The sequence below is a fragment of the Heptranchias perlo genome, chromosome 31 (assembly GCF_035084215.1).
Source record: "Heptranchias perlo isolate sHepPer1 chromosome 31, sHepPer1.hap1, whole genome shotgun sequence".
In the NCBI taxonomy this organism is placed as follows: Eukaryota; Metazoa; Chordata; class Chondrichthyes; order Hexanchiformes; family Hexanchidae; genus Heptranchias; species Heptranchias perlo.
Window position 1 is genome coordinate 19,600,509 of NC_090355.1, and position 576,716 is coordinate 20,177,224.

General features: G+C 39.6%; 2 protein-coding genes and 1 long non-coding RNA gene across 8 annotated transcripts; 2 read left to right on the forward strand and 1 right to left on the reverse strand.

Moving 5' to 3' along the window:
- Positions 1-14,182: 14,182 nt before the first annotated feature.
- On the reverse strand, positions 14,183-457,331 carry dennd1a (DENN/MADD domain containing 1A). 6 transcript variants are annotated; one of them, XM_067969691.1, is made up of 24 exons: positions 457,201-457,331; positions 449,735-449,799; positions 338,485-338,528; positions 300,714-300,763; positions 293,444-293,563; positions 251,883-251,952; positions 251,181-251,261; positions 247,592-247,645; positions 238,808-238,918; positions 202,035-202,135; positions 173,230-173,275; positions 164,789-164,890; positions 140,009-140,134; positions 89,828-89,929; positions 87,951-88,038; positions 81,833-81,873; positions 76,182-76,253; positions 74,261-74,317; positions 71,394-71,525; positions 49,455-49,514; positions 41,350-41,438; positions 23,805-23,930; positions 21,284-21,536; positions 14,183-20,434 (listed from the first exon to the last, which is right to left on the reverse strand). In XM_067969691.1, the coding sequence occupies exons 1-24, from the start codon at positions 457,215-457,217 to the stop codon at positions 19,091-19,093; spliced, it is 3,351 nt and encodes a 1,116-aa protein (XP_067825792.1). In that variant the 5' UTR covers positions 457,218-457,331; the 3' UTR covers positions 14,183-19,090. The 6 variants fall into 6 exon arrangements, with proteins under 6 accessions (XP_067825792.1, XP_067825787.1, XP_067825788.1 ...); XM_067969686.1 differs by lacking the exon at positions 23,805-23,930; XM_067969687.1 differs by lacking the exons at positions 23,805-23,930; positions 49,455-49,514.
- LOC137300417 (uncharacterized) lies at positions 59,654-63,683 on the forward strand. The gene is made up of 3 exons (XR_010958084.1): positions 59,654-59,698; positions 61,759-61,852; positions 63,317-63,683. It is a non-coding gene; the product is annotated as an uncharacterized lncRNA (long non-coding RNA).
- A 47,897-nt stretch (positions 457,332-505,228) lies between the features above and the next one.
- Positions 505,229-526,964, forward strand: LOC137300418 (LIM/homeobox protein Lhx2-like). Its single transcript, XM_067969488.1, is given in 6 exon segments — positions 505,229-505,511; positions 507,076-507,278; positions 509,888-510,246; positions 521,709-521,914; positions 526,400-526,642; positions 526,644-526,964. Coding segments are annotated over 6 exon segments (1,272 nt in total). The 5' UTR covers positions 505,229-505,313; the 3' UTR covers positions 526,707-526,964.
- The last annotated feature ends 49,752 nt before the right edge of the window (positions 526,965-576,716 follow it).

Here is a 576,716-nt window from a genome sequence, read left to right on the forward strand (position 1 = left end):
ACTGCCCGTTGTCAAGGCAATCAGACAGAGAGACATTACATACAGGACTACCGAATATACAAACGGTCTGAGCCCAAAGACAGAGAGAGAGAGAAACATCCGAAAGGAAGAGAAAGAGAGAGAATGATCTTTCTCTTCCTTTCGGATGTTTCTCTCTCTCTCTCTTTCTATCTTTGGGCTCAGACCGTTTGTATATTCGGTAGTCCTGTATGTAATGTCTCTCTGTCTGATTGCCTTGACAACGGGCAGTTGGAAAGATTATCTGGAATCACCAGGCATTGTTCTCTGACTATAAATGTGGTAACCTTCGTGGAATCCCACACTCACCTGATGGAGGAGAAAGCCTCCGAAAGCTTGTGATTTTCAAATAAAACTGTTGGACTATAACCTGGTGTTGTAAGATTCCTTACATTTGTCCACCCCAGTCCATCACCGGCATCTCCACATCATAGCATTTTAATGCACATCGTACTAATGTAAAGAACATAGCAGCAGTTTGTACTTCTACAGTGTGCTTAAGTTCAGGACGACATCTTTACATCATGGGGGAGGGACATAATTAAAGACCCCGACTGAGCATTCTACAAAAACAGAATAAAAATAAATCGAAGTAACCGATTCTCCTCGGTACGACCTTTCCCACTCAGCCTTACACATCCTTTATCCGTTAAATACAGTGTCCGACATTGTCCATTCCAAAGAAATTCAAATCTCCTTTACCTGCCACGCCAGCATGCGACGCACGCGCTGCCACCACCACCGCCGCCGCGCCTGCGCACAAACGCGCAGCTGCCACGCATGCGCCTTTTTGGCTGGCATTTTGCGCACGCGGGTTCGAATTCTACGCGTGCGTCAGTCCTCTTGTAATGTGGCAGCAAAAGCACCGGATAGAGCTGCAGCGTTCGGTACTGAAGTACTTCGCTTTCTTTCACACACAGGCGACAGAGTTGCATCACGTTACTCCATATTTCAAGTTTGTGCCACCCACACATTTTGCAAAACACACGTTGAAGGAATAGGAAACTGGTAACCTTCAGAAGTAGGCATTGTGCACCAAGTATAGAGCCAGAATTAGTCACCCTCTCCTCAGTGTAGTCTAATGATATTTTACTTGAATTCATAGCTCCTCCAAAACCAACTACATAGTGAACTTGATTAGTAGAAATTATATAGAATGTACAGCACAGAAACAGGCCATTCGGCCCACCAAGTCCTTGCCAGTGTTTATGCTCTGCAGGAACCTCCTCTCTACTTCATCTCACCCTATCAGTATATCCTTCTATTCCTTTCTCCCTCATGTGTTTATCTAGCTTTCCATTAAATGCATCTATGCTGATCACCTCAATTACTCCCTGTGGTAACGAGTTCCACTCTCTAGGTAAAGATGTTTCTCCTGAATTCCCTATTAGATTTATTAGTGACTATCTTATATTTATGGCCCCTAGTTCTGGTCTCCCCCGAAAGTAGAAACATCATCTCTACGTCTACCCTATCAAACCCTTTCATAATCTTAAAGGCCTCTATCAGGTCACCCCTCAGTCTTCCCTTTTCTAGACAAAAGAGTGCCAGCCTGTTCAATCTTTCCTGATGGGTATAACCTCTCAGTTCTGGTAGCATCCCAGTAAATCTTTTTGTACCTTCTCCAGTAAATCTATATCCTCAACTCGTATTCATTCATCTAGATTCTTGGGACAAAATACAATCAATCCAGTACCATTATATTAGCAAGTGCAGTTTGACCAAATTTTGATCAGAGAGTGGGGGAAGTAGGGACAGTGAGGTTGAATTTAAAACCATAACAATAATACATCAATCCCACTGATAATAGGATGAACATTGACCTAAATGCAGAAAATATTGACCCACAAATAAATATACCTTCATATAGTGCCTCAACCGTGTTGATTAACTCACCACAAGGGATAAAGTAATGGAGCAGCACCCATTTGTTCACTCCCATGTTGGCAGATGACAGAAGAGTAGGGTTTTAACAGTTCAAATAAAATCAGACAAAATCTATTTCATTGAACTTAGTACTGTAATGGTAAATGAGGACAGTGATACAAGAAAACAGGATTGTTTCTGTAAAAATTTGTTTAAAAAATACAATTATTGCTTTCAGTTCACTTGATGATCAACAGGGGATTACATATTTTATACTTAATGCCACATACAGAGTGAATGAAGGCTACGGGTGATTTACAAGGCATTTATACTATTGGAGTTCAGATAATAATGAACCATAAAAGTATTGCCATCAGTTGTAAAATGCAATAATCTCATAAATTTTACAACAATCACCACTTGACTGCCTTGTCTAAGCTGCACTCTTAATTTATTTATTCAGCTATTTATTTGCCATTCTTGGGTCAGTAGGTTAAAACCTAATGAGACTGATTTGTTTTAGATTGTTCACCATATTGTATACGTTGTACTGCCATAACGTAATGATGGGGACTACCATATCTTCAGCACTTCAGTAATGCTTGTGAATTGAGATGATGCTCATTAAGATCCAATTCACTTTATGTAGTACCATCGGCAATCTAACTTCTCTGAGTCACCATGAACTTTAATGACTCACCCATGCAAAACTTGATTAATCTTCTCACCAACACAGTCTTCTGTCACATACTCCAAGCTCTCCAATACAAAACAGCAAAGTTCACTTTGTACTAATCAATGTAACTGTACCAAAGTTGGACTTAATTGACCTAATCCAAACTTGATAGAATTATCTGCCATGTTTGTTTAACAATAATTGTGCACATGTTGCACTTGTTATCTCACAACTAGCTCAGTTGGACTTTATTGACATACAATGGGATTGATTAAGAAGAAAAACAAAGAAAACTTCATAGTTTTGATTTAATATTTTTAAACATCTTAATTGTGCTCTCCATCTTCCATATTGTCTTCCATTTTTATTTATTTTTTAATTGTAATATTCTTTTCTAACCCTCTCCCCTTTCAAAATAACATTAAAATAGTTTACTTAATTTGTTGCTTCTTTCCTCGAACTGCCACCATTCATTTGGGAGATGGGGGGACTCAGCTTACCATAATGTGAACAAGTCAATCTCTGATTCATTTTACACATCACAAGAAGGAAAAGGCTGCCAAATGTGCATAATTATGTCGCCCCTTCCCAGAATCTGACAGTTCATAGATGAGTAAAGTTGTCCATGAAAGTATATTGGAGTTACTTGTCTTTTTCTCTTCATTGATTCCTTTGATACTCTATTGTTCTTTTGTCATTTTTCCATAATTTCTTGAAATTCCTATTATTTTCACTAATGGATAATGTTTTTGGCCTTTGGTGCTGTATAGTTGCACCAGAGAAAATTGCTAGAAAGCTTTCTCCTCCAAATGATAAATGATAAACTAGCTGTGGGAAATAGTGTGCATTGAGAACGAGCTCTTTGATTACAGAATTTTACTACAGTCTGTCTCGCCATAGAGATCAGCCTGCCGTTGCATATATATTTTACTGCAAGTTTTATTTTTTATTCTGCTGTTTGAAGATGCTTTAAAAAAATTGAACTGATGTGGTGTGGCGTGGCGTGGTTTATGAGAGTGGAAATAGTGCCGAAATACCAAACTGTTAGTGCAGGTTGGTTGCAATCAGGGCATACATGTGCAACAGTGTCAAAGGCCATTGAACAGCAGAAGAAGAAAAGGAACATAGGAACAGGAGTAGGCCATTCAGCCCCTCATGCCTGCTCCGCCATTTGATAGATCACAGATCAGCCATGATCTTAACTCCATATACCTGCCTTTGGCCCATATCCCTTAACACCTTTGGTTGCCAAAAAGCTATCTATCTCAGATTTAAATTTAGCAATTGAGCTAGTATCAACTGCCATTTGCGGAAGAGAGTTCCAAACTTCTACCACGCTTTGTGTATAGAAATGTTTTCTAATCTCACTCCTGAAAGGTCTGGCTCTAATTTTTAGACTGTGCCCCCTACTCCTAAAATCCCCAACCAGCGGAAATAGTTTCTCTCTATCCACCCTATCTGTTCCCCTTAATATCTTATAAACTTCGATCAGATCACCCCTTAACCTTCGAAACTCTGAGAATACAACCCCAATTTCTGTAATCTCTCCTCGTAACTTAACCCTTGAAGTCCAGGTATCATTCTAGTAAACCTACGCTGCACTCCCTCCAAGGCCAATATGTCCTTCCGAAGGTGCGGTGCCCAGAACTGCTCACAGTACTCCAGGTGCGGTCTAACCAGAGTTTTGTATAGCTGCAGCATAACTTCTGCCCCCTTGTACTCTAGATATAAAGGCCAGCATTCCATTCGCCTTATTGATTATTTTCTGCACCTGTTCATGACACTTCAATGATCTATGTACCTGAACCCCTAAGTCCCTTTGGACATCCACTGTTTTTAACATTTTACCATTTAGAAAGTACCCTGTTCTATCCTTTTTTGATCCAAAGTGGATGACCTCACGTTTGTCTACATTGAATTCCATTTGCCACAGTTTTGCCCATTCACCTAATCTATCAATATCCCTTTGTAATTTGATGTTTTCATCTACACTGCTTACAATGCCACCAATCTTTGTGTCATAGTCAAACTTAGATATGAGACTTTCTATGCCTTCATCTAAGTTGTTAATAAATATTGTGAATAATTGAGGCCCCAAGACAGATCCCTGCGGGACTCCACTAGTCACATCCTGCCAATGTGAGTACCTACCCATTATCCCTACTCTCTGTCGCCTTTCACTCAGCCAACTTCCTAACCAAGTCCGTACTTTTCCTTCGATTCCATGGGCTTCTATCTTACCTAACAGTCTGTTATGTGGGACCTTATCAAATGCCTTCTGGAAATCCATATAAATAACATCCATTGACATTCCCCTAACCACTACTTTAGTCACCTCTTCAAAAAATTCAATCAGGTTTGTCAGGCACGACCTACCTTTCACAAATCCATGCTGGCTCTCCCTGATAACTGAAAATTCTCGAGGTGTTCAGTCACCCTATCCTTAATTATAGACTCCAGCATTTTCCCCACAACAGATGTTAGCCAGAGCCAGAATGGAACAGAAGGCAAGATAGGGGCTGCTAAAAAGAGGGGGGGGGATAGGTTGGGGATGGGGGGGGGGGGGAATGGGGGTTTCTGGGCTAGAGGCAAAAGTTGTTGAATATATAGTAAGATGTAATGGGTAAGTTTTGTATTTGTCTTTCAGAATTCTTCAACCTTGGAAGGGTATTTAGTAGGATGGGTGAGGAAATAATTTGGCTGCTGATATTTCAGCCAATCAGTAAAGTCTGACAGCTTTTTCGTGCTCGGAACACATTTAAAGTGACACACACTATGACTTCTAATTATATAGCTGTTACTTTAATCACAAAAATACCTTATGGCAATAAAAGTAGGATGTCACTAAAGCCTACCATAGCTGCAGTGCCATCTTCCATTAATAAGCAACAATTATATAGGTTTTCATTTCAAACTTTGAACTTATTTGTGCCAAAAAGAAGTGATTCAATTTATCAAGCAAACATCTTATGAGTCAAAAATGCATCATGTGCTAAACAATACCTTCAGAAACAAAACCTGAGGAGAAAGGCAAATAAAACCCCCAAAAAAAGCAAAGAAGAAAAATGAATTATCAGCGTAATGTACGCATAATGGTGATTACTTCTGAAGACTTAAAATCTGGCTCTTTTATGAAGGCTGAAGCCGAGGCATACTATCACTAGACTGCCTGGGACATTGACACAGCCAGGGAACGAACTCAGTCACTGTAATACCATTATGGAATAGAGATGTAAACCCCACCCTCTCTCCCCACCACACCGCCCCCCCCCCCCCCCACCATTATTCTAAACAATAGGAATGAATGGGAAATGTCATGATGTATTGACGTTCTACATAATTGGAATGATTAGAAAGTATTTTTTAAGGCCCCTTGATTTAGCAGAAGGGTTTTTAGAATATCTTTTAATAAATGAAATATAAAACATGTTTTCAATAAGAGGCAAAAGATTTTTAAAATAACAAGAAAGAAAAGGACACAAAATGGTCTTTCATTGAATAAAATGTGTTTCTAGTGGCTGAGACATAATATTTTGGTGTTTGTTAAGTGATTCAACCTATTTCCTGCTTAAGTGATTAAAAAGGATATTTCCTGAGTGATCCCATGAGCTGAACAAATTATTTCCTGAGGGTATTTGTTAACTTCACACTGGACTATGTTGTTACATTTTTCCATAACAAAAAGACTCTGTAACAGAGTTCAATAATAATTTGTAAATCATTCACTAGCTCCGGGATACTGATAGCGTGTTAGTAAATAAATCGTTAACATCAGTACCTACAGCTAGAATTATTTGTTATAGTTATTTATTTCAAGTCATTATATATAACACATTTTTTTAAAAATGCGCTACTGCTGCCGGAACTCATCATTGCACTTATCAAGAAAAGCCATCAGTTTTGTTTTACAACTATTTGGCTATTTTCAATATGTATTTTGCATTAAATATTTCCCCTACAACATTGATTGGCAAATAAGTAAATGGCTTATATGTACATTATTTTGTAATTTCTAAATATTTTCTGATTAAATTATACTGAAATCCTAAAAGTGCCAATAAATATTTTTCCCATACAAACAAAATGTTATTTCTCCTCATAAATGTTAACAGGGAGAATAAATTTAACATTAGATGAAGTTCTAGCTGCATCAAGGTCAGAATTCCAATGAGCCAAAGCACTTCCTATTCACTAGCATAGTTAACAATTGAAAGTTCTACACAACTTTCTAATCATTCCAATTATGTAGAACTTCAAGACATCAAGACATTGCCCATTCATTCCTACTGTATAGAATTCAAATGTTTGATGTTGATTCACTCCCATTGTATAAAATTGGTGATCATAGACAAGGATGGCACAGCAGGCCAATACACTGCACTTTACTTCTGCCATTTAGGTTTAGGTGAAAGTCTCATCTTTGTATTGGATGTAAGGTTCCTACCTGAATTGAGTTTGTGTAGTCTCAACCTAAGCCTTAAGGGGTGTGGCAAGAAAGTCACTTCATAACACTGCCTGTAATTTAGCATGAAATTGCAATTGCAAATGAGAGGCCATTGATAAGGCTGGTATTAGTTCTGTTCTGGAGTTGTGGCAAAAGCAGACCGTGTTTGCACACACAAGAAATATTTACTGTGTCGCAATGCCGTACTACATCTGACTTGAGTATTTGATGTAGACAGGGTGCAAAAACTGGAAGAATGTTCTGTTCCTCAGCATTGACATCTTTCATTTTGATGAGCACAGAAGAAATATCCAAAATTCCTGATTTAGGCATAAAGTGGTTCCAAGTACTATAAATATAATCAATCCATTTCTTAGTGTCACTGAAAAAGAGCAGCACATTGTAGCAGTCTAACGTCCTTTGTATAAAGAATGATCTTGTATAGTTTCTGCTTAGACTGACTTGTGTTCCAGGGTTCCAAGTTGGCCATTTTTTCATAGTAATCTTGATCCACGCAAGACTACTGATTCATTAATCAGGACTGAACTATGCCCGCAGGATGCTAATTATGGCAGGAACATATTCATATTTATATCAATTTCTAAACATGGAAAAATACACAAAGGTAGTTCTTGATGATCCTCTAATTTCTGCAGCTTAAATAAGTGTTTTTTTAAACAAAGCATTGTATACTTGCTAAAATAAAATTTCCATACATAATGGCAATAAAATACATTTTTGGTTTCTCTGTACAGTTTGGATACTTGATTTGAATTCCAATCCGGGCTGATATTTGAAGTTATCTTGCTCTCAGAAGATGAGATTATTCCATTCTTTGACTGGGTAGCTGGATGGTGTGCTTTTTGGTAATGGAGCATTCCAATTCTGGAGAAAGAAGGGAGAAGGGTTGGTACGACAAGTCCAGGAGGACACCGACAACTCATTATTGAGTGACAGCCCAGAATGTCCTCCCACACCTCCCAAAGCAGGAAGCAAAACAGTGAGAAACAGCTGGAGGGGAAGCTAAAGAGGGAATTTTAATTAAAAATAATTTCCAGGAACATATGATTTATTAAATATATCCATTCACAATACAGACTTTGTATGGAGAGGTGAAATAAGTTACTTTGTTTCTCACAGCTTGTATGATTTTTTTTCTCAGTAAGACACGTGTGTTTGGAACAATTGCTCTTTGAAAGAGATTTACCTTCCACCTTCCTGAAATGCTTAAGACTATTTGCATGTTTTGATGGAATCACCAGACATTATAAGCCTAATTGAATATGCATAAGTGACATTTATGCTGCTGCTGAAATATTTATTACTTTAGTTTCATTACATTCTCTTTCTTCCACCCTACAAAGTTCTTTATTTTTCAATTCATATTTTGTTGTTTGCAGCTTGCGACCTTTTTGGGTTTAGGATTTTCTATTCAATTATTCTTCGTGTTAGTCCTCAAAATTCATTGCAAGGTAATTATTTGATGACATTTTATATTTTCATAAAATCACATTAAATTGTTAAAATGTACACTACTTGAAGCCCCTTTTTCACTCGTTCTGTGATAATGCAGCACATAATGTGGTCGGTAATTCGGAGCCTGTGTGTTGAAACATCTCATGAACACATGAAAAGATACAAGGTACCATAAGTGGGCATCGTAATCCACACATGAAGCATTTCCACTCATTGCTTTCACTTAATATTCTCATTGAACAAAATCCTCATCACTATGATACTTACCTTCCTGTTCGTTTCAGTGGGCCTGGAACTAGAAAGTTTTTTTTAAAAATGCAACCAAACATACAAGCCGTGAAAAATTGATAGCTGCTTGTCTGCAAATTCCTGTTTATACTTTAAAATCTGATTAGAAGCGCAACAAACCATGATTTTGCTTAAACCTGCAGTATTAACTATGAGACTTTACAATACCTGTAAAATCTGAGACCTATGTCTAAACATCAAAATTATGTCACTGCTGTGATGAGCTTGTTGAAGTTGTACAGGGCATTGGTGAGGCCACACTTGGAGTACTGTGTACAGTTCTGGTCACCCTATTATAGAAAGGATATTATTAAACTAGAAAGAGTGCAGAAAAGATTTACTAGGATGCTACCGGGACTTGATGGTTTGACTTACAGGGAGAGGTTAGACAGACTGGGACTTTATTCCCTGGAGAGTAGGAGGTTAAGGGGTGATCTTATAGAAGTCTATAAAATAATGAGGGGCATAGATAAGGTCGATAGTCAAAATCTTTTCCCAAAGGTAGGGGAGTCTATAACGAGGGGGCACAGATTTAAGGTGAGAGGGGAGAGATACAAAAGGATCCAGAGGGGCAATTTTTTCACTCAAAGGGTGGTGAGTGTCTGGAACGAGCTGCCAGAGGCAGTAGTAGAGGCGGGTACAATTTTGTCTTTTAAAAAGCATTTGGACAGTTACATGGGTAAGATGGGTATAGAGGGATATGGGCCAAGTGCAGGCAATTGGGACTAGCTTAGTGGTATAAACTGGGCGACATGGACATGTTGGGCCGAAGGGCCTGTTTCCATGTTGTAACTTCTATGATTCTATGATTCTATGATTCTTGCAAATTGATTCTTTCCACTGTTCTCTAAAAACATTTACTCTAAGTTGGAGGGCAATTAAGCAAATTTGCTGCTCGATGAACTTATACTTACAAATACGACAGACCTCATTCGAACTATTGTGAGATTAATGGTCTGAGCTCGAGCAGTTGTGAGGTCAATGGACTGAACTCGAGCAGTTGTGAGGTCAATGGACTGAACTCGAGCAGTTGTGAGGTCAATGGACTGAACTCGAGCAGTTGTGAGGTCAATGGACTGAACTCGAGCAGTTGTGTGGTCAATGGTCTGATCTCGAGCAGTTGTGTGGTCAATGGTCTGATCTCGAGCAGTTGTGTGGTCAATGGTCTGATCTCGAGCAGTTGTGTGGTCAATGGTCTGATCTCGAGCAGTTGTGTGGTCAATGGTCTGATCTCGAGCAGTTGTGTGGTCAATGGTCTGATCTCGAGCAGTTGTGTGGTCAATGGTCTGATCTCGAGCAGTTGTGTGGTCAATGGTCTGATCTCGAGCAGTTGTGAGGTCAATGAATCATAGAATCATGGAAATTTATGGCAGAGGTGGTGGCCATTCAGCCCATCGTGTCTGTGCCAGACAAAAAAGAGCTATCCAGCCTAATCCACTTTGCAGCTCTTGGTCCGTAGCCTTGTAGGTTACGGCACATCAAGTGCACATTCAAGCACCTTTTAAATGCAATGAGAGTTCCAGACTTCTACCATCCTTTCAGGCAGTGAGTTCCAGACTTCTACCACCCTCTGGGTGAAAAAAAAGATCCTCAGCTCCTCTCTAATCCTTCTACCAATTACTTTAAATCTATGCCCCCTGCTTATTGACTCCTCTGCTAAGGGAAATAGGTCCTTCCTATCCACTCTACCTAGGCCCCTCATAATTTCATATACCTCAATTAAATCTCCCCATAGCCTCCTCTGATCCAAAGAAAACAACCCCAGCCTATCCCACCTTTCCTCATAGCTAAAATTCTCCAGTCCTGGTAACATCCTCGTATATCACCTCTGTACCCTCTCTAGTGCAATCACATCTTTCCTGTAATGTGGTGACCAGAACTGTACGCAGTACTCTAGCTGCGGCCTAACTAGGGTTTTATATAGTTCTAGCATAACCTCCCTGCTCTTACATTCTATGCCTCGGCTAATAAAGGAAAGTATTCAGTATGCCTTCTTAACCACCTTATCTACCTGTCCAGCTACCTTCAGGAATCTGTGGACATGCACTCCAAGGTCCCTCTGTTCCTCCACATCTCTCAGTATCCTCCAATTTATTGTGTATTCCCTTGCCTTTTTGACCTCCCCAAATGCATAACCTCTCACTTCTCCGGATTGAATTCCATTTGCCACCTTTCTGGTCACCTAGCCAGTCCACTGATAACTTCCTGCGGTCTACAGCGTTCCTCCTATCAACCACACGGCCAATTTTAGTATCATCTGCATACTTCTTAATCATGCCCCCTACATTTCAGTCTAAATCATCGATATATACCACGAAAAGCAAGTGACCTAGTGCCCAGCCCTGCAGAACCCCACTGGAAACAGCCTTCCAGTCACAAAAACACCCGTTGACCAATACCCTTTGCTTCCTGCCACTGAGCCAATTTTGGATCCAAGTAGCCACTTTCCCTTGGATCCCATGGGCTTTTACTTTTCTGACCAGTCTGCCATGTGGGACCTTGTCAAAAGCCTTCCTAAAATCCATATAGACTACATCAAATACGCTACCCTTATCGACCCGCCTCATCTGAGCTCGAGCAGTTGTGAGGTCAATGGTCTGAGCTCGAGCAGTTGTGAGGTCAATGGTCTGAGCTCGAGCAGTTGTGAGGTCAATGGTCTGAGCTCGAGCAGTTGTGAGGTCAATGGTCTGAGCTCGAGCAGTTGTGAGGTCAATGGTCTGAGCTCGAGCAGTTGTGAGGTCAATGGTCTGAGCTCGAGCAGTTGTGAGGTCAATGGTCTGAGCTCGAGCAGTTGTGAGGTCAATGGTCTGAGCTCGAGCAGTTGTGAGGTCAATGGTCTGAGCTCGAGCAGTTGTGAGGTCAATGGTCTGAGCTCGAGCAGTTGTGAGGTCAATGGTCTGAGTTTGGGCAGTTACGAGGGTGAAAGACTGAGCTCAAATTTTTTATGAAGTTGAGAAATTAAACTCCAGGCTTTAAAAGTCTGAGTACTACTAGTTGTTATAAGAACAATGGATTGAGTTTTGGTTGTTATGAGGATGAAAGACTGCGCAGGGACTGTTACAGTAGCACAGCTTTGTAAAACCTACAACTATAAAATTATATTTTATTCATATAATCTCAGCCAAACAAGATATTGTAAATTTAAAATGGAATCCTGTTAGCCACATTCTTAAAAGAGCTCCCTTGTATTTGTGGGAGATAAAGACAATACATGAATACAGTCTAATTTTTATGGGGTCTCTCTGATGCAGCTGATTTCCTACAGCAAAGTCACTGCGAGGATTCACAATTCAAAGTATCATAGTAGGCAAAGCACAGGAGGAGGCCATTTGGCCCTCTGCATCAGAAATTTCATGTCTTTGAGATGTTAGTAAATGCAAACTTACATCAAAGCAAAAATGGCTGCAAGAGCAAGCAAGCTATTTGATATGGAGATCAAATGTCAAAAGTAAACAAGACCACCAGAATGACTAGAAAATTGCTGCTCACATCCGATTTATGCGAGCAGTAAAATTGATTAATAATATGATTGTCTAATTAGTGGGAAATAACTTCTGTGATCTGATTTGTCAATGTCTATCTTTGGTATTGCATAAGTGTTGCTGGTTTCTCCCATATCCAGTTTCTTGTTTTCAAGTTCAAATGGTGATGAAAGGGCTTCATGTAATGTATCACTAGAAACTCCATTAAAAGATCCCAGAAAGGACATTAAGATTTTGGATGCTTTATTGTTTCCCATTTAAGAAACGTGTAAGTACTGTGTTGGTAGTTACTTGCTGTTTTTTGATTCTGTGTAATTAAGTAATTCATAAATAATTCTTCTTTTTATTTGTTCTTGGGATGTGGATGACAATGTTAAGTCAGTATTGCCCATCCCTAATGGCCCTTAGGACTAGAGTCATATGTAGACCAGGTAGGGGTGTCAAGCTCATAACTTGCCAAGGTGGGATTTTGAACTCACAACCTCTGGGCTGCTAGTCCAATGTGAAATCCACTAGACTCCCATACCCTAACTATTAGCTTTAGCCTGAATAATAGTTTATCAATGCAATATTAGCTGCCTTCCAAAGTGGACAGAAGCACTTTGTGGCATGAAGTGTTAAGGTAAAAGGGTAATTGTTGGTCCTGTGGGATTGTATTCCTATTTACATCACACATAAGAGAATAAGTTTTAGTTCAGAGGAAGTACAGGTCCACTTATGGAATTTAAGCTTAAAGCTGTTGGGAGAGCCCAAATTGTAACAGGGACAATAGACTGAGCTCAGGCTGTCATGAGGCAACAGACTGAGCTTGAGACATAGCCATATGGTTAACGTTCTTCTTTCCTGTGAGGATTGTCACATTTAGTTAGAAAGGATGAACTTGCATTTATCTAGCGCCTTTCAGGTCATCTCAATAAATTACTTTTGAAGTGTAGACACTATTGTAATGTAGGGAAACGCAGCAGCCAATTTGCACACAGCAAGCTCCCACAAACAACAACGTGATAATGACCAGATAATCTGTTTTATTGATGTTGGCTGAGGGATCAATAGTGTGCCAGGACACCCTGCTCCTCTTCGAAATAGTGCTGTGGGATCTTTTACATACATTTGAGGGCAGACAGGCCCTCGGTTTAACGTCTCATCTGAAAGACAGCACCTCCAACAGTGCAGCACTCCCTCAGTACTGCACTGCTGTGTCAGCCTAGATTTTGTGCTCAAGTCTCTGGAGTGGGACTTGAACCCACAACCTTCTGACTCATGGAAGAGAGTGCTACCCACTGAGCAACGACGGACACTGTGGATGGACAGCAACAAAACTGAGCTCAAAAAGAAAAGAAAATTCTGAGCTTTCTCTAGGATTGGTAACAACATGAACTGATTTTTGAAAATAATCAAGAAGGTTTTCTTCTAGGCTTACAAAAAGATACTGAAACCATTAAAAAAAACTTTCAAGCTTTTGACTTTTGTTCCTAGAAGTTATGGTAAATTAAATCTGGATTATTGAAATTCTCAAAACACATACCTGCAGATTTGGAACAAGTTTAGAAGTCTGAGGCTTTCTTGTTGCAGTTTAAGTTCTTCCTTCCTTTGGAATATGAAATTTCTCTTGCTTGTGTACATTATTCAAAGCCCATCAAGTCACATGAGTGTTCATTTTTTGCTGACTTTGCAGAAAATAACCCTTTGTAACGTATTCAATATTGTATGTGAGGATTTTAGCTGAACCTCAGGACACCAACACATCTCCAGTGTTATGCTTCAATGCTTCTGCGCACTTACACTTACTAAAAAATATATATATATAAATAAATATTCTTTTGCCAGTATCTTCGGGGATTGACAACAGTTAACTGAGTCACTAAACTTTCTGTATGAGTACAGCTGTGGGGAAGAAAAATGTAGACCTCTAATAAATAATGGAAAAAAAAGTACACAGGAGAATCATTACTTTTATTACTTTCGAGTCCCATGGCATCACTCTGTCAGTTTTACAATTCCATTCCGCCATCTTAATTACAAAAATCATTTGTTCACAGTCGTACGAGTCAGAACCAATAACAGAACACAAAAATAATATTGCACTGAATCTCAGCCCTGCTGTTTCTGTGCTATGCAGTTTTTACTAGTAGTAAAACGTGCAGTGAACCAATATCTACATACTTTTGATTCCAATTCTCTTCAGAAACCAAACAAAACAGTGTCTTTGGACACAGAAATGCAGAAACCTGTATATACAACCAACTTTGGCAAAGTAGCCATGAAAAAAAAACTCTTGAAGCTCAGGGGGTAGAAGCATGACAAACGCTTAAATAAACCTGCTTTATACATTTTCGGAACAATTTTAATTATACCTTTTTTGAATGAATCATATGGAACATCTGGCTGATTTTTATATTCCTTCTAAAATTGTTCAACTGAGAATTATAGCGTCAGTAAGCTTCCACTATAAAATAATAGATCCCTAAATACGAAAACCATGGGCCCTCCATAATACTTGAGGAAAAACTGCTAATAGCAGTTATTAAGATTAAAGTGTCACTTGGGCCTTGGTTACAAAATACTAGATGTACTATTACTCCAATCACAAATTAACACATATTAGTTAATGCCAGTTGAAATTCACTGTAGATATATTCAGATCTGCAGTCAGTCTAGGTTGGAGCTCAGTGGAAAAACCTTCGCAGTCACTTACTAAATCTGCATTGCTGTCATTGAATACGTTAAGCAAACCCTTAAGGGAGAACTGAAAGTTTTGACTGCACATTTTAAAATTCATTACATAAAACACATCTTCACGGTATTACAGACAAATATATTAAAACAGAAATAGATGCATAGAACAAAACTGCATACCTGACAAGCACTACTATAACAGAAATATTCTTTACAATATCTCTAGGAACTTGGTACACTTAATTAGCAGCAACTTATTTGGCCAAGTTACAAAAAGCAATGTGTAAGCTTTGACAAGAATCCCAAAATAAGCTAGGGCCTGCTACATCATACTGTACAATGCCACGGGATGCTATTATCATAGTAAGGAATTGCTGCAGAGATTTAGTGTGGGTAAATCAAACAAGTTCACTAACATATATGCTATTTTGTGTATTATTTCAGCTTCAGTCTATCACAGCATAGTACATTCCATAAGTGTTTGAGGCACAAGTTAATAAAGAATTCTAATTCTCGGGAAATGTGTGCAGCAAAGCTAAATGTGAGACCTAATAAAAGTAACTAGAATATCACACTAAACACTGAATGACCCATTCAGCTAGATTTTCCAAAAGTAAATATTAGATTATTTAGAATGTAAAGTCTAATTCAAACATTGCTGCATCTATACAGCAATCTAACGTGTGTAAGTATCCCAGATCTTATAGACATGTATAAAAGTTCCTTGAGACCAATTATTTATCTAGAAGCTTATATAAAGTTTACTTTGTCAGGAGAGATTTTCACACAGATTCCTTGCTTTAATATGTGTCCACATTAAAAGTAAATATAAATTACGAATAATGTGAATATAAAATGTGCATTAGTATTGAACTGTAGCACCGTAACCTTTTGTGGTTTCATAAACAATTTAAGTTATATTATGGCCACAATACTCAATTTCACAATAGCTAGTTCATAAACCTAAATCTGAATAAATTTTCATTGCTATTTTATGTGCTAATAATGCACGAGAAAGAATTTTGGCCATGAAGGCAAGCTCTTCGTACAATTGCAGAGTATCCATGCCTCCCATTACTTTCATTGGTGTGCAAAGTTTCCAGTGCAAAATATGCAATGTAAAACACTAACAGCAAAATACTGAGCAGTTATCGACATGTTTATCTTAGAGTGACTTTGTGCCATATTTTCTAGACTTTAAAGTTTGAACATTTCACTAATATCTCAACAAGTTAACTGTGTTTAAAGCTACCAGAAATCACATTTCAATTATTTGAAAGTTCTGTAATTAAATTAAAATGAAGGTTTGGGTGTTTGTGGTATTGGCAGCCATCACTTGCAAGACAGATCAATTAGTATTTCGAGCTTCTTGAGCAATAGGTGTGAAAATACTTGTCAAAAAACAGACATTTCAAAAATGAAAAGAAAATATTAAAAGTTGGATATTGTTTGGGCTTGATGACTAATGAAAAGGAAAAGTGCATCTTTAAAATCACAATAAAATAAAATATCAACTTATTTTTGAAGGACAAACATACTTTATACACTGACAACATACATTTTTAATTTCCTTATTTGTGGTGCTCGTTTCATATTCTAGCAGTGATCACAACCCTAATTTGATCATTACCCTATAAATGATTAGAACTGGTTTGAGTAGAGATTTTGTATGAAATTGCATATTATTCTTTGAGAGCTTATATCGTGAGGAAAGCGTGTACATGAGAGTCGTCAATCTTGTTACTTTTACGCACCCAGTGGATAACTCCCACATCGCATCGCTGGAGACCTGTGATTTGGTCGCCTCACCCTTTTGGGCACAGGAAGTTTATTGCCTGGAGGAGTGCAAGGAGCAGGATAAATTCTAAACCTTAACAAAAGTGTCAGCAATCGAAGGCAAGCATCTCTTAATGGAACAGACCTTCTAGTGACAGTGGTACAGTAACAACAGTCACATTTTTATCGAGGAAATATGAAGAATGACTCAGATCTATCTGAAATAATGATTTCTGAAACATTTAAACTATCGACTGATTAGGTCAAAATGGATACTGCAAAGAGGGTGCAACATGTGCAACATATAATTATACGGCAGTTTATAAATACTTAATTTGTCACTCCTATTATCAAATCCAAGAACTGATTTATGTGGGAGTTTTGATTGCATCCATGATCAATTACAACACTTGCAAGAATAAAAATATAGTGTACTACAACTGGAAGGTGGTCCATCTCACTCATAACTTTTAAATTTGGCTCAGCTTGGACTTATTATTGAAGATAACAGAATGACTTAGAGTAGGTTACAGACTCATGGGAACCTTTGAAGATGCAGTATTTCTAATCAACATTGCACTGTATTTGCCCAGCTAGTTACAGAAACAAATGTGACACAGGTAAAATTTGGTTTGAAATGCTTAGATTTAGCTACTTTTAGATTGTAAATTTAGTCTTTCAATCCCTTTCCACCCAGCCGTACCATCCAAGAAAAGAAGAATTAAGTCAGACATGATCCATGAATGCCAGCTGAATGAGCCCTTTCAAATTCATTAACACTGGATAGATGAAAAATAAATTTAAAAAAAGAAACAGTGCCAGGTGCAGTAACAAAATTTCCCTTCTGAAAATCTGTAAAAAAATGTCCTCATATGAATGCTAATTAGATACATGAGTAACCAGAGATTCCCAAGAATAGATTATTCTTTTAGGTTTCCTTTCTGGCAACTTTAATGTACGGCATAATGGTACCAAAGTAATGCTTAACTCAGTAGACTGAAATGGGCTAAAATCTGGTCAAATCAATGATAGAGTTTTTATAAGAATCTGAGGAATTAGAAAGCCATTATTTTCCCTTAATGATCACCAAAGAGTTTGGAAAAAGCAGTAAGAGAACAGTCATGTTGATGTAAATCAAGAAGTGGAAAAAAAGTAGTCTGGATGAGTTAAAAGCCTATTAAGAGTTCTAGAATTTCATCTACGTGCTTCTTGAGGACTTACAATAATTGGAGGAGAATCAACATAAGACTCCCGTTTCTTGCTGCCCAGTGCATTGGTACTTTTGTTTGAACAGCTAGTGGTAAAAACAGGCTTGCGTCATTTATATCCAGTTATAGAACGGCTGCAAGAGCTTGGCTCCATTTGGACTGCAAGGTATACTATGTCAACCATTATAATATTCAGTCAAAGTTACTTGTTATTAACAACACTAGTAGTACCTGTACTTAGACATAGAGCTGTGGATTTTTTTTTTAAACAAATCTAATTATCCATTAGCCTAGGCACAATCAATAGACACAGCATTTGTCTCACAGCAAAGCCAGTGTAAATATTTTACTAACAAGACTGAATTACAACAGCAGCACTGAGCTGTAAGAGAAACGCATGATATAGCTGTATTCTGAATTACCTTGCTTCCTTTTTGGTTTCATCCACACATGTTTACATTAAATACACAATACTTTATCATAATTAACTCTTTCAAAAAAAGTTTATGTTCAGGAGGCATTGATTTTACTCTGTGATGCCATGATAGGAAAACTCAAAATGTTTGATAAAATTTAGATAAATATACCATTCATTTTACGATATCCCATATAATTATCAAAATACTACAGGATCAAGAGCACTACAATAGAAAGATGTAGCAAAATTAATACCTACACTGACAGCTATAAGGTGTGGTACCTAATGGCCTTAGCATGATGCAAAAGTTTAGCCTCAGTGCTGAGAAATGGTGAGCTGCAATATCAGTATGTTAATATTAGTGACTTACACGTCAAATGATGTCATTGAGTTTACAAAAAAAAATCGGAAGTCAAGGAAACAAGGCAAACTCAATCTGAGTTTCAGCAATTTTTCAGGAGTGTTTCTTTACAGGAAAACAACTGCTAAAGTCACAATTAACCACCAAACAGAACAGACCACACACAAGTCATGATAAATGACTTGTAGGTTTTAAGTAGTGTAGTAGCTCCTCGCTATAACATTCTTGGATACAATATATATTCCTTATGGCTCTCTAGCCATTAGAGAAACCATACACAACAACCTCTTGTATAATGCACCCCTTGCTATAAGCAACTTTTTTGTGTGGCATCCAAAGACAGCAGTATAGAGAGGGTCTACTGTCACCCTATTACAATTGGAACATTTTGTCTTCTGCTTTTATTCAAAGGTCTCCCATTTCTTCCGGAGCTGGTCCACTCTACTTTGTGATGGTGCTGCCTCCTTCTTTGTTGCATTAAGCAAATCTGCAAATGGATCTTGAGCCTCCCCAGGATTGGATGGTTGTAATATTCTTTCAAGACCTTTGGAAGGCTTTGGTGGGACTAATGGTGGCTCAGTCAAATTTTTTGCTGCACCACCTACCACTGGATTGGATTCAGCCATATTTGTACCTGCTTTTCCTGCTGTTTTTGTGTAGCTTATACCACCAAGGCTTGCTGAGGAGATTGCGCTTTGCTGAATAAAAGTACCAGACTGAGGGATAGCCGTGGGCTGATTGTACAAGTGGTGAAGGGAAGGTGCTGAATAGTTCCTATGAGGCATTTGGGGTTGGAAGAAACCTGAATTTGAAGGCAAAAAGCTTGAAACGAAAGCAGATGCTGCTGGTGGAGCAAAATGACTTCCAGGGGGATGTGTTTGAGGAAAATGAAGAGCTGCTGGCAATGTTTGAGAAAATGGATAGGACGGTGGCTGTGGAAACTGAGTCATTGGTGCTGGGCTGGGGGTTGAGTATCCTAGGTTTTGGCTGAATTGTAAGGAAGCTGGTGGGGTACTCATTCCAAGGTCAGTTCCTGATGGAGCAAAACCAGTAGGAGTAGGAGTTGAAGACAAAGACGGTGCAGGTGCTAATGAACCTGTGGGTCTCGGAGACTGGCTCCTGTCAAGGCTAGAACTGGCACTCAGCGGATCCAAAAGACTCAAGAGATCATTTCTGCTTCCCTTTTCTACGCTGACTTTAATAGGTTTCAGGATATCAGCAGCACTTGAACTTAACAGAGGTTGAGGAGACGAATTCAATGATTGTCTTAAGTCTGGTGCTTGGGGTTTCTTTTCAGCTCCAATTGATTCTTGTAACATCTCTGAAACCGAGCCAGTGCTAGACACAGATGTATCTTGTTTAGAGCTATCCTGTAATACTGTTGATACTTGATTAACCCCAGTAAATGCCTGCTGTTTGACTCCTCGACTAACAGCTACTGGAGGTGGAAGCACTATTCCCTTTTCTGTAGACTTCCTGCCATGAGGCCTTGGGATCGTAATGCTGCTTTGCCCACTTGCAATTATATCTGAAGTAGTCAGTGAACTGTCCCTGTTCGGAGCCTCTGGATCAATCTCAGTTAAGAAATCGCCAAAGTGAATGCTGCCAGATGATGAACCATTGATAGACTTAATATTGAGAGCCATGTCATCTTGGCCCATGCTCCAAAGTTTGTTGTGAGGCAGAGTATGATGCAGTCCTGCTGACATGGTCTTGCTCTTCTCAGCTGACGTCATTACTTTCCACTGCAAAGATACATACAATGAAAAAGTAACATACATGTATTTTTAAATAACAGTAATGTTTTGTCGTACTGCAGTGGAACTAGGGCTTTGAAAAGAACGCTAAGGTTAGTATGCATCTGTAAACAGGTTATAATGCATTAGGTTAATTTATACGTTGTCTGGGCAATATTGCAGATTACAAAAATGCAGTGAATAAAGTCTTATGGGCTAGTTATGCGACCTAGGAGTTTCTGATGCTCATCAACACAAACCATATAACTCAGGATTTTGACTGACGTAACCCACTGAACTAATACTAGGGAACCATTTCAGCTTTCAAAATATGGACATAATTTCTTTCTATGATACCTGCAAAAATGTTTTTTGTTTCAAATCCTGCTGCATATGCTCTACTATTTAATTCAACCTCACTTTGTGAAAACATCCAAGAATTGCAAAATACTTAATTAACAGACGAGCGGAATAGACCCAGACTATATTAAAGAGTAATAATGACAGGGATCATTCAGAAGGAGACGTAAGAACCACAGAACTCCCTCAATCCCTCAGTCTTTATTTCCTTCTACAATTTTACAGGCTTTTAAAGCTCAAGCATAGCCTGATCACTGCTTCTGAATTCACCTAATCATTTTTTTTTCAATTTTAGTCTCACTCTAGAAAAATGGCCTTTGGCTCTACACCTATTTTTGCATTTAAAAACAGCATTTTATAAGTAAGTGCATTTTCCTGGCTGCTGAGACTTAGGATTTATTTGTTCACCATCATCAGGAGAATATAGGTGCATGAACAATGTAGCTATGATGGGATGGTCAAAAAATATAGAAACAGTATAAAATCATTTGAACAAACCTGATGTCCAAATGGATTTTCTATTTCTTCCTCTTTAGGTGTCCTCAGATCTTCCATACTTTTGGCTTGGCTGAGGGGCTGGTGTTGTGAGGTTACCTTTATACTGCTGAAAATGTCATCCAATAAATTCACATCCATATTTCTGCCCGGCATTGAGAGGCTGGAAAAGATAGTATGCCCGTGCCTTTTCTCTGTACTCAAAGCCTCTCCATCAGCTATATCAGATTCCTTCAAAGTTTTATATGGTTGAGGCCTGGTAATTGGGTGAAAAAAGACAAAATTAGGTTTGTACCTAAAAGAATGAAGCATACTTGGTTAAACAATTTTATATTTGTTGTTATAAAAAGCTGTGAAATGCAAAGTCAAACCTCATTAACACAGAGCACAAAGCACAATTATTTTGTTGTCCCAGCTGGAATGATTCTAAATATTGATTCTAGGTTTCCTGACAACATATATAACAGTTTTTAATGTTATGCATTGTGCTACTGGTAGAACTAAGTTTGTAGGTAATTTTAGTCTAGCATTGCTTTCTGGTGAAATCCAGTCCATTATGCTAACTGCTCGATTTGTAAAAAAAAAGAAATGAATAGTACGACTCGTAGTTAATAAGTAATCTAGATTTTTAAAGTCACATTTTTCAAAATGTCATTTTCTAAAATTATTCTTAAACTTAGAGTTCCTTAAGTGATTCTTAAAATAGCCCAAAAGGTTTTTAATTATTTATTTGCAGCTCTGATTATTTTGCTCATTTAGTTCATCCTCAGAAGAAATATATGATCTGTGACTGGGACCCAGTTTTGAAGCACAGCATGCAAACTCTGATCCTTTAGTCTAGCATAATAATATTACAATTGGCAGACTGGACACTTCAGCAATATGGATAACCTCTAAAAAGTGTGATCACACAGTTTCAGAGTCAACCTATTCCATTCTCATATAATGGCTGAGCTCCAATCACATTACCTGTCCTCATGAATCACTGCTGCAATACTTTCTATTTTGGACTAAGAGGATGTGAAATTAATTCCTCAGTCCTGCTAAAGGGATCGTCAAGTTTTACTCGAGAGAAATGAAAGACAGCTCAAAGGATCTTCTGATCATTAAACACTCTTCATACTTATAGTACAGCTCATCATGAAAGGTAAATCAAAAGCAATTTAAAACAAAATTACATATCAATGGCCTGCGGAGAATACTCAAAGGGGAACAGTGTTATATAGAACTTATTCCATTCATGAGGAAGAACTCACATGTGAATTGTCTCATAAAATAAAGTCCTTAATCCACAACTCTCCACTAACTTGTAATATGTCCAAAAATGTTATTATCCAAAGAAATGCAATGCTGGATAAGTCATAGCAATTACTTAGAAAATTGTTGTTGTGCATATGAACAGAAATAAGACAAAATAATCCAATTGAGAGTTATGAATATAGAGATTCAGATGATTTTTGGGATGTTTTCCAAAACTTAACTGGGTTCATTATTTACCCTTAGTTACCATCTTGATAGCAACCTCACCAGAGTGCCACCTACTGGGCTATCACATTCGTTATAACTGGTAGTACTTTCACCAGAAGTCAGAGTTTAGATTTGAAAACAGTGCAGGTCACTTCAATTGTTCTAGTGTAGCAGTGAGAGAAATATTTGGATTAAAGTGTGCAGCTAACAGGTCCACCTTCAACAGCCATCCATCCTAGTCCTGGATGTCAGTTCCAATGCAAAAAAACAATTTAAAAGTTCAGCATTGGTCAGAATTCCCGGCCAAGGATGAACCCACCTGTTGTCAATCAAGCAGGTCTTGTCTGGCTGTAACAGCCAACATGGTGCCTTGCCTGGAGGTTGCTTTTTGACTGGCAAAACGAGGGCCCTTAAAATATTTTTTCTTTTTATAGTATTTCAGACAGTAAGAGGCAGAAAAGAAAACAGAAGAGAAATTCCATTTTAAACTCTCAAACTAACAGAAAATATAAAAGCAGCATAGCTTTAAAATATGCTCTTAGTATTTTTTGATAGTTCAAGATTTTTTTTGATAGTTCAAGATAAAAGAGCTATAATGCTGGAAAATGTGATCTATTGACTAAATGCTCATTTGATTATAGACAAACACATCCATGCCTTCTTTTTACTGTCATGAAATAATCATTAGCAAATTCCTAGTTTACAAATGTTAGATTAGCATCACTGTACTTTGGTTTCCACAGTTACAGGATTAAGTAAAATATATGGAGTTTTAAAAATCTGTTATAGCTGCTCATATTGATCATGCAGTAAGTAAATATACCTAAAAGAAAACAGCCAGGTTTTGGAAATCGCACCAAGAAAAAGGAATGCAATATAGCCTCTATTAGACATTTAATATATGAGGCCTGCTTTTTCTCACATCTAGACAGCCATGTATTTAATGAGATACATACTGTGGAAACCACACACAAAGCTAAATACAGTGCATTTAATCAGAAAGAAGTCATGCATAAGTTGCTCAATCAATAGAATATAAATGAAAGAGTCAGTAGACCATTCAAAAGGAGTGAAGAGAAAGCTTTCAGAGAAGGCAGATATAGAGTTCTCTTCGTGGTGAAGTTCATCATCAGAGGAATCCTCAGAAAGGAAGACTGTATAGTGCCGTGTGGGTCTTACGATGCTGAAGAAAACAGGAAGAAAATTTCAATTTACTCACTGAGGAGCAAAAGGCTGAAAAATCACTGTCTAAAACACCAGCTTTCAAACCACTCTGTACTTCAGGAATAGGTTAGATGGAGCATAGATATATGTTTCTCATGTTGGGATATAAATATTTATAGTATAATATAGCTACTTTTTTGATTTCTGGCATTATTTTAATTAGACACATATGTCTGCTAATTAGGGCAATCTTTCTCTATATACACTACTCCATAACACTATTCTATTTCATCAATATAAATAGGAACTGCAGAACAACAGCTAGCTAAAGGTATGCTACAAGAAAGTGACATAATCAAAGAGACCAGATATCAAAAAACACCCAAATGATTTAAAAAGGTAATTGAGAGTCTTGAGCAGTGACTGACCAATGGAGAGCGAAAGATCAAGAGAATGCGGAGTTTAGCCTGAATGGGAATTCAGCTGTAGAGGAAGTTCAGTATTGAGGTGCAGTTGGCCTAGTATTATACTCCAGGAGTTAACTCATTAATTTGTTGGGCTTGACTTCATTAAACTTAAGAAAACAGTTGAGTATGGGGGGACACTTGAAGCTTGCATGATGTGGAAGATCCTGAAGGCTTTGTGCATCTCGGGTGAGCAAATGTATGGGAAGTATCTCCGACTTCTTGTATTTGAGCTCAAGGTTTCTGAACTTGCCACTAGGTCACATACGGGAGGCTGAAGCATTCCTAGAATGCACATTCCATCACTGATCATCCCACAAGTAGAATGAGGAGAGAAGTTGGTCCTATCCATTGGGTAGGAAGAGGAGACATGAGGCAGTGAAGGTATCCCCTGAGAGTGTTCGACTGACAAACAGGTTTTCAGTATTGAATACCTGTGACAATAACAACTCAGAGGAAGCCAACCATGACTAAAATCACGACACAGTGGAGAAGGGTAAATATAATTTGGAAACACAATAGTAATAGGGGATTCCATGGTCATGAGAATAGAAAGGCTTTTGTAGCTGTAATTGAGAGTACCAGATGGTGTTGCCTCCTGGTGCCAGGGTAAGGGATATCATGGAGCATGAGTAAAAGATTTCAGGGAGGAAAGGGGAACAGATCAATTTGGAACCAAGGCATAGAAATCAACAGAATTGAGGTTTTGGAAACAGGGGTTCCAGAAATTAAGAGTCAGATCAAAGGAGCAGGACCTCAAGGGTAGTAATGTCAGGATTACTCCTGGTTCCATGCACCATTCAGAATAGGAGTAACAAGATAAAGGAGTTAAATGTGTGGGTGGAGAAATGGTGTTGGAGAGCAGGCTTCAGATTCCTGGACATTGGGCCCAGTTCTAAATAAAATACCTGTATCAATTAACATCTCAAGCATTTACTAAAAACATCTGTAGAACATATGTACACACATTCATATAAAATACATATACCAAATGTGTGTTCTGGGAATTGTGGACATACTTACAGAGCATAGTTTGACTAGAATGTTATGGTTAGTGGTATAAATTGTGTGGCTGACCACTGTTCATTGTGCCACAGATTGTGTCACCAGCCAGATCACATTCTCTGTCTACTTTATATGAATAATCAAGGGAAGCATCATCCCCCCTTCATTTGGACTTTTAAACAGGAACCAGAGGCTCAAATGAACTGGGGAGTTTATACATCTTTGTAGTGTGCACAAAACGGCAGGAAAAATCCATAATTATAATGTAAGAAAACAATAAAACTTGTGCAGCATAGAGGGCAGATGCATGGCCTACTTCCAGGCTGCTACAGCCAGCTACTAGGAGGTACAAAGGGAAATCGAGGCACGACTCTTCTCTGACTTACAGTGGATAATCTACGTGGTCGATGTGGTGCAGATTGCGAACTGAGTGGAGCAGGACTTATACCTGTATCCCTGTATCCATTACCATGACAGTTAGTATTAACAGACTAATGCTCAGTACCACTCTGTGCTTCCCACCCCCAATCACCAAAGGTTTTTGAGAACACTGAGAAATTAAATAGGTTTGCCTTAAAAATGAGCATTTGATAGATTTAACAAGATCAGTTACTGTTGAGTTCAAATTTTCCTTGATGGGAGATGTGGCAGAATAATATGTTGCATGACTGAGCAGGGAGATATGCAGGATCATTCTTGAATTACTCAAATCCACAGGCTACAAGCTCCTCAGACAAAGGAAAATCAGAGGGCCAGCGTTTCTCAGTGCTCTCTTACACCTTCTAGTGGTCAAGTTAGAATTGTTCTGGGTGGAGACTTGAGTAGCTCACCTATGCTTTTGGCCATAGCTGGTGCACTGTTCAGAGGGAAATTTAAAAAACATGCACATTTCCTAGGACAAAATGGAGTTTATTCGTAATTAAATAATTCTTCATATTCTGGTTACTCTATAAAAATATTTATGCTTCATCAAAATAAGAAGTTATTTTAACGACTCTGGCAGACATGTAATCAAGAATTAGCAGCGTTTCATTTCTGATCACCAAATTGTCACTGATAATTTCACCCATCGCTTTTGTCATTCCTATGTGTAAGACATACTACACAATCTATGCAGTAAGTACTGGTGACATTTCATAAGGAATTAGACGTACCTATTGCAGGTAAATCCGCCCCAACACACACACACACACAGCAGCACAACTAAACGAGTGAGAGAAGAGGCCACTCATCTTGGACCGCAAAGCCACAACTGTCAGTACAAATCAAGAGGGACGGAGAGTCTCGCAAAGCAGCTGGAAGAGGACTCTGACAAACTCATCACATGCATCGCTGGATGCTGAGTTCAAACGCCGACTGCAACAGAAACTGCCAGGACAGTGATATAAAGCGATTGCTCCATCGCTGCTTACTTTTCTCTAGTTTCTAACCTGTGATTTCTGTACTATTCAGAAAGGCGGACACACATTTTCACATGATCGCATGTGAAATGATGGAGATTTGATAAAAACTGCGAATTCTGCAGAGATTGTGAAAAATATTCTCAGGACATAAAAAAAAATAAGCTTAACGTGTATTTTTCTACTTGGTGGGTTTTAATATTAATTAAGCTTGAGAAATTAGTTGGCAAATGTTAAATCTGAATGCGATGCACTAGGGTTAGAAACAAACTTTTGTTAAAAGACAAAGGCCGGGAAATTCCTCGGGAACTACTCCCGCTTTGCTGGCGTTACTTCGCCGCAGGAGCAGGAGCAGCTCCAAAGAATTTCCCAAAGTAAAACAGGGAACGATCAAACTTTTATTAGCTTTATATCTAAGGTAGTTTATATCATTGTGTATTTTCTGAAAACAGCAACCGTGCAACTGACATAAGCTTTGATCACAATTGAGATGTATTTTTGCATCTCTAATAATACATATCCATTGTTGTGCTTATCAGGTGGCATGTCTAAGCTTTGTTAATGATAACACACAGGTCCAAGGTTTGCAATGCCTTGTGCAATCACAAAAAAAAAAATCAGGATTTAATCGGTCATATCCCAGAGTAATAAGAATTCGATGGAACTGTGCTTGAATTCATATGTTGTTTACTTCTTTTTCATTCGGAAATAACTTTTTGAATATAATTGCTGGTGCACGCACCTTGCAATAAGCAGAAAGCTCTGCAAACGGATATAATCACTTACATTTTTAATTTTAAATTTCTGTCGTCACATCACAGGCACAGTTATCAAAAGGCTTAAATCATGGAAGGGGAGTAACAGGCTTCACCCTGTTGAGGTACTAGGTGGTAAACATCTTGCCTGATTTATTTGTAACATGCCTGAAGAAAGTACAGTGTCCCCATATAGATATCAGGAACCTTGACAGGAAAGGGAAAATGAAATGGAATTCTGGCAAGTGGAGCACTAAATAAATATATTTCCCATGCTGGAACACATTATGCAAAGATTCAACAATCCTGATAATAAAAAAATGCTTTGTTTGTAAGAAGTTATTTCCACAATCCCAAAATCACGATTTCCCGCTGCAAATCACGACATTTCAATTCGTTAAAATGGCCATGATTCCACATTTTAATGTTGTCCCCCTTATCTTGACAAGTTGGACATTTTTCACAAATGAAAGCAAAGAAGAAAGAATCTGTCTACATACTATACAGAGAATAGATAATTCAGGGTCAGATTACCAATATCCACTGGAGTCCCTTTTGATTTTGGCAACTATCTGCACCCTTCCATATTCTGGTCCAAAACCACCTCAGCATCATTTAGCTATCTGTAGCTCCTTCCTGACCATCCATTGTTTTATACTGTCTCAAATTTGGATGCTTGTAATTTCTATGTTCTTCAGGAGGATGTGGAAATTACTTTCCTATAAAGATTCCCACTGACAAATCCAGTTTTTTTCACCATTAGCATCTCAGCTGCTTACTGAACTCAACCAGACACAATGCCAAGAAATGTTCAGAAATGGAGGTGGATACTCAAAGTAATTTGAATGCATATGACATAAAATAATGGGTGGCCATTGTGTATGTTCACAGAGGTACATGGATTCTGGTCTTGTATGTGGTAGGAAACATGCACATATCTTTCCAACTTCTTCATAAGTATATCACACAGCTATTATCTCATACATCCAAACTATGCTAGCAATTATCATTTAAATCTGTGTACTATTTGTAAATAAAGTCATTCATTCTTATGGGAGATTTATTTCACACTAAAGATGATGGCAGCTAAAAAAGGGATTTCCTTTTTTTTCTCGCCAATTCTCTTCCCACCTCGACTTGTTTCCACTGGTCATCTTCCTGTACCTATCTGATAATTGTTGATGTGAGGACGGCGGCAGGATATTCAACCAGTGCGGCATCACAGTTGAACTCAATCTTGTTTTCACTTCTTGTCCACGCAAACTGCCAGCAGGAGTTATTAGAGTGAGCAGGAGTGGGGAGCCTGACTGATTTTACTCTCCAGGGGCATTAAGGCCAATCATAACATTCTTACTGCTACCTAGGGTGAGATCAACTAACTCAGCATAGGCAAAAGTATGAACCCAGGACCTTTCTGGTCTGTACCGTTCAGCTACTCAGCGGATAAGATTACTGGGTCACTTGGGGAGCTTACCATTGCGTCCTAATAAAACCTAGATCATTTTATTGCAGTAAATAAAAACTCCTAATTTTGCAGATCAGTGTACGTATATCTAGACATCTTAAATTCTACTGATCAGATTTCCAAAAACAATTAATTGATTTTTCCAGTTGCTGAATTGAATCATTACTACTTAACCACAGGCTACTGCACCTTAGTTCACACCTGCATATTGATAAAATGTCAGTTATACTTTTTGTATGAATTCCATAATATTTGCTATTCAGAAGCAGGAAGTGAAAAATTAACTTGTCCCTAATTAAAGTTCTTGAGGTGAGGTAAAAGAGTCCTTAGAATGAACATCTACACCATCCCCTTTGATCTCTTATCAAACATTGAACTGCTGGGAATTATTGACACAATTCTCTCAAAAGGCTCAAGTTAACTCAATGTCCATCATATGGACACATTTTGGAGATTTGAGCAAAAGAAGTAAGGAAATGGACAGCAACAAGATTTGGGGCGTTTGGGCCATCAGATCTCAACTAAACAGCTTGTGGTGAAATTTCCACAGGGGTTATCCAGATCTCCCACCACGATCTTGACAGAAACTAGATAAACTGTGTAAGCAGCCAATTACGCCATTTTTCTGGGGTTTCCGGTGAAGTTACAGGGGAGGATTGGGAGAACCCCATGTGGAAATTCTACCTTCTTGACTGTTAAATTTGATCTTTTGGGGATAACTCCACTTCTTAACTTCAATGAATCAATGTGGCCTAATTTTGTATTAAACTGCCAAGCCACCTTTACTATGGAGAGGCTCTTCTGAAACATTGACTCCTTGCTGTGATATGGTTCCTGAGCATTGGTCACTTTCTGGTATCTTGTTCAATTGGTCATTTTTTTGTAATGTGTGAGCCCTTATAGTGAGTGTGGGAAGGATATTCACCTATGGACAACATCACAGCCAAGCCTAATCCAGTCCTGGCCTAATGTCCACTTGTGCACTTTCGGCAGGGACTGTTGGATAGCAATCAGCAGCAGAAACCCTGGTCAATTTTCCAAGCCTTGGAGAAAGGTTGGGGATGAAGCTGAACGAGATGTTGAAGCACTGCATGCTCCACATTATATGAAGGCAAGGCTGTGGATTCATACTTCCTGACTTCAAAATGGTAATTGGGATAAGTTTCAAAGATGTTGGATGCAGTACCCTATTTGGCACAAGTAAGGGTGGGGATCCTGCACTCAACAACATTCCATACAGTATCGCCAAGTATCGTGCCATTAAAAATGCATCAGATTTAGTTTTGAAAGCAAAATACTGCAGATGCTGGACATCTGAAATAAAAACAGAAAGTACTGGAAATAATCAGCAAGTCAGGCAGCCTCTGTGGAGAAAGAAACAGAGTTAACATTTTAGGTCGATGACCCTTCGTCAGAACTGGAAGAAGTTGAAGATTAAACAGTTTTTAAGCAAATACAGAGCCAGGGAAATGGGGGGGGGGGGGGGGGGGGGGAGGGGAGGAGAGGAAAGAACAAAGGGGAAGGAGGTAGGAGCTGATGCGATCTTTTGTTTCTTTACTTATCTCATTGCCACCTTCCTTGCCTTGCACCATCATCCCTTTATTCATTTAATCACTCCTGCCTTCCACCCTATCAGAGACTTTCCCTTTTGTTCTTTCCTACCCACCCACCCACCCCCTTTTCCTGGCTCTGTACTTGCTTAAAAACTGTTTAATCTTCAACTTCTTCCAGTTCTGACGAAGGGTCATCGACCTGAAACGTTAACTCTGTTTCTTTCTCCACAGATGCTGCCTGACTTGCTGAATATTTCCAGCATTTTCAGATTTAGTTTTGAATTGTTTTCAGACAGCACTCAAGTTTTCAGAGTTTAATTTGGTGATTTTGTTCACACAGATGCTAAAGTGCAGTCATAGTTAAGTATTGTTCAGATTCATCATACCGATTGTAGAAATGAACAGAAATTACATATAAACCAAAAGTGATGAACAAATGTGTTTTAAATATTATAAACAGTTGGGACTCAAACTCTCCAGAGGGGTTACATTGGTTTTTATATTATTTGTTTCTTTTGATTACCACATTCCCTTAAAATGACTAGAATTATTTTGGCAAAACACCCCGCATTCCTAATTAATCTGATTCAGTGACCCATTCTGTGTCTACCACCCGCTACCTGCATGAATATCACACTGAGGAAGCTGTCTGCGGAAAGGCAGGTCACAGCAAGTGCTGGTACACAGAAAACCACAAATAAGAAAAAAAAAGATTTTCTGTCCGTCTCAGCTATAAACGCCATCAGCTCTGCATGACTGCATCAGCTCCTGCCTCCTAATCCCTTGGCTGAGTTATAATGTGGATGACTTGCCCCTCTATTTTAATGTCTAGTTATCATGTCCTCTGTTACTGTTAGTATGTGACAACAATGACAGCAGAGGCTGTTTCTTGTTAAATATCGTGTAACAAATACAGCCCTACAAAAACTAAGATTCGCTTCATAGCTTATGATGGTGTGGGTTTATTTTAATGAGGAAAGACCGCATCTTGAGGGTTCTTTTTCTGTCAGAATGCATTAAAAGACCAGCGCATTTCAATCAAGAGATTAGAAATGAAATGTGACAAATCCAAACATATATAAAAAAAAATTGACACCAGTAAAAAAAAATCAGGAACTTTGAATTCTTTGTTTGTTTTTATTTAAAGAATGAGTTTTGCACTCTAATAATAATATTGTTTAAATATGGTAGCAATCTATTCTGTAGGGATATGGTGTGTGAACTCAAATAAATACTGTTGTATGCTATATTATAACTATTTTGGAAAGATAACTACGTATGTTATCTACGTTCTAGGGATTTACTAGAATGGTACCAGGGATGAGGGACTTCAGTTATGTGGAGAAACTGGAGAAGCTGGGGTTGTTCTCCTTAGAGCAGAGAAGGTTAAGAAGAGATTTGACAGAGGGGTTCAAAATCATGAACGGTTTAGATAGAGTAAGGAGAAACTGTTTCCAATGGCAGAAGGGTCGGTAACCAAAGGACACAGATTTAAGGTGATTGACAAAAGAACCAGAGGCGATATGAGGAAGCATTTTTTTTTAACGCAGTGAGTTGTTATGATCTGGAATGCATTGCCTGAAAAGGTGGTGGAAGCAGATTTAATAGTAACTTTCAAAAGGGAATTGGATAAATACTTGAAGGGAAGAAATTTACAGGGCTACGGGGAAAGAGCAGGGGAGTAGGACTGATCAGATAGCTCTACCAAAGACCCGGCACAGGCACGATGGGCCTCCTCCTATCATAATATACTATGATACTACTACGATATTATAAAATATGAAGCAATATTTCTAGTTTACAGATGTGCATGAGAACTCCATGAGGTGCATGCCCACCTTGGACCACCCTACACCAAACCTCTTGTGTGTGTTCAGTTACATTGCTGGTGAATAGCTTCAGTCTCACTTGCTTTGCATCCTGCGATAGCATCAAACATCAACAATGCACTTGATCACCAACAATTGCTCTTTACCCCAGAGCGTCTCAGAACAAGACTACCAAAAATTAATGGTCAGTTTGGGATGGTTTTGTTCAGCAAACTTGAAATTCACAGAAGGAGATCCTGTTCTTAATTGGGCTGCCATGATGCTTTTCAGTTGAGATCCTGAGCGGTTGACATAGAAAATGGAGTATCATCCCTTTCGCTTGGGCTGGATTCAGACCTGGTGAAGGTGAAAAGACAGTGCTTCAGAACAGCGTTCCAATGCACTGTGGCATTCAGCTCCCTTTAAGATCCCATCTAAATTTTTGATCCCCAATACTCGTCAAGAATAAGCCAAAATGTAGGTCTCTTTTATTAGAACGAGCATATAGAGTATTAAGCATGCTCAATGAGAAAATTCTAAACTTAAATTTCATGCAAAAGCATTTTTCATGCTACTCAATAAATATTAAGGGCTAACAGCAACTCATCTTTATATTATTTTCTGTTTAAACTTTCAATGGTTGTTGACAAAAATATTGACATTTTCAGTGGTATTATTGTATCAAAACAAGGACAACCTACAAAATCTGCTGTTTTATTAAATATTGAATTAAAAATAGTTTGAAAAGCCAGCAACAAACAGGGAATTTAAAAGGTGAATGATCTTAAGTGTTTTTATTCTCATTTCGGGAGCACTCGTTAAAAATAATGACCTGAGAAAATTACAAATATAATCAAGGTTAATTTTGAAGATGTTATAAAAACACAATCATTTTTAATTGTGTTTTCTATTTAAAATTGGTTTAATTTTTTTTCCATTTCCTTTTAGAGCCTCCTGTGTAATGTAGCATCTTCTGGCTGAGGGCAGGCAGGCAGGCAAACTGCTCATGGGCATTTGCCAAAGTCATTCTGTAATTTGCCACTGCCTTGTGGTCTATGATTGTTTTTTTCCCTCTGTGGAAATGGCTGGCCTCCAACACTGGGAGCTTGGAATATGAGCAATCAGAGGCATGAGCTGGTGCCATATGGCTCTGTGGCATCCCCATGCTCCTCATATTACTGATTGTGCCTAATGTCGTCAAGTGCAAGAAAACATAACTCTGTGCAGCAAAGGACACCCTTTTGCACAAACATTTGGCCATCTCAATGTGCTCTGAATCCATGGGACCTGAAGTGAAGTCAAAATGTCCTGCATGGAGCTAATAAAGGCACAATCAACCAATTCACATATAAACACGTGCGTGTTCTTCTAATGAAATAATTATGATTTCTGTGATTACTTACATCAACACATAGAAAGTCCAGTTGCCACTTATCATTTTCTTAAACTGTATTCACAGCAATGTAATCCTTCAGATTAAGATCAATTGTATTTAAAGAATAACTGACTGTAAGCAGTGGGACACCATAAAGAATTCACAGCTTAATATTAGGAACTGCAGCTCATGAACCACAGAACCACATGGATCACAAGGTCCTGAAGATCACAAATGAATTATTTTGCAATATTCTACTACTCAGAAATCACTTCCTTTAACTCATTCCTAAATGCGTATGGTAAAATAAACATTGCTCCAACGTGCTGTGCAATGGAATGTTAGGATACTGTTTCATTCCCCCAATTATCCATGTGAGTCCCTGTACTCGGTCATACAGTCAGGGGGAAACATTGAGCGGATGGCAGCTGTTTCTTTACAGAGAGCAAATGAAAATTGAAAGGTGAGTCAGCATGGGCTACTCTCACTGCCTTCTCTCTCGAATGTGAACAATCCTCGATAGTAAGGGACGAGCACATTAAAATTAGGGAAACTCTGCTGATGCTTAGGATCTCACCCTCCCTATATGACTGGAAGTCATGGAACACCATCATTATTTACTCTGGATCCAAGTGGCTACCAATCAGTTCCCTTGGGAGTTTAGTAAGGTTGTCCAGTAAATAAATGAGCTACACAGACCAGAACGATCCTAAATTCGATCCCGGGTCAGTGTTCAGTTACTGATCTCAGGAGGCCAGGGGTGGCAATAATGGTACTATTATTAGCTTCGGTGAATAAATCAGCCAAGGTTCCTGCTTCTATCCAAAAGTTTCTGCTGGAAGTGTGCACATGTGGACATCAATTAAGGGTAGGATCATGGTACTCCCAGTGATTACATAGATTGCTAATGTTCACTGTAACTGACAGAGGAAGAAAGGCTTCCACATCTCCCCTCAACTATATTGATGTGTATTGAATACTGCTTTGTAGGCATTTAGGTGAATGCAAGACCAAACATCAAGATTCCCATACACACAGTGATGAGACAACGGGCAATATATTAGGTGACAGAAATCTGGTCACATAGTAGATTTTCCTCTTCACAACCTGGGCAGCAATCTGGTTGGAGTGGATCGCCCGCCCTTTATGGAACCCGCCCAATTTTATTCCATGTGAATTTATGGTGATGAATTAATGTGGTCACTGCCAACAACCCACCTGCCTGCTGTTCCTCCAGTGGTTTTCCTGGCACCTACCTGGAATGTGTATTCTCTTGCCATGGCTATAAAAAGGATTTTTCTCCCCCCAAGAAGACTCATGTTCCAACAAATTGCATGTACTGACACAAAGCAAAACATGTTGTTGCATGTGGAGTTCTTTAATAAGAAAATTAAGATCCTTTTTAAAGGGACTGTAAGAGAACCCAGTCTTGAGTAAACTGCTCGAAGGGCAGCTGTGAGGGAAACTAGAGGGGCAGATTTTTTTTTTTGCATTGTGGTCATAGTTTTCTCTTTTGTCCTGGTTAAATGGGCAGACAGTATAACAAGGGCAACTACTACCGAGAGGGAGAAACTCTGAATACTCACAACCACTTTTCAACATCAGGTATGATAGTGTGGAGGCAATGATACTGGGGTAGCAAGTTCAAATCCCACCAAAGCAAGTTGTGAAATTGAATTAAATAAATCTAGTAATGTGCGGGCAGACATCAGGAAAAAAATGACTATAAAAGCTACCGGATTGTTGTTAAATACCCAACTGGTTCACTAATGTCCTACTGGGTCTGGCCTACATGTGACATTACGTAGTTAACCCTTAATGCTTTCTGAGGTGGCCTAGCAAGATAATCAGTTATACAAATAATCATTTTGGCAACAAGGGATGGGCAATAAATGTGGCCTTGTTGGTGTTGCCCACATAACGAGAACAAAAAAAAGTGACGCTCCAGCATAAACGCAGTATTAGCAGCACTAAGACTGGGAACCACAGATGAGTCCAAGCGCAGCTCAACCAACAGGAGGGAATAGCAAGGAAGTGGAAGGCCCTGAAGGTGAAGTGACAGAAAGATAACATGTGAATGATGTTGGCTAACTAAGAAGAAATAAATGGATCCCTTTGATAATAACAGAACCCTAAAGAGTTATATTGCATCCTTTGATTGCTGTAAACAAGAAGTGGCATACTTGAGATTAAACATTTCACTGCAATATTGTGTTATTAAAGTTAAACAAACGAGATAATTTACTGGGGACGTGAGCTATTACATCTAGAGGCCAAAAGGCATTTCAATCTGAACATTATCTCAAGATGCTGTCATAACTCTGATTTTCAGAAACATGCAAAGCTCCTTTATTATAATGTTCAGATGCAGAACTTGCAATTGCTCCGAGATTGCATGGTCTCCACATCTTGCCGCTATGTAGTTACCCAAGTACCTTGAGTGACATTCAAGAAATATAATTAACAGCTTTTCACTTCTATTTCCTTACAAAGCTACTCTCCTAAAAAAAATCCAGTCCATTTAGCCCTATTAACACTACACTGGAAAGTAAAATGAAACATTTAATTGAAATGCATCAATTAAAAAAATAGATTTTACATACTGAATGTATTAACCTCTATAGCACTTTGTCTCAAAGGAACGAGGCAGCTCATCAGGATTCATATATATTCTAAGTGGTGAATTGTTTGCAAAATATTAATGATGTTCATATAGCTTTATGTACAAGTAATGAAAAAAATCGCTTAATAAAAGATGTAAATTTTAATACATTGGGGTATATCCTTCCACTCACCTTTTTTCTAAAGGAGTTCAATTATAAATTATCTGACCAGTGCAGCAGAGGCCAATGTTCAGTCCTAATTAAAAATACTACAAAACCTTAGAGAAGATTGTTCCCACTGACAAATTAAAGAGCTACATGGAATAAATTATTAGTAGGTTACTATCAATTTAAAAACACAGCACTCACTGATTTCTTTATACATAATCGGCATGTGTGGACTGTAGAAGTATGAATGGAAACAAATTCTTGACATCGCATGTGCCAAAAGACATGTCTGAGAGCAAATAATGTAAAAAAAGCAGCATCACATTATATACTATATAATGCTTAAAATAAATCATGACTACAAGCTGAACACTTAAAGCACAGATTTAAGTTTTCATTCTGAATTGAGATCTTCATTTTGTTTTAAAATGAATATGAATCATCAACTTTTTTTCCCCTACAGATGCACACTGTTGAAGTGTGTACATTTTTATTCCTACTTGATAAAGGTATTAGAATATAGGAGAACTACATAAAATTAACAGTTGGTTATTAAAACACTCATGCTACTATGCTCTTTTTAGAGCTGCTGTGTATTGCAGTGCCTGCCCTACTCCACAAGTAGGCAGTAAAGTTCCATAGCAGAAAGAAAGCATCATATGAGCAGAAACACTAAAGGGCAAACCTTTGAATGGATGCACGCTAACTTGCAACTTTCGCAGCTTAAAGTTACTAGATAATTTTGCATTTGGTGACAGTACCATGAAAACATTTATTGTTATTCATCTTTATACGGGACTGGACTGCAATTTACAACAACATTGTTACTTTTTTTTAAAATTCAGATTTCCCAAGAAATAGAAAATTCAATTTGACAATTTTCAGAATTGAAAATATACAAGGATTTTTTAAAGTATAATAAAATAATGCCTGTGTATATTCTGGATAGGAAGATCTGCGCTCAAAGGGTTCAAATTCCTGTGACGATTTATGGCAAATTTCAACCTATCATTTTAGCTGAGATGAAGATTCATGGAACTGGAAACCAAAATGCTAACTTGAAAACCCAAACAGATAGGTCAGTTTTATCTGAAGTACAATCCTTGATTTAACAAGATTATAAAGTTAAAACAAACTTTTAAAAAAAAGAACAGTTTAGAAATTGGCATCGCTGGCAGTTTTTATTTTAATAAATTGAGAGAATTATTTTCTTCCTTTCTTGGTTGTGCTACATCTTATTCCTCAATGAAAACAAAAGGTCAGTGCTCTGCTCTCGGGGCTTCACAGGTGGCTGCTAGAAGATGCTCGAGAATAACCTGGTTAGATGGGTCCTCCCGTTCCGCAGAAAAGTAACTCCGCTGTGCTCAGCAGCTTCTTTAACAGCCTGTTCAACACAGGTATGAACCCACAACTTTTAATATAAAGGTACTCTTTTGACAATTCAATTTTGGTTAGCAGCTTGTTACATGAAGTATATATTAAAATGAGTGAGTTAATAAATGTGCAAGCATTAGAGGCAACAATGTGAAACAGGATTATGACACTTCTTAGCTTTCCTCTGCATTAGGCCATATTTCTTTTTTAGGTCATCTGTGTCTGCTACAGTTTGTGTTTAATGAGAACTGAGTTTGTTTTATGTGCAAAATGCGTTAATAGAGATAAAGGGTTCAGTTTGTCAGTCTTGTCCAGTCCTCTGTCTAAATTCATACATATCAATGGTGCTCGAGAAGTACAGGTCTATATTGCCATGGCTTACTGCTGCAATGATCAAAACATGAAGCCACAAGGATAGTGCCAACATGAGATAATAAGTAACAATTTATTGCTGAATTGTGATCTAAGCTGACACATTATCTAGCTTCAATTGCAGAAAATATACTTGTGTACCAAATAAATCCAAGCATTACAAACCTCAAATAGAATGATCGGGCATGATACATAATCACAATTTTACAAAAATAAATCCACTTTGTAACAAAAAAAAATCTCAGACTGCCCTGGGTCTCAATATACAATTCAGCTTTATTTCTATCATACACTACCGACCGACACATGCTTACTGTAATCATCAATTTACTCTTCCATTCTCTAACTCGCAACTATACAGATATACTCTCAGCCCTCTATGTTCTTTACCCGTTAACTACAAGGAAATTGGAACCGACCAGCCTTTTGCAAAAGAAAGGGAAGATTCATTATATTGAGCACATTTCTGCTCTGTATATCATGAATTATTTCCAGAAATTGATAGTGTTTTCTCTATTGGATTTAGTCTGGCCCAAAGACACTGAATAAATCCTTGCACTAATTCAGACTTTGAGATCAAGTTAAGATTTAGAATCCAAAATTTGTGTTTCGCAAAGCCGAAGTCTGAATTTAAAGGTTGCATTTTTTGCCCATGGTCCTTCGCGTAAGTGAAATCCATCCTTCTGCTAAAATGGATGGAACTGCTGACATTTTGCTTGAACTCCATACGAATTCATTGTCACCACAACAATGCATGCTTCCCTCTATCTGCTGGTCAGGGCAGGGATCAGATAAATTAACTGCATGAACACCTAGCTCGCCCATCTATTAGACTTCTAGGAATCAGACAGATGAATCATCATCCATGATGTTATGTACCTCCTCTCCATTTTAGACTATTACAAGAAAAACTTTGTATAGCAGTCCCGACATTGATTAATGTCCCTGAACATTTAACAAAGTAGATATGTGGACACTGAACTGAAGTGAAAGTGGGGGGAAGGGGGAAGATCAAACACACAGTTAAAGAGGTAGGTTTTTGAAGTCAGTGGGAGAGTAGCAAAGCAAAGTGGCTTTGAAAGACATTTCCAGATGGCAGGGTACTAGTGGCTGGAAGACTGACCTCCAATAATGAAATAGAAAGCATGGGGAACAGTAATCCTGAGTCACGGGAGTGGAGGCTGGAGGTTGGGACATAGGACTGGACATTTCCCAAATAGGGTGAAGTAAAGCTCTGCAGGGATCCAAAAATGAGAATGAAGATCTTGAAATTGATTCAACGGCACAAGGAGCCATGGAACATGGTGATGATAGGATGATGGATCTGAGAGAACTGAGGCCCGACAGTGTAGGATTTAGCTGGTTTGTGAAAGTTAAAGGTAGGGAGAGCACTGAGGAATTAATACTCAAGTGGATAAAGGCGTAGAGAAGCAATAAGAGGGTTTAAATATGTAAAAGTTAAAAAAATGCATTTAAGAAAGTGTTTGGAGGAGGACTGAGTGGTGCAGTGGGTTAGGACACACTGCCCTTTCACTCCTGGAACTTGGGTTTGAATTCAAGCCAGATTAATAGGCTCCTCTGACGTGTAAAGGCCATACATAAAGTGGGGTTTGAACATTCTCATCCCTGTTTCTAGTGAATGCAGTCCACAGGATGCAATGGTTCACAAATTGGCACAAGTAGGCACTAAACTGGCAAATTGATTCAGAGAGGCTTGAAGGGTGGGCAGTGTGTAAAGTATAAAGTGGAAAAATTGGTACCAACATTGTAGGGGTGGCCTTCTTAGCTTGGTGTTAAAACAATTGGGGGAAAGACCTCCCCGATAACTCTATTATCTATTGCTGGCAAGGAGCAGAGGGAGTATCTGGAAGTACTTGTTGCTGGTATTGGGTACCCAAAATAGAGAATAATTCACCAAACGATACAAATTTTGAAAAAAGTTTGGATATGTCAACAGAAATTGAATATCCTCCATTAGACAATCAGCCAACTAGGTATGAATATTTTGAGTATTTCTTTTTTTTAAAAAAAGTGATATTTGCCTTTGTTGCTTTGATTCACATTATGGTGGTAGAGGAACAATAGTGGTACACATGGAAAGGAGGGACATTTGTTCAAGCTAATCATCACTTAAAAAATGGAAAAGTACAAATTGTTTGAATTGCACCAAATTCTGGAAAATTAACCCAAGTGGCCCCAATTTACATCACTTCAAGCTTGCAATTCTGTTTGTTGTTCTTCCCCAACACACGCAACCCAGTCTGGCACACATTGATCCTTTTACATCCCTACACGGCAGTATCTCTTTGTTATTTTAATTCATTATTGATAACGGCGTGGAAAAAAGTTGAACAAAACAGTCAGTTTGCTTCGTGTGACCCTGATGTCACCACCACTGGAGAAAATGGAATGATTCAGACATCTGTCTACGGTTAATGATAGGTCCCCTTTTAGGCAATCTAGTGCCAACAGTTTACCAAAGCCAAAGCAGGCTCAAAGATAGATGCGTGTCTTCTTTAACGTGTGAGTGGACCCCTCGGACTTAGGTTGCTGAGCTAACACTGCCAGGTTAAGACCAACAATAGGACAATCTGACATGAGGTAGACTACTATTGTAAAATAATTATCAGACATACAGGAGCAGGCAACATATGAAAAGTAATCTTAACATATACTAAATATGTAAACAGTACTCTGAACATTCCAGGTTATTAAAAAATGTTTTTGTTTAACTGAGATTAACATGTCAGGTGTATTTTGAAGTATATTATACATCTTGCAACTCTTGCTATAGTGTAACATGATAAACATTAAGTGAAGCTACACTGTAAAACACTTGTCACACTCACCATATGTTACCTGACCCTGTCAATGTAGCTTGTGCAAGAATAAAAGTCCTAAGATATAAAAGCATTCAATATGCTAAATGCAGGGCCAATATGCTAAGCTTGCATTTGTATATTATCTACAAATTGATAACGTCAGGTCTAAATGGGTTATTAAATGGAAAATTCTAAGTGTGAACTGTAAGAACTGTTTCTATGTTCAGCTTCTTATATTAACTTTTAACTGTTAAAGCTAGCAGCCAATACTTACTGCTCTGGGCTTGAAATGGAGGATATTCGAGCCTCTACCGGCAATGCATTACCTCTTGGTTTCTTAACTGGTGGCCTTGGAGGGCGTGCCTGTATACAAACATTTATATTAAAAAGAAACTTTTTAGTATTAAAAACAATTTCAAAGTTACCACTAACAATGATTTCTAGGTGCCCAGAGGTTAAAGAATGGACAGTACAGACTAGACAGTTCAAATAATAATGAAAACACACATGTGCAGACTGAGGACAGGCTATGCAGTTACAGTGCAAAACAGAGAGCTTGTCACCACTTCAGTTTTAGTTTGGCAAGATCCTATGGGTCAAACTTGCTACTGAATTATACTTTAAAGGAAGTCCGAGTCAACCCAGTGGAGACTGTAAGAAATCATGAGGATGAACCCATATCATACCCTGGTTGGACTTTCAAATTTTAATTCTATTTCATGCCTTTTTAAAAAAACTTATTTAAACATCGAACTGGTTAGAAGCCTGCTACCGACGATAGATGCCATTTGGTTAACAAACGTATATTTCTTCAAAACAGCCCATGAAAACATTGTTCAATCAGCTATCAGCTATGGAACTAAGATGGCACTAATAAGGACTTCTCCCAACATTATGCATTAAACACATGCCTAAATATAGTGAAATCAACAGGGTGCTTATTCACATGATATGTACATCACAAGGAATACAGACTGTATAAACTGAAAGATGATGAAATTAGACAGATTCAGGGACACAAATCCAATAAACTAAAAAAAACAGTAAAATGCTTGTATACATAGAAAAACAAATATTACACTTCATGTAGATTGTCATATGTAACCAATGCTCTGCCACCATCCCTTAAAGGGGAATCTTTGAGCATAATGAGCTGAAAGGGTTAAAGCAGCCACTTTATGTAAAGCCCAACATGCTGTAAGCATGCTCAATAACTGCACATTTAAAAGTCCAAAATCAATGGGATAGTAGGTAGCAGGGAGTGGCTCCCAAGGCTGTAACTCAAGAAACAGGTTTGGACAATATTAAAGTTTATAAACAACACTTGAAGCCTGAGATTGGAATAGACATTAAGTTACTCCAGGGTATCGATTCTCTCAAACTACAGACACCTTTATTATAATGGATTCTCAGCTGCAGGCGGAAGTATTATGCAGTGCAATCATGTGATTTACAAAGGATCCCATGTGACACCAAGACTGAATGGTACAGCATCACATGAATGGTGGAAAAATACAAGCATTTTTCGTAGTGCATTATAGGGTTAATCACTATAGAGTATATGTGGTGCAGAGAATAAACATAGCATCAATACAACACATCACACTCCAAAAGCACCCCTTTTCAGATTTGAGCTTATATTTTGCATTATCACCAGCAACCAAGTTTGGCGTGGCTTTCCAAGCCAAAGAGCTGCCGCCAGCAGTGCTACAGACATTAGGAGAGCTGGCAGTTCTTGGCACTCCAATAAGATAAAAGCATTTTAAAAGTCTGCACATTGGTGTGCTCGCTGATATTCTCACTGCAGGCCACTGCACACCTTTTGAGCTGCGAGAAAAAAAAATCCAATTTTTACGAAATTAAACTTGGTTATTAGCTTTGAACAATTGAGACAGTCCCAGTAATTAAAGGGGACGGTAGCCTAGTGGTTATGGCACTGGACTAGCCACCCAGAGGTCATGAGTTTAAATTGCAAGTTATGAAATTGAATTCAATTGAATCTAGTAATTTGTGGGCTAGCATCATAAAAAATGACCAAGAAAGCTGACAGATAGTTGTAAAAATCAGAGAAAGGACCTACCATCCACACCTGGTCTGGCCTGCATGTGACTTCAGTCCCACACTATATGGTTGACTCTTTATGCCCTCAGAGCAATTAGAGATGAACAATAAATATTGCCTTGTCAGTGTCTTCCACATCCCAAGCCAGCTACTGTAGAATTCCCTACCTAGTAACCCGGTAGATAATATAAGAAATATATCACAAGTTTGGCTGGTAGGTTCCACAGTATGTGACATTTAAAGATTGTGTGTGAACAGGAAGGCACTGAGTTATTGCATAGATCTGACTTGCCCCTGGTTCTCACTCCCCACTAGTTGCCATTTCTATTCCCTGCCATTTCTCTCAATGCTGCTTCTTTCTGTTCCTCACTGCCACTCCTCTGTGCTGCAGGAGTCATCGAATCAGGAACTGCCAATCAAGAGGGAGAGCTGTATTACAGGAAATTGGAATATAAGGGAAGAGCTGTCTCTCAGCACCAGGGGGGTGACGTGTTGAAAGACACCAATTGTTCATCCCTGAGCAGCAACAGTCTTTATTCTGACTACCAAAAATGGCCCTGCATCTTCCTATCACATGACAGGAAGAGGAGGTTTGGTTAGAAAACAAATGTGTTGATGTGACGTGAGTGGAGTGGAAACTTTTACTGAAAAACTACACTTGTATTCATAGTCATCTATATTTTGCAATGGTAAATACATACACCCGTGTGTAGTCTATCATTGCAAAGCCTTATTTCACAACGAGCAGAAGCTTATGCAAGGGATATGAGTGCCACAATTCAGGGAGCTGATTTAGATTCAGCTGAAATACAGAGCAGTTTTAAATCAGTGATAGCACAGCCTAAAAGTCTTGCAACCAATGCTTTAGGATGTCATCACTTAATACAGTTGCTATTTAAAGGCAATTAAGAAAACTAATAAGTAGCATGTGGTGCTGTTGGGCTCAAACATGTTCAGAAATGTAGCCCAAAGGTATAATTATTGCCAAAAATGTACAAACACTGCATAAAATAGCTGTTACCCAGTAAACAATGTTTAGTTCTATTACAGGCTATAAAATATACATCATATATTTTAAATTACAATTAAAAATAATTCTGAAGTTGGCATCACTAAATAGCTTGCCTATTTTATTCTAGCCATTTCTCCCTCCGCATCTTTCCCTTCACATAACTGTTCACACATCCAGGAATCAACCAGCTGCTTCCTTTACAACTTGATACCAGTGGCACTCTGTCACCAAAGGGGTAAACCTCGCTTTTATCCCTTCCCCCTCCAAGGTGGTATGCCCCACTCGTAAGCCTTGTTGGAACAAGATTTCACAACCACGGTGGTGTGAAGCTGCTGCATTGCTGGCTTCTTTTGTGGCTCATTTTGTTCCCTTACTGTTTTGTCTGTCAGATGCCTTGGACTAGTTTTTATTTATGAACTAGACGAGATAATGAAAGGAATTATCAATTACTGACTGAGTCGCAAAATGGAACATAATGTCAGTCTTTAAATATATTTAGCAGTTTCAGTTAAGATTTTTTTTTCCAAAATGAACTATTACAGCTGGTTTAAAACCATTAAAGAGCAATTTCTGATTAATGGCCCAATCTGAAGAAGTAACAGTAAAGATTCCACAGATGTTGCTTCATGGGAATTGCTGTACTAGAAACCTGGGAAACGTTTTAAAATAAAGGAGCTTGAAAGTCAAATTCTCAAATTTATATGACTTGGATGTTGGTTGTATTGACTGCTGCCTTTCAGGGCTAAAAATGTAAAACCATAGACAGTCTGTGAAGTTACAAACTGAATCGGGCACTACATTTAGGATATATACAATGTTCACTTTAATGCTTATCTGAATCATTTAAGATATGTGAGCAATATCCCATTCATTGTGAAAAAAATCCAATTCTACATTCACTGAAGTTCTCTAATTTAAAAAAAACTACAAAAGAAATTAACTGAAGCATTCATGGATTTAACTCTGTGCAGAAAATAACAAAAGTTTAGTAGCGAGGGGGAGGTTTTCAAACCATGACCTCAGTGTAGCCAATGCTAGTGAAGAAAAGTAAGGGGTCATGAAAGGTCAGTTTGTGAACTTGCTGAGGAGGGGGCCAGTCCCCAGACAAAGCTGCCCTTCCACACAATGGAGACAGCTTAAGCATGTGAACCCATTGGTAGGAACAGAAGGATTAAGTTTGTGGCAAGTTTGCCTGAACTTGCAACAGGGAGAAACATGGGGGAAAAGAACAACAGAGCTAATTAGCAGAGCTGAGCTGTCAGAGCGCAGCTGAATGGCTCAGTGCCAATAAACAAAAGGAGAGGCCTGGCAATCAGCAGGATCGATGGAAAAGACTGCTTCATTAGGGATGATAGAACGAAGAAGGAAAAAAAAAGAAAAGAGGCTGTTTAATTAAGCTTGAGCTGGAAGGTGATGCGTGAAGCTTGCCTGTCATTGTGCTGCTAATACTTTCACCTTTCCGCCAGAGCTTTGAAAAGCCAGCGATTACCCCACTAGTGTCAGCTACACCAGATATATCTGGGGAGAAATGCAAAAAAGGATTGGAGCCATAGCCTAAAGGGACTTCAGTAGAAAGTCAGGAAAAAAAAGCAGATTCCCTACAGTGTTCTGAACCTGACAAATCCAACTGGGCAAAGCTGAATCTGTTTCAGACCCAAATGCTCACATTTAATCATTATTAAACATAAAATTCAAGCTTATGTATAAAATAGCATCGACTGTGAGCACCATGTAAACAGCAACATAATAATGTGGCATTTTTACATAATGAGTTTGTGATGCGCTACTTACAAAGGTTTGAAATATGTAGTGATTAACTACGGCTGGGCCATTACTAAATCTATAATCACATGACACTAACCTTTTTATTTTAAAATAAATATCGTGGTTTCTTTAATAATGTGGCGTTAATGATTTAACTTGTGTAGGGTATTGCACTTATAGCTATACCTCACTGAGTTGCTGTCAGAATTATCCAAGACCTGTAAATGAAGAGCATCAATGAACAATAAGGTCTTTCTGACAAGTGACGTAAACTTAGTAACACACAATGATACGGTGAGATTTACTTTATTCTAAGGACTCTTTAAATGCTGATAAGGTACAAAATGAAGATCTTTAAATATGATATGCAACTGAATTTTAGTTGTAAAATGAGACACGTCAGTGAATCCTGCAGATAATGGTGGAGGAGGACCTGCTCTGACTGTTCTTGCGATGACACTGGAGTGTTGCTGTGTGCACGGTATTAAGTGCTGCATGTTATTTTTACAATTATTGATCATGATTTTCATTGGTGTGTAATATCAAAATGAACATTTTCCATGCCCTGCACTCATTTTGATTGAGCAAAGTGTATTTTGAGTTAAAAAGAAGTGTTTGACTAATAGGCAGACTATATTCTAACACAACTGTATTAGGCAAGTTGTAGGGGTTGGCATAACTGATTGATTACAGTGACTTATGTTCACTGCAGTCACGCTGAAATAAGGAAGGTGGATACAATTTATATCAACATGGAACGTAGTGACCATCTCCACAATATTTTCATTCACTTCTGGTATTTTCACCCGGATAACCCATGTTTCTAATGTTAGTAAATGTGAAACAAAAGGCTTGAATTTATAGGGAACGTATTTGTCTGGTGAACAAGTTCATCTCTTAAGGATTGTGTTCTGAAAGATGCTAAATGCGCTGGAAGTAATAGTTATACTCTACATTAATTTTACTATCATTATTCATGATGTACAGATATATGTACACAAGCTGCAGACCTACCAAACACATTACCTACATTGGAAAAACAAGCTGAAATCTTCAATGCCAACCACTCAAATATGCCTGGTCTACAGCTGATGTCTTTATGTATCTTGTGAAAACCCCTTCTGTACATGCATATAAGCATGGGGCTGTCCAAGACAAATGAAAGTTACTGTTACCAAACACTTTGCAATAAGCAAACACACACTGAATGCACAAGGTACTGTCCTTACTCTCTTCTGGGGAGGGGGAGGAGCATTTTTGTGCTTTGGCCTGGAGAGCACTTACGGTTTACACAAGAGTCTGGGTTTAGGTTTTTAACTAAATTCAAATTTTTCTCCTTCTCTGGCAAAACCTCACATCTTGTTTGATTTTTATTCTCACTCTCAGTATCTCTCTACAGCATTTGCTAAAAGTCTGTGTGAAACAGCAAAGTTATCAGTGGAACGTGGCGCACAAATGAATGCAGAAACAGGTCTCAAAAACGGAAAGATCTGAATGCAGTGCGGTTGTCATCTATTTCTGGTGGCACTACCAAATGGTAAAACGGTAAATTTGAAACCATTAGTTAAATGGATTTCTGTGGGATGGAGGCTCTCATTCCACTCCTCACTAGTCATAGTCCCATCAAATGATATACTTTACTTTCACAACAAGTTTGATACATCAGAATCTCTGATATAACATACAAAGGCAGAATTCTATAGCTTTTTGAAACTAAACTTGGTACAAATGGACTGTAGTTGTGCAGGAGCCATAGATCCCCCAACCCACCCATCCCATACCTAATAATCAGAATGTTTTTATAATATGCTAGTGTGATGACACTGCACCAGCACAGCTTTTACTCTGCTGTGATGGGTGTGTTAGACTCGGCAGAATGTGGAGAATACAGTGCGAGCTGAGGAACTAGAGCAAACAGTAAAAAATCAATGATAATTATGCCTCTTATATTAGGGACAGGAGTTCATTAATTTTTGTTTTATAATTGACATTATTTTGGCTTTTTGCTTTTCTTTCACTCCAGATCTCAGCTAATATTAGTGCAACTGTCCTTTTGGTCCTTTGGATTAAGAGAAACTTGCAGAGCCCAGTGCAAAACGGGTCAATCATGTCCCTCTCCCAGCCAGCTAATGTGCTTGCTTCCTTATTGCTACAGCTAATGGGTTAGCAGACATTCTGCTCACTGCTTGTGGCTTTTTTGCTGAGCATCGCACACTCCTTAATGATTCTCAAAGGCAGCAGTATTCTAAAAAGGGTTGCTGTATGAAAAATAAGATCAATATTGAAAATGCTGATACATTATTGACATGATTGTCCCTTTTTTCCCCCCTTTACTCCACTTTGGATAATACTGGCTTTTGGTTAAACATCTGAAATGGCTCGAATAACTGAAGACTAATTTCAGTAACATTGAGGACTGAATTTTTGCACCCAAATAATAAAAAATAAAAAGATTCTTAATGACAATAATGTTGAAATCAACATTCTCCTTAACTTACCTGTTGTGCCCATCATTTGAATTGAGTGCAGATGTTCCCCATTTTGCAAATAACAATTCCACTTCTTATTTTTTGGGGTCAAGTTACTTTTGAATTTTTTAATTCTTGCTATGCCGTGCACCATTCCACAGTTGAGAGGCTGACAAGTGATCTGCTCCCAGACCTCTGATTACACTACTCTGTAACACACTGATTTTCCTTTCCTCCCTGCGAGGAAGCAATTGGCCTCCACCACCCAACATGACTGAGATAGGGAGCTCTTTTGAGTGGAGGCATCATGGGTGTCAACTTGTGTCATGTTACTCGATGAAGTGTGTTGTGTTTGACTAGCAACACACTGCTTCACCACATCAACTGCATTTTTTGTTGCAGTAATTTAAGTGCACAGAAATCGCTTCTATAATGTACTGGTCAGGTCACAGAACATTTCAGCTGGCACTGCGAGCTTTCCAAAAGCTCTGAACATTGAGAGATCTGAAAACATCCCAGAACACTTGCAAAAAAAAAATTACCACAAAACACCCTTTGTAATGAGCCACATGCATACAGCAGTGTGGAACCATTTAAGAACACTGCACATCTTATGAATATTGTAGATTACATTATAAATATGTAATTAGTCCAGTGAAAAGGTTAGACCACCTCTGAGCATGTACAACATGCATGTTTCCTGTGTACAAACACAAACTGCCAAAATCCAAGCATGCAGTTGAGGTTAGAGGCTTGTATCCAGATGTTAAAGAGTTCCATATCAGATGCAGTGACATTACCCAGGGCTCTTATGACAACTTAAGTGAGCAACATTTCCACCATGGTTATATCCTAATGCCAATCACTGTCAACACCAAACATAAGTATAATTAAGAACTGGAAGAAGAAAACAGTAAAGTTTCACACCTGTTCTGAAAGAAAAATGAGCAAAGATCCAATTCCTTGCTACAAGACCAGAAAGCACAAACTGAAGAAAAGGGTAAGTAGAATAAGCAAAGCAACTTAGGCGATGTTAAACATAATTAAGGCGATACACAACTTCTGTCTACTCACGGGCAAAGTAGCACGGTTTATCTTTGGAGGAGGTGGGCGAGGTGGAGGGACTCTCTCTGGCTGTATCAAAGTGGAAACTTAAACATCAGAACAGAAGTACCCTTCAATTCAATTAAAAATAAAAACAAACACAGCAAGCAGCTTATAAAATAACACAGGCTTGAAATTTGCACATTTTGAGAGTTCACTATCCCAGATATGTGTATTCATACCAAGAACTTGATCTGACACAATAGGCTCTGGCTATAACAAACTTTTACATATTTTTAAATAATTTATCTCATACCAACTTTGAGAAAGGCATTATTTTTAATTATGGAGCAAGAGAAAGGAATAAAGAGCCAGACAGTCAAAATCCACAGTGGAAATTCTTACACATATATACATAATTTTGTAAGACATGTCACTTCCATGTAAAGCTGCAGAGTTCCACAATTATTTTTATTCAAATCAAGAGTACAGTACTCATCAAAATCAGTAGCTCCCGCAGAGATCATGATTTTAATCCATTTCATTTTGTGTGAATAAAGATCGAAACTTTCCTGAAGTGAATTTATTTGGATTTCTTTTTATTTCTATGGTACCCACAGCCTGATCTGTCAATTGTAATGTCACTATGCTGGATTATTGGGGATGACATCCAGTATTCATATGAGGGAAACTGGGAGCTGTAGTAGCACATGCTGGTTTTCCACATTAAAATGACCAAAGTTGAAATGTCCTCCTTTAAGATACTTGGACTTTGTTATCTTTTGTATTGTTTCTTCATTGGAGAGTCTTACTAGTTTTTAGACAAACTGTTTCACTATGATCTTGCAATAGCTGAGCACTCTGTCTGGGGGAGAGCAGAAGATTTTAAATCAGAAGACTAACTTCCCTAAAACGTGATCCTGTATAAGACACCTTGACGTCAGCTATGGAGAATTCAAGGCCTGTATCGTCCCCGCCCTCCCAAGAATGGCATGGGACAATCTTTCTAATCTCTTATAATTTACACACCTCCCCTTTCCTCTCCAATTGGCCCTTGCTTTCTCTGTAATGGGGGCACACTTGACCCACTTCTTTCAATTTTGTTCAAAAAAGTTTCCACTGTCAGCAGCTCACATTGTTGAGGCTTTTTTCCCTGCTGTATCATGCAATTGCCTCCCAAATCTAAGGCAGACAAAATAAATGCATAGGCAGCCCTCTTCTCCATGCTCCTTAACAGAATTAAGTATTTGGGTTGAGAGGATGTCCTTCCTGAACTGCAGCATAGTAATCAGCACAATCATTGGGGCACTTGCTTATTACACACCCTGATTGTGGCTTATTATAATACTGCTATAGTCTCAGACAGGAATCTGTACAGGGTGACCCTCAGTGAGGCAGACCTGAGCTCTGCGGGTTGCACTCATGTCAGTGCTAAAGGTAGAAGGTTGGGTTTTACTTCCCAGGCAATTGATTTTTTTTTTAATATGAGTACAGCCTGGATGGTTTAAGTTTAAAGAATGTCACCAGGCAATCCAGTGGAATAACTGGAAACTTTTAGCATGTAGTTTCACACCAGGTATTCATTATAGTGTGAAAGCTCACTCGGGAGTCAGATCACTGCCCTGATTTCCAAATTACATTGGTACTTGTGTCAATGTGCACCTGAAACTAGTAGGCACTGATAAGGTAGCAGTGGAACCGCACACTATTGGATTTTGACCTCGAAGTCTACATTGATACTCCAGGGCAGTACTGAAGAGGGCTGCGTTGTCAGAAATGCTGTGCTTTAGACAATAGGCTTAAAAAAAAAGGTCCGGTCTGCTTGTCAGATGTATGTTAAAGATCCTGCAGGACGAGTCATACAACAGGGACCTCTCCCAATATCCACGCCAACATCCCTCCATCAACCAATACCATCAAAAAACAGAGTAACTGGTCATTCATCCCACTGCTGTTTGTGGGACGTTGCTGGTTAATTTGCCTACATAACAAAAATGACTGCACTTCAAATGCAAATATTGCTGCTATATCCAGGCATTTAACAGTTTGCTATGGGAAAATATAAACAAATACCAATAAAATATAAACTATTGGAATAATCATTTAACTATCATAATCAGAGATCATTAAATTCCAACCCATACTGTGGCCAATTAAATGTTTTCACAATGCAATTAGTGTCACTTGTAAGAACTTTTTTTTAAAGCAAATCCTTTAACCCTTTGCTTTCCCTAAATAACTTAAGGATGAAAAACTCTCAAAATGTAATCTCAAAATAACCACAAGAGATTGCCAATTTAATTATCCAAGGTGCTTGGATGAATGAGTTATTTAGCATAAAGGATGAGAACTTTCTTCCTGAGAATGTGTAGAGTTTTAATTTTCAAGAGTAGGTTGTACTCTACTTCACTGTTCCAAATATTAGTACCTTCTCTGTTGCAAGCATACTCCAGGGAATTTTGAACACAAACAGGTGGAAATACAGTTTTCACGCAATCCCTTTAGTTCAACAGGAAATGAAGCATAAGTTTACTGGAGGAATGGTCTGAGATTTATTTCCCCCCCAGCAATGCTATGGGACTTCATCCACAAGCTGCACAGGGTCAGATTTCATCTGGATTTAATAAAACCCTTGGAGGACACGGCTATTTTCTGGGTATAAAAATGCTAATAAGTTTTTTTTTTCCTGAGTTCAGTCTTCGCAAATGACCCAAGACTCTGCGATTCTGTAGGCTTTATTCTGGTTTATAACTCAATATGCAAAGAATCATTTATTACATTTACAAGACAGAAATGATACCATGTCATACCTTTCAAGCAACTTTTTAATTAATTGTTACAATGAGCAGCTTACTAATAAAACCTGAAGGAAAAAAAAGTCTATTTTTAGTGATGCTTGAAAGGATTTATTGCTAATCTGCCTCAGTCTGTGCATCACTGCTGTATTGCCAGATAACAGCCCTAATAGCAAAGAGACTCAGTGAAGTGTGTTATATTAAAACAAAAATCAAGACTGTATTTCAGATCATTTAAATTTCTGGAATAATGAAAATTAAACTCTGCTACAAGTCACAGATCTGCCCTGTTTTTTACTCTATAATGTCATTGGTGCAATAGTCAAAAGAAATTTAGATATGGAGCTAATAGCTTTAATTTGTTCAGCAATGTGCATTATTTGTTTATGAACACAGAGTAATTACTAAGGCATCAAATAATTATGACAAATGATAGATATAAGCGAGAGAGAGCAATATACACATACATATAAATATATAGATAGAGATAGATATTCACTATAAACAGACTTCTCATTTAGTCAGTGATTTCTATTTTAGAAAGCAGGGGTTTGCGAAGTGATGCTAGAGGAGAATGATTATCCAGAGTACATTTTTCAGTTGCTTTATATTTTCCTCATATGTACTTGAGGTCTTTGGGTCATTTACTGTATTCCATTCCAGCCCAGCTTATATGCCTCTATTAATGCCAAAGTAGGTCTTCTTGGAGCTGAAAACCAACTTGCAGTAAAAGCACAAATGCCAGCTGAATGGAGGGAGGTCAGTGACTGAATCAACTCCCTCTTACATGGCAGCAAATGAGGTAATAGTTTCAGGAGCAAGGAAAAGGTAACTGTACTCACTTTTGCACACGTTTCTTTAGGGCCCCATCAACCATGGAACTTCCTGCCCATATGGGGAGATACCATGTGAAGCACTGTGCACAACCATTGCCCTTCTGCACACAATCTTTCATTTTGCCTAAGCTAGGTGGTGTATTCTTCTTAAAAGTAGAAGTTGAGGAACAGCAAATAGGTGCTAAGATGCTCCTCTGCTTTAGGGAATTTTCAGTGGTTCAGCAGCCATGGGTGCAGAGAATAGCTCTGCTCTCCTCAGAGCCATTTTTCCAGTGTTTCTTCTCCTTCAAATAATGTGGACACAGTGCAATAATGGCTGCTTCTTGGACATCAACCAATGATTACACATAAGGCTGATTTTGTGGGCCAACCCTTTCTGTTCATTAAGGCCATTGGGTTGATAGGAAGAGTGTTGATGCCCACATGCTTACGATGCTCTGAACTCAAGGGAATCCTGCCACCCACTGAAAACTGTGCAACCTATTCAACTGATGCCTCCTTTGAGAAAAAAGTGCTAAATGTATTGTCTCTTGCAAATGTAACACTTGTTACTTGCGCACTGCAGACTGTCTGATGTGGCAGATGTCTCCTAGACTAGCTTAAAAGGTATCGGTAGAATAAAAGCTACAAACTGCAGTAACCTTCATTTCTTTAGGAAATCCGCTCCGGATCCAGATGTGTGTAGGTGATTGTATAGAACATGGCACAACTCAATGGCAACTTGTAAACGGGAAGTGGCGAAGACAGATCTCCTCAGACATGTCCAGATACACGTGGATGGAGTCTATACAATCATGTTCCTAGGTAGTGATCATATGGCCAAAATGCTTCAGGTGATGTAGCACCTGTCTTTGTTTGTCCCTCAGAAACTCCTGTTCCATATTTCAATTACATAGTGCATTCAAAACTACCCCATGCTCCCCTCTTTGTACGGTGTGATGTCAAAAGGGAACTTGACAGGTCCTGAGTGAAAAGGCATTTCCAGTTATAGAGGGTCAGAGCTGGTTAACTGAGGCTATGAAAAGTTATAGGCTATTACAGTCTCCTGCCGCTTTGCTTGATTGCCTCAGGAATGGGAGGAATTTCCCAGCATTTTTCCTGAATCAGCAGTAGTTTTTCTCTCTGGCTGTTTTCTATTCCTGGAAGATTGTGTGATTAGAGGATAGGTTAATGGCATGTGCGGTTACACTATATCTTGATGGGATAAACTTCTTGGGCTTGATGGTCTTTTTCCGCTCTTCTTCCTGTATGTTTGTATGCCAAACCAAAAGTAAAGAAGCAAAGTACTTGTGGTGGTGGTGGTGGGGGGGGGGGGGGGGGGGAAAGAGCCCAGAAATGCAAAATGTTGGATTACACACCAAAACTAACTATACAGGGTGCATAATCCAGCAAAGGGTACATTAAAACACAAAAACTCTACAAAAGTATCAAAAATCTACCTTGTCCCTTTAAGAAATCAGTGTATGCCTCGCCCAATTTTTATGGTTGAAGCAAGTGCTCTGAGCAGAGCCTCGCTCAAAGGTGGAAAGTTTGCATGGGGCTCTTTTCAGTAAGATTTAAATATTAAAATGACGCTGGGCATGCTAGTAGTGTGGAGTCATCACCTGTCTCCAAATCTCCCTGGGGAAAATCTGGTGCCCTGCAATTTAGTTCCGTGAGGCCTGGAGTCTGAGGGTACAAATCAGGGTGGGGAAGAGCTGAAACAGTCACAAAGCATAATATATGTAGCAAAAATTAGAGGAGTTCTACACATTGCCATTACAAATTAGTGAGTTGCTTTGCTTTTCTGGTCGCCAAAGCTAGAAGTGAACTTCTCCTTGGCTGGTTGGGGGTGAAATTTACTGATCTATGTCATAGAGGCAAGCATCAATCAACAGAAGAAAAATAATCCAGTAAGCGTGGGTCAGAAGCTCAGGTATCCGGTCTCGTGCATTGGTTTGCAGGGTGCCAAATGGGCAGATAATGACATTGCATTTCCAACATGTGCAGCCTCAATTTAGTTATCACAGAATCATAGAAAGGTTACAGCATGGAAGGAGGCCATTCGGCCCATCGAGTCCGCGTTGGCTCTATGCAAGAGCAATCCAGCTAGTTCCACTCCCCAGCCCTATCCCCCGTAGCCCTGCAAATTTTTTTTACTTTCAACTACTGATCCAGTTCCCTTTTGAAGGCCATGATCGAATCTGCCTCCACCACCCCCTCAGGCAGTGCATTCCAGATCCTAACCATTCGCTGTGTAAAAAAGTTTTTCCCTCATGTCACCTTTGGTTCTTTTACCAATCACCTTAAATCTATGCCCTCTGGTTCTTGACCCTTCCGCCAATGGGAACAGTTTCTCTCTATCTACTCTGTCTAGACCTTCATGATTTTGAATACCTCTCTCAAATCTCCTCGCAACCTTCTCTGTTCTAAGAAGAACAACCCCAGCTTCTCCAGTCTATCCATGCAACTAAAGTCCCTCATCCCTGGAATTATTCCAGTAAATCTCTTCTGCACCCTCTCTAAGACCTTCACATCCTTCCTAAAGTGCGGTGCCCAGAATTGGACACGATACTGCAGTTGTGGCTGAACCAGTGTTTTATAAAGGTTCATCATGACGTCCTTACTTTTGTACTCTTTGCCTTTATTTATAAAGCCCAGGATCCCGTATGCTTTTTTAACCACTTTCTCAACCTGCTCTGCCACCTTCAACGTTTTGTGCACCTATACCACCAGATATCACTGTTCTTGTACCCCTTTCAGAATTGTGCCCTCTAGTTTATATTGCCTCTCCTCGTTCTTCCTACCGAAATGTATCACTTCGCATTTTTCTGCGTTAAGTTTCATCTACCATGTGTCCGCCCATGCCACCAGCCTGTCTATATCCTCTTGAAGTCTATCAATATCCTCCTCACTGTTCACTACCCTGCAAATTTTGAAATTGTGCCCTGTACACCCAAGTCCAAGTCATTAATATATACCAAGAAAAGCAGTGGTCCCAGCACCGACCCCTGGGAAACACCATTGTATACCTCCCTACAGTCCGAAAAACAACCGTTCACCACTACTCTCTGTTTCCCGTCACTTAGCCAATTCTGTATCTATGTTGCTACTGCCCCCTTTATTCCATGGGCCGCAATCTTGATGACAAGCCTACCATGCGGTACTTTATCAAACGCCTTTTGAAAGTCCATATACACATCAACTGCATTGCCCTCATCTATCCTCTGTTACCTCATCAAAAAACTCTACCAGGTTAGTTAAACACGATTTGCCTTTAACAAATCCATGCTGGCGTTACCTAATCTATCCACATTCGTCCAAGTGACTGTTAATTCTGTCCCGGATTATCGTTTCTAAAAGTTTCCCCACCACTGAGGTTAAACTGACTGGCCTATAGTTGCTGGGTTTATCCTTACACCCTTTTTTGAACAAGGGTGTAACATTTGCAATTCTCCAGTCCTCTGGCACCACCCCCATATCTAAGGAGGATTGGAAGATTATGGCCAGTAGCTCCGCAATTTCCACCCTTACTTCCCAAGTGACTTATCTACTTTAAGTACAGCTAGCCTTTCTAGTACCTCTTCTTTATCAATTTTTAGCTCATTCAGTATCTCAACTATATCTTCCTTTACTGAGACTCTGGCAGCATCTCCTTCCTTGGTAAAGACAGATGCAAAGTACTCATTTAGTACCCCGGCCATGCCCTCTGCCTCTACGAGTAGATCTCCTTTATGGTCCCAAATTGGCCCCACCCCTCTTCTTACTACCCGTTTACTATTTATATGCCCGTAGAAGACTTTTGGATTCCCTTTTATGTTGGCCACCAGTCTATTCTCATACTCTCTCTTTGCCCCTCTTATTTCCTTTCTCACTTCCCCTCTGAACTTTCTATATTCAGCCTGGTTCTCACTTGTGTTATCATCCTAAAATCTGTCATACGCCCCTTTTTTCCACTTCATCTTACTCTCTATCTCTTTTATCATCCAGGGAGATCTGGCTTTAGTTGCCCTACTTTTCTCACTCGTGGGAATGTACCCGAATCATCTCCTCTTTAAAGGCCGCCCACTTTTCAATTACAGTTTTGCCTGCCAATCTTTGATTCCAATTTACCTGGGCCAGATCTGTTCTCATCCCAATGAAATTGGCCCTCCTCCAATTGAGTATTTTTACTTTAGAGTGGTCTGTGTCCTTTTCCATAGCTATTCTAAACCTTTTGACACTGTGATTGCTGCTCCCTAAATGCTCCCCCAATGACACTTGCTCCACTTGGCTCGCCTCATTCCCGAGAACCAAGTCCAGCAATGCCTCCTTCCTCGTTGGGCCGGAAACGTACTCATCAAGAAAGTTACCTTGAACACATTTCAAAAATTCCTCCCTCTCTTTGCTCCTTATATTATTATCCCAGTCTATATTAGGATAGTTGAAGTCCCCCGTTATCACTCCTCTATAGCTTTTGCATCTCTCTGTAATTTCCCTGCAAATTTGTTTCTCTATATCCTACCCACTAGTTGGTGGTCTATAGAATACATCCAGTAGTGTAATAGCACCTCTATTGTTTCTTAGTTGTACTGAACTAAATCTTATTGCTAAAAGTAAAGAGAAAATACCAGAAATACATAGTAGATCAAGTTAACATTCGTAAAGGGAATCGACAGGTTAATGTTTGGGTGTAGACCTTTCCTTATTTTTAGAATTATGTTTAACTACAAATGGGAACTTAAAGCAAAGTTTATGTTGCCTCCTATTACACTGGCTGACCTTGATCGCAAAACAAACACAGCCATTAGACAGCTGTTAAGCTCTCATTGCATTCACCATATTAGCTCACTGACTCAGTCCCTCTCCCTGGCCACTGTCAGGTGCAACCTTGACGTCCTATTTGACTCTAAGATGAGCTTCCAACCCCATATCGGTTCCATCACCAAGACCGCCTACTTCCACCTCCGTAACATCGCCCATCTCCGCTCCTGCCTCAGCCAATCTGCTGCTGAAATCCTCATCCATGCCTTTATTACCTCTAGACTTGACTATTCCAATGCTCTCCTGGCTGGCCTCCCATCTTCCACCTTCCATAAACTTGAGCTCATCCAAAACTCTGCTGTCCGTATCCCAAGTCCCGTTCACCCATCATCCCTGTGCTCGCTGACCTACATTGGCTCCCAGTATGCCTCAATTTTAAAATTCTCACCCTTGTTTTCAAATCCTTCCATGGCCTTGCCCCTCCCTATCTCTATAACCTCCTTCAGCCCTACAACCCTCTGAGATCTCTGCGCTCCTCCAATTCTGGCCTCTTGCACATTCCCGATTTTAATCGCTCCACCACTGGCTGCCGAGGCCCTAAGCTCTGGAATTCCCTCCCTGAACTTCTTTGCCTCTCTCTACTCCTTTAAGACGCTCCTTAAACCCTGCCTCTTTGACCAAGCTTTCGGTCACCTGTCCTAATATCTCCTTATGTGGCGTGGTGTGAAACTTTTGTTTGATAATCGCTTCTGTGAAGCGCCTTGGGACGTTTTACCACGTTAAAGGCACTATATAAATGCAAGTTGTTTCTCATAGCCATCTTTAGCAGCCCATGCACATCAACAATGCTGTTGAGAATATAACCAAAGGACCCGGGAAGGACCTGTTCAAAGAAAATAAATTGCAGCATTTTTTCCTGATATTAACCTGCAGTTTTGTAGAATCATATTTGCTCTGACATTTTCTTTCCTTCCCCCTCATTTATCTTTTATCCGCTTATATATGTTTGCTTCCATGAGCTGGGAAGATGACCAAGGCTACTCAGCAATTTCTTGTACCAATGCTGTTCCTTGTTTAAGCTCAGTCGATAGGAGGAATGTTTCCTGAGGAAGTAGAGGACAGAGTGTCAGCTCTAACCCCAAGGTGATATACTTCATTAAGGTCCAGCACCTCAAGAAGCGGCCTGCCTCAGAACTGACCATTAACAAAAATGTTGTATGGATTTCTTCTCCTTCAGCTACAGTCAGTAAGAAGGTGTTAAGCTAGGCCCTGGCTGGACAAACTGAGGCATTAAAAAAAAAACTAATTATCAGTGCATGGGATATTACAGAAAGCACCTGCAATATCCCACTTGTATTGGTTAGTCAAATACTTGCTGTCAGCATGAACAAATCACCTTACTTCACTTTTTTTTGAATATTTTTTAATTAGTAGTTGACAAATGCTTTTTCATGCAAAAAAGAATATACATCAGCAATAACAGATAAATAGGTCAACATTGTTTTTTCTTCAGACTTAATCTATGAATGTCAAAAACTCAGGGAACATGCAACTAACCAATTTGTACTGACTACACACTAGTCCTGTAATATCTGTTTGACAGGAATGACATTTTCCACTGCTTAGGACAGAAATCCTGTGACATTTTTATTCATGGCAGCGCATGCCCTTGTAATGATCAGCTCTGGCCGATCTGCTTACTGCAGCAGCCCTGGAGCCCTCCGAGAACAAATAAGCATTGGAGGTGCCAGCAGTCCAACCTTCTTATTAAACACCACCAGGCTCCTAACGAAGTGCAACTGCTGGAAATTCAGAGAGTAAAACCCTCAAGGGCACCTCTGGCACATGACTGCTTGCATAATTTTTAACTTCTCAAACACCAAGAACTAGGCAGCTGACGACCTAGCATTTTCAATCTAAGGTAAGATTGGGCAGTTTCATTCTTACTGATTTTACATTTGTGTCAATAGTGAAGATTGTATTTTATTAATAATGACTTTTAAAATAGTCAGTTATTCAAACAATAAACCTTACTAAGTCATATTAAAACCAGTATTTCAAACAATAACCTGTAGTAAGTTATACTAAGCATTGAGTATGATTCTTAAACTTGCTTTTTGGCTCTTGAAGTTACGTTTTGCTAAGATTCACCATGTAACTTTCCAGGGGTCAGTTCACTGGAACATGCATATTTATTACATTGGTAGAGAATATTTATATTGAAAGTACTCTCCCCTACATTATATTGTTTGTTTTCAAAAGAGGTAAGGAATCTACTACTGGTGCGTTCTACGGAATTGGGAACTTCCGACTTTTACTGGTACTGGAGTAAAATCTTTTGTAAGAAACTCTTCCAGCTCTGATAATGTATATTGGAACTAAGACCGCATATGCCTGTTATTACTGAGTAGAAGCTGAATACAGACCACAATCACAGGCAGATAATCAACTGTTATCACTTCCTGCACAAACATCGTGGGGTAAATTTATGTCTGGGCCCGTTTTGCGCCCGAGCCATATTTGGACAGCGGCCATCAGGTCAATGAGCAGGCACCAGGGCGGGGGGGGGGGGATGCAATCCCGAGGACTGCGGCGTTAGGTGGAGCACTCCTGCTCCACTTGGCTCCACAGGAAGATTATTTTTTTTAAAAAGTATAAACAAACATACTTTTAGTTGGCGGCCGCAGGGGCCGCTGCAGAATCCTGAACAAGGCAGGCCCGACACCTGCTTTGCTGATCGGTAACAAATTTTGTAGAAGGGTCCTGCAACAGGCATTAGGCCCCTCATTACATATTCGAGAAGCCTGACGCCCTGTTTTAGGCAGCCGCCCAGAATGCCTAAAAATTGGGCTCAACGCCTGCGCACAATGGGCACAGGTTATCCCACTGCTGGCATGCCTTGTGCCTGTTTTATGCCCGGAAAATAGGAACACCCATAAAGAATCGAGTCACGCACTTTTTGGTCAGTGAGATATTAAGCTGATGACCATTATCAGATGTAGCATAATACACAATCTGGAGCACGTTACAAGGCAGTTAACATATCGCGGGATTGAGCTGATGTCATAAGCTACAACAGGTTTTACCAGTATTATCTCAATCCTCACGGCTGACATGCACTACCATGAATAAAAATCATAGGATTTCCATCCAAAGCACTGGAAAGCATTGTTCCTGTCAAACTGCTGTGCAATATACTCCAATCCATGTATTATAACATAGAAATTTATTATCTTTTCCCTTATAGTACCTTGCATTATAGCTTCTACAGATTAAGTGAAATACTCAATGTCATTCTGGTACTTTTCCAACCTTAAGACTTCATGAATGTACAGAGCCATTTTTAAATTGTAATTAACTGTCCAACTGTTCGAACTCTGAGAACTTACACCCTCAAATCACTTTTGTTCAGAAAGCTAGGTTTTAATATCACTCAGTTAGAATTTTTAATTTTAATTGATGAAACACATTATCGGTTAGAACATTTTCACAGCATTAGGGAGTTCTTAATAGCCTTCCTATAGTGCTCCTTTGCTTCTTTCTGGGTAACTGGAAAAGCCAAGGTTAAAAAAAATGAAGTGGGAAAGAGAAATAAAATGTCATGTTCAGTCAGGCAGGCACCCAATGTACCCACTATCACTGCCTAGGTGCCCAGGGCATGCGGTCAGCAACGGATGTTGAGCCCTGTCTTCAGGAATAGCATAACTCTGCAAGAAATTATTTTCAAGAAAAGTATAACAAACTGAATAGGGGAAGTAAGGCAGTACTTTAACAGCTTTCAAGTCATCACAGGGTTGCTTGAGTTGAGATGCTATTGAGCTGAAAATTCATTTTTACTCTTTTGGGAGGGTCAAGGTACAGGAGAGTGCTGCATTAGTTTTCTCTAGGAAGGTATACCAGAACTGTTTATACCACTGTCCAATGAAGGGTTAGGTGCTTAATACTTCATTTAATCGTTTCTCCCTTGTCTTATAATTGCAGGTAGGATGTGACTCAGGACGTAATATGGATCTGCTCATTCAACATTGCACTGTCTGACACTCGTCACTCTATGAATTGATGATGAGATATTAAGGTAAATTTATCAATCCCACACTTGAACGGATTGTGGGTCAGATACAGGCTAGAACTCTAGTGCTAATTCTCTGACCCGTTCTCTTCATGCTCCCCACAGGGAGCACAGGATCAGTGAATTTACCCGATTATGTAAGTTTATATATCTATTATTCTTTAAATAGGCAATTTAAAAAAAAATCAGCATTTTTGTTTGATAAAACAATCACATTTCATTTGCCCACAATATTCCTCTTACAAAGCCTCCCTCCCACACACAAAGTCCTGGCACTTGATAACTTTTACTGTGTCTTTGGCAGCACAAACTTGCAATTGGATACAAAAAAGCCTAAACAGCATAATCACATGGCATTCAACCACATTTAGTAGATACAGTACATGAATATCCCCTGCCTGATATTAGTACAGCTTATCTACTTCATTTATATATATCTAGGTAGCAGATCTCCACAAAGGGGATCTTTAAGAGAGGATTATTCTGGCAGGTAAAGTGTTTTTTACCCTATGATCGTAGGACACATAAAAAGGAAGTACTTTTCATTGAAAACATTCTCTCTTCTACCCACAGTCCCCCCACCTCCACCTGTTATCTCTGTTCAATTACCAGAAGCCAACCATGTAATAGTACATTGCCAGATGTTCAACTGACTTTTCTTGGTATTTCACAAGAATAAGTGCAGTTAAATCCCCTTAAGCTGTTACTCACCTTAACCACTTGTTAAAGGTAACAATTTACATAACATATCTGTATACTGCATTTTGATCACTTTTCCCCTTCAAAATAAAACCAAAATCAAGGGCAGGGGAATCAACCACTTTCATTCTATAATCTGTGGAAGGAAAAATGCCAATCATCATTTTTGAAAGAACATCTTTACAGTCCACTATATAAATATAACTCCCCATCACCATCACCCCTGTGCTCGCTGACCTATATTGGCTCCCAGTCCAGCAACGCCTCAAATTTAAAATTCTCCTCCTTGTGTTCAAATGCCTCCATGGTCTCGCCCCTCCCTATCTCTGTAACCTCCTCCAGCCCTACAAACCTCCCCCGAGATCTCTGCGTTCCTCCCATTCTGGCCTCTTGTGCATCAATTTCCTTCACCCCACCATTGGCGTCTGTGCCTTCAGCTGTCTAGACCCTAAGCTCTGGAATTACCTCCCTAAACCTTTCTGCCTCTCCAACCCTCTCTCCTCCTTTAAGACGCTCCTTAAAACCTAGCTCTTTGACCAAGCTTTTGGTCACCTGTCCTAATATCTCCTTATGTGGCTCAGTGTCAAATATTGTCTGGTAATGCTCTTGTGAAGCACCTTGGGACGTTTTACTACTAAAGGCACTATATAAATGCAAGTTGTTGTATAACTGTTTAGAATAAACTACTTGAACTTGTTCTCTAACGTGCTTTAAAAATTAAAATGTGAATTAATTCAACATACTCATGGCAAGTTTTCTCCATGTTATAAGAATAACAGCTGGTAAACATTTTGATGGAAAGCCCGACAACCGAAGAAATCCTCACTCAAGGATTATATAACAATAATGTAACACTCCAGAGATGTGGATTGGGACTGAGCCAGAAGCAATTTGAATTCAGTTGTACAGTCTGTTGTATTATTTGCAGTTTTGAGTATTTACTGCTGGGATGCTCTCTAACTATGACAATATGCTGCATGTATTTAGCGGTCATCAGAGACAAGTCCTTTGAGAACTCCAGCCTCATTTTTGTACCAATGTGTTTATTTTAAAATGCAAGATAAAAATGATTGAGTTTATTTAATGAATACTGTGAAATATTTAACACTTCTATGTGACAGTCTTTTGTACATTACAACATGCATTAAAATTCTGTTATATGTGATAAAGAAAATTAACAATATTTGGAAGATACAAAGGATATTTAGCACTCAAAGACTTAGTGAATATTTTGCCATGGGATCCACTGCTCAAACATATGAAATGTTTTCACTGGACATTAGTATTAGAAAAATGATTAGCAAGACAGACATATATTTTTAAAACTCATTTAGATTACCTGAATCTTTGAAAAACTCTCAGATTTTAATTAGAGAAAAAATATTCCGAATAAACAGAAAATATTCTCTTGGAATAGGTAAGTGGCAAATTAAGAGGTGCCATAGAAAGCAGGTGTGTGTGTGCGTGCGCGCTCTCTCTATGTGTGAGTGTGACAGAGACACACTTGAACCACTGATCTCCTGTATTTATCAGCTTGCATAAGCTGGTAACTAACTCACTCCTGACTAACTACAGATTTGAATTGTATAGCTCGGCTGTAAATTTATGAAACTTTGCCAATACTGTGATTATGGAGGATATGCCATAGACACTAAGGTATTTAGAATATAATACACAAACGATATTGTGTTATAATCCACAAGCAACAAATTTATGAGCAGATCACAAATGACAGTCTGCAAATCCTTTGGGCAAATACAACATATTTTATTTAAACCATGAAATTGTCACCACCACTTCGAACCACTTACTTCAATTTTTTTTGAGAAAAGAAAGTAGTATTTGATGTCGATACTCAGTTCAACAGAAGGTTGCTAACAGTCCCGTGTGATCTCAACAGAAATAAGGCACCAAGTCATTTATGCACTATTGCCATGGTTGTTAGGAGAGTCTATAGTAGCCCTACATGTTGCCACTTTGGTATTATTCAATGGTTCCTAGGACCATTTTCATGGCATTAACATCACTAAGTTCACAGCATGACAATCTCACAGAAACATTCATTTAACTCAACTGGAATTGCACTGAAGAGATTTTAAATGAAGTGCATTCATCAGCATTGCTGTATAATCTCATATATTACAAACACTAACACACCTACAGGTCCTCCCATATTCCTGAATTTGATGCATGAAAACTACTGGTCAAAGGCTGCCTATCAGTAGATACTTTATGCAGCTCATTGGTGAGCTCATAAATGGAGACAGAGGGCTCGTTGGTGAGCTCATAAATGGAGACCTTCAGTCAATGCTCAGAATGAGAGCAATGAACTGCCTTTTTAGCCAACCGGATAAGGTAGACAGCTGCTCAAGGCATAGCATTAATTGACCTTCCTGGATTGTACCTGTGTAACAGTGCCACAATGTTATCCAGATCAGAGGTCAAATAGGAGGATGGTTAGCACTATTATAGTATTAGACTCAAGTTGGACACAAAAGCTATTGACCTCAGTGGGTGGTTAAACATTCCATATTATCTTCATAAAAGGAGCATACAGCTTCCTCTCACAGGGAGATGCAAAGTTCATATAATTATTGTACATATGTTGAGGTAGGTCAACTTTAGTCCTTCAGTTCAAGGTAACAGAATAGCACTTGATGGGAGACCATACTCAGTTGGTCCTATACTTTGGTTCTGTAACAATAGAGTAAATCTCCTCCACCAACTATATATTTTTTTGGTTTATGGGATTGTGGAATTCGGCCACAGTATCAATGACATACAGTAATAGTAATTACATTTCTAAAATGTACTTCTCTTTTGAAGTGAAATTCAGCTACGGATTGACCAACAGACAAAGAATTAAACAAAAAGATAATTGGGAATCATTTTATGCTTGGATAAGGAATTCTGCACTAGTTACTAAAGTGATCTGGCCAAAGTCTATACTTCAGACATGCAATTATCAAGACTATGCATCAGTTTGTGAAATATTATTGGACACAATTATCATTCCAAAATTGGAGTAGGTTTCCCCTGCATTTTTCAAGATATCTGGCTAACGTATTTTTCAAAAATCTACTTGGACAAACAAAGTTGCTACCTTAGTATTCCACAATACATATGTACTGGAGATTGCTGAATCAAATGCCAAAAAAGACATTTATTGCCCATAGTTTCCCTGAAGTGCTTGTACCCATTTTCTTTTTGAAGAGCAATGTTTCATTTTCAAAGAATATTGATATTCAAATCACAACATATATGACAGATCTGCAGAATGGAAAACTATTTTGAACAGTCACAGTTTTCAGCTGTATGTATAGATACGAGGTAAAGGCAATAAGCAATAGCATTTCTTCTTCATGTGCTCTATCCAAGCAAACAAGTCCACTGGCATGTGGGTTGTAAATGTGCCTGCTGATTGAATAAGAAAATGGCAAAAACAGCAGCAGGAAAATTTCAGCTTTTTGTCCCTTCCCCCTTTAGACAAACTGTCACGCAATGCAGAAGAGCACAGTGTATAGGACAGCTTTCAGCAGGCTCGGTTAGAGAAAGCTGATTAAGAATGTTCAACCAACAGCAAACTGCAGGCCGTTACAGTGAAAATAAATAGACTTTATGCAAATGTGTTTGTCACTTTGACAGCATGTCTCAATTAAGGCATCTCACCGCTGTTGGTTAGATCTACTTCTGCAATTGTATCAGCGAACCTGCTGTATTAGAAAAACACAGGGCTTGACCCTAATCCACATGCACGCATTTTTAAAATTCTGTCTTGCCTGTGCACACCAGGATAACGTTGGCAGATGTGTTAAGCAGTTGACAAATGATGAAAAACAGCCTGTCTCATCATCTGCATAGGAAAGCTTTAAAATATTATAACTACTGTCTTCAGTTTTTAATAAACTATGCAATTCTGCATTGGAAAAATATTTTGTGGTCAGATTTTGCTGCTTGTATACCTATTGCTACTTATAGAATCTAATTTGCATTTTATAAAGTTACAGCTTTCAGCATTACGAACATATGTATGGGCTTCAACAAACTTGACGGCATAAAGCCACATCAGTTTTCAGTGAGATTTTATTGCTTTCTCTTCACTTTTACATGTAAATTACATTCTATATTTCATGGCAGCTAGTAAATTAAACATCAAATAAAAATGTTAAAGAAAATTTGAATAAGTACTAGTCAAATAATACAAATCAACCATGGTAAGAAAGTCAATTAGTAAGCTCCAGTTTTGTGTGTATCCTTGTCTACTGCTCTTGCTTAAGTACATTCCTCTCTTCAATTGTGTGTGCGCATCTCTCATTACAACTGTGTGTGTATCTATGCCCTGACACACATTTTTGTGTCTATGTCTCATTTTCCATGGTCAGTCTTGCACAGAAATAAACTTAACAGGCAAATGTATATACACATGCAAAGACGAACACAGTCTACTGCTGGACTCATACACACAATTAATAAACTAAAGCTAAAATTGCTGAGAGTCAAACACACAAAACAAAAAATATACATTTGCTGGGGCCAGACCCAGTTCCTGGCAATGAGAGATATGTGTACAACAAGAAATCTTACAAGTTTCTCTCCATGTTCACTTATCAATCTACCTGACAGGGAAATGAAAAGTCAGCAGAATTGTACTAATTTAAAAATAAATTGCATTATAAATTAGATGTATTCCAATACCAACCTCTCTATGAAACAATTTACATTCCACTGACCACCCTTTTTGTGTTGCATTAGCCAGAACTGGTTCACCTATAGACTATTACTGAAGAATCCTCATGCACAAGTGAAGAACCCAACTCTGAGGCACAGAATAAGCTTTACTATGGACATATTAGGTTGGCAAATGGGGTAATTTCACGATCTGACAACATAATACTTCAAAATAAAAGTAGTAGTTTAAAAAAATACACAAGTAATGAATCTTAAAACAAAAAGATCCAATCAGTATGAGTTAGAATTATTTTGTTGTACTCAAGTTCTTTATTTTACAGTACAAGAATTTTCATTTGCACAGTAAATAATTGCATGCAATATTGCGTTTGCAGCAATTAAAATTTCTTTTGGTCTAGTACCATCTTATTCTACCCCTAATCCTAATTCTCCCAAATTGCTGAGGATTGCAGTGGTTAAGACCAAACAACAATAGTTGTTACCTCTTCTTAGTGTAGGTGAAACCCCTTTAACAATTGAAGCTGCTATATAAAGCTTATAATGAGCAAATGCTTTCTATCTCTAAATGGCAACATTTAATTTTTTTTCAGAATTCAGTGACATCAATCAGCATATTTCCTATGGCAAACATGAAAGTATACATTATATTTCTGGGCTCTAAAATCTCAGTGGTCTTGGTTTATGTGACCTTTAAAAGGAAATAATTTCCATGCAACGGCAGGGGCGGGTGGTTCAAAAATTATACTTAAACTCTTAAGGTGTACTGCTGGAAGTTTTTAACAAAGTTCAGAGCAACACAAAATGTGCAATAGAAAAGGTGGCTGGTTCTAGCAGAGGATAGGTTTAGATACAAAGTCAATACTGGACCAATAAATGTTTCAGAATTTGATAAATCAAGCCGAAGATCAACTGCAAACCCATACTTATATTAAAATTAACATATACACAGGCAAAAACCTTAAAGTAGGACTGCATTATTTTAGTGGACCAGGGACAGAAAATATAATGTACAATTATATCATTTGAAATACCTACAAAACATTTTTTAAGGCTCCATCAGTGAACTTTCAAGATTATAGGGCCTGTATCTGCACATTCAATAGGTTCTAAAAGGCTCACGCAAAAGACTGGGTAGCCAAGTTATAATACTGGTCGTTCACTTCTTTGATCTGGGTTTGACTCTAGACAAGGACGAATGATTAATGAGTCATCTGTTTGTTAGTTGATAAAAGGTCTTAAATGAAATGAGTTGTGCAGTTTAAATCCATTTCTCAGTACACATTAGACAGCAGCACAAAAGTGTGCATAAACTTGGCAATAACTGGCAGTTTCTTCCCTAGAAAGGCTATTGCACAGAATGCGTTTGAAATTTAAATAGAGCTGAGATGCGATAGATTTATCCTGTAATTATCATCCAAATGATAACACCCATCTATGATAATACAAACGCATCTTCCTCATGCTGTACAAAAAACCTTTTTGCATTCTTTCACCTTGTGTGACACCCCTTGATCACATTCTATTCCTTTACCCTCTTGTCTCAAGTCTCTGAGTCAATTTCAATTTCTCTTTGATAGCCAAATTTCCAAATTCATAACATACAGCAGACTCTTCATTACAACTGATTTGAGAGTTCTCTATGCTTTGATAGCATTTTATGTCTCCCACATCTTAGCAAGGATCCATACAACGGGGGTGGGGAAGGAGGACAGGAAGAAGTGGTTGTTACAGAACTGGATACTTTTAAAACTATTAAACCTACTTTAATTCATTCAATCGTTTGGTGATTTTTTTTTTTACAAGTTTTGATTAGGTCAACACATTCTTAAATCCTGATCGTTTAAAAAGAAATACCCATATTTCAACAGACTTTCTTTGTTAAATCTTTAGAAACACATAAGATATTGAAAATTCCTTGTCAAACAAATCTAATATTTATTTAAGGATGCCATAAGGGCAAATTACTTTTGATTTCTCACAATTAAAAAGAGAAATGCAATTAACAAATTTGTAATGGTCACAAACAATATTTTAAACATTTCATTGACAGTAACCAAAAAGTACACTGTATATTGAAGAGTTCCCACACTGGTAATGAAATCATCACCATATTGTCAAACAAAAATCTCACCCAGTTCGCTTCCTACATCCAGTATCTGCTGTTAATTCAGTAGCATGTCTCACCTCATGGCCTGACTGAGAACTAACAATGAACAGTGATTTAAAAAAAGGGGATAAAATGCAAATTCAACATCTGAAATAAAAACAGAAAATGCTGGTAATACACAGCACGTCAGTCAGTATCTGTAAAGAGAAAATATGTTAAAGGTTCTGTATAAATGCTTGTTGTTGTTGCTGCTGCCTCCAAAAGCTTGTCCCAGATAAATTAAATCATCTACTTTAGGCATCATAAAACTCCACTCTCCTTCTACATCACCCCCCCCCCCCCACCCCACTCCCCAATAATTAAAACTCTTTCTGGATAATAGGTCACACTGATCTTGAAATTCCTGTTCTAAGAGCTATTTTTGTGTGGAGTGAGAGAAGTCCCTGTTGAACCTGCAGTACTCTAGTTTTAAAACATGACACACATTGCCTACAGTCCTAGGAGAATTTTGTCAGCCACTGCCCTGTCATCATCAGGTTTTTCTATATATACTTTAAAAAGTGGTACATAATTTTTAAACAAGTAAAAACAGATGAATAATTTAAACTTACCTAGAATATGAATATACACTTTAGATTTTCACACACAAACGCACTCAATTTGTCAGATAACAAAGCAGTCCGTGCCCGCGTGCAGCAAAGACCTGGACAACATCCAGGCTTGAGCTGATAAATGGCAAATAACATTCGCACAAGTGGCAGGTACTGACCATCTCCAATAAGAGAAGGCCTAGCCACCTTCCCTTGACATTCAATTGCATTACCATCACCATCCTGGGGGGGTCTCACAACTAGACCAGCCACATAAATGCCGCGGCTACTGGAGAAGGTCAGAGGTTGGGTATTCTGCGGTGAGTGGCTCACCTCCTGACTTCCCAAAGCCTCTCCACCATCTACATGGCTCAAGTCAGGCGTGTGATGGAATAATCTCCACTTGCATGGATGAGTGCAGCTGTACCAACATTGAAGAAGCTTGACACCATCCAAGACAAAGCAGTCCGCTTGATCGGCACCCCATCCAACAGCTTAAACATCAACTCTCTCCACCGCTAGCGCACCATGGCTGAAGTGTGTACCATCTACAGGATGCACTGCACCAACTTGCTAAGGCCTCTTTGGCAGCACCTCCAAAACCGCGGTCTCTACCACCGTGAAGGACAAAGGCAGCAGACCCATAGGAACATAATCACTTCCAAGTTCCCCTCCAAGTCACACACCATCCTGACTTGGAAATATATCGCCGTTCCCTCATCGTCGCTGGGCCAAAATCCTGAAACTCCCTACCTAACAGCATCGTGGGAGCACCTTCACCACACAGACTGCAGCGGTTCAAGATGAAAGCCCACCACCACCTTCTCAAAGGCAATCAGGAATGGCCAATAAATGCTGGCCAGTGACGCCCATATCTCAAGAATGAATTAAAAAAACAAGTTTATTCCTACCTCAAATGCTGACCTCTGTTATAATACTAGTAGTAATGGCTTGATGTATGCATGTTTTCACAGTGAGATTGCACTAGTAGCTAATTGAGATTTTGAATTGGGCTTTTCAAAACAGTTGCAATGCAGTCATTATCTCTACTTTTTTGTGAGGCACGCTGCAGTTTCTATGTAAAGCTTACTCCCCCCCACCCCTTCCATAACATCAGGTTCAATACTCAAATAACAATGTCATGTGTTCTTCATAGGATAACCGATTTATAATTCTTACAAGGAACAGAATGTCATAGCAACGAAGGAAGACTAAGTAAGCAGCTATGGAGTGCTCTTGGCAATTAAATAAGAAAAAGCAGAGTACAGTAAAAGGAAGAAAAATTGTGAGGAATGTAATGAAAGGAATTACTTCATTTACATGCGATTAGTCTCCTAAAAGAAGGCCTAAACAGCAGCATAAAATAAAATAAAATGCAACTTTTTGTGATTATATCAATTACCCTGGTTCTTTTAGTAAGGTCAATTTAATGCATAGATTGGGGGAGAATTTAACTACGTACCTGCCCAAAATGTACGGTTATTGGTCGGCGGTCCTCTCGCTGCTTGCCTTCTTTCTTCTCAGACATGGGGGATGAAATACCCTTCTGCTGGATGTCGTCTCCTGCCACCGAGTAGCCATTTTCTGCCATTTCCTGCATGGTAGGAAAAGGTGATTTGCATGGCCAGGAACATTCCTGATTACGGGTAAGGGGCAAAGAGGAGGTACTATGGGAAAAGGCTGTCTAAGCATTATGATGTTAGGAACACAAAAAAAAGTGCAAAAAAAAATCACAGTCAGTGACATATCAATCACTTACTGCAAGCAAAGACGTAACTTTATAAAACTGCCAGAGAGAGAAAGAGAGAAGAACAATTCATTAATCAATGAGTAACTTCTCTTATTACAAACCAAGGAAGATTGAGATGTTCACTGAATGTGCAGTATCGGATCAGAAAAGGCCATACCCAGATTTAGCAGGTTTAGACGGACACCAAATTAATTGTTGTAGCTAAAGCAATTGTAAACGTGAGTCTCGCCGACTTTTGTGCTGCTGCCGCATCGTTCTCATCAGGAACTGGGGTGGACAGCAGACAAAAATCAGCCCTTGAATTTCTGGAAAGCTGTCAAGATCAGGGGATTGTAAGGAGTGAGATTTATAATCACAAGTCCATTTAAATAACATGGAATTATGTTTGCTTTTAAGAGTGAGATCCATTAAAATTGGCCATATTTTTAAACCAAAATAAGTGACTCACTCCAAACAAGTGAGATTTGGCAGGTGTGTACCTGGCCTACTAATTCTGATATGATTAGGCAAAGATTCAATCTCAATATCTAACTGTTGGATATAGTGCAAAAGGTCAGCATTTTAGCTGTGCTAGTAAAATGTTTGTTATTGTCCATTTTAAATCTCTTTTTATTTCTGTTAAAATAGTGAGATGGATCGGTTCGGACTTTATGACAGAATTTCTGTTGGAGAGATTAGAAATGACATTGCTATTTCCATGAAGTAAAATTTCTGCACATTAGTGAATGAAACATACCTGTTATTTCTGTAACAGGTATTTAAGTTTAGCTTAGTTTTTTTTAAAGCATTATTTTGGAAGTCAATAGTGAACAAATAGAACAACTATCTTGGGTTCATATATTTCATTATACAATATAGTGACTGCATGGTGTGTTTTGATCACCAGGTTCTTGGGTGCATGCCACTCTCTAACAATCTGGATGTTGGAGAAGCCTTACAGAAGTATGGGCCTAAAGCCTGGGCATGGACTTGGTGACAGTCAGGCAGCAGTGATAGTGAGGAAGATACCATTGTGTGAACTGTTTGTAGTTTGGAAGCAAGTTTCTAATAAGTTTATAACAATGGGACATTTTTTAAATGTGGAAAAAATATTACATTTAAAAACACGTTTCTTTAAGTGAAATTATGCATTTAGGCAAACTTCTGACGCCTAGGGATTGTGGGTAGGTGGTTTGAATGTGACTTAGGAATAGATTTTTTTTCAAGGTTTGTTTCTTGAATGTTTTTACACATCTTATTTTAGTTTTAGAGCTTGGTTTTGAGTCCTGAGGTTTTCTTTTGCTTGTCTTTTTACAAAATCGAAAGGCAGATGCCATCAAGAGTGTGACATCTGGTCACATGATCCACATCAAAGCAAGTCAAGTGACAAGTAAGTAAATGATGTCTTACTGCTCGTGAAGTCTCATCGATCGTATAAAAAAGGTTTCTCTCTGGGTGTAGGTTTACTGGCGAGGTGCAAAATCAGAGTCTATGTTATGGGTGCTCTTTCTCTCTGCAGCCAATAGGGATTGGTAATGTAGTAACTTGATGTCACTACATTGCTATTTGTAATGAGATATTGTACAGTTTATGCCAGCATGATTGACATCACAACATGTGCAGCTGCAGGCAACTGCAACAAGGTACAAACAGCGAAGTCACAGGTCTCCTATAGACTGAATGCTCCCATAACTCTGTATATGATCAGCATTGAAGAACAAGATTTCGGATGAATCATTTAGAGGTAGGAATGGTTCCATCTCCTCAGGTACCGTCCCCATCCCTTTCCAAACAGCTCCCCGTCATCACCCCCCCCCCACCCAATCAAAAAACCCATCCTCGACCCCTCTGAGCTTGTAAACTACTGACCCATCTCCAACCTCACTTTTCTCTCCAAAGTCCTTGAACATGCTGTCACTCTCCTTAAATCCCACCTCTTTGACCAAGCTTTTGGTAATCCCTCCTAGTATCTCCCAGCTTTGGTTTGGTGTCAATTTTCATCTTATTATGCTTTTGTAAAGCACTTTGGGACATTTTTGCACATTTGGGACAGGTTAGAAGACTGCTCCCTCATATCTGGGGACATGAGATAAATCCATCTGGACTGACAGGATGAAATGAGTTTGGGTAGTCTCAATCTGTGAGAATACCGAAACTCAAGTGACAAGTGAGCAGCAGTAGGATGCAAACCACCCATAATTGGCCACTAATTGGCATTCTCATTCAAGGAAACCACAAAGATCGGTGATATAACAAACAGAAATATAGACAATAGTGCAGCAGAGGTGCTCATGAGCTTGAGGTTAAGGCCTGTTGTTGGGGCATTAAAGAGAGAGCTTTACCCACCATCTACCTCATGCTTTAACCATCTGTGCAGATATCAAAGTTAAGCTCAGATGGAAACAATACAGCCTTTTTGGGTTAAGAGGCCTTGGGCACCTATCCATATTTTTCTAAAAGCCTACTCAATACCGTCTCTGTTAATGCATTTTCAAGTGTGGTCATAACAGTGTTTCAAACAGTCCCATATTGATCAGATAATACATTTAATGGTTTGGTACTTAATGCAGAACACGTTGTAAGAAAAAAAGATCAACTACCTTTTGCTTCAAACGATTTTTCACCTCTTTTATTCCCATTTTTGCATGATCTTTTGCCTAGAATTGCAGAAGAGAATTCAAGTTAAAATCCTCTTCACAGTACTTCATCTGTCTCCAGTAGCAACTCGGCTTGCTATTAAGCTATTTCTATTTCTGGTACTTTGGAACGATCCAAGAAGAGAAAATATGAAGAACAAAAAGTTCAGAGGAAGAATTGTGAACTTTTAAATACTGATGGACATTTCAAACTTATACAGTGATTACCACGAAGTCAATATTCTGAAACTCGAAGATGATCAAAATTAAAAGCACTGAAACATTTCTATTCTTTTGAAGCAGGCATTCTTGGCCAAATAAAAGAACTGCTAAATCTGCTTACAATAGCTTGCAAAAACAGATTGATTTGGATGGAGAAATAAAAATATGGAGGAAATAGTCTGCAGAAGAAAATTCTTAGCCATAGAATACAATACCACAAAAAAGTTCAGCCCATGGGCTAGAAACACAAGTAAAAATATAACTGAATAAAAATGTTGAAGGTTGAAATATATACATCCAAATGACTTTTGAAGCTAAGCTAAATTACAATGCAATTGGCCCAGTGTGGCCTATAATGCCCTTATAATGTTTCTCAACTGTCTAATGATAAATATAGGTAACCATATAGATCTGATGGGTGAAATGCAAACTTGCACTATGGTTTCCAGGGGCTTATTCCTTCTGACACTGCCTACCTTTTTATCGTAATCTTTAACATAATCTGGATATCTTGCTGCAGCAACTTAACAACCAGATTCAGCAGAAGAGTTTGTAAACAGGACCAATAATGGTCCCTTGAGTCCTTTAAACCTTGTCTACACTGGCACCAGTGCTTTCTTTGTCAGCATCTAACGTCGCCTAGATGATCAGTCCCAGTAGGTGAAGGAAAACCCTTTTGGGGAATCTTGGAAGAAGCCTGGTTATACCATCCCTGGGCACTCAGGAAAGGCCACTTTTGATACTGATGTCAACTTAACACAGAATCATAGAAGGAGTTCATTCAGTCCATTGTGTTTGTGCTGGCTCTTTGCTAGAACAATCCACTGCTCTGCTTTAAATGTTCATCCACTGTTCCCTCAAAGATGCAGTGCTCTCTGCCTCAACTACTCCCTGATCCAACAACTTTCTGTGTAAAAAAAGATTTTCTTAGCTTTTCCCCTCACTCTATCAGAGACAGTTTTAAATCGATGAACCATTGTCATTGACTCCTCAACCAGAGGAAATAGTATTTTCCTATTCACCCAAGCAAAACCCCTTTTAACTATAAAAACCTCTATTAAATCTCCTCTTAGCCTTCTCTGCTCCAGTGAAAATACTCCCCATATCTCAATCAAATTTGTCAATGATGAATAGAGCTGCATTAGATCCAGAAGACTATTCCTCAGCCTTCTATGTTGCAATTTCACATTCCTCCTCTAATAACAGGTATTTGGAAGATAACGATCCTAATTCATACAGCCTTAGAGGAGGAGAGCGAAGGACCGTCCCCCCACTCTCTTGGGAGCCTAACAAATCATCTTCTGAGCTGAATGAAGCCTATTCTCCTTTGATCATAGTTTCAATCAGCAACCAGAAAAGTACAGCCTTGGCAAGTTGACTTGCAACTCCAACCCCAAGCAACTGACGTTTTTGAATGTATTGCTGATGAGTTTTTCCAATCTCCTTATAAGACCAGCTCTTCACTTACTAAAACTTGACTGTACAGTTACTGAAGATACATATTTCAACGAGATATAACTCATCTTAATGCAAGATACAACTCATTTTAGTGAATATCAGCCTTTTGTTCTTACTCATATATAATATTCATAAACTAATTTCATTAAATTAACAGAAACATAAAGCTCTATCTTTCTCCACCATGTTAAAATAGTCTACTTACAAACTTGTACACAGTCTTCATTGCAGGATTCGCCTTTGTCTTCATTGTATTTATAATGGCTCCACTTCCTTTCTATTAATAGATTGGTGATTAATTCATTTGCATGTTAGAAGGACACATTTATAATACCATAAACCCATCAACATAGCAAACAATGCTTCAGCCAAAGGATCAGGGCCTTAATTTTTTTCAACAATGATTTCCCAGTAATAACTAGGACAAGTGATTTGGGTCAGTGCCACATCCCTCGACAAATCCAGTACATTTCTAGACTTAATGTAGCTTGATTTGCTGCCTGATTGCAGCAATTTTGCATAAAGAATTTCAAAGGCAGTGAAAATGCTAATTTCTGAATGGATATGAGCTATAACAAATCGTTTGCTACAAGATATCACTAATATGCAATAAAAAGCTGATGAACAACACTAGAAAATAAAGGCTACTGAAAATGGTACAGGGGGATACAAGATTTTTAAAAATAATAATTATGTGGATAATTAGCTGCACTCAAAGTTTGACATGCCTTCACAAGCAAAAGTAGTACTGTGAAGGATACACAACCCTGATACTTTCACAGCAAATATATGAAAGAACAGAAGTAGTAAAAATCAACAAAGGATGTCAAGGCCTTGGAGAAGGTACAGAGAAGATTCACCAGAATAATACCAGGGCTAAGAGACTTCAGTTATGTGGAGACTTAGAAGTTGGATTGTTCTCCTTAGAGCAGAGAAGGTTAAGGTGAAATTTAATAGAGGTTTTCAAAATTATGAAGGTATTGATAGAGCGAATAAGAAACTGTTTCCACTGGTGGATGGGTCGGTAACCATAGGACACAGATTTAAGATAATTGGCAAAAGATCCAGAGGAGAATTCTTTTTATGCAGTGAGTTATGATGACCTGGAATGCATTGCCTGAAAAGGTGGTAGACGCAGCTTCAATAGTAGCTATTTAAAGGGAATTGGATATATACTAGAAAAGGAAAAAATTCGCAGAGCTATGGGGAAGACCAGGGGAGTGGGACTAATTGGATAGCTCTTCCAAAGAGCCAGCACAGGTACAATGGGCCAAATGGCATCCTTCTGTGGTGTATGAATTTATGATTCTAACATGCAAAAGTACAACATTTGGATTCTCGTAAGTAGAAATTGATTCCTCAATTTCAAAAGGACATGGTGGTGTGTTTCAGTACCATAGTAGAGATACTGAGGAAGGTCAAGTTATTGAAGATTAACTGTCCTATAGAGATTTTGTTGTGTATATTATTTTTTCTTAATTCTATTAGTTTTTAATATTTTAAATTGTAATTTTTAAATATAATTTTGTAATATTTCTTTTAAAAACACTTTATAGGTAGTATTCCCTTTTTCCATCATCTTCTCTATTTTTCTCTCTGTACATTAGTAATCTTGTTTTGATGATATTTATTCACCTTTTCTAAAATAAATTTGTGTCTCCTTTTCTTAATCTCTCACGGTCCTCTCTTTTTGATTTCTTTCATTTTTGTGCTATTAAGTTTGTAGGACCAAGATCCAAGTCATGAGATGGTGTACGCATGAAGAGGTAAGGGAGAGTGCAGCAAGGAAAAGGTTTCTATTTCTAGAAAGTTATCAATTGTCTGTTGAGGTAACAGGGAGATCAGGATGGATGTGAAGGTGGCTAAGGGAAATGAGCATGTTTTGAACTGACAAAGGGCAGTCTGAGTAGATGAATGGAAAATAGGACAGTCGTGGAGGTGGTTGAGGAAATGATTAAGAGACGTGCAGGAGACTCCAGGAATAAAGGGGACTTGGGGGAAAGAAAGACATGGTACTGTGCTTTATCAAAACGCACTAGCAGAAAACTATTACATAAACATCAGTTCTTCCAAATGAGATATTAAAATTGTTGCGTAACATTATATGATGATATAGTCTTTGAAGAATATACTGATGTTCGTATGTTTAGACAAAGTTACATTGGAACAAACTCTGGAACAAAAATACAGCACCCAAAATCCAAAACCACCAAAACAATCTCCTCTTAAATATCTCAAAATGTTAAACATAGCTTCCTTCAACTTCAAATTTACAGCTACATGCCGTTTTCATTTTTTGTATAGTATTCTACGCTACTTTATTATATTTAACATATAGTATAGGTGCTTTTTCTGATGTGAAATAATGCATAAATTCAAAAGTGTACCAGCTAATAAAGGTTTCTACGAACCTCGAAATGGGAGCAGAACGCGTTATTTAAGAAAAGACCATTGGGAAAACAGTGGGCGTTAAAAGTATGTTAGGGCAATACAAATATTAACTAGACCAGTTCATATATTTTGGACTTGAATTTTTAAGTTTTAAATTATTTTACCTGAAGTAAATAATATTTTAGAAATCTAAAATCACTCATCAGCGGACAAATTAGCAAAAATGTGACCCATGAATGTTTCAGAATGTCAACGACAGAGTGATGTTCGTCAGTCAGATCTCCAACCAGCTTTAGCCCCTCGACTTGCAAGACCAGATACAACAAATGAACTAAATATACGTAATTTAGTGACTGGTTAACAATGTCAAAATTATTTTTTGCCATTTCCCAGCCAGAAAACCAAACTTTATTCACTTTGCATAGTATTTTAAGTTACTTTGTTAATTGTTTCATACAGTATAAATTCTATTTCTAATGTGAAACAATCCATCATTTGAAAAAAATGTACCAGCTAATAAAGGGCGAAAAGAAGCTTGAAATGGGAGCAGTAATATATTATTTAAGAGATCATTGGGACCATAGTGAGCTTTAAAAATATATTAGACAATACATCTATAATCCATACATCCTGAGATGCCACAATGAGCAGAAGCAGCACTCTTCAGTGAATTAAAAACTGGAGGAAATAGAAGGCACATGGTATCAAGAAAAATATATTTAGTGGGTTAACACTTCTTGTACAAAATGCCAAGGCAGATACATAAAAAAACAGCAACTGCATTTTAAATTTTATTTTACTAGCGTTAAAACAAAACAGAATCTCATATTTTTTCAGTAGCAGTCTGGAACTCTTGGATTAATGAAAAAAAAAATCAAGATTATATTCAAATTGATGAACATCTGTAAGCATCTGCTTTGGATAATGAAATTAAACTGTGTTACTCTAACAAGGTTACGTCACTTATTTATTTGAAGAATAGTCCTTCAATTTGGAGGAAAATTTAAAGCATAATTCAGTAAAGTGACTCTAAACACCGAAATACTACATTTGTAACAAAAATCAAACTCAAATTAAATTCCTAATATTACATTGGTAGACTCACCAGTCTGAGTACAGCTGTGTGGGGGTAGCAGTTTGTCCCCTCATTGCTCACAGCACAGAAACAATACTCAGAGAATTGTTTCAGCTCATTAATTCTGCTTTATGTCGATGTTGTTAAAGAAAAACTCACAAAATGATGGAATCATCAAGTATTCATGCATTAATCTTTGTTTTCCAAAAAGAAAGTGCATATATTTATTCAGGTTCTTTCACAGACCCTGTTAAGTGTAGAATATCATGTATTTAATTTCTATGCATTTTTATAGGTCAGAGAGGAAAGCCCCTCGAGTTTATGCTTCTACTGTTACTAACGTAATTAGGCTCAATTAGATATGTAAAGAATATTATTTATCTTTCACTGAAAAAGAAAAATCCACTCGTGAAATATTTTATTACATTGAATTTCTTATGCATAATCCTCCTTTAACACTTATATAAATCAATCAGAAACAAAAAGCTTTCTTTGATGTATGGTGTATGACACAAATACTGAACTCAACTGTTACAGTATATATTTAAATGTTTCAGACAGCAGCACTGAACATACCAGGGGCAACTTTAACTCTTCCCCCATCGGTGGGAATGGAGTAGGGGAACAGTTAAAATGGAGCAGCTCCATTTCCCATGTGATTTTAATGCCGTTGGTTTTGACGGCGGATAAGGCGGATTCCAGCGGGAGCCTAATGAATAAATGAAACTCTGAATCCTATGACGTACATGGGACCGCAATGGACCTCGCAAAGGAAGTCAGGAGCTCTGCTGTCCCCCCGGCTTCTCCCTCAGCCACAAGACCCTCTGAACATCCCTCACCCCAACCCCAGGCTTACCTTGCTACCCAATTTTCGTCTTTCCCCACCGACCAATGCCGTATTCCACTGGAAACGACATAGCAGCTAACCAGTGGGATTCAAATGAAGCCGGGCAGTTAAAATCTTCCTACCAGGAGTTAAAATCAGCCCGACTGGCACAGGGACCTGTTCTGGTAATACAGCTGTCAAAGTGCTATAGCTGAAGACAGTTGCTTACTATACGATACTGATACTTCCCTTTCACCCGACAAGAAGTGCACTGGAATTCTACACCAAATTTAAAGTGTGCACATGAGAAATTTTAGTTAATCTAGAAAATGTTTTCAATGAAGAAACTTAGAATTTTTATCTACTTTTCTCTGCTTATACAGTTTATAAAATTAGCAAAAGTGCTTTCAGTTAGTGTTATGTGAGGAGAGAGGCTTGAAATATCCTTTTATCTGTAATTTCAGAACCCAAATTTGAGTTTTTCCCCAAGTAATTTGTTCGTATCATTTGGGAAAAATCAAGAACTGATTCACCTCCACGTACACTTCGGCCAACAAGACCAGTGGAATATTTATCCCTACATAATACAGTAAGGACATGATATTTTAAATAGGTGTTGCTTGGAAACAACTGAGCATCATTTCAGACAATGTAACATTTTTACTTGAAATAAAATTATTTGCATGGTTGGATTTGAATTCATGCTATAAAGCCAGCTAAGGTTTGTAAACTCTAAATAAAAAATTAATTGGAAATAAATACAAAAACTCATTTAGTAGGTGATGAACAAGATGATTTCCAAATAATAGACAGTGATTAGAATGTTGGCATCACTCTCCTATCCTATAGGATGGAAGATCAGTACTGCAATTTCCCATATGCTGAGGTCCAACTTCCAGTTGCACTATCAAGGATGAGCCATTGGGGAAAAATCAGGCACCTTTTCACTGGGAAGGAAGATTACCCAAGTTTGCTTCGCTGAACCACATTTTCCTGCACTTTTTAGCAACCAGCTCAAGAAAACAGATGGCAGAGGTCGAGGTACAGACCTTGCACAGTCTTTGATGCAGGCCTGGGAAAATCTCGAAAAATTATTTACAGTATTATCAAATCGTAACATAGGGCCAGTATCTAGACAATTTTAGATCCTAGGCTGCATTCTCACAACCTGTCCAAAATTAACAAGTAATTGATAACAAGTAATCCTTGATAGTGCAACTGGGAGTTGGACCTCAGCATATGGGAAATTGCAGTACTGATCTTCCATTCTATAGCATAGAACAGTGATGCCAACATTCTAATCACTGTCTATTATTGGGAAACCATCTTGTTAATTAATATATTTCACCATGTAGACTCTTGAGGGATGCCATTTAGGCAACACCATTTAAACTGATTTGGCTTCAGTGCAAAAAAAACCAATATATTAATTAAAATATTAAAAAATATTTTATTGCTGTGGAAACCAAATTACGTTCAGTTTATTCTTGGACTGGCAATATTTCCATTTAGCAAAGCTTTTATTACCATTAACATTATAGTAAGAATAATAGATTCCACTCACCTTCACTGTGAGCAGCCACTGATGATATGATTTGTCGCTTCCTACATAAAGCAGAAAGATATTTTACATGGAAAGTCAACTTACGCGAACAGCAACATTCAATTCAAAGGCTTACAGCTGTTCAAAAAATCCTATCGAAGAATCCATTCAAAAATCGTTTAAAAATTCAAATCGTACAAATTTTGTGGGATTTTAACTGTTCTTTGGATACAACATAATCATATCATATGATACAGGAATTCCATATATTTTCTTTTTTGTTTGGAGGAGCGCAGGATATAGCCAGATAGCTGTCTTTTTGATAGGCAAGGTAAGTGTCAAAGGACAAAAAAAAACTGTAATGTCATTGCCTTGATGCTGAATCCAGTTCCGCTGGGCTTGTGCATTTCAATTCGTAATTGGGCTGCAACTGCAAACTGAACACCAAGGGGTAAAAATCCGCATTGGCCACTTGCTTTACGTCTCACCCGATATTTAGTTTAATTGAAGTCAATGGATCGGAATATCGGGTGGATGCCCAGCCGGGAGTAGCTTGGCATGAAGGAGGCTGCAGATGTCTGCGACCACCTGGCGACTCACTCTCAGCCTCCGTATGCACTGCTTCTCAGACAGGTCCAGGAAGCTGAGCCTCGGTCTGTAGACCCTCTGACGAGGGTAGTGCCTCCTGCAACGTCGCTCCCTCTGTGCTCTTGTGCAGGTGCCTGTGGCGCAGCACTGTGTTGTGGAGCTACAAGTGGCAGAAGTGTACGCCATGCCTGGCGAGGATGGCGAAGTTGCTCGTCCTCGGATGTACTGTTGAATGCCTCCCATCCTGAAGGTGTCAGTTTGAGGGGGTCCGAAAAGTTGATAAATATGTGTAAACAGAACAATTTTCAGTCCAAACACAAAGATCTCCTAGCCTAAAGTTTGTCTGAGAGAACTGAGTGCCCTGCTGCAATAACTCATCTATTATCCCCATCTGTCACACAGGCATTTAAATGTCCAAATGGCTGCCGGCTGAAACACAACTCCTTCACCATGGCATGTGTCACACAGCACGGGAAACACGCTGAAGCAGCGCTGAAATCGCTTGCTTCGATAGGTAATTGCATTTTTGGAATTTTAAACTAGGTTAAATATTTCAATTGATGCTTTAAATATCTTTATTTTAAATGTTTTAATTGCAGACAGGTCTTCCAGGGTTCGGGAATGGCGTGCACCCAGATGACTCTGGATCGTGCGGTTTCTTAGGCATGTTGAAATCAGGATTTCTCCCCACTACTGGAAAACGCTATTTTCTTTGCCCCCCTGCCCCCAATGCACCCGCACTTTCGTTTTAAAATTGAGCCCAATCTGTCCACTTCCTTCCAAGTGTTCGCATTCTCAATTCTTATTTTAAAAGCACAATCAGATGAGTCTTCAGAATCTCCAATGTAAAATGAAATCTGGAAGTCCATGTAGAAACTTCACAAGAAAAAGCATGACAAAAAAGATGAGAAAAAGAGGAACAGGAAAAGACAGAATGAAAAATGTTATATCCAGCTCTATTGCTTCTGTTCATATTCCTCTTTGATTCTTTTCCCTTTTCCTCTTCTATTCCAATAATGTCCCTTTCACACGTACACCGTATTGTCAGACAATCCCATCCCATCTTGTTATTGCACTATTTACATACAGCCATTGAGATAGTCCCTGTCCATCTGGTCACCGTACCTAACATACGTACATCCTATTGTCAGACATCCTCTGTCCATCTTACTACTGTACCTTTCATACGTATATCCTATTGTCAGATTGTGCTTTTGCTTTCACTATTTTTTTTGCCTTTCATCCTTTTTTTTTTACAAAATTACATTTTAATCATATTCATGCTGAAACCAATATTTCAGTCTGTGACAAGAAATAACTCCTGCTGTACTGTGCATAAAAATACTAAATGCATACACCAACTAACATGTATTCATACAGTCAAATACATACTAATTTCACTTTCATTCACAACACTGACAAGATCATTTAAAACTGAACTAATTCTAACAATCAAATATTGAAATTAAATCTTTAATACTTTCACAGATTAAATCATACAAAATTTATAATTTTAAAATGATGTGAAGAAAATCATTGATGGTGTCTTATCTCTTCCATTTTGATCATGGGTTTTGTTCTTGCACATGCTATGTGCTGTCTCATCCTTTGTTCTATTCTTTTGAACATTCTTCTTTCAATTCTCTCCTTTTAAGAAGATAAGAAATAAGAGCAGGAGTAGGCCATTCGGCCCCTCGAGCCTGCTCCACCATTCAATAAGATCATGGCTGATCTTCAACTCCACATTCCCGCTCGATCCCCATATCCCTTGATTTCCCGAGAGTCCAAAAATCTATCGATCTCAGCCTTGAATATACTCAACAACTAAGCATTCACAGCCCTCTGGGGTAGAGAATTCCAAAGATTCACAACCTTCTGAGTGAAGAAATTTCTCCTCATCTCAGTCCTAAATGGCCGACCTCCAATCCTGTGACTATTCCCCCAAGTTCTTGCCTCTCAAGCCAGGGGAAACAGCCTTTCAGCATCTAACCTGTCAAACCCTCTGAGGGCTTGTATGTTTCAATGCGATCACCTCTCATTCTTTTAAACTCCAGAGAATATAGGCCCATTCTACTCAATCTCTCCTCATAGGACAACCCTCTCATCCCAGGAATCAATCTAGTGAACCTTTGTTGCATCGCCTCTAAGGCAAGATTATCTTTCCTTCGGTTCGGAGACCAAAACTGTACACAGTACTCCAGGTGTGGTCTCACCAAAGCCCTGTCCAGTTGTAGCACGATTTCCTTACTCTTGTACTCCAACCCCCTTGCAATAAAGGCCAACATACCAATTGCCTTCCTGATAGCTCGCTGTACCTGCATGCTAACTTTCTGTGTTTCGTGTACAAGGACACCCTCTGAACACCAACTTTTAATAGTTTCTCACCATTTAAAAAATATTGTTTTTCTATTCTTCCTAACAAAGCGAATAACCACACATTTCTCCACATTATACTCCATCTGCCGCCTTCTTGCCCCCTCACCTAACTTGTCTATATCCCTTTGCAGACTCTGTGTCCCCCTCACAGCTTACTTTCCCACCTAGCTTTGCATCGTCAGCAAACTTGGATACATTACACTCGGCCCCTTCATCTAAGTCATTAATATAGATTGTAAATAGCTGAGGCCCAAACACCGATTGTTGTGGCACCCCACTAGTTACAGCCTGCCAACCTGAAAATGACCCGTTTATCCCTACTCTCTGGTTAACAGACAGAAAACAATCCTCTATCCATGCTAATATATTACCCCCAACCCCATGAGCCCTTATCTTGTGTAGCAACCTTTCGTGAGGCACCTTATCGAATGTCTTTTGAAAATCTAAATATACTACATCCACTGGTTCTGCTTTATCTACCCTGCTGGTTGCATCCTCAAAAAACTCTAATAGATTTATCAAACACGATTTCCCTTTCATGAAACCACGTCGACTCTCCTGATCATATTATGGTTTGCGAAGTGCCCTGTTACCACATCCTTAATAATGGATTCCAGCATTTTCCCGACGACTGATGTCAGGCTAACTGGCCTGTAGTTCCCTGTTTTCTGTCTCCCTCCTTTCTTGAATAGCGGGGTTACATTTGCTACCTTCCAATCTGCTGGGACCGTTCTAGAATCTAGGAAATTTTCGAAGATCACAACCAATGCATCTACTATCTCTGCAGCCACCTCTTTTATAACCCTAGGATGTAGGCCATCAGGGTCCAGGAGATTTGTCGGCTTTTAACCCCATTAATTTCTCCAGTACTTTTTCCTTACTAATATTAATTACTTTAAGTTCCTCACTATCATTAGACCCTTGGTTCCCCACTATTTTTGGTATGTTTTTTGTGTCTTCTACTGTGAAAATTTTTTAAAATTTTGTTCAATTCTAGTCACTTTTTCTCCTGTTATTATAATTTTGACGACTCTGTTCTGAACCTGCACTCAGGCTATTTGTAATTGTTTCCCCTTTGTCTCTGTCTAGCTTTGTTTCCGCAGCATTTTCCTTCTCTCTATCACAGCAGTAATTGCTTCTCCTGTCTCTTCCCTCATCAGTTCATCAACAGCCTTGGTATGATGTCTCCACTGAATATATACTTTCTAAAAGTTAGCGATTTCACTATCTCCAGTTTACATTCCTACTACTAGAGTACAATTCATCTTCAGCCTTAGAAGAAGTAATTCTTACAATGAGAGCATCACCCAAGGTAGAAAGTTTAGTTCTGTATGCACTAACTACAATTACATCCCAGCTGGAAGGATTAAAGGGAGGATAAAAACGATAGATTAAAAACAATAATGAAAGGATTAAAATGTAAAACAGTTGCTACCACAGCCAAGACTAGACTGGGCTGTTTTTTATTCTTAGTAAGGTATCTACACTTTTGATGTATGGTCTTTTATAGTTTAAGTTTGAGACAAACTGAAGAAATAATTAATAATGTGCTTCGGAAAGATGTACTTCATTTAACATTGCACCAAGATCCGCCACTATTTGAAGGGTCAGAGGGAGCAGAGACAAACCCCTTGTGCCTAACATTCATTTGCCTTTACACATCTTAACACAAACAGACATGCATTGTTAAATAATGCATATGAACAAATTCATCCTGCTCAAAGTTAATATATAGAGTTTCAAAGTGCAGGTGTAAAAATGTTTCAGGCTTTTAAATAGATCTGCATTAAATAGAAGCTAACCTCAGTGTAAGTGTAAATTGGATTTTTGCTTTCAGAAGCATGAAATGACTAAGTGTCCATAAATGTATCACCCTTTAAGAGCTTTAAAACTATCTTTAAAAGTTATTTTCACACCAGTCCTTTAGAGTTCAGAGGCAATATATTTATATATATTTCATATAACATTAAAAATCCATTTAAATTTACTTTTGCATTTGAAGGACCAATTTTTAATTCAATTGCTTTACAAAAAAACTTCAGAAACATAAGTGTAATACCCCAAAAGTATAATATATAGTGTGATATAACAACTGTAATTCTTCGATGTTGGTATCGTAAATACTAATTTCATCAACCTTAGTTAATAATGGCCGTGTGCTCTATATCTCATAGACGGTCATCTAGAATTGGATAATAAATTTTAATTTAAATTAAAAGGTTTTCAACAAGTTCCAGTTCTGCAGCATAGAAATGTTAATCAAATAATTAAATTAGAAGTCCCTTCTTTTACAAATCTAAAGACCGAAAAAACTAAATATGTCATTTTCATGGAAACTAAAATGATACAGAATACTCCAGAAAGAGACCCATGGTGTTATCTCCAGGTATTCATTTCAAGAATACACTCCTGAGGCTTCTTTTTTAAAAAAGAAAAATGTTTTAAAGAGCTTACCATGAGGTGGGTGGCCTCCTGATCACAGATGGTTTTTGAGGCTCAGGCTAGAAACACAACATTCTGTTGCTGAGCCTTGTCTCCCATATTTCTGTGCCTAAGCCTCAGGAAAAGTCTAAATTTTATGATTTTTTTTTAAAAGATAGACATCACAGGATGCATTTCATTCAAGAACATTCAAAAAAAGGCCTTTGTGCATCTTCTCAGCACACTTCTGAAATACACAAAAGGCTAAAAGAAACTGACAAATCTTAAAAGCAACATGTACTAATAATTGTAATGATTGTGAAAAAACAGAGATTTGTACATTTTGTTGCATCTATTACAAAAAGAAAGCATTTTTTATTTAATTGATTGTGAGAATAAGCTCATAGTCCCCATCAAGAAAGATAATTTATATCAATAAAAATGAGATGAGAATTTGCTCCTCACGTGATATTCACAAACAATTATAAGCCGACCTACACTATTCCCATAGGATGGATCATCACCACACAGAGTGCAACTGTGGTATCAAATGCAAGTTAATCAAAACAAGAACCGTCGCCATTCTGCAGTACGAGCTCAATTTTGCTTCTCTAAACACGGGTTTATAGAGTGTGTTCTGCTTGAGTCAAGGACAATTAGCTGTCAAGCTCCCCTTAATTTTGAGCCCTAAATATCAGCAGTAAATAACCCTCTCTAGCTTTACTATAGTGAAGTATGCTCAGTAAGGCCTCACCTGCATATTCTCCATTGTTTATCTCCTCTTCAAATACATCACTAAATCCTTCCCCAGAATTCAAGAGATCTAGTCGACCATCAATGAACTGTAAAATAAAACCATATTTTGAGGAAATAACAGTTCAGATGTGTGACACTCTCATATAGCAGGATACTAGAGCGAGCATAGTATTTTAAATACAATTTTTGTGCTGTCAAAACACCATTAATGAGCTCGAGCTAATTAAAAGAATCTGTAAATAAGACAAAAGGGAAGAATACACTGGTGCACCAAACTTTACATTTCTGTTTGTAGATTTAACGTACATGGTCGAATAAAGAGTTGTAATTTTAGAAGTGAGTATTCTTTATTGAATGAAAGCCTTTAATTCACTATGCCTGGCCATAAATATCATCAGAAATCTGAACACTGTAAATAGCTGGCAGATAATGGAAAGGTCTAATACAATCGAGGGGCTCATAATGTCATAAGCTGCAAATAGAATCTAAACCATAGATAGTGTCATTCAATTGTTATCATTTACTTGAGTGTCTTACATTGTGGCTGTGAATGTAACCATTTATAGCATGTGACAGGAAGGGAAAGTGTTACAAAGCACTTTTCTCAAACAGGGATAGTTGTTTAATTTGCTTTACATGAATCAGACATATGGACTTAGTTAGCTTGTATCTCTGTGGGTGAGAATTGTTTGGGAGAATCTAAAGGCTGTACCTCAACAGTCAACAAAAAAAAACAATCGCCACTATGACAAAGATTAAATGCGCTTATCTGTAAGACTGTTGAAAATTGTAAATTAAGTTCTCCTTGTGGCAAAGATTAATAGAATTCTGCAAATTTCAAATATTAGAGAGCAGCTAGGCACACAAGGTAACTGTACATTGAAACAGCGCCAAAATAACGATGGGCATTATTTATGTACAGGTGAATAATGGGGCTTATAGTAGGAATCACATGCAGTCCACTGAGGCTCGTGAAAAAAACATTGAATATTGGCCCATCTTTTTAGGCCATGACGGTGGAGTACTCAGCAGGGAATTCAAGTCCAAGCATTTCTTACTTTAGAAATTGGGCTAAAATTGTAAAATTGCTATAATCTGAATGTTGCTTAAATGACTAGATTAATAATGCTCAATGATGAATTAAAATAATCTTCATTTGTATCGTTCTCTTTTCTCTCTTCTCCATTCCTCCGAGTAAAAAGGGACTGTACTGAGCTAGCAATCAAATTCATCTGCCAGGCCATCAAAATGAGCCTGTGAGCAAATGTTATTCCACTCGAAGATGTAGCTTCCAAGGAAAGTGTTAAACTCATGGTCCATAATGATGACAACCAATCCACCGTGGCACCAGGGGCTCACCTAATTTCATTGCTGAAGCAAAAACTCTAGGAAGCTGATCTCATTAAAAAATCATCACCTCCAATATGAGTGCATTAAAGCAAAAGCCTGTTTCTCATAGAAAAATCTGGAAAATTTCTACGCAGCTTGCGGAACCACCAACACTGTGCAGCTGTTCACAAGCAGAAGCGATTGCTGGAAATAACTTTCCAGATCATATATAAGATAGAATTCAGCTTTCAAAAAAATCCCACTCTATATACAAAGTAAGGCTTTCTTAAAATCTATAATTGAATATTTAATTTAGAAAGTAAATATTCTAATCTATTTTCTATGTTTTTTGGTTGCTTTTAAGCCAGTGTTAACTGTTGGAATTACATATGGAGAACAATATAATGCCTTTAATATAGTAAAATGGGACTAGCTTACTTTTTGTCAATCTCAATGGCTCAACTTGCATTCGCGTTTTCAATAGAATGGAAAAGTGAGAGTGACCTGTGTTGCCAACCATCCCAAAAGCTAACATTAATCTCTTACCTGTTTGAAGAGCTGCAGTTGAATGGCATTCTGCAGGAACTGCCTCATGGCACTGGAGCGGTGTGAAACAAAAACATCTTCACTGAAAGTTATGGGTTCCTCCTGGAAACAATGACAAGATTATAATGATGTGGAGATGCCGGTGATGGACTGGGGTTGACAAATGTAAGGAATCTTACAACACCAGGTTATAGTCCAACTGTTTTATTTGAAAATCACAAGCTTTCGGAGGCTTTCTCCTTCGTCAGGTGACACTCACCTGATGAAGGAGAAAGCCTCCGAAAGCTTGTGATTTTCAAATAAAACAGTTGGACTATAACCTGGTGTTGTAAGAGTCCTAAGATTATAATGTACAGTGTTGGAGTTCATTGGGCCATTATACAGCAACTAGGCAACAAATATACTGCAGAGCTTCAATCATACAATTCAAGGGTGACCGAGAGAAACTCTGGATGTGTCTTATAATAAGTTTTTGGATTTCTTGAATTCAAAATCAGGACTGCACAGAAAATTAGCCACATTTTCAAACATTGCTATTTATATCAAGTTCTCGTAAATTTTATCCTGTTCACAAATTCTTAAAATTGATAAAACCATTCTTTCTGAAGTGCATCTGGAGAACTTGGAGTTAATTTCTGCAATGTCCTCCACATTACATGAGGCAATATCCTCAGGCTTACTTGCACCACTGGAGTATACAATCCAATAAGATTGAGATGATTCATTTCAAGAGACAGATAAAAGCCAGGTACAAGATAAACAATTAAATACCCAGATTCTTCTTCAACCTCTGAAGTATTGTTTGAAGATATTCCTTATGAACAGGGTGGATGGGTATTCTGTTATCTATTTTGTATTTGGTTTATACTAACATACGAATATGAACCAATATTAAGAACATTCCCACTATTATTTTAAATAGTTATTACTTCTGTAGCACCTTATGAAACATGCAGTATCTTATGCCACCTCTCCCCCTATCATCTTCAGTAATGTCTTACCCCATGTTTGGAAGCCATATTGGTTGGGCTTTGGCACGCATTACAAATAGTGGGTGTCTGATATTCTTAAATTTTCTCTTCTCTACTTTACTTTCCCTTGAAAATTTCTACAGCTTTAACGCAGGTTGGGAAAGCCTAAAACCGAAATGGCACCTGTAAACTAAACGGACACTCAAGAGCTGCTCCTCGATGTTGCCCTAAATGTTGTTCTGTGAAGAAGCAGCATCACATCAGCCTAGCTGCGCTTCTTAATATTTAACAACAATAACCTACATATATACCGTGCCGTTAATGTTGAAAATCAGCCCAAGGTGCTTCAAAGGTACAAATTCAAAAACCCAGTTCTTAGTATGCTCTGGCCAATGCTGTATTGAGAACGAAGCACTTGTTGATGACAGGTGCCAGAAGTGGAAACTACTGACACTCCTCACTTTAGTAAGCACAGACATTCACCACACATTTATAAATTTTGATGAGTAAGCGAGGGTCTCACATGGGGAAAACTTTGTTAAAATTTGCAAGGATGACTGTGGGCCACCCTGAATTGCAACGAGTTCTATGGATAAACCATTATTTGGAGGATGTGAAAGGGAAACCATAGCACATTACAAGAAGAATTTACTTCAGTAATTCAAGAGTTTTATTTCATTGAAAAATAAAACGTTTAAAAATGTTACATTAGCCTTTAAACAGAACCATCTTGTAGGTGGAAGAATATTAGTTTAAAGTCGCTGGCACTTCAACAGTACATCTGTGGCATTTAAAATGTTCCAGTTTTATGAAATCTAATATTTTTAATTTAACTACATCACACCTCTATTACGCTCGTTAGGGAGATGATAATATTCCAGCAGTTTAAAACATGACTAAATCAATTGTGAAGAGGGTCGAACTTTATGGAGGGTGAAGTACAAGAGGCCGACCATGAGAGCATTAGAATAGTCGAGTCTGGAGGCGATAAAGGCATGATGAGGTTTTCCAGCCCTGTCAAATCTCCACACTAAGAGTAGAGCGCAGTCCTCTGAGTACTAAGTATTCAGAGGTGTATGGGCTTCCTCTTACTGCCAGGGGTACATAAGAGTGCCGAGTTATCCATTATAAGCAGCACTGCCACCACAAGAATGTGGACCATAAAGGTGTGACTTAGAAAGTCCATCATCCAGCTCCAGAAGGATTGCACTGTTGAATACTCAACAGCAACATGTTCCTAGCCTGGTCGCAGCGACAGCACCAGCCACTGGTCAGGATCTACATCCATCTCAGTTTAGAAGAGTCATGCAGATCCCGGTAAAGACTTAGTACTATATACTCAAGAGTCTCACATTATAGGTAGCTTTGCCAAGGGACAGGCACATGTGCCTCCATCTAGATGGAGTGGACTATCGCAGGGGAGGGTCAATCTCCTAAATTTCACAAGAAGTCAAAATTACCTACACATGCTTTCAGAATTTTGAGGCTGATTTGCACGTCTGACTTAATAAGAGAAATATAACATTCATAAGTTGAGAGATGAAGTTTAGTCAGAAACTTTCCAAATTTTAAGTACTGGAAATATTGAATGTAGTGCAAATACAGAGGTAGGTGAATGCTGTGCATCTTTTCCATTGCTAGAAATGTGGCCAGGTTGCAATAAATGTGAATAAAATTAGACAAAATGTATGTCATCCTCCTTACCCTTCCCGTCTTTATGGAATGTTCCCCAGCCTGTAAGAATGCTGAACTCTAAGTAGTCCCTGTGGTGTGGAGGGCACTGTTCTGTTTATATATTTCATGATCTATCCAGAATTCAGCTAGAAAAATTAAATCATATTACCATGTCAACTTTTCTGTATAAAGCAGGAATCTGAGTTGAAAGTGCTCCATCAATGAATCTTCAATTTACAGATATATTGGTTGATGTGATATTCATTACCATGGAATCTTACTATCAAAGTTAATAGGGCCATGTTTGGCATGATGTGGAGATGCCGGTGATGGACTGGGGTTGACAATTGTAAACAATTTTACAACACCAAGTTATAGTCCAACAATTTTTATTTGAAATCTACAAGCTTTCGGAGGCTTCCTCCTTCGTCAGGTTAATGTTTGGCATGACATTTTGTACTATTTTTAGAACATTTTTTTGCAAGGAAGGATTTGAGGGCTTCTAGAAAATACCAAATGGTGTTCCAGGTCAACTTCTAGAACACAATACAGGTGAGTAACCCAACACATACTGCAGCAGTGTATGTCTGCATTCCAACAGGGTTCAGGCAGCCTCAGCAGGCGAGTGTTCACACCCTCTTATCAAAAGAACAGAGCTACAATTAAGGAAATGACAACCATACTTCCATCATTAGATCTCAGGACTCAACTATGATGTCATGTTCTGTTCATTTAAAAACAGAATGGCAAAAACTAGGGGCATGCAATAATAAGTCAGAAGTGACTTTGCACAAAGTAGAAAATATAGCACCTGCCATTTTCTGGTGAGTTTAATATTGTACACACTGCAAAATGTAACCTCATCATTTACACAGTGTCACTGGGCGAACAAACTTCTTCTCGGAACAATATCAACCAGAAATATCAGTATGACAATTATCTCCACAACAATCACTTGGAATTCATAAATTTCAAAGCAGGTCACCTCCGATATGACCAGTTCCCTTTTGTAGTTCACATTCCAGATGTTGCAGTCTGTTAATTTCAACACATTAGCAAAATCAGTGTTCTGATTGAGGTGTGACTGATTTTAAACTTGCTGCATGTTTTATTACCTGCTTTACTTTTTCCCAAAGTTAATTATTGCTCTGACACTTTAAGTAATTAAGCTGCAATCAGTAAATAGCACCACCATTTTTAGCGAATTCATGAAATATAATGTATTGGCAACTATGAACTTTTTCTGATAATTTCAGTTGAAATGTCATGTACCACAGAGAAAGTCCTGTGGAACAGCATTGAAGTAATTGATATTGGTCATTTCTCCCTCACCTACATGGTCACCTCAGGAGTACCTTAAGGTTCCATCTGTTGCCCACTCCTTTTCTTCATTTACACACTGCCCTTTGGCAAAATTATCTGTAGCCATTGGATCAGCTTCCATACGTACACTTTTAACACCCAGCTCTAACTGTCTGCAACTATTTTTTAATCTCATGGCCACCTACATGCTGTCAGATTGATAGTCAGAGATGAAGTTATGGATGAGCCAGAACTTTCTCCAACTTAACATTGGCAAAATCAAAGCTATTTTGTTCAGCTCCTATCAAAACCTCTAAATGCTTGCCCCTGGCTGCAGCCCCTTCTCGTTTGATTGCTCATGCTGAATCAGGCAGTGTACAACCTCGGTGCCCTGTTTGACCTTCAGCTGAGCTTCAAACCCCTTATCTAACCAAGATGACTTACTTCCACTTCTGGAACGTCACCAAACACTGTTATCACCTCAACCCACCACTGTTAAAATCCTTATCCATGCTTTTGTTACCTCCAGATGTAACTTCTCCAACATTCTCCTCACTGGCCTCCTGGGCTTCTCCCTAATTAAACACCAACTCATTAAAAACTGCATCCCATCCTGCCCTCCTATTATCCTGTTCCTCACCAACCTTCATTGGCTTCCAGTCCTCCAACACACTGAATTCAAAGTCCTTGCCCTTGTTTACAAATCCATGCATGGCCTCACTTATTCTACTTCTGCAATTTCATCCAATTTTATGGTCCAGCCTGTGCTTTTCAGTCTTCTGACCGTGCTGATTGTATATTCCTTCCTCCCTATGCTGCATTATCATTGTCAGGGGCTTAGCTGATTGGGTCCTACTGTCTGAAACCCCCTGCCTAAAGCCCCATGTCTTGCTAAATTTCTCCCCACGTTAAAGCACCTCTCAAAATCTCCTCTTTGACTATACTTTCAGTCATGTCCGTTTCTCCTCTGAAGCGACTTGCGATGCTTACTATATTAAAGCACCAAGCAAGTACAAGTTGTTGTTGGCCATCGTGATCTTTAATACTGGGTTTTATTTTAATGCCATTAATACAGCTTCATTATTTAAACTTGTTGTATTTTAGGGGTTCAAGCTGCTCATTTTTCCCACTATATACATGGAATGCTCTTCTTTTTCCAATTCACTAATCATGTCCCAAATCTCTGAGTATTACTACAATCTAAACCACAGTCTCTAATATTGCATGTGTGAGGCAAAGGTATCTTATTGAAAACAATTAAAACCCAAGGTATACGGTGTACATTTAAAGCAAGAACCAACAACGTCTTTAAGCATCTGCACGTAGACAGCAGTGCAAATTTTCTTATAATTGCAAAGAAAACGACATGTAATTAGACCACATGTGCACTGGAGCATCTGGCTCTGCAAGCAGCAGTTTACAAGTCTTGTTGAGTTGTCGTGGCGACTGTCACATGACTAGCTCAGAGCTGAAACTCTAGGGCACGAATCCAAATGCACCACTAACTTACTCTGACAGTGAGCAGATGGGCAGCTATTCACAAGGCCAGAAACTGCCAACTCTGCTACCCTCAAGGCCTACCTGCATTTTGTGATCATTTTTGTCTCACGCATTAGCATTTATTAGCTTTAGTGCCACACAGTAGTTTTTCTTTTTGAACAGTGTGTATGAACTAACTCTCTGGAGTACCATCGTACAGTCTACATGGTTTACAAAACTCAAATGATTCCAAAAACAAAAGTTAGATGGCAACATGGCCAATATACTTAAAAACAATGAAATGAGACTGTAGTAGAACATTCCATATTGTAAAATATTAGATCTGGAAAAGCTGAACCTATTGGCCCAGACTGTAATATCTTCTGATGTGTATGGTGTTCAATTGTGATCAATAGAAGGCAATTCAATTTTCACATACTGGCATCTTAATTCTGCAACAGTATCAAAACTGTAAGAACACTGGGAAGTTTATAAACAACACAGGAAGTTTGAAAACCCTGAAGGAGATATTTTTCCTCCTAGTTGCTTATCAGATAAAAAGGTGGAAAGTTAACCTCTTCTACAAACTGCTCCCTTCCACATTCACTAGGGGGTGCTGCACTGCGAGCTAAAGACCATAATTGTGCAACACTTAACTGTTATGCAACACTGGTGTTAATTCCACACAGGTCATTTTTCAAGGTTTATTATAAATCATTACAGTGCTCCTGACCAACTGGGATGAAGTATTCCAATGTGAGATGTTTTAAATTCCTGGATCAGAACCAAGTTCCCAAAATATGTGTGTGGAAAAGAGGCGAGGAATACACGCAGCTACTGTGCTGACAGGATCTGTTTTTGGGAGGGGGAGTGAAGGGGTTGAATAAAGAGTAATACATGGTTTAAAAGAAAAAAATTCAAGTTGGAGATACTATATTTGTTCTTAAATTTCTGCTAAGTTTTTAAAGTGGGTGAGAGAAGGCTCTCTAAATTTTGAAAATCTAGTCACGAGTCCAGTAAACTTATTTAGAGTCAATACTACAGTGTCAAAAAGGGAACCAGCTCTTAAATTACAATTAGAAGCTTCTTATATAAGTTATCAATATTGCAACAATAAGGTTGTATCATGAAACTGTACTAATTCTATTGTTAAGTGCATGTTAGCATTTCTTAATTATTCAAGTGACTTGAAAATAAAGTTACCCAATAATGATTAGAAACAGACTTGACTAACCCTGGTCATCAATAAATGTACAGATGTTTGTTGATTCAACCTATAACTGAACATGCGCTATTAAATACCTCATTAATACAGGTATGCACATTTAAAATAGTAATCGAGTCAATGGCCTTATCTTTAAAAATTAAAGAAAGATTTAAACTATGACAGATGTCAATAAAACTGACTATGTTTTTACAACCATGTTTCAAATTCCCTGCAGCACTTTTGTACTGTATTAAAATAAGCATGCTGCATTTAATTTGCATTTGTTCTATTTATCACCCAAATTGTCTTTTCAATAGGTTGACCAATTTTATACACTTGCCTCCCAAAGACACTCCCGCTGGTATGATGCTTTCACGGGTGGCAGTTGCCCGCTGGTACCTCACTCACATGGTCATTCTTCGTGAGCCTACAACTCTGTGGTGGGGCATCACAAGACATGATCCCGCCCTTACCTGATGTCTACACACACACACACACACACACACACACACACTTTCCAGCAGAGGTCGCTGGATAATGGTCAGGAGCAGGAATCCTGGCTAACCTTTCCTCTTTTTACCCAGGAATGCTGAGGCCAAATGTAGCACCCTTATTACCGGTTAGCTGAGGTCACTCAACTCAGCACAAACTGAATCGAGGCTGATCTGTATGACACAGTTAAACACTTGACCAACTAAGCCATCGGGGGAAGCTGTTCACTTTTATTTCACATTATTCAATAAATTTTCGGTGATTACATTACAGTTGTTAAATTCTTCAATGAGAGCATTTTAATGGCCAAGCCCAGAAGAATGGTCTGGCCTCTTGTACGCCTTATGGTATGCATCACCCAAAAATATGAAATCAAACTGTCTTAAGACTCCACTGTGTGTGTGTGTTTATGTTTTTTTTAATAAATATTATTAATATATATAAAAATATTACAGAAAAGTGGTAACTCAGAGTGATTCCCAGGGAGCAGACTCATCTGAGGGATCAGGTGACGTTTACAAACAGCTTCAGCTTCACTCTTGCAGGTTATCTGAACCCCTCCATGAGATTACTGCTTGGTAATCACTCCGGGGTATCCAGTATTCTCAGTGCAATTTCTTAAAGAGCTGTCTGCAAAGAAACATGAACAGAGCCATGCTGTGAATTGCAAGCTTGGCGGTTAAAGGGTTAAGGTGAGTAAATAATCACAGCACATTAAAAAAAAAGAAACGGAAGATTTAAAATGATAAAGCTGGGTACTGTCAATGATAAACTGTGCTCACTTTCCCCATCCAGGTCAGCTCTCAAACAAAGCAAGTGTCTGGGCTTGCAGGTGTAGGCATTAATTAAAGGGTAAGGCAGATCTACCTGGGCAAGGTATATATTTTTTCCTCCTGTCCCACAGAAGAAGCCACTCTATGGAGAGTGGGAAAGCTCATTAATGAGGCTAATTAGGTGTAAAGGGTTAGAGTCTGGCATCAGCTGCAGCTTATCACAGCTAATGACTAAACTGTGTAATCTCTACCGTATAACAACAGCTGACCTGACTCCTATGTGACTGACGTCGCTGAGGGTGGCTCAGAGACCTGAGCACCTGACCACAAAGTCAGTTGAACAACACAAAAACCTCTTAACCCTCTCAGTGCCGACAGCATTAAGTAGCTCATTATATCATCATTTATAAATGACAAAAAGTGCTCCTTAATTAAGATTGGTGAACGGGACACTTCATACAGATTATTAACACAATGAGTTGAAACAAAAGTTTGATATTGCTGACATAATCCACACTAGTACTAATCACTCAAGAGTGGGCATTGGCTTTTTATTTCTGGATGCTGCTCAGAGAGAGTAGGGTACAGTACATTAAAAATATTTGATTTTGTTTTACACAAAATCAGACATAATTTTGTAAATTAGAAAATGCCAATTTACATTTGAATTGAAAGCAAACAGAAGATGCAGTTAATAAAGTTTTATCCTCAGCACAAGTAATCAAACCCATTTAAATTCTGCAGATGTAATTCTGAGCTTAAAATAACTGAAAGGGTAAAGGGTGGGGAGAGGAGAGAATATGATTTGACATCAGAGTAGACATTCAGATTTAGTGCAGCAGTCATATTCACACATTTTCTGGCTGGTATAATGTTTCAGCCACCCTAAGGATATGGCACCAGACGCTCACAGCTGGTGCAAGTTCCGCTATATGCCAGGAAATGGCACATCTCTCTCACACACACCAACTCCAAGTTAACAGCTTCAGTGGTAGATCGTCTCAGATATTTTTTACACTGCTACTGGCCATGTTAAGTTTTATACAATTTATAACTTCAACAAATTTTACAAATGAGAATAATTTTGAAAAGGGATAAAAATACAACTCACTAAATAAGTTAAGCTGGAAACAGAAGCTGAATCACAAATTAAAAGGGGACATCAGATTGTTCCAGAAATATAAAATAATCTTTTGGTTCATTTGTAAAATGGAAGAAAATCCCATTAAAAATTCTATTCTTATTTCTTGGCTTTGATAAAAATAAAACAATTGGTATAATAAACTTTGACTGCACTTTGATGATACATCAAAAAGACATAAACATTTTACTTTTCACTTAAGATAGTGATTTATTTGTGTTTATTTCTTTTACCCGTTTCTTCCTGATTTTTCATTCGCTGTGGCAGTCTAGACGATGCACTTTCCCAGACAGGCTGATGCCACATAGTAGTTGGCCATCAGAAGATTCATGCCTCAGAGGGCGGTGGGGGGGGGGGGGGGGGGGAAGAGAAACAGAACCTACTGCATTAGCACTCCCTCCTCATCAGGTGGAGTAGTCTCCTATTACAAAAAGTGATCATGTGGGGGTAATATTGGAGAGTTGGTGAAACACACCAACATAGTGGAATTGAGTTTGAAGGTCAGGAGAAGGTGAAGTCTGAACTTGAGCCCTCTGAACAGGTGTCTTGTTTCTAATGCAAGCACTACTGGGTGGCCCAACGAGCTGCTGCCATGTTACTGACAGGGTTCTGTCTATTTCATGACTATAGAGACAAATAAGCAGTTTGACAGGAAAATAACTGTAGAACATTGATCATTTTTAAAAACACAGTTGTAATCTAATTTTAAACCCTCTGATTAACAGATTTATACTAAGTATAATTTTACTTCAATGGACCACTAAATTACTGACCAACTTAAAATCTGTAGAGGCCTGTAACTAGAAATGAAGCCCCTTCCCTCCATTTGCAGTCACAATGAAAGAGGGTCTACGTCTTGGGTTGTTATCATTTGGTTGTTAAACATAAGCATGAGTTCTGATAAACAGTCGTTCACCTGACATCACTGTGGAGAAGCAACGATTTTGATCTCATCACTTGTGCATTAAATATCCCAGTGCGCATTAAAACTTATACAAGGGGATTTTTTTGAGTTCCTCACAGCAAGGGCCAGGAAGAGAGCCAGAAGACTCAGGGCAGGGCTCTGGAAACATTTAGCTGTTTTAGTAACAGCTCATTTTTAATGACATGAGTGCTTTGCTGGACACTGAGATTTATGAATATATTTCTGTCAATCAGGTACACGTGTGACATACACTTTGCATGTGTGAAACTTTCGAGTGTGACGTTTTCAAATGTGTCACATTGAGGTGCGATGAATGCGCACCAGTCTCAAAACTTTTAAATAGATTTTTAAAAACTGGCTGAACAAAAACAGATACATTATCAAAGTAGGAATACTTGATAAATATAAACTTACTTGATAAATATGAACCAAGATAGTGAAAGTGCAATAAACTTTTTAAAGCACTTCAAGCTATAGCCAAGAATGCAGCTGCATGCATTTTCTGGGGTGATTTTCTTGAGGTGGTTCTCCCAGCGTTGCGCCAGCAGTTGTGTTTTAGTTATTTAAAGTACTTGAACTGTATTTGCCAACATATGGTCAGTAATTATAGTACAAGTGCAGCAAGTACTTTAAATAATTAAACAGTATTTCCAGCAAGTACTCTTGCAACACTTCTGCAGGGAATTTACTAATGCTTAGCTCCCTCCCACCAAAAGTTTTACCAGACCACAACCCCCGCAATTCTCTCAGACTCCAAGACCTCTCTCCCCAAACATCCTTGACCCTTGCCCACCACTGTTCGGCGATCCCTCCAATAATCCTAGGTGCAAGCAGCCCTCTTCCAGTATTGCCATAGTGATGCACCTTCTTCCACAATGCTGCTAGAGCAGCCCTCTCCCAGTACTCCCATGCTCAACAATTCACCTCCACAATGCTCTCACATCCCGGGACTCTCCGATCACCATTTCCAACCTCCCAACACATCACTGCCAGAACATAAACCTCCCCTTTCAAAATTCTGATCCCCAAGAGCCCCCTTCTCCAATACCCCCAGAGGCTAATGTGCCTGCTGTTCTTACCACTACCCCATGAACCCCTTCTGCTACTTCCTACCCCCAGACCACCCTCCCAAACTACATGGTTTTGCTCACCCCACCTCCTCACCAGTATTGCTACATGTCTTCTACCTGCCATCTTCCTATGTATCTTGCACTTTAAAAAGGTAAGATATAAAATTGAGAAAATAGGTCAAGAAATTTATAATAATCAAGGCCACTGATATACAATTTCCATTAAATATGGACATAATCGCACAAAATATGTCCAAAATTGCCACTAATACTCCTATAATACTTCATAATAAAAAAACAAGTTCACTTATTCACTCATCATATATCAGTGGTCCTGATCATTTTTACATGTTAAATAGCAAAAAGCAATGTATGCTCCAACATACAGTGAGCAATGCCAGCGAGATCTTCTAGTAGAATTAAACAAGTTAAAACTTCAGATGACAAAAGCATATCCATCAATAATCCTGTATACCTTTTGCAAATTTATCTTGGAACTAGGAAATAATTTGTTAAGGCAGAAACTTTGCGTTTATGCAAGAAGAAATAGTTAGAAAATGTGTGCCAAAGGTATAATGTATCATTCTTTGTAGAAACAATTTTTAAAATGTATATTATTTAAAAATATTGAACATTGGAGTGAAAATAGGTGAATTTTTTGAGGGCTCTTCATGCAGCACCTAAAATGCAAAAATCTCTTGTAATTTACATATGGCTTAATAACAACACTGGTTTCATAGATTAAAGCACTAAAGATAGATGAGAAAAGGCTATCTTCTGTCATGACAATGAAAGTAAATCAAAGACACACAGATTCAACATCAGTCATAACAAGTATCAATCGATTTCCAAAGAGTCTCCTGAATATAAAATGTACAATATTAATTATCCAGAAATAAATGAGTGTGACCAGCACATTAATTAGAAGCTGGCTGTGGTAACAATGTGAAATGCCCTGGTGCGGTGTAACTGGTTTATGTACTTTCCCATTTGGTGAGTTAATGATGCCTGCTGGACTGGCACAGAGTACAGTGAGCAGAGGGAAGGTGCTTCTTCATAGGGAGAGAGGGAAAGTTGGAGGGTGAGTTGACCAATGTGACCTACTGGTAAGGCTCTAGGAGTTTCATGCCTGCCCTGTCGGCGGGGTTAAAATTGCACTGCAGGACACCGCCACTGGGGTCCCAGGGGAACAGTCCCCGCTACATAGTAAGTGCTCCGGGAGAGGAAGCCCGGTTGGGGGGGGGGCCTGGGAAGGGAAGGCCCAAGTTTTCCCTGTGGGGCCAGGAAAAGCACTCCTGCTCCCCCTGGCCCACAAGAAAACCTGTTATATAAACAAAATTAGAAAACTTATGTTACTGGTCTACTTCTGGCTCCGGCTGCTGTTCCCATCAGGTTTAGCCTGATGGGAAAGCCACCACTGCACCCCGCAATTTAAAATTGCAGTCAGCCAGATCGGGGCAGGAAAGGGTGAGCCCTTGTTCCATTCCAAAATCAACCCCTACGCGAGAGTGGGATTTAAAAAAGAGGGAGAAAAATTTACAAAGTGTTAAAATAATAGCTGACTAAGACCGGCCAATTGACTGAACATTGCATTGCATCTACAACACTTAAAATGCCATTTTTATGCTTTACACACAGATTAAATATTCTAAGGGCCATAATTTGCTGTGGCAGGGCATCTAACAGTGTCTGCCGTTAGTTAGACATGCCCTTGCACATATAGGTTTTTTGAATTTTTTGCTTGACAAGTTGCTGAAAGTTCGAGCTGATAATGTCGCAGCAAGGGAAACTGGGCATCTGGGACCTGAGTGAACAGGGCAAGCAACTGTGTATCTCCTTAACCAATCAGATTGAAGGATTGCGAAATTAACAGCGCAAGGACTAAGAAGGAAGTGTAAATTGGAGTGGGTGAATTCAATGTCAAATCTGGTACAGAAAGAGAAATAAAGAGAGGGAAAGAAAGACTGAATTAAGAAAGAGAAAAAGAGAGATAGAAAGGAAAAGTAAAAAAAAAATTTAACATTTTTTAAAAATCTCCAACAATTAAAACCTGAATGAATGAGACTCCATACTTGTAACAGCTAATTTTCAGTGTCAGAGAGGTTGACTAGCAGTAACTAACACTTATAACATTAGACTGAAATGGACAAAACTTAACTTTCTGTGGAGAGTTTAGTTGATAGCTACTGCGCAAATACAGCAACTTCACACCATTCAGTGCATTTAAATGGTGAGGCAGACAGGGAGATGCCATTTTCGCGAAGATAACGGCGGAGTGGTGCATCTCGGACAGCATCTTTTGGATATCCGCATTTAACCTCGCATCTGGCTCTTGCCTGCTGTAGCATTTGAGCATAAATAATAGCGAGCTCCATTAGCCTCACCGTTATTGTGACAGCAAATTCTGGCTAATTATGTTTACAAGCTAGCAATATAGTGCATTGTGTTTGTTCTCTATCGAATATGGTTATGTAAGATCAAACATTTTACAGCTCTAAAATGTAACATTTCATTTTTGTTTCAAATTAAATATCAAACTCTTTAAATTAAGTCAACATGAATAAATTCATTACTTTATTAACAAGGTAGAGCTGTGTGTACTACTATATGTTAAATATAGATAGTTCTGTTGGCTTTAATGGTTTTAACATGTTAGAATAAAAAATTGAGAATCTCAAATACAACAGCCTTTCCAAAGAGAGGTGAAACTGTATAATCGAGAGGTTCAAATGTTATTTTCATAAAAAGGCAACAAGTCACTATTAATTGAACAATGCCGATTACCTGGAATATTTCTAAACAAGGAAGAAACTCGTTGAAACAAATCAACAAATAGCAAGCCCGCAGGAAAACGATCAATAGGGAAATCAGCAAACTACAGCCAATAAAACCACTGACAAGGAGATGAACGGAAACCAGTGAAATTGCTCAAAATACTTTTTCAAAATACTGTCATTTTATTTTCAGTATAACTGAGGATACAATAATAAATTGAAATTTGCTAAGATTTTAAACAGACAAAAACTACATAATTCGCCACAAAAATCAAATTCAGTCTGTGCATGTGTGATCGAGATGTATTTTACATTTTTTTCCCCACTTTTGTACAGCAGTGAATAATTTCCAGTTTTAATTTCCTTTTGAGGTTTATTTGACCTTTTCTTTATTATTTGCTTTGTATTGATATTTAATACTAATACACAATCATAACTATCCGTTATAGTAATCTAAAGAAAACACTCCATGCCCCACACTACCTGTGAGCAACATAGGAACAGGAGAAGGCCATTCAGTTCCTCGAGCACTTCCCGCCATTCAATCAAATCATGGCTTATCTGTACCTCAACTCCACTTACCCAACTTTGATTCATATCCCTTGATACCCTTACCTAATAAAAATCTGTTGATCTTCATCTGAAAATTTCAATTGACCCAGCATCCAAAACCTCTGAGGAAACAGAATTCCAGATTTCCACTACTCAGTGCATGAAAAAGTGCTTCCTGATTTCACTCCTGAATGGCCTAATTCCAATTTTAAGATTATGTCCCCTTGTTCTGGATTCTCCCACCAGAGGAAATAGCTTCTCTGTATCTATCCTATCGAACTCTTATCATTTTAAGCACCTCAATTAGATCACCCTGCAACCTTCTATACTCAAGGGAATACAAGGCAAGTTTATGCAACCTGTCCTCCTAATTTAACCCTTTAAGCCCAGGTATCATTCTGGTGAATCTGCGCTGTACCCTCTCCAAGGCCAATATATCCTTCCTGAGGTGTGATATAAACTGAACGCAGTACTCCAGATGGGGTCTGACAAAGGCACAGTACAACTGAGGCATAACTTCCTCCCCTTTGTATTCCAGCCTCCTTGAGTTAAAGGCCAACATTCCATTAGCCTTTTGGATGATTTTTTTGTACCTATGCTTTAGCTTTTAGTGATTTATGTACCTGGACACCCAAATCGTTTTGCTCCTCCACAGTTCCTAGTTTCTTGCCATTAAGAAAATAATACTGAGTTATTTACTATTGGAAACTTAAAAAAAAATCTATTTTATAACATTAGAAAGGGCAGGACCTTATAATGGCCATAGCTTTCAGCAATCTCCATAAATAATATCTATTTAAAGTTTAAAGAATAATTTAAAACTCACAAGTGGTGGCTGTCCTCCATATGAATCAGGCATTCTAACAACTACTTACATTTCTATACAACAACAATAATTTGCATTTATGTATTTTTTTATTCATGTGGGCGTCGCTAACAAGGCCGGCATTTATTGCCCATCCCTAATTGCCCTTGACCAGGTGGTGGTGAGCCGCTACCTTGAACTGCTGCAGTCTGTGTGGTGAAGGTTCTCCCACATTGCCATTAGGTAGGGAGTTCCTGGATTTTGACCCAGCGACGATGAAGGAACGGCGATATATTTCCAAGTCAGGATGGTGTGTGACTTGGAGGGGAACATGCAGGTGGTGGTGTTCCCATGGGCCTGCTGCCCTTGTCCTTCTAGGTGGTAGAGGTCGCGGATTTGGGAGGTGCTGTTGAAGAAGCCTTGGTGAGTTGCTGCAGTGCATCCTGTAGATGGTACACACTGCAGCCACGGTGCGCTGGTGGTGAAGGGAGTGAATGTTTAGGGTGGTGGATGGGGTGCCAATCAAGTAGGCTGCTTTGTCCTGGATGGTGTCGAGCTTCTTGAGTGTTGTTGGAGCTGCACTCATCCAAGCAAGTGGAGAGCATGCCACCACACTCCTGACTTGTGCCTTGTAGACGGTGGAAAGGCTTTGGGGAGTCAGGAGGTGAGTCACTCGCCGCAGAATACCCAGCCTCTGACCTGCAATGGTGACCCTTAGGATGTTGATGGTGGGGGATTCGGCGATGGTAATGCCGTTGAATGTCATGGGGAAGTGGTTATGTTCTCTCTTGTTGGAGTGAGGGGTTGCGAATGGAACTGAACACTGTGCAATCATCAGCGAATATCCCCAATTCTTATGATGGAGGGAAGGTCATTGATGAAACAGCTGAAGATGGTTGGGCCTAGGACACTGCCCTGAGGAACTCCTGCAGCAGTGTCCTGGGGCTGAGGTGCTTGGCCTCCAATAACCAATACCATCTTCCTTTGTGCTAGCTGTTACTCCAGCCACTGGAGAGTTTTCCCCGATTCCCACTGACTTCAATTTTGCTAGGGCTCTTTGATGCCACACTCAGTCAAATGCTGCCTTGATGTCAAGGGCAGTCACTCTCATCTCACCTTTGGAATTCAGTTCTTTTGTCCAGCTTTCAGCAATCTCCATAAATAACATCTATTTGAAGTTTAAAGAATAATTTAAAACTCACAAGTGGTGGCTGTCCTCCATATGAATCAGGCATTCTAACAACTACTTACATTTCCATACAACAACAATAATTTGCATTTATGTATTTTTTTTTAATTCATGTGAGCGTCGCTAACAAGGCCGGCATTTATTGCCCATCCCTAATTGCCCTTGACCAGGTGGTGGTGAGCTGCTACCTTGAACTGCTACAGTCTGTGTGGTGAAGGTTCTCCCACATTGCCATTAGGTAGGGAGTTCCTGGATTTTGACCCAGCGACGATGAAGGAACGGCGATATATTTCCAAGTCAGGATGGTGTGTGACTTGGAGGGGAACATGCAGGTGGTGGTGTTCCCATGGGCCTGCTGCCCTTGTCCTTCTAGGTGGTAGAGGTCACGGATTTGGGAGGTGCTGTTGAAGAAGCCTTGGTGAGTTGCTGCAGTGCATCCTGTAGATGGTACACACTGCAGCCACGGTGCCCATGTTTGAACCAAGGCTGTAATGAGGTCTGGAGCTGAGTGGTCTTGGCGGAACCCAAACTGAGCATCGGTGAGCAGGTTATTGGTGAATAAGTGCTGCTTGATAGCACTGTCGACGACACCTTCCATCACTTTGCTTATGCTTTTTGTGGATAGATCATACCTGCGCAATTTTCCACATTGTCAGGTAGATGCCAGTATTGTAGCTGTACTGGAACAGCTTGGCTAGAGGCGCGGCTAGTTCTGGAGCACAAGTCTTCTGCACTGCAGCCAGGCTGTTGTCGGGGCCCACAGCCTTTGCTGTATCCAATGCACTCAGCCGTTTCTTGATATCACGTGGAGTGAATCGAATTGGCTGAAGACTGGCTTCTGTGATGGTGGAAATCTCGGGAGGAGGCCGAGATGGATCATCCACTCAGCACTTCTGGCTGATGATGGTTGCAAACGCTTCAGCCTTGTCTTTTGCACTCATGTGCTGGGCTCCACCATCATTGAGGATGGGGATGTTCACGAAGCCTCCTCCTCCCATTAGTTGTTTAATTGTCCACCACCATTCACAACTGGATGTGGCAGGACTGCAGAGCTTTGATCTGATCTGTTGGTTGTGGGATCACTTAGCTCTGTCTATTGCATGCTGCTTCTGCTGTTTAGTATCATGTAGTCCGGTGTTGCAGCTTCACCAGGTTGGCACCTCATTTTTAGGTATGCCTGTGCTGCTCCTGGCATACCTAAAAATGCTCTTCTACATTCCTCATTGAGCCAAGGTTGATTCCCTGGCTTGTCGGTAATGGTAGAGTGAGGGATATGCCAGGACATGAGGTTACAGATTGCTGATGGCCCATAGCGCCTCATGGATGCCCAGTTCTGAATCTATCCCATTTAGCACGGTGGTAGTGCCACACAACACAATGGATGGTGTCCTCAGTATGAAGACGGGACTTCATCAACCACATTGCTGTGGGTCTGGAGTCACATATAGGCCAGACCGGATAAGGATGGCAGGTTTCCTTCCCTAAAGGACATTAGTGAACCAGATGGGTTTTTACGATAATCCGGTAGTTTCATGGTCACCATTACTGATACTAGCTTTTTATTCCAAATTTTATTTAATTAACTGAATATAAATTCCCCAGCTGCCTTGGCGGGATTTGAACTCATGTCTCTGGATTGTTAGTCCAGGCCTCTGCATTACTTGTCCAGTAACATAACGACTATGCTACTGTACCCACCTTTAACATAATAAAATGTCCCAAGGTGCTTCACAGGAGCATAATCAAACAAAAAAATGCACAGAAATACATCTCAACCCATTTAAAGGATGAAGTTAAAATCAGCCTGTTACTTTTCTAAGTTTTAGCTCCAGTTCCCAACCCCACTGCTCATTACTTTCAGCAGGTGGTGCTGGGAAGTGAGTATAACTGCAGAAATGTCATGTTTCCACATTCTTGGAAATGCCACAAAGATGACAGCCTGATGAGGAGGCCAGCCACTGTGTGATGAGTTTTTTAAAAATGTCTTTTCTCAGAGATATTTTCTCTCTTAAATTAGGCAGGGGTGGGGATGGAAGATGATATTTTTCCTTGAATACATGGCAAGACGGCCGTTGCACAGCCTCAGCCTGAAGTGTTCTTTTAACAAGTTCTTTGCAAAGATATATTAATAACCTGCTGATTACTGTGGTAGTATTTTAGTACCAAGTTAATCAGATAAGCATTTTTCAAAAAAAAAGTTCAAAGAATATTTTATTTGGACATGTCTGAAAGGACTAGATCATCGTGGAAGATAAAAACAGTCTGCGGTGCAAAGGTGGGTAATTTAGCATAGCAGCAAAAATGATATTTGCATAATTGACATTGTTTGGGAATATTAAACTTTGCACAGTTTTATAAATATTAGTAAATTATAGGGATCATGACTTTCTTCAGTTTCAAAGAGCTGGCACAGACACGATGGGCTGAATGGCCTCCTTCTATGCAGTTTGATTCTATCATTCCAAGCACTGTGGAGCTCTGATCTTGCAAGGAGCCTTTGCAAACCATACAGATCCTTCAAGGCTCCTCGAAATCACTAGCTCCTACGTACTGTATTATAAATTTACAGAAAATATTGTTGCAATGTTGCAAGAGGAAATGTGCATATTTTCTAAGATGTGAACTACATTCGATTACTACTACCACCTATGATTAAAATTTGGCATGCCTTTTGCTTTTCCAATTTAACCTCATGACCTAAAGCTTTCTGGTCACTGGTAAGGGTTGTCTTACGAATGCTAATTGTTTATTACCAATGTACATTCTAGTAATTAGCTGTCAGAGACTTGGGGCTGCAAGTTAACATGTCTGCTCATATCATTAATGAAATACAATCTGCTCAAATGTCTTGAAAGCATATCTATGAAATGATATGTATGAAATAGAAGGGTTGGAGACACAGTTATCAAATGCTGATCTGAACTGAGGCTGTGATCTTTTGCATTAATCCATTAACGCAAGTCGTCTTTGATCCATATTACCATGGAGTTTATACAACCACTAAGGAAATGGCATTGTAGCAAATATGAGGGACAAATAAACGGTGTAACCTGTGAAGCTACATGAGTAAGCTGTATGTAATAATCTTACAGTCCAGTGTTTGTACATTCAGAAACTCAGCTCTGGCATCCTAGTTAAGACCTGAAGAAGTATATCATATTGTATGTATCAGTAACTTCTGGAGGACACAACGTACCGATATATACATGATAAAATATGGGGGGATGCAGAGGGCTCAGAAGAGGCTGCAAGTTTGGCTGCAGGGTTAGAGGAGGCTGCAGAGGTAGGGTGAAGCGTGACCATGAAAGGATTTGAACACAAGGATGAGAAGTTGCAATATATGCACTTGGGGGATAGGGAGCCAGTGGGAATTGGTGAGGACAAGTGATATGTGATTGACACAGTACAGGATAATTGCAGTTTGTGTTGGGTACATTTCAGAAAGCTTTGGGCTAATTGAGCTTTGAGGGGATAAGAGCACAGTTGAGGGTTTCAACTGTAGAGGGAGAGATGATCGAAGGTAAGGTTGAAGGGTGCAGGCTCTACTCTAGATGGTAGTGCGAATGGACAGCAAGAATACAGACAGAAGAACTGAGAGTGCTAGCTCAGATTATCAAGCCAAAAAGCTTAATATTCGTTACTGAAGAGAGATTGCTATACTTAGAGTGGAAATCGGTAGGCAACATCACAGTGAATTTTTTCCATAGTTGATTCGGTTTTTCCAGTGCTTGGCAGCAAGCCATTTGTCAATCCCACTATCTAATTCTATCGGTATTTGACTGCAGTGATTCAGTTGCCAAACATCTTTGAGGAGGACTTTGTAGACGAGGGTGGTATCATCAGCAAAGAGAATACTAACTGTTTATGACATCCACCAGATTGTCGCTGAAGATGAGAAACAGAATGGGGCCAACTGTGCTTACCTGAGTTACTAGTAGAAAAAGACTAACATTCATTTATCATCACCAAATGCTTATAGCACAGATCAGTTCATCAGCAAATATGCCATAAGAAGCCAGCTTTTCAATCAGGTCAGGTTGTCAATGTCGAGCACTAAAATGTTGAGCACATCAAGAAAATCATTCCCTATCTGGATCATGTGACCAGCGTCACAAGTCAACTGAATTGTTCTCATCTATGAACAGCGAAACTCAACAGAGACTATTTTTTAAAAAGGAAAAAAGAGTTCAAGAACAATCTGTAAACAGATTTGGTTTCAAAAGAACTGAACTGGCTGTCATCTTCATAGACAGAAATTTTCATAATGATTTAGTGCGATGCAGAAAAGAAACCTTAACTTCTATGGATAACCACATAGAAGAAGGATAAAAAAGATGTAGTGGTCTATGGGAGGTGGAACACGTATACTATCTTAGGTACAAACATTTTAGTGAGTCTTATATTATTAAATATCTTGCATAGGGTGCACATTTTCTGTCCACAAACCTTATTTCTTATTGTCACAATTTTTAATCACGCTTTTCCGTCAACGCTTACCATTGTAAGTTGCTGTATCAACATTTCTATTCAGTTTTGCTATTTCAACTGTCATGATACTGTTGCAGGCTTTGGTCATTAGGTGGCTCTGTGGAACGAACCTTTGAAATAATGGCCTCGAATTTGCTGGAGTGGGGCGTCTCGTGGCATGCGCCGAGTTGGATATTTTTCCACACCCTTCAGCCCCAATTAATTTTGTGCTGCAAATTGCCAGAAGTGCGTGTGATATCTGTTAACATGAGAAGATCCTTGATTCTCTAATGTATCCCTGCTAATTGGACTGGACAGGAATGATTCTTTTCAGGCTGATGCTTGGTGAACGATGGGTCCAATCGTCTATCTCCTTAACCAATGAAATTTAAGGACAGAGAAAGAAACAGAATGACGGAGAAGGAAATAGGATGAATTAGAGTCAAATTAGGTACAGGAAGAGAAATAAAGAGAGAAGGATTGGACTAAGAGAGGGAAAAGAAACAAAGGAAAAGTAAGAAAAAAATTTTAAAAATTTAGAATTTAAAATTATAAAAATCGGTGGGAACAATTTACTACCTGCAGGAGTGAGATTTCAGTTTCAATTGTTCCCTTTCTGGGCCTCCGAGGTTGAGAGGCATTGCAGAAACATAAATCTAGTCATTAAAAGGGTCCTTACGTCGTGAAATACCAGCCCTAACTTTCTGTGGCGAGTTAAATTCCTATTTACGGTTGAAATCGAGCAATTTCTTGGCACTCACGGGGAGATTGACGGCGATCTTCTCTTTTTGCAAGGCTAATGGTGAAGTGGCCATTTGTTACGATTCGCAACTCATGGCGTATTTCTTCCTTGCTACAAATTGCTGGTTTTTTTTAAACACACTGATAACGGTGTGTGCCATTTAATTCGCCATTACTTTCCCAGCAAATTCTGGGCCAGTACCTTTCCCAACTCTGTTGACGTCTTGTATATATAAAACAACTTGCATTCATCAAATGACTGTGGGAAATATTATGGCGTTGAAGCAATCTCATTTTCCTAACACTTTTCATAAAACGGAGCACCAGAAAGAATACTGATATCAGGATGTCCTGAATAGAATAAAGGAAAGTTGAAATGGCAAATGAACCCAGACAGAGTCCAAGATGCTCTTTGTGATCTCATCACTAAAGGTCAAACCATTTAGGCTTTACTGCCCAACGCAGCTCATCTCCTAAATTTCCATGAAATCTTTCTAAATCCTTCCCAAACAACCTAGATTTTAGACTTTCTTTGGTCAATATCCAAAACATCAGCCTGAGAAGAAATCATTCCTGTCCAGTCAAATTAGCAGGCATACATTAGAGAATCAAAGATAATGAAACCAATCTGACATATCTGTGTTTCTAACATGGTTACTATTTGGTTATGTCCTTGGAAGGTGCACCTGTAACTATCTATGAGGAGATATGTATGAAATCCTTTGAAATGGGAACTTAGCAACGACAGTCCATTCAGCCCCTCGAACCAATCAATTAGATCATGGCTGATCTGTACCTCAACTCTATTTACCCGCCTTTGTTCCACATCCCTCGATATCCTTAACTAACAAAAATCTATCAACACAATAAACATGGGTGGGCCTTGTTAACATATCTTGAGAACATCCTCAGGGTTAAGAGTATTGCAGTTCACAGGACTATTCTGTGCTTGTCCATCTCCACAGATTGGAATGTGAAAATGAGTGAGAGTTCCCAATCTTCAACTACTATTCTGGAAACCTCATTCTGTAAAGTTTCTGCTGGCAGCAATAGAATGTGTGGACAATAGCATGCCCTCTTTGCTAATGGGCTATATTTCCTTCTTTGTTTTTGATCCACTAACAAAATTGTGGAATATGATTTTGTTAGTGATAATAAAATCACAATGCATCAGTAATAATGATCCTTTTAACATTTCTCAAGGAGCTAACAAGCCACATAAACAGCATACAAGTTTAACATTTCATTCATGCAACTGTGCAGTGCACAAAGATTCACCCATGCTGCCAAAACTGTGGCACCTCGAGCCCAGTGATGCCAAATTCAACAACAACATGCATTTATATAAAGCCTTCAATTGTAGAAAAACATCCTTCACAGAAGCGTAGTCAGACAGAAATTGATGCCGAGGCACAGGAGGAGATATTAAGAGGGATGACTAAAAATGGTCAAAGAATTGGGTTTTAAGGATGGTCTAAAAAGAGAAGCGGGTGGTGGAGAGGTTTGAGGGGGCGGGGTGGGGGGGGAATTCCAGAGTTTAGAACCCAGATGGCTGAAGGCACAGTCGCCACTGGCAGAGCCAAGTGGGAAGCACAAGAGGCCAGAATTGGAGGAGCGCACAGTTCTCAGAGGGTTGTAGGGCTGGAGGAGGTTACAGAGATAGGTAGACCATGAAAGGATTTAAACATGAGGATGCCAATTGTAAATTTGAAGCGAGCTCAAGGGTGATTGGTGAGTGGGACCTGGTGCGGGATTGGAAACAGGCAGCAAAGTTTTGGATGAGCTGAAATTTATGGAGGCTGCAGGATTGAAAACTGGCCAGGAGAGCGTTGGAATAGATGAGTTTGGAGGCGACAAAAGGCATGGATGAGGGCTTCAACAGCAGATGGGTGGAGACAGGGACGGATATGGGCAATGTTACAGAGGTGGATGTAGGCGGTCTTTGTGATGGAAAGGATAAAGATCTGTAAGGTCAGCTCAGGGTCAATAGGACGCTACGGTTGCAAACAGTCTGATTCAACCTGACACTGGCCAGGAAGGGGGATGGGAATTGGTGGCAAGGGCCATGACGATGGCTTTGGTCTTTCAAATGTTTAACTGGAAGAAATTGCGGCTCATCCAGGACTGGATGTCAGAGAAGCAGTCTGACAACAGTGAGGCAAGTAGAGGGGTTGAGAGAGATGGTGGAGTGGTAGAGCTGCGTGTTGTCAGCATACACGTGGGACCTGAACTCCTGGTCTTTGGATGACGTCGCCTAGGGGAAGCATGTTGATGAGGAAGAGGAGGGGCCAAGCATAGATCTCTGAAAGACTCCAGAGGTAATGGTGCAGGGACACCAAGAGAAGCCATTGCTCGAGGTGCTTTGGCTACGACTGGATAGGAAAGAGTAGAACCAAGCGAGGGCAGTCCCACTGAGCTAGACAACAAAGGAGATGCATTGGAGAAGGATGGTATGGTTGACTGTGTCAAAGGCTGCAGAGACATCGAGAAGAACGAGGGTCACAGTCACAGAGGCTGCCATTTGTGACTTTCATTAGAGCCATTTAGGTGCTGTAGCAGGGTTGGAAACCTGATTGGAGAGATTCCATCAAGGAGTTATGAGAAAGATGAGCATGGATTTGGGAGGCGACAATATGTTCAAGGGCTTTTGAAGAGGAAAGGGAGGTTGGATATGGGGTGATAGTTTGTATGGACAAAGTGGGTTTTTTTTTGATAGGGGTGATGATGGTTATGAAAAGGAGAGGAACAGTATTTGAGGAGAGAGAACCATTTGTAATGTTTATAATGATAGGAGAGAAACTAGAGAAAGATGTGTGTTCAGGACTAGAGCAGAGGGGAACCTTGGGTAACACTTAGTTTGGTGGTAAGGGGGAGGGCAGCTGAACGGATGGTTTAAAATCTTAGTGACAAAGAAGTCCATAAATGCCTCATACTTGTTGGAGGGGAGAGTGAAGGGGATAGGGGAGAGGTGTTTAAGGAGATGGTTGGAAGTGGGGTTTTCTTTGTGAGGTTTTGAAAAATGCGGCCAGCCAGTCAACAATGTGACTGTTTATATTCAAGAAAATAACAAAGAGCTCATAGAGAAAAGTACTGAGTAGCAGCCCAAAGGCTGCATAGCGAGCTTATCCAATGAATAATAGGCGCGTCACACTGACCAGGAAGATCACAGGTTTCTTGTGTGCTGGCTGATTCTAGTGAGGGTGTTGTAGGGACAGTTCACCTCAGTGCCCCTAGATAAGAAGGCAAAAATCAGCTAGGGTTCCCATTCCTGCTATCGAGACACTTCTGTCGAAAGTGAGAATGTGTGGATGTTGGGTGCAGACAGGATTGGACATGGCTGTGAAGCATCTCCTGTAAAGTTGCCTGGCGATTCTCACTGTCCAGATTGCACACATGAATAATGGCCACTTAGGCAAAGTACTGAAAAGCAAATTGGTACCCATGGAGGGGAAGGGGAGGGAGAAAATAGAAAAAGAGAGTACATATGATTTGGGAAGGGGACATATGTGACCATAACAGGAAAGCATCTTAAAGAGAAAGTTTCTGCACAAGTTAAAGTGATCAAAATATATTTTGAAGAGAGTGCTGTAGAGCAGCAGTTATAAAGTATGGCGCTACTACATTTTTGAAGGGCTACTGCACAAACTGCTCTCAGGTGGCCTAGTAATTCTTTGTTTGATGCACACCTTGCTAGAATATAATATTTGGCTGCCTTCCAAGTAAATTGTTACAGCAAATGTCTACTGCAGTTGGAGCAAGAATGGTGGGTAGTTGCTGTGAGAAAAGGAACAATTGCATTTTAAAAGTTCTTATTTATGGGGAATTTCAGTCTGAGCTGGATGGATTATTTTTAGATAAATTTCCTCCCATATGGATAAATACCATCCTTAAGATTGAAAAATTAAGATTGCAATGAGTTAAATAAAGTTAAGATATTATTCCGTAGTTCAAGACTTGGAACAGTGATAAAATGTACAAGTGAGACAAGGAAACATTTTCATAGCTTCCATACATTGAACAATGAGGAAAAATATCAAATTCATCTAAATTGTTAGCAAGTAGAAAGCAATGTTCCAAATTTTCTTAATCTGTAGAGCAGATGTGGGAACTGGCAAACCTAATCATTATTTATATTGCACTATACCTTTCTGCACCACCTGGTCTGACATTAAGACTTAAACCCAAACATCCCTCGGGTATTTTCATTATATCATTAACTCCTAAATCCAAGCTGGACCTCACCTATGCAGCCACAGATGGACTCTGAAGAAATCCTGACTAATCACCTATGTAATTCTAGCAAATTACCATCACTCCCATCATTAAGCCTTTTTAATACAGAGCCCAGTTCAGGTGTTGCATATTGTCTCATCGCATTAACAAACTGTCACAGTGGCATAAAAAGAATGATCTAATATCCTTGCTTTTATAACAAAGGGACCAGAGGTTCACTTTCAAAGGCCTGAGTTCTATGAAATTATAGATGGTCTAATGTCTCTGCTTACATAACCAGAAACACAAATAGAAACTTGTACTGTGTATTTTTGGCTTAATTTTTATTACAGCATATAGAAATTTGCAGTCTAATTACACAGTACTGGACATCGAAGATATTGCTTATTTTTAATACCCATTTTTAAAAAAATGAGCATGGTGTACTCCAACACCTTTCGTGTTATTGAAGATAAATAAGCTAAGATATTTTACAAGCTCCTTTTACCAAATCATTATGATTATACTGAAACTAATTTTTAGGCCAAAGTAGAATTAATTTTTTTTTAAAAACACTAGCGTTAATGCCCGTCTGTCACACCACACTTCTGTCACATTTAATTATAGGCAAAATCATAGGCAAATTTTATGTGTTACACTTGCAGCTGATTGTCTTGTTGCAATTTTCTTTCTGCCTGATAAGACTTGTATGCAAATTTCCTAATTTTCATAAAACAGAAATTGAAGAGTTTGGGAACATATGAATCAAATGGGTAGAAAGGTTATTATTGAGGAACTGCTAAGTCAAATAAAAACAGTAAATCAAACATCAGTAAGTCAGCAAAATCCACTACTAAAAGAAAGGACAGCCAATCAATTACTCCAAGTATTTTTTTAAATGTTTATAGCCATCACATTGGCCTTTTAACAAAGCTGGACAGCCTAGTAGAAATAAAGGTTGTAACCTAATAAGGCCTAGAAATAGCATTTTCTGTGTTTAAAATATGATAAACAATATTTTCCATTGGAGGTCTTTGCCTCTCTAAAAAAGTATAGTTCTTAGGACTTCCCAGAGTCATCACTGTCAGCTGAAGAGACTCACTGAGGTAATAGGCTACAATTCTCAGGATGCATCTGTACCTATATCTCTCAGAATTTTTTTTTGATTGACAGCAAGAGTGGCCATTCACAGCAAATGCTAGAACTTGCTGTTGCTAAGCCCTGTTGTATGCTTCTTTCTTGCATATTGCTAAAAAAAATCTCCCAAGGAAACCATTTTTAGAAGCAACAAAAGTAACTGGATTTTTTTGTATAAAATATAAGGTAAAGCATGAACTTTTCAACCTTTGCCGAGGTTAACATTCCTGAAAAAAATAATCTAAGTTACTATATTCAAAGGGCCATTTATTCAACAAGCACAACATGCTAGTTGTGTGATAAATGAAACTTTGCTTTTTTAAATTTGGCACTGGTGAATCTTTACATTTTGTGATGCATTCTAAATGGTTACACAACTGTATTTCAGCAAAAAAAGTATTAGCAGCAGAAATTCTGGAAGAACTGTACCATTATTCAAGGCTGAAGAGAGGTTCTGAAGTTCTGAATTTAAACATGCTTTTAAATTCATAATGCTTTTTATAAGATATTTTAATAATGGAAGAAAGATACACATTAATTTTTTTCTCAAATTTTATCTATTTTTTATCCCTCGTTATAAAATCCCACAGGTTAAAAAAGATGCATCAATAAGGTAAAGAGGTGCTCTCATCTGTTAAATGCAAAGTTTTATTTATTCATATAATGTATGTGAAGGAAATACATTTATTTATTTATCTACATGCAGTGGGTAGGGAAAGTAGTATATTATTTTTCAGGATATCTTACAATGTTCTGTCCAAATCCTCAGTGGCAACGTGAACTTCTCATCCCTCCCACTCTCCAGCAATCTCTTGCAACAGTATAACCTCTGACACGCCATCTACAATGCCATGGAAATTCTGCAGGTACATTATATAAAAAGACTGATTTCTGTAAGTGTATTACCAGGTATTGATTCAATCTCAGTGCTAAGAAGATGAACATAAGTTGTTTGGATATAATTTAAATCCATTGACTGAATCAGTACTTTGTAATCATTTACAAATATTCATTATCATCTTTACATAATGAATATTTTCTCATTCTATTTATTTGACGATTTACTATGATGGATCATTTTAACTGCACAATTTTATTGTTGCAAGCATGTCACCTTCTATTTTATTCTATTTCTTCTCCCTTTCTGGATTCCACAGTTGTTCTCCATATAAAAATACATGCCACACATACTTTTTTGTAGCAACTTTTGAAATTTACACATTCATCAAAAGACAATAATATAATTTAAAGAAAATCTATACTTTCTCCTCACTTCTAGATCTTTTACTGATGCCCCACACTCAAGCCTTCCACTGGAAGAGGAATATAACTTTGCCTATGGATCTAATATTATTGCTCATTCAAAGCTAGTTCACAGATGATGTTTGATTGGGACCAACATTCGGCCTGACAATTGTTTGTTTCTTCTTGAGATAAAGCACTCCAGTGCTGAATAGTGCTCCACCCAGTGGCCTAGCCCAGAATTGCAGAAACTCACTCAACAAGGGCAAATGAGTTTAAATGTCAGCAAAGTCTGAAATCTTATCTTGAAAAGCACACTCTGGGAATACTGTGCTTTACCAGGTGAAGAGAGCATGTGCTCAGCACCTACCATGACTGGATGCCAGAGATAAGCAGCACCAGGTCTTCAGCTGGTGGAAACACTGATGTGCGTCCATGCTCTGTCAGAGGTTGATGACGATGCACTAACACATTTTATGGTGAGTTGTGCTGCTCAACATACTGCTCATGAGTAACTCCTGGTGCTTGCTGTCCACCTGCTGAAGGCTCAAACACAAATTTGTCAGTTGTTTAATGGCCAGCTAGTCATTGTCCTCTTTGGTGGGAGATGGGGAGAGGAAGTGAGTCAAGTGGCTCCAATATGACGCTCCTGGTGATGGAAATTTGGGACTAAGTCATCCCTCTGTAGCAGATTTGGTACTCAGACACCTGCATTAGGCAGGTCACGGTAACCCAGGGCACTACCGATAAATGACCAGCCTGGTTTATTAAAGAAACTTGGAGAGGTCGACTTGTCACTAGGAGCAGGAGTTCTTCCCACTCAGTTCCAGGTAACCCTGCAAGCAAATGTTCTAACAGGTGGTCGTAAAAAAACAAGAGAGCTCACCAGTGTTTTGTACTGGTTATACTCCAGCAGTAACTCCGGAAACCCTTGGGGCTCCCAAACCTTGGCTCTGCGAACCACCATCTAAACTCTCCAGACTTAGGTAAATGGTGTATTCCCCTATGTGGAGAGAATGTGCGCTCTATCAGGCAAATCAAAACTGTACAGGTATAGATTTCTCAGTAGCTTGGTTCAGACGGTCTTAAACACGGTGGTGGGTTTCCACGTGTATTAAAGTGCCCAGTTGACAAAAAAAATGCCCTCTTCAGTATACACTGTACCCAATTCAGACTGTTGATTTATTGAAGACATACTGACATACTAAACTCTGATTCTAACAATCATGCTGACAATATTGTTACAGTACTGCATTTGTGTTGATGCAAAGTGATTGTAGTGCAATTCAGAGACAAATCTGGATTTGAACCTCCAGCAGGCTGAAGCCTGGAGGTGTGGAACCATCTCTAGTAGGCAGTTTCACATCATTTGGGGTTTGAACTTGATGTAGCATATCTCTAGCCCAGTGCAATGCCATGTTTTAAAAGTGCTTAGGCTGACCACTGCATTTCTTCAGCACTTTATAAACTTACCTTTGAATGGTTTTGGTTTTAGGGGAGAGCCAATGCTCCCAACCTTGCCTCTCCTAATAGTTATTAAATGAGAGAGTATAGAGCAGAGTGCAAGATGTAACTCAGGTGTGCTAGCTCCAGATTTGCACTATACAGATACTGGTCTGAGACCAGAATCTCTAACATAATAGCACACTGAATTAAATGATGTGCTCAAAGTAGAAATGTGCAAAGACAAATATAAATGTAGCCAATTTTCTATTAGTAGAAAATCCAATTTCAAGGTAACATACATTTTAAATAAATTGCAAGAATCAAAGGTTCAGTCACTGTCATAATCTGTAAGAGCAAATCTCGAGGTGAATTAATTTAATCTGAACTCAGAAAGTGAATTTTCTCTAAGACTCTAACCTAGTTAGAATTTACCAAGGACCACTATGGAGTGATTCATGACCAACATTAAAAAAAAAACATGAAAATGGATGCCGACTGAAAACAGAACCACAACATACCCTCTAAGTGTCCTAAAGAAAGCCGACTGTTATATAAAAATCAGTGATTGAATGTTGGTTCAATTTTTGTGCTGCAAAATAAAGTGTAATGCAAATTGTGAAGTAATGTAAATTTAATGCAATCAATATTGGTAGCTAAAATAAGTAAACAACCGTAGAACATCTCCAAATATGAATCAGTAAGGCACAGAGTTGTAATTTAACAGTGACCTCTAGATGTCAGTCAAGCAAAGACAGTACTGCGAAGGAGATGATGAGGTCACAGTCAAAGGAACATATTCTTGGCAAGAGACAATTACAATGTCCTGCAATATCAATCAAACTTTAACTATTAAGATGAGAACATTTAAGTTATTTTTTTTTCAGCTTTAGCAATGAGCGATCATAAAACCTTCAAATCAAGCTGCACAGCACACGTAAAGCTTTAAAAATAAAAAAAACAAAAACAGTTGTGAATTCTCTAAACCAAATCGTAACTACAGCCATCGAACACGTGCTGATTCGGGCACGATTCACTTTGCTACTTACCTGGCACTAGTCCAGAAGGTTATTTCTCAAAAATGTGTCACAAATATAAAAGTTGAATGTACAACCATTCATCATATTCAAACCTTTCCCGGGTGGCCTATAGTTTCAGCTTATATGAGAATCTAGTCATTTACTCTAATCTACATGGCAATTATTCAACAAAATATATTCAAATTCAATTTTGGGGAAAACAACAGATTCTTATTTGGAATAATCAAAAATGACTGCATGTTTTTTTTTAAAAGATCTGTGCATCAGAAATCTGTGGAAAAAAATAAGGGTCTGATTTGTTACTCCAAATATATTTTGCCATTAGCAAACTTTTGCCCAAGGAAAAAACAAAAATGAATTACCATGTCAGATTTACACAGTCAACGACAAAATAGGTTATGTCAGGCTGTCAAAGCTGCTGGGTTAACGTAGAACGGCTTAAGATAATAGACTGTGTCTTCATACAGAATTTCAATGTGTTGCAATGAAGGGCAGGTACAAAAGTCAAAGCCGAAATATTTCTTCACAAATCAAACTAACTAATTTATCGGCTATCTAGATGAAAATACATTATTCATTAATGATCTCTGCTAAGGAATGAAGATAGATCTATCACCAATAAAATTTCGGCTACCTTCCTACCAAACTGGGCTAACAGAACATTTTCCTGATCTCTTGATGTGTAGAGTGTAAAATAAACATACTGCAAGAGTGAATAATGCGCACAAAGATCTGGCATACAGAGTGTTAAATGAAGTTTCAGAAACTACTGACAAATCATTGGAAATCGATGAAAGAAACTGAATGTACAGATCTGCAAATATCATTGCAATTAGTGATCCTTTCTTGTTTGCATTTATTCTTTATTTAGTGCAAGTATTTTTAGTGTTACCATCTATAGTAAGAGAAAATGGCTAAACTTTTGAATCACTAAAAACGAGAGCCGTGCCACAAGGGTTTGAGCAAAGTACGTGGTGGAATATATAGCAAGGGTAGGAGTTGCCTCCTGTGAGCCAGTTTTCTATCAGGCCCAGGGTGTAGAGACTCAGCCAACATCAGGCTGTGGATAATGAAGGCTTTGAAAGAATATCAAAATATTACTCACATATACAAAAAGATATCTGGTAGAATACCTCAGCCTTGGCTCAGCGGTAGCACTCTCAAGCCCCACTCCAGAGACTTGAGCACATTATTAACACTGGCACTTCAGTGCAGCACTGAGGAAGTGGTGCACCGTCGGAGGTGTCATCTTTTGGATGAGACGTTAAATCGAGGCCCCGTCTGCCCTCTCAGGTAAACATAAAAGATTCCATGGCACTATTCGAAGAAGAACAGGGCAGTTCTCTCAGTGTGTTGGCCAAGATTTTTATCCATCAACAAACACCTAAAAAACAGATGACCTGCTCATTTATTTCATCGCTGTTTGAGGGATCTTGCTGTATGCAAATTGGCTGCCACGTTTCCTATATTACCATAGTAACTACACTTGAAAAGCATTTCATTGGCCGAAAAGCGCTTTGTGACACCTGAAGTAATGAAAGGCGCTATAAAAATGCAAGTTCTTTCTTCTTTTGTGATATATATTATGATGATCAAAGTTTTTCAAATGCTATGGTGCTGCTCACTGTGAGTCAGAAATTACGCTGTTGCTAGGCGGAGGGTTGGTGATCCACACGGAAACAATTTTGTAACAGATCACCCAAGAGACAGTGAAGTCACTGTTTTTTATTAGTTCCTGGAAAATTAATAAATATTATTTTCATTACCACTGCAGGTAGGTAAATAAAATTGCCCCTTCACAGCTACATGAATAAATAAGTCACTACACGTAATGTCGCTACTAGGCACCTGGGTATGATGTGGATTTTTATAGCAAAGACCAAAAAAAATTAAGACTAAGCTGATTTGCATCTTTCCTTCTTCCTCAAATCTCTGCAGCAACAGTGTTATGAAAATAAACTGACATAAATGTTTTAATTTAGAATGTAATTTTCAGAATTTCCCTCCAAACTTGAATAATAGTAGTCCTTGCTACTGTTTATGCAGCCCCTTTAACACAGAAAATGTCCCAAGGCTCTCTATATAGGAGAAAATAAACAGCAGCAGTGAGAATGTGAGAAGTGACTGAAAATGTAGTCATAGGTTTTAAGACAGCTTTCAAAAGATGGGGAAAGAGGTAGCAAGGTGGAAGGGTTCAGAAAAGGAGGTCCAGAGAGTAGGGCTAAGGTAGCTGAAGGCTCCATCATCGCTAGTGGGAGAGGGGGATAAATAGGTCCGTATCGGAGCATCAAAGGGCGCAGAATGGTTTTAAGGCCGCAAAAGGTTGCAGAAATAGGTGGGGCGAGACCATTGATGTCAGACAGGCAGCCTGACAGCACAGAGATGGTTGTGCAGTTCAAGAAAGTAGTGGAAAGATACAGCTGGTTGTCCACATGAATATGGGTGAGGGTTTTGTTTGCAAAACAGCAAATATTATGGAGAGCAATGCAAAGCATGCTGGTGGAGGATGACCAGCCAGCAAGGGGTAATGGAAAAGGAAAGAAGGATGGGGAGAAGGCTAGAAAGATTAACCCCAGAGAGTGCTTGTCCAGAGAGGAGGATAAGACAATTGGGACTGCTGTGGGAGGGCCAGTGACGGATGGTGCAGTGAATGGGGGATATAATCATTGTTCATATAAACATAAATAAGAAAAGTATTCAGCTGCTGTAACCATTTAGAATACATTACAAAATGTAGAGATCTTCTCTGAGTCCTTCCCCATTCACTGGACCTCTCAGCTATGGATCTCTCACTGTACTGTAGTTACAGGACATCAGCTAGTATGCACTATTCATACTTTTGGTTTGGAAGATATCTCAGAAAAAGTTGCGAAATTCAGCATTTAGGTTATCCTGGTATTTCTAGCTACTCTTAAAGATGGTTTCTCTGCAGACTTTCATTCTCAGTAATTCTTCATTTGAGGGGTGAGGCTTATAAACAGCAACCCCTGTGTGTTCTGTACATAGCCAGTCTTGCTGTAAATCATAAAGTTCCTTGAATTATATGCACAGGTACATGCTGGGAATTGTGGTCTGCTAGTTTGCATCTCTCCAGCTAACAGTGACGGGCTTGAAAACCTGCACAAACTCAGGGCTCAGCCCTCCGACGGATACCATTGTACAAGCACGTCAAGCACAGAAACTGGTATTATATAAGTAAGTTTAATCATTTTCTTGTAATTTGTATATCTTCATTATGTTACAAGCCTTATTTTTAGTTGTAAGTGCCAGTTTAGCAGAGAAACCAAGATGACAGCTGAAAGGATTTTCAAAAAAATATTTGGGTCAATTTGATTGATTCACCTTCCTCATTGCGGACGCCCATTTTTGATTCGTAGTTTTTTGAACTTCAAGATGGTTAATTTGCAATCCCACTTGCTATCTGTTCAGTCACGATTTGCTGTTATTTTATCAATAAAAATAATTTAGTCAATGCAGCTGTAAGAAAGCTTAACACAAAGGTGTGATGCCTGAAGTATGGTACAAGATGGGTGAGATGCTGGACAAAATGCACACTAAATACAGTGCCTCAAAACTCCTGGGAAGGTCCACTCTGTTAGTGCTAATGCAGTGCAGCAGATCCCCTCACTGTTCTAGCTTTAGGCAAGAGACCCCATCCCAAATCGCGAGGACAAGGTCACTCACGTCGTCAGAGCAGGCCTCTGATGCCTGCGTTCACTCCAGCCCGATCCGTCTCTGCTCTGCCTGAGGTCATCACAAGGGCCAAAGAAAAAGAAAAGACTTTTCTTCAGTCTTCAGCTCCAAAAGGAGCCATTTAACTTCCAAACAGTATAACTGATCCAGGATTGATTACCTTAGGCTAGTAAAGGTTTGGGACCTGTCAGGCCTCAAAGAGACTACTGCCAGAGTTCTGCTGAGACCTTTCAAGCTCGTAATGGGTGAAATTTCTCAGGGAACCCTGTAAACTCGCTGACAGGCCTCTTTGACGTAGGTGGCACATCCCAATACAGCACAATTCAAAAGGCCTGGGCAAATAGGGCAAAATCCTTGCATTAGTGGGTTCTGCCACAAATTCTGCCCACCTCCCACAAAAGAAATCAGGCTTTCTGCCCTCTCCTGCCCCAGGAATTTCACGGCCAATGTTTATATATAGTAGTGGAACTCCCATGCTATTGCTAATAGTAAATCAGATGTTATGCTGTTTTAAAAGGACAGAAGTGTTATATCATGAACGCACAATTTATTATTTTTTTAGGGTGAATCTGTGATCCATTAAGACCACAAAATCTCAAGTAAATTGAACAAAAGATTAATCATGGTTTAATTGTTTATTGTTTGGTGGAGGGACTGTGAAGGCTGAGGACAATCAGAGTTTAATTGCTCTTCGGGATGCAAGTCAGAGCACAAGGCGAAATATCTGGATTTCTTTTTAGTAAGTGTGATTGCTAAGGTTATTTTTTTAAGTCATAGGCTATAGACATTCTAATTGCCACACACATAAATGGTTTTTATTGCAGCATAGGTTATCATAATAAAGTGCAGCCACAGCAACTGCAAGTGTGACAAATATCTCATTGAATACATCAGGGTGGTTGCTGAGAGTCCAAAAGTCACATGATCTTGGTCAGGCGCGACAATGGGCGAGAACGAGGCCTTCTATGGCATAATACATGTTTTAAACAAAATGGTTCAGCAGGTGACTGATAGTTAACTCAGCCATTGAATTTCTCAGCATACAAGTACTACAGACTCAGGCTCGATGGGCCGAATGGCCCCCTTCTGGGCTGTAACGATTCTATGAGTCTACGTGTTGCAGGAGCCACGCTGTATGGAAGAGTTGCACGGGGAGCAGAAGTTGTATGTAAAAGGTTTATTGCTGGTGGCCTGTCTAGGCATTTTGAATTGTTACAGAATGTTAACATGTAGCTTCAACATCTCTCTATTCCCTGCTACAAAGATGGAAATCTTATTTCAGAACTAGGGATTCAATGAGTATTGTTCTGGTTATCATCCTAACGAGGACTAACAGCCTGGCTTTATCTCTGTAGTACTGTTGAGAATGGATTCTTGCATGGAGCATGCTACCCTCATCCATTAAATGTCTTTGATTTTTTTTTTGGAGTGTACAAAGTCTGGGAACAAGAAATGTGTTTTCCTCAGCAGCCTGCCAAGCAGGGTGTGTAAAAGATTGATGCTGCCGACTGAGGATTATAGCTGTCTTCATCTCCTATTTGTCCCAGCAGAGCTCAGACATGATTACCAAGCTAAGGTGCTAGATGTTAGTGATTGAAGACAGTATCTACAATCAAGAGGTAGTTGGGCAATATCACACCTAACCTTTCTTGACATTATTATTGACGATCTTCCTACTGCTGTAGATCACACACCATTTGTCAGGCCACTGTCCAATTCTGTCTATATCTGCCTAAAGTGATTCTGTTGCTGCTCACCCTTCAGATGGAGAGTTAACCATTCTGTAGAGGCTGGTGCTGTCTGTAAAAAAGATGATCTCCTTTAATGACATTCATTAGGTTACTGAAAAAGGCAAAAAGCAAGAGCGGAGACAAGTACAGTTTTCTGATTGACTCTAGTGTAGGTGCTGTATTAAAATGTGAGGAAGCCAGACAGATTAGTAAAAATTCAAATACACTTTAATTAATGTATTTTTCAATATTGCTGAAGATATATTTTAACAAAATGTTACTTAGCCTAACTTGAACAACACAGCCAATAGGATTCACATAAATATCTGACTGCACAATTTGGTTTAACTACAGGTAGCGGTACAGCATAGACCACATATTATGTATGACTGTCCACTGGCCATATTATTTCTTGTAATCAACAGAAAATTACTCTTCAACAAACCTATAGCAAGATTGTCACAATTGTTGATCCTTCAGCATGCATTGTCATCCATACATCAATGATAGCACACTGGGCAGGAACATGTGTGCTAAGGGCTGTTTTGGGAAAAAAATAACATAGCGCTGAATAAAATAAAATCACTCCCTGAGGTTCACAGGGTATTTTACAAATAAAAAAGTAATTTCAGACCTCATGCTTACAGCACTGACGAATGGAATATATTGTCACCTAGTGCAGTATATATTGACACATTCAAAAGGGAATTGGATCAATTCAGCAAAGAAAAGAGGGCGATGTTTTTGAGATTGAAGACAACGCAGTCAGATTAGGACCTGCAACAGAAAGCTAATTATAGAACAAGATGGATGGGCTAAATGTCACTTGTTCTTTCTTATTTATACTTCTTAGAAGTTTAGACACTGAACTGGGAATCTGTATATTGTGGAGCTGTTTAAAACCTCTTTAGAAAACCTTCATAGTATTTGGGGGAGTGCATTTTTGCAGTCAATTTAAACTCAACGCTTCACAGCTCTATATAATTGAGATAAGTTTATTTTTGTTGGTAATAAACATGACTTTAAATTACAACAAGATAACCAGTTCGACCATGTTAGAATAGTTAGGATGTTTATTTCTGGCTGGCATAGATTCTTGGGGTTTGGTTATGTTTATACTCAAAATTTATAATGCCACACATGTACCCTTGTAATATTATTTCTATTGCACATATGGGAAAATATCAACAGAAAAAAAAATACTTCTGCTGATATAACATCCCATCACAAAAGTGACATCATAAGGCAGTTTTAACCATTTTCCTAGTGGTACAAAGTCAAGAAAATTGAATGAAAGAAATACTTGCATTTATATAGCGCCTTTCACGACCTCAGGATGTCCCAAAGTGCTTTACAGCCAATGAAGTACTTTTGAAGTGTAGTCACTGTTGCAATGTAGGAAATGCAGCAGCCAATTTTCAAATAGCAAGGTCCCACAAACAGCAATGTGATAATGACCAGATAATATTTTTTTTAGTGGTGTTGGTGGAGGGATAAATATTGGCTAAGACATCGGGGAGAACTCCCATACTCTTATTCAAAATAGTGCCATGGGATCATTTACGTCCACCTGAGGGGGCAGCCGGGGCCTCGGTTTAATGTCCCATCTGAAAGACGGCATCTCCGACAGTGCAGCACTCCCTCAGAACTGCACTAGAGTGTCAGTCTACATTTTGTGCTCAAGTGTCTGGAGTTGGACTGGAACCCACAACCTTCTGACTCAGAGGCGAGAATGCTGTCACTGAGCCACAGCTGACACATTCAAAAAAGGTTTTTTATGTCAGTTGCAAATATACTCCAAGTGACATAAATGGCAGTAGTTTGAGGAGATAATTGCTTTAATTCACGGTGCAGACAATAATCCATTTTTAACATTGTTGTTTGTGAGTGATCCCATCAGCCTTGTGGAGATTATGTATTTACCAGGAAAGGACAAAATATTTAAGCTATGAGTTATTACTATTTCACCCTGATTAATTGAAACCACTTGTACACCACCAACAGTAAATAGCTTGTATTCACGAGCTGTAACATAGCATCCCTACTAAACCATATACTGTTACCATTTAATACATACAACATTATGATGTAACTGAATAAGTGACTGCTTTGATGAATGTTGTTGCTTTTTTCTTCTTCTTGTTCTCAATTCTTTCCCATCACTTATCTATTTATTTATTTTTTTAAATTAAATTTGTGGTTCACAATCACTCCACTTCCCTGCTGCCAACCTGACTGACCCGATATCCAACATCCTCCATGTTACAGTCCCAGTCACACTTTATTCCAAACACCATCTTGGCTACGTTGTCATTTTATTAGTTTACCTATTCCCTTGATACGGTTTCTCCAGCTTTCCTGCTCTGATCCCAGATCCTCCATTTCAAGTTTCTCTACCAGCTCCACTGCAATCCTGAAGTCCCTATAGGCAGCACGATAACTTGACATAAGTAATGCAGCTGTATCTTAATGAAACCTTGCAATCTGAAGTGGATTTGATAGAACGTAACAAATGCAAAAGTTATCTAAATAGGATTTCGCTAAATACTATACGCCAGCAGACAAAACATGCAATTTCTGATGCAATTGTTTATTCCTGGGAACAATTCTGTTTTTAGCTGGTGCAATGAAAGCATTATATAGTTTATTATAGGCTAATAAATCTCAGCCAAATATGATAGACATTCCCTTCTGGGAATTGCAAAAAGCATATATGTAAAGTTCTGAATTGCTAAATATTCAGAAAAATTTAATAAAATAGAATGTGTTGCAGTAGCATGTGACAAAGTTTTGAGCTACCAGATTGACTGATAAATATCTTCAGATAGCTTCCTTACATGTCCACTTTCTAGCATGAAGAGTTTGGTCAGAAGTTCATAAGAAGTGCCTGAGAGTTCTTAAGAGTATAACAAATAGGAATCAAGGGAACCCAGTCTTAAGTGAAGTAGTTACTCACCAGGTTTGTTGAGAAATCTGATAAATGATTTCAGGACAACTTGAGAGCCTTAGAACACGTGGTCAGGCAATCAGATAGTTCCCAGTATGTCCATTTTTAAAAACAGTTCAGAGTCTTATAATTCATCGTAATGTTCAAATTTGGAGAAAACCTTAAAAAGGGGTTTCAATTCCACTAAGGGGAGATAGGTTCACTGGCAGTGGCCTATTGATCTGTTCTTGCACAAAATCTTTAGAGTTTATTCCAAATTAGTTATTTGTAAGGTTTGTTTTTAAAAAAAGTTATTTAGGGGACCACTCTGTATTTACAGATGCACAGTTGTTTTCTAGAAAGTCAATTTCAAATATATATCAGTGAAGATAAATAACTTTTTTGAGGTGAAAAGCTGGTGTTCAAGGACAGCAATGTAACATCAATATACAACTCTGGCAGCCTGTGATTATAAAATAAACTATACTTACTTGCGTTCATATTTCATATTGATTCAGATAGTAGTGTGACACCAACTAATCTACAATTAGTGATAGGTAGAACGAGTTAGAAGGCTTTCAGGTGAAGTCAGAAACCAGAAGACCAAAGGTTGAGTGATTTTTAAGCATTGTCTGAATCCTGAAATTTAACTGGTATTTAACTTACTCCAATTATATTTTTTGGAAGAGTAAATTTAGACAAAAAATGATGTTCATACCATTATGTGTCAAGTGTAGTCGAAGCAGTATTGTCGAGTTACATAGGACCATAAATGTTACAAGCATGTTTTTGGCAGTGCTTTATCAGTTTAATGCCTATGCTGTACTATATAATTATGAAGCAGAACTTCAATTGTGTTACTGGTGATAGATGTAATATTTTAGCACACAGACCATACAAGGCACACTGTTATTTCTAAATATTTTGCTTATAGCACAATAAGATTAAATTGGCTATACAAAAGGAAGATCAAACTGTACAGAAAATGTTAGTAATAAATGAAGTTCTAACTATGATTACTAATATCATACATCTGAAGTCCCAATTGCACATGACAAATGGGCTAGATCAGATAGATATAAATTGAGTCACTACTTATATTTATATTTAAACATAGAGAACTACATTTGTAATTGGGGTGTACAAAATACTGTAAATTCCCCAATGTTTAGGCTTCTGCTCTGAATGATTAATAGCCTTTTCCTGATGGAGTACGGCTTGATATCACACTAGAAAGTATACTGCAGCCTCAAACTGTGTGTTCTAACTTACTTAAGTAAAATGTTAATTAACCACATTTTTTCTCTCTTCCCCCCACCCCTTACCCGTTCATATTTTGAAAAATTGTATTGTCTTTCACAATATCTGTGTCTTTGGATAACAGATCGTTCTTGGCTGAGAGGAAGCAAGTCGAAGTCTCTCCCTACGCTGTTGTTGAGCTGGCTGACAGGAAGTGGCAATAAACAGCCCACAGCAACTTGCCCACTGACACTAGCTTCCTTATGGGAAAACACCGAAGCTTATACTCAGCACCTCCCATTGAGAGTACAGTAGAAATTGGAGGAACTGTGGGACAAAGCTGTGTCCACCGACACCATGGCATCACTACGCCTTGCGCAAAGCAGTTTACTTTTAAGTCCAACCGCTTCAAGCTACCAATTAAAATTATGGAACTGCCTAAAATTTGACCATATCATCTATTTAGACCAACAAAGGTTAGAGAAGAGACAAGAATGATTTATAATGGAAGGCAGAAGCGCAAGGGCATTATTGCACACTAGCAGTCACTTCTGCAACTGAAGGTAATAATTTATCTTACAGACCAAAAACTGTAGTTAATAATTATTTTATTATACTCTTGGGCTAACCAAAAGAGGAACCATCAAATGAATTTGTGGACATCAGTGCATTCAGAGTCTTTCATTTTGCACTCCCCTTTCGTTCTGATCATGTCACTGCATTGAAACATTGTTCAGTTCTCCAGTACATGACCCTGCCTTGTCCTCAGCATTGCTCCCCCTCCCCCAAATGAGAGGGACTCATTTTCCTTCTTGCTTATAGTTCTTCCTCAATTTTTTCCAAACCTAAAGATACAATTGGAATGGAGAAGATTTTCCTGCTCATGTTCACCTGGGTTTTTGTGTAGATGTGCCTGCTGTATTTATTTTTGCTATTGTTTGTAGGCTTATAGTTTCTTCAGATTTTTTTTAAAAAGAAGAATTTTGAACTTTTCCACCTATTTTGTGTAGGCTATAGTCACTTGGTTATGAATAGGCAAATGCTTTCTAAAATATAATGACTCTTAAGTCAACCATATTTAGTGTTTCAAAATTAAGCATGAAATATATCCATACATACATGCAGATAGATATTGAAATTCATACAAAAGATGCAATCATAGCACAACACACAGCATGGTCCAACTATCAGCAATGCTTAAAATAAATAGATTTTTGCATGCAATTTCAAATTTTTTCTTTAAACCAATCTCTCCGAAAGAAATTTAATTTTAAAATTCCACGACTCAATTCTATTAACAAGTTATGTCGACAGTAGAATAAGTCGAAAGAGAAGTTACATAAGGAACAGACTATGATGTATTCAATCAGAAGAGATATGAAAGGAGAGGAACTTTCATTTATGTAAGGACTTATCATATCCTCAGGATGACCCTAAACACTTCACATCCAATGAATTACTTTTTAAGTATAGTCACTGTTGTTACATGGGCAAATGGAGCCACCTATTTTCACACAGCAAGATCCTATTGCAACAAATGAGACGAATGATCAGGTTATCTGTTTTAAATGATGTTGGCTAAGAGAGGAGCATTGGCCAGGACACTGGGAGAACTCTTCTTCAAATAGTGACATGAGATCTTATATATCCACCTGAACAGGCAGATGGGACCTCGGTTTCACGTTTCATCTGAAAGATCCCACTTCCAAAAATGTAGACTGTGAACACGGAGATAAAAAAAAGGACACACAGAGGCAGTAAGGTGTTTTCAAAAAAAAAAGTTGCAAGGGCAGTCAGGTTCAGCAAAGGCTGTGAGAAGGTTAGAACGCATGACAGCAGTTAGATATTATTTTGTTGAAGTCAAGCAAGAAGACCCACTGACGCAGGCAGTGTAGTGTGTTTACTATTTTGTTTTATTATGCAAAGACAAGTTGTACCGATTGAATTAAGTCAGTCCAAACTCAACTGTTACTCTTTATGTTCATTTGCTGTCTGTGAAATAAAGCAGCTCAATATCTCGTATTTGGCTTTTCCTTACTAAGTGTTTTCTCGAGTTGCCTTCAAAAAGATCGTAGAAGTACATGGGGGCATGTGGGAAAGACATGACTATCAGGTTCAGGTCACAAGGGGGTACTATTGTTACTATGGGTGTGCCCATATTGCTCAATTTCTAACTATATGATAGTAAAACCCAGGGTACACCACTGGGTTACACTATTATATAGTAAGATATTGGGCAGTATGGGCATACCCATAAACATAAGATGCTCAGACCACTTACAGAAGTGGCTGGCATCATTGTGCTTAGAGAATATCTAAGGCAAGATCCTAAACTTATAACAGGTTTAAAAATATAATTCCCTGAAAATGCAAGTGTAGGTAGATAAAGCCATAAAAAAGGCAAACAATAGTTTGGATCTTATAAATAGGGACATCAAGTATAAAAGTAGGGAAATAATGATAAATTTATACAAAATACTGGTTAGGCCACAGTTGGTGAACTATGTATAGTTTTGGGTACTCCATTTATAGAAAGGATATTAAAGCCATAGAGTGTGTACAGCATTGATTCACCAAGATGATGTCAGGGATGAGAAACTATATAGTTATGAGAACAGACTTGAGATACTGGGACTATTTCCACTGAAGCAGAGAAGGTTCAGTGTTTTTTTTTAAATCATAAAGAGTTTTGATAAGAGTGAATAGGGAAAGAGTATTTCCTCTGGCTGGGGAGTCATGTGATGAGGGGTCATCGATTTAGAATTGTCACTTAGAGAATGCAGAGGTTGACAGAAATGTCCTTACGTACAATGTTATTGGAGCATGGAATGCTTTGCCATAGGGATTGATTGACGCAAAGACCATTGCATCTTTTAAGGGATAAATTGGATAAATATTTGAAGCAGAGGAAGAAACAGGGCTGTGGGGAGAGCGCGGGGCAATGGGATTCATTTTGAATTGCTCCAGCCAAGAGCTGGCACAAACACCATGGGCTGAATGGCCCTTTTCTGCTGACAACTGCTGTAGTTCTATTTACTCCAGAAGCAGATGCGGAAGATAGATAAGTGACTATATAAAGAAGTCAAAACTGAATATGCTAAGAGAATGTGTTCAGTTGCAAAATCTGTTTAGGAGTTCCTTTTCAATTATCACTTCATTATCACCTCTTACCTCTGATTTCCAGTTTCGCTGATTAGTCCATTCTTCCATTGTTGCAGAACAGCCACCTTAACATTACTATATTTTGACACCTATTTTCCCATTGCTCATGTGGCTCCAGCAGTCACTGCTTGAACTGTATCTGTTGAAAGTCTATAGAAGTCTCTCCACTGGTAAGGCAAATGCCCTACTGTTTCTGGCAGCCTTGAAGTAAAATGAGTTTCAGCCAATTCCTACCAAGTGTATGCCTCATAAATTGGCTCTCAGTAAGACAACAAGGATGGCTGGTATGATAAATATACACTGATGCAGTAGGGAGTGATCTTCTAAGTTTGGGTTGGAGTCATAATAACATGGGGTAAACTTTGACATTATGCGATAGTGTAAAATGGGTGACAGCGAATCGACAACCCATTTTTCATCTCTCCCAATTTTTATTTCCATTGAAGTCAATAGAAGCAGTAGGGAGAGGTGTAAAACAGGCTGCTGATTCACTATAACCCGTTTTACACTATCGCACAAACTCAAAATCTACCCCATTCTCTCTAATCTGTCTATGCTGAACCTGGGAGTACATAATGCTGACACTGGAAGCTCAAAGTGGATAGGTATTCAATTTTTCAAGCACTGGTATCTCACTCCTTGATGAGCAAAAACAAAGTACAAATGAGGGAAGCCCATTTGACCCATCTAGCTCATCCTTCCACAAAAACCTACAATTCCCTCCCCATCAGTGTTTAACTGCCTCTTGAATCATTCCAGGGTTTTTGCCTCCACTACCCTACCAGAAAGACCCTTCCAATATTAATCATATTTTGTGTGAAAAAGTGCTTCCTGACATCAGTCCTGAACTTGCCTTTTACTAGTTTGTATCTAGAATCCTCTTATCCTACAGTCATGGTTTAACTTGAAATAGTGTTCAACATTAACCTGTTTATATCTTAGCTATAATATCTTAATTACCTTGCTCAGGTCACCTCTCATTCATCTTTATTCAAGTTTGAAGAGTACAAGTTTTTCTAACCTTTCCTCATAAGTTAGCCCTCTGATATTAGGGGCTCAATTTTGAAATGGTGGCGGGTTGGCAGCGGGGGTGGGGGGGTGAAGGTACGCGCGGCAAACCCGAATAAAGAAAAAAAAATTACTTTTTCTGACAGGCTGGCTACCGACAGGAGCTGCAACCCTGGAAGCGGGGGAGGGGGAGGGGAGAAAGAGAGAGCGCGAGACACGGCGCTGGAACAGAGTGGAGGACGCTGAAGATGGGGGGGGGGGGGGGGGAAGAGAACGGGGGAAGATCGTTTGGGGGGGGGGGGAACGGGGAAGATCGTTTGGGGGGGGGGGGGGGGAACGGGGAAGATTGTGGGGGGGGAACCGGGGGAAAATCGTGGGGGGGGGACGGGAACAGGGAAGATCGTGGGGTGGGGGGGAAAAACGGGGGAAGATCGGGTGGGGGGAAAAACGGGGGAAGATCGTGTGGGGAGACGGGAACGGGGGAAGATCGTGTGGGGGGAACTGGGGGAAGATCGTGGGGTGGGGGGGAAAAACGGGGGAAGATCGTGTGGGGAGACGGGAACGGGGGAAGATCGTGTGGGGGGAACTGGGGGAAGATCGTGGGGTGGGGGGAAAACGGGGGAAGATCGTGGGGGGAGGAACTGGGGGAAGATCGGGGGGGGGAACCGGGGGAAGATCGGGGGGGGGAACCGGGGGAAGATCGGGGGGGGGGAAACCGGGGGAAGATCGGGGGGGGGGGGAACCGGGGGAAGATCGTGGGGGGGGGGGAACCGGGGGAAGATCGGGGGGGGGGGAACCGGGGGAAGATCGTGGGGGGGGGAACCGGGGGAAGATCGTGGGGGGGGGAACCGGGGGAAGATCGTGGGGGGGGGGAACCGGGGGAAGATCGTGGGGGGGGGGAACCGGGGGAAGATCGTGGGGGGGGGGAACCGGGGGAAGATCGTGGGGGGGGGGAACCGGGGGAAGATCGTGGGGGGGGGGAACCGGGGGAAGATCGTGGGGGGGGGGAACCGGGGGAAGATCGTGGGGGGGGGGGAACCGGGGGAAGATTTGTCCTGCTTTTTGTGGACAGGACATACCTGGGCAATTTTCCACATTGTCGGGTAGATGCCAGTGTTGTAGCTGTACTGGAACAGTTTGGCCAGAGGCACAGCTAGTTTTGGAGCACAAGTCTTCAGCACGACAGCCGGGATGTTGTCAGGGCCCACAGCCTTTATTGTATCCAGTGCACTCAGCTGTTTCTTGATATCACATGGAGTCAATTGAATTGGCTGAAGACTGGCTTCTGTGATGGTGGGGATTTATTGGGAGGAGGCCGAGATGGATCATCCACTTGGCACTTCTGGCTGAAGATGGTTGCAAACCCTTCAGCCTTGTCTTTTGCACTCACATGCTGGACCCTGTCATCATTGAGGATGGGGATGTTCACAGAGTCTCCTCCTCCCGTTAATTGTTTAATTGTCCACCATCATTCACGACTGGATGTGGCAGGACTGCAGAGCTTTGATCTGATCCGTTGGTTGTGGAATCGCTTAGCTCTGTTTATAGCGCGTTGCTTCTGCTGTTTAGCATGCATGTAGTTCTGTGTTGTAGCTTCACCAGGTTGGCACCTCATTTTTAGCTACGCCTGTGCTGCTCCTGGCATGTTCTTCCACACTCCTCATTGAACCAGGGTTGATCCCCTGGCTTGTTGGTAATGGTAGAGTGAGGAATATGCCGGGCCATGAGGTTACAGATTGTGCTGGAATACAATTCTGCTGCTGCTGATGGCCCACGGCGCCTCATGGATGCCCAGTTTTGAGCTGCTAGATCTATCCCAAATCTATCCTATTTAGCATGGCAGTAGTGCCACACAACATGTTGGATGACGTCCTCAGTGTGAGGACGGGACTTTGTCTCCACAAGGACTGTGCGGTGGTCACTCCTACCAATACTATCATGGACAGATGCATCTGCGACAGGTAGACTGGTGAGGACGAGGTCAAGTAGGTTTCTCCCTCGTATTGGTTCGCCAACCACCTGCCGCAGGCCCAGTCTGGCAGCCATGTCCTTCAGGACTCGGCCAGTAGTAGTGCTACCGAGCTACTCTTAGTGATGGACATTGAAGTCCTCCGCCCAGAATACATTCTGTGTCCTTGCTACCCTCAGTGCTTCCTCCAAGCAGTGCTCAACATGGAGGAGGACTGATTCATCAGCTGAGGGAAGGCGTTATGTGATCATCAGCAGAAGGTTAATTGCTGCTCTGCAATGACTGGGATATAGTCAGTCTACTATCACTCCCAGATCTCTTTCAGTCTCAACACTATTCATTACGTATGGCCCCAGTTTTTCCTCCAATGTCTAAGACACTTATCTGTATTGAATTTTATCTGCCATAATTTTGCCCACTTGCAAATATTGTCACTAAAAATATAGAACTAAAAAAAAAATTCAAGCAATAATTAACTATAGTTAAATATTATGTTCAAATCTGTCAGATTTTTCAAGTTGTAGAGATGAAACTAAAACCAGATATGAAGACAATGTATCTTCAATTCCATAGAACGAATCTAATATTTGTAAGGAATCCACTTAATGATGAAATGTTTACACACGCAATTTGATACGAATCCACTGAAGACTTTGCTAATAGGACAACTAAAAATAAAGTGAAAAGGACAAACATTTTGAAGTTAGCTGGAGCAATTCTACGATTGAATGGAATGCCTGGTGAGCGAAACCATTTTATGAAGCTTGCCGCAAGCCCACTAAAGAACTTAGCAGTTACTGAAGTTGCAAGCAATTGTCGGTGGAAGGAGAGATAGTTAATAGAAAATGCGATATCATTAACTCCCAGTTTCTGCAACATGAGGGGAAAGGGAGGAACTAACAAACGGTTTGGATGCTTGAGGGTATGTTTTAATGGGCTAAGATCATGGCTGCTTTCTGTAATCTTTCACTAAATTTACTAAAAATACCTTAAATTTTATTAACAAGCTAGGATGAGCAATAGAATGCTAATAACATGGATAATGTGCTCTATTTACAGTGCATTTGAAGGTTATTGGAATGTACACATTTTAGTGAAGTTTTTCAATCTATTTCCATCAAAAAAATTAAATTAAAATGCAATTTCTACAAGCACTAAGTCAAAGGTGAGATTATTTTTGAAATGTTGTATCATTCATCCTTGAATATTACACTAGTGTTAGGATATAGTTAAGACAATGTTAATAGATTGTTGCATTCGTCAGTAAAAGGAATACCAACCGTTATATTGGCTTCACTGCATCACTGGACTACAATACACAACCTAAGTAGTTCTACGTATGGATGGCATACAAGGAACCATTTCCCCTGACGGTGGCAACACATGATATTGTGCAGTGCCATGAACAGCGGCTGCCTTTTGGTTCTTCACTGTGGTTCTATTATTTAGTGGTGAGTCTGGTCAATCAATGTCAATGGAATATTTAACCATGGGAATCATCAGAGTCTATGCTAATCTTGTTTCATTTGGTTTCCATATATACGCTTTTCCCTGACCTTACAACCACCACTGTGCTGTCAGATTGCCTGACTGCCATCAGGTTGTGGATGAGTGAACATTTCCCCAATTGAAGAATGGAAATAGTGCTGTTGCTTTAGCCCCCATCCACTCCAAAAGCTTCGCTCTCTTGCTACCAATTCGATCTGTGTCTCTGGTCATTCACTCAGTCTGAATCAGGCCATGCAAAATCTTGGCATTCTGTTACACCCAGAGTTGAATTTCACACCTCACATCCTGTGTATCACCAAGACTGCTCATTTCCATCTCGGCAATATTACTTGCCTCCACCTCTACACCCCCACTGCCACCAAAACCCTTATCCACACTTTTATCACCTCTAGACATGAAATCTTGTCTTCCTTGCCAGCATCTTACCTCAGTAAACTCCAATTTGTTCAAAACTCAGCCGTCCCAATCCTGTCTCGCATGCTGATTATGCCCATCCTTTGCTGATCTGCACTCACTGCTTGTTCTTCAATACACTGAATATAAATTCCGTGTCTTCAAATCCCTCAACAGCCTTGCCCCAACCTATCTTTACAAAATCTTCCAGACTTATATCCCCTCCTGTATCCTTCAGCTCCCTGTCTCTGGCCTTCTGTGAACCTTCTCCCTTCTCTTCATAATTGGTAGCAGAGCCCTCATCCCCTTAGCCCCTCTCTGGATCTCTCTCCTCTCCTCCCTCCCTTTTAAAAGCCTTCTTAAAAACATCTTTTTGAAGAAACTTTCGGTCACCTCTCCTAACTCTCCCATCATGGTTTGGCATCTGTCCATTTTTATTTCTACACTCTCAAGTCTTGGGGTGTTTTTCCACATTAAAAGTATCGCATTACATCGTCTCGTTATTGTGTTCACACACATACTTAGATCAGATAGCAATCAAAGATATAATTCTCCCCTCCCTACCAGAGGTCAATTGTAATTCTCCTCCAGTTGCCTTAGCTGGGATCAGCGAATTCAACACAAACCAGGGACTTGAGCTGTTACCACAAGGATGGGCAGAACAGTTCATTTTGGAGCATTTATAATGGTAAAAAATGCTTTCATGATGACTAGTCAATCTTCTGGTTATAAATAAGGCGCTTATTTCTTTTTCTTCTTCATCAATTTCCTCCCCATCTCTTCTTTTGAAGCTTTTCACTGTTTGCTGGGATATGGTTCTGATACCTCACTTAAAAGTGAGCTAAAATAGTGACTAGAATAGAGCAATTTTACTGCATGGGAGGGTTGGAGGGGGAGGCAGAATCACAGTCAAGTCTGATCTTGTTCAAACAAACACTTTCAGCTGGGGTGCTGCATAACAATCGGGAACAGAAACCCTTAGAAATGTTTTCCCTTGTTAACCCACTGACATTGAGACCAACTCCAACACTACCACCCTGGCTGAGATTAAGTAACTCAGTTCAGAACAGGAATCGGAAACTGAACAGCTGAGCCAGACTTCCTGCTCCTATTATTCAGTGTCTTAAGAAGCTGAACCATCAAGGGAGTTATAAAGCAGTTATGATCCCAAAACTTCAATATTTAAAAAAAAGATATATACTAATCATGACAGTTCTAATGGCATCCTTTCAGTATTTCGTTTCTGTACTCAGAATCGATATGACAATGAGTTCTGAATGCAAAACCAACCATTGCTCTGCAGGCAAGATACTATAAATCAATCTATTTTCACACAATGCTAATTTTTATGACATTCATTCCTATAGCTGATAGGGAAATTTCTTGTGATAAGTACATTAGAAATGACATGAATTTTCCTAATCCTCTCTAGCTGAACAAGGCAGGGTAGTGGTGGAGGACAGTAGCAGACGAAATTAAAGAGGAAAATTGGGTGAGTACGATGAAATTCCAAATTTTAAAAAAATGTAATAAATTACTTTAAACATTTACATATGCTAAAAAGTTATTTGATTTACTACTGCAGCCTAATTAATTCTATGTAGATCACTACAGCTTTCTACTGTACAATAAGAAAAGCAGTTCATAACACTGGTTTCCTATGTAATATCACAAAGGATAAAATGTTGCTCATACAAAGTAAAATCTTACTAAAAGCAAATTTTACACAAGATCTTCCATGTAAATACTAGAACATGAAAAATGCATTTGTGTGCAATGCAAAATGTAATACTGGAAGGATTGGCCATCGTATTACTAGTATGGTTGGGGAGTAGCTGGCTCATTATTAAACATATCTCAATAACATGTGTATCTTTTGTATGGCTGTAAGAGTGCAACAATTTTGTTCAACTTACAGGTTCAATCTTCAGAGCATTTCTGTAGCTGCCAAACAAGGCCGCTTGAGTCTTTAAAAATGCACGAGCAACTCCATCACCTGTGGTTGTTGACACTTTCTTAAGTCTGTTCTTTAGTGTTGACAACTGTATATTTGAATGAAAATAAGGAAGGAAAAAAAGAGAATCAGCACACTGAAGAATCTAAAGTAATTTAGATATCAAATGGCACTTCTATTCAAGCCCAAGATAAAATCTTGCTCTGGTAGCCAGATCTTAAATTGGGGCAGCAATTATATTACTATGCTTTTCCTAATACACCTGCAAAAAAGCTACCACATTATTGTAATCCAACTAGAGTCTAGTCCAAATAAAAATCCACATCAGCCATTTACCATGCCTTCATCTTTATCCCATATCTGAGCCCCAAAATTGGTTGCATAGATGCAACATTGATTCATTGTAATTCATTTGATATTAAACTAAGAAACAGTTTACAATAATTAGTAATATGTGTCAATATTCTGTACCCATGAGATAAAAGTTTGAAGTACAACACACTGTGATACAGTATGAGCTAAAGAACTTACAACAGTCATGTATTACTAGGTCAGATAAGGACTCAGTGACCACCTAATCTTTGTGTGCTTCTCTGGTAATGTAGTTAGAATCACTATGAAAAGCACTCTCCTTCTTGCATTTATATTCCCAACATGTTCATCCAGGGTTCTCAGTCAAGGCTACAGTTTTGTACTGCAAACTGAAGTTAACCTAAGACAATGATTACAGCAAGTGAAATAGATAAAAAGGTTTATTAGGCAGAAAAATTCAATGAGGCAGTCTTTTGTTTCTCTTGGGAAACACATAAAACCAATCTACAGTTACAGAGAACACTATTAAAATGAATGGAAAGAATCTGGTGGTCATGATTCATGTTGGCACAAATGATGAAAAATCAAAAGCTGAGCTTTTGACTGCACAATCGTCCAGTAGTACAGCCGCAGTTTCACATTATATTTTATGATATGACAGTTGGATCTGAATAACTATGGGTGAATGCTGATAGTAGAGTGAGGCAGCGTGTGCGACAAACTCTCCATTTCTCAGCAAAGGCATTCCCTCCAAGAGGGTATAAGTAAAAAAATAACATCCCAGCAATGGACACTAAGGGAATCAAGGAAAACGGGATTAGGGCGGGAAAGTGGAATTGAGGTAAAAGATCAGCCATGATCTTATTGAATGGCGGAGCAGGGTCGAGGGGCTCCTATTTCTTACGAAAGCAAATCTCCAGTTGGATGAATCACTCAGCAATGTTATAATTGATTAAAAGCCAGTGTCCATAACTGATTCACTGACTACTCAAAATGTCTTGCGGATTTCTTCCCTTCAGAATAAGGAAATCTACACCGCAAATCACAGAATCATAGAAAATTTACGGCCCATCGTGTCCGTGCCGGCTGAGAAACAAGCCACCCAGCCTAATCCCATTTTCCCGCATTTGGTCTGTAGCCCTGCAGGTCACGGCTCTTCAGGTGCACATCCAGGTATTTTTTAATACGTTGAGGGTTTCTGCCTCTACCAAGTTAGGTACTGTAAAGTTAGGAAAATACACCAATAGAGAGGAACATAGTAATCAGATAGCTCGTGTAGGAACTAAAATTTGACGTAGCCGACACAGATAAAATTAGAGGCATAATTTGTGATGGTGTTGAACCACCAAAATAAAACGTGCAAGATAAAATAATACTAACTGAAAACAGAAGAGTAATAAGGCTTTTAAAACATGCAACAGTGTCAAATATTAAACATCTTTTCTGTTATTAGGTTTGAAGTTTGCAATGCAGTAGTCTGGTTCAGAATTGAGGTAAGACATAATGGAGATGTACTTGGGGTTGTAAGGATTGATGATGATCGAAATGACAGCATTTATGACAGCGAAAGAAAAGCAGAAGTACAGGGTATTCCGATGGGAAAATTAACTGTCACGTAGCTTGTGATAAAGAAGACAGAATTGGAGTTAATAGGAGCTTCGGTAAACTCAAGCCTTAGCTACCAAACATTCTTGATGAGTAACATACAATAATATGAAGCTAGATGCATTGATAAATCAGTGAGGATAACTATTAATCTACTGTTAAAGATGTATATCAGCAAACCCAGAACTTCAGCAAAAGGTTTGAGGATTAGACTATTAATATAGTGACCAATGACACAACTAACATTAAAACAAACAGAATTATAAGGCTGTATTTGTCTTAAAGTCAGTCAAAACAGATAGCAGTATTGGGTACTGTATACAACTTTGGTCTGTAATATATGATGTCACAATCCTATAAGAACACATTGGTACACTAACATTACATGTATACATCTGAGGTCTATAGTCTGAGATGGATACGCTTCATCAGAGTGAAGGCTTGAGAGGAAATTGAAGATTGAGCAAGTTAAGACTCTGTAACTGATTCAAGAGAATAGTTTCTTTGAATATGGGATTTTCCTCATCCATGATTCAGATACTTTGAGCTATTATGCATTTACAAAGTACTGTATTTTCCCCTTGCTGGTAGCTAAACCAGAAATGGAGAAAAACTGACAAGTACTTAATGCTGTGTTGTTACCATGGCAAGCCCAGAAAGGATAGAATTCCATGCTTCCTTACTGGTTTCCATTCTTGTGTCGATTAACCCCAAGTACTTAATGTTTTCCCTCAAAAGGGAGATGCAACAACTTCACCTCAACGTCCTATGTAAAACATGGGATATGTAGCCAAGTTTGCATGTTTGTCTTTTGACAGTATCAAGAGCAGACTAATGAACCAGCTTTGCAATCAACACATTATCCATCAGTGAAAGTATGTTGTTTTTCAGAGACTTGGCAACTGACTGAATCTAAAGTACTTACTACTGGATATATTTTACCAAGTGCATCACTAGTGAATCTCCATTTGTAGGATTTGTACAAAAAATGACTCAATCCTTCTAAATTGAACTCATGGTATATGACAAAGGATGTAAAAAAAAACTAGAATTCCCCATGGAAATGTAAAGTTCCAATAAATCCCAAACTGAAGTAGTCTGCCATTCAAGGGTAGCAGGAATATATTTAGCAAAATTTTATAGCATCTGGGCAATAAACTCATCAAAACAGATCTGCCCTGGTATCATTTGTGTTTCAGAATAATGTAGACAGCAGAACACACAAGACAGTCTGCAACACAAGCATTTCCTCCTCTTTAATAGAAGGGTCTTGCTGTACTCAAGTAAGACTCAGATTTTGACGATTGTCACTCCTCATCCTTTGGGTTCTTTAGACATTCAACCCAAGGCAATGATAGAAGCATAATGTGTTACAGGACAGAAGGAAGTCCATCGTAACTGCACTTTGAAAGAGCTACTCACTTAACCTCATTTCATTGGTCTTCCCCCGCACCCTTTTCTTATTTTCTTTTTCAATATTTATCTGCCTTTCTTTTAAAAAGCTGTTATGGATTCTACTTCCACCACTGTTTCTAGTAGGGCATGTCATATCCCAACAACCCTCTGCATTTAAAATAAACCCTAATATCTTCCTTTGTTCTTTCATGATAATCTTAAATTTATATCCTCTAGTTATCAATTCACTGACCAGTGGAAATAGTTTGTCCCTATTTAACTTATCAAGGCAAGGGATAAAAATCTGGTGAGTACATGGTATCTTAACAGAGCCAATGCCAACCTCCTACGGTAGCTGTTGGAGCATTACCAGCCGTATCTAGAGAAAACTTCACCCAATTTATTCCCCGAACACTCAGGTTCCTCCAACCTGACAGTAGTAGTATTTTGGATGGACAGTCACCAGTATTGACATTGGGATGTAAGGTATACCCTAACGTGTCAGAGAATTTTGCTAAATTATCATGAAGTATCAACATCATCAAGTTCCTTCCTTGTTGCCAAACTAAGACAGCCTGTGTGCCAGGGGACGTAACAAAATCAACCTGTAAAGGTCAGTTTTTTCCTCAAGCACTTAGTTATGTGCATGCAATTACCACAAGCTGATTTCATCAGCAACATGCAGCAGATTTGGGCATCACAGAAGACTTATGCTGACATATTGCACAGTGTCCTAATGTTTCTTGGTCAATTTCCCCATATAGGAATATGAGAGGGCATGGGAGAAGGAGAATATATCGCCAACCTGCGATTTTTCCTATTGGAATCTTTTGCATTGTCCATCTTGATCTGGCATATTTTCAGGAGAAGCTACAGTGTTTTTCGTGGACTATCACTGAAAGTTCCGACAAAGTTTCATGAAGCAAAGTTGTGTTCTAAAAGAAAGCCTCATTTGGAGTTACTGATCATAGAAAAAGCCTTACTTCAACAGAAGTAAATTTTTAAACCACAACTTTGCATAAATCACACATCTTCATAAAAAAAGGCTGGGCATAGAACGATACAATAAAAAGAAGCCTGAACCTTACAGACTTCAGCACAATTTGTAGAACAGGTTCCTGAAGACTGGAAATAAATCACACAAACCTAAGCAGGCGTTCTGAATAAGTCTGCAAACAGGAAAACTAGTTCAGTGAATTTGAAAACCATCTATGGTGGAGAGGATGAAAAGGAGAGTTCCTGACAGCATTCTAATTATATCCGTTAGTAATACTATGCTTAAGTCATATACTGTACATAGAGAAAGGTGAAAGATTTATAGAATAGGAGTATACTTACTTGAATTGACTACAAACAAAATAAATAATAAGTGATAAAGGTGTTAAGAAGACAATGGAAAGGATTCGAATGGTAGAGAATCTGAAAAATAACATTTCACAAAAGCTGTGAGTGCCCTCCATATGGACCACAAGGCAGGGCATTAAAGTCAGCAGGTTAAACCAGCTGCTAGATAAATTAAAACAGTGTGGGAGACTGGTGGCATTTCATATGCTTTACAGATGTAGTTCAATTGCTTCACAGACTGGAATAGGTCTTGGATGAAGTCAGATAATGATACCTTATTTGTAATAGATACACATCTAACTGTAAAGGCTATCTGGCAGGAACTATCATCTGCATGAATGGGAAAAGTCAGTAACAGTTTACTGAAACATCAGTACTATTACAAATTTGCATTGATGCAAAATAGTTTTGGCTTTGCATTGATGCAAACCATGTATTGTAACTTGGCAATGAAGTTGCCTGAATCAAATTTACACAAGCGGTGTAAGGTAGTTTCACTTTGCACCACAATATAACTGCAATTGGTGTGAAGCAATATTTAAAAAGGTCTCAGTTAGTCAATGGCCAGCAAGCAATGTGAAGCAGGCAGCAGAACTTGGGACTGGTGGCTCTGCCTGGTGGTTCTAAGCAGACACTAGTCTTAGGCTGTAGCACAGCTGTCTGTCAGGTTAATGGGGTTATTACAGTAGTTATTTTAGTCACTAAGAACAAATTTGAACAATTTGAAATAAGTTACGCACATAGGGTAGGAGAAAAGACGTAAAACTATTGGCAAATAAAAATACTAGAGAACATTAGGTCAGGAGCAAATTATCATAAGAAGCATGTGATGCCTTAGAAACGAATGCACTGCTCGGGACTGAATTTAAAATTAAGATTGCATCCAGTGAGTAATATATCATTATTTTACATGCAGCATTTCCCACTCCCCATTGCCAATGCAGCTGAAAGAAATGCTAAGAGAAATGGTGGTGGTGCGCCTCATGGCAGTACTTTCATCTCCCCTTCAAAACAGTGGAAGCAGGAGTACCACCTTGCCTGAGGCTAGATGCATCTTTCCTGCCGTGAGGCTCCCATTCTTTGCCAATAAGGGTGTGTTATAACAGTGCAGTAAATTTGAAATAGTGTCAGAGATCACAATGCATTATGGTAAAAAGAAAAATCTACAACAGGAATAATGCATTTCTTTTTGGCAAAAGTAAGTTTTCCTCCCACAAAATTAGGGCAGACTCTTACAGTAATGATGCGACCATGTGACTGTGATAAACTATTCCTCCTCATCCTTCTCGACCTGTCTGCAGCCTTTGACGCTATTGACCTCACCAGCCTCTCCTCTGTCATCCAGCTGGGTGGTTCCATTCTCATCTACCCAGTCGTAGCTAGAGAATCACCTGCAATGGCTTCACTTCCCGCTCCTGCACCGTTACATCTGGAGTCTCCCAAGGATCTATCCTTGGCCCCCTATCTACATGCTGCCCTTCAGCAACATCATCCGAAAACACGTCAGATTCCACATTTATGCTGACGACACCCAGCTCTACCTCACCACCACCTCTCTCGACCACTCCACTGTCTCTCATTTGTCACACTGCTTGTCTGACATGAGCAAAAATTTCCTCCAACTAAATATTGGGAAGACCGAAGCCATTGTCTTCGGTGTCCGCCACAAACTCAGTTCCCTAGCCACTGTCTGAGGCTGAACCAGACCATTCGCAACTTTGGCGTCCTATTTGACCCGGAGATGAGCTTCCGACCACATATCCGCTCCATCACCAAGACCAACATTGCCTGACTCTGTTCCTGTCTCAACTCACCTGCTGCTGAAACCCTCATCTGTGCTTTTGTCACCTCTAGACTGGACTATTCCAATGCTCTCCTGACCGGCCTCCCATCTTCCACCCTCCATAAACATGAGCTTATCCAAAATTCTGCTACACCTATCTTAACTCGCACCAAATCCCGTTCACCCTCATCCCTGTGCTCGCTGACCTACATTGGCTCCCAGTCCAGGAATGCCTCGATTTTAAAATTCTCATCCTTGTTTTCAAATCCCTCTATGGCCTCGCCCCTACTGTAACCTCCTACAGCCCTACAATCTGAGATCTCTGCGTCTTCTTGCCTCTTGTGCATCCCCGATTTTAATCGTTCCACCATTGACGGCCATGCCTTCAGCTACCTAGGCCCTAAGCTCTGGAACTCCCCCCTAAACCTCTCTGCCTTTTTCTTCTTCTTTAAGACGCTCCTTAAAACCTACCTCTGTGACCCCCCTGTCCTAATATCTCCTTATGTGGCTCGGTGTCAAATTTTGTTTGAAAATGCTCGTGAAGTGCTGTGGGGCATTTTACTACGATACGGACGCTATATAAATGTAAGTTGTTGTTACAGTCAAAAAGTGGAATAATTAAAAAAGTAACTGAAATGGGTACCAAGAATGAAGAGATAAAGCGGTATAAAAGATGATGGGGCTCTGAATTTCATGACAGGATTGTGTCACAATGTAGGGAGACTGGTGGGGCTATGAACAACTTTAGGCAATGGTTACTGTCAGAATGTACAGTGCTATAATGACTGATGCAAAACATAATGCTTACGGTCAAATTTTATTGTTAGTGTTTCATTATTTTAATCTTTGCTTTATGAACTTCAGGTTTAAGGATAACTTAAATTGGCAGTACGATGAAAAGAATGTTGTGATAGACAGATGTACTTACTACCAGGTTCTTAATTACTCAGCTTTAGCCATATGTTATCAGCTCTACTGTAACTTATTTTACCTGTGTCTTTTTATCATCATGCACCTTACTACTTATACCTGTAATGTGATTCAGCTGACCTAGAGGAAAAGGACATTTTCTTACCATTCCACAGTATAAATCCCTACTTGAGTAATTATCTGCTAGGAATATCTGACCAGTCCATTATAACCTTCAGAATTGTACAGAACAATATTTGCCTCCAAATAAATTAAAATTGTTAAAAATAGTATTTCTAATCAATGTTTCAACACAATAGTAAAGCAGCATCACTCAGTATATAATACATTCTCTCTTGACATCAACAATATTTTTGATCAATATTGTACAATTTATTTTACTTACATAAACTTTTTTTTAAATGCAAAACTAGACGCATCCTCCTGTTTCTAGACTAGCTTTCCATTGTAGCGTTAGTTTGCTGCATCCAAAAAAATAGTTGTCCAATACTAGATTGCAGAAATGGTGCTACTGATACATGTGACATTTAGGTCCTTTTAAAGAAAGCTGCATCTGTCTGAAGCTGCTCCTGTTCCAAAAAGGCTATACCATCTGTGCATTAGATTATTCAATACTTAACCTTACCTGGCCCTTATATTTAGCTCTGGGGGTGTTTAATTATCTCTAATGCACAATGCTGCACTTCAGGTGAACATGTTCCTAATAGCCTCATTACCATTTGCACAAAGAAAATATTCATTGCAAGTAACTGAGCAAATATCAATGGTGCCCTCTTTGAATACACACATCTTCCATCACAAAACAGCATATAACAGTTATTTCCAGTTCACAGAACAAGTTTAATTTCTAATAACCAGGGGTGTGATTATGCTTTTTCTTTCAAATACTCTCCTTTTACCCTTCTTCTCTGCTAAAAGTGGGGACTGATACTAGGGTACAGTTCCACAGCCGTCCTGCCACTAGACAGTAAGTGTTGATAGGCTATTCTTTGGGGGGGCGGGGGGGCGAATCAGCCTCATCCTATCCTCACCTGATGTCCACACCACATACAATCTAGATTATACCAAAGTGGTGCAAAAACTGGTCATGGACTTTAAAGATCTAAAAGTTGAGATCCACTCACTTATAACACAGCAGCGTTAACATTTACTGTTCTGAACTTTCCCAAACTGGAGTTGCCACCTGTGACCTGTGGGCATGCAAAGGAGACAGATGCTGTAGGGACAAAAGGTCTAATATTGCTGATGCTGGAAATCTGAAACAAAAGCAGAAAATGATGGAAATGCTCAGCAGGCCAGATAGCATCTGAGGAGCGATCAAACAAGTTAATGTTTTGAGTTTGTGTACTCTTTGATAGAACTGGCAGTTCTGAAGACGAGTTTGCACACTTGAAACATTAACTGTTTGTTCTCTCTGCAGATGCTGCCTGACCGACTGAGTGTTTCCAGCATTTTCTATTAGATGCAGCAGGGACCAAAACCCCCTCCCCCCTATTCTTGCTATAGATCCTCTCTGGGCCTTTTAAATCTTGGATAGGGCTTCTTCTGGCCTGAAAATAAGTCCATCCGTCTTCAAATGCAGTAAACTAACTGTGTACAAGCATGGAGAGGTGAATTGCGGAGTCATTCCCAAGTCATACCAGTGACGTGTTCAGGAACACTGCATTTATTTTTTGAGCTCTTAGTCAATCAAAACATTTGTCTATAAGCTGCTACAGTCTAATAAATAAATTGTATTTCCTACCTGGTTATTGTCACTGACGTAAATAATGTAGTTGTTTCACCAAATACTAGTCCCAAATGTCACTTTTATGCTCTCTGGCTGGGTGAATACAGGGTCCAAAATGTTAATTCCTGACTTTCTGATTTGACAATCAAAAATGTTTACTTTTAAAAAAAAATTGTTCTTGGGGTGTGGGCAACACTGGCAAGGCAGCATTTACTGCCGAATCCTAGTTGCCGTAAGGGCATTAAAAGTCACCAACATAGTATGGGACTGGAGCCACATGTAGGCAGGGTGGCAGGTTCCCTGCCTTAAAGGACATTAGTGAACCAGTTAGGTTTTTAATAACAAAAATACCTGTTTTTGTGGTCGTTTTTCTGGTGCTAACTGAAATTACCAGATTTATTGAATTCAATTTCTCAATTTACCATAGCGGGATTTGAACTCTCAATGTCTGAATTTCTAATCCAAAACCACTAGGCTACCGTAACCTACTATATATAGCTTTCTGATTGGTCAAAATTGACCAATCAGATCCAAGGGGAAAATAACTTCTCTCGTAACAGTACCCCACCACTAAACAGCAAGTCCCTGCTTCTCTCAAGTTTCAATTGGCTCCCCTTGTTCCTAATGTTGTCTACTCCCTGACTTCCATCACAATCTAGATGAACAAGAGATTCGCTAATGTATATTATGCATTTTTTAAACAAATTTAGGGTTGGATTTCTGAAAAATTCTGCTAATTCTTGGTGAAACATAAAAGTGTATATTGAATATATTGACTGTGCTGAATATTGAACCCAGATATAATCAGGGTATATTTTATATTTAAATCCAAATTGTGTACTTAAGAGTGCTTGAGTCAAGAATTCCATACAAAGGAATGAATGGGATAATGGTTTGGGACAGTAGAATTCAACTTTTGGTTCACATAAGCATTTGTCTAAAGTTAAATGCATTTATCTGAAGTTAAGTGCATTAAAGGTAGTTATCTGTCAAGGATATAAAAGTATGATTTTAAAATAATTTGTATTACCTACTGATAGTTTCTACTTTTTAGTGCAAAATACTCTGAATGCTCATTACTTTATATATTTAAATTATAAATTGTGCTAACTCTTTTTGATCGTAACTGTTGTAAATAAAGGATGCTACTAACACTGTTGTAAGTGCCCTTGGGCTTAATCAGTAGCAATGTTCATACATTGAGGTATGTCTGCTGAATGCAGTAATGAAAATGCAAACTGACTGAAGTGTAGTATACGAGGATGTTGTATTTGACATCTGTGCAGGATATGAGTATGGCATCAAACTACCTTTATTCAGTTTTAGTAAGTCCCATAGGATTACTGTTTCAAAGAAACCATCAGTTGTATAATGCTGAACCAAAGCAGATAATTCAAGGGCACACCTTATGACAGCTATCTTTTAAAAGACACTCTACTATGGCAACACACTATTCCCTTTAACTCAGTCTGTAGACCGATATGTACAGGCACCTCAGGCATGCTTTACTCAAGGTTCTGCCAAAGTATGAACCACAGCATCCTGCTTAAGTTAAGTTCAAAGTAAGGTAACCTAGATAAGGAACCATTTTTATTTAGATAACATACAAGTGCAAAAAAGCTCAGGTGATGAAATTTGTTTTGAAAATACAGTTTTTAAGCTAACACTAGGGGGGTGATTTTAACCCCCAAGAACAGGTGGGAGTTGAAAATAGGTGTTTTTTTTGGGTTGCAACCGCAATATTTTCGGACTTGCCATTCCCAGTGGGAAGCCTGTACTTTTACGCGCAGACGTTAAATCCGGAAATAAAGCCGGGCTGCGGTCACGACCCAAAATAAAACTATTTTCAACTCCCACCTGCCCTCAACCCACCCGTTCTTGGGGGTTAAAATCACCCCTAGGATTGAGTCTCCAGGCTACCCAACACTCCAACTTGTTTACCAGTTTGGTAAGTTCAATTGGCTCTAAATTGGTACAGGGGTGCTACACAAAAGGGAGTTATTTCAACTGAACAGGATGCAAATGATAACAAACCAACTTGTCTCAAAAAACTGCAATTCAATTTAATTCTACTTGAGGACAAGCTGCCCATTTTTAAACTGTATACAGACTCCTTCAATGTTTCAGTAAGTTCATCATATTGCTGAACAAAACAGAAAGGACGATCCCAGTCTGAGCTAAGTTAGTTCGTCTGAGTTGGGGCAGTCATAAGGGCCCTTTGAAAAGGAGGGGAAAATTGGCCAACGTTCCCACTCCAGATCTCTATCCTGTGACCCCCACTGTAAGTCAGGATGTGTGGACAGAATTGGGACTTGGCTGTGCAGGTCCCTACAGTCAAACTTATGGTCAAGGCTCAGCCACTAACAGTAGACACTTGGAAGCCTGAGTGTTGCCCTTGAAACTATCCCAGCAAGCAGTAAATGCCTTCAGGAAAGGAAGGTTGGGAAGAAAAAATTTATTTTTGTATGACCGATTTATTAAAACAGAGACAAAAGAGGTGACTATATAAGAACTTGTGGAAAACATGTGCTTTCTGTCTGCCTTTGAGTTACTGCTCAATCTCAAATTCCCTTCACTGTTAATAACTAATTGTATAGCATCTTTAGGGTGCACCTGATCTTTCATACATTTGTAATATAATGGCGTAAATGTGTACACAAGTGAGTGTTGTTTATGTGCAAATCAGCAGTTCCTCGAAAATTAGTTCCATGCTGTTTTGAAATTGTCAGAGACCCTGGTATTAGTTCAGAACCCAAGTAAGTAGCCATTAAAAAACCAAGTCGATTTAATGTCACTGTCTAGTCCTGTAACTATACATCGTAGTGTCTGCCTGAAAATTTAAATATTTCAATGTTTTTGGACCAAGTAGCATCAAGACATTTTTAAAACTTTCTTGAAATGCTTTTATTGGAAAGGTGTGTAAACCATTAATATTAGAATAAGTAACCTAAATGAAATAAGCAAAGTTGACCTGCAAAGTTGTACGCATACTGCATATGTGTGTATTTGTGATACTGTATCTGAAGTAGTTTGTCTACATAGAATGTTAAAATTACATTCAATTTATCACAATATCATCTGGAAAAGGTTTAACTCTTGGGTGTACTAAAGGTCCTGAGAAGAGCATCACAACCATTATATAAAAAAAAGGTTTCAGGGTGCATTCTGTGGTGCCTAAATATTACAGTAATAAAGATCCTCCAACGCCAGGACTACATTTAATACTGTAATATTAACCTCAAACTACAAAATAAACACAAAACTATTTTCAATTTAAAAATACCTAAAAGTACTTCTGCTTATCCTGTCGTTCCTTTTCCCAATATTCTCTATCCCAATTTTATCTTTACTTTTACTTCCCTCAATGTATAATAACAACAACTTGCATTTATATGGTGCCTTTAACACAGTAAAATGTCCCAAGGCGCTTCAAAGGAACGTTTTCAAACAAAATGTGACACTGAGCCACATAAGGAGATAGTAGGACAGGTGACCAAAAGCTTGGTCAAAGAGGTAGGTTTTTAAGGAGCATCTTAAAGAAGGAGGGAGAGGTAGAAAGGCGGAGAGGTTTATGGAGGGAATTCTAGAGCTTAGGGCCTAGGCAGCTGAAAGCACAGCCATCAATGGTGGTGTGATTAAAATCAGGGATGCACAAGAGGCAGGAATTGGAGGAACACAGAGATCTCGGAGGGTTGTAGGGCTGGAAGAGGTTACAGAGATGGTGAGGGGCAAGGCCATGGAGGGATTTGAAAACAAGGATGAGAATTTTAAAAACAAGGCGCTCCCAAACCGGGAACACAGATGATGGGTGAACGGGACTCGGTGAGAGTTAGGATAGGGGCAGCAGAGTTTTGGATGAGCTCAAGTTTATGGAGGGTGGAAGATGGGCGGCCAGCCAGGAGAGCAATGGAATACTCGAAATTAGAAGTAACAAAGGCATGGATGAGGATTTCAGCAGCAGATGAGCTGTGGCAGGGGCAGAGATGGGTGATGTCATGGAGGTGGAAATAGGTGGTCTTAGTGATGCAGCGGATATGTGGTCAGAAGATCATCTCAGGCTCAAATAGGACGCCCAGGCTCCATGTCTGGTTCAGTCATGGTCTGGTTCAGTCTCAGATAGTGGCCAGGAGAGGGATGGAGTCGGTGGCTAGGGAATGGAGTTTGTGGCAGGGGCCAAAGACAATGGCTTTGGTCTTCCCAAGATTTATTTGGAGGAAATTTTTGCTCATCCAGTATTGGATGTCGGATAAGCAGCGTGACAAATCAGAGGCAGTGGAGGGGTCGAGCGAGGTGGTGGTGAGGTAGAGCTAGGTGTTGTCAGCGTGAACGTGAAACCTGACTTTGTGTTTTCGGATGATATTGCCAAGGGGCAGCATGTAGATGAGCAATAGGAGGGAACCAAGGATAGATCCTTCGGGGACTCCGGAGGTAACAGTTCTAAACCATTAAAGCATTTTTCTAACCTGCTTTTATTCCTCCTGACTCCCATTGTCCTTTCTGAATATGGGTGCAACTTCCAAAAAATTGTCTGAAAACTGGCTTGAAAGTCTAATTTTTCTGGTAATCAAAAAAAGTTAAGCCTGAGCTGGTTGCATAATCTTTGATGCACAAAAATTCATCAAAACAGGAAGAGCTTTGACGGATGAGTAAACTTATCACCAGACTCCAGAGCACCATTGCAAATTAAGACAAATTAACACAGCTCATCACATTAAAAGTTACTTAGAAATTATGAATCATTGGAACTGAAGTTTTTACAAATCTAACAGGTGTCAGCCTTGGATCAGTGGTAGAACTCTTGTCTCTGAGTCAAAAGGTAATGGGTTCAAAACCTACTTCAGAGATTTGAGCTCATAATCAAGCCTGACACTTCAGTCCAATACTGAGGAAGTGCTGCATGGTCGGAGGTGCCATTTTTCGGATGATACGTTAAATCAAGGCCCAGCCTGCCTTCTCATGTGGATGTAAAAGATCCCATGAGACTATCTGAAGAGCAGGGAAGTTCTCATTATGTCCTGGCCAACATTCTTCCATCAACCAGTATCACCAAAGCAGATTATTTGGCCATTAATCTCATTCCTATTTGTGGGATCTTGCTGTGTACAAATTGGCTGCTGTGACTACACTTCAAAAAAGTATTTAATTGGCTGTGAAGCAATTTGAGACATCCTGAGGTCGTAAAAGATGTAATGTAAATGTAAGTTTTTTCTTTCTTTAAGTAAATTATAATGTCTCATTTGACCACAGAAAAGTATCAGTACTATAACAAACTGTGAATTTTTGGTTATTTACTACAACTGGGGGAACTTGTAAGAGCTTCAGAAAAAGGACAGTTACTTGTTTTTTTTAACAGAATGGCCCAATTAATTATGCTGAGTATAGCTAGCCTCGGTAAATTAAGTACCCCTTAGATCAAGTCAGAACCCTCATAACTGTTAAAGTGACAAATTTGTACTCATGACTGAAAACTGGAAAATCTCCAGTCCTACAGCCTACTTCAGTTATGCTAGGTTTGCAGTTACACAATAAAGGTTTTTTTTTAAGATGTGGTTCTTCCCTTTTGGACCCTCTGAACAGAATTTATAGGATAACAATATTAACTCCCTCTACAAACAAAAAAAATCCTTCAAGATGTATACTCGGAAAATAGCAAAATACCAAAGAGCACAAAGTCTTACTGGACAAAACTCTCCATCAATGAAGTATTTTCATCAACCTCATGTTTGTTTGCTTTTTCTTTGCAACTTGCTTACTAGTATCATTTCACTAAAAGTGATACTTATTCTTAGTTAATTGTGTGCGATTGCACTTTGGAAAATAATTTATTGCGATTCTGGATTCCCAGTCATGACTGCAAAAAAAAAGGCTCGTATAATCCTAACTATAAAATCTCCCACTACTACCAATCTCCGATCTGTATAGTCTACCCGTCTCTCACTCCCCAGCTAGCCCCTTGTTCCACAGTGCCAGAATGTTGCCCAGGACCACCATTCTCTGGATCACTGTCATTGTTCATCTCGTACTTTTCCAATCCTTTGTAGCTATTGGATGATTCCAGAGACTCAAGGGTCTGCCGTCCCTGCAAATGCCATTTCCCTCTTCTCTCTTTCTACATTGTGTTTTGATCTTAAGCTTAAAGCTTCCCATCAATACCAAACTGCACTAAAAACAGCAGTAACACCAGCCAAGTACCACTTTCGCCAGTACCAGAGCAACTGCAGAACCTTGGAACTAAGCAACTTTATGACCAATGCAGGAGGGGCCCATCAACACCGGAAGATACAGGCATTTTCTCCCCAGCCACATGCACTAGCATAGCTGTTGCTTGGCTGGTGCATGTTTCATACAGCTGGTTGACCAACAACCCTCCAACCTCTATGAGCAAGAAGCTGTTCCGATCTTGGGGATGGAATCAGTACGAGGGCATGTAGCAGTTGCTTCTCTTCCTTCTCAATCTATTGTTACACACCCCCCCCCCCCCCCCATTACCTGTCAGCAAACTATATCATGAAACTATTTTAATGAAAGAGAGATACAAACTCAGCTCCTCAGCAACCTTTCTTCTCTTTTCCTCCTCAAGATGTGACAAGAACGAACCACCAGGGGCTCTGGATCGACTCCTGCTAGCAGAACATAAGCCGCCACTCATTCTCTCCCTCCCAAGCACATGCCCAGAAAATTCCACACAGAAGGAATTAGAAAATGACAGAGGGAGGAGTACACCGGGTGAAACACAGAAACAAAAGTGAGCGGGAGCAGCTGGAAGATGAGAAGAAGTAGGTCGCTGAGCAGAGTGTCAGGAGACAATGTCCCATGGATGAAGATTTCATAGGTCCTGCTTTTAAAAGGATGGTTGAGGGGCTGTGTCAGGTAGCCATCTCCAATCCGGTGCAACAGGCCTCAATGGCAGCAGTTGGAGAACACATGGACGAAGCATAAGCTGCCCCTTAGGTCAGTTTGTGCTCGGGGCTGCTGTTGTGGGGACCGCACCAAAGATCTGCCTGGAGCGGTCGAACACTCCAGGGTGGAAGGTTCTGCTGTAAAACCATTCATCAGGGTACTGCCCATGTGGGTAGTGGATTCCTCCAATCACTCCATCGTCTGCAGCACATTTCCACTGCTCCTTGGGCATAGGCAGACAGGAGTGCCTCCACCTGTATATTCTGGTGCGTGCGCCACAGCACATGGATGCCATTCACCTGCAAAGCACCTTCACCAGCCTAGCCTCCTTCTATTACTCCTCACTTTGAATGAAGCAAAGTACGGAGGAATTCCCAATGGAAAAGCCATTGTACTCTGCCTGAATCAAGGAATGCGGGGATACAGCAGGAAAGTGGAGTTGAGGTACGGGATCAGCCATGATCTTGTTGAATGGCGGAGCAGACTCAAGGGTCCTGTGGCCTACTCCTGCTCCTATTTCTTATGTTCTTATAAATGGGGAAGGGATGTAAATGTCACAAAGGCAGATAGCAAAATAGGTAGCAACAACAAAAAAAAACAATAAAAAAGATACACAGAACTCCATCTGCCATAGATTTGCCCACTCACTTTGTCTATGTTCCTTTGTAACTTCCTGCTCCTTTCTACACAACTTACTGTGCCTCCTACCTTAGTGCCATCTGCAAACTTGGATATACAACCCTCTATTCCTTCATCTCAATCATATATGGTGAAAAGCTGAGGCTACGGGATAGATCTCCAGGGATCACCACATCACATCCCGCCAATCAGAGTACATTCCCTTTATCCCTACTCTCTGTCTCCTACCTATTATTTATCAACCCATGTCACAAGGTTACCTCCAACTTTTGTTGACCCCATAATATGTGGTATCACAACAGACATAGACATTTTCACTGTGCAAGTCATTATTTGATGAACAGCATTTATATAACAAGCAAGGATACAGAAATACATAGAAGTTACAACACGGAAACAGGCTGTACAGCCCAAACAGTCCACATCGTCATTTATCCTTCATGCGAGCAAAGATTCCTAATCACATATGCCCACCCTGTTCCCATATTCCTTCATCCTCTTTTCTGTCATCCACCTATCCAATCTAATCTTGAATGTTAACATAGTTTCTGCCTCAACCACTAACACTGGAAGTTAATTCTGCAGTCTCACAACTCTGTGTGATGAGGTTTCTCTTGCTTTCTGTTCTACATACCCTAATTTAATCTTGTACCTATGGCTCTTCGATCTAGACCTCCCAACCACTCAATACCGTCGGCTTCTATCCACTCTGTCCCATCGTTTCATAATTTAAAAACATTTATTTCATATCAGCCCATAATCTGCATTGTTATAACAACAAAAAAGCCCCAATTTTTCAAGTCTTTCTTCGTATTTATATTTTCTCATACTAGGCAGCATCGTAGTGAATCTACATAAAGCCTCAATAAGTCCAATACTGCTCACAGTACCCTAACTGTAGTCTTCTTAAGGTTTTATTTGGCGCATCACCTCCTCTTGGCCTTTATATTCTATACGTTGTCATAAAACCTAGAATTCCATTATCTTTTTTTTTTACAGCCTTACCAACCCGAGATGCTGCCTTTAATGTCCTGTGTACCTATACCCCTTAATCCTTCTTCTCTTCCACTGCACCAGGCTTATTTTCATTAAGAGTATAATTATTGCTGTTAGTTTTTTTTAAACCAAAATGTATTACATCACATTTACTGACATTGAATTCCATCAACCACTTTTTAATCTTATTCCCCCATTGCAGCTTTGCAGCTTTCTTTGGTTTTCTAAAGAATAAACTATAGCTCCTAGTCTGGTATCATCTGCATATTTTGACACCATGCCCTCTAGATCTGTATCCAAATCATTGATATACACCGTGAACAGAAGTAGCCCGAGCCTCATGTTGCGCTGCCTGTTCAATAACATGCTTATTCCATATCTTTGGTGCTTGCAATAGGGATTTCTTGTGTTTTAATCACTGCTAAGAAATATATTTATTTTAACAGGCTACATACAGTCAAACCAGCACAAGGTTGTGGCTGATGACTTTTGATTCATGCAGGATATGAACTATAAGACATTTATTTGACATTCAAATATATGGGGATGGAATAATGAGATTAAATTTGTTGGGCTTGTTATTTCTCATTTTCTTTCCATTTCTACTAAGTTGTAACTTTTAAATGACAATTTGGTTATTTTACTTGTATTTGTGGTAACCTTTTCTTTTTAAGGTATGTATGCAGTGCCCTCATGTTGGTATAATGTTACAATTAAACACATTTACATTCAAATTGCAAATAATTGAGAATCGACCATTCTTGAGATATTAATGTATAACTTGTACCAGTACTGTGATATGTTGAAACAGAAATCTGGCTGATACCAATACATAAAGTATTTAACAGAACTAACATCCACAGTTTAATGATAAACATTTTTAAAAGGGACCAGGGTGCTTTTCTTCTGAAGGAATATTGTTGGTAGCTTTTTTGGTTACCCATCAAGCACCATGGCAGAACCTTCACCACATGGATTGCAGTGGTTCAAGAAGGTGGCTCACCACCACCTTCTCAAGGGCAATTAAGGTTGGGCAACAAATGCTGGCCTTGCCAGCGACACCCACACCCCATGAATGAATAATAAAAAAAAAAGCATTCTCATGCCTGCCCACTGTGGCAGTACAGACTCCCTAGACTGTTAGAAAGAAATAATTTGCATTTATATAGCACCTGTCACGTCATTAGGAGGCCCAATGCCCTTCACAGCCAATGAAGTACTTTTTGAAATATAATCACTATTGTAATGTAGGGAACCGTGGCAGTCAATTTGCGCACAAGACGCTACATTGTGGAATTCCCTAAACCTCTCTGCCTGCCTCCCTCCCCTCCTTTTAGGCCTTCCTTAAAACCTATATCTTTCACCAAGCTTTTAGTCACCAATCATAATATTTCCTTCCTTGGCTTAATGCCAACCTTTGTCAGATTAGTGAAGCACCTTAGGACATTTTTCTACATTAAAGGCACGATATAAATGCAAGTTGTTGTTGCCGTGGTGCTTATCCCAGCCCTGGAACTTGTTCCACTGTCCTTGGAATCTAAAACCCTCTGTTCTACACCCTTTTCCTAGCCTTGCATTGTTATATCTAATCTGTTCCTCCCTAACCTGTACATCCCATGGCACTAAGAAATTGTTATCTGCCAGGTCATACACTTTAATCTAGAATTTAACTCATTAAACTTTCTCTGCAAGTACTCCATCCTATTCTTTGCTACATCATTGATTCCTTTAAGAATCACGAGTTCTGGCTGGTTTTCACAAGCTTTTTTCCACCTCAGTTCAGTTATGTCCTTCATTCTGGCAGCTGAGAGTCAACTAGCCATTTAGGACTCAGTCACGGCTACAAAACAGGCCATCTAGCCCCCTAATTACAGAATCCCTACAAATACCACTCTCCTGTTCTCTCTTTTCCCCATGACTCACCTCTTGCACAATGGTGCCATGGTGTTTCTCAGGATTATCCACCCCTGTGCCTGCATCACAGGTGTCAACACTGTATAAAAACTGGACAAGTCCAAACCCACAGAGTCTTCCTGTATGAGTTATTCCTATCGCCTCTTCCTCACCCTGTGGGCAGTCACTCACTTCCCTTCCTCTGCTTTACTTTGTGGGGTAGCCACCTTCTGAAATGTGTCTTCCAGAAGCCTTTTCTTTCCCAAGTATGTTGTGGGTGTAGCCAGCTGGTCCTCAAGCTCAGCATTCCTCTGCACGAGGAACACAACTCTCGGAAATTTCATGCATATGCACTCCTGCATACTTTGCAGATCCAGAATATCCCACATTATGCATCCCACACACACCACCAGTAGAATTCCGGGACAATGCTGAAGATTTAAAAATTAAAAGGAAAAAACAAAGGCAGGAAATAAAATAAGAAATACAGTACTGAGAACATAAAGCCAAAGAGTAGGACACAAAAGTATTGAGATAGTAACAATAATGAGGAACAGACTGAGAGCAATTCTTCATCAATTTTCTTTGAATATTTTGCCAGTTTTCTTTTTGCTGAATTGGGACCACAGCAGCAGAACTGTTGCAGAGCGACAACAGGCGGTCTAGGACCTCAGAGGTGGGTACAAATCAGAAACTGCACTATAGACCCAAGACTGGGGACAAATCAGAAACTGCACTATAGGCCCAAGACTGGGTACAAATCAGAAACTGCACTATAGGCCCAAGACTGGGTACAAATCAGAAACTGCACTATAGGCCCAAGACTGGGTACAAATCAGAAACTGCACTATAGACCCAAGACTGGGTACAAATCAGAAACTGCACTATAGGCCCAAGACTATCACTGAGCAATGCCACAGAACATCTATCAGTTTTAAGCAGAAAGAAATATCCTGATACACGTGTTAAGAATGGGTTTTAGATAAGGTCCAACTACTTTCCTTCTACAAAGCCATCCAAGTTGGTTTGTTAGGTGACATTTACAGATATACAATGTATAACTCTTCTCTGCAGTGTTTTGATGTTTGTGAGTGGTAACTTGGATCCAGAGGAAGAGAATTTGGGCCATTACATCAAGTTTGATGCTTCTTCTTCCTGAGCTTGCATGGCTAGTTTTCTTATGGATGCAGGTAGGACATGGCAGTGGGATGACTTAGCATGCTTTATGTGCTTGATTTATGAACTGAAAAGTCACTAGATTTAATCCAATTGTTTAGCTGCTGGAGCCTTTGCTTTTTCAACCATTTGTAGAAACATGGGCAAAATTTGTTGGTTATCCAATTGTGCCCAATGCATGGTATCGAATATGTTGGCCACTGGCTGCAGAAAAGGACTTGCTGCGGTTGATGCAAATATTGAAGCCCTAGCTTGGTATTAAATCACTTATAATTAGCAAAATTATTGAACTGAACTAAAATACTAAAGAAGTTCTCAAAACTGCATGCTGTATGTGGTATAGCACAGTGATGTTCAAATTATCCTCTTTCACAGGAGTAGTGTAAATATGATGGGAGAAAAATTTCTGAAGATGACCATGTGGAGGTTATACTTATAAGGATATGGAAAGAGGGCACACAAAGGATAGCAAATGGAGAAAAATCCAGGTTACATTTTAGTTGGCTTGAACTTCGTATAAAAGTTAAAATTAAATAAGCAAGTGATTGAGCGTGAGAGAAGAAAGTGTTTGTGGTTAAAACTCACTTAAGGCATTTTGTTAGTTAACTGAGAAATAATCAGTTCGATGACAAACGTGGCAATCGTTTAATCAATAACTTTTTAGTGCTATAATAGAAATTGCAACCTTTTTAAGTCAGTTTATTTTGAGACTGCAGCAATAAAGTATCCATATATGTTGCATTAAATGTATATCGAATGGCTCATTTTTTTTTGGAGAACTACATCCTGAAGCAGTTTTCCTGTGCTTCTACTGCTGGGAAGTTTGTCAAGACCAGCAGTAGCCAAATCATTTCGCTGCCTGCAAGAAGCCAGGCTTCAGCTGCTCAGCACAGCTTGGATTTAAAACTGGAGGCTGAAGTAAATCTTTAGTAGTTTATGCCACTGCAGCAGTATGAGTGGCAAAAACCATATTATATATAAGGAGTTGAAAATGGAAATCAGGGCTCAAAGGCTTGATATTAATATGCACATAATGTATAATTTTAAGGCGGCGGCTCACCACCACCTTCTCGAGGGCAATTAGGGATGGGCAATAAATGCCGGCCTTGCCAGAGACGCCCACATCCCGTGAACGAATTAAAAAAAAAAAAAAAATTCTTCACCCATATGAAAATTGGGTACACTGAAAACACAACAGATAAACTACAAGATGTGAATGATAGGACTTCATCGTATGAAATAAGTCTGTCATGTACCAAAAGTAAAGATCATAAGTCACAACTGTGTATGTCACAAATATTTTCATGTCTTTTTTATATTTGTTTTTGGGATGTGGATATTACTGGCAAGGCAGTATTGATTGTCTATCCCTTAAGGCATTAAGTCTTAACCACATATCTGGTTGCCAATTGGTAATAAAACAAAACAATATTGCACTGGTGTGTGAACCATTCCCCAGGGTAAAATTGGTCTTCAGCGATTGTACAAAATGGGCAATAGCGAATTGGCGACTCGTTTTACACCTCACCACGGACAGAAAATCGGGCGGGGTGTAAAACGGGTCGCCGATTTATTATTGCCCGTGTTGCACTTCTGCCCTCACCCCCAATATCTACAGCACATAAAGATTAGAACGAAAATGCAAGATAAGTCAGATTTAGCAGTAAATACAAAATGTTTCAATTAAAAAAAACACCTGTGGGACCGGAATCTGAACCAGCCAAGCCTCATGGCATGACAGTCTTCCATCTTTGCTAACTCTAAGAGTCCTGCATGAGATGAGTTTGAGGTAGTCACAATCTATTCTTAATGGTTACAGGACCATAACATGAAATATCCATAGTTCAACACAATATCCAATCTCACCCACAAAAATGGGAGCTGTGGAAAATGTAATTTCATATTGGCACAGCAAGAGGTGCTCTGCTAAGGTTAGGATTGGGGGGGTTAAGGTTAGAATTACGGTTAGGGTATATTAACACAGAGCAGAAGGGCTTTCACTCTGCATTTGGTCCATATTTTATATGGCCTCAGAGTACCTGATGTTGACTGGATGCCAAAAATGGCAAAATATTCCACTCCCTAGCAGTGACATCCCTTGGATGATCCCCCCCTCCAACAGAGGGAAAAACAATATATCTGTGCAGTATCTGGACTGTTATAGATGGGCCCAGGTCATTATATACAAATGCCTTTTAGATTTATAAGAAAGCAGTAAGTACTAGATGAAAAATTGTTTACAGAACACTCACAAAAACAAGTTAGAAAATAAAAACTGATTTAAGTTTAGCATAGTAAAATTAGGTCTTTGAAAAGTGAACAAAGAAACCTTCATAGCTTCTCAGGGTCCAGCCACGTTGCCTGCATTCATCGTTTTACCTACCAATCCCACAGAGATGAGTAACTCACTGTCTGAGGAAACCAAGTGCGAATGCCAACTAGGATGGGATTCTAACCCTGGGTCTTCCAGCTTGTGATGCAGTACACTAACAACTGTGCCATTGGGTTGCCCTTAGGTTTAATAGTGAGCAGTTCTGACTGCTCACTCAGAATCCATTTTGTTCATGCTATTTTCTTTGAAAGTGTCCCTCAGCATCAAAAGTCTGCAGGTGGTGTGTAATTTACTTGGCATTGAGGTCTGGCGTAACTTCACCACTACACCTGTGCAAGTTTAATATTATGAATGGAATTATAAAAATTAATAATTAAGGGTGTTTATAGTTCTAGTAGTAGATGTCAGGACATGTAATCATTTTTCTGGTTGCTCCGATCTATAAAAGCCGTGTGTCTAATCCCATGAGCTGGTCCATGGTATGAAAAACACGGGTCGCTGAAAGGGTTAAGTTATGTCTATTGAAACAGAACAGTTGTTACTGTGTAATTAATTTTTTCCAATTGCAGTGCCAAATTGTGGAGCACAATGAGTGCACAATAAAGCCTATGGGGAGAATTTTTGTGAGCAATATGTACTTTCATGTCTGTAAATGTCAAATTGCTTTTATTGCAGTAAACCCAAAATGCTGTCAGCATTGTGGGCGCTTACTCAAAGCAGGACAATACTTCAAACAGATGGTAAGCTGGGTTGCAAAATAAAGATGCTGTATGCAGCACAATAACTAGTTACACATCTAACATCTAGGTGCCACATACAGCAATGATGTGAGCAATGTCACCTTTTAACAAAACACAAAAGAACTGGACTGTGTAGCAGTGTATGCCATTCTCATTTATCTGCTGTACTTTTAAAGTCAGCGTTCTACATCAAAAGGGACATTTTCTTTAGTTAGACCTTTAAATAACACCCTAAATCTATTCTACCCTTTATCAAACTTAAAAATCATAACATTAAATAAAATGTAAAAAGGCATCAGAACATCGATCACAAAAGATTGGAAAAAAAATTGAGATCTTTTTCTTTCTGGCACAACTTTGTTTAGATCAAAGTACGCAGCTATTTTCTCATGAACTGACACACTTTACCATCTCTGTCTTGTACCTTTGATCTATTAATTAAGAGTACTCCAGTAGCAGGTGGCACTGATACGGTGCAAGGCAAATTGGACACATCTCTTTCTTGCCAAGCAAAAACCATTTAGCTAGCAAAACCATTCCATTATTTAAAAATGGAATAGAATTGGAGGAAAAAAGCAGGGCACAGGTACAAAGCAGTGAAGGTAAAGACTGCAGCAAAGAGTAACATGATGAATAATTTTCTCAGAACAATGGCATAAATGGATTTTGAAAAGAAAGAAATCAGACTGTACTATTATGTTACTCCAGAAAGACATGGTCTTAAATGTAAGCTGAAAAGGAGGATGAGCTGAAGTGAAATGTAAGGACTGTTAGTAATGTACCAGAATGCTTTCATGTAACCCTGCCCCTCATTTTAGAAAAACAAAACACTTGAGACCAGAAAACATCGTCAAGTAGACATGAAACAGAGGAATTGAGGAGGGTGGGAAGCTTCAAAACAAATTGGTATATTAAATTTTGATTTCAGTAATAAAAGTACACAGAAATGAGAGCTCGGCCATACTAACCACATCATTAGGAAGGCTTTGAAGATCATCAAATGGTGTTTCCAGTGTATTGTTGTCCACGTTTAGTATCACTACATCTTCTAAGGCCATATTCCTCACTTTCTGTTGTAGAAAGAAAGAAAAAATATTGTTGTTTAAGGAAATTTATCGACACACTCTAAACCTGTTTTGAAGAATATAATTTGATACCTGAATTTGTTAACAAAAACCGGCCTTTACATTTGGGATTAAAACCACAGTGAAAAATGCAAGCCAAAGTACTCTTGACATGCTTTAGTGATACAAGTAAGAGATTTCAGAAAATGTTATATAAAAATGTGCAACTGTAAGCTAGCTTAGGAGGGCTTTACTTTGGGATGCAAATATTTGAAATAAATCAAACCTACTGCATATAGGATATTTGCTTGAAAGTTTGTCACAAACTATAAGCCTTAAATCTTTAACAATTTAATGTCAACAGTTCATAAAGTATTAGAAAATACAATCTCGGTAATTAATCTTTTTTGAAAAAAATCCACCATTATTTGCTTGATATTTCTATGTACTGCTATCAGAGCCAAAACTTAGGCAGTTTCTTGCAAATAGTAATGGAAAACAATTAAATAAAGCTGTGTTTCTCTCTGCCGGTCAAGTCTGCATTAGTTGTGCAATACCTTTCATTTAAAGCCCTCACACTGACAGATACCTATACATTATTAGTATTACGAATGACACATTCCATGCAATCAAGAGGACCAAAAATCCACCTTAGCAATTGCTGAACACAATGTTTATTACGTCTATAAATGTGGCTTACCAAGAATTACAGACTTAATCAGTAAGAGCTGCTTTCCCAGTGCAAACAGTGCTTTGAATTTTCAAAATGACACCAACACAGTTAAAATGCATTAACTTTTCAAACAAACTACAGGGGGCCTTATTCACCAACCTATTAAATAGAAAGCAGTTAGTACTATTTGTCTTGATGGTATCTTTTTCAATCCTCCCTCAAGATATGACTTTACCACACTGCCACTTGCTATCGTTTTCTGCGGTGGCTGAATGCATTTTCAGACAATTAAAAATATACAAAAGTGTGCTCTAAACCCTTGGAATAAGATAAGACTGCAAAATCTTAAATACCACAGAAAAGCTAAATGGTAATCGCTCAGGCAGTTCCTCCTCCAGATCGAATATCACCAAATAAATAATACAACAAATTTTAAATCATTTTTGATTATTTGTAGTTTGTAGTACTTTAAACTTTTACCAGTATTTTGATTTTATAATGACGTAAAGGATTGTGGTGAGAATATAGTTTGTTTCCTACAAGACGTAAACTTGTCTTTTTATGGACACCAATATGTCAATCTGGCTGCCAGAAGCAGGAAAAGCTGATGATATAAAATTTTATGATTTCATGCCCCAGCAGCAGACAGAAGGACTTAATGAAATCCTCTTCAGATTTACAATCTGAAGCAGCTATTCAACAGAAAGATATGGTTAGGCGAGACATGTCCTTTGACCTTTAAACTCTTTGATCCTTGCACAGCGTGTGGGCTGCTACCCCCTTCTGTGCATTTTCCACTTTCCTGCCAAACTGTTACCTAGAGTCCTCGGCAGCACTGATCCTAAGCAGGTGATTTTGGGGCATATTATCATAAACAGCTGTGACAAACTGACTGTCAAAGATCTGAAACTAACTATACGGACTTGAAGGATGGCCAAAAAGTTTTACCTTTGTTAAATCCAATGAAGAGCATTTTCTGTCATGTTTTTTTAAATTGAACACTTCCTGCTGACTTTAGTATACCCAGAAGTATCATTGCTGGTCATTAATGTGAAACAATTAAAGATTATATATTGTGCATGTAAGACAGACATTCCTATATATAAACAAAGTGGGCAACTGGGATTACTAGTGATGATGGAGATAGAAAATTGGACCATCTTAAAAGTATGCATTGCAAAATCTGCTCTTTTGAAATTCTATCTTGCATTCTCTACTGTAAAAATAGCCTCTTGTTTGAGTGTACTCATTCAACATATCTTGATGGTAAAAGTTTTAGTGGTTACCATGATTGTGCTGCCTCCCCATTTTCCCCTGTTGGGTGCAGGGAATGAATCGTTCTAAATTAAAATCCCTACTATATCTACTGGGTGTCTACAACACCCAACTGATAGCAATGTCTTGAGTCTTCTTGTAAAGATCCTACTGGACCCTGGAACGGGACATTTAATTAACCTCCTGTTGCTCATGGTTTTCCATTATTCTCTGGAGACAGACAGTAATACCATTTCGTTCTGTGCAAAGGGAGTGATTATGCAAGTTGGCTTGATGGAAGTCAATTATGTATACCCTTCATCAATCTCAAACTAAAGTTATTTGCATATAGTCTTTTTTGAATTACTAAACATGAGAAAGGGGCAGATTGTGCCATTTCTGATATTCTCAATTAATCACTCCTTCTTCTCCCAGGCTAGAAGACATTCTGAAGAGCTCAGTCTTTCTCCTAACTGCCTGAAACATTGCCCCAGGGGTATGTGCCCCCTCCCCTCCACATATTATTGTTTACCCATTTTCCACTTTCTTTCTTCCTTCCTTCTCTGTCTCAGGTGTCCGCCTTGGCTCAGTGGTAGCACTTCTGCCTGTGAGTCAGAGGTTTTGGATTCAGCGGAGACTTGAGCACTTAATTTATAATGACACTTCAATGTTGTACTTAGGTATTGCTGCAATGTTAGAAGTAGGTCCTTCACATGAGATGTTAATCTAAAGCACCATCTGCCCTCTCAGGTGCATGTATAGGATCTCAAGGCACTATTCAAAGTACAGCAGGGAAGTTCTCTGGGTGTCCTGGCCAACATTTATCCCTCAATCAATACCACTGAACACAGATTACCTGGTCATTTATCTCATTGCTGCTTGTGGGACCTTGCTGTGTGCAAATCAGCTGCAATTGCAAAAGTGACTACATTGGCTGTGAATTTATATATATTGAAAAGACTTTGGGATATCCTGAGGATGTGAAAGGTGCTATACAGGAAGGAAGGGAGGGAGGGAGGGAGGGCAGGGAAGGCTGGAAGGAAGAGGGGGAGAAAAAGAAAAGAACTAGCAAAACGCTTTACAACCAGTGGATTACTTTTGAAATGCAGTAACTTATGTCGACAAACACAGCAAGGTCCCACAGATAGCAAACAATTAAATTGCCAGGTAATTTGTTTTCAGCTTCAGCAGAGGCGTAAAACAGGTAGTATCTGATCAGCTACCCGTTACACTCTCCGTCCGATTGACTTCGCCTAATTGGCAGAGTGTATAGGCGATCCGCTACCACCCATTTTACACCCCTGCTGAAGTTGAAAGTTCCACCCTATGTGCTCAAGTCCATCGGAATCAGACCTTCTGATTCAGAGTTCCCTCACAGGCCTTCCATGGTTGACTTAGGTCAAGATTTCACTGCGATAGTTTATATTACTTTTTAAGTTGTTGTTCATTACCTTGATCTTGCATCAAGTGTTTTACTCTTACAAACATGTATCTAAGGTTGTTATTGTTACAACCTCATTTGTATTTTTGTTTAGATTTTTTTCTCTCATTGCAGCCATGGAATTCAGTTTTTTTGAAAGTAATCTTTTCAATGGTAAAGATTTATTACATTTTATAAATCTAATCCAAATGAATTTATATATATTGAAAAGATGACAATTCCTACCTTCCTTTAAAATAAACACAAAACCTGTTGATACACTGGCCCTTGGGGAAAAAATATAGGAGACTCTTCAGCTTTTACTTATTTTATGAAATCAAAAAGCTTTAGGTGCCTGTACAGCTGTAATTCTGAAAGTTGTCTAACATGTACTTGTCACATATACAAACGACAATGAATTGACAGAATCCCAAAATTCACACATTATTGTGGATTAAAAATACTCAGGACTATCCATCCACAAAATAAGCCACAACCTAAAAACTCTGCAAAATGTTATGTTGTTACAACAAGGTATATCATATCTGGTTTCAATTTCAAACAGTTTAATCAAAATTTAGACTCCTCATATTAGTCCAAAATAATATAAGTGAAGCAACAATATTTCAAATGTATTTTGGTGAAATTCAAGACAGATATGCTTATTGAACATTAATCCATCATAATTGCCAGTTTGAAAACCATTTTCATTGTCAAAATAGATTGTATCCTGTTTTCTGAATGGGAAAACTCTGCCTTATGTAATTGCCCAATATTTTAAGAAAATGGAAGCAAATATTCACTTTCAGTGTAATAGGGCCTCACTTGATATATTTTATAGTCTAGCTACAAATCATAGACTATTCAACCTACTTACTAAAATAAGTATAAGGTCTGTAAAGTTTAAAAGTTTCAGCGACAGCTGTCATTTTTACATTACAAAAGTAATAATATTGAGTGCAGCTTTATTTTTTAAAAAAGCCCAAAAAGACACAGGTGGGAAAGGAATTCTAATATTTTTTCATTGACTAAATATGATCAGATGTAGGTTGAACAAATTAGATAAAGAGAAGCCACCATTAGAGAAAAATGTATGAAGTGTACGGATCTGTAGAATCTTTAAGTGTCATAGTCCACATCAACTATTCATTCCCAGAGTTAACCTGTGGTCCTCAAGTTGGTCAGAACATTCATAAGTCAACAGGTTAATGTATCAGCATGTATGTACAGTATATATCTTACTTAGAATGTAGATTTATCTGCAGTAAACTGTTCTTTATTTAATATGAATTGGATTAAACTGCTATATCTTTACACTATTATTCAGGACATTCCATCAGAATTCTTTAGCAGCTGATGGCCCCTTTAGACTTAGAAAATATACAAAAATGCATATAAAGAAAAACTAGGCGATGATAGGAAAACGAGACCACCAGCTATCATTTCAGGATTTCTAGAATCATTTTCAATAAAACATCATCTATACTCTTCGACCTTAAAGCAGATGACTGTTTTAAATCTAGAAATGGTTTCTGGTCAGAACAAATTTATCGGAAATCATTGAAGAACAAATTAAGTCCTATATCATATATAAACTTAATGCCTTAATAAAAGTTAATATAGCATTATTATTACATAAGAATCCATTTGTGAATGGACTTGCTTCTGTTGAACCTGAAGCATTACAAGATTTTCATTTAACTATTAGAATTTAATATCCAACCAGCTTTTCTTGTATATTTTTCCAGATTTTGAAAATTTCAACCAACCATTTAATAATTAATCAACTGGCGAGTCTAACAATACATATTCAAAAGTTTTTTTTAAAATGAAAATGTACTAAATGCAAATATTACATTGCTAACAGTAGATACTGAAAGTTCATACAGTAATTTGATTTAAGCAATTTCTTAATTTAAAAACATATTTATTAGCCCATTAAAATCTATCTTCAAAATATCTCACTCAAGTCCATTTTACAACAGCATAATTGAGGTGCACATGATCGCCCAACTGCTTCAAGACTGCTAACTGGAAGGAGGTACTTGTTGAGAACATACTCTTCATTGCCATTCATCTAAACAGTGGGGGACCTGTTATATATATTTCGGGTTAGGCATGCTTTTTGAAGCAAATTTAGGGGACTACGGTGGTAATGAAACTCCTTTTTCCAAGAAAATTAGATTAGTGAGATACAGCCTGCAGTGATGCTGGTCCCATAAGTTCCAAACATGGTTGTACAACTGATCAGAATTCTACTGTCAGTGGCACTGAGAATCGTATGTGATATATCAGCGATATATTTTCATGCACCAAAAAAAAATTTGCTGCATTATCTACGCCCAGGATAGGAGTCAATTCAAACATCATCTATCCAATACCCTGCCCCAATGTGTCCACGTCGATCAAGAAGGACTTCAAACAATATCAAGGCAAGGTCTCCTACTGGTAATATCTAGATATTTGTAGCTTATACTTGAATGAACAAGCAGTTAACTCCCATGTCCGGCTTCCCTAGTGGATAATGGTATCCTTTATCTTAGCTTGGAGAACCATGGCCACTACTGATACAGACTGCAGAACCTTAATGATTCATGCCCACAGTTTCCCAGAACTGGAAAATCTGATTCCCTCATGCAGAAAATTAAAGATCTTGAATGGCAGATGAGAGGGATGTCTCTGCTTGAGCAGAATATTTTCATAGACAATGCTGAAATCTGCCCTGCAGTCATGAGAATAGTGTGCGAGTCTTGTGGCAGCATTCATCTTTGTAGAGTGTTGAGGCTGAATATCTTGGACAGAGGTCATCCCTCATCAGTGGCATCCATATGTCACATCAGCAGATTTAGGTGCAGAAAACTCTTAATTTTGTATCAAACTGGTGATCCCCAGCCACAATCCTGGCCCATTCATCTTTATTTATTAAATTAATAGATTTATGCAGCTCATGAGATGACTTTCCCTGATGAACCCTTCATGGTATCCCCAATCGTAGCATAAAGCCTTACAGACCAGAAATTCCTAGGTTCAATTCCTAATCTGCACTGAGTTAGATAATCTAATGAAGAAGCAGTGCTCCTACCCCTGATCATGATAAAGCAACTCTTGTTGGAAAGTATACGTGTGCATGTTGGGTGGGTCAGGATGGGGCTCTGCTTTGACATACACCGTGGTGAATTAGCCTGTTGACTAATTAGCCTGGGCTCAGAAATGCCCTGGAGCAGGTTAACAGACCGCTGTCAGTGCCCATGAAACCATACCTGAGGATGAATCAGGGCTCTGAGGAAAGAAACTGAGAAAACAGGCAATGACGAAGTCGGTTATGGGGTTGGCACACAAGAAACCTGGCATGCTTCTATTTGCTAACATGGAAGCGAGGTTGCACAGTGGGAAAAGTTAATACTGGCTAAGCACATAGGTAGGACCCAGATAGTACTAGTTCTAGTTCCGGCCTCTGGGTCAGCCTCCAGTTAGTCTAAAGTAAAAATTTTCATGTTTACATGCATGCAACCTTTGTACCGAGTGTCATCTGAAAGGGCAAGTTTACACAGGAATAAAAAGCTGGCACTTTTGGATATATTTCTTTATATTTCAATATTTCTTTAAATTGTACAGATTATGAGGATACTTGGCACTAAACACTCCACTGTTGGCGGTTCTTATTAAGAATGGAACAAAATTGCATATATGAGTCATATCTTAACTCTTGATGGGAATATAATGCTATTAAAATGAATGTAGCAACATCTGTGCAAGGAGCAAATCTGCTTGATCAAGTGGACCTGTGCATATTTTTATTTACAATCTCAGCTGTACTATTTTAGCGAAGTGCCAAGAGGATGCTAGGATCTTAGGTATTTCCCTATGAGAACTTAGAGAGCCGACCACCTTAGCACCTGTTTTGCACATGTCCACACAACTGCCTTAAGATTGGCTTTGGCAGAGGTCTGGGAGACAGTTTGTCATCGATCTGCCTGCCTGCCTTGCCATGGGAACACCAAAAGGACAAATGGAAAAATATTAGTTCTTTTTATTTTTAAAACTGACATTTATCTATTTCAGCTACTTAATCTTACTACAGAAAAAAAAACTAAAACACCAATCCGCAGTCAAAATCATTTAGATTTAACTACTAAAAGTATGAGCCAGTTATACAATAAACTAATGTAGCTGGCTAATCTAAACAAAGGGTACCAGAACAATGTTATTTTATTTAGCAGCAAAAGGCTGATTATGTAGCTCTTTCCTGGTTTGTGACAAAAGCAAAGGAAAACATAGCCTACAGCTAAAAAGCATGGTTTTAGATCTACAAAAATATATTTTCAAGACAGATGTAAAAGGTACTCAATCTGCCTTTTGAAAGTATGTACACAATATGCTTTTGAACTGCATTTTTAGTCAAATTCTACATGCATTAATGAAGATTTTGGAAAGCGCTGTTTGCTCATCTTTTATGTTTTTAAATTGCCCAGAGCACGACAGCACATGAAGATTCTTTTGCACCACAGCATTTAAACCCTTATATTTTCTTCAGGTTAAAATAAGACTGGTAAGATGTGTACAATAATTATGCTTTCATATGCTAGCATAAAGGAAACAAGAAGAGTGCTTAACACATACATCAAATAAATCTGTTGTATTTCTCATACCAACCTTAAATAAATAGTCTGAACATTCCACTGGTTTGATAGATTTTAATGGACTACAGAAATGTCATATTTTTAAATCTAGTAGTGTATTTAACATATTAATTCAGAAAACTGAAGACTTAATTTGGCAATCACAATAATATCTCCTTTTAAATACTTGCTTTGACGGTGTCATTTTTAAGAAAAATATTAAGAATACACCTTATAATTTAAATAAGCTGACTTGTGTCAATGAGGAGGATTTAAAAACTGAGTTTCAATAAAATCATTAGAAATAATAAATCATAAGCCTTTAAAGCAGTATAGGAAATTTAATTTATTTTCAATGATAAAAGCATAATACACCTACCTCCATTAAACTTGAATGCACTCCTATGAGGTAGGGCATTGGCGCACTATAAATGGGAAAAAGAATCCAGGTTAATCATTGCAATTACCCTTTGTGTTCATAAACAGATTGATTGTTAACTGCAGAAATATAGATGATTGTAAAATCACCCGATTTCATGAGAGTTACATCACTGTTTTTACTTAGTACAATTTCTAAAGTGTGCATTTTAGACTCTTTTTGAGAAAGTTATCGCAGTTGAATGAAACAAAAATGCTTATTATTTTTTTTTCTTTTAGAGTAGATACAGATCTTTAGAGCTACAGCTAACCTGATCAGAACATACACTTGCATATATCTAAAAAGAGATGATCATGAAGCTGCTTCGTGATGTAGACAGATCACTGAACAAGTATTCCATAATATAGATTACAGTTCAAGTAATTGGGGGTGAAATTCGACTTCTGCAGCAGCGCAAAATGGGCGATACCGGATCGGCCGCCCGTTTTACACCCCGTCCGATTTTCTTTTCCATTATAGTCAATGGAGAAGAAATTTGGGCAGGGTGTAAGACGGGCTGCCAATTCGCTATTGCCCAGTTGGTGCTACCGCGAAGTTGAATTTTACCCCAATCATGTCAAAGAATATAAAGTACCACAATATTTACAGCATGTGCAGAAATCTCCCAACACATTACAGTATAGTACTGCAAATTCAATTTTATCTATCAGAAGTCACACTGTGATTCAGTGTTGGTTGTTTAAAACAAGTGGAGGTACTCCTTATATGGTGATTCCACAACAGATCACAAAATTCTCCAGAGATAAATGTAAAGGTACACGTAAACAAACTCTCACATCCAGCTTTCATTTCCCCCTCAAAGTATCCCACAGGTAGATTTAGAAAAGGGCACAGAGCTCCTTCGACACAGGTAGATATATATAATACATATAAAAGAAATAACACAAGGCATAGAGAAAGTGATCTGACTACTCACAACGGGAACAACCTACACAAATCAACAGGTTGCAGTGTTAAGCCATCAAAAGCACAAAGCACAAATTGTACAAATATTTTCATACAATAAACCAGTAACATATCAAAACCCTGTTTCCATATATATGGTATTAGGAAATTCATGCTGACCCTCAGGATTGAAAATTTATCTTCAATCTTATCCTTCAAATTTAACATCTTATTCTTAATCCCCATTACAGCATGTGTCAAAGATGAAAACTTTCTGAAGCCTTGTCCATAAAGTATTCATGAAACTAGTCTTTGAAAGTAAAAAGATCAGCCAGAGTTTTCATTTCAACATGCTAGGAAATGTATCATCCAAGTTGTGAATGGAAAAGTAGCAAGTGTCCTGTGTTTTTTATTGCCTACGATACTTCCCTTCTTAAATCAAAAGCGGCTTGTCAGACCCAACTTGGCAGTGCCGTGTAAGGCGGGTCTGCTGAAGAACTGCCAGAACCAAATGTCCATTGCAGCAGTCTTTTATGCTGAGTTCTATCTTCCTTTACATTTAAATGGAACATGTGGTTTGCATTGTACATTTCACAAATACATATAAGTAATTTTTTGCAATCATAAATCTTTACAAACACATTGGGGAAAAGATTTTTTAGGTTATAAAATTTCAGTATGCATGAATAGATACAGGAATCGTTGGTTTACTAATATAGGGGGAACATTTCTGTTGTACACTATTCATAGCGAGTTTGTAAAAGAGTGTATAAGGGACAGGCTTACAATTTTGTTATAAATATCAAACAGAACTATTCCCCCATTATTTATTCTAATGAATCTAAGAATATTGTATGATGCATTGTGTTATGTATGTAACATTATACTTCCGAAAACAAGTATTTTTCCATCCCACTCTGCAGTTTTAGACCTTGTTTCATGTTAGCTAAATTTCACACATGCAGAAATACTGTAGTTCTAGTAGACAATTGGGTCAAGCCTAAAGTAAATAACAGGCTAAGCTAGCAATTTTTGTGACTGTGTAGAAATTGTTTCCACTCAGTTTAGCATGGAAGGGATATAAGGGAATGGCAGAAATGTAAACCAAACTCCAATTCCTGCCTCGAGTACAATGTTCTGCCTCATGGCAGAGAACTTTCACCCCCACCCTCCCACAAAAAATAATCCTTTTAGGTTTTCCATAATTGGAGTGAATTCTATTTACTTTACCTTCGATTCATCCCATTTCAGCTGAATTTAACCAGCTAAAACTGCATATCTTACTAACATCGAGCATTTGTAAATTTCCCACTACTTGTCCAGCTAGCACCATCCCAACCCATGGCTTGAAGAGTACAGCTCCCCCACCTCCACATCCCATTAACCAGCCAGGCTGGCTGGTCAATAGCCAACAGGGATCTGAAGTCCTGCAGATCTGACTGGTTCAGGTATTGGATTACTGAGTCTGCCATTGAGGGTTGATCCGCCTCCAATTTTCCAACCCCAGGTTTGGAGCCTTTTACTTGATTAATACTATATGTTGCTTAACATAAGTATTTAATGTTAATTTTTTACCTTTTTAAAACCAAGAATGCTAGATGATGGTGGGAAGATGGTCTCAGTTCTAGATAGGTAGGAGGTTTGTAATAATAGTTTGAATTTAGGGGCAGGAAGGTCTTGAGTTTAGGTATTCCAGGGAAGGTAGGGGTTGAAGAAGAATGAGCATGTAATCCTCCAATTCCCCTCCCTCTCTCAGATTTGAAGATGGTCCTGTTATTTAAAGCATTTGCAATCAAATAGCATGGGTTCCCCCAAAGTCATGGGCAAGCCGTTTAGGGAATACCAAGCCTCCCCCCAACAATCACTTCAAAACTTCAAAAGATGTTTCCCATTTAAGGCCAGGGACAGGTTTTTAAAGTGCAAGATTTGGTGGAAAAGGTGCAGCTTGGAGATTTCTGGATCTGGCAAGGTCTCACGGGGAGGTGGGTTGGGGGGGGGGGGGGGGGGGGGGGAGGTGGGTTTGGGGGGGGGGGATGGGGAGGGAGGCCACCTTGGGGATTTGTGTAGTTGGACTGGGAAGGTATGGCAGGGTGGTAGGGAAGGCATGTGCAGCTGGGTGGCCTGAGGCGACAGAAGTGAGACACTAGGCATGCCAAAACTGTGTCTGCAGCGGGTGCAACTGATTCTTGTGATGGCAACAGAGATTCCATTTAAAGAAATGTTAAATTAAGTTAAAACAGGCCAAGAATTTTTAAATTAAAATAATAGAACATAAAAAAGAACTTTCCTGCAGGGAATACTGTAAACTTACCTAGAGGAACAGACCTGGAAGTTACAATTTAGAAGAATAGCAGTGCCACCTAATTTTGGGAGGACTGAAAAATAAGTATAATACTGAAGTAAAGACAATGATTACCCAGGTGTTATACCCCAGGCATGACACAGAAAATATGTGTGAACAGGAAGTGCCTACTAGTTGCAAGACTTTTAATATATTATAGATTTTCTTTTATTTGTTAGGATAATGCAGAATGAGATAAGGCTGCTCAGCCAATTCTACCAGTTGCGTCCACGTACATGTACAATTGCCTTATGGAAGATTACACCACACTTATGTGCTGTCCTGAAGGAAGTGAAAAGGTTTAAGCTCTAAGATTTCTCCTTGATCTTCCATGGTAACCAAGCAAAACTGCAGAAAATGCCACAATCCACGTACATATTTGAACTTGAATAGAACATTTATCAAAAAAGAGTGAGATAAATCCAGCGATTACAGGCCAGCCAGCCTAATGTCGGTGGTGGGGAAACTTATAGAGACAATAATCCTGGACAAAAATAATTGGCACCTCAAAAAGTATGGGCTAATAAATGAAAGTCAGCATGGATTTGCTAAAGGAAAATCGTGTCTGACTAACTTAATTAAGTTCTTTGATGAAGTAACTGAGAGGGTTCATGAGAGTAGTGCAATTGATGTTATGTGTAGGGACTTTCAAAAGGCATTTGATAAACTACCACATAATAGACTTGTTAGCAAAATTAAAACCCATGGGACAGTGGCAGCGTGGATACAAAATTGGCTAAAAATTGGTGTTCCCCAGGGGGTCAGTATTAGGACCACTGCTTTTTTTGATATATTTTAATGACCTGGACTTGGGTATAGAGGGTAAAATTTCCAAGTTTGCAGATGACACAAAACTCAGAAATGTAGTAAAACAATGTGGAGGATAGTAATAGACTTCAGGAGGACATAGACAGACTGGTGAAATGGGCAGACACATGGCAGATGAAATTTAATGCAGAGAAGTGTGAAGTGATACATTTTGGCAAGAAAAATGAGGAAAGGCAAATATAAACTAAATGGTACAATTTTAAAGGGGGTGCAGAACCAGAGAGACCTGGGGGTGCACAAACACACATCTTTGAAGGCGGCAGAACAAGTTGAGAAGGCTATTAAAAAAGCATCTGGGATCCTGGTTGTATTAATAGAGGCATAGAGTACAAAAGCAAGGATGTTATGCTAAACCTTTATGAAACACAAATTAGGCTGCAGCTGGAGTATTGTGTTCAATTCTGGGCACCACATTTTAGGAAGGATGTCAACGCCTTAGAGAGGGTGCAGAAGAGATTTTCTAGAATGGTACCAGGGATGAGGGACTTCAGTTATGTGGAGAGATTGGAGAAGCTGGGATTGTTCCCCTTAGAATAGAGAAGGTTAAGAGGAGATTTGATAGAGGTGTTCAAAGTCATGAACGGTTTTGATAGAGTAAATAAGGAGAAACTGTTTCCAGTGGCAGAAGGATCGGTAACCACAGGTCACAGATTTAAGGTGATCAGTAAAGGAGCCAGAGGTGACTTGAGGAAACATTCTTTTATGCAGCAAGTTGTTGTGATCTGGAATGCGCTGCCGGAAAGGGTGGTGGAAGCAGATTCAATAGTAACTTTCAAAGAGAATTGATAAATACTCGAAGGGAAAACATTTACATGGTTATGGGGAAAGAGCAGGGGAATGGGACTAATTGAATTGCTCTTTCAAAGAGCTGGCAGAGGCACAAAGGGCCGAATGGTCGTCTCCTGTTCTGTACCTATTATGATACTATGATAATTCAATTTGAATCATCTCTTGATCCTGTTAGCAATTACATTCCATTCAAAATTCATTCTCATGGTTTGATATGATTGCAATTGTTCAATTGAATTACAGCTTTGTCACTCACCACCACTTTTCTAGTACCATCTATGTATTTCACTTATGAGTGTGGTTTTGCAGTCACGAATAGCAAAATCAAAAGCGAGATGTACAAGTGATTTTCAACAGTGAATGAGAGTTAGCTGATACCAACTTATCTTGCCCTGGAACATTAGCAGCATTAAAGATTTCTCAAGCATTGAAACACTGAAAAGTCTTGGCTGTATTGTTACATACATAACATCTGGCTTATGTCAAATATCTGATGCAGTATTCTTTCTTACGTTATGTGTAAGATTAGATACATCTCCTAAAAGGTCAGAAAATGTTTTAAGTGAGTGTGTGCAATGTATAATTATGATACAGATTGTTCTTGCAAATAAACTATTTGAGCAGATTTCCGTTGTCAGTTGGCATACTTGTTGAGATTTCTGGGGATCACTCAAGCTTTATCATGTAACATATAATAAATGAATATTTTGTTCACCCATTATCTATTCTATTTATACTACAAAGCTGCAAATATTTTAGGCATTAATTCATTTGTTTAGGTTTGTTGCCAGTAAAGCAGTTAATTTGCTGAAGATCACAAGCTGGCTTCTTTGACATAGTAACATTTTTACTGTGGGCATGAAATATTTCAACGACAAACTTTTCCTCACTTGTATTTTTAATATTGGGCAGTTTAGAGCCATTTTACACTTTTTATGCTTAAGCAGCTGATGCAGAACAAAACGTTAAATGATGTTTAGCTAAACAAATAATAGATTAGTACACCAATTGTCAAGGTAAGATTAAAGATCGTACAAATGATGTCAATAGCAGCTGGATACAGTGCATCTGCATTGTACATCATTCATCTGGGTGTGTTGACTCAATTAACCCATTGCAAAAAATGCCTTTTATGTATGAACTGCAAAATTAATGAATATTACCCTTCTTATTGTGCACTTCCAAGAACTTGCTTTCATAGAAGTGAATGAGAAAAGATTTTGCCTCGAAAGTCCATGCACTTGAGGGAACCCCAGTTCAACCAGTTAGGAATCTGACTCACAACCAGGAAGTTATGAGCTCAAGTCTCAGGGCTATCAGTTACCAGAACTCTGTTGCCTTAACTAAATGAGATTTGTTAGTTCTCAGCTAGGCTGCTACATGGCGTAACTGCAGTTATACAGGGCCTTGGTGAGGCCACATCTGAAGTATTGTGTGCAGTTTTGGTCTCCTTATCTGAGGAAGGATGTCCTTGCCATGGAGGGAGTGCAACGAAGGTTTACCAAACTGATTCCTGGGATGGCAGGACTGACATATGAGGAGAGATTGGGTTGACTAAACCTATATTCACTAGAGTTTAGAAGAATGAGAGGTGATCTCATCGAAACATATAAAATTCTAACAGGACTAGACAGACTAGATGCAGGGAGCATGTTCCCGATGGCTGGGGAGTCCAGAACCAGGGGTCACAGTCTCAGGACACGGGGTATGTCATTTAGAACCGAGATGAGGAGAAATTTCTTCAGTGGGTGGTGAACCTGTGGAATTCTCTACCACCGAAGGCAGTGGAGGCCAAGTCATTAGATGTATTCAAGAAGGAGATAGATATATTTCTTAATGCTGAAGGGATCAAGGGATATGGGGAAAAAGCAGGAACAGGGTACTGAGTGAGATGATCAGCCATGATCATTTTGAATGGTGGAGTAGGTCCGAAGGGCCTACTCTTGCTCCTATTTTCTATGTTTCTATGTAATGCACCAGAGCAAGGCATTTTATTTGTACTGAAGGTAAAAACTGATAATTAATTTCCTCCATTTGAACTGTGCTCCTCTAGGCCAGCCCTCTCAGCAACCACCTTGTCAGCTGGAAGCTCACAGTTGTTGAGTCCTTAAGTAGGTCTCCATCTAAACCAACAGACACTTTACAGAATCCAGAAGAATCAATTTACACTGAGTGCCGGGAAGTCCAGGAACAAATTTTCTCCAACCAATAGAAGATTATAAGACATTTCTTCCACTGTGTTTCGTGATGGAACTGGGCTTTAAAGAGAAAACAAAACATACAGAAACTTCCCGTTCCAGGAAGACCACAGTCCCGTACCTCGAAAAAATATTACACTTCTGCATGCATAGTCCAATAATGAGACTGGAACTTGTTCTTGCCAAAGGTAACTCCACAAGGTGTTGAACAGAAATGTCTGTGAAGGTTTTGTTAAACTAGTGACAGGTTCACATGGTGTTGAGATAAGACTGAGTTTCCTGCTGACCTACCATTTGTTTATGTACCTGACTACTACATTAATGCCAGTCTACAGAAGAAATGCTGAAAAGATAACCAGACTGCCCAAAGTTCAAATCTGTTTATGAGCCAGGATTTGTATGGTTGGGACCATAATCCCCAGGTCCAGACCCTGTCCTGAGGGAGGCACCCACTTGAAGGCAAGAGACATGAAGTGTTTGTCTCTTGATTTAGGGCATTGCAAACATCCTGATCAATGGCAACTTTTTGGGATAATGGAAAGTGCGCTGGTGATTACTGCATCAGAAGATTAAGCTACAAAGGTTTCATACAGTGCTGTGTCAGATATCACTGATAGTTGCTGCCATCAATCCCAAGACCCACAAGCAGTGCTGCAGCCTCTATCGTTGATTCCACATGAAAGGGAAAGAATCCTGACTGGAGTTGACTGGGAAGCTTTGTGTCAATATTGAGAAAATCCCCTAAATGGTCTACAAGTGACTCATATAAAAGACGGGTGCTGCACTGACTACACCTGGGATTTCTTCCAATTCAAAATAAAATCCAGTTTCCTCAGGTGGAAGCAAAAACAAAGGCATTCCAATACAATGGTGTATAGTGGTAGGGGAATTCAGTTTTTCACTTTGGAGTTACTTCTGTGAAAGGGTGGACACCGCTGGAAACAAGGAGAAAATTAAAGAAAAAAACAGCAAACTTAATTTTAAAAAGTATCGCTTCCTTCCCAATTCTGCACTACTCAGTTATAAAAATGCTTTTACATTTGGATCTCGCATTAAAAACACATCAAATTATTTTCCCAGGAGCTAGAATAATGGAATGTTGTTTCAATACATATGGTCTACTGATAATTCAAAATTTGTTTCTTTTGGTGTTAAAAATTAAGCAATTAAATTACATTAAATTAAGTATCACAGCAAAGTGGAATTTAGTGTTTCAAAAGCATTACTATCAAATCATTTGAATTAATAGTAGACTGTAGTACTTCTTTCTATCCAGCTAACTGGTTTAGTTGATGAATTTTGGAAGATGACGTCAAAAGTACAATTCATTTTAATTTTCACTTCATTTATGGCAACACACAATTTCACATCTGCCATGCAAAATAATAAGTGGGCAACAGGTCTGGTTGGCAAAGAATACTCTGAAGTACTTAGAAGTGTCACATTATGGTTTCCCGACATGAAGCAGTTTATGTTGGTGAATAAATAAGATTTCATGTATGTGTTTAAGCTGCTATCCACAGGAATGTTCACACATCACTGAGAGAAAGGTCTTAGTCTAAACCCTTTCCAGATGACATCGAGCGAACATGTTTTTAATTAAGCAGATTCAGGAAAATGACAGCTCGGTGTCAGAAGAGCAAGGCCTTGACCACGGCAGGAAGTCGAGACTGCAAACGTCTTGTCTACTGAAACCCTGGTCACTGAACTGTATAGAAACGGGAAGGCCATTCCATCCAAGAAAAACTGGTCATTTTTAATATGTTCAGAAGCCAGATAGAAACAAAAAAACTGTCACACAGCTTATATTGAAAATCTGTAGCTGCAAAGCTTAATTAACAGGATCACATCTTGCTTTCAATGTTCAAAACCACACTGGAAACTCAGGCATAATAATGAAACTTCCAGCTAAGATGTCAGATAAACTCACTTTAGACATGATGAACAAACTAGCAGCCATCTGAGAAAATTAAATGAATGTTCCATATGCGCAGGGGAACCATAAAGAGTAACCAAATGTGAGTAGTAGAAGAAAATTAATTGATTAATGATAGGCAATACAGTTTGGAAGTGTAATATTCATATGAATGATAGCACAACATGCATAAAATATCAAATAGAAGTACGTAGATATTTAGTTTCATCAATTAAAAATATTTAGCTTGCCCAAGAAAAACACGTTGCTAAACTGTATTAACACAATTTTTTGATGGTTTCACTATCTATCTTCCTTTAACCCAAATGTTCTTATGTTGCACTGTCAATAGATAATTTCCCAAAAAGAAAAAGGTCTTTCAACTAATATTAGAAGGCTTTCCATAAAATATGTCGCACAATCTTTGTTAAAGCTCTGTTAAACTGTGCACTACATTTGTATCTACAGCTTTCCCTAAATTAATTTTTAAAAATATGTATATACTTATCTTTAGAGAGATGTTTTAAAACATGTAACTTGATTGCTAAAGTTTATATATATATACAGACTGTAGAATAAGAAAATTAAAAGTGTAAGTTATGACATTCCGACATCTGGGAATCCCTTTCTACAGAAGGGCATTTCATCTTCGAAATGTGGTAAATATGAGAAAACTGGATCAGATGTGGTTGTGATGTGTTTTGATGCATCTTTGCATTCAGCTTTTGATGTCTTTATACTGACTGCTTGTTAAAAATCTTGGTGACAGCAAGATCCCACAAACAGCAAATGAGATGAATAGCCTGCCAATCTGTTTTGGGTGACACTGGCTGGAGTAAGAATGTTAGCCAGGATACCAACAGAACTCCCTGCTCTTCTTTGAATAGTGCCACGAAAACCTGAGCAGGCAGATTAGGTTTAACGTCTCATTCAAAAGATGGCACCTCTTGACAATTCAGTGCTGCACTGAAGTGTCAACCTACATTACGTGCTCAAGTCAAGAGAACTACCAAATGAACCAAGCTGAAATGGTTTATTATAAAACAGGATTCTTGTCTTTTGAAGTACCATAAATCATAGTGCAATTATTTCTTCTCATTCTGTGGTCCACAAAGACTCTTGGGTAGGATAAGACAGAATGGTTGGTTTGTACATGCATATCAGCAATTGAGGCAAAAACTTTGATACTAAAATCAACTATAAAAAAAAATTACAATTATTCAGGAACTTAGTTTGGAGACAGATGAAAGAAGTACATGCATTTTTTTTTAAAATGTTGGAATATGTGCCAGAAAGATCTCAGCAATATGGAAGCTTTGTAACTAGCTTAATAATCAGCATCTCTATTTCTCTGTATAATGTAATGTTAGGGATTTGAAATGTGCAACTAGTTTATTCTATGGCTCTATCAAGTTTCTCTACTACACATCATGTTTTAACTGAAGATATTCTTAAACAAACATTTTAGAAATGCATCCTTATTCATACCTGCTGGTCTTGATATTTTACATATCTTGTCTGTGCTAGATCTATTTCAGCTATAGTTTAATCATTCAACAGTGAATGTAAAGCTAAAAAATGCCCTTTTCAGCATCTAACACTACTACTTCAACAAAACAATAGATGACATGCATACTCCATGACTGGTGTTGAAATTACACAGGATGACGCTGAAAGAGCCCTAGGAGTCTCAGTGGACTTGACACTAAACATGTCCAACCAATGCACAGCAGCAATCAACAAAGCCAATAGAGTGTTGAACTACATAGCCAAACACAGTAGAATATAAGTCAGTGGAGGCAATGGTCAAACTTTATAGTACTCTGTTTAGATCGCACTTTGAATACTGCATCCTGTTCTGGTCACTAAGAAACAAGAGACGTTCAAGTGCTGGAGGCGTTGCAGAAAAGAGCCACGGGGGGTCTGAGTTATGATGAAAGAGTGGATAGGCTTCAGCTTTTCAGCATAGAAGAGGTATCTATCTGGTGATCTTACAGAGGTATAGAAGACAATTAACGGTATAGGAAATGTTAACGCAACAGATTACTTTAAATTCGTGGGAGCAGAACTAGGGACACAAGTTCAAACTAATAAAAGGTAATTATAGGATCAAGATCTGTAAATTTGTCTTCACACACATTTACCTGAGGAAGGAGGAAGCCTCCGAAAGCTTGTGAATTTAAAATAAAATTGCTGGACTATAACTTGGTGTTGTAAAATTGTTTACAATTCACACAGAGTGATCAATGTTTGGAATATACAACCAGGTAGAGTAGTGGAGGCAAATACCCTGGAATGATTTGGATGATACAGAGGGGTAAGATTAAGATCTCTTTGGGTGGATGAATTAAAATGGGCTGAATGCACCTTCCTTATCTGTGACCTTGTGAAATGTAATCAGCAGCAAAAGTGACTGCTGCTTACATGGATGAAAGAAGGAGTATTTGCATTTATGTGGCACCTTTCATGTCCTTGTGACTTTGCAATAGGAATGTGCACTAAACAAATTATAAAAAGGTAAAGTACAGAAATTCAAACACATAAAAAAAAAACTAACATTTTTGGTAGTGTTCCATTCTGGCTCAGCTAAATACCTACAATTCAATAAACACCAGGTCAGATACCCCACTTACTGTGCAGCATCCGGAAGAACTGCATGTAATCACTCTTAATTACAACATCAATATTTAGTACTGTGCATTTCCACCTCATTATCTAATTGAATTCGCTTGACTTTTGCTTGGAATTTACCCCACCACAACACAAATTAAAAGTGGTGAAATCTGCTCGTGAACGCTGCATCGACTTTCATCCTCACAACGGTCTGCCTATAAGGGAACGAGGATCAAGATTTTGGTATAAATGGGCCAGTTGATACATTCTGACTGCCACTTCTAAATCATGCCCAGTATTTGCTTCCAGATCACTGTAACAGCTATGGGACCATGACTATCAAAAGTTAAGTGAATTTATTTGAAATGATCCATAATTCCTGAATGCTAAAGAGAATGACACTAACTTGTTCCTCAGAGACCTCATGTTACCTGCTGGTTAAAAGCAGCTTAAAGACATTCCGTGAAGTGGCATCAAGTTCTATTCTTGTGGCACATGAATGGCAATAGCGGGCTGTAGCCAACACTCTGGTTTTATGTCACTGTATCAGAGCTTCATGATGATGCATTAGTGGGAGTTCTACAAAGATGTTTGACAACAGCAACTTGCATTTATATAGCCCAGGCCATTATGTTGCATATATAATCGATCAAAAGGCCATTTCCAGCCATTAGTCTGAAAGCTCCAAGGCGAAATGGAGAGACACCAATAAGTATATAGATTCCTCCTTTGTAACATTTGGGGATGTCACACTACATCTCCCCTTCAAGCGAGGTCCCACATGACCCAAATCTATACCCAGATCATACTGAATATGGCTTGAACTTTGTAATATTAAACTGGGAGAGCAAATGACATCAAAACAATTTAGTACCTTCCTCATGCATTAAATATTCATTCAGGTCAAAGCTTTGCTATTAGCTGGCAACTACCCAAGTTCCATGGTAACTGACACATATCCACTTATCCCTACCAAGTTAACAATACCTGTCATTAACCCAAATTCTGTTCAGATAACCATATGTAGCCAAACTAAAATTGTGCTATTGATGATAATTAGTTACTAAGCATATAAAAATCTTAATTTAAATAAGCACATTTTTTTGCACTGCGCACAAAAATTTGTCGCAATTGAATCTTAATTAAAGCCACACTGTTGTACAAAGAAAGGCTTCCCTGAGATGTTTTTGAAAGTCAGTTCTTTTAGCTCTCATACTGTGTGTTAGTGGATGGTAAAAATATAAATTCACATTTGAACAGACTACCTTATTAAATAAATCTAATTAACAACAGTAACAGGGCATTGGGCTTAGGGGTAAAATCTGCTCTGTTAGTTTATAAAAGTGCAGAAATGCAGAATTTTGTTTATGTAAAAACAGCAAAGCAGCTGTGGTTTATTTTTAGAAAATACATAGGTGATAAAATTGCTGCTAAATTAATTTATTCAGACAAACATAGTCTGTGCCATACAAATTCTAAACAGGGTCATGTCAGACTGCATAAATCAGTCACCGTGTTTGTTAATCTGGCATCAGTGTATTCTTAATAATTACCAGTTTTACGGCCAGTTACTCTAAAAGCACATTGACAAGTCATTTATTAGTTATATTCTTAAAAAAAAACGTAAATGAATCCTACCAACATAATTGATTTTGGGGGGGGGGGGGGGAAATAGCCAATAGTTTTGTTTTGTCCATCCACACCTGTGCTCCCAGCAGCAGGGTTTAATGTTTTACCCCTTAGAATTCCTTTGTCAGAAAGTCGTTGAATGCATAATCTATGGTCCCAAAGCAAAAGCTCTTGCGGCTTGTACCAGTGTCCCTGGAACTCCTACCAGCATGCACCTGAAAGAAAACTGGCAGCCACAACCCTTATGTGTTAATTACACATATGAAGCCTATTATGCAAAGAAAGGGCACCTGCTGGCAGTGAAAATGAATAGAACCTGCCCTTCCTGTGCAGTGAGTAAATTGAAGGCTCATTTCAACAGGAGATAATAGTTTTCAGATTACATTCCATGTAATCCTGAGATGGCTGTGTATTTAACATTTAAATCATCCACAGGGAACAGTCTTCTTCCATTTAAATGTTTCAAGCCTCCATCACTTCAGTTAAAACTCTAGTTATCCCTGCTAGCAACTGAATTAATGACTTTTCGGATGTTGCCAGAGTAAATATGAGACTATATACCATATTATCATACCCTTGAAATGAGAACCCAAATGTGATAAGTGGCATCAGAGGGTCACAGATTTGAAGAATACTGCCCTCAGTGTGGCATCCAGTGGAATGATCTATGGCACCTCATTTCTAATATAACAGTGAAGACTAGTGTCTTTAAATCTGAAGTGGACATCCTGTCACAAATTCACATTTCTTTTTGAAAATTTGTAAATTCAAAATGCATATCTGCAAAGCTGAAATCCAGTGGTTAAGGTCTTGGAACAATCAATAACCGACTACCAGTAAGAGGGATAGCAATGGAGGTCAATAAGTACCACAATGCAAAGCGGCTCAGAAAATGCCGCATTTCTACTCACTTCCTCCAAAAAGATGTCTCCATGCGAACCTGTTATGGGTCCTTGCTATGGCTGCCTTTTCGTGGGATACGTGGAACACTCTTTGTTTCAGTCCTACTCACATGCCCTCCCTGACCTTTTTCCGGTACATTGATGACTGTGTTGGCGCCGCTCTGAACTGGGAAATTTCATTAACTTTGCATCTAACCTCCACCCCTCTCTTACCTTCATATGGTTCATCTCCGACTCTTCCCTTCCTCGACTTCTCTATCTCCACTTCTAAGGATAGGCCGTCCACAAATGTCTACTACAAGCCCATCGACTCTTACCTTGATTATACTTCCTCCCACCCCGCTTCCTATAAAGGCACTTCTGTTCTCCCAGTTTCTCTGTCTCAGTCATATCTGTTCCGATGGTGCCACCTTCCACACTAGTGCTTCAGAAATGACTTTCTTTTTCCTCAGTCAAGGATTCCCCTCCAACCAAGTTGACAGGACCCTCGACTGCACTCTAGTTATCCCTGCTAGTTACCCACAGTTCCGCCCTCACCTATTCCCCTCCCTTGCAGAACCATGATGGGATCCCCCTTATCCTCACCTTCCACCTCAGCAGCCTCAATATTCAATGGATCATCCACCGCCATTTCTGCCACCTCCAGTGCGATGCAACCACCAAACACATTTTCCCCTCCCCTTTCAGCATTCCGAAGGGACTGTTCCCTCCGTGACACCCTGGTCCACTCTTCCATCATCCCCAGCACTTGCTCCCCTTCCCCTAGCACCGTGCCATGCAAGCGCAGAAGATGCAACACGTGCCCTTTCACCTCCTCTATTCCCACCATCCAGGGCCCGAACACTCCCGAATGAAACAGTGATTTACTTGTACTTCTTCCAACTTAGTATACTGTATTTGGTACTCACAATGCGGTCTTCTCTACATTGGGAGACCAAACGCAGATTGGGTGATCGCTTTGCTGAACAGCTCCATTCAGTTCGCACGTGTAACCTTGAGCTTCTGGTCACTTGTCACTTTAATTCTCTATCCTACTCTGGCCTCTCTGTTCTCGGCCTCCTACACTGTTCCAATGAAGCTCGACGCAAGCTCGAGGAACTGTACCTTATCTCTCTACTATGCACTTTACAGCCTTCTGGCCTTAACATGGAGTTTAACAACTGCAGATCTTAACCTCTGCTCCTATTTTCTCTTGCACAGCGGGTGCTGGTGATGGACGATGGCTGCACCAGAGCCACTGGGAGTGGAGGAGGTATGGGCTGCTGCTTAGGGTGGGGATCCCCTATCGGTACACAGTTGGCGGGGTGGTCCGCACCCCTGGGATCTACTTTCTTTCGCCACATTCCCGGGCCACAGCAACCCTCTCTGCTTTGCCAGATTTTCCATGCTTCCCTCCCCTTCAACTATTCTGCTGGACATCTTTTGTTCTTACACTTATTCCATTATCACCTCCTTTTGCCTTGCACCATCACCCCTTTTGTTATTTAATCACTCCTGCCCTCCACCGAATCGGACCTTTCCCTTTCCCCCTTTTCCCTGGCCCTGTACTTGCTTAAAAGCTGTTCATCTCTAACATCTTCCAATTCTGATGAAAGGTCATCGACCTGAAATGTTAACTCTGTTTCTCTCTCCACAGATACTGCCTGCAGCCAGCATTTTCCATTATTAGTTCAGATTTCCAGCATACGCAGTATTTTGCTTTTGCCCCTATTTCTAAATCCTGCCACTTTGCAGTGTGATGAAGGTTTCCTGCCCAGACACTTAAGGAGTCCACTGGCGCTAGAGCTAAATATCTTCACATAGTTGCAGGCCCTGTTAGCATGAATTCTGAATCTGGAGACTGGACTCAGGGTAGTTGAGCAGCAGAATCTGGTGATCACCACTAAAAGGAATAAGATACATTAGCTGCCTAGAATTTCTGCAAGTTATGTAAATGTAAAGTCTAGCAATTATTTTAATAGTTCAGTTTTTTTGTGATAGCGTAAACTTGTGTTTTTCTCTTGGTTGCACCTTGAGTTTTCTTTTTCACTTTTCTGGAAGCTGGGGGAATGACTCCCATGATTTTTTGTATTTTTCTGGGCTCCCTTCATTTATTTTTTTTCTTACAAACCCTTTATGGATACTCAGTGAGCTTCTGGTTTTTTTGTGTGTGTGTGTGGGTTTTCCATGGTTTTATGTTTAAGGAATATGGGAAGAGAAAGCGGCATTTGGTATTTGTGCCAATATTTCTCTTCTGTTATATTATCCTGTGGGAGTGGGGCATCTGGCAAACAAAGTTGATGGAACTTGCCTCCTTGGATCTAATTTTGCGAAATTTGTGTCAAATGCTGAACGCATTAGTGCACCTAGTCTGTTCCTATCGCCAATATCTCCCAATCCCTAGCAAAGGAATTGTGGGGGAGTTACTGGCATCTATCATCAGAGACAGAGTGACTGAGCACTTGGGCAACTATCAGCTGATCAAAGAGAGTCAGCATGGTTTTATGAAAGGTAAGTTATGTCTGACTCATCTAGATTAATTTTTTGAGCAGGTGACTGGCATGGTGGATAGAGGACTGTCTATGGATGTTGTCTAAATTGACTTCCAGAAGACATTTGATAAGGTTCCACACAAGGTATCATTAGCAATATTAAAAGTGCACAGAATTGATGGTAACCTTGTGACATGGGTTGGTAATTGGTTTGGAGATAGGACACAGAGAGTAGGGATAAAGGGAATGTTCTCTGATTGGCAGGATGTGACAAGTGGTGTTCCCCAGGGATTTGTACTAGGGCCTCAGCTTTTCACCATATATATTAAAGAAAGACGAAAGTAGCGAGAGTTTGGCAACCAAGTTTGCAGATGGCACTAAGTAATGAGGCACAGTATGTTGTGTAGATGGGAGCAGAAAGTTACAAGTTGACTGACTAAATGAATGGGCAAAACTATGGCAGATGGAATTCAATGTGGGGGAATTGTGAGGTCAGCCACTTTGGATCCATGAAAGACAAATGAGAATATTTTCTTAATGGTACTAGCAGCTGTGGAGGAGCAAAGGGTTTCTGAGTACACAAATCACAAAGCTAGTGCACAGGTACAAAAAGTAATCAAAAAGGCTAATGGAATGTTGGCTTTTATCTCAAGGGGGGTGGAATTCAAGTGAGGAAGTGACGCTTCAGTTGTACAGAGCCTTGGTCAGACCATCTGGAGTAATGCGTTCCAGGTTTGGGCACTGAACCTCAGTGGTACAGCGCAGATTTACCAGAATGATACCGGGATTTAAGGGGTTAAAGTATGAGGATAGGTTGCATAAACTTGGCTTGTATTCCCTTCCGTTTAGAACATTGTGGGGTGAAATGATTGAGGTATTTAAAATGAGAAAGGGATTCGTTAGGAAATAGTTTCTCTGCATCTACCCTCTGGTGGGGAATCCAGAGCAAGAGGCCATAATCTTAAAATTAGTGCTAGGCCATTTAGAAATCAGGAAGCACTTTTTCACACAAACAATAGTGAAAATTTTGGAAGTCATTCCTCAAAAGGTTGTGGATACAGGGTCAATTGAAATTTTCAAGACTGAGATCGATAGGTTTTTGTTGACTATCAAGGGATATGGAACAAAGGCAGGTAAATGGAGTCGAGGTACAGATCAGCCATGATTTAATTGAATGGCAGAACAGGCTTGAGGGCTACTCCTGTTCCTAAGTTCCTAATTGGAACTCTATTTGCACCCAAGAGCAGGGTTAAAAAGTTAGTTTTTGTACATTAAATAGTGCACACTGCTCACCAGCACAACGAGCAGCTGAAAAATACATGGGGGTGGGGGGAAGGAGAGGTTTTCTAGTTACTTTGTAGCTATTTATTTTTCAGTACAATGATAAGTCTACATTTTACTTTTAATTTCTAACTGGATGATAGCTTTTTGCTGTGATCAAATCCGAGTTTTTCATGCTGCTAAACAAAGAACCAATTAACCAGTTGCCACTTAAGACCTAGATGTCTCACCTGGCTAGGTGAAAAGCCAGGTATCAAGTGGTAGCTATCAGGTTTAATAAGCAAAAAAAACAAAGGGATTTAAAGAACTGGTATCAGGTGAACATCATTCAGATTCTGAAACCCAGCACATGATTCATCAAGCATAATTATAATGGAAAACGGTATCTGAATCGCCAGAACTATCGTGTCACAGATAAAACAGATTTCATTTGACCAAATATTCCTGTTGCACTGTGTCAGGGAAATTCTGAGAAAACTTAAAGGAATGGCATTGATCATTTAAAAAAAAATATATATTGCATTTTCTTAGGTTAATAGGGTTGACCCCAATTTAAACGAGGGAAAGTTCTGCTCTCCAGCAGGCAGCCACACTCTCAGGGAATATGGATCAGAGTTTCAGTAATACAGTGTCCCTTCAAGCACAGCTTCCCTGCTGGGAGCACAGGACCACAGGATTTACCCTTATGCCTACAATGGATTTAATTACATTTTAAAGCGAGAGGTTTGAAGAAATAGGAGAGACATCCTTTTGTAAGATGAACTTTTTGTAGAAATTTATTTATTGTTTTGGCTAAACACACTGCACAAGTGAAGCCTGACGTAAAAATATTTTAAAAATTGATTTTGTTAATAAGCTTCCATGATTTTGCATAATTACATATTCCTACCCCTACTGGGTTGAATGGATTCTATCCAGTGATGATCCAAAACAAGGAATAGCTGGAATTTCCGGTTGAAAATACAAAAACATCAGGACTGATTTTTGTGTAATAAATGGTTAAGGACTAGTGCAAATCTTGCTAGAATGGTAATGTGCTAAAAGCACTCAAATTTCATGGGTCAGCTAACAGCATAATTATTCACAGTTCCAGATGCAGATTTGGACAGGTGCTGGAAATACACCCTCAGCATTACAGCATGCCTAGAAGGATGTGGAGGCTAGCACAAGTCTACAGCTGATCAATATAGTCACTATCATGACAGTCCTGTGTGGTATGGAAGCTGAAGATGTCTCAGCTCTGGACCTGGCTCTTAGCTGACCCAGACCCTGTGGAGACTGTTCCCTGCAGGCCTTGGCAGGTAGATGCGATAGTGCCAGCAAATGTGGTTGGTGGCATCTTGGCACTTTCAGGCATTGCTGGCTGATGTTCACCGTCGCATTACTTCTTTCATGCAGAACCGCCGAAAGCATGAGATACGGTGAGTGAGATGTTTCTGAAGAATCGTTCAACACTGCATCGGGTCCAATGTCCCGACTTCCTTTGGGAATAAGAGCCTCCTTGTGCACTAATCGTTTGCCATAACAAAGTCTGATCAACTCTGTCTACAGATGTGGGTGCGTATGTAATGGCAGGTGGCCACATAGCATCTCTTATTCAGTCTGACTTGCTGGAATCACTCTGTAGATCATTCTCTTCTTCCAAAAACACCAGATAGAGGGAGTCCCATCATCATACCCATTGGTGCCAGTAATAATGCTTGGGCCAAAAAAATTACCCCAATTGTCACAAAGAATCATCAGAACCTAAGTGCCAGCAGAGAAAAGAACAACGGTAATGAAGAGAAACAGTTCAGAAATTAGGTTAAAACTGTTGAGACTTTCTTACCACGTTCTTTATACGTAACCCCATATGCAGCTCAGCAGCTTGCAAAGCTGGACATCCAATATGGATGAATGGGATTTGCACCGGACACTGACCCGACACGATGGCCGAAAAACGATGCAGAAGGCGTAACCACATTACTTCCGCGTCAATATGTTATGAAGTTCTCGCCTGCTACAGGCTGAATCTTCCTGAACCCCTCTGAAAGTGTGGGTATCTGTCCCTTCTTCTATCCATTACATCCATGACCTGGCACACACAAACATCAACCCTATTGTCTCCTGCTCAAGAAAATGATTGAAGCCAGTAGCTGAAGCAATTACTACAGAAACACTACTACATAGAATTACATAGAGTCTACAGCACAGAAGACTATTCGGCCCAACCAGTCTATGCCGGCATTTATGCTGCACACTAGCGTCCTCCCACCCCATTTCATTTAACCTCTGTCTGAACACGGTGATTGCCTTGGCAACGGGCAGTTGCAAAGGCTGTCTGTAATCACCATGTATTGTTCTGTGATTTATAAATGCGTAGGCTTCAAGGAGTTCCTGACATTTACCTGAGGAAGGAGGAAGCCTCCGAAAGCTTGTAGATTTCAAATAAAATCGTTGGACTATAACTTGGTGTTGTAAAATTGTTTACAATTTAACCCCATCAGCATATCCTTCTGTTTATTTCTCCCTAATGTGCTAATCTAGCTTCCCCTTAAATGTATGAAACAAATAGTATTTCTTCACTGTGAACCAGAAAATTCCAGGATAGAAATGACTGAATGTGCAATAAAGGCCCCAGCCATAGGCTTCAATCACTCTCATAACACAGGGCCTGTGTTTTAGCATTAAAGCCTTCAAAACAAGACAAATATTTGTGCAGGATTTTCTACTGCATATTGGCTATTCACCAAAATGTGAATTTGGAAGAATCAATTAATCCTGTTTTATAGGCAGATGAAAAGAAGCTCTCTCACCTGGCTGAATATAGGGCAGCAAAGTGGTTTCACCATCATTGGCCCATACAATCTTTCTCCAGGCACTGGGAAGGGTAGTAGCAATGTACAAAATTGTTACAAATAGCGACTTAAAACAACTGCACATACACAAGTTTGTGCAAGCGCAGTAGTTTCAAGGTTGACCCAATTGCTCTGCAACATAAATAGGATGGTTTCCACAACAACGGAGCTGGGAGTTAGCAATAGAGAAATACTTTAGGAAGCAGCTCTCCAATATGAATGGGACATTGGAACCACAAAAATCCTGACATCAGTATTCTCTTAAGGAATCCAAATATACCAATAATGTACCAATTATACTGTAGTATTAAGATGCAAAACTTAATTAATACAAAAAAAGATACTTAATGCAAGATGAGTCCCAATGATTACATTCTAATGTAATAAAATCAGCTCCGGTCAGTAGCAAGTAGGATTTAAAAACCCATATACATATTTGAATCATAGCAAAAACTGTCTTTATGAGGAGGTTCATATATGGTGCATTAATCTAAACATTAGTGGATAGGCAGCAGTTCCAACTATTTTCTTAAATCGATCCTCTGGTGAGGATTTAATTTTTGGATTTGGTTCTAATCAATCATATAGACATTTTCTTCAACGGCCAAACCTATGAGCTGCATGAATATTTTAAGAATAGGCAGCACCAAAATTATTACAAAACATGAAGACAGAAAAATGCAGCAATTATTTTTGAAGTCTTTCGATACAACTGGTAATGAATTTGGTCACGTGGAAAAATATTACCATTATCTCCATGCCTGCACTTGGTTACAGTTGAGCCCTGATCCCAGATCCCAAATCCCCAGCTGCCTGTCTGGCTTCCCTCCTAGGCCAGATCCTAGCCCACTGTTCCATATCAGCCCATCTCTTGGATTCTCTCTCACACATGCCATTCCTGGACACATCAGCATTAGTCAAGACAAATTGACTGGGGGTAGAGGTTCATACCAACAGCAGACTCTGATCCAGTTTCCCCCATTCAACCCATGCTTCCTCCCAACTCCATGCCCCACTCACTCCTTTGTGATCAGCAGCTATCAGGGGATTGGAGCCAATGGGAAAAGAGGGGAAAAACAGAGAGTAAGAAACATACTGCAAGAGAGATAAACATGCACACAAAGAAAGTGACACATACAGAAAAAGAGTGGAAGACATACTGTGCTGACAGAAACAGAGAGAGGGAAGAGAATGAGACAAACAGCGATACAGAGGTAACAATGAAAGTTCATGAGAGAGGGAGAGAGAGAGAAAAATAAAAAGTCAGAGGAAAACAAAGAACGAGAGAGTGCAACTCAGCAGAGACTCAGTTACATGAAGCCACAGGTAGTTTTAAATTTTGTCCTTGAAGAATGGGAGATCAGCTCGTTAGCAGAAAAGAAACTAAGGACAAGCAAGTGTTAGAATGTGTATAACATAAATTATATAACTCTGTAAATTTTCAAAATGTTCTTTTTAAACATATCATTCCATCAATATTAACAGCAAGCCATTGAAGTGCTGGTATTTGTTTGTTTGCAGCAGGTAGCGATTTCATGTTCCTTTGTGGCAACTTTTTCTATGGAAGGGTTGAACTAATATTGAGCCAAAAATGATGCATGTGGCAATTTGGTTATAACCTGCTGAGAAGAAATAATTCAGGGCAATAATTTCTCAGTGCCTCAGGATAAACACTCCATCAAGGGAAGAAATGAACACTGGCATGTTCACACTGCCTTTCTTTTACAAGGGATCTCTGTAAAATTATTTAGCGAATAAAAGTTCAGTAGAACAGAATCAATGAAATGTAACCACAAACTGAACACAAAACAATATTCAACCAGTGAGCGTGAAGATGAGCCATAAAGTTCCATTTGAACATTTTTTAAAATTAAAATCTGTTTTGAAGCATTTTCTGAAGATCTGCCTGAAATAATTACTAAGAAACAAAGTAGGGCAGCTAAATGAGCAAAAAGTCTGAAGAACAACAATCAACATCGAATGCAACATGATTGACTGAGCCTCATTCAAAAGGACTATAAATTTACTGAGATAGTGCCAAGAGACCAGACAATATTAAACTTTCGCTGTATTGAATGCTGAGAACAGATGCCACTGTGATAAAGTTGAATGAGACTTACTCCTAAAAAGCATGAGACAATTCTAAAATCTGATGCTGACACCAAAAGACAAATTTAGTGTTACGTACTCGATTTCCTGGGGGCCATGAGAATATTAACTAACAATAATGATACATTTTGCTCCAAAAACTTAAGTCGAAAACTCAAGAGCCAGGATATCAAATGGAAACTTTGCATGGGTACAAACAATGCTGGCACAAAAGATCCTTTTGCTATGCAAATAAAATCAGCTCTGTGCTGCACATCTGCATGATGCCAGAGAAATATAATTCATTCAATCAATGGAGGACAATCAGAATAATTTATACTCCTTCCACCCCTAATTTCTGTCAAGATTCTTAATATGAAGGCAGAGAGAGGCGAAAGGCATTTGAATGATTAAATACTACGGTTCCTGCCTCTGGAACGAAAGGTGCCTCCAGTCGGAGTACTATTCCAGAAAGTTCTAGAACTAGTAGAATTCTGAACCTGGAGAAGCAACTTCCCAAATTCATAATGAATTTGGAAAACTGCAGGAGAGAGTACAAGATGCATAACACACAAATTTTTCAGGTGATTTGACAACATGAAGCAGACCACTTTTGGAAGTTAGGGAAAACAATTTGACTTGCCGTATGATAAAGCTCCCGGGTAAATCGAAAAAAGGCTAGTGGAAGTGCTTTTTTTTTTAACGACAGTAGAAAGAACTGAGTCATCTACCTTGACAAGAGTTTTAAGTAATTTAAATTTTAAACAGGTTAAATGACCTCAGTGTAGAATGTTAGTTAGGGTCTATTTGGAGAATAGGAGATTTTGAACTCTAAAATCATCAGGTGCGGGGTCTTTCAAAGAGAATCCTAGAACTAGATGTTGAGACACTTGCAAAACATAAATAAATGAATGCTCCACCTCTATGCTATATTAATCCTAGATTAAATGAGATTGACATGCATGTATTTATCCACAGAAGCTTTCATGGCTATAAATAGCTTGTCATTGCTTTCTTCAATTATATGGATGAGTACAGGAGAGGGGGGGGGAAAACCATAAGGTTGGATGATAATATACAAAAACTGTCAGTTACTTCTTATTCTGTGGCCAAATACCTTTAACTTCGAGAATATTCCCCCATAACTTACTCAAGGTGAGTTATCATGTGACAGGCTTTTCCACCCTTATTCTCTAACTTCTCTAGCTTAAAAAGATTCAGATGATGATAAAAAGTAAAATATTCAATAGTTATGAAAGGAGTAAGCAGGACATACACATCACAAAGTGGGTGGACACAATCACTCAAGTATAACATGTTTCCCTGTGCCAGGTGTACAGATGCCAACAAAGCTATGTACTTCTATTAACATGTTGGAGTACAAGAGTAAGGAAGTCTTCCTACAATTGTATAGGGCCCTAGTGAGACCACACCTGGAGTACAGTATACAGTTTTGGTCTCCTTATCTAGGGAACGCTAGACTTGCCTTAGAGGCGGTGCCATGAAGGTTTACTAGATTGATTCCTGGGACGAGAGGGTTATCCTTTGAGAAGGGATTGAGTAGAATGGGCCTATATTGGAGTTTAGAAGAATGAGCGGTGATCTCATTGAAACATAAGATTCTGAGAAGGCTTGACAGGGTAAATGCCAAGAGGATGTTTCCCCTGACTGCAGAGTTTAGAACTAGGGGGCATAGTCTCAGGATAAGGGGTAGGCCGTATAGGACTGAGATGTGGAGGAATTTCTTCACTCTGAGGGTTGTGAATCTTTGGAATTCTCTACCAGAGGGCTGTGGATGCTCAGTCGTTGAGTATATTCAAGGCTGAGATCGATAGATTTTTGAACTCTAAGGGAATCAGGGATATGGGGATTGGGCGGGAAAGTGGAGTTGAGGCCGAAGGTCAGCCATGATCTTATTGAATGGCGGAGCAGGCTCGAGGGGCCGTATGGCCTATTCCTGCTCCTATTTCTTATGTTCTTATGTAACGGCTTCTCACTACAGCATCCTTTCTGGACTTTATGAATAGTGAAATAATATTGTTCATAACAACAGTCACTTTGTCTTCAGTATATAGCTATGGCAGAACCTCAACTTCTGAAAAAAAAAATGGATTTAAAAAAACTGAAAACAATTAGAATTGATGTGAAATGTTCAAACAATAATAGTATCTTATGCCCATGTAATGAGCTCAATGGGACCAAAATAGAATTAAATAATTAAGCCACAAAAGCTGAAGCAGCAATCTTTTAGCCATGGTATTAGAACTATAATGAGGCAAGTCAAGAAATCTCTCTGGACCGTTGCTTACAAATATGATGCGGCAACAGTTATTCCAAAAATTATTAATGTCCAATGGATATAAATGAATGAATGAATGAATGCTCCAGCTGTATGCTATATCAAGCCTAGTGTAGATTAAATGAGATTGACAAGCATATATTTATCCGAAAATTGAATAAAATGTCTTGAGCAGCCCGAATGAATGAACTGGAAAAGGCTACTGGCAAGTCTTCTGTATTTGATGAGTTCTTGTGAAGTTTTATAGATTTTCTTTCTTAGTCCTTTGGCTCACTTTCGAGTGTTTCTAATCAAAACTCACAACTCACCAGGCTGCACTCAGCCTTAAAAATGAAAAGGATCCCCAACTCAAAGCAAAAGCTATCAGCCGGTTTCTCTCTTTAGAAATATAAAATAATCAATAGGTTAAATGGGACTATTTTTACGTTAACAGTTCTGTTTCAAGGGAGGAACTTTTGCTTTCTTTCTCTACTTAAACTACAACCCAAATGTAATTTCCAATACTTAATATGCTAAATATCCCTCAAAATTTGGGATAGAAATATGGATCTTACATTATACTTCTTTATTTCCTAGCGGGTCCATTGAATGAGCACAATCTTTTATCCCGAATGCGCAAATCATTAATAGATGCAGAGTACTGAATCCCATGAAATTTCTGAAGAATATAAACTTGTATCCTGCTTGTACTGAGATGAGAACATGTAAACTGTTTTCCCGCATTTGTACACCTCCCACATTCACATTCTGCTTGTTTATCAGCCTCTAATGCAATGACAGAAATTCAAGGAAGTTTAAAAACCTAATATGTGAATATTATGCACAACGACAGATGGTAAGGGGATTGATTACAAAGGTGGAATCATGTTCCTTGTTGGTTTTGGGCTTGTATATGTCTAACTAGCACAGCTACACGTGGACATTCTCTCCCCAAATCAACTTGGGACTATACATACTACAGGAGGTCATTCATAATTTTACATATAATCCTAATATTTCATATGGCTTACAGCTCCTGTGCCATGCAGCCTGGGAAGGGATTCTTTGTACTAGGTTATGAATAAATAGAAATTATCTCACGGGTGATGGTGAGGTTTGCTAGTTCTTTCCGAACTGTGAACTCATCAGCAGGGTAATAGACATTTACTAATTCCTTCCTAGAACCAACACCACAAATAATCATTCTGCCAGTCTGGACTATTTTTAGGATCTCTGAAAATGAACATCGCTCTTTTGATCACGATTTCTGCTTTTAAAAAATCTGCGCTGGCTAAACAATCACTAATCCAAATTACTCTGCCTTAATAAGGTCCCATGTACATTTAAATCTACCCATTTGATTGAAAAAAAATCCAATCAGATATCTCAATAAATTATATATTTCTTTTAAACAGAAGTAGGAAGTATGTTTCATTATGCCAATTTCTATCAGCTACTCAGTTTTCTATTGGGTTGCAATATGTTGTTTCACACTCCCTGGTAGCATCTATACTGACATATTGGGTTAAAGTAACTTTTACACATTAATTAAACTACAAAAAAATCTGTTCAAAACACTATGAATATATGAAGGGTTTTTCAGAAGAAAAGCCTGCCATATTCCCAACAGATGTATTTTACAAACAATAAAGAGGGACTCTGTACCAAGTGCTTTGAAACATCCTGATAACCAGTCACACTGGGATGTATTTTAAAATGAATCGCAGGTATTGCTGGTTAACATGATCTTAAACAGTCTTTACTAGATCTCCCAATATGGTGTTTCTCAACACCTCATCGAGAGATGATTGGATCTTTTGTTGTAGCAGGTAGGAGTTGCATGCCCAGTGCTATGGTGACAGCTGTGGGTGAATTTGCTCATTCATCTAATTGCACAGAATCCTGTTTCTGGCTGGCTGGAGCAATAAAAGTTGCAAAAAGTTTGTTCACTGCTTTTATTTTAAATCTTTACAGCTTTATTTAGGAGTGTTAGGTATATTCTTCAAAAACAGGTGTTGCAATTTCTTTTATTAGGTCATCCATGTCTTCTACTTTAGTAAACAATTTTACAACACCAAGTTATAGTCCAGCAATTTTATTTTAAATTCACAAGCTTTCGGAGGCTTCCTCCTTCCTCAGGTGAACGTGTTGTGGCTAGCTGCCGGGTGCAAAACCTGGAGAGTATGTTAACCGCTATCAATCAACGTGCGATCGCGTTGGAAACGGTAAGTTTGGTTCATGCAGATTTTCCACGTGGACCTTCACCCCCCCCCCCCCCAACCCCTTGCCGGCTGCCAACCCGCCACCATGGTAAAATTGAGCCCAGTGTGTCTTCATTCATTGCATTTTTTTGTGGAAGAAAAATCTGAAAATGATCTTATAATTTGTACTCTTGATACAAAAATGCTGCCCTAGCTGTGATAAATATAGTATTTAGTAGCAGTTTTAAAGTGGTCACAGTGTAGTTGGTCATTTACTTGATCCACTAAATTAAAAGTTACTCCAAAATTTCTTCGTATTATCAAACAGGCCAAAACCATTGTGTAAAGTTAATAAAACACAGACTAATAGGACATATTTACAGCACAGACTAACAGAACATATTTACAGCACTAGACAAGGCTGAATAGCTTGTTTTCACCACTGTTAGATCGTCTCAGTACTATATTTATCACAGCTAGGGCAGCATTTTTGTATCAGAGTACAAATTATAAGATCATTTTCAGATTTTTCTTCCACAAAAAAATTCAATGAATGAAGACACACTGGGCTCAATTTTACCATGGTGGCGGGTTGGCAGCCGGCAAGGGGGGGGGGGTGAAGGTCCACGTGGAAAACCTGCATGAACCAAACTTACCGTTTCCAACGCGATCGCACGTTGATTGATAGCGGTTAACATACTCTCCAGGTTTTGCACCCGGCAGCTAGCCACAACAAGAGAGGGGGGGGGGGGGGGGGTGGGGGGGGGTGGGTGAGAAAGAGAGAGCGCGAGAAGTCATCTGGCGCTGGAACGAAAGACCGGGGGTGGGGGGGTAATGGAAAATCCGGCGCTGGACGGGGGGGGGGGGGGGGGGGGGGGACATTGGGAGGGTGAAACATCGGACATCAGAGCAGATTTCAAAGGTAGGTTCATTTAGTGTTTTCACTTCCTTGCATGGTTTTTATTTAATTTATTTAGTTTCTTTTCCCCTGATCCGGTTTCACCAGGCGTGAATCAGAGGTGGTGGGCAAGCCGCGCAGTTAAGTTAAAAATCTTTCTAATCCCTTCATCTGTCGCAGGTAAAGTGCCTTAAGTATTTCAATGAGGTATATTTGGCTCTTTAACTGTCATCCTGTCGGCTTTAATTGCCGACGGGACTTTCGTTTTTGGGACACCTGCACACAGACAGGTGGGTCCCTGGGAAACTCAGAAGTCAGCGGGTTGGAGCCGGCTTCCGAACCTGAACAGGATTTCCGGATCCCTCCGCTCCCAACGCACCCGCAATTGGCTCCTAAAATCATCCCCACTGTGTTGTTTCATGCTGATATTCTCAAATGTAAAATGCCATGGAGGTAGTGATAGCAAAACAATTTAATACAAGCTATGCAACAGAAGTTTTTTTTCTTCTGACCAATGAGGCAGGTAGTATATACGTGAGTAGTATTTAGATTTTTCTGTCATTTAAACATAAACTTTGCTTAACATCTTACCAGCAGTAGTCCAATAGGTGTGAAGGGAGGACAGGAATGTAAACATGCTGCCAATACATCGGGTATAGCATAGCTGCTGACCCATGGATGCAGGCTGTTAACTGGAAGAGAGAAGAAAGATCGGTCATCAAATCTAACATAGTTAAATTAACATTCTAAGCAGATATTACTGACTTTCATAATCAAGTAGACTGCTTCCTGTTGAGTTCAGGTGAAGTGAAATCTTCTGACTGACGATAGCATTGGTGATTTTTGAATTTGAAGAATAAACAATTACGTATTTTAAAACTGTCGATAAAGAAAAATCAGCACAAACAGAAAACACAGAACATAAACATGTATCTCTAAAAATAAATGTTAAAATCATTTGTTCTGGACTGTGAGCTAATAGCTCCAGTGAATTATCCAACATGTGTTCTGCTGAAATAGGGGGCTGATTAAAATAGTGGTACTTGGTTCTGTTCCTGTCAGATAATTAAACGCTATCCTCAATATCAGCACTGAATCTTCTGGATCAGTCACTGTAGCCTAAATAATTGACATGTTGCATAGCATATGGGATAATGATCAGGCATCTCAGCATTACAACAAAAGGATTTCTGTACAAACCAACAAATAGACATATTCAAATTTGAGATAAACAAATTACTCTATTACAATGTGTCCATGAGATTCTCAGTTCCGGTAAAACCAGTCCTGTTATGATAAAGTCTAGTTATAACTAACTTTTCTTTCTGACTTAACCCATTAGGCAGATCCATGATTCATTGTAATATATTCTGGCATTCAGTACTACTTAAACCTACAAGTCACATGCCCAACAAGAAAGATTTACTGTTTCAAATTATACAGTAAAGAGTAAAGGCATTTTATGCACTTTCACCTAACTGTAAAAATGAATGACCATACTTCACTTCTCAAAATACTGCAATGACATGAATTACAAGCAAGTACTTAGTCCCCTTATCTCCCTAAATAATGGTTTTGTTAGTGTTAAATCCAATACTGTTTGCAATGACATTTATCATGAGAAATACTGTAGAAGACTATATATAGCTTCGGAGCTGGCTCTGCTAAAGTTCTCAAGTGTTTTTAAAGGATACATGAAATGTAATTCCACACGAGTAGGCTGCCAAACAATTTTATATGCCCAGTATTGCCAACTTACTGTCAGCATATCATATGGTTGGTGAAATATTTTGGGCCCTGAAGCCATGCTCATGTCACACGACCTCAGCTCACCATGCATCAGTGAGAGTGTCCCCAGCCTTTTAAAAAAAAATAGGCAAACAAATCACTAAAATAAAATTTGAAGAACTGTAATTATTTTCTTTTTAAAAGTATGTATTATATCTTTGACTTGTGCAGATTTTAAGTTTGATGTACAGTGGTAGTTAACAAAAAACAGATCACTTCTGCATAAGTTTTCATTCATCATAAAATAATTATTTTGATTCCTGCAGATAGGTATTGTGTATAATAAACAGCATGCTTTAAACCCAGGGGTAATTTGCACTTTTCTCCTAACATTTAATTCTGTTTAAATTAAAACGGTTCCTAATTAGACATCAACAGCAATCCTATGTGGGCTGACTCGTTCTGAAAATATTAGCTTCATTACAACAACTATTAAGAATACAATTAACTCAAGTGTGTAAACTCATTTCATAGTTTGCTAAATAATTAAGATTTGTGTTGTTTTGGAATTGCCCTCTTCCTTATCTAGTAGTATCAGCTCCATGCCCCATCTTGACCGAGTTATCCGGTCCAGATAAACTGCATCCTAGGTTGCTGAAGGAAGTTAAGGTGGAGATAGCAGAAGGTCTGACCACAATCTTTCAATCCTCCATGGATATGGGAGTTGTGCCTGAGGACTGGAGGATTGCAAATATTACAACCCTGTTCAATAAAGGGGAGAGGGATAAACCTGGTATCAACAAGCCAATCAGTGGTGGGATCATTGTCAAGGATAAAATTAATTCTCACTTAGAGAAGCGTGAGCCAGCACGGATTTGTTAAAGGCAAATAGTCTCTTACTAACCTGATTGAAGAAGTAACAGAGAGGGTTGATGAAGGTAGTGTAGTAGATGTATATATGGACTTTCAAAGGGCATTTGATAAAGTATCACCTTACAGGAAAGATGCAATTGCATTAGAGATGGTACAGAGGAGATTTATGAGGTTGTTGCCAGTACTGGAAAATTCTAGCAATGAGGAAAGAATGGATAGGCTGGGATTGTTTTCTTTGGAACAGAGGAGGTTGAGAGGAGATTTAATTGAGATGTATAAAATTATGAGGGGCTTATGTAGAGTGGATAAGGAGGACCTATTTCCTTTAGCAGAGGGGTCAATAACCAGGGGGCATAGATTTAAAGTAATTGGTAGAAGGATTAGAGGGGAACTGAGGAAATTTTTTTTCACCCAGAGGGTGATGAGAGTCTACAACTCACTGTGTGGAACGGTTTTAGAGGCAGAAACCCTCATCGCATTTAAAAGGTGCTTGGATGTGCACTTGAAGTGCTGTAACCTACAAGGCTACAGACCAAGAGCTGGAAAGTGGAATTAGGCTGGATGGCTCTTTTCAGCCGGCACAGACAGGATGGGCCGAATGGCCTCCTTCTGTACTGTAAATTTCTATGATTCTATTCAGACTTATTCGGAAAATAGAAGCACACAGTATTAAAGGGGCAGTGGTAACTTGGGTACGTAATTGGCTAAGGGATAGGAGGCGGAGCATAGTGGTGAACGGATGTTTTTCTGACTAGAGACAAGTGTAAAGTGGGGTCCCCCAGGGGTCAGAATTGGGACTATTGGTTTTCTTGTTATACATAAATGACCTGGACTTGGGTATAGGAAGTGCAATTTTGAAGTTTGCGGATGATACAAAACTTGGCAATGTAGTAAATAGTGAGCAGTATAGTAGCAGACTTCACAAAGAATGTTCTGGGCAGCATACCTCTGACTTCCACACAATGTGTTGGCCTTTCATCCATATCTTTTCTGAGCAACAATGTTTCAAGGATCAACAAAAATCTGTATTGATCCATTTGTTGCCACCACAACATCCTCCTCACCATAACTGGCAAAAAGTGCTCTTTTTTCACCTTATGAATTACCAAGCTAGAAATGGCATTTCTAACCAAAGTGACAAAGAATGAAAGTTTTAATATTTCAAAACTCTTAGAAATGTTAGTGATTCTGTCAAAGTTCTCTATCTTGCCTTTCCCCTACAAATTTCCTCACCCCTGAAAGAGTTAATAACTTAAGGGTTAACAAACCTTAACAGTTAACAATACCGCATAAAATTTAGAACACAGACCACAAATTAAGGCTTTGTCAAAGAAAATGCTTTATTTCAACTGTTTAAAGACTTTGCATTAACGCCACTCTCACTGACACCTTATGGAACTATTCCAATCATACAATTACATTTTTGTTGCAATAATTTAACATTATACACCAATTCTACCGTCTCACCCGAGAATGTTGTGAAGAAGACTGTACAACAATACGTTTGTTACTAACAGCAAAAGTTGCCCACAGCTTTCTCCAGCGAGAGAACTGCTAGGAGCTTGTGTGATGGACCATGAAACTAGAGAGATTCGGTACACTCTCCAGACATCTGCAAAAGTTGACAGTGTTTCCTGCAAGCCTCAAAACACACAAGGCGCTGACTGTTCAATCACTGTCATTTACGGTGTTTTGATTCGAAAACATCCCATCATTATTCATAACATTACTTGTGATCTTAAGGACACAAGCTGACTGTACATATAACTACTAGGTACTCCAGGTCACATTTTTAGAAACAAAAGCGCACAACCTCGAGCTACTAGAAGTATTTTTATTCTCAACATGCCCACTGCATTCAAGTACAGCAGAATTTATCAAAACAACTTCATGCATTATTATTCAGTGCCCATTCATTTTATTTGTAAAAGTAGCACTATTGTTAATTTTAGACATTATTCTTTATTAGACAAAGCTCCAGCTTTGATTTTGATGATCATTCCATCACTTAAACAGCTCAATGTATTACTGCCCTACAAGTGCGCTCCTGTCCATTTGTTAGCTTTTATAATCTGCATCTTCATTCATAAAGTGTAGATCTTCTATCTATATTTTTACACCTTTTTGTTAAATGCCCATTGTTCTTTTAGTTTGTGAGGTTACAAACCCCAATTTTTCATTACCAATAGCCTGTTACAGCAATTCATTCTGACATATTGCCAAGAATTTTTCAATTAGACACCAAAGGAAGGAAGGGATCTGGAAAAAAAAAGAATATCTTGCACATTTAACGTACACAGGATCAGTGTGTAAATTGCAGACATAAGGGCAACAGTACATTTTCTAAATTAGCATGGTAGCCTTCCAAGTCCTGCACTGCTTGAAAGTCTGGTAGGTTCTATATTACTGCCTAATATCCTGGAAAGTTCTAAGTCACTTGGAATTACTTTAATTGGCCAATAGTATCCGGAAAAGCATCTGTCAACTCAACATGAATGCAATCCACCATCCAACTTCAAGCTCCCATCAGAACACCACTGACAAATGTATTTTTCAGCAAAAAAAAACTGGTGCTTAGTAGAAGATTAACAGCAGTAATCCAATCACAGGGTTCAGGTGATAAAAGAAACGTTTATGCTTCAGTTTTGACTTTTATGACAATCTGAAGTGGCATGTAAACCACTCCAATCCTTTTAGTATCCTCTAAGTATGGGTGCTCTGGCTTGTTGGTTCTCAAACATATGAGCCCAAAACCAACTCGAGATTTACATGCAAATATCTATTTCAACTTTAATCATTTTATTATTTGATATACTTAGCAGCGTAAAAAGAAGTGTACATATACCTAAGCCTTGAAAACTAGTATCTACTGTGTGGTGGTGTGCACCTTCAAGTTAAATATCTTAAACTGCTACAATATCCTTTTCTATTACCTTCAAATGCCTCAATCAAACAAGTCCCCTTAACGTAAGGGCAGTGGGCGGAACACCCATTCACGGCCATCCTTTATTAGAAAATGACTGCAGCTAAAAAACAGGGCACAATCTTGCTGGATCCAGGTTTGGCTCCATTTTCTTACCCTCAACTCAAAGAACACCTAGATTCCACCTTGGCCCTAATTGGAATTTTGGGGCCGTTGTGTTTATATATTATCAGATCTCCCATGATGTTACTCACAGAGAAGCCATGACTTTGCTGTTTGGTGGGGGGGGTGATATTTGGATATGGAAGTTGAGGAAAGATGTACACCTCAAGGTGAAAGAATTTGGAAGACATTTCTATGAGTTCTGCTCAAGGAGAGTGAAGCAAATGTTTTTTGATTTGCTCCTGGAAAATAAAAAAAGTTATTCTTACCCACTGCAGCTAAATAACAAAGAAATAGATACCATAGCTCCATAAACAAATAAATTCTGCAAATAATATTATCATCTTTTTAAATTTCCAGTATAAACAAAAGAAAGGCAGGAGCAGTACCATTTAGTCTTTTTCTATCTGCCTGCCTCTCTCAAGCAAAAACAAGCACTGCCTAAACTTACCCAAGCTTGCCCGTCAAAGATTACCTTAAAAAAAATCTAAAGTTCATGTTCCAAGTTGTTTTAAAATTAAACAAACTCATAATTACTGTTGTTTTGGCCAGAAGACAGGCTGCAGCATTTTGGGAATTACAGGTTCAGGTGTAGTCATTACTTCTCTCCAGTTGAAGAGTGTTCTCTGTGAAAAGTGTCAAGTCAAACTCTATGCTTTCGAGAGAGGCTGAAACTTCCAAGTAAAACATTAATAAAGGCACTCAAAGACAATTTCATAGGTAATTTTAGTCATGTTATTGCAAAATGTGTAGTTTTTTATGCCTTTATGATGTTACAAACTTTACTATCAATATATTGGAACTGAGAGTCATGGGCTTGACTGAAGAAAAAGGTGGTCAAAAAATTTAGAAAAATATTTTGAACAATGTCATGACTTCATTTTCTGCTTTTATTGGTTGAAATTCTTTACTGCTTACTGAAATCTGATTTGTTGCTAGTCTAGGAACATAAATTTTGAGCTAATCAAGTGTAATGCTAAAGCGTGACACCAAAGTGTGATGCTGGAGGCTTGATAAAGGAAGTGTGATGTGACTGACAGGAAATACACGCTGTCATACCATTTTTACTATATTAAATTAACAGATATATCTATCGATAATAGATTAAAACACTTCCATCTGTGCACATTTCCTGTTTACAAAACCTTACTTCCTGTTGTCGCATTGTCACACTTTTGTGTCACCTTTTGCCATTATAAATTCCTACGTCCACATTTATAATAGAATCTGCCCATGTAAACTTGTCGTGCTGCAATCATATCTTCTTGCCAGTGGTGGCATCATAGCATTTGATTTTGCACCTCCCAGCTCCTTACCCTGTACTGCAGAGAAACTCCAATGTTCCAACAAACTCTATTTCCCTGCTTCCAAAATTGCCACATTTTTGGTATTGAATTATATTAATAATAATAAAAAATTAGTGGTATTATAGAAAAATAAAGACAGCAAGTATGATTTTAAAATGTGAACTGAATTATGTTTGCGGACCCTGGTCCAATTATTCCACTTCACCTGAAGACACTTGGTCTTGACTCCCCATCTGTAATACCACGGGATCAACCAGTAATTATATATAAAAGAGAGAGAGACACGCACGCACACACACACACAAGATGTGTCAGTCCCCTGTAAAATGAAGTGAAAAAGACCTGTTTTTACTGCAGTTCAAATTGTGTGGATCTGATGCAGGAACTTTGCCTATCATTCTCTATTGAGACACCTGCTGCTGGCAAAAATAACACTTAACTTGGTGAAAACTGAATAAAACTACTCCCAAAAACTCTACATAGAATAACTCAGGTTGGACTGTTTCAAGGATATAACACATCACATATTTGAAATTACATTGATACACTATTCAAGCTTTACTCTTGCAGTGTGTGATATCATTTCAAGCCTTCAACGTTTTACTGCTCCAGTCTATATGAAATTTCTTAAATAATGCAATATAATTTTTCCTATTTATATAACTGTATATAAATTATTAACTGCAGAAAAAATATGTAAACTGAATGTCAGTAAAGGTAACCTCTGTTCAGCTACAACGTGACATACAGAGTGACCCATCAAAACCTCACAGAGGAAATAAACAGAAAATCACGGTGTAAATTTTGCCCAAAGTATCTAGTCATTATGAATATTCATCAAGGGGTAATTATTAATCTCTTTCAATTCCATCAAAGATATTTTGCCTCCAAGGGGTCACTACTCTGAGTCCAATGAAGGGAGTTCATTTTATTAACTGGATACACAAAATCAACAGAGGAACACAATTTATGCAATACATAAATCTTGTATAGATATGAGTAGTGGTATATTTCTTTACCCAAATAAATTCTCAACCCTCAATTTAATAAAAAAATTCATAAATAATTAATGCACATAAGCACATTTCATGAAGTATTATTTCTACTATGAGTCATTTAAAATTCTTAAAAGCATTTGCAAACTCTTAAAAATGAACTAAAATTGCTATTACATTCTATTTGTTTGCTATGGAAACCAATATATTATATATTATTACGCACTGAACTACCAATATCTCATTTTAGACCCCATATAATGAGTTGCTCCGGCTGTGCCTGAGGTGCTGCCGTTTAAATCAGGTTTCAAACATTTTGCGCAATTTTGTAATTTTCATGTCATTGCATTCCATTGATTCAATGAAGGAGGGAAGTTTACCACTTCTCTAGCATCAATGGTGAGTATGGGCAAGAGTAGATATGTAGTACAGCATAAAGAAATATATGTCAAGCTGAGAGGACAGCTATAGGCTTTGGAGGAAAATGTTAAAGAAACGGTGACGGTGTGAGGACAACAGTGTGCTGAGAGTTCGGTACGTGTGGGAGTTTGGTAAAGTGGGGGAAGGAGGTGCTGCTTTGCCTTGCTTTTCCTGCAGAGCGGTAGTGGACCTGAGAGCGGTGAGCGGCGGTAAAGAGCGAGACCAGAGCGGGGATAAAAACAGCGCAGAGAGAGCAAGACATCAGTCGGTGAGCGGCGGGAGAGAGCGAGACCAGAGCGGAGATATAAACAGCGCGGAGAGAGCGAGAGTCCAGTCGGTGAGCGGCGGGAGAGAGCGAGACCAGAGCGGGGATATAAACAGCGCGGAGAGAGCGAGAGTTCAGTCGGTGAGCGGCGGGAGAGAGCGAGACCAGAGCGGAGATATAAACAGCGCGGAGAGAGCGAGAGTCCAGTTGGTGAGCGGCGGGAGAGAGCGAGACCAGAGCTTACTCTGAGAGCGAGACTCTGAGGCCAGCGGCAGAGTTCAGGGTGACGTCACCAGTCAGAAAGTGACGCGGCACAGGGGAGGCAGCTGATTGGTGAGTAGGTTCAGGTGAGTATTTCTACCATTTTACTGTAAGTAAAGTAATAAGAAAGGGAAGATCTGCAGGTTTTATAGCAGATAGTGTTTTTTTTTTAAGTGAACCTAGGTCCCCTAGTATAGTTAACATTTTCTAATTTCAACGTAATTTAAAAGGGGTAACTAAGCTAAGGCAAGTCATGGCAGCAGACCTCGCACCCGTGATATGCTCCTCCTGCAAGATGTGGGAAGTCATGGACACTACCAGTGTCCCTGCCGACCATGTGTGCGGGAAGTGTGTCCACCTGCAGCTACTGACCGATCGTATCTCGGAGCTGGAGCTGCGGGTGGACTCACTGTGGAGCATTCGCGATGCAGAGAAACTCGTGGATAGCACGTTTAGCGAGTTGGTCACACCGCAGGTAAAGGGTATACAGGCAGGAAGTGAATGGGTGACCACCAGGAAGAGTAAGAGATGCAGGCAGGTAGTGCAGGGGTCCCCTGTGGCCATCCCCCTCTCAAACAGATATGCCACTTTGGATGCTGTTGGGGGGGGATGACTTATCAGGGGAAGGCAGCAGCAGCCAACTTCCCGGCACCACGGGTAGCTCTGCTGCACAGGCTGGGAGGAAAAAGAGTGGCAGAGCTATAGTGATAGGGGACTCAATTGTAAGGGGAATAGACAGGCGTTTCTGTGGCCGCAACCGAGACTCCAGGATGGTGTGTTGCCTCCCTGGTGCAAGGATCAAGGATGTCTCGGAGCGGCTACAGAACATTTTGGAGGGGGAGGGCGAACAGCCAGCTGTCGTGGTGCACATAGGCACCAACGATATAGGTAAAAAAGGGGATGAGGTCCTAAAAGCAGAATATAGGGAGTTAGGAGGTAAATTAAAAAATAGGACCTCAAAGGTAGTAATCTCAGGATTGCTGCCAGTGCCACGTGCTAGTCAGAGTAGAAATAGGAGGATATTTCAAATGAATACGTGGCTAGAGGAATGGTGCAAGGGGGAGGGATTCAAATTCCTGGGACACTGGAAACGGTTCTGGGGGAGGTGGGACCAGTACAAACCGGATGGTCTGCACCTGGGCAGGGCCGGGACCGCTGTCTTCGGAGGAGTGTTTGCTAGTGCTGTTGGGGAGGGTTTAAACTAAAGTGGCAGGGGGTTGGGAACCTGAGCAGGGAGAGAGAGGAAAGCGTAACAGGAAGGGACAGAAGGTATGGAGTAATAGGTAAAGTGTTAAAAAAGGAAAAAGCAGGAACTAAGCGTCACAAAACAGATTTGAAAGTTCTTTATCTGAATGCACGTAGCATTCGTAATAAAATGGACGAGTTAACGGCACAAATAACTACGTATGGGTATGATCTTGTGGCCATTACAGAAACATGGCTGCAGGGTGACAACAACTGGGAATTAAATATGCCAGGGTATTTAACAATCAGGAAGGACAGGCAGGAAGGAAGGGGAGGTGGGGTGGCTATGTTAATAAAGGAAGGAATCACTGTAATACAGAGAAATGATATTGGGACAAAGCATCAAGATAATGAAACAGTTTGGGTGGAGATAAGGAATAATAAGGGAAAAAAAACACTAGTGGGCGTAGTATATAGGCCTCCTAATAGTTGCAACTCTGCTGGAAGAAGTATTAATCAGGAGATAGTCGGGGCATGTAATAAGGGAACAGCCATAATTATGGGGGATTTTAATTATCATATTAACTGGACAAATCAAATTGGGCAGAGCAGCCTTGAGGACGAGTTCATTGAGTGCATCAGGGATGGATTTCTTGAGCAGTATGTAACTGATCCTACAAGGGGGCAGGCAACCTTGGACCTGGTCCTGTGTAATGAGTCAGGATTAATTAATAATGTCCTAGTTAAGGATCCCCTTGGAACGAGCGACCACAACATGGTTGAATTCCATATCCAATTAGAGGGTGAGAAGGTTGATTCTCAAACAAGCGTACTGAGCTTGAATAAAGGAGACTATGATGGTATGAGAGCGGAATTGATTAAAGTGGACTGGGAAAATAGATTTAAGGGTAAGACGGTACATGAGCAGTGGTGTTCATTTAGGGAGTTATTTTACAACTTTCAAAATAAATATATTCCACTGAGGAAAAAAGGGTGTAAAAGAAATGACAGCCATCCGTGGCTAAGTAAAGAAATCAAGGATAGTATCCGACTAAAAACAAGGACATATAAGGTAGCCAAACTTAGTGGGAGGATAGAAGATTGGGAATTCTTCAAAAGACAGCAAAAAGTAACTAAAGGATTGATTAAGAAAGGGAAGTTAGATTATGAAAAGAAATTAGCAAAAAATATAAAAACAGATAGCAAGAGTTTCTATAGTTATATAAAAAGAAAAAGGGTGGCTAAGGCAAACATAGGTCCCTTAGAGGATGAGACCGGGAAATTAATGGTGGGAAACATGGAGATGGCAAAAATGCTGAACAAATATTTTGTTTCAGTCTTTACAGTAGAGGACACTAAGAATATCCCAACACTGGACAAACAGGGGACTCTCGGGGAGGAGGAGCTAAATACGATTAAAATCACTCAGGAGATGGTACTCAGTAAAATAATGGGACTCAAGGCGGATAAATCCCCTGGACCTGATGGCTTCCATCCTAGGGTCTTGAGGGAAGTGGCAGTAGGGATTGTGGATGCTTTGGTGATAGTTTTCCAAAATTCCCTGGACTCAGGAGAGGTCCCGGCAGATTGGAAAACTGCTAATGTAACACCGTTATTTAAAAAGGGTAGTAGGCAGAAGACTGGAAATTATAGGCCAGTTAGCTTAACATCTGTGGTGGGTAAAATTTTGGAGTCTATTATTAAGGAGACAGTAACGGAACATTTAGATAAGCATAATTTAATAGGACAAAGTCAGCATGGCTTTATGAAGGGGAAGTCATGTCTGACAAATTTGCTTGAGTTCTTCGAGGATATAACGTATAGGGTGGATAAAGGGGAACCAGTGGACATAGTGTATTTAGACTTCCAGAAGGCATTCGACAAGGTGCCACATAAAAGATTATTACTTAAGATAAAAAATCACGGGATTGGGGGTAATATTCTGGCATGGGTGGAGGATTGGTTATCGAACAGGAAGCAGAGAGTTAGGATAAATGGTTCATTTTCGGACTGGCAACCAGTAACCAGTGGTGTTCCACAGGGGTCGGTGCTGGGTCCCCAACTCTTTACAATCTATATTAACGATTTGGAGGAGGGGACCGAGTGCAACATATCAAAATTTGCAGATGATACAAAGATGGGAGGGAAAGTAGAGAGTGAGGAGGACATAAAAAACCTGCAAGGGGATATAGACAGGCTGGGTGAGTGGGCGGAGATTTGGCAGATGCAATATAATATTGGAAAATGTGAGGTTATGCACTTTGGCAGGAAAAATCAGAGAGCAAGTTATTTTCTTAATGGCGAGAGACTGGAAAGTACTGCAGTACAAAGGGATCTGGGGGTCCTAGTGCAAGAAAATCAAAAAGTTGGTATGCAGGTGCAGCAGGTGATCAAGAAAGCCAACGGAATGTTGGCTTTTATTGCTCGGGGGATAGAATATAAAAACAAGGAGGTATTGCTGCAGTTATATAAGGTATTGGTGAGACCGCACCTGGAATACTGCATACAGTTTTGGTCTCCATACTTAAGAAAAGACATACTTGCTCTCGAGGCAGTACAAAGAAGGTTCACTCGGTTAATCCCGGGGATGAGGGGGCGGACATATGAGGAGAGGTTGAGTAGATTGGGTCTCTACTCATTGGAGTTCAGAAGAATGAGAGGCGATCTTATTGAAACATATAAGATTGTGAAGGGTCTTGATCGGGTGGATGCAGTAAGGATGTTCCCAAAGATGGGTGAAACTAGAACTAGGGGGCATAATCTTAGAATAAGGGGCTGCTCTTTCAAAACTGAGATGAGGAGAAACTTCTTCACTCAGAGGGTGGTAGGTCTGTGGAATTTGCTGCCCCAGGAAGCTGTGGAAGCTACATCATTAGATAAATTTAAAACAGAAATAGACAGTTTCCTAGAAGTAAAGGGAATTAGGGGTTATGGGGAGCGGGCAGGAAATTGGACATGAAGCTGAGTTCGGATCGGTCAATGCCCTGTGGGTGGCGGAGAGGGCCCAGGGGCTATGTGGCCGGGTCCTGCTCCGACTTCTTGTGTTCTTTAGATTTGTGGTTGGGATCAGATCAGCCATGATCTTATTGAATGGCGGAGCAGGCTCGAGGGGCCGATTGGCCTACTCCTGCTCCAATTTCTTATGTTCTTATGTTCTTATAAAATAGATGCTAATTTATCCAACTTAACAACTTTATTTTAAATCCCTTTAATTATTTCTTCTATGAAAAGATAACCTGATTACTTTCCTGTTTACTGCAGCAGGACTCAACACTCAACATTTTCAGCACCATCTCCAACACCTATGATTATGGCTAGTTAGCTCAAATATTTAGAGTTAAGACACTAATTTTCAAATACCCATTCCAGCTTTGATGAATATTGCATTGAGATGTTTAAGAAACACTAGATTTAGAAAAAGACCAACATTTTAGGTCAGAACAAAATTTTAAAAACCCTGTCTTGCTCATTAGGACCAAAGTATACCAATGCCACATAACACAACAGCTATGCTATTTTCCAGTAACATACCAATAATAATATTTCTGTAACCTTCCATCCTGTCAAGTAAAATCTGCTGCAGTTTTCAGAAGAGATTCCACAGCAACATAACCATAAAAGTGTCAAACTAACAATCGAGACTATATTACTTTTTAAAAAAGACTGTAGTATTGAGCGCGAGGCATCAGGTGTAACAGAGGCTCAGAGTTCAGAGGATATTCACAAACTGCTCTTCTGAAGCATGACATCTGAACCCTTCACCAAGTGAATATTGTAACAGTTCAACCCAAATGTTATATTTAATGTGGAAAGACTTTTGGTAATGCACACCTATAGATTAGATCATTTAAAATTCAATATTTAACATAGCAGATTTCCCTCAAACTGCAGTAGTGATGCTATAGGGTCGGGTATGGGGATCTGCAGCTTCTGGAGCTTAAGAAACGACATCTGGTGGTAGAAATGTGCAGCTGCAGGCGTGACTGTGTGTCACAGATGGTGCTGGCCAAATAAGGAATGGGCAAATTACATAGCAAATTGAATACATTACTACAGAAAATGCTGGAGAAGCTCAGCAAGTGAGGCAGCATCTGTGGAGAAAGAAAGAGTTAACGTTTCAGGTCGAAGACCTTTTGTCAGAACCGGAAGATGTTAATGGAGTTCAAGTTTTTAAGCAAGTACAGAGCCAGGGGAAGGGAGGGGAGGAAAGAACAAGAGGGAAGGTCTGTGATAGGGTGGAGGGCACGAGTGATTAAATGATAAAACGGATGATGGTGCAAGGCAAGGAGGGTGGTAATGGGACAGGTTAAGAGTTTCTTGTTGGTAGTGCAGCACTTCTATTGGGGAGAAGTTGTTATTATAGCATGTCAATTTTATTTAGACAGTTGTGAACTTCTATAAAATCTTGATGAGACGTCAGTTAGTGTATTATATGAGTGAATGAATAAGCCTGATAAAAAGGGGAAAAAAATAAATTGAGGGGAAATAATTAAAACAAAAAAATTACCCAAGATTAAAAAAAACAAGATGGCAGCCAGAGGGTTTAAAAATGGGGGGGTCTGTGAGGAAGTCCAGAGACCTATTCCTGGAAATTTTCAGAGCCTGTGGCTGCCAGTCTGGCCACAAAGCTACCAAGCAGCCAGATTGTGCAATTAAAGTGTGGTAAGTTTACATTGGCAAACACATTATAAATGTAGACATAGGAATTTAGAATGGGAAAATTTGACTCAAAAAATGTGACAAGAGGAAGTCAAATGGCGCAGACAGGAAGTGCACACAGACATAAGATTTTTAAAATGTATTATAGATATATAGATGGATGTCTGAAAATAGGATGCAATTTTTAATATTATTTCCCACATTTTATAAATGACATTAGCCTATGTTCTCATTACCCCGTGTCATGCAGTACTCTCTGAACAGGTAATCTACTCCCGAGCTTCTGTCAAACCCATTTTGTAATCCAGCAGTACACGATGTGCAACAGTGCTATAAGTTGACTTACACATCAATTTTTTATTGCATTCTGTGAAGAGGTGCCGAGCCTCCATCCCTTCAGCTGATGCAAATTAAATCAGAAACTCAGCTTGTGGGCAAGGATGAGCATACCCCAACAACCTGTAGTGCGTATTAGTACACCAGCATGTTATACAACCAGGTTGGCATGCGAGCAAAAGTGTGAATGCTTGTGTTCAATATGATCAATTTCAATTAAAACCTGCCTACATAAAACAAGCTACACAATGCAAGTCCATTTGAGCAGGAGTATCCATCCTTTTGGAGCAATGGACCAGATCTTTGTGATGCAAGTAGTGAGTGGGTCACATCTGATTAAGGATACATTTAAACAGCTTTGTACCAATTCTAAAGTTGTACTGTAAACACTCTCCTCTCCTCCTTCATTGTGTGACACTACACTTTTTCATGTCAGTCTCTCTCTCTCTCTGCCTCGCTTCAGTGCATTTCTTTCACTCCTGTCTCTCTCAGCATTTATTTCTGTTTCTCACATGTTCTGCCTTCACTACTGTCTCTCCTATCTGTTCTTTTACTTCTCTTTTCCTTTCTTGCCCTTCTGTTTTTGTCTCCTTCTGCCTCTACAACTGTGGACAGTTAAAGGCAGCAGCAATCAGACCCAAGCGAGTGGCCAAGTTCGTGGCTCCAGCAGGTGGAGACTTGATAGGAGTGGGCAGATGAGAGGTGGCCATCATGTCTGAGGCATGGTAGGAAGGGATATCCTCAGGCTCAGCTTTTGTGAACCTAGGTCAATCAGTTGCTCCAAGGTGAGCTGTCCTCTGTCACTCTCACATCCAATACAGAGCCACAAATGATGAGGTGAAAGCTATTATGAAAAGCACTCACTTCTGAAAACCTGTAAACAATTTTACAACACCAAGTTATAGTCCAGCAATTTTATTTTAAATTCACAAGCTTTCGGAGGCTTCCTCCTTACTCAGGTAAATGTTCCGGAGCTCCTCGAAGCCTACGCATTTATACATATAGAACAATACATGGTGTTTACAGAATGCCCCTGCAACTGCCCGTTGCCAAGGCAATCACCGTGTTCAGACAGAGAGGTGTCACCTGCAGAACCCCCGAATACACATTCAACAAAAAAACAAACAGGAAAAAAAACAGAGAGAGGCAGAAACATCCGGAAGGCAGAGAAAGCCAGCAAATGACCCATTATATTAAAAACAGATAACATTTGTTCGCTGGTGGGGTAACGTGTAGCGTGACATGAACCCAAGATCCCGGTTGAGGCCGTCCTCATGGGTGCGGAACTTGGCTATCAATTTCTGCTCGACGATTTTGCGTTGTCTTAATTTTAGTTTGTTATTGCTGAAGGACCATGTAACCTGTGTGCCCACCTGGCTTCTAGGTGTCCTCTCCCCAGACAAAGAGCGGGATATTTGCCCTGAACATTAAAGATAAAGGGCTCGATTTTTGTACCCCCGAGCAGGTGCGTTTGTGGCGGGGGGCTGTGAAAATCGGGGATTCCCGGTTCCCCAGTGACGCGCTGACATGCGCGCGCAGCCCCCGCATGTGGGACTCCCGCCGGCAATTAAAGCCGGCGGGATGCCATTTAAGGTAATTATTTAGGTACTTCAGGTCGTTTACAGACCTGATTAACATGATATTTTAGGAGGGGTGGGATTTTCAAGTCAACTGGGACTGCTTCCCGTACTGGGGAAAACACTCCCAGTTGAAATGGACGTGTTGCAGCCGTCAGCCTGTGGCAGCTGCAAAGGTCCATTTGACAGGTGAGGGGGGAGACCCTCACTCATTGCAGGAGGCCACTCTGTCACTTTGGACCAAGTTTGGCCTCCACCACCCTCCTCCTAACAATAAAATTCACCAACTTGCACAATTACCCCAGTGTCCAGACACATTTACCTACCTTGCTGGGGGCTGCCATAGCTGCAGTCATGACCTCCTTGGAGGACCTTCTGGGAATCTTCACATTTTTGTCCATCTTTGGTGGTATGGAGGGCAATTCAGAAGGCTTACCAAAGAATTTATTCTATTTATCCCAGAGAAACCGTGGCACTAGGAATCTTGTGAACAGCTGTCTGGGGGGATTTTTGCAGTCACATAGCCACCATCAACAATTCATATTTATATATTTTCATTCAGCAAATCATCCCAAAACTCTTTATAGAGAAATGGTGGTCACTGAGCAGAAAGCAACAGAAAAGTTAGAGGATCCAATAAGTACGCTTGAGGTGGTTCTTGAAAGAGGGAGAGACATAGCATGGTGCAGACATTGAGAGATGAAGTCCCAGAGTGCAGGAGCATGGTGGTTACAAGTTCTGCCACTGATCGTGGAACAGCAGTAGAGGGAAAAGCACACAGCAATCTGGTCAGAGGAGTGCAGCAAGCCTGCTGGGGATATAAGAAAGAAGTCTGCAGAGGCAGGTGGAATGAGACAATGGAGGAATTTGAAGATGAGGGTGAGGATTTTTCTGCAGGACAGGGATGATGGATATGCAGGACTTCATTGGGAAGGACATGGGCTGCATTGTTACGGATGAGTTGGGATTTGTGTAGGATGGAGCTGGAGAGGCCAGCAATGAGATGGTTTAGGCTGACAGAATAGCCTGGGGATGAGGAGAAGATGGAGTCAACACCTATGGTGCAAACATTCTGATGTATTCAAACCGGATGGCTTCAGTCTTGTCAATGTTCAGCAAAGAAATCACAACTCATCCAGGATGACAACATAGAATCAAGGGAGATGGTGGACAGGTACAGCTGGGAGTCATTAGCATATATATATATATATATATATATATGGAAGTTGATCTCAAGTTTATGGATGAAGTTGCTAAAGGGCAGCGGGTTCATGAGGAACAGGATGGAATCTCTGAGCATGCTGGGGATGACTGCATGAGAATGAAAGAGGCCATTACAACAAAATACTCACTGAATTGGGACAGGTAGCCAAATGATCATGGCATTTCCACCACCCTGGGAGCAGCACTAAGATACTGCTATTTCTAGTAATATCTTAAACTTGACATTAAAGTCATCTAAGGAAACAGAACCCAAATATGGTTGTTCTCAACCTTATGCTCTTCTTCACATTCCCCTCAAATTATGAATCATTGTATTCAGAGACAGGGCCTCAATGTCCTAGGGTAAATATCATTGGTGGTGGATAGGGAATCAGGATCTACTAAACTGTCCTCAGTGGATGTGCTCTGCTCTAGTGGCTCCCATACCAGTGACAGATTCAGTGGGCAGATCTAAAAGGGTTAATTACTGCACAAGAGATGTGAGCTTCAATGAGCTTACTGACTTTTTATCATCCCTGAATTTTCTTATATAATGCAGATATAGCCTATATGAAAACATATGTCATATAACAGATGCATGATAAGCATAAGTAAAACCTCAAAGTTCTCTCTATCCTTTATGTAAATAGCCAAGGTACCACTCAATGTAACAGTGTTTTAATTTATCCCAGAGAAACCATGGCATTTGGAATCTGCCCCAACAAACCTTATTGGATATACAATCCCAACAAAGGAAGACTGAACAACTGGAGTTCATCTAGTACTAACGCAGAGCAAACTTGGTATTGACGGGTGGTTTACATCAGAGCAGATGACAAAAAACTCCATTCTTATATCCAGGGTAAGCATCAGTTTGCATATTAGTTTAGATGGTCAACCGTGGACCACGAGCAAAACCTTGGATCAGTCCATTTATCACAATATTTGGATGCTTTCTAATTACTTACCCAATCCTGTGTCAATATCCACTTGTACTTCAAGGACACTGATTTTTTTAAAATCAAGAAGTCAAGCCCAATGCCTTTTCGGATCAATGTGTTTTCAACTGTTTTTCCTCATAAGCACTAAGATTTCTTCAGTGAACCGTGTACCAAAAAATCTTTTTTTCTAAACAGGTTTACAATGTTATCACACATAATGCACAGAAGAAATCCTCCAACCACTGTCCCGGTCTATCCATGAAAGAGTAAGCCATCTCAGCTACTCTATAATTGGGTCTTGGAGTTGTCAGACTCTCTTTTTCATAAATTTTCCCTTGAAATAAAACATGAATGATGCGATGTGGTAGTCTGATTGAAGGCACGAATTGTGACCATTACTTACAGAAAAAGCCTGTTTACAGTGATATATATTTAGAAGCCATGACTTCACATCAATCTATTCTTCAGGCTATTCAGCCACTCTAATAATCTGTAATGCTGATTTGGCCGAATGGCAAAGACAGTAGGATATGAAAGATTCACTCTCAAACTCATTTGACAGGTTCAATGTAGCTGATGTTAACTACAGGACACAGAAATAACCACAGAAAGTCAAATGATTGTATTTGACTTACTTACTTACACACATACATGTATTCTATAGAGTGAAATTATGTTAGACCAACTGACAAACCTATGAAGGGTCAAATGTCCCTTGTGTATTCCACATAGCATACTGGCATTGTTAGATTAAGAGAGGGGAAGAGATAACATTTTTTTTTAAATGGAGAATTCTTAAAAAATGCATTTCCAGATAACTTATTTTTGTGAACTAATACGATTGCTTTAATTCTTATTTGATCAATATGGCTCCTTTGTAAGTTATCTTATTTAATAACATTTTTAAATAAAAATCAAAACATTGAAATTATGATTGGTTGAGAGTCCAATGCAGTACTGCACTTTTCTCTAATGTAGAATATTATGAAATACAGCTAGGGAAAATAATTCTGAAGCATGGAACATCTCTTCACTGACTGCACTTTTTAAATAAACTGAAAACTGTAACCCTGTTACTGCAAGTTTGAATCAAAAACAAATGCTTCTATAGTACCATAGAGGCGTACATAATTTTTCGTAACTAACATGCAACTGTTCTTATAAAGACGAGAAGATGTCGAATGGCATGTTATACAAAATCTGGTACTTTTGACAATTTTCCAATCTAAGCTAGGTGCGCAAACACATATTAGAACTTTTTACATGATCTGCATATTGAATTATAACTAGCACTTCAAATTGCATTGGATCCAATTACCATTTTACAAACAAATTGTTTTGTTACTGCAATAGCATGTAGAGTCATTAAATACAATATATGCCAATATTGCAGATGATATTACAGCATCTCCCTGCTAGCTGGAATGGAATGACTGCAAATGAAGCAAAATGGTTTGCATTTTCAACTTTATCGCAGATAATGGCAACCTTCTCATTATTTTACACAGGGCCACTATTATGTTGGATGCCAACAACGACCAGCATAACACTGTCAACACATCCCACGAGACAATGGATAGTTCAGCAACAATACAAGCAATCAGGTTATGAACTGAAACGATTTAATTCCCAATAACAATCACCTGTTTGCTGAGCCAAGTCAATCAATATATGCCATTTAATTGAACGGTACAGGGCTAAACGTCCCCGCTGAGATGCCATTATATTTCTATGATCTGCATTGATCCATTCGGCACTGTGTAATAGGGACATGGTGTTTTTCACTAGGAGTTGTAAACCAGAAAAAATTGAAACTGCTGTTAATTAGCATGAGAACTAGATGGCCTAGAGATAACCTCATTTGCACCAACTGGGGCTTGTACTGACTGCTGTGTGCAATTCCAGGGAGAAAAGCTTTGGCTACACCTTCTGTCAAGCATGGAAATAACACACGTGTAACAGTCACCATTTGATTAGTGCTCACTATACTGAAACCAAGCTGTTTATAATGAGACAGACTGATGACTGAACGTCAAAGCTACAGGCAATTTCTGGTTCAAAAATAAGAGCAGACGCATTCTAGAAGTTTTCTTCAAATACAGCCAGTGATTCAGTTATTAAAGGCAATACTCCAACTTTGATACACACTTCCTTTTTCCTTTGAAAATTACACAAGGAGTCCTCTTAAGAGCTCAAAGGAGAATTTTCAGCATTGATGACAGCAGTCTGTTAAAGTGGAGATATACTCTAATGGTGAAGTTCTTCCTTTCATTATATTACTTACTCTTCCCTCCCTTCAAATGCAGTTCTGTGAATGCTTCTCTCCTGATTTGTGTTCCTTTGGTTAGAGCAATAAGTGCTTACTTATTTCTATTATAAGGATTGATGGGACATCTGTTATCCTCCAATGGATATTATCCACTTCAGGTAATGGCCTTCTCATTCTTTGAATGAAGTTTCATACAGTTAGAGAACTTCCCATCATCTTTGCAGGATTATAAAACCCTCATCACTTCATTGTATTTGGGAAGTTTGTGAGGTCTACTGTTCTGCCTGGAAATTCTAGCAAAATCTTAGCAGCCTCTCATTCTGGAATTTTTCTAGGTCTGTCTTCAGGTAACCCCAGATGTCAAAAATGCCATACGCCACCTTTGCATGGAGAATGCACTTGTGAGACTGGAATTTGTCACTGATCAAGGCATCCACTGTGGCACCTCCTTCACAGTGCCCAACAGAAATACTTGCAAGATCGTGTTGATGGCAGTGTTGCTGCTAAAAGGTGTTGAGGCATGTCCTTGACCAAGTTCTCCCTTGTTATTTATGTGCCTGACCACTATTAGTTCATACTTTCATTGTCTTGTTGCAGATGCACCTTTCAATTAACTTTAAGGGTAACCAGAATCCTTAACATTTGCACCTGTTTAATGCCAGCAACTGTAAAAGTGATCCCATATTCCCCGAGTCCAACCATCTCCTGCGAGGAAGGGGTCAGTCATTAGAGCAAGACATTGGATAGGGAATCTATTCTCTTGGTGTTCTCAACATTTTTTGATTGAAGGTAGCTTCAAGGACAAAGGGTCAGAATCAGGAATAAAGAAATGTTGCCATCCAGTGTCCCTACAGGGCAGATTCCTCCCCATCAACTTCCACTCAGGAACTTGGGTAATCTGCTTGAAAGTCAGGAAAATAACCATTGGTTGTGGGGATTGCCAGAGGCCTGCTAGCTCCTGCTTGTGGCAAAACTGGTTTTAGATCTGGGCAAGGCTCTCTACGTCAGTGCCACAGCCGGATGAGATATTATGGCAGCCATCTCAATAAAGTCAGACATGCATTTGGATATGCTCTCATTAGCTGAGAGCTAACATACAACTGATGATTGTCCTTCAAAATGCACGAAGGGTGAAAGGGAGTTTTCTTATTCAAAACCTTGCTCTTTACTTTTCAAACAAGGTGTCGATGAGAGGATTTAATTTCAGAAGCTTTGTTTTCCTGTCGGGCCATAGTGCTGATATTAACCTGGAACGGGACAATGCCTGGGACCCATGCCTCAGATAATGCAAAAGGCAGTGCTGGTAATGGCAATTAAATTATCTGAGCAAGATGGCTGTAAAAGGCAAATTCTGAGTGGAAACATGCTCCCAGATGATTTTTTCCTCATGTGGGATGACAGCATTTTCTATTTGCAGAGATTGAAAGAATTCAACAATTTGAATTTTTATTTACTTATTTTAAACAGACAGTGGAAAGAAGCACAATTTTACTGTCATGATTGTATATTCCAGGAACTATGATGGCAAATCATAAAGTGGTACAGATTGCAAAGAAAACCTGATGACAAAAATACATTTTTTTCTTTCCCTTTTTCTAATTTCAACGTAATTTAAAAGGGGTAACTAAGCTAAGGCAAGTCATGGCAGCAGACCTCGCACCCGTGATATGCCCCTCCTGCAAGATGTGGGAAGTCATGGACACTACCTGTGTCCCTGCCGACCATGTGTGCAGGAAGTGTGTCCACCTGCAGCTACTGACCGATCGTATCTCGGAGCTGGAGCTGCGGGTGGATTCACTGTGGAGCATCCGCGATGCGGAGAAACTCGTGGATAGCACGTTTAGCGAGTTGGTCACACCGCACGTAAAGGGTGTACAGGCAGGAAGTGAATGGGTGACCAGGCAGAGTAAGAGGTGCAGGCAGGTAGTGCAGGGGTCCCCTGTGGCCATCCCCCTCTCAAACAGGTATACCGTTTTGGATACTGTTGGGGGAGATGACAGCGGCCAGGTTCATGGCACCGTGGCTGGCTCTGCTGCACAGGAGGGCAGGAAAAAGAGTGGCAGAGCTATAGTGATAGGGGACTCGATTGTAAGGGGAATAGACAGGCCTTTCTGCGGATGCAACCGAGACTCCAGGATGGTATGTTGCCTCCCTGGTGCAAGGGTCAGGGATGTCTCGGAGCGGCTGCAGGACATTCTGGAGGGGGAGGGTGAACAGCCAGTTGTCATGGTGCATATAGGTACCAACGATATAGGTAAAAAACGGGATGAAGTCCTACAAGCTGAATTTAGGGAGTTAGGAGTTAAACTAAAAAGTAGGACCTCAAAGGTAGTAATCTCAGGATTGCTACCAGTGCCACGGGCTAGTCAGAGTAGGAATGACAGGATAGCTAGGATGAATACGTGGCTTGAGAGATGGTGCAAGAGGGAGGGATTCAAATTCCTGGGCCATTGGAACCGGTTCTGGGGGAGGTGGGACCAGTACAAATTGGACGGTCTGCATCTGGGCAGGACTGGAACCAATGTCCTAGGGGGAGTGTTTGCTAGTGCTGTTGGGGAGGGTTTAAACTAATGTGGCAGGGGGATGGGAACCGATGCAGGAAGTCAGTGGGAAGTAAAGTGATGACAGAAACAAAAGGCAGTAAGGGAGAGTGTACAAAACATGACCAGACAGATGGTCTGAGAAAGCAGGGCAAAGACCAAGGGAAGTCTAGATTAAACTGCATTTATTTCAATGCAAGACGTCTGATGGGCAAGGCAGATGAACTCAGGGCATGGATGGGTACATGGGACTGGGATGTCATAGCTATTACTGAAACATGGCTAAGGGAGGGGCAGGACTGGCAGTTCAATGTTCCAGGGTACAGATGCTATAAGAAAGATAGAGCAGGAGGTAAGAGAGGAGGGGGAGTTGCGTTCTTGATTAGGGAGAACATCACGGCAAGAGTGAGAGGGGATATATCCGAGGGTTCGCCCACTGAGTCCATATGGGTAGAACTGAAAAATAAGAAGGGAGAGATCACCTTGATAGGATTGTACTACAGACCCCCAAATAGTCAACGGGAAATTGAGGAGCAAATATGTAAGGAGATTACAGACAGCTGCAAGATAAATAGGGTGGTAATAGTAGGGGACTTTAACTTTCCCAACATTGACTGGGACAGCCATAGCATTAGGGGCTTGGATGGAGAGAAATTTGTTGAGTGTATTCAGGAGGAATTTCTCATTCAGTATGTGGATGGCCCGACTAGAGAGGGGGCAAAACTTGACCTCCTCTTGGGAAATAAGGAAGGGCAGGTGACAGAAGTGTTAGTGAGGGATCACTTTGGGACCAGTGATCATAATTCCATTAGTTTGAAGATAGCTATGGAGAATGATAGGTCTGGCCCAAAAGTTAAAATTCTAAATTGGGGAAAGGCCAATTTTGATGGTATTAGACAGGAACTTTCAGAAGTTGATTGGGAGAGTCTGTTGGCAGGCAAAGGGACGTCTGGTAAATGGGAGGCTTTCAAAAGTGTGTTAACCAGAGTTCAGGGTAAGCACATTCCTTATAAAGTGAAGGGCAAGGCTGGTAGAAGTAGGGAACCTTGGATGACTCGGGAGATTGAGGCCCTAGTCAAAAAGGAGGCATTTGACATGCATAGGCAGCTGGGATCAAGTGGATCCCTTGAAGAGTATAGTGATTGCCGGAGTAGAGTTAAGAGAGAAATCAGGAGGGCAAAAAGGGGACACGAGATTGCTTTGGCAGATAAGGCAAAGGAGAATCCAAAGAGCTTCTACAAATAAATGAAGGGCAAAAGAGTAACTAGGGAGAGAGTAGGGCCTCTTAAGGATCAACAAGGTCATCTATGTGCGGAACCACAAGAAATGGGTGAGATCCTGAATGAATATTTCACATCGGTATTTACGGTTGAGAAAGGCATGGATGTTAGGGAACTTGGGGAAATAAATAGTGATGTCTTGAGGAGTGTACATATTACAGAGAGGGAGGTGCTGGAAGTCTTAATGCGCATCAAGGTAGATAAATCTCCGGGACCTGATGAAATGTATCCCAGGACGTTATGGGAGGTTAGGGAGGAAATTGCGGGTCCCCTAGCAGAGATATTTGAATCATCCACCGCTACAGGTGAGGTGCCTGAAGATTGGAGGGTAGCAAATGTTGTGCCTTTGTTTAAGAAGGGCGGCAGGGAAAAGCCTGGGAACTACAGACCGGTGAGCCTGACATCTGTAGTGGGTAAGTTGTTAGAGGGTATTCTGAGAGACAGGATCTACAGGCATTTGGAGAGGCAGGGACTGATTAGGAACAGTCAGCATGGTTTTGTGAGTGGAAAATCATGTCTCACAAATTCGATTGAGTTTTTTGAAGGGGTAACCAAGAAGATAGATGAGGGATGTGCAGCAGACATGGTCTACATGGACTTTAGCAAAGCCTTTGAAAAGGTACCGCATGGTAGGTTGTTACATAAGGTTAAATCTCACGGGATCCAAGGTGAGGTAGCCAATTGGATACAAAATTGGATTGACGACAGAAGACAGAGGGTGGTTGTAAAGGGTTGTTTTTCAAACTGGAGGCCTGTGACCAGCGGTGTGCCTCAGGGATCGGTGCTGGGTCCGCTGTTATTTGTTATTTATATTAATGATTTGGATGAGAATTTAGGAGGCATGGTTAGTAAGTTTGCAGATGACACCAAGCTTGGTGGCATTGTGGACAGTGAAGAAGGTTATCTAGGATTGCAACGGGATCTTGATAAATTGGGCCAGTGGGCCGATGAATGGCAGATGGAGTTTAATTTAGATAAATGTGAGGTGATGCATTTTGGTAGATCGAATCGGGCAAGGACCTACTCCGTTAATGGTAGGGCGTTGGGGAGAGTTATAGAACAAAAAGAGATCTAGGAGTACAGGTTCATAGCTCCTTGAAAGTGGAGTCACAGGTGGATAGGGTGGTGAAGAAGGCATTCAGCATGCTTGGTTTCATTGGTCAGAACATTGAATACAGGAGTTGGGATGTCTTGTTGAAGTTGTACAAGACATTAGTAAGGCCACACTTGGAATACTGTGTACAGTTCTGGTCACCCTATTAAAGAAAGGATATTATTAAACTAGAAAGAGTGCAGAAAAGATTTACTAGGATGCTACAGGGACTTGATGGTTTGACTTATAGGGAGAGGTTGGATAGACTGAGACTTTTTTCCCTGGAGAGTAGGAGGTTTAGGGGTGATCTTATAGAAGTCTATAAAATAATGAGGGGCATAGATAAGGTAGATAGTCAAAATCTTTTCCCAAAAGGTAGGGGAGTCTATAACAAGGGGGCATAGATTTAAGGTGAGAGGGGAGAGATACAAAAGGGTCCAGAGGGGCAATTTTTTCACTCAAAGGGTGGTGAGTGTCTGGAACGAGCTGCCAGAGGCAGTAGTAGAGGCGGATACAATTTTGTCTTTTTAAAAGCATTTGGACAGTTACATGGGTAAGATGGGTATAGAGGGATATGGGCCAAGTGCAGGCAACTGGGACTAGCTTAGTGGTATAAACTGGGCGACATGGACATGTTGGGCCGAAGGGCCTGTTTCCATGTTGGAAACTTCTATGATTCTATAATCGCCACTGACTTTTTAAAAAAAAACAGCACGTGAAGGGCTAAGGGCAATGGGCAAAGGGCAGAGGAGTAGAACTATTTGGACAGCACTTTCAAACAGCCGGCACAGACACGATGGGCCCAATGGCCTCCTTCTGTGCTGTACAATTCTATGAAAGATCGTTAAAACTCAGGTCTGTAGAATGTAAAGATATTGTCATTAGAAAATTGAGCAAAATTTACAAATTAAGATTTTCTTCACTACAGTAATTTTCTCTTATCAACTACAGGAATGCAAGTTGTTCTATTTTTACTTTTAAAGTCTTTTTTGGTATTAGATCACCAAAGTACCATGGTTCTTATTAGAAATGTCAAAAAAGTCTGAAAGATTAAATTTGTGAACTCAACAGGAGGGCTATCACTCGGCGTGTCAGAAAGATGATTATAATGTTATAATAGGAATGTGCTCGTGATGATGACCTTTCAGTAGTCTCACCATCAGTGCCACTGCCTAAACTGTTACTATGCCTGAATAGTGTGAAGGACCTGAATTAAAATGCTCAATCAAAATGACATGACTGCTGAGCTACCCTGGGGCTAATGACTACCTATTCCAGGACACTCAGGTACCACAGGAAATCCTGTCTCCACAGGAAAACTCCACTTAAGATTTGCTTTGCATTGGTCACCCTCCAGAATGCGTGCATTCTTGTAAAAATGCTTCTTCTGATCCACGACTTCATCTGGAATGAATCTATTAGCACCCTGGGCTTGCCCAAATTTGGTTACAGAGAATGAGGGTAATTTTAACCTAACTCGCCGAGCAGGAAACCCACTGGATTGGGTGGAAAGCCAGTTTTACACCCTGCCAAATATTACCCTCCATCGACTTCAATTTAAAACCAAAAGCAACTTGCATTTATATAGCGCCTTTAACATAGTAAAACGTCCCAAGGCACTTCACAGCAGCATTATCAAGCAAAATTTGACCCATAAGGAGATATTAGGACAGGTGACCAAAAGCATGGTTAAAGAGGTAGGTTTTAAGGAGTGTTTTGAATGAGGAGAGAGGTAGAGAGGTGGAGGTGTCCAGGGAGTGAATTCCAGAGCTCAGGGCCTAGGCAGCTGAAGGCACGGCCGCCAGTGGTGGAGCAATTAAAATCGGCAATGAGCGAGATGCAAGGACTGGAGGAGCACAGAGATCTTGGAGGGCTGCAGGAGGTCACAGAAAAAGGGAGGGATGAGGCCATGGAGGGATTTGGAAACAAGGATGAGAATTTTAAAATTGAGGCGTTGCTGGACCGGGAGCCAGTGTCGGTCAGCAAGCACAGGGGTAATGGGTGAACGGGATTTGATGCAATTTAGGATATGGGGAAGAGAGTTTGGACGAGCTCAAGTCCATGTGGGGTGGAAGATGGGAGGCCGGCCAGGAGAGCATTGGAATAGTCAAGTCTAGAAATAATAAAGGCATGGATGAGGGTTTCAGCAGCAGATGAGCTGAGGCAGGGGCGGAGATGGGCGATGATACAGAGGTCGAAGTAGGCAGTCTTGGTGATGGTGATATGTAGTCAGAAGCTCATCACAGGATCAAATAGGACGCCAAGGTTCCAAGCAGTCTGGTTCAGCCTCAGACAGTGGCCAGGGAGAGGAATGGATTCAGTGGCCAGAGAAGGGAGTTTGTGGCGGGGACCGAAGACAATAGCTTCAGTCTTCCCAATATCTAGTTGGAGGAACCAGCGTTGTACCCGATCCAGTCAGCTTCCTGACAGGTGGGTTAGGTTAAAATTGACCTCAATGACTCCTTCCCTTTCACCAAAGTTGCCCTCCTAGGTTAGTTCCACCAGGTCCTCCATCCAAATCGCAGTCATGGCGGCATGACTCATTCCCAAGTCGCAACAGACTTCTTTCCTTTTCCTTCGCTATTTCCCCTCATTTAAGCACTTCACTCTCTTCCATCCCACCCATACCTCCATAAAATCCTCATTGCCTATCACCTTCTTAAGCCAAGAATTAGTTCCCTTGTTCAGATCGCCTCGCTATTCTCTGCACGTAGCCTTTTGGCCGAGTTACTCCTTGTCTCCAGTGATTTTAATTTTGTCTTAAATTCCCTCCCCCCAACCATATGGCCAAATTTTCCTTCTACCCTTGACTGTCAAGGCCAAGATAACTCGCAGATTCCTCTTATCCTCCATCCCCTCCCCCTTCGATCCTCATCTTCCGTGTCAAGTATGAAGAGCTTATTAAATGTTTTCATCCTGAAGATTGCATCGGTCTGATCAGCTTCCTCCAACCCTATCCAGACTCTACCGGTCCTACCCTCCCCCAACATCACTCCCCTATCTAGCCTTCATTTTCTCTGAGTCGTAATTACTGCTCCCTTCCCCATCCTCGCAACCCAACTCCTGACAACACAACAACCTTTCCTGGTCCGAATGCTGCCTATGTTATTATTGACTCCTTCTATTGTTCCCCTGCCCTTCAAAACTATTGTCATCCTCCCCTTCCCAAAAAAAACATACTCGACTTCTTCTATCTCGTCCACTACCACCCCATCATAACCTCCCTTAAACACATTACCTGTCCTAATATCTCCTGTTTGAATTTCTTCAGTTTCGTTTCCACCCTGCCCACAGCATGGAAGCTGCACTGGAAAACATCCCTAGCAATATCGTCTGGGACTACAAACATGGTCCACTATTCCTCCTTGATCTCTGCACCATCCTCCAATGCCTTTCTTCTGTGGTCCACCTCTGTGGGATTGCCCTTACTTGGTTCCACTCCTACCTGCCCTAATGTAGCCAAGACATCTCAAGCAGTATCATCTAATTCCTTCCCTAAACCATCACCTAGGAAGTACCTCAAGGTTCCTTCTTTTCTTCCTCTATCTGCCATTACCTTCGGCTCCACAACATCCCTGTCCAATCAGATTGCTTGCCCAACATCAAGTCATGGATGAGCCAGAACTTTCTCTAATTTAACACTGACTCCCACCAAAAACTCAATATCCTTTGTCCTTGATGCCATCCCCTGCCCCAGTGCTTAGGGCCAGTGAACTAGACAGCGCACACCCTCTGTGTCCTTTTCTAACCTGATGTGGAGATGCCGGTGATGGACTGGGGTGGACAAATGTAAGGAATCTTACAACACCAGGTTATAGTCCAACAGTTTTATTTGAAAATCACAAGCTTTCGGAGGCTTTCTCCTTAGTCAGGCTTTCTCCTTCGTCACTCATCTGACGAAGGAGAAAGCCTCCGAAAGCTTGTGATTATCAAATAAAACTGTTGGACTATAACCTGGTGTTGCAAGATTCCTTACATTTTTCTAACCTGAGCCAAGCTTCAAACTTCATAACTTATCCATCACCTACACTGCTTACTTCCACCTCTGGTACACTGCCTGCCTCTATTCTTAACTCACTCCACCCACTGCTGAAATCTTTATCCATGCTTTCTTTACACCCAGATGTAACCTTCCTTAGCATTGTCCAGAGCTCCAGTCTACATAAACTCCATGTTGCCCAAAACTCCACCACCCACATCCTGTCCTCCATTAAGTTTCTCTTGGCCATCATCCCCTGTCTTCATCAAACTCCACTGGTTTCTCAAAGCATTCAATTCAAAATCTGACCACTTCCTTACCACCACCCCCCTCCTCCCTCAATTCTGCAATCTTTTCCATCTTGTATTCTTCAGTCACTTTCAATTCACTTTCAGTGCATTACCTCCATCCTCCACTGGTAATAGAACCTTCAACTGTCTTGGAACTCCCTCAAGTCTCTCAGTCTTCTTACCTCTTTCCCCACCTACAAAAACCTCTTTCTTCGACCTTTCTTTCAGTAATCCCTAAATCGCTCATTACTGCTTGATGTTCATTTTCTCTTCAACGAGCTCCCTTGGAATGTTTACTACATTAAAGGTGCTACATAAATGCAGTCTCTTGTTAATCTGGGTCACTTTCTCTCAGCAAATACAATCATAGAATAGAATCATAGAAAATTTACGGCACAGAAGGCGGCCATTTGGCCCATCGTGTCCATGCCGGCGGAGAAACGAGCCACCCAGCCTTATCCCACTTTTCTGCATTTGGTTCGTAGCCCTGCGGGTCACAGCTCTTCAGGTGTACATCCAGGTATTTTTAAAAATGAGTTGAGAGTTTCTGCCTCTCCCACCCTCTCAGACAGTGAGTTCCAGACCACCACCACCATCTGGGGTGAAATAATTTTTCCTCATTTCCGCTCTAATCCTTCTACCAATCACTTTAAATCTATGCCCCCTAGTTATTGAACCCTCCGCTAAGGGAAATAGGTCCTTCCTATCCACTCTATCTAGGCCCCTCATAATTTTGTACACCTCAATCAAATTACCCCTCAGCCTCCTCTGTCCCAAGGAAAACAATCCCAGCCTATCCAATCTGTCATCATAGCTAAAATTCTCCAGTCCTGGCAACATCCTCGTAAATCTCCTCTGCACCCTCTAGTGCAATTACATCCTTCCTGTAATGTGGTGACCAGAACTGTGCACAGTATTCAAGCTGTGGCCTAGCTAGTGTTTTATACAGTTCCAGCATAACATCCCTGCTTTTATATTCTCTGCCTCCGTAAATACAAGTACCTAACGTAAGAATAACGAGCCGTGCATGACCCAGAAAGATGGTGTTTTCATCACTAGCAATGAGCCATGGGATCAGGGAGAGGAAATTACTCCCCAAATGTTAATATTGTAGCTAGCTGGAAACACCGGCACGGACCAGTTGGGCTGAATGGCCTGTTTCTGTGCTGTACATTCTATGTGAAGAAGAAATTACTTCAGGTGAATTTCAAAACCAAACAAACAGCTTGGTCATCATTTTCTTTTTAAGGAGTAATCTGTTCAGCAGTAAAAATGCATCATAACACAAACAGACTATGAATAGTGTTGATTTATCATCAACTATTCACAGTTCTTGAGGAACAAATTGAATATTTTACATTTCTATAAATGCCACTGTGCGCGTAGGAATGGCATTATTTTGTATAATACTGTGTCAAGAGACCATATTATGTTGTGGTTCAGATTCCAGACTTTTTCCAAAAGACGAAATGAAGTTTATAAATTAATCCTCATGCAAGGGCAACCATGAATATTTTTAACCCAAGGTATAATGGGGTAGAGTTTTCACTTTGAGCGCAATCGGGAAATCACAAACATAAGACATTTCATGAACCAGCGCATAATAGAACGTAATTGTTTAATTTTTTTTCTTTCCATTAAAAAGTATCAATTGATATATTTAAGAGTCATAACCTGGTGCAGTTTTATGAATACAGCTGAAAATGGGTTTATCACAAAAAAATAAGCATTTTTAATAAGTGTCCAGTCCTCCATCTGTGAATAACCTGATTTTAAATCACTGAAAATGACTTTAAAAACTATACTGAAGCATTTACTACTTTCAGTGGTGTACACTCGTCATTGTCCATTTTTTGATATGTAAAAGCTCTTAAAATGTGCTTCCTAATGCCTGTGCGCCTAAGAAAATGAATGCAATTTGATGAGCCTTACACGAACTTAAGTGGTTTTGGGTGTAACTCACTTACGTTTAAAATTCCCTGATCTTTTGTGCTGGTTTGGCCGATTCGGCCCGGATTGCGCTGATATTACTGGAGTAAATGTGTGGAAACTCAACCCCAATATGTTAAATGCTTTGATGAAAAATGAAAGATAAATCCTGTAGATTTGAGAGGCTGCTGCAGGATTTGAGGGGAAGCTTTTCTTTCTCTTTAAACGCTGGGTCTTAACTTGCATGTTAAGCATGAAGTGCACTTGTTGACTGACTCCTCATAGGTAAAAGCAAAAAGTGCTGTAAATGTACAACAGATCCATCAGCATCTGTCAAAAGACAGGTTAATGTTTTGCGTATGAACCCTTCATCAGAGCTGGAAACTGCAAAAAAAAAGCAAGTTGAACAAGATGAAAAGGGAGAGAACACAATATGTAAAAACTTGTTGCAGAATGGAGTTGGGTAAATGGCCAGCAAACGGGTTTTCTGAAAACTGAAGAGAGGTGAAACCTACTGGCTGATATAGGAAGAGCATTTCAATAAGGCAATGACAAGTCATTAAAAGAACAAAAGGACATGAAAACAGCTAAGTAAGGCAATGCATGGACATGATGCAGAAAGACAGAAACAAACCCTCCAAAAGTGAAAGTGACTGAAGTGGAAGTATAGGAGAAACAGCAATACAAAATGAGGAAAATTAAAATGTGAAAGTGTTGCAAATCTGAAATAGAAAATGCTAAAACACAGCCACCTTTTGAAAAGCAAGAGCTGCTGGGAATACACCGCTAGTCCGCCTGTATCTGTGGGAGGGAAGGTGGTAGCAGGTCAGTGGATCCTTTGTCTTTTCTCTCTGCAGGTGCCGGTGGACCAGCTATGTGTTTCCAGCATTTTCTGTCATTACTGAGGTTTCCAGCATTTCCATTTCTCCTTCCACTTCATTCACTCCCATTATTCCTCTCTTTATGCACCTTTCCCATGCGCTGTCTTACTTAGTTTCCTTTGTGTCCTTTTGTTCTTTTATAAGAACATAAGAAACAGGAGCAGTAGGACGACATACAGCCCCTCGAGCCACTCCGCCATTCAATAAGATCATGGCTGATCATCTACCTGTCTTTTCAATCATATTACTGACTTCTCAGTGCCTTATCAATGATCATCTTATGTCATCCAACAGTTTTCACTAATTTTCAGCTGATTAAAAACTTGCTTGTTTACTGTTAACTCCTCTCTGTGACAGGAGTTAGTCTTTAACCTGTTGCTGTATGCAAATTGGCTGCTGTGTTGTTGCTTGCAGTGAGTACACTTGCCCATGCAGCGCTTTGGGGCACGGGAGGTGCATTCAAACCATTAACCTGGCTTTTTCTCTACGGATGTTGATAGACCTGCTATGTGTTTTAAGCATTGTCCGTTTTTAGTTCAGATTTCCAGTGTTAAGAGTCTTGCTCTGTCCAATGCTTCCTCTGCCCAATCTCTCCATCAGTTACAAAGACAGAACCCTCAAACCCAGTATTTTAGAGATAAGCACAAAGAACATTATTAGAAACAAAAAGCAAAATAAGGAGCAATTTTTAAAAGTTAATTTTTAGTTGTCGGGCAGTCATTAAGACTGACTGCGTTTTTAAAACTTAGTTTAGATTTGGTATTTTTAAGCATACCTGTTTTGTGGTGTAGTTACTTTCTAGCTGGGCAGATAAGCAAGTTTGCACTTTTTCAACGATTTCTCTGATTGCAGACGGTGATATACCTTTAATTTGAAGCTGTCATATCACCGGCGAACCAGCAGGAGTAAGTTCCAGATTACCGCGTTTCACTGTGCATGTGCGAATGCCGGAATTTGCTCCTCCATTTCACCACTAACAACGGTGAGGAGTTCATTGTTATTCTGCGAGCGATTTCTGCCCATCATCTTTTTAATAACACTTTCCTTCCACTTTTTTTTGGTAATGATGATACTGCAATGATGCCATCGGGATAGAGCATGAATTCACACACTGCAACTGGGCAACACTCAGCAGATATTTATACAACACGCGTGACAATCTTAGATTAGTGGTTTAAGCTTGGTGAGGTACCAGCTGAATGCTTCCATGCTGTCTCTCACACACAACACATGCCACATGCTTTGTATAAAAAAAAACTACAAACAGCAAATCTTCAACCTTGTCAAAATAACAAACATAAAACAACTCCTGGTAGGTTTGTGAAACCTACACAACCTCTCCTCAAGCTTTAGCTTAGAAATGGTAATGTAGATGCAAATTCTGAATGCTCATCTAAGTACAATAAAGAGGTTAAAAAAAATGTGCATACATACAAACACAAAATTCATACTCTTTCTGTTGCATAAACAGAATAGCCAACTTGAACACAAATTAAACTACTGGTGACAGCCACCATACCTCATTCGTGCCTACACTACTTACAAGCTATGCAGTTGATTCACCTAGGGGTTCATGTTGCGTTAATCACTGACCCCCATTGCATATCCTTTAGATTTTCACTGAATACCACTAAGTACCCATTGGTAGCGTGACCCAGTTAGTATATAGTGGTTACACTCAACATTATTATATAAATACTATACTGCCATCTTTATATAAGCAAACTGCATGAGCATATATAGGAAAGACAGTATACAGTTAACTTTAGTACCTATATGGATATATTCACACTGTGAAATGGTATCAAAGGTAACGAAATAACACTATTTTACCAAAAAACGTGATAAGCTTTTATTTCTGGATGGTTTCAGCTATATGACAAGTAACACATATTTTGGGCTGTTATGTAGCTATTTAAGAGGAAAAATCCATTATGTTTTAACAACTGCAAAAGCCTATCAAGTGGGAAAATGTTGTCACTCTGTGTTCAGCAGTACATCATGACCTTATTGATTAGTGCAAGGGAAACAATTTTTCAGCATATGTATCTGAAGTACGAGTGCAATACGACCATAAATTCAATGATGTGAAACCATCTTCTAGGTGATTGTGCTTTTCCATCTTCCAGAGCTTTCATCATTCTGCTCCTTGATGGAAGCCTAAGTAGTACTGAGCCTGAGCTCTGTCAGACGAAGATGAAGTAAACATAGTTGATAAGAGTCCTTTATGTCATCGAGGTGGCAGAACAGTGTTCAAGGGCTTCCTGACAGATGAAAAGTGCCAGAAAAACATTTGTCCTGATTCTATCAATACGAGGGGATAATGGGTTAAAAATGAATAAACCAACCCCCAAAAAAATTGACGTAATAACACTGTAATTTTACACCTAGCAAATTATTGAAAGTTTACTTTTTAAACATATATGATGCACATTCCATAAAGATTTAAATTTCTTGCATCTTTTTTTTCTGCCACTTTTCTTCTTTCCTAAAGCTGCTGATTCCTTGCTGGGGTACAATTCTGTGGTTGCTGGTTATTCTTTGGTACCTTGCCAAATTGCCCATTCGACATGTATGAGCTTAGATAGTGAGTGCTGGCAAGCTATTCTGCTGGGCAGGCATCATAACTGTAGCCAATCTTGTCCTGATTCCTTTTTAACAGGGGGTCATGAGCATGGCAATTAGGAACAGGTGCCCTGAATGATTTTTCTCAACAACAACTTCCATTTATATAGCACATTCAAATATTTTTTTTAAATCTCAAGGTGTATCACAGATGTGTTTAGCCCAAGGGCACTGAGGCTAATTGCCACCCTGGCTGTGATCAGCTAACTCAGCACAGTATACTCATCAAACCTGGGACCTTCTGGTCTAAATGGCTCAGTGGCACAATCAACTTGAGCCATCAAGAGAGCTTTTCTTACACCTTTATTATGACACAAACATTTAAATTTAGTAGGTTCGAGATCAGAGCAGCAGCTGGGGTTGACTCCAAAAGGAACAAAATCTTTTGTACACAGAGATCTGAGTGGGTGGTTTTTATTTTGCAGCTGTTCTCTTAAGGACTATTGGGAATACAGTTACCCAAACAACTGGTTAAAAAAAAAAATCAACAATATATCAAGGCATTTCTAAGCTTAGGCTGGTGCAACTATAACACTACGAGTATTTGAAATTCTCCTTACACTGAAGGCACTATTACTTTGTCAGATTTTCTCTCAAGGGAACTTTAATGGCAACAGGAAATTGTCTTCTTTCAGTCAGTAAACTGGTCTATTCTCTAGCAGCATTCATTGATCAATATTAAGGCAGTTCTGATGATTACAGTTACTGTTTCGAATGTCAGTAATGCATTAAAATATCATAGCATGTTGAAAACAGGAATTTGTAAATAATCATATTAATATTTAGAATAAATTAAAAGTGCTATCATAACAATGTGCCAAACAGACCCAACACTGCTAAATCTTCAAATAAGCAATGGTTAGTGTGCAGAAGAAGAAAACAAATTGTATAAAATATCCACCTTTTACAGATAGTTCACTTATTGAGGTGGTCTGGTCTGGTGACCTGGCAGACGTCAGAAACATGTCAAAGAGTAAGAGGGCTTGTGCCTTTGATTCACATATGAGGCATGAGTAACCTTGGCTTAAGCAATCTCGGGGAGATACGAAGCAGAAGTCAGACACTTCCCATGGTGGGCAGAGGGGAGTGTACATCACAACAGAGGTAACGTGGTTTGCTCATGTGCACCCATAGAAAAGCAAATTACACAATACTGGCGGGAGCTGCAGGCAGGTTATCGCCCACTCCTTCAAGGTAACCTTGAAAGGTTAGACATAATGCATGCTGGAAATGAACTTAATGGGAAAGCTTTTATAAACACCTTTTAATAAATACATAGGCGCCACTTACATATACATATAAAAATGGCTATGTACAAGTGAGTAACATAGCACTATTACACAAACAGGGCTGGAGACATCTCTTGGCAGATGAGTGTGGTGCTTGGGATTTGGGTGAGGTCAATTGCTACTGGACACTGGGTGCTGACAGCAGAGTATCAGCTTGAGGTATTTAGCATATTTTAGGCAGATAATAGGAAGTTAGCTCACCCCACCCCTCTAAATAATAATCTCAGTTTTTATCTTTTATAAATGAAGTTCAGATAACAAATATCCACATGCTGTAATAAACAAGTCCCTTTGACAGTCAATGCTAGAAAGGTTTGAATATGTTTATGCTTTGCTGCTGTCAGAACTACTTACAGTGCTTAGTTTGCTGCAGGAGATGAGGACTCGACGTTCATACAGCATACTGGCATAAAGATGGAGCATGTTGTTGACATCTACAGCTACAAAATACTCTGTCAGGTTTCTCTGAAAGAGAAAAATATTTTCAGAATTTGAAGGAGAAAAGCAGACCAGTACCAATCCCTGCTTACTTATGGAACAATTTGCTGATACTATGAAAAGAAAAACACTGTTAAGACAAAGGTTACTGTGAATATGTTTATACTGTTACAAGTTTCTTCCCTCTTCAATGTGTCTGAAAGACTGCTGTTTGTACAAATCAGAGAATATCTGTCTAATAGTACAGATCACATTTTCAAATGGCCTGTTTGAAGGATAACCGCACCCCCCCTTCCCCGTCACCCCCCCCCACCTATCAGTCCACCATGTTGGATTCTGCATAGATGATTTTGTATTGCAACTAAGACAAAAGACAATTTACCATTTTTCAAAAAGTACAACATCTATTTCTGTTACAAAATATAAAACTTACCGTAGCTTATTATGAATAAATGGTTGCTCAATGGTTTTCCAGCATTACTTGCCATTTACAAATATGGATAACTTCATTTCTAAAGGTTATATGATTACTAAAATTCATTCTTTGAAAATAGTACCATACAGTGAATCTTCTGATTTAAGAATACATGACATGATATAATTTACAACTGAGAAATGGCAACCCTCAGCCTGTTCCATTCATTAGCCATCAGTAGCTGACTGGTTTATATTGTACCTCCTCCAACATCTGGCAGAAAACCATCCTGTCTGTAATGGTGAGAAGGGATAAGAGGTCTAAAAAGTGTGATTCCACAGACAATACACTTAAAAGAATCACCCTGACCTGCCTCCTGATTTTTATGTACACAACAGGACAGTAAAAATGCAGGAAGCAAACAGGTATCTGTCCTGCCAGGAATGAAGATTCTAACAAGTGCCAGGGAATGGGGCTCTTGGGTTTTGGCTGTGATAAGTTTTATTAAGTCACTGGTTTAAGTATCCCTCCGGTATCCCTTCAGGAAGAAAAACAGTTATTTTGCCCTGGATATATCTGCAAAGTATTTTGCAAGTCTTCTAAGTCACCACAGCTATACAGTCACATTTATTTACTATATTCCATATTTCAAAATTCAACATCCATTGTCTTGTTTAAATTAGAGAACTCCTGCAGAAATATATTACATTCTGGCAGACATACAAGGTTGGACTTGTTTTATAAAGGATAAAGGAAGGTGATCAGGGAATGCTTTCCTGGTTAGATTTTACTGCTAATTACACATTAGGCAAATATTGGATACTTTCAAATTGAACAGAATTATATATATGTGGAGGTAGGAAGAGCTGTTCTAAAACAAAGCTGCTCTTTCACAAAAAAAGGAATTCAGAGATTTCTCAAATCCAAGTGAAGGAGATCATTTGTTATTACTAAGTACTCTGTTAATAGAAATTAACATATTCTCTGTGGAAATTCATTGTCAAAAAGAGTTTTTGTTTTCTTTAGTTTCATTTAGTTTTATAGCAACATCAAATCATTGCTGGGCAGGAAAAAAGTATTTTATGCTCCATTAGGATTCCCTCTGGGCACTTATCCTGGGAAAACTCAAGATAGAGCCAATATCAAAGATATTCACTTTCTCAAAGATGGTGGTCTGTCTCCAGTGATGAAAATGTATAAAAATTAGTATTTGTCTCTTGACAAGTAGATATTTTTTAAAAAAGAAAAATAGGCGCCAAAGTAACTTTTCATTCAACTTCCTGCTCCCATTTACACAACTTACTACGCCTCCTAACTTGGTGTCATCTGCAAACTTGGATATACAACACTCTATTCCCTCATCCACATTACTGATATAAATGGTGAAAAGCCGAGGCCCCCAGTACAGATCCTTGAGGAACACCATTTGTCACATCCTGCCAATCAGAGAACGAACCCTTTACCCCTACTCTCTGTCTCCTACCTCCCAACCAATTATCAACCCAGGTCACAAGATTACCTCCATTTTTGCTAATAATCTCTTGTGTGGAACCTTATCAAATGCCTTCTGGAAATCCATGTAGACATATCCCTGTTGATAGAATCCATTAACTTCGCCACTACTCAAGATAAACTGACAGGTCTGCAGTTTTCTGGTTTCTCCTTTCATCCCTTTTTAAAAAATGGAGTGATCTTTGCAGATTGCAGAGGTAGGAAGGGGTGAGGCTGTGGAAGGACAAGTAGATGAGGACAATGACTTTAAAATCAATGCAAAGGGGGCAGGGAACCAATGAAGGTTATCAGTAACAGATGTGATAGGGAAGCAGAACTTAATGTGGGATAGGACATGGGCAGCAGGATATTGAATAAGTTGAAACTTGTGAAGGGAAGAACTTAGGAAGCCAGCAAGGAGAGCATTACAGTCAATGAATCTGGAGGTGACAAAAGTGCTTCACTGGTATTGAGGGTGAGATAGGTGCAAAAGGATACAATGTTGCAGAAGTGTAAATAGGCAGTGCTGGTAGTGACTAGGATGTGGGGTTTGAATCTCAACTCAGGGTCAAACAAAACACTGAGGTTGCACACTGTCAGGCTCAATCTGAGTGAAATGCCAGCGAGAGGGATGGAGAGTTAAGGTGCAGAATTTTTGGCAGAAGCTGTACATGGTATCTTTGGTCTTGCCAATGTTCAGCTGAATTAAGTTTCTGCTCATCCAGGATTTGAGGTTGGTTAAGTAGTTACACAGTACAGTGGTGATCCTGCAGTTGAGGGTATTGTCAGAAAAACAGAACTGGGTGTCATCAGCATACATCTAAAAGCTTGCCCCATATCTATGATTAATGTTACTGAGGGGAAGCATACAGACAAACAATAGACGGAGGCTAAAAATATAGGTTTGGAGAACATTCAAGGCGACCGTGTACGGGCTAGAGAAGAAGCTATTACAGGAGATCTACTGCCTTTGTTGGGACAGGTAGTAGAACCAAGCGATGGCAGTGGCACAGAGGAGAAACAGTGAAGGAGGATGAAGTGGTTGACTGTGTTGAACACCACAGAGAGGTCAAGGAGGACGAGGAAGAATAGCACACTGCGGCTGCGGTTACATTGGCGACTTTGACCAGAGCAGTCCCAGTACTATGGGCGTGATGAATACAGATTGAAAGGATGTGAATAGAGTGTGATGGAAGAGATGGGCTCCAACTGGATGGAAGTTCCTCGATGATTAGAGAGGAAGGGAAGGTTGGAGATAGGGCAATAAGTGTGTGTGTGTTGGGGGGGGGGGAGATCAGAGATTTTTTTTGGGTGGGGGGGTTCATTGATGGCAACAATGTTGAAGGGTGAAGGGCAAAACCTAGGGAGAGGGAACCATCAACAATGTCAACGTGTACTGGGTCAAGGAGGTGTAGTTCTATGATGCTGAGTCGGGTTGGGAATGGGTCAAGTGTACAGAAGGACAATCTTATGGAGGAGATGAGCTTGATAAAGACTGGGTGGGAGGGACAATGATGCAGAAGAGTGATAATGGAGGCAGGACCAGGATATGGAGGTGGGGGGGCACTGGAGTTCAGATGTGGGGAGGAAGTAATTGAGGCAGTTGAGCAAGTGGTCTCTATCTTTGAGATGAAGAAACATTATGAAAGATTCAAACCTTTGCAAGCCTTGTTTTCGAGCTCCTGGCTAGTGGAATTTTCCAATTGTCTCTTACACAAATCAGCTTCCTCTGTCAGTTTAACATTGTTCCACAAAGATGTCTCTCTACAGAGTGGAATTCAGATGAATGAGCACCTCCAAAAGTTTGACTGAAGGCTGACAGGAATCAGTCAGTCATTCAGGAATCTTATGAATAACGCTGGTGCCAAGAACTGAAACAGTACTGTATCCAATGGATATTTCTGTGCCAGTGAAAATTGTTACTGCTTTTAAAAATTTTTATGCTGCTGCGTTTTCTAGTTACAAATTCCCAGGACAGAATCCTTATGATACATATAAAATGTATTTCTTTACCATCAAGCATACCTACCATACATGCTGTTCAAAATCCCATTTTGAATAATAGATTTTGGAACAGACTGCCTCAGGGTATGTCAGAGCATTATGAGCAGAGTAAATCTGGCAATCAACAGTAGATTAAAAATCACTAACATCCTTTTGTTGCTTTCACAAGGCATGAATGGTCTTTTGTCAATGTCATTGCAGATCAGGAATACCATGGATCCTGTCAGCAATCACTACCAGAAATATAGCTAAAAATAAAATAAAAAGCCATAAAAATTGTACAGCATTCATTAAACTTAAAAAAGGAAATAACCTCAAAAGTTATAAACCTAAACTTTAGGTTCAGGTGACTGTTAGAAATATACAAGCTTTTAAAGTTAATGATTTGATTTAAATATCTCTATTAGATTATAGGTGTCTATTATTCTCGACGTAAGTTGCACAGTATTCCAATGTTTAATGGGGCACTCAAATTGAATACAGAGGCAGGTCAATCCAACTGTCTACAGGATATGATGCTGCCACAGTTCCAGTCTATGTTCAAAATGATCCACAAGCATTTTCTCAGGAAGCATATAATCAGATTGCATATTTTTACCAAGGATCTCAATGGTCATTTTAAAATAATAGATATTATTCCTCCGACAATGAGCATTGCCTGGAAAAACAAGAGACAGAAAGAAAGAAAGGGCATTTTCTCGTACTCATAAAAAGAGCCGAATGTCATCCCATATTAACCACAGTTTCAACCAACACTTCTACCTCACAAGACGAATGAGTATTACAATAAGTCTCTCTGTACTTCAGATATCTTGTGTAAATCAAATTCAAGATTTAAAAAACACAATGTACTCATGGGACCGAGGAACAGCATCTATTTAAAAAGTTTAAGAGTTTAAATACTTGCATTTATTTCTATTGGATCTGTAGCTGAATTCCCAATGTGGTTTTTAATTTGGCTCACAAATTCATCCTTTTAAGTGTAAATCCCCCACACCCTTAGCAATGCTGGATGCTTTTGTGGTCGGTGTATCCTGCACTGCCTCTACTTAACCCGCATTTTTTGATGGGGGCAAAAAGCAGCAGGGATTCAGCATAACCATGTCCCACTCCAGATTCCAACCCTGCTCACTTAGACTCCATTTGTTTTGCTCATAAAAATGTGGGGGATATATTTCTCAACTACTAGAAATCAGGAATAGTGTTAAGTTCGACATGACAGATCAAGAAAGGATTATGGGCCTCAAACAGTAAATCAATGGTTTATTCCAATAGTGCCAAGGACCCTCATGTGGAGGGAACTGAGATCTGTATAAAGAGTGAACAGAAAACATTACCTAGAACTACGCTCAAACTTCGTTCCACTTAAATTCAGAAGTGGAGAACAAGTCATCTAGATGGCTGAAGCATCTCAGATAGATTTTTTTTCCAGTCTCAGACAAATATACAGAAAAAGTAAATTCTGAAATTACTAAAGCACAAGCAAGACAAGTGGAAAATAAAACAGTGCTGTGGAGGCCGTAAAAAACAGCTACAGCCAATTCTGATACTGTTCACTCTTTCACACTCTCATTTTAGCTAACAAATATTCTTTTCTTTTGCTATTAATGTTAATGTTTTTTATTTGCAAGTACATTGGCATGCAGAAAACAGAAATATGCTAAAGCAGCTAAACGGAGGAACGTAATCTAAACAACTAGGGGCAAATAAAATTGTAATGTATAATTATACCATTATATTCTTCAATTAATGGAAGTTATTTTCTTATTTTAAGCAGTAAATCGTTGATTGAAATGAAATAGTATGTAACAGGCAGAACTCATTTTAAGCATTTATTTCCATTTTAGAAGCACAAATGTTTTTCATTTTTATTTCCAAAGAGATATTTACTAGAGATTGTGTCTTTTTGGATGAGTGTAAAAAAATCAAGTAAATATTTTTAAATTAAAAAATATTTTTTTAATTAAAAAATATCAATGTGGCCCCTTTTTTCCCCACTCATCTGCTCAGAGGACCCTTGTATTTCTGTATAAGAAAATCAATATTGGGCATTATGTACGTCATCATCCTATTGAAATTGTGAATACTACTTGCCAAATGTTTAATTTCTGTGTTACACCAACACATGTAATCGTTTTTTGTCATCTACAGATACTATTGGATTACAGAGTCGTACTTCAACACTTCAAAGCACTTTCAACATGTGGGATCAGAAACAATCTAATTGTCAACAGGTAAGTATATATGCATTTTACTGGCAGATTGTTTTGTGTGTCCACAAGACTCCTGGATTCATGGCCAAGTTAGGAATCAACAAATTCTCCTTAAAAATGGGGAATTAATTAGAAGAGTTTATAAATATCTACTTTGATTTTGCTCCAATTTTTTGGAATAAATGTGCAATATTAAATTATATGAGAAAGTTAAATCATATCGACATATTTTAATATAATTAAACCATAGATGCATTGGCTAACTTACACTATGGTGTTTGCCATCATACTGTTCTGTTGCCTTTCATTAACAACTTGGGTGGCAGGGTAAAAGGTTTTTATTTTTGCATTAATCCACTTTTTGTTTGCTTTTCTACAGTTTTCATGCTTAATGAATGATGAACAATTGAGTATCCCACAGAGTAATTGCAAGGATAAACATCAAAATAAGATGCTTTCATGGTTAAGAGGAAGGTAACCTGGGAGAAGCACTTGCAATGGTATTTTAATTTACGGTGCTGATTTTTACAAACACCCTCCCACTGTGGAAACTCATCATTTACAGGCTCCTCACCAGAGAACTGCTCCAACACTGTTATTGGTACAACAAGGAGAAGCGTGCAGCAAAACCTGCAAATTAATATTCGGAACCAGCCAGGCTACCAATCTAGAGTTGCCTGAGCTGGGAAAATTAGTATTCGATGTGTACTCAGGGCACTGTCACTTGCCCATCATTTTCATGTTAATACTTCAGATGTTGTTGGCACAACTTTTTTTTAAATGTTCCGAGTAGCAATTCATATGTACGCATGTCGTGCTCATCAAAATCTATAGACGCTCTACTACTGAGCAGACAGTTAATAGGAAGTTATTTTAGCCGGCACCAGGGGACTTTGTTCCAATATCCTGTAGGACAGAAAATGGCTACGTTGCAGATGAAGAAGGGAGGCCAGGGGCGGGGAGGGGCCGGCGGCGGGAGGGAGGGGGGAGAGGCGCCAGCGGGGAGGCCAGGGGCGGGAGGGCGGGGCGACGGGAGGGGGTGAAGCGGCGACAGGAGGACAGGGCAACCGGAGGGGTAGTGGTGGTGACGGGAGAACATAAGAAATAGGAGCAGGAATTAGCCATGCTGCCCTTCGAGTCTCCTCCGCCATTCAATAAGATCATGGCTGATCTTCGGCCTTAACGCTACTTTTTCCATATCCCTTGACTTGGAAGGGCGGAGTGCGAGAGTGAGGGGGCAACGGGAGGGGCGAGGGGACGACCGGAGGGGCGAGGGGACGACCGGAGGGGCGAGGGGACGACCGGAGGGGCGAGGGGACGACCGGAGGGGCGAGGGGACGACCGGAGGGGCGAGGGGACGACCGGAGGGGCGAGGGGACGACCGGAGGGGCGAGGGGACGACCGGAGGGGCGAGGGGACGACCGGAGGGGCGAGGGGACGACCGGAGGGGCGAGGGGACGACCGGAGGGGCGAGGGGACGACCGGAGGGGCGAGGGGACGACCGGAGGGGCGAGGGGACGACCGGAGGGGCGAGGGGACGACCGGAGGGGCGAGGGGACGACCGGAGGGGCGAGGGGACGACCGGAGGGGCGAGGGGACGACCGGAGGGGCGAGGGGACGACCGGAGGGGCGAGGGGACGACCGGAGGGGCGAGGGGACGACCGGAGGGGCGAGGGGACGACCGGAGGGGCGAGGGGACGACCGGAGGGGCGAGGGGACGACCGGAGGGGCGAGGGGACGACCGGAGGGGCGAGGGGACGACCGGAGGGGCGAGAGGCTAAAGGAGGCGAGAATGAGTACACTCTCTTCTGTTTAAAGGGAGGAGGGAGAAAAAGAGAGGAAAGGAAAGACTGCAAGATTTTTCTAGTGCATCATGTCCCAAAGCTCTTCACTACCAATGAAGTACTTTGAAGTCAGTCACTGTTATGTAGCTGGAAGGTATTCATAAAAGCAGAAAAATCATATGCCATTAAATATTAATTTTATTTTTAAAAAATCAATGAAAATAACCCCATTCTGACCCAATCTGTTCCAAGTCAGCGTGTTACTTTAATACTTCAAATAGATTATACAAAAACATTAGTCCCAAGTTTTGAAAGCTTGAGGACCTATTAAGAATAATATTCTTAAATCTTTACCCCTGTGAGTACCAGAGGAAAACTTAAACATAAAAATATATATGACAGGATTATAGTATTTTAAGAAGTGATCTCTGTATAAAAAACATTTTTTTCTGTTGTTCTTAATGTACGACACATTACAATATTTAGCAAACTTTTCCTTACTAGCATATTTGGTCTAGATATAAATGCTACCAAGTTACAGAATATGAAGATGATAAAATGCAACAGTCCAGTGTTAAGGAAATTAATCCATCTTTACACATAAAGGGTTCTGATTGACAAACTGAAGATACATTGCAGCCATCAAAGACTGTCAACAACAATATCCCAATTCCCTTCTTGGTACGTGAAACACAGCACTGAGAATATATCTGTGCACAGTCTCAAAATTTACACAGTATACAACTGTGTAATTAAGTCTAGTCTACTGAAAAGCTGACCATCATATACTTACATTTTCAGGTATACTAGGAAGTTCTCGGCTATCGGGTGTAGTGAAGTATGAATGCTGCCAAAAGGAAGAGATATTTAGAATTGTTGTCATAATATACTGTTTACAACAAAGTATAATTCTGTATTGTGCTATCAGCCACAGTACAGAAATAAAACTTCAGTTACTTATACCAATCAATTTAAATTTGTCAATTTCATCTGTTTGTGTTTATACCAAGCCATGGAGCTAAATATCAAATAAAAATTGTACTAGCACCAAGATTTACTGCATGTTGGTTGCAGGAACTTGGGGGTCAGGATGAGAGGAGCCCCAGTCACTGCAGTATAATAAAAAAAGTCACTTTGTGTGGAACTATATAAAAATATAGCATGGTATAACGCATCCACCACACTTCCTCAGTTTTAACCAAGTATCTATTATTTCATTAAAATTGTGCAAATGCAGAAGTGTTTTCATTTGTGCACCTTTCAATTTGATGTCACTAACTAGAATTCATAGCTTTATGAAAATGTTGTTACATCTGAAAAACAAGACGAGGAAGATTCCAAGTTCAGTCCCTTATCAGGGGTTGATGGTAGGATTGTTAAAACTGGTCTCAGCATCACCAAGTTGGAAAGGGAAACACATCAGCCAACATTACTGCTTTTGATCCTATTCAGGTACAATTGCTGGAAGTGCACATCCAGCATAAACACTGGCCTGGACCTGTTGGGCCGAATGGCCTGTTTCTGTCCTGTACATTCTATGTAATACTATGTAATCCATGTATGTCGGCTGAGGACAGTAACAGGCTCAGCTGTATTATCCACACAATCATCAAGTAAATCATTCACATTCACTTTCCAGGTTCACACAGGAAAAATAGCCAGTTAGATAAGGAACTTAAAGGGCAAATGGCACAAATGGGAACCAAATCCAAGCATGAATCATCACCTTCAAAATAAGGGGGTTAAGGGAAGCAAGGAAGGGGAAGAAAAAAGTACCAAGAATGACAAATTGTGATGGAATTATTTCCATGTGGATTCGGGTGACTTTTACCTGTTTTCTGTGCCTCTTTTCTAATATAGCACTGACTTCCTCACCCATGAATTTGGAATTGTGATGCTAGTTTTTGTGCCACTGCGAACTGAATTCAGACGGTTCATTTTCATTTTAGCACTCTCGACAGTTATTCAAATTACCTCCTCTCAGAACCTCCTTCTTATTTGGATTTGATCCCAGTCTCCAGCAGACAACTACAATATTTGAAAAATTTTAAACCATTTTCTCCTTTTTTTCATCTCTTTCCATTTCAACTGTCTAGCTGCATCAGTTGAACTGCTCAGTTCAAATGCTCCCACAGCAACTGAACAGCTAAAGGAAACAAAGCCATCCATAAGCTGTTCTTTGATATCCTTTCCTGCTCCATTGCCCATGAAATGTTTAAGCAGAGGGCAGACTAGAAGCATTCTTTTGAACCATGAGTATGAAATGCCTGAAATGAGCTGAACTATCCCATCAGACCACAGTGCCTCCGAGACAACCTGCCCTTTAGGTCAGACAGGCATGCTGTTCCTACAAAAGCTCTGCTTGGTAGAACTGGGTCTTCTCCACAGCCAGCCAATGACCTGGCAAGGACAAACAACTGCTACCTGTCGATTAACATTAGAGAAGGAACTGCTCAGCGTCAGCTGCTTGCGGTTATCACTGGGCATGAATTTGAAGAGACGATTAAGTTGTTTAGATACACGTCACTGGTCTGTAAAGGGGATGTGTCACAGGTGACTAATTGTCTAAAAGCAGCAGATAGACAACATCTTTACAAGCAGAACAAAATGTCAGATTCTTGTGGTATAAGGCAAATGTCAAAATGTAGTTGCCTAAATCTCCAATTATTTCTCATATTACAATTACTCTGTGACTGATGTGAATAAATAAAAATTAGCAAGTAACACCATTATGAAAATAATGGTATTTGTCTCACATGGAAAATCCTTTTCAATTACAGATGAGCAGCAACTGCCGAATCACATCATTTGCATCGAGATATGAATTATGCAGGATAGTGAATTTTGTCATTACTAGAAAGCAAAGAAATAACCTGGTTAGATTACAAAAGAGCCCAGAGAACTAGATCCAACTCAAGCCTCATTGATTTGAGAGCTGTAGAAATTCTCTCAGATACGTACCTATGTGTCAGCCCTAGCCCCATCTCGTCCAAATCTCCCCCCATTCCATTTCAAACAAAGTGTGAATGCACGAAGCCAGGGTCTGGATGGAGCCATCTGGGATGCCGGGGCCAGCCTAGGACTGGGAGAGTGCAAATGGGGAGGCTGGAGGGACTAAACAGGGAGGGCAGGGACTCCCTCATGTCAGTAGCGAGAAAGTTGGTATGTTAAAATCTGCCTGGATCGGGGAAGCACCAAGGGGGCTGGTGGAGGCAAGCCTGGACTTGCTTGGAGTTGGGACAGGGTGAGCAGGAAGGCAAGGAGAGAACGCTTACGGAGATTGGGACTGGGAGGAAACCAATAGGTAGGCCACAGGTAGCCTGGATGGGAGGGAACCAGCAGGGAGGCCAATGCCTGCTTGGGGCCAGCAGAGAGATAGTGAAATTCAGCGCTGGGCTTGGAGGCTGACTGCAGAGCAAGAGACAGAACAGAGGCCATGGATTAATCCCTAGTAACAGACATTTTAATGGTGAAGTGGTAAACACAGATCAATGACAGGTAAGGTTTACCAATCACATGGTTCCTATGGGCCAATAAAATGTCTGCATGTGCACAGATCAATTTTTTAAAAAATTATTAGCAGATCTCCCATGACATTGCTCACATTGAGTCAGAAGATATGCTGAAGTATGATGACCAAAGCATGACAAGAAATGTGACGCTAACAGGAAATTCATGCTACATGCAAGACGTTTTATATATAATCGATATATAAAGTCTGCACCTGTAACCTATCTACATATACAAGAAGGGGAATTGAAATAAAATAGCATTCCAATAGAATAGAATTTCTTAACTAATTACTAAAATTGACTTTATCAATTTGAACTGTATAAACTTATCATGCATTCACACTCCAGCAAGAAAGTTGATGTTATTTGTTCATGAGATCAGAATGTGTACACACAGGACAGTTTGGTAAATGCAAGAGTAATTAACATGACTTTTTCGATTTCCAAGAGGAATAACCTATTTGGCTAAGTTAGCCTAGCCAAAGGCTTTTCAACACATTTCCAATTTTCCCCCTCTTTTGTTCGCAAAGTTCCAGCCATGCCCTGCTCTACTCTACGGATCCCAAACTGCAAAAGACAGCATTCATACTGCTGTCTAAAAACTGCAGCTCGAGACTCAAACCCTCAACTGTTGGGGAGATGCAGGCTGATGCACTCCATCATTGATTCTATTGGTGTACCATCCTTAGTGCAAACCGATTCTCTGCGATGCTGAAGATGGTGTGTGAATGCACCCTTTAGATAGACACAGCTAATTAAACTCCAAATACAACGGAGTTACAGAATTTGCATACTGCATCTTTATTATAATATGCTCACATTTGTATATAAACGTGTAGAATTAAGTTTACAGCAGTACTTTCCACTTACCACACTTAAGTGGACAGTTGAGCCTGGTTCTGGAAGAGGAAGGTTATATAACGTTTCCAGTAATTCCTTCCACTGACAGTCCTGAAACATTCCACAGACACAAAAATATATCTTAGAAGACCATTTCTTTTTAATAGATGTGCTTGTCTATTATTCAATTTGATAAGTAAGTGACATTCTTAGAAGATTAACATATAGGACAAAACCTATCCAATGTCACCAAGTTAAATAGTTTAGCTACCAGTTATCAGGAAAGTGTCAGAAAAAAGTTGGCAGAAGAAAGATTGCATTTTAAAGCAATGTACCGTAGTGGTAGCATATCACAGACAGCATTCACATGGGCCTGGGAGAAAATAGTTTAGTCTTTCTTGTATTTTTTTTACACAAACCAGCTTATTAAAATTGTAAATCAATAAAATAAAAACAACAGGTTAACCAAACCCCAAACTAATTATAATAATTACCACACTAGGTTTTGCATTAGTTTACACTATTCAAAATAACAAAAATGTATTTTGAGGTTTGACAAACTTCTTCTCGGTTGAATTATCATCATTTTAAAAGTGTGCATTTTAAAAATACAAGCAAAAATGTGAATACATTTGAAACGTCATTCTTTCAGATAAAAATTTCAGCAGAAATTATTAATTTTAATAAGATTGAAAATGCACCTTATACTGAAATAATAAACCACTACTGTACCTGTCCTTTGGCAGTGTATTCTGCTAAGATGTTCAGAAGCTTGTAGAAAACTTCAAACCAAGGTAAATAGCTGAAAATAAATACAGAAGTCAACTTTACTTCTCGCACAAGTTTAATCAAGGGTAAAGGTGGTTTTGTCAATTTCAGCCAACATTAGAGCACAGAATTGAAGTACAAATCAAATACAGAATCAGCAGAAAAATACATCTTCAAACTTGCAACATCTCTGTTCTAATGATTGATGTGTCAAATTCACGTTAAATTTATAGGTTAGAAATCAAACAATAAATACATTTTTCACTATAAAAACCACAAATTTTGAAAGGTACTCAACCATAACACAAGTTCAACCTGCAATGCAGTTTAATTGTGTTACAAATTTTGATCAAGGCCTATAAGTCAATTCATTAGACTGATAATCTGGAACTGAACTAGCTCTCAACATCCTCCAGTCAGAAATTGGCTAGGAGCCCTTGCAACACTTTACTGGATAATATATGTTGCAAGATTATAAAAACATTTTGCTCTGCCAAACAACACGCTTTATGTAATATATGACCTTTGATGAGACTGCTAATCAATACACATTTTGCAATATATGAACTGTGACTGCCTTCAGCAGTAAGTGGGAACTGGTTACCTCAATGCCAAATAAAATGTAAATGAAAATACCAGAAATACTAATGAAAACATTAAAAAGTTCAACTGTCACTAGAACTAAGCAGCAGTGAGGTGCTACTTAGGATGCATTGCATTGTAAACATGCATCATTACTATGTACAATAGGTCTGCTTAAAGCTGTATTAAACCAAAGTTTTAGCCTTTAAAGTAAGAACCTGAGAACACCACGTTCTCACCTAAAATTCTAAGATAAAAAAATAATTAAGAGTGATGTTTTCAAAATCTGTGTGACAGCAGTTTGCTTTCCTTCTAAGTAAAATCCGGTTTACAACTTCACTGAATACATCATCCTCGGGCACAAGAATCCATTTTTTTTTTAACGTTTGGGCTAATTTTGTTATTTCTTCAGTGAGTCTTCACATAGCATTCCTCAGCCTAGCGATCAGGCAAACAACCTGTTCCCAGTGCTCTGGCCATGCAACTCTTTATCTGGGCTTGAGAAGGTATATAACAGAGTTTTAGGGTGACTTGGCCTCCACATTCTGAGAGCAAAGCCAAGATCAGGAACTTAGTGTGTGGGAAATCATAGCTGCACACTTGCATTTTACCATTCTATGGAGCACCAGAACACTCTGTCGCTGCAACCAGAAGCTAAAGAGATCATTAAAATCACTAGAGAGATTTAACACCTCTGTTTGGTGGAGCATGAGCAATGTCAAGAACTCTTAGTAAAGTTGTTTTTCGAACAAATATTATGATTATGTGGATTGTCTATTTTTGAAACAGGCTCCGTCCAAATTGAAAATAATACAGGTACTTCATCCCCCTGTATGACCAAAATATATTTTCTTCTATAACATTAAACTGAAATACTTCCAGTGCTCTGCTTGTGCTCGATGCACTTAGTATTTGCATAAGGTTAATTAATGAACTGTAGTCTTGGCAACCAATCCTGAGCTGATTACAATAATTGTATCATAATGAAAGCAGCAAACTTCACAATCTAGTATTTCTAAAACCAAAATGAAGAAGTATAATTTTTAATATTAGTGAGGACTTTGAACTGAAAAAAATTAAGTGATGTAGCTTTAATCTCTGTCCAGCACAGACACAGCAGGCAATGTGTGTTAGTGGTACATGTTATAAACTCATTTATTATGTATCCAACTTCAGAGAAGCCTGACATTTTAATACCAGATACATTTATGACAGTTTAATGCCTTGTCAAATATCTTTCTAGGTAAGATATTACAACTATCACTGATCTGAATTACTGACACATGGAGGACGATTTTAACCCTATCCACCCGGCTGAAACCGAGCGGGCAGGCAGTTAAAATCACCCAGGTTACTTACCCACCCTAGGGCTGCCGGTAGCTAACTGTTCACGATTTTAGCCTACTCAGCTGAGCAGGCGGCAAGGACACCCACCCAAAGTTAGCAGCGTCCTATTTTACAAATGTATGTCAAGTCCTGATGATGTCATCAGGACCTGACTCCAATTTTAACTCAGCAGGGAAGATGATTCTGGGCCAGAAGATGCCCAAACAAGTAAAATAAATAAAAATTACAACTAGAGATTAAAGCCATAGAAAACAAAGTAAAATGCAATGGTGACTTTAAAAGCAAAAAACTTAAAATGAAAAGGGTTGCAAAAAGAATACGGTGTGAATTTGTTAAATGGTTTAAGGCGGGACTATTGCTAAGATTGGCTATTTGCATCTGGGCTAGGCAATGAAAAGATTTAGTACGTTCAAATGGTTAGTTGTGACTAGTACAGGAATTCTCAGTTTTAAGAAAAATGTATGATGTTAATCTGCCTATATTATGCCATAATACAAAATAAATGATAGAGAGTAACAGACAATTGTACAAAAAAAAGAGCAAAATAGAGTTTGGTGCGATTGAGTACTTTACATTTTCTCCTAGTCTTAAGCAATTCAGCACTCGTACAAATTAAACACAATATTTAGGGATTTAACAAATGAACCTACATTAATATTAATTAACATGCACAAACTATAAAGTATTTTAAACAAATCTGGTGACTGATCAAAGAAAGAGACAGACTAAGGTTGCTGTTACACTACCGATACTAGTCTGACATCTGTATCTTTATAATGCAAAGTGCTATTGGCAGACCCCAGTTATACTGCTGCCTGTACGTCAATGCAGATTATACTTTCTCCAGCAAGAGAGCGCTCTGTGCACGTGTGTTCCACGCTTTGATTACAAAAAGAGCTTCCGCTTCATCTTGAAACTAAAAAACGTAAGTCCAGCAGATCACGTGGATACTTTATAACCTTGGCTCTACTGGAGGTATACTACACTCAGTGCAAAACCCAAATGATGAGAGATTATCCTCTAGAAACTGTCGTGCACTTCTCGGTTAGTTGCTCACCTGACATCTAAGGCAAACTACCAGCACATATACAACTGTTTTACATAAACACAAGAGTGGCAGCATAAAGGCAGCCATAGAAATTTGTGTAAATCCTAAAGTACTGTAACTTACGACAGTCCTAAATAAGTGTTATAAATCAGAATCATGTGTATGTACTATTTGAAGTCTCCCTTAGAAAAAGGAGCCTCGTGTCATAAAATCCTCATCAAATTTGGAGAAAATTTAACTTAAAGGCTGTGGCCTTGCAATTACATTGTGGAATACCAGGTACAAACATTCAACGCATCCATCTGTAATTCCTCTCTCCATTATTTAAGTAGAGGTGTTAACCAGCATATAATAAATAGTTGACTGCCTCTGCCAAAACAGCAAAGAGCAATTTCTGACAAATATATTAAGCACTCATGTCTATTATTCCAAAGCACAAAAATTTCAAGACCTAAGTTTTCAAGGTAACAAATTAATGTTCAAGTTCATATTGCTTGAAGAAATGCATGACAGTTTCCAGCATTCTGCTTTTGAAACAAATGCCATGGATAAACCAAAAATCAGTGATAATCCAAACACTTCCACCTTATTGTAGATTACTTTTTGCAGGAATCCAAATGTTTTTAGTAAGTCAATTTTCAAAAGGAACCCATTAGAAGTGATCTCCATGTGTGGACCCATGAGTGCTGACCCCACAGGAGCGTCAAGGGTCAGCCTCATTTTAATAAAGACAGCAAATTCCCAGCTCATATTGACCCTGGTGTTGGGAGCTCGCCAGAGGAGGCGGGAAATAAAAAGCCAGCAGCCCTTAAAGTGTGGTGACAAGTGCTGATTGGAAACTTTAAAGGGATGCAGCCACTTAAAGATAAGTAGCCACATATGACAGCATTTTTTTTTAAGCTTTTAAAAACACAGTAAATATTTTTGATGGTTATTTCAGCCTTTCCAAAAGTTCCAAAAGAGCATCAAACAAAACCCAGCAGCTGCCACAATGAATGTGGAGGCAAAGGTAAGGCGTCTACACCTGTGGATGGGAGGGTAATGCCCCGTGAATGCAGTTCTCCTTTGGTGCAATCTCACCTGCTCACCATCCTGCCATTGCTCTTCCTCCAAAAAACGTACAGTAGTCGTCCCAATGACCAAATTTTTAAAAAGCAAAGCAAAACCTATTAAGCACTCCCAAAATGCATTAAAAACTCACTTAAAAAAAACCAGAAACTGCTGGAAATACACAGGTCTGTCAGCATCTACAATGAGAAAAGAGAGGTTATTGATGCATTATGTGTAACCCATCATCAGACACTTATACACACAAAACATTAATAAGCTGCCTTTTCTGTTTACAGAAGCTGACTAATCTGCCGTGTATTTCCAACACATTCTGTTTTTGTTTCAGATTTTTAGCATTTGCAATTTTTTCTTTTAATTTTACCAGGAGAAAAATCTTTAAAAATTGCCTAATTGTACTTGTTATGTATCCATTTAAATGACTGATGTCTATCACAGCAACTAGCAATGCAGGATGCCTGTTTTACATGAGCAAAATTTAGAAAGTGCACTTCTGATGTAACTAATGGGAACAGTTACAGCAAATAATATCATTCCATTCCATAATAACATTACAATGAAACTCCCAACAGAAACTCCCTGCCCCCACCACCCGCCTGAACTGAATTACGAGTAATGTGCATTATAGGTGGAGATCTGATGTATGCTATCTCCATTCATAATTCCACCGCCCACTTCCTCTCCAGTTGACACCATTGTGGTGATTTAACAAAAAAGATATTTTGAGCAGCTAATGCTTAAAAACAGTCAATTGAAGTTTGGAGATGGATTTTGAAGAAAGAATGAAACTTGCATTTATACAGCACCTTTCACATCTTCAGGACTTCCAAAAGCGATTTACATCCAACAGAGCACTTTTGAAGTGCAGTCACTAGTGTTATGTAAGTCCCAAAAACAGAAAATGAATAAATGACCATCCAATTTGCTAGTGCTGCTGTTGATTTGAGGGAGGAACGTTAGCCATGTGAACTCCCTGTTTTTACGTCCACCTGAACAGGCAGACAGGACCTCGGTTTAAACTCACATATGAAGTGTCAGCTTTGATTGTATGGTCCAGTCCATAGTGAAGCATGAACCCACAACCTTCTGCCTCAGTGATGAGTGGTTGCAACTGAGCCAAGCTGACACTTTACTGAACTGACATCACAGGATACAAGTGTTTCAGAACATCTCTATTCAACTGGAGGAACAGTCTGATGAAGGGACATTTACCAGTTTTAAAACAATCATTGTAAATTCGACGACTCATAGTACAGAAAGCTCTTCCTATCAGAATCCGAGCTTCTATGATAAACTCAGCAGCTTGTATATAATACTGACAGTAGCCGGAATATCGAGATATTGGCAGTCTGAATGGTCAATTTCAAACTTCCAGTCGAAAAACATATGGGAAACCCCATCAATACACAAACAAAAAACCCACACAAGGTTCTGGATTGAAATACAGAACAGCAGAGTTGTGTTAAAAGCTCTTGCTCACCCTCATGATTCAGATTATGTTCACAATGTCAACCAAATGCATTCTTTGTCACATTATTCAGGCAGCTGTACTCTCTATATAATAAATGTATACAGTACTTCACAGATTGATCTCCAGTGCAAAACAGAATTCAGTAAAAGAAAGTAATCTTTAAGTACCACTTAGCATGGCAGCTCCATGTAAACAATCAGAAAGAACTTTGTAACTGATCAGCAATTACTTCCATTGTTTAAACAAACTCAACAGCCGTTAATCTACTCAGTTATGAAACTATTTGGGCATTATCTAAAGTCTGGAAAGCTTTTCAATCAAACAGAAATGTCTCTTGCTTGTATCTCTCAATTTCTTTAATGCATTGCAATGTACTAACTGCTCCCCGCCCCACCACTCACTCAATCTGCTACATAACCTATTTTCCTGAGCATGAAAAAGATAATAACTAAAAATTAAATATAAATGTTAAGGAAAATGATAAATAACTATAATAGTAATAATAATAAGGGCCACTTATTTACAGTCTTCACAGAGAAATAGACAGAATCATGGAATTTTACACCCAAACCACTGGTAAAAATGCTCTGACACCACAGAATACTGAATTTGACTTAGTCATTGTAAATCAGTGGCCCGACATTAATACATTATGTCACATGATATAACACCCCTATTGTTATAAAACTAGCAATGCCACAGAAGACCCAACACATTGCCTGAGTCACTTCCCTGTAATAGTCTGCTACAACACATCGGGCCATGATTTCTTTGCAGGACATCTAATGGCATATGCCATTAGTTAGACTTGCCCTTGCACGTTTAGATTTTAAAAAATTTTTGAGCGGCAAGTTGCTGAAAGTGCGAGCTGATAACGTCGCAGCGAAGGAAACAGGGCATCTGGGACCTGAGTGAACAGGGCAAGCAACTGTATATCTCCTGAAACAATCGGATTGAAGGATTGTGAAATTAACAGCGCAAGGACTGAGAAGGAAGTGTAAATTAGAGTGGGTGAATTCAATGTCAAATCAGGTACAGAAAGAGAAATAAAGAGAGAGGGAAAGAAATATTGGATTACAAGAGAGAGGAGAAAAAAAAGGATAGAAAAGTTTTTTTTTTAAAGTTTTAATTTAAAATTTTACATTTTTAAAATCTCTAACAACAATTAAAACCTGAATGAATGAGACTCCACACTTGTAATAGTTAATTTTCAGTGCCAGAGAGGTTGACTGGCAGTAATTAACAATTATCACATCATTAAAAGGGTACTGAGGTTGAAATGGATAAGAGGTAACTTTCTGTGGTGAGATTAGTTCGTATCTACCGTCCAAATACTGCGACTTCAAGCCATTCAATGCATTTCAATGGTGAGGCAGATAACGAGATGCTGTTTTTTTGTAGCTAACAGCGGAGCGGCGCATCTTGGACAGCAACTTTTCGACTTCCACGTTTAACCATGCACCTGCCCTCGCCTGAAGATGCTGTAGTATTAGCGCATAAATAACAGTGAGCGCCATTAGCCTCACCGTTATTTTGACAGCAAATTCAGGCCCATTATGTGCAAATTTCTTGTATTCAAATTACTCAGTCTTGCAGTGCAAACTGACTGATATTCATATTCTTTCAGTTAATTTATTTGAGCTGAATGTGAACTTCTTTGTCAACTGACTGATATGCACATTTATTAATTGAGATTAACTCAACAGTTAGAAAGGGGAAGCCTAGCCAGAAGAAGCTTAGTCAAACAAACCAATCAGAAAGAAATCTGAAACCCTTCTACATCAATTTTTCTACAGTAACTGAATTTTTAAAAGTCAAAATAAGGTTTTAAAAAATATTAAAACATCAAAATTTACATATTTCAAAAGATTAAATTTACCAACAGAATTTTCTTTTATATCTGGTAATACCTTTGTTAAAGTTTAAACATCAAGGCCTCAGACTCTCTTAAAAGCCTAGATTCTCAGCTGATACTTTTCCTCAAAGCTATCACTCTGTCTGTAATTCACTAGATGCTACAGCTTGAGCATGCACAAAATCTCCCAGCATATATCAGGATAATTCTCTCAATCTGCAACTTGAATACTCTTCCCTCACAGTGTAACAGGAATCGAGTTCCTTTCTTATTCCCAATTTTTTGAAAACCAGCTGGAGAATGAAGTTTAGCAGCTTTATTGAAGTGAAGTTTCACATTCCAACTGTTATCAAGTGCTTCATTTTACTTGATATAGTATGTGTGCCAGTACCTGCTGCTTTAGGCAGTATAGTGCAAAAGCATGAAATAATTGTTTTTTACTATAAAAACCTGATAAATCATGAACTGTAGGACCTTCATCGGAGGCAAATTCTCAAAATGTTCATGACTGATCGTTCAGAGTGTGCCAGAAACAAGCTGCACAGTTTTTCAAATTTATGTTGCTTCATATAATTTGAAGACATCTTTGAACTTTTACATTGAAGTTTTATATTCAAGCTATTATCAATTTCCTGTAACAGAAAGAGACAAAGAAAAAACTGATTAGACACCCAGTCTATTTTGAAATTCTCAAATAACAAAACAATCGCTGCTTATATAAAGATTGTTTATTTAGCTGCAGTTGCTCAGGGAAACACTAAGTAATAAAGATATTACAACCTATACTATGAAGGTAACATCCTTTGAATGACCAGCTTCCAATAATGTGTGGGGAGGAGGCTAATACTCTACCTACATACAGGCCAATTCACTAAAGATGTGGTTTGATCAGCTTAGTGGCCAACGATTCAAACCCAGACCCCTCAAAAGTGTGGTTCGGATAACTAATGCTCTGTGATTGTGCCACCTTTTGAGAAACATGGCTTCACCAATTAATGCTCAGTGATTGCAAGCAGAAATGTGGCTCAGGAAGTTACGCTGTTGCTTTCTGTAGGACATCAAGGGAGACATGTAACTGGATCTGCCGCGAGTTAACTGGATCCAACCAGCAGCCTGGAAGAACACAGGTTCTTTCAACACATACTCATCCAAACAGCACCCCCACAGAGCTCCGAAGCATCTGAAACTTTACCTCAAAAAGCTTTTAAAATTCACCCTTCAGCTTGTTTGCAAATCATTTGGGAAAAAACACTCAAATCCCATTACAGCGCAAGAAAAGATTACACTTAAGCTCCACAGAAAGTACCATACTGATGCTTGCTGAAAATTCTGCACACTACAATCAGATTGCAAACATCTCCAGAATTGCAGGCACCAGTGTAACTAGTAAATCTCTTCAACTGATGTAAGGAATCTTACAACACCAGGTTACAGTCCAACAAATTTATTTTAAAATCACAAGCTTTCGGAGATTATCCCCTTCGTCAGGTGAATGAGTGAAAAGGTTCTCAAATCGCATATCTTATACTAGGCTGGGACAGCATCACACCGATCAAAAGGTGTCGTTGATGTTCAAACAGGCCAGTCACGGAGAACAGCACGTCCCAGTACACTGGATATACATTGTGTCAATTATACAGACAGACAGAAAGAAACCCAAATGGCAGAGAGAGAGAGAGAGAGAGAGAGAGAGAGAGAGAGAGAGAGAGAGAGAGAGAGAGAGAGAATATTAAAAACATAACTTTTTTTTCCCCCTTTTTGCTGGTGGGGTTACGTGTAGCGTGACATGAACCCAAGATCCCGGTTGAGGCCGTCCTCATGGGTGCGGAACTTGGCTATCAATTTCTGCTCGACGATTTTGCGTTGTCGTGTGTCTCGAAGGCCGCCTTGGAGAACGCTTACCCGAAGATCGGTGGCTGAATGTCCTTGACTGCTAAAGTGTTCCCCGACTGGGAGGGAACCCTCCTGTCTGGCGATTGTTGCGCGGTGTCCGTTCATCCGTTGTCGCAGTGTCTGCATGGTCTCGCCAATGTACCATGCTCCGGGGCATCCTTTCCTGCAACGTATGAGGTAGACAACGTTGGCCGAATCACAGGAGTATGAACCATGAACCTGGTGGGTGGTGTCCTCTCGTGTGATGGTGGTATCCGTGTCGATAATCTGGCATGTCTTGCAGAGGTTGCCGTGGCAGGGTTGTGTGGTGTCGTGGACGCTGTTCTCCTGAAAACTGGGTAACTTGCTGCGAACGATGGTCTGTTTGAGGTTGGGTGGCTGTTTAAAGGCGAGCAGTGGAGGCGTGGGGATGGCCTTAGCGAGGTGTTCATCGTCATCGATGACATGTTGAAGGCTGCGGAGAACATGGCGTAGTTTCTCCTCTCCGGGGAAGTACTGGACGACGAAGGGTACTCTGTTGGTTGCGTCCCGTGTTTGTCTTCTGAGGAGGTCTATGCAATTCTTCGCTGTGGCCCGTCGGAACTGTCGATCGACAAGTCGAGCGTCATATCCCGTTCTTAAGAGGGCGTCTTTCAGCGTCTGTAGGTGTCCATCGCGTTCCTCCTCGTCTGAGCAGATCCTGTGTATTCGTAGGGCCTGTCCATAGGGGATGGCCACTTTGACGTGGTTGGGGTGGAAGCTGGAAAAGTGGAGCATCGTGAGGTTGTCCGTGGGCTTGCGGTAGAGTGAGGTGCTGAGGTGCCCGTCTTTGATGGAGATTTGTGTGTCCAAGAAAGAAACCGATTCTGAGGAGTAGTCCATGGTGAGTTTGATGGTGGGATGGAACTTGATGATGTTATCGTGTAGTCTCTTCAGTGATTCTTCGCCGTGGGTCCATAGGAAGAAAATGTCGTCGATGTATCTGGTGTATAGCGTTGGTTGGAGGTCCTGTGCAGTGAAGAAGTCGTGCTCGAACTTGTGCATGAAAATGTTGGCATATTGGGGTGCGAATTTGGTCCCCATGGCTGTTCCGTGTGTTTGGGTAAAGAACTGGTTATCGAAGGTGAAGACATTGTGATCCAGGATGAAGCGGATGAGTTGTAGGATGGCGTCTGGAGATTGACTGTTGTTGGTGTTGAGCACTGAGGCTGTTGCAGCGATGCCGTCATCATGGGGGATACTGGTGTAGAGTGCCGAGACGTCCATCGTGGTGAGAAGTGTTCCTGGTTCAACTGGTCCGTGGGTGCTGAGTTTTTGTAGGAAGTCTGTAGTGTCGCGACAGAAGCTGGGGGTTCCCTGTACGATGGGTATCAGGATGCCCTCGACGTATCCAGAGAGGTTCTCACACAGGGTTCCGTTGCCTGATACGATAGGGCGTCCGGGTGTGTTGGCTTTGTGTATCTTTGGGAGGCAGTAGAAGTCTCCCAACTGACACAGTGATAACTTGGAAAAATATCAAATTCATACACAGGTTTCTGAAAGCACTGAGGCCACCAAGTAAAAAGCTTACTGAAGATACGACAAGGCATAAAAGACAATTTTACTGGTAAGCTTAATTACACTACTGTGACGTGTATTTTTTCATGTTTTCATTCTGTTAGAAACCTTGGTCAACAGGCTAAGAGGTGGTGGTGGACAAAAAAATTCCAAAAAGAGAGTCACTTTACTAAAAATAAGTTATATATGATCAAATCAGAATTAATAAATTTGCTCAGCAATGAAGGAGGACAAATTAGAATATCAGCCAATTCAGTTCAAGAGATGTGCATATAATTGCCCTATGTCAAGTGTGATATGCAAAGTATGACAGACAGGAAGTGATTGCCAATATGCCCTTTGTATAATACTACTGACGAATCTTCCATGGCATTGCTTTGGATATGCCAGAAGATATGCTGCTTCATAATGGCAAGGACATTGCACTAAGAAACTTCAATTAAACTTAGTGTGTTTTAAGGTGCCATGTGCTACTTTGCTCAACCTGCCAATGAGTGAAGGATATTTCCAAATGTGACAGCTGTTCATATAGCCAGTACATGCTCCACTTACCAGCAATTTAGTTCAAACTCTTACCATTAAACTGTGCCACAGAGCTAAGCACTTGCCAACTGTATAGCCAGTTGTTATACTAATCAGCTGGAAACCTATTTCAATATTAAGTAGGCTGAGAAAGGTGAAATGTAGGCATTTTAAAACATGCTGCTCATTAAAATTGAACATATCTCTTACTTACTTTCTCTTTAAGTCTCGTCTTGATTCAGTCTTTCTTATTCTGTAGGTTTTTTCACACTATTTTTAATCTTTGTCTTTTTTCCCCCACCATTATACCTGATACACCATGTCTCTAGCATTCTTTTTCTGCGTATCTTCACACAAATTTCACCGGTCTCGCATAAGTCTTGCATATGCATGCACTTCCAAAGTAACAATTACTTCTGTAACACTTTCCTGTCACAACTATTTCCCTCAAGCTATTTCCATCGCACCAATCATGTTTCTCTGTTATGATTAAACGTAAATGATCATTTCACTTACCTATGATTCAGCCCGCCGTTGTGGCCTCCAAGGTAAGAAGCACTGTTGCTTACTTACCTCAGACGTCCCAGTACGGTCTCCAAAATAGGAGGCATTATGACAGCCATCTTGAAAATTCTATGCTGCCTGCCTCTTCCCCTTGCCAATTATCTACTCAACGTCTTGCCTCTTACTGAGCAGTGGGGAAAACTGACTTATTTCAATAAACGCTCAGCAGTTACTGGGCAATCCCTTTTAAGAAATCAACCCCACTCTCCCACCGTGAACTCTGCCCCAAGAGCTGTGCTCAAGGCTGGCTTGAGGGCTATTTGTGGCAAGGAGGCAGATTCTTTAAAAGCATTTTCCTGGCAGTGACCTGAGTTAACCTGTATGGAATTAAAATAAATGCACAGTTATATTTTAAATATAAATATCATTTCCCCAGGTCACTGCTCAGAAAAACCTGTTGAGAAGTCTCTTCCTCCCCCCACCTCTTCCAATGTCAGAACTAGACTTCCCTTATATCTTTTCCATCTCCTTCCCGCCACAACTGACTACTCCCACCATCGTCCTCTGCATGAGCATCCATGCCTTCACCCCCAATTATTGACCTGTCTTTAAGAAAAGCCCCATTACCATGCTTTTGAGCAGCTTCCCACCTTCACCTACCAGCAACACCTTCCCTACCATCTTCCTCCATATCTTGCGCTTTAATAAAAAGGTAATAAAATAAACTGCAGAGTTAAACAAATTTTTAATAGTAATTAAGGACAGCTTCCACACTAATATGCACAATCATAAAATTTGAGCCCAAAAAATCATTAACACTTGTATATGTCTATATATGTCTCTCTCTCTCTCTCTTTCTACATACATATATATATATATATATAAAAAATCTTATGTCTATACCCATTACACATTTCTGCGTCCATATTTATAAACTGCTTACGTATTGCCTCGTAGTTACAGCCTCCCACCAGTGATGGCACTGTAGTGCCTCAGTTTTACATCTTCCAACTTCTCAGCTTGTCCTGCAGAGAAACTCTAAGCTCCAACCAATTCAATCTCTTTCCTAAATTGCTGCGTGATTTGAAAATTACCTTTAAAAACCAATATAAAATCTATCTATTATATAACAATCAGGACAGGATGCATGACTAAAATGCTGACTGAATTGCATCCGAGAGGCCTGGCCCAATTATCCATTGCCCTCTAACCCTACTTCACCTGAAGTCTATACTTGGTCTCGACACCCCGTGTGTAATGCCACAGGAGATGGATCTGTAATAAAAACAGTTCGACTTACTGAATCACCATTAAGCAGTGCCACTGATAATACATTGCACATTACATAGCATAAATCATCTTGATCAAGGCCATAGGAGATCTGATAGTCTATATATATGACTAAATATTGGACATTAATTAAGCAGAATTATAGAGGTGATCAAGTTAAATAGAATGGAATATAATATGCCGTCCAGGGTGCAAATATGGATTTGGAAAGTTCAGTTAAAAAGAATCTTATATTAAAACACTGCAGAAAACTTATCAAACCATTGTACAAACAATAAACATGGTATATAAAACTGCTTTTGCCAAGAGTTTTGGTAAATGCTAAATATTGTCTTATTTTGCTCTCAATTTACTTTTTCTTTCAATGGTATGAAATCCAATGGATTTTATCAAAGTGAAAAGTTACACAACAGACTCACTTTAAAATCAAAACTCAAGATTTCTGTTTATTCAATGATAAAACTATTGAAGACTCATTCTGAATAATTAATTCAATTCATTTACAGCTGCTGTGCCTGGCTACTGTTATAAAAGTGGCACCCCTGTAAATTAATTTGAGTCACAAAATTATCATCTTTCAAGGCAATGTGAAACATGAAAAATGCAACTCATAACAATTTAGTTAAAGGCCATTCCTATGAAGCATTCTGTAGTACCCTAAACTTTAATCATATGTATATTTTATAAAACTATACTATTGACAACTTAAATAATATTTACTGGATATTTGACTTTACAGGACAGAACTTCATTTTTCATGTAATTGCAGTAAAATATTAAACTGAAAGACTTTTTCAGTTGTGAATCAGCTGGTTCTTTTCCAGCAGTGGCATCTTTTTTTTCTTGTCATTTTGGTCTCCTGTGTGTAGTTTACTGCAGTTCCTGCACTGATTGACCAGTATCAAACAACGCCAATGCTGTGGTCTATAAACCAATCTCAGGGTCCGTGTCACTTTAAAGATCGACCACTTCCTCTATTGGGAGGCCAGATTTCACAGCTGAACTTTATCTAGTTACTTAGCCAGGAGAGTTTCCTGAATTGGTCCATTAAGTAAAACATGTAGGCTATTTAGACCTGAAGCAACAGCCAGCAAGGACATCAAATCTGGATTGCAAATTAACTTGGTCAATCATCAGGTGAAAAAAAAACCTTGCTCTGTAAATATATGGGCAACAGAAAATGAATAGAAGTATAGATGTTAAATATATTTCCTTCAACATGGATTCAGACAGAAGTGTCAACATAAACAAAAAAGTTATAACCTGGGAAATGCTTTTCAACAGCAGTAACTTTTATACAGTAATTTAAATCTCCCAAGGGCCTATAATAGGAAACGCCATCAAACAGATGCTTAGGCATGGTGTAATGTTACATGTATCATTTCAGTCAGACAGGAGAACAGCACAAAGAAAGAAAACAGGAATATTGTTAATTATCATTTTTGTAAATTAATGAAAATCCATACAGGACTTTTGTGTTTTAAGGTTCCTTTAGTTGCTGTGTGATTGTTTTTATGCATCTTAGCACCAATGCTCTTTTGTAGAACTGTATAATCTTTATAACTTCTTCCTCCTTATACATGTTAAATGCTATTGTTAATTTTATTCAGAAATCCCATACAGTTTTGTGTTGTCTTTCAATTTAAAAAAAGACCATGAACTTTTTACATACAATTAAACTTTTTAAGAGAAATATATATGAAGAAAATCATTTGGTGCAAAGTGGAGATTTCATCATTTCCTGTATAGTTGTACAGTTATTTAAAGAACAGAAAAATATTAGAGTGTTTGAATTCACTTGGTATTAAAACTAACATTGTAATATATTTTCAGGGACACAATGCTGGAATGGTTGGTTATATTATAAGTGTTAAAACAGAATGCTCTGAATTTTAGTCAATTTCTGAGACTGTAGAATACAAAGATATATCAATCTTGTGCCTATCTTTAAATTACTTGAAAAGTTGTACAGTGACAGAAGATAGAAAAATGAGGAATCAGTCACTGCGAAGGATCTGTGGCATTTGATGCAAACCAGAAGCTGGCATGGATAAGTGGCCACATTAGGTACCTACTGCTCCGATCAAGGTAGAATAATGTAGGCTGCCACTCAAAAAGGCATCAATAGAAAGCAACACAAGATCTTTAAAAGATTAGATTACAACAACCAAAAACACTTGATAAAACTTTGAAGAAAACTTCCTTCCTGCACAAACAAAGATCACGAGAGAGGATTTAAATTGTTTGGGAGCAAAATAGTGTTAGAATATTTTCTGATGTGGAAGATGAGAGGTAAATTTCCTGATGATGGGAGTAAAAAAAAAATTACAGGCATGCCAAAAACAAGGGTATCAAATACAGCAGGGTAGATCACCTGACTGACTACTACACATATTTCTTAAAAGGATAGCATCTACATTTTTCTGCCCTGTTGGTTGATTACAATTTCTATTTGCATACAGAGGTCAAATTAATGGGAAAGAATCAACTTTTGCTCTAAAACTGGCTATAACAATCTTTTTGTTCCCCATAATTTTGGCAAATTTTCAGGCTAGGATTCAAAGAACTGATAAATGGAAGAAAGTAAATAGATGCAGCCAAGTTGATGTTTTCTGGAAAACCCTCTGATGACTGAATAGAGTGCAGGTAACTCACTCACACACAACTCAGGGATACAGTAAAAAGGAAATCAGGGAATCTTAAAAGTGTAGTTTTTGTAACACTCCCAAATGTTTGTGAGGGAGAAAACAAATGATATCTTCATTTTTCCTTTTTCTCTATTGCTTGGTGTTCACTGCTTATTCCTCAATATAAAACACTTTGAGATGTCTTCCTGTGTGTGAAGAGTGCAAAACAACAACAACTTGCATTTATATAGTGCCTTTATGTAGAAAACCGACCCAAGGCACAATAGACGTACAAGTTGTTGTTATATAGAGGCAGTGGGTTACTATCGAGTTGTAGTTGAAAGAATCTTAAGTTAATTGTCTTACGCTAGTTTTTTAAAAAATTATCCTCGTATTATCCCAAAGGCTTCTTTTTTGAAAGTTTAACATCCTAATTTTAAAATGCTTAGACTAGCACATCCTTAGCCCAGCCAGTCGCACTGGCCTGTATTTGCTCTACATTCTGGGACAACATGCAATCATTATACTGAATATCAATGGTCATAGTGAATCTGAAATCAGCACCTTGAAATGCAATATATTCTGAGCATGCCACTTGTGCCAAATCAGTGGGAATTTAAACAAAACCTGCCGTAACAGCTTGATTCGATGCTGATGGAAATGAAATTGCATAACTAGGCAGAAAACACAAACAAATTTCCTCAAGTCGAATCACTGATTCCTATTTTCCAGCCACTTCATCTGCTCATTGTTTGACTTTGCAGAGAGCACAACCAGGCTGTCTAACAATAATCCACAAATACTAAACCTTCATCTGGATACTGGCTCTCAGGTTAATAGTTATATCCAATTTTTGGGATTTCTATATTAATTTGGAGTCAAATGCCTTCAATCTGCATTTACAGGATTCAAAGTGGATCACTACCTTTAATATAAACATAATGGTATGAAAGGAGTAACTACCTAATATCAGCTAAATCACATTTCACTCCACTAAAGTCCAGCATTTTCTTCCAATGGAAATCCTTTGTAACTTGAGACTGCCAAACCTGGTTACATCGCTCTGAATTTACTTAGAAAAACACTTGTGCAGACAACATGGTGCAACCCACACTTAACTATAGGAAGCTCAGAGAACATATTCTGGGTTTCAAATTTATAACTAAAACAGTCTTCACCACATGCAGTTTAAGTAGCACAACTGGTAGCACTACACTGAATTTATGACCAATGACACACACATATTTAATTTGTAACCAAACACTTCCCCTTCCTCTTAGTTCCCTTTAGAACTTTTGATTAACTCATATTTTTCTTAGGTCAGAGGTTAAATAAAGGAAGAGAAGAGTTCTGTGCTGAAATAGCCCAGAGCACGGCACAGAAAGAGGACTAATGCTATGGACATTAAAAGAATCAAAGCAATAAAGGCCGAGGCAATGATTTCAAGTTCAGAAGTTCAGAAAGCAAGATTAGGCATAAAAGTACCAATAAATACAGCAAAGTGAAAAGGAGAAAAAGGTCAAGATGTGATGTGTCACAATATTTTGTACGTTTTGAGTTTAACTGTGATGAGTGCACTAGTCACTTAACAGGACAAAATGTTCCTTTCACAATCTGAGGTGACAATTTTACAACGATATAGGTCATAAACAGTCAAATGTAAGGCTAAGACACCATAATATGCCTGGTTGCTTTTTGCAAAGTAGGTTTGCTTTTCGTGCCTTCAGCATACAAGCATATCACTTCATCTGTGCTGTGCCCATTAGCTCCTCTGTGACTATCTAGTTATTCATTGTTTAAAAGAAACACTAATTATCCTACCTTTTTTCAAGAAAAAAAATAACTCCAATGACAATTCTACATAACCATTGTATTTTTTAAGTTTAAAAAAAGTGTCTTAGTTAATTTAAAATAATGAGACTTGAACTTTTATTTCTGGGGGTGGGTAGGAATTTGAGTCAAAGGCACTAGTATTTACGTGGATTTCTTCTCCATCGAAATTAGCTACTCGATCAAAAGGTTGTCTATATGACAACAGTCACTGCACTCCAAAAAACATAATTCATTGTGTGCAGTTCTTTGAGACACTTCAATGAAGTGATGAGGCACTATATAAACTAAGTACTTCTTGCTTAGCACAGAGAGAGTGGGAGGGAGAAAGAAAAACACATACACAGCTTTTTAGAATACAGAAGAACCTAAACAGGTTGAAGAAAATTGTTTACACAATTGGGAGAACATTTTAAACAATGAGTTCCTTTCCTGCATCTCTGTCCCTTATTTTTATTTTCGGAAGTACTGAAATAGAAATTTAGTAATAAGAGTTAAATCCCAGTGTAAATAAGATGTGCTGTAAATATTAATCTATGAAACCTGATTGCTGTCTTTTTTGTACACTTTGTACAAATGTAACACTACAACTTAAATGCTTTCCATCACAACACACTGCAATGTGAAAACACAAGTTGCAAGTTACTAAGGTTACAAAAAGACTATTGATTTGGATTCTAAATTCAAATTTAAAATAAACTGGGCTTTATGTTATAAAAACATATGAACCATAATTATATAACATTAGTGAAAAATAAAGGACTGGCTTACTGCTAAGATTTCCTACTCTTCTAAATGGCACAGTAAGACTAATGGTGTAGCCAGAACATAAATGTGTCAGCAACATTTTTAATTGGCTTTTCATGAATGACTTTACTGTACTTAAAAGTCTGCTGCTCTCTGATGTTTCTATGTGCTGCGGACTTTATTATCCTCACTGCATAAGAAACAGATTTCTACCTACAGTCTTAGCTTCTGTACAAAAATGCAGCATTTATTAAAAAAATTTAAATGATTATGCATAAATTTTATAAGCGGGAAAAAAACTACTTTGAATTCAAAATGTGGGTTCTAAGATTCTCAATCTACTTTTGTAAAATTTTCTTATAACTGACAGAATTCATTATTAAAATTTCACACCAATCATCTGAACATAATGCACTGGTGAATTTGCACGTCATCAGTGGCCTTTTGCAAACATTCTGCCGTCCATTTAAGAAAAAGAACATCTTCAGATAAATATTTTAATAAATATATTATGCATTCAGTTCATCATCCACATAGATGGAACAAACAATACATGACAGGCAGCCATGGAATGTGTGACCTTATGCAACATTATTAATAAACTGTATAATAAAATGTAAATGTCACCTAAGGGATTCATCGGTTTGTCAGTACTATTTAAAACTTCTGACACGACACTAACCAGACGTATAATATACCGTAGGTCTGAAAGGGTTAAAGAAAATCTATGAAGTGATGGCAACAAAAGTTACAGATACTCTTCCGCTGCTAGTTCCGAATCATACTGGTTAAAGGCGTACAAAGGAAGCCCTTGAAGCAAACACAGCTTTTGAGTCCCTCTTGTCAAAGTTTACAGAAAGCTTAATTGGGAAGTTATAAATTGAGTCTGAAAGCAGGGCCAGACAGAGAACAGCTCTGCTGTCGACCACAGTGGGACTCTTTGTGGTCACCTACAACCTCTAACTCAAATATATTGCAGCTGGGAACTATTTTGGGCAATTTCAAACATAAATTAACATTTTCTAGTTATGGGGTACCTTCAAATGTTGTTAAATATTACATCAGAAATTTATCAAATTAACACCATTGTTTGACCAAAAAAAATGCAAAAAAAATTCAACTGTTCTATTTGAAATAAGTGTGACCATCTCTTTAGCAGTACATTTGTGATGGAACAGTAGAGGAACAAGTTATTTAGCCATGCTAGTTTTGACTTCAAAACATAATTCCTGCAGTTTTATTATATCTGATTATATTAATGACCAATGTATCACTAAATTGTAAAAACTAAACCAACTTAAAAATTCTTGCTCAGTTCTGACAATACCAAAGATTTTATAAATATAATTTCTAACACTGCAATCATACAAAGATCAACTTTTTACAAGTCTCCTAATCCTTATTTGATACTATCCAATATTACATAGTATTACATATTACACTGTATTTACAGCACAGAAACAGACCATTTGGCCCAACAGATCTATGCCAGTGTTTATGCTCCACCCGAGCCTCTTCCCACCTTACTTCATCTCACCCCATCAACATATCCTTCTATTGCTTTCTCCCTCATGTACTTATCTAGCTTTCCCCTAAATGCATCTATGCCAATTGCCTCAACCACTCCATATGGTAGCAAAATCCACATTCTAACCACTCTCTGGGTAAAAAAAAGTTTTCTTGAATTCCTTATTGGATTTATTTATTTACAGGACTCGACAAGGTAGATGCAAGGAGGATGTTTCCCCTGGCTGGGGAGTCTAGAACCAGGGGTCAGAGTCTCAGAATAAGGGGTAAGCCATTTAGGACTGAGATGAGGAGATATTTCTTCACTCAGAGGGTGGTGAATCTTTGGAATTCTCTACCCCAGAGGGCCGTAGAGGCTCAGTCATCGAGTATATTCAAAACAGAGATCGATAGATTTCTAGATATTAAAGGCATCAAGGGATATGAGGATGGTGCAGGAAAATGGCATTGAGGTAGATGATCAGCCATGATCTTGTTGAATGGCGGAACAGGCTCAAGGGGCCGGATGGCCTACTCCTGCTCCTATTTCTTATGTTCTTATTAGTGACTATCCTATATTTATGGCCCCTAATTTTGGACTATCAAACCTCTTCATAATTTTATAGACCTTTATCACTTCTATCAAGGCCAGATGGTATAATGGTCTTTATTGCAAGGGGGCTGGAGTACAAGGGTAAGGAAGTCTTGCTGCAATTGTACAGGGCTTTGGTGAGACCACACCTGGAGTACTGTGTACAGTTCTGGTCTCCAAACCGAAGGAAAGATAATCTTGCCTTAGAGGCGGTGCAACGAAGGTTCACTAGATTGATTCCTGGGATAACAGCGTTGTCCTATGAGGAGAGATTGAGCCTATACTCTGGAGTTTAGAAGAATGAGAGGTGATCTCATTGAAACATATAAGCCCTCTGAGAGGGCTTGACAGGGTAGATGCTGAGATGCTATTTCCCCTGACTGCAGAGTCTAGAACTAGGGGGTATAGTTTCAGGATAAGGGATCGGCAATTTAGGAGTGAGATGAGGAGAAATTTCTTTACTCAAAGGGTTGTGAATCTTTGGAATTCTCTACCCAGAGGGCTGTGGATACTCCGTCGTTGAGCATATTCAAGGCTGAGATCGATAGATTTTTGGACTCTAAGGGAATCAGGGATAAGGGGATTGGGTGGGACAATGGAGTTGAGGTCGAAGGTTGAGGTCGAGAATGGCGGAGCAGGCTCGAGGGGCCGTATGGCCTACTCCTGCTTCTATTTCTTATGTAGGTCACCTCTCAGCCTTCTCTTTTCTAGAGAAAAGAGCCCCAACCAGTTCAGTCTTTCCTGATAGTTATAACCTCTCAGTTCTGGTATCATCCTTATAAATCTTTTTTTGCACCTTCTCCAATGCCTCTATAACATTTTTGTAATATGGAGACCAGAAATGAGCACAGTACTCTGTGTGGTCTAACCAAGGTTCTATGTAAGATTAACAAAACTTATCTGCTTTTGAATTCTATTCCTCTGGAAATGAATTCCAGTGCTTTGTTTGCATTTTTTATGGCTATTTTTAATGATTTGTGAATCTGTACCCCTAGATCCCTTTGCTGCTCTACCCAATTTACTCCTCTATTTTCCAAGGAGTAGGTGGCCTCCTTATTCCTCTAACCAAAATGCACCACCTCTCATTTATTTATATTGAAATTAATTTGCAATTTACATGTCCATTCTGCAAGTTTGTTAACATCTCCATAAATTTTGATATTGTACTTCCAATTCCATAGTCCAAATTATTTATGTAAATGGTGAACAACAGTGGTCCCAGCACCGATCCCTGTGGATCACCACTTCCCACCTTCTGCCAAATCTGAGCAACTACCTTTAACCCACTACTCTGTTTTTTGTTTTGCAGCCAGTTTGCTATCCATTCTGCTACTTGTCCCCTGACTCCACATGCTCTGACCTTAGTCATGAGTCAACTATGCTGTACCGTATCGAAGGCCTTTTGAAAGTCCACGTATATCACATCCACTGTATTGCTCGTCTATTCTGTTATTTCTTCAAATAATTCAATAAGGTTGGTCAAACATGATCTTCCCTTTTGAAATTGTGCTATTGTTATATTTTCAGTTTCTAGATGTTTTTCTATTACATCTTTGAGTAAAGATTCCGATATCTTTCCAACCACCGACGTTAAGCTAACTGGTCTATAGTTCCCTCGATTTGTTCTATTCCCCTTTTAAAATATAGGAACAATATTAGCTGTCCGCCAGTTTTCTGGCACAATTCCCTTTTCTATTGAATTTTTATATTACACATATACACTAGTGCCTCGGCCATCTCTTCCTTAGCTTCTTTAGTATGTGAATAAGTACAAGTATGTGTATAAGAATTATAATATTCTTTTTCACGAGTGACATAAGCCTATAAATATGCCACTAATGGTGCATTATTTAAAATGTGGAAGGTTGTAGAATTTTTTGGTGCAATATGGAGTAGCATGATGCAGACCTCTCCCCACAATTCTTCACATAAGAATTGCCTGCTGTCAGCCTTGACATCTGGAGCAGAAGCTAGAAACCTACCCAAGAAGAGAAGGGAACATCAGAGCTGCAATTCACTCCAAGCTACTGCTGTTTGTCTCTTTGTAGGTGAACCAAGAGAAGCATTAGGAGTGTGTTGACAGCAGATAACCTGCCCATCTTCCTACCCATGCCAAAGATGCATGCAAAAATCAAATTGTGGAAGGGAATATATTTTTAATTAAGGCAATTTTTAGTGCCAACTTCTTAAAGCCTATATTTTATTTAACCATTAGTTAAATAGCACTACAGTTGCTGGTTCCCCAGAAATTACGTTTCAGCATAAGTACTGGGATTGGGTTTCCTTTGCTCACACATCATTAGTCCAATCAACAAAATTCAGCTTTGCAAGGTGTACAACATGTGGTACCAAAACTGATATTTTCACATTTGAAATGTATTAATTTCATTAATCCAAAAATCACTGTAGGAAGTATAAATATAGCTGTATAACAAAATATATAATATTTTGATATATACACACGCAAATTGCCTGTGGCAAAACCCACAGTCAGTTGATGAATATGTTTTTATTATATACAAGTTGGCAATGAAGTTGGAGAAAAGATTTGAGAAATACGCTCCACAGAGCCACCTAGTGGCCATAGTCTACAGCTACATCCTGGCAAATGATATGGCAAGAGTTAATATTGACTGAGAAACATACAGTAGTCAATGCTGACAGAAAAGCATGACTGAAAATCATGACAAGAAGAAAGGTCTGTGGACAGAAAGTGCCGCATATGCAAGGTTTAAAGAAAAAAAATCAGAAACAAGTATGCAACCAATAACAGCACAGATCTGTCTCCACCATTCTTCCATGAGAACCATAAACACCAGTTGTTCACATCTCTTTAATTCATACTTTTTAATTAAAAAACAAATGCCTATAGATTGCAGAGTATCATGCCATTAGTCCATTGGTAGATTTGTATAATTTTCATTAGAAAAACATTACAAGTCTTCCAGAAAAGTTCAACTAGTGATATACTGGTTAAGTGTGCAATGACCTATATTTACTGATTGCAAGTTATATGTGAATTGTTTTACAAAATACATACAAGTTTGCTGTTCAGTCTGTATTGGATGGCAATTCTTATGCTCTCCAAATAGAACAACCAATTATAAACCAGTGCCATTTATTTTGACCCTGAGAATGGATCAGGAGCTGGGAGTGCACTGCATTGGTATACTAACAAGCTACGCCACCAAGTGGTAGAACACAAGTTCAGTCCTGCATGATTCTTCACTGGCGTCACTCCCAGTCTCAACTTTTCCATCCGAGAGAGATTTCTCCAGGGGGAGGAGAGAATCAAGAGGCCTATTCAATTTGTTGTGCACCTTCTAAATGCTAATATAACAACACCAGTGGTAGACTGCAAGCTGCACATCATCAAGCCCCCTCAATCACAGAATGGTGCAACACCATGAAACAGCCAAATAGAACAAGAATAAGTTAGAAATACTACTTGGGAAAAAGTATGCTAATCCACATAATTCCTAAAAAATATATATTTTCTTAAAACTTAAAAAAAAAACAAAGCGAAGTCTAATATTTTCTGAAGGACCAACATGTTTTCCAACTACACACAAATTTGAGAACATACTCCCACAAAGCTTTTTCAATTTCAAAATCAACTTTCTAGCAAGGATCTGATTGTATTAATTGTAATCATTCGTGCACAAAAAATGAAAACTACAGCCCACTATTAATCTGAAAGGGTTTTTCTGATTAAGTTTTGATGCATTAAACTTCCGGATTCACTATATCTCAAACCCTGCTTTGCATCTGCCTTTATGGGGCATTGTTGCCAGATGGAAAATATTAAACAAAAAGGATTGCAACTAAATCAATCTGCTACAGCGCAGTGCCAAAAGGCCCCATGCTAACTACAAGCAGATTTGCAGGCAGGTCTCGTTCTGTTACGACCTGGGTTCTGGCACATCCTTTGCCCCATCTAACAGCAGGAGGGCAGGGGCCGGCTGAGAGCTGCTACTGTGCCAAACAGACTGTGGAGTGCTTACTGCTTGAGTGCTTCTACAGAAAGAGTGTGAATCCAAGAGTCCATTGTAAACAACTACTGGTACTTCCTGGCTGCTACTGTGCCATACATTTTGGGTGCTAAACATTTCAAGAAAAATGGCACATTTTAATCCTTCAAAAAAAAATTCCAAACTCAAAGTGACATTTTAAGTGTGAAACCTTTATAAAAAAAGACATAGTTCTATCCTTCTCATACATCACTACTCAAAATTTATATTTGCTGACCCAATCATTAATCTAAAAAGCACCAACATAAGTATGAAAAAACACTATCAAGAATTAAAGGAATGTACTTTAGATACTATATAAATTATATATTTTAAAAATTAATCCGATAAGAAATAAAGTTAAAACTTGTATTTTTTTTAAACTTGAAAACAGCTGAAAGATGCTAGTCTACAATGTATGCAGGACTGAACGATTCCTTTTTGAACTCATTGCATATGTAATATTAAATAAGGAAATGTATCAAATTCATTTTCTGCAATTCCTTTCTATAATTGTAATATCGACTGGGGTGATGCTATGATGCTGCAACATGCCTTGGAAGATCCTCCAACCAGAAACAAGAGACTAATTACTATTTGAAAACATTTTTAATTGATTTGTTGTCATGCCACTGGCTAAATAATTAGATACATTTTACATAAATGGGATTCCCTCTGTGTAAAACATTTGTGGACTCTGATTTCTATCCTTTTAGGCCATCTCACCATCACACATCCTGGAGGGTGAACAAGTCTGGGCCATGTGCTTTTCCACAGCCATTGCCAAATACACTCTGATTGGTCAGTGAGACTATTAATAGTCTTTATTCTCTCCAGCTCATCATTTTTGCATTGTGCTCGATCCGTTAGCCTTGCCAGGAACAGACGAAACCTGCTGAATTGAGGTGGGCGCACTTGAGTGACAGGCCTGGGAATCCAACCTGGAACACTGTCCCGGAATTCGGTGCCATAGCCATATTAGCGCCGAACACCGTGAGTTAAACCGTTGGTGCTCCCCAATCCTCCAGTGGCGAATTTACACCACAATTTGCTGTAAATTTAATTGGAATACACTGCAAGGAGCATTGCGGCAGATCGGGAATGGTTCGACAAAGTAAAAACCCATTGCGGTGTGATGCTACTCGAGCTCGAAAGTGTTTAAAATAGATGTTTGAAGGTTGAACTGATGGGCAGAAACAAGCACAAATTCAAATGATAGAGAACTGATTCGCCTTAAGGACTGTTTTTATGTCTGTCTGGTTAGTTCAGTAGATGAAACAGTGATTCTCTCCCCCCCCATTCCCATTGAGGTTGTACGAACAGCACGGAAACCAGGGGCTTTTAGTCTTCAGTTGCTCAAACAGTCTGTAATCCCAGTGCTATTTCTGATTTACTACTTGGATTTTAATAAGGTCTAAATGGGCACATTGTGATCACTAACGACCACATTCACAACGCACAGGATTAACAATCCAAATTACATATTAAAAAAGTCACATTCGGATGGTAGTTTAAGGCTAGGAACCAGCAACCTGCTCTCACCAGATATATATAATTTTTGTTGCTTTGCGCTTTGCAGCAGTGACCATAGACACAGTCAGCACAGCACCACTGAATAATAAAATAAGCACCTAATGAGGGCAACACAATGTTTTCAAATTTAAACATTAAACTATGATTCCAGTGATTGCACCAAACATACCGAGTCCACCAGTGCCATTCTGCATGGTCTAAATGGCTGTGGTGATCACAGTGGCATTAATTCAGCAAACTCAATGTCGCCTTTGATGTTAATGGAGGGCAGCACTATGATAATTAGCTGTTCAACTTTTTCAACGAGGGTTTCTGTGGAGCATCGCAAAAGTCCCAGCAAATTACGGCATGGCATTATGTAATGGTATAAAATCACTCACATCACAATTTCCTGGAAATTCTGCATCATAATAATGGCGTACGCCGTAGATGCCCCATTACTATGCTGCATGTTTCCATCAAATTCTGATCTCTTGAGTTTGGGAAATTGGTGCTCTATCTATTGTAAATGGAGCGTGTTCTGGTTAAATATCGCAGCTGAATAATACATTTGAATATCAAATGAAATGTATTAGTTCTGAACAAGTCATGGCTATTTTCTTCTGAAAACCTCATTTTGTGCTATACAGGCAAATTCAAACTGAATAAGCAATATGTCAAAGTCATTTGTTCACAACTGTCAGTCAGATTCACCCTGTAAAGTTTTTGCACACAATCCAAGCAGATTCAGAGCTTCCGACTGAACAGCATTTGTTCGAGTTGATATGCTTCACTTTTCTACTACTCATACACAGCAAAACAGGCTCACAGACTACATTTTTAGTACACTGGATCATATCCATTAAGCACTGTCCTCAGGCAAGGCAGTTCAGTCATTGGTTACCACAATATTAACCCCAAAAAAAATTCTTGTTGTGTACTTATCTTGTGTCATCATTTCATCATAATTATGACTTTGTTATGTTTTTCAGTGACACAAATATTTCTGTACTCTTCTAACTTAAGCTCTTCCATTATGGTTGGATTTGTTCCTGATTCCTGTTATTTGTTGTGTGCTTTTGCACACTATTGGTTTTTATCTAGTTCCTTGAACAAAAGGCTAACAACATTTCTATTTTGCTATATTACAGCAGAATAGCATCTATCCACTGTAACTTATCCTGCCTCAGGCTGAACTTTATTGTCCACATCTGAATCCACACATGTATTATCTATTGTATTAACCAACAAAAGTTGATTTAGGTCAGAGGGGTACATTTTCAACTAGGTGTACGGGATCGGAATACCAGTTTTACGGCGAGACAGTAAGATGAAAATCTACCCTATAGTGCTGATCATCTATACTTGTATATGTTTGCTATTCATGTTTGTACTGACAGTAACAGCTAGTCAATGACCAACTGTATATTTCTTGACTTTTTAAAAATATCACACTGTTGCTTCATGATTAGGGTCCATAAAGCTGATGGAAGTAATACAGTACATCCCTTTCTATTGATGTCTTTGGGGATTGCAGAATTACATGTGCAACTGGGAGAGGGCAAAGCTGCTATAAGGTGATGTTATATGTATATTGTATAATAGAAAGGAAAGTATTGCAAATCTTGTGATATTAGAGGTTGTGGTGCATCACAGGCGTTACATTAAGGGACTAATCAATTTTGTTTTTGGGCTTAAACTATACTCTTAGTTATTTAGCTAACAATATTAATAAGCCCCACACTAACTTAAACAGCTGCACAATTAAAACCTGTAGATCAATAAATTTGACCAGTCAAGGATCATCGTATGCAGCGTAGTACTTTAGCACTTCACAGCAAAAGTATGGTGGATTTTATTACATTGGCCCTATTTTCCAATTGCAATTTTCCAGTCTTTCAAAGTAAATTGTAAATATACCTCTTACCAAAACTTGCACATTAGCAGACTCATTTGAAGCAACAAAACTTCAATAATGAAGACAATTTCAAATTAAATTTCATTTAATATACTTAAATCTAAGTGCTTAATTTATATTAAATGCTAGGAAACTTATTTAATGCACACCACTGAAGACCTGAGGACTGGAAAATCAACGGATCCTGTCAGACTTCACAGTATCTTGGATACATTCCCTTGAATTAGGTGCTGTCTTATGCATATATTCAGATTTTAAAATCTCAAAAACTACCCACTGTTCTTATAAAATAGCTGATGATTAGCCACAGCAAATCCTTTTTTGGTTTTCTTAAAAGATTCCAACCCCAATGTTTTTAAAACTCAAAATCATTCCAGTGGCATGATGTGTGTTAAAAGATCAGGTAGTTTACTTACAAGACTTATCAAAACAATGCAATTCTAATTGCACTAACACTTAGGTGGTTTAACAACTTTTGTTGAAAACCCTGCTGTATTATACATGTGATGTTCTTTCTAATTCTGTCCTTCAATACAACAGGTCATTTCCAGAATTCAAAGTAGGCTTCATAAAGGTGATATTTACCTCAAAATTTACATTCTTCTGTCAATATCAAGATTTTTATTATCACAAATTACCAATTACTGAAATTATTTTCCAACTCATGAGAATTTTTAATGATTTAACTTAAACGTGTGCACTGAAGGGCCATACCATTGTGAAACAAAGGATAAACTCAATCACACTATTCTTCAAAATTCTTTCATTGAGTCAGTTCTAGGACTGAATGCTAACTTCAGTGCTGCAGTTGTGCTGTTCTTGCACATCATTAACGACATGCAAATATTCATGGTGCACTATGTCTTCACTCGAGCTTCAAAGACATTTCATATGGCAGATACTGAGCAATGACATTTTGCTAATACCCAATTATAATAAAATGCATAATTACTCCATCATACAGATTAGCAACTAGCATAAGTACAGTAATAATAACTAGAGAGGTGCAGACACCATTCAACAGTTTGATGATATACACTCTAAGTGACCAAAATAAACCCTTCAAGTCATTACACGAAGTGTGCTCCGAATGTAGTAATGTTAATGCATTTATTTTCAGATTGGTACGTTCTGTTTAGTTTGATACAGTTGAACCTCTTTAGTTGGCCATTAATTGATTCTACGGTTTTCATGTCACTAAGTTCTAGCTCCATACAAACTTTCCATCTCAAAAGCTTTTAATCAAGCCAAAATATAGCTTTGTAGAAGTCAAAAGATTTTTTCCTCCGATAAAGCCCTTAACATATCCAATTTTAGCAAAGTGGTTTCCTTTTCTTAAAAGTGTGGCCAGAAATCTCTAGCACTGCATCAGTTTAAATGTTGAGGGACACAACAATAGCTGAAGAGTTAATGTTGTGTGTCTATATGCAAACAGTGGCCTGGGTCCCTAAAGGTCCTTGTTTGTCCCCACGTTTCACTGATTTGCCAGTTGGCAATCTTAAGCCAGGAAACTGTCAATTTCAATTGAGCTTACGGCTACATACTCCCATTAAAGAAGTCTTGCTGGTTAAGGGGCAGCCTCTGTTTCCAAAGCATGGGAACGAGGGCTCTGCATTCCTTAGATTTGAGCTGGCAACTTACACTGACTAGAATTTTCAAGGAGCAATGAATGAGCTTAACAAAGGCGTTCTGTGGCCAGTTTCTGGCTGTCATCCATGTCAACAGTTTCTAGGGTCAGAGGTCACACTAACTACATTTATTCCCAGCAGACCCTGTTCCAAACACAGACTACAATAAGTACAAATTCAGAATTTTTCAGTAATCCCCTGAGATATCCCTGATCGTCCACATGTTTCTGCTCAATTAAAAAAAATTCTCACTTTGCACCCTCTGCACTCGGAGAAAGAGGCCCAGTGAAAAAGGAAACATAGGATAACACACAGACAATAACAAAAAGAGCATTCCAAATAAAAGGAGTGACATCAAGTGTAACATATTCTACTAACCAGATTAACACTTTCACTGGATACTGTATATCAAATATGTCACAGATGGAAGTACCTACTGTTCCTACACCTTTTACAATACAATCCTGTCCTACCATCATCCAAATTTTTTTTAAAGTCGACTCAATTTCTGACAGCAGTTACCTGTACTCATAAAAAGAACTGCTTAAGGGAATTCATTGGCTCTTATATACAGTAACAGAAAAAGTGAATTTCTTTATAAAATTTCCTCTCTATTATCAAAGCCAACCTTTGGTCCATTTTTCATTCAGTTGTTTACATATAACATTTCGCTTGGAGTATGTATGCCAACTATTGTGTATTTGTTAATTGAAAACCATCACAAGACACCAGATGCTTAAATCAAGCACTGGCAAGAGCACAGTGAATGTTGATAAATGCTATTTAAAGAGTCCCAAACTCCCAATCTGTTAATACAAATGATACTAAAATACACATACCACAGCTAACCAAAAAGCACACCCCTATAAACACTGACATCAGAATTTTTAGAATTCTAGAACTATGGGCAATGTAACATAAAAATTAAACATGATTACAAAAATATTTCAAATTTTGAAAATCTGTATTTCCTGATAGAAATGTGCCTTTCTTTACCAATTAAAAGGTAGTCTGATAATAGTAATAGCTTGCTTTAAAGTATTTTATTTGATTACAATGGGCACATTTGAAAAATATGCAATTTAAGAATTTCAATTGAGAAGATAAAAAGGGGAATAGCATTCTACCTTTAACGCTTACCACGATCTTCTTAAATCCAAATACATAAGTGTAAAGAATCTTACAACACCAGGTTATAGTCCAACAGTTTTATTTGAAAATCACAAGCTTTCGGAGATTATCTCCTTCGTCAGGTGAGTGAGTGGGATTCCTTGAACCTTTCGTTCAAGGAATCCCACTCACTTACCTGACGAAGGAAATAATCTCCAAAAGCTTGTGATTTTCAAATAAAACTGTTGGACGATAACCTGGTGTTGGAAGATTCTTTACATTTGTCAACCCCAGTCCATCACAGGCATCTCCACATCACAAATACATAAGAGCATCACACTAACATTGATCTTGTTTCAGAAACACAATGCGCAGTTGACGTAGCAGTGAAGTAGTCAGAGGAATAAACTACCCAGTCAGATTATTTCAATTTTTCCAACTTAAATGAGAAGGCCGGAACATGGAGTAATTTCAAAACTAAACATCTCATCATTAAATAAAGTGAAGTCTCGAGTAATTTTGGTTTTAACTTGATTGTTCCCTACCTTTCACTTTTGCAAACTCAGCCACAGTTCAGCTTGAAGTGAGAAGAAACATGAACTTGGCCATGAAAACACAACATTTTCTAGAGCATACTTTATCTAAACTTAGTTATTTCAACTTCAAAATACATTTCAGGGCAACAATTTTTTTTTAAAAACATAAGAGAGTGTCTCATTTAAAAGTAAATGGCTTCTATCCTGTGGCATTGCTCATGGGTAATCTGGGGTGTGGAGCAATGTTGTGATATTTAGCTGCTAAGAGAGAAACCTGTTTAACTTCACTTGCCCTCAGGCCATTTCTCAAACTAGTTCCCCACAGGGAATACCTAAGTAGAACCTGCCTGAGGTCAATTAGAGGTTACTTGTTGAAGCAAGTTTATGTAGATTGGCAGCTGCTTGTAAATCCCTGGCTTTTACCCTTGAGGAAACAGCTAGGTTATCAAGGTCAGAAAAACAGCTTTCCATCTTTTACATACATTCTTGCCTCTTCACAAGTGATAAATGTGCTAGACAGACACTTTTGTATACCATATGCAGGGGATACAGCACAGCAGGGTGGGGAGGAAATAGAGCACAGTGGGAGGAGAGAAAAGAGAGGGACAGAGAATAGGGAACAGTGTGGCCTGGAAATAAAGCATTACATTAAGAGGGCAGGCAACAGAGCAGAGCATGGGAAAGTCATAGAGCAGAGCTCAACAGGTGGGATCAGAAAGCACAGCACATAGAGGGGTGAGGAACAAAGCACAGCAAGGGTTGGGTGCCAGGGAGCAGATCATTGGTGGGGGACATGCCAAGGGGACTAGAGCACAGTGACAGGAATCTGATGAACAGACAGAAAGGGGACCGAGGATGTAGACCAAAGGAGTAAAGCACAGCGGCGGGGCAGGAAACAGCACTGGTCAGGAGGGGGCTGTATAGCAGGGTACAAGGAGGCTAAGAATAGAATACATCAGCTTTAAGGAAGGCAGTAAAGTACAGTGGAGCAGGGGAAAGGGGCCAGGAGTAACAAGGAATAGAGGACAGTGATTTGAGTGATGGGGAACATAGCATCGCAAGGGAAGGGGAGCAGAGCACAATGGGGAGAGGTGGTCAAGAAGAAGTATAAACACACACATACAAACACACAACATAAACAAGGACAATCTTACTTTTTCACACCAATTCAAATGAAGCCAAGATGATGACGACGAGTGTACTGTGGCCAAATTTGCTGATGATACAAAGGTAGGTAGAAAAGTAGGTTTTGAGGAGGGCACAAAGTGTCTGCAAAGGGATATTGATCGGTTAAGTAAGTGGGCAAAAATTTGGCAGATGGAATATAATGTGGGAAAATGTGAAGTCATCCACTTTGGTAGGAAGAATTTAAAACGCAAATTATAGAAATGGAGAAAGACTACAGAATGCGGCAGTACAGAGGGATTTGGGTGTCCTCGTACATGAAACACAAAAAGTTAGCATACAGGTGCAGCAGGTAATTGGGAAGGCAAATGGAATATTGGCCTTTATTTCAAGGGGAAGTATAAAAGCAGGGAAGTCTTGCTACAACTGTACAGGGTGCTGGTGAGACCACACCTAGAGTACTGCGTACAGTTTTGGTCCCCTTATTTAAGGAAGAATATACTTGCATTGGAGGCGGTTCAGAGAAGGTTCACTAGGTTGATTCCGGGTATGGAAGGGTTTTCTTATGAGGAAAGATTGAGCAGGTTGGGACTATACTCACTGGAGTTTAGAAGAATGAAAGGAGATCTTATTGAAGCATATAAGAGTCTGAGGGGGCTTGACAGGGTAAATACTGAGAGGATGTTTCCCCTCATAGGGGAATCTAGAACTCGGGGACATAGTCTCACAATAAGGGGTCACCCATTTAAGACGGAGATGAGGAGAAATTTCTTCTGAGGGTTGTGAACCATTGGAATTCTTTGCCCCAAAGAGCGGTGGAGGCTGAGTCATTGAATATATTCAAGGCTGAGTTAGACAAATTTTTGATCAGCAAGGGAGTCAAAGGATATGGGGAACAGGCTGGAAAACGGAGTTAAGGCCAGAATCAGATCAGCCATGATCTCATTGAATGGAGGAGCAGGCTCAAAGGGCCAAATGGCCTACTCCTGCTCCCATCTCTTCTGTTCTTATAACTTATGCAGCAGATTGCATGAGTTTTTAGAGTGGGTACCAATTACTCTACATCACATAATTACTTCAAATAAATATCACATGATCAGCTATCTGTATCCTGCCTTAATTATTATTTAGAAATCATTTAAAATTGTTTCTGAAAAGGGTTTCCCATTACACTACCCAATTCCAATTAAATATTCAAACCATAAGATCACAGAAGTCAAGCAGCTAAATGGTACGTGACTGGTGTACCGCAGAGTGCTGGTACATAGGCTCGCAACCATGATTTTCACAAACTGAGTTCTTGATCTCAACTGGGCTAGCAGGGGGCAATGCCAAGGACACTGGTGGGGAAGTGAAATAAATCAGGGATGGTCAACCTCTTGGTTGGAATAGTGTTTGGTGTGGGAGGGAACAACCAAAAGGTACAAAATCAAAAAAAAAATTAAATACTGGATTCACCAATTCATGAAATAACAGAGAATGCTGTTTGTCATTACCATGTAAGATGGATACTGCCTTTTAACATTGTTGTTAAAGAGTCTAACTTCTGAAGCAACCCACTGAGAGCCACATAGTTTTTAAGACTTACAATAATCGAATTAATATGCAAAGTGTGGAATAGTAAAATAAAATAAGCTCCCAGCATCAATAATGACAGCATGGCATAGCTGACAGTTAAAACAAGAAAGTTCTCCTGTGTAAAAGTACATAGGGTAGCAGACTAGAACAGAATATAATAATTAAAAGGCTGAGTCACCACAATATTCTTTAATCAAAAGGAGCAGAAATTAGTAAACAAGCACTTAAAGAATTAATAAAATGGACGTCATAGAAGGAGCAGTAGAGTTTCTGCTGCTTTTGTATCCCAGATGATGTAAACTGATGACAATACCATGGCGCGTGACTATCCAATCATTATTTTGTGGCCTTTTCAAAGGAAAACATTTTGAAGGCTCTTGGAATATTATTTGAATTTAGTTTTTTTTATATGTAACTTGGACACGGCAGTAATAAAAATAATGCATTATTAAATTTCAAACTTGTGTTCCAAATGTATAAACGCAATTGTGCACATTATAGCACTGGACTCTGGACAGATTGCAATTAATTAAAATTACACGGTGGAACTGATAATACAATTTCATTCTGTGCTGCAGTGAATGGCCTAGCAATAGGATTTACGATCACCCTGAACTATAAATAGATCCTCCAACACTCCTCTGCATCAGTCTGCAAAATAAAGCCTCAAATCACAAGCTTGTCAAATCACCAGCATAGTATCATTACTCATCAAATCTCCCGATTCAATTGCAGATGCCGAGCTTCCATCGCTGTCCACCACAATAACCACCAAGCAAAAAAAAACACAAGCAATGAAAAACAAATCACTAGGTTTCTTGTCACATAGAAAACAAACACTTAGATTGAGATAATGGTTTCAATAAAACATCACATGACCTTTGCCCTCTTGGTTTATATCACCTTATCCCTTCAGTGTGGTACTGCCATGTCATTAACTACAGATTACTAACTTGTGTCTTGTTTATTTACCGACCTATCATTTTCAATTTTTAAAAATGTGACCAAAACCTACTGAAAATGACTTGGCATTGTAAATCAATTATATATTCTAGCTGACCTCCCGTGGTTCTGTTCATATGTAGTCTGGGATCCAGAGTGCATTTGTGATGGTTAGCGTGGCCCCTGACCAAGCTGCGGACAGGAGCACAGTAAAAAAAAATCTAGCAGTGAAACACCGAGGGGAACCAGGGAGCAGGGAAGAGAACTTTAAAATTAAATCCTGTGAGCCAAGTAGCAGCTCACATGGTCAACTGCACCAGGGAAATTACAAACTGTGGTGGCAGCTGTTCTGAGATCTGATTTCCAATCAGAAGACTACATCTAGCAAACAGAGTGGTGCAGTGGGTCAAACACCAGTTTTTCTTCACTAGGACCTGAATTCGAATTCAGCCCAGAATAATGATAGTTTCCTCTGTCAGCTGGTTGTAAGGGTCCTATGTGAAATGAGTTTGGGCAATCTTAATCCAGTCTGTAATGGGGTTAGGCCCACACATCCCAATTTGGCAATATGTGAGACTAACACTGCTGCCAGTCATACCTAGCACAAAGGAAGATGGTAGTGGTTGTTGGAGGTCAATCATCTCAGCCCCAGGACATTGCTGCAGTGTCCTAGGCCCAACCATCTTCAGCTGCTTCATCAATGACCTTCCCTCCATCATAAGGTGAGAAATGGGGATGTTCGCTGATGACTGCACAGTGTTCAGTTCCATTCGTAACCCCTCAAATAATGAAGCAGTCCGAGCCCGCATGCAGCAAGACCTGGACAACATCCAGGCTTGGGCTCATAAGTGGCAAGTAACATTTGCGCCAGATAAGTGCCAGGCAATGACCATCTCCAACAAGAGAGAGTCTAACCACCTCCCCTTGACATTCAACGGCATTACCATCGCTGAATTCCCCCACCATCAACATCCTGGGGGTCACCATTGACCAGAAACTTAACTGGACCAGCCATATAAATACTGTGGCTACAACAGCAGGTCAGAGGCTGGGTATTCTGCGGCGAGTGACTCATCTCCTGACTCCCCAAAGCCTTTCCACCATCTACAAGGCACAAGTCAGGAGTGTGATGGAATACTCTCCACTTGCCAGGATGAGTGCAGCTCCAACAACACTCAAGAAGCTCGACACCATCCAAGATAAAGCAGCTCGCTTGATTGGCACCCCATCCACCACCCTAAACATTCACTCCCTTCACCACCGGCGCACTGTGGCTGCAGTGTGTACCATCCACAGGATGCACTGCAGCAACTCACTAAGGCTTCTTCGACAGCACCTCTCAAACCCGCGACCTCTACCACCTAGAAGGACAAGAGCAGCAGGCACATGGGAACAACACCACCTGCACGTTCCCCTCGAAGTCACACACCATCCCGACTTGGAAATATATCGCCGTTCCTTCATTGTCGCTGGGTCAAAATCCTGGAACTCCCTTCCTAACAGCACTGTGGGAGAACCGTCACCACACGGACTGCAGCGGTTCAAGAAGGCGGCTCACCACCACCTTCTCGAGGGCAATTAGGGATGGGCAATAAATGCTGGCCTTGCCAGCAACGCCCACATCCCGTGAACGAATTTTAAAAAAAGCCAAGCAAGGGTGACGAACAACATGACATACATTTTTCAGTGTGCACTTTTGAAGTGTGGTATTATGAACATGCGCTAGATTTTTTTTTTTTTATTCGTTCACGGGATGTGGGCGTCGCTGGCAAGGCCGGCATTTATTGCCCATCCCTAATTGCCCTCGAGAAGGTGGTGGTGAGCCGCCTTCTTGAACCGCTGCAGTCCGTGTGGTGACGGTTCTCCCACAATGCTGTTAGGAAGGGAGTTCCAGGATTTTGACCCAGCGACAATGAAGGAACGGCGATATATTTCCAAGTCGGGATGGTGTGTGACTTGGAGGGGAACGTGCAGGTGGTGTTGTTCCCATGCGCCTGCTGCCCTTGTCCTTCTAGGTGGTAGAGGTTGCGGGTTTGGGAGGTGCTGTCGAAGAAGCCTTGGCGAGTTGCTGCAGTGCATCCTGTGGATGGTGCACACTGCAGCCACAGTGCGCCGGTGGTGAAGGGAGTGAATGTTTAGGGTGGTGGATGGGGTGCCAATCAAGCGGGCTGCTTTATCTTGGATGGTGTCGAGCTTCTTGAGTGTTGTTGGAGCTGCACTCATCCAGGCAAGTGGAGAGTATTCCATCACACTCCTGACTTGTGCCTTGTAGATAGTGGAAAGGCTTTGGGGAGTCAGGAGGTGAGTCACTCGCCGCAGAATACCCAGCCTCTGACCTGCTCTTGTAGCCACAGTATTTATATGGCTGGTCCAGTTAAGTTTCTGGTCAATGGTGACCCCCAGGATGTTGATGGTGGGGGATTCGGCGATGGTAATGCCGTTGAATGTCAAGGGGAGGTGGTTAGACTCTCTCTTGTTGGAGATGGTCATTGCCTGGCACTTATCTGGCACGAATGTTACTTGCCACTTATGAGCCCAAGCCTGGATGTTGTCCAGGTCTTGCTGCATGCAGGCTCGGACTGCTTCATTATCTGAGGGGTTGCGAATGGAACTGAACACTGTGCAGTCATCAGCGAACATCCCCATTTCTGATACAAGAGTTTTAATATTCCAAGTAAATTTTATTTAGATAGCTATATATTTACGTAGGTCAGAAATCAAGATGGTGCCTGAAAGCAGTTTGAAAAAAATAAATTGAGCGATACGAGATACATATATTTATTTTATGGTAGCTGATGTTACCAGATAAAAACTTGAGCAAATTAATTGGTTGGTTTTACATAGTTCCTCATTTCCCATTGGTAGCTTTTTAAGACAATTTGAGCAAAATAGCATGGTTAAGTTAACAGATAGTGGTCACATGAGTCAATCAGAAAAGCCTGACAATTTATTAATGCTACAAACACAGAGTATAATGTACACATTTAATGTGCAACACAAACAACTTTTAATTATATAGATAGGTATACATACCATGATAAAAAGCTGATTTTGGTAAGTTAGCTGAATGGCCCCATGTATCACAGGTGTCATTTAAACTGAACAAGTGCAGTGTGATGCACTTGGAATTAGGAGTACACATTAAAGGTTAAATATGAAAAACAGACCTCGGCTAAGAGTCAATTGCTCATTACAAGTGTTGTGCACAGTGTGAGGTGGCTATAAGGGAAACAAACAGGATTTTAGGTTGTATTGTTAGGACCATCAAGTACAAAACAAAGAGGACTATGCTTATGCAATATAGGGCTCTTATACAATCACACTTTTGAGTATTGTGTTCCGTTTTGGTCCCTGTACATCGTGAAGAAGATTGAGACTCTGGAAAAGGTGCAAAGCATGTTGACCAAGATGGTATCAAAGTCTTAGAGCTCTTAGTTATAAGGATAGGGTCCAAGAGTTAATATTTTTCACTTTGAAGAAACGCAAGTTTAGAGGAGACATGATTGAGAATTTTAAAATAATGAAGGGATTTGATACAGTCTGCTTAAAAATTGATAGGGAGGGTCTGACTAGAAGTCATACTCATAAATCTGGTTGATATTTTTGTTAAAAAAATATTCACTGTGGCAAAAGCAAAGTACTGCAGATGCTGGAAATCTGAAATAAAAACAGAAAATGCTGGATATACTCAGCAAATCAGGCAGCATCTGTGGAGAAAGAAACAGAGTTAACATTTCAGGTCGATGACCTTTCATCAGAACTGGAAGAAGTTGAAAATTAAACAGTTGTTGAGCAAGTACTGAGGCAGGGAAAGGGGGAAGAGGGAGGGGAGAAAAGAACAAAAGGGAAGGTCTCTGAAAGGGTGGAGGGCAGGAGTGGTTAAATGGCAAAAGGGATGATGGTGCAAGGCAAGGAGGGTGGTAATGGGACAAGTAAAAAAAAATAGGTCCAGAGGAGCTGGAAATGGCAACATCAGAACCATTATCAGCACCTGCTGTCCAAAAAAAATGGGAGCAGTGGTCATGATCTGAAGTTACTGAAATCAACGTGGAGTCCAGAAGGTTGCAAAGTGCCTAATCGAAAGATACGGTGCTGTTCCTCGAGCTTCCGTTGAGCTTCATTGGAACAGTGTAAGAGGCCGAGGACAGAGAGGTCAGAGTGGGAGTGGAACAGGGAATTAAAACGGCAAGCAACCGGCAGGTCAGGGTCACGCTCACGCTTACGTTTGCGGACTGAGTGGAGATGTTCAGCAAAGCGATCACTCAATCTGCGTTTGGTCTCCACAATGTAGAGGGGACCGCATTGTGAGCAGCATACAGTATACTAAATTGAAAGAAGTACAAGTAAATCACTGTTTCACCTGGAAGGAGTGTTTGGGACACTGGACGGTGTGAAGGGAAAATGTAAAAGGGCAGGTGTTGCATCTCCTGCGCTCGCACGGGAAGGTGCCATGGGGAGGAGAGCGGGCGTTGGGGGTGATGGAAGAGTGGACCAGGGTGTTCCAGAGGGAGCAGTCCCTTCGGAATGCTGAATGGGGAGGGGAGGGGAAGATGTGTTTGGTGGTGTCATCGCGCTGGAGGTGGCGGCGGAAATGGCAGAGGATGATACGTTGAATGTGGAGGCTGGTGGGGTGGAAGGTAAAGTCAAGGGGGACCCTATCATGGTTCTGGGAGGGAAGTGGGGAGGGCAGAAGCGCGGGAAATGGGATGGACACAGTCGAGGGCCCTGTCAACTACAGTGAAGGGGAATCCTCAGTTGAGGAAAAAGGAAGACATGTCGGAAGCACTGGTGTGGAAGGTGGCATCGTCAGAACAGATGCGACAGAGATGGAGAAACTTGGAGAAGGGAATAGAGTCCTTACAGGAAGTGGAGTGGAATGAAGTGTAATCAAGGCAGCTGTGGGAGTCGGTGGGCTTATTGTAGATATTGGTTGACAGCCTATCCCCAGAAATGGAGATAGAGAAGTCGAAGAAGGGAAGGAAAGAGTTGGAGATGGACCATGTGAAGGCGCGGGAAAGGTGGAAATTGAAAGCAAAGTTGATGAAATTTTCCAGTTCGGGGCGAGAGCAGGAAACCGTACCAATACAGTCATCAATGTACCAGAAAAAGAGGTGAGGGAGGCGGCCTGAGTAGGACTGGAACAAAGAATGTTCTACATATCCCACAAAAAGGCAGGCATAGCTAGGACCCATACAGGTTCCCATAGCAACATCATTTATTTGGAGGAAATGAGTGGATCAAAAGAGAAGTTGTTCAACATAAGAACAAGTTCAGCCAGGCGGAAGAGGATGGTGGTGGATAGGGACTGGTTAGGCCTCCGTTCAAGGAAGAAGCGGAGGGCCCGCAGGCCGTCCTGGTGGGGAAAGGAGGTGTAGAGGGACTGGACATCCATGATGAAAAGGAGTCGGTTCGGGCCGGGAACTGGGAACTGTTGAAATGGTGGACGGCATCTAAAGAGTCGCGGGTGTTGGTCGGAAGAGACTGGACAAGGGGAGAAAAAAAAGTCGAGATAGGAAGAAATAAGTTCCTTGGGGCAAGAAGAGGCTGAAACGATGTGTCTACCAGTGGATCTTGGGAAGGAGATAGAAGTGGAGTTGATAGTGGCAGTTTTATTCTATTTTCATTTTGTTGATTTTTTGCTTGTACCAAGTGTCATGTCAGATGATGGCTAGGTCTCTCCATGTAGCGATACTCAATAACCACTGAAGGATTGGTGATTGTGATATAATTATTACAAGTTCATAATGTGATAATCTGTAACTAACCAAAACACAGTATTACTATTATCAAACATTAGCCAAGATGTTCATTTACCTTTTCATCCAGATAGCAAAAATGTCACATTTTATGCAACTAATTTTGAAAATGACAATTTTTTGCCACAAAACACTGAAACAAATGTATTCTTATTACAAAGCTGCAATTTTTAAGTTGCAATGTTGAGTAGCTGTAGAATTTAGGAAACTAATCTGAGCTACTGCTAGATCTTAAAAACATTCAGAATCTCTTTCTGATAATCAGTTTCATAAAACAAATCAACCAGAAGTATTTGACACTCAGTTTTATTAGGATACCAGTATTGCGAATTCCAACAGTTTAATTCTTTCACTGGCAGTCTAAGTCTGCAAATGTCTTCAGTACCAGACTAAGTTTTAGGTGTTGTGAATAGAACTTTAAAGCCTGCTTCTTATTTGTGTATCAAATTAAAAGCGTTAGAACTCTGCTGAAATATTTACTTACTTACATCTGTTTCATGTCCATTTTATTCAAAGAACAAAATGTCGCAATAAAAGATAACACTGTAAACCGGAATATAGGTCTATGCTGTACAAAATGCATATTGCTCCAACCTAAATATAGATCTGAGTCTGTGGAGGGGTTAAATCAACAAAATAGGGCATAATTACACAAACCAGAATAGAAGACAACTCCTTTTAAGTTTTTATTATAGGTAAATAGGTTCAGCAAAGAGTAGTGCAGGATTAAACAATACCAAGAAGAAGCCTGTGTTATTTATTTTAAAAAGGTCCATTGCCCAATATAAATTTGAAATCACTATACACGAAACAGCCTCATAATCACAGAGGGTCCTTGTCCCCAAAACAATGCACTTAGGGCTGACCCCTTAGTACAATGACCTGTTGGGAAAGGATACGAGAATCGTGCCTGTCAGCTAAAATGTGATGTTTGTCACAAACCAGAGGCTAATGTTGTTTTCCGTGGTTGTATATACCCTTTGCTGTCTCACCTTAGGATACAGAAGCAAGTTTTGGCCCCAGAAGATAAGCGACAGAATCCAAACCTCTGCTTGCTGTCAATGTCAGTGAGCACAAATGTAAAGTTCTGGCCAACTTGGCTGACTGTAAGGCTGAAAAAGAGAACAAAGCAGAAGTGTATTTTCAACTGACCATAACATAAAGACGTCTAATCAAATCATGTCACTGAACCAGCATTGCTGAACTCCACTCAGAAATTTTCCGGAAATAAACTTTTAAATGTAATGCTATAGAAAATTTACAAATGTTTCATTATCAACATAATTATATTCATTATACAGTGAAGTTGGTGTACATACTGCAACTCCATAAGAAAACTATTCTTTTATGAACTTGTTTCCACAAAATTATGTCCTTGTAACCTGCACATTGCTACATCAGAATATGCAAGTTCTTTTGCATTAATTGCACCCCTTTGACATAAGGAGCCCACTGCAATGTTGTATCTTTGATATTGGGCACCCATTATTCTGAATTACCTTGGTTTCCTCAGCTGTACAACCAACTCTCCACAACAAAAAGAAACCTAGAAACCTAAACCAGGTTATAGACATAAGTTGTCACCATCCAAAATAACCGATGAATTTCAGATATTTATGGGGTTCCTCATCAATTATAGACTTACTTATGCATGTATACCGTACTTGTCCATATTCTAGCCAACAGGTTGATCAAATGGCAATTCACAGTGAGGTCACCTATGTCTCATCCTCTTTCCCTCTCTTTACAAATATTTTTAACATTAAAACCAACTTCCTTGGCTTTTTTTTTCCTTTACATTTCTCCATTGCACTCTCTGATTAATTATCTTTTTTCTTCATTGGTTCTGCTTTCTGCCTGTAGCTTATCTCTGCTCTTGATGTTCTCTAGTTTTATCTCTAATTTCAGCTCTGTGCTTCTCCCATCTTTTAGTTCTTTTTCCTTATTACATCCAAACTTTGCCTGTCAGCTTCCAAAGCTATCGACCTTGGGTTAGGCTGTCAACACAGATGGCACATACATGCAGCTGCTAGTATGGTGCCACAACTATGCTGCAAACAAATTTTAAAATTAGTCTTCAACTCTATTGGAAATGACAGAGAGCTGCCAAAGCCAAAACCAACAATTTTGTCTTTCTTTACCTATACATAGAAAAACTTTTCAAGCCGATTCTTTGCTTAATACTAAGGTTTTTTAAAACAATTACTACACAAGAATATATGGACAACACTTGGAAGACAGTTGTTGCAGGCCTAAAGCAATTTTGAGCTAGTCATACATCTCACCATGAGGAGCATCCTAAATTCACTTTCAGATGCAAGTTATATGGGCCACAACTTAATTCTAATCTGGCTTCCAAATTTTTCCAATTAGTTCATTTCACCAAAGCAGATTCTCAGATAATCAGAAAGGCAGAGTAATTGGAATCAACTGTCCAAATTGTATTTGAAGCGCTAACAGCTCAACGCTGGGCTGTGCATTATTCTATATTAAAAGGCATTCAAAATTACGGTGGACATTGAAAATGTTCAAATAAACATCCAAAATGTTGAAAAGAACAGAAGTACATTTTGAACAGTTTCTTCCAGATTAGTCAGCATAAGGTAGGCTACTCTGCAGAGTTAACTCTAAAACCAAATGTTTTCACTGTCACAGCACAATAACCGTTTGCACTAGATTGTGTCAATTTACCCCAATAAAAGTTAAAAAAAAGAGAATATGAAATTAAAGGCATTTCAACCAAAGAGTAAAGTAGCAGACTATATTGAAAATTGGTTAAAATAGTGAACAAAAGTGATATAAAATTGGAAGTGTGACCATTGGCATAGTAGGGATGATTCCAATGCACCATTGGCATGTCACCCCTTTCTTCGTTAACCTACAATGCCTTCAATTTAAAAATCTCATCCTTCTGTTTCAATACCTTCATGGCCTCATCCCTGCCTATCTCGTCCAGCCCTACAGACGTTCCCCCCCACCCCTGCAAAATTTCCATTCCTCTAACTCTTGCCTTTTATGTACCTCCCTCCCTTTGCCCTACCATTCAGCTACCTCTCTACCTACCTCTCTTCCTTCAAGATCATCCTTAAAACCCACCTCTTTGACCAAGCTTTTATGCACCCCTACTAATATCTTCTCCTTTGGCCCTGCATTCATTTTTTTCTTTACATGTTATTGATGCACCTTGGGACATACTTTCTACATTAATGTCGCATCAATGCAAGTTGTTGTAGTGTTTTGGTGACAGTTTTGGAGGGGGGGTGGAGTGAGGGAAGATAAGGGAAAGAGGCAATTATTACAAAAAACATACGATCTATTCCAAGTAATTTACTGAAATGGCACATACAGTACATTAAAGAGCTTTCTATTTTGTAAGAACTTCAAAGTCTAGTTTGGTTTTTTTTGCTGAAGAACAAATTCAAATAATGACCAAGACCAAAGATGTAATGAATCAATGCTGAAAAATGTAATGGAAATATTGAAAGGATTTGTGGAGCTGTGCTTTCATCACTCCTGTGATAATAAGAACAGTGACAGTGCCAACATCTAGCCACAGAAAAGTACTGTCAGAATTTAATATTGGTCAGTGTTTGCATTACCTGTGGAAAGATATAATGCCGTTGGCAAAGAATAATGGGAAATGCGGACATTCATTTCAAGCATAGTTAGATAAAATGAAAAGTTGTACATGTAAGAATATAGACTTCCTTTTTCTTGTATTGAGACCATCAGTTCAGGTAGATCCTTTCCAGACATTTTTCAAAAGATGTATTTTAACAGTAGTTACCCCTTCTCCCAAAATTGAAGAAAAGTGCCTACAAATACCATATACAAACCTAACAAAGACAGATTATTTAACGTGGGGTGAACATTAATGGCCAAAAACAATAGTAACCAGTCCAATTATTTTAGTAGCTTCAATATTAATATGTTGGAATTTATTATATAGCACTCGCCGCTAGGTTAATGGTACTATTTGTGCCGTGGTATAAGAGGGACTCCCAGCAAATACTGGCCACTCAAAGTGCAAATTGGGGGAAGCTGACAGAGCTCTTTTAAATCTGTAGGAGGTATAATGATAGTACAAAAGGCCACCTTTTAAAAGTAAATAAAAGATGGTCAATTATGCCAGCTGCAGCAAAGTAAAATCCATGAAAAATCACTTGCTTACATCAACACTTTGAAAGACCAAGCTGGCACCAACAGCATTTACTGCATTTTTGGTGCCAGCACAATGAAAATCTTGGCACACCACCAGGATCAAAAGTGCAATATAGAAACAACAGTAATTAAGAGACCAGAGTTCCCAGTCTCAACTGACCTTCATGCTTAGGGTTTCACTTAAAACAACTCATCTTGGGAAGGGAAGGATTCTTTCCTGTACTATGCAAGTACACCTCTTGGAAAATCAGCCAAGCGGTAATAGCACTGTACACACTCCAAGGATAGTGCAGATGTAATGGGAAGAAATACTACATTTTAGGCAGTTTTAATAATTATTATAATCAACTTTTCCCACTTGTTTGGGATTTGTGAATTATCTATTCTGCTCTCAATATGTTCTGGGATTACACCACTATGCTTTGACAGGTTCCTGGGTTTGAATCCACTCCAGACTAATTGGAAAAGCAATCCTCTCTTTGGCTAAAGGTCCCATGTGAAATGAATTTTGCCCGTCAGAATCCAGTTCTAAGCAGGCACAAGTTCAGTGAACAAAGTTCAAGGAGATGGAATGGGAATGCTTCAATGGTGTAGTAACAGATCATCCAGAGGTTTGGTTAAAATGCATTGTTAAAGCAAAGAGGGAATTTACACTACATCTAACCTTGAGGGAAAATAGCCAATTTAATATTTTTCTGAGTCTCCTAGTAACTGAAATATAGTGGAGAAGTCCATGGCAGAGAGTAGCAAGTCACCATTTCTTTGCAAAGGCTTCAGAAGCTTAAATCAAAGACTTCGTTTTGAGTTCAAATTAGCACTGGAGTGAAGAAATTGAATAGTGACATTAAATTCTGCAAATGTAACCACAAAACAAGACCATCAGTTCATTAATGGATAACTTCTGTAATTGCTCAGCCTCCAAAGAGTACTGATTGAAGATGGTGTGTTAAAGATTGAGTACATAGGCTTTACAGAATATTTCATAGTGATTTTCATGTGTAGATCAAACAAGCTAGGCAGCATACATCCAATAATTTAATTGACTTTAAACCATTATACATTGATAAACTATACACCAATTAAAAAAGAAAAAGTTATATATTTTGCACCTAGCATGAAGTCGCACATTTATCTTTAGATATGTTCTATTACTGTATTAGTTTCTCTGCAAAGAGTTTCAAATTCTGGATCAAACATGGATACACCCTACGTTTTTAAACATTTATAATTTTAGTTAAGAACAAATTTGCATTTTTGCAGCATCTTTCACGATCTCAGGATGTCTCAAAGTGCTACACAGCCAATTAAGTACATTTGATATGTAGTCACTGTTGCAATGTATGGAAATGTAACAGCCAATTTGCACACAGCAAAGTCCCACAAACAGCAATGAGATAAATGACCAGATAATCTGTTTTAATGATGTTGGTTGAGGGATAAACGTTGGCCAGGACACCAGGAGAACTTCCGTGCTCATCTTCAAATAGTGCCATGCGATCTTTTATGAACACGTAAAAGGGCAGACAGAGGCTTTGGTTTAACATCTCATCCGAAAGGCTGTATCTCTGCCAGTCCAGCACTCCTTCAGTGCTGCGTTGAAGGGTCAGCCTAAATTATGTGCTCACGTCTCTTATGTACTCATAAAAACACTTGTTACATTGGATGAAAAATATTCCACTGAGTGACATGACAACACTATTGTGTAAATTGTAAATTCAGTATCACTGGTGTCTTACTTTTCATATACTTGCTACCAAATTTTCAGTATTTGTTTAAGGGGTGCATTTTGTAAAATGCCCTCCTATAAAAATACAATGAATCTATCTTTTAGCAAATTTTAACCATTTAGGTTAGAACCATTTTTTTTTACAAATCAGTAAGTAGAGAAACTCTGTCACATATTATGGTACTGACTGCCTGGTCAAATGGCTAGAATGTCCTCAGTTAGACAGCAAATTTAGTATCTCTTCCAATTAGAATTGTGCCTAATTACATATGGATACAATAAACAGCCTCAGTAATACAGTCTTATCTGAAATATGAGGTAACTAATACACGTAACTCAGAACAAGAAATATGTGCAGGTAGGACCTAGTAAGGGAACAAACTCCATTCTGCTGTTGACTGGAACCAAGTTGGTAAGGAATAAGATCAGAAGTAAATGGACTCTTAACTGCATTGACAAAATTGTTCTAGCAAAAATATTTTCCCACTGGTCTAATGCCATTTCCCATAACTGAAACACCGACAAAAATCATCCTAACTCTCAAAGGTGCTATATAAACACAAAACAGTACCACTACCAGGTACAATACATTCTTGAATTGATCAGCTTGCATTTATGCAGCACTCCTCACAAGCAGGAAAACAGTTCAGAGAAAACTCTGCAAGCGAAAACTCAAAGTGAAAGCAATTGCAGTTTTATAATCCTTCTACCACTGATAGGTCCAGAGAAACGACTGTCTCTCTGAGCCAGATGGTTCTGCCAGGTCTCATTTCATATACTGGTTATTTCCACAGTGTTACAGTAATAAAGTTACTCAAATTTCAGATGTAAGTTTATTGTTGTAATATTAATATGACAGAAATAAAATAAAATTCTATACATTTTAATTCTGTTTGCCTGGTCATCCCTATTTCCCCAATTCTCTTCTTTCCTATACACTTTTTTTAAAAAAATAACCTGTGCTATCTTTTCTATCCCTTTTTTCTCTAAAAATATAACTTTAAACCCTCCCTTTTTCTTCTAGGCTTCCACTCTCCATTTTGTTTAAACAAACGAGTTTTCATGGGAATGAAAACCGATTTTACAGCCAGCCAGTTTTCCAACCAACTGAAAGCCCAAAACTTTGTAGACTGACAAACCTGGACAACTTTTGATGTGTCAAAATAGCAAACATTTCAGCTGACAAGTAAACTTGTCCAAAGTACTAAGAAGGATAAAGGCTTTTTCTACAATCTTTTCCCCTCCCCCGAGACCGGCATCATTCTGCAACCAAGAATGTCACCGCAGACCTGATGTACAAGACTACTGCAAATGCTGCTCCGCAACTGTTTGTAGCAAGGTGCATGAATGTCACAGTCAGCCAGTCATTTGGTCACCAATTTTCCTCCCCATGGCAAAGTATCAAGACTCCCCTAAACATACCCAGCTAAGAATAGGAACATATTATGTCGTCCATCATGGGCCACATTTTAAATTAGCACAATAATTTATACAAGAAAACATATTGGCTATGATCTACTGTGATTAATAAAAAATTACACTATCAAAAATATAATTTTGCCTTTTCTAATAACATGGAAATCAAACTTTTTAATACTTCCAAAGATATTTTCACTATACTCAATGTAGAGCATGCACAACCCAACCTCAGTTTCCTCAATAATAAATGCATGATGACTAACAATAAATCATTTCCTTACAAAGAAAAACATTCTATAGCAAAGCATTTCTCAAAATATCTACAGAGGGCGCTATTAAGTAAGTAAATACATAGTCTGTATTTAGTTCTTAAAAAACACATTGCCAATCAAATTATTAAAGAAGTGTTTTAAGTATTCATTTTATTACATAAATTTTAAAAAGTGCTAAATTATAATTAAAGTTACCCTGTGTAAAAGGATGGACAAAATTACAAATATAACTATACCAATAATACCAAGGCTTCAAAACAAAATATTTCCAGAAAATTTTAAATGAGTCTTTCTCGTTAACTTACAATTAACACTGCCAAAGTCTGGTGAATATTACTGAAGTGCACGAGACCAGGATGGTTTGTATAACGTACGCAAACCACCCATGACTGTGCTCTACTGAAGTGAAGATCTAATTTACAGCTTCTCTCAGGCGCTTTACTTTCAACTTCAAGAAAATAGCAGAATTATGATGACACTGAACAGAATTATGATTCAGAGCACCTGCGGTAAATTACAATACCTGCTTAACAGGCAAATAAAAACAGTTTCCTCATTTTTATGTGCAAGGGGGGTGCTTTAAATGAGATTTTAAAGGCACAAAATACAACCACGTTTCTTTGTTATTTTCCAGAGCAATTTTATGGCATCTTTATCTCGTAAACTTTGCAATGATAACAGTACCTGTCCACATAGAAAGGGAAACAAAACTTGGTCAATGTCTGCAGAACTTCCTGTGGAGAGAAAACAGAGAATTTATGCATCTTATGGGGCCAATAAATCTAATATTAACTACACCATACAATTACACCTTCCTCTCCTCTCCCCCCCACCCCACTCGTTCCATGACAAAATGGGAGACAGATGAAGAAGTAGGGCACTTATCAATTATAGGAAAGAAGCAGTGAGCAGTCAATCACTTATAATAATAAACAATATCAAACTTCATTAAATATGGAAAAAATGATCAAGATTCACACATGAACAGGCTGCAGGGGCTACCTCAAGCAACCTCCCAGGGGATTGGAGGTTGGGATGCTGAGTGTTAACACCCCTCCTGGGACTCTCTTCAGCCTGACCATATGGATCATACTAAATAACACCAAACCACATGGGCTTATCTTGGCCCAGACTGCCACTGCTGCCAGAGCTTTGGCTGTTACCTAGAAACAGGGGCTGATGGGATTAGAAAACCAATGGTAGAGTATGACAAAAGAGAAGACCACAAAAAGCAGCATCTCTTTTCTCCAGTCTGTCCTTTTTTTTTTAAGCAATACAAAATGGTAGGCACTTGAAATACCTAACTATTTTTCATCACAAACAATGGTTTAAAAGAAAAAGTATTTTTGAATTTTAAATTGCATGTTACCTAACAGCTGCAAAATTAGATTAAAAGTTTAATACATATATCGCTTTTTTTTAAAGTCGAGGTCAAGTTTCAAATGCCTACCGCTGGGACAATGCAATCAATAAATATGCTGTGGAGCACAATACCTGTATAAGCAGTGAGGGGGCAGAAAGGACAGCGATACTTTGAAAAAAACATCTGTTCAGATAAGGGATCCTATGCTGCAATAACTGGAACATATACTAAAAACCCAATTTTAGATCAAATTAAACCTCAAATAAAAGAGATTGCCAATCTCTGTGCTTTTTCCACTTATATAAAAAATGTACATTAGAATATAGTAAATTCAATATATTTGTTAACATTTAAATCAACATTTTAGAAAATTATAAATTAAGGTTACTTTAAATCTTTTTCTTAATAGCTGTAATGTTTTCATCCCTTATTTGCCATGTTAAATACATTTCCTACTATACTTTAGCACTTGGTAGTACATCAGAAATCAAATAAAACTGCTTTAAAATACATTTAACTATCTACCAGTTTCATAATAAAAAAACTTTTAAAAAGGGTTTGATCTTTACAAAAATCTATTTACCTTCAGGTGGGGCAAAATATTTTTAAAAATAATATCCTCATTATAGCAAGATGACATTTGTGCATTTGCAGCTTACAGACCAGGTAGTTTACACTACACAAACAATTTTCATAAAATGGTTTGTAATGTTAATTACATCTTCACTTTATATTCATACATTTTACATGTGGATGAGAAATAGCTAATTAAATTTTCCTGTGGTCCCAGTGAACCAGTTCAAGCTGTGGCTGGATTGCCTAAAGCCAATTTGAACCTTCCTGATAAATTAAACATTACTTTGCACACATAGCGGTTCTCTTACCAGTGCTCTTGAATTCTGAACACTATAAATTTCTGGCAGTAACTTCAGTATGAACAGTCCGTGCACTTAGTTGTGCAGTCATCGCAAATCATGTAAAATATTTTATTCCTTCAACAGGTATTTCCTGCAGAAATGTTTGTTCTAAATCCTACAATGTGATGCTGCTGCAACTATAGCTGTAATCAAGTGACAGCAAAGAAATCAGGCTTGTGATCCATTACCCCATTTACCCCGTCAACCACATATTGCAAAAGACCTGCTGCCATCCTCGAACTATAAACTCTCCGAATTCTGAACTTTGAATTAGTTCTGCCATAAAAGTAACCCCACCTCATCTGTAGGTTTCATGACAGAACCACTTCAGAGGCAGTTCAAAGTAACTGATATAGGATTGCAAGCCTATAGGAAGGATCTGTAACCCACCAGACACCAATTCGTCCTTCTCTCACCCTCCAGGAAGTCTCACATGATCCTCTTCATTGCAATACATTATTGATTGTATTTACCCATATCTTTTTACAATTATTAATCAGTTCCCATGCACTAATAAACACTGAGGTCCATTTGTTCAACACACAAGAATTGTTGTATGCTTAGATTCCTAAGTTTATCAATTAGTTATCAATACTCTAGTAAGATACCATCCACTTTACTATACATATTTTAAGCTAAAAATGGCTTCACAACAAAAGCTGCTTTGTACATAAGCCTTCGCTCAATTTTACTTCTAAAATAATGAACCTAACATTACTAAACACAATTAGAAAGACCAGTGGTTTAGTGCTCATCTTACTCATTTGTTTGTTTACCTGACAAAGGATAAGGTAGCACCCAATGTTTTATCAGAGTTAAAAAGGATTTGAAGATACTAGGCTCTTGTTCACAGAAACTACATCATTACGGAGGAAGCTTGCATTCAAAAGAAGTGTGCTAATAACCCAATTTTATAGGTTTAAAAGGGTTACATTATATTATACTTTACAAATATCATAGTGTACATACTGCCATACAATGTTTTAAACAATAGAACACTGGTCTGGGCTAAATCTTCAGCCCACTGACTGAATTGGGCAGAAATCTATTCTATTTAATTAAATGCACTCCAATAGTTTTCAGTTTTGTAGTTAAAGTCAGCATGGTATTCTTGCGCACACTAAATTTGAAAAGATCATGCCAGTGTTTATGTTAAGTGCTGCGTGTAGAAAAGCATCCTAGAGAAAATACAAGTTGCATTTTACAAAAGTAACTTATTCAATACAAAAAGAAAACAATTATTAATCAACCAAGCCTGCTGAGGTTTGAACATACAAAGACAAACAAACAGAGCATTTATCAGTGTATCTGTACTATATGGAATGAAGTACTGTATATTTTAAACCAGCATTATTTTGATATAGAACAATGCAGAAAAAATTACTTCAATAAATCATTATGGCAATAAAACATGATAAACATAGTAGTTGCTAAACTGAATGTACTGTACTCTATGCATTTTTAAGGATGTTAAGACTACACATTTTCTGGACATCCTATTGTTTCTCATTCCAACAATCATTTATTTTGCACTTTGGTTTCTGGCTTGTTATTTTGAACAGGAAACTGGTATGTACCAAGCAGTCACATTTGCAAAGAGTAGGGCATGATCCATGTCTCTTGTGGGATTCAAAGCAGCCATGTCACTGCTGGCTTTAGGACATGCACCACCTGTCTCCATTCCCCTAGGTTCCACTCTTTTCATTATCAAACTACTGCTGACATTATAAGCTTCACATGCACTGTCTAAAATCCTCACCAATCAATATTTCCAACCATACACATATTGATGACTACAGTTCATCGATTAAGTTAGCTTCAATTGCAAAGTTTTACGCAAAAATACTTAAAGATGCTGACTTCAAACAAAATGCTGCTGTGCAAAATGTTCGATTGGACATGAATTTATTCTTCTCGTCTATATTAATAAAGTTCTTCATCCATTTTCAGAAATCAAGGATCAAATGTACATTTCTGGAGTAGAGTCACAACGTAGCGGTTTGAAAGAGATAGTTTTCAACTGATAGCTAAAAAGACAAGATTTTAGTTGTCCCCTGACTAGCAGGCTTATATAAGCTAGTTGTGAAATGTTGTTTATAAACATACAATATCCTCTGTCCAGGCATAGACCTTCAAAGCAACAAGAATGTACCTCTAGATGCTCAATGGTGAGATTAAGAAATTTTACAGCAGCAATTCAATAAAATAGTTTCTCTATCATGATCAGTTTTACAAGTCAAAAATCATTCCAATCATTTCTTCCAAATTTTTTCATCAAACAACTTAAGGGAGCTCTACTTTGCCGCTGAAATCCCCCCAGGTTAATGACTGGATTTTGATTTGTGTTAATTGAGCCCCTTTGAACCATTCAACTCAGTAACACCTCAAGCCAGTTCTTCTGATTAGGTCATCACCATTCACTATTTAAAACAGAAGTACAGAAAGGGGGAAAAACAATATCATAATTTTCTAACAGATTTTGTTTCAAAGGGTTGCTGGTGGTGGCAGTCACTCTTGTTACTTAGCCTTCCAAGCTCAATTTTGAAAATACCCCTTTCAGAATCAACCAGTTACAGTTCAGAATTATCAAGAATCTTAAAACGTATGTATTTTTTCAGTTTATTTGTTTGTTTACAAATATTTTGTTTAAACAATGAGGATCAAGACAACATTGGGGAACTGGCTCCAAGGTATACTGAGCCCAGGAATATGAGAAAGATAGATGCAGATCCTTCATTGAGAGCTTTTTTCCAAAATCTGTTTAGTAATATTTGATGTTCAGTTAACAGTGATTTTTTTTTTAAATGAGTATTATATTTAAGTCAATCAAGTGCAAATGTGACAGCCTCTTGGCATGTTGAACTCGATTTTGAGAGATGTTTTCCTGTACAGTGCATATGCATGGTAGACGCAATGCTTACAATTATAGAAGTCCACTGAAGCCAACAATTCTGTTTATATCATGTGATTTTTTTTTTAAAAACAGGGCAAGATTGAGAATCTTACAGCACAGACGTAGGCCATTCGGCTCATCGCGTCTGTGCCAGCTCTTTGAAAGAGCTATCCAATTAGTCCTAATTAAATACACAAATACACATATGAGCAAATCCTGCCTTTCACAATTTTTCTTCCACTTTCTTTTATAAATATTTAAGCTTCCATTCCAGGCAGACCTCCTTCACTTCACAAAGCCTCTTCAGCCTCACTGCTGCTGTAAATGTTTCTCCACCCAACAATTTCTTATTTGCATTGCCAATTTTATTTGGCTGTGTATCAATTTTATTTGGCCGAGCGGAGGGAGCGTCCGATAAAAGGCGGGATTTCAGAGCGCTGAGAGGAGCCGAGCCGAGCGGAGGGAGCGTCCGATAAAAGGCGGGATTTCAGAGCGCTGAGAACAGCTGAGAGGAGCCGAGCCGAGCGGAGGGAGCGTCCGATAAAAGGCGGGATTTCAGAGCGCTGAGAACAGCTGAGAGGAGCCGAGCGGAGGGAGCGTCCGATAAAAGGCGGGATTTCAGAGCGCTGAGAACAGCTGAGAGGAGCCGAGCGGAGCTGCGACCGAGTTCGAAGTGACGTCAGGAATCAGATCGGGACGCGACACAGGGGAGGCACCTGATTGGTGAGTAGGTTCATGTGAGTATTTCTCCTTATCTGCAGTAACTGAAGTAAAAGGAAAGGGAAGGTCTGCAGGTCTTATAGGAAGTAGCGTTTATTTTTTAGTGAATCAAGGTCCCTAGTGTAGTTAACATTCTCTAAATTGAGAACAATTTAAAGGAGTAAACTCCTTAAAGGGAGTGGTAAGTAGTTTTTCTTTCCTTTTTTTTTCTCTTGACATTGTAGTTGTTCTTAAGCTAATTTAAGGGTTAAGTCATGGCAGGAGATCCCAGCGCCGTGTCATGTTCCTCTTGTGGGATGTGGGAATTCAGGGCTCCTTCCTGTATCCCTGATTCCTTCACCTGCGGGAAGTGTGTCCAGCTGCAGCTATTGTTTGACCGCTTGACGGCTCTGGAGCTGCGGATGGACTCACTTTGGAGCATCCGCGATGCTGAGAAAGTCGTGGATAGCACGTTCAGTGAGTTGGTCACACCGCAGATAAAAATTACTGAGGGAGATAGTGAATGGGTGACCAACAGACAGAGGAAGAGTAGGAAGGCAGTGCAGGGGTCCCCTGCGGTCATCTCCCTCCAAAACAGGTATACCGTTTTGGATACTGTTGGCGGAGATGGCTCACCAGGGGAAGGTGGCAGTGGCCAGGTTCATGGCACCGTGGCTGGCTCTGCTGCACAGGAGGGCAGGAAAAAGAGTGGCAGAGCTATAGTGATAGGGGACTCGATTGTAAGGGGAATAGACAGGCGTTTCTGCGGACGCAACCGAGACTCCAGGATGGTATGTTGCCTCCCTGGTGCAAGGGTCAAGGATGTCTCGGAGCGGCTGCAGGACATTCTGGAGGGGGAGGGTGAACAGCCAGTTGTCGTGGTGCATATAGGCACCAACGATATAGGTAAAAAACAGGATGAGGTCCTACAAGCTGAATTTAGGGAGTTAGGAGTTAAACTAAAGAGTAGGACCTCAAAGGTAGTAATCTCAGGATTGCTACCAGTGCCACGGGCTAGTCAGAGTAGGAATGACAGGATAGCTAAGATGAATACGTGGCTTGAGAGATGGTGCAAGAGGGAGGGATTCAAATTCCTGGGCCATTGGAACCGGTTCTGGGGGAGGTGGGACCAGTACAAATTGGACGGTCTGCATCTGGGCAGGACTGGAACCAATGTCCTAGGGGGAGTGTTTGCTAGTGCTGTTGGGGAGGGTTTAAACTAATGTGGCAGGGGGATGGGAACCGATGCAGGAAGTCAGTGGGAAATAAAGTGGTGACAGAAACAAAAGGCAGTAAGGGAGAGTGTACAGAACATGACCGGACAGATGGTCTGAGAAAGCAGGGCAAAGACCAAGGGAAGACTAGATTAAACTGCATTTATTTCAATGCAAGAAGTCTGATGGGCAAGGCAGATGAACTCAGGGCATGGATGGGTACATGGGACTGGGATGTTATAGCTATTACTGAAACATGGCTAAGGGAGGGGCAGGACTGGCAGCTCAATGTTCCAGGGTACAGATGCTATAGGAAAGATAGAGCAGGAGGTAAGAGAGGAGGGGGAGTTGCGTTCTTGATTAGGGAGAACATCACGGCAGTAGTGAGAGGGGATACATCCGAGGGTTCGCCCACTGAGTCCATATGGGTAGAACTGAAAAATAAGAAGGGAGAGATCACTTTGATAGGATTGTACTACAGACCCCCAAATAGTCAACGGGAAATTGAGGAGCAAATATGTAAGGAGATTACAGACAGCTGCAAGAAAAATAGGGTGGTAATAGTAGGGGACTTTAACTTTCCCAACATTGACTGGGACAGCCATAGCATTAGGGGCTTGGATGGAGAGAAATTTGTTGAGTGTATTCAGGAGGAATTTCTCATTCAGTATGTGGATGGCCCGACTAGAGAGGGGGCAAAACTTGACCTCCTCTTGGGAAATAAGGAAGGGCAGGTGACAGAAGTGTTAGTGAGGGATCACTTTGGGACCAGTGATCATAATTCCATTAGTTTTAAGATAGCTATGGAGAAGGATAGGTCTGGCCCAAAAGTTAAAATTCTAAATTGGGGAAAGGCCAATTTTGATGGTATTAGACAGGAACTTTCAGAAGTTGATTGGGAGAGTCTGTTGGCAGGCAAAGGGACGTCTGGTAAGTGGGAGGCTTTCAAAAGTGTGTTAACCAGGGTTCAGGGTAAGCACATTCCTTATAAAGTGAAGGGCAAGGCTGGTAGAAGTAGGGAACCTTGGATGACTCGGGAGATTGAGGCACTAGTCAAAAATAAGAAGGAGGCATATGACATGCATAGGCAGCTGGGATCAAGTGGATCCCTTGAAGAGTATAGAGATTGCCGGAGTAGAGTTAAGAGAGAAATCAGGAGGGCAAAAAGGGGATATGAGATTGCTTTGGCAGATCAGGCAAAGGTGAATCCAAAGAGCTTCTACAAATACATAAAGGGCAAAAGGGTAACTAGGGAGAGAGTAGGGCCTCTTAAGGATCAACAAGGTCATCTCTGTGCGGAACCACAAGAGATGGGTGAGATCCTGAATGAATATTTCACATCGGTATTTACGGTTGAGAAAGGCATGGATGTTAGGGAACTTGGGGAAATAAATAGTGATGTCTTGAGGAGTGTACATATTACAGAGAGGGAGGTGCTGGAAGTCTTAACGCGCATCAAGGTAGATAAATCTCCGGGACCTGATGAAATGTATCCCAGGACGTTATGGGAGGTTAGGGAGGAAATTGCGGGTCCCCTAGCAGAGATATTTGAATCATCCACCGCTACAGGTGAGGTGCCTGAAGATTGGAGGGTAGCAAATGTTGTGCCTTTGTTTAAGAAGGGCGGCAGGGAAAAGCCTGGGAACTACAGACCAGTGAGCCTGACATCTGTAGTGGGTAAGTTGTTAGAGGGTATTCTGAGGGACAGAATCTACAGGCATTTGGAGAGGCAGGGACTAATTAGGAACAGTCAGCATGGTTTTGTGAGAGGAAAATCATGTCTCACGAATTTGATTGAGTTTTTTGAAGGGGTAACCAAGAAGATAGATGAGGGCTGTGCAGTAGACGTGGTCTACATGGACTTCAGCAAAGCATTTGACAAGGTACCGCATGGTAGGTTGTTACATAAGGTTAAATCTCATGGGATCCAAGGTGAGGTAGCCAATTGGATACAAAATTGGCTTGACGACAGAAGACAGAGGGTGGTTGTCGAGGGTTGTTTTTCAAACTGGATGCCTGTGTCCAGCGGTGTGCCTCAGGGATCGGTGCTGGGTCCGCTGTTATTTGTTATTTATATTAATGATTTGGATGAGAATTTAGGAGGCATGGTTAGTAAGTTTGCAGATGACACCAAGATTGGTGGCATTGTGGACAGTGAAGAAGGTTATCTAGGATTGCAACGGGATCTTGATAAATTGGGCCAGTGGGCCGATGAATGGCAGATGGAGTTTAATTTAGATAAATGTGAGGTGATGCATTTTGGTAGATCGAATCGGGCCAGGACCTACTCCGTTAATGGTAGGGCGTTGGGGAGAGTTATAGAACAAAGAGATCTAGGAGTACAGATTCATAGCTCCTTGAAAGTGGAGTCACAGGTGGATAGGGTGGTGAAGAAGGCATTCAGCATGCTTGGTTTCATTGGTCAGAACATTGAATGCAGGAGTTGGGATGTCTTGTTGAAGTTGTACAGGGCATTGGTGAGGCCACACTTGGAGTACTGTGTACAGTTCTGGTCACCCTATTATAGAAAGGATATTATTAAACTAGAAAGAGTGCAGAAAAGATTTACTAGGATGCTACCGGGACTTGATGGTTTGACTTACAGGGAGAGGTTAGACAGACTGGGACTTTATTCCCTGGAGAGTAGGAGGTTAAGGGGTGATCTTATAGAAGTCTATAAAATAATGAGGGGCATAGATAAGGTCGATAGTCAAAATCTTTTCCCAAAGGTAGGGGAGTCTATAACGAGGGGGCACAGATTTAAGGTGAGAGGGGAGAGATACAAAAGGATCCAGAGGGGCAATTTTTTCACTCAAAGGGTGGTGAGTGTCTGGAACGAGCTGCCAGAGGCAGTAGTAGAGGCGGGTACAATTTTGTCTTTTAAAAAGCATTTGGACAGTTACATGGGGAAGATGGGTATCGAGGGATATGGGCCAAGTGCAGGCAATTGGGACTAGCTTAGTGGTATAAACTGGGCGACATGGACATGTTGGGCCGAAGGGCCTGTTTCCATGTTGTAACTTCTATGATTCTATGATTCTATGATACACATCAAGCCTCCTTCAGTGCTCTGGCATAATTTTTCCTTTACACAAAGTTATAACTTGTGTGGTGGTGGTGGTGGATAAAGTGATGGGACAATAATTTCTGGACCCAAATTTAACTGAAAATTAACCTAGTTGTTTTTTAAATTTGCTGTATAATTGGTCATTGGTGGATGTAGAAGATCCCATGACACTAACTGCAGGGGAGCTCTCCATGTCCTGACCAACATTTATCCCTCAAACAACATCATTTATCTCACCACTGTTTGCAAGGCCTTGCTGTGTGCAAATTGGCTGTCATGCCTGCAGAGACTGCACTTCAACAGTAATTCATTGCCTGAAAAACACTAAGATGTCCTGAGCATGTGAAAGGTGCGATACAAAAATGCAAGCTCTTTCTTTGAGTATTATCAATCCAAAGAACATAAGTTTCCTTTCTTTAGTATGGTATTCTGAAACGGCTATTAGGATATTTTTCTGGAGGTTCACTGCCTGATGCCAACAACCTAGGCTCCTGAAAAACTTAAAAAGAAAAAAAAAACTGAGCTGGTTAGTTTATCAACAGAATATTTTATATTTTAATACAGAAGTGGTATTTGAGCCATGGAAATCTGGCCCATGAAAGTCAGACAATTCAATTCCATTTGCAATTATATTTATTATTCATTTGTTTGTCTTGATTGAATTTTGGAAAAACTGTCTGGAAGTTTGGAAAGGCCTGTTGTTAGCACTGTTGCCTCATTGGTGAGTAAATCCTACATCAGAACAAAATCTGTAAATAGTGGCAGCTTGAGATACATACAAATTAATGGGAACTTTATATGTGACCCCCCCCCCCCTCCCCCCCCAGGCTCCATGGGAAACACCCATGCAACCCACAAAGAAAAATAGCTTGGACACTTCTGTTCTAATGTCTTTCCAATCAAACTTATCCCTGTTCAGAGGCTGGTGACTTTCCAAATTTTAACAATGAGAGGTCTGACACAAGGGGCAAAGAACCTTTGCTTGGTGTAAAATAAACTGACAACAACCCCAACATTTACGGGGAGGGCAAAAACGGCCAGGGAACGCACAAAGCCAGGGAGGCGGAATTTAATGGCAGGACCGGTTAAGAACTTTATCTTTTGTTTCCTGCCCAGCAGCTGGCCAAATTGACAAGCTGGCCGTCTGCCAGGCGGGAAAACCAGCAGCAGGAGGCCGCAGCCAAGGACCTTTGGGGATGGTCCCCGACAATCGTGGGGGGGGGGGGGGGGCGGCCGGACATCGGTGCTTTGGGGCCGATTGCCGTGATCATAGCATGGAGAGGACATCGGTCCTGGGGGGGCGGGGAGGGAGGTCTGCAGTCATGACATGGGGGAAGAGAGAGACCGCGATCAGCAGAGGGGAGACCAAAGGCTTCCTTGAGGGGACGTGGGGAGCACTCCTGGTCCTCCCGGCCCCGAAGGAGTGCTGTAGAAGGCACTTACCTTCTTGAGCCGGCAATCCCCGCCTCCCTTTCACTGTCAGTCAGGTTTCCCAAGCCTTGGAACCAGCAACTGTTAAATTTAAATCAGGCTCCCAATTGCACTATCCTGCCTCTCCATAGCGGGACACTCGCACGCCATGAAATCCCCCATCATGAAAATGGCAGCAGGCGTGAACACACGTTCCCCACTTTTTCATTTTTAACCCCTAGCCCCCGACCATCTCCCACCCGTCTTGTGGGGTTAATATTGAGGCGAATGACTTTGTACAACATGGGAGTAAGAATTCACACGTGGCACCACCATCTGCTTCATTGTGGTGCTATTTTCATGTGGTTTCCCCAGAACTTTGATCTAGGCTATTTTCCCAAGATACATGGAGGATGTGGAATGAAGAGCCATGTTAATGTGAAAGAAACTGCAGAAAAATCTTAAAACATATTTTCTATATATTATATATTTAATAACAATTGTATATTAATTTGAAAAGCATATGCAATAGTTAAATGTAATTCAGAATGTAAAATGCAATGCAAATTTGTCAAAATGTTATGCAAATACAAGTTAGTGTACCATTTTCAGTTCAGAATGAGCACAGTTGTCATTACTTATCTTGCTATTCCTTTCTAGTAACATTTCAATAAATCTATAAAAGTATACTTCAAATTCACTTTCCACTGATTAATGGTACTAGGGAATTTCGCATCCCTGAAACATTTCAGTTCTACTGGAAGATTTCATTAAATGTAGGTTTGGGACAAATCTCCCAGCCTTTAAAAATGTGTGTCCTTTGGAGACAACACCAGCATACAAGGTTGACATTATCTGCAACATTCTGTGCAGACTAACGTCAGTATTTTGTGCTAATCCAAACCCTACCTGCACTGAATTATGCTCCAAGTGCAACAACTCCTCTATACTAATTGATGTACCAGCTCCATCTCAGGCTCCCTCATCCCAATGTCATTGCCATATCATTTAAGTATCCAAAGAATTAGCCCATTAACCGTTTGACATCACTGATTATCACTCATCTCATTTATATTTAAAAACTGCATCATACACTCACATAGCCATACCCCATCTACCCCCGCTCCCCAGTGAAAAATGTTAACAAATTGGAAACCTAAAAGTTTGCACAAGATTTTGCTTTTTCTCCTCATTACCTTCACTCCTTGAGCCACTTTAATAATTCCAATGTTGACTGATGCAATTTACTGCTGAGCAAATAAAGCCAGTAATCAAGGCTAATTAAAGAAAATTGGTGGACTCCTCTATGACATGCAGAGTTTTGGCACATATACAAATGTGTGTATGCCCAGTTTCAAGGAAACCAACTATCCAGTAAGTGCAATTGTAGTTTATTTGCTGTTACTTTAAATTGCTCCTGTAAGAAAAATTATCAGTTATTTCAATTAATATCTTTTAGTAGGGAGATAAGTATTCTATTGCTTGTTCAACTGGGCTATTGTACAATATAGCATACAAACTATTAAGGTCGAAGCTCTATAAAGGCTGATGAAAATGAATTGCACAGTTGAACCCAAGAAGAAAATCACCAATCAAACTTGGTGAGATTCTAACACTTCTTAAAGAAAATATATTGACAATTCCCAACAAACTCATCTTAATAATTAATTTCCAGTCTTTAGAGAAAGACACTAATTGCCCCAAGTTTGGTTAAAATCTGATGAAACATACAGGGATTACTTTGTGGATGTGTATACTCCGGTTAATGAATGAGCAGGCAGATAAATGGGAAAAAATGATCAATTCCAGCCTCCCCACCCCACACACAGCCCCAAGGATACAAGGGATTTATGAATAATTCAACTATCATATTTTTGCATATATTGTAGGTGCATGTGTTTATATTTAAAAATATCTAGTACAGTGGGTACCCTTTCACAAGTGCAATAGAAACTAATCATCAGTTGAAAAAGTACTGTTCTTCCAACCAAAAGGATATAAGTTAAAATAATTGTTTCTTTTTCACGTGGATAAATAAAAGTCAGAACTGCATTCAGAGAGTTCCATACATACAATAAATTACTATTGCATTTAAAATATTTACATGAGGAAATAACTAGAAGTGCTTCTCCCCACCATCCTCTCAGGATCAGGCTCAGCTGTGATACGCCCCTCCCGCCATTCAATGATCTGCTGGTACTCAGTCTGAAAATGGCCATTTAGCAAAGTACCTGCTGACACCTATAAAACAATACCAAGATGAATCAAAGCCTCAGAAGAGGGTAGAAAAGTTTAAATTAAAAAAGAGAGATCACAGGAAATTATTTCTCGACATAAGGTCCTTTTGTCAAAAGGCATTGCATTCTTACTCATGAGATATAAACCTGAAATTCTCCATACCTGAATAATCCAGAATCATTAAAACTACTTCTAGTCTTTCGCAGTAATAACATTCTTCAGTGCATCAACATATAGAATCCTGCACTGATTACCCCCTCTGCTCATATATCTAATCACAATAGTGTTCTACATCTACAGGTCAATCCTGGTTTTGGGTTTTAAAATGCTGTTTTGCTAATCTTTTGGCAGCTAAGTGGATTGGTGTAACTTCAGTGGCCAGAAATAAATTTTTAAAAATGAATGTCCAGATACTTGTTCTGAGAGATAAATATACCTCAAACTGTCCAGGGGTGGATTCCTAATGAAAGGAGGATTCTAGAAGGAACCAACACAGATCAACCAAGAGGCCTAGGTAAGTAAATAGCTCCATTGCCAGCAGTATTTACTCCATTGCTTTCTTTACAAGTGGTTCCATATGAATCAGTCACCTAGGTAGGAGCAAACACTGAGGTAACCATCGGCAGTTATCATAGGCATACACTTGGCAAAGACCTTGTGCACTGAGGCTATATCGAAGAACACCTAGTAGTAGTACTCGCCCATTACCTTGACGGACAGAAACTTTGCGTGGTACTCCCTGGTGGTTTATAACGAAAGAAGCACTGTTTCAATCTTTGGCAATCATCAAATCCCCTGGGACATTGGGCCAGATATTACCAGGACGGCGGGTTCGCGGTGGGGGGGGGGGGGGGCGAATGGGCGCGTGGGTAACGCGCCCGGTGAAATCAGTCTGGCCCGAACGCAATCGCAGACTAATTGGATCCACTTACCTCTTGTTCCGGGTTCCCCGCTGCTGAGCTGCGCGGCGGGCGGACTGCGCATGCGCAGTAAGGTCTGTCAGCTGGAGGAGCTCTATTTAAAGGGGCAGTCCTCCACTGACTGATGCTGCAACAAATAGGAAAAATTACAGCATGGAGCAGCCCAGGGGGAAGGCTGCTCCCAGGTTTAATGATGCCTCACTCCAGGTATCATTGGATGGGGTGAGGAGGAGGGGGAGGACAGAGACCTTCCCCCCCCGGCGGGCCGGAGGAAGCGGCCTGCCTGTGCCACCAGGAAGGCCTGGCTCGAGGTGGCAGAGGTCACCAGCACCACCAACATATCGCCCACCTGCATACAGTGCAGGAGGCACTGCAATGACCTAAGTCGGTCAGCCAAAGTGTGTACACTTACTCATTCCCCTACACTCCGTCTGCCACATCACCGCCCCCAACCCACATCTCCTTCTGCACTGCCAACACTACTCTGTCACATCACCCCTCACACCCACTCAAACCTCATCCTCATCTTACTTGCACTTACTCACCTCGCCAGTACTCATCCCGCCACTACCACTCAACCCAATCCTCATACAATCTCATGGCTCTCTCTCATACTCACCCTCTCATGCATCTCTTTCACAGTCAGCCTCACTCAACCTGCCACTACCTGTGCTGCAGCCACAGGGCATGCATCACATATATGCAGTAGGCAGCGTAAGGCAAACGTGTCGTGAGCATGAAGGGGATGCACAAGGGTGTTCGAGGGTTTGTCATGGTTTTTACTGCTATTTAATTTCTGACCAACTCATTACATATTATACTGGCACCACTACTGCCATGTCTTTGCGAATCTTGTCTGGTTTGTGCAATAATTCCCTTTCCTGAGGATCACAATGAAGACCCACAACTGATGCCACCCATTGTGTCACTGCAGAGTGGGTGTAGGTGTATTTGCAGGGCTCTTTTGTGCAGACGACAGAGAGACATCGGCGATGTCCCCGGTGGCACCCTGGAAGGATGTGAAGGAGAAGTTGTTGAGGGCAGTGGTGACTTTGACAGCGACAGGTAAGAAGATGGTGCTCGGGCCAGCCGGGAGCAGCTCGGCATGAAGGAGGCTGCAGATGTCCACGACTACATGTCGAGTGACTCTGAGCCTCCGTGTGCACTGCTGCTCAGAGAGGTCCAGGAAGCTGAGCCTCGGTCTGTGGACTCTGTGGCGAGGGTAGTGCCCTCTGCGGTTGCCCTCCCTCCTGCTGTGCAGGTGGATGTGTCACAGCACTGTGTTGTGGGGCTACACATGTCAGAGGTGGATGGCATGGCCAGCGAGGCTGTTCGCCCTCCAAAGAGGTCATGACTGTAGCTACGGCAGCCCCCATCCAGAAGATGTAAATTTGAGGGGGTCCGCAAGGTAGGTACATGTGTCTGGACCCCGGGTTAAGTGTGCAAGTTGGTGAATTTGATTGTTAGGAGGGTGGTGGAGGCCAAACTTTGTACCAAGTGACAGAGTGGCCTCCTGCAATGAGTGAGGGTCTCTCTTCCCCCCCCCCCCCCCCCCCGCAACCTGTTAAATGGACCTTTGCAGCTGCCACAGGCTGATGGCTGCAACACATCCATTTGAACTGGGAGTGTTTCCCCCAGGAAACAGTCCCAGTTGTTTGTAAAATCCCAACCCTCCTAAAATATCTCGTTAATCAGGTCTGTAAACGACCTGAAATACCAAGATAAATACTTTAAGTGGCACCCCGCCGGCTTTAATTGACGGCGGGAGTCCCAAATGCGGAGGCTGCGCGCACATGTCAGCGCTTCTGTGGGAAACCTGGAAGTGGGTGGGTTGGAGCCGGGCTTTCGACCCGCCCAGGGAATCCCCGATTTTTGGAGCCCCCCCGCCAGGAACGCACCCAATCGCGGGTGCTAAAATTGACCCCATTATCTAACTGACTACAGGCAGCCTGTTTTTTTTTTGGGGGGGGGGGGGGGGGGGGGGGGGGGAGGGCAGTCTTTTGCCTGTTTTTAACTACTCATTTTCGAGGCACTTGTTCAGTTTTCTCTGATCCAGGGTAGGTATGAATAACCTCTTTTCGGGGGAGAACAAAGTAGCAAGAGTTAGAGATCACTCCTCTATATCCTACAAGTACAACAAAGCTACCCCTGAACAATAATCATTCCGGGGTCAGGGAATAGGAAACCCCATAATATAACCATTGGGATATGACTGTAATCCTAGCATAAGCCCAGTGTAACGGAAAACTTGCAAGCCTCTGCCCAGAGGTCAAATAAGCAACTATTTTCTTTAATACTTAAGCTATTTTAGTGCTAAAATCAACAAAGGCAATTTGACCTACATCACTATGAGAGGAAAACTTCAGAGCTTCCAATGCCAAAACCTCTTTGCCGTGTACCCCAGAGCATTTTTGCACCTGCTTCTCTAAACAGATCTGTGTGGTACCAGGGCAGATTTTTTCTAAAAGTAACAGCTTTTGTAATACTGATAGATAATTGAAGACCAGGATGGACCAGAGTAAGACATAAATGCCTTGGGTCAGGTGGCATTATTGGAACCCATGTTATCTGTAATGTCAAGGATACTCGTTTATCTGTCCAGAGCTTTTGATATTGACAATGTTAAGAAAGACAGTAGGTACATAGGTCCAATGCCTCAAAAAACTCTGTTCTCCACTCTGTTGATATAATGACCACGCCAGGTTCAGGCAAGATTCCTTGGTATTTGCAACAGCTGCACACATCATAAACTTAAAACTTCAAATCAACTGGCATCCAGAGTGTCAGGTAATCTCCTAAATATTCTCATCTGCTTTATTGCCCCAAAACCATGCCAAATAGAATGGACCATCAGATCAATTGACAGATTTATTGTGTTTTTATTTTGAAAAGAATGCGTAAGGCCATCCTCTTTCCAGGGGAGCTGGAGGAAGAGTGACATTCCTCCTGACAAGTTTACTAAAAAAGTTAGTGCAAGTGCAAATCAAGATGATCTTTGAGATACTAGGGCCTCTTTTCCTTGGAGAAGATTATTTATAGGAATGGCATTTTAATAGCACACACAGATATTAAAGACTAAAGAAGAATACAGAAAATCATAGAAAATACTGTGTCCAATCAAACTGAGGAATATAAAATAAATGTTTAAATTTTTTGGTGTGAATTTTTGTGCTCATATACGTGAGGGTCATTAGTGCTGGGAAATGGAACACTTTCCATTTCTGGCACACAATTTCAGCATGAGAACCAGGTCAGGTGCATTGAAGTTAAAAGTAGAGTCAATCAGCCTCTGCTCTCCCCAATAATGAAACACAGCCGCAACTTCAGAAGAGCATCCCGTACCGACACTGGCTATTGTGTGACCTCTCTAAACAGATTAGTGATGAATTACAGACAGTTTTGTGCTGCAGCCATGGCCATTGCCAACTTGAATGAAACTGTCCAAAACCATTTTATGTAAGATCCTTCCAGCCAGCAGACAGAAAAAACTTTTGCCCCTGCAGTCAGAACTGGATTTGAACTCCAGTCCCAGTGTTTAAAGCAGTCAGGAATGGATTTGAACTCTACGCCTAGAAGCGAAAGATCTAACCGATTGTGCTATCCAGCCCCTAAAACAGATTCTTGGGTCAACTTCCTGAAAACAAACAGCACAGTAAGGGCTCATCTAGGAACATTATGGACAGGAGTAGGCCATTCACCCCTTCGAACCTGCTCTGCCATGCAATTAGATCATGGTTGATCTGAATCTCATCTCTAGTGGGAGCAAAGCATAAGATTCTTCCCAATTAATAACATAAAATAAATCAAGATGAGGATAAGGATGTGTGTTCATGTGCTCTAAATGCAAAAGGTCTCTTAAAAGGTGGATATCCACATGCTTTCCCAACTGCATGGAATAAGCATCCACTATATAAGGAGCATAATGAGTTAGGGAGAACTAGCAATCTGAACCTAATCATTTCACTCATCCATATAAGATTTCTTTCTTCTGTTTCAGGTGTCTACAAGAGTGGTTCGAACAATTCTTACTAAAGCATAAGTGAATAGTATTAAAAATGTTCAAAACAAAACTGAAAACAGTAGTAAATATTCCATGATATCGGTTGACTAAAAATAAGGTGTGTTATTAAAATTGGATCTTTACGAATCTCGGTTGCCTCAAAGATTGAATTTTGCCTTTTTTCCCTTAATCACAGTTGTAATGCTCATGATTCACACACCAGGCAACAGCTTTTCTACCATCAAGTCCGACTTGGTCATTACACTAAAGGGGGATGGGGGGTAAGAATCCCCAAAGTCTCACTTTCTTTATAACATAAACAGAAACTGTGGATAATGGGCCCTTGCTGAATTCTCTGCACTTTAAGGCTCCCCATGGGATTTTGGTTTCACAGTTGTGACTGAAACTGCGTCAAGACAGCATTTCTGACTTGTACCTTAATGACATTGTAAACACAGAAATAAGAGGGCAGCAGTGTATAGAGGGCTTGCTAATAACTGTCTTCAATCTGTCCTATTCTTTGCCTTACTCAACATACCTATATAGCTTTGAGATTATTAACCTACAGAATGTAACTTTAGAATAAATGTACATCAATGAAATAAAATCATTTTCAAATTTGAAACATAATTTATACAATTTGGAAAAAATATTCCACATATACAGCTTTAAAAACAAAACTTCAAAATTATATAATAATGCTGTAAAATATTTTCCTTTACTATTTCCATGCAGGTAAATTAAGATCTTTATTTGATCCCAAAAGACAATAATGATCAATTTACTCTGCTCGCTGATAATGGGGTTACTACATAAAGCTGCAGTACTGTTTACAAAAGTAATAGCAGTTTTTTTTTAAAAAGAAAGGATTTTTCAAGTAGAAAATGAATAAATTGAGAGAAATCAGACTAACTGAAAAAAAACTGTGGAAGCTCAACCATCTCCATCATTGTACAGAAAGAGAGTACCATCATTACCTCAAAATAGATCTAGAACTCAGATTGAGTTTATTTTCAATTTTATGGTGGTCAGATTGGCTCCCAAAAACATTTTCACATCAGTCCATTTACGGACAAAGTCAGATGACATGAACATTTTTTGTTAATCTTTCAAAATAAACTCTTTCAAGCATGGTTCATAGATTAGGAAGGCTTATTGTTACCCAAACGTTAGGTAGACTAACCACACAATAAAGGAGGCAGCATTGAGCCTTTCTGTAAAATGGAAGGGAAAAATTGCATTTGCCTTTACAAAGTTCATATGGACAGCAAAAAAACATTGTCTGTATTCAACTGCCACTTTGAACAGTAGCTTTAAAATACGTAATTTCTAACATGTAATGTTTTTGCTCATTAAGGCAAGAGATGTCAGTGATGGGGAATTTCAAGCTCCCAGTGCTAGCATTGAGCCTCCTAAGACACATTTAACACAGCCAGATGCAGAGTAAAGTTTCCTCTACTAAATAATGTGCCTTAACCCAAACCTTGAAAAAACTCTATTACTGCACCAATGTCATTTTTTTTCAATTTCCTACACCAGCCATCTTGAGACCTCTTTAAAACTGTGAATTTAGTGCCAAATTATAGGCGGTATTGTGACATGGACCTATACCCACAAGGAACGAGGTTAAAAAAGCCCAAACATATTTAACAAGCAACCTTCCAGCAGACAGAGGGATATTCATTCCATCAATAAGAGTTGGATTCTAACTCAAGAAAACTTGCATTTTATATAGTGCCTTTAACATAGGAAAATGTCCCAAGGCACCTTACAGGAGCATAATTAGACAAAACTTGACACCGAGCTAAGAGATAAAAGGAGGGGTGACTAAAAACTTGGTCAAAGAGGTAGGTTTTAAGGAGTGTCTTAGAGGAGGAGAGGTGGAGAGGTTTAAGGGGGGGAATTCCAGAGCTTTGGGCCTAAATGGTTGACGGCACAGCTGCCAACGGTGGGGTGAAGGGAGTAGGGGATGCGTAAGAGGCCAGAGTTGGAGAAACTCAGAATTCTCAGGTTGCAGAGATGAAAGGCCAGTGCACAAAATCACTATTACTCAGTCTCTATCAGCATACAATTTTAATTTTTATTCATGTATGATTTTGCTGCTCCCTATTGTACATGTTTACAGTTATTGACAATGTAAAGTTCATGCATACTCAGATTTCAATGCTCAGTAAATTAATATGATGGCTTTATTTGTTACAAAGTGATTTTTGGATTGATGCATTGAAAGAGTTAAAAAAAAGTTAAACATTGTACAGAAAATTTTGCTTTGATTCATAATGTCTGTTCAAATGCCAATATGCCTACATGCATTCACCATCTGTGACCTTCTCCTGACAGGCCTTTTACACAATCTTTGAAAACTCTTTTACCCAGCTATCAGCTCTCTTCAAAGCTGACACTGCAAGGGCTTGATTCAATCAATATTTGTCCATGCACAAATCAGGTTTTGCAAAGTAGTAGCCAGAATTTCTTCCCTGAATATTTCCAAATATAGTGTAAAGGAAGGGGGGGGGGGGGGGGGAAGTAATTTGACAACCTGCAAACAATTTATGCAAATCTGTTTAAATGTTCACAGACAAACAAACATTTATTTAGCTTTTGAAATGCTTCCCTAATTTGAGTGTGTAACAATGAAAGAGAAGTAGGCTGAACCAAAGGGTAGCTTAACGGCTGTCCCACTGCATAAATATTCAGCTGAAGATTACAGGATTCACGTTCAGCCTTCTTAGGTTTCTCCAAAGTCCACATAGAATTCAAGGGAACAAAACTAGCGAGAAGTAGAGCAGATGTCAAACAATACTGCAGTCTGTCCTTCTTTTCTCTCAATCAGTACTTAGTCCTTTTATTTTCTCAGTCAATATGGCTGGGTCATTCAATGATTTTCCTATAGACTCACTGTATTGTAACCACAGATCTATGCACAGGGCCGCTGTCAGCATTCCCAAATTTCCCAATGAAAGGGCATTATGCTAATTCTCCGTCTCTTACTCACTCAATCTCTCCAGCTAGCCTCAAATGCAAACTCGCTGGAGTATCCCAAGTCGCAGTCTTAATTTCTTGCCTGTTCTGTTTGCCTTAGGGCCCTGCTGCTTGTTTTGACAGTGGATCCCCCCAGATAGTTGGAATTAGTAGTGCTTGTTTAGATAAACTTGAATCAAGGCCTCCCAATGTACACGATAGACACAGCTACTGAGATTCCAGCTGCTATATCCTTTCATCCAGATAAACCTGCATTCGCACAGTAGCTATTCAAACCAAAGGCTCTGTCAGAAAAATAATATGCTGAATTAAAGGCTGATAAAAGTAGTTTCATGCAATCTTCTGTACTGATTTGGAAGACTTCTACACAAATTAAAGTAGAAGCAACTCGACTGTCTCTAAGAGGGTTATTAAACATGGGATACTACGCCGTGCTTACTAGCTGACAATCGTTTCATTTATCAAGTCTGCTTATGCTATTCAGTCTGTGGAGTTACAGCGTAAACAGGCTCTGAAACTGTATGCAAGAAAATCTTGCAATATCAAACCCCTGCATTCATTGAGGGTCACATTTTAAGCCTTTTCAGTCACTGGCAGTTTTGAATTGACGGAACTGGGATCTGTTTGTGGACAATTAAGCAACTAACTAAGGGAGGAGGCTTTATGAAAACCCCCATCCTCAATGGTGGTGAAGTCCAACACGTGAGTACAAAAGACAAGGCTGAAGTACTTGCAACCATCTTCAGCCAGAAGTGCCGAGTGGCTGATCCTTCTCAGCTTCCTCCTGAGGTCCTCATCATCACAGATGCCAGTCCACGTGACATCATGAAACGGTTGAGTGAACTGGACACAACAAATGCTACAGGCCCTGACAATATCCTGGCGGTGGTGCTGAAGACCTGTGCTCCAGAACTAGCCACACCATTAGCTAAGCTGTTCCAGTACAGCTACAACACTGGCATCTAACAGGCAATGTGGAAAATTGCCCAGGTATGTCCTGTCCACAAAAAGCAGAACAAATCCAACCTGACCAATTACCATCCTAACAGACTACTCTCGATCATCAGCAAACTGATGGACGGAGTCGTCAAGCAGCACGCATTCACCAATAACCTGCTCACCGATGCTCAATTTAGGCTCTGCCAGTACTACTCAGTTCCAGACCTCATTACAGTCTTGGTCCAAACATGGAAACAAGAGCTGAATTCCAAAGGTGAGATAAGAGTGATTGCCCTTGACATCAAGGTAGCATTTGATTAAGTGTGGCACCAATAAGCCCTAGTAAAACTGAAGTCAATGTGCATCAGGGGGATGTCACACCTGGCACAAAGGAATATGGTTGTGGTTGTTGGAGACCAATCATCTCAGCCCCAGGACATCACTGCAGGTGTTTCTCAGCGCAGTGCCCTAGACCCAACCATCTTCAGCTGCTTCATCAATGTCCTTCCCTCCATCATAAAGTCATAAGTGGGGCTGTTCACTCATGATCGGACAGTGTTCAACTCCATTTGCAATTCCTCAGGTATTGAAGCAGTCCATGCCCACATACAGCAAGACCTGGACACCATCTTGGCTTGGGATGATAAGTGGCAAGTAACATTTGTGCCTCACAAGTGTTAGGAAATGACCATCTCCAACAAGAGAGAACATAAGCACCTCCCCTTGACATTCAATGGATAGTTACCAGATATGTTTGGCAGAAGTAATACTTTATGGCAATTATTACCACTATTATTTTCAACTAAAATCATAAACACTTTGACACCATAATTATTTAGTGCAGAAATTTGCATAACATTTAAAGTCACCATCTTCATCAAATGTTTTATGGTGGAAAGTCATATCAGCAATGGGGGTTTAATGAGATGCTCCCCTGAAATGAATGCCCAAGAACCCTGGAAGCAGTTCTGTATGCAGTTAAATTATGACTAGTTGTAGGAGAATCACCTGTTAAAGTTCGTTACCAGTACCTGCAATACCAGAACAGTACAAGTTTGGTATTTGTACCACTCAATCATCACCACAAACATGCTTTCGTTTGACAAGATCAGTGTTAAAGCTTCTGATCAGGATTTGGTTTTATAATGTTTGAAAAGTTCAGTATTTAAATTTCAAACAGAGATAATGTTCAACCCTGGCAATATTTGCCAGATCATTATTCAATAATACTGTCATGCACAATTATTACAATAACTACTTGGGAAAGTGAGCTTTATAGTCTGCACCAAGAAAATTTTAATGAATCTATCCTGATGTCTACATTTTCTGTTAAGAATCGGTGCAAGTTAAGTGCTAGCATGATGGACCTAAATTCTAAAAGGCCAAGCAGATGATTTAAGTTAATAAGGCTGCCCCAACAGCTGCTGCAGTGGCTCCTACTGCCTAGAACAATACTGGAGCAGACTGGTGACACAAGTGGGCTACTAACATATTGAAAGTGACAACGGTCAATAATGCAGTGAAATGAACAAACATATGTGTTTTCAAGATTTGTTTTGCACAAATGCCAAACAGTTTTAAGTGGCCACTTAAATCAATGGAAGCATGATTATGTCACCGTTACACCTTAGCCACATTACCAAGACATCACGAGTCATTGTATGAATACGGTGAACTGTGTTATGTTCAAAATGAAGGAAGGATGTTGTAAGAGAGAATCAGACAATTGTTCACTTTCATGAACCAATAGTCATTAAGGTGTTGCTTTTAAATTAGAAATGTTTCTAGTTATACAACTTCCGGGCATGATCTCTACCCTCTTGCAAGACTCGCTTTCAGCAGAGACTATGGACCACATGTGATGGGTTTCCTTTGCTCTTTCAATTCATTCTAGTTATTGTCAGCACTGTGCTTTGTAAAAAGGAGCTGCATGATCGGAAAATAGTTTAAGGGCAGTAGATACTCTCTTTTTCTAGCTGACTTGTGCAATTAATTTTAAATCCCAGAGGCTAAGAGTATTTTTTGAAATATTCAGTTCTAAATACATTTAGTTCTTGCTAGCAAACAGCAAGAACTAAATTTCTATATATAATAAATAAGTACTGCCTCAAAATATAGCAAATGTACAGCAGAGGAGATCAAAAAGCCAGCAATGGATAATGTTGCTATTGATTCCATTTAGAATCAACAAATCCAACTTTAATTTTTGGATTAACAATGGCAAAGGGCTGGGAGCAGCTTATCTGTCTGCTACCTCGACTGGCCGAGGAGAATTTTTTGAGAGTCAAAGGGTAATTACAGAAGAAAAACATCAGGGAGATATCAGTAAATCCTAACTATTTTGAAAGTTGAAGTATTTGTTGAAGTGGTGAATATAAATGAAATGAAATATGCATAATTAACCATGTATTTCAAAATATATATCTCTTTCACAGAATATCTTGTAAAGATTTGCTGTTTAGTCGAACTGGAGAACTACACATTACCAAAATATATATTTCATTTGGGATATTTAGGAATAAACTAAAACAATGTAATCTAACATTTTGATTTTTGATGAAATAAGCAGTCTTCCAAAGGGAAAATAATTGAACTTCAATTCTCAGACTGATGGATTGCATGGAGACCAACAGGTGTCTCATTGAACGCAATTAAATAATGAATATCGGATACCAAGGAGTAATTACAGGGCAGTAATCTGAGGAAAGGATTTGGGAAATCTCAAAACATAACAGCACAGTTGATGTGGATTAAAAATGATCATCTAAATCCAAAGATGAGATTCCAGCCAATCCCTCAAGGTATTTTTTTCCAAAACAAACTAGTGGATCTCCCGTGTCATTGCGCATGGGTAAAACATTTTAAAAGTAAAATAACCACATATTAAATAGTGTGCCTTTCCGTGAGAGCAGGCAGATTAAAAAAAAACTACACCTGCATATTGTAATTTCATAAATAACTGTTAGAAGAGCAGATGCAAAATACTGTGAAGACAAAAACAAAACTAAATAGATTCTAATTTATATTGCCAGTAACAGGACAGTTATAGATGGGGTGGCATGTTATAGTGGCTAGACTTTAGCATATGAACAATAACACATTAGCACTTATAGCTCTGGGGTGGACATGCTGACTGCTACACTGTATCCTTAAAAGAAACTTTACATGGAGCATTGATACGGCTATACACTTAACAGATTTTCTTTGTTGAGAGAACTAAGGCCCATGGTGCAGAACACCACAAAGTTTGTAGGGAATGTGGTGAAGGAAATCATGAAGTAGTCATTAAGTAATGCCAAGCTTGGGTTTTACAAGACTAGATTGTTGAAATAAGGGGAGATTAAGGCAAGGAATTTCAGCAGACTAAACTACTTAAAAATTCGTGCTGTTGAAAATTAGAAATGCCATGGTTATAAATTTGAATTTTTATTTTATATATATATACATACATACACACATACATAGGAGGGATTGCAATCTTAATGCTGTAACACATAACTTTATTTGGAGAAATTATTTTTCTACATTTAAAATAATATGCATGTTTAGGGCAGCTTAAAAATTTTCATGTTTATTTTCACTGGTAAGACTTTTATAAATAACGAACCGTGAAATGTTAAATAGAAATACAGAGAGAAATTATTAAACTGGAACATTCAAAGAAGAGAATGGAAGGCAACTAGTTAACGCCATATAACATATTCGGACTGAAAAACTCTTTTTAAACTTTAAATGCAAAAATTATAAATAATTTAGTGCTGGTTGAAAACAGAGAGTTTTCTAACAGTTTCTTACCTTCTACGCAGTTCTTTGCTGCTAAGTTTTAAACGGGTGCTATTCACTTATACATTTCATGGAAGATGATCACTGTAATATTGCAAAGGCAGAGCTCAGTCACTCCTGACTTTCACCTGCTCCAGTTACCCTGAAAAATCCAACCCCTGGCTGATATCCTCTATTTTTTAGTTGCATTTTGTAAAAATAATTACAGAATTCAACATTTTTAAAAAAAATATTAACAAAATGTTTGTAGATTTACTTGCAAGTGCATGGATATGTATGTACGTACTTTATTCTAAACTTGGTTGACAGATACAAAACATAATTTTACAAAATGATTGCAGTAGAGACCTAAATATACGTTTGTACTATCCTAAGGACGAGACTCTAAAAGGCATTTGTGATCATTCACTCCAGATACTAGCATTTTTGCTCTTTGTCCCATTTATTTAATCCTTGTAGGAATGGATCAATGTGCAACGTTCAAAACTTGAAATTCAAATGAAAACTTACAGTAACCCAAGCACACTTATTATATGTCTGGTCGTTTCTACCCCCTCACAATGACCCTGAATTACATTTGTATGAATGTTAAATCCTCATTAATCTACAACATCTCCTTTGCGCTTTCTGAATTACATGATCTTTTTTAAATGCAAATGAACATTCAACTGTCAAAGGGCTAATGCTGACTGATTTTTTTAAAAAAGTGAACAGGAACTTTTGGTGGTGACGATTCCTCTGAATTGTAGTCCTTTACAATGGAGGTGGACTCCCATATATGAACATTGTGTTTGCTTACATTAAGTGTCAGCTTGGCTTAGTGTAACACTTTGGTCTCAGAGTCAAAAAGTTCTTTGATCAAGTCTCACTCCAGGACTTGAGCACATAGTCTGGTGCTATACTGAGGGGGTTGCTGCATTGTGAGAGGTGCATCTTTCGGATGAGACATTAATCCGAGGTTCCATCTGCCTGTTCAGGTGCATATAAAAGATCCGATGACACTTTTTCGAAGGTCCATCAGAATCAATGAAGAAACAGACAAGTTGGTGTTTCAGTTGTTAACTTGTCTGTTTGCTCCCCAGATTCTGATTGTCCACCTGAGTATTTCCAGCATTTTCTATCTTTGCTTCAGATTTCCAAAATTAGCAGGTTTTTTGCTTTTTATTTACACTTTTTCAATGGCTACATTTGCCTACACAATAGTAACTACACCTCAAAAGTAATTAATTGTGAAGCACTTTGGGATATCCTGAGCATGTGAAAGACACTATACGAATGCAAGTCCTTCCTCTTTTACATTGGGTACCTCACATTAAGCCTCTAAATGTGGGCACTCAGCTGACCAGGCAGTGACAATGAGGATTGGAAGGATGGGAGAGAAGGCCAAGAGGCCTGGTGTGATGCTGACTGCAGTTTCTGGAGGTGGTGGAGGGGCAGATGTTGGAGACAAATTAATGGGGTAAGTCGTATTTATTTTTTGTAAATCTTTTATGCATTTGCTATGTGATAAATTTTACTTTAGGGGTTATGGTGGACCAGATGAAGAGTTGCCATACCAGCTGCATCTCAGAGATGTCATTTTATTGGAATGGGATCAGGAAGATTTTTCTTTTGGTAACATGAAAGGAACAAAATTGAATTTTGTTGTTTTTACATTTGTCGATTCACACAACAGTTCACGCCACTGAAAATCATTTCCCTATTTATGGTGAAACGTACAATAAGCAAATTTTTTCACCTCTCCAACAATTAAAATTATTTGCATTTAATTGTAATAACGTACTACTATTACAACAACAACATGCACTTATATAGCATGTTTAATGTGGAAAAGCGCTTCATGGAGGCATAAGGAGAAAAAATGGCCACCAAGCCAAAGGAGGAGATTTTCGGGAGAGCATTAAAGGAGAGGGAAGTGGTGACGCATAGAGATCTGGGAAAGGAGTTCCAGAGTGTGGGGTCTGGGCAGTTGAAGGTTAGGGCACAAATGACCAGGCGAGGGTGGGGGTTGCACAAGAGGCCGGGCAGAGAGTTCAGGGAGGAGGTTTGGGGCTGGAGGAGATTAAGGGAGAGGCAAAGCGTTGGAGGGACTTAAACACAAGAATGAGAATTTTTAAATGAGTTGTTGGGGGGCTGGGAACCGATTGAGGTCAGCCAGGACAGTAGGGATGGGCAAGCAGGACTCTAAGATAGCATACACATAGCAGAGTTTTGGATGAGCTAAAGCTTACGGAGGCTAGAGGATGGGAGCCCACCCATGTACTTAGCATTATTCTTAGCTCTCAATTAAGGAATTAGCTAAGGTATTGTTGGTGACAGTAGCATGTAAAAGAGAGTACTAATTATACAATGGATACACAGTCTGTCATTTATCACTTTGATCCATATTCAATGGCTAGTTGCCAACTTGGATGGGTAGGCAGGCCAATATTGGCTTAACCAGACCTCTTTAGCTCTTTGTATTTCATTGGTTAATAAACTGGCTCCTAATTAGACTAAAAATAATAATTACAAAATATGACCAACAGTTTAACGATTCATCTTTTAATTGCAGAGTATCTAGTATTGTCCACCCAATAAAGAAAAATAACTCTGTAAATGTGAATCCTCAATGATTACTGAAGCACCTTACTGTACTGCTATGTTGCATCTTAAAGTGGTAGAAAACAGGTTGCTCATGCTGTGGTTTCTTAACTGCAGTCAAGTCCATCAGGGGAAATACTGGGCAACAGCAAAGTCTTTCCCGGGGGTGGGGGGAAAGAGAGAATTGGAAGGCAAGATTAATCTTCTAGCAACCAGTTTAGAACACCATTGACAGAGGTCTGGACACAAGTCACCTGAGACGTGATAAATTAGTCAACATCATACTAATGCCAAGCCTTACTATTAGAACTCCATTTTTTAAAAAAATAACAGCTTCAAACAATTATGACCAAGTTTAAAATTCACTTATTTTTGCATTTCTAAACATAGTACGTTGCATAAGCAATTAGCTCCAATACCATCAACAAGGGAACTGGCAGGGAGAAAGAAGCCTGGTATTTTGAGGAAACTAAATTAACAGAAGTAGCTATACGGTTAATAATAAAAATGTTTCAATGATATAATTTCAACTGTGTTATTTCAGTTCCATCATATTGCAGGTCTCAGCACAACAACTATTGCTCATTAAAAAAAACATTTTTCTTTTAAAGTTCCAAAAATATATAATTTAATTATTTAAGGTATGTACCTCCTCTCAAAACTAAATTTCTTCATTAAAAGAGGTAATCAAATAACTAAATGTGATGTGCATGTCTATGGTAGGATGATGTTTGTTCAAATCCATATAAATATGAGGCAGAATAATTATGAAAATAAGCTTCAGTATTCGATGGCTCTTGTATAACATTTTCCTTGCTGCCAACAGCAGCTCCAAAATTAACAGCAAATCAACAAAGTGCACAATGCAATGCTAGCATTATGCGCCCAAGCATCCATAATAGTGCCACCTCCAGCAACAATGTAAATCCAAAACAGTGCCAAAATGGAGGCACCCATCTTTTTGGCTGCCAGAGTCCTATGCGTTTCAAGCGCTGACACCTGCTTGTACAGGCAAAGTGGCTTGCTGTTGCAGTCCTTTATGAACAGTAGAATTGGCCTCAGAGCCCTGGGGTTAAGAATGGAGTAAAAAAAAAAATCAGCCATGGTTCCTGTCTTTCATCATTATCCAGCAACTTGCTGGAAATGCCCATGTGGGTCCTGAGAGAACAGGGTCAGGCTCAGCCATGATTCCCCCTGTAGTTGAATGGCTGACGCTCACTCATTGTCCAGGCTCACACATGAAGAATGAGCATTTGGGTATGGACGGCGCTTGGCATCTGTGCCTCAGCCAGAGTCAATGTTGTCAGGACAGGAGGAAATAAAATAAAATAAAAATGAATGAGACAAACAATTAAATAACTTACAGCACCTTTGATGAAGTTGTAACTCCTGAAAATTTACATCAGGTAGAGATCCATAGCTTGCAGCATTTATACAACTGCAGACCTCAAACCTTTTAAATCCAATTATGTAGGTGTTGAGTGAGAACACAAGCATGGCGACTTCAAATCAACCCACAAATTCGTTGCTGCCTGGAGTCTCACAATGTGGATCAAAGTCTGGCTCAGGTGTCTGACCCAGCATTTGTTTACATAGTCCAAATCCCTGGCTCTGGCCATACACTCCCTAATGTTATTGTGGCACAGTCATCCTGCCATCTTTACAGTGGCCTCCCTGCAATTTTTTGGAGGTTCAAAATTTTAAAAGACAAGTTTTCTAACAGTGGCCCCATTGACCAGACTTTCTATATTAACTCTGTTTTAGTGAACCACATGTTGGCAGGCACACGGATCATTACTCAAAGGTTGTTACTCAGCTGTCTTTGAGTCTGTACAAAGGCATAACACCAAGTTTATAAATTACTAATACTTGTTAACCAAAAGAATGTGTTTATGTTAGCTGCATTGAAGATGTCCAACATGACCAGACCCAAAGTGCTTTCCCAGTCACATCAATGCTACTTTGAATTGGGTCTGTAGTGATGGTCATTTGTAACACTGCTCATCTCTGTCCCTACCTCACTCAATTGCAGCTAAAATTCTCATGATACATGCTTAAGCAGTGAGTTTGAGTCTCCTCCAGGCTCAGCTTGTCTGATTTGCTCATCACCTGCATCCTGAGCTCCTTCCTACACAAAATCCAAATTGTACAAAATTCCACCACCCATGTCCTATCCTGTACCAACATATTGATTTCAAAATACTCAACCCTGTTTCCAAATCCCCTCATGACCTCACCTACTTTCTACCACTGCAAATTTCTCCAGCCCTACATCCCAGCTCACTGCCTCCACTCTTCCAATTGAAGCCAACTGTGCATTCCTCCCCTCATCCTTCCACTTCACCATTGGTTGCTGAGTATGCAGCAATCATAGCCCTGAACTCTGGAATTCTCTGCCCAAACTTCTGTACCTTACTATTTCTCTCCCTGCCTTCAACAGCCTCCTCAACAACCATCTCTTCGATCCCAACTTCAGTCACCTCCCCAAATTTTTTTCTGACTACTACTTGGTCTCCACACACTCTCCCTTCCCCACCCCCAATTTGTGAAGCCCTGTGGTAATCTAATTATATTAAAACCACTAAATAAGTGCTAGTTGTCATTGCTGCTGTAAGAAACAGAAGCACCCGTTACTAAAACTATTCTAAAACACTCCTGAACAGATTTGCAGAATTTTGAAAAGTAGGCACTCACTTAACAACACAGTCCTGTTTTTGCTGTTAAAGTGGAGATAAGTGCACTGCCTCAGTCTCCTTTGATTTCTCTTTACCATTAATAATTTATGCTTGGAAATTAATGAAAGGAAAGGGCTAGGAGAATGTCAAGTAAAAAAATTACTGGAATAGAAAGGCAGGTTTACAAAAGGTGACCGAAAATGCTCCCAAATTATTGTGCCTCATCTAGGCTCTGTCATGTTAGGGCCGATGAAGGAGAATAAAGGTATATGAAATTTCAAATAATAAAAAAGTTAGGATAGGAGAGAGTCAAATTTATAAAAAATGGGGAATAAGAAAAGGAAATGGGTGTTACAAAGTGAACACTGTTAATTTGTAGTTTATAGGTAAAACTGCAATAGCAAAACTATTCCTGTTTCAGTCGCTTTATTATTGTAATATTTTAAGTGTTGCGGTGCATGAGCTGAAAGCACACAAAACTGGGTTGCTTCAGGGAGAGTAGCGTTTCTGTAAATGTGCCAGCAGCCTAGGGGTTGCGTTTTTCTGGTTGACTAGAATCAACTGCGATGCACATCAGCTAATTTACAACTATTCTGTATTTAAACACAGAAATAAACCTAACTGTTTTAAAACTTAGCCTGAGTAAATTATTTCCATCAATATACTGACGGAAAACTAGCCCCTCCTTTATTCCTTTAATCTCACTATAGGTTTTGCCATTTTTACAATTTCTTCTTGCTTTTTGATCGTGTTCTTTATTTCATTTTTAATTACATCACCTTTTGTGTTTTTATTCAGTAGATCATTGAGTTCTTTTCTCTAATACAGAATGTTTTTTAAATTGAATTCAAATCTCCTCATATATTTATATAGAATATTCAGAAATGACTTCTACCTACAGCACGACATGTGGAATTTTTGACATCAGCTTATCAAATATGATTCTGCATGTTCCCATTAAAGTTTATTTCCACTGATACAGTAAACAACCTAACATGCAGACAATTTAGTCAGAATTCCCTGCCTAAGCAAGCATTATTCATGCCTGTAAGAACTCTCCAAAAAGAACAGATTTGATTATTTTTATACAACAACCATAATAGAATTTCATTAACAGCTCCAATTCAACTATTTCAACAGCTGATTACTTGAACATTACCAATTGACAACTGGATAACATGATGAAAACAGCAAGTTGCACTCCTGAGACTGGCTATATGTACTTATTACACCTGTCCACAGGAAACCTGTAATGTTGAAACATTTCACAGTCTACAGTTAAACTTGAATTTCATGCATTCTCTGTCACTTCATTTGCGAGTTGGGCCTCACTTTTAATCACTGCGGTCATCACCCATCCTCCTGTACCTGAAGAAGTTTAATTGAAGTATTGAGACAACATAGAAAGGCTGAATGCTTTACGACCTGCTTTCCATTGAACGAGGCATCATAACCCACTCCTACTTATGGCATAAGTAGTCAAATATGTGTGTTCAGAATGTCACTAATCAGGCAGCAATTTTATCATAAACATGAATGTTATTCCATTCAGGCATGATAAATGAGTTAGGTCACTGGACAACTTCTCCGCCTCCCCCTCCCCACCCCAAATGTCAGTGGAGTTTCATTTATCAGAGTTCACTTCAAGACAGTTTCACTTTACTGAAAGTTTGCCTGTGATGCTGCATGCTGGTGCTTAACACCACACAAGGAGGAAAAATGTCCTCTCCTCCTCTTTCAGTCTCACCACATCTTGCTCCAGCAGTCAGGTGGCCATTCTAGGTTGTCCTTTTGCTCTGTAACTGGCCAACTTGGTTTTTCTCTCTCATGGATCACTCTAATTTTCCCTTCCTTCCTAGAGAGAGACACATAGAACTCAACAGTGTTAGGGAACTAAACCTGCATTGCATCATTGTCTTTAATGCAATTTGTATTGAAGTGGTGTTCTCTCTGCATTAACTAATTTGTATATTGCTCTTCTGTTTAACATCTAAAATATATTTAGCCCATTGTAGTGTTCTAATACAAAGAAAACAATTAAGTGGATCAAGCAAATCATTACTCATCAGATTCTGACTGAGGGCCAATTGCAGGTGTAAATATTGAGCACACAAAAATCCTCCCACAATCCAGCCATGGTTCAGAAACAACACTGCAAACAACATTTCTTCTCCATCTCTCCTGTAGACAGTGATACGCTTCCATGAGTGCTGGCAGCCCTCTGGTGCTTCATCCAGTTGACTTTTTTCATGTCTGAGCCTTAACAATGAGCGTCAGTGTGCTATTCTACATAAAAGGCATCGCAGATGAGCCTAATCCTATCCATCCATATACACATTCCAGCAGTGGTTACTGAGTGTGCCAGGACTTTCAGTTATCTTCCCAAACTCCTTCACTTTTCCGTATCCCTCTCCATGGAGGAAAAGCCTCCTTAAAACTTACTTCAAATACAACTTCAGCCACTTCCCTAATTCTCCTCCTATTCATGCAGGGTCCAACCATGAACCGTGAAGCATCTGGAGATGTTTTTGCCATGTTCAAAGCACTATATAAATGTAAGCTATCATTGAACTTTGCGATAAAGAGGGGGAAATGAGTCAAACAGACCGAATCCAATTGTAGTGCCTCCATCCCTGCATCAGTCAAGATCAACTAAATCGGCATAGACCAGGGATTGAACCTGGGATTTACATCACATGATTCATTTACCTGCTGAAAGACTTGGGGGAAAGCATTTCAATAATGTTTTTACTCTGCATCCTTTTGGTGAGTGCTTTGGTTTAGTTGACTTTTTGGAGCTTAGGATAAGATTTTTATTTGGTTGGAAGCCCACTGAAAACAATGGATTGGTCTGTGCACATTCAAATATCATTCTTTGTGGGGAAACACTGTTAATCAACCGAAGAACTCGATAGGGTGCATTATAAGAGATTATGATTAAAAATGCTCATTGACTATTTTCAAAAATTTAGTGCTATAATTAGGCATTGCACTTCATCTTAAATGATTGTGACCCCTAGTTTAATAAAAGATTAAATGCCTGTTTAGACTATCATTTTCATTACTTAGATCTTGACTAAGTTACACTGTTAAAAATATTTCTACTCATTTACATATTAAAATCAGTCCTTCTCTGTACTTTCCACTACTGAAAATTTTATTTATCCAGGCAAAGTTTCAAAAAGAACTGATACTGTATGGCCCGTGAACTTTTCTCCCCATTTTTAGCACAGCAATTTTGTTTCAAATCAATTTTAAAATCATAATGTACTGCGCCAAACTGTTACTATATTTCCCCAAATAAGATTGCAGCTATAAGTTATGTACTTAATTGCTATACATCACAATGTTATTGTTGTAAATATAGACACATAAATGAGGGAAGAGATTCCACTCTGTAAATAATTATAAGCAAGGTTTCTACAATGTGGAAATCTCATTTGTTACATCATCTCTTTGTATCAAACAGCTTATTTACATTTCAGATTACATTTTTCATGAAACACTGAGATCTATCAGCACTAAGAGTCTGAAATAATGAGGGAGAAAGACTTTTAATAACACATCAGGTCTGCATTACTTCCGTGTCAAAAAGAAAGGTTTCTTCTGTAGTGATGGCTCATTTATTCTGCCCATAAATGAGAAGCAAAGATGAAACTGATGAACTTTTACTGCCCATTTGTCTTTAGCAGACAATTAAGACTGAGGAGATCAAAATGGATTATCATACCACGCAGACAACCAGCCTAGCAGTCATACATCTCCGAGGCCACAGATTTGTGACTCCCTTTCATCCCTCCCCTTTCTTCTTATTCTTTTTCCTCTCTAAAGGCAGCAATAGCTTTGTGGCTCAAGGGAAGCCAAAAGCCTGGCCATCATTAGTCAGTCACAGATGCCGATCTAACATGCTTTTTCTGTTTCTAAAGGATCGAGCCACAATAATTTGTGACAGAGTCCCCCGCAGTAGTATAAAGACCTTCAGGAATAAAATTTCACTGGTAGTAGCAGCACCAACGGAAGCCTCTGATCCACTGCAATGACTAGAGTACATCTAACATTTATTTTACCCACAAACAAGCAGACACATTCATATTTGGTAGCCTTCTTTTCAAGCAATACTTGAAAAAAAATCATTTTTCTTTTGGCAGTTACATGGCTGTGAGTCAGTGTAAAGTTTACTTCTATCAGACAAACCAGCAAATAGGCTCTACTCGCTGACAAGAAGGCCACCATTTTCCAATTAAGTGCAAAACTACAGCAAACATTTGTACAAAGAAGGACAAGACTTAAATGGCAAATGCGCTATACATCTTTATTAAGGTGTGTGTAAATTGTTTTAGGGCAATTAATTCAGAAATACATTAAAGTGCTTTGTGTAAATACCAAAAATATGATGAAAACAACAATGGAGCTTCTTTTTGTAAAAAAGTCAGCATCTTCCAGATTTGCTAATTAATAAAGACCTATATGTGCCCGTTATGATTTACAGAACAGCAATCACAATGAGAACTTCAGATGACATCATAAGGTCACACAAGCTGAAGGAGTTTAAAACCACTGTCTAAACCTCCAGATGAGAAATCACTCATATGCATCCATTATTTTTGATAATGCATTTGGTAGTGCTGATGGAGCAATTTTATTGCTGATGCCAAGCTCCATGGCAGACATCATAAATAGCTGGGGTTTTTTTATTTGTCAAATTGTAAATATTAAGATTTTGTTTGAAAGTTCATACAATATCTGTTTTACTTTTTTTAAATGTTAATGTAATAAGCTAATGATCTAATTTTACTAATGTTAATTCAATTATTGAGGTTCTTATTAAAGGTTTGTTAAAGGTGAAATATAAAATGTCACGAATATGACCAGATAAACTTACATTTTGCACTTTCTATACACTTATTTTGTTCACTTCTCCTTCTAAAGGCCACCTGCAAAATGCATCTTTTCCTGGGCAAGAAAGTCTGCAGACATCCTGCTCCCTAGCCTCTTTAAATGAAGCTCTACAATTGACTTGTTAAGAAGTGCAGGAGATTGGTGAATTTTAGTCCCTTTCTTTGAAGGGACATCAATGTATGGTACCTCAACATTGCTGGGGAGGGCAGAATACAGATCCACCTGTGCTCCACCACTCCATCATACAATATGGTGCACAACAGAGCACACAGTTTATACTTGGATTTTATAAGCCTGTTTAAGACAACTTTAAAAAAGAATCAAGATTTCATTAGGAAAACAGTAATTGAGAATTAATGGATTTAAGGGGTTAAGTAAGAGTTAACAGAGTTTAATGTCTACATACATTTTAAGATGTTAGTCCACATTAAGTATTTTGCAATAAATAAATTTATAAGACATGACTTCAGCAAAATCTAGCTAAATGTGTTATGTATAACTGTAACAACCAAAAGCTGAGCCCAAAGCACGAGCTTTTATAAGAACGTATAAACATTTGTTCACCCAAATACTGTCTCATTGCTTAAAACATTCCAGCTCCCCAATAGTTAAATGGGAAGATGCACCACTTGTTATAGTGATGAGCCACACAGACCAGGAAAGTCCCAAGTTCAACCCCAGCCAATGCTAAGTTAGCTGGTCTAAGCTGGGTTGTGGTAGGAATGCTACTGTTGTCCTCAGCACCCCCAAGCTAAGACTGCCTCCCACTAGACTGAGCGCATTGGAGGAGGACAGACGTAGCTGAACGTCCCCCCTCAGTCCCTTTCTTGTCTCACACAAGAAGAATGGCCACTTTGCTAAGGCACAAGACTGCTGGCACCCACAGAACTGTACTTCAACAAGAGGCTGCATCTTGATCAGGAGGGACAAGATGATCTGGATTTGGTGGGGGGGGGGGGGGGGGGCCGAGGTGGGAGGGAAGTGTTGAGGGAGAACTTCTGAATGTAAAATTAATATTTTCAATATCTATAATAAAACTAATTATGAACAAGTATTTAAAATATAGGACAGTGATCCAGATCTCGCCCATACCATCAGAGGAAGGCATCGAGTTGAGCTCAGGCCATTCCCACAAGGACGGTGGCAGATCAAAGGGCAAGAAACTCAGGCGGCTCTTACGTGCCTCCTAGCAGTCATCACAAAAATATCCGAACGCAGAGCAGATCAGCAGTCCGCTCTCAGTGTTGGAGCTCTAGGGGAGCAAGAGGAAAATAAATAGAAAAGTTTATCATATTTTCTTGCGTTTCAAAGACATTTTGCTTTACAAACATTTTACAGTAAACTTGCATCTTTATATACCCAACATCACAATAGGATAGCGTATAAAATAAACAGCATCTTTTCAAAACTTCCATCAAGAGAACTGGTTAGAGAAACTGTACTACAGCAAGCTACATGATCATGTATTAGGCCTTCATAAATTTCACAGTGGCATTGTTTGCGTCACATGTCAGTGATGCTCTTTTACTTGAACTTCCAATTTGTCATTTAAATAGCTATTTTCCACATAACAGGCATAAAGAAAACTTAAAAAACGTATTTCATCTGTTGTTCATACATGTTGGCACGCGCTTTACTTCACAGAATTGCTTTGAAAAATTACCATGCTGGGTTACAAAATTTTGCCTCCTACTGTATATCTTTTCAAACTGTCAATGTCATCATCATCTTCATCAGTGGCTCTTAATTATCACCCCCATCTCTTCCCCCAAAAATTCATTTGTCTCCTTCATTAAACTGAACAGCAGTGATATCTTGAGTGACTCTGAAATAAATTTTGCCATGTAAAAAAAGTTAATTACGCATTCCAAACCTGGTCGCTGTAGTCCTCAGGGAATTGCCTCCGCACCTCAGGATCTGTAAATAATTGACAGATAATATTAATTGGCTTTGGATTAGCGAGCAAGCAGAGTATCACACATTAATATTTGATCAGAAGATGATAGGGACCTGGCAGGGGATCCAAGGGGCAGCTGAGGCTGTTATGTTGATTAGGGCCAGTGAGAACTGTTCAAGGCTTTCCCCTTTTCCCTCCTCCAGTTAGGAAAAAAAAGGAGAATATTTGGCGCACCCTTTAGCTTCAAGGCAGTTTTCTGCCCTAACCTCCTACTAGCTGCAAATTGCCATCTAGATGTGTTGCCAGAATATCAGAAGGTCTTTCAAATTCCAGAGAGCCGGCTTTGATTGTGATTTTATTAGCTACCTAGTTTGGCTGACTACAGAGCATAATAAGATAAATGTCCCAAATTTAGGCTACATCTCTGCCAGCTACTGATGTTCTGCTACCAGCATCCAGCAGAGCATGCACAGTGTTATCAGAGATCAACTTATGAATAATAGGGGGACATGCAGAAGGGTCAATTTAATGCGTGGAATTCTTCCAAAAAATCCCTGACTCCAAACAGTTCCTTGAGGCTAATTAGAACAGTGCTGAACCTTTGTCAGCATGCATGACAACAGTATCAAAGATTTAAGGAGGGAAAAAAAGGGATGCTGTACATACAGAACACTGTAAGTGACAGCAAATATTTCTTAAAACATACGCTTCAACTTGTTTTGTCAGATCTCTGCTGTCATCAGATTATGAAATGTAGTATATTGGCAGGGGATTGTGATGTACTTCTATTAGCCCCAATTACATGAATGCAGTTAATTGAGACAAAATTAGAATTAACTGCTGATCCAGATGAAACAGCATTACACAGTAAAAACAACGATCAGTAGCATACAGATTCGGTCTTGTAACAACAACAAAGAAAATTCTCCATACTCCCGAGACAAAAAAAAATTACATACTGGAATTAATTCATGTTAAAAAAAGTTTTAAAAATTCCAGAGTAAAATTAATTTAAAAGTCCCCCTGCAGAATGTATAGACAAAGCACATCCTCCAGCTATAGGATGCATGCTTGTACACAACAGAGTAATAGTATTGGTGCTTGCAACTTTATGTAATTTGTGCTCAATTCATGCTCTTGTATCCCTAGAGTACTGTAGCTGCTAGGTAAATAGGAAAAAATAGTGGAGTAAGTCAATTCAGACGAGGTTGATCCACATAATGATTTGATTTCCTGTGTAGAGAACATTATTGATTTTGGTGAACATGCATCTTTAACCCTTTAGGCGTTCTGCTTTGCAAACATTGAAACTTGATATGACAGAAACACTTATTTTTTTTAAAAAGTAGAAAGTAAAAATCACAAACAAACCAAAGATTTTGGAGGCACAATGGTGGAATTGTTGAAATTAACATTTTCAATGATAATAAATAGTAACTATTGACTAATCTGACCTCACACAACTCGTCGTTTTGAGTCATGGTAGTGAGTGTTAGGCTGTTGGTCTGGGCAGGGCAACCAATACAGCTGTGGTTTAAATAGGTTGGAACTTATTCCACAGAAGAATATTACTACTACATTAATAACAACCCAAAGAGACCCCCACCAAGAACAACTACCACTGATATTTTAGGCTTCAGGTTACTAGCTGGAATAATTGAAATACTGGCTTGAAATTGTATACCAGGTAAGTTTGGGTTTGTTCAGCATGAAATTACCATGATAATATGTGAGAGCCTAAATGCAGATTTAACTAAGAAGTGGATCTAATTCTAAGATGGTTACAAATTAGAGAATTTTTGATTCATTTTATCAATCTAATATTCTACCACAAAAATAATTGGTTGGCATAAGCCTGGCTAATAGTATTTTTCATGAAAAAATGAATATTGCATTATGCTCATTAGAATCCAGGGTCCAGTGAATTCCACTGGCTATTTGCAATAATTTTATGACTCAAATTATTTTTAAGTTACTATTCCAGAATTAATCTGCCTAGAAAACCACTGTATTAGGCCCAATATTCAGGTTTGTATAATCAGAAAAAGAAATGTGTGTGTTATCTGGACTGAAACTAATTATTCCCCCCCTATTTTCCTATGTCCATTTCTCTCCCTCCCCCATACACACACACACTTCACATATACAGTTTCCATCATTTTAATCTGTTCTTTTTACCCCTTTTTGGTCTAATTTACTTTATTTCTTTGTACTGATACTCGTTGGTAAACTTGGCTACAAGCTTATGTAAACAAAAATTTTCCCCAATCTGCAGATCCACTGGTGTGGATTTGTTAGTTCTGGTGTTAAGAAAAAGTAGTTCCTTAGACCATTAGAAATTTGATCCCTGAAATTTCCCCTTGAGTCACAAAATATACTCTTCTTGGAGCTCCACTCTCCTAACAGGGGTACACTCTCCTCCCCATCAGAGCAAGAGGCAGGCGGACAGCCAAACGGACACATTGAGCAGACAGCCAGACCAACCATGCAGCCTTGCTGTGGTGCAGGTTGAATGTGTTATTTTCATTGTACCTAATAATTCACCACAGAGCAACAATACATACTTTATACATGAATGTAATTACTACTTCACAGTTTGTACTGCAAGACATGTTTTGAACAACTAAACCAATTTTCATTAATTAAATTACCGTAGCCATTTAGCATCTTTTTTTTTTTTATTTGCTGCTTAGTGATCCAGAGCAAAAATATGTAGCATGTAAGAGAACTGGCATTCTAATTGTAAATACTGTTAATGGGAACTGCAAAACTTTGGGTAGCTAGAGAGAGTGATCGATCTTTGGATCGCAAACAGCTATCCACATAAATTTAACTCAGAATAATGCTACAGTTTAAATGCCTTCAAAAATGTCACACAAGTTTTAAAACAGATTTTGCAGTAATTTTATGCACAATTATATTGTCAAGTCATGTACTGTGCAACAGCCATTAAATGTTTACACAACTGTAAAATATACGTAGCATTTATCTTTCTAAATATAGTTTAAAATCTTTCCATGTCTAGTCTCTCCCTAATTCTACGATCTGCGGCCCCATGTCTGTGTATGCTGGGTGGACGTCAACACCGACTACTTCTGGTTCCCTGATTTCCATCAGTGGCCATTCCTTGAGATACCCTTCCCAGAGGAACTTCCTTCCTCAGCATCTGTCTTTTCACCTCCCACCCTGTCTCCAAAAACCTCCATTCCCTCCTCTGTGCTTTTGCTCCCTTCTAGCCCTCTTCTTTCTCTCGCTCTCCTCCTCACTGAGCGTATACTCACTGTCCACCGCCCTGTAAACACTCCAAGGCATTTTTCTATACATGATGAGCACTACAGAAATGCAAGTTGTAAATGAAGCAGAATTGCCGAGCCATAACTATTAACAGACTTTGCAGTCTCTGGTTAAATCCAATTTCCACAGGAATTTGCCACATCTCAGAGTCGGTTTTAAATACTAATCAGTAGGTCACACCAAGCCACAAGCGCTTTCACCACAGTCCACTTAAAATATCTGCACATATAATAATTGAAGTTTTCTTTAACTCCAAGTTGATAAGAACACAAGTAGCTGCAGAAATATTAGCTTAATACTTCTGTGGTATAGTAGCAGACAGATTGATCAAACTGCACCACTTTTCAGTGAAGCCACCAGGTGGAGCTTCCCACAAAGGACAAAACCGAGTGCTTATCTTGTTGGTCAAACCATGGAGCAATACAGGTGTTGGAAGCAGAAGAAAAGTATGTAGCCCACTCGGTGACATGATACTGTTCCCGTACATAGGAGATGAGCTGGGGTGGGGGGGGGGGGGTGCAGAAAATGCTAAAGTTTAAACAAACTAATAAAAAAAGTTCCCTAGAATTCTAACAATAGCAAAAAACTATAAACTAGTAGCAAAAGTAATGATATTGCCCTTCTGGACAAAATGGAAAGGTTACACCATAAAATAAACACCAGTCAAATCACAACAAAGCAGTCCAAGTCTGATCCAAATAGTCCACAATTCCAGAAGTCACTAAACCACTACAGTTAGAATGAAAATGCCAATTGATCGCATCCTTCCAGAATACCAACCCTACCATCTTCCAAATGCAGCACCTAGCTGATTTTGTTTTAATGTGTCAAGTATCTTGGCCTATATTAACCTTACTGGAAACCCTCTACATAAAGAACGATTTCCTGTCATCTTCTGTAAATTTTCCCTTCGCAACTCCCAAAACTGCACCCTCTTGTCCGGCTGCCCTGACATATCCAAAAGTATTTTTTCAGATTTACTTTCCCTATTAAGCATCTTGTATACCTCTAAATGACCCCCTCTGAAGAACCATAGTCAGGTTGTCTCTCATAACTCTTCCCTTAGACACTGCGGATGTGAGATTTGTCAAAAAGGAACAGTGCAAGGCATCCAGGCAAGCCTTAAGACTACTATAAAGGAAGCGAAAAGGTACATATAAAATATTGTGACTTTCAACATTCCCTTATGACATTCAAAATGTTGTAAGTTCTAGGGCTGGTCACTTGTGAAATATGGTCTCGGGCAAGTGAAGGGGAAGGAGTGTTTAACTACATCCTATTGCAACACATTGGTGCGAAATATTGTACAGAGGATTCATCTGTATTTGCTGAAATAAGTTCAATTTAAAATCATTATTTACTCTCAGGACTAGAAAATAAGTTGGCTCAGAATACATCGTTACTTGCAAACTAATTTTTTACATCCCATCTGTGGAATAAGACTATACATCTTATAAATACATATATACACATACAGGGAATCCCAATCGATTTGCAATTTTTAATACAAAAGAGATTTGTTAGCTTTTAATGCCTGAGCATCCCTCCATAGCAGATAGACATTCCACTGAATAGTAGGGTAAGTGGTGGGAGTGAGGGGAAGAGAAAGGGTATGAATGACATCTGCAATCGGCAGAACAGTAAGAGTCGAGTGATTACCTCTAAAATTCAATTTCTCCCCAATATGTAGGGTATTCCTTTAAATGGAGCTGGATAATTATGCAATAATGTGGACCATTCACTAAAACCATCTCAATGCAAATCAGCAATAAACAAAATGTTAGGACATTTAGCCAGATACATATTATTTATCCAGGAAAAAACTACTAAAAAAAAAAGTGATTTTAGCAGAGGGATATGTACAAGGAATTGTGTGTGCTGACCTCGACGTAAAAATTGAACAATCAGATGGAGTTCCTCTATTTCTTTCTTCTTGCAGTTACAGGATTTCCTTCACAGAGCCCTGTACTTACCCATATGCTTTGGCAAATACTCGGTCAACACTGTGGGTGAGAAAGAGAAACCCATGGTTGTTCTGTAAAGAGACCATATTGATACTGATCCCACTCCCACTAAATGATATGGAGTAGAGCCCTGAAAGAGAATCCCCTTACCCTGCATCATTCCAGCACAAATGCTTGTCTAAACACAAAACTTCACAGTGGAGTTCTGTAACTTTATTACAAGAAGTCAACTGGAATTCAGCAAAGAAGGAAAAATGGACAAATCGAAACTGAATTCAGGGAAGGAACAAAACACTATTTCCAAAAGCAAGGGCATAGTGCCATCATCACTGGCACTGCCACGATGAATTGTGCGGACAACTAATCTACTGAAGGTGGCTATCTGGTGGCCAACCACACCAAAATCCTTGAATCTGAAGCCTCTGGTAGAACTGCAGCTGCACTGTTAATACAGTTCTAGAAATTCCTGGCACTGCCTCTTTCTGCACTAGATGCAGAAGTAAAGTACCATTTCCCATTGCACTCCACCCTCACGCTATGAGCGTCAAACTTGATTTGTAAACAAAATCTTCACTGTATAAAGAGTAAAACATACGCATGCTCCCCTTTCTTTGAACATGTTCAGAACTATGCTACTAAATGAAAGCCAGAAGGCTAAAATTAAAAACCGCACACAAGTCAGACATCATCTTTTTAATGGTTGTCTGAATATGTAGAAAGATGCCAAATTCACTTTTATTGGCTGACACGAGACATAAACGCTACTGATTGGGCTTAAAAATAATAAAAGGTTTTTTATATATTTTAACGGGTTGTGCAATGTGAATACCAAACATTTGACTTTTAAACTACCCAAGTGTCATAAAAAAATCATAAACCTCTGAAACATGGAGCCAAGACTGCTGAAAAAAAGATTCTTTATTGAACCAGTACATAATCGGCTTTGTATGCAATTCTTTAGCAGCAACAGAACACTTTTTCTTACAAACAGCAGCAGCATGGAACATGTAAGAACCTGGCACCCTGTGGTTTAGCAAACTGTCTTAAAATTTTCTGCTTGGCAGAATTCCATTTGCGTGTCTGTGTGTTTTTACAAGTACTGTACTTTGTGCATTACACTACATCAGCTGTAGTTCATGGAGTTTTAAATAGTCTGGTAACATTCAAAAGTCTTCTACATCTTTATTTGGGAAATGGTGATTACTGGAAACAATGCATCATTCTTTAATGCATATACATTAAATTTATTTTACTCTTTGGCTTCATTCAGTGCATCACAAAATACTAATGGTTTAAAATATATTGCAAGAGAACAGATCTGTAATAGTAAGAAACATACTGTGGATTACTATTTCTATAAGATTTTCCCCAGGAAAGAATTCTCATGAAAAGAAAATCACTGCCAAGCATCCAATGATGTTACACCAATAAGTGCACCAAATCTAAAGTTTTTTTTTAAAAAAAGAGTACAAGCCCCCCACCACCTTGTACCAGTGTGGAAGGAGTTTGAATCAGAAGAAGTTAATTCAAGTAGTTCCCATTCTTGAGATTAGATTGTTCTCCACAAGTCATGGATCGCTCTCTCAAAGTAGTATGTCTACAGAGGGAGTTACGTCCAAGCCCAAGGCCAGTGCAGCTCTGACAAACCCTGTGTTGGTTTGCAGCCAAATCCAACAACAGTAACACGTGGTGACTGTGTGACAATTACTCCATGTGGCTGCCTTGTAGATGGAATGCTTGAAACTAGTCCAGATTTTAGCTATTGCTTATGTGAAATCACACTCAACTTTATTTGTGGCCCCATGCTCTGGAATTCCAACCCTAAACCTCCCTCTCCTCCTTCAAGACCCTCCTTAAGACCCCTTGACCAACCTTCCGGAAACTCCCTCCCCCAATATCTCCTTTGGCTCAGTCCCAATTTTTTTCCTTATGCCTCTGTGAAGTGCCTTAGAATATTTTTTCTATGTTAAAGGCGCTATATAAATGCAAGTTGTTGTCGTTGAAAGAACCTTCCCACTATAACAACCAGCAAACCATATACACCCGAACTTTTGCTTTAACAGCTTACAAACTGTTGAGATTTTCTGGCACTTTGAGTTGTCTGCATAGTAAGTGAGCTTTTATCAGTCAAATGACAGAGCTTCAGATCATTTTCTATTTATGTGGAGCAGAACAAATGATAGTAATTTCTTGAACTAGAAAGAATTCAGATACCACCTGATAAGTAATTTCGGATGTTGACAAAAGACTTGCTGTCCTCCTACCACATGCTCTCGCAGTTTTAATTAATATAATGTAAACTAAACACAGAATAGTCCAAAACAGTACTGCTTAATTCAGCTCTACTCAAAATAGGGCCTCATATCATTTTCAGAATTTGAGATTATGAAAAATTGGATACTTTAAAAAATATTAACTGAAACATTTATGAATGTTCAACAGCAGCAACTTACAATTTAATATTCCCTCAGAGGTGAGAAAAAAACACTGAATAATGGCTGTTGGAGGGTTGGGGCAGTGAGCAAAAGGGGTAGATTTTAAGGAAGATAGAGCAGGAATGCAGAGAGGTATAGGGAGATAGAAAAGTAAGAAAGCGGAGAGGTTTAGGGAGTGCGCTCCAGCGTGTGGGACCAAGAGAAGCAAGGCTCTGCTGCTGTTGGTGAAGCAAAGGAGGCCAGAGACATAAGAGTATAGAGTATACACTATGACATTGGGCGGAAGAAGGTTGCAGAGGTTAAGAAGGGGCGAGACCATGGAGGGACTTGTAGATGAGGATGGGAATTTTGAAATTAATGCATTGCGATTTGAGAAGCCAGTGAAATTTGACAAAAATGGGGGAGCAGAGGTGAGGGACAAGTTACAGGCAGCAGAGTTTTGGATGAACTGCAATTTGTGACGGGTGCAACTTTGGCGGCTAGCAAGGAAACAGCTAGAGTAACGGAATCTGGAGGCTAAAAAGGTATTAAGGATTGCGGCAACAGTAGGGGTGAGGTAGGGAGAGGTCAGGCAAAGTTGCAGCAGGTAAAAGTAGGCCATCTTGATGGTAGCTAGAATATGAAAATTGAAGCTTAGCTCAGGGTCAAACAGGACACCGAGACAGCGTACCGTCAGACTCAGCTTGAGTAGGTAGCCAGGGAGACGAATGGAGTTGAGGGCTACGGTTTGCAAATGGAACTTTTGGTGGAAGCCAAAAAGGATAGTTTTAGTCTTGCCAATATTGAGTTGAAGAAAGGTCTTGCATACCCGGGTCCTGATGTCAACTAAGAAGACAGACAAAACAGAAGGATCAAGGAATCAAGAATTTTGGCAGAGGCAGAGCTGAAGTAATATGCAAAATTATGGCCGATGGAGTTCATTGTGGGTAAGTGTGAGGTCATCCACTTTGGATCTGAGAAAGGCAAAACGGAACATTTTCTTAATGGTGAGAGACTAGAAGCTGTGGAGGAAGCAATGGGATTTACGTGTCCATGCACACAAATCACTAAAAGCTAGTACACAGATACAAAAAGTAATCAAAAAGGCTAATGGAATGTTGGCCTTTATCTCAAGGGGGTAGGAATTCAAAAGTGAGAAAATGATGCTTCAGTTGTTCAAAGCCTTGGTCAGACCATTTGGAGTACTGTTTTCAGTTTTGGGTACCACAGCTCAGGAAGGGTATTTTTGGCCTTGGAAGGGGTACAGTGCAGATTCACCAGAATGATACCAGGGCTTAAAGGGATGACAGGTTGCATAAACTTGGCTTGTATTGCCTTGAGTTTAGACAGTTAAGGTGTTTAAAATGATAAAAGGTTTCGATTGGGTAGATACAGAGAAGCTATTTCTTCTGGTGAGGGGATCCAAAATAAGAGGGCGAAATCTTAAAATTAGCTCCAGGAGTGAAATCAGTAAGTGCTTTTTCACACAAAGTGGAGTGAAAATCTGGATTTTCTCCCATGAAATGCTTTGGATGCTGGGCCAATTGAACCTTTCAAGACTGAGATCAACAGATTTTTATTAGATAAGGGAATCAAGGGATGTGAATCAAAGGTGGGTAAATGGAGTTAAGGTACAGGACAGCCACGATCTAACTGAACGGTGGAACAGGTTCCTGGAACCGAATGGGCCACCGGCCCCTGTTCCGATGTCTCTTTTAATGACACCAATATATATATGAAAGCTAATTTCATGCATATGAATGATATGACCAAGCAGCAACGTGTAGACAAGGAAAAAGGGGCCAGGGTTTGAATCTTGAGGCACAGCAGAGGTGACCTTGTATGGAAAGGGAGAGAAGCCATTGCAGGAGAGGTTCTGGCTTTAGCTGGACATGTAGAAGCGGAACCAGGGTACAGTAGGTGGAGTAGTACGGAGCAGTCAACGGTGTTGAACACATTTAAGAGGGCAAGGAGAATAAAGAGCGATACTGCAACTTTGTTGCTGTCACAAAAGATGTAATTGGCAACTTTCATCAGAGCAGAATTCATTCTCTGGGTAGTATAGAAACGAGATTGAAGGGATTCCAGAACAGAGTGATGGTGGGCAAAGAGCTGGGTGGTAATGACTTTATAAAAAGGAAGAAGGTTGGAGATTGAGAAAATTGGAGAGGACAGAAGAATAGAGGGTGATTTATTTGAGAACAGTGATGAGAACAGAGTTGGGTTTTACTACACTAATCTGATTGCTGTTTCAACTACCTGAATCAAGAAGTACTGAAATTTTTTTAAAATCCATATTTTAAATAATACAAAATCTTCACAAAATGCTCTCCTAAATTTCTAATGGAGACTTCAATGACACAGAATGAAAGTATTGCACAAAACTACAGAACAAGTTTTCATCTCCAAAACTGTATTTGAGAAAACTACGACTACACAGAAAACTTGAAATAGTGCATCTGTCCCCAGGATCAGTACTAATAAATCTGTTTGCCCAATTAAATTCTGCTTATTCTATGATGCACCTGAAATTTCATGAGTAGTTCAATCACAAAAAAAGTCATAATAGGACAAATTACTGGTTTCTAAAGATATTAATCATGTCTTTTTCAATAATTTATTATATGAATATTTTTTTTTTAAACGATGCATATCCTCTGTAGCAGCTTAATGTGACATGAAGAATCGTACCATTCAATTCCAGTTATGCAACCAGACAAGTAAAGTTGGTTGAGTGTATGACTAAACACACAATTCTTGGTGATGTCATCTTTTTTCATACATCTACTGGCAGGTTAAGCAATCTCAGTTTTTATTTTATGTATAGGGTGGATTATATAATCTTGAATAATGTAGCACAAATCCAAAATAGTGTCACTTTCAGGGATAATTACATTAGAAATAAATCTATACTTGCTCCAATCCAAGTCTCAGACAGGCGAGTGGATGGGTATTTTATGGGTTTCTGTAACCATTAATAGAGCCGCAAATATTCATAATTTTGAAAACATCAGCCAAGATTACCCAACTTTTCAATTGCAGTTTAAACAGACAATCGGTTGCAATTCAGAATGAATACTTGTGCTAGAAATTACAGCTCAAGAGCTGCAAGTGATTCCACAGTAATTCAAGAAGAAAATACTGGTTAAAAAGTATTAAACCTGGCTGGGATTGAAAATTTGTTATTGTCACTAGTTAATCTTTAAGTAGCCAATACCAGGTGCAATCTTCGCGTTAAGTGGGATTCGAGGCCAAAATTCTCTGCAGTACATGTTGAGGGGTGGGGAAATGCAAATCCAAGGTGTTACAGCAATGGTGAGAGGGTGTAATTACAGCAGGACAAGTTTACATAGGCAGTTACCATTACAGATGCAGACATAGGAAGTTATAATGGAAAAGCTGCGCGCATAGCTCAAGATTTATTTATACAAATAATAGTGTGGGCATGAATGCATGAGGATGTCGGATGAGGGCAGGTTGAAGTTGCTCTTTGATGCCGCTCTCCTCTCCCTCCAGTTGCATAACCTGCAAACATTCAAACTCAAAGAATGGCCATTTAGGTAACATTACAGAGGGCTGTGGTTGTCTGTATAACTGGACCACAGTTGGAGTTTTTTAAAAATCTCAGGAACCAGTGAAGGCTGTAGTTCCATCATCTAATGAACTGTACAACCATTAATCTTGAATCTGTTTCTCAGAGTGTCATTAAGTATAGCCCAATATTACATTGAGTCAAGTTGAGGCTGACAGATATTAGAGAGCCCTCTGTGGCCAAACTCTAATAGTCAGCTGTGTGCTTACATGCCACAAAATAGAAACCTGCATTAAAATGAGATTTGAGCTAAAGCAGTTGAATGGCTGGGGTGAGTATGTACATTCTCTCAGTCCCAAACTGACCACTGGATCAGGGCTTCAAGTTAAACTTGCAGAACTACGAGACAGCCTCTTCGTGCACACTGCAGTAAAATTTACTGGCTCAGCAAAGTAATCAAACCTAAAAGCTTGAGTTCTTACGAAAGGACATCAACCTGAAGCATTAACTCTATGTTACCCTTTCCACAGGTGCTGCTTGATCATGTGAATATTTCCAGCATTTTCTGGTTTTATTTCAGATTTCCAGCATCAAAACAGATAGCAAGAGTTTCTATAGTTATATAAAAAGAAAAAGGGTGGCTAAGGCAAACGTAGGTCCCTTAGAGGATGAGACCGGGAAATTAATGGTGGGAAACATGGAGATGGCAAAAATGCTGAACAAATATTTTGTTTCAGTCTTTACGGTAGAGGACACTAAGAATATCCCAACACTGGACAAACAAGGGGCTCTGGGGGGGGGGGGGGGGGGGGGAGGAGCTAAATACGATTAAAATCACTAAGGAATTGGTACTCAGTAAATTAATGGGACTCAAGGTGGATAAATCCCCTGGACCTGATGGCTTACATCCTAGGGTCTTGAGGGAAGTGGCAGTAGGGATTGTGGATGCTTTGGTAATAATTTTCCAAAATCCTCTGGACTCAGCAAAGGTCCCGGCAGATTGGAAAACTGCTAATGTAACACAGATATTTAAAAAGGGTAGTAGGCAGAAGGCTGGAAATTATAGACCAGTTAGCCTAACATCTGTGGTGGGTAAAATTTTGGAGTCTATTATTAAGGAGACAGTAGCGGAACATTTGGATAAACATAATTTAATAGGACAAAGTCAGCATGGCTTTACGAAGGGGAAGTCATGTCTGACAAATTTGCTGGAGTTCTTTGAGGATATAACGTACAGGGTGGATAAAGGGGAACCAGTGGACGTAGTGTATTTAGACTTCCAGAAGGCATTCAACAAGGTGCCACATAAAAGATTATTGCTCAAGATAAAGAATCACTGGATTGGGGGTAATATTCTGGCATGGGTGGAGGATTGGTTATCTAACAGGAAGCAGAGAGTTGGGATAAATGGTTCATTCTCGGACTGGCAACCAGTAGCCAGTGGTGTTCCGCAGGGGTCGGTGCTGGGTCCCCAACTCTTTACAATCTATATTAACGATTTGAAGGAGGGGACCGAGTGTAACATATCAAAGTTTGCAGATGATACAAAGATGGGAGGGAAAGTAGAGAGTGAGGAGGACATAAAAAACCTACAAGGGGATATAGACAGGCTGGGTGAGTGGGCAGAGATTTGGCAGATGCAATACAATATTGGAAAATGTGAGGTTATGCACTTTGGCAGGAAAAATCAGAGAGCAAGTTATTATCTTAAATGGCAAGAAACTGGAAAGTACTGCAGTACAAAGGGATCTGGGGGTCCTAGTGCAAGAAAATCAAAAAGTTAGTATGCAGATGCAGCAGGTGATCAAGAAGGCCAACGGAATGTTGGCTTTTATTGCTAGGGGAATAGAATATAAAAACAGGGAGGTATTGCTGCAGTTATATAAGGTATTGGTGAGACCGCACCTGGAATACTGCATACAGTTTTGGTGCCCATACTTAAGAAAGGACATACTTGCTCTCGAGGCAGTACAAAGAAGGTTCACTCAGTTAATCCCGGGGATGAGGGGGCGGACATATGAGGAGAGGTTGAGTAGATTGGGACTCTACTCGTTGGAGTTCAGAAGAATGAGAGGTGATCTTATTGAAACATATAAGATTGTGAAGGGGCTTGATCGGGTGGATGCGGTAAGGATGTTCCCAAGGATGGGTGAAACTAGAACTGGGGGCATAATCTTGGAATAAGGGGCTGCTCTTTCAAAACTGAGATGAGGAGAAACTTCTTCACTCAGAGGGTAGTAGGTCTGTGGAATTTGCTGCCCCAGGAAGCTGTGGAAGCTACTTCATTGAATAAATTTAAAACAGAAATAGACAGTTTCCTAGAAGTAAAGGGAATTAGGGGATACAGGGAGCAGGCAGGAAATTGGACATGAATTTAGATTTGAGGTTAGGATCAGATCAGCCATGATCTTATTGAATGGCGGAGCAGGCTCGAGGGGCCGATTGGCCTACTCCTGCTCCTATTTCTTATGTTCTTATGTTCTTATCTACGGTATTTTGCTTTTTGCTAAAAGCTTGCTCACTGTCCTTCATACACAGATGTTTCTTGGAGTGGGCTTCCTGAATTTCTACATAAGAACGCATTTACTGATCCATCATTTAAAAACAGGGGTTTTTGCAGCAACATATGTGTGTTCTCTTAGGTCTTATCTGAGCACAAGAGTTTGCATACAGTTGAGAATTAAAACTAGGCTGTGGCCAAAGGAAGGATCACATGCCAGTTACAGATATGTACACTTTTCCATAGAATTAAAAGCACTGTGTCTTGTACAGGAAAACTGAGTATGTGAACTGCTCAAAAGTATGCTGGCTTGAAAACATACTGAACCAGCACACAGGGAATAATTATTTTATCCAAAAGTATTTTGCCTTCTATAGCAAATTTAACAACAGAATTCATATTTCTTAGTTAAAACTTTTTTTAAAAAATAGAATGGCTACAAATTTACTTTAGGCAACATTAGACAATTCACACACACAGCAAGCAGTACTTGAAAAGAATGCAAGGTGGCCCTAAATGTTTTGCTGTTGGCAATGCAGACTAAGTGGTATTGTGAAAGGACCAGAGGACAAGAGGACAGACATGCTGGGGACACACCGCTTCCATTTTTGTAATGGAGTGCTTGTCTGCTAATGTTTTTGCAGGTAGGCACTCAACCACAGAGAATAAATAAATCTGCTCGCAACAGGCTTGGGATCATCCACTAGAGTTTCCTGAAGTGAAGCAAGACCGAGAAGTAATTATTTGCAAAATTGAAAAACTGTTTAAGAAATATTTTGTAAATAATTACTTCTAGTCAGGAAACACTGGTGGATTAACTTACACCTGTAGAGTGAAATCTATGTATTTCTGCAGCTGTGCAATAACTCCATGACTGAGACAGCAGCAGCATGCTTTCTCTTGAGGGTCATTTACCCTCTACTCGACTTAAATCTATGGTGCAAAGCAAAATTAAAGCTGCTGCCAACTTCATACGGTTTACATGGCTCCAACTAATTAGGAACAAGTGCTAATGTTATAAAAATCAAAATATCAACTCCAACATCAATGGGGTAAATGACAAAGTATAGAAACATAGAAAATAGGAGCAAGAGTAGGCCATTCGGCCCTTCGGGCCTGCTCTGCCATTCAAAATGATCATGGCTGATCGTCTAACTCAGTACCCTGTTCCCACTTTTCTCCCATATCCCTTGATCCCTTTAGCATTAAGAAATATATCTATCTCCTTCTTGAATACATCTAATGACTTGGCCTCCACTACCTTCTGTGGTAGAGAATTCCACAGGTTCACCACCCACTGAGTGAAGAAATTTCTCCTCATCTCTGCTCTAAATGGCATACCCCGTATCCTGAGACTGACCCCTGGTTCTGGACTCCCCAGCCATCGGGGATATCCTCCCTGCATCTCGTCTGTCTAGTCCTGTTAGAATTTTATATGTTTCGATGAGATCACCTCTCATTCTTCTAAACCCAGTGGATATAGGCCTAGTCGACCCAATCTCTCCTCATACGTCAGTCCTGCCATCCCAGGAATCAGTCTGGTATCAACACATCAATAAAGTAGTAACATACACCTTATCATTAGTACAGTAATTCTCTTTTTTTTTATATTTCACATGCCAGTAGCAACTCAGCAGCGGGATTTTTATTTCATCCCAGGTTACATCGAGTCTACAGCACAAAAACAGGCCATTTGGCCCTACTGGTTTCTGCCTGCATTTATGCTCCACAGGAGCCTCCTCCCACCCCTCTTCAACTAACCCTATCAGCATACCCTTCTATTCCTTTCTCCCCCATGTGCTTATCTAGCTTCCCCTTAAATGCATCTATGCTATTTGCCTGAACCACTCCTTGTAATACTGTGTTGCACATTCTTACCACTCTTTGGGTAAAAAAGTTTCTCCTGAATTCCCTAATTGATTTATTAGTGACTATCTTATATTTAATGACCTCGAGCTTTGGACTTCACAAGTTGGAACATTTTCTCTACCCTATCAAACCCTTTCATTATTTTAAAGACCTCTATCAGGTCACCCCTTGGACGTCTCTTTTCTAGAGAAAAGTGCCCTGTTCATCCTTTCCTGATAAGTATATCCTCTCAGTTCTAGTATCATCCTTGTGAATCTTTCTCCAATGCCTCTATATCCTTTTTATAATATGGAGACCACAACTGTGCACAGAACTCCAAGTGTGGTCTAACTAAAGTTGTATATAAGTTTAACATAACTTCTTTGCTTTTCAATTCTATCCCTCTAGAAACAAACCCATGCTTGGTTTGCTTTTTATATGGCCTTATTAACGTGCATCACTACTTTTAGTGATTTGTGTATCTGTTCCCCGAGATCCCTATGCTCCTCAACCCCATTTAGACTTATTATCCAAACAATATGTGGCCTCCTTATTCTTCCTACCAAAATGCACCACCTCACACTTTATCTATATTGAAATTCATTCGCCAATTACATGCCCATTCCGCAAGTTTATTAATGTTTTCTTGCATTTTGACGCGTTCTTACTTTGTATTAACTACACACCCTAATTTGGTGTCGTCCGCAGATTTTGAAATTGTGCTTCTAATTCCCGAGTCTAAATTGTTAATGTAAATTGTGAACAACAGTGGTCCCAGCACCAATCCCCGTGGAAAACCACTTCCCACCTTTTGTGAGTCTGAGTAGCTACCCTTAATCCCTACTCTGTTTTCTGTTTTGTAGCCTGCTTGCTATCCATTCTGCTACTTGTCCCCTGACTTCACATGCTCTGATCTTAGTCATGAGCCTACAACGCGGTACCTTATCGAAGGCCTTTTGAAAATCCAAATATATTCCATCTACTACATTACCCTTGTCTACTCTTTGTTACATCTTCAAAGAATTCAATAAGGTTGGTCAATAGTGACTTTCCCTTTTGAAATCTGTGCTGACTACTCTATTGTATCAAAGGCAAAATACAGCAGATACTAGAAATCTGAAATAAAAACAGAAAATGATGGAGAAGTTCAGCAAGTGAGGCAGCATCTGTGGAGAAGGAAACAGAGTTAACGTTTCAGGTCGAAGACCTTTTGTCAGAACTGGAAGATGTTAAAGAGTTAAAGTTTTTAAGCAAGTACAGAGCCAGGGAAAGTCAGAGGGAGGGATGGAGGGGGGAGGAAAGAACAAAAAGGAAGATCTGTGCTAGGGTAGAGGGCAAAGGTGATTAAATGACAAAAGGGATGATGGTGCAAGGCAACGGGGTGGTAATGGGACAAGTTAAGAAACAAAAGATGGGTCTGGAGTAATTGTAAATGGCAACAGCAGAACCATAAACAGCACTTGCTGTCCAAAAAAAATGGGAGCAGTGGTTATGATCTGAAGTTATTGAAATCAATGTTGAGTCCAGAAGGTTGTAAAGTGTCGCTTTTTGTTTCTTAGCCTGTCGCATTACCACCTTCCCTGCCTTGCACCATCATCCCTTTTGTTATTTAATCTCTACCCTATCACAGACCTTCCCCCTTTTTCTTTCCTCTCCTCCTCTCCCTCCCCCCCGTCTTTCCCTGGCTCTGTATTTGCTTAAAAACTTTAACTCTGGCATCTTCCAGTTCTGACAAAAGGTCTTCGACCTGAAACGTTAACTCCAGTTGCTTTCTCCACTGATGCTGCCTCACTTGCTGAGCTTCTCCAGCACTATTTTATTTTCCCTTTCTAGATGTTTTCTGTTACGTTTTCTATTATTATGTTAGTAAACTTTCAGTTTGAGTAAAGAAGTAAAATATCTTTACTCAAACTTTTTCTTTGAGTAAAGATTCCATTATCTTTCCTACCACAGACGTTAAGCTAACTGGTCTGTAGTTCCCTGGGCTTGCTCCATCTTCCTTTTTAAATATAGAAATCACATTAGCTGTCTGCCAGTCCTCTGGCACTATTCCCTTTTCTAATGAATTTTATATATATCTAATAATGCCTCTGCTATCTCTTCCCTAACTTCCTTTAATATGCGTGGATGCAATCCATCCGGACCAGGAGTTTTATCCTCTCTAAGTTGATAAGTTTATCAATTATCTCCCCCTTTTCTATCTTAAACATCTTTATATCTTTTTTGATCTCTTCTTCTAATGTCATGCCCATCATATTAGTCTCCCTGTTAAATATTGAGGCAAACTGAGGTTTGAAAAAGGATAGCAAAATTTTGCCCGGCAACAGGATTTAGAGTCTAAAACAATTCCCTTAAATGTGCTGAATAGAAAAAATATTTATTGTTGGTAGTGTAATTATATTATCCAGTGAAACAGGGACAACTTTTTTCCAGCCTTATTACTTCCTCATTCTAATGTCCCAATAGCAATAAGAAGCCTATATTGCACTACAGTAATAAGAAAAACTATAAATTACATATTCTGTGACAATGTTATGAATTTCAAAAAATACTTATAATACTGCAAATTCTGTTTGAAAGAATTCTCAGCTCACATTCACACAGAACAGGGAGATACTGTATCGGATGAGCATGAGAAATTACATTGCATATAAGGTATCAAAAACATGATTTTACCTTTACCTCATTTACAGCTTGGAATTATTTTTTGCCAATAGGCACATACATTAAACATGACTTTCACCTTTTGCAATTATCTGCTTTTAACTAGGAATCTATCAGAGTCTTTGATAGTTTTGCATTTTAATCAAATCAATCTGTATTAACCACTTTTATCAGATTTTATTGTAACTGCAATACCTCTTCTCTCAATTATTTTCTTCCATTTTTACAGCTGAACCTTTTCCTTCCTTCCCCCAACCCCACCCCCCACCTCCTTTGAGTGGTGAAAAGTTACAGCTCCAATTTTGTGCAAACAGTAAGAGCAGAGATATTAATTTAGGTTTGCTTGTGTACAGCATGTTATGTAAACATTTAGCTCCAATAACGAAGAAACTTGCTGGCCGCCACCATAAAACCAGCATACACAGCTTTAATATTGGTAAACCACATAATCTCATTGCTCAATTTCATGGAGTTTTAGCCAAACAAGTGTTTCTAAGGACTGCACTGCAGGCTTGGCTAGATTCTAATCTGAGTCGCAACCTGACGCGATTTTCCAGCTGACAGGATGGGAATATGCCACAAAACAGCACATCAGGAAGGTACTTAAGCATTGCTCTTTTACATGTAGTGGAGCTCCATTCCGCTGGATGACCATTGTTCCATATTAGTCCACTTTGGATTGAAGGTAACTGAATTAACTTTCCATTTAGCAGCTGTGATTGCTGCAAAAGTGCCAAACTGCATGTAGTGCCATTTTAAAAAATAATAATTTAACTTTATCTAACTGTATTACTCTACTTTAAAACTAAGGGTAAAGTGGGCTTATGCTTCTTAGCCAAACAACATAAATTGCAGAAGCTGTATAACCTTTTATAAACAGAAAACAATGCAATATAAAGTATTCTATTTAAGATCAGACATTTAATTTGGACTATCACTTTTCCATAAACTGATCTCCTGCAGGCAGTACATAAAACCTACCAAATCAATCAACAGCCTTACACAAAGTTTCTTTTGTCGGTTTTGAAAAAAACTAGTTTTATGAGGGTTGGCAAATTTGGAAAGATTCCAAAAAAGGGTTGAAAATTTTATGGACATAAAAAAACTCAAAACAGTAAAGGCTGAATTCAAATTCTCTACCAACTCAACAAAACTACTTTCTCATCATCGTCCTCTGACAATTTTTAACATCTTAAGTGAATTGAAATACACTTCACCCTCATTATAAAAGCAGTCCCTTGGAGACATTCTGCATGTTATAATAAGATGCATGTTACAGTGAATGCCACATAATGCAGCACAGTGTAGCCTAAAATTAATCAGGATCCAAGATCCAGCAGCCTCACAACAGAGTCCTCCAAGGGTAGACTCATTGCATGATATTGTAGAACAGTTTATACTTGTGAAAACAATATTTTCATGCTTTTCACAGGGTGACCCAGCCAACAAAAATATGATCACAAATACTGTAGACCGAAATGTAGCTTGTAGGTGGCAGAATGTATGAAGCAATTTTAAATATTCTGTGCTCTCCATTCCAACCAAAATGTAACATAACAGAAATGTTGTATTCCAATTAATAAGCTGTGGGGAAGCACTTTATCTCCAACTAAGCATCTCCCACAGATGATCCAGCCAGGGCTGTAAATTAGCAATGTGAAGGTAGATATCCTTTCTTGAACACTCAACCGCAGTTACGTTCACTACTTTAAGAACAAAGATCAAATGGGTAAACTTTGACATTTTGAGATATGTCTTTCAGGTCCATGCACTATGCATACATTGGGAATAGTCACATACACTTTATTATGCATATGTATTGATGGAGAACAAGTTTTGCAAGCACTCCACAAACCCACAGTTTGTTCCCAGACAGAGCAACAAAATGCATTAAAATGTGATATTGCCACACTTCAAATTTACCTGAATGAAATGAAGTTCAACAAAGGTCAAGAGAGCAATTGTGATAGGGGATTCTATAGTTAGGGGAGCAGACAGGCAGCAAACGTGATTCCAGGATGGTATGTTGCCTCCCTGGTGCCAGAGTCAAGGATGTCACTGAGCGGCTGCAGGACATTCTAAAGGGGGAGGGTGAACAGCGAGAGGTCGTGGTACATAAGAACATAAGAAACAAGAGCAGGAGTAGGCCAATCGGCCCCTCGAGCCTGCTCCGCCTGTCAATAAGATCATGGCTGATCTGATCCTAACCTCAAATCTAAATTCATGTCCAATTTCCTGCCCGCTCCCCGTAACCCCTAATTCCCTTTACTTCTAGGAAACTGTCTATTTCTGTTTTAAATTTATTTAATGGTGCAGCTTCCACAGCTTCCTGAGGCAGCAAATTCCACAGACCTACTACCCTCTGAGTGAAGAAGTTTCTCCTCATCTCAGTTTTGAAAGAGCAGCCCCTTATTCTAAGATTATGCCCTCTAGTTCTAGTTTCACCCATCCTTGGGAACATCCTTACCGCATCCACCCGATCAAGCCCCTTCACAATCTCATATGTTTCAATAAGATCACCTCTCATTCTTCTGAACTCCAATGAGTAGAGTCCCAATCTACTCAACCTCTCCTCATATGTCCGCCCCCTCATCCCCGGGATTAACTGAGTGAACCTTCTTTGTACTGCCTCGAGAGCAAGTATGTCCTTTCTTAAGTATGGGCACCAAAACTGTATGCAGTATTCCAGGTGCGGTCTCACCAGTACCTTATATAACTGCAGCAATACCTCCCTGATTTTATATTCTATCCCCCTAGCAATAAAAGCCAACATTCCATTGGCCTTCTTGATCACCTGCTGCACCTGCATGCTAACTTTGATTTTCTTGCACTAGGACCCCCAGATCCCTTTGTACTGCAGTCCTTTCCAGTTTCTCGCCATTAAGATAATAAGAAATAGGAGCAGGAGTACCATATCGGTACCAACGACACAGGTAAAGAGAGGGATGAGGTCCTGCAAGCAGAATATAAGGAGTTAGGAAATAAGTTAAAAAGCAGGACCTCGAGGGTAGTAATCTCAGGATTACTCCAAGTGCCACGTGCTAGTGAGTATAGGAATAGGAGAATAGACCAGATGAATGTGTGGCTGGAGGCTTGGTGCAGGAGGGAGGGATTTAGATTCCTGAGGAATTGTGGGGAAGGTGGGACCTGTACAAGCCGGACGGGTTGCACCTCAACAGATCTAGGATTAATATCCTCGCGGGGGGGTTTGCTACTGCTGTTGGGGAGGGTTTAAACTAGAGTGGCAGGGGGATGGGAACCTGAGCGGGGAGTCAGACGAGAGCAAGTTGAAAGCAGCAAGAGGGGAGAACCTAGGGGAAATTTACAATACAAATAGTTGTTCAAGAACAAGTGAAAGGGAAAAGCGTAGAGCAGCAGAAAGAAAGTGTACTTTAGGCACAACAGATAAAGTGAAAACTAGAAGGTGTAAAGCGATTAACTCAGCATCAAAGCTGAAGGACAGGCTAGGGTGTGTGGACCAACTAATAGTTCTATATACAAATGCACGGAGTATAAGGAATAAATTAAATGAACTACAGGCACAAATTCAAATTGGAGGGTACGACATAATAGCTATTACTGAGACATGGCTGCAGGATGGTCAGGATTGGGAACTAAATGTACCAGGTTATAAGGTCTACAGGAGAGATAGGGAAAATGGAAGAGGGGGAGGAGTTGCCTTAGTGATTAGAGATAAAATCACTTCAATCATAAAGGAGGATATAACTAGAGGTAAGCAGCCAACAGAGACCTTATGGGTTGAATTGAGAAATAGGAAAGTATCTAAGACTATAGTGGGAGTTGTGTACAGGACCCCTGGCAGCAGCTCTGAAGTGCTAGATTGTATAAATGCAGAGATTAGACAGGGATGTAACAAAGGCATAGTGGTCTTAATGGGGAACTTTAACCTTCACATAGATTGGGAAAAGCAGACTTGCAACTGTCAGAAAGGTAGTGAATTTCTTGAGTGTGTTCGGGATAGTTTCCTCCAGCAGTATGTCCTAGAGGCAACAAGGGGGCAAGCCATACTAGATTTAGTAATGAGTAATGAACCAGATTTAGTTAACAGCTTAACTGTGTGTGAACATCTATCCAATAGCGATCATAACATGATCGAGTTCAAGGTAGTGTTTGAAAGGGAAAAAGTGAATCAGCTGCTAAAATTCTAGACTTGGGTAAGGCGGACTTCAATGGGATGAGACAGAGACTGTCCACAGTAAACTGGGCAAATCTGTTAATGGGTAAAACGACTGATGATCAGTGGGAAATGTTTAAGCAACATTTGACGTGTTACAGAATCGGTTTATACCCGAGGGGCAAGAACTCTACTTGCCAAAAAAAACAGCCATGGACAACTAAAGAGGTAAAGGACAGTATAAGACATAAGGAAAGGGCATACAAAATGACAAAAAATGGCACAGATCCTGGCGAATGAGAAAGATACAAAGATCAACAAAGGGTCACAAAACAGAGTAAGAGCTACAAAAAGAGAAAATGAAAAGGAACTTGCAAGGGATATTAAAACCAATACGAAGAACTTTTATAGTTATATTAGTAAAAAGAGGGTGGTCAGGAGCAGTATTGGCCACTTAAAAACTGAAAGTGGGGATAACGTCATTGACAATGGGGAAATGGCAGACATGTTGAATAATTACTTTGTGTCAGTATTTACAGTCGAAAAGAAGATAGCATGCTGGAAATCCCAAAAAAACTAATATTAAATCGGGGACAGGGACTCAATAAAATTAACATAAGTAAAGCAACAGTAATGAAGAAAATAATAGCACTAAAGACTGACAAATCCCCAGGACCAGATGGTTTCCATCCCAGGGTTTTAAAGGAAGCAGGTGAGCACATTGCAGATGCCCTAACTATAATCTTTCAAAGTTCTCTGGATTCAGGAACAGTCCCTCGAGATTGGAAAATTGCACATGTCACTCCAATTTTAAGAAGGGAGAGGGAGGTTAAGCAGGGAATTATAGACCAGTTAGCCTAACATCTGTTGTGGGGAAAATGCTGGAGTCTATAATTAAGGATAGGGTGACTGAACACCGAGAATTTTCAGTTAATCAGAGAGAGCCAGCATGGATTTGTGAAAGGTAGGTCGTGCCTGACAAACCTGATTGAATTTTTTGAAGAGGTGACTAAAGTAGTGGACAGGGGAATGTCAATGGATGTTATTTATATGGACTTCCAGAAGGCATTTGATAAAGTCCCACATCAGAGACTGTTAGCTCAGACAGAAGCCCATGGAATAGAGGGAAAAGTATGGACTTGGTTAGGAAGTTGGCTGAGCGAAAGGTGACAGAGTAGGGATAATGGGAAGGTACTCACATTGGCAGGATGTGACTAGTGGAGTCCCGCACGGATGTGTCTTGGGGCCTCAATTAGTCACAATATTTATTAACGACTTAGATGAAGGCATAGAAAGTCTCATATCTAAGTTTGCCGATGACACAAAGATTGGTGGCATTGTAAGCAGTGTAGATGAAAACATAAAATTACAAAGCGATATTGATAGATTAGGTGAACGGGCAAAACTGTGGAAAATGTGAGGTCAGCCACTTTGGACCAAAAAGGATAGAACAGGGTACTTTCTAAATGGTAAAAAGTTAAAAACAGTGGATGTCCAAAGGGACTTAGGGGTTCAGGTATATAGATCATTGAAGTGTCATGAACAGGTGCAGAAAATAATCAATAAGGCTAATGGAATGCTGGCCTTTATATTTAGAGGACTGGAGTACAAGGGGGCAGAAATTGTGCTGCAGCTATACAAAACCCTAGTTAGACCGCACCTGGACTACTATGAGCAGTTCTGGGCACCGCACCTTCGGAAGGACATATTGGCCTTGGAGGGAGTACAGCGTAGGTTTACTAGAATGATACCCGGACTTCAAGGGTTAAGTTACGAGGAGAGATTACACAAATTGGGGTTGTATTCGCTAGAGTTTCGAAGGTTACGGGGTGATCTGATCGAAGTTTAAGATATTATGGGGAACGGATAGGGTGGATAGAGAGAAACTATTTCCACTGGTTGGGGATTTTAGGAGTCGGGGGCACAGTCTAAAAATTGGAGCCAGACCTTTCAGGAGTGAGATTAGAAAATACTTCTACACACAAAGGGTGGTAGAAGTTTGGAACGCTCTTCCACAAACGGCAATTGATGCGAGCTCAATTGCTAATTTTAAATCTGAGATAGCTTTTTGGCAACCAAAGGTATTAAGGGATATGTGCCAAAGGCAGGTATATGGAGTTAGATCACAGATCAGCCATGATCCTATCAAATGGCGGAGCGGGCTTGAGGGCTGAATGGCCAACTCCTGTTCCTATGTTCCTAAGAGCGTTCTGGGTCTGTCTCCTTTCCAAAGGAAGTCAGATCTTCACTTGTTGACAATTCCCCAAAGATGATCAAATCACAAGACAAGTACAGATAAGGAAGATAATTTTGCCTATCCAAGCTTTTCCATTAGGAAAACCTATAATCTCACATCCCCAATTAAAGCAGCCAACTAACTCTTAATCAAAGATTGTTGTTTGTACTAATTTACACTGAAGTCCATTCCATGTGACGATCACACTTGTATGAAGAACTTCCCAAAACATTCCTAAATGTGCCTTTTGCCATTTAGAACCTGTGCCCCCGCATTCCTACGGTGTGCGGACAACACAGTGTGAACTGCTGAGAGTTTGGTAAGTGTGGGAGTTCGGTGAAGTGGGGGAACGAGGTGCTGCTTTGCCTTGCTTTTCCTAACTTTTTCCCCAGAGCGGCAGTGGACCCGAGCGTAGAAGACGGAGATTGGGGAATAAAAGCAGCAGCAGACCTGCAACAAGAGAAAACTACTGTGCGACGTCACAGGTGAGGCAGGAGAGTCCGAGAGGTGAGCACAGTATAAAAGGAGAGACCTAGAGCGGGAGGAGAGTCAGAGAATCTAAGGCAAATCATGGCAGCACAGATCGCACCCGTGATATGCTCCTCCTGCACTATGTGGGAAGTCATGGACACTACCAGTGTCCCTGGCGACCATGTGTGCAGGAAGTGTGTCCAGCTGCAGCTACTGGCTAACCGTATTTCGGAGCTGGAGCTGCGGGTGGATTCACTGTGGAGCATCCGCGATGCTGAGACTATCGTGGATAGCACGTTCAGTGAGGTGGTCACACCGCAGGGAAAGATTACGCAGGCAGAAAGGAAATGGGTGACCGCCAGGCAGAGTAAAAGGACTAGGCAGGTAGAACAGGAGTCCCCTGGGGCCATCTCCCTCTCAAACAGATATTCCGATTTGGATACTGTTGGGGGAGATGGCTTATCAGGGGAAAGCAGCAAGAGCCAAGTTCGGGGCACCACGGGTGGCTCTGCTGCACAGGAGGGGAGGAAGAAGAGTGCCAGGGCTATAGTGACAGGGGATTCAATTGTAAGGGGAACAGATAGGCGTTTCTGCGGCCGCAAACGTGACTCCAGGATGGTATGTTGCCTCCCTGGTGCTAGGGTCAAGGATGTCAAGGAGCAGCTGCAGGGCATTGTGGAGGGGGAGGGTGAACAGCCAGTAGTCGTGGTTCATATTGGTACCAACGACATTACGTTAAAAAAAAGGGATGAGGTCCTGCAAGGTGAATTTAAGGAGTTAGGAGATAAATTAAAAAGCAGGACTTCAAAAGGTAGTGATCTCAGGATTACTGCCAGTGCCACGTGCTAGTGAGTATGGGAAAAGGAGAATCGACAGGATGAATGCGTGGCTGCAGGGATGGTGTAGGAGGGAGGGATTTAGATTCCTGGGACAATGGGACCGGTTCTGGGAAAGGTGGAACCTGTACAAGTGGGATGGGTTACACCCGAGCAGGACCGGGACCAATGTCCTCGCGGGGGTGTTTGCTAGTGCTGTTGGGGAAGGTTTAAACTAGAGTGGCAGGGGGATGGGAACCTGAGCGGGGAGTCAGCAGGGAATAAAGTTGAGAGCAGCAAGAGAGGGGAAGACCCAGGGGAAATCTACAATACAAATCGTACAAACAGTTGTTCAAGAACAAGTGAAAGGGAAAAGCGTAGAGCAGCGGAAAGAAAGTGTACTTTAGGCACGACAGATAAAATAAAAACTAGAAGGCGTAAGGCAATTAACCCAGCATCAAAGCTGAAGGTCAGGCTAGGGTGTGTGGCCCAACTAAGAGTTCTATACACAAATGCACGGAGTATAAGGAATAAATTAAATGAACTACAGGTTCAGCTGGTTGGGGATTTTAGGAGTCGGGGGCACAGTCTAAAAATTAGAGCCAGACCTTTCAGGAGCGAGATTAGAAAACATTTCTACACACAAAGGGTTGTAGAAGTTTGGAACTCTCTTCCGCAAACGGCTATTGGTACTAGCTCAATTGCTAAATTTAAATCTGAGATAGATAGCTTTTTGGCAACCAAAGGTATTAAGGGATATGGAGTTAGATCACAGATCAGCCATGATCTTATCAAATGGCAGAGCAGGCACGAGGGGCTGAATGGCCTACTCCTGTTCCTATGTTCCTACTGAGTTTCAACTTCAAGTAGTTTTCTGAATTTGACTTTTCTACATCATTTACAATCTTGTATACCTCTATGAGGTCTCCTCAGTTACCTCCTTCCAAGGCTGAAAAGCCCAAGTTTCTCAAGTCTTTCCTCATAACTTAATATTCTGATGCTGGGGATTAGCTTGTGGCTCTTCTCTGCACTGCCTCCAAGGCATGAGAGCACCTGTGACAAAACCTGGACACAGTACTCAAGGCGTGGTCTGAACACACCGCTGTTCAGTTTAGTATCACGTCCTCCAACTTACACTCGACTGATTTAACGATATAGATTATCTTCTATTTACTTTGTTGATTGCCTTTGGGTGGGGAGGATGTACATTCAGTCACTGGAGTAACAGTGATGCTCACAGGGTGCACAGCTCAGGAAATCTTAGGTATGCAGCCCGTGGTTTTACATTCATTAATTTTAATGGATGGAAAATCATGGGCTATGCGTTTGCACTTTCACAAAATGCAATGCCTGCAAGTGCTGCTTTCCACAAGATCACAAAATTGGCTATTAAATTCAGTGTCTCCTAACATGCCTACGTCTCCCCCAACTTCACACTTGGCTATTACAACAACATTCACAGAGTACGTATGTTGTCAATTGTTTTTTCCAATGTGCAATATCTCTACATAGGTAAAAGCCAGAATAAGCACAATCATCTCAACAAGATATTCATTCTGAACTAGACCAAACCCTCTGAATAAGTAAGCTTCTCTAATCCCTGATGATGTCGTATTCCCCAGAGACAAAGAATCTTACTGTGATTTGGTTTGTACCCCAAGGCTTTGCTATAATGTATTTGGAAGTGAAAGTAGTAGATGGTTTGCATGCAACAGTGCATTATCCACATACTATCACTACACGGTTTCAAGTCTCTGCCCAATACTCCCTGCAAAACAAAGGTAGAAAGGTAGCTCTAGGAGAAAGAACAGGGTAATTTCCAACCCACAGATGCACACTCTAGTCTGTGGTTCATCAGAAAAGATATTTACCCTTCTAACAATGTCTCTAAATTTGAATTTTTGTCAGACTAAAGCAACTTTGAAAAATCCCAGGCCAAGTCTTTTTCAGCATCAGGCGAGAACCGCAAGGCCATTTTGCAAGAACTAAAGTTACTGCGGATCATATTAAGCAAGTTATGCATAATCAATCTTCTACTTACTCCAAAGAAAACTAGTTTGATCCCAGTGGATATTCATGGCAACATCGATAAATTTGACTAACAAACTTAAAATTCTGTTTTTAGTAGAAAAACAAAATATGGAATGCAAATTAAGATCATTATTCTTTTCTTCAGAAGCACCAAAACTGACATCTTGCAGTGCTCCAGTTCAAAAGTGTGGCATATCACAAGTGAAGAAGGGATACCGGTTCAGGAAATAGTGTTTTAAAAATAAGCTGATTAGGTAGTTATTATTCCCCAGATTCTTCACATTGTTGCCTTGCATTTATATAGCACCTTTAATGTCGAAAAAGGCACAGCACCTCCTTTTCTCATTAGCTACCTGGTCACTGTACTTGCATGGCACTTCTGTTTTATCTAGAAGTATATTATCTCCAAAAGTTGCTTAGTGTCAGAGAAGCACAGCTTTGGTCATATTCAATTTCATAATTTATCAAGATTCTTTACAGTTTCCTTCTAATTTAGCCATTTTGCATTCAAGGTCTCCTTGTGCCATGAACGGTTTCTTTTTATTGGTCTCAAAGGCAAGTATTTTCATCCAAGGTCTCAATCTCAGTAGGTTCACTCGTAGATAGATGAGTGAAGTTTAACATAATTTGCAAAATGTGGTGTAAGTTTTAGATTCCTTGCAGTTTTCTTTCTGGTATTCCCAGGCCCCCAACCATGCACTCCAGTCCCAAACCCCTGCATGAAGCAGCCCACCCGTTCCCTTTCTATGATTCCCTCCCACACAGCAACTCCAGAACCTACCCACCTCATCCCCACCCCAAGCACCAGTCTCTCTCACCCACACATTGCAAGAGTAACCAGACAAATTGTCCCCAACCTGACCTGGTACATGTTGGCTGCAATCCTGCACTTCCTGGTCTTCAACAAAGTTGAAATAGATGATTTAATGGATGTGTGTGAGAGCCAGAAAGAGATGAGGCACAGGAAAGAAAAAAAGTTATGGAGAGTGAAGAGTGCAAAAAAACTATTGAGCACAGAGAAAACAATGAAAAAGGGTGAGACACCCATATAGATAAATACTATATAAAGAGAGAACAAAAGAATGAATGAACGAACAAATGAAAAGACAAAGAAAGAATTAGAGTGGGAAAGAGGCAAAGAATAGTTATTTTTCCCCATCAATAAACACTAGGGTAGCTCAACTATTAATATAAGAATTTACATCAAGCAAACACCAAGGGCTGTATAACTGTCCGGAATGTTTGATAATGCATATATACATTTTTGGATAGAATAACATTTCTTGACAATGTGCTAAAAATGCAATGCTTATATTTGCTGAGCAACTGGTTTCTGCACTTTACATATTTGTAAAAACAGAGCTGAATACCATTCATATTCCAGAGCTACTGCAGTTAACAGTCCTGTAGCACTTATAGAATCACAGTATTCAAGCTTTTAAAATAAACAATTATAGTGTTGTCAATTATCCACTAAGTGTTTTGGGTATAGTTCAATAATCTATTTCTGTTTTTCAATCCATAGATTTCCTTTTAAAACCGTCTTTGCCTTAAAACTTTCATTCCAAAAATAATTCTTTAACTAAACCTACAGCTCAATTAATATTTCTGGGGGGGTTGGGAATGGTTAGACTTCAAATTAAGCAAGACAAAGGAAAGTAATTTTTCCCCCCCCCCAGAGGGAAATAGTGTTACCATAGAAGTGATTTACCTGCCAAAAAAGCTATCATCACTCAAATTCGCTTTTGCATTGATATGCCATTTCAAAGGCTACTGATTTACAGTGGCTGAATAAGTCAAATTCTATTTTTGTTACATGAGATTTCTGATTTTTTTTTTAAAACCAGTATTTCGGGATTGTATGCCACCACTCCATCTATTTATCCACAAAAAACACACGTGGCTTCAGCCATTACATTTGCTTGCACAGAGATTAATAATTTTAGTTATTCTGCTTGGAATCCAATTAGTGTCTTATAACAAATAGATAGCCAGCTTGAAGTATGCACACTTTTTTTTTACAATAGCTTTTTGACAATGGCGCTTCACAAATTTGGTCATTAAAAACATACAACGTGAAATCATTAACTCACTCAGATGCTTTAGAATATTGTCTAACGTTAACTTCTTTTGGTAGGAAAATTAAGGAGGCCACATATTGCTTGGATAATAAGAGTCTAAATGGGGTAGAGTAACAAAGGGATCTCAGGGTGCAGATACATAAATCACTAAAAGTAGTGATGCAGGTTAATAAGGCCATAAAAAAGGCAAACCAAGCACTGAGGTTCACTTCTAGAGAGATAGAATTGAAAAGCAAAGAAGTTATGTTAAACTTGTATAGAACCTTGGTTAGACCACACTTGGACTTCTGTGCACAGTTCTGGTCTCCATATTATCAAAAGAATATCGAGGCATTTGAGAAAGGCAAAAAAGATTCACAAGGATACCAGAACTGAGAGGATATACTTATCAGGAAATGCTGAACATGCCAGGGCTCTTTTCTCTAGAAAAGAGAAGGCTGAGGGATGACCTGGATAGAGGTCTTTAAGATAATGAAAGGTTTTGATAGGGTAGATGTAGAGAAAACAACTCCACTTGTGGGGGTGTCCAAATCTGGAGGTCACAAATATAAGATAGTCACTAATATATCCAATAGGGAATTCAGGAGAAACTTCTTTATCCAAAGAATGGTAAGAATATGGAACACCTACCACAAGGAGTGGTTGAGGCAAATAGCATACATGCATTTAAGGGGAAGCTGGATAAACACAAGGCAGAAAGGAATAGAAGGATATGGAGATAGGGTTGGATGAAGAGAGGTGGGAGGAAGTTCGTGTGCAGCATAAACGCCAGCATAAACAAATTAGGCCGAATGGCCTGTTTTTATGCTGTAGACTCGACGTAACTCAATGTAACCATGCAGTACACCTGCGATTTTCCGATATGTGCTGGTTGCATGCTAGGCCTCGGCATCAGTGTGGTGTCACAATTTACCGTGTAGAATTCACAAGTATGGTTTACATAATGATATTATGTGAGGTTCGTTTCAAAAGACCTCATTCTGATTTTCTACTTCCACTGTGCAAGTAGTGGCTATGAACACCTGTAGGCACAGCTTAGCAGTCCTGCAATGGGAATTTATGAAGTCAGAATCCTAGGAATGAATAAAAGATACCAGGGGTTCAATATTGAAAAAACAATTGTGGATTCCTTAAGTACGTCTCATATTTAGTTCTTTTTTCAATTTTATCTACCATCGAGTACCAAATGCTTACAGACCACAATCTGGGGTCTAAAGCTTCAACACTTCAGTGTGAAGTCCACCTGAAATCTCAACGCCAAAAATATTAGGATTGCCATTTCTAAGACAACTGTATTGGTTTTATTTCTTTTTTATATAAAAGAAATGATATATTTACCATACCACACAGAAAAAAATTATTGAGAAGCTTGCAAATTGTTAGTTTTCAAAAAGAAAACCAATTGTAGTCAAACTAAAGTCATGTAGGAGATCTGGATTTGATCACATTATCATATAATCTTGGATCAGAATTAAGGCAATCTGACACTGGTCTCTGGACAGATGCCAAGAAAATAAGAAAAAGTCAGATGATGAGTTAACTGCCCAACATGTCACTCTCACATACCTTCAGTTGCTAGCAACACTGACAGAAATTTGAATGTAAGTCACCTACCCCATCCTTGGCCAGTGAATAATGTATGGTTAGGGGGAAGACAAAGGTGGAGGCAACATAAAAAGAAAAGGAAAAAAATGTTTTAAGTGGGATGGGAAAATTTGCAAACAAAATGGTTTCTTTACATAGCTTTTTTATTCCCTACTCAGATGCAGTATTTCAGGCCCAACTATATGGACTATTAATGAACAAAACCAAAGTTGGTAATTTTACAACTTTGCAATGCAAAACTTCTCACCTTACAAGAAGAAAACATCAACTCACAAAAATCACCTCAAAGATTTCATTTGGACACACCTGCAGTCGAGTTTAACCATAATTAATTGTTCAAGTACTGACAGGATTTCAACACCTAAATAAAAACATCAAACCCATTTTCGAAAGGAATCCAGCATCTGATGACAAGAAGTCACTTATGATGTTTAGTTAAAACCTAATAAGGCATATTGAAGCTATTAGGGTGCTAAGCCAGTGTTTATGGTTCCCAGCATGCCTATTTTAAAAAGGAGCAGAGTGTTTGATGAAAGGAAGTTTTGTTAACCTACCCAAATGACCAGAATCATCCACAGATAACACATACAGACAATGCTGTAACATAAATTCCTTCTTTTTTTTCTAGCAGGTGGGAAGTGAAAAAAACTACAAAAACACACACATAAAAAACACACACACTACAGTCTTTCCAGTTCATACACAAGGAAATGAAAGCGAGATGTAAATGGGGATTAATCCTTTCATTTAGGCATTGTTCTATCCATCTACTGTATTTATGTAGAAACACAAGAATTCAAAAACTAAAACTAACTCTTGCATTGTGGGGGCCAGGTCACATAAGCTCTCTTGGGCCAGACTTGTTGTACAGTAATCACATGTTAAATTGAACTACCTAGAGCTTCACTTCACCACAATGAAGATGGAATAAAGGCACTTCACTCTACAGCTGTAAGTGCAGGTGTTATCTTTGTCATCTGGTGCAGTTGTATTACATGACTACCTACCAAAGTACCTCAAGACCTATTGGTAGAATAGAATAATGCAACAATGATAAGCATCTCTGGAAAGCAGTAAGGAACAAAGTTCTCTTAATCTGTATAATCAAATACTCTCTATAACTGGAAATTCTGTGCTAGTTCAAAAGATTCAGGAGGCTCTTGTGATGAAAGGAGATGATAAAAGGAGCTTTGTTGGTAGGTGAAAACTGGGTAAACTTTTTTTTTTAAATTGAGAAACCAAGATGAAGGGCCAGTACAGGACACAAAGGTGAAAATAGTAAAAAAAATAAAGGTAAATGGAGATATGATGGTTAAGCAACACTAAACTTAGATGTAAAAGCTGAAAGAGAGTTTCACACTTCCGAAGTCCTGAGAAAGAATCAACTAGAGCAGTATATTGTGCAATATGTCTTGATTTTAACAGGGTGGGAAAGTAAAGTAGCACAATATCTTAGGCAGAGTATGTGTAAAATAAAAACCCTCTGACCCTGAAAGCAATCAAGTAAAGTTCTAGAATATCATTCTCATCTTACAATCTACATTACTCACTCCAACCCACTGTTTTTCATATATGTAAACAATTTTACAACACCAAGTTATAGTCCAGCAATTTTATTTTAAATTCACAAGCTTTCGGAGGCTTCCTCCTTCGTCAGGTAAATGTTTCATTTACCTGACGAAGGAGGAAGCCTCCGAAAGCTTGTGAATTTAAAATAAAATTGCTGGACTATAACTTGGTGTTGTAAAATTGTTTACAATTGTCAACCCCAGTCCATCACCGGCATCTCCACATCATTTCATATATGATACAGGCATGACCCTAGCAGCTTCAAATTATATTTGATCATCTCCCCAAGGCCATAAGTGTCCTTATCATTTTCACTCTCATTCTTTCCAGATATTTATCAAACTTTTGTTTTATAGGAGTTAATTAAAATAGCATTAACTGCTTTTACTGGGACACTAGTCCACACGTTCACTGCTCCTCGGGGATTAGGAAAATCCTTTAATCTCTACTAGTCTCACCTGAGGCTCATCGATATTTGTACTCATGTTCTTGGCTCGCACTCTAAATTAAATAGCCTGCTTACATCTACATTATTTGTCTTTCAACATTTTCGTGACTTGGATCCTGTGCTTCTCAATTTTCTTTTCTCCAATGAAAGCTACATTCAATTCCATGAATTTCACTTTCTAATTCAACACCACTCTGCATTTACAAAGTACCTTTTATGTAGAAAAACGTCCCAAGGTGTTCCACAGAGATGCAAAAGGCAAAAAAAAACACTGAGCCAAAACAGAAGAGATTGGGATAAATGACTAAAACTTTAGTCAAAGAGGCAGGTTTTAAGGATGGTCTTAAAAGGAGGAGGAGAGAGATGTGGAGAAGTGGAGATGTTTAGGAAGGACTTCAAGCAATGAGCTTAGGTGGCTGAAGGCACGGTGACGGAGGCAAAAGAGGCCAGGGGAATGGAGAGTTTTGAAGGGGGGGTGGGGGGGGGAGGGGCGGGGGAGGCATAACCTTAAATTAAAAATTTTAATTCTCATGTTTAAATTCCTTCATAGCCTCACCCCTCCCTACCTCTGACATTCTCCACCCCTGCAACCCTTTCCCCCTCCCCCAACTCTCCTTTCGTCCAACTCTGGTCTCTCACACAGCAAATTGGAGAGAAGGATTGTGAAAGACCGCAGGAGGAACAGACAGGTTAGCAGAATGGGCAGATGCAGTTCAATGTAGAAAATGTGAAGTAATACATTTTGGAAGAAAGAATAGGGAAAGTAAATACACTTTAAATGATGACACTTTAAATGGAGTAGAGAAGCAGAGGGACCTCGGTGCTCAGAATAATAGGACATTAAAGATGGCAGCACAAGTAGATAAGGGCATAAAAAGGCAAACTGAATCCTTGGCTTTGTATCTCAAGGGATGGAATACAAAAGCAAGGAGGTAATTTTGAACTTGTACAAGACCATAGTTAAGTCACAGTTGGAGTCCACGTACTGTTTAGGGCACTGCATTATAGAAAAGACACAAAAGCAATGAAAAAGACAAAGTTTAGATCCACAAGGGTGTGGTCATGGGCGAGTGGTTATAGAAGGGAGACATGAGTATTTAGAGAATTTTTCATCAGAGCCAAGAAGCTTAATGAGTGACCCAATAGAGGTCTTCAAGATTATGAAGGGTTATGATAAGGTAAATAGTGATAGATTACTTCCGCTGGTTGGCGAGAAAATAACAAGAGGGCACAAATTTACAATACAGTCTATTCCTCAATTCAAAAAAGACTTGCATTCATACGGCACCTTTCACAACCTCAGGATGTCCCAAAGTGCTTCACAGCTAAAGAAGTACTTTTTAAGTGTAGTCACAGTTGTAATGTAGGAAACGCAGCAGCCAATTATGCACACAGCTAGGTCCCAAAAACAGCAATGTGATAATAGTGATGTTGGTTGAGGGATAAATATTGGCCAGCACTCCCCTGCTCTTCTTCGAAATAGTGCTATGGGATCTTTTACATCCACTCGAGAGGGAAGACAGGGCCCCGGTTTAACGTCTCATCCAAAAAACGGCACCTCCGACAGTGCAGCAATTCCTTAATACTGCATTGGAGTGTCAGCCCAGATTTTGTGCTCAGATCTCTGGAGTGGGACCTGAACCCACAATCTCCTGACTCTGAGGAGACAGTGCTACCACTGAGCCACGGCTGACACCTATTTCAATGTTGCTCAATTCAAAAGGACCTGATTATTCATTTTATTGCACTAAACTCAAACTGTGTTTACACTACTTAATTCAAATTAATGAATAATTCAATTTTTTTTAGCCCAGAAAAAGAAATTTGAAATGATTTAGATAATTCCTTAGGAAAAAGGAATATTAAAGAGTATAGGATTAGACATGCTGGCTCATATACAGAAAAACATCGGCACCGGTTTGAAGGGCCAAATGGCTCATTTCTGTGCTCCATAGGTCTATGATTGCATTTTTCCAGCACCAGGAGAATAGTGTTGCTCCTCCTTGATGCTGTGCATTCCAAGAAGGATAATATAATTGTTAGCAGCTTGTACTTAGAGGCTGCACTATTAAAACAACTTTCCAGAAAATCTTGGCACAAACAAAGCTATTTCTTTTGCCAAAGCTCTCTGAAAAGATTCATAAAATCTACAGACCATAAGCCAGGCACAATAAAGTCATCCTTCTTAGAGCATATTTTGCACAAAAGAAAAGTAACAGAATTCCTCTAGTGGTTAGAGAAACAATTATAAGTTGGATTGCTCTACACACCAGAAACACGTAATTCAGGATACTTAGGAAAAGGATAACTAAGTGGGAGTAAACTATTGCAAATATTTCTGAAAATTTAAGAGAAATTTAATGACTGCATTTAAAAATAATATACACTCTATTCAATCTTTCAAAACAGAGCAGCAAAACTTTTCTTAATGATATTGCATTTTTTAGGTTAAGAGGCTGTTCAGACTTATTTGATGGTTTGTGTTTCATCATTATTTGATAAATGTATGGCATTTATAGTGAAAAATCATTGTTTGAAGCTTGTATCTAGTTTACATTACACACCTTCCTTGAAGTGCAAATCCTGATCATGAAAGAGACTTTTATTTTGCACAAACATTCCACACCATATTTTGTCCATCAATTCCCACAAGCACAATTTAGCTTTACTAATTTTGGCAGTTATTCCTTTGTACCATTGTATGATTTCTGAATCACTGATGTTTTATTGGACGAAATATGCAATGATCCTGACACGCTATGGGAAGTTGGATTTAGAAGATACAAAAAGAGAGTGAGAGAGAAGTGCTTTCGCAGTTGCTGACTTGCATCACTGTTACTGGTTATTATTAATTACATTCTGTTCTATATACATAACCATCTTTGGAGCTATATCTGGAAGAAGTTGAGACTCTTGTTATTCGGTGCTCACACAGGTCTTCACAAATGACGAGGCTCAATCTCAAATGCCAACCATCATCTTACAATGCATTCACACTACAAGTGAGAAGTGGTTTTGACTTCAAACCAACGCTAACCTTGTGGAGTGTAAAACAGCTGTGAGAAACTGAAATAACTCCAAAGTAAAGTGGAGTGAAACTACCGCCTTCAGGTCAAGCTCTGACTCCAGTTGCATTTACACTATAACTGCAGCATCAGTGCGAAGCAAAACCACTTCACACTAACAGTATAGTTAAAATGTGAATACACCTTTAAGTGTAATACACCAAATGTACACCCAATGTTAAGATACTTAAGTACATTAAAACAGCATCTCTGAACAACCAGTGGATCTATACATTTATGGGCCCTTGGTGAATCACGCCTAGTATATTAAAAATGTGAACAGACTTTAGATGCAAAAAATACTCAAAGCTACTTTGCCAAGACTTACCAACATACCAGCCAAGTTACTAGTGAAATTCGAGCAGCTTTGGTTGTATCCCAGCCACACTTTTAACACTTTCCCATAAGGTTATCTTCCCCAACTACTATAGGGAAGTACCACATCTGCGATACACTGTTATTTTCCTTTTACTGAATTTATACTGGACCAAGAAGAATCAGTTTAAAAAGTCTTAACACAGCCAATGAGTTCCATTAAACATTGCACAATATCGCAACTATTGATCTATCAAGATAAAATGTCATTTCTTCCTACATTTGTAAACCACAAGATGTATAAGTGAATCTCAATTTTTTTAAATTTGGCATAGATAGATTGATTGTTTCTAAAGTTAACTGATATTTACACAATTGTACAAAATGAAGGAATATGATGTGTTAATAACTGTCACTGTCACTCTTTGTCTTGAAATGACACCAACCAAAGAGTGGGCCTACATTTATTACGAGTCGACTTTGGAACCATACCACATGAGCCTACAGCAGGAAGTATATTCTTATATTATTACTCCTCGACAACACGGGATTTACTCAATTTTATCTCAGCAACTATATCCGTATAACTTGAGATTACAAGCGAGACTTTGACTACATCGAATATCACAGGTTTCTAATATGATTGTCCCAGGTCACATAATGTACAGTGAGTTCAATGCAGTATCACATGACTGCTAATGTCAAGTATGTCAATAGCTCAAAATAGAATTCTGCTTCAAAATTATGCAGTAAAATTTGCTACATAGCTTTTTTGTTTAATTATGATAAATTATTTGCCTACTGAGCAGAATGACTCTCACTAGAGTACACCTCCATTAGTCTTAAAAGTTACTATGTTTTCAGACGCAACACCAATGTGTTACAGGAGAGAAAAACTCACCTCCTGGCTTACCTATTTCCTGATCATGGAACATCATTGACAATGGTTAAAAAAAAAACAGAACCCACCTGTGACAGGTTTGGAAGTTGACATAATTAAGGTTTCTGGCTCTTCAGAATGGAAAACTGCTGTATAAATTTCTGTTTTTGTAGGATTAGAAACAGATTATTATTAGATTGTTGTACTCTTTTGTCCCAAATCAAAGTGTCCTATCTCAATAACATAAGTTTCATCAACCCTCGGAAACACCCCCAGAATGGGAGCACTTGTGCATGGGCGAGACTTTTCTCCTCTGGGAGGTTGGTAGTTTTCAGAGATGTCACCACCTAAAGTTTTATCAAAATTTGACCTTTAAGGGAGAAGGACAGATCATCCCATGGTACAATATTACCCTCATGGTGTTCAAATCAGGAGAAACTACTGTACATTTTATTTTGGCAGGATTCTTAATTCATGTATTACTAAATAAAATGAATGGGGTGAAAATATCCCAATCACCTGCAGCAGTTTAATTTTCTATTTGCTGGCTACTCAAATATACTGCCACCATTCGGTTTCTTCCTACATTTGTAAACCACAAGATGTATAAGTGAATCTCAATCACCGGGAAGAACTTACAACTTTGGCAGGGGCGTAGAACTGGCGGTATCAGATTGGCCGCCCATTATCCACCTCACTCGATATTCCTGAAAATTGGGCTGGGTGTATGACAGGCTGCCGATCTGATACTGCCAGTTTTACATCCCTGCCGAAGTTGAAGGCTCCACCCACTGAATGCTATTGGTGAAGAAACACCATTTGAATTCTGGAAGAATGGTAGCAGATCAATAGAATTACTGATCTGATAATAGCAGAATTAAGGCCATACAGAACAGCCACGATTGAGTCTACAACCATGTCCTCATTGGAAAAGGATTCCATAATTATGTACAAAGCCAAATGCTGCTTTTGATAATGACTACCACAGCATGAAAATCAGCTCAGCAGATCTGGGGTGTTCATACCAGCTCTCCAGCCTGTGAAGCCAGATGCATCTTTTTCCATTTGCACTTACATTTCATGTACTTCTGGATACACTTACTTCAATTTTGTTGACCCACACAAATTATACTAATCAATTATAGTGAACAATGGCACTTAAACGATATTGATAAATGTACACAAATACAATATACTCACAGATCTCCCATTAGAGAGCTGGACCTGGAGTACAATTTCTGACGTTTACTGCAGGTCAATGCCGCCTAACAGTGGTTTGCCCACTGCTGTAATACAGCAAATTTATTAAAATACATTTGGCTGACATGAAAAATATTAATATTTGTATTATTTACCTAACACCTTACAAAACTTGCTTGAGATACAAGTAACTTAAATTGTTCTTCATTCCCCAAAACTTCTTGTTCTCAATTATGTTTACAGTATAAAATATTGACCAGCATTTTAAACAGCAGGTCATACACCATGCTCACCCTGACTCATTGGGCTCAATTTTAAAATGGTGGTGGGTTGGCAGCAGTGGGGGGCCGGGGGGTGAAGGTGCACGTGGCAAACCCGAAGAAACAAAACTTACCATTTCCGACGCGATCGCATCATAGTTGATGGTGATTAACGTGCTCTCCGGGTTTTGTGCCGTCTGGAGCTGCAACTCGAGGGTGGGGGGGTGAAGAGAAAGAGAGCGAGCAAGATGTCATCCGGCGCTGGAGCAGAAGATCGGGGTGGGGGGGGGGGTGGGCGGGGGTGAAGAGGGTGACATCAGAGCAGGGTGGAAAGGTAGGTTGAGTTTGTGCTTCAACTTCGTGCAATGGTTTTTTAATTTAATTTTATTTAGTTTCTTTTTGCCTGATCAGGCCCTTCACGCCTGATTTCACCAGGCGTGAATCAGAAGCCGTGGGAAAGCCGCCCTGGTAAATTCAAAATCGTTCTAACTACCTAATATGTCACAAATGCCTTAAGTACTTCAATGAGGTACATCTGGCTCTTTAACTTCCAGATTCGGGACGCCCGCGCACGCACAGGTGCGTCTGTGGGGAAATCGGAAGTCAGCAGGTTGGAGCCGGCTTCCGTACCCGAACGGAATTTCCCAGATTTTCGGAGCCCCCTCCCCCCCCCCCTCCACCCCGCTCCCAGCGCACCTGAAATTTCCCGGGAAAATCGAGCCCATTGACTGCAATGTCTAAGCTCAACATGAAAGTATCTCAACAAAGTCACCACTATCTCGACAAAAACATCAATTCCCCTCCGTGACACAAAAAAAACTCATAGCAAACAACACCATTGGCTCAGAATTTTTATTTAATTGCTCATATTGTATACGTCACTGAAAACCTGAAATCCTTGTATGTTCTTTCCCTCCCTAGCACTCGCTTCTCGCAGAAATTATTTGTAAATTTTCCACAAGTTGCCAACTAACAGTCGTGATTTATTCTGGCTAAACTACAGGAGCAAAGTGAACTCTACAACTTGCATGATGTATCTCTCATACACATAGAGAATGTATCAATAAGATCTAAACTCTCCAACACCCAAGATTACGTGACATTTCCAGCTCTAGGACAGAAGCACAACTTAAGTCCCAGGCTCCAAAGGGAGGGCAGGCCTGTATAGGGGAAACATTTTGCAGGTATTTCTAACAATAAATTATTCATGTTATGGGCAAGTTTCATGATTTTTTCAGAACAGTATCACTTTTTTATATGTTTGTTATAAATCCTCATTTAGCTGCATATACTGACCTAATTGAGGAAAGAAAATGACAACAGTAGCATGGAAAAATTGATTGTTCATTTTCTAGTAGCTTTGAAAACCCCGTGAGCGATGTGATTGAGTGCTTTTGTGGTGATTCCTGTTTATTGATCTGGTAGCTTTTCCTACCTTTCTAGTGAATGAAAGAGTTTTTAAAATTGGTGCGCATTTAATCAATGGGTTATTTGAAGCAATCAAACATAGTTAACTTAGCAGTTATTTGAGCAAATCATGATTTCATATCCTACAGACACATGATACCTTTGAGGAGTCACACCAGAGACATGTAATTAAAACTCATGTCTAGTGCATAAGTTTATAGGTAGGTAGATAGCCAGGTAGGATGAATTTAATGAAAATAGGAAAACTTTCAGTTTAGAAAGGAACAAAATTCATCACAATATATGAATTATATTGACATGATTTACATGAGAAACTAATTATCAAATTAGAGACATTATTCTAGTATAAGGGTCAGAAAAGTAAAATGTGCTCATGTAGTTTTTCCATAAATCAATTTTCCAATAGTTGAAAGTTTCATGTTCTGAAGTATGCTTTAAATTCGGCGGTTGTATTGGAATTGTTTATATGTGATTCTATCAAAAGCAGCTAAGTGGCCTAAGACAAAAAGTTTGGAACTCTGCTTAATATTTACATTTGTTCCCACCAATGAAGGGAGTGAGTGGATTTAGCACATTAGTAGAAATCGTACCCAGTTCAGAGTTTTGCTTACATTCCTAACTACAAACCAGTAAAAATACAGCAGCAATACAACTTGCTCTACAGTGAGAATTAAGAATCTTCAAGTAATATAAAAGTAGCCACAAAAAAAAATCTAATTCATTGGCATAATCGTAAAAAATTACCACTAAAATGGAACCTCTGGGAATGTTTCTTCTGGCGAGGGCAGAGTGCAAATGTTAATTAAAATACCAAGAACCCTTCTGTAAATATGTCAATACTAATGTTAGTTAGTCTAAAATGAAAATCAAAACTGCGCAATTACTTTATTAATTATGTCTTAAGTTTGAAAACGTTAGCTAATGTGTAATTTTGTATCCAGTACAGATAGCCCACTGGCAAGAAAACATTATGCAGATTCACTTGAAATCTGTAACATCCAGAATATTTCCCTTCAGTTCTGCATCTTTGCACTTCATATACCTACTTAAAAGTATTTTTTTTTAAGATTTGAGAAACCCATCATGAAGTTAGGGATCTTCAGTGTTTACACTGTGAAAACCCTGAATAAAATGTAGTAAGGAAAATTCCTTCAAGCTCTTTGTAACTACAGTACACTGACTATAATTTACTTCAGCTGGCACAAGTAACATTAGCAGTCATTACATTTTTGTGATTTCTTAAGTACCCTCCTCATACACTTCATATTATATCACCCACATCTTAGTTAAAAACTCTAATGAAGTGGGCATTGTAGAATACTTGAAGTACTTTGCACTCAAGATTGGCTCCAGTACATTAACTAAACAAAACTGACAGCAGAGATTTACATGACTAGCAATTGGACGGCAATAGTTTGTACTACTCCACAAAACCAAAATAAAATGAAACTATCTTCATGGTCTTCTGACAAAGTGCTCAAAGCAAAGTGTGAATCTGATGATTCATTTTAATTGCACCGCAATCTAATTACAGTAATACATATAAAATTCGCCTTGCACTGTCCTGGAGAATTTCTAACATTTTATTACGGCAGCTGAGAAATTATAAAGATTGGTTTAACAAGATTATTCCATGAACCACAAATGCAAGTCCTGAGGAGTGAGCACAGTATGGGTCAGCTAACTGCATCCAGTTCTACAAAAGGGATGATGCATTTTTTCTCCTTTAAATGATGTTTTACATTTCTACTTAAGACAAGCACTTCTTCTTACCATTCAGCCTGCACAAAATTAATGGTTGGTTGTTTTGAATGCTGAGGTTTCTGAGGAGTGACGCTCATTTCCACTTTCCCACAATTCTTTTATGTACCATCCAAGACACCAGATTTACCTGGTGACAGCCCATTCACTGCAACAACTGCTGCTGAGGCCTCTAGTCCTGCAAATGTTGTGAGAAACAGCTAACTAATATTTCACACTGTCGTTTAAACGTGACAAGCCATGGGCTGAGACCACAGAGAGCAGGAATACTAAGGGGCACAGCGGGAAAGAAAAATATGACAGCCCTTCACCACCTGTACGTGACACACAGCAAAATGAATATTGGAGAGGGGGCTGTTAATATACAGAGTGGTGATAAAATAAATCCATCACCATTGTTTTTGCTCAAGACAGAACAAAATCTATCTTTTAGACAACATCATAAGATTTCAGACAGCCATCCAGCTAAAATGCTTGACAATAATATGACAGCTACTTTTTTAAAAAATCAAAAACAAACATATGGTGGTGTTGCACTAGAATTTCTCGGGTTTAGTCAAGACTGCAGCTAATAGCGCTTTTTAAGGGAAGGTCATGTCGGACTAATTTGATTGAATTTTTTGAGGCGGTAACATGGAGGGTCGATGAGGGTAATGCGTTTGATATCATCTACGTGGATTTTAGCAAGGCTTTTGACAAGGTCCCACAAGGCAGACTGGTCAAAAAAGTAAAAGCCCAGGGGATCCAAGGGAAAGTGGCAAATTGAATCCAAAATTGGCTCAGTGGCAGAAAGCAAAGGGTAATGGTCGTCAGTTTTGGACTCCCCAACAAGTGGAAGCATTTTCTCTACATCTACCTTATCAAACCCTTTCATAACGTTAAAGACCTCTATCAGGTCACCCCTCAACCTTCTCTTTTCTAGAAGAAAAAGCCCCAAATGGAACATAGTGAAAAATACTTTGATCCCACCAGTTTATTTTTGAATTTAGTGAGGATTATGGATAAAATATAGGGCAATGAAAGTTAACTGGCACAAATGATTACTCTCCAAATCGGTCTTCAGAACCCTAACATGTAATAGTCACCTGGCTTATATTTGAAGCATTTAGTCACTGAATTCATCTATAGTACAGCTTATGTGAACCAAATTGAAAATTGCAAAGTGACACAAACTGAAGCAAAGGACAAAACCTATATATACACGTTGTACTTAAACATATTCTGTATTGTAAATATTTTTAAAAACAGGAAATATATTAAAATCCACATATACACAGAGTTACCCAGTAGCTCAAGCAGTTAACTACCAACCAAGCCCAAGTCTTTGTGCTATTTGTCACCATCTGCCTCTGGAAAGTTTCGTTAATTCTCAGCCAAGCCATTAAAAAAAGGCTGGCATGGAACCAATATGTTCCATTTCCTGGTTAATATATTTTCCCTCTTTTTATATTATTTTTTCTCCTTTATACTCCTCCACATCACACATTTCTGCTCCTAATCTTGTACCTATGCCATTTCTGAACTACCCACTAGGAAGTGCATGAGATATCAGAGCAATTTGCCCAATTTCAGTCTTTTTCCCTGTAAGGTAAACACACCAGTTTCACATGCCTCACCCCTTTGTCACCACCAGAAAACAGGAACGCACTGTATAGGGCCATAGTGCAACTGCATTTCCAACTACCAAATCAAACAAAGTTGGAGAAGCAACATTTTGTCCTAATAAAGCACCCATCTAGAAAAATTCTAATGTGGTTTACTGCTGTGCAAAAATAGCAACATAAGAACAGGAGTATGCCATTTAGCCCCTCGAGCCTGTTCTGCCATTCAATGAGATCATGGCTGATCTGTGACCTCACTCCATATACCCGCCTTAGACCCATATGCCTTAATACCTTTGATTAAAAAAAAATCTATCAATTTCAGATTTAAAATTAACAATCAAGCTAGCATCAACCGCTGTTAAGTAGATGGTCAGTTCTAATATATCAATTTTCAAAAGAATCTAATATCTGATGAGAGGAAGTCAACTGTTAGAAAATAAAGGATAACGGTTTTAAATAATTGATACATAGATTATAGCACTTGGATTGAGTATTCCTGATCTAACAGATGCTTGTCTTTCAATAACCAGGCCATCAACAAGATGGTCTCTAGGTCCAGATACAATATCTGACCCTTCTCCAAGCCAAGCAGTGATCCTCCTACAGGACAATCGGATACTAACTCTGCTCATTGTTCTTGACCATCATGGCAATGGTCTGTGGAGCTAATAAATGTTACCAATATAACCTTTACTATATCTGATCATACCTTTTGAACTACCCATGGAATTTGGGAAATGTTTATTGGAACCTTTGGCGTTCAGGAAAATGTCCACCCTCCAGGCAGACAGGGCATTTATCCTCAAGCAGAAATACTGGAAGTGATCATTAGCCAGATAGCCATCGATCTATCTCCAAATGCCCCCAACTCCCAAAACATTTTTGGACCACCTCTGAGTAATCTTTCATTCATGAAAATGAACATTGAAATGATTGAAAGCATCCACTAGGTAATTGTCTAATTTGACTAAACACTGAACTGTGAGCGTAATCGCATTACCAAGAAACCAACATGCCAATTGAATCACATTTTGAAAAGGCGGCAGGAAGGAGTAACCCTTGCTTTCAATGTAGACGAATGTTATCCAATCACAGGCCAGCTTGCGCTATGCTCTGTCTGGAAGTGCTCCAGCGGTAGCCTTAGTTCCGATCGACTGATGCAGCAAGTAGATTGCTCCATCATCCACTCGCCCTAAGCCACGTTTCCTTGAAGATGGGCACCCCATCCCATCAGTGACACATCTGTTATTATCATTACCTGTGAGATTATGTCTTGTTATATAGTATAATCATATAAGATTTAGGACTACGGCTTGCTGGGTGGTCCTCGGTAGTTCAGAAAGGGAGACTCTACAGAGAGAGAGAGAAGGGGACCATTGGCGAGATAAGCTTAACCTAAGCTTGCAAAAAAAAAATTAGGTGTTGAACATTACAAATTGGCTGCCGGCATAACACATAAAATTCTTATATAATTTTTGCTTAAATCCACAAACCTTCCTGTAAGGAAATATCAGATTTCTGATACAGTAAGCCAGTCTCAATTCAGAAAACCCTTCTGCTGGTTTGTCTGGAAAGATGCTCCCAAGAATATTATCTTCTGCTCGTGATGTAACTGGGATTTCTGTAACTATAAATCCCAGCACTTGGACTGCACTGAATATCTGCCATACAGATGAGCTGGCAGATCTCAAGCATGGGATTCCGATGAGCCAATTATCTAGGTCTGAAGTACATGGACAATATGCATCAACAGACAGGCACTTAATGATAACCATGAACATTAAGGAGAGGCTAAACCTTGTACTGATAACTTTGCTTTTTGAAATCAAACCAGAGAAAGAATCAATAGTGTTCCCACATGGTAATGTGGGTGCATGTATCCTTTAGGTCTATGGCAGCTTAGACATGCTGGACCTATAGAGGTCTGATTATCTTCAATATCACATGTTTTAGGAATTGGTTTAGTCTGGTATAGAATTTAATGTACGGCAGAGTCCTCTGTCCTTTTTGTAGACCATGAAAAACCTGCAGTAGAAACCGGTTCTCTCTTTCCATCACCTTTATGACAAAAAAGGAAGATCTCTGCACTTTACTTCATAAGGTTTTGAAACAGCTGGAGTTAAAATGAAGCAGTCTTCTTTTACCCTATTTTAAAATGAAGGTCTAGAGACAAGCAGGAGTTAAATTGCACTGAAAATTAGTTATGAAACAAAGACTTTGACTTTGGTGCTAAATAAACTGGATATGATTAATAGATGATGTGTGAGCACCTACCACTGTCTCTTCCATCTTGAATGATTTGACTTCAGACACCTTGGAGTTTAATAAGCACTGTGGAATTGTCAAATAGTTTTTAGTACTGGTAGGAAATGCGAACTCAAAGAAGGGAGATTTGCATCGCCGACATACAACATCACATCTGGAAGATCCACTAAAAGATAAATCTGACTATTTCAGCCAAAAGTGTCAACGCTCATCACATTGAAAAAAACACATTCTAAAACACTGAAAGAATCACATTCTAAAAAGTATATTAATGAGCTGAATCCAACTTTGCTTTAACACCCTGTGCTGATTCAGTATCATATTGTATAATTTGGTTTCTGTATATTAACAAACTATAGATCAAATAGTTTTAACCGAGACACATTAGACTGCTGGTGCGTTATTTTTAATTTTTTGGGAGAGACAAGAAAACGTGATGGGCATCATACATAATCTCTGATGAACTATGTACTGCAATTAGAGGGAAATGGCTAATCCTGGACTCACTATCTGTAGACTGCACATATAAGGATGCAAGTATTGTATTACAGGAGATTCGCTCTATTTATGGAAAATGCCTTTTTGCTCCGACTACAAGGCGAAAATATTGGGGAAATGGCTGAACCGCAAGAGTCCCTAATGTCATCAATGGCTGACAAAGCTGCTACTGATATGAACCCAGAAGTGAACCAGTATGATCACCCTACAGAACACTGGAGGAGTCCTTAGGAAATGGAAAGAGTAACTTTCTCTGATAATCTCTAGCATACATCGATGTAACACATCCCCTTGTGACAACAAATGGTTGCAACGGAACCCCTACCAAGGTCCTCGATGAGAAGGGACTATGCAGAGAATGACTGTTTAAGTTTATTTCAGTTTGCAATTTTTTTTCTTGCACAAGCATTTATCCTGCATATCGGGATCTATGCCGCCATCATAATCCTCACGTGCTCATTTTCAGAGCACTATGAAGTTGCAGATGGATCTTGCTGGGGTGACCTGTTCTCTGAACAGATCCCTGGTAATAGCCTCTGGACATGGGTATTGCTTGAAAGTGAGGATACACACTCAAAGATATGACGCCTCGAAATGTTGAGCGGTGCCATGAAAATGCTGCAGTCATTCAGGTTTTGATATAGCCCATCAGCTGGGCGAGGTGGGGAAAAACTTAAAAGAGATCTTGGTTTTCATAGCAACCCCCATCATGGTACATATGTTCTGCTGTTTTTTCTTACAATTCCACATCTTCTGCCTGGTGCTGTAGCTCTCATGGGAGTGACGACAGTCTTTGGGGCAATAAACAAAAAGGTATGGATCTCACTTACGAATACAGGATGGCAACTTGAATTTTAACTTCAAAGGGGCAGTAACTAACTTCAGAAGATGTTTTAATCTGTTTTAGTGAATGCCTGGAATGTTCTGGTTCTTTGTTGAACAACTATATTAATACTAGAAAGGAGATTAAAGAACATGTGCAAGCATTAAAGGATAAACTAAGTAAAACTATTACAGATGATCACGATCTAGCAGATATATTGAATGGGTTCTTCACATCATTTCTCACAAAGACTGTAGACAAATTCCAGTCTCAATAAAATGCCTAAGCAATCAATAGCACATATAGAAATTAAGAGAATGTTATGCAGAAACTGGAAGGATTAAATATACATAAAGCTCCTGAGCCAGATGGGATACATTATAGAATCCTGAAGGAATGAAAGAAGTAAATCAGTAATGCTTTGGTTGATTGTTTTCAGACCTCCATAAATACTGTAGAAGTAACAGAGATCTCAAGCATTTTTCCCCACTATGAATGTTAGGCAAGCCAGCTGAGATATAGCGGGGAAAGCGCTTGAGGGCATTCTACTGATTGTTATAAATGAACATTTAAAGAACATATATATCGGTGCCATAGAGAACAGTCAATATGTTTTTAGAAACAATAGGTCATGCCTTATAAATCTAATGGAAATCTTTGAAGGGGCAACTAAGTTAGTGGACAAGTGTAATCCAGAGGAAAAAAAGACGTTTGGCACGGTTCCTCATGTGAGGCGAGTAAGGAAGTTTGAGGCTCATGAAATACTTCACAAATTGTCTAGATGGATTGAGATCTGGCTTGGCAACAGAAGACAAAGAGTGGTGATAAATGGATATACTCTGTCTGGAAAAAGTAACCGGTGCTGCTTCTCAAGGAGTTGTTCTGGGCCATTGCTATTTACAATATCTCAATGATAGGGAACAATATGACTGTAGTAATATCATATTTGGTTATCACAAAAAGCTTTATCATCGGCAGGTAACAAGTGGAAAGGAGAATGACTTTCAAAAAGACAGACCAATTATTTAAATGATTGAAATATGTGGATAAAAGCAGGATAATGCATATAGAAACTTGTAAAAGTAAATATTTGTGTATAATTGAAAGGAACTTGTTTTAAGTTTTATTCCTTTTTCTTTCTTTTGCAAAGTATTGCACATCGCCGTGGAAGATTTTCTCTGCCCTGGTATCTGTTCAGCCTGCACGAGGACACTTAGGGTCAGAAAGCAGTATTTCTTTTACTCATTGCTGGGGAATGAAATACTTTCCATTTCCAGCACTCAATGCCAGCATCAAGGACTTCAGGTCATGTATAGCACATCTAGATATAGAACAAAGCTCTCTGCAGGCTTCAATCCCAACCTCAGATGAGCATTTTTTACCCATTTCCAACACCAAACATCCTTAGAAGTGAGTTTGCCAGTTAGAGGCAAATTAGGGGCAGTTTTGTGCTGTAGGGCTACATCCACTAAAAACTGGGTTGAGACAGCCTAAACTCATTTCACATAGGATAGTTTCAGTCAGCATACGAGACTTTCATCCATTGGCATAGACTAAAAATTAAAAAGATGTGGGAGTGATCACTGATTATACTCTTAAAAAAAGTGGTCATTATGAGGTTCTTGTTAAAAAGGCAAATTGGGTACTGCACTGGGATGCAGCTGGAGGACATTGGACTACGTCAGAACAAGTTACACCGACAATGAACACATCAATGGTGAGGCAGGCATGCAGTTTTGATCACACTAACTTCAAAAAGGATATAGATGGATTAGAAAGGATTGAAAGAAGTTTGACCAGGATGATCCCAGGCCTTAGGGGACTACATTATGAAGCAAGTAAAAAGCAACTACTTACTTTTGCTGGAGAAGACTGAAGGGAGATATACTATAGGCATTCAAAGCACTGAAAAGTTATAGAATGATATTGAAGTAAACAAGCTAATTAACTTGAACAATAAATTCATAACCATTTACTATGTTATGCGACAAGCACTGGATTCAACATTTCTGAGCGTTCACAATCAAGAATGGATTTGCATTTGCACACCATTTAAAGCCTTTAAAGCCACTGCCTTTATAACAACAGTGGCTTCACTGGTTAGATAGAGCCTTTTGATGTTCTGAGGACATGCCAAGAGGTTAGATAAATGAGAGTTATTTTTAAGCAGATGTTAATGCAGACATGCTATTGATGTTTATTTTTCATGCAAGTCATGTATTGCATACTTTAATACCAAAGGGTACCATACAACCATAGCCAAGCTGGACGCACACTCTGTATCCATTGTAAAATTCCAATTTCTGCCCTTGCTTGTTTTTGCCTGCTTTATTTACTCTTTATTTGATCATCCATGAATAATGGATTATCTATAGCTTCACAGGTTACCTATGTGACTGTGGTGCACTGTCCCTCCTCATCCTTCTCTAATTGTTTGCAGCCTTTGAATCAGTTGACCATACCATCCTTTAACACCTCTCCTCCGTTGTACGGATGAGTGGGACTGCCCCTGGCTGGTTCCACTCTTACCTATCCAGTTGCAGCCAGAGAATCTCCTGCAATGGCTTCTCTTCCCACTCACGCACCATTACCTCTTCAGTCCCCCAATGATCTATCCTTGCCACTTGCTATTTCTCATCTACATGCTGCCTCACCACCAACCTCTCTCAACCTCCCCACAGCATCTGTGTTGTTACACTGCTTGTCCGACATCCAGTCATAGGTGAGATTAAATTTCCTCCAATTAAATATTGGAAAGACCGAAGCCACTGCCTTCGGCCTCCGCCACTAGCTCTGTTCCCTAGCTGCCAATTCCATCCCCCTCCCTGGCCACAGTCTAGGGCTGAACCAGACTGTTCGCAACCTCGGCCAGTGTCCTATTTGATCCCGAGCTGAGGTTCTGACTCCACATGCTCTCTACCACAAAAGCCATCTACTTCCACCCATGTAATATTACCTGTCTCTGCCTCTGAAAACTGCTTCTGAAACCCTTATCTAAGCTCTGCTCATCTCTGGACTCAACTATTCCAATACTTCCTGGCCAAATTCCCATCTTCCAACCTCCATAAACTTAAGCTCATCCAAAACTCTGCTGTCTGTATCCTAAGTTCTATTCACCCATCACCCCTGTGCTCGCTGATCTACATTGGCTCCTGGTCCACCAACACCTCGATTTTAAAATTCTCACCCTCGTCCTCAATTCCCGCTATGGCTTCACTCCTCCCTATCTCTGTAACCTCCTCCAGCCTACAACCTTCCGAGAATTCTGCATTTCTATAACCGGCCTCGTGTATCTCCCACTTCCTTCGCCCCACCAACGGTATCCATGCCTTCAGCCATCTAGGCCCTAAGCTCTGGAATTCACACTCTAACCCTTTCCAACTCTCTCTCATCCTTTAAGACGCTGCTTAAAACCTACCTCTTTAACCAAGCTTTTGGTCACCTCTCAATGTCTCCTTCTTTGTCTTGATGTCAATTTTTCTTTGATTACGCTCCTGTGAAGCGCATTGGGATGTTTTACTATGCTAAAGGCGCTATATAAATGCAAGTTGTTGTTATTGATGTTACCACGTAATCTAAAGACCACAGTTTCTCTTTTGTATACTTGTCGTGAAACAAACAGTCTAGAACGTTATTTTATGGCAGTTCATCATCCAGTGTCAACACCTTAATCTACAGAAAAACCTCAAAAAACTCAGACAAGGGGGATAAATGAACAGAATGATTGATACTCTGACTAATCTAACCTACTGCTCTGGATAGGCTGGAGACTTTATCGAAACTTTGACAATGAGAGGTCTGTTAGCTGTTAGCTGCAAAAAAAATAAACTGGTGTAATGGTGCAGGTTCTGGGGCTTCATGCAATGCAGAAGTAGAAGTAGGAGACTGCGTGGCTACACTTTTCTACAATGCCATGACGACATTTTCACATGCATACTTAGCACATGGTTTCCTCGGAAGCTATCAAGCTAGGGTATACTCTTACCTGTGTGTGAAGAAAATGTAACATTTCTTAATTAATTTACCTGAATAAATAATTGTGAATCGACTGCTTGCTTTTTAAAGTTTTCGTACAGAAATACTATGTTCGGCTGAAAAGGAAAAAGTTCACAGTCTGGGAAAGTCCCAGACTTATCTCATCTGTGCTGAATTAATCAATGATGTGGAGATGCCGGTGATGGACTGGGGTTGACAATTGTAAACAATTTTACAACACCAAGTTATAGTCCAGCAATTTTATTTTAAATTCACAAGCTTTCGGAGGCTACCTCCTTCCTCAGGTGAACGATGTGGAAATGAAATCCTCGAAATGAAGTCGCATTTATAATTGAAGTCGAATTATAAATGCGACTTCATTTCGAGGATTTCATTTCCACATCGTTCACCTGAGGAAGGAGGTAGCCTCCGAAAGCTTGTGAATTTAAAATAAAATTGCTGGACTATAACTTGGTGTTGTAAAATTGTTTAGAATTAATCAATGTCATCCTAGAAGAATAGCAAGACTCAGCGCCTACCCCCAGACCGAATTCAGGATTCCACACCGGATCACTATTCCTGCTGGAACGTGCCTGTGTGTGGATGGTTGAAGGACAGGATCGGGCTCTGCAGTGATATCTCCACTGTCAATTAGTTTGTGGATACTCGCTATCCAGGGTCATAAGCAAAGAATGGATGTTTGAATGAGGTAGCAGAGGGCTGTTGATGCCCATGGTATCTATACTACAACAGTATGAATCACTACTTTCAGGGGAGGAAAAGAAAGAAGAAAAAAACAGAGCAAATTCTGTGGCACTCAAAGGGTTAACAATGTAATTTTTCTACGGGTAATTCTTTTTTGTAAGTAAATGTTTGAATTTGAGAAGATGAGTTCTACAAAATTTATTTTCACAAACCAGAACTCGTTCTAAGCACTTACAATATATTTTTGATTCTGAATTAGTATTCTAGGCATCCAAATTGTGAATATAATGATCACTTTCACTAGCACTTCAGTTGAAGGCTTAAAATCTCTAAACATTGCACGGCCTACGCGATACAAAGCTGTCTTCTGTGCAGTATCTGAATAAATGAAGACGAAAGTGGCTGGCACTGAGAGGGAAGACCTTGGCTGCCTATCAACAATGAGATTAAACCACAAACTGCATTACTGAGCTCCTTAGAGCAGCTTATCACATTCATACTCCACAGTGTAAAACCAGGCCGCATCAAGAGGAGGCTGAACAACAGTGTTTACATTGGTATTACTAGCTTATCTTTCACAATTCTTCCTTTCAAACTGTGACCATTATAAGTAACACTATCAAAATGCTACTGCTAAATATTCAAAAGCTCAGCTCTACAAGTATGCCAAGCCACATTTGTTTAGAAAACGTGGCAGCTACCTCGGTTTTCCACACAGTAAAAGTTTATGCAAAGAGATTTTGAACTTCAACAAAAAAAAGAGATTTTGAACTTCAGCAGTCTTGCTAATTTTAGACAGGAGTGGGTGGAGTTTTGGCCTAAGCTTCAGAGTGGGGCTTCAAGCTTACTGTCTAGAATGGGGAAGGCTTCATTTATGCATCAGAACACTGGCTCAGCAGCAGGGGTTAGGAGTATCATTTTGAACAGATTATATATACATACACACATACATACCCATATGTGCATATAATAAATCAAATAATTTATTAAATCCCTTCCCTCCCTAGAGATTTCAGAAAAGGGTTTCCCAGCACTGAGTTGAGGAAGTCTGTTATTTTATAAATGCCAACTTCAGTCCACAGCTACAGTACAAGAGCTGTGTATGCTTTAAACAACAACAGTTTCTTCAATTTAATGTTGGGAAAGCACTTTAGGACAGAGGTTCCAAACTGAGGGGCACACCCACCTGGGGAGGCACGATGAGATCATCAGGGCAGGTGCAAGGAGGATAGCTTGGTCTTGAGTTTGAGCTGTGTCTCAAGCGCCCCATTGGGGGCGATCAATCGTGTTTTATCATCACACAGATCAGGGAAGCATGGAGATCGGCGAGTAGATGATCCGCATAGAGAAGGTACAGTGAGGGGCCGGGCAGCTGATGGAGGGGCCGGTATGGGTACTGCAGAGGGAAGGACTGAGCCGATGCAGTGCTGCTCACTGGTGTCCCGTTTAGTCTCTCAGTGCAGCACTGCTCCATACTGACCCCAAACTAAGGAGAAATTCGAGCACTCACTTAGGATTTGATATTTGATCAGAATTAGCTCTCAAAGTCTGTTTGAATGTGGTTGCAATCTGGTTGATGATACATTTAATTTGTACACTTCATTTCTGATCAACATTTTTCAAAAGTTTACACTTTTCTTTTTAAATATAAATACCAATGTTTCTCCCCCTTGCTGGGTTGTGGTTCTGTGGATAATGGAAGACCTGCAGCATTCTTTCCAGTGACCATTCATTGTATATGAGCCATAGTGAGTCAGGATACAGACACCTAATTTGGTTGCAGTAAAATCCTGAAGCTCTAGAGCAAAATTATATTCAAGCCCATGTTTCTTTGAGACTTGCTCATATGATGCATCATCTTTGTCAATCAAGCAAAAGCATTAGTTAACAAAACTTTTCATAATCAAATCCACAAGAACAGTGGGGGCAAAATTGGTCTTCGCCAGTAGCATGGAAACTAGCGATAACGAATCGGCAGCCTGTTTTACATCACGCCTGATTTTCTTTTCCATTGAAGTCAACAGGGAAGAAAATTGCCCGTTTTGCCATGAGCTCATTTTGCGCAACCAGAGTAGAGCAATCTCAACGTCACCGCCCCCACCCCCAACTGTTCCTGGAGAGAGCTCCTAACTCTGTCCCGGGGTGGGGGGGGGGGGGGGGTGCAGGAACCCTAATCCCATTGGGGGGCTGGGATACTAACTGTAATTGAGGACTGAGATCATAACCAGCTAGCGAATAGCTCATCCTACTCATTGAGATGAAAGTAAATCATTAAGTGTTCTTTTATGTTCAAATTTATTTAGTGGTATAGTAGTGGTACTGTGCTATTTATGTAGCTTTCTGTCTTAAGCACTATGAAATGTCAACTGAGATAATAAAATCCTCTTATTTTATGCAACAATGCTATTTCTTAGAAAGCAGGGGGGCACGCATCGGGCATGAAGCTCTGAAGGGGATGGGGGGGGCTCAGTAAAAAAAAAAGTTTGGGAACCTTTGCTTTAGGGAATCCAGGCCAACAGGTTAAAAAAAAATCACGTTCCTTGCCATGACAGGCAATGGGATTTAAATTGGTTAAGCACTTTCAGCATGACAGAAAAAACACAGAAAGTGTTTAAATAATTCAAAGCCTGTTCCAGTTACAGGAATGTTGCTTTTGCACTGCAGGATTGGGTTGGGGCCAGGGGCCAGGAGGCAGTAACAGAGTGGGGAGGGGGGAAAAAGGCCACTTTGGGGAATAAAGCCTCAGGCAACAGGAGGGGTGGTGAGAGGCAGCAGGGAGTACCTTTGGGCAACATTGTGTGTTATACACAAGGCTTCATACATATACATATACACATACACACAGTGATTTCCCATGTCATTTGGGTAATCTTCATAGATAGGTTGCACTATGTTTAGCTTATACTACTGTTATTACATGTTTACATCTCTAGATCAGTCGGAATATAATTTATTACAAACACACCCATGTAAGAGTGCTCTGATAGGTACAATATAACAGGATTGGTTTCAACTTTGAGATTAAAGTATGAATTCCAACCTCCATGACAGTTACAATCTGGATGATCCCATATATGAATTTCCCCAGTCATGGCCAAGTTTCCTGGGTAAATACAGGGCAAAACTGTCTGCTCCACTCAATCGAGCCTTTTGGTAAATTAACCAAGAAACTACATAAATAGATTCTTGGAAGATGTCCATTAGCTAGATTTTCTCATTTCTTTTAGCACAGGCAAGTATTGACATGGAAAGAAGAGGAGGAACAGAGAATGAAAGAGGAGGAGTGAGGAAAGTTAAAACAAAAGCTGCTGTGACCACTGACACCACTGTGTCAGCCAATGAGTTGGAGGCAGGGCGGGACTTACGGCCGGCAAGACTTAGGTGAATTTTACAGCAAAACAAAGCAAACGCAGTCTATTTAAAAATAATCTCTACAAACTGCAGCAAACAGAAATCCTCCATAAAAATCAATCTCAGTCACATACAGCAGTGCGATTCTCCAGGCGTGATTGACGGGGAATTTACCCAATCATCTCCATTCTGGCCGGGAATAGTGGTGTCACTATAAGCGGCCAATAAACACACTCTCAGAATATACACAGACTAGGGCCGTTAGATTTTTAGAGAAACAGCAATGGAGAGTACATTGTATAATTAATCAACGCAAGTAATTTCAGCATACACTAATTGTTTCATTCACTCAGACTATCAGGTCAGATAAATTATCAGAAATTGTCAGTTACTGCTCAAGTATGTGACAATCTTCCAATGTCAGACCCCACACCAGTGGCTGATAAGAGCTCCCTGCCCTAAACCTTCTGAATCAATGTGCAGCTTGAATGTCCCCTCCCCCTCTCTTTCCTATGTAGGAAACACTCCTGTTTGCTATCTCCTTGCTTAATTTTGTCTACTGAAAGTACAATACCAGAAGCTTGCACTCCTGCTTTCAGAGCAAAATACAGAGTCAGAACGTAGTACAGAGCAGAGCAGATCTCACAAGATTGCCTGGCACACAGAACCTCAAGATTGGGAAAACAATGTTCGGCTCCACATCTTGCTGCAATATTTTCCCAAAAATCTGAACACCTACTGTGTTAGCAAAGCTCAGATAAAAAATTAATGCGAACGTATTGTTCACCTGGGTTTTTAAAAAGCTGCGGTAACAAAGGAACTTGGCAAATAAATCCAGATTGAACAAAACTCTCTCACACTGAGCTTAAGTTGTAACAAATGTAAAATATGTCAACAGGGTTGAAAGAAATTCTCCTTCATATTTTTTTTAAAAAAGGACAAATCATCAATTTCTTCTTTTGCTACAATAAAAGTCTGAACGTAATTATAATCTATCAACGTTTCAAGGGATGATTGCAGGATACTGCGAAAATATTGGTAGCATTGTTCAAGTAATGACAGAACATTTGCGGATCCCTTGGCAACCCCACTCAAAGGGTAAAGCAATACATTACGAGGTAAAACAAACTGTGCCACCAACCCTGAACTATTCCTGACACATCTGCAAGTCCTCACTTAAGAACACTAACTTCTCCCAATGGCCCCCACTCTACATAAAAACAAATCGGCAGCCTCCAAAGAAAGGGTCATATGCACCACACAGAACAAGTCTACAAAGAATTAACGGAATTAATTAGTAAGGGATTTGAGGAACAGTTGCGCACTGGAAATCCAAAACAATAAATTGTTTAAATACTTTGGCGACAGATCAAGGTTTCCAGGGAGTAGTGGGCTCTGTGCCTATCCTTTCTGCTATGGTTTTGTTTAGATGCATTATGTTTAAACCTGACCAGAGATCCCGAGATCATATTGCAAATGCACAGAAGCATGGCCCACATTAAGAAATGCGACAATCTGTTTCCAGGTCTTCCACTGTGTACACGGTCAGGCAACATTAATTAGAAATTAATGGATACATCATCAGCTGCTCTCATTGCACGTAAGGACATATTTCAGAATACCTGAGCCATTCATTCAGACACTGCTATTAACCAAGATGAATAAAAACCCCTGTTAGTAAATATTAAAAATGCACAAATCAACAGCCAAAGTAGATACTGTTTGAAACAAATGTAGACCAGGAAAGTGAACGCATGGAATGTCATGCATCGCATTAATGCTTTCTAAATAAGTAACAGCTCCTGGTAACAGTTATAGGAATGCAATTCAACTGAGTTTGTAACAGAGATGCAGCCTCTGGATTGATCTCAATTGACTTGGGCAGCTCGTGCCAAACACATTCAGATAACAAAGCAGGATTTGCCATTTTAATGGTACATGTATCTCGTAGATTCAGAAATGAAAAAGATGTATCATAAAAGGTCTCTGATGATTTCCATTCTATAAGTTCGACACTGCACCTTTGCCAAAAATGGTTATTCTTAAACACGAATGAGTCCAATTAACCTCGGTTATCAATTTCTCTTATTTAAAAAAAAAGAAATTTATTCAGAAGTATTGTTTGAAGAATTTCCAACTAAACGGTCACAAATTCTTCAAAACATAAAATGCAAATAATTCTGTCAGCCAGAAAAATCAGTATTCTAAATGACACATTCTGCCATGTGTTTGAACCTAATGTATTGTACCACAGTCTAGTAAGATAAGGGTTCACGCTGAATTCCTTTACTTATGCATGCTACAATTGGAAGGCAGCAAGGAAAGGTTAGGCATTTTCCTATAGTTAAAGGGAAGGATAAAAATAAGTAATTGTAAGTAAGGTAAAAAGAGATAAATTGATTCATTGATCGGCAAAATGGTAACCAGAAGGCACAAAATTAAGATAATCAGAAAAATAGTAAAAGGAGAGGCTGGAAAAATGTTTTCATACAGAAGGTGGTCAGAATGTGGGATTATCTGTCACAAACCATGGCTCAAGCAAAGTCCATAAATTCTTTAAAAGGGAACTAGACTAGGTGGTTCATGTGGAGAAAAACAACAGAGCAGATTTGATGTACCAAGTGATGGGTATTGTACTGTATCATTCTATGATGCTCTACTTTCCAGCAGTGATTTCAGGGAAGCACTGACAGAGCCCTGAGAGCAAGTCATCTACCTGTCCGCTCTCAAGGCCAAGCAACAAGTTTGAAGAGACCCAAGAATGAAAAATGTGAGAAAAATATCTCCTGCTTCATACTGTAAACTATAGGTGAGATTGTATTATTTTGAATGATGCTAGTTTTTTCCTTGCCAAAACAATCACTACTCATTTGTATGCTTTGATAGTTAAAGTTTACTACCAACAGATCTCTCTTCTGGACACTACAGAAGTGTGTGTTAATAAAATTGTATGTGTGCATTGAAATTCTAACTGACTTGTACACACAATGATTTGCTGCAATTTTTGCAGTCATTACCTTTCTTGAAATAAGAACTTTCAGTTATGTGACCAACGGGCAGGATACACACAACCCATCACTGATATTCCTAACTTCTTAGATATCATTAACAGCTGATAATACTGGAGGATAGAGCAACAACTTGCACTAACGTGGTACCTTTAATGAGATAAAACATCCCAAATTACTTCACAGAGGCGGAAATAACCACGCACTGAGTAATGGTGGGAAAGGGGATAGGGGTGGTGACCGAAGGCATATTCAAAGAAGTAGATTTTGAGGAGACTTCTGAAAGAGTGAAGCGGTGGAGCGGATTTATTACAAAGAATCACATTACTTAGAGTCCACAGCGCAGAAACAGGCCATTCGGCCCAAATGATCCATGCCGGCATTTATGCTCCACACGAGCCTCCTCCCACCCCTCTTCATCCAACCCTATTAGCACATCCTCCTATTCCTTCCTCCCTCGTGTGTTTATCTAGCTTCCCCTTAAATGCATCAATGCTATTCACCTCAACTACTCCTTGTGGTAGCGAGTTCCACATTCTAACCACTCTCTGGGTGAAGAGGTTTCTCCTGAATTCCCGATTGGATTTATTGGTGACTACCTTATACTTATGGCCCCTAATTTTGGTCTTCCCCATAAGTGGGAACATTTTCTCTATGTCTACTTTATCAAACTCCTTCATAATTTTAAAGACATCTACTAGGTCATCCCTCAGCCTTCTCTTTTCTAGACAAAAGGGCCCTAGTGTGTTCAGCCTTTCCTGATAAGTATATCCTCTCAGTTCTGTTAACACCCTTGTGAATCTTTTTTGCACCTTCTCTAATGCCTCTATATCCTTTTTTATAATATGCAGACCAGATCTGTGCACAGTACTCCAAATGTGATCTAACCAAGGTTCTATATAAGTTTATCAAAACATCTCTGCTTTTCAATTCTATCCCTCTAGAAATAGGAAAAGTGTTCCAAATTGTGGGGCTGAAATAGGTCTGTGGCTGAAGGTGGAGCAGAAGGACGGAGGAAACAAATGAGTCAGAAGCGTGGAAGACACATGCAGGAACATGGGGAAAAGGCGGCCAAGTCATGGAAGGGCCGGTATATAACAACAGAATTTTGAAATCAAGGTGTTGGTGATAGGGAGCCAATGGAAGACAGGGGTGATAGGGGAGTGAGTTATGTAGAGGACAGGATTTGGAGGGAATTATGGGCAGGTAACAAATCACTGAACAGCAGAACTGAGGAGCCAATGAGGAAAGCGTTGCAAATAATCAAGACTGGAGATGGCAAAGACATCAACTAACATTTCAATGGTAATGGGGTTCAAGCAGAGATTGAGATGGGCAATGTTGCTGAGGTGGAAAAAGGTGGTCTTGATGATGGCTAGGATGTAGAGGTCAAAGGTTCGCTCAGGGTCAAACAGGACTCTGAGGGTGCATACCATCAGGCTCAGCTTCAGCAAGCTGTTAGAGAGGGATGGAGTTGGGGCTATGGTGCAAATGAACAGGATGGTTTTAATTTTGCCATTGTTAAATTCAAGCAATTTCATCTCATATGTCTACTAAGCAGTTGAACAGCACCGTGATGGTCACAGTGGTATTGTATACTTAAATAGCCCTGTACGCATGGAATCCAGTGCTCCACCAGTTGTTAGTATTTCTTAAGTAATGCTATACTTGAATCTATAATAATTGCATATGGTTGAATTTTTGGAGAAAGGAGAAAGGGTGAATCCTCTTTTACCCTTTTAAGGATTACCAATCATATCAAGTCAACAAGAACGAATGCAAACCTTCTCATCACTGAATTGTTCCAACAAGTGGGGGGGTGGAATTCATTTTCCTGTTCGTATCCAGGAAATCCATTTCAAGTAAAATTAAATAGTTTTCAGCAAAAATTTGCTGTTCCAGCAGTCTCATGGGTATATTGCAGAAATGTTATTGTTAATAAAAATCCGATGTACTGATGACGCTAAAATGTTTGAAAATATACGAGGTACATTTTCCTGGTCACGTGCCTGGGGCTATTGGATAGCTTTAGGTGCAGCGAATACAAGAAAATCGGGCAGGTAGAAGTACACGTTCGTAAGGGAGCCTGTTCAATTTTGCACCCTGCTTATCCAATAACTCCAAGATGCAGGTCCAGGAAAATATACTCCCATGTCTCTACTCATAGCTCCAAAATAATTATCAAAATCAATACATAGAACAGAGTTGGTCAATCAGCACTATGAGCCTTATTCAGCTCTTTTCCGATTCAATTGCAGCTCTTTGTACCTACCTTCACATTCGTAGGTCCATGGCCTACATTCAGCTTTTAAACAAACCAGCCAAAAAGCAAAAGAGGAGTAGTATTACTACTATAAGCACAAATCTACAAACCTCTGCAGTACTAAAGAAGCCAATTATTTCCTGGATCCCATTACAGAACAGGATATTGGAGCTGTGGAAAATAGTGTAATTTAGATATACTAGGAACGATATCTCAGAAATAAGAGCATACGGGTGTGATGAAAATGGGACTAGCACTGCAGCAGGATGGAGAGCCTTAGCAAAAACAGCTATCGAAGCTGAGTCAATCATGGCATATAAAAGGGAATTAGATAAACTTTTGACAAGGAAAAACATTATAAGTATACAAGGGAAAATGGAATTAATGGAGATAACTCTGATGTGGAGCTAGCAACAGCACAAGCACCATGAACCAAATGGCCTCCCTCTTTGCCGAAACTTCTACAATTCTATGTTCACCTAGAATGGAGGGATGAAGGAATCACACAAGGATATGATGCATGGCTGACAACAGTGGCTTGTTGTAAGAGACAAAGAATGAGAGGCAGAGGGATGAAAGAGAAACAGGGAAAAAAGGAATGAGGATTGCAGCTGAATGGAAGAGAGCGAGAGAGGAAAAAGGGAGAAACAGAGATCGGGAAGGAATGTGTGTTTGAGATAGGGAGACAGAAAGATAAAAAGTTAGAACGAAAGATAGAAAGATGAGAGAATACAATTTAGACTTGAAGAAAATACGTGAAGGCAAAACATGTCAAAAGGCATCTTCCTATGCTGCATTTTCAAGCTTCTTGCATGGTATTCTTGCACATAGTGAGAACAACAGTGAGCAAAGTAATACACTATATCTAAAACTTGTGATTCTGTCAGTATGCAATTTACTTATCTGGCTCTTGAACTTTGAATGGTTGGCCACTCAAACACAGAGGGAGTAAAATTGGTTTTGGGCAGTAACGAATGGCCCATTTTACACCCTGCCCGATTCTCTTTACGAGTATGAAAGATCTATAATTCCCAAAAGCCAAAGTCATGAGTGAATTAGCAGCTCTGTCTCAAGTGCAAAAACCCAATATTGTGCCACAGTTAGTACTATTTTCTATTTATTACGTATCTTAACATTTCAATAAATAAAACACAATTTAAGTTTTGAACTCAAGCCAAAGTAAGAAAAGTTTCACAGAAGTCAAGGAACAGGGAATATTTTATTTGTCACACCATGAATTTAACAGCAGCTGAAGCGTACAGCCTGTAGGCAAACTTCACACATGCTACAATAGCAACAGAAAACAATAAGGGGCATATCATAAACTTATGTTTTTGGATTAAAAGCTTTGGCTGCTCCTCAGACTATCTTCTACTCCATACTTAATACTAAGCAGGCAGTCAATCTGTGAGTGACCATTTTCTCCCCTAGACTTGTTCATGGTTTCGCTTGAACATTCTATTGGCCTCTCCATTTAAACAAAAAATGCTTATGATATGGTTGCACTGGAAAATGTCCAGATTCAAATTTCCGTTCTGCTCAGTTCCCCATCTGAGCAACACAGTGCAGAAACAGTGGCATCTCTGCACAGACAAGAGAAGGGGCTTTAGAACAGACTGCTCACTCATCCTCTGGACTACACGTTCAGGTATGCCAAAGATTAAAGTGGTGAGAATGTGGAACTTGCTACCACATGGAGTAGTTGAGGCAAATAGCATAGATGCATTTAAGGGGAAGCTAGATAAGTACATGAGGGAGAAAGGAATAGAAGGATATGTTGACAGGAGGAGATGAAGTAAATAGAGTCAGAGGAGGCTCGTGTGGAGCATAAACATTGGGTGAATGGCCTGTTTCTTTGCTGTAAATTCTAAGTAATTCTATGATTTGGGGGATAAGTTACTACTTTTTTCTTTAAAGTGCAGGACAATGAGGTGGCCTGGTATGTTGAAGCAGAAACAACTGGCATCACAATAACACAAGCTCAATCTCCACATTACTGCTTACTTCCAATCTCTATTTCTGGACACTTAACAGCAAGCATCCACAGTGTCGTAATATCAGTTGCACTGCTGGAAGGAGGCACCACAAGGGGCCAGCAAAAAAAGAGAGGGAGTTTGGTTTCTTCTGTTCTTCCAAGGGTAGTAACCGATTCATAGCAACGCCAGCGGAGGCCTTCAGCAGGTCAACCACCCACTGCTGCTGCATGGTTTATGGAAAAGCAAAAAACAAACACATTTATAAAACTATGTGCTCAGTTAACTCAGCTAGCACTGGACTTCCAACTAGAAGACCCAAGTTCATAACCTGCTACAACAGACATTCACATTCCAATTTCCCTGAAGGTCACGTTTGCCAGTCAAGATCTAGAAAAAGGTGAGAAAACAAAAGTGGATGACGCATCCAACCATTCCACCAAACAAACCTGACCTATCAATGAAGAGGCAGTATTGTCAGAGTCTATGGAGAAGTGCACTTGACCCTCCTGCTTCAAAATAACATGGATATGTCTGAGGAGATAATTTGGAGGGGAGAAAATAAAAGATAGGGTTGAAAATAAAATAATGTGCCGAACACTCTGCCGATATGCATTATCAGCAGTACACCAATGTTGTATGTACTCATCTATATGTGAAGCCACTGTTTGTCGAAGCATAATGGTCTGATTTTGCTATGCAGTCAGCAACCAGACATAGCAGATGTATTTAAAAAACAGGGGGGGGGCGCGGTAGGGGGGAAAAATTGAGTATCATTCTCTGTCCTTCACTCCACTAAGCACAGGACACCGCCCCCCACAACCCCCCAACCATGGGTATCACTCTGCTCCTTCCCCGATTTGTGTTTTGGGGCCACTCTAAACTTTAGTCGGAGTTCTATGACAAGAATAGGATCAGAAACTACTGAATACCCTTGGCATTCATTTGCCTTGAATTACTCAAATTGGTTTCACATTGTAATTGGTTTGTATTCATGCTGGAAAACTTCTTAAATTAAAACAGTCTGTTACTGTAGTTAATGAGGATTCGGCAAAACATTTGAAATATTTGCTCCAAACTTTTGACACTAGATTCATGCATTCATTCCTTTGATGTCAGCACCACATCCACTCAACAATTTCTCTTCAGTAGGAAAAAAGGGATGTGTGAATCCTGCTAATTGTTAAAACTTTAAAAAGATGACCTGAACTAGTTAATAATCTATAATTATGAACAAAAGGCACCAGATTTTGGAGACACAAGAGACTTTAGGCATATGAAGCCAAGTTATTAAGCCAGAGTAATTTACAGCACAGTACTGTGCTCCCTGTTTGAAACACACTAAAATTTATAAGAGTGATGTGTCCTCCACTTCACAGTCTTCAAAACCTTGTTAACATAACTAGATTTCACGATGGAGGTTCAGGCCAATTAGTTCCAATCTATATATATATATATATTTTTAAAATTAGAACAGCGAAGCAATTCAATAAGCATCGAAAAGCAAAAATGTATTAAGTCACAACAAACACTAAAACTACTACTTGCATGCTATATTTGACATGTTTAATTTCAGTATGTTTCCTTAACTAATAAGAGTTTGGTTGCAAGACTCCTTAAAATACTGCAGCAATGCAAATATATAATGGCAATATATAATAGCAATTAAGGAAACAGCTATAGAAAACAGCTTTACAAAAAAGTGTGTACTGTATATATTATGCATCAAAACTGAAATGATGGAGGAGATGATTATGGAAAAACTAATTGATTAAATTTAATAGAAATTGTTGATAACATTATTAAACTACCTTTTTAAGCTCTAAAACTGGAAGAACTAAAGAGATAATTTTACACAACGCAGTATGAATATATTTATAACATGTACTTATAAGTGTGTCTTTAATAGCTAGTTAATGATACTTTTCATGTACCACAAAAGTAACAGAGAACTCAAGGGATATTGTTTGAATTGGTTGTCAAAGGACTCGACAACACAGGAAACATGGCTAAACAAGGACATTTCAATACTCAACTTTCAGTAGGTGGATAAATGAACAGATAGAAAGCATAGCAATGCTTGTGTCAGTAGACAGTGCACTGGTGTTTTAAATTTACTGTGTCACAATTGCCCACACAGTAAGTTCCTCATCAAGCTCAGCCATTCAGGGAGGCCAAATGGATGCCAGATGAAGTCAGAAGCAACACCTGAGAGTGAGTCATCAGCCTAGCTGCTCCTTGTGCACCTTTATGCAGCCAAATCAACAGTGATATCATTTTTGGCTGGTAATCAGGTTGCATGCTCACTCATGGAACAATGCTGGAGATAGAGAGAAGATTTTTTTTTTAATTATACTGTCTTGTTTTAGAATAATTGTCTTTTTGCCAAAAAAACCAGCAGAGCAAGCTTCACCCTTTGGCAGGACAGATGCTACAATTTGGGTCTCGTACTTAAATATTCAGGTTCACAGTTTAAGTTTATATTTATTCTGTTTCCATCTCAGAGAAAGCTCGAAGGTTCGATTTCTTGCCTGTACTGAGTTAGCTCTCAGCTGGATCAGTGATACAGGCAGTGCAATTAACCCCTGGGTTAGGGAAATCAGCCAGGATTGCCACTCCTGATCACTAGCCATATCCCTACTGGAAGTACACATGGACATTGGGGGAGGATAGGATCAGGTTCCGCTGTAATACTCTCCTACAGCGGAACACACCATGTAGGCTCACACAAGATGACCACTGACTTGCGCCCATAGAATCAAAACCAGACCTCAGCAAGAATGTTATCAAAAGATGAGGGAAAGGGGAAAACCTGGGGGAAGAATTAGGAAAGAAAAGGTGGAATGGTTTTCACATTATGGTACTGTAACATACATTTTAAACAAATATGCCATGCAATTAGCAGGATAACAAATAATGTTTTACAAAGAATTAAGTATAGTAAAAAGTACACAATTAATGTAGTGCCAGTGAAGCACAATCTATAAAATGGAAAAGCCTTACGCTTTGAACTAACGCATCGCCAAAGAAACAAAGCATTAGGACTTCAAGGTCTCATGTTTTTTTTCAAATCAGCATGCTACGTCATTACGCCAAAACATGCAAATTAAGCTGTTCCTGTTTTATGCAATCTTGCCATCTGAGTGAGAAGCAGGTTCTCTTGAAACAGTCATGATATAAACAAAATCATACAGTCCTACCCACTTATGTCAACATTTTGGGGACCATTTTAATTTTGTAGACACACGCAGTTTATTGACATAAACGGACAGTACTTTTATCAAACATTTGGGCATTTTCTATACTAAAAATAATCAATAGACAAAATTTCAAATTTCTATAACATTTATTTACATGTATTTACACAATAAAAATGGGGACATTCTGTAAATTAAAAATGAATACAGTACAGTATACTGGAATTTTACCATATGTACAGCCTGAATTACCATCCCCCACACAGACTAAAATTGAGTTTAGAAACACTGTGTGCAGTGCTGGTAATCAGCAGTCTGGGATGCTATGCAATTCAAATATCCTTTTTAAAAATATATTCCAGTCAACAATAATTATTAGTTCATTAGAAGCCACTTGTTAAAGAATTACTTAAATGACAAACTTAACACTTTTACAGTAGGCAACATAACTTTGAAATGTTAACAGCTCACTGTCACTTTGTTAAATGGGTGAATCCTCAATTCCAGTTTCCAAAAATCTCAATTGCCACTGAAAACACAAGTGAATAGAAAAGGCTCTGAGCATTACTGGTGGCTCAGTGCTTCTCTATAATACATTAAAGGAGAAGGAAAGCTTCGATGGAGTACTTTCTGTTGAACGTCTAAGAAAAAACATAAGTCATAAAAATCTCATGTTTTTCAAAAAAATGTTCAAAATTTGCTCTTAAATGTATAACTGCCATTTTGGGTCATTTTCCATTCAGAGCCGCTTCAGTGATATCACCGACAGTGGGAGGATATCCGTTCAATGCTGCAGTGCTCCACTTTAATGGAATACAGAACTTTGAATTGGTCTACAGCCAATCGAAGAAAATCACTATTTGGCTGGATATGCAATAGTACACAGTCAGTGGCATGCTTTAGCAATTTTGATCTCTTCTAAGATAAAAGGTCATCAAGGTCTCTATGTCTAGATAACTATTTCTGAAATATCATGCTAGTTATTCCCATGGTATCATCCATCAATGCAATTATAGTGTGGTTCTACAGGACAGATTTCCACAGTTCCTATTGGCTGTTGATCTATGAAAGAATCCAGTGTCAAGCTCAGAAGTCTCCTTCTACATAACCATTTGCAACATCATCTTCATGATGGTGCAAATGCTTCAGCAATTCTGGATTTCATCCCCTCCAAGTAATTACAATTTTTGTTTTTGTGGATGTTTCTCAACATTTGATGACACATATTCATGAACTGTGTGAAGGAACGAGTGGTGACTTGGCCTCCATTCAAGTGATAGTGATACGACTTGCATTTGTATAGACCTCAAGTAACACAAATGTCTCCAAGCATTTAACCAGGAAGGAAAAAAAACGGTAGACATCAAAACACAAAGGACATTTAAGGTGGGAAGAGACCAAAAGCACAGTCAAAGAATAGTTTTTAAAAGTAGTTTTTGAAGGTAAGAAAATAGGTAAAGTGAATTTGGAGAAAGAATTCAAAATGGGAGGGAGACAGTGATGAATAATTGGCCATCAGTTAGGAAAGAGATTAATAAGCAGGGCCTCAAAAGGTAGTAATCTCTGGATTACTCCCGGTGCCACGCGCTAGCAAGTATAGAAATAGGAGGATAGAGCAGATGAATGCATGGCTGGTGAGATGGTGCAGGAGGGAGGGCTTCTGATTCCTGGGGAGGTGGGACCTGTACAGGCCGGACGAGTTGCACCTCAACGGTGCTGGGACATGTCCTCGCGGGGAGGTTTACTAGTGCTGTTGGTGGGGGGGGGGGGGTTTGAACTAATTTGGCAGGTGGATGGGCACCAGTATGTCGCATTGGAAAGGGGAAACAAAGGGCACAAAGGATCAGGAGAGAAGGATAGCCCTACAGTAAAAAAATAGATGGGGTCAGACCAAGAGAGAGTACAAGGTGGTCCAAGACGGGTATGCGGTGCATATGTGTGAACGCACGAAGCGTGGTAGACAAGGTTGGTGAGCTGCAGGCACAAATAGCCACATGGGAATACAATGTTATGGCAATAATAGAGATCTGGCTCAAAAAAGGGCAGGGTTGTGTACTAAATATTCCTGGATACAAGGTGTCCAGGAAAGATTGGGGGCGGGGGGGGGGGGGGGCGGCAGTATTGATTAAGGAGAATATTGCAGTGCTGGAGAGAGAGGATGTCCTGGAGGGTCAAGTACAGAATCTTTTTGGCTAGAGTTAAGGAACAATAGAGGTGCCATTACACTACTGGGAGTATTCTAAAGGCCACCAACAGTGGGAAGGATCTAGAAGAGCAAATTTGCAGGGAAATTACAGAGAGGTGCAAAAGCCATAGAGTAGTGATAACAGGGGATTTCAAATATCCTAATATAGACTGGGATTGTAATAATATAAGGGGCAAAGAGAGGGAGGAATTTTTGAAATGTGTTCAGGATAACTTTCTCGACCTGTACGTTTCCAGCCCAACGAGGAAGAAGGCATTGCTGGAATTGGTTCTAGAGACTAGCCAAGTGGAGCAAGTGTCAGTGGGACAGCATTTAGGGAGCAGCGATCATAGTATCATAAGGTTTAGAATAGCTATGGAAAAATCCTCAATTGGAGAAGGGCCAATTTCAGTGGGACGAGAGCAGATCTGGCCCGGGTAAAGTGGAATCATAGATTGGCAGGCAAAAATGTAATTGAACAGTGGGCGGCCTTTAAAGTGGAGATGATTTGGGTACAGACAAGGTACATTTCAACGAAGGAGTACGGTAGGGCAACTAAAGCCAGAGCTCCCTGGATGACAAAGGAGATAGAGAATAAGATGAAGCAGAAAAAAGTGGCATATGACAGGTGTCAGGTTGATAACACAAGTAAGAACCAGGCAGAATATAGAAAGTTCAGAGGGGAAGTGAAAAAGGAAATAAGAGGGGCAAAGAGAGAGTATGAGAATAGATTAGCAACCAACATAAAAGGGAATCTAAAAGTCTTCTACAGACATGTTAACAGTAAACGGGTAGTAGGGAGGGGCGGGGCCGATTAGGGACCATACAGGAGATCTGCTCATGGAGGCAGTGGGCATGGCTGAGGTATTAAATGAGTACTTTGCATCAGTCTTTACCAAGGAAGATGATGCTGCCAGAATCTCGGTAAAGGAAGACATAGTTAAGATACTGAAAATTGAGAAAGGCGAGCTGTACTTAAAATAGTCACCTGGTCCAGATGGGATGCACCCTAGGATGCTGGGGGAAGTAAGGGGGGAAATTGCGGAGGATTGGCCGTAATCGTCCAGACATCCTTAGATACAAGGGTGGTGCCAGAGGACTGGAGAATTGCAAATGATACAGTCTTATTCAAAAAAGGGTGCAAGGATAAACCCAGCAACTATAAGCCAGTCAGTTTAACCTCCGTAGTGGGGAAACCTTTGGAAATGATAATCCGGGACAGAATTAACAGTCACTTGGACGAGTGTGGATTGATTAGGGAAAGCCAGCACGGATTTGTTAAAGGCAAATCGTGTTCAACCAACTTGATGGACTTTTTGATGAGGTAACAGGGAGGGTAGATGAAGGCAATGCAGTTGATGTGGTGTATATAGATTTTCAAAAAGCGTTCGATAAAGTGCCACATGGTAGGCTTGCTATTAAGATTGCGGCCCATGGAATAAAGGGGACAATAGCAACATGGATACAGAATTGGCTAAATGACAGGAAACAGAGTAGTGGTGAGCAGTTGTTTTTTGGACTGGAGGAAGGTGTGCAGTGGTGTTCCCCAGGGGTCAGTGCTGGGACCACTGTTTTTCTTGATATATATTAATGACTTGGACTTGGGAGTACAGGGCACAATTTCAAAATTTGCAGATGACACAAAATTTGGAAGGGTAGTGAATAGTGAGGAGGAAAGGGATAGACTTCAAGAGGATATAGACACTCTGGTGGCATGGGCAGACACGTGGCAGATGAAGTTTAAGAGGGAAAAATGCACGGTGATTAATTTCAGTAGGAAAAATGAGGCAAGGCAATATAAACTAGGGGGCACAATTCTAAAAAGGGGTGGAGGAACAGAGGGATCTGGGGATATCGGTGCATAAATCATTGAAGGTGGCAGGGCAGGTTGAGAAAGCGGTTTAAAAGCATACGGGGTCCTGGGCTTTATAAATAGAGGCGTAGAGTACAAAAGCAAGGAAGTCATGATGAACCTTTATAAAACACTGGTTCGGCCACAACTGGAGTAGTGTGTCATATTCTGGGCACTGCACTTTAGGAAGGATGTGAGGCCTTAGAGAGGGTGCAGAGGAGATTTACTAGAATGATTCCAGGGATGAGGGACTTTAGTTACATGGATAGACTGGAAAAGCTGGGATTGTTCTCCTTGGAACAGAGAAGGTTGAGAGGAGATTTGATAGAGGTGTTCAAAATCACGAAGGGTCTAGACAGAGTGGAAAGAGAGAAACTGTTCCCGTTGGCGGAAGGGCATAGATTTAAGGTGATTGGCAAGAGAACCAAAGCTGATGAGGAAAAACATTTTTACACAGCGAGTGGTTAGGGTCTGGAATGCACTGCCCAAGGAAGTGGTGGAGGCAGATTCAATCATGGCCTTCAAAAGGGAACTGGTAAGTACTTGAAACGAAAGACTATGCAGGGCTACGGGGATAGGGAGGGCGGGGCAGTGGGACGAGCTGGATTGTTCATGCATAGAGCTGGTGCGGACTCCTTCCGTGCTGTAACCTTCTATGATTCTATGATCAACGGTGAATTGGAGGTAGCAGATTATAAGCAGTACTCTGGACTGAAAAGAAGAGGGTGCAAAGACAGAGAAAATAGTTCAAATAGAGTCGAGTGAGAGCAGGTAGAATGTTGAAGTAGATTTGGTAATGCACAGGGAGTCAATAGAGCTTGACAAGCCATGGAATGTAGGTTATGCAGGACTTAGTGTGAGAAAGTTTTGGAATAGCTGAAGTTTGTGAAAGATGGAAGCAGGGAAGCTACCAAGGCCAGCGCTGGAAAAGTCAATTCTTAAGATGATAAAAGGTTTGATTAGGATCAAGCAGAGGTGGCACAGGTGTACAGGGATACAGACATAAGCAGGCAATGTTCTGGCAGATGGAAGAATGCAGTCTTGGTGATGGACCGTATGTGGGATAGACGGTTAAGCAGAATGGTTAGATTTAAAAGTTAGATTTATTAGGGCAATAAAAAATGTTTTCAATCAAATTTTTATCAAAGTATTAAATCATAACTGGGAAAAGTGCTTAACTTCAGAAAATAGAATATCACAGGTTTAAACATCATGCCTCAGTCTCGAACAAAAAAATGTTTTCTCAATCATGGAAAGAGCTCAATACACTTCATGCCAATCACAAGAGGTAAAAATACCTTAGAAAGCCTATGTTTGGAGAAGACCAAAGGAAAAATCACTTGATCCAGAGTTAAAAAAAAACCTCAAAGTGACCATCATTACATCACAGTATGTAAAGAATAAAGAATCTGGAAAGATATTTACTGTTAACAGCTATAAAACTCTTGGTGTTCCAGTGGCACATAAATGATAAGCTGGCCGTCAGTATACGTTAATAAATTTAGGCAATAAATTCTAGTTCTGAAGTTCATTAACCATTATTAAAACAATACATTAAAATTATATTTCAGAATATTTGCACAAAATTCTTGCCACTTCTACACCCTGAAAAGATCTCAACATTAGAGTTTAACCTCAAACAGAAAAATATAAATCAACTGTAAAATGTGACTGTCAAAAATAAGTAGAGAAAAGAGAAACTGTTTGGAAGAGGTTTCTTGTTCTCCTGGGTAATAACATATGCAAATTTCAGGAATTCCATTGACTACAGAATTCAAACTGTACACCAGGGTCTAGTTGTGTTCCAAATTTATTTTGAAGCCGTCTCTGCTGGATACACAGTGGAAAACCCGTTGACATTCTTGACTGTGAAAATTGGTCCAACCTGGCAGGAAAATATACACGAAATCAAAGTGCCTAATAAGTTATGTCCTGCAAATCCTTACATGTGATTTCTGAGAGTATATAATTTAACACCTATCTGACAGGAATAATGAGTGAGAATTGAAAAGAATACACCTTGACAGAGACAGTAATTGACTTCATTTCGCACCATCGCGAGTGCTGGCATGAAAGACCACAAAGACTGAATCCAACAAAGCAGCTTGGCCAAATCATTTCAGTCCTCTGGGCTTTTTTTATTTTTATACATTTTTTTTTAAGTTGCTGCATTCCCCAACAGATCAAAGTCAAGAAATTCAACCTTTTAAAAAAAACTCTTTAAAAAAAGATGAAGTACAGCTAAATGCTGAGAAAGCTGTAACAATTACTTCAGTTCCTAATGATCTCCAAACAAGCAGCCATCAATACAGGAATTTGCATTTCTACATATTGCTGCAATAAACCAGAGACTGCACATCTATTTGATCTTTGTTTTTGTTTTAATTGTGCCATCTGAGAAAGTCTTTTATGAAAGCAACTCCTAAAGTAAATGTGTTATTCTATGATTTCAGCACTCATCAAGCATTTTCAAAAATGTGCGAACATATTCTTTCACAATAATCAACCTTTTCAAAGCACAACAGCTATTTTAATTATTCTGTACTTTGCACTTACAAAATATTCAGGTTATGTTTAAAAAGGGACAGACAACCTTTGTCCAATATTAAAAATTCAAGTTAAAAAAACATTAATATTTACATGTTTTTCTTCTCAACTTCAAAAGATTACACAGTATGTGTTTCTCCTCAGCAAGAAGACATTGAGCCATAAAAGAATAACCTGAGCTTACTAAGGTAATTATCAAATACCTACTGTATAACTACTCATGTCACTTACTTTACTGAATGGAGAATAAATCAATGCACTAATACTAAAACACCAGTAACAGTCATATGGCCTGTTTTTCATCTTATAATCAAAGCATAAAAGAATTCCAAAGATCATAATTTCTATTTTCATTTATCCCTCTGATAGCTGAATATTCTTTTCAGTTCATAAGATACAAATGCTATGTGATTTAAGATTTGCCACATTTCAGACAGCAGCCAAATAGCTCAATGAGTTTATCTAGTGAGTAGCTAAACTGTACAAATCCATCAAAGTCCCCCAAGCTGAGCTAGCTGAGCTTGGCCCGGCAGCATGCAAGTGCTAAATTGGGCGTAACACCCCTGGGGTACGAGAGGAAAAAAAATAAGCACCATGGGATCCCACTCCTAAACTCTATCCAGTGGTTATGGGAGATTGGGGGGTGGGGGGGGGGGAACTTAGACCAACTAAAGAGTCAGTTAGTGAGATATACAGGATACAGGGCAAGGAGAGGATTTTGGCCTTGGTTGCGATGCCCTGCACCAACACTCACGATCAAGACTCACAAATGAACAATGACCACTCGGGTGATGTACCAGAGGAACCAGACCTCAAGAAGTCAATGATTTCTGCAGTTTTTGAATGTGGATAGATGTTAAATGTACACACAAATTGCACTTTTTGTAATATGTTTACAGTACAGAATGAGGGGAGTCCCTTCACTTTTACCATTTGTTAAAATGTTTAAAAGAAACTGCTGAATCTTATGGATTACAAACACCAATGTCAAACTAAGACTTTACTAAGGCATTACCACAAACATTTTAACACATGAACTAGCAGTAGTCCATATTGAGGACTTATTTTATTTAACAGGTTCCACTTAGATAAGCATGGTAAAAAGGATGGGGATCTCTCCTCATTCTGCACTCTACCTACCATGTGAACGTGTCTTCTGGCAAGCACTTTCAGTGGTTATTCAGGTACTCGTCAAAAATGAACATCTCAAAAAACCCCACCCTTGACCCCACTGCCCTTGCAAATTACCATCCCATATCCAACCTCACTTTCCTCTTCAAAGTTCTTGAACGTGTTGTCACCTCCCAAATCCATGCCCATCTTTCCTGCAACTCCATGTTTGAACATTTCCAATCAGCACTGAAACGACCCCAATCAAAGTCACGAGTGACATCCTCCATGACTCTCACCGTGGTGCAATGTCCCTCATCGTTCTCAATCTGTCTGCAGTCTTTAACACAGTTGACCACACCATCCTCCTCCAATGCCTCTCCTCTGTTGTCCAACTGAATGGGACTTCCCTTGCCTTGCTCCACTTTCACATATCCAGTCATAGGTAATGCAGAATCTCCTGCAATGACTTGTATTCTTGCCCCCACACCGTTACCTCTGGAGTCCCACAAAGATCAATCTTTGGCCCCCTCCTATTTTTCATTCGAAAACACATCAAGTTCCACACGTACACTGACGACACCCAGTCTTGGATGAGACTAAATGTCCTCCATTTAAACACTGGGAGAACCGAAGCCATTGTCTTTGGCCCCCGCTGCAAACTCCGTTCCCTAGCCACCGATTCCATCCCCTTCCTTGCCCACTATCTCAGGCTGTTCACAATCTCAGCATCCTATCTGACCCTGAGCTGATGTTCCGTGCTAATATTCTCTCCATCACCAAGATCGCCTACTTCCACCTCCATAATATCACCCGTCTGCGTCCCTGTCTCAGCTCATCTCATCTCATCTCCTACTGAAACTCATCCATGCTTCTGTTACCTCCAGACTCAACTATTCCAATGCTCTCCTGGCCAGTCTCCCATCTTCCACCCTCCATAAACTTGAGCTCATCCAAAACTCTGCTGCCTGTATCCTAACTTGCATCAAGTACCATTCACCCATCCTATGCTCGCTGACCTATATTAGCTCCTGGTCCACCAATGCTTGATTTTAAAATTCTCATCCTCGTATTCGTGACCTCCTCCAGCCCAACAACCCTCCGAGAACTCTATGTTCCTTCAACTCTGGTGTCTTGCACGTCCGCCACTTCCTTTGCCCCATCATTGGCAGCCATGCCTTCAGCCGTCTAGGCCCTAAGCTCCCATTTTCCCTCCCCAAACCTCTTTGCCTCTCTTCCTTTAAGATGCTGCTTAAAACCTACCTCTTTGACAGAGTATTACATGATTATTATAGCTTAGCCAGATTTCTCAGGCAAACAAACAACTGGAGAGGCATCAACTTTGAGAAAGTATCAGTTAGGAAAAACTGGGTGTAAATGGGGTAGAGTCAGGGAAGATTTTGCATTTATTTTCTTTTGGATGCAGAAAAAAAATCTTTTACGTAAGTAGGTCACTAACCATTCACAATTTGTTTGCAGAAAAGTTTCTGCATAAGGTTCAAGCAGTTGCATAATGCTACTGTGGGTTAGTATTCTTAAGTTGAGTTTCCTCAGGGGGGGTTAAAGTTCAAACATCTGTTGTTATCCCTTGGTCTTGGGGTTCATTTGTAGCATCCCTGATCCTTTGGTTCCTGTCTTTAGGGTGTGGGTCTCATTATTCCTGGTCAGTTGTTGGTGTCTGCAGGTAAGTAGGAGATGCTGGGTAAGTCCCAGAAGCAGGGAATAAATTTGATAACTGGACTGAGAAATCCTGCAGCAGGCTGGTGTTGACATTTGTGCTTTATTCTTCAGTGCCAACACAGTCTGCTGGGGCAAAGAAGAGAGGGAACAGAGTCTTTGTTAGAACTCTGATCAGTCTCATTTGGCAGAATCATGCTGCCTCCTCTTTTTTTTAAATTTGTTCTCAGGATGTGGGCAACGCTGCAAATGCCACATTTATTGCCTAACCCTAGTTGTCTTGAGAAGGCAGTGGTAGGCCAACATTTTCAAACTGCTGCAGTTCTTATGGTGTTAATACTCCCACGGTGGTGTTAAATAGGGAATTCCAGGATTTTAACCCAGCGGCAATGAAGGAAGGGGTGAATCAGGGCGGCGTGCGACGTGGAGGGGAACTTGGAATTGATGGTGTTCCCATAATATTGCTGCTCTTGTACTTCTTGGTGGCAGAAGTCATGGAGCTGGGAAATGCTGTTGAAGTAAACTTGGTGAAATGCTGCAGTGGATCCTGTAGATATTACATACTGCAGCCACAGAGCACTGGTGATGGAGGGGGTGAATGTTGAGTCCAGCGGCTGGGTGCTGATCAAGCAGATTGTTCTGCCCTAATGGTTTTTGAAAGCTGTAGCAGTTGCTGCACCCATCCAGGCAAATGGTATTTCATCACACGCCTGCCACGTGCCTTGTAGATGGCAGAGTGGCTTCAAGGGGTCAGGAGGTAAGCGGCCCATACAGCATTGAGTCTCTGCCCTGCCCTTGTAGCCACAGCGGTTGGCGCGGGTTGGTCGGTTCCATTTTGAGGGGGAGGGGAGGGGGGGGGGGGGGGGGGGGGGGAGAGAGAGAGAAAGAGAAAGGAACAGCCTGATGTTGGCCCCTTTGTGTTTGGGACTCAGGGACCATTGCCAGTGTCTTGAGTTGGAGACAAAAGCAGAGCATGTGCATCATACCAAAGCACAGCCTTGCTTCATGTCAGCACAAGCAAATTAGTTGATTTTCTGGGCACTGATTCGGACACTTCTCTGCTTCAATATTTAGAAGCACATGTCCTGAAGTGCAGGTGCTCCAGCACTCAGAAAATCAGCTGATCTGCCAGTTCGGACTCCAAGCAATCCGGTGACTTAATATTCCCTTTCCAGTAGTGCCCCACTGGACCCCTCATTCAGATGCCATCAATACAGCTCTGACAAATGAGTGTACTCAGGGCTGTCAGAGAATCCAAAACATTGGTTAGGCTTGTGCCTCCACGGTCACAGTGACATGATAGCTATGACCAATGTTTTCTCTGAATTAAAACTTTATTTTGCTTTATTTTTACTGTCACATTTCACAATCTTTTGACCATTTTTCCACAGAGAGGATTTTTAAGAGGCGCTTTAAATGTTGTGCTTCAAAGTGTAGTGTTTTCATGCAAATTAAATTAAAAAGGGAGTCAGAAACCATATGCAGTGAAATTGCTAATGAGCTAGCTTTGATATTATTTCCTCATAGAATAAATAAAACAATTCCTTAGCTTGTCTCTAATCAATAAACACCTCACACCCAATGTATTGGGAAGTCTTTGAACCCTTTTTATGGCTATGAAACAGCAAGAGATTTAGCAGACCTAGAGACACAGACAGACAGGCAAGCTTTTGAAACAGGATGATTCGCGGTAAGGGTTTTTGAAACAGAAAGCTCCAAAGCGGAAGCCCAGAAAAAGGTGGAGAGGAGACAATGCAAGGGGAAGACAGAAATTAGTTTAAGTCAAGCAAGACGATCCACTGACGTGTGAAAGCACAGCATGTTCATTATTTTTGTATTATTATGCAAAGACAAGTTGTAGTCATTGAACAAAGTAAACTGTTGCTCTGTATATTCACTTGCTGTGAAATAAAGCAGCTTAAAGATTCGTATCGAGCCTCATTTCATCAGTGTTTGCTTGATCTGCCTTCAAATAGATTGAAGAAGCACAAGTGAGACACAAATATCCAGTCCAGAAAACAAGGGGATGTTATTATTACTCTGTACTATTGTACAAATAGATAAAGGACAGAGTGAGTCAATTCCCATAGAAGTACGGCATTGGACCACTTACAGGAGCAATTGATGCAACTGAACCCAAGAATGTATGTAAGACAGACCCAAATTTGTAACCTATGTTAGAAGATATAGTGACTTATCACAATAGGACTTTTGTACACTAAAACTGCAGGAAACATGTTCATGTCGACAATTCCCCACAGGCTCAGATGCTTTCTCTATAGAGAAAGACAGAATACCAGAAGTCAATATTCTCACACACCTTCATATGGTCAGCTTCGGAGCTATCCCAGCCGGGTCATAAGAGCAAGTGGCCGGCCACGCTCTCAGTCGGTAGATGATGCATGACACACGAAGACAACAAAAAAAATGTATGGGGGGAAAAACCATTAAACAAAAATGGCAAAAGTGCTGAAAATTAGGTGTACTTTATATGACACTACTGACAAGTGAAGTAAGTTTTCAAATCAATCTTGAAGATGACAATTATTTAATACTGCTACAAATGCAATGATGCACTAATGGGCACGACAACTTAGTGGAGTTCTCTCATGTTTCAATGAAAAAAATTACAGTACTGAGAAATAGCACTAATCCTTCCACTTGTCCTGGAAATATATCCTTTTATCCACATAAAAAGGTTTGTTTCCAATTTTCTTGATGTAGATTGTAATTAAGGTCATCGCATGATCTGTAATCCCCATGATAATGGTATGTGCTTCATCCAAACTGTGCACTATATTTAAACCACAATAATACTAACAATTGGGATAAATCAACACGACAGATTAAAAACACCGCACAGTATCAAAGCCTTTTAACTTTATCAACAAAATTATAAAAACAGAAATCACACCTTGGCAATATTGACTGGCACATTTTGAAAATTATAACACAACACCATGAAGAAAACCAATTGTGACATCCTTAAACACACATCAGTTAAATCAAGCAGAGAACTGTGCTGCACAGTGAGTGAGGAGTCTGCTCTTTCATTTCTTGGACCCACATTCCTATCCTGCACACAGACGAAAATAAAAATCTCCTTCCTTTGATGGTTGCTTAAATGAAACCAGTTTGGGAAATTTCAATCCCGTTTCTAGTGGACTGAAGTCAACATAAACTTGCCCTACAGTTTCTCACAATTGGCATTAATTCAGCAGCCTGACGGGGTGTGAAGACAGTGTTGAGAAGTGGAATTGCTTCATACGTGCAGCATGGGGTGTTCTTCTCAGGTTGGGGTTTAAGCACAATCAGGGTAAAGGGATACTGCAGTGCCTGCAATCAGTGCTGTAACCAAGTAAGTGCGAGATGCTGTCACTGGGTGTAAATTGGAAAAAATTTTGCACTGCCAGAACAGTCACTCCTCACCTTATGAGCTCAACACCCAAATATACAAAGCAACAGTAGAAAATAGTATTTCAGGTAGTACTATTTATCACTTATTATTTATCAGTATAGCTGTGCATTGCATGCAGCTGAGATAGAAGTGTGTTTCTGGTGCAGTGGGGCTTCTCGTACAAGAACTGTGTAGCATTTGAGGTATATGGGCTTAATCGCTGTACAAATGTAATTCCTCCCCAGTTTCCTGGACATCACAGTCTAGAAATACACATCAAAGCACAACTTGTATTCTTACAGTACCTTTAAATTAGTAAACATCCCAAGGTAGTTCATAGAGGAGAAACAGATTCAGAGCAGCAGGAGAATTAGGAAGGATGACCAGGAGCAGAGTCAAAAAGGCTGGTTTTGAGGATACTTTTAAGTGTGTGGAAGGAAGTGGCAAGGCAGAGGGGTTTAAGTTTCTAACAGTAGGACTAAGAAGACTCTAAGCTCTGCCATCAATGATGGAACAGAAGAATCATAAGAGGCTACAGACATAAAAATGAAGAGCAAGGGTCAGCTGGTTGTGCTGGGAGGAGGTAGGCAAGATCAGGGAGGGATTTGCAAATGAGAATAAGGATTTTGAATTTGATGGTGGAGGTGGATGAGCAAACGGGACTGTGTGTGGGATATGATGTAGTCAGTGGAAGTTTGTACGAGTCGCAGTTGATGTTGGGCGGAGCTTGGGAAGCTGGTGAGGGCAACAATGCAGAAGTCAGGTTTCAGCGACAACGGCTGTAAGCAGATGATGCAAAAGTGAAGTTAAGCAATCTCGGTGGATAGGATGTGTAGTTTGAAACTTAGCTCAGGATCGAACAGAACACCAGAGATTGCACACTATGTGGTTTAGCCTGAGTGAGCAGGATAGAGAAGTTAAAGGCAAAAGTCCAGAGTTTTTAAACTGGAGCTGTACAAGATGGAATATCTGCTGAAAGGAGGCAGAGAGGCATGCATTGAAGCCCTGTATAGGCTAATACTCAATGGCTGGGAGCAAGAGGTCATAACCAAAGATTGGTAGCGTGGAGTTATAATCCCAAACTGGATTATAGGCAAGGCAGCAAAGCCATATATGGAAACTACAGAGGAATCACCGTCCTGTCAGTTCCAGGAAAAGCCCTTGCACACACAATTCTTGGAAGGATTAAATATCTATATTTAAGTAAGAGACCACTACAGCAGAGTGGATTCGCACCAGGCAGTTCCACCAGCAACCGAATATTGGGGCTTAACATCATAGCCTAGCCAGACACACAGAAAACACCAAAAACCACTATGGGTAACCTGCATTGATTTCAAGGCAGCGTTTGACTCATGGATTGGAACTCAATTTGGTTACTTCTAAAACAAGTGAGTGTTCTTGTTAAATTGGTCTGACTCATTCGATTCCTATACGAAAGTACAATTAGTTGCGTGCACATAGGCAACTACACCAACACCTTCTTGGAAACTGGAGTTCGATAAGGACGCATCATCGGCCCTGATCTGTTTCAATTTCTGTCATGGACTGGAAGTTGGAGCGCACTGTGGGTCAAAGCATGAACGGCACTTTGGAAGCATTGGGTTTGGAAGTTTTCACTGATTTCGACTATGGAGACGACATTGCCCTTCTTGCGGTAATGCTAGAGACAGTCGTGAATGGTGGTAGACAATTAAAAAACTAACAGGAGGAGGAGGCTCTGTGAACATCCCCATCCTCAATGATGGCAGAGCCCAGCATGTGAGTGCAAAAGACAAGGCTGAAGCGTTTGAAACCATCTTCAGCTAGAAATGCTGAGTGGATGATCCATCTCGGCCTCCTCCCGAGATACCCATCATCACAGAAGCCAATCTTTGGCCAATTCAATTCACTCCACGTGATATCATGAAACGGCTGAGTGCACTGGATACAGCAAAGGCTATGGGCCCCAACAACATCTAGCTGTAGTGGTGAAGACTTGTGCTCCAGATCTAGCTGCACCTCTAGCCAAACTGATCCAGTACAGCTACAACACTGGCATCTACCTAACAAAGTAGAAAATTGCCCAGGTAGGTCCTGTCCACAAAAGACAGGATAAATCCAATCTGGCCAATTACCATCCAATCAGTCTACTCTCAATCAGCAAAATGATGGAAGGTATCGGCAGTGCAATCAAGCGGCACTTACTCACCAATAACCTGCTCATCAATGCTCAGTTTGGGTTCCGCCAGGACTACTCAGCTCCAGACCTCATTATAGCCTTGGTCCAAACATTGACAAAACAGCTGAATTCCAGAGGTGAGGTGAGAGTGACTGCCCTTGACGTCAAGGCAGCATTTGACAGAGTGTGGCACCAACGAGCCCGAGCAAAACTGAAGTCAATGGGAATCGGGGGAAAACTCTCCAGTGGCTGGAGTCACACCTAGCACAAAGTGGTTGTTGGAGGCCAATCATCTCAGGCCCACGACATTGCTGCAGGTGTTCCTCAGGGCAGCATCCTAGGCCCAACCATCTTCAGTTGCTTCATCAATGACCTTCCCTCCATCATAAAGTCAGAAATGGGGATGTTCACTGATGATTGCACAGTGTTCAGTTCCATTCCCAATCCCTCAGATAATGAAGCAGTCTGCACCCACATGCAGCAAGACCTGGACAACATCCAGGCTTGGACTGATAAGTGGCAACTAACATTCGCACCGCACAAATGCCAAGCAATGACCATCTCCAACAAGAGAGAGAGAGAGTCTAACCACCTCCCCACCATCAACATCCTGGGGGTCACCATTGACCAGAAACTTAACTGGACCAGCCACATAAATACTGTGGCTACAAGAGCAGGTCAGAGGCTGGGTATTCTGCAGCGAGCGACTCACCTCCTGGCTCCCCAAAGTCTTTCCACCATCTACAAGGCACATGTCAGGAGTGTGATGGAATACTCACCACTTGCCTGGATGAGTGCAGCTCCAACACTCAAGAAGCTCGACTCCATCCAGGACAAAGAAGCCTGCTTGATTGGCACCCCATCCACCACCCTAAACATTCACTCTCTCCACCAACAGCGCACCATGGCTGCAGTGTGTACCATCTACAGGATGCACTGCAGCAACTCGCCAAGGCTACTTCAACAGCACCTCCCAAACCCGCGAGCTCTACCACCTAGAAGGACACGGGCAGCAGGCGCATGGTAGCACCACCACCACCTGCATGTTCCCCTCCAAGTCACACACAATCCTGACTTGGAAATATATCGCTGTTCCTTCATCGTCGCTGGGTCAAAATCCTGGAACTCCCTACCTAACAGCACTGTGGGAGAACCTTCACCACACGACTGCAGCAGTTCAAGGCAGTAGCTCACCACCACCTTCTCAAGGGCAATTAGGGATGGGCAATAAATGCTGGCCTTGCCAGTGACACCATGAATGAATAAAAAAAAAGTTAATCTGGCACAGAGTATCCTCAAAGATGAGGCTGGACAATTAGCTCTTGAGCTTAACTGGCAGAAAACCAAAGTGTAGCCCTTCAGAGTCGCAAATCTTCCAATTTCCACCACTGTGAACAATAAAACCATAGGGATAGTTGACAAGTTCAACTACCTTGGGAGTTCAATACACACCTGCGAGGTGAGATTCATCAGCAAGTAGAGATCGCTGGAGGTGTGAAGCAATCTCTTGACAAGAACATGTGGAGGTCAAGAATTCAACTAGCAACCCAGTTCAGATCATACAACTGTCTTGACATATGGACCCCTACAGTTTGTGACCAATCAAAACTGGATACCTTTGACCACTGCTGCCTCCAACGTATACTTGGGAGTCTGCTGGTACAACTACATCAGCAACGCAGAGATCAGAAGGCGCACAGCACAACCCATTGTCTACAAAACCATCAGTCCCCAACGACTGCAACTATTGGGGCACATTGCCCAGACATGAAGACAGCACTACAGGAATCCCAATTACGGTTCCCTCCAGATTGGCGTAGACTTTGAGGTCGACCATGATTGGATGGGTACACTTGGACTGAGTCAGTCATGCAGGATCTAAAAAAGCTCAACTTAGGCTTCCCCACCGCATGGCACTATGCACAAGATACAGAACGTTGGGAATGTCACACATGCACTGCTACACTCCCACTGGTGGAGTCGGCAATCAATTGTAGTAGGAGGAGTAGAAGTAGCAGCTAAGTTAATTCATTCAAATGCAAATTAGATAGATTTCTTTCAGAAAATAATATTTTGGGAAGACAGTGTATGAGTAATTTGAGATATGAGATTTGATAAGTGTAGCATGCTTGAGGGGAACAGGTGACTTTGAACCCATTGTTCCCAAAGCTTTCCACCACTGGAGGTTTTCCTCACCTCATCTGGGTCTGTTGTAGACAAATTGATATAGATTGATTGCCATAATTAGTCAACAACTCCATTATTGCTGTGTCATGTAACTACCAGGATGGTAGAAGGCAAACTCGATGAACCTTAGGAATTGCTAGATGAAAAGTGACTATGTTCCCATGGCTTTGGTCTTCCCAATGTTCAATTGGAGGAATTCACAACCTCTCAATAAATTGATGTCATATCAACATTGTAGCAACAGAGAGTTGGTCATGAAGCTTAATGATCTCTCCTGTTCAGCTCCCTTTCTCTATCTTTTGTCTTATGTGCATGCAGCAATCTGGTGCAGAACAGAATAAGTGTGCCATTGAGAAATCCTGGAGGTGAGCAAATTAGTGCCTGATGAGGAGAGGAGAAGGAACATGTCATTATAACTACAGGCTACTATAATATGTTCTTGGGAAACTAGTATTTCCCCATGTAATAACATGTCGCAGGTTACGGAACTGGAAAAAAAAATCCAAATTCAAGAATAAGTATCCTTCCAATAGGAGTATCACTACAACCAAGAGCTTTATTAGGATGGGGTATACATTTGCTTCAAACCTTTTTTAAAAAAAAGTGGGTAGTCTGCCTTTGGGAAACTCGTGCAAACCCACATGCTGTCACTCTACAGTGCAGTACATTGGAGGAGCATCAATCCACTACACTGTCCAGCTAGACCCCCACCACAACTGTTAATATTTCAACGGAACACAAATATGTTCATATGCAATTAAAATAAAATCTTTAAACCAAAACTTATGACAGTTTTACCTTTCAAAGAAAAGAACACTCCCAATTTAAATGTCAAGAAGGGTTTCTATAAAAAGGTTAAATAATTCCTTTGCTCCTGATAATGTTATGTCCAGCCACTAATGCACATTATTCCCATATGAAGCTGCAAAGTGAATCACATTGACTGCTCTATTACAATGCAATGTTCACATTCACATTATCTATTTAAATCAGTGCAGCACTCTTAATTCAATAAGCAAAGTGGAAGATTTTCTCTCTCAGATCAGATGATAGAGTAATTGAAAATCTGCAATGGCATAGAGTGCAGTGATCCTCTGTAATGTTCTTAAACACAACGAATAGCAAAGTAGTTCAAGACTATTTCCCCAGAGTAAGATGCCAATAGCAGGTATACTAAAAAGGGGCAAAGGGGCTAAATGTAACTAGAGGAAACAATACAATGGCACAGAAAACTAGAGCACCAATCTGGAATGCAGCTTGATGAAGAATACAAGGGTTAATAATCATTTGTTACTCCCCAAGCAACTTTAATACTGCTTTATTGCCACGTAACTGCACCGACTTCTGATGCAGCTAGGGGAAAAACCCGATGAAAAAAGGTCTTCCCGGCAAGCAGCCTTAGCAAATCTGAGCAAATATACTTTGAGATTGCCAGCAGTTGCACAAGACATTTGCATCTGAAGCCAACAGCAGTAACACTGCATTACAGCAATATAAAAGCAACTTTATTTGTCACACTTTGAGCAAGATCTGAGATCAGCATTTGCAAAACTGCAAACCCAAGACCTTAGAATTTGGTTGGGAAAGCTTCACTATGCTCCAAAATTCGAGATGGCAAACATTTAAAGAAATATTTCAATATTCTCAACAAATACACATTCTATTGAGAAATAAAATCTCAACAGGAAAAGTGATCCATCTGTGGCTAACAAAAGAAGTTAAGGATAGTATTAGATTAAAAGAGGCCTGTAATGTTGCCAAGAGTAGTAGTAAGCCTGAGGATTGGGAGAGCTTTAGAAACCAGCAAAGGACGACCAAAAAAATTGATAAAAAGGGAGAAAATAGAATATGAAAGTAAACTAGCAAGAAATATAAAAACAGATTGTAAGAGCTTCTACAAGTATGTAAAAAGGGAGTAGCAAAAGTAAACATTGGTCCCTTAGAGGCTGAGACAGGAGAAATTATAATGGGGAAATCAGGAAATGGCATATGTGTTAAACAAATATTATGTTTCTGTCTTCACAGTAGAAGACGCAAAAAGCATACCAAAAATAGTGGGGAACCAAGGGTCTAATGAGAGTGAGGAACTCAAAGTAAATAAAATGCTGGAATCCATTATTAAGGAAGTGGTAACAGGGCACTTAGAACATCATAATATGATTAGGCAGAGTCAACATGGTTTTATGAAAGGGAAATCGTGTTTGACAAATTTATTAGAGTTCTTTGAGGATGTAACTAGCGGGGTAGATAAAGGGGAACCAGTGGATGTAATATATTTGGATTTTCAAAATAAAGGTGCCACATAAAAGGTTGTTATGCAACATAAGGGCTCATGGGGTTGGGGGTAACATATTAGCATGGATAGAGGATTGGTTAACGAACAGAAAACAGAGAGTAGGAATAAACGGGTCATTTTCAGGTTGGCAGGCTGTAATTAGTGGGGTACCGCAAGGATCGGTGCTTGGGCCTCAACTATTTACAATCTATATTAATGACTTAGATGAAGGGACCAAGTGTAATGTATCCAAGTTTGCTGACAAAACAAAGCTTGGTTGGAAAGTAAGCTGTGAGGAGGACACAAAGAATCTGCAAAGGGATATAGACAGGTTAAGTGAGTGGACAAGGTGGTGGCAGATGGAGTATAATGTGGGGAAATGTGAGGTTATTCACTTTGGTAGGAAGAATAGAAAAACAGAATATTTTTTAAATGGTGAGTAACTATTAAATGTTGGTGTTCAGAGAGACTTGAGTGTCCTCGTACAAGAAACACAAAAAGTTAGCAGGCAGGTACAGCAAGGAATTAGGAAAGCAAATGGCATGCTGGCCTTTACTACAAGGGGGTGGAGTGCAAGAGTAAGAAACTCTTACTACAATTGTACAGGGCTTTGGTGAGACCTCACCTGGAGTAGTGCATACAGTTTTGGTCTCCTTATCTAAGGAACGATATACTTGCCCTAGAGGTGGTGCAATGAAGGTTCACTAGATTAATTCCTGGGATAAGAGAGTTGTCCTATGAGGAGAGGTTGAGTGGAATGGGCCTATACTTTCGAGTTTAGAAGAATGAGAGGTGATCTCATTGAACCATATAAGATTCTGAGAGGGCTTGACAGGGTAGATACTGAGAGGTTATTTCCCCTGGCTGGAGAGTCTAGAACTAGGGGGCAGGATAAGGGGTCAGCCATTTAAGACTGGGATGAGGAGGAATTTCTTCACTTAGAGGGTTGTGAATCTTTGGACGTTTCTACCCCAGGAGGATGGTGGATGCTAAGTCGTTGAGTATATTCAACGCTGAGATAGATAGATTTTTGGACTCTAGGGGAACCAAAGGATATGGGGATCGGGCAGGAGAGTGGAGTTGAGGTTGAAGATCAGCCATGATCTGATTGAGTGGTGGAGCAGGCTGGAGGGGCCGTATGGCCTACTCCTGCTCCTATTTCTTATGTTTTTAAACAACAAACAGGGAAGCCATTTGTTTGCGAAACACTCGGGCATGAAAACCACAATTTATGCAATATTCTGAAGAAATTAACAGCTCGAACTAAAATATAATTCCCAAAAGTTGGAGGGCAAATTCTGCTCACAAGATGCAGTATGAAATACTGTTTCAGGTACATATTTAATATATGCTATAAGCACTCCACAAACATTATCTATTGAATCATGGAAAACCTTGACATTTTTCATAGTCCAATAGAATTAGAACTGTACAGTAAATTAGAATAAATCAGAAAAATAAACTCAACTGTATCACAGAATAGAACACTCTGTATCAGTATCTTTGTGACTTTTCAATTCTATGTGCAGCTGAAGTCAAATCTTGTTAGATACTACTAAAAGCACAATGTTAAAGTGTAACATTCAATTAGATTTGCTTGCTGTAAATCCAATTTTGAAACAATTATATAAAATAAAATATAAAACCTGAAACAGGATAAAGCTGCATAAACATTAACTGCACCAGAGACATTGATTCTTGTATTGCTGTGTGAAGTACAGATGTTTAATTTCTTATGCCTCCCACAGACAGCAGTGAACAACAAAATACATCTTTTTAACAAAGGGTCATCCAAGTACTATCTGAATTATTCTAAACATAAAAAAAGCAGCTCAGTAAAATAGGTTTTACAAAAAAAAGTCAATTCTGGCTGCAAAACATTTGAATTGGAATCCAAGCACAGACAAGAAATGATAACTGGCCCTGCAGTTCCCCATACTCTCATTTTTTACCATCCAAAGTCACAAGCCTCAGTGTCAGTCAATCCTCCTCACTTTTTCTTTGTTGAAAAGAAAATCTGACAGATCACAGGAGCTTGCCTTTGTAAACTAATTCTAGAACTTTCATGCTTCTTATTTGTTAGGTTAAAGGTTAAATTGCTGACCTCTGACCTCCTACTTGGCAGACTTTTTCCTTTCTGTAAAGCTTTATTTTGTAGGCCGTATTTACATGGATTAGACCCTTTTCATGCAGGAAAAAAGGAATCGGTACGCAGTCAAAGCCTGAGAGCTGGTTATACAGAAAGCAGCCACAATTATTCACTACCAGACAATGACCATATTGTGGTTTCACAAAAACCCGCCCCTGCCATGACAAGTCTTGTTCTTGTGGCAGGAAACAATGGGCAAAACTCTTATCAAGCATTCAAGCGAAAGCAAACAAAGCCAGCCCACTGTGAACTTGATGAAGATGTCAAGCTTTTCTGAAAGATAAACCAACAAAACATTAAAAAAGTAAAATAGGTTCACTCTGTAAAAGATTATGAGACTACCTTTTCAAAACAGGTCCATTTTCGCTTCACCCTTTGAGGACAGAAAGCCTTTATTTTATGAAAGTAGAAATTGCAGCATAAAAACCACTTGTTAACTTATGAACAAAGAGGGCCAAAAAGGTGCAGAAGATGCCAGCAGGAATTTATTACATACAGGAGGATCCAAATCATATATGTCTATCAAACTACAGAATATACAGTCTGCTCTTAATTCAATCACCTGATAATTTAATTTTTAAGCACTAAATCCCCACTTTGTTGTATAAGTTACATTGCTTGATTCACATTTTTAGATAATTCAACTTTTTTAGTTCAAAAAATAACTTATCAGGAATAGACTAATCCGGAAAAATGGTTAGAGTTCTCTCCAACACTAACAAAAAGCAGCTCACTTCACTACAGAATAAAATCTTTATAGCCTGCTACCCAAATATTTTCACATCCAAGAGTTACATTTCAAGACTAAGATCGTAATAGGCACTCCGGTTAAATAAAAAAAAATACATGTGCAATAGGTCATCAGAAATTTACAATGCATTACACTGATGAGCCCTGTTTTCAGCAATCCCTGATTTGCTCCAGGTATAGATGACAGAGGAATCAGAGTCTGACCTGGTCATACTTAAGTTACAGCCCAGCAGCTCCAATAACGAAGATCATGTTGTGCAGCCTGTATGCAAGCACATTAAAGGCCACAGAATAAAAAATTTACATCGTGTCATACACACACAGCATGCCACAACACAAATATGCAGTTTTGAGGCAACATGGGGGCAGAAAAGTTTACATAGCATTTAATACACCATGCATTGCATATATTGAATCATGGCTATTGCAATGAGTTTCTAGACCAGAAATTCGCCAAAATTAACCATATTCGGAAGGAGTTGCACTGCAGAAAATTTACACCAGTTCTAATCCAAAATAAAGTATCCAGCAAATGAGTTTCAGTCTACCAGAACTGTAAAAAAATTCTAAGTCATTATTTTTGAAAAATTTGCCACAATGACCAAATAAATATCCTTTTAAATAAAAATAGTAGCATTATTATTACACCTCATCACAGTCAAACAATGTTTTGTCTATAATAGTTACGCAGCAGATATCAAAATGTTGTTTCAACATCTGAATCAACAACTCTTTTAAGGAATTAAATACACACACACACACACACACACACACTTGGGTCATAGGGCAGCAGCGGAAGGTACTAGGAAAGGGCCAACATTCCTGCCCCCTTGCCTGACACCTCCTCCTGCAGCCCCACCCTGTCTCCTGCTTTACTTCACTCCATCCTCTCATGTTGCACCTACCCCTTTACCCATGACCCCCACCTCCCTATTATCCAACAATCATCTCCTCACCGATCCTCATCCTATCTCAAGTTGTCCAGCCCCCTTATCCCACTTCCCCTGTCCTTCTAAATCCCTATCGCCAAAGATTTCTACCACCGCTGTCCCCCATGGCCTGCTGCTTTTATAGTCAGTAAATATATTATAGGCAGGAGAAAAGGCACGAATAGGACATGGGAAGGCATCAGTAAGGACGGGCTCTAAGCAGAGGCGATGTGGGGAAGAGAGGGCAAGATAGTTGTGGGAGAAGAATGGGACAGCTGTCTGCATTGGGAACAGTAGGGAACTGGGCCAAGTTCACGAAGCAGGTGGATATATGCCTTAGCATCACAGTGCCATCTAGCATTGGGAGGACTGAAAGCCGAGTATAAATGGCAAGAATACATATATACTTTACAGTTTAAAACTATTTCCCCAGAGGTGACCAAAATAACATGACATGATCTCCCGTAAACACATGAACTGCACACTATATAGAAAACTTTTAATCTAATAGGTTAGTGGATTTCCCCTGCTGTGTCTGTCTCATGTTCTGCTTCACTCTCTTTTCTCTTCTGTGTGTCTGTGTCTCCTCTTCTCTTCTCTTGTTGCTTGTCATTTTCTGCTTCTCTTCTATTTGGGTATGAAATGGTGGGTGATGTGATGGGAATGGCAGCCACTGGAGGGCCACAGTACTTTTGATGGCAGGTATGGGATGTTTGCTATGTAGGGAAGGTAATCAGGCCACATTTTTAAGATGGCAGGTATGTGGCACTGGAGGGTAGGAGTGCAGTATGGGTAAAGGCCAGTGGGTCAGAGATGAGGAGGAACCTGGGGAGGGTTATAGGCTTGCTTTATGGTGGCAGGTGTAGGAGGACTTACAGGCTACAGATGGAGGGAGGTAGGTTCAAAGGAGGATCTGGCAATAGTTTCAGGCTGGCATTTGGGTTGAAAATACAGGAAGGGATGTGACCAGGGTTACAACAGGTTTTAGACTATGAGTAAGGGGAGGGGCTTGGCAAGAGGGCAAGGTGAAGATTCTGGAGTTCTAACACCTTGTTGCGTGCCTGTTGCCTGAACACCGCATTGCTTTACTTCCCTATTGCCCCCTTACCCAGTCTATCCTCCACGCCCCCACTCCATGTATCATCCCTTCCCCCATTCCCTCTACGCTCTCCTCTCCATTGCTCCCCTCGCTGCTATGACTCTGTCTCAGCCTATTCCTGCCTCTACCTTCCCCCACTGCACTTCCTTCTGATCCCCATTCTGCCTCTGCCCCTACCCGCAACATCCCCATCACCGCCCATCATATGCTCTGCCTTTTTACATCTCCACTTATAGCACTATAAGAAACAAATTGCTGCTCATGAGGAAGAAAACCTTGAGCAGAATCGAAGTGCTGAGGTCCAGGTCCCAAAGGCTGCAGAGGGGTAGGAAGCAGCCTAGAATGAGCAGGGGAATGGCAAATTGCCAAGAGGGGACAGAGGCACTAAGGCGCAGTAACAGGCTGCATTCCAGCGAGCGGCCAATGGAAACTGAGAGCAGGCAGAGGCTGTAAAGTTGGCGAGAGGAAGCAAGGAAACCTACAGCTACATCACAGGTCAGGAGAAGTATTTACATCTGAAAGGTCTTTCCCATTATGTAAACGTGGACATAAAAAGCATCACTCAAAATAGCAACACAAGATGTATACACCATATGCAAGATTTTTAGTATAACATAGGTATACATATCTATACTAACAGACCTCCCAGGATGTTGCTGAGACATGACAGAGGCTGTTTTACAAAAAAAAGAGAACTGAAGAGCAATCTTAGGTTTTTGTGCACTGGGGGTGGAAGATGGTCCTTTGGTGTGGCACCACTCTGTAGGGAAACCCAAGATTTAGCAAGGGATTCAGCTCCTTAGTGGATTGCTGAGGTCTGTTAGCAGTGAGGGTAGGGAAAGGGATGAGCTTGATAACAATGAGAGTGGGGAGGAGATCCCAGGCCAAGCAACACTGGTTTGTAAAATTTGTCCCTACAAACGTTGAGTTCAATATTTTGTGATTGGTTCCTGAATCTCACGTTTATGTGCACGTGTGCCTCTCAGCAATCACCAATTAGAATATTTATATTTTCTATTAACAAAACAGCCTGTTTGCTTGGGAAACTTTCAAAATTCAACTCATTTGCTCTGTAATTTGAACAAAGAAAAAAGGAATCATATCAGATTGAAGAAAGACACTCTGTGTCTTCCTATCAAGAAAAAAAATGCGCTGCTTTTCTTTAATAGTCTAGTTAATTACTCAAATTCATTCTACATTTTGTGTAAAAACATTTTCAAAAATATGCAAACTGAAATGCTGTTAGACACAATTTGACTTTTCAACTGAAAAGTGTGTTTATAATTCAGACATAAAAAGCTACAAATGATACGTAATCAGTACAGTCTGTCACATTTGAAGCCTACCTGTTTTTCACACATACGCATTGATGCGAATGAAGTTTTTGAAATTTGTCCTCTACCTTTTCTTCAAATAATTTTTAAAACAACCAAGTAGATACTACTAGAAGCTGAAGGGAAGCAATGGTGCAGCTGGATTAACTAAATGCCACTGAGGAAGCTTGGGAAGTTGTGCCACTACACATACATTTACTCAGAACACAGAATGCTTTGCCACAGGGAGTACTCGAAGCAAAGACCACTGCATCTTTAAAAAGAAAAAAGTGGATGAACATGTAAAGCAGAGGACGACATAGGGCTATGGAGAGAAAGCAAGGTAGTGGGATTAGTTTTGTATTACTCTGGCAAATGTTATGGTTAAAAACAATGCAATCTGAATTTTAAAAAAACTCCGATCATTTTGAAGTAGTGTAATTTTAATTTGCTTGATATATAGTAGCAACTACCGCATGTCAAAACAGAAGCTCCTAAATCTCTCCTAGTTACAGACTAATGGTTGTTGTGCACAAGAGTAAGACAAGTAGGAAGTATTCAAACTTTAAATCTCAAACACAGACAACTCTATGCCCTTGTATGAACAAGATTAGGGGTGCACTAAACTCCACTGCAATTCAAATGTAAATATCAGTCTTTGCAATGACTGTGATTAACTTGCTTGGAGTCAATAGTTCCCTTGTTAGAAAGAAATCTATTCTTTCCACACAGCAGTACAATTAAAAAGAGAGAGAAGTAAAACTTTTGGCGAAGCTTACAGTAAGATCTCATCAATTCTTTCTAAAGCAAAAAGAAATACAAACTACATTTCCTTCACTAATCCTACGAACAAGTGTTTCAATCTATTGGGGGAAGAGAAGGAGTTGTGATTTCAGTATGACATACAAATTTAAAGAGGTAAATGATAAATTGTGGCAAGAGGTGGTATTTCTTATTAGTATTCCCCAAAGCTTAATACATAGCACAGTAGAGTGATTGTGTTATTTTATTTTATAGAAGGGAATGAATAGTTTTAACTTTTTTTTTTAAAACTTACTTTTGTTCTTTGGAGACTTCTGGCAGTAACATATATGAATAAAAGCATCACTGCCACAAGTAATTACTGCTGCAGTGATACTTCATGCTTATCAACAGCTCCAGTAAAAGGCAGACTATTAACACGTATTCTTGGTCAAACTGGTCTGTTTTCAAGTGATTAGCCTAGATCTTCAAGATTCAAAATATAAATGGATCACAGGGTTCAATCCAACTTATTGAGAACACGCCAGTTCTTCCAAAAAAATGTTTTTCTTTTCTGAGGAAAAGGGCTTCCATAATTATAACAGACTGCAAATACTAATTTGTTTGATAAGTAAATGCTACTTTAAGATTGTCTTATTTATAATAGAAACTTTTAATTTATAAATAAATTTACAGCAGTCACATCATAGTTTATTAGTATAAAAATATACACTGGAGGAGAGCGGTAGTTCAAGAGGTTGTGGCTCTGGATTCCCCACAGAGCAAATGCCGATCTCATTTGTTTCAGAGTGAAAGTTAGGCACTATCCCAGGTGAGGAAAAGAAAATCACATTAAGGAACTTTCATGCAGCCGTAAGAAAATGACACTGGCAGAAAGCTGTCTCCAAGTCTTCTGTACAACCTCCTGAGCAGGTGATAAACCTGTGGCCTTCCTGCTCTCTATAACTACTCACTCTGTAAACCTGTTAAGTCATCAGGGTACATTTTCTAATTAATAGTTAAACCTATAGTTTAAAAAGTTCCTGGTGTAAAAATCAGGTACAATTAAACATATTACAAAATGCTCAAGCTTTTAAGTTCTGCATTATGCCTTCATAGTTCAAGTTAAGCATTACAAGCATTTAAAAAAAACATTTTTAACCCCACGCTAATTTATTAAAAACAATTCACCTGTTGGCAATGCTACAAAAAGAACATTCTGCAAGTTTAAACATCATCTTTTAGCAGATCACGGAGGAATTTGCTTTGACTGTTGTTTTAGCAGCACCTGCGATAAAAATATCTTTTCAGTATAGCAGCATAATTTCAAGCAGGTAGTTCTGGTTAAGAGAAGACTGCCTGACCTGCAATGCAGTACCCCCAGGTAACAGAAAAAGAGACATTTATTAAAGGGAATGATTACTCAGGTAAACATGAATACCCCTCAATTTTGCAGAGCTTGCTTAACTAAAGGGAGAACTTTGATCACTACCTGGGTGCTCCTATTAAGAAGTCTCCATTTAATAAACTGAACATGTACAAAAAGCAGTTAAACAGTATAGTATTGTGCTGCAGTACATTACTCGTAAGCAAAACAACACAAACATCTCCTGGCTTTTGGCAAATTAACTTAAAACAAACATTGCAAAATAAAGATTCAAAGCACCAGATTGTTTTTCACAGAAGTATTCACTAATGAGCTCTGAAAACATTGCATTTTAAAAATTAAAAATTTTGCTTTTGCAGATCTTAAAATACCAGTAATAAAAACGCACCTGGGTTTCATTTGTGGAGCAATTGATTGTGGCTGTTCAAATCAAATTCAAGAAAGTCTAACATTACATTGGGAGCTTGTAGATCAGGAGCTGATTGAAGAGTCAAAGTGTTTATGTGGTGAACTTTATGTGTTGAAGGGTGACCCTTCAACACATAAACACTTCCTCTGCTCAATCAGCTCTCCTAAACATAAGCATGATGCAAACTGAGGTTCTCTTAAGTTCGGCCAGAACTGGCATAGTCAAGATTCATAAATTAAAAACGATTGACTTACATCTTCAAAAACTAAATTGTTCCTTTTCTGATCTCTTTCAAGAGCTCATTGCTTTAATGACTGCTCCTGAAATTTAAAAATTAAACATTTGTGAACACACAAATTACAAGTAAAAAGGCAGTTCTACTTCAGCAGAATTCCAGCCTTTGTCGCAGTGCCAAATAAATCTGATTTTTGACGAAGTGTACTTTTAAACTCTTTCAGTGCTGATTTCCAAAGGATAAATTTTCTAGACTCTCTAGTGCTGATTTTCTAGGTATTTCTTCATCAGTACTGATTTTCTAGGACTCCATTTACTGATACCTTCATCACAAAGGTCAGTGTTTTGAAAATCATCAACACCAAGTTCTGCAGCAATTGCATTGGAAAGTGTTTTTAAGAGAAAAGAGGAAAATATTACAGAATGGTCGTAAAATCCAATAATGTTTAAATTGATGAACCAGAACCGTATACAGCAAACTAAATGCCCGCATCACAAAAACTGCTTTGTATGATAACATTACTCAGCCACTTTTGAACAAGAGCGGAAACTAAGCTTTACAAATGTAGTAATAAAAAAATTGCCATGTAAATAGTTACTTTGTAAAGCAAGGAATATAAACTGCACCACATTCAGAGTTTTTCAACGCAAGGTGAATATGGGCGAGAAAGTCATTCAGCTATCTTAAAATAACACAAAAGCATGATATTACTTCATGCTTGATTATGCCTCACTAGTGTGAATCACTTGAATGACTGACAGCAAACAAGGCACTTTGATTCAAAGGAACACATTTACTGACACTGATAAATCATAACCTTACTGTTTTATACCCATAATTGTCTTCAATGAGAATTTTAGCTCAGCTTGGCTTTACAAAGTTCAAATTTATTAATGTGAAACGTATAAAATACAATTAAAGGAGTCGATCTTTCAGTTTGTTTATTTTTCCAGAGGAAGCTGTTTTTCATTTTACAGATCAGTGATCATGTGAGCAAAGCACGTTATTGTTTTACTACAGTAAAGCGAACAAACTTTTTCTGTCATTCAACACATTAATAAGGAAGATTTCTTCTCAAACAGTTAATGCATTCACATTCTTGAGTTTCAGTTTTGGAATTCAACCTGTTCCTTAGATCCTGAAGAATGTACTTCATATTGGTGTAAAATTACGAGAAATTTTACAATATTTACAATGAAAAAGCTCTCTCACGTGAGATTATTTTGGGCATTAAACAAAGCCATTTGAGGAATTTCCACTCTTGTCACTTTCATTTCAATCAGCCACAATGGTACCCAAGTGAAAATAGTATAACTTTCCTTATTGTTAATCTGAATCTGCATGATAGTACAGTAATAGCAAATGGCTACAGGAATTGTCAATGTCATTTCAATATTTGTAGTACATTCCTAATAATTATATACCTAAGAATATCCTCTGCAACAAATTGTACAAGTTCATTAAAATCCAGTCAACAGGTTAATTTTACTTAATAGTTTCACAATAAACTAAAGCATTTTGAAGTATTTGCTTCAAATGTTAATTGCAGGATGAAACACAATAGCTTCTTTGTTTTACTGAAAGACACCTGCCCTCCGCAGCTTTTACACCAATCACTTCCATTGCAACTTTGCAAACTAAGGCAGCATGTAAATAAAATTTTAAAACATTTCATTCAGGTGAACAAAGAAAACAAATATAAGCAGACTCAAAAGGAATTTAATTCAATTTAGCTCACCCATACCTCAATTCACTGAAGAGGTAACGCTAAGAGACACTTCACTTAACTCAGGAAGTCCCAAAGCAAGTCATAAAAGTATTGTGAAAAGCAGAGTAATTATAGATGTAATCTTTTCTTTTATCAGCAGAATGAGGCTTAAATGCCTCATCTGCATCATATATATTTTTAATAATTGTGCACTATGGCTTAGAGCTGCTGTAAATAAATGATTATCCAAGCTTGAGGCTAACAGTTCAATAGTATACTTATCTGAATAGTAGCCAATTGTTCTTAAGCTTTTTTTAAAAAAAAGATTTCCAAACAAAAAGCACTAAGATCTCATGGAACATTAATTAAACTTGACATCATTACTGATTTTTTTTCATACCCCAAGGTCTATTGCTTTTGTCTGTTGAATAAAAAACTGTTTATATGAGCAAATCTTTTTACACAGCAGTGAATCACTCGGGGTACTATTGATCAAGTCACATCTCTACTGACTGACTAGTTAGTTCAGCATATATTCAAGGTCTATGTATTTTTTTGCTCCACTTTGAAATTCACATCATTGATTAATTGGAAGGAAATAGTGGATACTGATGTCATATGCTGACCCAGCTGCAACAAAGTTAGCAAATTAATTCAACAAATACACGAAGCTTTATTAAGAATGACTTACTACCAAATCTCCAACGGCATTGCTCACAATGAGTCAGGTTATGATGTTGTTGGGGGGGGGGGGGGGGGAAGAAGCTTAAAAGATCAAAGAAGCAATGGAGTAAATATTTTTTGATTATTTCCTGTAGATGGCAGGACAAGTTGAGAAGGCCGTTATAAAGACATATGGGATCTCGGGCGTTATTAATAGAAGCACAGAGTACAAAAGCAAGGAAGTTATGCTAAACCTTTATAAAACACTGATTAGGCCTCAGCTGGAGTAGTGTGTTCAATTCTGGGCACCACACTTTAGGAAGGATGTCAAGGCCTTAAAGACGATGCAGAAGAGATTTACTAGAATGCTACCAGGGATGAGAGACTGCAGTTATGTGGAGAAACTGGGGAAGCTGGGGTTGTTCTCTTTAGAACAGAGAAGGTTAAGGGGAGATTTGATAGAGCTTTTAAAATCAAGAATGGTTTAGATAGAATAAATAAGGAGAAACTGTTTCCAGTGGCAGAAGGGTCGATAACGAGAGGATACAGATTTAAAATAATTGGCAAAAAAGGCAGGAGGGAGATGAGGAGAATTTTTTTTAAACTCAGCGAGTTGTTATGATCTGGAATACACTGCCTGAAAGGGTGGTGGAAGCAGATTCAATAGTAACTTTCAAAAGGGAATTGGATCTCTACTTAAAAAGGAAAAATTTGCAGGACTATGGAGAAAGAGCAGAAGAGTGGGATTAATTGGTAGCTCTTTCTGAAAGCCGGCACAGGCATGATGGGCCAAATAGTCTCCTTCTGTGCTGTATGATTCTACAACTGGCAGAGATAAACACTCAAGCTGCTGGCTGATGAGTAGGGCCAAGCTTTTTTTTGTCCTAGTCTTTTCAAGCCTAGAAGCTGAATATTTGTAACTGGCCAGAGTTGCAACAGCATCTACATTCACTTCAGTTTTCACAAGCTTCAACATGGTTGGTAGTAAGGACACTGGTCCTTACTTATCTGTGTCTAATTTGGACCCCTTTGAGAACCTAATCATCTATGCCACTATCTTTGAAGGAGATCCTTAACTTTCTTGTCACGGATATTGATTCAGCTAATTGGGTTGCTGCACTTCAGTAGAATTCTTGGTAACTGACCTTGGATGTCAAATGATCATTCAGAAAGGAGGGTGTTTAACAACCCCATTTTATCCACAGAAGTGTAACAAGTTCATCCTTCTCAAGAGAGGGATAAGTGTGTACATTATTTGTTTACAGATACTAATATTTGGATCTGTACAGAAGATAATATTTTAGCATATAGTGAAAAACCTTCCTATATCATTGGTTTCTTACCCTTACCTATCCACTCAGAGCCAGAGCATCTCCTGCAATAGCTTCTCTTCCAGTCCCTGCACCATTACCTCTAGAGTCCCCTAAGGATCTATCCTTAGCCCTATCCTATTTCTGGAATTCCATTCCTAAACCTCTCCTCCTTCAATATGCTCCTTAAAATCTACCTCTTTGACCAAGCTTTTTGTTTCCTGTTCTAATTTCTCCTTCTTTGGCTCAGTGTCGATTTTTCTCTGGTTACACTCCTGTGAAGAGCCTTGGGATATTTTACTATGTTAAAGGCACTATATAAATGCAACCAGGGAATTATAGACCAGTTAGCCTAACGTCGGTGGTCAGGAAATTACTAGAGTCTATAATTAAGGATAGAGTGACTGAACACCTTGAAAATTTTCAGCTGATCAGAGAGAGCCAGCATGGATTTGTAAAGGGTAGGTCATGCCTGATGAACCTGATTGAATTTTTGAAGAGGTGACTAAAGTAGTGGACAGGAGGAATGTCTACGGATGTTGTTTATATGGTCCTTCATAAGAGACTGTTAGCTAAAGTTGAAGCTCATGAAAATTAGGGCAAATTATTGACCTGGTCAGAAAATTAGCTGACTGGCAGGACAGAGAGTAGGGATAATGGGCAGGTACTCAAATTGACAGGATGTGACTAGTGGTGTCCCACAGGGATCGGTGTTGGTGCCTCAACTATTCACCGTATTTATTAACAACTTAGATGACGGGAAAGAGTGCCACATATCCCAGTTTGCCGATGACACAAAGATAGGCAGCATAGTAAGCAGTGTAGATGGAAGCATAAATTACAGAGCAATATTAATAGATTAAGTGAATAGGCAAAATTGTGGCAAATGGATTTCAATGAAGGCAAATGTGAGGTCATTCACTTTGGACCTAAAAAGGATAGATCAGAGTACTTTCTAAATGATGAAAAGCTCAAAACAGTGGAGGTCCAAAGAGACTTAGGAGTCCATGTACATCGATCATTAAAATGTCATGAACAACTACATAAAATAATAAAAAAGGCTAATGGAATGCTGGCCTTTATATTTAGAGAACTAGAAATACAAGGGGGTAGAAGTTATGCTACAGCTATACAAAGCCCTGGTTCGACCACACCTGGAGTACGGTGTTCAGTTCTGGCCATCGCACTTTAAGAAGGATATATTGGCCTTGGAGGGAGTGCAGTGTAGATTTACTAGAATGACACCTGGACTCCAAGGGTTAAATTACAGCAAGCGATTACACAAATTAGGATTGTATTTGCTGGAATTTAGAAGATTAAGGGGTGATTTGATCGAAGTTTTCAAGATATTAAGGGCAACTGATAGGGTAGATAGAGAGAAACTATTTCCGGTGGTTGGGGAGTCTAGGACTAGGGGACATAGTCTAAAAGTTAGAGCCAGGACTTTCAGGAGTGAAGTTAGGAAACACTTCTACACGCAAAGGATGGTAGAAGTTTGGAACTCTCATCCACAAACGACAGTTGATGCCAGCTCAATTGTTAATTTTAAATCTAAGACTGGTAGATTTTTGTTAACCAAAAGGTATTATGGGATTATGGGGCTACGGCAGGTATATGGAGTTAGGTCACAGATCAGCGATGATCTCTTTGAATGGCAGAACAGGCTCGAGGGGCTAAATGGCCTGCTCCTGTTCCTATCTTCCTATGTTCCAAACTGTTGTTATATTTCCAGATCATGCACAACTGACTTTCATCACAAAAACATTATGTTATCTCCCTCTTACAACTGAAACAAAATCTGCTACTTTTTGAAAACAGTGGTCTCCATAACTCTAGTAACTATCCACAAGTGAACAAATCATAAATATTTGGTTTTGAGTAATTTACAAACTTGAACACAATCTCAGAGTTTTGACTATATAAGCCACCGAAATCTCATTCTTATAATGTGTTCTATAACTTTCCAAAATACATGATGATTATACAATAATAAAACACCGACACACAAAAAAAAATCGCTTGGCAACTTAAACCTAGATAAAAATTTATGTTCATAATATGTAAACAATACTAAATGAAATAAGTATTTTGTGTCTTCTGGTTTTTGAATTCTATCTAGTTTAGGAAATGTACCATATGTGAAATTTGATGTGACAAAAGCATATAGTGAAATGAAAGCCATTCAGTAGTTATTATAAGGGAAAGCATGTATTATTGGTTAATAATGTATGGCATGGTTAGTTTTCACCTTGTCCCTGGAGGCTATGAAAACAACGAACCAAATATTGCACAGACCAATGCCCGGTAACAACTGACAGAGTACACTAACATGACCATGAGGAACATTATTGCATTGCAACACATATTTCTGTTCATTATTACAATTATGAAATTTAGTCAACAATCCTTTCAAATATTTCAACGAACGATTTGAAAATAATCCTGAACCGTCAGAGAAAACAATGAGAAATTCACTAGAAAGCTGTACGCATCTTTCATTTAACGTTATAATGAATAGCATGGTAAAAATAAAATTTTGACATATGTCCTCCAGTGAGGATCAACCTTTTGAACTCACTCTTAGTTTAGACAGATTTTTTTTTAAATGAATTTGTTGTTTATTAATTTAACAAAAAAATGAAGGAGTTATGGTTATGTGAATGGTTATATATTTTCTTTATTACAGGTTGCACAGAATGCACATTTCAATTCTTCAACAATAATGATCAACCCATGTATATGACGTCTTTTGGTGGTGGGGGGAGGGGGAGGGAAATATTACAAATACTCAAAAAAAATCTGCAACAGCCTCTGTGAAATAATTTCAATATTTGTGCTTTGGTCTACATACTAACCCATGAATAGGCCGATGGAAAAACACAGACTTACATTTATGCAGTGCCTTTTCTCAGAAAAGTCTCAAAAGTACTTTGAATACAATGAATCACTTTGGAGTGTAGTAACTTATTTAAGAAGAGGCAACAGCTGTTTTGTGCACAATAAAATCCCACAAACAAACATCGATGAATGACCAGTTAATCTATTTTTACTGGTATTGGTTGAGGAAGGAATGTTTGCCGGGATACCAGAATTCCCTGCTCATCTCTGAATAGGCCCACAGATCTTTTAACGTCCACTGAACCAGGAGAACAGACATACAAGGACTCAGTTAAATATCTCATCCTAAGGAAGGCACCTTTGATGAGGCAGCATTCCTTCATTATGGCAATGGAATGTCAACTTACATTATGTGCTCCAACTCCTGCCATGGGGCCCAAACCTACCATCTTCTGACTTAGAGGCCAGGATGCTACAAACAGAGCTAAGCTGACACAGTGAATTAGTACTGAAGGTTTATAAACATGGAGCTGCATTAACTAAAAGTGCATCAACGTAATTAGGCATGTCAATGATGAAAAAAGTATTTTTAATTCCATAATAAAACTGAGTTTGGATTATTTCTACATGAACATACTTGTAGAAATATGATAACCTAATTTCTGCAAGAAGAAGTTGACCCATTCAGGTCATGAGCTGCATAACTCACTCATCCTTCAAATTCACTGAGCAGTACTACCCACATTTGTATACTCCACGGCAGCTCAGTTCAGAAGCTTGTCATCACCCCTGCAAACACTCATATTAAATCTCAGCAATTCTGAGAAGGCTTAACATGAAATACAAAATTGCACTGGGGTCTGTAGACTTGACAAGCATACCTCAGCTGCTACTGCAAGCACGCAAAGTGTACAGCAGATCTGAGAAAGCCACATATGGGAACATTCTAAAAAACGGCAGCATCACCAACAAGCTGAAATATTTTGGTTACGATGCAATCAACTTTATAAATTGTACCTGCCCACAATGCAATACAACTCCTCAAATACTTTTCCCCATTGGAGAGCGTAATTAAAACCAAGAAACCTAGCAACAGGAAAACAGCATTTACTACTTTTAGGGGTTTCCTGGGAGAGGGGACCAACACAACTCAGAAAGGGGCAGAACAACAGAATTCAAATTTATCTGCCGCTCTCACTAAATGACTTGACAAGCAGGGGCCTATACCTGATTATCTACATTAACAAGTAATTCACAACCTTACTCGACACATATGCCACATTCTTGGAGTTGAGGGCAGAACTAGTCAACAATATTTCAGGGATGATTCGGGAACCTTACATAGAGGCTGATTTTTCTGTAATTCACAAAGCTGGGAGAGATAACATGGTACCAGATGCATGATACAGAAAATCAGTGGACACAAAGGAAAGAAAGTTCTACCTGAGATAGCAATTTTGGCAGCAATTCATCCCAGTCAAGTACTAACCGTTCCAAATCAGAGTAAGGAACAGCTGAAAAAAATTGCAAGTTGAAGATCTTACGATCAAGCCCAGCTGTTCACAGGTCAGCCAGTGAAAAAGACTCAAGAAGGATATTGTGCACCACCACAGAGAACAGGACAGCATGAATCCAAAGGCAGCCACAAAGCTGTATGTGCCAGAAAAGTTACAAAATTAGTGGAGAGAATTCCATGACCATCCACGAGTGGACACTTGGTTATCACAAAAGCAATGCTACAATTTCAACTTGCTGTCCACAGACAGTGCAGCAGGTAGTGCACAAAAATATATAGGAGAATTGGATAGTTATTTGAGGGAACAAATGATTGGTTTTGGTGATGGCACAATCTTTTCTGGTTCCATGTTTCAGTATGTATCTAGGTCATTAGTTAAGTGAAGTCTTGTCATATATGTTTCAAAACCATCACAGCTGGCTGTAACAGGGTTAGCACCCAACAATCACCAAGAAACTGGTTATAATTGTAATTTTCTACAAACATCTGTTTCTTCACTGTTTTATGTTAAGTCCGTACATTTGTTTGATAGGATCGTTACATGGTATCTGATGTATTATACACTGACAGGCATCAGAGACTGAGGAGGGAGGAATGTAACAATCCTGAGGGACTGGTCTGGGGGAGGGTGAAGTTGCAGCTCCTCTCAATCCTGGAGACGGGAACGGAGAAGTTGGGTAATTACGACAAAACCCAGAAGGTTCTGGGAAAAGAGGGAGGGAGGCAGAGATAGAGACAGAGAGAGAGACAGAAAGTAAAGTGCTGTTGCAATTTCTAAATTGTAACATTGTTAACAGTTATTATATAGAACAGAGTGTATTTTATAAAACAGTGTTTGGAATATTATCTGGAAGAAGCTGAAGATCCTGTTAATCAGTGCTTGCAAGATTAACAAGGATACATCATAAAAATAGAGGCTCTGGTTTGTCCTCATCAGAGGTGCATATCCAGAGGATTAACAATTGTCCTATTAATAGTAGTCTGCCTATGGAATAAAATGCATTCTTGCACCATGCTACTGAACATTTTCAAATGGGCAGATATTAAATAAAGGCCAGACATTTAGCACACTAAAGACAGTAAAATATTTATTTACAATTAAATGTTGACAGGAAGTAAAAACATTTCCACTAATACTAAAAGTGCAATTAAAAAAAGTACATAAATATATATAAATTAGCATGTCCATCGTACTCAAGGATGATGGCACCAACAATGAAGAAAGCACAAGTACATGGTAGATGGGTGCGTTGATGACTATGCCGGCCGATACATGACAGACATAGTCTATAACAAGCCTCACATAACCAGGTTCCTGGCGGAGTTCTTCTGTTGATCCCTCTGACATTGACAATCTATCCGTCTTTCACGCCTTGCCTCCACACTAGCATGCCATTGCAGCTCAAAGCCCTTCACTCCTTCTCTCACTTCAGCACGCCATTGTCGTCTGTCAGTGGCACGGGTTGTCTAAGAGTCAATGACCATGTTGCACTGCTTCAAGTGAATCTTCAGCGTACCCTTGTTGCGCCTTCGTTGTCCGTCCTGCTTTCTTCCGCCATACACTAGTTCTCCATAAAGCAATTGCTTCAGCAACCATACATCATCCATCCTAACATATTATATTAATGTGGTAAAGTCCACAATACGTCAATTACCCTTCATAAGAATGACTTCTGAAGAAACACAATGGTTTCTGATGTTTCATTAAAGCCCTGGTGTTTGGCAGTAGATTTCATCTTTCAACACCACTCTTAGTATCACCATATTGTAATGTAAAGTCCCAAGCAATCAATCACATTTCTGACCTCTCACTTCACAGTGTGACAAGTACAAAAAAGAATGGAGAGAAACCAAAGAGAGCAAGAACTGGAGTTCTTCACTGTGAAAGTTTCTAAATTCGTGAACTTCATGACACTTTTAATTCTTTTTAAATAGAGATTTTCAGCTGAATATACATTCAAATATACAATTGACAATGCTACATACAAATATATTTTTTAAATTATGCAAGTGTGAAAACAAAACAAGGTGTGCACTGAATACTGAAGGAAAATACATTTCTGTCTGCAGAGATACAAACACATTTAATAAGCTCCCACAAATAAAAGAAATTAACCATTGGTTTATGGATCAAAAGACACCTTCTGCTTCTTAATTACAACTTCCACCACATCACTGGTGTTTCTGCATGGACTGCTTAAAAAAATTCCAATCATTCCTTACAGATTTTGCAAAAGTACAAAATGCAGTAGATATCTTAAAGACAATGCAGTTCTTCATTGTCAACAGATATATTAACCAAAAAGGGGGAGAAACTCCATTTTGCCTATAACAAAATGCAGCCTTTAACATAATGTTGAACCTCTCTACTTTGCAAGGTTTAATTACTGCCAGTGCCTGTACACAATACCCTGTACTCCTACCTACTGTATCTTACAAAATCCCATTTGGTTGTGTGTACTTTATTGTACAGTCTTTCTTTCCCCTACCCCTAGCCCATTCCTTCTCTCTTTTCACTTCTCTCCTGGAATAGAGAATAAGTAATGGATAATGCTAAAGCTTCTAAAACAAGTACTGCTCCACAATTTGTCCAGCAGAAGACAAAACTGCATTGGATAAAAAGAGATAAAATGTTGGTTTGAACCCCAATATTATACCTAACCAAACAAACAATCAGCGCAACCACCATCACCATTTGCTACACATATGGTTAGTAGCAAGATCGATCAGCACCCACCACAGGGACTCCAACCGAAGACTACGTACCATTGGAACAAGTAATTTCATTTGCTCTCCGAGGCCACTTCTTTAACAATCTATTATCCTAAGTAATTTGAAATAATGAAATGCAACATTCATGGCTGTACCTGGCACCTGAGCCCCAATTTAAAAGATCTCTATTATTTTTCAACATCTTTCAATCTTTGCAAACACATTGTCACTCACCTGGATTCTGAAAAAGTAGCTTCTAATTAATACTACTTCTAGCCTTGTAAATATTCTGCACAAAAAATGTTAATCATTACAGGAATTAATGATATTTTGAACATTCTAATACCTTTTAATCTCGCTACCTCTGTACTGAGTTTACCACTGATTGCAGCCAAAGCTCTTGGGCTATAGTTTGCTTATACATGTGACTTATTCCTCAAATTTGGAAAGACACATTTTAGGCCCTAAAATAATCTTGAACAAGAGCCTCTGGGAAATTCTATGAAAATAGAATCAGCTTTGCATAATACATTCAGAATTAGACAAGAGGTCCCTAAAACAAGCCAACGTGGTGTTTATTTTCAAAAAAGCACAACTAAACAAACCCGGGTAACTATAGGTCTATTACTCTCAATATCAATTACTGGCAAAACAATGAATTGATCACTGGACACAAATTTGAGAATTACCTGTACGAAAATGACCTGGTAAATGGCCATCAACGGCTTCGGAGGTCAGGTCATCCCACGTTACTGTTGAAATATAGCCATGAGGTAGGGTACCTATACTACCAGAAAGTTATGTAAGCTTAAGGAACTATGCACCCTAGGTACAACCTGGCAGTGGATATGAAATTCGCTGAGGGAAGAAGCAGAAGATGTCAGTAAGAGGTGTGATTATAGCCATGGGTGAATGTACTGAATGGAACTGCCTAGGGATCCATATTGTTTCAAATCTACACAAAACTACCTAGAATCGGAAATGTGACACAATTTGGTCAAAATCACAGAGGATGCTAAGAAGCAGTTAAGTCCAACGAAACAACTAAGGAACTACAGAAGGACCTAGACAAAATTTATCAGTGGGCAAAATGATGGCATATGAAATTCAAGTTATCATGCACTGCAGAAAGAATGGGTTATATGCTTAGTCAATGAATGGTGTTGAACTACACAAGGGACAGGGTTGAAAGCGATCGGAAGTGATAGTAGACTTAACACATCTAGTCAATGCAGAGTAGGTAGTAACAAAGCTAACAGACTGCCAAATCAGTAGAGTATAAATCAGACGCCGAAGCAATCATGCCAAAACTGTACAGTGCTCTGATCAAGCCACCTTTAAGTACTGCGTTCAGTTCTGGTCACCAAGACACAGAGGAAACAGCCAAGCACTGAAAGCGTTGCACAAAAAGGTCAGGAGGCTGATCCATAGCAGCACAAGGTTAGAAAATAGTCTCTTTGGCCTTGAGAGCAGGCAAATGAATGGGAAATTTATGAAGGCATAGAAGATAGTAAGCAGAGTAGAAAGGTAAATCTGGAACACTATTTTTAGTTAAGCATAACAACAAAGCATGGGGACATAGGAACAAACTGATAAACGGCAAGCTCAGGATTGATTTTAGGAAGCATTTCGTCACACAAAAATGTCATTACATGGATCAGACCCTGGGGACAGTAATGGAACTTTGAAATCATACAAGAGCCTATGGTGAGAGATCATAGGTTTTTATAGAAGGTGGCCTGAATAGCCCCTCTCATCTTTACTTATCTTTATGACCTTTCTGAAATGGATCCCATTTCCCAGATTCTTTTTCAATCACCATTGGTAGTCACATTTCATCTCTAGTTTTCCTGCAAATATTTCTCCATGGGCAATAACAGAGTTCTATCATTCTCTATTAAAACTGTCAGTATTCCACTGAATATTGCCACTTGAACATCCAATTTACATTAGTGCTTCTGTATCTTCTGTAAAGTTGCCACATTTGGTTAATCTGATCATTGCGCTCTACTTTAATTTGGTATTCTGCAGCTCACCATCATTCACACACTGTACTATATCCATGTTCTACTCTCCATAAATTTGAGCTCATCCAAAACTCTGCTTCCCGTGTTCTAACTCACATCAAATGCTGTTCACCCATCACCCCTGAGCTCAGTGATCTACATTGTCTCCCGGATCACCAATGCCTCGATTTTAAAATTCTCATCCTCATGTTCAAATTAATCTATGGCCTTGCCCCTCCCTATCTCTGTAACTGCCTCAATTCCTTCACCCCCCTGAGAACTATGCATTCCTCCAACTCTGGCCTCTTGTGCATTCCCACTTCCTTCGACTCACCATTGGTGGCCATCCAGGCCCCAAGCTCTGGAATTCCCTTCCTAAATCTCTCCATCTCTCTCTCTCTCGCTCTCTTCCTTTAAGGCATTCCTTAAAACCTACCTCTTTGACCAAGATTTTAGTCACCCATCCTAATATCTCCTTCTTTGGCTCGGTGTCAATTTTTATCTGCTTATGCTCCTGTGAAGTAAATAATTTAATAAAAATAGCTGTTTTAGGAACTTAAAATTGATCAATTTCTAAAGCAATTCAGTACTTCAAAAATGCCCAAGAACCAGCATACCTGGACGAATGAAGAACAGTTGTATTAGGAGTATCAAGTCATAGGCATCTTTAACAAAATATATAATTCAGAGCAAAATCCAGATTACTAAAAATGCAACGTTTCTTGTCAGCTTAAACCGTCTTTTTTCAAAATGATGTATTGAGAGTCATTTCAGTAAATGCTATTGTACATCCCTTTTGAAATATGTGGTCAAAGAGACAGGCTCACTTCAGATATTTTGTGTGATCCAACATCTTTAAAAGAGATCAAAATGATCACAAATGTAACTAAAAAAAAAAATCAATCAAGTTGTGTCCCATTGCCTGGTACAGTTTACGAAACTGAAAGAGAGCATTAGCACCCTACTTAGTGATGCAAGATATGTCTAAAACATTGTGCTAAAAATTGCCAGCATATTTGTAACTGACCATGATCTTGATCTCGATCTCCATCATGTCAGTAGTGGAGGCTTTACAGAAACCGGGCACTTCTCTACAGGGAGCAGAAAATCACCCTCGGCTGCTCCTGCAATAGCTCTAGAGTGTTATCAGCAGACACCCGACAGCATCCCATCTCCTGCCCTCTAAACCAGAGAACGTGATTTTAAAAAATGAAAAATGTTTCCTTTTTTAAAAAACTGGTAGAAAGCAAGACAAAAATGAACCCCTCAAATACGGTACAAACCTACCCCAAACTTATTACAGCCACATTTGCTCCTTGTTCCGACAAATTCAAGTCCGTATACAGTAATTAAAAGATCATTCGATTGCATTATATTTGCGCACTCTAGTTATCAAATAAACCATACAATAAAATGTTTTAATAAGCATCCATATTAAGCAACTTTCTGAAAATTAATATTGTTATTACATATGCCATGAAAGATGAGGAAGGCCACTGTGCATTACCACAGCATTCAACTCTGGCAGTACTCAAGCAGAATGCAAAAGAATTTTACTGCAGGGGTCAGAAAGCCCATTATGTTTAACACTATGCAACAGGAGTTTTTAAATGCCTAAAAAAAAAACAAGTTCTAAAATATGAAGCTTCTAAAGTCTGGAAAAGCCAATGGGTTATTCCACTGAAATCTAAAGCCAAGAAAAGGTAAAAATGCATTTATAAACACTACTACAACACAGGCTGCCATATTGATCACAAGTGTCACTAAGCTAGGAGATATGACATATTTCAAAGTATAAGCCCAGAAGTGTGCAATATATCAAAGGCTTGATATTGATTGTTTGCTTACCATATGCAGACATTAAAAAAGCAAACTTTATGGCATACTATTAGTCCCAGTGTTATCATGTCTATTTCTCACTGTCAAAGTAAATAAGTGCACACATTGAGATCGGCAAACAGTAATATCAGTTTTAATGTCTTGGTTGCAGTTGCTGCATTTCATGACATCAACTGAAAATAAGGGACAGGAATATCACAGTAAAGTGGTAACACATATACAGCAGGGAAACACATGACAACCTACATACAAACATTTTTTCCCAAGAGGCTAAGATTACTAAATTCAACCAATGTAAAAAATATGTAGGTAAGTATAATGGCTAATGCTACCCACAGTTTGTCAGTGGCTACTGACAGACGTTTCTCAACCATGTTCAAATATCATGTGGGAGTAAAGTCTAATCTACACCTAGATATTAATTGGGCTATAATTCTGCTTTAGAACTGTAAAATATTTACTTTACTAGACCACTTATGAATCATATTATTATCCTGCAGTGATTGAAGACATAATGGACAATTTAATTAAACATCTTCACTACTTTAATGGTCATATTTGTTACATCTCTCTCCACTCTTATAACTACATTATAGCAAGAAGTAATACAGCCTATTACTATACTTGTTATACATTATTTATTATGGGCTAATGAAACTCTGTTGGCAGCAATTGAGTCCTGAAGTCCAGGTGACATCCATATTTGAACTGCTTCAATAAATGACTGCGTTGGGTTCACTCTCAACCACATATGATCATATATTTAAATAGAAATGTTTGAAAGTGGTTACAAGAATGTAATTATCTAATCAAACAGCTTAGATGGTATTGTAAAGCAAGGCTGCAGTTATACAGACATCATCCTAATCAAATAAAAGAGTTTCAGGTGTGCAGCAACTCGAAAGTGGCAGTATAACCTGGGAGTTAGATCTTGTGCACACCAAAGTCAGGCAGTGTCTCATACCATTTGTCTTCATGCGAGGTTGAGTAAAAGTCCAATCAGGAATGAAGTTGGGTTCAAAAACTACACAGACAATCCACCAGATCTCACTGAAAGCATTAGAAACATAGCACTGAATCTTTTTAATGTGACGAGAAAGCAGAAGTTGCCACCTGCCAAAAGAGCACAGCTCTCCATAAGTGTATAAGTACATTTGCACAAAGCTATCTCTTAGTAGGCAGGGTGGAGGGCGCAGCCCACGGTATAACTCAGGGCTTGCTGTGTGTGCTTTGCACTCTCCGATACTATCTCAGATAGTAAAAGTGCAGTCTAAAGCCTAAGTGGCTTATAGCCATCAACAGAAACACCAAGATTACATTACATTGCACTGTTCTCTTTGAATCACTCTTGATATTTAGTAATATTTATAATGTTCAGTATATGCTTTCTGTTTATCTCGTGATGGGGGGCTTGTTACTTTCTTCAGTTAATTTTTACATAGCAGTCGTTGCGGACACAAACTATTGGCGTGCTCTCCGACAACAGGATTAATGATTAGAATGTCATTACTACAGACTCATTGGAAATAATCTGCAGTTAATTACCAGGAACATATATGTGCAATATATACCGGAACCTTATACCACTTGCATCGTGACACTTCACTTCTTCCATTAACATGTCCTTCAGGACTGTGGAAACCATTCAGATCTCATGCTCAATTGACAAGGTCATTTCGGGTGTCCAGGTATTAACAACAGCACCATTTCAGCTGAAACAGCAGGTATACAATAAATATGAATGGGTCACAGAAGCATTGATGACCCCTGCTGAAATTGCTCCAGCATTGTGAACACAAGATATAACCTGCTAGATAACTGGAGGGAGAATAAGTAACAGCTTCAGGAAAGATTTTTTTTTAATATTGGGTATCTCAATTATGCAGTTGACAGCTGACAAACTTCAGACATAAAAAGTTGCAAATTCACCTGAACTTCTGCCATGTTTCAAACCTGCAGCCACTTAGGTGGGTGAGTGTAGCCGCCACTGCTTTTTCAATATACTACTTACAAATAAAATGCAATTAGATAGTCACAAAGGTGAACACTGTACCTGAACCGCCGGACTCAGGATGCGTTACTTCAACGTACACTTCAAATGCCTTCTCTGGATTTTCCCTATATCAATAAAAAAATAATTCTCAGCATTAGTCACGTAGAAAGGAAAACTAATTTGTAATATCCCACAAATAATTCACAGCAACTAGAAGTTGTCCTTAAAATACAGCCTTCAGTATAACATTACACTCTGCTCTCTCATAACACGATAATCAGGCTCCTACTTAAGAAGCTGTATGCAATATCCCCTCTGTTCTATTGTGATTTATTTGGGGGAGATGGTTCCCATTAGGAAGGGTTGTAGCTGTTTTCAAACTTGGAAGCTTTTGCTGGGAGTCTGGGCATAACCTACCACTCGATGCAGAGAGCAGAGTTTTTCAGCAGTAAGCAAACACAACGAGATTTTCTAAGGCACAATCAAGAGCAGCAAAATTCAGCTCCCCAAAAAGGAAGCTGTTTCCCTAAATTTCAAGCCCTTATTAGAGAAGGGGTCCATCAGATCCATAAAAGAATCATGTAGGGAATTACATTAATGTCCTTATCTGAAAATTCTTCATATTAGTTTCAATCATTTTAATGTTTCAAAGCAAGATGCAAAGTCATAAAAATGAGGCAGAAGTTTTAAAAAAGAAAAAAAAGTTAACAAGCAGAATACATTGAAGTGGTGTTTATAATAATTTTGGTCTAGCAAGAGTTGAAATAAATATCATATTTCAATGGTTCATCAGCAATCCTACACTTCGCCACAAGATTGCCCATCAACCACAACAATTAACATTTGTATAGTACTTGTCACATAGAGCTGGTCAGAGCACTTGAGGAAAAGGAGGATGCTGGCCATCTATACCTGACGATGCACATTACTGCTCAGATTCTTTACAGCAGCCCTATCACACTTACAGTCACTGGACTAAATTAAGCACTATATTTCCACAAATCATTCAGGGACACAAAAATGTTGGCAATAACGTTGAATTAAAGACCTAAAATTTCAGAGCAGATTTATGACATTGATAAAACTAATCAAATTTGTAGCCAAGCAACCACGTAAATTTATACAATCTATAGCAAAAGGATTTTCAATATGGCCACTCAACTACAGGAAGAGAGGAGAGACACAATGTAATGAGGAGTATTAAAGTGACAGGATAGAGTGTTGGCAGCAGCGAAATATGATCTCAATTACCACTTAAGAATTAGGCTTATAATAAGGTTTCCTCTCCTCTCCTTGACAATTTTCTCCTCTCCCAAAGGTTTTGACTTGTGGCTGGGGCTGGCATCACTTACCTCACTCAAGTATATCAATATTCACATGTGAGCCTTGGCAATGAGTGTTGGTAAGCTATTTGTAAGATGGGATGACAGCCAAGCACAATCCTGTCCTCAATGACATCCACTCATGTGCCCATCCAAGCATGGACAGTGATCAGCTGTGGTAATCGCAGCTTATTTCTCCCCTCCCTAACTCCAGGACACTAAAGCTAATAGAACCACAAATACTGCCCTTGACAGGGGATCAAAATTTAGGATTTTCCTGAAATAAAAACAGAAAATGCTAGAAATACTCAGCAGGTCAGGCAGCATCTCTGGAGAGAGAAATAGAGTTAACATTTCAGGTCGATGACTTTTCATCAGAACTGGAAGAAGTTGGAGATTTAACAGTTTATAAGCAGAGCCAGGGAAAGAAGGGGGGGTGGAGGGGAGTAAATAACAATGGGGAAGGTCTGTGACAGGGTGGAGGACGGGACTCATTAAATGACAAAAAAGTGACGATGGCGCAAGGCAAAAGGGGGTGGTAATGAGACAAGTAAAGACACAAAAGATGGGTCTAGTGGAGCCATAAATGGTCACAGTGGTTATGATCTGAAGTTGTTCAAATCAATGTTGAGTCTGGAAGGTTGTAACATACCTAATCGAAAGATGAGATGTTGTTCCTCGAACTTCACTGGAATAGTGTAAGAGGCCGAGGACCGAGAGGTCAGATTGGGAGAGGGATAGAGAATTAAAATGGCAAGCAACCGGATGCTCAGGGTCATGCTTGTGGACTGAATGGAGGTGTTCAGCAAAGCGATCACCCAATCTGCGTTTGGTCTCCCCAGTGTAGAGGAGACCGCATCGTGAGCAGTGAATACAAATGCTAAATTGAAAGAAGTACATGTAAATCGCTGTTTCACCTGGAAGTAGTGTTTGGGGCTCTGGACAGTGGGAAGGGAGGAGGTAAAAGGGTAGGAGTTGCATCTCCTGCGCTTGCACGGGAAGGTGTCGTGGGAAGGGGACCGGGTGTTGGGGGTGATAGAAGAGTGGACAAGGGTGTCACGGAGGAAACAGTCCCTTTGGAATGCTGAAGGGGGAGGGGAGGGGAGGGGAAGACGTGTTTGGTGGTGGCATTGTGCTGGAGATGGTGGAAATGGCAGAGGATTATCCCTTCCCACCGTCCAGGGCCCCAAATACTCCTTCCAGGTGAAACAGCAATTTGCTAGTACTTCTTTCAAGTTCGCAAACTGTATTTGCTGCTCACAATGCAGTCTCCTCAACATTGGGGATTGGGTGATCACTTTGCTCAACACCTCCATTCAGTTTGCAAATATGACTCCGAGCTTCCAGTCACTTGCCATTTTAATTCTCTGTCCCACTCTGACCTCGGCCTCCTACACTCTTCCAATGAAACTCAACGGAAGCTTGAGGAACAGAACCTCATCTTTCGATTAGGCATATTACAACCTTCTGGACTCAACAATGATTTCAACAACATCGGATCATAACTGCTGCTCCCATTTTTTCGAGACAGCAGGTGCTGGTAATGGTTCTACTGTTGCCATTTCCGGCACCTCTAGACCCATCTTTTGTTTCTTAATTTGTCCCATTAGCACCCTCCTTTGCCTTGCACCATTATTCCTTCTGTCATTTAATGAGTCCTGCCCTCCACTCCATCACAGACTTTCCATTTTGTTCTTTCCTCCCCTCCTCTGCCCTCACCTTTTTCCCCTGGCTCTGTACTTGCTTATAAACTGTTAAATCTCGAACTTCTTCCAGTTCTGCTGAACCTTTTCTCTCTCCACAAATGCTGCCTTACCTGTTGAGTATTTCCAGCATTTTCTGTTTTTATTTCAGATTTCCAGCATCAGCATTATTTTTTAAGGATTTTCCTGATCTGTAAGGCTCAGCGATCACAAGATAAATGCTATGAGCTATTGGGAGAGCCCCAAGAGTTTTATTTTGCGTGGGAAAATAAAAACTTAAACAAATATAAATAACCTTCTACGGTTCTACCCAATGTATAGGAATAACTTGTTAGCCGTGCTGTTTGCCTTCTTGTGGTATCAATGTAAGGTGATTTTTGGAACTTGGTCAAATAATACACATTACTGCTGCTATTATTGGACCAAGTTTCACTCTAGCTCAGTAAGTAAATGTACAATCTGATGTCATTCAAGTATGACCCAGGTTGTTTTCAGTCCAGGTTAGGGCACGACAATTGGCCTCAATATTCCCAAAATATGGCAGTAGAGTAGAGAGGGGAAAGAAAACAACAAAGGTCCCTGCTCCTGATTGCTATCAAGTGACTCCTCCTGGAATATTGACACGTATGGACATTGGATGACAGTAGAATTAAGCCCAGCAGCAATGTCTCCCACAGTCAAATAGCCTCTGAACACTCCCTATCGCTCACAGTCAATGACCACTTGGGTAAAATACTACAAGGATGCAAACATCCATGGAACCATAGCCAAGTATGAATCAGAACCTTTAGAGGAAGTCAGAAAAAATTAGGAAAACTCGCCAAAGCTTCTTCTACAGCACCTCCCAAACCCATGACTTCCACCACCTAGCAAAACAAGGGCAGCAGGTGCATGGCATACCATCGCCCCCAAGTTCTCCACCAAATCTCACACCATCCTGACTTGGACACATATTGTCATTCCTTCATCGTCGCTGGGTCAAAGTTCTGGAATTCCCAACCTAATAGTATTGTGGGAGCATCTTCACCACACAGACTGCAGCAGTTCAAGAAGATGGCCCACCATGACCTTCTCAGGGCAACTAGGGATGGGGCAATAAATGAATGAATAAAAAATAATTTTTTTAATGATATCCATACTGAGGCAATAATAACCTCGTTTGAAATGAATTCCTGCTCAAGACCATGATTTTTAAGAGCAAATTTTTGTCTTAATAGCATGTTAACTTGCCCCTCAGATTGATTTAACTTATAAATACTTCATATTTGACTGAATAGTGCATGGTCACCCATAAGTCGAATGTTGTTTGATCTGCACATGTTTTTTAGAAATTTTAGCTGCTCCACTGGCAGATCTGTGTGGTAAAATAGGCATAGTAGATCTAAATGCCTACTTTATAAGAACAATTTTAGTGCCATTTGCTCCTGTACATCATTGTCTGCAGTAATGATAACCCTTCTCTACTTTAAAGCACTTTGCTAATGTACTTGGAACAGTCGCCATCACTTGTCACAAAGAGTTGACTGAATGAGGCCCTTCAAAGTAAAAAAAAAATCAAGAAGTTGAACCACATCTAATATTTTTAAATACCATCCCAACTACACATTGCTGTACATTGTACCATTAATGATGAATTAGTACCCTATAAGTGAAGCTTGTCTTAAACATTAAGCTAAATACTGTGCAAAGAAAATAATTAATTACAAGTACAATTCTATATTAATGTATCATGCTGTCATTTGATTCCACCCTATCTCCCTGTCCTAACATGCATCAAAAAATGCATTTTCATGCTTGGTGCTTCAAAGCACTTCTCCAGAAATTTACTTCCAGATTATCATATCAATAACAAATGTTCACTTGCTTAAAAAAAAATTCTGAGCAATGACATGGCAAATGATTTGTTAGCAGTTTAACAAAGCTTTGCTGTAGCTGAAGAATTAAATGCAGCATTTTGCATGAGGATTAACATTTAATTGTCACTGAAATTACAGATAATTAGCTGTTAGCCTAAATTATTGTTTTAAAGTTACACCATGTAGCTCCTCCTTTGAACTTCATTAATTATAAATCTAATTCATACATGACAGTGAATTGCAGATAAATTCATCATCAAAAGTAATGTGGTAATACTGCAGGTTTTACATCACAAAAAGGATATCCCTTGAGGTTCTGTGCCACACAACCCATCAACAGCATTATGGCCAATGAAAATGCAATTAAATGCTATTACTTATACTTTCCTTTTTTCCCCTCAATATGTTAAGTCCTTGCTAGGGTACAGTTTCATGGGCACCCTCCAATAGCTCAACAAATTTGCCCTCAATCATTTGTGAGTCTTGACATTGAGTATTAGCAGGCTATTCAACTGCAAGGGGCATCATATACAAACTTGAACCTGTCCTCATCTGACATCCACATATGTGCAATTCCAACAAAAGGTCGCTAGTTAACAATCAGGAGTGGGAACTTAGCCTATTTTTCTCTTTCTAATTCAGAGGCACTGAGGCCAAATGTAACTGCCACAGCTGAGATCAACTAAATCAGCACAGACCGGGAATCACACCGGAGACCTTTCTGGTCCATATGGCTCGGCTAATCACCGGGTAAACTCTGTAGCAGTAATTCTGTGAGACTCCGCACCCAACATGGAGCCTTGCTAGACAGTAGGAGCAGAAGCAGCAACGTTGTAGCCCCAATTTTGTGGTCCGCACTCGCCAATAGCGAGAGTCCCTGTTGGGGTTGGACCCTCACAAAGATTATCTCCACTGATTCGTCAGAGGAGCACCCACACATTCTTTCAATAGTGGTAGAATACTGCATACATCATGAAATAACAGGAGGTTCTGCCAATGCCTCGCCCATATAGGACAAGCTCTTGTAAGTTTTTTCTCTTTTTCTTCAGCCTCCAACTTCTTTTCTTCCCATAACAAGCTTTATCCTCTCTCCATATTATTGATGATACAATTGTCAGTGCTCCTCTGAACTTTGCTTTTTAAAATTGCTCTTACACTCTTCCTCCACCCTGCATCCTCACTGTGTTGAAATTAAGACTCCTGCAATGTCTCCGATTCTAACAAATTCTTTTCCAGAATCTCAAATCCTGAGAACTCCTTACCTCCATTCGTCTTTCATTCCTCCTACAACCTTCAGACTTTGAAAACCCAAGCTGGATGTCTACTTCCTAATTTACCTCATTAATCATTCAAATGTGGTGCTATCCTGCCTTTCATTAGGGCATCTCAAATTAAAAATAAAGTATTCTACATTTTAAAAAATTATGGATTTTTTTATGCCCAATACATCTCAATGACTTTAAGGCAATAATCCGATTTTGAGATTCAGATACCAAACTATTGATGCTTAACTCTCAGTGCCAGTGACATCATCGAAAGCCATGGCTGTAATACTAACTTGCAATCCATTGAGGGGCATCCTATATCCTCAGCCTTTTTAAATAAACATAAACCACAATACTTTTATACTTTAAAAAGTAATCAAACAAACTTAAAACACTTTTAACTAAGTATGCTGGGTGATCCCATGTAGCTTACATGGCAATTTGGTAACTATATGAAGCTCCACTCTATTATAGTTTGCTAAGACAACAAGTTTAAATGAGCCTGGTTCTTTCATTAAAATTTCTAATGGAGACATAGAGCTCCCAAAAAGCCCGCAGTGGTTATTCAACGACTGTCACATTATTATTAGAAAGTCTTACAAGATAAGAGTCACCTATGTGGACATTCACAGTGGAAGGACCATTTTGATCCAGACACCAAAATTCTCCTCACCATCAAAATAAAATGAGTGAAAACACAACGACGCTAAACTTCAATCACTGCAGTTCAACAGGTCAGCTGTATATGGTACAATTTCTATGCTGTCCACCATTCTCCTGATCAGGTCATCCTGGACGTTTAATCTTTCAAATATCGTAGCCTCACCTCTAAAACCAGGACCATAGGTATCCATTACCTGTGGTCTTTGCTCGTGTGGAGCTCAGAAACGTTTCCTTTCCACTTCAAGGTTACTTGGGAAGGAAGAATCAAAGGAATTACGTTGAAACTTACTTGTATATAAACATTACAAGACGAATATGGCTGGTGCTAATTAAATAAAACGAAAGCCGGGATAGTGACAGTTGCCTGGGAGAAGCTGACACCGTATCTAACTGGATCCAAACAGAAGCATGGGCATCGATGATCCAGGTGTCATCAGGTCATGTTTTTCAAATATAGACAAACATAGAGCCTGAATTAACACAATACTGGGCCGAATTCTTTGTAAACAAGAGCACATTAAAAACCCGACTGTACTATAGAGACTTGCAGTCTGGCTTGGGCTGGGTGTGCTGCCGTGTTGGTGAGTTGCGCGCTGGTGTACCGAGCAGGCAAGCCCCAGGAATGCCGAGGCCTAGCGGTACTCGATAGGCTGTAGAAATGGCACAAGCCCTTCACTTACACAACAAAATTCCCAGACTCGAGAGAAATAAACTCACTTAATCCTGGACCCCATTGCTGCTCGCTATAGAACTGCGCTGCTGTTCGCTTTAAAGAACCGATACAAATAAGCGGAGTATTTTCCTCTTCACCCTTCACGCAAAGCTGGGAAACGACATGGTCACCAGGCGTTGAATGCACTAGTGGAGCCGCAGCGCCTCCTGGGAGCTGTAGTCCAGCCTCCTTCCTTCGCCCCCCTTGTTCCGATAAAGAAACGTCACGGCAGCAACTACAACCCCCAGAGTGCACCGCGCCCGCGGCATGGACGCAAATATGCCAGTGCATCATCTGGACTTTGCCAACTTTTTTTTAATATCAGTGATCAAACAAGTCCGGTGTAATGTGACATTGATATAAGTGGCTCCGTTATATTGGTATATGCATGTTTGTAATCATTGTGTGGGACGAAAGTGATATTATGTGTAGCATAAACATTGCCCATTTTTGCTGCACAGCAAAAGTGTTACAATGTGGCTCTGAGGAAGAAACTGACTTTGCCCGAGTTATACTAACCATAGGGGGGTTGTGTGTATTTTGGCGAGGTAAAATATTTCTGTAATTTTGTGTGTTTTACAGTATTAATTGTGATAGAATATCCTGCGCATCATTGTTATTAACACCCCCCCACCCCTCATTGATTTCACATTTGGTTTGGCTATGTGTTTAAAGTAGAAATTATTTATAAACTAATGTAATAGTAATGTACTTTAGCGTTTTGAGGATTACAGTAGCATTTATATATGGTATCCGAAACAAGACAGTAAACAGACATTGTTTTCACAAACATCACGTCTGCAATAATGTGAATGGTGAAAAGAAAAATATACTCCCATTGCTGAAAATTTGAAAGAAAAACAGAAAATGCTGGAAATACACAGTGGACAAGTCAGCATAGGCAATTAGAAAATGCAAGTAAACTCTAGGAGGTAACCCTTGCTCATAACTGAAAACTGAAAGTTAAACAAGCATTTGCTCCTCCAAAGCTAAACTCACTCGAATTTAGAAGAATGAGAGGGGATCTCATTGAAACATATAAAATTCTGACGGGGCTAGACCGACTGGATGCAGGGAGGATGTTTTCCCTGGCTGTGGGGTCCAGAACAAGGGGTCACAGTCTCAGGATACAGGGTAGGATATCTAGGACTGAGATGAGGAGAAATTTCTTCACTCAGAAGGTGGTGAACCTGTGGAATTCTCTACCACAGAAAGCTGTAGAGGCCAAGTCACTGAATATATTTAAGAAGGAGCTAGATAGATTTCTAGACACAAAAGCCATCAAGGGATATGGGGAGAGCGCGGGAATATGGTATTGAGAGAGAGGATCAGCCATGATCATATTGAATGGTGGAGCAGGCTCAAAGGGCCGAATGGCCTACTCCTGCTCCTATTTTCTATGTTTCTATGCTTCTATGTTTAAGAAGGTTGGCAAAAAAGAAGGGGGCAGGTGAGAAGGAACAACAGATTCTCCAGCAGAGAGGGAATTAATGGGATGAATGACCTGCAAATTGCTTAGTAGAAAACTGTTGGACCATCTTAGTTAGGCATGAAAAGAACATATAAGTAGCTAAGATGCTGAAAAAAACATGGGCGAAGTTCCCAGAAAAGAAGTAAAATGTGGGAAATTAGAAAAAAGGAGAAATTCGATTCCGAAACAGAGGTCTGAAATGAAAACAAAAATGCTGGAAAGAGTAAAAACACACTAACACCCCTGCCCCCTCCCCCCCCCCACCATGTTTTGAAGGTCTACACCTGAAATGCCAGTCTACCTCCCACCTCCGTGTCACCAATCCCTAGACTCACCCCAAATCTCCAGCAACCCTTGTAATACATATAATGGGGGACATTAGTGAAGTTACTGAAGTCAGTATTCAGACCAGAAAGCTGCAGAGCACCCAGGAGAAAGATGAGATATTGTTCCAGAAGCTTGTGTTGAACCTGGTTGAAACTGTGTAGGATGTTATAAATGGAGAGATCAGTGTGTGAATGGGAGGGGAAGAAAAAGTGATGAATCACAGGGAGGTCAAGGTCATACTTATGAACAGAACAAATGTGTCACGTACATTGGGGAGACTAAATGCAGACTTTCCCATTCTGACCTCTCCAACTTTGGTCACCTACACTGTTCCAAACAAAATTCCTGTGCTGGGGGATGGGGGGGAGGGGTGCTGTGCCCAATGTGTTAGCCTATTTTTCTCTTTTCAGCACTGTGTGATTTCAGCATTTTTGTTTTCACTTCAGACCTCCTGCATCTGCAGACTTTATTTTCTCTTTCTCCACCTTTCTGTACGTTCATGACTTTTTTTCTGTGTGGGTTTCTCCCATGTCTTTTCATTTTGCACGTTCCTTTTGTGCCTTTCCATTGTCCCACTCAGATGATCATTTATATCATCTAACAGTTTTCTATTCAGACATTTACAGGTTATTCAACCCTCACCTTAGTGTAGTGATTACGGTATTGAAGTAATAATTCAGTGGTTGTAAATTCATAATCCCACTATGGCAAATTGTGAAATTGAATTTAATAAATCTTGTCATTTGTGGTCTGGCAGCAGTAAAAACTTAAGAACGGAGGAGCAGGAGTAGGCCATTCAGTTCCTCAAGCCTGTTCAGCCATTCAATTAAATCACAATTGATCTGTGCCTCAACTCCATTTACCCTTACCTAAAAAAAAATATCGATTTCAGTCACAGCCTTTTGGGGGGAGAGAGATCCAGATTTCCACTACCCTTTGTGTGAAAATGTGCTTCCTGATTTCACACCTAAATGGCCTAGATCTAATTTTAAGATTGTGCCTTCTTGTTTTATATTCCCCACCAGAGGAAATGGTTTCTCTCTATCTACCCTATCAAACCCCTTTATCATTTTGAACACCTCAACTAGATCACCCCTCATCCGTCTAAACTCAAAGGAATACAAGCCAAGTTTATGCAACCTGTCCCCATAGTTTAACTTTTTAAGCCCTGGTATAATTCTGATGACTCTGCGCTATACTCCCTCCAAGGCCAATCTATGTTTCCTGAGGTGTTTTGCCCAAACCTGAATGCGATACTCCATATGGAGTCTGACCAAGACTCTGTACAACTGAAGCATCACTAGCTCACTTTTGTATTCCAACCTCCTTGAGATAAAGGCCAAAATTCCATTAGCCTTTTTTATTACTTTTGTACCTGTGGACTAGCTTTTAGTGATTTGTGCACACAGACACCTAAAGCCCTTTGCTCCTCCACAGCTCCTTGTCTCTCACCATTAAGAAAATATTCCGATTTGTCTTTCTCGGGTCCAAAGTGGATGACCTCACAGTTCCCCACATTGAACTCCATCTGCCATAGTTTTAACCACTCACTTAGTCTGTCTACATCCCTTTTTAACTTCCTGCTTCCATCTACACAACTTACTATGCCTCCTAACTTAGTGTCATCTGCAAACTTGGATATACAACTGTCTATTCCTTCATCCAAGTCATTAATATCTGATGAAAAGCTGAGGTCCTAGTACAGATCCCTGGGGAATACTACTTATCCCATCCTGCCAATCAGAGACTGTTTCCTTTATCCCCACTCTCTGTCTCCTACCTCCTAACCAATTACCAACCCATGTCACAAGGTTTCCTCCAATTCTGTGCGCTTTGATCTCTTGTGCGGAACCTTATCAAATGCCTTCGGGAAGCCATTTAGACCACATCCATAGGCACTCCCCTATCCACCATGATAGTGAACTCCTCAAAAAATTCAACTAGATTCGTCAGATATGACCCACCATGAATGCTGCTGGATTGCCGTAAAAACCCAACTGGTTCACTAATGTTCCTCAGGCAAGGCAACCTGCCACCCCTACATAATCTATCCTACACGCGGCTATAATCCCACACTACGTGGTTGGCTAATTACTGTGTTTGTGCCAAGATTTAGGAATGTTTCTGATGGTGTACAAATTCCTGAATGTTATAACATAACATTAAAGTGCTCTGAAAAACAACAATCAGTACAGTTTAATCCACAGCACATAGTCCACTATAATATGGGGGGACGATGTCTGGATGACAAGAGACATATCGCCAGCTGTCACCCAGTTACATCGTACTTATATAGACCTACTAATTTCAAAGATGACTCCAGAATTTGGTATAACTATGTAAATTCCATTTAAGTCCAGCACTCTTAGACTCACAAGTATTATTTTTTGAGTAAAGTTACCCAGTAGTTTAATGTGCAATGTATATAACCGATAAGTAACAGCATAATTTTGTATGAAAGTCAAGTTAATGGACAGTGATCATCTGATACTGTGAAGACTGAATGTGTAGCCATCGGCTATAATTTAACGTGTCATAATAAACTAGATTAAAGCTGTGTAAGTATTAAATACTGATACACTTGATGAGGCAGTGTGTCTGGACTTTATACCTATTTATCTGTATACACAGAAATCTTGCTTTTTGTGCAGATTCGTAGCAATGTATTGTCAATTCTAGAAGTAACTGTAATGTACACCATGTATAGGATTTCTTTTCTAGGATGGGAATATGCTTCTCCAAAATATTTTGATTTTTGACATTTTATTTGGTCTATTTTCCAACATTTTGGTTAGACTTCTTATAATAAACATATGTAGATATTTTCTGATGTGTGTATTTCCTCATACGAGAGGATATATATCCAACTAAACTGGACAGAAAACAATGGGGAACAATGTATGGTATTCTATTCTTTGCAAAATGTGCATATTTGATTCTAGTTTCAAGATGTTTCTTGCTATATTACTATACTGTTTTGAGCCTAGAAATGATTGTTGATGGTACTAGCAGAACAATGCTTATCTCATTCCTATGAAACTGTATCCCTTTGTCCACTGTTTTAGCTCCACTTTCAAATCATTTTTTGTACTCATAAAGAAGAGGGAGGTTTATGATGGGGAATGAAACACATTTTAGGCATCCAGTATTTGCATCAAGCATTTCCAGCCCAGGTCAAACTCCATTAATAGTGTGCCTCAGCTTCATCTCAGAATAGCTGCACCAGTGTGGATTTTTTTCATTTCCCAGACCACCCTTAGACCTGTCTCAGTGACATTGCCAATTGGTGCCAAATTGGGAAAAGTTTTGTGCTGTAGACCCATGGCCATTAGGAACTGAATTGACACTGCCCAAACTCATTTCACATAGGACCTTACAGACAAAGGAGACAATCATATCATCAATCTGGACTGAACTTGAATCACAACTTGAAAGGCCATGTCCAACCTACTGCACTACCCATTTCCCCAATCCATTTATTTTAAACAGGTTAGTACCTTACATAAAATAGCAAAGAAATGCTATACAAATGCATTAAACATTTATCCACTAATATCAACAACACAGTATTTTCTAGGGTTTGATCGCAAAATGAATCATTGGTAACAAAATAACATAAAAATCTCTTCACTATAGTAACTGCCTTGGAGCTTTACAGTCTTCAGCTGCCCACAATGTCTTGGCCTTGTGTCATTTGCCATCTTGTGCTTTTGAAGCCAGAATCTGAAGTATTTTTTTGGATCCCATAAGAGAAGAAATGTTCCATCCAGGTTCACAGCGTGAGACTTGCCATGATTGAGATGAGGAATGCTACTGTATTGTAATTTGTTTTTATACATCATCATATAATAACTATACATAACTCTTCAAAATTTTGTTTTATAATTTGATCTGAAAAAAAATTAAGTGACAACTTTGCCTTCAAATAGAGCTAACAGAATTAAGGATGAGATATACCCAAACCAATCATATGTCGGGTTCAATCAATAGATGGGAATGTATCAATTTATGGGCCATAAATCATTCATAATTATCCATTTAATAGCAGATTGGGGAATTCTTATCAGCCCACATTAAAAATGCCTAAAATTACGGGGAGAATTTTATGTCACAAAAATGTGTAATAAATATGAGTGAGGATTAAGCATAATATGTAATGGTGATGGGGACTGTATATGAATGTGGATTATAAATAATGTATAAAGATAATGGGGATATGATATGAATGAGTAATAGACATAGTGTACATATGTATGTGGAAGATATTTTGACGAGAACTAAAGCTTAATACACTGGTCGGGGATTCCACTTTTACGCTTCCCAACCCACGATTTTCTGCCCATTCACTTTAGTGGGTGGTAATCATGGACTGGCTAACGCAGAAGCAGAAAACACCAGCCTCTGTGTTTAATCCTTATTAATATCAGCCTCTAAAAATGAAGAGTGACTATACTCAGTATATCCAAGTATAACATCCACTACATGCTGCCAAAAAGTGAGTGTAGCCTTGCCGCCAAAAATTTTAAAAATGGATATACTCAACAAACCTTCAATTACATGCTGCCACAAAGTGAGCATATTCTTGCCTCCAAAAAATAAAAACTGAGTATACTCAGTATACCCTTCATTACGTGCTGCCAAAAAGTGAGCATAGTTTACCCCCTCCAAAAAAAATGGGTAGACTCGGTATGCTCTAGCATACCTTCCACTACACCCATGGGCATCACATCTCAAAAATGGTTGTCACACCTTAGAGTATCACGCCCCATAAGTGTTCACAAGGCAAAAGATCTTAATTGCTGAAATAACCACTTGCTGTGAAATTTGTGATACTAATTGGCTGAAATATTGACTAAACTAAAGACAAAGCAGTCAAAAACCACTTCCATTACTAACAATCAGTTTTGATGCTGCATCTACAGTCCATCAGTTGGGCCTAGAGCATAATAAATGGCCACCTGTTCAAGGTGCAGCTCATTGGAGACTCAACTGTGAAAAAAACCTCCTTGACGCAGAGCTACACAAATAACAGCTTCAACAAAGAGCACAAATCCACCATTGGAAGTAAAACAGAGAAAAATATATCTTTTATAATCATGCAATTACTTTAAAAGATGCCATTGGAGGGCATTTACGGGATTGGACAAAGTCAGCATGGGTTTATGAAAGGGAAATCATGCTTAACAAATCTACTGGAGTTTTTTGAGGCTGTAACTAGTAGAATAGATAGGGGAGAACCAGTGGATGTAGTGCATTTAGATTTTCAGAAGGCTTTTGATAAGGCCCCACACAAGAGGTTAGTGTACAAAATTAAAGCACATGGGATTGAGGGGAATATACTGGCATGGATTGAGAATTGGTTGACAGACAGGAAACAGAGAGTAGGAATAAACGGGTCTTTTTCCGGGTGGCAGGCAGTGACTAGTGGGGTACCGCAGGGTTCAGTGCTTGGGCCCCAGCTATTCACAATATATATCAATGATTTGGATGAGGGAACTAAATGTAACATTTCCAAGTTTGCAGACGACACAAAGCTGGGATGGAATGTGAGCTGTGAGGAGGATGCAAAGAGGCTCCAATGTGATTTGGACAAGTTGGGTGAGTGGGCAAGAACATGGCAGATGCTGTATAACGTGGATAAATGTGAGGTTATCCACTTTGGTTGTAAAAACAGAAAGGCAGATTATTATCTGAATGGTGATAGATTGGGGAAAGGGGAGGTACAACGAGACCTAGGTGTCCTTGTACACCAGTCGCTGAAAGCGAGCATTTAGGTGCAGCAAGCGGTTAGGAAGGCGAATGGTATGTTGGCCTTCATTGCGAGAGGATTTGAGTACAGGAGCAGGGATGTCTTACTGCAGTTATACAGGGCCTTGGTGAGACCACATCTGTGTGCAGTTTTGGTCTCCTTATCTGAAGAAGGATGTCCTTGCCATGGAGGGAGTGCAATGAAGGTTTACCAAACTGATTCCCGGGATGGCAGGACTGACGTATGAGGAGAGATTGGGTCGACTAGGCCTATATTCACTAGAGTTTAGAAGAATGAGAGGTGATCTCATCGAAACATGTAAAATTCTAACAGGACTAGACAGACTAGATGCAGGGAAGATGTTCCCATTGGCTGGGGAGTCCAGAACCAGGGGTCACAGTCTCAGGATACGGGGTATGCCACTTAGAACCGAGATGAGGAGAAATTTCTTCACTCAGAGGGTGGTGAACCTGTGGAATTCTCTACCACAGAAGGCAGTGGAGGCCAAGTCATTAGATGTATTCAAGAAGGAGATAGATATATTTCTTAATGCTAAAGGGATCAAGGGATATGGGGAAAAAGCGGGAACAGGGTACTGAGTTAGACGATCAGCCATGATCATTTTGAATGGCGGAGCAGGCCCGAAGGGCCGAGTGGCCTACTCTTGCTCCTATTTTCTATGTTTCTATGTCTAGGAGAACAAGGGATAATGCACTACAGATACAGAGTAAGTGACTTTAGTTAGAGCCATTTTGATGCTGTGAGAGGGGTGGAAACCCGATTGGAGAGATTGAAATTAGAAGTTGTGGGTGAGATAGGCACAGTTCTGAGAGGCAACAACATATTCAAGGATTTTGGAAAAGAAAGGAAGGTTGGAAATGGGGCAAAAATGAGTTTTTTGTGGTCATAACGGTGAGTTTGAAAAGGAGGACTCAGTGCCTTAAGAGAGAGATCTATTTACAATGTCAGCTAGCATGGGGGCCAGGAAGGGAAACTGGGAATGGGATTAAGGGAGCAGGAAGTAGGAATCATCGATTAGATGAGCTTGGTGTGGGCATGGGGGGAGATGTGGGAGAAACGAGAGAGAAATGGATTCAGGGAGGTTTGGTTGGTGGGCAAGAGGAAGGGGGTAAACAGAAGAGACAGCTGAATGAATGGTCTCTATCTTGGTGATGAAGACATTCATGATCTCCTTCCACGTTATTAGAGATAAGGGTGGAAGGTTAGGGAAGAGGGGTTTAAGGTGACAGTTTGTAGTGAAGAAAAAGAGGCTGGGGTAATATTTGTCTTCCAGTATGATCCTAGAGTAGTGGGCCATTTAAGCAGAGGAGAACAATGCATGTTGGAAGAACTTGATGTGGTTGAGGTAGATCTGGTGATGGATACTTAAGCCAGTTGCATGCCAGGACTTGAGCGAACAAAGATAAAGGCCATAAGGGAACGGCTGAGCAAATCAATGGCTACTGAGGTACTGCGGTAAATGGAGGGCCAAAGTTCCTTTTCATGCAGAGTGTAATCAACAATAGACTTCCAGGTAGAGTGATAGAGGTGAAAACCCTGGAATTGTTTAAGAAAAAATTAGATACAGTCTTTCTGGATAGATGAATTAAGATGGGATGAATGACCTTCCTTATCCATAAATATCTTGTGAAGTTGGAAAATATTTATAGTATGTGGAACAATACGCAGTAATTCATGCAAATGAATCAATCATTGCAGGGAAGAAATTTGTACATTGTGAACAATAAAGAATATTTCTTTAATTTGAGCAGGTAAGTGCCATTGATTTCTATACTACCAAAAAAGGTTGGTCTTTAGCTTAATAAGTAATTACATGAGGTTAATTAAATATGCATAAATTATTAGGACAAATAACATTATATTAGTAAGTAGCTTCTGCATCTGTCTAAAAGGTTCCATTCTGTTTATGCTATTAGTTGATCTCAACCAGAGCAGTATTTGGAATGCTGCAATTAGCTTCAGCATCCCTAAGCTAGCGAGAGAACAGCCAGGATTTCCATCCTGCAACTGCTGTTCAATTATCCGTCCTGGAAAATGCACATAAAAAACACGATAGCAAAAGACTCAAAAAAAAGAAGTAACATTTTGACAATAAAATAAACATTCCTAGTGAATCCAAGATTTCTTTTTCCATTTTTTCCCCCATGCACAGAGTCACGGGAGACCCATTAATAAATATTAAATATGCTTTGAACCATAAAGTGGCAGCATCATTCAACTTAGAAATGTTGGATTTTTATTGGTCACAAATAACTCAAGCATAACATTCTATATATGCCAAATTATTGATGCAACATGCCACATGTCCATTCATGCATTATGGCCCATATCTTTTTAATATCTAAAACAATCTGACGGACATTTTCTCGATTGTACCTCTTCACCAGATATTAAATATACATTACAACATATTTATATTTTCTCCTATTTTTATTGCCTGAAAAATGATTTCTGCCTCAAATCATTCTCCAGCTGTGTGATCTGATGGTCTGGTCCATGGATTTCTCGTGGCTGCTGTTAATGCTGCTCTGTGATTCGACTGCAAAATATGTAATTTGAATGAGATGGGAACATAAGAGTGGGAACAAGGACAGGGTCATCCCAACTGTGAGTCCATAGTCTGAGTTTGTGTTGCACACACATATTTTTACCATTGTCCCCACTGAGCCAACACCAAGCTACAGCCCTCTACTGCCTCTCTAGTTCGGAACTACTCAACTCCAAATTTCAAGTATAGTGTATGCTAACCTTAAAATTTTGGGAGCACCATATTTGTTGCCATTTTGTTCCACTAGTTCATAAATCTAAATGTAAAATCTTCTTACTGAGCTCATACTTAAGCTTCTAGTTTTACGATTATATCATTTGGTTCTTTGCTTCTGCTTCCCACTTTTTAAACTCATGTTTCCTTCACATTGTCAACTGTATTCTTCTTCCTCTTCTCCTCATAGCTGAATAATCTAATCCTGGCATGATCTTTATCCCCCCGCCCACCATTGTTGCATATCCAACCTTCCTTCCCATATCTTTTTGGAGATGTGGTGACCAGAATTTGGTGTGATACTTCAAGCACAGACTCAATGATGGATCACAGATTCTCAATATTAATTTCCTGGATTTATAATCTATACCTTTGGTTATGCATCCTAGCTTTCTTCTCGCCTTTTCATTCCCACTCTTACATTTTGGATACATTTTTTATGACTGGTCAACAATCTCACCTAAATATTTTTGTTTCTGCATAGTGTGATGATGATTACTATTTTAGCACTTACATGCATTGTCTCAGATCTGCCACCACAGAATCTAACTTGATACATATGCATTCAGGTAGTACGCCTTTGTTAATCCATTCAATTGATTTCCAGTGTTTGCTATACCTATCCTTTCCACACAAATTAGTATCTTCTGCAAATTTAAGCTTTATACTTTTTGTAGTATTAAGTTCATTAATGGATATACTGTGACTCACAGACTCATCTCTTTGGAACTCCATTAGATTCTGCTACTCAACGCGAGAAATTACTGTTTATAATTACCCACTGTTTCTATTGCCAAGAAAACTTTCTATCCATGTTATGACTTCTCTTTTGATTCCTTATGCCTTTATTTTACCTTGTCGTGTACAATTGTCTGGAAGCCAAATTATGTAATTTCTACTGCAATATCTTTGCCTACAAACTCAAATACATCCTCAGAAAATTTTAACAACCGTGATAACCACTTCCTTTTGTAAACTTTAAAGCCTTCTTTGTTTTATTACCTTCAATCTTGATAGATGATCATGCATTGCCTACTTTATAATAGACCTGTGCATTTTTCTTATTATTAATATTCAACTATACTTACCTGTAATTCCCAGCTTTCTGCATCTTGTCCTTTGGGAAGGACAGAACAAAGCAGTTAATGCATCTTTTCAATAGCATTGTATTTTGTGGCTATAATAGTGGAGTTTACAATCGAAGATATAGTTGTCTCAGAATGCTTCAGACTGAGACAGCAGATGTGATGAGGAGAATTTTTACAAGAGATAGCACAACAGCAGGCACAATTGAACTAGGATACAGTGCCAGATCTGACGGAAGGGAAAGTGTGAAGTATGAAAACTTCCATGCTAGCGAGAATAACATCAGTTATTTCACTGGCACAGATAGAGAGGCCGAGTTTCCCTGCGGGCTCAATTTGTTTATCCAATGAGTATCTGGGCTGTAAGGGTCAGGAAGGTTCCAGATTCAAAACCTGGTTTGTGCTGAATTAGTTGATCTCAACCAAGCTTGCAGTAGGGGCAATTTAATTGGCCCTAAGTTATGAAGGAGCAAATTGGCCAGTTACTGCACCGGAACAGCAACCCCTGCTTAAACTGTGTGGTGTGGACATTGGGTGAGGATAGGGATGGGCTAGGCTATGATGCCATATGGATGAGGCTCACACATGACTAAAGACCATTTACACAATGTAGCAGAAGGTGATCAGTACCCATGGAAACAATGTTCAGTAAGGTATCAGTGCTTTCAGGAAAAGAGGGGAGATGATTGGCAAAACATAGAGTAATAGCAATTGTTGAAGCATGAAAAATCGGCAATATATTTAAATCAAATAAGGTTGGCATGATTTATTATGTATTGTATTGTCTAACAATATGATATATTATGTAAATGCCAGGATTCACAAGAATGTTTTTAAAGTTTAATTTAATATTGTACTTTACATAAACCCCAAGTTTTTATATTTTGATATTAACCCCAAGTGGGTTTTGGACGAGCAGGCGGGCGGGGCGAGTGCAAGGGTGAGGGCCTAATCTACATGCCGCTGGTCAGCTGACCTCCCAAAACAGGTGGAAAGCAGCAGCTGGCCTGTAGGCAGGGGGGGGGGGGGGACAGTTCGGACAGCTGGAGGCTGGCCAACTTGTCAGCACTGAGAGATGGCCTGCCAGCAAGGGGAGGGTCTTCAGGAGCGTCTCATGCGAGGGATTAGGACAGGGTCTGGGCAGAAGAGGCTGCGACTTTCCATGTGGAGCCCAGGGAAACACTTCTGCTCCTCCTGACCCCACAAAGGAAAGTTTCACATTTATGTTGGAGGGCCTATTCCGTCTGCAGTCCAACTGCATACCTGCTTCCCCACTCCGGCACCAGTTAAAAACTCTTCTTGATGTAATAGGGCCCCGATTTGCATAACTTCATGAAGCCTCCATCGGCTTTAGGCAGATGCCTCATTTTCCTGCAGTACCCTGCAGGTTAAAATTGGAAATGGCGCAAAAGGGTCATGTTTCGAACAGGTCATTTCTGCTGGGTGGGAAGGTGACCCCTAAATAAATCTACTGTTGCCTTGACTAGAAACTTTAATTTAGCATGTCAGAGCTAAATCTGTTCAGGAGAAAGTGCCAACACCTTTTCAAAACTGTACCTAAAATAGGTCAAGAAGTTATCAATTTATTTGGTAAGTGATATCCTGAGTACAAATCTGAACAATTTTATGGTCTGGTAAAAACAAAAATATTCAACAAAGCAAAACTGTATATTGAACTAAGTGGATATTGATCTCTTGTAGGGTACCAAGGTTTACCAAGATGTTTATTTTTTTGCTTTAGACTGAAGGATTGTAACAAAACTTGCAAAATGCTTCATCATTCCTTGATTTTGTTTAACCAAAGTGGCCACGAGTCAATCTTCACATATGAGCAGGAAGGACCAAAGTTAGAGATATCGCATCAAATAGCACCTTTCCTCCCCCCTTCCCCCCCTCTCCAATCTTTTCCCCCCTGCATCTCCTGTCCTGAATATGATTCAAACTGGGATACAGTTCTCTCTGCCCAGCAACTCATTATTGATAGGAAGAATGCTTGTTATGAGTGAGCTCGTTTTTCCTTTCTTCATAGTGAAATGCTTCCCTTTAGAGAAATGTTCCATGTAGCAACATAGCAACATGCTAAAAACTGATAAAGCTCTTTCTAACTGCATTGTTGAGTGAAAGGCAGCTTCTGCTCAATACACTAATGGGTTGCACCTCCTTTTGATTGACCTGCAGTTATCATAAGATTTATGAATACTGTGCATCAAAGCTATGTCTCTAATTTTAAATCCCATTGATCCAGAACAGTTTTACAAGTGCATTATGTGTGACTTATCTTTTAATTGAAATTTAATTGACAGCATGACAATAAAGAAAATACATGCCAATAATCACAAAGGCAGAAGATTTTTCCAATGTACTTCAATTTTCCACAGTTACAGATTTATTGTAAAGTCTCTAGTTTCAAAGACACAGCGCGCCTAATATTCTAACAAACAAATGTTTCCTGGAAAAGGTTTAATAAAGGTTCCCGTTTCTCTGTAAAAATATAGGTTTAATTGAAGAAAATGACCTTACCCGTATTAACGTTTCAACCCTTTAAAGGTCACATGTAACAAGCTTTGAATTTCTGTGATGCAACCATAACATTCATCTCCTGCTCTGAAATTTTTTTTCACAAAAGAGCTTTATTGTGATTTTTTTTACAACACTTGAGCATGATAGCTGCAGTTTCCAGACTTTTATTAGATGAAGCTCCTGGAAAATTTTGCCATTGTAAATACTTCTTTAAAATCTTTTTAAAAACTTGGATTTGGGAATAAGCTTCCCTTCCTGTTATTTTTTCTATAACACAATATCTGAGAACTACATTACTATTTCCAATCATTGTATTCCATACCTCCAGTGGAAATCTCCCTATTTAAAAACTTACTTTTGATAGTACAGGTAGTTCACTTCCATTGTCACATTCTACAGGGAGAAGTAACCAAAATCTTGGTACATGCAACAGAGTGAGGGAGACAAAAAAGCTGCATGCCACAATGTATACAAATTTTTAAGTCCTAATTGAGCTCCATGCATAAATAGCTACCATTTATATAAGAAGCACAATTGGGTCTTAATAATGTGTAAATATTGGGGCATGCAAAGTACTTTGCTCATATGAGATTTACATAAACAATGTAAAATTTTAACTGAATTCAAGGTGACATTAGGAAAATAGGTATGGATAATAAGAAAGGTCAGAATTGTCTCCCATGCAGTAGTGCAACACTGGAGAGTGATGGGAGGTTCAATTTCTTTAGAAAATTGGGGAAACAATTGCTATAGAGTCTTTGTGTTGTAACCTTATAACGACATTCAAAAAGAATGGGTTAATGATGTTGTTGCACAGTCAGCAGTCTAGAAATTGATATGAGTGCATTAAAGCCTAGAAATTAGTTGACGTCGCACTGGGTTTACAAGTGTAAAATGGGCGCCAAAGCAGTCAAAATGGCAGACAGCCCCGTTTGCAAAATTGGTCTGCCCTGCCAAGTCGGCTGCATTTAGGAAAACGTTGTCTACATGCGGCCTACCCAGGATAGGGAGGGTTTTAAACTAATTTGGCAGGGAGATGTGCACCAGGATGAAAGAGTAGAGAGGAGAAACAAGGTGCACAGAGGACTGAGGGACAAATAGCACTAGAGTAAAGAAGAGTTCAGAAATAGGAGGGATCAGACAGAGGGCAAATGTGAGGCAGACTATGATGAGTTTGGAGTGCATGTGTGTAAATACACTTTGCCTGGTAAATAAGGTTGGTGAGCTGCATGCTAAAGTCACCAAATGGGACTATGATATAATGGCAATAACAGAGTTTTGGCTCAAAGAAGGAGAGGATTGGGTACTTAATATTCCTGGCTACAAGGTATTCAGGAAAGAAAGGAAAGGACAGAAAGGAGGAGATGTGGTAGTATTGATCAAAGAAACTATTATAGCAGTGGAAAGGGATGATGTAATTGAGGGGTCAAAGACAGAATCTATTTGATTAGAATTAAAGAACAATAAAGGAGCTATTAACGCTACAGGGTGTATGCTATAGGCCAAATAGTTGGAAGGAGATAGAGGAGCAAATTTCCAGGCAAATTACAGAAAGATGCAAGAACTATAGAGTAGTGATAATGGGGGACTTCAATTATTCCATATAGACTGGGATAGTAACAGTATTAAGGGCAAAGAGGGGGAGGAATTCCTGACATGTGTACAGGAGAACTTTCTTGATCAGTATGTTTCCAGCCCAACGAGGAAGGAAACAGTGCTGAATCTAATTCTGGGGAATGAAGTGGGGCAGCTGGAGCATGTTTCAGTGGGGGAGCTTTTGGGAACAGTGATCATGATAGCATTGGGTTTAGAATAGTTATGGAAAGGGACAAGGAACAATCAAATGTGAAAATACTTAACTGGAGGAGGGCTAATTTCAGTCAGTTAGAAAGGGATCTTGCCGAGGTGGATTGGAATCAAAAATTGACAGGCAAAACAGTAATTGAACCTAAGGAGGCCTTCAGGGAGGATATGGTTCGGGTACAGAGTAGACACATTCCTACAAGGGGGAAAGGAAGGCATCCAAAGCTATAGCTCCCTGGATGATTAAAGATAGAGAGATTAAAATGAAACAGAAAAAGGAGGCTTATGATGAATGTAAGGTTCATAATGCCGTTGAGGACCAGGCTGAATACAGAGGAGATCTAAAAAAGGGAATAAGAGGGGCAGAAAGAGAGTATGAAAATAGATTAGCGGCTAACATAAAAGGGAACCCAAAAGTCTTTTATAAACATATAAATAGTAAAAGGGTAGTCAAAGGAAGGGTGGGGCCGATTAGGGACAAAAAAGGAGATCTTCTTGTGGAGGCAGAGGGCGTGGGTGAGGTATTAATGAATACTTTGCATCTGCTTTCACGAGAGAAGAGGATGCTGCCATTGTAGCAGTAGAGAAGGAGGTAGTAGCATTATTGGATAGGATAAAAATAGATAAAGAGGAGGCACTTAAAAGATTGGCAGTATTCAAAGTAGAAAAGTCACCCAGTCCAGATGAGATGTATCCTAGGTTACTGAGGGAAGTACAGGTGGAGATTGTGCAGACTTTAGCCACAATCTTCCAATCCTCCTTAGATAGGGGGACATGAGGAAATATTTTTTTATGCAGCAAGTTCTAATGATCTGGAATGCACTGCCTGAAAGGGTGGTGGAAGCAGATTCAATAATAGCTTTCAAAAGGGAATTGGATAAATACTTGAAGGGAAAAAGATTACACGGCTATAGGGAAAGAGCAGCGGAATGGGACTAATTTTATAGCTCCTGGAAAAGAGCCGGCACAGACATGATGGGCTAAATGACCTCCTTCTGTGCTGTACCAACTATGATACTATGCTAACCAGTGGTCCCTAAAGGGAAAGCGTTTGTACAATAACCGCACACAGTAAGTTCCAACCTTAATTTTGGTTCCTGATATTGCTGCAGGAGTATGAAATTTTAACATGGAACAATTTGGCTCTGAACAATATGACCTTGAGCCCCTTACTGATAATATAAGATGCAAACATTCCATGTGCTCCTCAGCTCATCTGCTGCTGAAACCCTCATCCATGTCTTTGTTACCTCCAGACTCGACTATTTCAATGCTCTCCTGGCCAGACCCTAGACCTTGCACCCTTCATAAACTTGAGCTCATCCAAAACTCTGCTGCCCATATCCTAACTCGCACCAAGTCAGCCATGTGCTCACTGGCCTACATTGGCTCCCGGTCCAGCAATGCCTCAATTTTAAAATTCTCATCCTTTGTTTTCAAATCCCTCCATGACCTCAGCCCCCCCCCCCCATCTTTGCAACCTCCTCCAGCCCTACAGCCCTCTGAGATCTCTGTGCTTAGGCAATTCTAGCCTCTTGCGCATCCCCGATTTTCATCGCTCCACCATTGGCGGCCGTGCCTTCAGCTGCCTAGGCCCTAAGCTGTGGAATTCCCTCCCTAAACCTCTCCACCTCTCTACCTCTCTTTCCTCCTTTAAGACACTCCTTAAACTCTACCTCTTTGGCCAAGCTTTTGATCACCTGTCCTAATATCTCCTTATGTGGCTTGGTGTCAAATTTTGTTTGAAAATCGCTCCCGTGAAGCACCTTGGGACTTTTTACGACATTAAAGGCGCTATATAAATATAAGTTGTTGTTGTAGCTATGGTGTTATCACATTGTCAGATCTTTTGTGATACCTAAGTTTCTCAGTATCTATCAGCGGATAGATCAATGCATTTCCCATTTTGACATCTTAATTCTGTTAACACATAGAATATTCATTATTAACTATTCTAACTGAGATTTTACTTATTTCTGGTCATTGTGCAATAAACTATTTCAGTAATCCCAATACATAGTACATAATTAACATTTTGTTATACTATAGATAGATCTCACTCAATTTGCATGTGTATACTTTAATGTTCTGGGTGGTGATTTCACTCTGACTTAAAGAAGACAGTTGCAAACAGTAGTTACTAACCAATAAAGAAACATTGTTTTCAAAGTAAACCCATTGGGCATATAGATATTGTACTTGATATCCATTTTGAACATGCAATAAGGCATTCTAATATGAGAATGTGGTCTGTGAACCTATGAGACCAGACTAAGCATAGCAGGTTTCAGTACTTGTCTCAGCATTAAGTATAGATAGTGAGTTGTACCAGAGTCAAAATTAGATAGTGAGGTATAGTGCTTGGGTTGATGTCAATTTCCTACACTAATGTCTGCAATCATGACACTGCTGTTAGCTCTTCTGTAATTGTGCTGCTTTGTGTTTACCATTGTAGATACGATCTGAAAGCTCAAGTAGTTAGACATCACTAAACAAATACTGTATGTAGCAAAACAACAGCTTGTGAAACAGCAGGGTTGGGAACTGCGGTACCAATACTGATCTTAAAGTCAGACTACAGCAATCTATTTTACAGTTTAACACCTAATGACTTCTTTTATACAATAAAACAGTTAGTATGTTTGCTACAACATAGGGCGGTAGCTTTATGCATCTATATCTTGTACTGGAAATGGCTCATTCCTTTTGAATTTAGACTGAACAGTGTTTACTTGTAACCTTGTCTCTTGAGCCTTCAATGTAGAAAATTAAGGCTGTACTTATGCCATCAATATTTCATTGATGCAAGGTGGTTTTTGGTGCACAGACATAAAAGTGGTAGTATAACTCAGGTTTCAGATCCTGGTCTGATGCCCAAGAACATTTACATCAAGTTAGGAGGTTGTCTCACATCAGCTTGAGTTCACACCAACTGCAGCAAAACTCCAGCCTGATGTAAAGCTGGATTTTACAAGAACCATTAGTGCTCTATTGAACTGTCTGGGAAATTCTATAACCTTTTATAGATTATTTTTAAAGCTACCAAAGACCAGACACTCCTACTGCTATTTGCCACCCCAGTAACAGAGTGCTACGCATGGTTTCAAGGGTACATTCACAGACCTCCTTTGTGGTGGATGATACTGGGACCTGGAGAGATGTGCAGCCCTTAGTATAACTCTGGTCTGACAGCCAAGCACTGTTTTCCAGATAACAGTCTGAGACGGCTAGCTGCAGTCACTCTACATTATATAGTTTATGATGAAGTGAAAATAAACTTACATCTGTCCTCCAATAATGTATTTGCAGCTTAGTGTAATTTTGCTCCCACTGAGGATTTAATTTTTTTTAGCTTTTAAACCATGGGAAATTGTTCAATATTGCAAATCGCCAGACCTGATTTAAAGCAAAGTTGTGTAAAAAGGCGAAAGGGATTTTAAGGTACCATGTAAGTGCTTTCAAATTCCATGTTATTATTTACATCACACTCACCTGTGATGTGTTTTCTACAGATTTCTGTGGAAACTTACAAACTCAGTTTATCTGGGCCTCTTCAGCAGACTTTTAAAATAACTTACTGACTTTCTGTTTTTGACACTCATTTAAGACTCGGTGTAGACATGCGCTGTTGGATTGGTTTTAATTTTGCCAGATTGGAAAACGTGTTATGGTTTTAAAATAAAAAATTATCCGAAACTCCAGAATGTTTTTTTTAATAGATCGAATGGCAGGAATTGTTTTAACAGAAGGAATCACAAACCCTTTTTATATGTGTCCAGGGAGTTGCAAATCTACAGGGACATAAATACATAACATAGCAAACAGGTAACAAGAAAAATCTGAAACAGCTATGGGTTTCCATGTGGATCGGAAATGTTGGGAAGCATAAAGTAGACCCAGTCAATTGGAATTAAATACTTCAACCACTTTTAAATTCCTTGGCAAATTAGGAGTGTATTTTCCAGTGTGTACAGTTTAGCGAAAGAGATGGGACTAAATTGGGAAGGGAAGACAATTCCCTAATTTTCTGGAGTTATTACCTCCGGTTTATTTTCCCTTCAAAGACTGAATTGGGTGTAATGAGTAGGAGGGAAAAATGTTCATTTTTATGACTGTGGAGAGGTTATTAAAGCCCTGTAGATAAGATTGCAGTTTAGGGGTATATTAAAGAAAATGGTGCCCATGAGGAGAGTAAGGAGCAGCAGGAGAAGATGCCACAGAATTGCAGATTGAATATGAGGCACACCAGTGGCAGAACACCCCCAGGCAGCAGTTGTGTCACATTACAGTCAGTTTCCTGGGCAGGGCAGAGAAGCAGTGCATGCTTAAGCTCAGCAGGCACACTATGACTGAGATGTGCCACCTGGTCCCACAACTAACTATCCACACTGCAGCAGTAAAGGACGCCACTGTCCTCAACTTTTACACCACAGATGGTAACTGAAGCCTTCTTTCGCCACAGCCCCGTTTACATATACTTCGGGCATGATTTTGACCCGGAGCCAGGAAGGGGTCAGGGGGTGTCAAAATGCAGACAGGAAACCCGATTTTGACGTAAGGGCGTCTTTTTTTTTTGTTGATTTGCCGTCCGACTGGCCGGCCTAATTGACAGGCTGGCCTCAGTCAGACAGGAGAGCAGCCAGGGAGAGGAAGTGAAAAGGTAAGTCTTCATGTAAGTCTTTGATTGCATGGATGGAGGGGGCGGGCATGGGGGTCATAGGTGGGCATGGGGGTCATGAGGGGAGTCAGTCATGGGGAGAGGGATCAGTCACTGAGTGGGGGGTGTCGGGATTGGGGGTCATCGCGGGGGTCCCCGGTCGTTGGGGGGGATCGGAGATCGGGGGGATCCGCAGTCGCTGGGGGTCGCTGCAGGTAGGCTTATTGGGCCTGGGGAAAGTACTCCTGCTCCTCTGGGCCCACAAGCTGTGTCAGAAAGGGTCAAAACCCTGGAACTCCCTTCCTAACAGCACTGAGGGAGAACCGTCACCACACGGACTGCAGCGGTTCAAGAAGGTGGCTCACCACCACCTTCTCAAGGGCAATTAGGGATGGGCAATAAATGCTGGCCTCGCCAGCGACGCCCACATCCCATGAACAAATTTTTAAAAACTTACCTGCAGATTCGGCCTTCTCGCCTCTTTTTTTATTCATTCATGGGATGTGGGCGTCGCTGGCATTTATTGCCAATCCCTAATTGCCCTTGAGAAGGTGGTGATGAGCCGCCTTCTTGAACCGCTACAGTCCGTGTGGTGAAGGTTCTCCCACAGTGCTGTTAGGTAGGGATTTCCAGGATTTTGACCCAGCGACGATGAAGGAATGGCGATATATTTCCGAGTCGGAATGGTGTGTGACTGGGAGGGGAACGTATAGGTGGTGTTGTTCCCATATGCCTGCTGCCCTTGTCCTTCTAGGTGGTAGAGGTCGCGGGTTTGGGAGGTGCTGTCGAAGAAACCTTGGCGAGTTTCTGCAGTGCATCCTGTAGATGGTACACACTGCAGGCACGGTGTGCCGGTGGTGAAGGGAGTGAATGTTTAGGGTGGTGGATGGGGTGCCAATCAAGTGGGCTGCCTTGTCCTAGATGGTGTTGAGCTTCTTGAGTGTTGTTGGAGCTGCACTCATCCAGGCAAGTGGAGAGTATTCCATCACACTCCTGACTTGTGCCTTGTAAATGGTGGAAAGGCTTTGGGGAGTCAGGAGGTGAGTCACTTGCCGCAGAATACCCAGCCTCTGACTTGCTCTAGTATTTATGTGGCTGGTCCAGTTAAGTTTCTGGTCAATGGTGACCCCCAGGATGTTGATGGTGGGGGATTCGGCAATGGTAATGCTATTGAATGTCATGGGGAAGTGGTTAGACTCTCTCATGTTGGAGATGGTCATTACCTGCCACTTGCCTGGCGCGAATGTTACTTGCCACTTATCAGCCCAAACCTGGATGTTGTCCAGGTCTTGCTGCATGCAGGCATGGACTGCTTCATTAACTGAGGGGTTGCGAATGGAACTGAACACTGTGCAATCATCAGCGAACATCCCTATTTCTGACCTTATGAGGGAAGGTCATTGATGAAGCAGCTGAAGATGGTTGGGCCTAGGACACTGCCCTGAGGAACTCCTGTAGGCTGGGCTGAGATGATTGGCCTCCAACAACCATTACCATCTTCCTTTTTGCTAGGTATGACTCCAGCCACTGGAAAGTTTTCCACCTGATTCCCATTGACTTCAATTTTACCAGGGCTCCTTGATTTTTTTTTTCTGTAGGGATCCTTGATGCCACGCTCGGTCAAATGCTGCCTTGATGTCAAGGACAGTCACTCTCGCCTCACCTCTGGAATTCAGCTCTTTTGTCCATGTTTGGACCAAGGCTGTAATGATGTCTGGAGCCGAGTGGTCCTGGCGGAACCCATACTGAGCATCGGTGAGCAGGTTATTGGTGAGTAAGTGCCGCTTGATAGCACTGTCGACGACACCTTCCTTCATTTTGCTGATTGAGAGTAGACTGATGGGGTGGTAATTGGCCGGATTGGATTTGTCCTGCTTTTTATGGACATGACATACCTGGGCAATTTTCCACATTGTCGGGTAGATGCCAGTGTTGTAGCTGTACTGGAATAGCTTGGCTAGAGGCGCGGCTAGTTCTGGAGCACAAGTCTTCAGCATTACAGCTGGGATGTTGTCGGGGCCCATAGCCTTTGCTGTATCCAGTGCACTCAGCCATTTCTGGATATCATGTGGAGTGATTCGAATTGTCTAAAGACTGGCTTCTGTGATGGTGGGGATATTGGGAGGAGGCTGAGATGGATCATCCACTCGGCACTTCTGGCTGAAGATGGTTGCAAACGCTTCAGCCTTGTCTTTTGCACTCATGTGCGTGACTTTGCAATCATTGAGGATGGGGATGTTCATGGAGCCTCCTCCTCCCGTTAGTTGTTTAATTGTCCACCACCATTCACGACTGGATGTGGCAGGACTGCAGAGCTTTGATCTGATCCGTTGGTTGTGGAATCACTTAGCTCTGTCTATAGCATGTTGCTTCCACTGTTTAGCATGCATGCAGTCCTGTGCTGTAGCTTCACCAGGTTAGCATCTCATTTTTAGGTATGCCTGGTGCTGCTCCTGGCATGCTCTTCTACACTCCTCATTGAACCAGGGTTGATCCCCTGGCTTGTTGGTAATGGTAGAGTGAGGAATATGCCGGACCATGAGGTTACAGATTGTGCTGGATTACAATTCTGCTGCTGCTGATGGCCCACAGCGCTTCATGGAGGTCCAGTTTTGAGCTGCTAGATCTGTTCTGAATCTATCCCATTTAGCACGGTGGTCGTGCCATACAACACGTTGGATGGTGTCCTCAGTGTGAAGACGGGACTTTGTCTCCACGAGGACTGTGCGGTGGACACTCCTACCAATACTGTCACGGACAGATGCATCTGCGATAGGTAGACTGGTGAGGACGAGGTCAAGTAGGCTTTTCCCTCATGTTGGTTCGCTCTCCACCTGCCGCAAGCCCAGTCTGGCAGCTATGTCCTTCAGGACTCAGCCAGCTCAGTCAGTGGTGGTGCTACCGAGCCACTCTTGGTGATGGACATTGAAGTCCCCCACCTAGAGTACATTCTGTGCCCTTGCTACACTCAGTGCTTCCTCCAAGTGGTGCTCAACATGGAGGAGGACTGATTCATCAGCTGAGGGAGGGTGGTAATCAGCAGGAGGTTTCCTTGCCCATGTTTGACCTGATACCATAAGATTTCATGGGGTCCAGAGTCAATGTTGAGGACTCCCAGGGCCACTCCCTCCTGACTGTTTATCACTGTACCGCCACCTCTGGTGGGTCTGTCCTGCCAGTGGGATAGGACATACTCAGGGATGGTGATGGAAAAGTCTGGGATGTTGGCTGAAAGGTATGATTCTGTGAGTAAGGCTATGTCAGGCTGATGCTTGACTAGTCTGTGGGACAGCTCTCCCACTTTTGGCACAAGTCCCCAGATATTAGTAAGGAGGACTTTGCAGGGTCAACTTTCTTGTGGAGTAAAGGAGAAGGCCCGGGAATCCTGGTGTCCAGGGGTTGAAATTGCAAAACCTGAAAAAATGGAGGCCCGCAGCCTCCTTAAAAGGTTTTAGTCACCAACCCGCCTCCTGACAGGGGGTTGGTTACCCGCCCCTCGTCCCACCCTAGTGAAAACCGGAAATGGGCGGGTTGGAGGTGGCTTGGAGGTGGGTTGGGGCCAGGCTGGGGACGGGTCTGAAATTGCTGTGATTTTTAATGCCCTCCCGCCCCCAACCCCCACCCGTTTTTCTCTGTTGAAATTCTGCCCTTCAAGTTTCAACAGCAGATGAGGCACCACCAACAGAAGGACAGATCTAGTTGTTCTCCTAGTCCCACTGAGCTCTACACACAGATAGTGTAACTTTTGCTTGCACGTACTTTCAATGATGAGTTTTTTTTTTGCTTTTTCCCCCTTAATAACTAAAATATGTAAAGTTCATTTTACTCTAGTAGCTGCCACAATAAAAGAATGAAGGACTGCAATATCGATTCAGAGCAACCAAGTGTTATTCTCTTGGTGCTGGAGTTTTCATGGTATTTCTTTAGCATATTCCCCACTTCTGAGATATGCTTGTTCTTGTTTTTTTCTCTAGGTGGCTCGACTCTGTGCTTCAATGGCTAAGGGAGTAGAAGTCATAGGTATCAGCTCAGGCAGATATGAACAGTGATCCCAAGTCACACTATGTCTACTGGAGAGTCCTCTGACATACCTGCATCAATGCTGGGAAGCACCTTGCTGGATTCACTGTGCTTAGTGTTTTTGGATGTTGCATCTGCGGTTATGTGTGCATGTTTACATGCTGGCACTGAACTGCTGCTGACATAAGGAGCAACCTATTACTTCTGCATGATGCCATTGTTGGAGTGTATGTCCTCATAAGACCTCATATGTCCTGAGGGTGGGATAGTGGGCATCTGTGAGTTCTCCACTCTCTTCCTCGTAATTCCCTCCATATATTCTTCAAGCAGACTGAAACTGCCCAAGACTGTTTGGTGCAAACTATCAATAGCATATTGCACTGCCATAGGTACAATTCAGCAGAGGCAAGTGTGGCTGCTCATCAATGCATGTGTTGTAACTTGCATTCTTCAAAAGTAAGGCCCAGATAGTCTAAATTCAGTGACAACAGAAGAGTCAGGCAGCCTGCAACTGCTCACACCTCATCTTTTGCCCTTCATAGTCTGTGTCATGTGTTTCAAAATGTTACAAGATGCTTGCATCTGAGCTAATGAAAATATAAATGCTGGGAGCTGGTGGACACTGCAGAGCATTGGGTTATTTTCACTCGGTGAAAAGAGCAGATGGAACATTGTGAGCACTTAAATTCATATCCATTTGATGTTATATTATCAATACATGAATTATTAAACACTTACGCACACCTTGTCTGTATGGATACATTGGTATAAGAGAGGACATCATAGAATGTAATAAACACATTGGTCTGCATGTCTCTCCAACCCCATCAATCCCAACACCTTCCAATACCTTTCTTCTTATTAAAACCAGAAACCTGGTCTCAGGACGAGTTAAAACTTTCTCCTGTAATCCCTAATACTTGGCTCTCCTGTTTTTCATTTAAAAAAAGTGTGCGTTAAGGTTGGGAGAATTAGCAACATTTCTGAATTGGTACAAGATAATCAATTTCGTACAAATTTTTGCAAGTTATGTCCATTTCAGGCAGCATCTGTAGCAGTTTTAGTTTGTGATACTTTGCAGACAAAAAGCTAGTCAATTTATATCCATGCCGATACCTGTCCTTACAGTAGCATTGCAAATTTATCTTTTCTGCGCCCTGAAACTTATTGCTTACTTTTTAGTAGGTCGGTGCTGTTTACAACCAAGTTCACCTGGTCGCAGTTGCGTTACCTACACATTAAAGCAGCGACTATCCTGCAGCACCAGAGAGATTTTTTGCAGCACCCCATCATCGAGGATATTCGCGTCAAGGTCTATAAATCATGTTTTATAACTTAGACAGCCAAGAATACCAATAAGTTTTTCCATCTCCATCACACCTCATAACTGGCTGAAGAAAACAATTAGCGATTAACTGGAAAATTAGATCATTGTGAAGTGTTAAAAGAGGTTTAGTTTAGGTGAGTCTGGAATGAGTGATTTTCTGATGTTACTTATATCAGATTCATGTTTCACAATTTCACCGGCAACAAAATAGCGAAAAGTCACAAATAGAATTGACTTTTCGCAAACAACGAAATATATAATGTAGCAAATTGAAAAGTAATAACCTTGGGTATAAAATATTTTAAAAATTATTAGGTCTGTTTCGCTATTGATTTCCTATCCCAAATCACATGATTTTAATTAAGAATCAGAAAATCTGTTGGCTGGTTTATAAAATTAAGTGGTCGTTTTCCAACGCTCCACCTTTCACACAGAAGGTCGCCCTTTCTGTTACTTTATTATTCAATCAAGACTGTAATAAGGCATTGTATGGCGACTTCTGTTTCTCAACAGGTGAAGCTTTAAAAATAGTACTTGCATTTATATGGCTCCTTAAATGTCTCAAAGCACTTCACACAACGAATTACTTTTTGAACTGGACGCCTCTAATACGTTTTCTTCAATCAAACACTGCAGTGAAGATGTGATGGTCTCGCGGAGTAGAAGTCGGGGTTATCACTTGTAACTTGTGTATTAAGGTTAGGCTGCCGAGATTGCACTGTACACATGACATGACGGGTTTTACAGCTATCAACAACCCGACAAAATATTTGTTTTGTGTAACTCAACAATATCACACCGTTCAATGTACTGTCAGCAAATCGAGCCAGATGACAGCAAGACGATAGAGATAGTTGTCAATGTTATTCAGGAGCGCACACAATTATACAACAGGCCTCAAAGTGTTTCCCTTCTTTTATTTTCACCAACTACACACAACATTTTCTTAATGATGGACTGAGTTCCGAAGTGTATTCTTTTGAGTTCCAACTTGAGCGGAGAAAGAAACTGCTGGCATACTGTGTGAACGCTGCACGGTTTTATCAGTCGCCGGTTTTGTGCTCTCTGCTGTTACATTGTCCCTCCGTCAAATCTCCGGGGATTACCTTTTCTTGCAAGATGAGTCCGGGCATTCTCAGGCCAGTGTTCCCAGCAGGCACGAGTCCACGGCACAAAACTACAGGCACATTCACAATGAGCACAAAAAAACACAATTACCATTTCTTTCCAAGAGGTCAGCTTAAAGCAACATGACTGTAGTCTGTATACACACATGTATATTTTCCATCTTTTACTGAGTGTTATATTTCTCCTCGAATTGTACATTCTGACAAATTGATTTAATTGATATCGGATCCATTTACACATCAAACCCCGGGTACGCGTTAATAAAGGAAGCGGGCTAATTCGAATTTCTGCCCGCGTTCTTTGCAAGCGTTTATCAAACTACAACAACCCCCTACTGCATGTGTCTTTAGGCTGTTTTACCCAGAGGAATCCTCTTCTGTTCCATCTCAGCCCCTTCCCCCAGCTTCCAGGATACAAGCTCGCTTCAGAGTAAATAGGTGACCACCCCGCCACACCCCAGGTTCGTAGTGGAAAACGACCATCCTTCTAACATCCGTCCATAACATTTCATGTGATGGGAATGTTCCAATAATACTGTAAAATAATTTATAATGTGAAGAAATAGTAACCTCACTGGAAATAAAACTTTTCAAACTGTCAAGAGTAATTTCCAGGTGCTCTGGGACTTCTCAGCATAAATGAATCGTTATGTTTCGCTTTTCTCTTCAATGTACAGAACGTATTATGAATGAATTGTAGGCTCGATTAACGTCCCGCCTCCCCGTAGGCAGACCGGCGACTGATAAAACCGTGCAGCGTTCACACAGTATGCCATGGTATATATAACCAGTCTTCTTTCAGACTGCAGCCATTCCAACTCCTTTGTACTTCTACAGAACCTGAGCCATTGGGCTGGACGGGGAGACGGCCGGTTCCTTGAGCTGCCTCGAATACTGATATTACGCCAATGGTACCAGGTGAAACGTGCTGTTGTTGAAAACGCCCAGAGAGCGACAAAATCGCAGTTTGAGGAGCAGGGCACGGCCCAGCTCGGCGCGGCTTGGCGACCAGCCTCAGAGCTTCACCCTGCACATGCTCTGCGCTCAAGGATCAGTCCCAACTTAGCCCCATAAATAGAGCTAAGCAGTTCAGGGGTGATTTCAGGAAGCACTTCTTCACACAAAGGGTAGTGGAAATCCGGAACTCTCTTCCCTCAAAAAGCAATTGAAAATGTAAAAATTGAGATTGATAGATTTTTGCTGGCCAAGGGTATTAGGGGTTACAGTATCAAGGCGGGTAAATGGACTTAAGATACAGATCAGCCATGATCTGATTGAATGGCGGAAGAGGCTCGAGGGGCCCACTGATCTACTCCTGTCCCTATGTTCCATGTAACTCCGAAGGATAAACTTTACACTCAAAGCATGAACTGAGGCGAAAGTCTCTGCACCATTCTGCTTACACACAAGAGTCCTGAAAACAATTCCTGGCCTAACACGCCTTTCTGTGTGTGTTGCTCTCACTATATAAAGAATTGACTTGATCTGATTTTATAAACAGCAATTACATTTTTAATTTCCGTCCTTTCTCAGTACCACTTGGCCATTTGAACCAAGAAGGTTCAGTGAACTTTAAATCTACAAAAGAAAAATGGAGGGAACTCCAGCTGTTATGTAACAAAACAGTGAAAGTAATGTGCATGACTTCGCGTTAGTCAGTTTATCTTTCGCTGGAGACATAAACGTGAAAAGTGGTGAGGGTGGCATGAAGTCGGTTGTGGGAATGCGGCACATTGATGCAGATGGACAGATTGTGGTGACTGGCTGTTTATTTCATTATGTTACCATTATCTCATATACTTGTCCTTTCTTTAATCTCTCAGCTCTATCCACATGGGTCTACGTTCATTCTGTGAGTTTAGAGATGAGGAAGGAAGAATGGGGCTTGACTATGACGGCAATCCAATTAAGAGAATAGAAATGGGAGAGCAGGAATCCGCCGGTACACTGTTTTGTGCGGCACTGGGCCATTTAAACCAAAAAGGTTCGGGATCTGGGATCCCCGCTCTGTGCTCAGTTACAACTGACCTCTGCATTCCCGGGCAAGCGATGGGAAAAAATCAGTCAGGGCTCCTGCTTCTGATTTTGACAGTGCAGAGAAAAATGTAAGATAAGGCCAATGCAGAGTTCGACTGTGATTCTCCCTCCGATGTCTAACTGAATAGCATTCCAGTCGAATATATGAAGAATAACCTTTTGGGTGAGAAACAGAAGGGAACCATACCTCAGTACAAGCCACCCACCTTAGGGAAAGGAGCGGTAAAGGGAAAATGGAACCAAAACAATGAAGATCTCGTCGGCACAGCTGAGAACTAACAAGATTACAATTGCAGGAGCATTGGGACAAAGTCAGGAGTTGAGGAAGGGAACCGGGGGGATCGAGTGAATCGTGATAGGAGATGGACAGAGATGGGTAATTGTAGGTACAGTAAAAAAGAAAACGGTCCAACAGAACAACGGGTGAGGAGAAAAAAAGCGTGGCAGAATACAGGCTGGCACCAACAATTCTCCATACAATAAGTGTCAGTCTCCGTCGAGTTAACCTGGTGTTGACCAGGTTATTCCTCTGGTCGACCTAGTTGCTGGTTACATTTAAGATAATACAAAACTATTAAAAATATCCTTAAATCAACTTCATTTGATGCATACGTCGGAACCAGGGTAAGGTTAGCTACAGAGAGCAAGTTACACATTGAAGGGCTGAGGTGACACCATAAAGAGTGACAACGAAGCCGGCGTGGTTCACTAATGTCACCTCATCTCAAGTGTGTACATTTTTGAAAAGAATATTCCAACCTACGGATTATAACAGATACAGGTGGAATTTATGAGAAGAATTGAGTCCCAATTTTTGAAACTTTATTTGTGCATTTGTCATGGTTGACAACCGGTACAATGGAGCATGTGGCTTAAGTCACTGTGCTATTCCACCATATGACCTGAACTGGAGTGATTTGGGCTTTAGCTCAGTGCACCTTACAGGTATAACCTATAGATATTAAGGAACATTTTGGTAGTGGGTGGGAGCAGTCAACCGTTAACCTCGTCAATGGGGAACAGCCAGTGGCCCACAGAGAACAGACAGGGAAATTTTATTTTAATGTAGGAAGTAGAGACGATGAAGAAACAAGCACAGAAATAATGACATTATGGACGGATAGTAAATAATGAGAAAACAACAGAGAGGGGGATTCAGAGATAGAAATAAAGTACAGAAGTTGTAAAACAAAGACAAATGAACAGAAATAAATATAATTTAATGGAGTACAAAGATAATGTAGAAAGGAACTGAAACAGATTAAGGGAGTGAAGGGGAAATATAAATAAATGATGGAAATGTAAGAATTTTGTTTTGACCTCAGAGTGAGAAAAATGAGTAAGTGGGACCGGCAGTCAGAACTCTCCACAGGTTCGTTCCTAGTCTAGTAATACACAAAGAACAAAACTTAACATGTCAAATCAAAGTTTGCAAGGATGTGTATTAAACTTAAATTGATCATATAAGAGTTACAGCCCAGCTTCAGTTGTTGCTTCCCATGAAGTTGATTTCAACGTTTTACCACGGATAAGAACATCTATATTTGTAAGAAAGTAGAAAATCGAATTAATTATATTTGCTGTTTCTGTATCATATTACTAATCTGCAGAAACACTAGTTGTCAAGAGTGTCATTTACAGTTGAGTTATCAATAAGTTCCCAATAAATTCTATGACAGACTTCCTCTCAAATCGAGCAAACTATCTGTCTTCAGAAATTCACGTTAAAAGTAGCAAAGTTCAGCGTTTGTGAAAAATAATGCGTTATCCTTACGAATCGTCGGTTGTAAACTTAGATTTAGAAGCAGTTACAAGTGATTCGTTAGTCCAGCATAACATCATGGTACGTATGGCACTTAGCAGCACATAGGTAGATATTGAACGGTTATCGAAAAACTGACAGAAAAAAGATTGATGAATGAAGATAAGTAGTAAAGAGCAGAGAAAGACATTGACAAATTTTAGAGTTACAGATTTTAGGGTCGATTGTTAAACGAGGACGGTTGAATTGTGTAGTTATGTTTTGGCACATATAATTGTTCAAGATCGAAGTATTATTGTACAAGCTCAGAATCTGAGAACACGGGAATAAAATCCTCAAGGATCTGCTGGCAAAACAGATTGCTGCGGTTTCATTCTGTTCTGTAGATTTGGTCTTAAGTTCAGATCAGAATCCCGGATTTGTTTTGGTCTAATGGTGACAATGTGACAGTCAAAAGGGAAATATAGAAACATCTGGAGACCTCCGCGTAATTTCAATCATCATAGTTCTGAGGTCATGAGATTTAATTTTAAAAACTCCTCCTCCCTCTTTATTTGTCATTGCATTATATAGGTTTAGGGGAAATGTGTGTAGATAAGGTCCTTTCTTGTTGGTATTGTGCAGAGAGTTTGGGACTGGGAGGTCATTGATTAGCTCCGACCTGGCCTATAACAACAGCTGATGATGTATTCATATTGCTACAGACGATTTCTTAAGTATCCAAGACTTTCAGTAAGCAAAAACAATTCAAAATACTGGTCGAGTGATTCTACTTTGCCATCAACTATTAAGTTTAATATAATTTCAGGTGTGTGTGTTAATATCAAAAAATATCCCTCTAGTACTGATACTCCAATTTTCTTGAAGAAATTATTTATCTTATTTTCCGCTGTTTTCTTCCCGTCTACCTTGATTTCTTTCATTTTATATATTCTTATGTTAAGTACACCCCCACCACACACATACACACACGTGACAATGTAATTTCTATCTGACGGACCCTGGTGCACCGAGCTTTATTTAATGAGCACATCTTCAGTGACAGATTCATTATTTGCATTCAGTTGCTTTAAGTCAAAACACATTAGTTACACTTACAGTGCAATACAGATTTAATGATTTACTGTTTAACACCAATTTATTTTGATTAACATCTCGCTATTGGCAATTGTAAGTCCAATTAAATGCAGGACAACAGCGATTATGTGTTGTATAAATTAAAAATTCAACAAACGGCAAATGTTGCGTTTTATTAGTATAATTCTGTCTGTAATTTCAAATCGTTACTACGAGAAGTGTTTAATGGAATGCTGCAATAGAGGAAAACAAACCCAGAACAGTCCTCTTTCAACACGCTATTGTTGAATAATTCGGTAATATATTTGTGTTTAAAATGCCGCTCCAATACATCACATATAAAACTTGTTTTTCAATTGTATCGATAGAATGTTATTGTGTCTGTTTTAAATTAATTAAAGCTACATGCATAGTCATTTATTTATGTTAATATTGACGTATATTTTATGCTAGATATAAACAAGGTACCAAATGATGTACTATTTTGCAGCACATGAATTTAGAACGAGTGTCCCTCAAAAGTGTCAATCATCATAATGTCATTTTTAATATATCACGTGAAAGATTCAGGGTCATCAGCTCTCGCACAGGAGAACCAGTGGTAATTTAAGCCGGCTAGTCCTGCTATATCACAGATGCCAACCTGGGATGGGGATGCAGGTAAAACAGTCTGAGCACTGAACTGTTTCTCTTACATTACTGCCACAGCAAAAGAGCGCTGTCATACGTTGGGACTTTAAGTGGGTTCATGTAATATGAATGATGTAAATGAAATATGTGCTTACCATTCTTGTCACCTCCAAACAGACTGTTTTCAAAATAATGACACTTCACAGAACTTTGGGAAAGACTATGTGGGATAACGGGGCACATGAAGTGTTCATTTACATTCTGAAAATGTGGATTGTGACAGGGCGTATTTAAAACGATTCTCGTAGCAGAAAATAACCCCTAACCTAAATGCGTAAATAAAATAAAAACCGGTACAAGATTAAGAATCAATACCAATTACAAAACCCCAAAGGAGCAGCCATTTGTATATCAAGTACTGCGCATTTATAGTAATAATCAGTCGTTTCTTTTATCAACAGTTATTGCTTCTTTCTGTCTTCGCCCCTCTATGCATGTTTAAATACATCGCCAGCTGTCCTCCCACACCCAGTTCTACCAGTTCAACTCACAACTGCAAGTTTGTAAATCCTTTTTAAAGCAAAGACATATATTTTTCGCTAACAAATCCATGTTTGTCCTCAGGTTAATGCCGTTATAAAGGACATGTGCTTGGTTTTCAATAGGCTTTGCTAGATGAGGTGGCTGGCTATAAAAAGGTAATAAAAGCCATTTGTTATAATAGGGCGAACAGGATTTTTCCTGTTAATAGACGCAACCGACGTGGAAGCAGTTATTCGTTTCCGGTATAGCACTTCATCGGAAGGGTTTTATTTCCACCGAGTAAGGCTAAGGGAAATAAAGGTAAAGGGCATGTCTTGAACTTATTAAACGGGCGGTGCATGGGGTCTTTTGCATTCCCGAGACAGTCTGGCGAAGCAACAATTATTCCAAAAGAGGTATTCTTTATATCAACACCATTGATGTTTTAAACACCCTGCCCCCGTTACCATTATTATTGAGGGTATTTCCCTTAAACTACGCGAACCTCGTCAAAGACGTTGCTAACTCTTAGGATTAATTATAATTGATTATAAAATGTTTCTCTCACGGTTGTCAAAGAAATTAACAGCATTAAATAGAACACGTCTACTGTGCATGCTATGATCTAAAAATTGATGAATGTGAGGTGTGTTATCATTGGTGTTATCAGATCATGATCAAACGTGATTGACTTGTCACAGACATTTTTAACAGGAAAAGTCATCCGATCCTACTTTATAAAGTTCAAAAAATGGATGAAGAATTGATGCAACCAAGGAGTTTGACGATGCAGATGGGTCAGAGGTCAGTTATACACAATGATTATAAAGGGAGTGAGGCTCTAGATCACAGCTGTATATGGTGTTTCGTCTGGTTTAGTGGAGATCGAACAGCAGATAGTCCAAGTGTTCATAAACAACCAGGTTACAGTCTTGTAAGGAGACAAGTCTGGAAATCTCTCTGCAGAGGGTGAGACTGGCTGGCGGTAAGGCATCATTTATCCAATGGTGGCGTGATGTTATTCGAGTCAACTGCAAATTTATTAGAGTGTGAAGATTTAGCACCAGTGATTAATTTATGCTTGGTTGATGCATTAATCGTTTGTGAATGTTGCAATATCATATTTCATACACGCCTGCAGACATCCTGTGTATAAGAATGATGTATAATGTATAAACCAACATCTAGACGTTATGATGCCCCGATAGAATGTGCATGTATTAAATATGTATTTATTCAATTAAGCATTCTGCATGTTTTAATTTGCATGGGGCCCGTGTAGGACGAGGCCGATCTTTAAGCAGTTGCTGTTTTATTATGTAGATCCATGGACGCTTTAAGGTTATTGATTTTAATCCTTATCAACATGAAGTAGACTGAAAGAGACAGATAGATGGGAAATTATAAATAGTGATTGTAATTGCACAAAAACTACAGGCATGCAACATTTAAGGGTAAAGCAGTCCGTTTCGTTTTTAATATTTGATTTCAATGTATTATATGCACTTTTCCGTTAGGCCAGACATGGACGCTGCAAAATATTTTAGAGTGAAAGATGCGATTCGATGTATTACGCGAGTTGTGATGGATCGTTTGGTGTGATGTTTTTTAAAATTGAAAAAGATAGTTTAAACCCGTGTCAATCTACAATTAGCTTACCGGCCGTATAGTGTGGACCGGCCCTTTCAAATACAAAAGCATTTAGATCGCTTTAGAACGGTTAATCCTGTGCATGGTTGAGGTTTCTTTTGTTTTGCAACTCCACTGTGGGTTTTTGTCCTGTTTTTCTGCTCGCTTGATTGACCGTTCAATGGTGGCTAATTATCCAAATGTCGCTTCCAGATAGTTTGACTTACTCCTATAGCGCTTTCCCGCATTAGCATTGCCATATACACTGTCAGGACATATCAGATTGCATGCCTTCTTCATGTGGTTTTGCTTACTAGCAAAGCTGTATCCATACCTCGATCCTTTCAATGTCCACTTCCTGTGCTATATTTACGTTACATTTGTTATCTTTGATTCAGTACTAAATGTTGTCGGAATGTTCATAAAAACAGGAAACCGAACTCTTTCCTAGAATGTGCGCTGCTTTAACCTCGCCCTGGACAAGAGACCTGGTGAAATCTATGTGAAAATAAAAGAACGTTATACATACTGCGATCTACTGTGATTATTTTATCCTAAATTATGAAATAGCGATGGGTAAAGTTTTAAACGTAGCCACACAGAGCCCTGAGATAATCTATCTATAAAAATACAGAAGAGTTTGCACAAATCATAAGACTGTTATTTTAAGGTACTCGCAATCGTCTGTTGTTACTGCATTTTGTTAAGGATTTGTAATTGTTAAGAGTTAAGTCTGATGTCCGATGTTGTACTATTGGATATAAAACAAGCTAAAACTTAAATAGTGGCTAAACCTGGCAATATACAATATAAGACTAGATTGTAGACAATTGATTTTGTTGACAAGTTGGTAAAAAGTCTTTTCAAGAGCACATCATCTTTTTGCAAGCTCCTCTGAATTTACACCCTGCATTTTGTAACAACCCTATTCTAACTCCCTGTTAATGCATTACTAAACCGAAATTATATGTGTTTGTTTCATATCATTAAGAAATTCTAAACGAGCCTGAACATTGTGAGGACATTTTATTCTTCCCAGTGGGATATTCAGGTGTACTCACAATAACACTCAATAGTGTTGGTTAAGCTAGTTAGAATAAACACCACACTTATTAACAAAGCGGACTATTCACTTTAACTTTGTGACATCCTACAGGATATAAAGTAAAAAAATAAAGTAAATGTCTATTTTCTATCTTGATGTAAGTTATACGTCAGTCATGCGATACAATTGCTTACAGGTTGTGGGCTATGTGACAGATAAATATATCAATTTCACGGATTATTGGATAACATTGTAGCTTTGGAAAGGCAGAACGGATCCAGGGCAGTTTGTGTCCAGTAGCATCTCACAATGTGTTACAGACTAGGGCGATTGTTAATTTGCAATACAAGTCAAGTGTACGCTCAGATAATTGGCTTTATATTCACTTCACTACTAACTTTCTCCCGCATGCTCAGTTTCTGCAAATACCAGTCCATCATTCAATATACGTTTGGAATCATGGGCCAAGTTGGCAAGTTAGAAGTGTGTTTGTCAGGCTTCCATCATATATTAGTTGTCATAGAAAATTATACTAGATCACGTTATCTGCCTTTCCAATGTGTGTTCAATGAGCATTCCAAAGGAGTTCTTTGTAGATTAAAATGCTGTGATATCTCGTTTGTCCGCCTTATTATTTATAAAATACAGGAACCCGAGGAGCGTACTTTATATATGGCACTTTCGATAGAAAGTTGATACACTTTTAGGGTGTGGATTGATTGCAGTCATCAGTTTGTTGAATGAATTGGACATGAGCCTCGCAATCCTACTAATAGAGTTAGACAATGGTTCTGGTAAACGGTTAGAACAAGAGGTTTGAAATTTACTGGATCCAAGAAGGCCTGGACACTAGATAGCTGACCCAAACTGCAGATTGATCTATAGCCTGCATTAATGAATCAAGTGCGGAATGATTTTTTGTCGCAACTAAAGTGTATAGCATGGATCATATTATCAGACGGTATAAGACGCATCAATTGCTGACAGCTTGCACTCGCGTTTTGATGGATTGGAATAACATCTATTCAACGTCATGAATTATCAAATATGACCATAAAGCAGTTAATCAGCCAGCAACTTGGCCGTCGTATTGTCGACTTTTCCACCGAGTAATGTTTTAATTGTGGAATTAATGTGAAAGCATAGTCAGTAAAAAGCTATTGGCTTTGGCCACGTACTAGAAAGTCCTAACGTAGCATTTCACCTCTTTCCACACCATACAAATATTTCACATGTGCTTTAACATTTTAGAAGGTTGTGAGCATTACCAAGCAGGCTAATCTAACAAAAGAAATTACGCAGGGTCCCATCGATTGACGTTGGCACTAATACCAACATATCTCCCAAAATCAGCACTGGCAAAAACAATGGATATTTATATGTACACGGCGGTTTAAAAATCAGGTGTTGAACACAAGCACACAAAATTTACATGCCTAAATATTGAGAAAGTAACTTTTAATTTGAATCAGCTTACTTACAAAAGGGGAGAAAGGTCTCAGAATGCACTAAATGACACAAGTGTCAGCAGGTGCAGAGCACTGATTAAACTAGGTGTCTTAATGCAAATTATAGAACACAAATGTTTACAAAAATATCTTCCATCTACTGGGTACTTTTATAACTTACACTGTTCGCCATTAGTATTTAATAAAAGTTTAACTTCCGTCAATCTATATTTGAAGAGCTAGCTTCTAAATATTTGTTCCTTTCTCCTCAATGTTTGCTATAACATTAAATCGAGATTTATATCATTTTTAAAATTTAAACGATCCCGATCTACTTTATATTGCAATGTTAATCCATCCATTGCAATGAATGTATTGAGCATTGCACAACTCCCTCGTGTCTATTCCCATGGTCTACCTATAGTTTCCCATTGGTTACCATCCAAACTTAAATCTATCACTGGCACAGTTGTGTTCGGTACAGTTGACCCCTATCACCCTCGCAATGTTAACAGACAGTATTAATTATTCTGGTTTACTGAGTATTAATGGCTTGACCGGTCAGGTCTTCTCAATTGATTAACTAAAGTAACTAATGATTGTAAGGTCCAATATGCTTGAACTGTTTTATCAGTCCATTCGCCTTGTTAGGGTAGAGAGGTAACAACTGGTTAACAGATGTCAGTCAGGCTGAATTAATGATTAATCTGCTGTACAACAGGGACCAGTTACTACAACAGACTGTGTTCACATCCAGGATCAGACTTCGTCAGCTGACCAGACATCTCCCAACAGAATGCAGCTGACAACAGGGTCCGTCGGTGTTCCCTGTAACATCTATTTCTGCCTTAAACGGATACTTGAGCGGACTAAATGAACTATTGGGTTGACGTTTCGACCATTAAACAAAATGAGTTGCTTTCCAAACAGTGGCTTGCAGTAAAAGTCACAGTGCAGATTTCACAGTACACGTGGTCAGAGGTGTGAACAAGTCAATTTAACAGATTGATTCATTCCTGTGGTGGGTGTGCTTGTTTCAACTCCTTATTAAGCAAAATGAATAAACACGAGTCAGTAGTTTCTTGTAGAAACAACAGGAGTTCCTATTCTTTTCGGATGATTTTCTAATTAAAAGAAATAACTTGAGCTCTTAGCTGTCTCCCTGAACTGGGGTATTTTTATCTGTGAAATGAATGGAGTGCACTTTAACTTACCGAGAACTTAAAGTTCCAATGATGTTTAACTTTTCTCAAACCCGAGAGATTCAAAACCAAAAACATCTACAAATATGTAATCTAGAAAGGTCCAAACAGATTCTTAGCTTGATAATCCAAAAGTTGATTAAATGATATATTGTACTGAATAGATTTCAATTAATAGTTTAATCTAAAGAATGAGAATAAAAAGTTGAGCCTCGATATATTTTGTCGAGATGATTGTTATCCAATGTGCCTTGTGGGATTAAATACATCGCCCATCCTGGTTTATAAAAATAATTTACTAAAAAGCTGTTCCTATAATTCGAATTATATAGCTCAGCAAACATAACTATTTCACTAAACTGAAATATAGCTGAAAAGTAACGATAAGACATCCTACGAAATATTCTGTCATCTTGTATTGGTGTAGAATGGATCTGCACAAATTAAAATAACTGCACATTTATGGAATGTATGATTTGGCTCTTGTTAGACGTGATATTTTACCAGGTCCTCTAAATGTATGACCGTCTTAGGTTAAAAGGTCTTTGATTTTAATCCTTTTAAGTTTAAACTTTTTTCGCTGAGATAAGCAAATTGTGTTGCACTTTATCCTGTTGAAATACTTTTCAGCTCCGCTCTAAACTGGCCCAGACATTTCTTATAGCAACAGGATTCCTGTCCCAACATCCCTTGTCAGTTTCATGAAATTTAAAACCAACCAACCAACCAGCGATTCTCTGATGGTCTCGCTAAAAAAAAGCCACAAATTAAATACGTCTCTGGTTGTCTTCGGTTTGAATTTCTGAAACTGACAAAATACTTCAATTTTAACACTCTCTGGTCCTATATAAACAACATTTAAATGGTGTTGGAACATGTGGCGAAGATGGGCAGTGCTAAAATGGTCATAATCACAATCAACTCGTATAACTGACCTTTCACCTTTTTATGTTTGACCTGGCACTTACTTAATCTGCTTTCTTGTGTAAGATATTGACGTGTTTGGAGATAAGAATTATTCTCATCAAAGCAGCAAGATATATTTTTTTTAAAATGCAGTATCAGTCATTTGCCGCACTCCCTTTCTCGCTGTGAGAATTATTGAATAAGTCTCCACATCTTCCTGCAACGGGGCGTAATAGTCTGTCCTCAGTAAAATCTACCAGGAGTAGTTAATTAATGAAACGACCAGCTAATTGCTACTTGATTTGATGCGCAAAGATGTTAAAATGCGTTTGGAATAAGGTCAGTTCAATGCGTGACGTGTACTTTTCTAATTTTGTCTAAAAGCGTTTATGTGAATGGACCCTTGGACATTTTGGCTGTCTTCTCCCGATCATGAGGCAAGCGCGACATTTAAGTGTTCAATTGAGTTTTAATTAATGGCACTATGTACCTCGACCCTTTGGTCGCAGGACTGATACACGGAAGCTTTTATTTTGTTTTCTGCAGGTGGCTAGATTTAATGAGCATTGGGAGAATGAACCATTGAGTGGCATAAAGAAAATAAATGCAAAATAGGAAGCTACAATTATTATTAGTAATGAAAAAGACACAGATTTCAACGTGGATATATGGCATAAACATCAATACACTGACAAGAATGAATGCATTTTGGAGATTTATCTAACCTCTGCTGCCCTACCTATGTCGAAATCAGTTGCAGTAAACAAAGCTGAATATTAAATAACCATCTTCACATTATATATTCCCTTACTTCACTGGACTCCTCATGCCGTTATAAAGTTAATCGTACACATCTAGACACTGTAATGAGTGCCAGTTATTTATGTTATGCAGGTTTTAAACCTTGATTTCACCAGGCGATGGCTAACTAGTTCAGATACACACAGTCACGCGTGTAACAATGCACGATCAAATTCATTTTGTCTGTTTATTTTCATGACCTGATCACTAAGTTTCAAATACTTTTGAATATGTTAGATGTAAAAGCATGTTCTCAAAAAGTGTGCATTTAGTGTTAAAACAAAGTTTGAGCCCGTGAAACAATTTATAGTGAAATCCTATTATATATAATTGTTCGGGCCAGAAAAAAATGGTATATAATCGGACTTGTATATAACCGGATTGAAGATCCATTTGTGATTATGCAAAAAGCGAAATTGAAACTCGCTTAAAAAAATAAATCCCGATGTGTCCATACAGTTCCAGGAATCTTCCTTTATCGGGAATGGATAGATTTGGATCAGACTGAATTCCCAGATTGCAGTTGTTTTATTTTATAACATTTTAAAATGTTTCATACCAAACAAAAGGATCGGGGATTTGTCCCTCCCACTTTCATTAACTGCGTTTTCAAGCACGATGAAAACACACACACACACACACACACAAACAGCATCATTCCGGGTTGTAAGGGAAATAACAAAATTTTGCTGTTTTGTTGTTTTTTTAAAAAAGCTGGTCTCCTGAGCTGGAAGCAGAGTAATCAGATACTGTTGTGTGCTGTTTTAACTAAGGATGTGGATACATCGAGCATTCCAGTAACACTTCTGCGTCTAAAAATTTCATTTGTAGACAGATTTCCCGCAGACCAATACCCCCTGCAGCTAACCTCATAACTCCGCTCATAAAAAGGAAAACGTGCAGAATCACATCAAATAAAAGGGGATTCTTTACTTAAAGAGCGACATAATATTTCCTTGAGAGGATACATTAAGCATCTTGAATCCTTTTGATGTGGAAAAGAAATTATGAAATAGTCCACCGCTTATTACGAGCTTCTTGAAGCCTACCGTAAACTCGATTTAAAGTTTCAAAAAAAAAATAATCTGCTCATTGTTGAAATGTAGCAAATCCCAGCTGAATATATCTCAGCAAGGATTAGATGGAAAGAATTGGATCGTCGCGAAACTGAGTACAGTTCGAATGCTTGTTATGTGAACAGTTGATCCGTGCTGCAAACATTCAGGAGTTACTCTTGCAAATCTCCAAAATTGCATTTCTCAAATGAATTAAACGGTTTTTTTTTTGTTTGTTGCGACGTTTTCTTTTTAAAACCGCGTTTTTAGTTGTAAATCTGACGCTGTGAAGATTTCGACTTGTTCATACGGCTCCCCTGATTAACCAAATTACCCAGTTAGGACAAATCGTTACTGTCCAGATCATAACACACGCATCTAATTAAATCAGACTGGGGCGTTCTTTATTATCCTGGCGTATGATAATTTTGAAGGCAGACTGTTAAATACCAGGGACAGCTGAAGGGGGAGGGGTGGCTGGATATTTCGATCCAGTAAGATACCGTCCCCAATGAATACGCACACAGGCAGAGTTAAATCATATTCTGGGACTCACAAAGTTGTAAACAATCGGGAGGAACGATTCAGCAAAACACATATAGTGACACGATAGCGCTGACAATCATTTAAACAGCTGTAGTTTCTAAAACATGTTTATCACGACAGCAATCGTAGCGATGGGATACATAGAACATGTAATAACAATTACCCAGCTTTATTAGTCAAACATGCTATGCTCGGAAGAAACCTTTTATTTCCAACTATAAAGAAACAATTATAGGGAGATGGTTTGTGGAGAAAAGGTTGGTACAGTATTGCCTGATTAGTGCAGTTACATAGCTGTAGTAGGGAAATGCAGTAAAACTCGGGCTAATTTGGCACAGGCCGAGAATTCAACACCCACGAATCAATTTCACCGTCACATTGAGAAAAGGAGTTGACTGAACCTTAAAATCGGAGTTGTGTGCTGATGTGATGGTTCTACCATCGTCAGTTCGTAGCTTGTTTATAAAATAACATTAATTACTCATTTTTCAAGTAATTGATAAAGTTTGTCCTGACATATTCATGCTCCGTGGAAACCATGTATATGTGTACATTCAAAACACTGAGGGAAACCTCGATCTGTATTGCGAGACTTAAGTTAGTGCAGAGCTTAAGCAAGTGGGACATAACTGAAGTGAAATCTTCCATTCAAGTCACATGCAATCCTCTTTAGTATTGAATATTTACATTTATACTTAATTACACAATAGTGGTAAAAGGAAAATGTTTTATGAGTTATATTAATGTTTCATTTTGTATTTACGTGTGATATTCAGCTCGAGGAGTATTGTACATTGTCACGTAGAGTTCCCATAACATGCATTCCTCACGTCTTGGGATCCAGCTTCTGAAATGAAATATAGGCGCTGAAACCATGACAAATGAAGTTGTCAGTAGGCAGTAACTTCTGTTCAATTAAAGCAGGTAGCTTTCACGCCCCTCCCATACATATAAATAATCCCGACATCCACACGGTGTCTAATTTAAATTACATCGCTGAAGTTTACTAGGAGAGTATAGATAGTCCAAGTGTTTGTTTTACTGGTTGTACAGTTAAAAAAAAACTCCTCTCACATTTCTCTGGGATCACGAGGTCAAATGCTTACATAAGCCAATTTTCAATTCCAGGCATTTGTGTGAGAATTGTAACAGTTCTTAATTGTCTGGTGGAAGTGCTCCGATCCTGCTCCAATGATGCATCCTTTGTTGGTCTCTGCAAGTTTGTGAGCGCCTCCTGCTGACTAACCTGAACGCTTCCACATACCAGACTTGGGAAGGTGGTATAGAAGTGGAGAACTGTACCAGTGAACAGGGGCTGCATGAAGGTAAAAGGTCCCAGACATTCAAGACTCTGCGTTAGAAAATCACCCCCACCCCCACTCTCCGATTATCATAAGAAATTCAAGCTATGAATGAAATGGTGCCGAAGTGCTTCAGGATGTTGTCGCAAAGTTAAAGTTTAGCCGTTTAGTCGACAAATATGTTTTGTGATGACAAACACTAGAGTGAAATCTTATACTCCTTCTGCCTTTCAGTGTTAACATTCCCTCCTCTTTCTGCCTCTGCATTTAAACTCAAACATACATATTTACTTCAACTTTCCATTACCAGTAATTACGAACAGCTTTTTCCACAGGAAAAAACAGCCAATGTTTAGCAAAATAAAATGCAACTGAACTTAAGTAACCCATACACAGGGAGAGGGAATTAGACAGAGCATCAAACCTAAATATTATTCACAAGGGTTTTCAGTAATCAAAATGTGGCATTAATGCACCATTAAATTACTCGTGTAAGCATATTATTTCTAATTTAATCTAATATTTTATCTTTTCATTTAGAAAAACAGCACACGAAAATAAAACGCTGGTTATTGTACCCGAGAACATTACTGATGAAGGTCTCAAAATAAACCCATAGTTACAAGAGCAATAACGATGATTAATTACAGCTTGTCAATCACAGTGTATGAAGATATAAAACCAACATCAAGCAATATATTAGGCGCCTAGAGCAATTACAGGTTTTAATTCACAGTTCAATTTATATCAAATTAAGTACTTGCATTTTCTATTCAGATAAAATCATTTAAGTAGGGAGTAATATAGTGATAGTTATGTCACCTAATAATATCAAGAGATTTGCTAGATAATGGTAACTAATCTACAACCTGTCAGTTATCTGTGCAAACCTCGATCCCGTGGATTAAGCAGTCTGCGATTTGAATTCTATTGTTAGGAGTTAGTCACGGTTGCTGGCTGGAAGCTGGTACCTTTGTGTGTTAGTGTGGTAGCCCGGCTGACAGCAGATGGTACTGGAGATGGTGACGTTTACATAGAGAGGCTGTTTCTAGCAGCTCCAGGCCCACGATTTGTTCACCTGTCACCTTTTACCCGGCGCAGGAAATCCAACCTGCAGACAGAATCTATACTATCAACATCAACGACGAACACACACACTCCTGTTTTACTTCAAGGGTAGCCTAAGTATAGCTTGATGACATTCATTTTAATGAATACATTCCAACTGTTATTTTTATGTCTGCCCATATCTAATTTAAATATATTCTATCTTTATGTGAATACATACGACAGAAGCCAATGCAGATCATACTTTTAATGCTATAAAATTACAAATATTAAAGTTATAAAGGTTTATTATTCACCTAATTTGGGAAGCAGTGAAAATCCTCATCCACAGTTAATACTATGGATTAAGTGATTGCAGAAACACTACCAAGGCCTGTCTATACACGTGGATTCCATGTAACCATGACCTTGCAAATTGGCAGAAGCAGAACCATGGACAAATACGATTTGCAGGATAAATGCACACATACAGTATATACATTTTGACTCTGTGGATTAGATCTGGCGCTGGTTTCACTTTAGCTTTTGTTTGAATTACATCTGTATCCAGTATGGCCCCCGGCTTCTTTGTAATCACCGCAGAAAGCCTTGATTTCCAAGTTTAATCTTGTTCTGATTGGGCACGCTCTGTTCCCTGGACTAACATGATTATTTCTGTTTTCTAAGGCGATCTGGTTGTAGTCTGTGTCAGAGACAAGGTTCCCAACACCCACCATGCGTTGTATTTAAAGGTTGGCGCTAACATCTATATTTGCAATACATGTCGTGTGAATATTCCGATAGGAATTATTTTAATTACAATGCAAAAAAGTTCAGACGTCACGCCTGGGATCCACGTACTGGTGATTTAATGATAACATGGCATCCGGCCAACGTTTGACTCAGTTTTCAGTTACCGTAAGATACAAAATCTTGACTGTTGGGGGAAAACACCGTATGCACTTATATGCTTATATCTCATTTGACGCTTTAAAATGTAGCTAGTGTATACTTTAAAGAAATTATTTCAACTGAGAGTGTTAAAAATGATATCTAGCGCAGAATATGCTGCATACCCACTGGATAGCGAGGGTGATGAATCTGCAGAAAGGACTCTCATCTGCACAAAGTACAGCACATTCATTTGCCTCAGATTACCCCTGCGATGTATTCAAAGCTACCCTACGGGCGCACACCAACGCCCTTTGTCACAAAAAGGGAATAAACTATCATCTATCAGAAATGGAGGCTTACAACGGAAGCACGTGTAAGTAGAATAGAAACGTACCAACCCGTTTATCTTTGGATTATTCAAACATGCTTTAACAACTTTTATAAATCACGTTTTTAATGAAGAAAAGTCCACACACTGACATTACGCCCATAGACTATAACTGCTGGGCACTACAGGTATTTGCATTTTAATTTCGTAATATGTGATCCCCACTAATGATAGACATATACACAGTTTCTATAGAGTTAAGTTAAAGATACAATCATTCAAATTGTTAATCTACGAACTGCTTTCCAATTGCATTGAGAATAATAATCTTTTGAATTATCAATATCTACAAACTGTCCTCTGATTTTGTACTCAGAAAAGAAGGTGATTACCAATTCAGAGGCTGTCAGCAACCTATTGTAATTAGAAGGAGACCCTGTTGCATACGGGCAAAGGGCTTGTTTTAATGGTTTTATAAAACAACTATTCGAGTGCTGCAGCTTTAACTCTTTCTGCAATTAAGCAAAATGCCCAGAAAGATTTTGAATAATCACTCCACAGTGTCCTCTAAATAGAGTATGCTTTATGTGCTTTATTAGACTGTGTTCTGTCACATGCCCCATGATTTTGTAAATTGGTCAATATTAAAGCAATACGATCACACGGACATTTTCTCACACACACACAAACACACAGACTATGAAGCTGTTTGTGTATGCATATATATGTTTTCTATGAATCGGTGTGTGTGTATATATATATATATATATACTATTATTCACAGATCTTTCGATATAGCAAACTTCCCCTTAGTCCCAGCTGAAGCTTCATCGCAATCAGTAAAGGGCTCAGACCTGGACAATAATACCACCTACGTTATAAATAAACCCTCTGCCCACTCCCATGACCCCATTCGCTTTCTCTAATATATAATTTCATATACATATCTATTTTACACATCGACATTCAGTTAGTCTAGTTTGTTTTCTTCATTCTTTGAACCAAAATGATTGCAACGTATAGGCCAATTCAATCAAACACCACCATGTCCCCAGTCATTCGAAACAGCATTTATCACAATCTATGAAACCTTATTTGCAAGGCAAGCCGCCACCTGAAGTGTTTCGTCCCTATCTGGTATCTTCTGCGACCGAGAGTTGCATGCGAACCCGCCACCAACGGGATAAACAATGTTTTCTATGGTGTTCAGATAGTCACAAATATAACGGTTACCTATTCATGGAGCTTCACAACTGAATCTGAATTTCGTTGCTCTTGGGAAAAAGAATCACACGATATCCATTGGATTCGCCATTAAATATGTTTTATGTATGTAACCACCTAATTAGTTACAACTTTTAAATAATACATCCCATAGTATAGCATGCTGCTGATTAGCAGCCAGACTGTATATTTTCTGTGGACTCATTTACATTTTTGACCATTTATCCTTATAAATATGGGCAAGAGTTGCCAACAAGACATTTGTAAAGGCAAGTCTAGAAAAAAAACATTCAAGTAGTCTGGTATTTTTAATTGCTGCCATCTACAGAGTTTAATATGTCTACAAAACTGCATGAGTCATTAAAGTGAAACTGGTTTGAATGCTGGGGCGGCTTTGGTATAAAGTCTTCTCGTTGCTTTTAAAACGGTTCTGTGCCGTTTGTTTTACATTCGGGCACTGGCAACCTGAAATTTTGTCCTCAACCAATAGCAAACGACACTGGCCATATTTTGATGACACTTTTATCTACTTTTCTTCACTTTGCTACTGAGGACAAAAAAACTGACAGAAAGTTGCGATATGAATAGGTTTCATATCGTACACAATATATATCCTGTTTCAATGGTGAATATATGTCACTTGTAAAGGCCATAGGATATGCGTATTAAATCAGCGGAATAAAACTGTGCAACGATAATAGGGATCTTCTTCTGCTTTATTATAATGCACAATCTTTTTAAAGGCAGACACTGAAAATGCGGTGGGAGAGTTGGATTGGCTTTTGTCAAGGACTCTGAGTAGTAGTTATGTCTGCATTTGCTTGTTACATCAAGTTAAATCCACATTTTGTGCCATTCTAATCCAGTGTAAAACAATTCATAATCGATAATTACAAATTGTTTGTAAATCCCGGTATTATTCCGTACATTGTCAGCAAGTCCTGTTATGTGCAATCGATTTAATTATTGTAAATAAGATGATTCCACAGCTCATGAGGTCCCTGCAAACACTTTTTCTATTTTCTGTTTATTATATATAATTGCCTTAAGTTCTATAGTAGTAAAATGTCTCTTTGGAAAGTAGCTATCCAGTGAAGTCGAGTTACCCAGGGTAATTACTGCAATGACCCGAACGCGTTTGTTTGAGATTGATTTAAAGGATAACAATGAGGCTAACTAATTACGGCACTGCGCCTTTAAGTCTGTAAAAATGTTGAACTCTTAAAATGTTTTTTTCCTCTCATGAAACCTCAGCAGTCTCCCTTTAAATGTGAAAGCCCTCTGCACGCGCTGCTATAATAGGAAGGAGGTGACGTCGAGACAGCCAATAGGTACGCGGGGGGGGCGGCGACGTACGCGTCCCGATTGAAAAGGCGCGGAGTCGGCGCTGGTCGGAGCTGTCAATCAAAAAGAGAAAGAAAAAGCTTTGCAAGTCAGTGGCGTTAAAGGATTACACTAAATGCAGAGCGAACTCCTCCTCCCCAATTACTCACACAAGGCTTTGCTTTGCAGAAGAGTAACTTACTAAAAACAACAAGCCTTCAAGTCTGCAGCTTTTTGCATCGAGATCAGACATTGCAAAAACCCTGTATTTTTTTTTCATGTGATCAACTAGCGACAACACATCTTGATGGGAGCTGTTTAAAGAGAGCGGTTTTGCCCCCCCCCCCCCCCGCAAAAAAAAAACGGTTCCAAGTGACGTGATTATTTTTATTTTCTTATTCTTTTTAAGAACGAAGCTGTGGTTTGACCTCGCTTTTCTTCATTGAGGGGGATATTTAGAACACTGTGGCTAAATGCATGGGTTAGGTCTGCGTCTTATGGAAGTTCTGGGTTCGAAACCTGAACAAGACACGTGTAATTTCCGTCAGTCAGCGATGCTTTTCCACGGAATCTCGGGGGGTGAAATGCAGGGAGTTATGGAGGAGATGGAAAGACGATCCAAGAACGAGCCAGCCATCAGTTCGGGGATAGACATGGGGGAGAGAGAAACGGTAGGCAACAGAGCTTAAAAAAAAATCTATAGAGGACTGCACTGGGATTAGGCAATTGTTATTTTAAAAAATCAGTTTATGCATCTACGCTTCACGAAGTAAGTTCTGCATTTTTATTCATATTATTAAGTATCCGTATAATTGAGAGCATTTTACTGCAAAGATACCAAAATACATTAAAACTAAATAGCGAGCAGTCATTGCTGAAGTCTTACCGATATTATCTGGAGTATTTATCAGATTTGTATGAATTAATTAGAGATTAAAATTAATCAGATTTAAATAAAGATGTAGTAACTTTAGAGAATTCTAACGAGTCTTAAAAACTCGACATTCGACCAGTTTTGGAATATAAACAGGTCCCAACATTTTTAAAAATTGCTCTCGAAAAAAAAACTTAAGAAAATTCAAGGGTAACACGATTCGGTGTTGCCCTTGAATTTGATGAAGTTTTATTTTCAAATTGAAGCGGTGATTAAAACCAATGGGTACGCTCAGATTTCGTAGACGTTAACAACAAATAACTGAAGAAAATCAAAGCACGGTCACAGAAGCTATTTTATCTGAATGTATTTTGCTTATTTTCGGGTTTTCCAGTAAAAGGAAAAAAAAAACATGGTCTGATTCAATTTCATAAAATATATTAATTGAATCTGTTTGAAAAAAGTGTAACAAAACACGTTTTAGAACTAAATTGATCGAATGCAGTTTAAGGCGTTTCACAGGATTTGTTAGAATACACATATTTGATTTTACTTAATTCAGACAGGTTTATTTCAAATCGCTGCCGTCATGTCCGTAATAGTCTCGTTGAATAGACTGCTTAAACTTTAGGATGACTACAGCTCAGGAAAGGCCTATATCATAAATAGAGCACATGTCATAAAACAGCGACTTTAAACGTGACAGTTATTACAACAGAATATGATTAATAGTTTGGGAAAGGAACAGCGATTCATGTATGTAAACTGAACGTGTCCGTTACATAAAAAGTGAAATTGGGTAGCAGGAATATTCTGCACTTCAGTGTTGATGAGATGTTTTAAATTGTAGTTATAGTGATGGATGTAAGCAATAGTCTTTGTGTATAACGGAGCAGATAGACGATAGTTACTTGTGCAATTGTTCATTTGAACGTTTGTGAGAATTTGAAGTTGATAGTATATCAAGGACCGGGACAAGTAATAAAAATGTAATTTTTACCATGCGGCAAAGTGAGAAAATGAAACGATTATTTGCAATTATGATGAACTGCGTATGTTAGTCATTTAGTTTGCTAGTAATTTGATTTAAAACAGCACAGCTTCCGTTAGAACATACCCTTAAAACTTTTTAACACGGTGTATATATTATATTATTTGCAAAAAACAAAAAATTGCAGTGTAATTTACTCCACCAAAGAGGCAACATAATCCATGCATTATACCCCTTTGAAAAATTATCTGCTGTGTGGTTGATTTAATGGATGGTGTTAGCTCTTTCCCTAACTGACGAGATGTAACCCTATATCTGGTGTGTTGCAAAGTGGGTGCTGATGGGGTATATCCTGCTGGTGTTTTTGCAGACTATGCCGTCCATTAGTAGCGAGAGACCGGCTCTGTGTGCAGGCTGTGGGGGGAAGATCTCAGACCGCTATTATCTGCTGGCTGTGGACAAACAGTGGCACATGCGCTGCCTCAAGTGCTGTGAATGTAAACTGGCCCTGGAATCCGAACTGACCTGCTTCGCTAAGGATGGCAGCATCTACTGCAAAGAGGATTACTACAGGTACCTAGACATGTTAAAAACACAATCAAAATGTCAACTACAATCTGCAGCAAAACAGAGGCCGATTACTTTGCATGCAGTAAACAAGGCAGAATAACAGAATTTTAAAATAATTAAGTGGAATAGTCTGACTTGGACTGATAAACCTACAAGTAACGTTAAACGTTACTGCCATTCTCATCTGAACCCATGTGTGCGAATTAAAGACTTTTTACAAGAAGTACTTCAGAATTGACACCATATTTGTTACCTATTGAAGCCGAGGCAAAGTGGGAGCATTTCTTTCAGATGACGAAATGGGCTGGAATAATTTATGCGGGGTCTTTTCTTTAAATGTTTTATGCAATGAGATATCAAGGTTTAAGATGTATTTACTGCAGAGTCCTGTTACAATGCTCAGGAGTGTACCGTCAAAGCGAAGTGAGAGGATTATCTATCTATGATAAAAAATGACTCAGAATACTTAATACAAGCTCCCAATTAAATTGTTTTATGCAAGGCCGAAGAAGCTTGTAACCAGCTACTGGAGGCACTTAGTATATATAAAAAAATCAAAACATTGGCACTTAACACGCCGAAAGCAGAGTACAATAGAAACAATAGAATGGGGCTTCCCTTAATATTCTAATTGTGCTTAATTATGTTCTAATTGTGCTAAATAAAATTTAACGCCAGCAACAATGATTCCTGCAGTTAAATATAATCGAACAGCATCCAGTAGGGAAAAGTCTATCAGAAGGACCTGGCAGAACGCAGAATATATTTCTAATGCATTGGGTCTAAAATGAAAGATGTGTAGCTATTTTAGCAAGTTAAAAGCGGGAATAAATCTGCGGTTAGTCAGTTTAATTGTATTGGGCTGTTTTATGGAATTAAATCAACTTGAGATATTCGTTAACTATTGTCTGAATTTAACATGTGGCGACTGTAGAGCGATCTGCGCTGTTTTTGTGCCCGTACGATTCACGTTGTAGGTTTTCCAGCTATTGATAATGGGTACGAAGGGAGTGAAAATAAAGCCCTTTAAACAGGGAGCGGATCATACATGAGGGAAGTTTAGTACAAGTTGCTGTTGCCCATTACAGTATTTAAAAATATGTTTTCTGTATTTTTATTGCAATGAAATATTAGGTGTTTACGTATAAATAAGCGAATAGTGGGAAGCCAGATCTTTCGAAAGTTGTGAAACACGTAAGTCTATGGATGAGAATATGGAAACATGGCCACCTAACTGACAAAATCCACATTCAGCGCGAATTAAGTGAACTCTTAATGTAGGATGATACTTGTAATAAACATATCTAATAGATCAGGACCATTTAATCGAGATTTCACACGGAACAGCCAGATTGTCCCGTGTAACATTTCTGCAGACTACTCTTTTATTTACATAGTTCATTTAAATAGTTAATTTTTTAATGATGCGGTTTTCCACCGAGCGTAATGTTTTATGCATGAACTTTTAATTAAAGGCCCACGCCACGTAATTTAAAGCAACTCGCCAAATTAAAACACCGATGTTTATTTCAGCATGCATGTTCTTTTACAGTGGAATTAGCCAAAGATGTTTGACACGTTACATGAAACAGAATAAATGCGCATTTTATACATTTTATGGAAAATGGCTAGGAATCACATAGATAATATCCATTTTCAAGCTAAATACAATGAGTGCAATGAAAGATAATACAGCAATACCATTACATTATCATGAGCTTTAGGGTGAAAACGTTAAAGTGTGTGGGTTATTTCAAAGAGCTCGGCGTTTTCCGAAGGTACATTTTTATAGATTAAATTTTGAATTGTTTTGAAAAAAACCCGAAATATCTTGCTTCGTTACTATTTGAGTAATTAACGAAAGTGGAACTGCAGTACATTTAAAGGGGTCAGGCGGTATAAGCCGAATCTGTACTTTAAACTAAAAGTTATTTTCCCGGTGGGCCCCACCAAATGCTTCAACTTTGAACTCTAGAATAGGTGCAACTCATTATCGAAAGAACAACTGATTGCAAAACGAACTAAATGTCTTTCTGCGTGGATTTAAAAACTGCTTATAAAAAGAAATGACATAATCAGACATGTCCTTATTCGGGCGCCACACTAAAGCTGGTTTCAACAATACTGACAGTGACTATTCTACTTTAGGACAGTCAGAACTTCAACAGATCAGGATGAAATTACAAACTCAAACACGATTGTATCGATTTTTAAAATGACATTTCAGACGGACAATGAAAAGAAAACGCAGTGAGATATTCTGGAAATCGTCTACACCAGGCGGATCTCTGCTAATTCTGTTGATATATTATTATAAATGTAAATAACAATTGGCAAACTCCACACCACCGCTGATAGTGTCTTCAGCGATCAAAAATCGACCCTGTTAGGGCTGGGCTTCACTAAATAGGGAACCTATGGGGCAATCATTGCTCTGGTCGATGTGTACAGCGGCACCCTAAGTGTATTCAAAAGGAACCTGTTTATGATTTCGTTACACACGGCGGACGAACATTCTTAGTGACCCTAAAAGCATATAAGGCTTTAACCGATTCGACAAAAGGTACCAAAATGTTTTAACGGTAACATTTGCCCTTTTTTTCCTCCCGCAGGAGATTCTCCGTGCAGAGGTGCGCCAGATGTCACCTCGGGATCTCAGCATCAGAAATGGTGATGAGAGCAAGAGACTTGGTCTATCACTTGAACTGTTTCACATGCACAACTTGCAACAAAATGCTGGCAACCGGTGATCACTTTGGCATGAAGGACAGCCTGGTGTACTGCAGGATTCACTTCGAGACTCTGATTCAGGGAGAATTCCAGGCTCACTTCAATCACACGGACGTGGGCTCCAAGAGTGGCGCTGCCCTGGGGCTGCCATTCTATAACGGGATGGGCACTGTGCAGAAAGGACGACCCCGCAAGAGAAAGAGCCCAGGACCCGGGGCCGACCTAGCAGCTTACAACGCAGGTAGGACTTTCTAAACTTCCACCAAGCACAACTAACACTAGAAAGGATGGGTGGCTCCTAAAGATAGAACTAGTTGGTGTTTGTAATGATGCAGCGTCTAATTTTTGGCCTGCCGAGTTAAAAACAAAACTATCATATTTACAATGACACTCTGGAGATAGAACTTTTTGTAGAATACCGCACAGTAACAATCAATTTTCGCTGTGACACAACGTCGCTTTAATTCGCTAACACATTGTGGTAATTATGATGTATCCGCTAATAAAAGTAGTGGTTAATAACCGAGTCACTAACTGCAGTGTTTGGACTGACGGTTCCTGGCTTAGAAGTAATGGCAAATGTAAATAGGGAATGGTGTCTTTGGCCATTGTAAAATCCCATTCCAACAAGAGGGTCACTGTCTCTTTGCCATCTGGAACCCGCTGGCGTCATCCCAAGGAAGCTTTGGAACAGAACTCTCACTTGTGTCTTTTTCTGTTAGGTTTTCCACCCTCAGCAGCATCTTTTCACATCTTGTTTACTGAGATATTTATATACACGTCATTATTCTTAAAGAGACACTTTCCCAGTTTAGGCTGGGAACTCTCTCGTAAACCAAACATGCTAATGTTGTGCTTTGCGAGGTCTTCCTGTAGGCGAAGAGCGCTTTGGGAATGCAAGTTGTTTGTGTCACATCACCAAAAAAAAAGTACCAACTTCAAAAATTATGTTAAAAACAAAACGAGGTGAACTTATTTGTAAAGAAGCCGATTCATTTGAAAGTATTGCTATTCAGGTATGATGATGTAGCGATTGCAATGTCTCATCCTGTTACTGTTCCCTTCAGTCTCTTTCAGACTGAAAAGAAACTGTTGGAAAAGGTTGATATGAATTGTTGATTTTAGTGATTGGATTTCACACATCACATTCGCATTTAAACAATAGGCGAAGTGATTTCGTTTTGGATTGTTCTGAGTTTATTTTTTTGGGGGGGATTCTTAATAAGCAAAACAAGTCCAGCTCCGTGCGTGCGGAAAGTTACCGTGTTTTCATTCAGTGGTGAAAAGGGCGGTTGAGAAACATTTCTGAGGAGGTCTGGAATGTAAACATGATTTCGTAGCCCCCACCCCATCCAATCATCTGATGATTTTAACACGAGTGGCAGAAACTTGTGAAAATGTTGCACGTAGAAAATCCCTCGGCTTCCCTCTCCCGAGCAAAGTGTTATTTTGATTCTCAGACTCTCGATTGTGTCAGAACGAGCATTAGAAAAGTTATTTGAAGATATGGCGCGATATTATCAATTGGAAAAAAGGGGGTTTGTACAAAAAAGTGCATCTCCAAGATTGAAGGGAGTTCGGATCCGACCGGAATAGTTGATGTGTTTGGTTTAGTAAATGTAAACTCCATTGAGGCGGTTTATATTTGTTATTTTGGTAAGAAAGGCAAAGATGTAGGCGGCGCTGGTGTATCTTTATTTAGGGTTACATGTAATGTCTTAAATCCTGGGAACCAGTGGTGAACAGGACGGGCTAGCAGAAAAGGCTGACCCTTTGATTGACTCTTTTTAGGAGCTTTACAATGGGAAAACTTCCTACTCTCGCCCCCTTCGTATTCATTTCCCCAGCAATTAAATGTTCTAGAAATGCACAGTGCTACTTAGAAACTTTGAAAAGTGGGGTTGCTGACAGTAAATCCTAAGTACTTTATTCAAATTTTGTATTTGGTTCTAAAAATGATCTGAATGGAACGTTTCCAGTTCAGTTTTCTTTTAGTGGTATTACGAACTGCAATATCTGCAGGTCTGGTTTCATCCTGGAGTTTGCAGGAATTAGTGCTGAATTACACTTAACAAATGCTTTAAAATGCACACGTTGAAGCCTGGAAATGAAAAATGACATGCAGTTTTTATTTGGACATAACAATTGCAAATGCATCCTCATTGTAATCTGTACAGAATGCGGTCCAAATTAATGGAAATCCCTGCAATAATTGCGTCAGAACCTTTCATTGCTCTAAACACCACCAATTCTCCTTCAAAGACTCCAGGAGTTTACTTGAGACTTTTACCACATTAAGCTTTAGTGTTTAGAGGGTTGGGACTCAGTGTGTGTGGTGGTGGTGGGGGGAGTCTGGCAGGACTTGGCAGATTTTAGACGAAGATGGAGGCTGACAAGTGGAAAACAGCTCAGATGGATGCCGGAACTTCAAAAGCCTCTTTTGCCAAGGTTCTTCTTTTATACTTTTATTTTTTCTGCCCGTCAGTCGGCGGCGGGGGGGGGAGGGGGGGGGGGGAGATTGCATTTTCTGGCGGCTTTCCGGGAGGCCCACAGTGTTTGTGGGTCAGTAAATCAATGGGTGAAACCTTGTGGAACAAGCTTTTAGTTCAGAACTGAACACCTGTACACACAACTCTGCAAATCCCTCGGCGGATTCCCAGCAAATGAAAAAAACCCGAATTCCTAAAGAGCATCAGATTGGTCAGAACTCCGTTGCAACGTTTGAAGCTGGTAAGATCTCCTCTATCTATATGTTAGCGTCACCAGAACGTCAACCCGTAGCAAATCTGGACTCAACTGCTTAAGATTTGTTTTCAGGAATTAGAATTAATTTATTCAAAAATTCCATAACCACTTATTTATCAAATAATTATTTTGTGTCGAGTATACAAGACCCAGTAAAACCTGGCACTATTACTGCACATTTAAACACTTTAAAGAGGAATCATTGGGGAAAGATTACTGTTACACAGAACGCAGATGCACTTATTTCATGAACTACTAAAAAAATAACAATCATAGTTAATAACTTTTCCAATAGACTGTAAGTTGCGAAAATCATGGATAGACATTTGCATAATACACATATTACAGCTATTCATATTTCCATGCAGTTCCCCGCATTCGCCACCCAGACACAATTTCTAATGATAAAACGATAACACAATCGTTACAACCTCTCCGTGAGTTTGCAGTAAATGAACTAAGCATGTAGCAGATCTCGTCGTCACTATATGTAATGACGACCTCCCCCAAATCACTGCATCTAATTTCGAGCTCCCCAATCATAGCAAGTAATTACCAGCTCCCTAAATCAGCCCCCCACCCCCAGTTTAAAAAGACGCCTGTTTCTGACACTTGCATTTGTAGACTCGCCTTTAGCGGAGACACTCTATATATTGGTTTGTAAATATGCTATTTAAAATTAGCTTCGTGGTTCTCGATAATCTTCCACTAAATACTGTTTTGCACAGTGTTTAATTATCCATCCATATTTTTTTAAACCTTTTTTCTAAACGTCTTTCCTGGTCGTAAGGCGGAAAGCAGCGGTTTTCTGTGAATTTGTCAATATATTCATGCTTAACTCATTACCTAATTCACTTCTTCCCAGTAACAGGCTTCAATTATGCTAATTAAAGCCTATTGCCTAATAATTACATATTTCCATCACTAAACACCTTGTTGGTACACATAAAACGGGGTATTACAATTCTGCAAGAGAAAGAAACAGTTGTTTGATTTAACATAGGGAGAGACGCTCTTTCAGCATAGATTTCGGACGGATAACGAAAAACAAGGTTGATTAGATTGATTTCTGATAGACATACACTAGTTATATTTAATATCTACCAAACAGATTTTTTTTGACTTGGCTGGAAACATTAAATGTGTGAGTATCAAAACAATTGGGTTGGTGATTCCAATGAAAAAGACGAAAAGGCTTAAACAGTTGTAGTTGATGACATTAGTATTACTTTCCACAGGCGTTTAAAGCCCTTCTACTCTGTTCGGATTTCTCTCGTTACTTTATGGCGGTGATTTATTTACATCTATTCCCCAATGCCCCAGTACAGAGGTAACTCCAGTTAGTTGATTTTAATTGAAGGAAACTGAGCTGAAGTGGAGGAACAGATCTTGGGCAAAGAGAAAAGTGCACCTCTCTTGGACTTTTTTTCGCGTCTGTTAAATATTTATCCACATCATGTTCGTCCTTGCTGTTGCATATTTTTCCACATTAAATTCCCGGAATTTGGTTACATCACAACGTGTTACCCAGTTTTAAAAAAATACAGTTAATTTTGTTCCCAATTTTTAATTTGTTAGATTTACATTTCTGTTTGACATCGAACGAATTTCATCACAATCATGGGACGCATTCCCTTGCGTTCTCTTCAATATTCGATTAGATCAGAAAATCATGTCAGGCTCAAAATGTCGAAAATTTCGTCATGTGACAAAACCCGTTGCTTTTTAACCGTTATAACATTACGGCGCCAGATCATTGCAAAATGAGTTTCGAACGCAACCCTAAATTTCGAAGAATCTAAATAATACTTGCAAAAATATCAGTGTTTAGATTTAATGTAACAGTGCGGGCGACCCCCGGGAGATTACAAAGTTTAGCAAATTGGGTTTGCCAGATTCTCTGCCAGTTGCTCGAAAGGAAATGCAGTAGCAGTAAAACAGCTAAACAGAGTATTGTTTCATGTACAGCCTTAAAACTAATAAATATCCTAGTATTTTCTATCAGTTTGGAAATGTAATTGTATTATGGCTGTTAGTATGATGTAGTCAATAATACAAAAGTAAAACCATGGATTAGTGTAACCAGATTCCCATAATTCAGCTTTGTTAGTCGAGTTCGGGAGCTCTTAACCCTTTGAACTTTTCTAATTGAAAGGAAACCCCTAGATCACAGCGGTCCAAACACCTCCACTTGCTTTTTAACAGCAGGCTGTAAATTGCAAGATCATTATGTGGTGAACCGTGGTTAATTTTTAAATGCTCGATCGATAATTGAACAGCAACTAGTTTTATACTGAGGCACATCAAATGCAGAGCAATTACTCAAAGTGGGGCCATGAGAATCTGATACTGATCTTTTCTTAACTGTACAAAGGGACTTTAATGTGTTTTTATTTTGCCGATATCTCACAATTGCAATGGAGACTTTAATTCCCCCCCCCCCCCCAATTAATGTTCCTAATGAAAAGTTAGTTAAAGCAGGGCAAGAATATGAAGCAGGGCACCGACTCTGGAACACTGTCTCCCCCTTGAGGCTTTTCTAGTACTACTGCTGTCAGCCTTGCATTAGTCAGGGAGTTGGTCAGACAGCAGACTGGGATTCAGTAACAAAAAAACATTTTCAAAATTTGCTTCCATTTTACTTTTTCCAAAAAAAACCTCTGGCATTTTTCAGTCTTAAAAATGAAGACTTGATGAGTCATAAGAAAGCTGTTTGCATTTGTCGTCCCTGATTAAAAAGACTCTGGATGCTGTTTGGTGAAGTTGCAAGAAGTTTCTAAACAAGCCTTTGTGCAGTGACGTGATCAGTTATGTTATAACGTCATCCTTTCATTATAATCTGGATTACAACATAAAAATTAATATAAATTGTAAAAAATCATGTTTCTCCTGCTGTCTCCTTTCCTGGGATTCTCAATCAGAGCAGATTATTTGTGGCTGTGCTTGGAGCTAGACTTACCTGAAAACATTTTGAATATTGGGAAATTCATATAAAAAGGAACGCCACATTTTGTGGCTTTATGAATAGCTGTAAGCAGTAACATCAGATGCTAGAACATTTTAAGCTTTTGACCATCTCGGCATTTTTTCAGAGCACAGACCTCTCTTACGTTAGCTAACCCATAAAAATATAATTTAAGAAAAAATAATGCTGTTGAAGTGTGAAAACAATTGATTACAGTAATATTTTCATTTTTGAAATAACATACTGCTACTATTAAATTTTATTAGTTGTTCTACAATTATAAATAGGGTAATTATACCGTGAATAGCAAATGTAAGTGCATCACTTTTCCTTTGGAACATTTTGTGCCACTTTGTGTCTTCTCAAGTACAATGCAGCCCATCCTTAGGATATGTTTGTGTCTCCTTGCTTTGCCCAACGATATAATCTTCTTGAATCATGTCATTGCTTGCCATTGAACGTGACACAGAAATGAATGTCAGCAATTATGAATTATGTAATATGTACACCACTTTTGTTGAGTCACAGTCACTTTCTTAAAGTTGCAGTGCTCCAGGTTGACAGAACAGCACTGGATGTAGAAACAGCAGTGAGCATTCCCACAGAGAGGAGGGGTGCAGTTTGAGCTCTCACTCGGCTGAGTTGCTGATCTCAGTTGCACTGCACGAGGACAATAAATTGGAAGCAGCGCCACCATGGCTCTCACATGACCACTGGAGCAAGACTGGTGGCGGCAGCCTGCAAGCAGGCTGTCCATCTTGGCTGGCAAGGCATGTTGCCTGGAGGTGAACTTGCTAGAGGAGAACATGGATAAAAGGGTATTCACTACAGGGTAATATACCCTCAGAAACAGCCACAGTAATCACTGTGCTATTTTTTTTCCATGTTATACCTCAGAATCAGGAATCTGACTTATGAAAGATATTGTTACTAGTGCTTTTTGCTATAAAGAAATTCACAATATTGTAAAGAGGTTAGTTTCAGAAAGGTCTGGCTTATGTATTCAGTCAATTGACCTTCATTTCTTGCCTCTGGATTCTGGCTCTGATTGGCGGGAACACAAGGAGATCAGTGTTGTGACTATACAAACCATGACTTGCTGAAACTAAATGCCTCGCAAAAACATAATAGGAAGGACATTTTTCAATAGGTTGCTTTCCTTAGTTCCTAAAGATTCACTGGGGGAAAATATGATGACTTTACAACTTTAGGAAATGCTCTTCATTTACTTCAAAAGTCATTGCAGTCAGGAAAATCTGCACTGATTTCAGAGTAAGCCTGAACTTGCAAAATGGGAAGGACTCACTTAACCCAGTAGCATCTAATGAAGACATATTTTTATTGTTGAGTTCTATTCATTTTAAATGATAAAGTACAAGAAGTTTAGTAGCAATTGGTACAAATTTACATAGAAATCACAACAAGGAAACAGGCCGATCGGTCAACTAGTTCATATTGGTGTTCATCCTCCACATGAGCAGTAGTCATAATCCATTGTGCCCACCTTGTTCCCACATCCCTTTATCACTCTTTCCTTCAACCACTTATCTAGTCTTTTCTTAAATGTTGACATGATCTCTGTTTCATTCACTAACTCTGGCGGCGCATTCCACAGCTTCTGTGTAGAAAAGTTCTCCTGCTCTCTGTCCTAAATCTCTTACATTTATTTAATCTTATATTGATGTCTCCCTGCTCTAGACCTCTCAATCACTGAAAACAGTCTGTTTCTATCTATCCTGTCCTATCCCTTCAAACTTTAGACACCTCTATCAAATCATTCCATAATCTCCTCTGTTCTAATAATATTTAACAATACGGGACAAGTATTTAGCATCTTGAACAATTAACTCCCTACCTTGTATTACGTCGATCTTAGTATTTTTATGATACAAATCTTAATAAATACTATGTTGCATGGGAATTGAAAGAAGGCTTTGAGACAGTGGTTAAAAAATATGTTGCATAGCGGGCTTAAATTTGGAAATTTGTGAAATGGTTAAAACAGCACAATATTTCCTAAAATATATCGCTGTCTTCACAGAATTAGAAGGCATTCAAATTCTGCTGCAAAGAAAGTCTTCATGGAGGCTGCAATTTGAAGGTCTAAGCCTTCAAAAGTAAATGTCACTGAGAACTAAAAGATTACAGATTGCAGCCTTAGCCGAACATTTAAGCCAAAAGAAATAGGGTAAGAGCTGAAATCCATTAAGGGTGCCAGATTACTAAGACTATTTTGATTTTTTTTGAAGTATTGATAAGTATTATCTTTTAATGCTAATGTACAGATATTAAATATGGCAATCTTCACATGAGTCAAATACTTTTTATTCATTACAGAGGTTTGTTGTTAACACAACAGAAAGTCTTAATTTTGTTATGGAATTTCTATCAAGACTTGGTGATATTATAATAAGAAAGCAAACATGTTTTAGCAAAATGTACAACTAAAGATACAAATCTAAGGGGGGCACATTGCTGTGCTGCTTCATGGTGCTGTATGGTAGTGATGGAATGTGGCACCTTTCTAATCAGGTATGACATTGGGAGGAGATATTGAACAGAGACAATACTGCAGGGAGGGGGGGGGAAGAGCAGGGAAAATTGAATGGCAAGTCATCCTCAGGTGCTCTCTTGTACTAGAGTGACATTTGCAAAATCTTGGGGGCAGATGGCCTACTTTCTCCCTTAGCTGGGGAGAGGTGGACAATGGTGTTGGGGTATCTGAAAAAAACCTGTTTTTATGAATAGTTCTTTTCATTCCCACTGTCTGATATTTATTGTGTCACTGTTACCTATTTATCTAGTTCAAGTTCCTGAAGAACTAGGTACAGCAAAATATTGTTGACCTGTGCGTTTAAAAAAGTTTCTGATTTTATTACAATTTATTAGCAATCTTACATATATTTATGTATTTGTGTGAAGTTGTCAGGTCTTCCATTTAGCTAATTTAAACGACAGACTTCAGACAGAATTTATCTCTGTACTCCCTTAATTTATTGCCGTCAGTCATTGCTTAGAAAATAATGTCAATATTGTCATCAGTTTAAGTTTTGACATCTGGAAACTGTAGCAAGTGGTCTTATGCAATATTATAATTATAATTTAAAAGAAAATTTAGATTCCCAGTCTATGAATTTTTATTTATGAATTATTATTTGTTTACATTTGCATCATCTGTAATAGAATAAAGTGAAAGAACATAAAGCGTTGTGTTCTTATTTGTCTTGGTTCCTCGTACGCTCGATAAGATCTTGTAATACCTGAGATGTAGATTAGTGAAAGCTTTCAATGTCAAAATATCAACAGCCTTTAAAAAATTGGAATCTGCAAAAATGTTAGAAGTTGAACAAGAAATAATCAAAATTGATGGAAATATTGGAGGCTTTGTTGTTGTTTTTATATCTTCACACTCCTTCCTTGGAGAATAGTGTGAAGTAGTGGAAGGACTTTCAGGCTGATTTACAGCCTGATAGGCCATGGTATGGATGCTCCCTTACGGCTGTAAATTTATACCAGCCAATAGGGTGGTTAGTCCCATACGGCAGGGGAGTTTTATGGCCTCCCACAACCCGTACGATGAGTGGGGGGGCACCTACATCCACCGGACACATTTCCTGCTGGATGTCAACCCAGAATTCAGAGCCAGATCTCCGGTGTCTACTCGCCAGGACAAGCTGGAGCAGGGTTCAAACCCAGCACATTATGACTGAGAGGTGAAAATGCTACCACTGAGCCAAAGGCTTGCTCCTACGGAGACTTTGTAATTCATAATAAGTTGTAATGAATTATAATTATCATTTTCAATAGCATTTTGAAATGATCTCTTTATCTTCACAGATCTCTGTGACAATATTAAAGGGGAAGCCACTCCATGACAAAATTAGCAAGCTTTTTATGTTTTGTTTCTAAACAAACGTACAATTCAGTGATGTAAAATCTGTTGAAACACCTCATCTTGTTGTAATGAAAATGATGCAGGGTTATTCTGGCTCTTCTTTCTCCCCAAACAAAAGGTTTGTCCAATAATATTTTGGTGAAGACAGTCCTCCTTTAATTGAGGCTATCACATTAGGTGTTACAATGGACAGCTGGGCTGAATGCCATTATTAATGTGCGTCTCCCAAATAAAGTAAAATACTTTTATTCTTTAATATTTTTGGACTTGATTCAACAGAAATACTATAGTGGAGCTCCTGAAGATGCATAACTCTGTTAATAAGTTTATGGAAATATGGGCTGTTGTTAGCAACTTGTTGCAATGTGCTATTTGCAAAAGAAGGCCCTGGCTTTTTTTTTGGGGGGGGGGGTGGGACTGGGGGAAGCATATAACTTTTAAGGTAATATGGATTTTGTGTTTGGTAGGGTTTAAGATAAATGTAGAGATCAAAATCAATGTTTCTTGTACTTTTAACATTTTATAAATTATACCTTTTTGCTTTATTCTAAGGTTGAAAAGGTGAATTGTGGCTTACATCTTTGGAGGAACTTAAAAGTAGTCATAGTTCAATGTTACGACCACCAAAAAAGCAACAATGATTCTTGTCTGTAGTTTGTTGGGTCAATAGAAACAGGAGTAGGCCTTTTAGCCCCTCGAGCCTGTTCCGCCATTCAGTGAGATCACGGCTGATCCACATACAATGTTCAGATCAAGTTCTAACTTGCAAAAAGAATAAAAGATGCAGCAGATTGAAACACAATATGTATAATACTTAGAAAATAACTTTTAAAATAACAAATTAATTAATTTTATTCTTATCTGATCTTTAAGGGGATAAGACCAGGATGGTTAACCTGTGTGATGTGTTGTAATTTTACTGTTCGAACACAGTGTTAAATTAGCAAACCAACATGATGGGTGAGAACAGTTGTTATGCTCCTTGAGGTTTAATGACCTACTGACACTCGGGGAGAAATTCAACTTTTCTTCACTTGTTTTTCGGGCTTAAAATGGTCGGTGGACCTGCAAATGTTGGGTGACAATTTCCCACGCCCACTCTCCCTTTTAGGTGTCCAGGACGCTCGCCTGAAATAGGCATTAGGTGTCTTGCATATGTAAATCAGGTAACGCCGGTTGTAGGACCCCGATGCAAAATTCTGGTTTAAAAATGGGCGGAGCTCGTGCCGTGTAAGCTCCGCCTAGTTGTACCAGGTCTTAAGTGGCCTAACCAGCGATCCTGAAAGGGAACACTCAAGATCATTCAAGAAATGGCTGCAAAACATTTCAAAAGTTACATTTTTGTGGAGCTAGAAGGAGCAGGAGCGCTGCTCCTGGTTCCACAAATATCCTGCGGGCTGCTGTCGGCCCAGGCTCACCCCTCTTCCACTTTGCTTTGCACCTCTCCCACCCTCTTCCCCGGATCTACCCGCAGACTGGCTCGGTGTCGGAGCCTGCCAAAGTATGTCAGGCCCCAACCGGCAAGCTGCATGGGGATGCCCAATTGGTGCTCGCACTTTGCCAGTTTCATTCAAATGAGGCCCGATGCCAAATTTGGCTCGGGCCTCAGGCCAGCACAGACTAGCACACCCGTTTTGGGCACAAATCCAATGTCTTCTCTCAGTGTCTAGGCTGAAGTACGAAGCACCTGGGTGAGGTGCTAGAGGGTAGCTAGTGTGGAAACATACCCAGGCCTGAGAGGAGGGAAGGAAAATTAGACAGCCAAAATCATTGTGATGCAATGAATAATGACCTTTTACGTAATTATTTGTTTTTAATTTCACGCAACAAATTCTAAACCAGTCCATTCTTTCCATTTCAGAAACATTCTCATTGAATTCTGTTCAGTGCAACACTTGATAAATCAGACAATTGGCCAAAGTCAAAATTAATCACAAACCAAATGCATTTTAATAAAAACAGTGGGACTTTAAATGAGTAAATGATGCAAAGAACAAAGTTTTTATTAAATTAGCAGTGGAATATATTTTTAGACAGTAATCACATTTATTCAAAATTTCTTCTTAAATTTACAGTATATCTTCATAATATTTTGTAGCGTTAAGTTGTAATGAAAATGATGGTGACCACATGGACAGAGAGCAGCAGTATCCTCCCACTCAGAAGACAAAGCGCATGCGCACCTCTTTCAAACATCACCAGCTGAGGACCATGAAGTCTTATTTTGCCATTAACCACAATCCTGATGCCAAGGACCTGAAACAGCTAGCACAGAAGACAGGGCTTACAAAGCGAGTTCTGCAGGTAAGAGACCTCTATTGAGTTACTGTTCAAATTCTGTTTCTCAGGCAATCTGTCCTTTTTTGATTCTCCCAATTTCACTGGTTTTTAGAATAATAATTACATTTATATTTAAAGCTGGCATGACCTCACATACGTAACAGTTTTTAGGAGCAGAAAACGGTTATTTGATCCAATGTCAGCATATCTCTCAACCACATCTCTATGCAGAGGTACATTAAATTGTCCTTTAGATCTATTTTTACAGCCCACTTCAGTGGCCGGCCCGTGTAACCTATTCCACAAGTCTAATACCCTTGCAGTGAAAAAGTTCTGCCTGGCTTCCCTTCTTACTCCTAACTTCTTAATTTTTAAACTTGATATTCGAATCCTTTGCTAGAGGGAACAATAATTATTTTTTTGCACGTTGGAGAACTCATTGTAATAAGCTCCTCAAAAATATTCTACAACAATTCTGTTTGGTTCCTCCCACCATCCTAAAGACTCTGCGAGCAAATGCACTGCATGGTGCGGGATTGAGTCATACAGATCGGGAAGGGCTCAGATTTGATTCGCAATCTGTGCTGTTTTAGCAGTGAGGGCAATAAGAGTGCTGCATTTGGCCTTGTTGGCCCCTGCACCAGGAAGTGGAAAAATCAGCCAGAGTTTCCATTCCCAATTGGTATGCAGCAACTGCTGTTGGATGCGGAACAGGTGGATTGCAGCTGTGAAGTCCCCCATGGTCAAATAGCATGCAAAGACTCACTGTTTAGGCTCATCCATTAAGAATGGCAATCACTGCCTGTGGCATCTTACTTCAACAAGAGTTGCTGCTCTTGGAAGATCAGGGCTAAGGGTGGAAAGTTGAAACAGAAAAAAAATTCCATTTAATGTAAAAGCTATAACATTTTAAAGGAGCCATACTGTTCAATAATCTTTTCTTAAGTTTCTCACTTGTCTAATGTGTATTTTAATTTGATACATTTTTGGGAGCTGCAACAAGTCCATGATTTCAGAGTGGAGGTGGGATGGGGATGGTTTTAATGCACTATAGAGTAGGGTTGCTCTTATGATACAATAATGACTTTGGTCAAGCTCCTGTCATGACTTCCTGGCCTCTGGCCTGTACCTCCCTCTGTGCTGTATAAAATGCATGTAAAAGCACAGTGCTGGTGTTTGACGTGGGATCTCCCACAAAACTGCAGGTCTGTAAATAGGAAAGGGGGAGGTGAAAGGATTGTGGGTGGTGGTGTGGTCAAACACAGTTTTGTTTTAGCCTTTTGAGGATTCCAGGGGAAATAAAATCAGTCGACCAAATGGACCAGGTAGGAAAGTCCCAGATTCAGTCCCTTGTTTTGCCATATACCTGGGACGTGGATGGGGACGGGAACAGAAACGGGACTGGGACTGGCGGGGTGGAGGTGGAGAGGGGACACGACAACAGGCGTCAGCATTCCTGGATTAGAGATTGGAAATTACCATCCAGGGTTCCAACTCCTGGCAGCTATCCAAAGTAAAAAACCCTTTCTTTGAAAGCCTGTGTATGGACCTTCTCTATTCTCTGCAGCTCCTTCGAGTTGACCCTTTGAGGCACTCAGACTGCTGCCAGTCTTGCCTTGGAATATTCCAGTGACTGGTGCAAGTACAGGACAATCAATCATACAGGGAAGGGAAGTCGGAGGATTATACAAGAGCTTATGCCACTTCCACTTGACATGGAGACTGGCGAACATCATAATATATTCGAGTACAGCAAAAAGCCAATCGTAAATTATTCTCTTACCTGTGAAATATTAAAAGATCAGTTATAAGTGGAAAATGCATAGAATAGAAACTTAGAACATTGGAACCATATATTTTATTATTAAAGCTTAACTTTAGACCCAAATTGCATAGGGACAGTTCCTTTAAATAAAAGAAACATAGTTAGACTTTATTCGGGTGGAATTCAAGGTATAAATCAACAAAGTGTGCCTAAGTCCTCGTCCAATTTATTGACGTGCTGGTGCATTATACTACAGCCTTGGCTGTTTGTATTTAGCACTATATAAGGCAAGCTTTGTTTCTTTTTTCTATTTTTACAATCGCTTCTGCTATTATGACCTGGTTACTGGCTGCTGTTCACCTAATTGTTCTTTCCCATACTGTGTCTATCTGTTTAATCAGTACAAGCTAGTTTTGGTTGTGAGCAGTCTCTCCCTGGGAGCTAGTTTTAAATTGCTGTAGTTTTAACTACCCTTGAACAAAAGAACTGTGCTAAAAAGATGATCTCTGGGAAGTATGTTTTTCTTATTAAAAACTAAACCCAGTGCCTATAATAAAACAGACTCTCTTTCTTGATCACTCTTGATTTTGTCACATAGTAAAAGATCAGAAAAGGATAAGTCTTAAACAGACACTTTTAGACATTCCTGATCATTGTCGATAAAACACCTTTGCATTTACATTTTAAAATATAACATTACATTGAATGAGCCAGAACGATGGGATCATGCAGCTTGGAATATCAATGGTTCTTTTACTGGCTGAGTGAAATGGATCTGCTCACTCAGTGATCCGTTTCCCCTAAAACAGGAGATAATTGTCCCAGTGTAGGATTGATGTGTATAGAAGTTTATGCTGTGTTTCTCCCAATGTCGGGAGAAACAAGAGCCCCACTGCTAAAGGCAGGTATAACCCTGTAGATGACTATGAGGCAATGTTATTTATAGCACCTCACTGGCACCTGATATGTTGCTGTCACAACTGTAACAACAGCGTCAGAGGTCTTTAAACTCATTAATAAGTTTCCGACCATTAAACACTGAAGTATTACTTTAATACCAAGCACACCTTCAAGAATTGTTTTAATATGCGAAGTCCTATACACACACACAATTTTTTTCTTGATTCGAAATGGGTTGCCTGAAAATCACAGAATTTAATATCCTTTGTGTGACTTGCATGCTTAGCGATGTTTTGTATGTGCGTGTGTGTTGTGAAGTTTAAATTAATCCGTATCATAATAATTACACAGAGCACTGATCAATTGCTATGAAAAGTAAAATGGTACTTATTTAGGGAGTTGCCTGTTAAAGGGGTTGTTCAGTGGTTCTTGTACCAATGCGGCAGGATTGATTGTATCCCTGTTACCCTTTTCTGCTTGCAAAGTGCACTGTAGATGGAACTGTTGGACATCTATTTCCAAAATGCCTTCAGTTCACAAATATAAGGAGATGCTGTAACATATAGATTTAACATTTTTTACCTTGAGAAATATTCTTGAAACAAAAATATTCTGCATTAACAATGCTCTGGAGCCCAACTCTTCAAATTTTAATATAAATTTATAAGGCTGTGTATGTCATGTACCAAATCAATTTGGTATAAGCCACAAATATATAATTCATATGTGCCTTCCACACTTAGAATGAAGTGATATTTTACAGAGCCAGGCTTCTGGTAACTGTTAAGTGCTGTGGTCATTGCACTTATTCAAAGATTGAAAAGAACAACAGGTCTCACATTTCACTTAGGACAGAGACTTGTGAGAGGTTGTTGTTATCATTTGTCACTGGACTGTACAGAACAACTTCTATGGCAAACAGATAACTTTTAAAACATCTTAGGAGATAATAAGTATACTTATCATTTAGATGTTCTGGTGAGGATTGAAAAATAACTTTTTGTGAAGGCCTGTTTAATAGGAATGGAAGGAGATAAGAGCTGTACCAGCCGTCATTCTGGGGTTATCCTAAATACTTTCCTTTGGCTTTTATCTAAGTAATACTGTTTAAACAGAAATTAACCATTAGGTCTGTACAAACTAAATGAAAAATAAAATGAAAACTCTATGAGATGGAAGCTTCGATATACACTTTGCATTGCTGTAGAACCTAAGGTTCTATTGGTAAGTAAAGTGGTTAGTGATAATACTGAAGAGTTTGATACATTAAGTTTGTAGAAAGTTGGTCCCCATAGCTGTGAGACTCAAACCATAGAGAAGGCTGAGGCATTTTGATTTAATTTTGTAACACTTTGATTTATATCAAAGGTAATCAGCTTAAAGGGACACAGCTTCCTCAAGTAAGTGTGTCACAGTAATATATAGTGTTGCTTTTGTTTCTCTTTTTAAAAAAATGGTTTGAATTTTCTTGGTGCACTTTGCAATCACTGAGTGACCCCTGTAATTGTCCAATTCCTTTAAACAGTTTTCTGTAGAAAGAAAAACTCCTCTTTACAGAATCTAGCTTTTTGTTGTTCTCCTTTACAAAATCGAATGAATGCATTTTGAGAATGTCCCTTAATTTGCTCTCCTTGTAAAAAATAATACGAGAAACTAATTCGAAGTATAATAAAAGGGTGACAGTATTTCAAAGTTTTAACATAGCTGATTCGAATCTTCAGAAGGATAGCATCTTTATGATATGTGACAGGTACAATATATTTTCTGTTGCGATCGTTTTACTTACTTTAAACTCTCTATATGGGTTCAAAACTGGTACAATATTACATCAAATTGGTTTGCAGGTTTGGTTCCAAAATGCAAGAGCAAAATTCAGAAGGAATCTTTTACGGCAGGAAAATGCAGGGGTTGATAAAGCATCTGATGGCACAGCACTTCAAGCGGCAACACCATCTGGCCCAGCATCAGAAATTTCCAACGCCTCTCTTAGTCCTTCAAGCACTTCTACTACTTTAACTGACTTGACTAACCCTACTATGCCAACCGTGACGTCAGTTTTGACGTCTGTGCCTGGTAGCCTCGAGGCCCACGAATCCCGAAGCCCTACACAAACTACTCTCACAAACCTTTTCTGAGAACTCTTTTACATGATTCCTATGGAGAAGAGAAAATTCTTAGTTTAATTATAACTGTATTTTTATTAGATGCTTTGTACAACTGACTAACAGCACTATGGATCTGTACTGAAAACTGAGGCAAGTCAATGTTCTGGAAAAAAAAAAGTTTACAAGCTGCGGAGAACCTTTGCAGAGTTAACTTCGATGCCCTTTTTGTGTAACTGTACAGTTTTGTGGACTGAACAAGGGAATGAAATCAAAATCTGAACCATTAAATAAAGTTGGCTAGGAATTATGTGTACTTCTAAGTTTTCAAAGACTGTCATGTGCCTTATACACTGTCTTATAAACACACAACGGACTGCATCTGCATTCAATTCAGATTTATGAGGTTGATTCTTACCAGTTGTCTTTCTGTTACATTGAAGGTTCAGAAGCCTTTTAGAATGTCATGGTAAAAGGTCAGTTTCAATAAAGTTGTGCTAAAGTTATAAAAAAACAAAGAAAAGAACATTCTGGACATTGAAGGATTACAGTTTGAGACTGAAGGTTAGGAAGAGTCTCAGTGTTTTGTATCACCCTTGAATTCAATTGGGTTAACTGTTATACCTCAGTGACCACTGAGAGTTCACCGGTCTTTAACCGTTGTTTGGAAAGGTAGCATTTGATTTTATTGGGCTCTTTCAAAATCAAACCTCCAGTCATTTCCTTTTGATGTTGGTCTTCTGTCCCACATACATTTGTTTTGCATTATTCAATACATTCAGGTCTGGGAATTGTTAAATAACTAACTTTAAAACACTACAAGGTGCCCGGTTTAGATAACATAGCAGACCACTATGCTATCAGTGATGGTGTATTCTGAAGGTTCTTTCATGAGTCCAAAACAATCTGTCTTTTGCCACAAGTGAAGGAATGTCAGTAATGCATCATCTGTGGTACAACATTTGGTTTCTTTTGGGGGTTACTCTATTTTAACTTTTCACATTTTCTGCAATTGGATTGTTAACTGGTGATTTGCGGCAGTGAATTCTCTCAATGCTGGGCGATGAAATTATCATTCAGACTCACAAAAAGATTGTGATGAGAGTTTCTGAACAACTCCATATTCATACTAAATGCTAGGGAGACTGCAATTTGCTTGTTTCTTACCAACAATGAACTTATTTGGATACAGCCTTTCAGGGGCATTAGCACACAGCCAGTAGATGGCTTTCCCAATTTCAAATGGACGATTCCCCTTATCCTTAATTATATATGAAACAATTGAAAAAATTCTTGTAATCTGTTTATGCAGCAGGGTAGCTACATGCAACTTATTGCATTAGTCTCCGTGAATCTGAGCCCTCGTAAACCACCATGCTCTTTATGAAAAAATATTGTTTGGTTTAGAGAATAAGGACCACAATGCGATAACTTTTATTTTTACAGTTTAAAAAATATCATAGGATGTAATAACTGAATGTTGCCAGCACCTACAAAAGAGAACTGAAAATTTAACATCTTGGAGTAGTAAATGTACTGTCTTTTGCTTATGACAGAAGGTATTTTAATTGTGTGAATTTTTGTTTCAGTTGAAAAACTTTACCACCAAACTTTGCTGATTAACTCTCAGTTGCACACCCACTTTGGCAAATAATTCTGTCAAAAGGAATTTTTTTTAACATGGAATGCTCACAGAAGACCAATTTTGTGTTTTTTCTATTTTTGTTCAGCTTTTATTGACCACTGCAAATTCCTTCAGCTGGGGTAGAGGGTACAACGTGGATCGTTGAGTTGCACCGTGATTACTGTTTGTGCTGCTCCGTGGCCAGCCAGCAGGAGGCAAGTTTCAATGGAGAGAGCTGTCAGTTTTCCCCAAACTTGGAGACTGAACATCTTACTGTTGCTCTGTGCTTTCCTGTTGACCTCCTCTCGCTCCAGGCAAGCTTGAGTGACAGGCCTGTACTCCTGACTGCCTGCTTGTGAATCTGATGCTCAACTTTTTGAGTTCCCAAATCCTCTGAATGCCAACTATTTAATTTAAAAAAGGTATTTGTGAGATGTGATGCAAAATCAGGTGGTGAAAACAGTTGTCCATTTTGCAAAGTTGTTACATGAGTAACCAACAATATTATTTCAATTTGAGTGTTAAATTGGACAATAATGAGCAAGAAGGGCTGCTTATGTTGGAGGCGTCTGCCACACCAGTTATTATTTTGGAGAGGATAAAGCTGAGTGCTAAGCCACCGGTGCAGTAGAAAGTTCAACATGTTCTAAATATATTAATTGGCATTGAATCGAAAGAAAAATAAGAGTGCAATGTGATGTCAGTATACCAGGGCTTTAAGAATGCTGTGTTAGTGTTTACTGGGATGGTATTCGTTTATCAGTGATCCATTTGGTGATGTATACAGTATCTATTAAATGAGAAACCACAGATGTTTTAACAGCACACAGTTAACAAGAAAATAGTTATGGCAAAAAACACCAGGTTTGTATTGGATACCCAAGACATCAGAGGCCAAGTTGAAGCTGTGTGTCTAATGTAGGAATAGCTCTGGACTGTGAAACAAGGATTTGGTTTGAACAAAACTATCATTAAATAAAATGAAGCCATACAATAATTCCTTTTGGAGCATCTTAAATGCATGTCAAGGAAAGTCTTACTGCCAATAGATAAATAAATGTATAACTTCAGCTTTTCATTTTGTGCTTTTGATTATCTTTAAATAGAGGTACAGATTATCTCCGAGACCAGGGTAGTCTGGTAACTGGTGGGATGTGGTTGCTACTGATCATGTGGCTCTGACGAACTCTGGGGGCACACATCTGCATCGATTTTAAATAATTAAAAATAATATTTGTTAAAATAAAAAGTACCAGAGTTATAAACAGAATATATAGTGGCAAATAATAGTTTATAAAGAAAATTCTACTCAACAGTGTGTGTGAGATCTGATACCACATTGTGGAATATATATTTTTATTCTATTAGTGTGATTGCTAATTTCACTGCCCAGGGGACTGTTACTTCACATGTGTAAAAATCCAATGTGCCATTTCCCATGTGTTTGATAACAAGCATAAGCAGAACATTCATTTGAAGTCCCATTTACCTCTTTACCCACAAATATTGACTGTAGAATGAAGAGGCTACTTCCCCCAGTGACATGAGTGGCAGGGGTTCTCTCACTTGTTTTAAAGGCTGTCAGGAGTCAGTAGCACCAGCAGCACTCGTACATTGGCGAATTAGCTGTCAGAATTCACCATGGTGCAGCATATAAAGTGCACACTATAGGAATTCATGGTAAACTCAAGCTAATTTACTAACAATTGGTAGTGCACTGGGTAGCAGTATTTTGTGATTAAAAAGGAAATTATGGATTGGTTAAACATGTACCAACTACAGAATGGATCAGACATTTACAATTTTTCACATTCTAAAAAAATTTAGGATCTAAATTTGAAGAAGCTGGATTAAGTAAAAATCAAAAATATTTCCTTTTCATGTTGAGGGAGGTGGAGATATATTTATAGCAGCAAATCCCAGAAGAAATGTGATCAAGAAGGAGTTTATTAAGGGACTATGGGATTTCATACATACACTTTAATGAACTTTGCTGACCCTTTTTATTGTTTCGATGCTGTGGTCTTGTCTGATTGTGAAAAGCACGCTGGCTTTGAATGCTGTACATTTTCTATTGTACCAATTGTACTGTCCTGTACGCATTCTTGTACAGTTGAATGTGATGTATTAAACAGTCTCCATTTTTGTTAATACGTATAAATTAGCATAAAGTAGTTCTAATTTTTAAATGTTTTCTTGCCAATGAATTTAATCTACAAATTCATGCAATTTATACAAAAGGAAAGTGATGGGCATGTTTCCTACTGCAGAAAGGCACCCCCTGGCCAAATGGCTAAAAGATTAAAGCTGTAAACCCAACACAGTGTACGTGATAAAATTAACAACAGAAAAAAATTATAAATCCCATTCAATTAAAGACAATGCATTCTTTCTTGAGATATGAAAGCTCTTAGCTTAAAGCAAAAGATTAGAAATTATTTAGGGGTTAACCAATTTGTAAATATGATTTTTTGCAGGTAGAGCAAGTATTTGGGCCAATTGAGACTGCCATTCCCGAAGTTTGAAATGTCCTATCGTTAAAAGAATGAAAATTATAAGACTGGAAACTAGGTGACTTCAAGACAGAGGTCATTTGAAAAGTGAGCTGCTTATATTAGTTTACTATATTGATGTTGAAAAAATGTAAAATACTTGTTGGGCATTTTTTCAATGTTTTAAAAAAAGACTGATACAAAGATACAATACTTGCTCTTGCTGCAAAATAGAAGGTAAACAATGCTCCCAAATGGGAAATGTGCTATCAAATAATAACAACAATGAATTCATGAATAATAATAAGATAGACTCTTTCACAGTCTTCTGCAGTTAGATCCAACCAACGGCATAATACATAATCAAAATCTCAGTACGTTTATGATGAACGAGTGCCTATTGTCTGAATTCAGTTGGCTTTAATATCTTTAGATTTCTTGCTGCTTTGAAGAACTGACTAGAATTTTGCATTCGTGGAAATCACATTATTTATTACACTGTTTTGAGAAAGCTCCAACGAGTCATGATAGAAATGCATATAAGCTGGTCCCTTGATACTACAGGACAACACTGGCATAGATATTGATCTGATGTTAGTTAGTAAAAGCTTTTATGGCTGGAAACAGTGCTGTTAGATAAATTCTTCACTGTTTGTGTTTTGGTAGATAGCTGAAGGGATAATTAATCTTTGCAGGTACGCTGCATTTTGCAAATTGACATTTCTTCAATTCCTGTCTCTTCAGCCTTGCCGTCACATAATCTCCTTCATCCAGGAGAGCAGTGTCCTCCAGGCTATAGGGTCTCTCTGTGGCCTTAGCCAATGACCCTCCATGACTGCTATTAATGGGACCCTGCAATTAGCCAACAGAAAGTACTTTTGTAAATGATATACAGTGCTATTTTCTTTCTCCCGTGAGGTGTAATGATTTATTATTATAAGCTGTTCTACCTATCAGTCGAGCCAAAACAATATAATTTAAGGTGGTCTAAAGAGTCCAGTAGGACAGGCACTTGAACCCATAGTCGGCTAATTAATTTTTCGAGAGCTGAAGTAGCATTTTTGAACCAAGATCCAAATAAGAGAAGATACTGCTGGTCCAGTTAGTGCAGATTCTTAATGTGCTAAAATCCAGAGCTGTGAATCATAGAAAAGAATGACACAGAACCAGAGGAGGCCATTCGGCCATTCGTGCCTGTGCCGGCTCTTTGAAAGAGCTATTCAATTAGTCCCATTCCCCTGCCCTTTCCCTATAGCCCTGCAAATTTTTCCCCTTCAAGTATTTATCCAATTCCCTTTTGAAAGTTACTATTGAATCTGCTTCCACCGCCCTTTCAGGCAGTGCATTCCAGATCATCATAACCCTCTGTGTAAAAAAAAATCTCATCTCGCCTCTAGTTCTTTTGCCAATTACCTCAAATCTGTGTCCTCTGGTTACTGACCCTTCTGCCACTGGAAACAGTTTCTCCTTATTTATTCTATCAAAACCCGTCATGATTTTGAACACCTCTATTAAATCTCCCCTTAACATTCTTTGCGCTAAGAAGAACAACCCCAGCTTCTTTAGTCTCTCCACGCATCCCTGGTACCATTCTAGTAAATCTCCCCTGCATTTGACATGCGTCCTAAAGTGTGGTGCCCAGAATTGGACACATTACTTCAGCTGCAGCCTAATCAGTGATTCATGCAGGAACAGTTGGGACAAAAGGCCAGAATCAATCTGGGTGTAATAATATTCAATCAGAAATGGGTTGAGCACATTGATACATTTGAAGTTCACATTTTTAAGATCAATGCAAAAAATGCCCTGAGCACTGAATCCAACATTAAAACGAAAAAATATCAATGGGAAAAGTAGAGCAAAAACAAACACTTAAAATACCGTTATTCCGTTTTAATTAATGCCTTATTATATACTACAATCTCCATTATGACATTAAATACAAATGGGTAAAGGAGTATATTAGCCATGCTAGTCATTTATGGATTTCAAGATAAAATGGACCAAGATAAATAATTCAATCCATGAAACACCAGTAAAAATCCCAGAATACCACATAATAAAGCAGAATTTAATTATTCAGTCACCATAAATCAATGATCCTGATAACATGTTGTGCATTATATCCTATAAGTGTATTTGAAACAATAGGGTGCGGGTTTCCCCTTTGCCATTCCCCCAACAGAGAGTTCTGCATTTGACAGGTAGCATCTCTAGTGGTGACCTATGACAGCAAGGTGCTTCCCCTAAGGTAGTGATAGTCTTAAGGCAAGTCAACTGTGCAGTTCGTCGGCATCTCCTGCCAGCTGGATCTTAATGAGACTGGCACATTGTGAACAGTTTACATGCCCAGCTGCCCAGTTGGAATAGCTGCGTGGAACGAAGTAAACTGCGGAACCAGAAACCAAAAGAAAGTAAATTTAGGTAAATAAGAGGGATGTTGGTGGGGTGGCGGAAATAGGGAAGGAAAAAAACCAGGCAACAATCAGAAATATTCTGTATGTTTCTCTAATCCCATTTTTATAATATTATTTTGCATTGTAAATCAGAGACTTTTTTCTAAAAGATTACATAATATAAAAGACATTACATTGTTGTGATATTTAAATTTTTTGTGCTTAAATAATTTGAACAAAATTATTGAAATTCTCTAGAGGAACTTAAATCTACTAGAAATGGAAAAACCAGAACTGACAATGTGTTTGCAGCACTTAAATCCTCTCATTTTATGTACAATATGAGACACTTGTGGACTAACACACACCTTTTCGGTATGTTCTGCATAATATTCCATTGTACTTCTGTTATCAGAAGTATACACTTTGCTGGTGTATTTATAGCATCTAGCAATAGACAGTAAAGCAACATGAATGAATTCGATAATTTAACCTATCTAAACGGTCTTTAAAAAAAGAACAGAAATGTACATATAAATTCCAGTGATGTATCATTTGAATGGTTGAATTTTGGTTGTTATTTGATGTATACTTTCCCCCCTTATAGCCAGCCTCATGCCCCATGTACCTGGGCTTTAAATAAAACTGTTGGGATGAGGTGGGGCGGGTTGACTGCAATGACCTCCATAACTTTTATATATTGTTTTGTGCTCAACTGAAGAAGGTGGAGGAATTGCTGAATCCTACCTGAACAGGAACTTGCTGATATTTCCCTTTGTTAAGCATAAGGGCACAGCTGAGACTAGCAACTTTCTATCTGGTAAACCCTTAGCACAAACAAAGGCTGAGAGTCCTTTGAGGACTTTGGACTCTAATGATCCCACAACAAATCCACAATGTAGCAAGATTACAATTTATTAACCCATTGAAAAAATCTCAAGTATTAAGTGTTTTATACTTATGTCCATTTTTAAAATTTGATCTTAAATGCTTTGTAATAGTGTATATGCAGACATTTCTACAAACTGCTCTTTGTACTTTGAGAATCTTATTTTTTCCATGGCTCTCCATATGGTTAAATGTCAGCTGGGGCTCAGTGGTAGCATGCTTGCCTCTGGTGTCAGAAGGTTGTGGGTTCAGGTCCCACTCCAATACTTGAGCACATAATCTAGGCTGATACTTCAGTGCAGTACTGAGGGAGTGCTGCAATGTCGGAGGTGTGCTGTCTTTTGGATGAGATATTAAACCAAAGCCCTGTCTGCTCTCTCAGGTGGACGTAAAAGATCCCATGGCACTATTTTGAAGAAAAGTAGGGGAGTTCTCCCCGGTGTCCTGGCCAATATTTATCTCTCAACCAACATCACTAAAAAACATATTATCTGGTCATTATCACATTGCTGTTTGTGAGATCTTGCTGTGTGCAAATTGGCTGCTGTGTTTCCTACATTACAACAGTAATTACATTTCAAAAATACTTTATTTGCTGTCCACTCTCCCAATCGGGAATAGTATAAGACAAGGGAGGGACGGGGGAGAGGGTGCAGCACGGAATGAGAAAGCAATAAAAAGAGAAAGAATAAATAAATTTGGGGATAAAAAAAAGTTTTAAAATTCACCAACACATAATCATCTGATTTAAGATAAATGTTAAAAGAAAGCTCAAACTTGATTTGTTATTTTGTCATTTTACGTGCACTGAGATCCAGGTACAGTGAAACCTCCATTATTCACCATATTGGAGAGGACTGTCAGTCGCATGTACATAATCGAATAATTAGATAATTATTCAAATTGGGAGATTGGTTTTAGCGAGTGGTGCAAAGAGGTGATGGAGGTAATTGTAGAACCCATCCGATTCTCATCACATTGATTTCAATGGGAGTGAAGGTGAAAATTACCTCTGATGGCTCACTTCAAGGCCTTGTCTGTGACAATTCCTTTGGATAATTGGACCATAGATAATGGAGGTTTCACTGTAGTAAAGAATACTTTCTAATGGGTGTAAATGTTAATTTCAACAATACTGAAGAATCAGTGCAAGATAATACAGCACACGTTGCTTCCTTCTGTTGGCTTCCTCAGCTAGGCAATCACAGGAGGTGTTTTGATATATAATCACCATCACTAATCCTATTTAGGTAAACTGGCATTTGGACAGCCTAAACCTTTTTTTGCTGCTCTGTCATGATCATTGCAGTTTTATTCCATGGATGTTGCTAATTTAATTAACCAAGAACACTATAACTCACTGCAGTGAAATAAAAAGCATTCAGAATACATTTAAACACAGAGTTAAGTCATTGATTAAATCAACAATTGCACTATTAATGGTGAATTGGTGATGGTTTCTTTCACCTTACATCATACCTATAGAGCTTGTGACGTAAAGGCCTTTCATACTCATGTAAGAACTTCCATAATAGACGTTTATTGGTACAATATCCTGTAGAATCATTCCTTCCATATTTGTCAAAATAGTTAGGATAGTCCACCAATGATGCAGTATCTTACAACCGGAGTTGTGAAATTTGTCCTGAAAGTGAAGGGACAGGAATAACAGAAGGCTGGTTCTGCAGTGCGTTAATTGATTCTGTGAGATGGTTGATCATTTCTCATGGTCGTTCTGGAATGTGGCACGTGAAGCAGACATCAAGTAGTAATTCCCTGTAATAAGTTGCTACTTTCATCAATTTCTAAGTGAGGCCAAATGTTAAGCTGACCCACGCATTTTGACCATACAGAGAATAGTTCACCGGATTCTCTCCTGGAGTAGGTGATGAGACAGAATTTAAAAAATGTACTCAGGTGCTGAGCTGTGGCCCCTGACCCAGCACAGAATCTGCCTGATCTTTCACTAAATTCATCAGAACTTGGTTCAAGAAGAGCTATTTTTTCATTTATTTCATTGAAAGGATTATTTTTCCTGTTGTCAGTTAGTGTTGAGATTGCTCTCCCAATATTCTATATTCTGCCTCTTTCTTTTGATCGGTAAAACATTTTAGTTTATTTTTTTTTGATTTTATCCTTTTTTATTCTGCTTTCTGGTACATTCTGCTTAAAGAATTTCAATTTTTATAAAAATCCCGATTTAGTTTTGGTGAGCTACATTGTAAGATTTTACAAATCCATTTCCTAAAGGGGAAACCATGCATATACCAGGGTGCTTACTGCAGCGTGGATTGTGTTGGCATGAGATGAAACTGAGGACTAAAACAATTACCACAATGGTAAAATCCCTGCCGTTTGAGAATCTTCTTGTTTATTATTACCATTAGATCCTGTTGCATTTTTCATTACCTGTTGTAATAACAAATTATAATAAAGCTGTAATGCCTGTCCACAGAGTTACATAGCTACTACAATGAAATAACCCAAATGTAATAGTCTTGGTGACTATACTGGTGAGTTTTACACATTGTGATAGGCGGTAACAGCACTGTACCTGGTCACTCTGATCTACTGAACATTAGATACTTATGGATAGAGAGAGAAATATTGACTGGCTGTAAAAAAAAATATAGAGAGCAAGTGAGGATAAATAGTAGAGCAGCACAGCCAGATTATGGGGAGATTGAGAGATGATGAAAGAGTGGGGAGAGAGAGCACCAAGAATTCAAAGGAGAAAGTGTAGAATTTGAAGTCGGTCTTGCAGATTGATAATTATGGTGATTATGTCAATTTGTTCAAACATTGTGGCCATTACTAGCCCTGAGGGTCCCACCACCACCTCGTAATGAGGCACGCTAATGACAGCACGCTGATATAATAGTGTTTTTAAAAAACTTAATTAGCAGCAAGTGAATCTAAGGACAATAATGAAAAGATCAGGACTGTTAATGACCATAAAATCCAAACAAGATTACATTATATTATATCACTGCTATTATTTTGCACTAGTGTGACTGACGGAATCTGAAAGCAATGAAATTGTGAATGATATTCATTGCACTAGTTGGTGTTTACCACAATATTATGGTACTGTGTTCCTACCATAGACTGTGTCAAAGCCATTAAAATGCTACCAGTGTACGCATCTGACGGAATGTCTAGTTTTCTAGTAGTTTAAGCAACAAAGCAGATTGCAGAAAAACTATGGTGCAATAATTAGCTGGTGTGGTGTGTAAGAAATGCTTCAGAATGGTGACAGCCAGACAGAATGAGAAAGATATTTTGAAGAAAGCTATATTAATGTTTCACTGTTAGGTTTTTTCCATCTTGGAATTTTTTGGTTATTTTCATATTGTTTTGCCGATATTCCAACACTGAAGTACATTTACGTGATTGCTACAACTTATTTCTACCACTCAAATATTTGAAGAAAATGCCAATAAATCAACTTTCAGAGGATTTATTATAAGAATTCAAAAAAAGAAAAAAATGAAACTCAACACAGTGGCAAAGTACTTAAGTTTACATGAGATTTATTTTGACTAACTTTTTGAACCAAGACTGTGTAAGGTGAAAAATACAATTGCAGACTCTTGTCAGGTACATGCAGTCAGTGAGAAAATATCAATACACAGTGTCTTTCAAAATGAATTTAATTGCTGCATATTGATTTGAGAAATAGTATTTATCTCTGTTTTTTAAAAAATAAGTGAATCAGCCAGACGTGGTTCTTTTTATTTATCAGTTCAATACAATAAATAGGAAAGTCATTCTATCACAGCCACAACATAAATAGCATTTTATGCTCCATCATGATGTGCAGTAGTATGAATTTTTCTTGCTTGTAGTTCATTGAGAATTGTTTGTGAATTATCAGCATACTGTGTAAGTCCCAGCTGATATTATAGTGGATTATACAAATCTATGGAAAATAATATCTCAATTTTGCCATTTGTTGGTTGTGCGTGTGTGCTTTTCCTGCCATGCAGATGTGAAGAAACTAAAGGCTATTTACACTGGACGTGGGAACAAGTTGCTGTATCTTTATGCCATGAAGGAACAATCTTCAGAAATAAAAGACATTTTCATACTACGCACAGTGCCCTCCATTTTGTATTTGTGTTTTGTTGCGTAATTAAGAACTAATCAACTTCATCATTGAAGCTAAATATTTATTGCATTATACAACACATTGAGGGATATCATTGTTTGATCTAGAAACACTATGCATTACATCAGCAGTTTCTGCCAAAAATGAAAAAGGCGATATTTGACTTCTCCCAACAATATTTAATGTTTTTCAACATTTTCCACTAAACATTTTTGGATTGAAGGATTTTGGTCCTTCAAGAAGAAAAGTTCTGTTGTGGGATTGTTAAAGATTTGGTTGCATAGATGTCGAAACTATGTCAGGTGAATACAATACAGAGAATGTGTAAAATATGAATGACAGCTATACTACTACAATCCTACTCCCTCAAATCATTGGGAAGATAAGTTGTTCAACCAGGAAAAATCAGCAGATTGCATCTGAGTGAGGAGTTTTCCAGGCAGGAAGTATAGGATCTTCCCTTATGGTTCTTTTTCAGACTACTGCCTTGTTGTGCCATTTTAAATGCCCTGTGTTCTGTCATGGGTACTGGCTACAATCTGAACTGGTATGAGGAAGGTAAGTATTTGTTTTTAGAAGGTTTTATAAAAAAATTGGTAAGTCTGTTTGTAGCCATTTTCTCTGATGTTTTGTGGCCACCTGATGCTAAATATTGCATATTACCTGGCCTTGCGCATCGGCACAGGATATTATAGATCCCTATCCAGCTGAGGAAGAAGGCAACACATGCAAGGAGAGGCAAAGGAAAAGGGAAAATGGAAGACACCAGAAAAGGTATGCACTCCTGTTGGATCTCTGGTAAATCTTATTTGGTGAGCTTGCTCTTAAATAGGCCTTACATCTCCACTTAAATATTCCAGCAGCAACAATAGAACAGAGGAAGCTAATGACAACCAACAATCCTGCAGAAAAAAGTTTGGAGGATCATTGGTTGTGTCATCAATGTTGCAGAAGCATTAAGTTTGCAGAGAATCTCAACAAAAAGATTCTTGTGCTGCACAGCGTTGACACAGTACATTGAATCCTGAGTGGGCTTTAGCTGTCAGTAACTAGCTCGGTGGAGATCACGGCCTCAAACCAAGTTCAAATATAAATAAGAATGTCTCTACAGGTACAGACCCTCCATTCCTGGAAAAGGAGGAATGTAAATTGATTGCTGAAAGGTGAAAATTGTACCTCCATACAACAGCACATTACCACCTATACAGTGCTTTAGAAAACTGTTACCCAGCAACAAACATTATAGCTTGATGGTATATTATTTAGAACCTTCAGTCTGACAAAGGGCTGCTGTGCTCCTTATTGATTACATACGGCAGACTGCTTGCTTCCAGATACAACAATGTGGGTGGTGAATGTAACATGGTCATTCCGGCCTCACACTGGCTGTTGGTTTCCAGGGACATCCCTGGCGAAATGATTAGAGATTGCATTTGATATTGAAAATGTTGTTGCCAGCTTGTCTTTCATGATAAGAACCATTTTTTGGGAAAGGTTTAGGGAAAATGTACTTCTGAAATATAAATAAAGCCAGCAAGATATGAAAGAAATTCCTGTTGTGCCACTCGAGGCAAGTTATAGAAATCTGTACCTCTGCCGGGGCTACAGATTCTGAGCTCCAAGGCAACATCTATTTCATGGCAGAACACCCTCATTCTCAGCAGAGTTTAAGAGACTACATCAGGGACACAATCCCCAGTCTCTGTCTTGGCACAATATCGTGCCCCAGCCACTCAATCAATGCAGTGATGCAATCATCTGTGACACTAGGGACAGGATTGGGTGTGAGTGCTTTTTTCAGATGACAGTTTTTAAGTTTTAAATTACACAACTGTAACAGGGACAGATGTCTTACAACCATGCTCAGCTCCACATATAACGGGCAGAGTTCCAGAGGCAGGAAAAGTAGTTTGTGAACCCTTGCTGCTGGTATTTTGTCAGGAGATGTTGGACTACTATAGTATCTAACAGTGATGCTTACTAGGATCATAGAAATACTTGAAAATTCTGTGCTTGGGTCTCAGTAGGGAAGTCACATAGCTCAGTAGCTGTAACATGCCCTGATTCAGCATGTATTCAGCAACTTGAAAGTCTGCATAGAAGAGGCAGAGTTCTAGACAATGACGCTATCTAACAGAGAGTTCTGCAGGCAGGAAGCATAGTGTATGAAGCATTGTTGTGGGTATTCTGTCAGACTCTTTGGCTTGGTATAGAACAGTGGTTCTCAAAGTGTGGGAGATGACCGCACTGGTGAGACAGAAGCCCCACCACTGGAGTGTGTTCAGGAGGAGAGAGAAGTAAAGAAAACAGAGCAAAATAAAGAAGAGATAGAAGTACATGAGGAGTGTGAGACAGATTGAAGGAAGAAAGAAAGGAAAGGAAACCAATAAGGTGAGTCAGAGACTCAGAAGTGAAGGATTGAAAAAGCATAATTTTGTTTTGCAGTCTTATCAGTACCGATGCCCTTATCTAGAGAACTGTGAGAGGTTACAAGAATTTCTTGATATGGGGTTCAGCTTGCAAAAGTTTGAAATGTTGGACCTGACCCAAAAAAGTTTGAGAATCACTGGTACAAAACATACTTGTAATATTTCTTGCATTCAAGGCACAAAATAAAAATCTGTGTTAATTGTTAACAACTTGTGAGGGGCTGTTGTGGTCACAATTAGGATTTTCTCCATTTTCATGAAACCATTACACACAATTATAGCACGCTCCACAGCTGGATTACCAAACTTTTCATCAGTTGCGCCAGTATGTGGCAATTTAGCTGCCTGAGAAGTGTGAAAGGCACATGATTTTAGGTATGTTGGGATTGACTGGTTTTCTGCCATTTTTGCTAACAAATTCTTGTATCACAAAATCACCCACAGAAAAATTGTGCTCAGCCATTTTGATTAGAGGCCATATAAACCTACAAAAGTAGGGTTATTAACCCTTTTCTGTAAACGAGGTAAATATAGCCTTTTGTATTCCTAGATCCCATGAATACTGCTGTGTATAATATTGTTGGACTATTTATCCAATGTTTTGTACAGGTTTTCAAATTATTCTTGCTGTGTAAAGTGATCTAGTTATTATGTTTGTACAAAAGCAAAATGTAAATAATATCTATGCTGAAGATATTATCAGATTTCCAGTGAGGACTTTTCCCGGCATTTCAAAGATATGAATTAGTCATCCATACAGATGGGAGAGGACATAACAGAATGGACCAGTGGATTTTCCTACTTTGCTAAGATATTTCCTCCGGTCAGCATGAACGGAACATGACACATCAAGAGAACATCCTATTGACAGTAAGAAAGAACAAAAAAAAAGTTATATTTATTTTTGTGTGACTTCTGACCAGAAAATTATTAAAGGAGTCAGAATTTCTCTCGTTTTCCTGATTGCACAGTTTTCCTTAACCATTGTATGTGGCTTCTGATCTTGGTTCCACGAATAATGATTATTCAGGCTTTTTGTAATGCTGTTGGTGCTGTTCAACTCAGATCACTTAGTGCCATATCTCCTTCACTGGGCCCAGAGCCTATTTTTCTGCACCAACAAAAATATCTGTACAATTAATAGTCTTGTCTCAAGCTTGTGCATGTCACACTCCATTATATGTGCACACTGTCTGTGGGGCAAAATAAATAAAGCAATAAATCATTGTTAACAATGCTATGCAATATGACTGCACAGGTACCAATGAGCAACCAGCAAGTACCACACAACCAAACCACAAAAGTGATGAGGATAATTTTTCTCATTGAGCCTAAGCTATACATCTAAAATGATTTTTTTTTCAGATGGATACATAAAAAATTAAAATGTATTCATAACAAAATCATTAAATTTACCTAGATAGTTATCTCTGCTGTGTTTAAAATATTTTTTCGCCACAAGCCTGCCCCACTTTCAGGGCTTAATTTTTGTTTCATTCCGCAGCTATTGTTGTGCATTTGGGGCTTCCCTGTCTGAAGAGGTTTAACCAGGGAGTGGACTACAATACTCTGTGCAGCCACTCTGTGAACAATGGCTGCAGATTGCTGCTTAAGTCTCCCACTCCCTGAAGTCACGGCATGCCCTGGGAATCACTGGTTTTGATGTCAGTCATAAACTCACTGGTTCTTTAACGACTCAAAATTTTGAGCGACACACGTTTTGGAACAACGGAGAGAGTAAAACGTCAGGATTTTTTTTTAAGGATGGATAACAAAATTGCGCATTCACAGAAAACACTGGGATTTCCTGTGTGTAAACCATGTAGTGGAAGAAGCCTGACAGCACTAAAATCCAGGGACGATGTTATTATGTTGGACGACTATTTTGAAGGCAGCTGTCAATTAAAAAAAATCTGTAACAATGGAATAAAGTATAAACTTTTGACAGGAAAAAGAATGTAACTATATACAAGGGCTTTTTTTTCATACTTGGGATATGGGTGTCGCTGGGAGGGCTGGCATTTATTGCCCATCTCTGGTTGCCTCTAGATGTGATATATAATACAATAATAGCGCAATTTTATTATGCAGAACTGACCATCATGCTTTGACCAGCCTCTGTCTCGAGCCCAGAAATGTCTCCATTCCCTGCCTCCCCACTAACACCTTAGCGTGGTTCAGGCCTTTTAGTCACCAGCTAATGGGAAACCAACTCTGCTCCAGCTCCCACTTCATCCAATTGCTTCATCCCTGGCCCCCTCCTGACTGCTCAATTCTCCTCTCTGTTTTCCATTCCCTCCCAAACTGCTGCACTCCCTGACTCGTGTCTCAGACTATCCATGAGCAGTGCCACAGAAGATGTCCTGGTATTTATGAAATAGCAAACTTTTTAGAAAGACTTTAAATCTGGACCATTATTTGTGACGACAATGTTTTAGAAAGTAGCGTTGTTTGAAACTAAAAATTGGCAGTTTAATTAAGGATTACCCTCAACTGATATTGCTGTTGGTCTGGAAACTTTTTTCCCATGTAGAGAGCGAACAGGTTACCCTTTAACTCTATAAATTCCCCATTTATAGCGCAGAGCTTGGTCAGTAATAACAAAAATAAGAGTAACAGTACAGGACTGGTTTTTAGCTGCTATTAATACTCTGCTTCTGGAATCTGTCCTGATACAGTTACTATTATCAGTCAGGCCTAGTGAACAATAGGTGCATTCTTAGCAAGTAGCACTTTAAAGGGTTAAATTAAATTTTATGGTGGGAAGGAACAAATTTTCCTTCTCCAGAAGCCAAATAAAATTGCATTTCTGTTCCAACCATTAAACTTTCTGATGTGGTCGCCCCAAGGGGCAAAACTCAGCATTAAAAGTTTTGATTAAAAACATTGCCTGGTGCAGCACGCATACATTATTAGCGTGCAGTTTTAATTTAGGTTTCTGCCAACTGTCTTATTTTAGTTACTACACATGTTTAAAAACAAAGTGCCATGTGGTACATTAAAAGTAGAATGTCTGTTCTTGGGCCAGAATTGATTTCATCCCATCAGATCTTTAAACTCGACAAGCTAGTCGACCATAGATCAAGTTATATTGCTTAACCTTAAGGCATCTCACATACAAAATCTCGATTTAAGCACACAGTATGTTTTACTGCCTTCTGTTTTCAGAACAAGTCTCCATTTTAAACATTAAAAGAATGTTAAAATTTAACTAAAGAGGATTTATTCGGAATATTAATATTTCTGACAAGTATGTTTAGCTTCTTCTCCGTTGCTAAAAAATGACTTTGTAAAGTATACCATGTGTAGACTGTGTCTGTCAGTATCACCATTCAGCCCACCTTGCCTGACATGTCACAATCAAAATAAATAGAAAATGATGACCTAGTGCCTCACTATCACTGCCTGTGCCTCAAATCAGTAGTCGTGGTGTGTCCTGACTGGCATTTCACTCATGATGTTTTGAGTGAGATGAACTGAATGTGTAAAGTACATTATGAAGTGATGTTTTATAGTAAAGAGGACAGTGAGCGTAGAGGGCTTACAAAGCAGCCCCACTGCGAGAGGACCAGTGAAATATTGAGCTGAGGCTTCAAAACCCCTTGTTTGGAAAGTTTAAGAATTGCGTCGCTGTACTTTATACTCTAGGAGCAAGGTTTTATTTCCATAATTCACAGCAACACAGTGCAAAAAATGATTTTGTTCAGCAGCATTAAATAATGTTTGGTTGTGGCTTATTAGTATTTAGAAATCTTACATTTACAGCAGTTTTGCTGGAGTACTGGGGGAGGAATAGGCACTGAACATGTATTACTGCTGACTCTAAAAAGAGAATGTGAAACTGGCACAGAAAATGTCCCTCCAAGACCCATCAGCTATAAATTTGCATTATCATTTTTATTATATAATTAATGAATGAACATGGTGTCATTGAGCCAACTATTTGGTGTCCATCTGACCAAGATCAACATGTTATTGAAAGGTATTTTAGAATGTTATTGCTGCATGCTACAGTTATCAGGATTTCCTGACACGCCGCAATAAAATGACGCTTATAACCTTTTACATCAAAGCCTGTGAATTAGGACCTCAACATGGGCAGGAATGTAGTGGGAATGGGGCTTGGTGGCAGAAGTGGCAGTGCAGTTGGCTCTGGGCAGGAGACAGCTGAAGCTTCTCGCTGTCTGATACTGAGGGTGGTGGAAGCAGATTCAATAATAACTTTCAAAAGGGAATTGGATAAATACTTAAAGGGAAAAATTTGCAGGGCTTTGTGGAAAGGGCAGGGGAATGGGACGAATTGGATAGCTTTTTCAAAGAGCCAGCACAGGCACGATAGGATGAATAGCCTCCTGTGCTGTGTCATTCTATTATTCTATGATTCGATGATTCACGGCTGCAATGTTTCTGGAGATTTTTGCAAATAAAATGATCAGTAAGGACTTCATCTTGAGTATTTTAAAGCAGCAACCAATACAGATTTAGTCAAGTTGGCGTAAAGCAAAGAAAGAAATGAGAATAAAGAAACTGAAAAAAAATTATCTACAGTGATTTTTAATTAAAAAAAAACAATAAAAAGTGTAAAATATCTCAATTCCGCATAACAGTCGATTCAGATTGAGTGTGTGGCTGAATAAAGAACATGGTTGTTTTTTTTTACTAGACATGCACCACATGAAATAATTTTTAAAATGCTGTTAGCAAAACACAAAATCTCTTTTGACTTTTATTCTATTTTCATATTCAGCACATTTTGTAATGTGTTTTCTTGCTTTGACAAAATAAGTGGGATTCAAAATTACTTCCCCACTCACCCCTCCTAACGAAAGAGCACCATTTTCACAGCTTTTATGAGCCACTTGTAAAAAGCAGTTTCCTTTATTATATAAGCTGTTAGTTGGCTAACATATGATTCTAAATCCCTTCCTAGCAGCCAGAGCCTAGTGCCAGACTGGTAGCTTTATGCATTTATGTTTTACTGCTACACATTCTGCTACTTTCGTAATGGTTGTCTGTATCACATTAAAAAAAGATAAAATAGAAAGCAAGCCAGTTAAAGGATCTGCTGTCAAAATCTTAATGAGGTTCACTGTCGTATTCAATAGAGACACATTGGAATATATATACATTTTTGCCATAGTATTTCTGAAAGAGATTTCGCCTCCTTTGTTTTCAAACACACACTGTGAGTAAGTCCTTGTCTCAATGAAACACTCCATCACATCACTTGCCTGTGTTGATTTTGTAATGAAAGTATCGCTCTGTTTCTCTGGCTCTTTATCCAAGCACTTTTTTTTCCCGTGAAAATGTTACCGCTTTAATAAAATGGATTTTCAAAAATTTGATTTTTTTTTTTGTGAATAGAAAACTACATTTCACATTTGGTGGAAGTTATGAAAACAAAATGAAAAACATTAGGAGACCACAAAGGATAAAAAAAGGTTTGAGTGTTCTTTTTAGTTTTTGTTCTGCTACCTGTCAGTAACTATTTCAGTTGACGTGGGCTGTGATTTTATCGGAACGTAATATGTGGCCCTGAAATGGGAACAGCTGGGCAATTAAAGCATGGGTGATAGCCAGATTCTTTCATCATCTTAATACATCCTACTCCAGATTAGAACCTCTAATTCAGGCACTGTTGACTCTGTTCATCAATGGGCTTGGGAGGGAGGAATTGCAGGAACTGTAATGCACCTAGGTCTGGGATGGAGGGGCCCAAAGGATCTATTAATATCTCTGGAGTTGTTGCAGGATGCTCAGTTCCTCGATGATGGTTCCTGCTGCTGCCCTAATGACTGGTTCTGCCGAGACTCTCAGTGTGCTCCAGGCTGCTGCAAGAGCTGTGTTTGTGATCAGTAATTTATGATGATAAGTGTGAGATTTTTAGCCAGCTGCCTCGAGTTTCAAGTGAGCATGAGTGTACGGTACACTGGGAGTGAAATTCCTGCCTTCGCTAATTTTAGCTAAACAAAAAGACCTGAGTTAAAAAAAAGTGATGGCATGAAGATAGAAAATAATAATGGCCTATTCACCCAAGGACCATCACTAGTCCTTAATGAAAAGTTAGTAAAAAAATACTTACTGGTTGGCAAATTGTCTTGGGAGTGTATTAATCAGCAAACGTTTCCTTTTTACTTAAATTCAATGTTAGATTTGATATATAATAGATTTATGGACCTATCGAATCAGACATTTCAGCACAGAAGGAGACCATTTGATGTATTATGCCTGTGCCAACTCCACATTGGAGTTATCTAATCTAATCCCATTTTCCTGCTCTGTTCCTTTAGTATTCTTCATTTTCAAGTGTTTAATTCCCTCTCAAATATTGTGATTGACTTGACTTCAATAGCCATTTATGCTGGTGTGTTCCATATCCTAATAACTTGTCACCTGAAAACATTTTTTGAAACCTCCCCCTTTATATTTTTAATCCTAAACTTATGCCTCCCTGTCATCAATCCACTAACTAGTGGAAATAATCTTTCAATATTTACTCTCTCACACTCTTTCAAAACTTTGAACAATTATATTAGATCCCTTTTAACCTTCTCTACTCTAGTGAATACGGCCCCAGTTTTTCTAAGTCTCTCATCATAACTATGGCCAGCATTTTGCTATAAAAATAACGGTGAGGCTAACAGTGCTCAGTGTTAGTCATGTGTAAATCAAACAGTAACTTCCAGCAATCGCACACATCCAGTTAAACGTGGAAATCTGGAAGTTGCTGCCCGAGATATCCTGCTTCTCCAATAGCTGCTTGAAAATAGCATCTCGCCGTCTGGCTCACCATTCAAATGTATTGAACAGTGTGAAGTTCCTGCTTTGACGTCGTAGACATGGACTAAACTCGCCAGAAAAAGTTAGGGCTGTCCATTCGAGAGTAAGTACCCTTTTCTCAGTGTGGTTAGTCTTAATTACTGCCAAACAACCTCTCTGGCACTGAACATTAACGTCCTTCAGCTTTTAATTATTAGACTTTTAAAAAAAAATTAAAATACAAATTTTTTGTCTTTTCCTTTCTGTCTCTTTTATCTCTGTCTCTTAATCCAGCGTTTCTCTCCCTCTCTTTATTTTGCTTACTGTACCTGATTTGACATTGAATTCACTATTCTAACTTACACTTCCTGGTTCAGTCTCTGAGCTGCTCATTAACGATTCTTCAATCCGATAAGTTAAGGAGGCACACAGTTGCTTGCCCTGTTCACACAGGTCCTAGATGCCCTGTAGAAGGTGCCACACTGACTGGATCTGTAACTTAGAGTAACTTGCCCTGCAAAAGCTCATAGAAAGTCTATGGGCAAGTGCAAGTCTAAAGAATGGCTGGTGCCACTCACAGCAAAATCCGGCCCTATATCTTGTTATCCCTGGTAGTGGATTGGTTATGTTACTAGACTAGTAATCCAGAGTATGTGAGTTCAAATTAAGAATTTGAATTCAGTTTAAAAATCTGGAAATCAATTATCAGTAAAAATGACCAAGAAGTTGTCAGATTGCCATAAAAACCCAACTGGTTCACTAATGCCCTTTAGGGAAGGAAAACTGCTGTTCTTATCTGGTCTGGCATATAAGTGACTCCAGTCCTACACCAACGTAGTTGACTCTTAATTGCCCTCTGAAGTGACTGAGTAAGTCACTCAGCAGCTAAAGAAGAGCAACTAGGAATGGGCAATAAATGGCGGCCTTGCCAGCGATGCCCACATCCCAAGAATAAATTTTTAAAATTGCCATGGCTCCAATAAATTGGCCCAGAATTTGCTGGGAAAATAATGGCGAGTTTAATGTGCATGCCGTTATTAGTGTGTAAATAACCCAGCAATTTGTGGCAAGGAAGAGATACCCCATGAGTTGTGAATAGTCACAAATTGCTGGACAATTTGTGCTGCTCCTCCGTTAGCCTTGCAAAAATGGGAGCTCGACATCAATCTCCCTATGAGTTTCAAGAAATTGCTGCATTTGCGCTGTTAAAATTAATGATGTAAGGATCTTTCTGTCTTTTTTTTCTCTCTTAATCCAATCTTTCTTTCCCTCTATTTCTCTTTCTGTACTTAGATTGACTCTAATTCACCCTATTTCCTTCTCCATCGTTCCTCTGTTTCTGTCTTTATCCTTAAATCTCATTGGTTAAGGAGAGAGACTATTTGTCCCATCATTCACCAAGGTCCTTTAATCTTCATCTCGACTGGGCAAATAAATTTGGCAAAGGTAGTTTGGAGGACAAGTTCATGGAATGCATTCGAGACGGTTTCCTAGAGCAATACATCATGGAACCAACCAGGGAACAGGTTATTTTAGATCTTGTATTGTGTAATGAGACAGGGTTAATTAGTAATCTCACAGTAAAGGATCCTCTGGAGAAGAGCGATCATAATATGATAGAATTTCACATTGAATTTGAGAGTGACGTGCTTAAGTCTGAAACTAGAGTCTTCAACTTAAATGAAGCCAACTTAGTAGATATGTGGGGTGAGTTGGCTAAGGTAGATTGGGAAATTAAATCAAAGGGTATGATGATTGAAAATCAATGGCAAACATTTAGAGAAATATTTCAATATTCTCAATAAATATACATTCCTTTGAGAAATAAAAACTCCACGAGAAAAGTGATCCACCCATGGCTAACTAAAGAAGTTAAGGATAGTATTGGATTAAAAGAAGAGGCTTAAAATGCTGCCAAGAAGAGTAGTAAGCCTGAGGATTGGGAGAGTTTTAGAAACCAGCAAAGGACGACCAAAAAATTGATAAAAAGAGAGATAATAGTGTATGAAAGTATACTAGCAAGAAATAAAAAACAGATTGTAAGAGCTTCTACAAATATGTAAAAAGGAAGCGAGCAGCAAAAGTAAACGTTGGTCCCCTAGAGGCTGAGACAAGAGAAATTATAATGGAGAATTAGGAAATGGCAGATGCGTTAAACAAATATTTTGTATCTGTCTTCACAGTAGCAGACACAAAAAGCATACCAGAAATAGTGGGAACCAAGGGGCTAATGAGAGTGAGGAACTTAAAGTAATTAAAATCAGTAGAGAAAAAGTACTTGAGAAACTAATGGGACGAAAAGCCAATAAATCCCCTGGACCTGTTGGCTTACACCTGAGGGTTCTAAAAGAGGTGGCTGCAGAGGTAGTGGATGCATTGGTTATGATCTTCCAAAATTCACTAGATTCTAGAACTATCCCAGCGGATTGGAAGGTAGCAAATGTAACCCCGCTATTCAAGAAAGAAGGGAGTGAGGAAACAGGGAACTACAGGCCAGTTAGCCTGACATCAGTCGTCGGGAAAATGCTGGAATCCATTATTAAGGAAGCGGTAAAAGGGCACTTAGAACATCATGATATGATTACGCAGAGTCAACATGGTTTTATGAAAGGAAAATCATGTTTGACAAATTTATTAGAGTTTTTTGAGGATATAACTAGCAGGGTAGATAAAGGGGAACCAGTGGATGAAGTATATTTGGATTTTCAAAAGGCATTCGATAAGGTGCCACATAAAAGGTTGTTACGCGAGATAAGGGCTCACGGGGTTGGGGGTAATATATTAGCATGGATAGAGGATTGGTTAATAGACAGAAAGTAGAGAATAGGGATAAATGAGTCATTTTCAGGGTGGCAGGCTGTAACTGTTGGGGTACTGCAAGGACCGGTACTTGGGCCTCAGCTATTTACAATCTATATTAATGACTTGGACGAAGGGACCGAGTGTAATGTATCCAAGTTTGCTGACGATACAAAGCTAGGTGGGAAAGTAAGCAGTGAGGACGACACAAAAGCACCCGCTATCGGGTGCGTTCCTGGCAGGGGGGCTCCGAAAATCGGGGAATCCTGGAGCGGATCGGGAGCCCGGCTCCAACCCGCCCACTTCCGGGTTCCCCACAGACGCGCTGACGTGCGCGCGCAGCCCCCGCATGTGGGACTCCCGCCATCAATTAAAGCCGGCGGGGTGCCACTTAACAGTATTTATTCTGCTATTTCAGGTCCTTAACAGACCTGATTAAGGGAATATTTCAGGAGGGATGGGATTTTAGAAACAACTGGGACTGTTTCCCGTACTGGGGGAAACACTCCCAGTTGAAATGGACGTGTTGCAGCTATCAGCCTGTGGCAGCTGCAAAGGTCCATTTGACAGGTGGGGGGAGGAGACCCTCACTCATTGCAGAAGGCCACTCTGTCACTTTGGACAAAGTTTGGCCTCCACCACCCTCTTCCTGACAATCAAATTCACCAACTTGCACACTTACCCCGGGGTCCAGAGACATGTACCTACCTTGCGGACCCCCTCAGATGTACATCTTCTGGATGGGGGCCGCCGTAGCTGCAGTCATGACCTCCTCGGAGGGCGAACAGCATCACCAGCCTCGCCGTCCACGCCGTCCACCTCTGACACGTGGAGCTCCACAACACAGTGCTGTGACACATCCACCTGCACAGCAGGAGGGAGGGCAAAGGCAGAGAGAGATGCTTCGCAGAGGGCACTACCCTCGCCACAGGGTCCACAGACCGAGGCTCAGCTTCCTGGACCTCTCTGAGCAGCAGTGCACACGGAGGCTCAGAGTCACTCGACATGTAGTCGTGGACATCTGCAGCCTCCTTCATGCCGAGCTGCTCCCGGCTGGCCTGAGCACCATCTTCTTACCAGTCGCTGTCAAAGTCACCACTGCCCTCAACAACTTCTCCTCATCCTTCCAGGGTGCCACCGGGGACATCGCCGACGTGTCTCAGTCGTCTGTACAAAAGAGCCCTGCAAATACACCTACACCCACTCTGCAGTGACACAATGGGTGGCATCAGGTGTGGGTCTTCAGTGTGATCCTCAGGAAAGGGCATTATTGCACAAACCAGACAAGATTCGCAAAGACGTGGCAGTAGTGGTGCCAATATAATATGTAATGTGAGTTGATCAGAAATTAAATATAAGTAAAAACCATGACAAACCCTCAAACACCCTTGTACATCCCCTTCATGCTCACGACACATCTGCCTTACGCTTCCTACTGCACATATGTGATGCATGCCCTGTGGGCCGAGTGAGGGTGACCGTGAAAGAGGGTGCATGAGAGGATGAGAATGAGAGAGAGACATGAGATTGTATGAGGATTGGGTTGAGTGGTAGTGGCGGGATGAGTACTGGCGAGGTGAGTAAGTGCAGGTAAGATGAGGATGAACTTTGAGTGGGTGTGAGGGGTGATGTGACAGAGTAGTGTTGGCAGTGCAGAAGGAGATGTGAGGTGGGGGCGGTGATGTGGCAGATGGAGTGCAGGGGAATGAGTAAGTGTACTCACTTTGGCTGACCTACTTAGGTCATTGCTGCAGGAGTTCCTCAGGGCAGTGTCCTAGGCCCAACCATCTTCAGCTGCTTCTGTATACAGGTGTGCGATATGTTGGTGGTGCAGGTGACCTCCTCTGCCATCTCGAGCCAGGCCTTCTTGGTGGCAGAGGCAGGCCGCTTCCTCCCGCCCGCCGGGGGGAAGATCTCTGTCCTCCACCTCCTCCTCCTCACCCCATCCAATGATACCTGGAGTGAGGCATCATTAACCGGGGAGCAGGCTTCCCCCTGGGCTGCTCCATGTTGTAATTTTTAAAAAAAATTTCGTTCATGGGATGTGGGCATCGCTGGTGAGGCCGGCATTTATTGCCCATCCCTAATTGCCCTTGAGAAGGTGATGTTGAGCCGCCTTCTTGAACCGCTGCAGTCCGTGTGGTGACAGTTCTCCCACAGTGCTGTTAGGAAGGGAGTTCCAGGATTTTGACTCAGCGACGATGAAGGAACGGCGATATATTTCCAAGTGTGTGACTTGGAGGGGAACGTGCAGGTGGTGTTGTTCCCATGTGCCTGCTGCTCTTGTCCTTCTAGGTGGTAGAGGTCGTGGGTTTGGGAGGTGCTGTCGAAGAAGCCTTGGCGAGTTGCTGCAGTGCATCCTGTAGATGGTACACACTGCAGCCACTGTGCGCCGGTGGTGAAGGGAGTGAATGTTTAGGGAGGTGGATGGGGTGCCAATCAAGCGGGCTTCTTTATCTTGGATGATGTCGAGCTTCTTGAGTGTTGTTGGAGCTGCACTCATCCAAGCAAGTGGGGAGTATTCCATCACACTCCTGACTTGTGCCTTGCAGAGGCTTTGGGGAGTCAGGAGGTGAGTCACTCGCCACAGAATACCCAGCCTCTGACCTGCTCTCATAGCCACAGTATTTATATGGCTGGTCCAGTTAAGTTTCTGGTCAAGGTGAACCCCAGGATGTTGATGGTGGGGGATTCGGCGATGGTAATGCCGTTGAATGTCAAGGGGAGGTGGTTAGACTCTCTCTTGTTGGAGATGGTCATTGCCTGGCACTTGTCTGGCGCGAATGTTACTTGCCACTTATGAGCCCAAGCCTGGATGTTGTCCAGGTCTTGCTGCATGCGGGCTCGGACTGCTTCATTATTTGAGGGGTTGCGAATGGAACTGAACACTGTGCAATCATCAGCGAACATCCCCATTTCTGACCTTATGATGGAGGGAAGTTCATTGATGAAGCAGCTGAAGATGGTTGGGCCTAGGACACTGCCCTGAGGAACTCCTGCAGCAATGCCCAGGGGCTGAGATGCTTGGCCTCCAACAACCACCACCATCTTCCTTTGTGCTAGGTATGACTCCAGTCACTGGAGAGTTTTCCCCCTGATTCCCATTGACTTCAATTTTACTAGGGCTCCTTGGTGCCACACTCGGTCAAATGCTGCCTTGATGTCAAGGGCAGTCACTCTCACCTCACCTCTGGAATTCAGCTCTTTTATCCACGTTTGGACCAAGGCTGTCATGAGGTCTGGAGCCGAGTGGTCCTGGTGGAACCCAAACTGAGCATCGGTGAGCAGGTTATTGGTGAGTAAGTGCCGCTTGATAGCACTGTCGACGACACCTTCCATCACTTTGCTGATGATTGAGAGTAGGCTGATGGGTCGGTAATTGGCCGGATTGGATTTGTCCTGCTTCTTGTGGACAGGACATACCTGGGCAATTTTCCACATTGTCGGGTAGATGCCAGTGTTGTGGCTGTACTGGAACAGCTTGGCTAGAGGGGCAGCTAGTTCTGGAGCACAAGTTTTCAGCACTACAGCTGGGATGTTGTCGGGGCCCATAGCCTTTGCTGTATCCAGTGCACTCAGCCGTTTCTTGATATCACGTGGAGTGAATCGAATTGGCTGAAGACTGGCTTCTGTGATGGTGGGGATTTCGGGAGTAGGCCGAGATGGATCATCCACTCGGCACTTCTGGCTGAAGATGGTTGCAAACGCTTCAGCCTTGTCTTTTGCACTCACGTGCTGGACTCCGCCATCATTGAGGATGGGGATGTTTGCAGAGCCTCCTCCTCCCGTTAGTTGTTTAATTGTCCACCACCATTCATGATATGGCAGGACTGCAGAGTTTTGATCTGATCCATTAGTTGTGGAATCGCTTAGCTCTGTCTATAGCATGTTGCTTCCGCTGTTTAGCATGCATGTCGTCCTGAGTTGTAGCTTCACCAGGTTGGCACCTCATTTTTAGGTACGCCTGGTGCTGCTCCTGGCATGCTCTTCTACACTCCTCATTGAACCAGGGTTGATCCTCTGGCTTCTTGGAAATGGTCGAGTGAGGAATATGCCGGGCCATGAGGTTACAGATTGTGCTGGAATACAATTCTGCTGCTGCTGATGGCCCACAGCGCCTCATGGATGCCCAGTTTTGAGCTGCTAGATCTGTTCTGAATCTATTCCATTTAGCACGGTGGTAGTGCCACACAACACGTTGGATGGTGTCCTCAGTGCGAAGATGGGACTTCGTCTCCACGAGGACTGTGCGGTGGTCACTCCTACCAATACTGTCATGGACAGATGCATTTGCGACAGGTAGATTGGTGAGGACGAGGTCAAGTAAGTTTTTCCCTCGTGCTGGTTCGCTCACCACCTGTCGCAGGCCCAGTCTGGCAGCTATGCCCTTCAGGACTCGGCCAGCTCGGTCAGTAGTGGTGCTACCGAGCCACTCTTGGTGATGGACATTGAAATCCCCCACCCAGAGTACATTTTGTGCCCTTGCTACCCTCAGTGCTTCCTCCAAGTGGTGCTCAACATGGAGGAGGACTGATTCATCAGCTGAGGGAGGACGGTAGGTGGTAATCAGCAGGAGGTTTCCTTGCCCATGTTTGACTTGATGCCATGAGATTTCATGGGGTCCAGAGTCAATGTTGAGGACTCCCAGGGCCACTCCCTCCTGACTGTATACCACTGTACCGCCACCTCTGGTGGGTCTGTCCTGCCGGTGGGACAGGACATATCCAGGGATGGTGATGGAAGAGTCTGGGACATTGGCTGAAAGGTATGATTCTGTGAGTATGGCTATGTCAGGCTGTTGCTTGACTAGTCTGTGGGACAGCTCTCCCACTTTTGGCACAAGTCCCCAGATGTTAGTGAGGAGGACTTTGCAGGTCGACTGGGCTTGGTTTGCCGTTGTCGTGTCCGGTGTCTAGTGGTCCGATGCCGGGTGGTCCGTCCGGTTTTATTCTTATTATGACTTTTTTTAGCGAGATTTTACAACTGAGTGGCTTACTAGGCCATTTCAGAGGGCAATTAAGAATCAACCACATTGCTATGGGTCTGGAGTCACATTTAGGCCAGACCGGGTAAGGACGGCAGGTTTGCTTCCCTAAAGGACATTAGTGAACCAGATGGGTTTTTACGACAATCCGGTTGTTTCATGGCTACCATCACTGATACTAGTATTTTAATTCCAGATTTTATTTAATTAATTGAATTTAATTCATTGAATTTAAATTCACCAGCTGCCGTGGCAGGATTTGAACTCATGACTCTGGATTTTTCGTCCAGGCCTCTGGATTACTGGTCCAGTAACATAATTTTTCCTATTTGTTGCAGCATCATTCAGTGGAGGACTGCCCCTTTAAATAGAGCTCCTCCAGCTGACAGACCTTACTGCGCATGCGCAGTCCGCCCGCCGCGCAGCTTAGCAGCGGGGAACCCGGAAGACCAGGTAAGTGGATCCAATTCGGCTGCGATCGTGCGCGGGGCAGACTGATTTCACCGGGCGCGTTACCCAAGCGCCCAGTCGCCCCCCCCCCCCCCGCCGCGAACCCGCAGCCCTCCTAATATCGAGCCCAAAGAGTCTGCAAATGGATATAGACAGGTTAAGTGTATGGGCAAGAAGGTGGCAGTTGGAGTATAATGTGGGGAAATGTGAGGTTATTCACTTTGGTAGGAAGAATGGAAAAACAGAATATTTTTTAAATGGTGAGAAACTATTAAATGTTGGTGTCCAGAGAGACTTGGGTGTCCTGGTACAAGAAACACAAAAATTTGCATGCAGGTACAGCAGGCAATTAGGAAAGCAAATAGCATGTTAGCCTTTAGTGCAAGGGGGTTGGAGTACAAGAGTAAGGAAGTCTTACCACAATTGTACAGGCCTGGAGTACTGCGTACAGTTTTTGTTTCCTTATCTGAGGAAGGATATACTTGCCTTAGAGTCGGTGCAACGGAGGTTCACTAGATTAATTCCTGGGATGATAGGGTTGTCCTATGAGGAGAGGTTGAGTAGAATGGGCCTATACTCTCTGGAGTTTAGAAGAATGAGAGGTGATCTCATTGAAACATATAAGATTCTGAGGGGGCTTGACAGGGTAGATGCTGGCTGGAGAGTCTTGAACTAGAGGGCATTGTCGCAGGATAACCGGTTGGCCATTTAAGACAGAGATGAGGAGGAATTTCTTCACTCAGAGGGTTGTGAATCTTTGGAATTCTCTACCCCAGAGGGCTGTGGATGCTCAGCCATTGAGTGTATTCAAGGCTGAGAAAGATAGATTTTTGGACTCTCGGGGAATCAAGGGATATGGGAATCGGGCAGGAAAGTGGAGTTGAGGTTGAAGATCAGCCATGATCTTATTGAACGGCAGAACAGGCTCAAGGGGCGGTATGGTCTACTCCAGCTCCTATATCTTCTTATGTCTCAGGTGCTCTGTTGTCCTCGCCATGCCATTATCAGCTCGCACTTCCAGCAATTTGAGGCGCAAAATATTTTCGAGCTGAAGAGTAAAACAATGTAACAAATGGGGCACGCCATAAGATTCCCCACTCTAGCAAATTCTGGGCCATTATTGTTTTTATAATCAGGTGCCCAAAACTGCACCGTACTCCAATCAATGTCTTGCACAGATTCACCATCACCTCCTTGCTTTTGTGTTTAGTGCCCCATATATAAAACCCAGAATCACATTTTCTCTTTTTATAGTTTTTTCCCCACTTGTAATCCTGCTTTTAAAGATTTGTGTACCTGTACCCTTAGATCTTTTTGTTCCTCTACTCCATTTAGAGTATGTTACCATTCTCCGTTCATTTTCACAATTTTTCTCCATTATGTCTCCATTATTCTTTCTTGTAGTTTGCCATGCCCCTAATTTGGTGTTATCAGCAAATTCTGATATATCCTCTATGACCATGTCCAAATCATTTATGTATATAGAGAACAAGAGAGGTCCCGAGATAAATCCCCAGTCACATCATTAGCTACTTCTTGCCTATCTAAGAAACATCCATTTATGCCCAGTGTTTGTGTCTAGCATTGTTGCAGACTGCAGTCGTAGAATCTACACATCACAGTCCTAAAAATGCAGCCCACACCAAGGTTCCCTAAACCTCAGCGCTGGGCTTGTCAGTAGAATGACCTCTAAAGATCAAATGGAAATCATAGTGTTTGATTCTATTTATGACAACCTTAACATTAGCCATGACGCTCATAGGCCATTCCAGCTTCGTCTTGTAACGTGACAAACAGCAATCTACCATCCCATAACCTGACAGTGGATTTGCAACTTTTATTTTTACAAAGCAAGGCTTGGTAGATTGCTGTTTGTCATGTTACAAGAAGAAGCTGGAATGGCCATCACTCTTCAATAGATTTGACTGGCATCATTAAATGTCAGGATAAAAAGAAAAAACTGTGATTGCTGTTAATTTGAAATGAAAACCCAGAATCTCACAGTAGGTCAGTCAGCATTTGAAAGAGAAGGAGGAGTTAATGTTTTGGGTGGGATCCTTTTTCAAGCCCTGGTAAATGTCAGGACTTGGCTAATGTCGATTATGAAAGTAAAATGCATTAGTCTAATATTTAGTGTAAAATTAGTTTTCCATAAAGTGCAGTAAAAAGTTGCATTGTGAATTTAAAATGAGTTTGCACAATAAATTGACCAAATTCAACATTCTTAGAATATGGATTATAGAATTAGCAAACACTGGACAGTAAATCTACCAATGAAATTTAAGTTAATTGAGTGATGCTATGTGTAAATGCAAATCTTGTGTGTGCCCTGAGAGATATTTAAATCAATTACTTTAGCCTTGAAATTTCACTGTGTGATATTGTTTTATGAATGTTTAATGCATTCCTATCACATTGTTTTTTCTGCTATTTTAAATGGAGCATTAACCTGTTTATTCTGAATACATTAGCACCTCTGTTAAAATAGCAGACAAAGGAATTTCTTACTACTGAGTTAAGTGATTGTACGCTAACTTTGTATAATGTCATTTCAAGGTCTTAGTGTTAGGACAATATGAACTCTCTATTTCTTATAGCATAAAGCAGCTTTTCAATTAATTAATTTTAATATGTCCTTTTCACAATCACCTGTGTAAATTCATGAAGATTTTAGGATAGAAGTCTCACCAGTGAGTTTTTCAATTTTAGAAAGATCTATAAAATGCACAGAATTTGACTTAATGAGAAGCTGGGGGCAATGACCTGAAACTGAGTTTGTACCTAAATCAGAATATTGACCCTTTCCCCACCTGCCTGTTGATGCAAGCAAGAGAAACCTTGCAGAGGGGGCACACTGACTGTGACACTTTCCCCCAACCATCTTTAAGCACAAGCACGAATGAGCTTAGACCTGGGATTTTGAAGGGAGTGGGCTGACTGAGAATGGGACAGATGGTTGCTTCTTTCTTTTTATTTTCTTAAAGGATGGAATCCCTTAGTCAAACTGTATGTAAACGTGGATCACTGTATTCAGGTCGCACCTATGTTCAACAATTGGGGTTTGAAACAAGATTAATGTAACAATACAAAATGAGCAGACAAACCCTTTGTTCTCATGAAGACAGGACTCTCATCATTAGCGAGTTTTCCATTTTGAAGTGCATTTAATTAAAGATTTCTAAAACAATTAAAGTGCATCTATAAATAGGGGTAATTTTATGAATTTCAACAATTCCGATGCATTGCTGAAGATTTCCGAGCTCGCTTACATCTGAATTTCTGATATGCCCCAGCCAGTGAGGGAGGCTCCCCACTGCCACAGACTTGTAAAATTACCCCTATAATTTGAAACATGCAAACCAGAACAAAAAAAGGATATGTTAACAAGAATTCTCAAATGGCAACCCAGACAGAAATAAGTACAGAAACTTTCAGTCCTGTTTCAACCAAAGCCCACTGTTCCATCTGTACTGAAAGTAAATGAAGAAAGGATTACCCAAACAGATTCAGTCGAGACAGAATATATCCAGCTGTTCCAGTACAAACTAGAGCCAACTTTGAAAGCTCCATGGAGTTATAAACAATGAGCACAGGCTCCATTTTAACTTGAATCCTGGAACAGGACATTAGGGCAATGGTCTCTAGTCTCCACAGCTCCTCACCCCCCTACTCATATATAATCATTGATTTTGTGTTCAAACCAAGACACCAGACGTGACAGGATTTTTTTCTGACTGAACCATTCTCCAGATAGGTAGATCATAATGGCAACTCTGCTTGGTGCCACATGACTGGGATACTATGGGTTATAGTGTAGAGTAGGCTATCAATCAGGATACCCTACCAAGATCAATTAGAATCTTGTAACAAGAGGAGATCAAGATTCCAGTATATATGTTAACTTCCAAGGACCAATTGGATGGGGCACATGAGCAGGTCCAGAAAATGCGTGACTTCTCTGCAACCTCTCAAACAATATTGGAGACCATGGGCTATCAACAATTGAGAAAGTTTGAGATGTAGTATATCCAGTATAAAATTTTAAGCTGGACTTCTTGATGGCAGTTATCCATAGCCATGGTTTAGAAGGTGGAATATATAGCCTCATGCTGCTAATTTGAGATAATTACATAAAATACATAGAAGTTGCAACATGGAAACAGGCCATTTGGCCCAACCAGTCTATGTCGGCGTTTACCCTCAACCTGAGCAGATAGCTGATCAGTCCCTGTGTTTCCTTGACTGAATTGCTGCTAATTGTTCATCGAAATTAAAGTGGGAATAAAACCAAGGAAAGTAAGGAACTCCTCCAGAGCAGTGAGTAGTCACACAACATTAGCAGTACTTGGAAATTGCTTAGAAAATTATGTATCTGGAAGCAATGAAAATTGCTCAGGGTTCAGTGTGATGTTATCCTTGAAAGTGTATTATATGATAGAACTGGTTCAATAATTGAGAATTTTTTTTCACTTTTACAAAAAAAAATTACACAAAATGTATAATGGAGTATTGACTTTCCTTTCTTGGGCAGCAAGTGCCTGTTCTGCCAATTTACAATGTGAACAAAATCCACCTGCTACTTGCCTCAAGTTGAAACCAATGGTAGTCAGTCTGCTGCTCCAATTGACGTTACAGTGCTCCGTGAAACAAGAAAACAGGAGGCAAAGTATTCTGACCCAATGAAAAACTTGCACCCTGTGCTTTAGATTACGGCACATGTGCAGTACAGTTTTGTACATTTCTTCTTGTATACTCACCATGGAAGTACCTGGTTACACTGTGATTTGTTGGAGACCTAACAGACCTCCAAGGTGATTTATATCCATGGATGAAGTGTCACATTTTAGACCAATGGTTTTATCTGCTTTACTCTGGAGGTTTACACACTTCACATCAAAACAGCCATATGGATATAAATCATCACAAAGGCCCATCATGGCTTATGAGGTAAGCTATCATGCTGTAATGATAATTTGATGTTTTAGAAAGATGATCAGTAATATGATTTAGCTCAGGAATTTTAGTCCATGTACATTTGTTAGATTTGATTACTGGTCTGGACTTTTTCAAATGAATAATGAACATAAATAATTACAACGGATGAAGAAATGTTAATGTCAGTATTTATTAGACCTGGATTCTTGTTCTTTATTTTCATTTCTGTCAACAAAAGAGTCGTTTATAATCAAATAAATCCACCAAGGAGGGATCAGTTAGATTGAGAACTGTTAAAAAGGACAAAAAACAAAAGGTGTTGCTCCTCCTAGGAAGCTCATACTTAACAAGACTGAGCTGCTATGTCATTTTATGGATCTCAAATTACAACAGAATAAAAGTATGAACACACAACTCTGCATTAATATAAATCCTAATCTCACAGCAAATGTATGTTTCTGAGGGATTTAGCACACTACTTTTTGAAGTCAATGGTGATAACACAAAATTGTCAAAATCTGTTTTCTATAATGAGCTCTGTGACAGTGTACAAAACAACGGTGGTCGATATAAACACCACAGAAGTATGTTAAGGGCAATGTTAAAAGTTCTGCAAAATACCATCAAGTAACTGGGGAGGAAGCAGCAACAGATTGCCCCAGATGATGGGAGACACTTGTGGATTACATTGTTGACTTCACGGTCATTGAGAACATGATGTGTGATTACAAGTGGATGGAACATAAACAGTGATTGCATAACTAGACACAGACCATCGGTGTGCTTCCCTGCCAAAGTTACAACTAGAATTTAAGAACTGCTCTCCATCATGATTACTAGCTTTACTGGCGGAGCCTTACATTCCCATTCAAGCATGTAAGTTTGAATACTCACCTCAATTCACATTCCAGGGTGAGTTTATCCCAGTTAGAGGTGCACTTCATGATACTGGTACCCCATGGATGCAGGGACTGAAGGGGCAGGAAGACTGGCAGGGATCCTATCCTACACTGTGGAAGTGGGCCATCCTGAACTATTGTTGACAAAGAAATGGCGTAAAATGACTCATTCTGTCAACTGAAGAAACACATGGTGACAGGGAGGTGACACAGTGGGGATATATAGAGGATATCACGTGGCTTTAATGCAACATTAGAAACAGAACAAGTTTATTTCATCTTCCTCACAAGTAGAAAAGTATTGAGTATTCTATGGATGGATATGGATTTTTCCCATTACCTAATGACACCATTTTTAGGTTTGTGCTTCCTTTCAATACGATGGGTGAGTTGTCAGTGCTACTAACGCTGGTTATTGGCAGCTTGCCAATTGGGGAGAGGGAATTTGGGCAGCAGTGATACCATTTAAAGGTAGCCAGCACCTCTTAAAGGGAAGGTGCATTTAGTCTTTGCTGCATGATTCTGTGCTGTAACTGGTAGAGATGAGTCAAAATGAGTACTGCAAGAGTCCCAAGATTTTCTGACAATGTCATGTAGGTCCTTGTGGAGGAGATGAGCAGGAGGATATCCTCTTCCTGCCTGATGGAAGAAGGGTGCCACAGGAAATAGCCCAGCAAAGCGGACAAAGGTGGCTAAGCAGGTAAATTCATGCATCATTGCACTGAGGACCTGGCAACAGCGCAGAAAAGAAATTCAATGATTTGACCAGAGCTGCTCAGGTAAGACACCTATTCCCAGTTCTATGTTCTGCCCTACACCATTGTTCTGCACTTATAATCCTTCTCTCCCCCACTTCCCATCCCAATCATATCACATTTCATTACACCCGCTTCTGCTGACAATTGCACACTCTGCACCTACTACTGCCCTCACAGATACTGCCCTCGCTTCCCCACACCTGCTGTTTCTTCCTCTCACCATCCAAACTATGCTGCCCTAACACATACAACCCTTCAACAGGCTACACACTAATGCAATCCTTTTCGTCTTGCAGGACAAGCAGGTACACAATGCAAGAGAGCAGACTCAAACAGGAGGAGGGCCACCATCAACCTAAGTGCTCACACCAAGGGAAGAGGCTGCCATTTCTGTAGTGTGCAGAGGGCGAGGCCAGAGGAAACATCCTACAGGGTGTTTAGCCATCTTACCTTCACTTTCTCTTCTTACTGAACTCTCTCCCTCACACACCTGGTGCTACACAGAGAGCCACTCATCTGCTACTGCTTACCCTTGCCACTAATTGCTAACCCTTGTCCTTCTTGCCTCTTTCTAGTTCCATAACAGGTTCTGTCCCAGCTACAGCAGAAGAAGGGGAGGACAATCCTCTGGAAGACGCACTGTCACTCGCTCTTACCCTTGTAGCTCAGAAATCAGTACCCCGCGTACTGTAGAGTCAGTTAGATGGGTCTGCACTGGGTGAATCACTGAACACGTGAGCAGGATCAATGGTGGGGCTAAAGGATGGCCCTGGATGTTAATTGTATCCATGTGATTTATATCAATTACTGTTAATTGTATTCAATTGGGGCTCTCTTGTATCCATATATAAGGGAGCTCATCTAGGGTGTGGTGTGGGTATTATGGAGCTCTGAGAATAAAGGCTTGGAAGTAACTGAAGACCAGGTTCTAGTATTCTATCCTTCACCACCTGGCTATCCAGCTTATAACACTGGAAGCAACTCTCTGGAGGGCGAGCTTGTGTGGAAGGCACAGATGAAGACTTCTAGGGCCCAACCTCTAAAAGAATAAGAATGATAGCTCTGTAGCACCAACTGCTCAATGCACTGGATTGCCTGCCAGGGAGCTTCGCACCATGTCAGACATGTGTCCACCTCCAATGTGTGTGAGGTCCTCGCGCATGGCATTGAAGCAATGCAGTCAACCATAGGCCACGTGGTCACCTCTCTGCAAGCTACATGGTTAAAATTGCCCCAATAGAAATTACAGCACAAAAAGAGGTCATTCAGTCCATTGCACCTGTGTTGGTGCTAACTTTTCAACTGGAGCTCTCTAATTCAATTTTTCTGCTCTTCCCCCTGTATCATTTTAAAGAATCATAGAAGGATGAAATCCTTAGAATGTTTATTTTGAACATTTGATTCAAATTCCAATTGTTTGCTCTGTGCACTTTCTCTTGCACCTGTTCATGTTTTTTATTAAAGATTTTTTGTGATCTAGCAACATGCAGTAATATATTTCCACTTGTAAGCTGTCAAACTTACAAGTTCGATTTAATAACATTAACAGACTCCAAGGCATGTGGATACAGTGTTGGGGTTTGTATCATGGCACTGATTGTTTTGGTACTTCATGTTGCCTCACACCAGAACAATCCCTCATGTGATGAATCCCCTTGAGATACACACGGCTTGGAGTTCATTAATGCCTGAACCGCAGCTCATGATCTTCCAACGTTATATTGAAATTTCCAGTCAGGCCAGGAGCCTCAAACATCCTGCAATCTCAAATGATTATTACTTAATTAAACTATTCCGTACTGCAACAGGGCAGGGAAAAATGTACTGATGTTTTTTAACAATTAGACAAGCGAGCATGTTTATTGTAATTTGGTAAGAAAAATTATTCACAGCTCTGTTATCCATTGAGAAATTAGATTTGTTTTGCAGATGGTCGATTTACTCCAGTTGTAAGCAAGGCTTTATTTGAGGAATGGTTGAATTTTCAAGAAGTTATACCTTTGCTGTATTATAGCCGGCTCACAGGTAGAAAGAAAGAACGGGAATCGCCATTGCCAGGACAAATGATGGAAACCTTGGGTAACAATGCAGCCAACTGCTAAGTGAGCTCGATATTACTTTACTGAAAAATGAAGCAACTAAGCAGAGCTTAACAAGAGGCTGTTTGAAAGTTAAATCAGCTGCACATGGTGCTTGGTGAAAACGGTGTAACTCACCTGGTCACCTTTATTAGACGGGTCCCCAATGGCACTTTAATTATCATGGCTCAGATTCTGCTTTCATATACATGAAACCACACCTGATGGAAAAATGTGGAGCTGAGCCTAGGTTTTATCTGTATTATAGGCATTGGTTTAAGTGGCTCAGATATGCGTTTAATGTCTACATTCATGTATGAAAAACGGCCATTTGGGCAAGGTGCTGAGAGGCTGCCAACACCCATGGAACCCAAGAAGGTGTCACTACTTTTAGAAGAGGAATAAAAAAAGGGAGAACATTGGATGGAAAATAATTATCTGATGGGTTAAAAAAAACACATTGCGGCAAGAATTATTTGTAAACAACTATTCAGATCAAATTTTAAAATAGCAATACAATAAAAGGAACCTCAACACGTACAAATTAACAGTCAGTAGATTCTACCAGCCAATCACATGCAGTGTTTTAAGTGGAGGGTACAGGTACCTGTATCGAAAACACAATGGAAAGAAAGAGTACACCTGATTGGTTGGCCATGATGTAATGATGTATGTCACCCATCACATTATGAGGTCAAGAAGCATCAACATCTGCAACTAGAAGGGATCACACTCAGTTTAAGATTAAGCTAAGTAATCAAATAAACCAATGCTTTAGGGTTAAAAAAAATACTATTATAGAAAATGTCAATAAATTCTGTTAAAATATTAGTGTTTATCCAAATAAAAACAGATTAATAATAACTTTATAAACAATAAGTAAGAAGTTTAATACAAGTTTCATGATGTGCACTTATTACAAGTTCATCGTTTATTTTGCTGATAGCATCTTGTGAGACACTGAAATGCATTGAAAGCCTCAATTTAACTGCAGCAGTTTGCCATGTTTTCTGACTTTCATAGTATCATTTGTTTCTTTAAAATTCTTCGCCGATGCCAGGGTGTGGCTAATAGTTGTGGTAGTTTCATAATACGCCAGCAGGAGTCTCTAGAAGTAGAATTAAAGCCCTGTTAGTAACTGCAATTCAGAATATTGCTGCCTCAAATTTTAAAGGGAATAAATCACTGTGTCACATTTTAATGAGTGCAGGACTGAACTCCTTAGGAACTAATATTTTATCTTCACAGGAATTTAATTACATTTAGCAAGTTTGGTTTGCATTTGCGTTTTAAAAAGATATTTTCTCTACAGTTCTCCCTTGAAGCATTGATTCTACAGCCACCAGTCACCCTCCAATACCGTGCTCAAGTGGCCATTCTTCATGTGTGAGTCTAGACAGTCAGAACTGCCAGGTTATTCAACTGTGAGGGCATCACAACCAAGTTCGATACTGTTTTTTAATGTTAATTCTTACATATATGCGTTTTAAATGTTGCAAGGAAATAAGTCTCCAGTTTGGGCAATGAGACAATTGAACAGGAATATTTTAAAATAGATAACCTGACAGGTTATGATCATGTGCATGAGTGAACTGATGCACTGTAACATGGCAAGATATGGTATCACCTGTTTAGTGATTCTCCGCAGAGTGATCTGAGTGTCTGGGAGGGTCAGGTATTTCTCCAGAGGGAGGGGAAATTGCAGGGCACCTGCGTTATTCTTATACCCTGCTTAGATGCAGGTTTAGGAGAAAGGTTGACAGATGTGTGTGAGTAGATTGCCTGTCTGCCTGCAGGCAGAGAGTGCTGTGTGTCATGAGCATATTTAGACCTACAGAGATGGCAGAAATGAGGTACAGCATAAGGAGGGAAAATATATCATCTGTGTAAGATTTAAGTTTTAACATTTAAATATCATGTGTCAATTGAATTCAGTTTTTGATGAAGGAGAATTTGTCATCTTGTTAAATGACAAAATCACAGCAGGTGTATGGCTTTATAATTTTTGAAATAATACTGTTTCACACTCATGCATATACCTATTTATGGAACAGACATTTTTGGAACTGTGGTGTTTGCTGTGAACATATGTCAATTTTTCTCTTCCTCATTGGTTAATTCTCTATGTTTTTCTTCTTGGTTATTTTCTACTTTTGTCATTGACCAATAATATTGGACCAAACCTCCCCCCCCACTCCCACACATTATCACCCAATAACATTGTAGCAAAAAAAACATTCTCTGACATACAATTGTAGTGATGGTTTCTCACCCACCCAACTATATGCCTAAAAATAAACAAGGATTTAACAAGGCTTCTAAGAGACAACTGCAGGTCTTCTGAGAAACAACACGCAACACCAGCTGGCCATAGGTAACAACTAATGGAACACAGGGCTCCACTCCCCAAACTACCCATCAGCAAGACCACGGCAAGTCCACTGGTATATTTATATATATATGTTGGTTATATATCTAACTAGAAAGGATAACATTATTTCCTGAACCAGCTTCTTCAAAATAATACTTTCCCAGAATCAAAGACTGTTCAGTTTTGCATGGAACTGCACAGGTGTTGGAAAAGGTGAATTTTCGATACAAGGTTATTAAATTGTAAGTCAGAAAATGGCTGTTTAATTAACAGTGACAATTAGAAAAAAAAGCATTTCTTTTCAAATTTATTAGGAATCTCCTAACCCACAATGCTTATTGAATATACAGTGGTTGGATCAAAACCTCAAAAAGAACTGCCCAGTTCTGAATGAGTGAGTTTGAATGTGAGATTAATTGTTCAAGCAGCACTATTAGGTTCAACACCAGATCTTTTGCCAAGCCCATGAGCTGAAAACTGTCTGCTTCTTCACAAGACATTGCTCCTAATCCTAATCTTTTTCAGTTGTTCCCTTTTTTTTTTGCATAGGGAATTGTTCCAGTCATGAAGAACAAGCATAGCAGTGCCACTTGGGATCATTGTTTGAGCCAGGAAGAACAGCACAGCAATACAAGGATTCACTAGTGGTAACCATGGTGAAATAACAGGCTATACAAAATATATTATATTTAACAGCAATATCTTACAGTATATACTGTGCAATAAATTTCCCTCACTTGATCAATTGTTCAGTTATTTTCCCCTTTTAAGTGCCTGACATCATACTGAAAAGGGAATAGACCTGTTCCTCGCCCTCTTCAAATCTTCTCTGTAACTAAGTTGCTAATCAGCAGCCTTAAGTAATTTGATTTTCCCTTCGTTCCTGTGGGGAAGCAGCCATTTTTCACTCAGCTTCTCCTGTTGTTCTGATTATTTAACTGAGATTGTAAACTTGCTGCACAAGGAATTGTACACAAGTAACAGAGTAATACAATGTTTTTATTGTTCAAAAAATGAACGAGCAGTACAATTTAACCCGATGTTTATGCCCGTTCAAAGCAGGGGTACAAGACAATAACGAAGAGAGAGAAGTATTGTGATTTTTGGAAAGCTGGCGAAAGTCCAGTCAAACTTAAACATAAAACTTTCATTTTGACAACAAAGAGGGCAGCTCAATACAAAAGCTCAGTAAGGTAGAACCAGATATAAAAGCAACATAAAACCATGAGTGTTTTATAAGCTGTGTTACTATAGATCTGCCAAATGTTTGCCAGCTATCCCAGATCCAGCCATTCTGGCTCAGTTAGCCCGTACTTGGCTATTTGAGATAGCAGACAGTTGATGTGGGTGGTCAGTGGAAGATTGAACTCTGGTTGTTGTTCCTTGCTAAGCATCAGCACACTTGTTAAATCAGATGCTCTAGTTCACGCAGTTTGCAAAGCTGAAGTACATTCCCAGCACCTGGACCCGTTCAGGACAGATGTTACACGCAGTTCACAGCAGGAATGCCCAATTCTTTGCAGTATGTTGTGTGCCCCGCATGTAACGATCCTGAGGGGATGGGCAGTGGGTAGGTGCAGCTATGGCCCCTCCCATCCCAAGGGAGGGGGGAGGTGGAAATTGGATTTATAAGGAAAGACCTGGAAGGTTCTGGGGTGGGGGAAAGAAAAAGGAGAAAGGTTAAGCACCATTGTGCTCTGACTAGTACCATAGTTCTGTTTATTATTAAACACACTCTGCTCCATATACAATTGTATGGGGAGTTATGCCATGCTGTACATGGGTCTTCACACAAAATATCATAGTGCCTTGCGGGTGACCCAGGGGTCTGCTCACATTTCATGTATCGAACTCCTCATCTTGATATACTTTCACTGTAAATCCGTTATAAAATTTTTGTATGTAGTCTGTATATGGGAGTTAATGCCTGGAGACATCTCACTCCTTACATGTCTGCCTTTCATCAACAAGTGGTAATTGATTTCTATTCAGTAATTGAAGTCTACACGAAAATGGCTACTGATTTAATGTGCTACTTACTGTAACTCATAATGGGCAGGTTAACCCTGTGTGTCTTCATTGGAAGTATCCACTTACTGTAAAAAGGAAAGGAATTAATTTCCTTTGATCAGCAGGATGTAACTGTCAGGGAGTTACACTGCAATGTGCTGGCTGCTCAGTGTACCCTTCCATATTCTGGAAACTTAGGCAACCCTTTTGGTTAGGCAGAAAACAAGATCAACAAAACCTGTATATTTGATACTATTTAAGTTCCCATTTTCCACTTGATGGATAATTGCTGTAAAATTAAGGAAAACCCATAGATGTAGGAGTGTTGGTCAGCTGACTTTTGAAAGATGTCCGTTAAAGAAAGACTTGCATTTATATAGTGCCTTTCGCGACTTCAGGACGTCCCAAAGCATTTTACAACTAATGAAGTACTTTTGAAGTGTCGTCACTGTTACAATGTAGGAAATGCAGCAGCCAACTTGCATACAGCAAGGTCCCACAAACAGCAATTTGATAATGACCAGATAATCTCTTTTTTTAAATGATATTGGTTGAGGGATAAATATTGGCCAGGACACGGGGAGAACTCCTCTGCTCTTCTTCGAAATAGTGCCATGGGATCTTTTACGTCCGCCTGAGAGGGCAGACAGGGGTGACTAAACACTTTTGGAAGTGGCCATTCCTACAGGGCAGTATAAATGAAAGCAAATGCTGGCATTGGTCCTGGAAGTATGTCATTTGGCCAAATTAGTGATTGGCTAATTTACTGAATGTAATTATATTCCAGTGGGTCTGGTAGATTCCACAGGAGAAAGATTAACACTTTCAAAAGTAGCTGCTGTTACAGGCCAGCAAAAGAGAGAGCCAGCGGTATGTGAGGCAATCTCAGTAGTATTATTTCTCTTAATTGAGAGTCAAGACTGCCAGAAGAAAAGACTGGGCTGCTGCTATTGTACTTCTACTGGCAAAGTGAATACATTTGTAACGCTGGAAGAATAACAGTATAAGGTACTGTTGAAGACTGCACAACTAGAAAGGGTAGAATGCGAAATAAGGGCAAAGTGTTTGAATGCACAGGAAACTGAGTATGGGAGCCCGTGACCAAAGGTGACTTAAGGGGTGAAGGACCAGAGAGTTAGAAGTGAGAAGAATGGAGCGGACTGTAGGATAAAAAGGATTCTCATCTAGGTTAAGACTAAAAATGGGATTTTTTTGTGGGTATTGGAGGCAAAGTCTGGAAGGACATCTTTAAGATATTTGGCAGTGTTAATGTTTAGAAGACGGTGAGGAAAATGTTTAAATAATTGTGAAATGGTCCAATGCACTGTACCACACAGGTCTGTGTCCAATTGTGAGTTACTGATCTCAGCTTCCCTAATGTGGAGAGACATTGAATGGAGACCAGGATTCTTTCGCACACACATGGAATGGAAAAACTGGAGGGAGGATCACCTCACGTTACATTTGCACACTTCCTGATAGCTGGATGTAGAGCTTCACTGGTATACTTATTTTGTATGTACTTCCCCTCTCTGTCTGAGCCATGGATCATCTACCACCTGAGAACGGGATACCTCCCTACCCTCTCAGGTGGTAGATGATCCATGGCTCAGACAGAGAGGGGAAGTACATACAAAATAAGTATACACGATAAATACAACATGTGACTGGCTCTAAAGGCATAGCATTTTGGTAAGACCAGCTTCTTATTTCTGCAAAAAAATGTAAAACAGATTAAGATGTTCCTGCAGAGCAAGTGAAAACAAATTTGCTCGATATTTTTGCAAAGAATTATCTCTTCCCACAAGTGCATCCTATCTTTAAGCATGAGTCATAAGTAATTCCGCAGTTCACAGCAACTGAATAGAAAACAGCACACGTAGCCCTTTTCTGTTAATAGTAGATTTCAAAACAATTTGGACTAGGATTTGAAAATTTCTACAGTCTAACATATGGCACATGAGAGCATGTTATTTGGGTCAAATTCAATTTAATCTACAATGTGATAGAGATGCATTCTGAACAAAATATTAAAAAACCGAAATAAATCTGAATCTAATTTTGCCACAGTTCAGGAGATCGCATTGTGTATAGGAGGTGGAACCTTTCGACCTGTTGTACCCATTCTGTATCTGTACAATACCATTTTGACACACCCATGGCAAAGGAGTTTGCATATCACCATCTTTCTCAATGGGATTGGCTGGAAGCAACAGGATCAATAGACTGCCTGTTCCAAAATTCTTGGTAGGTGTTTCTATCGACTAATTTAATATTCCTTTTATTGTTTGTGTTTGTTCGTTCTGTCCAATGGATGAATAGTTCCACAAATATGTGGCATCAGATTTCCCTGGCGGTCTAGGTAACTAGTCAACTATGACAGCTGATTTTCAAGCATGCAAGGAATCTATCCTTCTGTAACAGATCATTCTGAAGGCTAGACATGCCTGTGTCTGATTTCACTAGCAATCGGGGGGGGGGGGGGGAGGGGTTTATCTATCTCAAATGTCTGCTTTTCCTGAAAGCCTGTAGATCCTGGGTGCAATATTCCCCAGGCAGTATAGAGGATATCTATCAGTGATACATAAGATAGGTTGCTGTCTTTCCATGGAAGGCTGAGGCTACCTTTCTATAGTATCTGATTTTACTAGCTGTTTGGAAGGCTACCTACCAATGGTAGTGAATTCTATAGGTAATATGGAAGCTATCTGTCCTTGGCATCTGGATTTCCTTGAAATCTAGATTTTGTTTGTCTATCTTTTCCAAAATCCTAGGAAGTCCTGGAGCCTGTCAATGGTATCCAATGCCCCTTGTGATAATGCTGTCTATTCATGTTATGATTTCCTCTATCTTCTAAGTTATTGTCTCTCCATGTTTTGCGAGATACCACATCTTGATTCAACTGCTGTGTTCCACCATGGTCAACACATTAAGAGCAGAGTTGATGGTGGCTATGCCTTCCTCTTGGATGAATGTTACCTGGAAAAAGTAAGGCAAAAGAGGAGAATGATTCAGGAAAAATAATAAAAAGTGTTAGGATATTGTAAATATTATAAATGACTTAGCACACCATAGATGAAAGGAACAAACAAAGTGCATGAATCTAATGTGGATTGGAAGAGCAGAGGTGAAACTCAATAAAATATTGGAAAGAATTGTAATTTTGTAGGACAATTTTGCATGAATTATGGGGGTGATTTTTGACGAGCCCCTTGGAAAAATCACAGTGCAATTGCAGTTCTCACAATGTACTTCAGATATGTCGCATTTATGTAGCGTTTTTCATGACCTCAGGATATTCAAAAGCGCTTTACAGCCAATGAAGTACTTTTGAAGCGTAGTCACTGTTGTAATGTAGGAATCACAGCAGCCAATTTGTGCACATCAAACTCCCACAAACAGCAATGAGATAAATGACCAGATAATCTGTTTTTAGTGATATTGGTTGAGAGGTAAATATTGGCCAGGACACTGGGGAGAACTCTCCTGCTCTTCTTTGAATAGTGCCATGAGATTTTTTACGTCCACCTGAGAGGTCGGACGTCTCATCCAAAAGTCAGCAACATTGACAGTGCAGCACTCCCTCGGTACTGCACTGAAGTGTCAGCCTGGACATGTGCACAAGTCAAGTGGAGGAGGAGCTGCAGTGCAAGGATGGAACAAGTATATCTTCTATCTACAGATATAACAGGCTTTGAAATGATTGACTTTATAGTCCAAGGGTGGAGAAACAAACTTCTTTTAAAAGAATAAATAACTTTTACTTTAGAAATTGTAGCCATAAAGCTTTGAGAATCAAAAAAAGGGTTTATTTTTATTAGTGGGTATCTTAAATTCAACAACTTCATTTATATAGCGCCTTTAACCATAGTAAAACGTCCCAAGGCGCATCACAGGAGCGTTATCAAACAAAATTTGACTCTGAGCCACATAAGGAGACATTAGGACAGGTGACCAAAAGCTTGGTCAAAGAGGTAGGTTTTAAGGAGGATAGGTAGTGAGGCGGAGAGGTTTAGGGAGGGAATTCCAGAGCTTAGGTCCTAGGCAGCTGAGGGCACGGCTGCCAATGATGGAGCGATTAAAATCGGGGATGCGCAAGAGGCAGAAATTGGAGGCGTGCAGAGATCTCGGAGGGTTGTCAGGTTGGAGGAGGTTACAGAGATACTGTGCACACTTTTTTAGAACTAGGCAGCTGCCTGTCCTTTCCTGCCACAAGTTGCTTTGCTATAAACAGTTCTGCTGCCAGCATGTCCCCAACCATTTAATTCTCTGCATTAAATTGTTCCATTTCCTGCCACTTTTCTTCTTCAGTTCAGGGAATCTTTAGATAAAAGACAAAATGAAAGGGCAGTCTCACTGATCATTAAGCTTGTGCTCTGCCAACCTCTTCACAGCCTGCTATGACATGGGAGGTATTTAAAAAGAAAAAAAGATTTCTTGTGCTGCATTGATCAGACACAGTCTGGATTCCTTTCAAGCTCAACACTGTTTACAGTCAATTGGCCTCTATCCACACGAAAATTGATATGGACTTCCAGATTTTTTTCAGCACTCTGCAATCTCTATGGAACTCCTGACATTTTATCTTAGGTAGGACTGGTCTTTATATTATTTTTCTTCCTTATTTTTCCCCATCTATTTCTTTTCCATCTTCTCTCCTGAAGGAGCTGACACCTTGGTCACTTTCTGGTACTTTGCCCAAGTGACCATGTTTGAGCTCAATCCTCACCCAACATACACAAGTGCTCACTTCTAGGAGTGGGGACCCTGGCCAGTTTTCCCTTGCTTAACTTAGGGGTGCTAAGGATAAACGTTAGTCATGACACCGGGAGAACTCCCCAGCACAAAGCAATGATCAAACTTGAGATCATCCTGTTATTTATGGCTCATCTATTCACTGGAAAAACTCATTGAGCCATTGGTGAGCCAGGATTTTTTTGCACCATTTATTTAAAATTTTGATAAATATGGAACGCAAAAACCATAACAATGTCAAGAAGTACATAATACCAGGCTTAAGACTATCAGAACATCATCTAAAATACATAACAGTTTCAGCCAAAAATAACATGGACAATTACTTGGCTGTCATCCTAAACATCCACTGATAAAGTATGGCCATAAAGAGCATTAATAGCTGACGTCCACTTAGCTCAATGGTGGCGTTCTGACCACTGCCTCAGAAGGTTGAAGCCTTACGCCAGGATTTGAGCACATATTCCAGGCCGCGCTTCGGTGCACTACTGAGGGTGTGCTGCACTGTGGGAGGTGCTGTTTCTTGGAGGAGACATTAAACCGAGGCCCTATTCAGTTTGATATAAAAGATCCTATGGTAATATTCAAGGAAGAGCTAGGGAGTTTTCCCGGTGTCATGACTAACATTTATTCTTCAGCCAACACCATAAAAACAGATGAACTGGGCATTTATCTCATTGCTTTTTTATAGAATCTTGCTGTGCGCAAATTGGCTGCCACATTTTCTTACATAACAACAGTGACTACACTTCAGAAGTAATTTATTGGCTGTGAAGTGCTTTCAAATGTCTTGAGGGTGTTAAAGGCACTAAATGAATACATATTTTTTAATCTTTCTGTAAATAGAAGTTACCATGAGGAAGGAAAGAAATATTATCAGATTAGATACAAGGCCACAGGCATGAGTTGGCAGGCACCTGTTTAATTACTTTGGTAAAAACATTGAGAATATTTGGTGCTGGAAAGTGCCTTATACAGCAACTTATCAACTGTTTTAATTGTTGCAGGTAGGTATATCATGCAATGTGGAATAATAGATGTTATGTTCAACTCTAAGCTGCTGACGTCAAATGCTAAGGCACTGCTAACTATGCTAATGAAGAACTCCATCACCAAATTACTGCTACTCAAGCAACTCAAATGCTTTCTTTCCAGCCAGTCTGCAGTCAAACAGCTACCCAACAGTCCCTTTCCTCATCTTCCTGTACCCTGTTTATGGTCACAAACGGAAGCTGAATTGTCAATAAAAGTCTCTTCGGCTTTTGTAATTATGAACATGACAATTTTTAGTCCTCCTTGATAGGTTTAGTTCAACCAAATTGAACTAATGCAAAGCTCTCATGAGTATACACTAAACAGGGCCATCACTGGACCACTGCGTCCTATCTTCCCACATCCTTTTATTTAATGGTTTTATTTTAACTGCTTCCAGTGGCCATGTCAAAATTAAGGGGCATTTACATGGAGCTTCATGGTGGTAGTCAAGCATTTTGCCACCGTGACTGGAAGTTTTTCCCCAGTTATTAGTGACCCCCCCTCCTTCCCGCACACACTGCAGTGTAAATGAATGGTTTTACCAATCAGAGGTACTGCTCCCAAGATTAGAGCCATATTTTGACTGCACATATGAACATAAATGAGGCATTAGCAACCATTTTAGTAGGGATTAAGTTTCCCCTTATGCCTTGTTGTTAAGTTTTCACAGGCTACTGTAATCCTCTTACTATAAAACCTGTTGCACTATGTCTTGGAGGAGGAAGTGGCCACATGGCAGGAGGGAGAGAGTCTCCAGCCAACTTGTCCCAAAATTGAAGTAAACTGATAAAAGTACAGGGAAATAAAACAGTCTGAGTCTGTGAAATTCAAAGAAAATACCTACTAAAAATGCTGGGGGTTTGCATTTGACTCCTGGCTTTGCTTTAAGTTTAGACGATCAACTTTCCAGAACAAGGCACAGCAGACTGCGATAATTAATTACAGCTCCTTTCCCACTATCACATGATCTTACAGAACGCTGCACACCATTTAATGGCCAACTGGCCAGCTCCCAACCTCCTGCATTTTATCATTGATTCACCTGAGAACAGACCCCAATCGATTGAGGATTCCCTGAACAAACCTCAGTGCAACGATGAACAGATGATATCTTTCTCGGCGCAGTGCTGCTTGTTTCTTTTCAGACATCTCCCTGGCATTTCCTTCCCCCGCCCCACCCCCCCACCAATAGGGCCTCTTGGCTCCATGCAATACCCTTTCAGCTGGATTTGTCTGACAGGACTCGTGCTTGTCACGGTCATTTGGGGCAGTGATTTTCCTTTTCAGTAGTTGCACTTAAATTGCCGACACTAGGAGGGGTAATTTTAACTCCCAAGAATGGGTGGGTTGGGTGCGGGTGGGCAGTCAAAATAGTAGATATTTGGAGCGGGACCGCATCCCGGCTCTAACGCGCCCACTTCCAGGTTTGACCCAGGCGCGTTTGGATGTGCATGCCCAACAGACACCCAGAGGTCCTGGCCCCACTTAAAGCCAGCGGGCCGATACTTAAAGGGGCAATGTGCCTAATTGAAATAGTTGAGGCACTTAATTTTTTGTGTACTACAAATGTTAAATGAATTTTACCTAAACTGTTCGGGTTTCCCATCGCTTTTGATTTACGTCAGGTGAAAGCGGGAGGGAAGGGCTGGATCCATGAGGTGAGTGCCTTTATTGCACTGCTTGTGGGCCCGGAGGAGCAGGAGTGCTTCATCCAGGCCCAACAAGCTCAAATGGCGTGATTGGACCTCTACGATCGCCCGACCCCTCCCCCAGATGGTGGACCCCCCCACCCACGTCTGACCCTTCACCCGACCTCCGATCTCGTCTCCCAATGTGCAACCGAGCTCCGATCTCTGCAACCTGTTCATCCGACCTTCAATCTCCTCCCGGCATCAGTGATCTCTATCTCTGGCACCAGCAACACCCATGCCCCCCCACGATCCCATCCTCCCTCTTCTCCAATCCCTGGCCTTCCCCCCCGACAGCCAGTCAGACTGTCAATCAGCCTGGCTGCCAGGCGCGAAGCCTGGAAGTAAAATTCATTGCCCTCGCTAAGGTCACAATTGCAGATTGTGACCAGCCCACTTAACTTCCAGGTTTCGCATCCGATTATCTTCCTCCCGCTCCCTTCCCGCCTCCATGCTAAAATCATGCCCCAGATCTCGATAGCGAATTTGGAACAAGGAAGTTACCGTTCCAAGATTAAGATACCAACTAACGACGTAGAGGGGCTGATTATTTCTCCTATTGATTATGAATGGGGGTGGGGGAGTAAGAAATGCCGAG

Coding starts and splice junctions, on each gene's coding strand:
- dennd1a (XM_067969691.1), bottom strand. Junction 49,515..71,393: donor TAACCGTACATTTTGGGCAG/GTACGTAGTTAA, acceptor ACTTTGATACAG/CCAGAGAGAGTCCCTCCACC. Junction 41,439..49,454: donor TAAACCGTGCTACTTTGCCC/GTGAGTAGACAG, acceptor GTTTGTATACAG/GCACGCCCTCCAAGGCCACC.